The sequence below is a fragment of the Canis lupus genome, chromosome 16 (genome assembly GCF_011100685.1).
Source record: "Canis lupus familiaris isolate Mischka breed German Shepherd chromosome 16, alternate assembly UU_Cfam_GSD_1.0, whole genome shotgun sequence".
Classification (NCBI taxonomy): domain Eukaryota; kingdom Metazoa; phylum Chordata; class Mammalia; order Carnivora; family Canidae; genus Canis; species Canis lupus.
Genome location: NC_049237.1, coordinates 53,624,187 through 54,200,902, shown reverse-complemented (window position 1 = coordinate 54,200,902; position 576,716 = coordinate 53,624,187). Strand labels below are relative to the sequence as shown.

Here is a 576,716-nt window from a genome sequence, read left to right as displayed (position 1 = left end):
ATTCTGGTCCAGCCGATGCGAGCAGAAGAGGGTTGGGTGGAACGTGTTGTCTGCAAGGAAGTCAGACACGTGCGTGTGGATGCTGTGTAATGGGGACGAGATCCACGCTGAGAGATGTCTGACCACACACGACACACAACAGTGCTGTTGGGCTTCCACGTGGACCGTGTGACTTTGCGACTTGCTAAGTCTCGATGTGAGAAAAATAAGTTTGAGGGCACAGAAGCAGAGGCCGGACCATGACCCTGTTTCACCTCCTCAAATACCTGGCTGAGCACGTAGTCTAGGCCCCAAAGAGATGGACAGGATTAGACAGTCCACTTTCCGCAGATACATGAACTCACAAGGCAAGTTAACCAGAATGAAATATTTAAACATTTTGTAGTATTCCGTTGGAGTAATGTGGTTATTCTGCAATATGGCGAATTGCAGAGAGAGCATTTCTAATGTTGAGGTATCTTTACATTCGGGGGGTGACCTCTGTTTAATAAAGATGCAGCGTGTGTGTGTGAGTGTGTGTGTGTGTATTTTAAGTCTTGTTTTCTCTTTAAATAATAATGTCTACTGGCCTTTTCCACGTTTTTATGAATTCTTCATAGATATCATTGTAAACAATTACACTTAATTTCTAATTTTTGCTTCTATACACAACTCTTTAATATATTTTTGTACCAAAAGTGAAAATGCCAAGCAGTCTTTGAGTCATACCAAACTGCTCCTACCAACAGTGTGGAAGTATGACTGTTTTGCTGTACGCTTCACAGTGCTGGGTATGTATTACTTTAAAAATGTGAATAAAGAGCAGGCTGGGTGGTTCAGCGGTTTAGCGCCACCTTCAGCCCAGGTTGTGATCCTGGAGATCCGGGATCGAGTCCCACATCAGGTTCCCTGCATGGAGCCTGCTTCTCCCTCTGCCTGTGTCTCTGCCTCTCTCTCTCTCTCTCTCTCTCTCTGTGTCTCTCATGAATAAATAATAAAATAAACTCTTGAAAAAATGTGTATAAAAATCCTTGCTGATTTTATTTTTTTTATTTTTTAAATTTTTAAAAAAATTTTTATTTATTTATGATAGTCACACAGAGAAAGAGAGAGAGAGGCAGAGACATAGGCAGAGGGAGAAGCAGGCTCCATGCACCGGGAGCCCGACGTGGGATTCGATCCCGGGTCTCCAGGATCGCGCCCTGGGCCAAAGGCAGGCGCCAAACCGCTGCGTCACCCAAGGGTCCCCCTTGCTGATTTTAAAGGCAAGAATAGGAATCTAGTTGTTGAAATTTTCACTTGGATTATTAATGAGATTATAGACCTCTCTAAATGTTGGAAAGCCAGTATTATTCTTTCCCTTCTTTTCAAGAAAAATGTGATTAAAATCTTACCTACATACAGAGAAGTGCTCAGAGTTCATATGCATCTCTATATGGAATACTATACCTAGTAACAGCAAGATACACATTCTTCTCAAGTACACATGAAACATTTTCCAGCAATATGTTAGGCCATGAGATAGACTCAAACAATTAGAGTATTATACTTAAGAAAAGTATCACTTCTCGGCCTTTAGGCTAAGATCAAGTGTATACTTAAGAAATGACATTTATATCACTTATTCTTTAAAACTGGCATATTTCTCCACTGCCCCTTTAGCATTTATTTGTATTATAGAAATGAGTTCCTTTTCACTGCAAAGATAGCTTCTATCTTATTTTAAAACCAAAATGTCAGACTAATGACAATGTCACCTAGCTGAGAATACTGAAATTCAGTTTGCTTCTTTGGGACTAGTTTTATGAGCTGATTTTTCTTATGAGAGATCAGGAACCGTTTTAAAGGTTATTTCCTCTTTGACACACAGCTTTTCACAGAGTAGGACCAAATGTAATCTCTGAAATCTCTATTATTTTAGTGTTTAGGAACTACTTAGGGAAAGTCGTTGTCTTGCATCCTGACTGCTTGCGAACGTCATCCAATTAAGAAGGCACACCTAAAACCAAGACAGGGTCAAGTGATTGATCTGCTCCCCGCCTTTACCATGACTAAGAGGGAGTGTTTTCATCTTCACAATAAGAGGAAATCTCATTTCTTTGGAAAAGCTTTCCACTTTTATCTCTGCTCACATTGCTTATGGAGACATTGGAATAGCAAATTTTGTTTTAAAAATAAGGATAAAAAAATAAGGATGCATTGATATTACCAAAAAAAATTTAAAAAAATATTTCTGGGTCAATGCTAAGGGCAGATTTATTTCAAATCACTATGTAACCAGCAAAGTCTCAGCAGTGTGCCCATGGAGGGCTTATAAAGACCATTTTAAGTCTCATCTTCACACCTGATTGCAGAGTTACAATTTGTGAATAATTATTTTCACCATCTGAGTTCATTGACATGGTTTCCTTCCTTTTTCTTTCTTTCATTCTTTTTTTTTTTTTTTTTATTCAAAGCCATTTGATTACTTTTGTTTCTCTCAAGACTCGAAAAGAAATATGTTCAGATGCTGGATGTTTTATAAGTAGAGTATTTTCTTGTAATGGACCGAATTAATAGGTTGAAGAAACGACAATAACAGAGAAGCAATTTCTCAGTTGGGTGATTTTAATGCCAAAGTGATAATACCTAATGGTTCCCTTTAAATAATGTCTGAGATTTATTTATTTTTTTTCAGAATGGATCACAGACAGACATCCATTATTGACATATTCACATACAAAACAGAAATTTTTTTTTTGCCTATTTGATCTTTGTCAAATTTGTCAACAGGAGGAAGTTCTATTTATTGTTATAACTAGGGTTATATCTTGGGGAGGGGATTTAAAACAGGAAGAAAGAAATTGTGTAGCAGAGATAAAGTCAACCCCAGAAAGAGTAAAACAGTGAAACAAAGTAATTCAACATTTTAAAGTCGTGATAGCTTATTCTGTGTATGATGACCTAGAGAGAAATATATGGAAACGTAAGTAATTCCATTCTTTGTTAAATTAGATATAATAAGAAGACATTGGTTTGTGTTATATGAGCAACAGGATGGAAACAGTCATTTTCAACCAGTTGGGCTACCATTTTGGAGACAGATCATCTCCTGCACTTATGCTTGATTAAAGAAAAAGATGGACCCAGGTAAATAGTCCTCCCTTTTACATAAGTCTCTTCCCTTTTCCTTTCAGTTTCCTTATTTCATAAGCATTACATGAAAGGGGAAAAGTAAAATAATTTACCTTAGAAGAAAGAAAAAGAAAAAGTAGAACTCCTTCTTTAAAAAGAATTTCCTATATTACCAAATTTCTACCTTCAAATTTTCCTACAAATTTCTTTGTTCTCTCATTATTTCTGTATAACTCCCACATTCAAAGAGGCAAAAGAATTGAGGCCTCTTGGATAGTTTCCTTCAAGAAACAGGGTTAGCAATGCCACCCGTAGCGGTGATGTGATACCTGTGTGCATCATGGCACTGTGTTTGCCCCATTACAAAGCCTGGTGAAAACAATACATCTTTCTGTTCTATTAGCAAGTGCTCAGAAGTTTATTTAGTTTTTATTGGCTAGATAGCTATGGAGGTCAACACTTCATTAAAGGCAGCATAGGGTTAATGGGGAGTCCCAGAGTGAGAACATAGGAGTTCTGACCCTGGTTCTCCTCCTGGGTATCTTCTAGCCGTGTGAATCCAGACATCCACCATGAGACTTTCTTCAGTCCTCTGAATGCAGGTGGTCTCCCAGGGCTTCAATGGGATGAAATTTGTTAATATATGTTTGGGCCTGTGCTTGGAAAACTGAATGTCTCCATAAAAAGGTAGTGTGTTGTCATTCCACAGAAATTTTGCTTATCTCATTGTCACTTCGGGTTTTCTAAAGTATTCCTTCTTGTTTAGCATTTCCCTTGAAGTCTTCCCAAGATCTGTATCGCTATGAAGTTTAGAGGTTTGCACGTAGAAAGCATTGTTTGTCAAGTCCAGTGGGACATAGATTTAATTTTAAAAAAGAAAAAAGCTGACTGCCTAAGAGCACTGATAATTATAACTCTCCCAAGACCGATCTACCCTCTTCTTACCTTCCTTCTGGTCTTTCAACCGAGGATAACTTCTGTCAATTATTAGAAATGGTAGTAAAAATAATGAACATTATTATCGTAATTATCATTTTTCAGTGTTTCTTCTGGGCCAGATATTTTCTATGTGCTTCACACATGTTAATCTCATTTCACTCTTACACTGTCCCATGCAGGACTTTACCATTCATGTTTCTGCTTCCTAGAATGTAAGGAGCTCCTCCATAGGAGGAGGTACCTTGAGGTACCTTGTTACCTCAAGGTAACAAGCATAAAACCAGGAAAGTTTAGGAGCTATAAGAGATTATTCATTGTCTTTTATTTTTTTCCCCTTATTTATTGTTTTAATTTTCCAGGTATTCTCTTTTGAATGGGGGAGTTATACATCAACCCTTGATCCCCAGCAATGCACCCTACTAGTACTAGCACGATCCAGCTCAAATTGATGAAGCAGCCCGTATGGTTGTGCTTTATACTTGTTAACAATTACAGAATAATACTCAATTGCCTAATACAGCCTAATATGTTTGGCTAAAGATAATTTTCTCTGTAGGAATTAATAACTGCTAAGTGTAGGAATTAAAACAAATATTTATAATCTTGATTCCTTTTGCATATGGCACCAGAACTTATTAATGGCAATCCTAGGGACACCTGGGTGGTTCAGTGCTTGAGCATCTGCCTTTGGCTCAGGGTATGTTCCTGGAGTTTCAGGATCAAGTCCCACATCGGGATCCCTCATGGCGCCTGCTTCTCCCTCTGCCTATGTCTCTGCTTTTCTCTATGTGTGTCTCTCATGAATGAATAAATAAAATCTTTAAAAAAATGGCAATCCTCCAATGCAACTAAAATAAGTGTAAAAAAATAATAAACTAAGTGTAACTAGTATAAAGTAAAAGAAAATCAAATACCATCCATACTAAAGTAAGTTTAAAGGAGATATATTTGTAACACATTTTTCCCCCTGAAAGCAGTATAAGAAAAAGTTGTTTAATTCATTTGTAATAACACTGAAATCTAAAAATCTGTGAACCCAAAGACAAATATTCCTTAAGAATATTGATGATGCTCATCGTTTTAAAGTTTGACATTTTATAAGTGGACAGATTGAAAGGACACATATTGTTTTGAGGTAACTATATAAGGAATATCAGAAAAAAATGTTTTTCAGTCATTAGCATTCAAAAGTAAAAATTCAAAATGCAAAAGTAAACAATTTAAATAATCATGTTTGTACCATGAGATATTTCTCTGTAACAGTACATTTACATTTGTTTTTGAGATTTATTTATTTGAGAGAGAGAAAGGGGGTGTGGCTGTGGGGTGGAGAGGAGGGGCAGAGGGAGGGACAGGGAGAGAATCTCAAGCAGACTCCTCACTGAGTGTAGAGCCCAATTTGGGGCTTGATCTCACAACCCTGAGATCATGACCTGAACTGAAATCAAGAGTAGGACACTTGACTGACGGAGCCACCCAGGGGCCCTCCATTAACATTCTTATGCATTTTGGTTCCTGAACTAAAAGAACTTTAAGTATTTACCTCCAACTTCACTATCCTGAAATCCTTTGTAGCATTTTTCTCCCTTTAAAATGGTTTCACTGTATGCCAGAGCAGGAAGGATAAAGCACCCTTTTAATTTTTTATTTTGTTTGGTTTTCAGACAATATTTTCTGGAATTGTTCATAAATATTTATCATAAATTAAGCACTTGTAACATGAGAGATGTGGCCATTATGTACAATTATTCTTTTATCCGCTGAAGAAAATCTTGTTTATGGCATCAAAAATAGATAAACCACACTGTAGTCTAGTTAGTAATTTTTATCAGTACTCAGAGGACCAGAAAATGAAGCAACTCAGAACAATTGGGGCTTTTGGATATTCTTAATGTTGAAAAGTAAGGTTCTTGTGTTTGGTTGGGAAGGATGCAATTCCGTATTTCTACTCCTTGTTTATTATAATAACATTACATAATTTCTTTATCCTGAAATCCCATTAGATTGCTGGGAGGACTCACAATTTCAGGTAGAAGGTAGGAATGAGCACTTTCATTGCCATCTGTAGATGAACCTGAGGTAGGGAGTAGTATCGCATGCATCACATGAGAGTGGTTATTGTGCAGGGTATCAGGCTCTTGATTCTGAGATTTGGAATGAAAGGAATTGGTATAGCAAGGGTCACACCCAACAGCAATAAGTCTTTAAAAGCCTCATTGTGTAAGGACTTGCTGCTTTCCTGACTGGCTGCCCATTCTGGGCATGAGAAGTTTGGTCACAACTTTTGTTGGGATCCAAACATCTATCCCTAAATATATTAACTCTTAAACTCAACACCCTATAAAAACAGCAAGGATTAATAGGCTTGAATTCTAGTTGGATCGCTGCTGCAGATGGCTTTATTACTTTGTGCATGCCCTTTGGTCTTTCTCTCTTTTGTATTTCATAAGGTCTTATTCCAATGAACATCAGCTATGTCCTCATTATCTGCCATCGGATTCTACTAAAGAGCATTTAGTAGAGGGTTGTGGATAGAGTACGGGCCCAGTAATCTCTTGTACATGGACTCTGGTTCAGATTCCACAGCTAGTTGTGGAAACTTGGATGTAATTATTCTAAACCTTGATTTCTTAATCTGTAAAATGATTTAGTGTTTAGACTGATGAGTAGCTAAGATTCCTTCCCTTTTTGTAAATACTTTTCTGAAACAATCATAGTTTATATAATCCATCAATTGATGCACTCATAATACTCGTTAGAGCTATCGTACGATCTTTAAATCTATTGTTTTAAGATCCCAGGAAGCCAGACATTCATTTATGTTTGTAGCAGAAGCAGTGTTGGAATGTTCTTTGCCTAGCATTTGAAAATCATACCTCTCAGCTTTTGTAGAGAGCAGGCAAAGCCCTAAGAACCCTAGTTAAGGCACAGCCTCTTGTGGGAGTTGATGGTGACTTCAGATGGAGTCCCAGGCTGGGGGGTTACTTTTGAGAGGGAGGGTAGATTAGATTGAGATTAGCTCCATGGCCTTGTTCTTGGTCCATCTCTTGGACCTTGGAATGGAGGTCAAAGTACAGGATCATAGGCCCTAATAATATGAAAGGGATGAAATTTTCTCAGACACAACCCTTGAGAGCAATTCACCATTAACCAGAAGGTTCTGAGACAACAAAGGATACAGTATGGACTGTGGACTCTTGTGTTCTTGGCTCCCTGGACAGCAAGCATCTAATGACCAAGTCATTTGTATCTGGCTTTGGTGAAATTTGATAGTAATAACATAAAGACAGTATCTTTTGAAAACATTACTTCTAGGAGCATATAGTATAGCACTTCCTACCTTAATTCCATAATTTCAAATTCTGTTTGTAAATTAGGATCTGCCAAAAATATCCTACATTTTCAGTCTCTCTTTGGGATTTTGATGAGCTTATTTTCCAGGATGGCACTTCCTGTAGAGCTGAATATGTTTAGGATGAGTGTATTTGCCCAGTTGGTAAGGACATGGTGCTAATGAGACCTGTTGGTGGGTTTGGTTTTTTGCCTCCATGTGGGTGCTTTTATTGCATAGCCATAGGCTGTGGACCCGGCTCAGCCTCCCAGAGGCTTTGGCTCATAAAAGAATGAGGTAACAAAATGTGGGCTAACCCTGAAACCTCATCACCACTCTGGGGAAAGCAGTGAGGATTCCTAGTCTGGGTCAAGAAACATGTATGACCAACAGGGCACTTGAAATTCCAAGCCTGGGGGCTACACCAGGAATCAACACTGGATTCACATTGCTGATGGGGTCTAGATTCTGTTAAAACATCTAAAACATCAAAAACATGTGGTTTGTGTTTTAACGACAGAAGACAGCATATTTAGTCTGCATACCTGACTGTTTCTTGTTAAATAAGACTTTTACAATAGTAAAAGAGCATGTTATAGGAAAAGCAGTAGGGTTCCTTCCAAGTTTTGGTCCAAAAAAAGGATAGATTATGCAAGATGGCACCATCTTCTTAGGTAATTAGTTCAGTAAAGCAAACAAACAAACAAAAAACAACTTAGTAACTTTGGTGTTAAATAGACAATAGGCAGTAGACACTGTGGGACACAGAATGGCAAACAGGACACCACTCATGATTTCCAGAGGTTTCTATTACTGTGAAGGAGGTGGGTGCAGATGAATGTTAAGAGGATAGAAAGCACACTTTGGTAACAACAGAAATAGAGTACAAGGGAGATGAGATCATAGGGAAGGCGTGATCACTTCCAACTGGAGAAACCACAGAGGGCTTCCTGGAGAAGGTGTACAACTTTTAAAGAATGGGTGAACTTATATATGTTTAGTTTCTTTCCTTTCTTTTGCTTTTACTTCTCTCTCTCCTTTTTTTTCATTTCTTTACTTCCTCCTTCCCTGCCTGCCACCTTTCCCTTCTCCTTCTTTCTCTCCCTCTCCTCCCCTTCCCTTGTCCTCTCTTTTTCCCTCCCCCTCCTCCCTCCCTTCCTCTCTCCCTTCCTTCCTCTCTTTCCTCATCTATTCAACAAATAATTCAGACTTCCTCCTATGTTATGATGGCAAGTGTTACACTGATGGATCGTGCAATCTTGTAGCAGAGACAGATTTTGAAGGAAACGATCACATTCCTTGATATGAACGGATATGTGTCCCGAGGAAAAGAATTAGTCGTATGAGCTACACCAGAGGGGCAAACAGGAGTTGAGGGAATGCTGGACCTGAAACGGGACCTGAGGTCTGAAAAGTGGGCAGGTGCCAATAAGCAGCAAAGTGCAAGTGCGAGGGTGTCTCAGGTACAGGCAACAGGACAGAGAGTGATGAGACCACGATGCAAACTAGTGAGAATCACACCATTTTCAGGCACAATGCTTTGGAGAGAGAGAGAATGTGTTTGTTACAAGCACATGCTCCGGGGCCCAGGGGTGGCTCAGTCCGTTAAGGGTCCGCTCTTGATTCCTGCTCAGGTCATGATGTCAGGGCTCTGAGACCGAGCCCCGGGTCGGGCTCCACGCTGAGCATGGGACTGCTTAAGATTCTCTCTGTCCCTCTCTCTGAACCACCCTACTTATGCTCTCTTGCTCTCTTGCTCTCTCTCTCTCTCTCTCTAAAAAAAAGAAAAAGGCACATACACTGGAGCAGATTGCCTCTATGGAAACCCCAGATCTACATGCCAGGTGTGTGATCTCAGGCACTTTGCTTATGGTTTCTAGACCTCATTCTTCCTTTGCAACTGAGGACAATCACAGCACTTGCCCCCAGAGACTTACTTTAAGAAATATATATATGTGTGTGTAGTGTGTGTATATATATGTGTGTATATATAATATTAAATATATTAATATGTAATGCTACTATAATAATGTTAAGGATTAAATATATACTAATTCATTTAACCTTTCAAAGTGCTTTGTGAGATAAGTTTATTATATATAAATATATTAGAATATAATACATATTATATATATATAAGGATCTAATATATATATATATATTGAAAAAGTATGAGGTGCATATCATTATTATTTTTATGCCCTTGAGTCTAAATTGAAAACCCGAATTTTCCAATTTAATAAACCTATATTCAGCCATATATTGATTTGCTTTATATGGTATCTTTTCAATTCTTGAAATGATTAGAATCTCGAAGTTTACCTTCAGGTTTTTCCCGAAACAAATCATTTTTTACAGGACAAAAAGCTCTCCTTAACTATTCAAACTAACTTGCTGGAGTATATTGTTATTTGGTGGAAACAATGGGAGTCTTTCAGAAAAGTCACATGTCTTCAGTGTGTTTTATAAGAGAGGGTCACAGAAGAGTTAAAATAACACATGCCTCCATCATTTATTTTCTACAAAAATCTTTTTTTTCTCCTTAAAATCTTTAAGATCTTATCCTTTTTTTTTCAGGTTTGTCCATTTCAAGGCCAGCACCACAAGGCCTATAGCTTTATTCCTACCTGTTGATATATTCAAGTTTATTTGGTGGCACGTTCTTGATTTCTGGAGCTGCTGTGCCATTTCCTTGGCTTTCTTGGTTTGGTTTTGATATCTGATCTCTTCTCCTTTTGAATGATAGAGCATCTTCTTTTATGCCTTATATTCCAATACTCATTACCCACTTTCTTTCTTCTAGGAAGATGGAAATAAATTGGTGTCCCCTGGACCTCTCTTCAAGCACTCCATTACATTAACTGATATCACAGCACCACACATGGTGTTCAACACATAAACATGTACAACCCGAATCATGCATGTACAGGCTCTGTCTATCCAATTAGATAATAAACATTGGAAAGTAGGAGCCGTGCCTATAACTCCTTTGTATTTTCCTGGCAGATCCAGCTTTTGGGCTCAGCACAAAAGCCTTTGTTCAGGAAATCCTTGAATTGCATTGAAGTACTTTGGTAGCAGAGCTTTGCAGAACTCATCTGGGGCAGCTTTCTAAGCTTGTAAATGTAAATGAGAGCTTACGTGACTGTGGAAGAAATTATCTTAAATTTAAAAACCAACCAACAAAAACTGAAAACCTTTTTCATCTTGCGCCATAGTTTTGAAGGAAAAAACTGAGACCTGCCCATCCTCAACAGCTAAGTGGTCACACAAAAACACCTGCACTAAAGCATGAGATTTTGTGGTTGATATATTTTGAATGAAATCCAGTAACTTGAGTTTTGGCCATGGTTTAAATGGGCTGCAGAGATATAAAATGGTGAGCGGTTGTGCTTTGAGAGCACCTACACTCAGTGTGTGGATACGGTTACACAAAAATGCCATGGGAAAGTGTCAATCTGACACCTTATTTTCCTCACAGAATTTGTGCTTTATTCCTCATTTCTGAAGGCATCACCAGAATTCAAGGCCTGGGATGGAAAACTGTCAACTCAGACATTTGGTCTTCTAATACCTAGTCAAACAGTTTACTGGCAACCCTCCAGGAAAATCTAGTCCTCTCCTTCGAGTGACATAATTTATGCTTAACTCAGCAAACTGAGTTAGTGATACCATGGTGCGAACATTTCATTGTCCACCTGTATTTCCAATTGGTAAAAAGACCTTTTATTCACTTTGTATGTGAAAAAAAAAAATCACTTAGAGTGTATAGAGCTGTAAGTTCTACTGTATAAGTTGGTTTACATAACACTGTATGTCTAGGAGTAAAATCCCTCTGATTAATTAAGATCACATGAAATAAAACGTGTTCCAATACAATTAAACCCCTTAGATTTTTCCTGTTCAGTTTCCAACTTAAGCACATGTGAATTCTTCTACCCCAACTTCTTCCTAATTACTTGTACTTCCGTTCCAGCTCTTTTCTTCCTTAGGAAAGACATCATCTTGTTAATGGGATTAACTCAGATTTCAAGTGAGGCAATTGTACCAGTGACATCATAGAAGGAGCAGGGCATGTATGCGGGGTTTGGTTTGGACTGTTTTGCATGCCTGGAGGAGGAAACATGGAAAGAAATGTTGGTTAAAAAAAAAACAACAACAGAGGCAGACATACCATGATGAGAGGGGCATACTTGACCTTGTTATGCAACTGGGAGCCAAAGAAGTAGAAATAACGTTGCATTAACTTTAAAATTATTTGCTAATACACATTATTTAAATGTACACATTCTGGCCACGAGTGTTGGATATTTTCAGTTGGAGTCTCATAAAACTGTGTAATATTTTAATTATTCATCAGTCCGCATTTCTCCTTTTGTGTATTTTTTGAAAAAAGCAAAGAGAGGAAGTCTTTTTCTCGTGTAATTTATACATAAGCATTTTCACAATGACATGGTTTGTCAGGGAATGCCATAATATAAAAAAATGTTCTATCTAAATAGCATGACATTTTCTGTCTAAGTAACATTAACAACCCCAGACTCTGGTTTTCCTAAGACCTAGCACAGCACAGAAAATTAGTGTAGCATGACGCTTAATGAGTAAAAACCATAATCCATTCTATCTCACTCAGTAATTTGTTTTGTCAGGTGCTATGGTAGGTAAGTGAATATGTTTTTCCTTCACTAGGCCTGCAAAACAAATGATATGACTATTTCTCACCAGATTTGATCTCAAAATGAGATAATGGATGGTTGAATCAAAGCCAGAAAGTCAATCAGGCTAATCTTAATACCAGACCTGAAATAATTAAATCTCTCCATTGTATAGGAGCTCATATTTGGTTGATGAATTGATTTCAATCTTTTTCATACTTTATTTGTATTATGCCTTTGATTATGGCTATCTGGGCAGTAATAAATGGCTTCGTTAAATAAGCAGCTAATTAAATAATTACCTAGATACCAATAAACAGCTGAACATAGAAACCAAAGATGTAAAAAAAAAAAAAAAAAAAAAAGAAACCAAAGATGTTGTACAGAATTTAAATAAAGGTTCAGTTGAGCGTCATTGTTTCCAGTTTCTTGCCAAACATTAATTACCTCTTTTATATAAACAACTGAAATGATAACTCAGCCACTTTAAGATTGGGGAAAAAATGAACAGAAACGTTGAATGATCGACATAATGGCAAAGCTATCAGAGATGACTGGCATTTATTCAGAATCTATCCAGAAACCATATTCTAGTTTCTTACTTTCTGGAATTGCTGATAAATTTTCAATTGCATGCGCTGATGTTCTTTCTAACATATTACTATGTTTCTAAGAACTGGGAAGCGTTGTTAAATTGGTTTCTTCCTACAACTGTCCACCCCCGACCCCAAATCCTTCTCACTGGGAACACCAGAGTGTGTATTTCTGACTGCAGTCTCAGGGCTAAATCCTTTGCTTTGTTTCTGCCTCAAGCAGGATGCACATTTATTCTTTATTTACTCATTTACTTAGTAATTCAATTAATGCACAAATACATGGAAATGGTAGTGGGAAAAGGAGGGGTTACAGATAAATAACTGCACGTCCTCAAAGACCTTCTGGAAGGCCTTGTGGGAAGCCATCCCCAGGGAAAATACAACATATGTGCAATGCTAGCAACAAGTGTTGAAACTCCGATCTTATGTCTAAACTCAGTTCGATGGGGGATGGTTGCAGTTCTCAGAAAAAGTAGCACCCTCAGATGTACTTTGACAGGAGTTAATCCTCAGTCCAGGGAGGTGTGTGGGGGTAGAAATGCTGCAGATGAAAGGAGAAGTCAGATAATGAAAGGATTTTCATGCCTACCTCCTGTGGGTGAATTTTATATGGAAAATTAGTTCAGAGATTGGGAGGCATAGTCTAAAAGATTTTCAATAACAGCATGATCGGGTTTGAATTTTAGAATGAGGCGAAGACCTGTTACATGAATATTGGTTGATTAATTCTAAGATTAAGTGATTGGTGGATTTGCCCACTTACTGATTGCTCTGACCATACCCTCCAAGCTGGCGTTCTGGAGGGCTACACCTGTCTCTCCTTGTCAAGGATGCCACTCTCCAGCACCACCTTATATGTGTCCAGGTCAACTCTAAGGACCTGAAGAACCCTAGTGAGTCTTTGATTTCAACAGCTCTATAATCTATTGATGCTACTAGCTTTTCAGCATTTCTCACCTTGCCAATCTTCTCACTTCTCTCTTTGCCCAGTTTGTTTGGTGATAAAGCCATTCCCTACCCTCTCCTCAGCTGAAATAATTCCATATCTGCTAAAATCCACCTCTCTTTTGTATTTGCATCCAGCTTGTTAGAGAAAAACCTATAGCTCTGCTGGCTAGGTCTCACTTTATGTGGATGATCCTTAGTGCAATTCTACTTCATTTCCTTTCTATTTTGGTGATAAACCAAAAACAATCAGAAGAGAACCTCCATTGTGCCACCCTTGTCCCCCAACCTACTTGTCTCTGCAACCATCTGCTGTCACTGCTACTTTGGTGGACAAGTTATCTCCTCTTGTCTAAGGCCAACCTTCTCCTTGTGCACTGCATTGCATTGCTTTGTTCAAAATCCAAGTGATTGCTCCTGAAATTCCCCCCTACCCTCTCTGCATAATAGGATTTCCCTCTGCATCATTTCCGTGAGCACACAGACATCCTCTACCATCCTCCATATTGAAAGTAATTCTTTGTTGGTCTTGCCTTCAACCCCAGCTATCTCCAAGTCCTGCTCCCTTTTATTGAAATACTACTCCCCAAAGTTGTCTTCATTTGGTTCTCCTTTTTTCTTCCTTCCTTTTGTCTCTAAAATCCACTCCAATTTCTATTTTTAATTGCCCTCCTATGCCCTTAAAATAGGTCCTGTCAGGGACCTCTAGACTGTTAAACCCGTAGGTCAGATTCTACATCCTGATCTGCTCAAACCAGGCCTTTCACTTGGAAGAGTTGTTCACTCCTTTTGTTCAAAGCTTTCATTAGTGGAAGGGTTGAGTGAGGATTGGCTAAGGTATAGAGGGCTGAGGGGGTGAGGGAATAGTTTTGTTTCAATATGTTCATTAGGTAAAAATATCATAGTTATATAATGTTTTATTATTTTCAAAGGTCATCTAGAGATGACAAGATGCATTCCTGACTGATCAAAGTCAAATTTGACTCGTATTTTTATCCCTATTGTGGACAAGGTAAGGTGTCTTTGATTTCATTTAACTCCTTCCAAATTGTATACTTTTATTTTTTAATTGTTTTAATGATTTGCATTTAGAACCTTATAATGTATTACAATTATGCTTTCTACAATCAATATTCACTTGTATTTACCATGTGATTATCCTTCACATTGTTCCATATTCCTTCTCACATTTCCTTGTTTGCAACTGTTGACTTTTTTTCTTCTAATCAAGTCTCTTCAGTATTTCTTTAGCACACCTCTGCTGGTGGTGAATTGTTTTTATTTATCTGGACATTTCTTTCTTTCATGCTCATTCTTGAAGGACCTCTTTACCAACAAAATTACAGGTTGGCATAGTACTTTATTTAGTTTTAGTACTACCTTTTCCTCTGGCTTCCATTGTGTCTTCCAGGAGGCCCAGCTTTTCCTTCAACTTTGGCTCCTTTGAAGAAAATTTTCATTCTATTCTCTCACTGCTTTTAATGTTTTATCTTTGGTTTTGGAAAATGTTAGTATGATATTCTCATGTGTACATTTAAAAATATTTATCCTACCTGTGTATCCTGCTTCAATTTTTTTAAATTTCCAGTTAGTTAATATATGGAATAATATTCGTTTCAGGTGTACAATGTAATGATTCAACACTTCCGTACTACACCTGGTGCTCATCACAAGTGCCCTCCTTCATCCTTGTCACCTATTTCACCTGCCCCCCCCTTCCACCTCCCCTCTGGTAACCATCAGTTTGTTCTCTATAACAGTCCATTTTTGGTTTGCCTCTCTATTTTTACTTCTTTTCCCTTTTGCTTATTTGTTTTGTTTCTTAAACTCCCCATGTAAGTGAAATCATATGGTGTTTGTCCTTCTGTGACTGACTTGTTTCACTTAGCTATAATACTCCTGCTTAAGATTCTCTCTCTTCCTCTCCCTCTATGCCCCCACCCCCCACCCCACTCATGCTCTCTCTCAAAAAAAAAAAAAAAGAAAGAAAGAAAAAAGAAAAGAAAGGAAAAAGGAAAGAAAAAAATGGAAAAGGAAATGTGCAGAAGACATGAATAGGCATCTCTCTAAAGAAGATGTCCAGTTGGCCAACAGACACATGAAAGGATGGTTCACATCACTGATCATCCGGGAAATGGGAATCAAAACTACAATGAGACATCACCTCATACCTGTCAGAATTCAAGTTATTTTTATAGTTTTCGAATTCTTACCCTTTTTATTTTCAATTTTTCTTCTGCCCTATTTTGTCTCTGTGAGACCTGCACTCTGTACTCCCTGTGTCTGTCATCTCCTCTTCCATATCTCAACTCCATGTGTCTGTCCTCTGGTTACCTTCTTCTGACCAGTCGCTCAGTTCACTAATGCTGGCTCAGACTGATCTGCTATTAAACCCACCTGTTATTGTCTTAATTTTGCTGTTATTAGTCTTTTTTCAACTCTGCTTTATCTTTCTTTATATTTTCTACTCATCTGTCCTGTTTCTCTATCCTGTCTTTTATTTACTGGAATGCAAGAAGCATTATTTTCAATTCATTGCCATGGACTCTAAATGGATTTGTTTCCACTGTCATGTAACTCTGCTGTTTAGAAACTATTGTCTTCTCATGTGCCAGGATATTTTTTTATTGTGTGCCAAATATGGTATTACGAATTATAGCAATTGGGGATCCCTGGGTGGCTCAGTGGTTTAGCGCCTGCCTTTGGCCCAGGGCATGACCCTGGAGTCCCAAGATAGAGTCCTGAATCGGGCTCCCTGCATGGAGCCTGCTTCTCCCTCTGCCTGTGTCTCTGCCTCTGTCTGTCTCTCTATCATGAATAAAAAAATAAATAATATTAAAAAAATTATAGCAATAAATTGAGAGAAGCCCTAGAAATTAAGAAGATTCCCTGCGGAGGTTCATCGTAACTCAGCATACAGTTCATTGGTTCACCGAGCTGCACACAGGTTCACCTGTACCTGGCTTCCACGTGGAGAACCTTGGTTTGTATCTTATGAGGCCTGTAAAGCTTCTGAGAGTTTTCAGCTTCCTGACCCCTCAGCCACCTTCTCCAGAACCAGCCCATACCCACTGTAAAAGAGGTCACAGATTCTGGGCTCATCATTTGGTGTTTTTTCTCTTCCCAGATCATAACTTAGAATTAACCAAAAAAAAAAAAAAAAAATCAAACATTCAGAATTAAAAGGGAAAGTGTCTCTGCAGATTAAACAATTTCTACTTTCTTTTTATCTCTTTAATGTGTTTAAGAAGATAGTTTTTATCTTTGGTCTAGCTTTGGCCTAGTTTCTCTCAAAGGTAGGGTTGGCCTCATATACACACTTAGCCTTACATTACTGGAGCTGGAGGTCCTTATGCCTTGGGTTACTTTCTTCTGTTGGATTCCTGAGCAACACTTTTCCCTTTTAAAGCCTCTTCCTGGGATGCCTGGCGGGCTCAGTTGGTTGAGTGTCTCCACCTTCAGCTCAGCTCATGATCTCAAGGTCCTGGAATTGAGCCCAACATAGGGCTCTGCATTCAGCAAGGAATCTGCTTCTCCCCCTCCCTCTGTGATCACTCTCGCTCTCTCAAATAAATAAATAAAATCTTAAAAAATATATAAATCCTTTCCCCTTCCTCACAACTCTCTCTCCTTCCCCTCTGCTGCTTTTCCTTATCTTGCCAGCCGGCAAACTGAGCTCATCCCTTGGCCCTCTCCTTTTCTATCCATAACACCCCTTAGATATATTTGTATTCAACCTCCCAGCTTCCAAGGGCTTCTCTATCTGCTATCAACTTCCAACTGTGTATATCCAGCTTGGTTTTCTTTCCCGACCTTCTGGTTTATGAACTGAGTCAACTATTCAGCATACTTACGTGGATGTCTAACAAACATTTCATACTGAAGACTCCTCAAAACAGGTTCTAATTCTCCACCCCAAACTCGTCCCTTCTGCCCTCTTTCCCATCCGAGCAACAGGCAACAACTTTAGTTGACACAGTTAAAGAAGCTGCTGTCATCTTTGACTTCTCCTTTTCTCTCAGATTCCACGTCCAAGACATCAGTGATTTTACTGGTATTCTCTTCAAACTATACTCCAAATATTCAGGCCATTTCTTCAAACATCTTTTATAATACTCTGGATTGTTGTAACAAGCCCTTAACTATTTTCCTTGTTTTCACATTACACCACCCCTACTCCCCTAATTGGTTCCAAACTCAGCAGCAAGAATGATCTTTAAACAGTCGATAATATAACTGGTAACTTCTTTTTAGTACTTACAGGCACTATCCTAAATACTTTACATATATTAACTTTTAAAACTTCATACAACCCTATCCAGTACTATCATCAAATCTCCTCACATAACAGATAAGGGAATTCAAGTGCAGAGATTAAGTAACTTCCCAAGGTTGTGAACTGAAAGTAGAAGAACTGGGATTTGAACTTGACAATTACCTTTCCATCTCAGAGTACATCAACATCCACCCCGTCTCTGTGGTCTAGTTTATCTGCCCCTGGCCCCTCTCCAGCCACATCTCCTACTACTCACTTCTCGGCTCACTCTATTCTGGACATCACAGTCTCCTTACTAGTTCTTAAACTAGTTCTTAAATGAGCACATTCCCATCCCAGAGCCTGTGCATACTTGCTTTTCCTATGCCTGGAATACTCTTCTCTCACATATCCAGGTGGATTGCATAGAATCACAGTCCCTTCCTGTTTCCCAATCTCCTTTTATAGATTATACTTCTCTTCACCTGACTTATTTTATATGTCCTCACTAATGCAGAGACAGCCTGGTTGCTCATTACTGTATCTCCTGAACCTACAACAGTATCTAGTACAAAGAAGCCATTCAAATATTTGTTGATTGCATGAGTGAAGGGATAACTAATTAGCCACTTAATGATGGCTGCTTATACAGCACAGAGCAGAAGATGTAGCACCTCTTTGCTGACAAGTTTCTGTGATAGAGTAAGTGGGAGTGGGGCCAGGTCAGAAGAAGCAGTGTAATGAAGTAAAGCCTAACTCTCTGGCTTTGTCATCAGTGAGCTATGTCATCTTGGTTAATTGAATTCATTACCTTGGATCTCCATTTCCTTACCTTTAAAATGATGTATTGAAAGAAATGTTCACTTAGGAGCAAGATACTTTATAAAATAGGTCAAAATTTTTATGATTATGGATACCATCGGCAGAAAAATTAATTTAGTATATAGCATTAAGTTTTCAACCAGGGGTAATTTTGTACTCGGCATGCCACCCTCCCAGGGGAACTTTAGCAATATCTGTAGTCACTTTTGGTCATCACATCTAGGGGGTGAGCTAGGCATTTAGTGGATCGAGGCCATGGATACTGATAAACATTCTACAATGCATGGGATAATCATCACTACCCCTAACAAAGGATTATCTAGCTCAAAATGTCAAAAATGATACATTAGAAAACCCTAGTGTAGAGTAAATAGAGCTAGTTAGGTGTTGGGGTGAAGCCAAGGAAGAAGAGCACAGCTAAAACAGACAACTGGAAGGCGGGGCCCACTGACATAAAGTAGAAATATGTCCTGTTCACAGAGTGGAACAAAGATAACTATCTTCAGGAACACTGATAACAGGAGTATCAACACAGCAGGGGGTGGAGGGCTGGCATCATGTGTGAACTTGGACGACAATGACCACAGATGGATGGGAGCTTATCTGACTGTGCCTAAGCTGGTGTCCCCAGGGCATTTAGTGATTACGCACATCCCGGCCCATTTGTTTCTAATTGCAGTAAAGACCATGCTCTGTTATATCACTAAGGTGAATATCATCAAGTTTTAGAGGAAATAAATGCACAAGATGCTCCATCAAAGTAATCTCTACTTTTTGGCACCTAAGTCTATCAAGCATTGATGAAGCAAGCAGGAAAACTAATGAAAATAATACAAGGAAATCTTTTCATCAACACCCATCCCTTAATGCTTAGCTATCAGGTCATTGTTTTTGCTTCCCTAGGTGGAATATGCATCTGCAGCCAACATCGGAAGCTCTGATTTCAAACAAGGCTAAGTAGTAACTTTTACATGACCTGAGCCAGTCAAGTGGTGCCAACCCTGTCTCAATTAAAATGTAATGATTTTTAAGTGTGTTTATATTATAGCTTCTTTCTCAAGACAAGCACACACACACACTTAGAGACACCGGAACAGGAGCCTTCAGTGTTTGTGACAGCCATCTACTTTATTTTTCCCAAAGAAACATGCTCAGAACATTTGTATTGGTTTAAATATACTTGCTTTATTGGCAAGGTTAGAAATGGAATTAACTTGATGTTTTGTGATGGCTCCCCCTTTCTCTTGGGTAAAAATGACCATTTTATAGCATTATAACAATCTTATTTTATCTATAAAAAGATAAAGATTGACTAAAGATGAGATTGACTTTTTACTCTTTCCTCTAAAATATTTTGGTGAAGAAGTTTTAGACCCCAAGATAAAGGATGAACTTCAGGGACATAGGTCCCATCAGGGTGTATTTACTGAGGTAAGCAGAGTTGCGTGATAGGCGTGTTAAGGCGGGATGGGGGACAGGGCAGGGACAGGAAATCCTCTTCATCAAACATACATTGCTTTCCTCATCATTAACGTAACAGTTGCACAAGTTGTCCTGGCTCCAGCACTTAAAGGACCAGAAACTGAACCCACCCTTCCATTAGGTTCAAAGTGAAATGATCATCAAGGAAACTTGTAATGTCCTGTCTGGGGAATGTGGCCAGATAATTGGGATTTAAAAGATGGCCGTGACTAGGTTAAACTACTTCTGCAAGGTGCAAAGGAAACATCAATGACCCAAATGCTGGAAGAACATAAAGCTTAGCGGGATTGTTTATACTACTAGAATAGACTCCTTCTTTTCTAATTCCTCAGTGGCATTTCCATCTTGCTTCCTTGGGTAAAAAAGCAAGAGTAGGCCAGGATTACCTCATAATATGCATTTTACTGGTGCTTTGGCCCTTGGGAGAAGTTCAATAAATATATATTTCTTAAAAATCACCAGTTAAGCACCTATTTTATGCCAGGCACTGGGTAAGAGATATAAAAATACAAACAAAATAAGGGCACAGTTTCTGAACTTTAGGAATTTAGGATGGAGTTGGAGGTGATATGTCTAGTAACTACTGTTTACAATGCATTGGCAACTTATGCCTATGGCCAAGCCTGGCTCACTGGCTATTTTTGTAAATAAAGTTTTATTGGAAAACAGCCATGTCCATACACTTATATATTACTTATGGTTGCTTTCACAATACAACAGCAGAATCAAATAGTTGTAATCAGGACCACATGGCTATTGAAGGCTAAAATATTTACTCTCTGTTCCTTTATATAAAAAAGTTATAATACCTAATTATCAGGAGTACCAGGGAAAGAGAGAAAAATCCATCCCAGAATTAAAGAAAATTTCAAATGGAAAGAACTCAAGGTATAAAAAAAAATTTGAATACTTTCAAGAATTACCCCTAAATACATCCTTATGAAGTAGGTAGGTAATATGATTATCAAAATATCACAGATGGGAAACTAATCCATGGAGATGCTAAATAACCTTCCTAAGCACTTTATATGTAGACACTTAATCCTCAAAACAATCCTTTGAAGTTTGTATTATGATTATCCCAAGTTAGCAGATGGTAAACTAGGGCAGAGAAAATTTTAAAAACTTACCCAAGGCCATACAGATAATAAGCATCACAAATAAGTCTTTAACCAAGATGCTCTAACTCTGAAGGGATTTACATAATTATTATGCCATAGCTGCCATATAGATGATGAAATGAAGATTCACAACCAAATACCAGTTGGATTTTTATATCTCATGGTAACACAGAAAAAAATAAGTAGTCATGAGATAGTATCTTCAAATTTCAGACTAAACAATATTAAGTTAGACTACCAAATTGATTTTATTTAGCCAGATCATAACTCAATAATGAATTTAGGACTTTTACTTCCAATCATGGTGGAGTAACTGGTACAGAATTTGCCCTGTCACCACAAACAACTAGAAAAATAGGAAAAAAAAAAGAAAAAAAAAACCCAAACCCCATTTTTAAATATTGGGCAATGGACTGTATAAGACTGTGATCCCTGAGAAAAGAGGAACATATGAGATAAGCCCTACAGTTGTGTCTTCTTTCTATTGAAAAGCACTTATACTGCTGGTAAAACAAAACTCAACACTCTTTAAAGGAAGACAAAAATATTCTGAGCATCAATATAATTTTATTAACAATATCTACCATTCAATAAAAAATTTTTAGATATGCAAAGTAGAAGGAAAACATAAACCATAACCAGAAGAAAAACCAATCAATAGAAACAGGTCCAGAGGTAACACAGGTAAAGGGAGCCCAAGTCATAAAGTTGTTATTATACACATGCTCCAGGATTTATAGAACAACATGATACAAATAATTAAAGAAATGAAAGATATATTTAAAAAAAATAAGTGGAATTTCTAGAGAATAAAAATATGGTGTCTGGCCTGAAAAATTAAATAGACTCATTAGATAATTAGACTCTGTAGGGGAAAAATACCAGTGAAACCAAAGACATGAAAAGAAAAAACTTCCAAAATAAACTACAGAGAGAAAAAGAGTAAAAAATTTTAACTGACCCCAATACCTGTGTCAAATATAAAGGTGTCAAGATCCAGAAAAGGAGAATTGAAAAAACAATTGAAGAAATAATGACCAGAAGTTTCCACATGCAAGAAGCTGAATAATCCCCAATATGATAAATAACATCAAGGCATACCATAATCAAATCATTGAAAGCTAGGGAGAAAAAAAGCTTTGACAGAAGCCAGAAAGAAAGGCAGACATGTTACCTATAGGGAAGCAAAGTTAAAAATGGCCAGAGACTTTTAAGAGCAACAGTGGAAGTCAGAATCCAATTAATCATTTGAAGTGCTGAAAGAAAAAAGAGTCAGTGTAGAATTCAATATCTGATGAAAATGTCTTTTAGAAATTGAAGAGGAAAAAAAAGAAATTAAGGAGAAAGAAATAAATTATTTTTAGATCAAAAAAAAAAAGCTGAGAGAATGTGTTGTTCTTAAATGTGTAGCACAATATGTGGATAGATATTTAAATGTCTTTAAAAGATAATTGTTTAAATAAAACAAAGTATGTTGAGTTTTATAATGGAGGTAGAAACAAAAGCATGACAACTCTAGCACAAAGGATGGGATATGGACATTGGATGTACATAGTTTTTTTGATTATACATAAAATCATGTCATATTATTTGAATGAAGACAGTTATAAGTTAAAGATGCCTAGTAAACTCTGGAGTTACCATAAAAAAACTTAGAATTGCCAATAATTCAGCAGTGGCTAAAAACGTAACATCCAAAAACATTCCAAAAAAGTGAGGGAGAGGGCAGGTGAATAAAGAAACAAAAAGCATGACAAACAGAATATGAGTAAGTAGTAAGATGGTAGACTTAAGTCTTAACGTAAGACTTTAAATTAAGACTTAATTTAGACTTAAGTCTTAACTTAAAACTTAAGTTCACTGAAAATGAATTAGATGGTCTAAATAGGGCCTTTACAAAGCTGATTTGGGGTTGCCTTAGGCTGTCACCTCCCAGAATATCCAGGAATCACCTCCATTTTGTTTTCCTAACTTCCCTTATGTTCCTGAGATGGCTTAGACTGGATTGAACTTGTTTAGAGGAGACAGAGCTGCAGGAGAAGGACAACAACAAGCAGCAGGGCATTGGAAACAGACAACATAGAAAGCCAGGCATAGAAATAGACAGTAGCCTTGCACCTATTGGAAAGCCCATGGTGAGGGAGGCGGGGGGCGGGGTCCACTGGCTCTCACCTGCACACAGCACCACAGAGGCAGGTGGGGAAAGCATGGCTAGGACAAAGGGAATGGCAAGGAAGATCTGGAGGTGTTGCCTCTATGCAGGACGGATGCAATAAATAGCTAACTAGTTTCTTGATGGTGGAGAAGAAATGAAATGGACATGAAAGGCCAAAACCAGACCAGGACCAGAGAATGATCTAGGGCAGAGATCAGCAAACTAGGTTCAGTGGGCAAAATCCAGCCCCTAAAATCTAAAATATTTCCTTTCTGACCCTTTACAGAAAATGTTGCAGCTCTCTGGTCTTGGGCAGTCAGGTGGAAGTTGCTTCAAGGAGACCGTTGGCCAGCTCCACGCTTCTCTCCAGCCCTTGCAGAACTGCTGGTGGCCCAATATCTGAAATCGCACACTTTACCCTTCCTGAGCTATTGCAAGGTCCTGACCTCCTTGACAACTCTCAGCAGACCATCAGCCTGCCCTTAAATCCCTCGGACTTGGTCAACCTTTTAGGATGGTAATTTGTCTCTTGTTTGCCAGGTCCGGTCCCTCTCTATTCCTCTTTAATGAAGACATGGGTACTAATGGAAATAAAATACAAAAGTGTCAGACCAGGAGGAAAAAACCCTGTTTTTTGTTCAAAGAAACCTACTTAGTTATGAAGAAATAGAGGGTTTTAATAATAAAAAAAAAAAGAGGTAGAAAAAGATATAGCAGGAAAATATTATTCACGAAGAAGCAGGGTAGGGAGTGGCTGTATGAGTAAGAGACAAAGTAGACTTCAGGACAAACGATATTACTGGATATAAAGAGGGATATTTTATGATGACCAAGGGGTGAATTTATTAAGAAGGAGTAACAAACCTAAACTGGTATGCACCTAAAAACACCTTCAAAACATATAAACCAAATAAAATAGAAAATCAAAAATCCTAACTAGAAATTTCAACAATCCTCTTTCAGCAAATCACAGAACAACAACCACCACCAAAAATCAATAACAATATAGAACACTTAATATAATCAACCACTTGACATAAATATTTCTAGAACAACTCATTCAATAGCAGAACACATTCTTTTCAAGCGCGCATGGTAAATTCCCCATAGATCAAGTCTCCGTAAAGTTAAAACATTTAAATATTACAGAATGTGTTCTCTGAGCACAGTGATATTAATTAGAAATAAATATCAGCAAGATATGAGTAAACCCTTCAACTACTTGGAAATTAGGTGACACATTTTTAAATAGTGAATGGCTTGAAGAAGTAATCACAAGGCAAATCAGAAAATATTTTGAGGTGAATGAAAGACACAGTGTGACAATATTTGGAGGCTATAGGTTAAATAATGTTTTAGAGGAAATTTAGAGGTTTGGTTTTTTTTTTTTTAAAGATTCAGTTATTTATTTTATATAGAGAGGGAGTGAGTCAGTGGGTAAGGATAGGGACAGTGAGAGGAGGAGAGGGAGAGAATCCAAGCAGACTCCCCCATGAGCTCATGGAGCACAATGTGGGGCTCCATCTCACAATCTGAGATCATGACCTGAGCCTAAATCAAGAGTCAGATGCTCACCCAGCTGAGCCACCCAGATGTCCCATGAAATTTAGAGTCATAAGTGCGTATATTTGAAAAGAAGACAATTCTAAAATCGGTAATGGAAACTTTCACCTTAAAAAGTAAGATAAAGGAGATAAAGTGAAAAGAAAACAATGAGCAGAAATTAGGAAATAGAAAACAGATGAAAAATCAAGAAACTTAGAGCCAAAAAGTGGTTCTTTGAAAATATCTGTAAAATTAAAGAAACCTTTAGCAAGACCAATTAAGGAGAAAAAAAATAAAAAGAATACGACAGCACAAATCACAAATACCGGGAATTCTGCATCTTGAGTAACAGACGTTCCTTACGAGCCACCCTCTGAGATGGCCCCAACCTTCCCACCTCCTGGTGTTCCTACTTTCTGAGAACTTCTATTTTACATGAATAGAGCTAACAGGCACAACCAATCAAAAGATATTGGGGAACTTACCAAGTGTGACTCCCCAGGTCAAGTCTTGGAGACATTGTGTCGCCCACCTTCTTTGGCATTGGCTCACTCACTCTGGGAGCCGCCGGCCGTCATGCTGTGAACACAAATCAGAAGCCTAGTGGCAAGGTTCACATGACAAGGAACTCCTGCCAACAGCCAATCCTAATCTGTCGGACTCCTGTGTGAGCCGCCCTGAATCCTGCGTTCCCAGTCAACCCTTCCAATGGCTGGAGCCTCAGCTGGACTCCGACTGCATGCAACTTCATGAGAGACTCCAAGCCAGAACCACCCAGCTGACGTACTTCAGAATTTCTGACCCAGAATTCAGGAACTTGTGCAAGATGTTAAATATTTGTTTTAAACTTCTAAGTGTTTGTCTCTGCAGCAGTAGACAATACCAACTCTAGGGAAGGATAACAAGGGATCAGTATAAACAACCTTATGTCAATAAATTTGATAATTTCGAAGAAATGGACAGATTCTTTGAAAGACAAGAGTCACCAAAATTGGGGCAGGAAGAAATGGGAAATCAGAAGAGCCTCATCCTATCAAAGAAGTTGAGTTCATTAATAAAGACATTTCTACTATGAAACTTCACACCACGATGGCTTCACGGGGTGGATTCTATCAAACATGTTAGGAGGAAATAGTACTGACCCTACACAAACTCTTAGAGAAAACTTAGGGAAAGGAAACATTTACCAATTCACGAAGCCAGTGTACTTTTTTTTTTTTGCCAGTGTACTTTTGATATCAAAACCTGATTAAAACACTGTAAGAAAAAGACCAGTGTTCTTCATGAACAAAGATGCAAACATCCTTAACAAAAAAATAAAATAAAATAAATTGAATCCTAGTTTGATATGATTATATAATATGGTGAGATTTTTAAAAAAGTCTTGTCTGAATATGTACATCATCCAAACCCAAATAAAAGAAAATTTAAGCTTATAGGCTTGGAAAATGTGATTTCAAATTAGAACAGATATCTGACATTGAGAAATTTTCTCCATAGAGAATGGTAATACCGTCTCACCGGTGAGATTAATTTGACTAGTGACGTTGTATCAGAACAGCAGGTTGACGTCCAACCAGTTCGTCAGCATTTTCTACCACACTTTGGATCAACTCCAATCTGCTACTGTTAAGGGATTTGGCTTTGGAAAGCCTCTGAATTTAAATAATGTGTTATTATACTATGATATATTACATCTATACTCATATTGCTATAGTTTCAATCAAAGTATATAATACCTGGGATCCTGGGCCACTCATCAGGGAAGCATCTGCCTTCAGCTCAGGTCATGATCCTGGGGTCCTGAGATCAAGCCCCATGTCAGGCTCCCTGCTCAGAGGAGAGTCTGCTTCTCCCTCTCCCTCTGCTCCTACCGACTGCTTGTGCGTGCTCTCTCAAATAAATTTTTTAAAATTAAAAAAAAAAAAAAAAAAACTCCCTAAGGAAACTTTTGAGGACACAAACTCCAAAAGTAAATTCAATTGAAATGAAATAAAAGTAAGCAAAATTGAATTTTAATAGTAAGGAGATTTGGCTTTCTGCAAGATTTAATTTGTGTGAGTTGATCATTAAATTAATCCAAAGGGTACATTACCGAGCTAGGAGCTGGGATGTCTTACCTCTGGGTTCTCATCATGATGGAAGTGAAAAGTCTTCTTTTATTAGCATTAGAGTGATAACAGGGGGCTGCCCTCCATGTCCCGAGAGAAATAGTTACACTCATCTAATATTCATGCCTATTATAGCTTAAAATGCAATGTTCCAACAAAATATTTTCTTAAATGTGTGGGGAGTTCAGATAATCTAATTTTTTTTTTTTTACTTAATTTTCTCCGTTTTTCAAGGTGTGGTATGTTAATATTCACTTTAATAGTTGCTTAACCATTGGCTTTGGTTTTCGATAAAAGCATGTTGTTTTAATCCCTCTTACTCTACACAGTCACAAGTGCACCGGTTGACCTTGCACAGGCAAGGGGTAAAATGTGCCATGTAGTCCATCCCGCCACCCCGCAGCCTCTCCCTGACCTGGGGCCCCCAGTCCTTCCAAGTAGATTTGCCTTAAGGCAACATCTTCCAAAGGCTAGATGAAAACCAAATGCAGAACTTGATAGAACTTGAGAGATAGAACATGTTTAGTAATAATCCTCTACAGTTCCCTGAAACCAGAGTCATAATGCTCTCAGAGGAGGGAAGAAGAAAATGATTGCCCCTCCCCTCTGCTCTCCCAGCATCTCATGGTGCGTGCATGTGCACAGGCGTGTAGGGATGTCTAGGGGACAGCAAGAGATGATGAAAGTCAGAGTTTCTGTGCTCATGAGTTTCCTGCCACCCGAGATTGTGTCCAATACACTCCTGCCATTCTTTTTCTGGAACCCTGTGAAACTCACTGTTTCCAGGAAGTATTCCTGGATTTAATATTTCTGACTCTGTTTTGTTTTCAGCAGTGCTTATGGACTTTTTTGTGATTTGAGTGTATTTCTGGGAACTGGCTTCAATCTAAATCTTACCTCTCAACTAGATTAAGAATTCCCCGTGAGCATGAATCATTACCTTTTTAATTAAATTCCCAGAGAGCATCAGCCATGAATTCTATATTTAAGAATAAAATGCTATGTGTAGCACCTAGATCAATCACCAGCAAAGTCTTTTATGCCATTAACATATTTTTCTCCTTCCCTCCTTAAAACACCATGTGTTTTCCGTTATCTTCCTTCTTTATTCTTTATTTGCATATATGTTCTTTATATCTCTATTCTTCAGAAGGGAATATCTGGGGAATATTTTTGGAAGATTCTAAATTGTTGAGAGACAGAGAGAGAGAGAGAGAGAAAGCATGAGCAGGGGGAGGGACAGAGGGAGAAGCAGGCTCCCCTGCTGAGCAGGGAGCCCAACATGGGGCTCGATCCCAGGATCCAGGGTCATGACCTGAGCCGAAGGCAGATACTTAACCGACTGAGCCACCCGAGTGACCCAAATATTTGAGGAATTCTGGCCAGCATCCTGCTTCTTTTTCCCCAGGGTCTGTTCAAGTTTGAAGCATGAGATGACACTCACACCTTCCCAGCTGTCTTCCAGAATACAAGACAGAGGGAAAGGAGGGTTGGAGAGCAAGATTACCCTAGGCTTAGTACGGGTGGCAAGAAGGCCGTGAGGTACACAAAGTTAAAGCTGTTCTGTAGCAAGAAGAGGAGCTGCTGATGGAGGACGTCAGAAAGAAACAGCACTTTCCACTGGGGGCTGGGGGCCAGTCACACAGGGCCCTCCAGCAGAGTGAGTGTGAGTGCATTTCCCCCCATGCATCTGGAGAGAACTGGTTTAGCATCAGCCACAAGCCTGTATTACCATAGAAGATCCGTGTTCCCACTCTGCCATGCTGAAAGCTGGTGAGCCACACAGTTTATGGTGAGTCCACCAACTTCCCTTCCTCGATGACCCTAAGCATAATGATAATTTAGAATTTAAAATAGTTAAAATTTATGGAGTGCTTAATCTGTTCCAAGAGCAAATGCTTTACACAGCAGCTCATTTAACTGTCCCAACAACCATGTAAGATTGGGCGCTGCCATTAATTTTCTTTCTTTCTTTTTTTTTTAAAGAAGATAGGTTGACTAATTGATTAGAGAGAGAGAGAGAGAGAGAGAGAGAAAATGAGCAGGAGGGGCAGAGGGAGAGGGAGAGACAAGTGCAGAGCCCAATGCCGGGCTCGATCTCACAACCCTGAGATCATGACCTGATCCAAAGTCAGATGTTTGACCCACTGCACCACCCAGGTACCCAAACCATTATTTCCCTTTTACAGATGAGGAAACTGAGGTTTGAAGATGTTAAGTAACTTTGCAAAGGCCACTCAAATTGTGATTGGCATCACTCCCTCATGACTTCAGGCACTGATCTTCCAAAGCCCACACTCTTACTGACTCTTTCAGTTACAGGTGTGCAGAAATTGTGGGGCAGATCAGCTCACCCATAAACCGAATAGAATTACCTCGCTTGTCTTTTTCATAGATCTTCAGCTTGCATAGTCTGTTGTTACTTAACAAGAGCATGTCGTCTTGGATGACATTTGACATTAAAGCAAGTAGGAAAGTCTAGTGGAGAGAACATGTTCCAGGGCTTTCCACCGTGTTGAAAAGTAAATTATTAGATATAGTTCAATGCTTAAACATCTCAGTTCCTTTACTTCATCTGAGGCCTCAAATTAAATCCTAAGTTTCATTCTTTGCAAACACCAAACATGGAACCATCAGCAACACTTAGGTTCATGTTCTTTTATTCAAAATGCTATTTTATGTGGTAGTGAGTAAAAACGAGTTAAGGTGATGAAATGAACCTACTAAAAGTCTGTCCCAAAAATCACCAGGACTTTCCCTAAACACATTCCCCTAGTCTAGTTTTGATTACATCAGAGAAACCATAGTTTGCATTCCCAGTTATTGCTCGGAAGTGGATTTTAAAGGATCACAGTACAATGCAATTTTGTAAGCATTTCTTTTGTCATAATTATTATTTAATGCTTATTAGATGTGTGGACCGTTCAGCCTGCTATGTATAACGAAGGATTTACTTCATCGTTCATTTAATTTATTATTAAATTCATAGGATTTATTTTCCCATATGGTAGATCACGCAAGTCTTAGTTGCTTTTCTGTACTCGGTTTACTTTTTGTGTTTTACTCACATGGGATCGGCTCTCTGAAGCTTGATGGAAAATCTCGGCCTTGAACTCTGAGATGGTTCCATTAGGTTCGTGTGGACTATCTGATGGCTAAACTGCAAATCACATGGATTATATGTGTAGGTTGGTTAGAACTGGTGGAAAATTAACCAAGAAATGATGTATGCACTGGCATTGCAGTATTATTTGTAAGAGCAAAGTACAAGAAACACCCCAAATATCCATCATTACAAGACTGGCTAAATAAAGGATAACACATTCACGCAGTGATATGCGTCCTGCTGTAAAATGGGACAAGACATATCTTTATATACTGTTATGTGTAACCCCAGGATGTATTATTAAATGAAAGAAGCAGGGTTCAGAAGAGTGTTTATGCTATAATCAGTCTGTGTGTATGTGTGCATGTGTGCACAGGTGTGTGTGTTCGCTTGCTTTTACTTGCAGAAAGAAACGATGGGAAGTTAATCCAAAAACTAATGAAGAGGGAGGATGTAGGGAGGAGGAGCAGTGGTGGGAGCTAACATTCTCTGAACATTTTTATGTTACTTTGACTTTGGAACTACACAATGTCGTACAAAGTCATAAACCCCCAAAGTAAGCAAACCAACATATCTCCCACACCAAGGAAAATCTAAAACTAATTAAAAAATGTTGGTTGGTTGGTTGGGAAAAAAATATTTTTTTTTATGGTTGGAAAAAAATCGTAATAATGATGTGGCAATAACGTGCTAAACAATGCAGGCTGTTAGATAGATGAGTCAATGTATTGTTATTGAGAAGAATTATCAAGAGGAAAAGGTAGCCTTTTCCCTGTATGTCCTCGGGTTCTCAATCACTGAGGTTGTGATATTTGCCACGAACAAGATCTAAAGATACAAAATGCCTCTTGTGCTCTGCGAAGAGAAAGAAAGTAAATAGCATGTGAAGATTGGACAAAAATACTTACAGGATGATCAAAGTGGAGAAGGGAGGGATCCCTGTTCTTGTTTGCCCTCATTCTACTGACGTCTCAAGTTCCTTGCTGGGCTGGGTTATAAAACATGCCGTGTCATCTGAGTTCACGGGTTTGTAACAAGGATGACCCCAGAGGGCTTCCCCTTTGTCCAGGGGCCCCTGGCTGTCACACACCAGCAGGTGGAGGTCCTTGTTCACATCCAGACATGGTGATAGTACTCTTTGACTTACTGAGCTTCTTAGGATTTGGAGGGTCATTCCTGGCTGCCCAGAATTTTCTTCCATGCTTTGCCTGCCTTGTAGAAATAACATCAGCGTGAATATTTTCAAATGGTTTTGTCATTTTACACGTTGCAGATTGTTCAGGTGAGTGCAATATAAGGAATGGAAAATACTGGAAATAGCTCCCTGAAATAGAACAAAGGATAATTCTGACATCATAAATGATGTGGATCACATAGTTGGTGAACGGCTGATGAGTCGCTGCTACTTGAAAGGATGTGAACAGCATCGAAGAAACTTGTGTCTGAAACCAGCACGGTGCCTACATTGATCAGCCGGTAGGTTGCAACTTGGAGAACCCATCAGCTTAGACTATAAACCTCGCTCTCTTTCATTGGTTTAATCAAAGTGGATTAAAGGGCCGGAGAGTTTCTTGGGAGATTTCTGAATGAAATTGACCAGGAACTGGACTGTTCATGATGAAAATACAGCTGCTGCCATATTTTAAAATTTTTTACTTGATTTTCTCCCAAAATAAACAGTAACTGTCTTTTGACACATTATCTTCTCTATAATGAGGGGACTTTGATTCTTGTTGTACTTAGAAAAAGGCCACAAAAGGTAAAATATCTACACTGTTGTTCTTTTCTATTAGCCATGGAAACTTTTGAAATTCGTTTGAGAAAAGTCAAAAGTAAAAGAATTGCCAGGTTTTAATAAGTTCCTTTGGTCTGAAAGTGGGAATAAATCAAAAACATTTGGAACCAACAGGATACTGATAGTGTTTGTTATTTTAGAATGCTTCAAGGCATCCCTGCAAAAAAAGGTTTGAAATGTGAAAATCCCTGAGGCCTCCCAAAACGTTTACACATTTTGTTATCAGAATATAGAAATAGGTTAGTGAATAGCATCACATACATTTAAAGTTAAACATGATTTCTCAAAAACCCAACATCCAACTCCATTTTTCAATATAGTGCAAGTAATCAAGGAAAAAATTAGTAAGTTTTACGAAATATAATGAGCATCTGACTTCTGATGAACGTTATTGGTGATACGCTTTTTATGCACGATAGTTAAAAAACTTTTTATATCATGCCATTACTTCTAGTACCAATTATCTTCCTTTCAATGTGGGGATTTAGAATGCTTATCATTACCCATAAATCTCTTAATCCAGTTCTAATCCCAGAGATTTATCCATAAGAAATAAATAGCAATTTGATATATCCCATTCTTCTTATCAAAATGGAATGGCCCAGGATGGAAGCTTCCTAAGAGCACTCACTACAGTGAGAGAGGCCTCTCCGATCCCTGTGTTAATTTTCTATTATCATAGAACAGGAAGACCTACATATGGTGTTTAAGAAGAAAAAGAAAAATTATTTTGTAACTTTAGATCTTGTTCATGGCAAATATCAAGACCTCAGTAATTAGTTTAGAATCTAATGGTACCTAACAGTGTTTTTTTTTTTTTTTTTTTTTAAATCAGGGGCACCTGGGTGGCTCAGTGGTTGAGTGTCTGCCTTCAGCTCAGGTCATGGTCCTGGCATCCTGGAACCGAGTCCTGCATCCGGCTCCCTGAGGGGCTGCTTCTCCCTCTGCCTGTGTCTCTGCCTCTCTCTGTGTGTCTCTCATGAATAAAGAAATAAAAAAAAAAAAAATCAAAACCAACAAAAAGAGGTTAAATGTTGGTGACCTTGACAAACCTAAACAGAACTTAGATCATCAGGACCAAAGGGGAGGTCCCTTACTATACTGCTTAGACAGGACTGACTTTGAGTCATGAAGATGCCATGACTCACAGCAGCAGCACTAGAGTTCAGGAAAGCATAAGAATCCTATTGTGACATTTGATATGAAGAACAGGATGCAAAATCTGTGGTGCTGTACTTCTCTTGGCGGTATAGGCCGGAGATGACAATCACGTGAGGCTCTGAAGACGGCCTGCCTGGGTGGGTTCTTTCCTGCTCTATGAACTAGCCCCTCATTTCCTTGTTTTCTTCATCCGTCAAAAGGATCCAATAAAGGTCCCACCTTCACAGGTTGATTGTGAGGATTTAGTGATTTAAATCATGTGTTCACTTTAAAACAGTGCCCGGGACAGAGTAAACAATCAAATATATATATATATATATTTTACGATAAAAAAATATTATCTAACATTCCTTTTTTGTCAGGAGAGGGAATAGAAATGCAGCATATTACCAAATGTGAATGAGCAATAATATAGGCTCATGACAAAGATGGTCTTTAATACTATTTTATAGATATGTTTCATAAAGGTTGAGGAGACACATGATGATCTTGAAGAAATATACATAAGCAGATGTTATTCTATCGATGAAGATTGAAAAACATTATTTTATAGTCTTCTGAAGATATTAAAAAGGATTTAAATCAGATTTTGGGGAGGTAATCTGGTTAAGAGCATTAACCCAAGGTAACTTTACCAATGGTAGTTTAAACAGGGCAGTAGGAGCTATGGGAGCTCCTGACCACGTTTTGTGGTCTCACCTTCTTTCTGAGGAGTAAGCCTTTCTTCCAGAGTCTCATGGAGATCTCTGCCTGAGGACTTCTGGCATGCCCAGATTCGAGAAGTTATGCCCCTGTAGCACCCTATGGGCCATGATGGATAGGAATTGGGGGGTAAACAACCCAACTTCCTCACCTCTTAGGGAGAAGTACCTCTGTCTGTATCTGCACCAACCCCTTGAATGTCCTAAGCAGTAAGCTGCTTCTTAACATGCCCTGTATCAACACCTTCCCCTTGCTGCCTCGCTTCTCCATGCCCCATGATCCCTTCCCAAGATCACATCCCAGATCAACAACTTGCCCTTGATTCCCTACGTCAGCATCTGTTTCTTGCACAACCCCAAACCACTCTCTGTTCCAGAGCCCTAAGGAAATGATACATAACGATGTTTTCAAAATGACCTGTGAGCTGTTCTCTCAGGGGATAGGAAGACAGATTACATAGTGCTTAAAGTCACCTTGCGTTATGCCATTCTATTTCCAAATATACAGCAATATGTTTTCATACACATTTTAATAGGAATTTCGCTCTTCTATTAGATAGGACTCCAAGGAGAAAATAAAAAGCTGCATGGCTGGAATCCTGAACTTGAGGCTTCTCCATCAGCTGTTCTTTGTTGGGGGGCACAGGGAAGATAGTGAGAAGAGAAACCGCAAACCAAGTATGCCTTTGGCTATTTCAAGTCTTTGGCTTCAAATCCTCAGTGTTGAGGGCCTCAGTTTTTGTGAGCCAGGGTGTGCTGGCTCTGTCCTCTCCATTCTCATCTTCATCCTGAGGAGGAAGGGTGAGGATTTTATTTTATTTTATTTTATTTTATTTTATTTTATTTTATTTTATTTATTTATTTTTTTTTAGGAAGGGTGAGGATTTTAATTGTTCAGATTGCAGGCTGGTCATCGAAACCACTTCTCCTAATAGTGACTTATCCATGAGGGAAACATGGCCTCTCCAGTGATCATTTGGGCAGGTAGGGTTTTGTATTTCATTGTTATAGTGAGTTCTGAGATGCTGGTTCAAACTTTGGGAGGAAAAGAACAGGCATGAAAGCCTCCTTGACTCAGGAATATTTAGACCTAACTGGTATAGGAAAAATAAAATACTTCCACATGATTCAACTTTACTCACTGGGGTTCTACTCTGGCACAAAATCCCCAGTTAATAAGAGAGTACTGTGTTTCCTATGTTGCCACAATTGTACATAGAGGGTCTTTTGAGAAGGAAGCATGGCTAGCCAAGGCAGGGATCAGGGGATTTTGGTGTTCTTAGAGTCTCGTCTTAATGCAACTCCTGCATAAGATCAATCTCTCATTTGCTGGAAACCTAAGAGCCTGGGTGACTTCATTTGTATAGACTAGACAGGTTAGGGGAGTCTAGGCTAAAAATAGGCCTTATTTACTCATTCCTTTTTATCCACATCCAAACCCTGGCCACTAATAGGCCACTCAGATCACAAGAGGCAAAGGAAAACAAACCTAACAGAAATTACACCGAGGGAAAGAGACTATTTTATACTCTACAATCCAGCGCATAGCAGATATCGGCTTGGATTGCTCATCTGTAGGCACGTCTGGGTGCTACAGGGAAGATTTCTCCAAGACTAGTCTTTCTCCTCCACTGCACATATACTTTTTGAGTATTTATTGAACACGGCGCAAAAAAATCATAAAAGGAAGTGTCTGCCTTGATAGAGCTTACACTAACCTGGCCTCATGGTAATAACAAAGTAAAGAATCCAGAAAGGACAGAGGGTTGTTTCAAGTATAAAAGATGATTTTTAGCAGAATCCACAATTATGAATGCACACTGTAGAAGGTAACTCATTCTCGCGGCAAAAGGACATGAGGAAGTTCTGTTGGATCTAGGCTTTGGCTCGAGTTCCTGGTTCATGACACAGAGCCAAGAAAAGCCACTCTTTCTCCCACATGACCTGCATTGGTTGCTACTGGCATACTTCCTAGAGCCTGTAGGTGAAAGAGCCTCAAGATGAGGCCCACACGGGTACAACGTAGAGAGAAGAAACATATCCTCTTCCGTGAGATCCTATAGTAGTTGCACCAGTGTTGTAGGGGTTCCTGCCTTTTCCAGACACAAATATGTTAATGGACTCAGAAATTGATATTAGAGTTGTAGTCAGAAGTCCCCTGGGAAGTGGCAATTACTCAGCAGTGGCGTCTGCTGAAGGTCAATCAAGTGTTGAAGGCAGTGGCGTCTACACAGCGTCAAGGTATGGAAATGTGGCTGCCATGGCACACAGCGGCAAACAGCTTAATCAGATATCTGAGATATCCATCAAAGGCGAGGATTCGAGGGGCTGAGCTGACATGGCCAAGACACAGCATCTGTGGTGTGCTTTTATTGACACTGAAAAGATTAAAGTTTAAAGAAAGACCATGATGAGTTCAATGTTTCAAATTCATGACTCAATGTATAGATTAAATCTCAGGGGCTTCCTCCAATGGCTAAATGAATCTCTCATCTTTTCGTGAGCACAGAAATAGCAGAAAAAGCAGATGTGCTATGCGTTTCTGCAGTTGTAGATCTCCATACCCTTGTGCTTTACAACCTTCACAGAAATCTGATGAAACAGCCAGGGACATGGTTGGTATTAATGGAACAACTAGCACTAATGTGGGGTTCTCTGGGATGGATTTACAGGCGTAAAGGAATTCAGGCATCTAACCCCAACAAACTTCCCATACCAGGTGAAGCCATTCCTTTCTACTTCCTGAGAGCTTTTTCCTGCCTTATTTAAAGACTTAGAATCTCAGTGGCAGGAGGGAATTATATTTCAGTGGGAAGCCAGTTAACCTCATCATCACACTCTATTATATCTAAACCTAAACTAAATCAGATCCCATCACACTGGGGGCAGGGGACAGGGAGGTGAGATTAAATAGTCAAGACCAGTAGGATGTGATTCACACAACAAGAACTAGAGTAATTTCCTAATTCGTATCCGGAATAATCTGGGGAATGGGTCTAAGCTTGCTTGAACAAAGGGGGACACAGAGTTTTAGGTTGGGCTGACTTTATCCATAGGAATGCCAGAGTTCTGGATTCAGTGTGGCTTTAACAGCTGGAAGTAATGATAAAGATTGGGTTGAGTGACTAAAATAAAGTCTCAGGTGGCTCTTGCTGAATCAAACTGAGGAGGCAGAAAATGTTTGGAATGAAATCAGTAAAGAAATCCAAAGACATTGGGAGATAAAAAATGTTGGAGTAAATCTAATATACGTGGCTAACTTCTCCCCTCGTCAGTCTGACTAGAGAGGGCTCTGAAGACCGAGCATCCAGGTCCTACTGGATATGTATATCTGAGCAAGGACAGGTCAGGTGAGCAAAGCTCTGGCTTAGACACGATCATAATGTCCGTTCTTCCTTTGATTCCACACTCAAAGTCTTTTTTTTTTTTTTTTTAAGATTTTATTCATTCATGAGACACACACACACACACAGAGTCAGAGACACAGGCAGAGGGAGGAGCAGGCTCCATGCAGGGAGCCCAATGTGGGACTCAATCCCAGGTCTCTAGGATCACGCCCTGGGCCGAAGGAGGCGCTAAACCGCTGAGCCACCCAGGCTGCCCCTCAAAGTCCTTTGATTGAAGAAGCCAGGAGTGCATCTGAGAAGCTTTGCAATAGCAACCTGATAATATTTTTTGAATCTCCTGATTAGCATTCCTCAAATGATTCAATGGATATTTTAAGAATAACCAGAAGAAGGAAAAGGAAGTTACCTAGATCTTTATGGTCAACCTAGCACTAACTCTTTGCAGGCTAGCCTCCTGGGAATCTCCCTAGATATTGCTCTAGCCAGCTCTAGCAATCAAGGTTGGGAGGTACTGAGGAAGTGGACTCAGGCTACATGTTCCAGACCCCAGGCCCCTAATCACCAGGGTAGGAATTCAGAGGCCAATGATCTGCTTTGTTATACTACTGTAACCATGAGACTTGAACTCAAGCCTTTGATCCTGCCAGGGGAGAGGCTGGTACTTCCCTAATCATGGAGCTTAAAAATCTCCAAGTCTGAAAGCTGGGGTATCTTTCCTAATATCATTTGTCAAGTTCTGTAAGATCTATCTGTGCTGTTCCAGAATTCAAGGACCACAGAAGATCAGACACTTGCTCTTGCTTTTACCCTGTGCTTTTCTCTCGTAAATAGTGTCTCCGAAGACCTAGTATCGATAGTCTTCGATCCCTCAACCTTAGTGTATATATATATATATATACACACATTTTCCTGAGGAGCGATGATTGAGTATTCACCAGTGCAGTGCTATTATCATTGTTAGGAATAGCTAAAGTGGAAGCTTCTGGGGTCTTTTCCACCCACAATGGGAATAAATCAAAGGCATGACCACAGACCTGGCGAAATTACAAATATTTGCAATATCATTTAAGGCTTGAAAAATGTGAGAGTGGAGATCCTCATCACTTTCATAGTTAGCTGTCCAGCTCAGCTAGTGAAAAGGCAGACTGATCACAGAGAATGGCTATAGATTATCAGAAGTTTAATCAAGTGGGGATTCAATTTTGCGATTTTGTACAAGATGTGGTCTCTTCATGGGAGCAAATCAATATGGCCCTTACTAAGCACCCATTGATTTGACAAATGCTTTTTTCTCTATCTCCAAAACCAGTAAATAGCCGAAGTTTGTTTTCCTGTGACAGAGACAGCTGTACATCTTCACTGCCTTGTCACAGGGTTATGTCACCTTTCCGTGTCTGTGTCCCAAGTCATTCAGCAAGGATAAGTAATTACACCATCAATTCTCAGAACATCATAACTGGCCATCACCCTAGTGACATATAGAAAACATGGCAGGCAGGCTCCCTATTACCTTGTAAGATACATGACTACCCAACCTGAAAAATAAATGCCATAGAAGTGCAAGGATCTTTCACTTTCATAAGGCTTCTGAGAGTCCTATGATCTAAGGGAACTCCTCTTTGATTTTGAAAGAAAAATAAATCATAAATCTGTGAGCTGCACTGGTCCATATACGGTGGCCCTAAACAACTGTTCTTTGGCCCAAAGAACAAGAATGCTCCCCTACTGGTGCAAATTGCGATGCAAGCAACTCTTACATCTGGCCCTCACGGCTCAGTGTGTCTTGCAGATGCTGCCTAGACCCTGTGCTGAGAGCAATAGCAGGAGCTCTGGTGATTTTGGAGACACATCATGACTTTGCTAGAAGTAATTAGCTCTTCTCTTGCCTCCGAGCCCCACTACGTGATGAAGGCCCATCTGTAACATCTCATGTGACCATTAGGTCTTGTCTGGCTAATATCAACTGAATGTTATCTGACACACTATGTCATAAATTTTGGTATTCATAGTGGTTGAATTTTACACTTAATAAATATGTGAACTTGGGCAACTTTCCTTTTTGTGCTTTGGTTTCTCCATTAGCCAGAAGTTGATGATAGTAAGTACTCCACAATGTTTTGATGGGATTAATGGCTTGACACCTGTAGACCACAGACAATAGTGTCTGGCACATATTAAGGGTTTATTAAATGTTAACTGTTATGTTTATTTTTCTCCTTTGAGGACCAGGACCTATAACCCTGGGGAGTCCAGAGTTGTAAGGGTGAGTCTCTAGGAATGATGATGGCTCATCCTTGTACCCAAACCAACGTGCTCTTCATATTGGGGTCCACAGCACCGTATAAAGGCTTCTAATTTAGTGTATGCAACCTGTCTTGGAAGATGGGATCCTATCCTCACAGAGAATTGTTCTTGAGCTGGTGCTGCAATGCCTTCAAATCTTAATTCCAGTGCTTGTAGAGCACCTTCCTCGTCAACGTATGGGCAGAGAGGTATTCCCAGATACGGAATGTGTTGCCTCCAAAATGAGGCATGTACCACATGTACCAAGAGTTGTGATTTGTTCCAAGTGGTAGTAATTCAAAATGCAACACTGCCTATTCCTGTGAAGGGAATGTCTTGACATGTCCTTGACCACCAGAGCTCCCATATCTTTACAGGAGTGACAGTCTCTGAATGTTTACAGATCACTTCCCTGTCCTCCAGAGTACAACTGTCTCCACACGCCCTTCTTGCTCATCCTGCCAGATTAGCTTGATGTCACTGATAAAATAGATCCATGTGGTGTTTTGTAGAATATCCAAAAAAGTCTAGATCTCTACAGATGATATGGTGGGATGAGGTCATCAAGAAAGCCTTGGGGAAAAACTGTGAATGTGCAAGTTTATTTTTTCCAATAGAAAGCTAATGGTTCCTGCTCTTCTCTGTTGATTGGGAAAGAATGTCCTAATTAAGTCACTAGCTACATGCCATGTGGCTGAGGCCATATTCATCTGCTACAGCAATGATGCTGCCTCTATCCTGGTGGCTGGTCAGCCTAACTTGAAGTCTATAATCATTTTCCAGGATCCAACCATTTCTTGCAGGAGCCAGCGTGACAAATAAAATGGAGCTATAATAGACACCGGGACCTCTTTGTCTTTAGATCTGTAAGTGTGGCACTGTCCTGTTATCCTTCCTGGCGTATACTTTCCATTTACTCTCTTGACTGTGGTGGTGGGGCAATGATGGAGGTTTGCCCATAGCTCTCACTACACAGGCCTAGAACCTATTGTGAAGGTGACTGTGATTTTCAAGAAAGTCAAATGTATGTGTAGGCTTGGGAACTCTAGAAAAGACCTTTGGGTGGATTTGGAGACCCATAGTCTCACAGTAATTTGGGTTTGTTCCAGGAATCGAATTATTACCTGGACCCCATATATTTCTATGATGATAGGGAAGCCAAGGGGATAATTTAGCTGTCTAGGTATCCATATCAACTCAGACCTGTGTCTAATAGTCCCTGAAATGCCCTCTCCTCAGGGAATAGTAACCTGAGTAGATTGTTCTAGGTTCTTCGGGAGAACAAGTGGAGGCATGGTTGCAGCATGCATTTGCAGTATTGCTGAAGGGTCTTGCCTCCTGTGGAAATAGCTCTTTCTTCAGTTAATGGCTCCCGGCTTTGAAAACTGCCTCAGGATTATGGCTTATTTCATGGAGTGACAGCCAGCTCTCTCCCATTCATATGCTCTTGCTTTCTTCTGATTATTCGTGAAATAGCCCCCTCACTGGTTGCACATGTATTTTTCTGCTGAGGACTCCATGTTCTGTTCATCATCTCCACACCTCCCCATGAAGCAAACCCCATCAGGGGCCACTCTGACCTGGATAGTTGTTACGATCATTGTAAATCCCTGCTTCCCAGATTTTTGGTATTTATTTATTTATTTATTTATTTATTTATTTATTTATTTATTTATCTATTTATTTATTTTTTCAGATTTTTGATATTTAAAAGCCACTAGCTTCATAGCTTTAGGCCTTTGCAGTTCTTCTGCTTTCAATGAGGCAAGCTTTTCCTCTCTCGGCCCTGGGCTACAGAGCAGGCCTCTTAATGAGGCTGATATCCTCGTTTATCAGCTAATTCTGGAGCCTCTGAGTCTCCTGTGTCCTCTGAGCATTCCTCTGTTGGGGGAGGCGGGGACAAATACGAATGATTTGAGGGCATCACCAGAATGTTACCACTCTATCATGGTCATGTTTCTGAGCCTTTTCATCACTTCTCTACAATCCCCCCTAATAAGTCAGGAATTTCAGTTCCATTTACAATGAACCATTGCTTTCTTTAGGCTCCTCAGGAGCCATTCCAGCAGCAGGTTTGCATCACCCCATGGGGTCCTTGGCAGAGTGTTAAGTCCCATATCACAAGAGATGCTCTAAGTCAATAAACTCTCTCTTATTTTCCAGCCTCTTGATTAAAAACCTCTGAATCCAATTCCTCAAGGACTGCCCTGACTCCTGCCATCCCACATTGCTGCTGGTATTGTGGCAAAGGCTCTTTATCCCTTTAAGAGGCAGCATGTCCCTGGCTCAGTTATGCTGTGACTGAACTATAGTGATGGGCAATATCCTGAGAGATCTGCAGGGGAGTAGCGGAGTAGCTCTGTCCTTTCTTCCTCCATGGGAGTGGAGATAGCTCTTGAGAAGAAGGACTGGCTCACCTTTGTAGGTTCAGAAGGTTCAAAAGAGTCTGGATGTTGATGGGGGGAGGTTGTGCATATATGGGAACATTCTGTACTTTCTACTCAATTTTGCTGTGAATCTAAAAGTGCTCTAAAAATTAAGTTTATTATTAAAAAAAAAAAAGAGTTTTGGGAATTCAAATCTCAAGGGACATCTGCCCAGCTATCTGTATCTCAGTTGTCTGGATTCCAGGTCTACCTAGCCAAGTTTGGTAGAACCGAGCTGCTTCAGCTGAGGCTGCAATTGTCTTTGGAGATGAGTGGCTATAATGTAAATCCTCAGTCTTGTTTTAGGCCTTTTCTCTTCTCCCAAGAGAGAAAAGTGGCTTCTTTTAGACTAGCAATGAGGACTCTGGTCTTTATACTTGATTCTTAATTATTTGTTAAAAAGTATCAGCTTTTCATTCTGAAGGACACTGCAGTGACTTAATGGCAACCAACTGATTCTGCTGTTATTATGTATGCTGTTTCCAATTCTTGTTAGATTCACCAGTCATGGGATTTCCTTCCATAGGAATAGTCTCTCAAGTCACATCAGTGACTCTTTAGTGATTGGGCTGCCTCTTTGTGCCAGGGTCTATTCACAGCTCGCACACCACTGGGATGGTCATTGTCAAATGGGTGGCTGGAGATCCAGTCTCGGAAGCACATCTTTCCTGCCAGCTTTCTTGGACGACTCTTGGAGTCCGTTGGGTTCTTGGGAAGCAGACACTGGGTGGAGATAGGACTACCAAAGGCTTCTGTGAGAGGCAAAGAGAGGAAGCAAGGTTGTACTAGAGGACCTGACAGGCCCTGATGCACCTGACAAAATCTCAGTGCAGCCGGCGGGGAGGTCCAGAGCAAGGTTGCCAGTCAGGCAGAAATGGTGAGCAGGCTTTGTACCTCAGCCTTGCTCTGGCATCAACCATCATTGGGGACCATCCTGAAAAGAATATGACCTTGGTGCAAAAGCTGTCTGCTAACTACACTCCTCAAACTGAGTCCCATATTAAAAAAAGGATCTAAGAGACTCAGCCCCACTTTTACACATGCTCAGAATGAATTCAGGTAGCGAAATGGAGGGATGAGGTTGATCTGCAGTTTGTATCATGGAGCCAGGAAATTGTTTCTCCAGCATGAGAGCTTCTCAGCGCAGCAGCTTTAAACAGTAAATTATTTTAGCATCAGTTTCTTCTTAAGGGACAAGGAACAGTGTGAGTCCATGTTATAATTACCTGTTTTGTATTTGTTTCATTTCATCGTATTTCTTTATTATACAATTGAGATCCAATGATGGGCTTAATCTGGAAAATATTTGGAGTAATATTGAAAATTATTATGCTGCTTCTCATGTGTACTTTTCAAAGTGTTCAGAGAAACACCATCTCATTTGGATCACAGAATAACCCTATCAAGTAGAGAGAGCCAGGTCAAAAATTCTCTTGGGTCAATTTTTGTAAGTATCTCATAACTTATAAAGATATTTTCATGACAATAGAAAAGAAAAAAAAAAAGGTTACCACATGACCATAGAGGCCCTTTGCTGCTTTAGAAGGGATCCAGAGATCACTGATTTAAAAACTGAAACTACCAGCACATTCTTATCTTTTATTGAAGTTTAGTTGACACACAATGTTACACTGGTTTCAGGCATACCACAGAGTGATTTGATAAGTCTATATGTTAAGCTGTGCTCACCAGCATTTTCTTAAGAGTCCTTACTCTGAGTTTTTTCAGTTTTTGTCATAACTTTAAGTTCATATGAATTTGGTGAATTTAAAGGTAAATGATATTAGTTGTTGGCATTTGAATTTTAACATTAATAAATAAGATACAAAACATTAGGCAGTTTGATAAGAGAGAAAATTCACCAATTAAAAGACAAAATTTAAATTTCTATTATCATCCAATCGTTATTTAGTCACATTTTTACATTATTGCAAATATGTATACATATAATTATATAATTTTCTACTTTGCTTTTTTAAAACTTTACAACATGCCAAAGCATTTCCAAGATCCATACTTCTATAGTCATCATTAGTACAATTTTCTTTTTAGGATTGTATTTATTTTAGAGAGAGAGAAAGAGAGCGAGTGAAGAGAGACGGGGGACAGGCAGGGAGAAGGAGAAAGAATCTGAAGCAGACTCTACTTAGAGCACAGAGACCACTGTGGGGTTCAATTCCATGACCATAAGATCATGACCTGAGCCAAAATCAAGAGTTGGACATTTTCCTGATTGAGCCACCCAGGTACCCCTATTACTATAATTTTTAATGACTATCTACTATTATCTACTGTTTTAAAATGTTTCAAACATGGTCTAAGTGGGCATTTTATTTTATTTTTATTTTTTTTTAAGCGGGCATTTAAAAAAATAAATCTCATGGCAGATAGACATCTTGGGACATATAAAGTAAAAAAGATATATTAAAATAATATATTCCTTTAAAAAAAACTGGACCAAACATATGGTTAAAAATCATTTATAATGTAGTTGTTCCTGTGAGATTTTAGCATTCTCATTGACCTTTCAGCCTCAATCTAAAAATAGAAGACCTTATCAGAGGTTTAGCCTGTAAATCTATTTTTAGATGTACAGGGTCATGACCTAAACTTAATAAAAATCAAACACAAAGAGTTGAAAGTGGGAAGCTTCTTTGCAGAAATTCCTTTGGGGCTATATCCTGCCTAAATTCTACAAGAAGAATTCCCACAGAAATCAGTAGGAGATTAAAATAAATATCAATGGCAGGATATAGTCCCAAAAAACTTTAAACTTGACAGGTTAATTGTTTTTCAGAATGATCGGAATTTGGGGGCAATATTTTCATGAGGGAAAACTAACATTTTGGCCGCAGATAAATTTGTACACAGTCTTTTGTATAGTAGGGCCTTATCTGTGGGAATAATGCCCACGTTGTTTTATGACATGGGTTCCTACTTTTTTGAAGAGAACTTTTCAGAGGAGGCATTCTGATCTTGCATCGGTGGGGCAGATTTCCATAAAAATGCTTTTATTTTAAGTAAGACAGACAGTATATAAAGTGGAAAAATTTATCTCTAACACCCCTTGCTTAGCTACATTATTTGAAAATTATTAAGAAACAAATTATATACCACAAGTGAAAGATTCAAAGATAAGATTGGGCAATGAGTGCCTTAAAGCACATTGGCTATGAAATGTTACAACTAGTACAAATGTGTATGTACGTAGAGTTCAGGTTGCCTAACTTATCACCTGGAACACTCGAATAGAGGTCGTAGAAAAGTCAGCTTTTGCATTCATTGTTAAACTTTGCCCCACATGTCACAGAACAAATGCACAGCCTTAGACCCCTTAGCGTCTCTGACTCACGTTTTCCTTTTTGTGCCTTTCTGTGAAATGAGGATGAGATTCAAGAAAGAGCAACAGAAGCATAGAAGGATTTCCTTTTCTGACAACCAGAAGTCAAGAGTTAGTCAATTGTGGGCAATGACTCAGCATTCCAGGGATGACAGGGCTAGCTGCTCCCTGGGGAGTCTGGTGTCCTCACCTTCCCATTAGGAGGTGGCTGCCACAGGGCCAGATATTGTGTCTTTGTTGAAGGTTGGTTATGGGGTAAAGGAACGATGTCACTGATGCTATTCCCTTTTTCTCAAAAAATTTAAAAAATAAATGAAAGATTTCCCAGAAGCTCCCTCACATCTATCAGCATGTGTCCTGTCTGGAACTGTGCGATATGACCAATCCTAGCTGCAAAGGGGACTGGGATTAGAGCACAACATTTTTGATATAGGCAAGAGTATATAATTTATTAATTATAACTTATTCATATAATATATACGTTTATATATAAATATGTAAATCATAATATATAAATATACAGATTGCATAATTATATAATTATATAAATTTATATAATAAATTATATGACTTATCTTAATTATCTTCAAGGCACTTATAAAAATTGCAATGATATTTTGAATAAAGGTGGGCACAGAGCAGATACCCACTAACCTCCATGAGATCAATAACCATGATTGTTTAGTTTCCTCCTGTAAACTAATAGAGCTTTAGCTATATTACAGCACTGTCGTATAACCGGGTGGTTGGTACTTAATATATGGCCAGGAAACAAAAGAAGCAGAATCAGTAATATTCATTCCAACAAAGGTATTCAATTCAAACAACATTAAGTTAGTGCCTATTATTTTCAAATTAGGTGCTAGGGGCTATAGGAAGTATAGTGGGCAGGTAAGCTTGAGTCCAACCAAATACGATAGGAAGCTATACATGTTTGGAGCATAATTAGAGATTTAAGTGAAGCCCTCTAGAAATATAAAGCAATCACAATTATTTTCCACTAGAAATTAAGTGGAGAGTCAACCGGAAGATTGACAACACAGGCAGAGGAGGACCTAAGAGGAAAGGACCAATTTCTACTGCAGCAAGAATGTCAGTGACTGGGACAAGCCCTCACAAGGTAATTTGCATTCATTTGGAAGAGAAAGAACAGACTCATGATTGAGTCTTTGGAAAGCAGTGAGAAGAGTGGTTTTGATCATTTAACAATTCAAAAGAAAGAACACAAACAGGACTTCTTTTATGAAGTTAAAAGATTCAAGTATGGAGATGCCACAGAAGGATATGGAAATTAAAGGAGATATCTAGTCCATGGGGAATAGAGTACTTGGTTGAAATGGAAGCAATTTGTTTTCTTCTGAGACCCAAGATCTTGGACAGTAAAAAATAAGAAAAAAAATTAAGTACCAGTGGAAAAAATGATACTGCCTCTGATTAACTTTAGAAGCTGGGCACAGATTGAATTTGTTATTGAGGAAGCTGTAAAGAGAACCCCAAAATAAATCAATTTGGTTCCAAATTTACCTTAGGTTGAAAATGGTCTGATCAAAAATTGTTTCCCATACTGTGTGGAATGAAAACCTCCATCTAAAGCATGTTGGCATTGCTACATCAGTTTCTTTTAATATCAGTTTCAGCAAATATTTTAAGATGATTGAGGCATGAAAATCTGTTTGAGATTAAAAACCTGCTGTTAGCCCAAGGAATGTAATAGTAAATGAAATGTCAGGAGGAATTCAATGTACATGTTTGAGCTTGTAGAACAACTGTGTTCAAAGGAAATTAAACAGGAAAAAAAAAAAAGACAAAAAACTTTGTTTCAATATGGCCAATATATGAGTAGATTAAATAGTTTGTAAAAATTTCTTGTTCAGTGTCTACATCACAAAACTGTTTTCTAAATAAGTATACATTCCCCTTCTCTGATGCTAAGTGCTAATGTTTATTGAGCATTTACTATACTCCAGCTACTGTGCTGATTAGGTTGTACATATCTCCTCAAATAATCTTTTTTTTAAAGATTTTATTTATTTATTCATGAGAGACACAGAGAGAGAGAGAGAGAAAGAGAGAGAGAGCGACCCAGGCAGAGGGAGAAGCAGGCTCCACCAAGGAGCCCGACGTGGGACTCAATCCCGGGTCTCCTGGATCACGCCCTGGACTGAAGGCGGCGCTAAACCAGTGAGCCACCCGGGCTGCCCTCCTCAAATAATCTGAATTATAAATAGGTAGAAACTATTTTTAGTTCTCCTTTAAAAATGAGAAAACTGCTAAGTGGCAGTGTCTTGGTCACACAATTAAGCAGAAAAGTAAGACTGGACTCATGATTCCTTCTCACTGCTAACCACCCTCTCATATACTATTTCTGTTGTTTGGATTCATCAGGTATTTTTTAAAAAGGGGGAGGGATGAAGAGGAGAACTTGGATGATTGGTGTACCCTTGATATTAATGCCCATGATTATATCTTATTCAAGTTACTAAATTAACTTTAAACTATTCTTGGCTCTGTAAAGAAAGTCTTCCATTAAACATGAGACATAATTCTATGTTCCCTCTCTACCATTGAAAAAGTTTACCTCCGGCAAGGATATGTTTTCAGTATGGGAAAAGATTTTGTGTATTCTGCTAGGGAAAAAGAACATATTTTCTATGTTAGAGTCAATAAAAGAGTTTAAGATATACACTGCAGGGACGCCTGGGTGGCTTGGCTGTTTAGAGTCTGTCTTCAGTCCAGGGTGTGATCCCAGAGTCCCAGGATTGAGTCCTGCGTCAGGGTCCCTGCATGGAGCCTGCTTCTCCCTCTGCCTGTGTTTCTGCCTCTGTGTCTGTGTCTCTCATGAATAAATAAAATAAAATCTTTTATAAAAAAAAGAAAAAGGAAAAAAAAAAGAAAAAGAAAAGAAATACACCGCGGTTCCAGGACTCAGGTAAGTTCCCTTTTATATCTTCTCTTTAATGTTTGGTGAGGAAATCTTTTGTTTGATTTTCCTTCTTTGAAAGGGACCATTCATTTCCTAAAGTTATAAATCTGACTATTGTTAGAGTCCAAGTGACAAAAGTTTGGGAAATGGAAAAAACACAAACACCAGTAAGATAATCCACGAAAACGGAGTCTAGGTTTGAATAGTGTTATTCATCATTTTTAATGGCATGATGCTGCAATTGTGTTGCTAGAAATATGACCTTCTTTCCTTAAATAACTGCTTTTAGGGTTTCCACGAGCCATTCCTCTTTCATTCTGAGCATGGTCCTGGGAACCTGTGTGAAGCAAACCAGGCCAGAGAGTGGTTTGGTTTGTGTTGGCAGAGGATTTGGGGGCACAGAATGAAGTGGAGTGGAGACCTCCCGGGAGATGAAGAATAAGCTGGAAGCTAGGCAATGTCTGAAAATTTGAGTCTATAAAATTGGGCAGTGAGAACACAGGAGCCCAAGTAAAGTACGTTACACGGTATCTATGAGCCAATTTGGAAAGTGGAGCCCAGAAGAGTCCCCTTGGGCACCAGATATGAGGTAAGGATTCTTTTACAGCTTGGCAGCTGTAGATCTATATGCTGGGAAAGAGATCAATTTTAGACACTTTAAAGTTATTAAAGTCTCATTTTCACAACAGACTCTCTCAACAGTGGACAGTTCAGCTAATGGGATAATTTAACCAAGAAACGAATTTATCCAAAAAATTCCTGAAGGACTGATAGAAGAAACTTTTTACTCAGGCAACAAAACCAGAATTTATTAAATTGTACCATGGACATTCGACAAGCAAATCTAATATTAAGAGTATTAAAAGTTGTTTTTTTTTTTTTAACAGCAATATCCACAGGGACTTTTATTCCTTGACCTCACTTTGCCCTTCGATCCAAAATTCATACAAATTAAGTGGTGAAAGCTGACAAAATGTTTGAATTACCTTAAAATGACATGTTATGAATTTAAAGCAGAAGGAGAGAAGATGAACTAACATTTACCTAAAGTGACAGATGCACTAATTGCAAGCTTAACAGAGAAAGTGTTCCTGAGAATAAAAACACCAGAAGGAAATGACAATTGTAGGAAATTTCTTTATGATGTAAAAATTCTCTGGGGGAAAAATGGCATCAGATTTTTGCCTCTAATGAATTATTATAGAGTAAAATAAAAAAGACTTTTTAGGACCCAATAATCCCAGCTCCCACAGACTGGGCACCTGCTGCAGGTCAGGTACTGCACTTGGCCTTGACTTGCACACACTGTCTTCTCTGGTCGTCACATCAACCCTCCTCATTGCTCACATGAAGATGCAGATGCAGATAAGAAACAGACTTCTGGGAGGTTCTGTGATTCACCAGATCTGGGTTTAGGAGTCATTCATGCCAGGCTTCAAAACTTGATTTTTGAGCACAGGATCAATTTAGCTATTAATTCTATTTTTTCCCAAGTTATTCGTTGTCACATAAACAAGGAAAATATGTATATTCCAAGGGGGCATCCTATGGACACTTGAATCATATATTACTGGATTGTGCTAAAAGCATACAATCGAAAGGAAATTTTGTATCATTATCTTGGAACCTTTCAGGGTAAATCCTGTGACTCGAATTTTGACGGGAGTGTTGGTTTTTCCCTTCTAGAGTGGCCTTCTTTCTTGTCCAGGCTCTAAGCAAACTGAGAAGTAAGATGAAGAGTAATGGATATGGAAAATGAAAATGTTGCTAACCACCCTTCCCCCTAAACAAAACCCCATAAAAAAACCCCCAACAACTGAGAAGGTCTAAGTTGTTAAGGGCTAACTAAGCCTGGGAAATGAAGCCAAGATTAGACTTGTCCACCCTGCCAAGGCTTTAAGGACTGACTGTTTTAGGGGAAAGCCAGCTCCCTGGGGCCATAGAGACGGTCTACAGCTGGGAGCAGATAGCTCTCAAGAGGGAAAGTGTTGGGCTAGCTCTGCATGCCTAGTGGTTTCTTTTGAAATCTGTCAGTCAGATTAATCCCCCCAACCCCCCAGCGCAGAGCAAAGGGGCAGACAAGAGGTAGGTTGTATAGTCATAGAGTTACTTTCACAGAAGGGAAACAGCACTCCCTTTAACAGATTTGTTTTGTTTCTCCTTCCTCACTGGCTTAGCTCCTCAGCCTGTGTGTGGTTGGGGGCAGGGGTGGGTAGTCCTCTGTCCAGGAGATGAGCATTCTAGACCCGGCTGCTGTCACGCTCACGAGGCCACTCTTTACCCACTTTCCTGGGTGGCTCAGTGGTTGAGTGTCTGCCCTTGGCCCAGGGTGTGATCCCAGGGTCCTAGGATCGAGCCCCATGTCGGGCTTCCTGCATGGAGCCTGATTCTCCCTCTGCCTGTGTCTCTGCCTCTGTGTGTGTGTCTCATGAATAAATAAATAAAATCTTAAAAAAAATCCAAAAATCGAAAAGGCCAATCACTGCTCTCTTAATATCCTCTTGGCACCTCTCATAGGAAAGACACATTTTGCCCTGAGAAGGCTCTAAAATGAGTTTGCTGCTTCGTTAATTAATCTACTCCAGGGTGACTCTAGGTAAGACTGAAAATTTACTCACTGTTTTTATTTTCCATCCCAAGTTATGTCCAGCCGTGCTTTCCAACATTATCGCTGGTTCTAGAATGAGGCTTAATGACATTATTAAGAATGAAATATACAAATGCCGCAAAAATAAAATGCCAGGAAAGTTCAGTAGAAGCCATCTTCTGCTGTCAAATTCACAGAGAGAAACAAAAGGCTACACCCATTAAACTTTAAAGAAAATGTTTAAAATATAATTTTCTTGAGAATATGAGTTAAAAGTTAGAATTTAAAATAATGCCTAATTTTCAATTCTGCTAGAGGTTTTTCTTAATTTATCTGGACACATGAAAATGGGGGTGGGTATTTCTTCTGGGCCTCATATATTTCATTAATTGAACCCAAGGTATCTAATATGTGTCTCTTTCTAGAATCCAAAGAGTCAATAGGTCATGCAGGCCTATAACTACACTGCCCCTCTATATACCAACTTTAAGAAAAATGGGCCGCCCTCAGGTCCTAGAATATTTTCCCAGGTAAAAAATCCCTTGAACTCATTATTTAATCTTAACTAAAATGGCAGTATAAAAGCTCAGTTATTTCTAAATGAAAGAAGGCATATTAATTTATCTATTGCTATGTGATAAATCACCCCAAAACTTAGTAGCTTAAAACAACAAACATCGTCTCACACTTTCTATGGTCCAGGAAACCAAGAGCACTTTCTCTGGTTAGTTTTCACCCAGAGGCCCTCATGAAGGTGCGTCCAGCTGCCCTCCAGGGCTGTGGTCAGCATTTCCAAACCCACTCGTGTGGCAGCAGACAGCCCACAGCTGCTCCCCGGCCGATGGACAAACACCTCAATCTTGCACCATGGGAGCCTCTCCATAGGCCGCCCGCGTGTCCTCAGAACATGGCTACTGCTCTGTCATTTATGTCCTAACTCCTGAGTCATGCACTGTCTTCTGTCTTATTCTATTCCTTAGGAATGAGTCACTCAGGGCGCCTGGGTGGCTCAGTTGGTTGAGCGTCCGACTCTTGGTTTCAGTTCTGGTCATGATCTCACGTGTGGTGGGAAGGAGCCCCTCCTTGGCTCCAGACTCAGTGGGTAGTCTGCTTGAGATTCTCTCTCCCTCTGCCCCTCCCCTCATTGCATGCTTTCATTCTCTCTCAAATAAATAAATCTTAAAAAAAAGAGAGAGAGACAGAAATGAGTCACTCAGTACAAGAATAACCTCCGCAGAGAATAATTACACAGAGGTTCTGATACTAAGAGGTAGGGAACATGGGGGGGGGGCCGTCTTAGAGACTGGCTCCCCAAAATAGGTGATAAAAATTTTAAAAATCATAATTTTTATTCTCATCAAGATGCCACTGGTCAGTTGATACAAAGTAAGTAGACTCTATGACATGTTAATTTAAATTAGTAGGGTTCCATCTCTGGCAAAAAAGGTTTAGTACCATGCACATACCATTTCTGGTAGAGAAATCTGCCCAGGATTCTTAACTCTGTTTCCTTTCTCAGGCCCAAAGGAGAAGAACACCTCTTTTAGGCGAGGAGGCATGTGTTGAATGTTCTCGTACAAGTGTAGCTACTGCTCTAGTAACACTAACATTTCCACCGTGGGATTGGAGCAAGAGAGGAGCACAGCCACCAGGAGAGCATCCGTTCTGAGAGGAAAGCTACCCCCTTCCCCACCTGCCCTGCTCGCTGCATCTCTGCATCTCAGCCTGATGCTTCCCCCCACCCACCTTCCTTCTCAGAAGTCCACAGGGCTCTCCCAAATGCCAAATGCCACCAACACCCCGCACTTCTTCTCCAGAATGATGATCTCACTTTGATATTTGAGACTCAGCCTTTGGGAATGGTGTGGTTTTATTTCTCAGTATCACTTTTTCAAAATTCCCGTCTGCCTTGACTTCCTTAACCCTGCATTCTCCAGAACCTTCAGCTGTATCTGCAAGCTCCTTCCCTCTCTCTTCAGGCTCATCATCCTTGATGCATCCTTGAAGAGGGGACTCACAGACACCTGCCCCCAGGGCTGGTGTCTCCTAACCACGTGCTCTACCGTGGACACCGCACCGTGCTGTGGCTTCTACAACGTGTCCACGAGAGCTGCTCACAGTGCTCTTGCATAGGCCCAAACCTGAATTTCCAGCTTCCGACTGTATATATATTTATTTTCAATATTCAAGGTGATCATGTAAATGTGTCCAACACACACACAAATATATACATCCGTGTTTACCAGAAACTGCTTTCCTTTATATATTCCTCACTCCAGGCAATCACATCCCCATTCTTGCAGTCACTGATGCCAGAAACAGCATGATCGTCTCTGATTCCACCTCCTTGTTGCCCATGGTCCCCCAGACCAGTTGAAGGGTGTGTACTACCAGATTTGTCCTGGGTTCAGTCTCTGCTCTACCATTTCTTACCTCTGTGACCTTGAACTACTTAACCTCCCTGACCCTCAATTCTCACATCTGGAATACAGGTGGCTCCAGGGGGCTGTTTTGAAGGTTTAATGGATGAGTGTGTGGGGTCCTTAACACAGTCGTGATCACAGAGATGGCAGCTAATGCACATTTTACGACATTAATGTGTCGGCTCTGACTCTGGACTGTCTAGATTGTGTGCCCTCCTTTCTGCTGCTACTGCTTTAATTAATTTCCTTTTGTTTTCTCATGTGGATTATTGCATCTGACTGGCCTCCCTGTTTGTAGTTTCATGCCCTTTAAATCCATCATTCATATGTCCCATGCCTTCTCTTACTAAAGCCCAGAACTATTTGGGCCAGTCTGCTGCTTTAACGCTTCAGGGGCTGCTCACACTCTACAAGGTCCCGTTTGGTCCCTGACTCAGCATCCAGGTTCTCAAGAATCTGCTCGCAACTAGCTTTCCTCATCACACATTTAGACTGAAGCCACACTGGGCTCATCGCTGTTCCTGAGGGCACTTTTCCTAAACTCATGACTTTTTCGAAAAAAGAAAAAAAAAAAAATCCCTCAGTCTGAAGTTCCCTATGCTGTTGCAGATATAAGCTAAAATTCCTTTCCTTTCTGCTGAATCAGCAGACTTCGTCTTACTGTCCTCACCACTTTTTAACCTCATCATGGTGGTTTATATGTTCATGTCCACAACAATATCGTAAGCTCCCTGAGAACAGAAATCTTGTCTGATTCTTTGGGCACAGTCGTTAACAGCTAGCAGATGACAGGGAAGCACTCATATACATGAATTTGTAACTCTAATAAACATTCCAGGTTAGGAGTTCTAAATTGCAGATTCTACTCCTCTGCCAAATTAATATGTTTCTGTTTTGATAATTATTTGCTTCTTTTCAACTTGGATGGTACTGTGGGTGCTAGGAATCGCACGGCCCATTCCCGGTGGCGTGCCATGTTAGCTCGCCTGTGGAAAGCAGAGAGAATGGGAGGCAGTAGGTTCACAGGAGCACCACGAAGACGTTAAAAATCAAATCTGAAATATAAATGCTACGTATAATAAGTAAACAAATCATTGGAAACATTTTTAATTAAAATAGCGAGAATCGTAACAGCAAGAATCCAGATGGAAGGTGTTTTCTGAAATTACTCTCTCTCACACCCTAAGAGTCATTGGTTCTAACTTGACTTAGAAACAGGTCCTGTTAAAAGAAGTTCAACTTTATTTAGTGCCACACAATTGACAGGTGCCTTTCCAGTGTTCATGCAGTTTTATATCAGAGTCTCATTTATTTCTTGGTTTTATTGAAGTTCTAGGCCAAATGTGAACCCTGTGGAGTTAATGAACAGAAGCATCCTTTTCTACCTCTATTAAAACTTGGCTATCGGCTATATAACACTGAACACACCTCGGCTTCTTAAACAAGGTGCCAATATAACCTGCTCTGCTTATAGAGAAAATTAAGAAAGGCACCTTGGTGTCATGTATCGGAACGGTTCCAAATCCCTGAATGCCTGCTAATATAGTCTTCATTTTAAAAATAAATGAAATCTCTCCACTCACTTGGTTGAAACACAACTTGTCTGTTTAAACCTCTGCTTTCAAACATTTATCGCGCCTCATAATTCCTCCTGTGATACCAGTATCCTAATTTCAAGACAAATCTTCAAATATAAATGCTAGTAAACATATAAGTTTCTTTCTTGTCTCTACTTAATTTAAAATTTTGATTATTTGTTAAATATAAAATTTGTATATGTTGTAGAAAAAATAGGGAAATATGAAAAAAGAGAATTTTATTTTATATCCAGATATATCTACTCTTTCTATTGTAACATTCCTAGATATTTCCCCATGTGTTTTACAACCTTTTATATGCTTATGTTCTGCTCCATAGAGTCTTGTAAAGTTGTGTCCTTATTTTGTCATTTAACATTATAACACATTTGCCCACGTTAATAAAGCTACTTGCATGCAAAATTTAATGGTCATATGATTACAGTTGACCCTTTAACAACTTCATGGGTCCATTTATATATGGAATTTTAAAAATAAATGTAGTACAGTACTGTAGATGCATTTTCTCTTCCTCATGATTTTCTTAATATCATTTTTTTAGCTTATTTTATTTTAAGAAGACAGTACACACTACATATAACATGCAAAATATGTGTTAATCAACTGCTATTGGTAAGGCTTTCATTCAATAGTAGGCTGTCAGTAGTTAAGTTTGGGGGAAAGTCAAAAGTTACATGCAGATTTTTGACTGCACAGGGGTTGGTGACTCTAACCTCTACATTGTTCAACGGTCAGTTGTATATCATCATTTATTAACCGTTCCCTTATTATTGGGTATTTTCGTGTATTTTAATGTTTCAGACATTATAAATAATGATGCCCTGCTCAATTTTGTGTCATAAAACTTATCTTCAAGAGTGAGATAGAAAATCTGTTGTTTTTGTAGCTTACAACTCTTCCCACTTCATAAAAACAGAAACCCATTTTGTGTGGGGAATCCTTTTTATTACGTCTTTGAAATCACTGTCAGCCTTATAATGAGCACACATTGGATTTCACAGCCCTAGCTACCTCATTTTCCTAGAGACTGTGACTGGTTCAGGGAAATACACATGATACAGGCCATGACAATCAGAGAATTTTCCAGATGGAGCTTATTATTCAGGCTACTAAATTGATAGGCACCTTTGCTCACTGTTCAGAGTGAATCTGCCTGAATGGTAGAGAAAAAGACAGAGTTTTGAACTATATTATTTAATCCTTGCCTTACTTAAAAAGCTCTATGCCACTACTTTTCAGTTATTTACACCTGTTATTATTTTAGTGTAAGCTAGTTTCAACTTGAATACCATTGCAAACCTGAAATAATCCTGATTAATAAAAATTGGATCTTTGAGGGAAAGTGGCAAGATGACTGATAAGAAGTCCCAGACTCTCTCTTCTACAGAGACACCAATTTGACAATAATACTACCATTTTCTTTGTGAGAAATTCAGAAATCCAGACATGAAACAACTAAGAAATGACAATAGTAAATCCTTCCTTATAAATAATTCCTTTAAATGTAAGTAGATTAAACTCATCAAAAGATATAAAGTGGCCGAAAAAGTAAAAAAAATCAAGATCCAACTATACACTGCCTTCATGAGACTCACTTTAGATTTAAGTATAGATGTAGACTGAAAGTGAAAGAAAGGACAAAGATATCCTATGCAAAAGGTGACCAAAAGAGAGAGAGGTGGCCAGACTTATATTAGGCAAAATAGACTTTAAAGACTGTAGAGACCAGTTAACAAAAGGGTCAATTCACCAGGAATATATACAAGTTATATATGCAACCAATATCATAAACTTAAATATATGAAACAAATATTGACATAACTGAAGGGAGAAATAGACAGCATTATAATAAGAGTAGGCAATTTCAATACCCTGTCAATATGAATAGAACATTCAGACAGAAGAGCAAAGAAAAAGAGGATTTAAACAAAACTATACACACATAGGCCTCGCAGACATATATAGAGCTTCCCTCCCAAAACAGCAGAACACATATTCTTCTCAAATACGTGCAGGCCATTCTCTAGGCTAGAGCAGCTGTTATATCACACAAGTCTTAACAGATTTAAGAATATTGTAATCATATCGAGCATCTTTCCTGACTACCATGGAATTGATCTGGAAATTAATAAAAAAGGAAAACTGGAAAAGTCACAAATATGTGGAAATTATGGAAAACTCTTGAATAACCAGTGGCTCAAAGAAGAAATGAAAAAAGAAATTTGAATATATCTTGAGACAAACAAGTGAAAACATAACATACCAAAACTTATGGGATGTAACCGAAACAGTACTGAAAGGAAAGTGTAAAGTCCTAACACCTACATTAAAAAAGAAGAAATAGCTCAAATAAACAGTGTAACTCTCCACATCAAGGACCTAGAAGAAGAGAGGCCAGGGTGCTCCCATGATTTCTCCAGCTCTTTCTCTGAGCAAATTTCCTACATTGCAAGGAGCTCAAGACTGAGGAGAGAATGAAGGTTCTTCAATGAAATAAGGAGGCAGAGATCAGAGTTTAGGGCATCTAAAGCAGCTTAAATCTGTGAAGTGAAGCATTGGGACAGATGCAGAGATGCAAATCCAAAAGATTATGTGAAGCTATGTCAAAGGCCTATGATTAGAAAATGGATTATGCATGTGGAGATGGAAGGTACTATGGGATTAAGAGTAGAACAGATATACTGGAAGAGATACTGCTCAGTGTTGGAGAAGAGAAGTACTTTGGAGTGACCTCAATATCTACCTTCTTGATACTCTTGGCACTTAGCTAAGGCAACAGAAGCAATTTCATAGCACCAGCCACATCATATAAAAGCTTCTCTGAATTTAAGGATTAATTCCCTCAAATAATATCTGCACTAACCCCTCAAGAAATGCTGTAGAGATACCTTAAAGCCTAAAATTAAGCTCTAGAAAGATGTGCAAAGAAAACACTTTGGGGGTTGACTCCCACTGAATTACAGGAATTGAGGGAATCTTGGGCTTTATGCAAATCCACACTAACAAAGCAAAAATTCAAGTCCACACAAGTTTATCATAAAAATCAGTGATTGAGCTACCTGCTAAAATAAAAATGGACACATTTCAGAAAAAGATTTTTAGAATTCCAGTCTCTACAGTATTTTATCCAATAAATCCAATATATTCTTAAATAAATCACAAGACATTCAAACAGAAAAATTTGATCCATAGTCAAGGAAAAAAGTACTCAATAAGAAAACCAATCTGAGATGGGTCAGTTGTTGAATTTAAGCAGAGAAAAACTTTAAAACAACTAGTATACGTTTCTCTTAAAAAGATCAGTTTTGTTGAGCAAAAGGGTAGAGAATCTCAGCAGAAAAATGGAAACTATTAAAAAAGGAATCTGCTGGAAATATTGGAATAGAAAAGTACAATAGCAGAAATAAAAAAATTTACCAATGAGCAGATTCAAGATGGGGAGAAAGAGAAAACTTGATGACAGTTAAAAAGAAATTATTTTATTTCAGCAACAGAGAGATAAAACTTTGAAGAAAAATAAACAAATGGGATGCCAGGAATTGGATGGAAAAATATATAGTAGTCTAATTTATTTTTACTTCATGTCTTAGAAGAATAAACTGGGATTGAGAAGAAAAATTGTATTTGAGGAAATAATGTCCAAAAACTTTTCAAATTTGAGAACACCAAATTACTTAGAAATACTAAAAGCTTCCGAGCAGAATAAATATCAGAGAACCATATTGAAGCACATCACAGTCACACTAGTGAAAACAAAGAAAACAAGAAAACTTGAGAACAGTCACAATAAAAAAGAAAATCATATACAAGGGAACTGTGGTAATAAGGATTGCTGATTTCTCCTCAGAAACAATGCAGGCTGGAAGACAATGGGATGTCTTTCTTTCTTCTCTTTCTTTCTTTCTTTCTTTCTTTCTTTCTTTCTTTCTTTCTTTGAGTTTATTTATTTGAGAGAGAGAGAGAGAGAGAGGGAGCTTGGGGAGAGGCAGAGAGAGAGGGAGAAAGAGTCTGAAGCAGATCCTACACTAAGTGCAGAGCCTAGTGAGGGGGTTCTATCCCATGATTGTGAGATCATGACCTGAGTGGAAACCAAGAGTTGGAACTTAACCAACTGAGTCACCCAGGCACCCTGGAATGGCACATTAAAAGTGTTAAAAGAAAATATAAGACTGTCAAGTCAAAATTTAATATCCAATGAAAATATTCTTCAAAAATAAGATGAAATAAAATAATTTTTAGGTATACCAACAGAAAGAAGGAAGAAAGAAAGAGAAAGAAAAAGGAGAGGTAAAATTCACCACCAATAGGTTTGGATTACAAACAATGTTAAAAGATGTCCCCTAAGACAGAACATTTCCCTAACTCTGGGAAATGAACAAGGGGTGGCAGAAAGGGAGGTAGGCACGGGCGGGGGTGACTGGGTGATGGGTACTGAGGGGGGCACTTGATGAGATGAGTACTGGGTGTTATGCTATATGTTGGCAAATTGAACTCCAATAAAAAAATAAAAAAAAAAGATGTCCCCTAGGTCAAAAAAGTGTAATAGCTGGAAATTCAAATCTACAAAGAACAATTAAGAGAACTGAAAATGACAAATTAATTTAGAAGGTAAATAGAGATGACTGTTTTCTCTCTTCACATAACTTAAAGTAAAAAGAATAGCACTCTAGACTCAGATTCATAACACATGTAGAAGTAAAAGATAAATGCAACAGAGAAAGGGCAGGGGCAGGTAAATGGAATTATACCTTGTACAGTAAGTGCATTTGCACAAAAGGGAGCCGGAAGTGGGAAACCAGTGAGGGAAGGAGGAAGTGGTAAGGTTGTGTTGATTGTTAGGGGGAACAATGGAGAAAGAATTGTAAAGTTCAAAGTGTAAAATATAAGGAGATATAATGCTGTCCCTAATAAGATTGGTAAGATGAATACTGCCATAGGGCAATAATTAAAGTGACACATACTACTAGCCTTAGAGCAACAACTAAAAAATAAAGAAAAGATAGGTAGCTAGGAAGCCAGCAGAGGAAATAAAACAGGCACTAAAAATATTTGACCAACTGTAAAGAAGGGTGGAAAGGTAGCCAAAACATAAGGGACAGATGAAAAATTAATAGTAACCTTATAAATGTAAACTCAACCACAGCAATTATGAAAAAGAGTTGCATAGAACCATTCATGACAGCTTTATTCACAATAGCCCCAAACTGGAAATGACTTAAATATCTCCCAACTGATGAACAGATTAGAAAGGTGTGGTATATACATATAATGGAATATACTACTCAATAATAAAAAAGGAAGAAATGCAACAAGATGGTTATTCTTCAAAAGATCATGCTGAGTAAAAGAGCCAGAGTGCAAAGTATACAGGCTTTGTGATTCCATTAATAGCATATTCTAGGACAGGCAGAAGGAATCTGTACTGACTAATCTGAAAGTTGGCTGCCTGGGGCAGGAAATGGGGTAGATCCATTGCAAAGGAGGCACAAGGAAACTTCCCGTGATGATAGAAATGTTCTGTATCTTGAAAGGGGTAATGACTATACGGTTATTTGTCGAAAGTCATCAATAGTTATACAGTTATAACGGACCCATTGTACTGTGTATAATTTATGCCACAAAATTATTTAAAAAATTTTTAAAAATATTAAAATGATATGAGTTGTGGGTTTGTGTTGAATTTAGAAAATGTGAAGTATTTTGAGGCTTTGAATGGCATCAAAGAAAGGTGTGGAATTTTTCTGTTTGTTGAAAGAGTCTTAGATCAAAAGGAAAGCAATGCTTTTTGATGAAGGAAATTTGAGAGAAGCTGGTTTTCTTCATTTTGCTATACTCCTAAACCTAGCATGTTGGCCCGCTGAAAGTTATTGCTCAATAAATTTTGGTTGAATTTAATTCATGTTAATTTTCAGAAAATCAATAACCTGAATATATCAAATGATTGCTTTTCATATTTTAATATGTTCTTGTTCATCCTGAAATTAAAGACATAGTTTTCTAAATGAAAGATCTTTATTTTTAATAAATAAGGGATCTTTGGTCTTGTAAAGTGCTGTGCCATGTTTTACGTGGGTTGGTGTTTCCAGCACCTCCAGCATATTGACTTTTGATCCACCCTTTCTTCCAAACCAAGTTCTTTTAGGAAATTTGTTCAAAATTGTACCATGCGAGATATGAATGAAAATGATTGTTTATCAGAGACATATGTTAAATATTATGATTGATTTCTGCGGAAGGCTATATACTTTGCCATGTGTGCATTTCTTCCCTTCTCTCAACTCTGCCATCTTTATTGAGATATAATTAACATATAACATTGTATAAGCTAAATATGTATAATGTGATTATTTGATACACATATATATTGCTAAATAGTTACCACAATAAGAGTCGTTAAAACATCCATCAACTCATATAATTATAATATTTTTTTTTCTGGTAAGAACATTTAGGATTTACCTCCTTAGCAACTTTCAAGCATGCAATATAGTGAATGTCTTTTAAAAAGCAGATTTATTAATTCTTGTCAAAGATAATTGCTCTGTAAAATTGAGATTGGGGCAAAGAACAGAAATTTAAGTTTACATGGGAAATTTTGAGTTTGGATGAGGCTGCAATGTACCATTATAATACAGTGCACTTGGAAACTGTCAAGTTTGTAGATTGCCAAACACCCTTTGGAAGGAGGAGCTGTGGGTAGATTTTGAATCTGAGCCATTTACTGTCATATAAATAGAAAGACCTATTTCTTTAAAGGATATACACATTCTTTTAAACTCTGAAGTGTCACAAGATCACTAATGATTTTAAGTGTTATCTTGTACTAAATGTCTGTTTTAAAGTTTAGCTCTTCTGTTTTTTTTTCTTTCTCTCTTTTCTTTCTTTCTTTCTTTCTTTTTTTTTTTTAGAACAGATTCATGGAGCTCATTAGGTCCCTGCATATAATTTATACTGGATTAAAAAAAAAAAAAGGGGGGAGATCTCTTTCGGTTTTTATTATAAAGCTCTTTGGGGCTATTTTCCTTCAATCTAATTTGGTTAATTAGCTGCTTTTGGTACTTAGTAACAGATATTGATATTTGTATTTGAAACATAAATGAATATGGAACTAATTTGGGAAGAATGTTTAGGGATAGTGGACTATTTCACAGTAAAAATTATTTATCAAGTTTGGAAAAATACTTCCGGGTGTTCTATTAATTATTGTAACATTATCCTATACAAAGAGCTCTCCATTGACGTCAAATGATTTATCAGGTAGTCTTTAGTGAAACCTATAGTATACTGATGACAGATTAGAAATTGACATGTAACTATGGATACAAGATAGCACTAGTGAAACAATAAATCATGGTTTGATTAGACTTTTCTCTCATGAAATGAAGACGTTAGAGCTCAGTTAGGCGACACCATTGATTTTCCTGTCCTGAGTTACTGTCTGTCCCTCTCTTAGTGTCCCTCCCCCCTCATAATTAAAATAATAGCTTACAACAATCAGCTTTTGTCTGAACATCAGTTTGAAGCCGGGGCTCTTGTGAACTCCATATCAAATCTTGTGAAAACTTCCAAATAATGGAAATATTTTTATTTTATTTTATTTTATTTTATTTTATTTTATTTTATTTTATTTTATTTTATTTTTTATTTTATTTTATTTTATTTTATTTTATATTTTATTTTATTTTATTTTATTTTATTTTATTATTTTATTTTATTTTATTTTATTTTATTTATTTTCCAAATAGGGGTTATATGATTAAGGTATTTGGAGTGACTAAAAGAATACATTCCCTGGAATTCAGTTGCCTGTTGAGGTGTGGCCCATGGAGTGGGGATGGGGCATTCACAGAGCCCCACACTTGTGTAGACAAATGTGCAGCATATTTTTGTCCAATCCTAACCTGGACGCTTAGGTTGCTGGCAGATAACATTGACACACTAGGCTTCGGAAAGTTCCAGGCCACTGGGATCACACAAATAAATATTGTATAAGCCTGCATACAAGCAGAACCTGAAGTGGTGTACTTCATGAAAAGACAATTGAAGGAATCTTGAGGACACTGTGTTTTAGTGTGGCCAAAGGGAGGCAATGATATTTTCATGTGAGGAGACATATATAAGTTTTATTGTTTTATTAATACAGATATATGTAGAGGGATATCTATACAATTTTTAATCATTGGTCTTAGTACTCTATAGTTGCTTTCCAGCTATTGAGCTGTGATTCTCTGTTTTTAAAATGATTATCATTGCTATGTTTTGTGTTTAAGAAAATAACCTTTTGAAATTTTTCTCTTTCTTTCATAAGTAGAGCGTATTCCCAATATGCTCTCAATCAAGAAGCATTAAAAATAAATTACAGACTTTACCCCAACTACTTTTATAGGCCACATATCCTAAATGTTGATATTTTCCCCATGAGTTTTCTTTAATGGAATCAGAAGGACAATAATAGGTATGTGAAAACTTATTCATCATAATATCACTAACTTTATCTTGTCTTTCTTTAGGTTGATTGGTATTGATTAATTTAAGCTCTGCAGTGATTGTTTGGCAGAGATGCTTGTGAATTCTATCGGTGAATATAGCATATTTTTCTGTACTACTAAAAAAAATTATATGGGAAACATTTTCATTTCAGATATGTGTTTTTATTTGCAGTTATAGGATGTAAGTGATAAATAAATGATAGAGCCCACATGTTCTTACTTTAGTAAGTCCAGTTCTGAGACTAAGAAGTGGTAATAGTTTTATCCTTGACAAAATGCTAGAAACAGCTGTACTTTTACTTTCTGCTGATGTGAATTTCCCATGTTAAAACATGAAATGCAGTGTATGTGTGCTTTTTAAAACTCTCTTTCACTCAATACTGTTATTACTACTAAACCAAATGTCTTATGTAGTGTCTGGCAAATGTAAACAGATGGGGCATCTTTGCTGACTATCATCTGGTTAGTGTTTATTAGTGGCCAATTTACTGCCAAGAGCCCTCATACTTTGCAATCTAAAATTCTATGCAATATTTACTTTATACTAACCTATAACAAATATGTCTTTACTTTTTTATATCTTTACTTACATCAGTGTCTTAGGTTTATTTCGGCAAATATCTTGAGAATATATGACATGGAAGGTACTCTGCTGGACTTGTCACTTGGGGGTCTACTCATATTCTTGAGACATTGCTCCTTTCTGATACAACAACATTGTTGTTGTTGTTGTTAAGATTTTATTTATTTATTCATGAGACAGAGAGAGAGACAGAGACACAGGCAGAGGGAGAAGCAGACTCCCTGCAGGAAGCCCAATATGGGACTCAATCCCAGGACCCCAGGATCATGACCTGAGCCAAAGGCAGACGCTCAACCACTGAGCCACCCAGGTGTCCCAGATACATTTCTTGTTTTAAGAAACAATGAAGAATTCTGGACATTCCTATAATTGACTGGGAAATGACGAATAGTGTGCGATAGATTTTCTTATTCCCCAGATAGCAACAGCTCTGTGCAACTTTGTTATCTAGACATGAAAGAAAACAAAATAAAGAATCTCAAAGAATCCCAGATTAGTATTATTAGGGGAGAAGTTTAGAGATGCTGCCTCTACATTTTCTACCACTTCACACACATTTTTATTCGGCTCAAATATATATTCTTTTAAATTAGTAATAGATTGAGAAACAAGGAACTGTTCTCAAATTAATGATATTGAGACCAAATGAGGACTTTCATATTTTCGCTATTGAAATAGTTGGTGTTTTTCCATGACATTTCAAATTACTCCTTTAGAACAAAATTTACTTTGGTCCAGATTTCAAGATGACCAGGTGCTTGGGGTTGCTCACACATTTGACCTAGAAACTCTTATTTATGGCTTATGAACATTTATTGACTTTCTACTCTGGGTTGGATACTGGACTATAAAATGATGGAGAAACCCTCCTCCCTTGAAGGCTTGTTGCTTGGTTGGTAGAGAGACACACATAAAGACAGATGCAATTTAATGTTCTATATGTAGGGGCGCAGAGGAGGAGATAGGGTTGGAACTGGTCAATCCTACTTAATGGAGCTCATGAAAGAATTCACAAGAAAGGTAACATTTGATCTGTGTCTGTAAAGATTGAAGTTTGCTAGGCAGAAGAGCGTGAGGAGAAAAGAACGTTCTATTAGAGGCAGAGCCAGGAAGACAGATGCAGAGGAAGGAAATGACCCTTAAAGACAGTTGGATGCTAGTTGTTCTTGGTAACTGGAGAGTAGTGAGCTCCTAGCAGGGGGGCAATAAAGCAGCATATCCCGTAGAAGTCTACAGTGGACACTGGAACAAATATTTTATATTTTTGTTAAGATGTTACTTCATTTTTAGTGAAAGAAAATGCTTTCAGTTTTAAATGGAAGATTTCAGATTTTGAACTTTGAACTCTTAATTAGAGTAAATGTATCAGAAATTATAAGAATCACAGTTGCTAACAATTATATAATATGAATCTATCGATATATGTGACCTCTTGTTCAAAGAGCAAACAATAATGGTTACATGAAGTAAACAGAAAAATCTTTTATTAGTGAAGAAAAGAAAAACCAGGGGATTCACATTGCTTTCATAAAAGCATATTTTCAGGGTGCCTGGGTGGCTCCGTCGGTTGAGTGCCTGGCTTTGGCTCAGGTAGTGATCTTGAGGTCTTGGAGTGAGGTCTTGGGATGGAGCCCTGAGTGAGGCTCCCTGCTCAATGGGGGAGTCTGTTTCTCCCTCTCCCCCTGCTCCTGCTCTCTTTCTCTCAAATAAGTAAAATCTTAAAAAAAAAAAAAAAAGCCACATATTTTCACTTGAGAATCACCCAGTGTGCTTGTTGAAAATATGAAATCCCTGACCCTACCCAAGGAGATTCTGATTCAGTGGGTCTGAAGAGGAGGCTCTGGGCTTTGCATTGCTAATAAACTCCGCAGGTTGGGATCCCTGGGTGGCGCAGCGGTTTAGCGCCTGCCTTTGGCCCAGGGCACGATCCTGGAGACCCAGGATCGAATCCCATGTCGGGCTCCTGGTGCATGGAGCCTGCTTCTCCCTCTGCCTGTGTCTCTGCCTCTCTCTCTCTCTCTCTCTCTCTCTCTCTCTCTCTCTCTGTGTGTGTGACTATCATAAATAAATAAAAATTAAAAATAAATAAATAAATAAATAAATAAACTCCGCAGGTGGTTGGTGTGTCCACTGAAGTGAAGCATGAGTACTGGACCTCCTATGGTGAAAAAGTGTTTAATATTATTTTTTGTGACCTTTAAAGCATGTTTATGTGCTTCAAATATATTTGATTGAGAAAGTAGAAATTTTCTCCCACTTAATTCAACTGACAACAAGACATGGCCATGCGAGGCCTTAACCCATGTGGGTAACAGCGGCTCACTCTGATGGAAGGGCACATTCCCGTCCAGGCAGTGGTCCTGAAAGCATAGCATAAAAGCAATGGGAAATACAGCCTCTATCCCCTTGCTCTTTCTCACCATTCGGTCTACATATTTGCCACATGAAGTATCCCACTCAGGAAATGCTGGGTTAGATTTCATTTGAGCTAGTATCATTTCTTCTCAGATGTATCAACAAAATTAGTTAGGAGAGGCACCAAAGAGCAAGCTGCATTCTTTCCATGAATGCTCTCTGGGTGCATTGCAGGATCCCCAGCGGAGGTGTGGGCATTGTCTCTGCTGAGTAGTATTTGCTTCAGCATAGTCTTTTGGGTTATTCTGTTACACTTGTAATGCTGATAAGCAAATACATTGTTGGCTTAGTTAAAAAGACTTTGTGGACTTGCAGGTGTGACGTCCAAATGTAGACTTCTGAAGGATAGGAAATAGGGAGATAAGAGGTGTGACTTTCATTCTTTGGTCCCTGAGTTCCCACTGTTCTCCATTTTGCCTTCTTTGCTTCCTCCTCAGTCTGGGCCTTGGTTACACCACTTCCCATCATTCTCTTGTTCTTCTGTTAGCACAGACAGCAGCAGGACAAACAAAATTGAGATTCCCCTCAATTTTGACAGTGACAGTTTTCCTGGTTCATGACCTGAATATTTTCCAGAATTAGTTTATGATGTATGGCTCAAAGTTCCTCTTCACATTCCGATTACTAAAATAAATAGTCATCAAAGCTCTTATTTTACATTTTATAATTCAGTGGTGATCATTGATATTTAATGTACGTGCTACGTGTTGCTTAGTTTATATGTTTAAAATTATACCTATAAATAAAGGTGTCATTTGTTTTACACCAAAAATTAATTAATATTGCTCTTTATATTTTATTTTATTTTTTTTTTGGGGGGGGTGCTCTTTATATTTTAGCTGCCAGATTGTGCAGACCACAAAATGACGAGAAATTACTTTTTCTACTGTCTTTATTTCAGGTACTGATGACAACAGGGCAATTTTCTTTTAGGGGGATTCTTTAGAAATCGTATAAATCCCAACAAATTCCAATTTATTAAACTGCAAATTTTGAAGCCTACAATAGATGGGAGGGGTTTTTACTGTTGTTGTTTCAGTCCTTTTGTCATGTCTGGGTAATAATATTAGAAACAGATCAAAAGTCCTTGAACTTTACATAAGACTGGAACACACTAGATGGTGCTCTTATCCCAATTGCGATCGGGCCCTGGAAACAGTGCTAGAATAAAGTTAGAATAAAGCTAGAATAAAGGAGAGAATGCTCAGCGTGCATATTGGGTTTTGTCTTCCAACAGAGGATACACTCATGTCAGATTGTATAATTCCCATCCACCGCATTGTATTTGCATTTTCCTCAGAAATGACTTGCTGAAGCTTTGCACTAGCACAGCCTTGATTTGACTACACATGTGTGGGTGTGAGCATGTGTGAGCACATGTGTGTGATTGGGACCAGGCAGGTAGTCTGCTTTATCTGACTTAATTTCTGATTTTATTGCTCACGACTTCATCAAAGGAGCACTCCGTGGCAATCGACTTCCTTGGACATAGGTTACCTCCTGCCACCTCCTTGTTTCCCACTATTTTTCTCCATATGGGATATCTGTCCATCACCTGTTTCCATCGATATTTTGTCCATTCTGCAGGACCAATTTCAGATGCTATGCCTCCCATGAAGCCCTTCCTCATTGCTTTAATTATTTTTCTGTTACATTGAATTCCTGTAAGACTTCCATATACTCAGTTTATGCCTATCATTCTCTGCTTCAACATTCTTCATATATTTTTCTTATTATCTTGAGAAATGGACAATTCCTTATGCAGTTCCTTCTCCTTCTTCTTCCTACATCAACCTTTACAGGAAATACTACATCTTGAACACAATTGGTGCTTACAAATGTGCGTGCATTGAACGAAAAGAAGAATGAATAAGTGAATTGCTATTAGAAAAGCATTTGTCTGGATACCCTGTTTGCTCTCCATCTTTCACCACACTGCCCTGGACTGGAGAAATTGACCTCTATCGATTACATCGATCACTCTTTCCTCTGGCTTCCAGTTGACATAGCCGATAGAAAGTACAATAAGAATTAGGAAGGCAAGAGAAAAGTAGAGGTATTTATTCTTCAATCTCACTCTGGGCCAAGTCATCGGTCGTCTCCAGCTCTGTTTCCTCCCATAAGGCCACAGCTCTTGACGGGTATCTAGTAATCACTCCCTCCCTTTGCCCCTTCAAGCCAAGAGGTGGTAACTTTGACACTTCACTCTTGCTCATTTGCGTTAACTTCGTCTCTTTAAAAAAAATTTTCTGGTTTTCTTGAGAAACAATTGACCTACATCATTGTATAATTAACTCTGTCTTTATTAATCTCTCTGCAATCAACTGATGGAAATGTGACATTTATGACCCACGTACAAACTAAGACCCATAGAAGGTCCTTAGAAAATGAGTTGGCTCATATAAGACATTATTCTTTCTGATAATGTGACGAGGCATCATGTCTTAAAGGATTGTTTGTATAACTGAGAAATGTGATTTCCTCTTGCTCTCAGGTCAGAAGATAGCCTACTCTGATACACACTAGTGCTTGCTCTCATTTGCTAAGGTGTTCAAAATAAGCATATTAATTATTGGAGGGTATTTATTATTGCATAGAAAAAATTATCTACAATAATATTAGTGATAACTTTCCTTATATTCAGGCTAATTGCCATGTACATATTTTCTTATTTTAAAACATTCCATTTATTATTTTTCTGCTAATATACAGAATCACTGACTCAAAGAACTAAAACAATGGGTTTCAAATCATTATGTGAGAGGATTCCCAAATCAAATGTTTACTTCAACATAAAAAACAAAATGCATGTGAATTTAACCTTTAGCAAATACATGGTGAAGATGGGCATCAAGATATTAGATGGTATAAGAAGGTATATTGAATTGACAATACTAATCTCTCATGTGATAGGATTCAGATGAAAATCTTTTCTGCTTACCAAAAGAAAAAAAAAATGACTTAAACAGGTTTAGGAATCTGTTCATTGATCCTCTTCCAACACAGACTATAGCCATGCAGAACTTTTTTTCAGCAGTAAAATAGCAGTAATTTATGTAACTCACAGAGGTTTTAAGATGGTTAAATGGCATAACAATATATACAGCATCCTGCTCAGGCCTGGCAAAATGTGTTCCATAGATCCTAGTTGTCTTATTTTTCTCAGAATCAGACAGTCAGCTGCCAGATGATCACATTGAAGCTCAGGCCTCCTGATTTCAAGGTCAGTTCTGACTTACTGATGCTGACCCAATTTGCCTTCGTGTGCATTAATTTCTTTTTTCAGTTATACTTTTCTCTTTGCAAATATGTAGAGTGTAAAAGCATCTCAGGAAAATCTAGGCTACAATATGGATTTTAGTCTGCATTAGAAGTTCCACTGGTATCGTGTATGTAGTTATTATCTTAGACCTTTGTTCTTTTCCCCTCTGATACTCACAAACTCTGATACAAGAAAGCCATGGCCTACGTGATTAGAGCATTTGATTTTTCATTCATAATTTGCTATCATTTTTGAGATTGTGTATTAAATGGCCCCTTGGACCATGTGTTTCTGGCTTAGACCTTGTAGACACTGCCTATCCACTTCCTAACATTGGACACCTGATCTCTGGAAGAATGGCATGAGTCCTATGTGCCTCTCTCTCTTGCAGTTGTGGGACTGGCAGCCAACAGAATTCCACTTCCTACCAATCTGACCCATTCTTTGGCTGACTAGGTCATAGGCCTGACATTGGGAGATAAGGCAATTTGGGGGGAGAGAAGTTTTTAAATTTGTTTTGAATGTAGAAATTTGAATCAAATTATTTTTTTAAATATTTTATTTATTTATTCATGAGAGATGCAGAGAGAGAGAGGCAGAGAGACAGGCAGAGGGAAAAGTAGGCTCCTCATAGGGAGCCTGATGTGAAACTCGATTCCAGAACTCGGGGATCACGCCCTGAGCCAAAGGCAGATGCTCAAAGGCTGAGCCACTAGGCATCCCTCGAATCAAATTCTATTTCTGGTTAAAGGAAATTTGTAGTTGTTGAGTTAGAACTTTGTAGTTCTTGGGTAGTTGTTTAATCTGCTTTAGTTAAAACCAGTTGGATATTTTCACTCTTTGGATGTCCAGGAAAGGACAGCCATGCGGAATCAATAGATAAAGGTGAAAATATCACATAAAACTTTCAGAGAAAGAAAACATCTGAATCCCAGTCCCTGAATAATAGAATACTGCTCTTAATTTTCTTTCTTTCTTTTTTAAATTTTTATTTATTTATGATAGTCACAGAGAGAGAGAGAGAGAGAGAGGCAAAGACATAGGCAGAGGGAGAAGCAGGCTCCATGCACTGGGAGCCCGACGTGGGATTCGATCCCGGGTCTCCAGGATCGCGCCCTGGGCCAAAGGCAGGCGCCAAACTGCTGCACCACCCAGTGATCCCAGCTCTTAATTTTCTTTAAAAATTTTCAGTTTCTCCTGAATTTTGCCTCTCGGTATTGATCAAGCTTCATATAATACATACATACACATGCCTGTATGTGTTCGTAATTGTAAAATCATATTTTGTGTGTGGGAATATATGTATATAGAGATAGAAAAATCTTAAGATCATTCTTATGTGTTCTAGACCTGATCATGTCCAGATTTTTGTGGAGAATCAAATAATTTTTCTTGCTGATGAGGCTGCCTTGGCCAATACCAGCATATGCAATGCATGAAGGACAATGACTGTTTTCAACATAGAAGCCCACAAAAGAATATTCCATTGATACGTGAATTACTTCCCAGAAGTGCTATTACTTACAGAGTGAGTCGTAAAGCACAAGCTTTCTGCCCATGGTGCACCAAATACAGCTGAGGGCTGTGTGTACTTGGACACAGAAGGGCCAGGAGTGACTTCCTGCAGTACTACATGTCCTTAGACCCCTGCTTAGGTCCCAACAATTACCTCAAATGAGAGAGATATAAGAAAGATGGTGTCCTAATCATCTTCCACTTTTATCAAACCAAGGTCCCTGGAGGAAAACCAGGAAAACCCCACTCAACACAGAAAATATGGATCCCAAAGTATGGAAAAAGGACAGGAAGTGAAATAAAAGAGAATACTATTGCCATATACATTAAAAAGATGATTTTTTACCTATATATGAAGGATTGTTATACATACTAAGAAAAATCTGAGATGACATTTTTTCCCTGAAAGAAGTATGTTTTTTTTTCTTTTTTTTCTTTTTTTTTCCCTCAATGATAAATCACAATATTTGGCAGACATTTGTCTCAGAACATGCAAATTATCATTTGAAAATAGTAATTGCTAACATTTCTGAGAACTTGCCATGTGCTAAGTGTTTTATATTTCTGCTTAACATTTGCCACCACCCTGTGACATATTTTCTTTCCTCCATTTTACTAAGAGGACCTTAGGGGATTAGGACAATAACCAGGTCAAATATGTTATTAATGGAGGCCAGAATATAAATGGCTGTCCAGCAACTGTTCATAATCATAACAAAAAAGAATGAGGGAATTATCAGTAACACAGATGCTTTTCATTTATAACTCAAGATACTAATAAGATAGAAGAATGATTCTTAAAGAAATCAGAGATACTTATCAAAGTGATCTTTCCAAGCCTATTGGCCACAGGATGATAAAGGAAGGCACCATCTGAGCATATGAAACAGCAATGGCTAACTTTAGTCTTTGTTAATTAACACATTTTATCCTTACTGAAAGCAAAAATGGCCTCAACCCTGGTCTTCAGAGGACAACATAAGCTTGATAATAGCATTCACTAAGTTACACTTCTTATCTGGTTTTGCACACTTGGGAGCTAAGATCCTGATTGTGATAATCACTGCTAGTTGGGTGATCTTCACAACTGCAATTGAGGAGCAAACGTTAAATAAAATCAAATGCCACCTAAGTATCTAAATAAAAGTCGAAGTTCAAGCAAAGAGGATGAGTATGAAAAGAATTCAGAATAAAGAAGTAGATTTGTTGAATCCAATTTAATTATACAGCGACTTATGTGAGAAGATTGCAGATTCAAATCAGACTTGAAAACTGGGTAATGTGATGCTAGACCCCAAAGACAAAGTCTTCAGGAGTCATTTAGAAGGCATGAACTTTGAGTCCCTATTGGCATTGAGGTAACCATAAGTGGCTCAGCTCATTATTTAAGAACATACAAAAAATTGGTTATATGCACTTCCACCTTTCTTGACCCTTCCCTCAAAAATCTCTCTAGTTAGTATGAAACCTGAGAAGATATGAAAGCTGAGAAGATAACCTCAATGTTCTTTGGATAAAAACCCTAGTTATCTTGAAAAGGTAGAATTATTTAATTAGTGGGTATTATAGATTCACCTGGGGAACTGAAATATCTGTTTTCTGTTTCTTTTCATAGCTGGACCTGCTGAGATTTAGCTGGATTCACAAAAACCCATCCAGGGACTACACTTTAGTCCACATCAGACTCCCTTGTAACTGTAACCATATCACTAAATTGTGGACAACCCAATGTGAACAGTGCTGAGTTATGCTCCTTCCTGGTCTTTCCATTAAAATAACTGAGTGTGCAGTACCCTAGCTTTTTACTCCCTTCCTGCTAGATGGGAAATGGTTACAACTGCTTTACTTTAAAATATAGAACACATTTTGGAGATGGGACAGTCTAGTCAATCCAAATAGAGGAGTCACTTTACTACCCATCTACTTCTAAACTCTTAGATGAGAAAGAAATAAAACTATATCTTGTTCAAACAAATGTATTCTAAATAGCTTTATTGAGATACAATTTGATATACCATAAAGTTCACCTGTTTTAACCATATAGCATTTATAGAATTGTGTGACCAAGACCTTAACTTAATTTCAGAACATTTTCATCACCCCCAAGCCCTCAGCTGTACCCCTCTGTCCTAGACATACACCAACCTACTTTCTGTCTCTATAGATTTGCCCATTACGGACATTTATATAAGTGATGTTATGTAGTATGTGAACTTCTGTGACTAACTTTCATTCAGTATAATGTTCTTGAGGTTCATCCGTTTTGCAACATATGTCAATTCTTCATTCCAAGTCATTGCCACGTAATATGCCATTGTATGGATACGCCATAGCTTGTTTTTTCATTCATCATTTGATGGACATTAGGGTAGTTTCCACTTTTTAGCTAGCATAAACCATGGACATGAACTGAAAAGGTTTTATGTGGACATGTTTTTTTCATTATTCTTAGGTATATGTATGTAAGAATAGAATTACTGTCATATAGTAACTCTATGGTTAAAAATTTGAGGAACTGCCAAACTATTTCCAAAGTGGCTGTAGCATTTTTTATGTTCCCACCAGTAATATATATATATCATATATATAACATATATATATATATACACACACACACACTAAATTATTACATAAATCATATACTGGAATAAAGAAATCAGGGACAGATGACTTATGAGAATATTTAGACTATGAATCTAAGAGACAGAGAGACAAACAGTGTTCACTTGTTGAAATATATTCTAAGAACAGTTTGTGGCCTAAGGAATGTATTACTTCACGTATAATGGGAATTTTATATATACATAAATAATATAATATATACATATATATATATATGAAATGTGTCTTGAAGTATCTTTTTTATAAATTAAACTTCTACCCTTGAGTGATAATCAAAATATTTAAAAACTAATGCAGCTTAGGGAACAACCAGTGTTGTGCTGAAGTCCACTTAAACTGACCCTTGAGAACTAATTGCTAAATATTTAGGAATTTTATCAGCCAGTTATTAAGTCTTTGGTACTTTGAAATCATCTGTTGGTGAAGTATTTACACCACAGAAAGTGACAAATGCTACAAATCAGGGGCTTTCTGTTCTGGAAAACTGGTTTACCACACCACTGCAACCAACCAATAAAAATGGATGCTAATACCGTAGGAATAGAGGCTGGTTGTAAATAACGATTTCTTCTGCATGAGTTGAATTTCAACTCTTTTTATTCCCTTATTAATACATGGGACATATGGTTTAATTCCAGCCAGATATAAGTATAGAAATAGTAAAATAAATTCAAAGCATTCATACTTTTGTGTTGTCTGGAAAGTACTTCACCTATGTGTTATGTCAGTATTTTTAACAGATTTTGGCATTTCAGAGAATGTAGGAGATTGACTTAAGTTTTAATTTATAAAATGAGAATTGACTTAGGCTCGTGACTTTAAGTTAGAAAGTAGGAGAAAATTATTGTTCATAAACAATGCTAAAAATTTAGAATGACTTGGTGCTCACTGTAATTTATAAGCTAAATTTATTAGATTTATAAAAATGCTTTAAGTACTTTAAAGGTGGAGGATCTGGGTCGCTCAGTGTTTGAGCATCTGCCTTCGGCTCAGGGCATGATCCCGGGGTCCTGGGATTGAGTCCTGCATCGGGTTCCCTGCAGGGAGCCTGCTTCTGCCTGTGCCTATGTCTCTGCCTCTCTCTGTGTCTCATGAATAAATAAATAAAATCTTTTTTTAAAAAGTACTTAAAGTGTTTTGTTTATAAGATGCATTTGAAGTATTTCAAAAGAAAATCTAATACAATAAACTGATAGATCCAGTTAAACATAGTTACTAAAATGCTTCTCTTGATGTTTGTTAAAATTTACCAGATGACTGGATAGAATAAAATGATTTACTGGTTGAACTTCAAGGATTTAGGAAAATATAATTTTTGTTTTGATTTTAATAAATCAAATATTACTTTTCAGAATCAAATTAAGATCTGTCCTAGTTACTAAAGATGCTCTCAAGGATGGGAAGGTCACTCAGTGACATGCAGAATCTATCTAGGTGGATATTTCTAGGTTTCTGACTCAAAAGATGACAGAAAAATATGTAAAAAGATTTACTGAATAGGACTATCCCTGCACCCTAGAAAGAGAACCAAGAGGATCCACCATGTAATTCTGATAGGGGTCTCAGTTTCCTCTTCACTGGGAACTTGTGTTAATAGTTTGTCATCATGACTGAGCAATGACCCCCCCCACTGCCCTGCCCGGGGCCCAGTGGCCTCTTTCATTCTGATTCTTGTCTGTGCTCCACAACCAATATATTAATCTTTTCACATCCAATGTCCTTATAACTATTTTCAGATTCTCCATCTCTGTTGATGCAATTGCTCCATTTGCCTCAAATATTAAACATTTATTAATAACTTTTCATACAAATTTAAAGTGCTCTGGAGAGTGCTGGTTGCCAAATGGAGAACGTTATCATGGGAATGGCTCTTAGCCAGAGGCTCGGCCTCCACGAGCTTCTTTCTCTGCTCTCTGAGTCCGCCTGCCTCCCTGCAGCAAACAGAACGCTCTACTCCACATTTCTCATGAGAAGAGTTCCCTCTTGGCTTGAAGTGCAATTTGTAAAGTATAAATCTAACCATATCAAGATTCTTTTTCTTTTGCACAATTTAACATCCTTCCTGGTAGCAACAGTTCAGAGAAATCTCTGTTTAGAGTTTTGCTTTTTTTTCCCCCTGAATTTTGTGCTCAATATAGTGAGGGTTACCTTTGTACCCTAAGCTAACCCTGGATATCACATGGGCTACAAGAACAGTATTTGGCTGTGGGACCTGATTAATTCAGCACATTCTGTTAATGCTTCCAAGTTTTAAATACACAGGCTTTTTGTTGTTGTTGTTGTCATAAGCAACTTCCAACCTCACGTTCACAGGAGGACATCTGCAGGAAACACCACTCTCTGGTTTTCATCCTATCCATATTTCAGTGTATAAACGTTTACATTCCTCTGGAGAAAAATATTTAAGATTCGATATGCTATGACTATTATCAAAATTCCTTGAGAGATGATCATAATCTGTTATATACTAATAGTCTGAGTTCAAGAAGATAACCCAATTTTAAAAGCTTACTTATTCCTAGAGAAGCCAATCCTAGACAGATCTTGTCACAAGAGAAACCAGACCCATATTCATCATCTAAGTGTGTGAAAATCTTGTATAAATAAGCTAAGAGGTTGAAAGACACATTACAGATTCCAAATGGCTTGTTTGTTGGGTGCTTGAGATTTTGGCATCAATTTCCCAGACAACTGAAGGCCTACCAATACTGAACATATTTCATCTTTTAAGTGACTGCATAGTTCTGATTGACAAAATCCTAACTAAAGCATTTCTGGGAGTGGTTCACTTGGCTTAGGGTGTACAATTATGAGCTAGTACTGCACAGCAGGGTAAGACCTGTCAAACATCACTGAAGTGTCCCTTGTCATGTGCTCCTTGGCCTGACAGGACACCTTCAAAGAAGAAGGGCAGCTGGTGTTTCTTTTTTTTTTTTTTTTTTTTTTTTTTTTTGCAGCTGGTGTTTCTAAAGCACTGCAGTGTGATGAGAAATGGAACCATTTCAAGCAGGATGTGGAGAAGAAATGCTATCCAGTTTCCCTAAAATACAACCTCAATAACATTGAATGCGGGTAGAAACTAAGAGCAGTAGTATGTAATAGTCAACCTGGAATAAAGAACCCAGAGACGGATGACTGGTGGACATATTTAGACCATGAATCTAAGAGAGAGAGGCAAGCGATGTTGAAAAATATTCTGAGAGCAGGTCACAGACCTAGGAATGTATTACTTTCTATATAATGGGAAACACCATTATCTTTTCTACTGGAACCATCCACATACATAATGACACACTCGACTAGGATGATCGCTATATATTAAGGATCTGCATAATTGTATTTGGTATTTTACTCAACTGAGTAAAAGATTCTCAAGAAACTGTGTTATCAAGTTTTTGAAGTAAATTCTCTCCACTTGGATCTGTTACTTCCACTTACCTCCTCAACACCAAGCTCTTGGCTTTTTGCTTTAAGTGCAGGGCTTCCTTTTCTTACGGAAGCGCGTAGCTCTACCTTCTTTTTTTCACTCTATCCAGACAGCCTGTTAGTTCTAAAACCTGTCCTCTTCGCTCTCCTAGCCTTATGTTCTGCACAAATTGATAGCAATGAGGAAAAAAAAAAAACATTGTAGTTGAATTAGCACAAGAATAAAATTCTAAGCGATTCAATACTCTGCACGTTGCAGGATTCTGACTCTGTCATGTTGGAATGAGAGAAATACCACCTTTCATTCGCAAGTAAAAACATTTTGCTATGCTGAAGTTAAGAGAGTCTGGAAAAAGAGATGTTGCTGCCTGCTGCTAAGATGTTGACAAATGAATATGTGCAGAGATTGGCCTTTTTAAAGCTTGCGTATGTTAGCCTCCTGAGAGCTCTCTGCCGCAGGCATAGATCACAGAGGAAGGTAATACGGTAGGTTAAGGATGTCAACTCAGACCTAACTGTATCTCACTCTCTTATTCATACTTGCTTTCTCTCTCTCCCCAGTGCCCTTCCCCACACTCTCTCACAATCTTTTGCTTAAGCCTGAACCTTAACGTTATTGCAATCATGCAGTTTGCTTCTCCCAATAACTTTCTTGTCAGGAGACATCTGTTCTGTTATGAAAAGTCTCTCCTAGTAAAGCATCAATCATGTCTCACTTGTAAAGCAAAACACATTTTTGGGGGGTCCCTAGATAGCAAAATACTGCTGAGAAAACAAACTGTGCAGAAATATTAGCTGTGGCGTATTAATATATGTATTCTGAGCAGGCTTTATTTGTCTGCCATTGGTGCTGTGTGATTCCAACATTGTGGGCTGCTGACCTCTTATGTCTGAAACCACAGAGGGCTCATCAGTGTCCTCCCTAAAAGCATCATAATAGGCTGATTGCCACAGAGATCCACGTGATGAGAATGCGACTCTGTGTTTTAGGCACTTTGCTCTCATCTGCTAAAAATACGACTCCTAAAACTATTGCAACTGTCTAAGTCCCTTCCAACACTGTGGATGCATAACATCAGGCTACCTGGGAAGTCTTACCCAATCATCTAGGTGTTTCCAAACACTTAGATGCTTTGCATCATGGACATTAAACATCTGGTCAATAGAACAAAACTTCTTGACTTCTTGACATTTTTGTATTTTACTGACATGCTCACTCTTTACATTTACAAAATAAGATTCTCTGCTTTGAGGCCCTCATTACTACTTTCTAAGGTCCAGTCAATCTCGTGTATTACAGCCCATGTTGAGTGAAATGAGAATGTATTGTGCTTTGCCTGCATCGAGGCTTAAAGTTGTGTATAAAAGAGAAATTAACATAGTCTGGGTAAATACTTCTACACTGGAAACTACACTGGATGCTGTTAGAGCTAAAAGTAATGAGTCAGGTGGTGTCCAGTCAGGAAAACAAAACCATGCTAAAGGTTTCAAGTAGAGGAGGTTGGATACACAGGACTCACAAGGACTGGAGAAGTAAAACAGAGCAAGAGGAGGGCACCAAGGGAATGCCAAGGAAGGAATGATGTGCAGAGATCAGGAATCTGCTTGTGCTTCCAAGTCAGATGCCCTGAACCTGCACCTGCAGCTTCATCTAGAGATGCTACCAATTCCAGAGTTGTAGGTACCAGGAGAGGCTGCTGCCACCAGCCCATCCCTTCTACCCTAACAGCGACAACCAGCCACTGCCAGTAATGTCCACTGCTGTGGGGACCAGAAGCAGAAAGTTCTCTCTTCCTCCTGGTTTGTCATCTCCTGACCATGCTTTCAAAGGACAGAGCTGGGCAGAAAGCCAACAGGGAAGGGCATGTGGGGCATGTGGCTTGCAGACCGTTGGAGGAGCAGATATGGAACTCAAGAGAGCAGGTGAGGAAGCAGATAGAGGCAGTGATGTTTTGTGAGGTTAACACTTGACACACAGAGAATGAGGTTATAATTAACACCAAAACCAAGATGCAATTGTTGGGAATAACAAGCAGTTCAAAAACAGGAGGGTTGTCCCAAAGCACAGCAGGTGATCTGTGAGAAAGGGGGGGGGGGCAATTTCCTGTACCGCCTGTTGACCTGCCTTTTTATGTCAACTAAAACATGAGAGTTTTTAAAAACTATTACTTTTCAGTTCCTCAAGTAATACATGAGTAAGTTCTCCTTGTAAGACATTAAAATTTATCGATGCAGGTTAATTTCCCTTTGATTACCAGGACAATCCTCGTCCCCTCCCAGAAATAACTGTCAGTTTGATGTGTATCCAAAGAACCCGAACTATACCCCTTGGCAGGAAAAATGATCAAGGAAAGTGTAGCATTCTGTACTAAAGAGTATCTATGCTGTTCTGTAAGAGAGCAGAGTAGATATGTAGTTTTTATGAATAACAAGCAGAACATCAAATTTTCAGGAACACATATAGTGTGTTTCACTTATGGGTTTCCTAAAAAGATGCAGAAGGAAGTCCTGTAGGTCTAGAGTAGGCGTCTAATATGGTCTCTGCCCTCCTGCCCCCCAGTGTGTTTCTAGGCCATCCCTCATAGTGGGGGCCTCAGACTCTGCCTCCAATCCTTTCCCTCTGTTCCAGCCCTGAGGCTCTGCTCTGTTTCCCACCACACAGCTGACCAAAAGAAGAGTGGGAGAAACTGGAAAACAAGAAAACAGAAGGGCAAATAAAAAAAAAATCTCTAACATAGTTATAAGTAGCATCTTAGAATTCTGTTATTGCAAAAATGTAATCATAAGAAATAGTTTCTCCAAAACACTATGGATTCTCAGTTCTCTGAAAGGGTTAACAAACTTGTTTTGACCCTTCTTTCCTTCCTTCCTCCCTTTCCTCTCCATCCTCCCTCCATCCCTGTTGTTCTTTTGTCAATGCTTAGATCTAGCTCCATGTAAATAATGACAGTGTCAGTTAAAGGAGAAAGTTGGTAAAAGATAGTAAATAATCTTTGAATGACATCTTTTCTGGATTCCTAAAATTCTGTGTCCGGGGGAGGAAATCACTGAGGAAAATGCAAAAAAAAAAAAAAAAAAAAAATCCAGTTGCGTTGAACATCATTAAATAGCTCAGGTGATGAGGAAGCATTCAAATTGGTATAATCTGGCTCTCTCCCATGGCAGACCTGGGGTCATGCTTGTTGGCAGGGCATTTACAAAGTCTGTGCCCCTCGGGGGGCAGAAGTGAGGGACAGAGCAAAATCAGGAGGGAAGGACTGTCAATACAAGATGCATGGTTGGGTTGGTCATCCCTGCCTGGGACAGATGCATGATTTCACCGTCACTTTCTGAGCATCTGCATGGAATGCATCAGAACTCTCTATCTCAAGGATAGAAAATGAATGTCCTTCTATCACTTTCTCTCTATTCTTTGAGGATGGTCCCACAGGTCATCAATGCTTCTGTGGGCTTCCCATGCCACGTGGTCAGAGGAGACACCAGGAAGGAAGCCAGAGAGAAGTAGCAGGTGCCTGAGATGAGGCGTTGCCCAGCCACACCTGAGCAGAGGTGGTGGTAGCCCACGTGGAGCTTGTCCCCATAGCTGTGGCCGAGTGGGAGGCCAAGAGAACTCAGACACAAGAGGTGTCAGAGCCGTAATTCTTGAAAACTCTCGTAATCACCCAAGTCACATACTGGTGGGTGAATGTGAGTGCAGTGTTGTATTTAATACACCTTCCATCTGTCTTTCTTCTAGTGCCTGTCGTTATAGGATGAATGGGCATGTTATATTTTCAAGTGTCCCACAACTTACAAATATATTTGAACATACAAAGTGTAGTCCTTGAGTGCAGGAACCACGTATTATCTGCTTTACCATATAAATACTTAAGAGAGGGACAGGCGATTAAAGGAACTCACAAATATTGAATCATGGGTGTACCTGGGAAAGATCTTCAAAGACACTTGCTGGGAAGGTGGACCCAATCCAATCATTCCTATCAATGCTGTACAGTTTGTGGGGGTAAACCCTTCTCTGCTTCTGGTAAGTGTAAAGGCAGAGGGGCGGGGTGGGGAGGACATTGTGGTAGAGTAGGAGGGAGTGAGATACTTTGCCAGAAAATACCAAATGGTCCGTAAGTCATGTGTCCTGACCCCGGTGGATGGGATTAGCTCATGTCCAAGCTTTGTCTTCCCCCATTTTCCTGCCTCATTATCCCTGCTATCCACCTGAAGGGTCTCATCATTTGTGGTTTCCACGTCCACACTGTTCAGCTCCTATTTTATTTTATTATTATTTTTTATTTTTTTTAAGATTTTATTTATTTATTCATGAGAGACACAGAGAGAGAGAGAGAATGGCAAAGACACAGGTAGAGGGAGAAGCAGGCTCCCTGTGGGACTCAATCCCAGGGCCCCAGGATCACGACCTGAGCCAGAGGCAGATGCTCAACCCCTGAGCCACCCAGGGGCCCCTCGGCTCCTATTTTAAATTTGAGCATGAAGAGTTGTCAGTGTCAGAGCCACAGAACCAGAAATTCCTAAGGACGACCTGGGGCCTGCTGTGGGCCACTGTGCTCCTGCTGTTAGCCTGAGTTGATGGTTTATTGAGTTTATTGTTATCCTGCCACCAGCTTCTCAACAAACAGGCCAGACTTCGAGACACTGAAATGCGGCCAGTGCCAAGCAGGTCGAGATCAGCTAACTCTGGGCATCTTTACCTCGCGGGGCCCCACCCGAGAAGGATGCTGGCCTCTCCTGCTGTTGGTCTGTTAACACCAAACCGACTTGGTATTTTTATCTGTTTACAGAGCAGTGCAAAATGTTTACATACTAGTGACCTGGTTTCTGGGTCTGGAAGTGCTGTTTGCAGTAGAATGTTTTCTGATCTCCCATGAAGCTCTAATCGTGAGCACTCAGCGAGGCCGCGGTGCCAGTTGGTGGGAGCTGTTGGGAGAACCTTTCCACTCCGGTACCCACCTTGTTTTCTTTGACCTCTGGAGGGTGGTTTCAGAAGCGCTCCTGTGAGCCCGACTGCTTGTCTTTTACCGTAGATTGGATTCAAACTAAACACTTTGGGTTTCTGAAAATGGGTATTTTTAGTCACGGAAGGTGCAACAGCAGAAAGGATGCTGATGGCACCTCTGGTTTGCCATCGTTTTCCTAGAGCCACAGTTGACACACCAATGTGTGTGTGCCTCGTCTTCGGTCTATGTGAGTTATTTCCGGATCTTTCCCTGGAAAGCATGACTAATGTACATTAGTGTTTCTCATTAAGTGTTTCCTACATTTTAACAAGGCATCATCTCCCAGGGACAGGGAGCTTTTCACTTAGGGCTACGTTGTAATTCTTTGTAGAAGGAAACAAGGACGGCCTGACTCTCCTGACTCTCCACGCAGGGCAGATGGGGCTGTCAAATGTAATAATGGAAAAGACAGCAGTTTACAAGCAACATGAAACTCAATATGTAGCAGGTTACTATCCATGGACAGTTCATTAGATTCCAACCCCAAACTCCATCCGTCCACTTGGATTCATGAGCAGGAAGTGGAAAGTAGGAAAAGTACTGAAGTGCAAGTCACAAACCCTGTGTTTTCCACCCCTCTGAGGATGCAAATAATATTCGATAAGTCACTTATCTTCTGTGGGCCTCAAAATCCTCACCGGTAAAATTAAGGGGCTGAGTTAAATTCCTTTCAGCACTATAATTGTTTGTAGCTATATGGTACATATTCCTGATAAGATAGAAAAGCCCAATGGGGCGCCTGGGTGGTTTAGTCGTTGAGTCCGACTCTTGATTTTGGCTCAGGTCATGACCTTGGGATCCTGGCATGGAGCCCTGCATCAGGCTCCATGCTCAGTGAAGAGTCTGCCTGAGAGTCTCTCTCCCTCTGCCCAGATAACTGATTGGGGTGAAAACCCTTTTAAATGACTTTAAGACATGTCCCTTTGCCTACTAATCTTTATAGTGAAATAATAATGACATTTTAATTCTATGATATGTTATGAAAAAGGGATATCAAATTTTGTTGAAGTGTGGAATAATTTCCACTGCATCTAAACAAATTTAGGTTAACCGATTCTGAATAAATATGGAATTTATTTGAGATTCTGACAATTACTATACATACACTCCCCAGCCATCACTCCCAGCCTAGCACCCACCTGAGCCCATGGAGCTGGGAAGGAGTGGTGGGTGGGAATGGGGCAAAGTTAAGATACTTCATAAACTATCTTTTTACCCACCGTCCCCCAAAGCTGGTTTCACAGAATCCTAGTTTCATGAGCTGTTCTAGATAAGGCATGAGAAAGGTTCCACAATTAAATGAGTTTGTGAAACATTCCATTCATCAAAAATAACAGATTTTCTCACTACAAAACTTTCTCAGAGCTTTTACGATGCTCACATATATTCTCCATCGCCAATAGAAAGACATGACATGTGTGTTGCACACATGTGATTGACCACCAGACCCTTTTATGTGAGGAAGTCTCATAGGACAGTTTTCCTCGAAGCACACCTCAAGACGTTTATTTTTAAAGAGCCAAAATTAACTGGAGAAAGTAAAGATCTGCTGAGACACTAGAAAAAGGGAAAACTTAGGCTGTGAGAATTCACTGTGTGTGTTACTGTGATGACTTGCATCACAGTGAACAATAGCAAGGACTCATTATTGGTTTTATATTTACCTAAAACACACTTCATCGGTTACATTCAATTGCCTTCTGCGGTGCTTAATGTACCATCAAGGGCAAGGAAATGTAGACATTTCATAAATGCTTCTGATGCCAAAGTTAAACAATTTTTAGACTGTGTGTTATAGCTTGTTAATAATAATTGTATTTCTTACCATTTCTTCCTTCCTTCAGCAAACATTCATAGAACGCCTAGTCCTAAGTACTTTCCCAAGCTCTAGTGCTACATCATTGACCACTAAGGCATAGATCTTTCCCCAACAAGCTATGATTTAGTAGAAGAAAATGTGCATTTTAAAATTGGAATACACTGTGACAAATGTAACATTTAAACCAACTACAGCGCAAAAAAGCAATGAGGAGGAGAGAGGACAAGTAATTCTCAAAGAATGCTGAAGGATGTTTTCTAGAAAGACACTTGAGTCTTAAAAACAGAATAGACGTTTTCTAGATGGGATATGCCAGTCGATTCTAGCACCAAGGATAAAAGTTTCAAAGGCAAGGAGATGGGAAGCAATTTCATGAGTGTGGGAGAGTATAAGCAGTTGATATTGTTGGAACATGAAGTAGAAGGAGCAAAGTTGAAAGATAGAAGGAAAGGAGCAAAGTTGAGAGATTTAAGGATTAAGAGCTTGGCAAGGCTCAGTTTAGTAAAACTTTATGTCCTTTGCAAAATGACTGCAGAGTCTGGTTCAGGCAATGGAGAACTCTGAGAGGGTTTCAGGAAGGAGAGAACCATGATAAAGCAAGCACTTTAACCCTGAGAGGCTGGAGGTAGGGAAATCAGTTAATTGGTATTACAATTACCCAAGTGAGAAATGATAGGAGCCTAAAACAAAGTCCCTAACAGTGGCATGTTTTGATAGGACATATTTGAGGTATTGGGGAGGTAAATTTAATACTTGTTACTGAATGGATTGTAAGGAGTGATAACCATGAATGAAGAACCGCAGATGACTCCTAGGTATATGGCTTCTTGCTTGGAAAATTGGTTGGATAGTGATGTTGGCAATGAGATAGGCATACAGAAAATGGGTATTTTTTTGTAAGTGTAAAAATGTATATCTTATTTTTGTATTTCTTTCGTATATAAAATTTGAAGTGCCTTGGAATATACAGGATGAAACCCTAACGGATGATTGGTTGAATTTGCCCTGAGTTCCATAGAAATGCTTTGTTTATAGTTATATATTTATGCGCCATCAGCTTGTGGTAGATACAATATGCTTGAAATACAAAATGCAGCCTTAGAAATGAAGACAATAAGAGACAGAAGAATAAGGACTACCTTTATGCCAAAAGCAAGATGCAGAATCATTAAAAGGAGACTGAAAGGGTTCTCGAACCAAGACCTGGGAATGTAAGTTACGACAACACATAAAATAGTAAGAGAGTTTTAAGGAAGAACATGTCCAAAAAAAGAGAGAGAAAGAGAAAGAGAGAACAAAGGCTAAGTGCCTCAGAGAAGTATTCTGAGATAAGGTTGAGACTTGTTTTAGGATTTGGCAACACTGAGTCATTGGTGACCTTTGCTAGAATGATTGCAGTGAAGCCAGACTGCCTTAAGTGGTGGAGATATAAGCAAGTGATATCATTTGGTCATTTTTAAAAAAATGTTTGGCTGAGAAAAAAGGAAGAGAAATATAAGAATATTTAGAGGGAGGTGAAGGGTGAAGGAGGAATGTATTTAAAATGTGGTTGTGTGTGTATATGTATGTGTGAGAGAAAAATAGGAGGAAAGAAGATAGGAAGGGAGAGTGGGAGGAAGGAAGGAGGAAACACAGAAATATGTCTAGAGGCTACAGGACCTATCAGTCTTGACACTATCTTGGGCCAGGTAACACTGTATTGTGTGTAGGTGTGGTGGGGGTAGGGGTGGAAGATTCTGTGCATTATAGGATGTTTAGCAGCACCCATGGCCTCTACGTGCTGGACGTCAATAGATGCCACTGTGACCATCACACCTTTTTCCAGACATTGACTGGGGAGGGAGGCAAAATTATTCTCTGTTGAGAACCACTGGGTTGGAAGAGAAGGTAGTGGAAAAGGCTGACCATATAATGCAGAGAAGAGAAAAAAATAATGCAGCATCCACTAAATAGAAGGAGGCTCTGGGCTTAAGAACATAGATAAAAGTCTATCTTTTGTACAGAAGAGACACATTTTCCTCTGACACCAGAATGAAGGAGAAAAAGGTACATAAGAATGCTAGGAAATTTGTATTTGGGGATGGAATGAATACTGGTCAGGGAAATGAAGGAATGACTCTATTTCCTTTGTGAGCTAAGGAGATAAGGTCATCTGGTAAATATGAAGAAGCCACAGTCTGAGTAGGAGGAGTAAGGAAGTGGAAATCATTTAGGATAAAAAGCTGAAGTGAATGTGAGAGGGAAAGTCCAAAAAGAAAAAAAAAAGTCTTGAAGAGTGTAATGGAGGCCACAGATTTGGAAAGCACAAATCTGAACAAGCTTCAATCCTAATACATGACTGTTTTCCCCCCAGCGGCGTCTGGCCTTGTGGTTAAAGAAAGGAAGCGCAGTGCTCATGTGATTGTGACAGTGTTGGATGTTTGTAGGTCAGGTAGGGAAAATGGCAGAGTAGAATCTCGGTTGGATCGAAGACAGACAAGGACTAACCATACATCACCTCTGAGATTAGTGGATTTTAGGTGATGTCTAAGTCAATGGTTTTCAACCTAGAATCTATTGACAGAATTTCTTTAAAAACCACAAGGACTCAGATGATAGTGTTTCAATTTTTAACTCCAGAAGTGTTGTCTGAAATTTGAGGCAGATTAGGTATACTTCATATTTTAAAAGCCATTTGTGTAGTCTTTTCTGTGTACTCTATCTTTTTTATTATCTACTTAAAAATAAAATACTTATCTTTTACTTACTGATTTGTCACTCTCTGCATGTTAAAGAAGCCCTATGGGCACCTGCCTGGCTCAGTCGGAGGAGCACGTGACTCTTGATCTCGGGGTCATGAGTTTGAGCTCCACGTTGAGTGGAGAGATTACTTAAATTAAAAAAAAAAAACTTTAAAGAAAACTTATGTGATAATAACCCTATGTGATAAGTGTTGCAAATATTTATCTCAGTTTTATATTTGTCTTCTGACTTTATCTGTGGTTTTATCCAGGCGTTGCTAGATTATTATGTACCAAATGCATCAGCATGTCCTATAAAACCAAAGAAGTTTTATGGCATACTTAGAAAAGGTCTTTCCACACAGCTATGATAAACAGATATGATAAACCATTTTTTATACCTTATTCCAAAATTTTATGTTTTTTTTTAAATTGATATTTGTGGGTGCTTAGGAAATTTATTTTGACCTCGTATGTAAGCGAGGGACACAAATAAGTTATTAAGAGATTATCGATCACCCAAATGTAACGTATTAAATATCATCTTTTCCCCATTGTTGTAAATGCCGCTTTTTAAAATAAAATAAATATATGCCACTATTTGGATCTGTTCATGTTCCCTTTATTTATTCCATTGATGTGTTTAGTTTGGGATATGCATATATTTAAAATCTCCCTGAGTAGTGCATATGATGATACAGTCACTGATTAGACTTTACTATTTTATGATGAAGACCAGAGAATTTAGGTGGTTTATCAGAGATCATCCAGGTAATTAGAGGAAGTCCACTAGAACCCAAGACTCATGTTTCTCAGTTGAGTGTGGATTCTAACATACGAATGAGTTTCTCTGTTACGTAGCCGTTGACTAGATCTGAGATGAGTCAGTCGTCTTACTTATGCTTATTCATTACAGTGACCAGATGAGGGATTTCCACAGATGGTTGATGGGAAAAGAAAATGTTAGGAGAAAATGACTACTTAGTAGTCATGAAAGAACCTTATTCTTCATATTATTTTGCAACCAAAGGCAAAGGATTAACCATGAACGTTTTCCATGATTTGTGTAAAAGCATTTCTTTACAAAAATTATGTGTTGGTTTCAGGTTCATGGAGAACTTTTTTCCTTTGTGCTAGTATGAAGACAGAGAAAAAAAGAACATACTGTTGATTAGTTGTGCTTTTGTAGTTTTTACTTCAAAGTTATAACATCAATTTGACTTTGCTGGTTTTTTTTTTCAATTTAGAATATATTACTGTTAGCTGATAGGTGTTGGACTATATAGCTCTTTGGATTGTTTTTAAAATTTAGGAAAAGGAGTGAACCATTTTAGAACCTTCGCAAAGCACCACAGAGGTCTTTGAACATATGAAATGCTAGTTACGAGTCGACTGTCTCAGTGAAAGTAGGAGGTGGGGAAGTGGTTGAAATCTTAGAAAACCCTAAGCAAAGGTATTGGCTGATTCCTCACCAACATGTACAGACACAGGGGATAGAGGTAGAAAGATTACCTGCACGTACTTGACCTTCCCAGGATAGGAACTATTATCATTACCATTAGGATTTTAATTAAATACAGATTGAATCAGCCTCACGCGGTGAGATTTTTCAGGGGAGATTTTTTTTAAGGCCAGGTCTTCTTTGATCTCCTTACTTAACATAAGGCAGCTGGAGTAACTATAATCTAGAGACAGGGAAAATGTGTTGAGCATAGAGTTCACTGACAGATTTGTGACAAACATGGACTGGTTTGAATCTTTAGCCAACTTAATAATTTGACTCCCTCTGACTTGCAAATTGCCTCATTGCTTCCAAAATCAGGGTTCAGCAAATCACTGCAGGCGTGGAGTGTGCCCTGTTCAACCATGAGATCCTCCCTTATTTTAACTTTCTGCGGGAGTCAGGATTCAAATAAAATCCTAAGGTCAAAAAAGGTAGATTTTCCTTGTGGATGATGAATTATCATAGGAGTACTACAGTTTAGTTTTAGATTCACCCTTTTTGGGTGAACAGGACACTTTTGGACTACTGAATGGGAGATCAAAAACTGGAACTTTTGAGTCTCAGCAAAAATTCAAATATAATCAAATCAATGTATTGTCTAAGCCTGGAACACAGCCATAAGTAAATCAGGGTGTGATATGTAGTGGATATTATGAAATATGGTAAAACACTTTAAAAGATTGGATTCTTTTCCTTCCTTAGAGGATACTTTCCAGATTTGCACTTGGAATTAAATTTAGTGATACTGGTGTAGATGCAGCCAATGTCAGAGTTCCAGAGTCACATTAGCAAAGCATGAAAAACTGTGAGCACAAGTCGCTGAACAAAGAAGAAATACTTACTCACAAGTCCCAACTTATCATATAATGACATGGTCAAGGCCTGGAATGCACCAGAATCTTTTCTTTCCAGTCACCTAGAGTTTATGCCTTATAGGTCAAACCTCTCGCACTGTGTAGTAGCCAGGTCTGCAGGAGAAGTTCTTCAGGTAAAAGTATACTCTCTTGGGGCATCTGGGGGGCTCAGTCAGTTTTGCACCCGACTCCTGATTTCGGCTCAGGTCATGATCTCAGGGTTGTGAGATTGAGCCCTGAGTCAGGCTCTAAACTGGGCATAGAGAATCCTTAAGATTCTCTCTTTCTCTGTCCCTTCCTTCTGCCCCCCCATCCCCGTGTGTGCGTGTCCACATGTGCTCTCTCTCTTAAAAAAAAAAAAAAATTAAAGATAAAATTTTAAAAAGTAAAAAGACTCTCCTGGTTTCCCTTCCATGTGATATTCCTTACCCATATCAAAGACTCTAATCTCTCCCACATCCTCTGCCTTTTTGTATTAACACACGTCACCTGGAAGGATCTAAAACCAGCTATGTATAAGTTAATGTGAAATCAATAAATGAGTTATTATTTCCAGGTTAGTAGCATTTAAAGTCTTTTGAAATTACAGATTGAAAGTAGATATTACCTTTAAAAAATATCCCATACTTATGTCACTTATGATTAATTTTAGGATTTATTATTGATTTGGGAAGTTTTAAAGGGTAATTTGAAAACCTTATGAGTATGTGTTTGTAATTTTGGTATATCAGATGTAGATATGAAATATAATTCCCTTTATATTTGAATTAATGAATTATAGTACCCACATAGACATTCCAAAAAAAAAAAAAAAACCCTTTTGTATGTAAGCTAAATATTTCCTCAAAAAATTCCAGGTGGAGGCAAACAAGAGATTTGTCAGCATTCTTTCCTTAGGTGAAGACTCTGAGTCCACATTAGGGCAACTCTAAGCCTGGATTCCAGTGTTTCCAATGGAGTTTATATCTCACTTTACATAAGAGTTGTCAGGCTAAAAATTCTAAGGAAATAACTGTTGTGATTTACATTCAAAATTATTTTCTTGTCTAGCCCTTTGCTGAAAGGAGGTCTAGTCAGCAAATGAAGGTGCAGAGCTTTGGCAAATATTGTTAGAAAAACTCAACTGTGTTGAAATCTTGAGAACACTTCCTCCACTTTCTCACGTACCCACAGTATTTCAGGGATAGCCACAGAATGATGAATGTTGCAATGCCACACTGGAAATACAGACTTATGTTGAAATCTTAGTCAGCAGCTTTAAAAAAAGATAGTGGGATGTGGTGAAATCATGAATTATGAGGAAGGTCCAAGGCTAAAGTTATAGAATAATTTCATATTGGGCCTGCGAATTAGCGAGGGAGGGAAGGGCAAGGACAAGTCATTTTAGGTAATGCAGACACCACTGGGTACACAGAACAGGGGTGCGAGAGACCACAGAATGGTCAGAGAAGGGTAAGGCTGCACACCAACAGGGTGGATGGTGTAGGTCAGCTGGTAAGATCTACTTCAAAATGTTATAGAGAGTTTTTGGTGTCATACTCCAAGATTTAGACTATATACTGCAGGAGGGGATACACTGAGATCAGAATTATGATTCTGATGGTATATGGAGTAGATGTGTTGGAGTCGTGGATTACACAGCAAGAGAAAGGATGTAGGTTTGAGGGAAAGCAGTGGTGTTGGGATGGAAATCAGGGGCACATCTGAGGAAAGATTGGTATACTTGACTAAGTCCAATAAGAACTTGGATGTGAGGATGGTAGTAGTAGAAGACAGAAGAATAATCAAGGATGATCTCAAGGTTTGGTTCAGAAACCTATGAGGATTGAGAAATGCCATTCACTACATTTTAAACATTGGAGGGAAGGGAGCTCTGGAAATTTGGGGGGTCCTGGGGCGAGTGATACACTTGGTTTGGGACATGTTGTGAGTGCTGTTCCAATGGAGCATCCAGGTTAAAAAAATCTGTGCGGAATACAAACCTGGGGTTCAGGATAGAGGCGGAGCTCATAAAGATTAGAAGGAGCATCAGGATCCAGTGGGATCTCTCTTAAATGAGAGCTGAAGTGCCGGGAAGAAACAATACTCTTGCTTGGGCAAAGAGTATTGAACAGAAAGGGGAGCAGGAAGAGCAGAGGACCAAGCATGAAAGACCCAAAAGCTCTAAAATTAAGAGATTGAGCAGCAGAGATGCTGTTAGGGAAAGGGGATGAGGTGAAAAAAGAACCAAGCAGAAGTGGTGTCAGAAACCAAAGGATGGGATGCCTGGGTGGCTCAGCAGTTAAGTGTCTCCCTTCAGCTCAGAGCGTGATCCTGGAGTTCTGGGATCGGGCTCCCTGCAGGGAGCCTGCTTCTCCCTCTGCCTGTGTCTCTGCCTCTCTCTCTGTGCCTCTCATGAATAAATAAATAAAATCTTAAAAAAAAAAAAAAAAGAAACCAAAGGAAGGTCATGGGAAGGAGGAGGGAATGGCCATCAACTACAGTCATCACAGCATCCTCACATGGCCAAGAACTGAAAAGAAGGTGGTTGGTTTGGCAAGGAGGAGGGTGCCTTTGGCAAGGTGCCTTCCAAGCTTGGGCATTTGGGAGGTGAGGACCCAAGTCAGGCAGTAGCGAAAAGAGGGAGATGAGGAAATGAAGACAAAAAGTTTGGTTTGGAAATCTGCTGGCTAGTACGTTGCATGTATACTCAACACCACATCTATCACATGTGTTCTTTATGCCACGTATTGTTATAGGTGCTGGAACCACAAGGAAAAGTGAGATGCGATCCCTGCTCTCAATAGATTCATTTTCTATCTGGGAGGAGGGTGATATGGAAATAAATCATCATCAATGAGGCCATTTCAAATGCTGTCTCAGTGGACCCAATATCTTCTCTTCTAAAGACCCACTGAACTACTTAGGAAGGCACAGAGAATACATAATATGAAAAACTAAGAGTCACGATCAAACCATTTTTAGAATTGTGAAAAATTTTCAATCAGTTGTGAACGCACTAGACTGATCCTTAGTAATTTTGGAGGGCCACCGTGCTTTTGACTTGTAATACTATGAATTCCCTAGATTAAAAAAAAAATTGGTGTGTATCAATTAGAATACTTCAAAAACTCACCTCTCACTCAGACAGTGCCCCGGGCCCCACTCCTGAGCACCACCTTTTAAAAAACATTTGGCAAATGCAATTGTCAAAAACATGGAAGAAAAGGCTAAGTGGCTATGGTTTATCCCATGCAAGAGCTGGAGTCCATGCAAGGGAAGAGCTCTGTTTGGGGGAGGGGTGGCACCGTAGGGCAGGCTTGACATTTCTCAAGACCAAGACCTCTATCAGTTTTTAGTGTCCCCGAACCAGGCAGCAGTTAAAGTTTCACCCGTGTCCAGAGTGTGGCTAGATTTCCTTCCATTTGAGATTGAGCGAAGTGAAATGAGACACCAGTGCAATAAGAAACATAATATTGCAGTAGGAATTGAACAGCATCCTGCAACTCCAGGGTAATGGCAGCTTGCTGAAAAAAAAAAAAAAAAAAAAAAAAAGACATCACCCAGAAAAGTGTCTGGAGCTGTCAAGAGACTACAAGAACACGTGGCTTCCATGAAAAGAATCACATTTCAGACCAAGTAGGCATCAACTTCAAAGCAGCTAAATAGGACGAAGGGGGTTTAAATGTTAACACTAATAAACCTGTGCCTTTTTGTTATCTCATCAGAAAGACACATCACTACATCTCTGAAAATAAATAAGAAAGAGAAAACATGAAAAATAACTTTGCCTTTATGCAATCTCTTGAAAAGATGATGTTACATTCCCAAGAGCCTGAAGATTCCCTCCTTCAAGAGCTTCCACGGGGCACCTGGGTGGCTCAGGCAGTTAAGTGTCCGACTCTGGATCTCAGCTCAGGTCTTGTCTCCGGGTCATGAGTTCAAGCCCTGCATGCTGGGAGGCATGGAGCCTGTAAGAGAGAGAGAGAGAGAAAGAGAAAGAAAGAAGGAAAGAAAAAGAAAGGAAGAAAGAAAGAAAGGAAGAGAAAGTGTCCTTCTCATGGTAACTGTCTGCCTTCTTTTCCTCTCCCCAAATATTTGGTTCCAATTCTCTATTCTCTCTCTCCCTCCCACCTTTCAAGAAATGATGTCACCCGTCTGACTCCCATCTCCTGTCCTCACCCTTTCTCTCTGGTCAGTTCTTTCGCTCTTTGGTACATCAGTTTACCCTCCTGGCTTCTTTCAATTTTCTGCTTCACCTATTAACCTATCATGACAAATTTCTAAGAAACTAGAGTGTAAAAACACAAATGTTTTGGGAAGGAGGTAGAGAAGCTGAGAACGCTCGCATGGGAGTAAGTTTTCTGCCAGTGACACATGGGTGCAGTACAGCACTAGACCAGGCGACGACGGTGTGGTGCTTGCGTGTCATTCGATCCCCCGTTTGGAGAATTGAGTGACTCATGCTGGGGGCAGGGGCCACCAACCCTCTACAGAAACTGAAGCCGAGAAAGCAACTTTCCCCTTTTCCTTGGTGACCCACACAGGCAGATAAGGACAAGAAATGAACAGCAGGAGTGAAACCAGAGCTATGCCATCTAGTGTCCAAGGTCCCCCGTATTAACCAAACTATTCACGTGGTTTTCTTGGCTTTGTGTGTTGTTCCCTGAGTTCCTGTCCATTCCTGTGGTGGATTTTCCAGCTTCCAGAGCTGTCTGAAATGATGCCAGTAATTAACCTTTTTTGCTTAAATTAGCCAGAGCTGTTTCCTTGGCTTGTAAGAAGAATCCTGCCTAATACAGAAATAGTACCAGACGGGGGGCTTATCGGTGATACCCTACAGAGTGACACGGAGGAGGTGGGGAGGTTGGACTGTTTGCAGGATGTGGAAGTGCTCAGTTGGGGCTGAGGGATCCCCAAAACCCCGTTGTTAGTCAGGGGAGAGAATGTTGCAGCACCTGGAATGCTGAGATAAAAGCACCAATTGCATTATTAACTAGAGGGAGGTGATGGTTTCAAGCAAGCTTCCGGGGAAGCCATTTCTACTATCGTAGAAGAATATGAAGGATGCACAGAATTTCACCCCATGAGTTAGAGTGACTGCTTCCACTGGCACAGGGCAGATTAAAGAAGAAAAATGGGTAGCTTAATATTCTAAATTCTCAACTCAGACGGCATACCATACCCCAGGGAAATTCAAAGACCAAGCTAACAAATGACTTTGCAAATGCTACCAAAAAGCTGATGAAGCCAAAAATCAAAACACGCCTTTTGATCCCGTGGATCATCAAATCACAGTGTCTGTTGGATTCATAGACACGCAGGATCTCTCACAGTGAATGTCAGAGCACTTGGAGGGGGTAGTATTTACACATTTTAATTATTTCCCCTTATATTTCCTCTCAGTCCCTCCACTATTGTTTGGGGACTACTACTGAGTTTATGGCAGACTGTCAAAAACAAGAGAACTGTGCAATTTGGGGAGGAATTTGACATCCTAGTTGTTCAATGTAAAAAGATAAACTGAGGAGTATTACAAATTTCAGAAGTTCATTTGAGCAAAAGTCCATTTGAATTGGGCAACCTCCAGTCTCACAGGTAGAAGGGAGCTCTGAGGAGCCAAAATAAAATACTTTTAATGGGAGAATGGAAAGTTAGAGTAGGCAAGAGAGTGGGCTGATTACTACAAGATAACTTTCCTTCAGGGGATGACAGGGGGTCTGTGGGGCAGGGTGGGGGGGGTGTTCCCTGACTAGTGCTAACAAGAGATTCCCTGACTGGCTGGTTTAAGGTTCCATTCTGGGGACAGCTAAAACAGTAATTTAGTTGTTTTAGTTTGGTAATGTGGGGCTTAGCATAAGCAGCTCCATTTGGGACTGGTTTTCCTGTTACTTTTTTTTTTATGACACACACTTGTTCAGAATCTGTCAGATATAGTAACTCATAACTTTTGGATCTATTTCTCTGTGAAAGGACATAAATGTGGTTTTGGTTTTAGTATAAGGCATAGTTGTATTCTAGTTAGGGACTATATTTTTTTTTTTGAGTATAAATATGGGATAAATTACCTACATGAATATCGAGCTGTCAAAAAGAAAGTGCTAGACATTTGCCCTTCTCATTCTGTGCTATACCTGCACCTCTTCTTTATTTTAGGGATCCCCCCTTAGATTGTGAAACTTAATGAGGAGCATCTTCCACCTTCCGCTGCAGAGAGCAATGTAGGAAGACACAACCTTCCTCTCTCCTCTGTCCTGGCAGCCGTAGAAGATGTGGCTCTTGCTGATCTTGATTCTTTCTTCAAGGGGTGACCTTGGGAATTTCATGCATCATTTCAGGGTTCACAAATTGAATGGTAGCAGCAAAAACAAATATTATTTTAATATTTGTTTGATTTTTAGTTATTCTTGGTTTTATTTCTCTATATTTTTAATCTTGCAACTATTTCTTAATCTGTCTCATTTGGATTTAGTCTACCTTTGTTCTTTTCAGAAAACTGATTCAGTTCTGCCATTCATCTCATTCCATTTTTTTGCATTCTTTTTCTTTATTTTTTCCTGTTCTTTTTGGTTTATTCTCTTGGTTGTTGTTTAGCTTTTTGAATTGAACCTTAGCTCAAGTGTTTTCAATATATTTTTCTTTCTGATATGTGTGCATGCATGTACATGTGCACACAGACACACACACGTGTGGACACACAGATACATTGACATCAGTGATGTGCTAAAACCAGAGCAATGTGAGGGAGGGTAGGTTCTCCTAGAAGGTCCTCCCCCAGCTGAGCCCAACCTCTATGGCATCTGGTCTTCTCTTTCTATAAGATGCTGTTTCTCTTTCTCACCTCTTTCACACATAACCAAACATGAAAAGCCCATTAACCACTGACACTTTCAAGAAAGAAGCATGGCATCATGAGAACCTCCCTGAGAGCAGGCCTCTATGCTTGCTTACGTCCCCTGGCAGATTCAATGTCTTAGCTGTCAGCTCAGATGAAGCCATATAAGGCATACCCACAGCATTTCAGAATGACAAAATGTCAGGCAAATTTAATTTGTTGGAAGATCAGCTTGGTGAAAGAATTCCAAATTAAGAAATTTAAGTCATACTAAAACTAACCACCAGTTATTCCTGTTTCTTGGGCCCTGAGCTAATTCGTTATAAGTCATTAAGTCATTTCATTCTAAAAACCACCCTCTGAGATCAGCATTAGTCAGTGGTAGATTGTGGCCAACAAGATAACTAATTCCACTTAACATGTCTTAATGGAGGACTAATACATAAAATTATGTAGAAAAGAGTGTGGCACTACTTTGTACAAAAGAGTTCTTGTTGTGTCTGGACAAATGTGACTATCCAGCATTGTAGATATGGAGGATCACACTTGGTACATTTGTAGGAAGATCAACAGGTCTAGAGGTCAGGCCATCCTGGGCTTCCATTTGTGGAATTGTCATATTGCAATAAGACTACACTTATTTTCACATTTTCAGAGCAGAACTAGGAAGAGATGTAGAAGTTATAGGGGAGAAAATTATGAGTCATTATAAGGATTTTTTTTTTCAATAAAATGGTCTAGCCATGGAATGATCTACCTCTACAATGAGGGGTCTCCATCTTTCCAGAGTCCCACAGCAGCAGCCAGATGCTACAAGAAGGTTGTAGTAAAGATTCTTATAATGGGGTGATGTTGAGTTGAATAATGTCTCAGATTCTTTTGACTCATAGGCTCCATTTCTGTACATTTCTGACATTTTGTGCAATAAGAAAAGGTGGTAATGATGTAAGAGGGCTGGTGATGTGACACCTTCTGAAAGACCCAAGTTTATTTCATGGTTTCACAAGATCACTCAGTAATCCCTCAGCAAGTCAGATGAATTAGTAAGAAAATTGTCATAATTATCTGATTTAACATATAGACATAGTCTTAGCAAAGCATGAGTTGAGAGCTGACAAAATGGAACCACTTCAGAGTAGACTGCAGGCTATGAGGCCAAGTTGGCTGGGTTCAAGCTGTGTGATGTAGAGAAGTTACTTATCTTCTCTGTGCCTTGATTGGTTCCCTTGTCTGGAAGTTGAGAGTGGTAATAGTACCTCATAGGGTTGTGGTGAAGATTGAGTGAGTCGCTCATGTAAAGAACATTGTGCTTTGTACACCTAATAAATATTATTACTCAAATATACCCTGAGTAAGAAAGCAAAAACGTGTAATTCCTTAGAGTTAACATGTAGGCGAAAGACTTGTTACATCCTGGGCATTGTTGTACATGCCATAAAAAGCACATTTTGTACTTGAACATGCTATGCTCTACTGCATCTGTAAGAAGTTTTGAGGCATTTATTTCTTCAAACCATGAAAGAAAGAACAGCAGAGATTAATGTTTTCTTTTCTCAAAGGATTTGAGTGTAACTGGTAAGCCCACTTAGAGATTCACTAATACACTGGAATGAAGGAAAATCCTGACATGATACCAAGTCTATCAGGTGAAAAGAGGGAAAATTTGTGAAATGGAAAGAGCAGTCTTCAGGGCAAAAGTGCAGAGCTAAATCTCTGCTCTATACTGACCTGTGGCTGTTGGCTGGTCATAGAGCCAGCTGAGAGCTCAGTCATCTATTCTACAATACAAAAAGAAGAAGATCTGGTCTGCCGCTTTCATAGGGATGTGTGGGTCAAGTGAGTGCAAATATGAAGGCTCTCCAAACTGTAAAGCCCCACACCAGAATTTAGGGTTGCTCTGATATATTGTGTGGGCAAACTGGTGAAGTTCACCAAACCAAGTTAGCTTTCTGGTTCTCTTCATAAAAGCACATATAAATGTTGTACTAATGTGAACAGAGAAATAGTCTATGGCATTCAGGAAGCAACACTCATTGTTACCAGGCAGTATCACCCCACTTTGGTTTTCTTTACTCAATCTGGAGTTTTCAGAAGATCAGGGGTGTTTGTCACAGGAGGAAGAATGCGGAGAGAGGGGAAATGAGGATGTTGTTCCTGACCTGCTCCCTAAGTTCATGCCTGAGTCAGAGTTGAATTGCTGGGAGGTGGGGTAAGGGAGCTAGAGGAGTAGGATGGGGGAGAGAAATTTCTGGGTATGAAATAGAACTCTGAGACTTCACATTTTAATACATAATTCCTAAAGACTGTTCTTTAATAGGCAAAAGAACACAAAATGCTATGGCATCTCTTTTAGAAAAGTTCTAGGGTCCGGTACAGGGAAGCCTTCAGACTGAATGAAAAAGGCAGCAGGAAGGAAGAAGGAGTGTTTTTTACAATCTTGAATTCCTGTGGAATCCTGAAGGCAGAGCTCATCATTCAGTGCTATTTTAGCTAGGCATAGAATTTTCAGTTCAAAATTATTTTCCCTCAGAGTATTGAAGGCATTTCTCCAATATCTTCAAGTACTTGGGGATGTTGAAAAGAATCCAAAAGCCAACGAAATCATTACCCTTTCATAATTTTATTTTTTCTCTTTGGAATGTTCTAGGATCTTTAGCTGTGGTGTGTTAGAATTTCACAGAGAAATGCTAGGCTTTTTTTACTCACTGGAATGAAAACTTCATAAAATCAGGGATTTAGCTTTCTTCACTCCTGCTTCTTAGTCACTTGTATCACTACCGTGTCTGACACAACTCCATAAATAGTTGACAAATACATTTCTGGAATGAAGTTATTCTGTGGGACACTTAGATGATGCATCTAGTCTGAAGAATCTGTCTTTCTTCACTGAAAAAAACTTCCAAAGTTCATTTGTATAAGCTCACCTTTCTTTCATTCACCTGTCTTGGATGGTAATAATGAGGCAATTTGTCTACTTGTTGAGACCCTAAGGGTGTCTCTCAATATTCTGGATAACTAAAATTTAAGCATCTGTCCACTTCATTCTTTTTGTCTTTTCCTTTCAGTCAACTGGCTTCATTTAATCAAATAAACACCCTTTTGTAATTATTCATCCTGAATAATTGAGTGGTTCTTAGTGCAACTATCATTTGGTGGCCACTAATCTGCCTTGTTATTTTTTTTAAAAGATTTGTGTATTTATTTTAGAGAGAGGCAGAGAGAGAGAGAGAGAGCATGTAGAGGAGGGGCAGAGAGAGATAGAGAGAGAGAATCTCAAGCAGACTCCCTGCTGAATGTGGAGCACTGAGCCCAAATAGGGGTTCGATCCCATGACCCTGAGATCATGATCTGAGCTGAAATCAGGGCTGAGTCATGAAGGTGCCCCTAATCTGTTTTGTTATTAAACACGAAATCTCTTGCTTTGACAAAGCCTGACAAAAATTAGAAAAGAAAAATGAATGGAAGGATCCTTCGGCAAGGATCCAAAGAAATCAATTCACTAATGAGAGTCATGTGATTTTCTGAATTTCAAAACTAAATTTTCACCTTAAAAAAAATCTATGGGGACCATATGATTTCTCAGTTTGTATATTTCTAGGACATGATATTTTAGAATGCTACTGCAACCCAAGATTATCATGAATTCTCTTAAAACATTACTTTTCAACCCCTCAAACTTAGAACATTATCTACAAAGAAGGAAAAATCTTAACTTTAAAAATGTTTGTATTTTTATATATTCTTATTCACCTATGTATTCATTAATTATTTAATTGAACTAACCATTCATTCATTTATTTCATTCCATGAAATCTTTTCTCTTGTGAACAAGACAGGTCTATGGGATCAATGACATTAAAATAAACACAAACAACAAAAAAACTGCTCCCAATGGATTAAGCTCAGAATTTTGTGGCTTGTTCTGTTCTTTATTTACAGTCTTTTGCTACCATTCAAACTCAAGAGAAGTAAAATACACGCACACTTTTGAAGATTATTTCTATGATGACTCTATTAAGTATTAATAGTAATCCAAGACATGGAAATAGAGTCAGGGATCACATTTTTCCTACCTTTCTTTTAAATGACTCCCTATTTCTTGGCTAAGGAAGAGAAATAGGCAAAGTACTATGGAGAGTGATGAAAACAAAGTAGGGATCCATCTGATCCTTCTGGGATATTTTTCAAGAACATTTTATCCTTTAAAAAATGTTACTCTTGTCTCATTGCCAAGGTCAGTGACAACTTGGATAATCCTCTAGGTATGAACTAACTGTTTAAATGTGACCTGGCAAGGAACATGTCCATTCTGTGCTCTCTCACTTGAGAGTATTTACAACATTTCTCATTCATGATAAGTTAAAATACCTTTTACCACACTTGCTCATTTTTTCCTATTCTTTTTTGTTCTAGAGAAAGACAGTAGATATATTTTCTCTTCAGAACTGAAATAGCACAAGTGTACTTTGTACATTGCTCTGAGGAGGAAGTTTCCATGTAACTTGTCCAACACATAGATAGGCGAGTGGGTGGATTTTAAATGATTCTCCAGCAAAGAAAAAGCAATGACATTTTCAAAAGAGAGAGAGAGAGAGAGAGAGAGAGAGAGAGAGAAAGAAAAGAAAAGAAAGATACAAATGAAGTTAAAAAGAACCACAGAACAATTGTTTGAAAAAGAGCCCTAAGAAGAGGCAAATTCTTGGTGTGGACACTAAATGCAAGCGATTGTGCATCTTGTGTAGTGACTGGCCCAAGTGGCAAAAGCTTTTTTCATCAGCTTTGGGGAGTCTCTGAAACCCATTTGCTTATGTCCTCTTTAATTTAGATGTCCTTTAAATTTATTGAATATGTCATCTCTTCAATCCCACCCACCCTCCACTATGCTTCAGTAGAGAAAAAAATGGCCAAAAGTTGCAAATTGTGATTTGCAATATGTACCAGGGCCATTACATGACTCCAACTGTATAGCCTGAAAGCAAACCCCCTTATTGTGAGGATTAAGTGAAGTAACCTTTGATCTCTGCCTCAGTGAATGGCATTTCCCCTTTAATCTCCTTGATATCCCCTTGGCTATTTTTGTGGGAGAAAATTATTGCCACTGTTTCCACCATCAATCACCGCTACCTCCCCTTTCCCTCCCTGTTATGCTTAGGCAACCAACCCTATTGCTGTGGAGGCTTTGAGCAGCTTCCAACCATGCATTCCCAGAGGAAACACTACACAGTGCTGGATAACATGAGACTGCGAGGTGTGAGTTTGACATGGTGGCAATGTTTCTGCTTGCATGTGAGAGGCCCAGCATGCAGGGCCAACCATCTCCGAGCTCTCCATGTTAAGGTCACATCATCTCTGGGGTTTCTATTCCTTGCATTTCTTTCGCGTCACTGTCTCCTTAAGGAAACTTTTCTACTCCAGTTGAAATTGGACAGGAGCACTCTCTTATTTGCATGAGTGCCCCACCGAATTGTGTATCCCTCTCCGCCTGCAGCTGGCCACAAGCCCATTCTTTGAGGAAACCATAGAGACTGCTTGATGTTCAGCTAATTGAAAAAAACAAAAGCAAGAGTCCAAGTGATTCTGTCTGTTGCTGGTTGGGGGTTGTTATGAGTTGAATTATTATGTCTTCCCAAAAGATATGCTGAAATCCTAACCCATGAAACCACAGAATGTGAATTTATTTGAGAACAGGGTCTTTGAAGATGTGATTGGTTAAGTTAGGATGAGGACATACTGGAGCGGTACAGGCCGTTAAGTCCCTCGTGACTGGTGTCCTTGTAAGAAGAAATTTTGCCACAGACACAGAGGGATCTCCAGGCTGGAGGCATGGATTGGAGTGCTGTTGCCATAAGCCAGGGCATACCTGTGACCACCAAAAGCTAGGAAGACCCAAGAAAGGACCCTCCCCAAGAGCCTTTTGACAGAGCATGGTCAGAACCATGATTTTGGACTTTTAGTCTCCAGAACAGTAAGAAAATAAATTTTTGTTGTTTCAAGCCACCCAGTTTGTGGTCCTATGTTACAACAACTCTAGGAAATAAATATAGAGGTGTTATAGATGAATTTAAGTTTAAAAAAAAAGAAAGAAACTAATAATCTTTTCCAAACTTTGAGTGTTCAAGGAACCTAGGAATCCAAGTATGGCTACAGATTTTTACTTTGTTCTACATATTCCTCCTGGAAAAAAACAGGTAACAGACTACATACCTCCTGGCCCAATTGCTATATACACTGGCAAGCTCGGAAGCAGATGACCTTTGAGGCTGCTCTCGGTGAGGAGCTCTTGTTCTTTTTATATTTTTTCTCCCTGAATGGAGGCCCAGGAATTGTTATAAGAGACATAGTGTTCATCTTCCAACAGCTTTTCTTCCCTAGAGCTAGGTGTGTAGCTAGCTGTGCCTTACTCCAGCACATCACCTGAAGGAGAGCTCTCCATCCTACAAATGATGAAGCATTTCTCTATCTGTGAAAGGAAAAAGGGAGAAAAATATTCCATATATTTAACAATATCTGTGTCTCCAGGTATGAGTTATATACAATATAAGGTTAACCCATAATTCTTGATATGAAGCATCAATTACTCAAGCGTAGTGGCCTCCTATGGCCGGAGATGAATGGAACCTCGTATAATTAATACATTCAACACATTAAATTGCATAATAACTCACTGTCAAATAAGAGGAAGTTCATATAAAAGAGATCTCACAAATCTCTCAACAAAATAATTGATATTTCCAGAGGAAAGATTCACCAAAAAGCTAACATTTCTGATGTAGACCTCACAAGGAGAAGATTTCAAGAGACAACATTTGTTTCCTTGCCCTAAATGGTTCTGTGGTCTCTTCACACCACACAGAACAACAGTGTGTCCCTGGGCAAACCCGGTCACGCAAAGCAGAGACCATTTTCAGCTCTGTTTATAGAATTCTCTTTCCTAGAGATTTAAATTAGACCTGGGTTTAGGCTACTTTTTAGAGAACATTGTCATTTAAATAATATCTTTAGTGACAGACACCTTCTACCTAATAACCAAAGACTCAAAATTGTCTGTGGTTGTATTAAAGTCTGCTTTCCTTCATCCCTACAGATGTGCATATACTTGAGGTCCTAAAATTAAATCTTTGGTTTCAATCATAAGGGAGCACCTCACAGATAGTCATCCCAAGGCTAAATGGCTATTACTCTTGGGAACATTCTGTGATTTCTTCTTTGGGGATTTGTTCACTGCCTCTCCCTCCCATCCCTAATGTATATTGCCTACTATGTGCTGTGCCCCAACCAAGAATTACAGGAGAAATGGCCTGGACCAGGACTAGTTTCCTCCTTTGAGGAGTTATAGGCTATTTAGGAAGATAAGAAACAAACATAAATATCTACATGGCACATTTAATTGGTGTCTGGACTCTCCAGTCACTGATAATTCAGACACATCAGGTTTGTTTGGAGAGCCAGCGAGGCAGACAAGCTAAGTGCCTGGAGATAGACTAGTCTGAGGCTGAGCATGACCTTCTACACTTCAACATGCTGGCAGTCTGAGAACCAGCGCCCCTCCTCTCCACGGAGTCACTCTGCTTTCTGACCTGGTCACAGTGCATTGTGCATTAACGCCAAAGGGTAAGTAGTGTTACCAGGTAGCCCGCCATTTTTGGAATAAAGTGGAATTGGGTAATTTCTGGATACAGCTATAGCCAAAATCACACTGTCAGGCAATGTGACAGAAAGATAAATGGCCATTCCTAATTTCAAGAGGTGAGCAAGTGTGATTCTCTCCTGGGCTGGGAGCAGGACAGAGCCAGATAGTGGTGACCTGTGGATATGCCCACCCCTCACAGTGAGCAGTTATCTTATACTCCATTATCTAGTTCTCCTAACATGTTGAGTTTCTGTTCTTTGTTATTTTGAGAGCATCTTATTATGGGCATTTGTTACTTACATACCAGGTTATTTTTGATGGTGTGATGGTCATTGTAGTTGAAAAATTATTTCTAAGAAAACTTGAGGCCTAATACAGCTGTAAGTTATTGAAGCAATAATTTTCATTAGCATCTGCCATGTACCTCCAAGGCACTACTGGTCTGACAGTAAATAAAAATTAAAGTTTAAGAAGATACAAATTTGGACTACAAGTCTGCCCAAAGGCTGATTAATTTCTAGTGCAGAGTAACCCTCGGTGTACTCCCTTAACTGCCAGATGAAATTGGAAGAGGATGCAACTGATTCTCTATGTTGAGTAGCCCGTGGGATTTGTTCTCTTCCCCAAAAGCCAGGAAACCAGAGCTTAACTTGGTAGCTTTCTTCTTATCAGTAAATGCCCTCAGGGCAAAACAGATCTGTGTGCTACACACAGCTCTCTGGAATACTCCCTTTGTTCAGATTTTGATCCCACAATTCTTCACTGTCTTTTCAGTGTTTTAAAAAAACATCAACTTATGTTTCATTGATTTATAAAGTTTGTCCACAATGCGAAAGTGAGTAAAACTATTTCACCTGTCATGAAGCGGAAGCTCCCAAATCAGGATTTTTCAATCTTGGTAGCACTGGCATCCTTCTTTGCTGGAAGGCACTGTCCTGTACACCCTAAGTCGCTCAAGCAATATTTCTAAATTCTACTAACTAGACGCCAGTAGCAAAATGCCCCTCCCCATAGCCATGGCAGTCAAAAATGCCTCCAGACATTGGCAAATATCTCCTGGAGAGCAAAATTATCCTGAGTTGAGAACCATTGCCCTCGAATGTTGATATTTTAAAATAAGGACTTCTGAAAATATGTGCAGCGTATTCTGAATGAAGAATAATTATATGTTGTGACTTTGCTTCAAATTTCAGCTTTGTGATATTGAAGAAGGGGGCCTTGCAAATCCATTGGGGAATGGCTGAACAGTGTGATGTAGTAGAAAGAACATTAACTTTAGAGCCAGATAGAATTGGATTTTAAACCTGCCTCAGCTACTTACTTTGACTGACTACTAATTGCATGGCCTCAGGCAAGTTACTTAACCTCTTCACCCTTACTTTTTACTTCTGTAAATTATGATCCTCAAAGGGTTGTTTGTAAGTAATTTCCTTCTCATTTGGTTCGATTATTTAATCGGAGCACGTAGAGCATGTAACGTTAATTTCTTTTTTCTTTTTTAGATACTTGATCAAGTATAGACGTTTTTTACCCAAGACTTTATTGTTGTTGGGGGGGGGGATCCCATTGAATTAAATATATTAATACACAGAATATATTCTTTAACTTGAAATCCTAAACAGTCTTCAAGGTGAGCCTCTGTTTCAATCCTACTTTAAAAACTTTTTTATGCATGGTGGGGAGGCTTCTGCTTCTTTATATTCTGTTTATGCAACGTTTGCACAATGTGTATACAAGGCTACAAGTTATTTTCAAAAATTTGTACTTTTCTTGAGGTGTGCTCTTGCAACACCTTGTGTGGATGGCAGAGGTGGAAAATAAAGCATTCTGGGTGTGAGGCAAATAACAAGCACAGTTTTTATTAGTTTCCACATCAGCTCGAATCAGAGAAGTCAACATTTTTTTATTTCATAATTTTTTTTATGTTTTCTTGACAACTCTACAAAGAAAACGAACTGAGTCCCAGTTGCCAGGCCCCACAGGAAGTGGTTTTTACATGCTGTATAGCATTTCATTTTCCCAAGAAACACCTGAGATACTTGTTCCCATTTTACCGATTCCGGAAGCTCGGGCATATGGGAACTGTGTATCCACATGCATCTAGCTAAGAGTGAAGACTCCCTCCAGCCCTGCTGGTCTCAGATCCTGGGCTCTTAAACACAACATCACGCATGTGCCTCTGTTGACCAAGTGGAATATGCATGGACACCCGAGGTTAGTGTTCTATTGGAGGAAGCATGAACTCCATGAAACATCCTGGAAAGGGCTCTGGAGGAAAGGCAGTGATAAGTTCAGGATATGAAAACTACAAGACAGAAATCAGCAAGGGTGGGGCCAGAAGCATGGGCTCCTAGAAAATCCCTAACATTTATCAGATGAAAGGAAACATCTTTATTTCTAGTTAAACAGAAACTCCCATGGCATCTCTTCAATTTGGTATGTTTAAGTGTAGGATTATAAATGATACCCTCCTGCCCACCAAGAGTTTACTTATGGGAAATGAACCTCCCTTTGACACGGAGACAGGCTTCTTAATCATCAGATAATTCTACCATTTGGACATTTTTGGAACCAGAGAATTATATTTCAAAGCTTCTGCTGAGTGCAGGAGTGCTCAATGGGCATTTTGTCTCCGTAAGAAGCAGAGATGCTGGCCCATAGATCTTGGATAGAAAACACCTTTGAGACTCTCAGGTGGATTTTCCTGCCAGGGCAGAAGAAGTAATGAACGCTGTTACACAGAGCCTCTAAAGGGCACACTTCAGCAACAACTGCTTAGCAATACCTAATACTTCAGATTGTATCTGTCAAGTGAAGATTAAGTAGATCCTAAGCCACTTCAGAGTTTGGCTCCCATTTAACAATGTGCTCTCTCTCTGTGTGTATGTACAGCAGATACTTTCTCCCATGAATGGTGATCGAAGTGGCATTTGGCAAGGAAAATTGTGACCATTTGTTTAGTTAGCATAATTTTTCCTTCTCAGAGGCTACATATTTCTAAACAGTCTAATTCCATATTTACAACCTGGTATGAGGTGAAGCTCGACCTCAGACATGTGCAGTGCCCATAAAGGCTTAATTTATAGTGTATGAATGGGAATAGGAGTTTTGCAAGAGAAGCCAGAACTTGATATTTGGATGTGCGATTTCCCTCGTTTTAGTTATTTGCAGCTACTCTAATCTTTGGTGAACACTGTGTAGTTCACACATGGTCTTTGTGCGATCTGAGTAGGTTTGAGGGCTGCCACGCTGGCCGCCCTAAATGCCAACAGACATTCAGCCACTGAGTTCACCTCACATCTGTCTGTCTGTCCCACCAGGGAAAGAGGAGAAGAAGTAAGGAGATTTGGAGTCATGTTGTTTGGGGAATCAATGGCTGTGTGTCTTTGGGACAGTTATTGTTTCTTATTCTCTGTCTTAGGACTGGAAGAACAGGGTAATGAGACCCGACTCCCTGGGGTTTCGGAGGAATGAATAACACAGTGGGCCAATGATGGGTAGCTCCCAGTGTGCTAAATGAACACCAGCTCCATTCTCATTTCTTCCGTAGCTTCCAGAGATGACCAGCTTATTCAGGGAGAGGTCAAATCTTGTTTTATTAACTTGAGTAACTTGTACGTACAGAATTTTTATGTGGAGAGGAAGAATGCAGTAGAAAGATACGTGGTGGGAGAATATAAAAAGTTGGAAATTGTGCAGCACTGATTTCTGAATTAAGTCACTTTACCTGACTTCACATATGTATTTGTTTTCCCACTTCCTGTTGCCTCTGTGATCTCAGATTCCTCAGCTGCTGCCATGCTACCTGCCATCTTTGCGGGCGTGGGGATTGATGGCTGGTACTTTAGAACCCTTGCTTCTCACACCCTTGGTCCGACAGCATTCTCAAGCCCCTGCTCTCCGGGGCAGCAGGCAACCCTTCACCCTCCTCTCCAGCCTGCGGGCAGTCCACTGAGAATGAGGACACGGACAAGCATCATCCAGATTCTGCTGAACCTGAGGTGATGACAAAGCTTGAGGAAGCTGGGGCCCGTCAGCAAGGCGTTACCGTCTGGCCATTGTGAAGGCTGTTGTGAAGGCTCCTGAGAACCCATGGCCTTTCTTTGTTCTTGCTTTGCTTTGAGATGTGAAGGGACAGGAAGGGAAAGCAGCTTCCCAAGCGACACTTAATCCAAAACAATGGCGGGTAGGCTTTTTTCCAAGGTAGGGTTAATGCTAGAAACAGTAACTTGGGAGTAAAAACTGGAAGAACAAAAGGTGAATGATTCTTTTTAAACGAGCACATTGGTTTCATGAAACTTCAATAGTTTAAGATAGCATGAAAGCATGAATTTTCAAGCCTATATTTTAAGAGAATAATGGACATATATCCATATACACACCTACACATTTTACTGCCAAATTACAAAATTCAGGCCATAGAGCATCTAGAAAGTCCCTATATGGCGTGGCCCAAACCAAATCTCACATGTTGTGCTGCATGGGATCCAAATCTATTTCGGGAAGGTGGAACAGATGGGTGCTGGCAGCCATTCAACTGCAATTCTAATTAGCATCAATGTTCAGTTTGTTGCCAGCCATGCAGAGAGTTCATTTGCCTTTGAAAATGTCACTTAAATTTGAGATTTTTTTTTTTTTTTAAGAAGTTGTCCCGATGTTAAAGCTTAGTCATTGATTGTCCTCCTTGGTTCTAATTTATCTTATGCTAAACCACTTCCAGGACTTCTTCACATTCTCCATTTTAGTGCTTCATTCATATTATTATATTTTAATATTTGCTGGGTCCCGTTAGGCTGCCGAGCATTGATTGGCTCGCAGGATTTTAAATGAATTTCACTCTGTTAATTTTCAGTTTTCTGTGCCTAAGCTCCAAAATGTCCTTCACTGAGGTCTGTCGGTCACCACATGTTGGATGTTGGGATGCAGTCGGGATTCCTGCTCACTATGAAAAAGCCTCTAAGTGGCTTCCCCAAAACAGGTGACTATGATGAGCCAAAGGTAGGAGGCTGCTCTCAGCGGTCGTATTAGGTAAGCATTTTCTTCTAAATACAGAATTAAACTGAGCAGACAGTGGAAAGATGTCTTTATCATACAATGAGGGACTTAAGATTATTCCTCTAACATATTTCTTGAATAAATTGGGAAGGAGTGTGGGAAGAGTTTAATACTACATGTGATGGGGGAGTTTCTAACTCTAAGACCCACGAGATAGCAAAACAGAAAAAAAAAGCAGTTTCATTTCTAAGCTATCTGCATTTTCTAGACCTCAATAAGTCATAATTCTAAGAAGTGAAATCTGGTGTGAACTTGAACTTGTACTTTTAAGTTAAAAATCTTAGCCAGTGACACACTGCAGAAGATAAGACTCTGTCTTCTTCTTCCAAAACATATATACACTCCTCTCCCCACTCCTTTGGCTGGTTTGCCCCATTTCATGGTAGAGTGGAAATATTTCAAGCTAAGATAACAGAGTCAAATTCAAGGTCTTCCTAGCACAACTTGGGGAAACGCCAAGCATAGCAGCATGTCGTTCTTGACAGGTACAACTCCATCAGTTTCTTGAGGGAGAGAAAGATCTGTAGAACGTTCCATAGGGAAATGAAGCAAATGCCTCATTGAGTTACAATCACTGAATTATATTCATTGGCACACTGTATTCACATCATTCATAGACTCTTAAAAAAAAAAAAAAAAAAAGGACGATGGGACTGAAAGTGAAGGCCAGTCCTAGTAGGAAGGATTCTGTTCACCTCATCAGTACTGTGAGAGTTTAGAGGATTGTTGGGACTTAGCCGAGAACGAATTGTTTTCTTTGAGCTATTCTTAGCACCTCACATAAACACAACAGTAAATTGTGAGTGTAAACAATACCACCTGAACTTTTCTTTTTGCAGCAAACAGACTGGGCTGTGCCAGCAGTCAAGACCTGTCCTCAAAGACATTTCCCACGTACGTGTTCATTAGGTCACCGTCAGACTCTACAGCTCATCCTAGGATGTGGGCTGGTTGTTTCTGAATTGGTTGTACAAAGTTTTAGTCTGTAGCCTCAAGCATTTGTCAACCAAACCCCAACTTAAGGAGGTTTTCAAAGTGAAAGCGCACATTTACAAAATGAGCTTTGCTCTCCCCTACTGTAGCTGCTTTAGCCTTTGCTCCATTAAAGAAAGAAAAAAAATGGGAGGAAAAGATCACTGTGTCCTAATAGATTGTTTATGTATCTTTAAAACAGAGGAAATATGCCCATATTGCTTCTAGGCATCTAGGCAGCGTCTCGGCAACCGTGATGGGCAGATGGGAATCTCGGCTGTTTAGAAATATCTGCTGAGAACATATCTTCTGAGAACATGTGTCACAGCTGCCCATTTAGCTAATGTGGATTATTTGTAATGTTGGTTTTAATGTATTGGATATTATTTTGCACAGACAGTGCCCGAACTCAAGCCTGTCATCATAATTACATGTAATTTTCTGGGAGAAATATTTTCAAAGTAAACAATTATCCCTAAGGACTATTTTTAAAACAACTAAATGGATACTACCCATGAACATCTGAAAAGTGGGTTGAAATATTTAGAATTGTTAATTATTATTACTCAAGCAACCTACAGAATATGAGTCAATTCTAGGACAAATTGTACACAGTGAAAATGGTAGGCACAGATGGGTAGTGACAGTGTTTGTAGATGTCCCACTTAAAGCACGGGGCTTGGTGAAAGGCACGTTGGCATCGCTTCATGCCGCTAACCCAGACCTCACAGTCCTTGAGGCGATGTGCACAAGGAGTCATGATATATCCCCGTTCAAGGGGCCTTAAAGACATATATGGGCAGCCTCAGATTTCCGGACTGCTTATCGAGGTCCCTGAAGCTTATAGTGTCTCCATGCACAAAAGCAAAATTCCAGAAGTACAGAGAACAGGGGAGTGAGTTTTAGCTCATGACAAACCTCAATAAACTGCCCCAGGAGACTCCTTTGTCTACACCTGGTTGAAGCAGAATTCTCAGCAGGTTGTGGCTCGGTCCTCTTCTTTCACTGTTCAGCACCCGACAAGATTGGTTTGAACGTATTTTACGTTGATCCATTTGCCACAGAAGTGTCCTGAACCCTAAATAAGAGGCTGGCATTTGTCATTCCAACTGATACGTTTTTACCATCAAAAATAATCAGAACAGAGAGAAGTCAGAAATACAAAACTATTTTTGCCTGAGTCATACTTAATCCAGTTTCACTGCCTACACACTATTTGCAGAGAAGAAATATGACTCAACTTAAATTCCCTGATGCTGACCATGCTATACATTCAAGATTATGTTTCATCCGTGATTGGGAGCTTGGTTTTGGAGACAGATAAATCCATTTGGATTCAATCCACGTAGACCAGGTAACTGAGGAGTACTGGAGACTTGGTTTAGAGCTCAAACAGACTTGGTTTGAAAAATTGTTTCTTCCACTAACTTGCATTATAGCCTTGGGCATGTCACTTCAGCAGTTAACCTCAGTCTCAGTAAATTAGTGTTTGTTTTCTCATTTTCCACATGTAATAATTTCAATTTGCAGAGCTATGGGTGTTGAAGAGGTAGCTTGTGTAGACAGCTGGTGCTCAATGAAGTCTCTGAGGGGCAATTGAGTGCATTAATAGGTAGCGGAGGTTCTAGAGCAGACAGGCCTGGGTGTAGATCCTGGATTTGCCCCTTAGTATCTCTGTTCTATGACAAGCTACTTAACCCCTCTGTTCCTCCTTTTGCTCTCCTATAGAAGAGGAATAATAATAATAACTAGGGTCATTATGCTGATTAAACAAGTATATGTATTTAGAAGAGGATTTGGCCTGCTGTAAAGAAATGATGCTTATTCCGTATTAATGACAAGCATTTATTATTACTACATAATTTCATTATTATTATTATTTTATTTATTACAAATTCCATGTCTTGTCTTCTGTCACTTGATGGTGATGATGACTCTACAGTTTTGAGTTCTTGCTTTGCCTTTAGTTCATCTGTTCCCTTGCAGTGCAGGATTCCAGCTCAAGAAGCACAAACTAGTGGAGCAGCAGGTAAGAGTGATGAGGACCTCCTCCCTGGAATCACACAGGGTGTATCCTGGAGCTCTATTGAATAGCTTGAAGGTCAACAACATGCAGAGGAAACACAGTTGTGATGCTATGGGAGATTGTGATGGTTAACTTTATATGTGAAGTTGGCTGGGCCACACATTTGATCAAATATTCTGGGCGTGTCTGTGTTTTCAGGTGACTTGGTAGGGTAAGTAAGAAGATGGGTGGGCCTCATCCCATCCCTCAAAGGCCTGAATAGAGCAAAAAGAATTTTCAATAAAAGGGAATTTCTCTTGCCTAGTTGCCCTCAAACTGGGACAGAGGTTTCTCTTGGCTCCAGACTGGAAGTATACCTCACCTCTCCTGGGTCTCAGGCCTTTGAATTTGAACTATAACTAAACCATTGGCTCTCCTGAATCTCCAGCTTGCTGACCCATCTTGGAAAATCATATGAGCTAATTATTCAAATATTCCACATAAATATATAAATCTTCACTGGTTTTGTTTCTCCAAAAAAAAAAAAAAAACCCTAATACAGAAGTGAACAGAGTTCCTTCTTTTATAAGTTTTTTTAGAGATTTTATTTATTTATTTGAGAGAGAGAGTGAGAGACCAAGCAAGAAAGGGGAAAGGCGGTTGGAGGGGGAGAGGCAGATTCCCCACTGAGCAGGGAGCCTGATGTGGGGCTAGATCCCAGGGCCCTGAGATCATGACCTGAGCTGAAGGCAGACTGATTGAGCCACCCAGGTGCCCCGAGTTGTATTTAATATGTAAAATTTTTCCACTTTTTTCCCTTGCCTGTGAAATTAATCTTGTAACAACGATTTTGTTTGACGAAAAATGTGTATCTAACACACTGATCCATTTATTCAGCAGAAACATGCATTTAGGGTCTGCTATACAGCAGGCGCTACACCAGCCTCTGATATATAACAGGGAATATGGTTTTTCCTTTTGTGGAGATTATAGTCTGGTAGGGGAGAGAAATATTGTAAAAATAAACAAAACATAGTTTTTATAGGTTCTATGAAACACATGAAGAAGGTAGAGACTCTGTGAGGAGATGTCAATCAAGCTGAAACCTGAAAGAGGAGAATCTTTTAATCACACAGAGAGGAGGCAGGGAATTCTGGGCAGAGAGCCTACGTGAAGACCCAGCATGGGGATGTTGACGTGCTGGGGAAATTAAAAAGAAGAGCTTTGGCTGAGTCCTTCCCAAGTCAATGTAAACAGCAGGAGGTGAGGTCTCAAGATAGGTAGTGCAGAGACTGGGCAGGGCTTTGTGGATAGATCACAGCTAAGAGAATTAATTAGAAACAAATGTGAAGCTGTGGAAGGACGTTAAGGGATGGATTGACATAACTTAATTCATGCTTTTAAACAGTTTTCCAAGCTGTGGGCTCCTGGGTGGCTCAGCCAGGTAAGTGTTCAGCTCTTGATTTCGGCTCAAGTCATGATCTCAGGGTCATGAGATGGAGCTCCATGTTGGGCTCCGCACTGGCGTGAAACCTGCCTAAGATTCTCTCTCTCCCTCTCCGTCCCCTCTCCTCTGCTTTCTCTCTTTCTCTCTCTCTCTCCCTCTCAAAAGAAAAAAAAAAATCCAAGCTTACTGAGAAAAAAAATTGATTAGACTAGGCAGGATGGAGGTGGGAAGAGCAGTCTCTGAGCTGGTGGTGCAGTGGTCAGCAGGGGATACCGTGCTCTGTGTGAGAGTGGAGGCAGGAGAGACAGAAGAGAAGCAGCCTTAGGAAATGCATCGTCTCTACTACTTGCTGGTGCTCATTCAGGTCTCACCTTCACATGATATTACCTCTTTAAGGACTTTCCTCTCACACCACCCAGAATGGATCAGGGTCCACCCCTGCCTCCTTGCTGTCATCTTTACGACACATCACAGTGATTAGTTACAATTCTTAAGGGCAAGGACTTTTTCTGTTTTTCTTTTTTCCTTTTTTTCTTTTTTCAGAAGCATAGCTCTGGGATCTAGCAGATTGCCTGGCACATCATTCTGATTCAATACCTATTTGTTGGACCAGCAAAGGAGATGATTACTATATACTTTGTTGGAGAGAGAGAAAAAGTCCTTAATTCCAGACAGATTTTAGGAAATGAAAGGAGTAGAGAGTAAGACTCTCTGTGAATATATTGTCCAAACTTGATTGAGACAGAAATTCTAGAAACATTAGGTGGGTAAAATCACCTTATGCTTATCCCAGAAGTACTACCCAACCCTCCAAACTCCCACGATGCAAGTGTCTTAAACAGTGAAACATTTTTCGATTCTGCACCACTTTTGGAGTGTTCACGTCTGCAAGGCTAGAAGGTGGTATCTTGTCGAAAGCATTGAGGTCCTCATTTACTTCTCTGTGCAGCCCCCAGCATTGTCCAGGTATACCTGCTACAGATATGCCCAGGCCGGGGAAGCCACCAGGAGGTCTGTGGCTTATGACTTTGGAGAATGAACCTGTTGAAGGAGAAGCTCTGATAGCCCAGCAGTGAAAATGCTAGCCCTCGGGGCTTTGAAACTAATGAATGACGTTTTGTCTATTGGTACAAGCCGTGTTTCCTTGATTTAAGTCCCTATTATACTGGAGACTATATATATAGTCTCTGTCCCAGTCAAGAACAGGGATAGGATCTTAAGGGATAGGAATCCATGTTACTACCAACTTCTAAGCTGAAAATTAAATAAAACACTCCAATCTAGCATTGCTGAGGATTTATGGGGCTTCTGTGTGCACTTGTACACTAGCTGCACTCATTGGACTGGTAGGTTTCAATAACCCGTGTGATTTATTTTTCCATGGAGTCAACTAGTAGTTGAAACGAGGCAAACTGGCTTGTCATTTTGGTGTTACATAAACAGAGACTATTTGTGGATTCAGGATCAATAGTCCATGTTGAAAGGATAGATCGCTTAGGTTGAAGTAAGTGTTTTTAGAGCATGTATGGGGAAGAAATATGTAAAGAGAGTTCATGTCATCTCCCTCTTCTGAGAAAATGGGGAATCCCAACTTGGTAGAAGCATCCTGTAGACTGCGGGGGAAAAGCATGAACCAAATTGTATAAAAGCTCAAATCTGGAAATGCCCCAATGTCTTCCAACAGGAGGGTAGATAAATAAACTTCTCTATGTTCCCATAGAAGAGAAATAGCAAAAAAAAAAAAAAAAAAAAAGAGAGAATTAGCAAGAAGCACTGAGTGGCATGTGACATTAGGGATGAATCTTAGCGACATAATGTTAAAGTAAAAAGTTAAAAACAGTTGAAATTTTTAAATATCCATATATATATATGACAAAGCTACATAAAAATGGAAGTGAAGGATTCAGGTTGCATGAGGGCGCAGTGATAGAATGGGGCCAGAGGAACCACAAGCTTAGGTGTAGATTGCTGTCACGATTTTAGTTTGATTTGCATTATAGAGACTCGCAGGTGATAAGTACATTGTTGAGAAGAAGGGAAAAGGAAGGAGAGAGAGAGATGGAGAGAGGGCTTTGCATATATCAATATGGAGAGTGGGTCATAAAAAGTATCATAAATTCAACTTCATGCACCCAAGTAAAAAAAGAGAAAGAGAGAGAGAACCTATAACAGTTGATCAAAATTAGCCTTTTCTTGGAACACTGGGTAAAAAGTCTCTTTCTAAGTTTATGTGGTCACCTGGGCATGTGGGGACCAGAACCAGAAAACGTAACTCGTTTTTCCTGACCCTCCTGGATGTTCTTCTGTGGGTCTTATTAAAGCCACCACGACTCTTCAGAAAATCTTAGAACAACCTCACACTATCCTGTCACTCCCCCTCTGCCATCCTGTGTATCTATGCTGTACCCTACATCTGCTCCCTTCTAACGGTCTCCCACAGTCCTCCTCATTCTCCACCTCATAGGCCAGGAAGCGACCTCTCCACTGCCCTTCTTGCCTCCAGGGCTTATATTCTAGAGCATCCATCACTTTCTAACTCGAAACTCTACACTAGCCCCCCCCTCAGACCTTTCCATGGAAGTGTAAGATGAAGCCAAACCCCCAAGTATGGTGGGCAAGAGCTTTCATCATCTGGTGGGTCTTCAACTCCTGCCACAGATGCTTGTGTTACGCTGGTGGGCACAGTCACTCTTGTTCTCATATTTGTTCTTCTCCCTTCCAGCTAGCATGTTCTTCTCTCATCTCCCTCGCCAATTGCTGCTGTCCCTTCAAGTCTCCTCTCCATTTGAGGAAGGGCTGGTTTGCTTCTTGACATTCCCAGAGCACTGCCCTCTCAGCCTGTCTCTGGCCCCTGAGCCTTCCCAGGTGTGCAGTAGGATGTGAGACCCCTGGAAGCCTGGCCTCCTGTGGAGCGTCTGACAGCCAAGGGATGCTCAGTCAGCATGAGGACAGCAGGTGGACAACTCAGAAACCACTACTACGTCCTTAACTTGCTCTGGAATAAGATGTTCCACTTCTTATTCCTTCTTCGTTGACTATGTCTCTCAGCAGAGAAGAATTCTAATAATCCCTCTCTTCTCTAAATAAAATTTAACTGAATTGCTGTGTATGCAAATCTCAGAAGACTAGGATATTCTTGAAGGTAGAAGCATCCTGTAGCATTGAGCCTACAACCAAATTTTGTGTGAAATATATTATTTTGAAAAAAAAATAAGAAATAAAAGCACACAAAACAAAACAAAACAAAAAAAGAAATATATTATTTTGCCACACAGAAATGGTCTTTATTGTCTTAAACGCTCTATTCATATTCAATTTCAATGATGGTTTAGGCCATAGTGGTCTTTTAATTTAAAACAAAATACAAAATACATATATTAATTCTAGAGGGCCCAAGGAAGTGGAAAGAATGTATTCCTAAGACTTGCATTAAACATCCATATTTGAAAAACATTTCCGTGAAAATTATAATGCTATCAGACTTTAATAGGAGCAGCTGTAGCATGATTTAAATAATGGCAGTTCAACTAAAAAGAGGTAAATCAAAATTACTTTTGTTTGTATTCCTTTTTTAACTTTTTACAAAATTAGTTTGTTTTGTTTTTAAAGATTTTATTCATTTATTCATATGAGAGACACAGAGAGAGAGAGGCAGAGACACAGGCAGAGGGAGAAGCTGGGTCCATGCTGGGAGCCTGATGCAGAACTCGATCCCGGGACCCCAGGATCATGCCCTGGACCGAAGGCAGGTGCCAAACTGCTGAGCCACCCAGGGATCCCCTAAAATTAGTTTTAAAGAGAGAAAATACAGACAGGCAGCTCTTCTGTCATGGTTGTGGGTGTTCAGGAGTTTGTTGCTGCGGAAGCTGAATCGAACCTGCACGTGCCTGTGGATCTCTGAGCTGTTGCACTAGAACTCCTCCTTCCTTGGGGACTGATGATCCATGGACACCGTCCCCCACCCTTACATTCTGGTCTTTGTGGCCACGGGTGTAAGAGCAAGAGGAAAAGAGCCACTAGGAAGGCTGGAATTGAAGTCCGCTTTAGCCACTATCTATCTGTTGGCGTCATCTCTGAGCTTTCTCTTGGTTGACAGAGCTGCCATCAGGCTCCATGGGCTCTTTTCCTGTAGTGGAGAATCTGGTCGTGATGGAACAGAGTGGTTCTCTCTGTTTCTGTGTCCATGTCTTCACCTGTCCCTGTAGAAGTGGAGCTTCTGACCTTCTGACCTGTGTGGGTGCTCTTCCATGCACTTGGCATTCTCATTCTCTATTGAGCACATTTCCTCCTCTGTCCACATTCTCTGAAGTCGTGTGGCATGTTTTTGGTGTGATTTAGGCAGAACTTGAAGTTTCAGCTCAATTTCTTCCAAGCTGTGCATTTTCAGAGTACAAACACGCTCACTCGGTTTTGAAGGTTTGTTTTTTTTTTTTTTAATTTCTCCTATAGGTTCTTCATTCATTGGATTTTCTTCAAATATGTCTTTGCATATTTCTTCTTTTTCTCCCTCAAGCTTTTTAAGAGAAGCATCCACACTAATAGCATCAATGACCAGAAGACCTCCATTTTTCTAATGCATCCTTTCTTTTTATTTTTTAAAGATTGTATTTATTTATTCATGAGAGACACAGGGAGAGGCAGAGACACAAGCAGAGGAAGAAGCAGGCTCCCTGTGGGGAGCCCGATGTGGGATTCGATCTCAGGACCCCAGGGTCAGACCTGAGCCAATGGCAGATGCTCAACCACTGAGCCACCCGGGTGCCCCTAATGTACTCTTTCTTTCTAATGCCAAGTGCTGTCATCCATGGAACCTTCTCCGAAGAGGCCTAGAAACTTACCATCTTCAGCACAGTTCTGGTCAGGGCTGTGAACTGGCTCTCCTCCTCATTCACAACCTGTTTGTAAACATTTTCAGGCACGTTGTTTTGGTCCTCCAAGTGGACATACACTCTTGGCTTCCAAGAAGCAGATTTCTTAGACAAGCAGTTTTAGACTTTCCTGAAGGGTTTTCACTCAAACCCTGCAGTTTTCTTTTTTTTTCTTTCTTTTTTTTTTTTTACCCTGCAGTTTTCTGAGGTGGTTCTACATTCTTCTGAGATGCTTTAGGATTTTTTTTTTTTACATTAGTCACTTGGAATTAGAAAAATATCTATGACTCTTCCAGAGACTATGCCTGTTCATGAAGGTGAGCCATCAGCAGCCTCCCCATGAGGTTTTTTGTTTTGTTTTGTTTTAATCTCTTTTACTTGGTAAGCGGGTGACTCTCAGTGGCAGATGCTGGGACAAGAGGGTGCCAGTCAAGTGGAGGCTAGAACACCTCACAGGTGGGGCAGGTGGGTCCTGCAGGGAGGTGGTACTGTTGCAGCCCAGCATCCTGATGCCCTGGATGCCTGGATACCTGGGCCCTGAGGGTGGCATGCGTCTGCTCACAAGGCACAAATTCCCACCCAATAGGCAGGTCACCGAGAGGTCATGGCCTGTGGCCTGTTCCTGGCACTAGTCCTACAGCTGGGGACCAGCAGAGCTCTTCACCTGCAGGTAGGTAGGCCAGGTCTGGGTGGACCCAGTGAGAGTGGGGATGAGGATGGGGGTGGGGATGAGGATGGGTATGAGAGTGAGGGTGGGGGTGGATGTGAGGGTGAGGCTGGGGGTGGGGATAAGGGTGAGGGTGGGGGTGAGGGTAGGGGTGGCCCAGTACCTGGTGGACCTGGATGGGCCTTGAACACTGTCTTGAGGACTGAGGATTTTCTAGCTCGGGTAGGTTCCCTGGTCCCTGGGCTCCCTGTAGGCCACTCAGTCCCACCAATTAGCCACTACATTTTGGGGTGGGGGGTGGTCCACTGTTGGCCCCAGAGGCAGAGAGCCAGTCTTCAGGCCAGGACTCCAGGAGGGGTGGGGCCTCCTCAGCTGGCCCACCTGGGGGCAGTGTCTGGAGGTCCTGGGGGTGGTGGGTGGTGGGTGGTGGGTGGTGGTAGTGGTGGGGTCAGACCAAGTCTCTCTGTGCCCCCGCACCTGCCCGCTTCTGCGACCCTGCACCCTGTCCTTGAAGCTTGGGGGGGATGCAGGTGGTGGTGGCGGTGGCAACAGGGCTTTGTGCACAGGCGGTGGTGGCAGCAAGTGTACTGTGTCCTCAGGTGAAGAGCTGTGTGGATTTTTATCAGTGCTGCCAAACACCAGAGTTTGTAACTGTAGAGGACTGATGTGCCCATGACTTGGGAGTGAGGGTCCCACAGGCTTGTAAAATGAGTCCAGTGTTCTCAAACACTTCGTGATATTCTTCAGCTCAAGCAGGAATGTTTTGGCTAGCTCTTTTTGTCTCTTTAAAGCGGGTCAGAGGGACGAGGTGGCCGAGTGGTTAAGGTGATAGACAGCTAAAGTGGCTCAGCACTTTCCTATAAAAACAACCATAGCAGTACATACCAGGATCTACCAGGAAACCCAGAGATACCTGGGACTTGTCCCGGACCTGGGGACACCAGCAGAGCACCTGTGGCTGCTCCAAGGGCCATGCTGGGATGACGTCTTTGTGACAGCAGTCCTTCCCCACAGCTGGTCACCAGCCTGGAACTGCATCTCCAGGTCTGCTCCCAGGAATCCCTCTGTCTGTGTTCTGTCGTTGTGAGTCAGAACAAGGCCTTGGAGGGTCCGTGCAGCAGGGTCACCCTCTCAGATGTCCCCTCTGGAGGGAACACGGCTGCCACAACCCAGTCCTGGGGGTATTTTCTGCTCACACTGGTTGGACCTGCTGCAGACACAAAACGGTGGCCCCGGGAAGGATGTGGGGCTGCCTGAGTGCAGTTCAAGGATGCTCCTCTTCCAGGGCATTCCAGCAGTGAGAACTTAGGGAGCCAGGCAGCGTGGTGCTGGGAGCTGGCTTCCCAAGCACTGGAGACGGTCATCGGGGCTGGGTCATCGGGGCTGCTGGGTGGTACCTCAGAGCCCAAGGTCTGTCTCCCACATCTTTCTGGGGAACCATGTAGCTCTTGGTGCAGGGTCGATGATGATGGTGGGGGCTGGCATGTCTGAAACCCACCGGGCAAGTCCAGGCTGCAAATTCAGCTCAGCATTGAAATGATAATCTCGAGTCTGAAGTCTGTGGAGCAGGCCACGCAGAGTGGAACTCAGGCCAGGTTTCTATGCTGTGGGCTTGAGGCTGAATTCCTTCTTCCTATTCCCATGTCTATTTCATAAATTTCATATTTCACTTATATTACTTTAAATAGATCAGAGAAGAGGAAGACTTTAAATGGAGGACCCAGGGATGCCTGGGTGGCTCAGCGGTTGAGCGTCTTCCTTCGGCTCAGGGCCTGACCCCGGGGTCCTGGGATCGAGTCCCACGTCGGGCTCCCTGCATGGAGCCTGCCTCTCCCTCTGCCTGGGTCTCTGCCTCTCTCTCTGTGTCTCATAAATAAATAAATAAGTAAATAGCTAGATAAATAAATAAATAAATAAATAAATAAATAAATAAATAAATAAGATCTTTAAAGCAAAAATAATTGTAACAGAGGAAGATTCCCTGAGCGCGCGGAGTGTGCACAATTCTGTTGCTTCCAGGCCAGAAATACAGAGCCGGACTTCAGCAGCTGGTGAGGTTGGCCTTTCTTGTCAATGACAAGGTGATGCTCACTTTGTCCCCCGACCCCGTGTCGTCAGTCCTAGTAGCTCATTAAACTCTCCTGGGGACACCCTCACTTCAGGGGCTTGGCCCTATGCTTAAGTGATCAGAGTAACAGAAAAAAATTAGATATAAATTATAATACAATTTATAATATAAATTAGAAACATAAATTATCTCAAGGGTTCATTGGATTTAGCTAAAATGAGTATGTTGGGGCAGCCCGGGTGGCTCAGCAGTTTAGCACCTGCCTTCGGCCCAGGACATGACCCTGGGGTCCCAGGATCGAGTCCCACATGGGGCTTCCTGCATGGAGCCTGCTTCTCCCTCTGCCTGTGTCTCTGCCTCTCTCTGTGTCTCTCATGAATAAATAAATAAAATCTTAAAAAAAAATTTTTTTTTAATTAAAAAAATAAAATGAGTACGTTGTTGGAACTATTATTAATATGAGGTTGAGTGATCCAAATAAATGTGTTCTTTTAAGTTCTTTTTTATTTTTATTTTTTTAGATGTTATTTATTTATTTATTCATGAGAGACACAGACACAGAGAGAGGCAGAGACAGGCAGAGGGAGAAGCAGGCTCGCTGCAGGGGGCTGGATGCAGGGACTCTGGGATCACGCAGCTGAAGGCAGGTGCTCAACCACTGAGCCACCCAGGGGCCCCTCTTTTAAGCTGCTCTTTGAGGAGAGGAACAACAGGAGAATAGAGCTAGGAGAAGGGTCTCACCACTCCTTTCCCATTCAGACTATTAGCTGATTTGGTCAGTTAGTGAATGTGACATTTTTCTCCTTTTTCACTCCAAACCAAATGTTATCGTATTCTTTTTTCTATTATTGCATTAGTTAAGGATATTCTAGAATATTTAGAAAATACAGGTAAATTAAAATATCCTGAAACCCAGTGTTGTCAAACTTTAATTTTATCGTGAAAATAAGCCCTCGTCCAATTACATCAAATGCTACAGGTACTCATTGCAATATAGCAATGCACATTCTTGGCCTATTAAATATATGTGATGCAATATTATTGTCGTGAATAATTTAAATATATAATTTCTTCCAAATGTGAGGTTAGGAGTAAGACCGCCTGGGTCAGACTGTTTTCTCCAGCACACAAATATATGACCTTTGGCAAATTAATTCACTTTTCTGTTCTCCAGTTTCTTCATATGATAAATATAAGTAATAGCATACGAACTTTGTAGTGTTATTATAAAGATTATATAAATTATAATCGAAGATGCTTAAAATGGTGCCTACATTTTACCAATAACAAAAAATTTAGCTTCATCAACAGTGATAATTGTAATGAGCAAGAAGATACTTGGTTAAATTACTCAGGAGCTGTAAGAAACTGATTAAGATCTAATTCTTGCCTTCAGTGAATATATAGTGGTTGAGACATGGAGAGAAATGAAAATAATAAAAAGCTAAGAGAATGAGGAAAATCCCAAAGAGATTGATCTTAAGGAATCATTAATTCAAAACAGTATCCACTAATTCATTTCAATTTAATAAATAGATGGTAATATAATTTATAAATGAATCTATGCTAGTTAATGGCAATGAAATATTTAATACTTAAAAACTACTTAATGGAGGGACCCCTGGGTGGCTCAGCAGTTGAGCGTCTGCCTTCAGCTCTGGGCGTGACCCCAGAGTCCCAGGATCGAGTCCCGCATCAGGTTCTTCACAGGGAGCCTGCATCTTCCTCTGCCTGTGTCTCTGCTTCTCTCTCTTGGTGTCTCATGAATAAATAAAGTCTTAAAAAAGAAAGAAAGAAAGAAAAAGTATAACAACAAAAAAACTAGTTAATGAGCCAGGATGCCCCTCACAGGATGATCTTTAATATAGACGATACCAGACATTTTAAAGATGAAGGTTTATAGACTTCTTTCGTCAATTATCTTTGCTTTCATGATTTAGTTTTATGCCCAATTTTACATAATTCAGCCTGCTTCTTTCTTAGAGTCTTTTTCCATATCACTCAACTGATAATATTTGTTGAAGGTCTCCTATATACTGATCACTATACATGCTCAAAAGTCGTGCATGTATTTTCAAGTGTCATGACAAGGTGAGAACCCATTAGAAAAAATACCACAAATGTTGGTTATGTAGTAAAACAACTTCTTAGTAGCCAAAAATGTATGTATTTAAAAATGGAGAAAATATTCTAAATGTGAAACAATAAATGGGGCTACAATTCTAATTGTATTTTTATTATTTAAAAAACATTTTTAAAGATTTTATTTATTTATTTGAGAGAGAAAGAGAATGAGAATGAGAATGAGCAGGACCAGAGGAAGAGGGAGAAGCAGCTCCCTGATGAGCAGGGAGCCTAGGATCACAACCTGAGTGGGAGGCAGATGCTTAACTGTCTGAGAGGCCTGGGCACCCCCTAATTATATTTTTAAAAGCCCTTTCACAGGATACCTGCACCCCATTGTTTATAACAACAATGTCCCCAATAGCCAAACTGTGAAACAAGCGTTGGTGTCCATCGAAAGATGATGGATAAAGAAGATGTGGTTTATGTATACAATGGAATATTACTCAGCTATTAGAAATGACAAATACCCACCATTTGCTTCAACGTGGATGGAACTGGAGGGTATTATGCTGAGTAAAGTAAGTCAATCGGAGAAGGACAATCATTGTATGGTTTCACTCATACGGAGAATATAAGAAATAGTGTAAGGAACCCTAAGGGAAAGGAGGGAAGCTGAGTGGGGAAATTAGGAAAAGAAGCCATGAGAGACTCCCAATTCTGGGAAACAAAGGGTTGAGGAAGTGGTGGAGAGTAGGGGAATGGGGTAACTGGGTGACAGGCAGGGGGTTGGGGAAACTGGGTGACGGTCACTGAGGAGGGCATGTGATGGGATGAGCACTGGGTGTTATACTATATGTTGGCAAATTGAATTTAAATAAATACATATATATTTTCAAAAGCTCTTTCAATTCAATAAGTAAAAAAAAATCAGTGAAAAAAATGAGAATAGGACAGTTGACAGTTTTAGAAATATAGTCATTGGATATGTGTGATATGTCCAATTGCATTATTAACAAGTGCCAGTTTAACTAAACTTGAATACATTTTTCATCTGTCATATTTGCAAATACTAAAAACGAGTGTCAGTGAAGTGCTGGCTGATGAAACCATCAGTAAGTCCAGCCCATTGAAAAACCATATTTCTGGGATGCCTGGGTGGCTCAGCAGTTGAATGTCTGCCTTTGGCTCAGGGTGTGAGGGGTCCTGGGATCGAGTCCTGCATCAGGCTCCCCCCTGCTTCTCCCTCTGCCTGTGCCTCTGCCTCTCTCATGAATAAATAAATAAAATCCTTTAAAAAAAACATATTTCTTAGGAATTTCCCTATTAAAATACCAGGGTATGCAAATACTATCTATAAGAAAATTCTTTGGAGAATTTTATAATAGGAAAAGTAGGTTTGTGTAGTACATGATGTACCTAAGAAAGACAGTGAGATAAATATTTACTGGTAGAGAAGGAACTCACAGTTGTTCACAGCCCACTGTTAGGGCCCAAACACTCAATCCCCGGTGTGTTGCAGGAATTCTTTTTGGCCACTTAGGGTTCACGGCTGAATTCCTCCCCAGGAAGTAACTGCCTCACCCAAAGTGACACACGCAGCTGGGGATGGCTGGCATCTTGGACTCGTCAGGAGAGGCATAGAAAGGCCTGATTTGCTGTTTCAATTCTGGGTCACTTTGGGGAACAGTCCCAACTCTGGAACTCCAGGGATTGTCCGAGACCTTTGACAAGACCGCGTTATGTTTTCACTTCTCCGGTGGCCAGTCTTTCTTCCTTCTTCACTGCCTCACAGGCATTGCTTTCAGTTCCCCAGTAGACTTCATGCAGACAAACCTCCATTTCAAAGTCTTTCTCAGGCCTCCAACTGAAGAAGAGTTGGTGCCAGAAGTGGACTGAAGACAAAACCAGTGGTGGGTTGGCAAATGTTTAGCAACTGGCTTTCTGGGTGGGTGGGTGGGGTGGGGAACACCTTAATTTGTAGCATTAGTCAACCTCCATGGTATAAATACTCCCATCTCAGAAGGTTTCAAGCTACTAACTTGATCTTCCCAAATGGAGAGGACATGAGAGAGGCACACAGTCTCTTGACTGAAGGCACACTTCTCAAGAGATAGGGTGAGCCAGGAAGCATCAGACTGCAATACAAGCCTAGGAACTTGATTACCCACCACTAACGGGATGTGGGCAGGGACTACTCCATCCAGTTGGTAGGCGAAGTACTCATGGAATCAGGCCTGTGTAGACCTGCAGTTACTGCGGCTGCCTGCTGGCGAGGTGTGATGGAATGTGGTGGAAGGCTCTGCACTGGTGGCTGGAGCAGGGCAGTATCACAGGTGTTTGAAACAGGGGTGAGGAGTGATTGTAACAACAGTGGACTTGGATGGCTGCTCTTGAGGTCCATGGATGGCTGGAGAAAGAAAATGAGAAACGATATTCATCTCCAGTTTAAGTAGAAGTGTGACCAAGCATCTCCTTGGCTGCACTCATCCCAAAGTCATTGAAAGCCCAAGTATAAGCTTTCATAAGATTGTTTATGACTGTTGTATGGTGACCTTTGCACTTCCATGGCAGAGATAAGCAGGCACAGAGAGGACTCACCAGCCTGGCCAGGCACTTGAGCCTGTTCACCGGGACGAATTAAGGCTGCTGCTATACCACCTAGGCGCCTTTCATGGTCACTTCCTTGACCGATTGTGATTGTAGATGGAGAAGTGCTATACTCCCACCCAAGCAAGTTACGGAATTCAGAAGCAGAATTCCCCCAAGCATGAGATTTGGGACACCCTACCAGATAAGCCACCTAGTTGAGTGTGGATGCCAGTCCAGGGTGATAGAATCTACAATGAGTAGTACAGAATGAGATGGGGTAAGGGGGTGTCTGTAGTGGCCCTACATACAGTAAAAGGGGCTGAAGCTTGTTCAACTCACCTTCCCCTGTTGGTTTTCCCCCAACAAAGACCAATCAGATTCCAGGATAAACTCTTCCAAGATGGGGTGAACTGAGCAGCCCAGGTGGCTCAGGGGTTAAGCACCTGCCTTTGGCCTAGGGCATGACCCTGGAGACCCGGGATCGAGTCCCACATCGAGCTCCCTGCATGGAACCTGCTTCTCCCTCTGCCTGTGTCTCTACCTCTCTCTCTCTCTGTCAAATGAATAAATAAATAAAATATTTAAAAAATAATAATAATAAATAAATTACCTGCAATACGTGGAATCCTGCAGGACTGATAAAAAAAAAAAAAAGATGGGGTGAACTTACTCTAGGAAGTAAATGAATTTGGTTAGACCACAGCATGCTGGAGTAGAGCCTGTGCTGGAAGGCCCAGATGCTGGAACACTGACATTCATTCCCCCAGAAGCTGCAGGAATCAGAGCTGGCTGCTGATAACTCACATTGGGTCCCTCCCCAGGAATTGGCCTTGGCTGAAGGAAGCTGCCTGGTCCCGTGTATACTTCTTTCTTGGAGGCATTCTGCAGGTAATAGCTGATCAGTAGAGAGTCATAGGACGTAGCCCTCTTGCCTTAATCTGTAGGACCATTTCTGCTCCACAGCTGCCTTGGTGTTGGTTGAATTTTTCTTGCAAAAGTATCACACACCAGTCCTGCTTCCCTCGTTCCCTCATAGCTGCCATTCTGAGAGCACTCTCCAATAAACTTCCCACAAATCTTCACCTCAAACTCTGTAGAACCTGACCTAATGCATGAGTTAAGTACAATACAGTACAATTTCTGGAATCATGCAGCCTAAGAAGTTCAGCCTAAGAAGTTCAACCCTTGAGGCAAATCTAAATAGGTTCAAAGACCTAAAAAGCATTAAGTTCCATATAAGAAAACAGAAGCTGATGAATGCATGGGTAGCAGAAGGCTGGGAGTTGTAGAGGTTTGAAGATGGAGGAGAAGGTATAAAGTAGTCGTCTAGGAAGCAGAGGTACTTGTTGTGTAAGGATGCAGAACAGATCATTGGGGTTAAGCAGGAGTGGAATTTTATCAAGAGAATGTAATGAGGTACAAGGGGTTGATCATAACTATTTCTTATTTGTAGTTATGAATCTAATTGTAAAATTCCACTTTTGTGACATACTTGTATCAATTGATTAAAACTATGGACTAGGAAATTTAAATGGTCAGAATGGACATAATCTTTCATGATAGAAGGTGACTGGGTTAATGGATAAGGAGCTGAAACTGTATTCAGAATTCTGGAGGAAATAAACTGGAAGGATCTCAGAGCAGGATACATTAACTTGAGATTATCTAAGGACGATGGGCATGTTTAATGATACAGCCAAGGATACGACAGTGGGAGTGAGAAGATGAATGGGATGGAGTATGATATTCATTATTCATTTAGTAATAAACATTTGTTGTAGACAAGTTCAAGGAATTGAGAAGACAGAGTATTAAATTTGCACGAATACTGGGGTTGGATACAGAGTTGGAAAGAGCGAGAGTCATCCAAGAAATATAAATCTTTTGAAGCAAGTTTTTCCTAGCTTTACTGAGATATATAATTGATATATAACATCATTTAATGTGTACAATGAGATGATGGATATATACATATTGTGAAATTATTCTCACAGTAAGTTAACACATCCTCTCCTTTTCTTTCTTTTTTTAATGGCAAAAACTTTTAAGACTCAGTCTCTTAGCAACATTCAAGTATAAAGTCACTATGATCTACATTACACCTCCAGAACTTATTTTACAGCTGGAATTTTGTACTCTTTGTTGGCCTACACCCATGTCTTCCACCTCCAGCAACCACCAGTCTCTTTGATTTCTGTGAATTCATTTTTAGATTCCACATTGGAGATCATGTACTATTTGTCTTTCTCTGTCTGACTTGTTTGACTTAGACTAATGTCCTGAAGATTCATCCATGTTGTTGCAAATGCAAGGTTTCCTTCTTTTCTATGACTGAACAATATCCCATTGTGTATGTATATATCTTTATCCACTGATCCATCATTGGACAGTTACACGGTTTCCATGTCTTAGCTATTATAAAAAATACTGCAATGAACACTGAGGTGCAGATATTTCTTTGAGATGATTTTATTCCTTTTGGGTATATATATATATATTCATATATATGTATATATATACATATATACACACACACACACATACATAAATACAGAAGTGGAACTGCTGGATCATATGGTAGTTCTATTTTTAATTTTCTGAGAATCATCCATACTGTTTTCCATAGTGGTTTACCAATTTACATTCCCAGCAATAGTGTATAATGTTTCCCTGTTCTCCATATCCTCACTAGTGTTTATCTCCTCCTAATAGTCCTTTTATCAGGAGTAAGATGATACCACATTGTGGTTTTGATCGGCACATCCCTGATGATTAGTGATGTTGAGCATCTTTTTTGTGCTCCAGTTGGCTCTCTGTCTTTGAAAAAAATCTCTCTTCAGGTCCTTCACCCATTTTTTAAATAAGATTATTTGGTTTTTGTTACTGAGTTGTATGGGTTTCTTTTATATTCTGAATATTAACCTTTTATCAGATACACCATAACAAATATTTTCCTTTTCCATTGTCTGAATTGTTTCCTTTGTGTAAAGTGTTTAGACTATGCAGTCTTGCATGTTTATTTTTGGTTTTGTTGCTTGTGCTTTTGGGGTTATATCCAAAAACTCATTGCCAAGACCAGTGTCAAGGAGCTAATTCCTGTTTTCATCTAGGAGTTTGACAATTCCAGATCTTGCATTAAACCTTCTGTCTATCTCAAGATAATTTATATGATGTAAAGAGAGTGGCCCAGTATCACTCTTTTATATGTGACTGTCTGGTTTTCCAAACACCATTTACTGAAGAAACTATCTTTTCTCCATTGAGCATTAGTTGGCCATATATACACGGGGTTATTTCTGGGCTCTATATTCTGTTCCATTGGTCTTTGTTTTTATGCCAGTTGTCTTGTTTTCATTACTGCAGCTTTGCAGTACAGTTTGAAATCAGGAAGTGTGAGGCCTCTGGCTTTGTTATTTCTCAAGATTATTTTGGTGCCTTGCGTTCTTTTGTGGTTCCATATACACTTAAGGTTTTTTTTCTATTTCTATGAAAAGTGACATCATAATCTTGATCCAAATTGCATCGAATCTATAGATGGTTTTGGGTGGTATGGATATATATATATATATATTTTTTTTTTTGGCGGGACCACGGTGGTTTATTATACATTTCTGACACTGCTGCCCGCGTCCGCACTGCGTGGTATGGATATTTTAACAATTCTTCCAATCAATGAACACAGGATATGTTTTCATTCATTTATGTCTTCTTTAGTTTCTTTGGTCAGTGTTTTAAAGTTTTGAGGGTACAGGTCTTTTACCAACTTGATTAAATTTATTTCTAAGCATTTGTCACCTCTGTGAATAACCTTGAAATATCAATATACTATAAAAAGGTACAAATCAATTAATATAAAATGTCTTCAGAGTGGAATTTTTCTTACAATTAGATTTGTGACTGCAAGCAACAAAAAAGCATGAGAACATCCTGTTTCTTGTTGAAACTATGTACTTGAAAGCATACACAATCTTGACCAAGTTAGATTCTAAGTCATATTTTTAGAAAATGCTTGAGCTCCTTTGATACTATCCTTTCCCATTTCTGTTCTTAGTTTGCTCTTTAACGTATTGCTGTGTTTTTATTTATAGTGTATTCTATACCAAGGGACTATGCTTAAGTAAAATTAAAATCAAGATAATTAGAAACAACCATATGATTGACTCTATAGTGAGTTTTTTATTCAGAGTCTTGGCCTCAAGTACAAATGGCACAAAATGTTACCTTTAGACCACCCCTTTTCAGACTTCATATACTAAATTCCAGAGCCTATACAATGAATTGCTCTTTTCACCATTTGGAAGAAGTGAAAAGATATGTGATAACTTAAAATGTGATTTTATGATGTGATAACTTCCCAAGTAAAAATACATGGAAAGTTGTTTTCTCATCTGAAATACAAGTATTTGTTTGAGTCTCAGTGCACAGCTCAGCATTTTCATTCCCTAAGGACAGTTCTCCAGATGACCTTTACCTTAATAACTGGGTTGACAGAGTCTGATTATAATGATAATCACAAACTAAAAAAACTGTGGGAAAAGTCATTCAGTTCAGGTGGGTGATGCAGAAGGTTTCCTCATATCATATGACTTTCTCCTTTCCCATCAAAAAGGATGAGAGAGAATCATTATTTTGGAGTAGTCTGCCCACAGTGTTCTGCTCTTCAAGTAAATTTTAGGTACTTGGAAATACAGTAACATTTCGAATTACTACATATGTTTAGCATGCTTTTGATCACAAGAATACTATGTGCTAGTATTTTCAATTGTGCTTTCTCATGTAAATTTTTCAATAGTAGTTTAAAGTTGAGGCTTAGACTGTGTTATAAAATCACTAATAATGTGAAGTTTTCTGCTTATGCCTTTGAAACAGCACCACTTAAAAACCACACCATAGGATTTCACCTCCGGAAATAAATAGATCTTCTCCCTATTTTTCTCTTTAAGGACAACTAAAAATCACAGCCCATATACACAAAACAAACTTGGAAAGGTAGAGAAAAGAGGGAAGACTAACTAGAAACCTTGGGGCCCAAGGATTAACACAGGAGTGTCTTCCTTGGGTTTTTGTTTAGCCTCCTATATCCCAGGCCTGGAGATGAAAAAGTTGGCAATCTAGAGCCACTAACAGGTACAGACAAAACATCAGTAACACCTCAATGAAAGCCTCTTCTCTCTAGTCAAAGGACCAGGAAAGGGACCACCTAGCAAAAAACCTTTATCACAGAAAAAGTTGCGGTCCCCCTCCAATAAAGGTAGAGGGGGTAGTGTACCCCACCACTCTCCTCAGACTGTAATGAGATCCCCCAAACCACCTGCTGGAGTGGTGTCAGAGAAGGCCAAGTTAGGAGCTGCGACTTTTATTTCTGCCAGGTGATAATGAGGCATACCCTCTCGACAGTATCTGTGGCTTTGATGGAGGATCCATAGCTTCTGATCCTATCTCTGAGCATTAACTCCTACTGCCTGCAGAGGTGATCTCAGTGAACCCAGCCCAGGGGCAATGAGTCATCATTCCATAATGTCAATGGGAGGAAAATGGGGAGCAGTAAGGAAGGAATTTCTACTTCTTTCATTCAGGGTGCTATCAATAGAGACCTAGAGGAATAACAAGGAATACCTGCACCCTCCCATCCCCACCATGGGCCCTATTGCCAAAAGATGCCAAGTGGAGAGCCTGGATTTCTAGTCCAATAGTCCAATCTGGCAGTAACAAGGTAATAGTCCCCACTTTGCCCGCTGAAGCTACATCAGAGGAAACAAGGTAACACACAAGGTTTAAATAAGATCCCAAGTCGCATAACAGCATACACAAATTGTTCAGCTTTTGACTGAAAATCACTTGTCACAACAAGATCTGGGAAAATTAAAATTTCATTTAAAAAAAGACAACCAGTACATACCAATATTGAGATGGTAGAAATGTTAGAATAGTCTAATACTTAGCACAGCTACTGTAAAAATGCTTCACTGAACAAGTATGAGCATACTTGACATTTTTAAAAAAGAGAGAGCTTCAGCACAAAGTACAAAGTATCAGCAAATAGGAGATATGAAGAAGAACCAAATGGAAGTTGTAGAATTAAACAACATAAAAAATGAAATTTAAAGTTCAGTAGGTGGGATTAAGAGCAGAATAGAGACAATAGGGAGTAGGAATCAGTGAACTAGAAGACAGAACATGAGAAATTATCAAATCTGAAAAAAAAAAACAGAAAATGGTGTTAAAAAAACATGAACAGAGTGTAAGAGATTCTAGAAACTATAAGAAAATAGCTAACATTTGTGTCTTAGAAGTTTTGGAAGGACAGAAGAAAGGGGAGGGGTACTGAAAAGAACTTGAGCAAATAATAGTTGAAATAGTTGAAAACATTTTAAATATAGAAAAAGCTATAAAGAATAAACTAGATGGAACAATGCTACCCAATTTCAAGGCATATTATGAAGTTATAGTAATCAAGACTGTTTATTGGTGGAACCCCAGATACACAGAACAATGGAACAGAATAGAGATACCAGAAATAGACCTAGACTAATAAGCCAACTGACTTCTGACAAAGATACAAAAGTAGTTCAAGAGAAGAGGAAAAGAATTGTCAATAAATGGTGGTGGAGCAATTGGACAATTCATAGACAAAAGAATGATTATCTAAACTTCACACCTATGGAAAAATCAATTCAAAATAAGGACTAAGTGGAAAAGATAAAATTATAAAACTTTTAGAAATAAAAGGGGATAAAATCTTTGGGATCTAAGGCTAGGCAAAGAATTCTTAACTTTGGAACCCAAAATGAAATCCATACAAGGCAAATTTAATAAATTTAACTTCATCAAAATTGCTCCATGAAAGCAACATGAAGAGAATTGAAAGAGAAGCCAAAGATAGTAAATATCTGCAAACCATATATCTGACAAAGGATTCCTATCTACAGTATATAAAGGACCCTCAACAGAAAAAAAATCACAATCAATTTCATTAGAAAATGGGCAAAACACATGAAGACACTGACAAATAGACATGAATGGCAAAGAAGTACTTGCAAAGATGTTCATATCATTTGCCATTACAATGAAGTGACACTACCCACCTATCAGAATGGCTTAGACCAAAAAAATATGACAACACCAAATACTAGAAAAGATATAGAGAGACTGAATCACTTATACACTGTTGTGTGGAATGTAAAATAGGACAGCCATTCTGGAAAACAATTTGGCATCTCCTTTAAACACAAAATATGTGAACTACATACAACCTAGCTATTGGACTTCAGAGCACTTACCTCAGAGAAATGAAAACTTATGTTCACACCAAAACCCTGTACAGCAATGTTCATTGCGGTTTTACTCTAATAGTCCAAAAGTGGAAGTGGCCCAGATGTCCTTCAGTGACTAGGTGGTTAAACGCACCATAGTACATTCACACCATGGAAGACCCCTGAGCAATGAAAAGGATTGAACCAATAATGCTCGAAAACTTGTATGTGTCTCTAAAGAATGATCCAGAATGGAAAAAGCCAGTCCTGACAGGTTATATGCTAAATGATTCTATGTAGCTAACTTTCTTAAAATGGCAAATCAGAAAAATGAAGAATGGATTAGTCATTGCCAGGGGTTATGTATGGACGAGGGAAAGGGGGGATGACAGGAACCATAGGGAAGTAGGGTAAAATGAGGAATCCTTATGGTGATGGAAATGTTCTGTATCCCCACTGTATCAGGATCAGTATCCTGGTTGTGATGTAGTGTATACTTTTAGAGAAAACTGGTGAAGTGTACATAGGATATGTTTGTGTTATTTTTTACAATTGCACGTGAATTCAAAAATAAATAAGTTAAAAACACACTATAATTAGCCAATTATTGTTATTCGTCACATTTTCTGGCTACCCAGCTCAATTTAAGTACTTTTGCTAACTTAAGGGAATTTGCCCACTCTCTTGCTTCCTCAAATAGAAAACAGAAAACTTTCTCAAAGTTCTTTTTTCTATTTTTTATTTTTTTTTAAATTCTAGTAGAGTTAACATGCAGTGTTATATTAATTTCAGGTGTACAATATAGTGACTCAACAATTCTGTACATTACTTGGTGCTCATTATTGTGAGTGCACGCTTTAATCTCCATCCTCTATCTCCCCATCCCAAACCCCCCCAGTAACCACTAATTTGTTCTTTGTAATGAAGGCTCTGTTTCTTGGTTTGTTTCTCTCTCTCTCTCTCTCTCTCTCTCTCTTTTTCTCTCTTTGCTTGCTTTGTTTCTTAAATTCCACATGAGTGAAGTCATATGGTATTTTTCTTCTCTGGTATATTCCTCTCTCTCTCTCTCTCTTTTTTTTTTTTTAATTTCAGTTAGCATTATACTCTAGCTCCATTCATACTGTTGCAGATGGCAAGATTTCATTCCATTTTGTAGCTGAATAATATTCCGTCATACACACATACACACACACACACACACACACACACACCCCTATATATATCATGTCATTTTTATCCATTCATCTATGGATGGACACTTGGGCCACTTCCATAGTTTGGCTATTGTGAATAATGCTGCAATAAACAGAGAGGTGCATATATCCCTTTGAATTAGTGCTTGTGTATATTTTTGCATAAATATCCAGTAGTGTGATTGTCAGATCATAAGGTAGTTCTAGTCTTAAGTTTTTTTCTTTCTCAAACTTATTAGCACAATCACAGGCATGACCTGCATGAGACTTTACAGAGGAACTGAAGATCTTAAGCAAACAGGTTCATACACACTCCATTTTGCTTGTGGGAATAAGGATAGGGTTTGGGAGAGAGGCATTTGGCTTTCAGGGTAAACGTTATATAGTCATGATTCTGATATAAATTTGACATTGGCACATTGGAGGGAGGCAGCAAACTCATTTCATTTGAGAGTAAACTCAATGTATCTGAAGTTTGGTGGCAGTGATTGTAGCTGTGTAACTCATACGTCTGTTCTGAGGCATCACGGTGTTGGAGGCTTAGAGTCAATACTGGATTTCCACTTCTAGCAATTTTGTGAGCTACCTATTGGGTGCTGGGGCCAGTTCAGGCCTCCTCAAGAAGGCAAGAAAGCCAGTTGCCCTCTTCTCTTCCCAAAGTTGCATTCACAGCTATAGTACCTTTGGCCAACAAAGAAAGAAAAATTAAAAATTTCAAATTTGTTTGAACTGTCTCCAAAACAAATTGAAATCTCAATAGTCACACTACATATACCTAAAATCACTATTACATATAAAAGAAGTCCAAAGTTCTAATTTTTTGTTCCTCTAAAAAATTGAGCAAAGCCACATGAGATGAAACAGAACAAAATGGCTGCTCATATATTTGGCAAATCCACTGGGGTTTAACAAGACCCATTTCTTCCTGAATCATCAGCATGTTTCCAAAGTTCATTTGAAGCCTTTCTTTAAAAGGTGGTTTTGGATAAAATGTAATGTTGTGGTTTCCCAAGCTGTTATGGAATATTTGACATGTCTGATACATTATTTTCTCAGGATTCAAGATAATACTTGCTCATGGATGCTCTCAAACTGGTAATCTCAGAATATCTTTTATTACTGGAAATTTTAATGTAACCAGAGCTAAAATAAAACAATTATTAATTTGTATGTGTATGGAGTGCTTATCCATGATGTTATATTAAACACAAAAGAAAATATTTAGTACCTTGAGGGTTTTTCCTTTTTTTTTTTTTCTTTTTTTGACAGAATAAGAACTCATTCTAGTAACAGCAAAGAAAAGAAAAAAAGATGAGTTGGGTGGGTTTTCTTAGGCAAAAATTCATCATTAAATTCTCTCTTTCTTTTTTTTTTCCATCACTGACATTTTTTTTTTTTGTCCTTCCTTAGGCAAATTAATTGTATATTATATACACTGATCACATTTATGAGTAGTTGGAAATTTGAAATTTTTTGCCACCTACTTTGCCTAAATTGAACTGCATATTCCTCTCTCTCTCTCTCTCTCTCTCTCTCTCTTTTTTTTTTTTTTTTAAGATTTAATTTATTTATTCATGAGAGACACACGGAGACAGAGGCAGAGACACAGGCAGAGGGAGAAGCAGGCTCCATGCAGGGAGCCCGATGTGGGACTTGATCCCGGGTCTCCAGGATCACGCCCTGGGCCGAAGGCAGACGCCAAACCACCAAGCCACACAGGGATCCCTTCCTTTCTTTTCTATAAAAATTGAGATGAGTCTGCGGAAAATCTAGTTATCATTCTCATTTATTATATTTTGGTGGGGAGCCCTTTAAAGGTGTTTTCAGAAAACTCTACTGAGCTAATAAAATGCCTAAAACTTGGCCCCAATTTTGTCTAGCAAACAGTATTATTGCAGTTTCTCTATTTTATTCCTTAAACTGAAACTTAATTTGGGGGCATTCATGAGTGCATACTTTCTCTTTCACTGTCACACACTTACCAAACTTAGATCTTGTTCAGGTCCTGTTTCCTAAGCAGATGGAGTTACATAGAAATATGTATAAAATGTGTGCAAAGGGCACCTGGGTGGCTCAGTAGTTGAGCGTCTGCCTTTGGCTCAGGTCCTGATCCCAGGGTCCTGGAATCGAGTCTCAAACTGGGCTCCCTGCAGGGAGCCTGCTTCTCCCTCTGCCTGTGTCTCTGCCTCTCTCTCTGTGTCTCTCATGAATAAATAAATAAAATCTTAAAAAAAAAAAAGCTGGGTATAAAAGAGCAAAAAGGTTCCCAAAGCATTACTCCTCCATAGCCTACCTAAACACCTAAACACTGAGCTTTCATGGTCTTGTGCGTTCATTTTTCAATGGCAGAGAAATACACTTAAAAATTGATAGAGTATTAGGGAAAAGCCTATAACAAAATACCTTAAAGTGATATTTGTATCTTAGCCCTGTTGAATTTTCATTTAAAAGTAGGTTTATGAACGACTGCCTTGGCTCATATGAAGAACAAGTGATCTCTCTTATCCAACGGCCTGAGGTCACATCACATTCTGGAAAGAAAACAGGAATGTATCAGGGAACCCGTGTCTTAGTTGTGTCTCTTCCAGTTGCCTGAGACGGTTCGCCATGAAGTTAAGCTTTTTGCTTCAGGGTCCGGGTAAACTGGATAAGGCACACTCTGCTGCTAATCTCCTAGAGATTTAAAACAAATCAGTGCCTTTTGTCCAGTTGGCACCATTGTGAGTACTTGACACGTGTGGTTGAATAAAATTATAAAGACAAATGTGTTACTGGCTTCTGGCATTTCCAGCTCCCTGTCTCCTTTCCCCACCCACTTCTCAAATTCAAGAAGCAGGGCGTGTGCGGTGATCTATACTTATTGCCCTTGGGGTAGGGTTCTTACAGTAGTAATACAAGCAATCTGAAGAGTTTTTGTTGTTTTAAAATAGACTTTTGAACTTTAAGGTAAACCACATGTCATTGAGGAAAAAACTTTTCTTGAGTTTTTTTTTTTCCTCCAAGTTGTTATTTAAATTCCAACTAGGTTAACATACAGTGTGAAATTATTTTCAGGAGTAGAAAGTAGAATTAGTGATTCATCACTTACAACACCTGGTGCTCATCACAGTGCCCGCCTTGGTACTCATCACGTGATTAACCCATCCCCCACTCCCCCCCCCCCTCCTCCAAAGTTTGGCTATTGTCGATGTGTATATCCTTTCAAATCAGCATTTTTGTGTTCTTTGGGTAAATACCTAGTAGTGAGGTTTAATATGTATTTGTTGAATAGTAAGAGCCAAGGTTCCCCACCTAAACAATAAACAACCTACAGGAAGAGCTAGGTTGTAGCTGTTTTTTTTTTTTTTTTCCTCTGATCACTGAGATCATAATTGAGATTCCATGGGCTACAAAAAGGAAGATAAATTGAAGATGGAGGAAATGCACATTGGGGCACCTGGGTGACTCAGTTGGTTAAGCCTCTGATTCGATTTTGGCTTAGGTCATGATCTCAGGATCCTGAGATCAAGCCCCATGTCAGACTCCACACACTAAGTGTGGAGATTCCCTCTCTCCCTCTGCCCCCTCCTTCCACTTGTGCATGCATGCACACACACTCTCTTTCTGTTAAATAATAAATTAAAAAAAAAAAAAGAAGAGAAACGCACCTTGAGTGTATCTATATAAGAACCACTCATGCCCCTCACCTCATGTCCAGATTAGGCTTAGCCTTGAGTGAGAAAATTGGAAGCAGAGATGAAGCTAAAGTTTCAAGAAAGTGAACAAGCATAATGTGAGTTTTCCTGACTTGTACCTCTCTGTTGCAGTAATAAGTTTGAAAATGGCAACATAACTCATTGAGACAAAAAAGGCTTGATAAAATTCATTTCCTCTGTGTTTCATCAAATTCATCATCTCTGTGTTTCTCAAAATTCAAAAAAAAACAAAAAAACAAACAAAAAAAAGGATAAGGTTGGCTGGAAATAAGGTCCTGCAGGGTCAAAGTCAAAGAAGATGTAAATCACACTGACTAGCAACCGGAGAATACCAGGAAGACAGGCATTTGGCACATGTCAGTGTGTTTGGTTGACCATGTCCAAGGATTGAAAAACATAGTAATTCAGAGGTTTCAGTGTGAACAGATGTCAATATCTGGGAACAGGTGACCTCTCCCAATGCCAAGATGTTATGTAAATTCCTCACATCTAAGATGTTACTTAGTTGAAATTGAAGTCTGCCATGACTGAATTCCTCCATAGTTGGCCAACCTTTATTTTTGTCATCAGACACATATTGCCTCAAAAGATAAAATCATATAGAAAAATATTTTTTTTGCAGTACTAAATAAATGGAATGAAATTCATGTCAATGACACATGCATTATTTTAATGTCCACAGTGGTTATGAAGAAAAGCTTATTCCCATTTTTTAAATTGAGAATCTGAGGCACTTTGGTTAAAAAAACTTGCCCAAGACCACATTGATTATATATGGCAAAACTAGGAATCAAAATTAGGTATGCCTAATTATGGAGACCTCTTATTCAAAAGAAATAATGAACATGGTATACTTTCCAAATAATGTACTATAAGTTAATCCTATATGCTTAATGCAAAATTATTTTTGCAATCTGTGCCTCAAAGGACACCAATGACAGAGTAAAGAGTGAACAGGGAACCTATAGTGTGTTAGTTTGCTGGGGCTGCTGTAACAAAGTACCATTGACCGGATCACTTAAACAATGGAAATCTATTTTTTCATAATCTTATGGGTTAGAAGTCCAAGATCAAGGTGTTTACAGGTTTGATGTCTTCTATGGCCCCTCCCTGTAGCTTCATATGGCTGCCTCCTCTCTGTGACTTCAAATGTCTTTCATCTGTGTCCAGATCTCCTCTTCTAAAATGACACCTGTCATATATCTAAATATGGTCACATTATGAGGACCTACAAGTTAGGATTGCAACATGTGACTTTTGGGAGGACATACTTTAGTCCATAACACATCCAACTGGGAGAAATTATTTACAAATAATGCAGCTGATAAGCAGTTAATATCCAGAATATATAAGTTCTACAACTTAACAAAATAGCCCAAATTAAAAATGGCTAAAGGACTTAGAGAAATATTTCTCCAAAAAATGATTTACAAATTGCCAACAAGCACATGAGATGTCCAACATCACTGATCCTTCGAAAGATGCAAATTACTATAACAATGAAATATTACCTCACACTATATGGATGGCTACTCTCAACAAAATAACAGGTATTAGGATGTGGAGAAATTCAAACCTTGTGTACTGTTGGTGGGAATGTACAATGGTGAAACCACTGGAAAATAGTATGACAATTCCTCAAAAAGTTAAAAATACAATTACTGTTTGATCCAGAAATTCCACTTCTGGATATATGTCAAAAGGAATTGCAGGGTGCCTGGGTAGCTCAGCCGGTTAAGCATCTGACTCTTGATTTTGGCTCAGGTCATGATCTCAGGGTTGTGAGATTAAGCCCTATGTGGGGCTCCGCTCTGGGCATGGAACCTGGTCAACATTATCTCTCTCTCCACCCTGGCCTTCCCACTGCATACACACACACACACACACACACACACACACACACCTGCCCCCCATGCTTGTACTCTTTCTCTCAATAAATAAATAAATAGGAACTGGAAGCAACCTCTCAAAAGAAATATGTACACCAATGCTTATAGCAGCATTATTCACAACAGCCACCAAGTAGAAGCAAGCAAAGTATCCATTGACAGATTAAGGGATACACAAAATATGGAATTTAGCTACAATGGAATATTATTCAGACTTACAAAGGAAGGAAACTCTGACATGTACTACAAGATGGATGAAACTGGAGGGTATTATGCTAAGTGCAACATAGCCAGTCACAGGGAGACAAATATTGTATGATTCTACTTATATAAGGTATCTAGAACAGTTGAATCTGTAGAAACAGGGTAAAAGTTGGATGCTGGGGGTTGGGAGAAGGGGATATAGGAAGTCGTTGTTTAATAAATGTAAAGTTCCCGTCCTGCAAGATGAAAAAACTTTGGAGATTCCTTGCACAATAGTGTGAATATCCTTGGCACTCTTGACCTGTGTACATTTAGAAATGACTAAAATGGTAAATCTTATGTGTATTTTACAGCAGTTAAAGATTTTGGAAGATTGACTAAACATCTGACTTAGGGATAGCAGTTTCTGAAACAAAGTGAACATCCAATGAATATTTGCTGACTGAATGAGAAGAATATTTTCATCAGGGGTCACTGTTTTCTTCAATGAAGCACATGTGTAACATTCCAAAATTCTGATGAAAAATCAGTGTATAGGTACTTTGATGTTATTTTATATAATTTGAAGACTTCAGAAAAATGTAGTTGCACTGAATATAAATGAAAACATATTATATGACTATCATTTTCAGAAGTGACCTAAAATTCCCTTGGCTTCATGATTTGTATAAATAAAAGGTTTTGGTGGATCATCTTAGTATTTTGCAAATTCAAGTTGATTGCTTGTGAAGACTCTGATAACTTAAAAAAAATGCTTAAAAAGTAACCTATTGTAAACTAGGAATAAAGGAATAATTTCCTAAATTTGATAAAGAACATCTGCAAAAAACCTACAACTAACATCATACTTGATGGCAAGAAACTCAAAGCTTTCCTCACCTAGATGAGGAAGAGGGCAAGAATGTCCCCTCTTAACACTCCATTTCAACATTGCATAGGAAGCCTTAGCTAATGCAATAAGACAGGACAAGGAAAAAAGGTAAGTAAATTGGGAAGGACAAGAGAAAACTGCTCACAGATGACATGATTGCCTAAGTAGGAAATCTGAAAGAATCAGCTTCTGGAACTAGTAAGTGACCATAGTAGGTTGCAGGATACAGGTGAAGGTGTAAAAGTCCATTGCTTCCTGTATATGTAGCAATATGTAGTGGAATTTGAGATTAAGAACAAAATACCATTTATATTAGCAACCAGAAAATGAAATACTTGAAATATGAAAATACTATGAAATACCATGAATAATGAAATACTATGAAAATGAAATGAAGTATAAATCTAATTAAAAATGTATAAGATCCCTTTGGAGAACACTATAAAACCCTAATGAATGAAATCAAAGAACTAAGTGATAGATATTTCATGGTCCAGGAAAGAAAGATTCAATATTTCCAAGAGGTAAGTCCTTCTTAACTTGATCCATAGATTCAATATAACCCCAATCAAAACTCTAGAGAGTTATTATGTCGTTATCAATAATCTGATTCTAAGATTTGTATGAGATCGAAAAGACCCAGAATAGCCAACACAATATTAAAAGAGAATTAGAACACTGACACTGCTTGAATTGAGACTTCCTATAAAGCTATAGTCATCAAGACAATGTGGTACTGATGAAAAAAATGAATAGATGAGCACAATAGAGGGCCCAGAAATAGACCCCATAAGTATAGTCAATTGGTCTTTGACAAAGGGACAAAGGTAAAACAATAGGGCAAAAGAAGTGTCTTCCACAAATGGTGCTAGAACAAGTGGACATCCACATGCAAGAAAATGTAGACAAGGACCTTGTACCTTACAAAGATTAACTCAAAATGGGTCACAGAACCAAATGTAAACTATAAAACTCCTAGAAGAGGACATAGGCGAAAACCTGGATGACCAGGACTATTGAGAATCCATTTCATAACTTCTGTAGTGACTGAGAACCCTATTAAACTATTTTGTATTAATTATTATGACATAACTTTGGGAGTAATTTCATTGACTTTGCTATATATGCAGCTTTCTTAAACTATTATATTAGCATTTTATATTATCTAGTAATGTCAAAGTGGAAACCTAAGGGAAAGCAAAGAGTGTGAATGTCTACAAATTCGTAATAAACTATTTCTTGAATGAATCTACATTCTTCACCCCTGCCCCCCAAACAAGGGTTTCCTTGTGATTTAAATAGACAAATACTAGGGGTCAGAGAGTGACTGAAGAGTTTGAGGAAATTGGTAAATGAAAGCAGAGGAGTAAAAAACAAAAAAAGTAAGAAAATTTATATTATTTATTCATAGGAATGTAATTACTACTTGCCTATGTTCATCTTCAGTTTAAATTAGGGTACTTCTTGGGGTCACCCTTGAAAATACGATTTGTTTTGTCATCGCCTGGTGCCCGTGCAATGGAGAGGTTACTTCCATTCTCCAGTTGAGCTAGAATCCTACAGTTCTATCAGGCTTAAGGTAACTTAATCACAATGTGCATAATTGTTGCTCCACCAAAAGCTAGTGGCAAGAGCATGCCAGATGCTTCTGTCGAGTTCCAGCTTTGTAAAACAGCATTTTAAAATCAGTTTCTTAATCTCTAAATCAGAGACCATGAATCCACAGATGCAGCTTCATTTCCAGAAGAAATTCCCATATGCTTTACACGGATCCATTCATTATTCAGGTTTGAGACACATGAGTTTTTCAAAAATTTTTTCCATGTATCAATACTGTTGCTTTATCGTCTTGCTCCCACTTCTTTTTGTTTGTTATAAGGATCATTTTAAAGATATTATCAGTATCTGCTTTACAGAAACGTATCTCTCTGGAACCTTCTACCTTTTTAGAATCTTTTCTGACTCAATTTACCTTAACAAATGCTTGTGCATTTATACTTCTGTAATATAAACATACTAGATACATTTATGTGACAACTTGTTTTTCTTATGCGAAACAAAATGTTATATAAAATTTGACTGAAAAGTCACTAAGCATCAGCGAATTTATTTTTATTCCAATCATTGTAAGTAGGCAAAAGTTGCAATACATTACTGATTGTGTGTTGCCCTGTGTGCCTGTGTGCATGTCACACTGTGTTGAGTGCAGCAAGGTACAACTCTGTTAGGTGCTGAGCGACGCACAGCTTCAGACGAATAATAGAGGGATGAGGTGTGAAAAGATATTAGAATGTCTGTAATGTAGTCACTAATGAAAATAGAGCTGGTGAGATGCTATGAACAGTAGGATATCACTTTTAAAGTACGTACCATAACAAAATAAAGTTTCTCAAGAATATTACATCAAAATGTTGACGAAGAGTAGTTGGTGATAGATTCAGCATGAGTTTGAAATGTACTTGTTATTTCCTGAATGTTCGATGAAGTTATATTCCTTGCAACCCGGTTTTTGTAGGAAATATTCCATGACTCGTAGAGATAAAATATCAGTAAAGTGAACAGGAATGGGACCAGCTAAAAGGGGATGGGCACCAAGAAAGTATAGTGTTGAGAAAAGGGAAGGGATATTGGGTATTTTGGGGGCGTGAGGCTCCAGTGCAGAGTTATTGGCATCTGGATAGTAGTGGAAAACTGCTACTGGGATTTTGGTGGAATACTTTGAAACCCAGGAGGAGAATTCTGCTTGTGATCTAGGAGGCAACATTGTAAATGCTATGGCAGGTAATGTAGTCCAAGCAGTGTTTTAGGAATATTACTCTGCTTACGGTGCTTAATTTGAATTGGTTACATCAAGGGAATGAAAAGGCTGGATAAAGGAATGCTCAGGTATTTTATAGGAATAAAAGATACTTGATCATGAACACAAACTAATTTGAGAATCAAGCTGGCTTTACCAAGGATAAAGAAGAAAAACAATAAATAATGTCTGGGTGTACTATATCCTTCCTGAATGAAAGAACTGCATGTTTCTCTGTAGACCCTATAAAAACCCCTTACTTACAAATGAATTGGTTTCTGTATACTAGGTATTCCTTAAATAAAGTCTTGGTCATATAAACTAGTTTTAAGAACTGGTAAAACTTCCGTATTAACTTTTTAATTGACAAAACACTTCTGTGGCTGGTACTTTATTAGTGATTTGGCATTTGAAATACAGCTCTCAGTCCAAAAGGAATGTGAGGTAGCTCGAGTTCTTTTACTGGGAATACACTGGTCAGTTAAAAGAAGTGACCAAGCATCAAAGACAATTTGGGCGAGGTAATACAAACAGGAAAACAACTTCCATTGACCTCTTGTTGGCTAATTTTAAAGTTAAGGGTATGACCCTCAGTCTTTAAATGGCCATTGGTTTATTAAAAATTGTAATTCTAATTTTTGATTTCATTTCCAAAAGTTAGAACATTTCCAAAGAATTCTTAAAATCTTAATTATCGAGCAAAATTTTAGATTTCTCCTCAGTAGTGTATTTCCAAAATTCTTTTAGCTTTTTTTTTTTTTTTTTTTTTTTTCCCACTTTCCAAGCTCCAATGATAGAAACCAGTCCTGTGCTTCCAAATTTCTGGAATAGTTGCAGATGAGTCGATAAAAAATGCCAACTTTCTGGTCTGGTCTAGTGTAATTACTTTTGTGGTAGTTTTGATACTTGGTGCTTTTAAATCCATTTACAGAAGAAATGCAGATTTTTTTCACTTTTATTTTTGGAGAAAATGTACTTAAGCAGGGGAAGTTTTTCTGTTTTTTCTTGTTTTTTTTTTTTTTTTTTTTGTATTAGTGGAAAAAAAACCTCTGGAAACATCTGTTTTCCTTCAAGTCTCTGACTTTCCATGTCCATTCCTCAGTTATTACCAACAACTGATTGTAAAGTGGGTGATTTTTCTAGGATGCTCTGTACAGAAGAACAGGAATTTAAGAAAGCTTGGGGATATGATATTTCTGAACCCATCAAGTATGCTCTTGGGATTGGCAAGCAATTCTCAGCTCTTAACAAATGAAACCATGACCTGGGTTAACTTGCTGTTTGGAGGTGGTTTGTGCTCATTTCACTAAGCGATCTTTATGCATTTGGAAGTAGAAACATTTAGAAGATGTGGGAGAGACAGTGAAGGTAGCATTATCCATGGCTTGGTATTGGACTTGGGGCTTGCTCTGCCTTAGGAGATAATTATTCTAGAATTTTCCTAATCCTGCCATGAATTTATTTAACAATTCTGGAGGATCTATTTAAGTTATTCTCAAATTTCATCTGCAAAGTAGGCATAAATAAACTTGTTTAAATCATTGGAATTTTCTGAACCATGACAAATAGAGGTATTAGGAACTTTATAAGTTAATAGAGAAAGAGATGTGATTAATGCTAACTTACAATTTCCTTAAAAATAGAATTGTTATAAAATTAATAGCACTTTTCCAGACCTTATTGGCATCACACTTGAAATCAAATGTGCCAGAAGTTTATTATTTTTTTCTTATATGTACCAAATTCTCCCACTTAATATACATTGATATGAACTGGTATAGTCCAACTCCATAAATATTGGTATACCCAGGGTTAATTCTCAATGCTCATCTGCTGGTGGCTTATCGCTCTGTCTTAGGTTGAGTATTGCAAAAAGTGGGCCCATGTGGATGCTTTGTAAGAGGGTATTGAGAAAAGATGCTGAGCACCTAAGGTGATAGCTTATAACCCACCTGAAATTTCATGGAAAAAAGATAAATAGAGCTTGGGGATTTCTTTGCAGTGCCCACTCTGTATAAAGCATAGAATTAGATTTTTTAACATTTATTAGCCCATTTAATTTTCACAAACCCCCTATGAAATGCGTATGATTTTCTTTTCCTTTCCAAATGTAGAACTTGATGAATGGATAGGTGTGTCATCACAGAGTTGGTTAGGGCAGCAGTGGAAGTCTAAATTCACTGTGACTCTGAAACTCAGACTCCCCACTGAAGGTCAGAGTTCCTAACAGTTGAAATTAGCCATCTAAATAAGGAGGGATGGAGGCAAATTAGTGGATTTCTTATTTTTATTCTATTTTTTGCCATTTTAACAATGCGGTTCCATTGATGTTGGTGAGGTGTTGTAGGCAAAATTCTAAGATGATCCCAAAGACCTCCTTCCACCGGTTTTCCTCCCTTGATTATGTTACCTTATATGGCAAAGGGGATTTTGCAGGTGTGAGAATTACTGATAATTTTACCTTAAAATAAGTAACACCCATCCTGATCATTTCCAGACCAGCTGAGCCTTATTAAATTACTTCATGTGGTTAAAGAGTAACCTTAAGCGTCGGAGGGATTCTTCGTGAGGAGAGTTAACTGCGGATGAGATGGAGAGTCCCTGAGGCCAGGACCTGGAAGTGGCCTGTAGGAGGAACTGAATTGTGCCAACAAGGTGAAGGAGATTGGAGGCAGACTCTTGCCCAGAACCTCCAGATGGAGTCCAGGCTGGCCAACACCACCAAGGTGGCCTGTTAGCCCCTAGCAGAGTCGTTGGTCCCTCTGGACTTGTGACCTGTAGGAATGCAAGTTGGTCAGTGGGTATTGTTGTAAGCTGCTCAGGTTCTGGTAATCACTTCCGTGGTGAGAGAGAACTAATATGTTGCATGAATGGTCAAACCCACAATGCGCTTACAAATACCAGTACTGCCCTTGACACAATTCCCAATCACAAACTTGACTGCCTACTTAGATAACTGTTAATTTTTTCTTCTTCAGTCTGAGGAGATTCACTGAGCTTGTCTTTTTCTCCTTTATCTGAGCAGGATGACTTGTGTCAAATCAGAATAATGAATTGATTCTGTCCCCCTTTAAGTTTTCCTAAACATTGTTTAAAAGAAAATAGAGTCTGGTCTAAAACCTACAACTTCTTAAATGCACGAATAGCGAGCCCTGTTTTCAATAAGAGACATAAAGACCTACGTGGTAGCAGAGAGCTGCCTATAAAACCCATCCACGTCTGTATTGTCTGTATTTGTGAAGGAGAAACTTATCGCAGGAAAAGCATCTTGTGTACTGTTGAGAATTAAAAATGCTTTGAATCCATTGGAATATCTGGCAACTTTGCTGTAAAGTCTTGTTTTTATTAACATGGTTTGGGCTGGACCTTTCTTTGATAATTTAAAATTCCTTTCCACTCTCCCTCCTCCCTGCCTCCAACCCCCATGCTTAAAACATCATTGGTATTTTGGCAAATCGGGCGGACTTAAAAACAAACTACTTGCTTACATTTTGTCAAGCATCTGTCTGACACAAAAATATGTTGATGGGCAAGCTTCCTCCGTGCTGCTCTTGGGCACATACTTGGTTTTGCCGTTAGAACTCATGAGCTGTGTGTAATGCACACAGCACTAACTGGCCTCATTATGCCTTTGCAGGAACTTTCTCCTCCTCCAGAAGCCTAACTGCTGCACATGAATAAAAGTATTCACAGTGTTGCTGTCTGTCCCCCTCTGCAACATTCTGTAATCCCTCCTCCTTTAAAAAAAGTAATCTATCCTTATTATACAACTATCTATCTTTACTACTGTGATATAACAATAATTGTATTATGTTCACTGATTCTGTGGGTCAAGAGTTCAGATAGGGCAAAGCAGGGCTGGCTTGTGTCTGCTGCATAATGTCTGGGGCCTCAGCTCAGGGAGTTTCAAGTATCTGAGGGCTGGAATCATCTGGAGGCTCTCTAACTCACATGGCTGGTGTCTGGGCTCATATGACTCAAAGGCTGGACTCAGCTGGGACTGTTGACTGGTACAACAACTCATGACCTCCCCGTGGGGGCTGTGATGCATGCGGCATAGTGGTTAGGTTCTGGGAGAGACCATAGTAGAGAGGCGGTGCCCAGAGTGAGTGTTTCAAATGACCAGGCCCATAAGGGCAGCATGGTTTTATACTCAGTCCCAAAGTCCTATCACGGCCCCACACTGTGCCTTGTTGATTCAAGCAACCAGAAATCCATCCAAATTTAAGGACAGGAGAAGGGTAATAGATTTTGCTTCTTGATGGGAGGGTAGCAAAGCACATTTCGGGAAAGCATTTTGGACAGGATCTATTTGGTGACCTGCTTTAGGAAATATGGCACACCGTAGTTCACCCTCTGGGCCACAGCAATTCATATCCCATGACATGCAAAATAGTCACTGTCTCTCAAGACCCCAAAACATCTCCTTCTATTTTAATTTCCACCTCAGGCTTAAGACCCAGAATCTTGTCATCTTAACCGGGCAGTATGTAGATAAGACACCATAGATACAGTTCCTCAAGTGTGGTATCTCTCAATCTGATCTGTGAACAGAAGAGACAGGCTGTGGGTCCTCAAAGCAGCAAATACACAGTAGATAAACAGATTAGGATAACCAGAGCAGACCCTCTGATGCAACAATAGGCCCACTGTTCCATAGCAATTCTGAAATCCAGCAGGGATTATGGTTCCAGTCCCTGGAATAAGGCTTAAACTTACAACCTGAGACATGTTCCTTTGGCTTTTGGGTCCATCCTGGGCTCTTCATTCAACTTGAGTCATACTTTTTCATAAGCCACAGCTTATGTTGACAGCTAAACAGAATTTTATTTATTTTTGTTTTTATCTTGTATCTTATCTGTAGCTCAGGGATTTAAGGATTTCCCCCCCCCCCCCCCATTTTGTTCTATCTATCCCTTTTAGTCTCAGCAAGACAGTTTCTTTAAGAACTTTGTGGATTTGTTATATGTCAATGTATGAGCTTAGCCCTTTAGATAAAATCCATATTCACAAATCTCTTAGAGATAAACCCATTTCTGTTTTGGGCCTCCCATGTGACTTCTGTGGAATAGCATCCTTAACATTTTTAGAAACGCTGATTTTTTTTTTTTTTTCTCTTAACAGAGACACACCTTGGGGGCCACCAGAAGGCTTTTGTCTTTCTGAACATGTCTACGGGTCACGGACAAACATCATTCTGATGTCTTCATGATGGTCTTCACAGTTAACCAAAGGTTTCCTCTGTGTTCTGAGACAATATTTTTCTGCTAGCACTCTGGTTTTGATAATTATACGAAAAACCCTTTCTTATTTGAGAAGTCTTTTCTGGCTGGAAATGCTTTCCTCAGGCTTCTATTGCTGGTTTTGAAAACTGAAGAAAGTTTGATTTCTAGTTAGTCTTTCTGCTCTCATATTCTGCTGTAGGCAGCTAAGGGAAGCCATGTGTACCTCAGCTCCTGTCCTGAAACCTCCTTACCCAGCCTATTGAGCTCATGGGTTTGTTTCTTATTTTCTACATGACCATGGATGACTGTTGCCAAGCTCCCTACAGATCCCTGTGAGTTTCCTTTCCTCTGGTGTGCAATAACCACTTCCTAAATCTCTCTCCAACTTTTTCTGACTACCCTTTAGGTATTCAATTACTTTCCTGTGGCTGCTGTAACCAATGGCCACAAACTGGGATGTTTAAAACAACAGATATTGAGGGTGCCTGGGTGGCTCAGTCAGTTAAGTGTCTGCCTTTGGCTCGGGTCATGATCCTGTTTTTTTTGTTTTTTGTTTTTTCCTGCTTTGTTTATTTGTTTATTTCTAGGTTCCTATCTAAGTATACCTATTGTTAGAACAAAGGGCAGGCGAATCCAGCAGATTCAGCATTAATAGTGAACAAGTGTTCACCCTCATTTATAGAGTAGATGAGTAGATCCAGGAACCAAAATAATGTGCAGACAGCTCATGGGCTGCAACCTGAGCTACATTAAGGAGTCAAAAAGAAATACAGTGTAAATGGTTTTCACTCAATAGCTGGGGAGTTAATAGTGAACTTGAGAACTAGGTGCCCTGGTTATATCTCATTGATAGCAGGTGTCAGCTCTATAGTTTAGGGAAATTTATTTGTTGTTGTTGTTGTTGTTGTTTTTAATTTTTTCAAAATGTTATTTATTTATTCATGAGAGAGGCAGAGACAGACATAGGCAGAGAAGCAGGCTCCATGTTGGGAGCCTGATGTGGGGCTCGATCCCAGGACTTCAGGATCACACCCTGAGCTGAAGGCAGGTGCTCAACCACTAAGCCACCCAGGCATCCCTAGGGAAATTTATTATGTGCCTCCGCATCCTCATTTCTAAAATGGAGATAACATTACCATCCTTATATGATGTTGGGGGGATTAAATTAATACCTATATGCAAAGCACCCCGAACAATATAAGAAACAGCAAATAATAGTGTATACTAAGATTTCAATTTTAAATAGTCTTAACACACATAGCAATTTTAAATACTCTTACCACACATATACACAGATATCCTCCTTAAACACACAAAAACATAAAAGACTCAAATCACTATCTGGTAGTTCCTTGTGAACCAAATAGTTATGGAAAAGCTTGGGTGCATCATGAATATTTGAGAGCTAAGCCTGACAAAAAAAATTGAAAAGTCACTGAGGCAAAAGAAATATTTTGTTAAAAGATTTATATATATGAAGAAGAGAGAGTGTGGGGGTGGGGATAGAGGGAGAGGGAGTCTCAAGCAGACTCTGTACTAAGTGCAGATCCCAACACAGGGCTTGATCTCACAACCCTGAGATTAGGACCTGAGCTGGAACAATGAGTCTTATACTTAACCAACTGCATGACCCAGGCACCCCAGAAAAAGAAATATTTTAAAAATACCCAAGTGTTATCCTTTTTTGCTTTAATAATTCTCTACAAGATAAACGTTTTGGAAGACCTAAATAACTGGCCAAGATGCCTGAAAGAATTTCCCCCCATCATTTGTTCTTTAGAATCTTTTTTTTTAACTGATTAGTGAAATTAAATTCATGTTTTTGAACCATTGCACATAAAGTGGGTTTGGAGAGTATTATTATATCATTATTTTTCAGTTTATATCTTTGGGAAGTACACTGAGAGTTGACCATGGAGGAAGAGGGGATTCAATCATAAATAGATGATGCTTACTTGGAATATTGTCTTTCAATGCAAAGTTGAAGGAATTCTCCTTTTACAGACTCAAATTAGAACCATCTCAAGAAACCATACAGCCCTTTTGAAAATGAAAAGTAAAAATTACCCTGGAATATCACACTAATGGAATTGAAGGGGAAAAGTGCAGGGTGAGAAAGAAGGAACACGGTAAGCCCCAGAATTTCCAAACACAAGGACTTACTCTCTAAGCACTTAGATGAAACTTTTCCTTTCATAGGAAGTTGGCCTCAAAGTTTTCTGGGTGTATATTTGGACTGTCAAGCCCTGGATGACTAATGTGTGGTTTGCTTATGACTTTTGACCTGTGGCATAATGGGCTGGCTCAGACTCTAGCATCTCCACGGTGACACATTAATGTCATCCATGTCCTTTCATGGAGGAAGGATTTCCCCTTCCTCAGCATCCCTGCTACTGCCTTGAATACGTGAGCGTTCTCATGTGGAAGTCTCTCAGTCATCCCCCCAGGACCGATCAGTCACCTTGTCATCCTTGTAAAGACATGGCTGCCAGTCTCACAGTGAAATAGGTACAAAAGAGAATTGTGACCAGAGGTAATTTTGAAACTTCTTATCATCACCAGTGTTGCTACTTTTGTCCAGTGGAGGATGCCAGGAGTGCTGCAGCCTCGGGGGGGTCCAGCCACCATTTTTTTCAGCTGGGGCTGCTTGCACAGTGGGCCTCACCCAGGCAGTCACCCACGTGTGTTCTTGTTTTGCACAGCATCTCCCGACACACATGCTGGTTATCTTCTTTTGTTGACACAAATATCATTATGGCCGTAAGTTGGTGGGTACGATGTGACGTTTGAGATATTCTTTGTGTGCCTCACAGTGAAAACTCTGTGCAGCTGAAACTGAACATTGTTTTCTCTGACTTTTAATGGCACGGGTGGAAGTTGAGAGCTCTCACATCATTATTCAGGATTTGGCAGATTCTTGAACTGGATTGTAAATGATTAGAAAAAAAGAGACTTTTTTGAGCAAAATACTGCTTCATCATCCTTAGAGTGCTTTAGTACTCTAAGCACTAAAGCCTGTATGTGAAGATATCAGTGTGGTCAATACTTCTGAACTGATAGAAACTCATTTCTCTTCAGCTTTTGAGGACGTTTGACTTGCTGCCTGCACAGAAAACCCTGACCCTGAAAATATTTTGCGCACTTCACAATATTCTCTGCATCACCAAGGGCAACTTTGACTTCCTTGGCCTCCACTTTCAATTTTTACAACATTCCTTGAAATACCACAGTTGGTATCTGTGTCTGATTGATGAAAAATCTAAGATGTAGAAGGAGAAATAATAAGTCATTTTGTCTTCCAAACATGTGCTTTTAACCACTAGCTACTTATTCTCCAAATCCATTAATTAGAACAATCATAACTACAATATGAGGATTTCTGAAGAAGTTTTAAAAATTGTATAAAGTGCCAAGCGTAAGGCTCAGATATAGTAGATACTTCATTTAAAAAAAAAAAAAAAAAAAAAAGGTGTAAGAACTTGAATGAGATGAAAAGGTCCTTGGATTAGGTATGTTTCCATATTACTTAAAATGAAGAACTGATTTGCCACATACATATTAGGCTTTGAAAGGCCAAAAAAATTCTGGTTCTCTTCTCCTGACTTCAGAGTTAGTTATAGCAGGAATTAGCCTGTTACTCTTTATGGAGTGATTATGTGCTAACAGTAAGCTAGTGTCTTTTACTGAACAGCATTTTGTATATATTATGACTGGTTCAAGGACTGAAACATTATTAGTCAAATATTTTTTTCTCCAAAATTTGGCTGTGAAAATGATGGTCTAAAATCACTTCTGCCCATTTCTAGCTCCAACTATTTTTGCCTCTAGTAGGCACAAAAAAACAAAAAAACAAAAAAAAAAACAAAAAACCCCACCATGATAATCTACATGGAATAGAATGTACATAAGGTTTGGCTTTTGGGGGGATTATGACACAGAAAAGTGATGAGGGTATCGTACTTGTTAGCTACTCAATGGACTAGACATAGCATCTTAGTTTGAGGAGAATCAGTGAAAAGAAGAGCATGTTGAAAATGGCCGACCTTTCTGAGATCTGTGGGAAAATCTATATTAGTCCCACATTACTGATCTGACTCTCAAAAGCCAAAAATGAAGCTGAATCTTCCTTGTCTTGAATCTAGGGAAAGTAGAATTCCTCCAAGTGTTTCTGCACAAACAACTCCCTACCTACCAGTAATGATCCATAAGAATTCTAAAAAATGTGATTTCTCGATTAAACGACTCAGTAGGTAAATAGCAAGAGAGAAGACAATCACCTTTGAAGCTTAAGTTGTTTGACTGGAAGATCAAGTACAAAAATATTTCAAAACCCAGAAAAAAACTGAAAATTGAAAAAAAAATTGAAAATCATGATGGAAAAAGGAAACACATTTGGGACGACAGATTTAAGAAGCTAAATGTGTTACTAATAAGACTTCTAAGGAACAAAATATAAAACACTGAAGATAAAATAATATTGTATTAGATGTCCATTGCTATAGAACTAATTATCTCTAAACTATGTAGCTTAACATAATTTTATTATTTCATAGCTTCTAAGGGATGGGAACCCAGGGGAACCTTAGCAGGGTGGAGTTCTGACTTGCTCTCGAACCATCTGCCAAGACTGCTATGTCTGAAGTTGATTGTTGCTGAAGTATCCTCTTTCAAGCAAATTCATGGTCTAGAGAGAATGAAATAGTGGGCAAGTGCTCCATAGAGAAGCCAAAATCTTACAACTGTATCTCAGAAGTGACATACCATTATTTGTGCTGTACACTGCAACAGATCCGCCTTGGCACAGTCTTTGAGGGGACTCCACAAGATTGTGAATACCAAGAGGTGGGGACCATTGGAGGTCATCTTCAATGCTGTCTACAATTATAGAAGGAACACCTTTGGAGTTGAAAGAAATTTGAATCTGAAATTTCAAAGCATTCACTCCATTATAGGCTGGATAAGAAGACACACATGTATATTCTGCATAAAAGGCTTGAATGCCAAATATTAAGTGAAAATGAAATACAATATTAAACTCATTTATTACTACAAAGTGAAGAGCATCAAACTGGCCAGAAAATTATCTTTGTAAGAATATAGACCAGAAGACTGGGATGGTAACTACAGATGAATGAGAAGAAAGGACCACAGCTCCAAAGTTCTAGATCACTAAGATAGCATACCTAAATAAAACATCAGCATGAGTCTAGAATGTAAACTATTCATTTATCCCATGAGAAAAACAATTGAGAAAAATGCATTAACTGATAACCAAATAAAGGGTTATACAGAATTCAAAATATGAGAAGATAAAGAAGAAAAGAAATAGAAGCTCTGTAGCGTGCAGGTTCATGAGCCTATACCATACTAGTGTCAAAGAAGAACTCCTATAAAGGAAGCGTAGAACCCTCCATATTTGGTAACAGCCTCAAAATTTCTGTGGTTTTCTATAATAAAAACTTAGTCCTCACTTGATTATGCTAAACCTCTTCACCTTGGGTGACTCTCTCAGATAGCCAACCTCTCTAACGCCTCTCAAATTTCAAACCACTTAAGTTCTGAGGCTCTACCATCTTAAGACAAGTGCTTTTCCATGATTTTTCAGGGAGAGGTAGAGAGAAGCTATAAAAAGTGCGCAAAAGCTTTTTGCTGACGCAGCTTAGAGATGATCCGCATGACTTCTACTTACATTTCCTTGGCTCAAATATGTTCCATGGCCTCAACTGAGTGCAGGGGAGCTGGGAAGTGGGATATAGAAAATAAAGGGCAGCTATGTGTTGATGAACACTAAGGTTATCCACTCTGCTGTTAAATGATCCTAGCAAACATGAGGGTAAGAAATGGAGGTCAACTGAAATCATGGGGAAAGGCAGGGAAATGAGCAAGAGGTTAGAAATAAATTATTTTAAAGTTGTCATCTAATTGATAAGGGCAGGGGGATACTCAGTCTTTATTAAAGAAAGGAGTTTTTATCTTGTCTTCATATAAAAGCTTGCTTCTCTGTATGACAGCAGAGAACGCAAAACCTAACAATAAATGGGGTGGACAGTTAAAATGGATTTTGTTGATCATATGAACAAACATAACACAGTGAGTGACAACATAAAATTAAGAGTAGGGCATGTTAGAAAAATAAAATCAACTATAAAGGACATTAAAGTAAATGAAAGCAAATGAAAGCTTAGAAGAGAAAATCTAAAAAATATATTAAAAAATTAAAAATTAAAATTAAAAAAAGAAGAGAAAATCTAAGAATCAAACTTAAAACAAGTGGGTCAGGAAATATTGAAAATAAAGAGGCAATTATAAACTCATAACAGAGTGGAGATATTAACATCAAACAGTGCAGTTCCTTAAGATTAAAAAGACTGAACAGAATTAAGGGGATACCGTATAAACCATTTCCATTCCACTTTACTTAAAAACACACCCCTGTAGCAGACAGAAATTATACCAGTACTGGAAATCGGTCATTAACACTCTACATTGACTGTGTACACAAATTGGCAACAGGTGCTTCTATTCAGCTTGTCTTCATTTTGCACTTGTTCTCATCCTAAGTAGCTTGATATTCTGGTGTGATGTTCTTTAACTTGGTAGGTGACTCGGAGTATAATATTTCCAATATAGAAATGGATGACTATGACCAGTATTCAATTTATTTAATGCCATAAATTATATATATATGCTTATATTTAAGTTTATACACACATTTATATTAATTTATATGTATATAAGTTCATAAATTCTTTATTTGTCAAGCACCTGGCTCTTGAGCAGTACTTCCAACTGTCTCATCAGTCCAGTGACAAAGGTCCTGTACATCAATGTAAAACGTGTGAATGTCCTGAATACAAATGGCATCCATCCTCCTTTCTCCAGTGGTGCAGCTCTCTTGTACTTTCCACTGGCTGGAGCTGAAATCCAATTGTAACCATTTAGTTGCTAATTGAATCAGACTTTTGTGTTCCACACAATGATTCTATGGGGCAAATGCATTGAAAACAGGAAACATTTAAATGAAACCCATTCCTTTAGTCTGCCACAGCTGAGATTTTCTCTTTTTTTTTTTTTTTAAAGATAATATCTCAAAGGTTCACTTGTTGAGTTTACTTGGCAATGGAAAAAAAACATTGCAGAGAATATGAAATTACATGGAAATGTCTGGTTTAACATAAATAGAACTGTGTGGCGCAGAAGCTTATGAGGCCATGGGGGACTTGCAGCTATTCTGTTACCGAAAGGCCGACTAGGTCAGCAGGCTGTACGAGAAAGAGCCAAGTCCATCAGGCAAATATGAGGACTGACAACCTGGTCGTAGCCTCCCAAGGCTTGACGCGATGCAAGACGGAAAGGTGCTGTCTGAAGTACTGAAAGTGAACTTCATTTGCAAAACTTACAGATTCCTTTGGTGATTAAAAAAAAATTGGCAGACTGCGTTTGATATTTCTAAATGGAATAAATTAATCTTTGACTATTTTAGTCTGTCCAAGAGCCAAACACACAAAAATGAAATAATGGTGAGAGATGTATTAAAAATGGTATCTAAAAGCAGGCTTCACCCCTTGAGACTACTTGAAGCAAATGGGCACTCTAAAGAGGCAGATGTCTCAGAATTTTCTTGGAAGGTTAAAATCCGAAAAGAAGACAGCAAGGTAAGAGAGAAAAACAAAATTTGAGATCATTTCTGGTCCTTCCTTTCAAATAGTACTATTGTTCATAACATTGTGTGAAGAAAAATACATGGAAGGCTGCCAGGAATAATGTTTTAAATTTACTCCATTACCTACAACTTATTTGACATCTGTTTGGAAACTGTAAGTGGCATTGTAACCTGAAAGGCCATTTCTGGTTCAAGGAGGTTGGAGGCCACATTCTTGTTCCTTTATTATTTTTTTAAATCCCGAATAGCATAAGCTTCTAGGAGACATCATTCAGCTTCCAACCAGACACATTGTTTTGAAGCTTTCTAGGGATGAGTTTAGAGCTGCCACTTAGGGGTTGAGGTGGGAGGTATAGGGTCAGAAAAGAGAAAAAAGGCTAGGGAATTGCAAACATCTGGCTTGAAGTTTTTGTTCTTACATGCTTAGGGACAGTCTTCCTGAAAAGTGAAGGAGTGACGCTTTGAAAAGTCATTGTCCGTAGTTTTGAAGCCTTTTCATAACATATGTGTCTATTTTGGTTCCTGAAAAAATTGCTTTTTTCAAGCTTATGCAATTATGTGATCCAAACTTAGTTATCTCAGGATTGTAAGTTACTAGATGAAATGAATAGATGCTATTTATTCAGTGCTTTCTACTGAAAGTAACCACAATAAGTGAGAAAATTAATAGAAAATATATGAAAACTGAATGCTTTGGAAAGGCTCAGTCAATCGCTTCTTGGCCTTTTGGCGAAGATCAAGTGAAAGGCTCAGTCAAGGAGAGTCAATTAAAAAAAGTTGTCCATTAGGTCTAGGCAAGCTAACTATCAATATTTGTCTGCTATGAAATATAGCAGAAGAATATTATTTCTTTGGATTGCTTTATAAGTGACTTAAATTTCTCAGTTCCTTTTAATGAAATAAAAACTCAAAAACAAAGCACTACTGGTAAGTAAATGCAAGAAAGCCAACTGCCAATTCCAAAGACAAGATCTTGTTCCTATAACAACAACCTAGTGAATTAGTTCACATGCATATAAACATTTATATTTAAAGCATGATTATATTCTTAATAATCTTCACTTTAACTTCTTAGACTAACTGGTGACCAACTATGACTTCTAGTTATCTGTGGTAAGACCCTTCCAGTCCAATAGAGTTTAATCTTGAGACACAAATTATACCACAAGCAGAGTTTAAAGAATCTTATTAATTTAGTGTCTTTAATATTAGACAGTGAAAATTGAGTACCTCATACAATCCATACCGATTGCCTGACTTAATGCCAAATGTGATTCAGCAAAGAATCTCAGTTGAGATTTTGTTAACATTTCACTCCACACCCAATTCTCCTCCCACCCAAACTGTTTTTCTTTTAACAGAGATTTTATATTTTTATCTGAAGACTAATAATCCAAAATGCCATTAAAAGGGAAGTTAATTTTCTATTTTTCTTAGTGCAAAGCATGTTTGCAAGAACTCTTGAAGGCTTACCTGGCTGGTGGCTCACAAGTGCTGGTCAGTGCATGACCCTCCCCGAGAGCCTCTCCCACACTGAAAGGTGTAAAGCATTTTCAGATTGTGAGATGGGACTACTTGGTGTTCCCGTAAACATCACAGACCCAAAAGGCAGAGGAACTTGGGGAAAAAATGCCACCTGCCGGGCGAGCAGGGCATCCCTTACTTCTCCCAACTTTGGAACAAGATTCTTATGAAGACCCTCGCCCCTCCTTCCCTCCTCCCCTCCTAAACCCCCAAACTGACACATGCCATGTAGTGTCTGGGAGGAATTTGTCCAAACTAGAGTGTTGAAATAGAGTTTTTAAAAATCTGATGATGGACTGGTCCTTCGCTTTCTGAAGTGAAGCAGTCAAGCATACCTGTGTAAAATCAAAATTCACAATGTGGCTCCCACAGTGTGACTGGTGGCTCGAGAGATCACTAAGGGCCCAGGCTGCTCTTCTCTCCTACATTGGTGGTGAGGCTAATACTCTCCTCTTCCTCCATCTTCATACATCATATGGAGATTATAATTTCCAGGAATTGCCAGTCAGGAGATTGTGCGGTCATGGCGTCATAAAAAGAGAGAATCCCTGTGACTTCCGGGAACTGAGAGAAAACATTCAAAAGAAGAGAAATGATGGGTTCTTGCCGTGCCTACCAAAAATTAAAAATAATTTAAGCTAAAATATCACAGCACTGATGACAGAATCAAAAACAGATGGATTAAAAAAAAAAGCAGATGGCCTTGGAAGCAATCAACAATTCATAAGAAAATAATACATAATAATGCACACATAGAAAAAGAATGCCGCACACACAACTCACATGTAGATGAAGAAATAATTATTTATAAATATTGGTAGAGTAATTGGCTAAATTATTTGGGCAAAAGTTAAATGAAACCATACCTCTAGGAAACTTACTTGTAAGTTTGTTTTTTCTCTGTATAATTTTACTTCCTTATGCTAGATACTCTACTGCTCTATGAATTTCATATCCTAGGAACAGAGCCCGTCCAGTGTAATTCTCATTGGTGTTACTGTTGCGCCTACAAGAAGTCGAAGTCATTGTTGTGGAAAAGGAAAAGAAGCATGACAGACTTGCCTATAGAGCATTTTCCCATATGGGGAAGAGAGACAGGTTCATATCCCAGCTTCAATCTTATGGAGACTTGTAGATGTTTCTCTGTGATGAATGACACCATTTTTTCCAACATTGACATAATTCTAAAATACCTCCTAATTACTGCAAATGGAAGGAGGCTATGCATATAGAACATGAAAAATAGCAAAAAAAAAAAAGTTTGAACCCATAAAATAAAATATATATATATATATTTGTACACAATACACAGACTATATAAACTACATTACCAGGCTAAAAACAAACAAGAAATGTATGAACAAGTAAATAATCAAAATTAAATTAGTATTGTTGTTTGAAAAGTTCAAACACTTTGACTAGTAAAGCAACCCAATAAAAATTGACAAATTGTCACAGAGAAATAATACACAAAATCATACCCTACCTCATTGCTGATCAAGAGACTTACAAATTAAAACAATTTAAGATATCTTTTTCCACCCACAAATTACCTAAGATTATTTTTAAAATAATATTTGTTGGGTTGCAAGGAAACTTACACTCTCAAAAAATGGTAGTGTGAGAACCAAAGGTTCTAGAGGATGATGTTGGAACTATATATCAAGGTCCCTCAAAGGTTAATACGTTTGACCCATAGATTTGATAGATAGGTACTAGCTTAAGGAAGTAGAGCTGTGACAAAGTGCATAAAGAATTACAGATTGTAAGTAATAGAGTGAAAAGTGTAAGTTAATTAAATGCTAAAATGTAATAGAATAATCAAAGAGATTTTGTTCGGCTGTAATATGTGGTCATGCAAAATGGAGATATTGTAAAAGAAAAAAGTTTACACAAACATTAAGCCCTGGATGCATGAAACAAATCTGTACAAGCCAAGGGATCCCAGTTTTGTAAATTCATGAATATAGTCATAAAAATATATACAGCTAACATAACGGTTAAGCTTGGATGGTGTAACAGGCCACTTTCATTTTCTTGCATGTATACATTTCTGAATCTTCTACTGTAAAATGGTATTTTTTCCAGAAATATAGAGACAGTGGACAAAATAGGTTTGATTAGATTTTTTTTTAAGATTTTATTTATTTATTCATGAGAGACACAGAGAGAGAGGCAGAGACACAAGCAGAGGGAGAAGCAGGCTCCATGCAGGGGGCTGGATGCGGACTCGATCCTGGGTCTCCAGGATCACGTCCCGGGCTGAAGGCAGACGCTCAACTGCTAAGCCACCCAGGCGTCCCTGATTAGATATTTTTATTTTTATTTATTTTTTTTTTTTGATTAGATATTTTTAAATGAATTATTATTTCACATTATCCACAGCCTTGTATCTTCTCTCCTACTAAGAGTTGCTCTTCAAAATCGAGTTTGGTTTTTTTTTTTTTTTTTCCTCTTCTTCCTTTCCTCCTCCTTACCCCCCTCACCTAGGACCTATGTAAAGCAAGTAGTGGGTCATTCAGAGAAGCATCTGACACTTGATTTCAGCTCAGGTCAAGATCTCAGGTTGTGAGATAAAGCCCCTCATTTGGCTTGGTGGGGAGTCTGCTTGAGATTCTCTCTCTCTTCCCCTTTCTCCCCCTCTGCCCATCTCCCTGCTCATGTGCATGCTCTCTCTCTAAAAATCCATAAATAAATCTTTTGAAAAAATTAAGCAAGTGAAGGCTTATTCTCAAAGGAGAGATCTTATGGAATTTGACTCAGCAAATCAGTCTTTCTGCAAAGGAGTAAACAAATATGAGGAAAATGAAACACGTTCTTACCTTAAGATGTGCTGAATTCCAAAATCTGTACATACACAATCAAGTATTGAATAAATGTTTGAGTATCACCTATATGCAGAGTCTTCTATTATGGCCTCTGTATGCACGGTTGCATTGAACCTGTACAGCAGCACTGTTACCAGGTGGATTAAAGAATTAAGGCTTCGGTCATGTGGTCTCACAGCTTTTTGAACTGTGCTCTTCCTGCTATACCGAAGGAAATGCCATTAGAAGAGCTGATTTGGGGCAATCTATTTTTTGCATTTCCTGTTGGCAAAATGAGATATGTGAAAGTGCTTGGGGATTTAAATATAGTTTTAAAATACTGCTATTTCCTATATGTAGAGATTTTTCCAAAATAAGATGGCTTAGAATTTTGGAAAGATATCTAGCCACCTGGAAACTCTGAAATCTAGACTGCAAGGTTTTTGTGATAGTCTAATCAAAATTTGTATAGGTGGGTGTTTTATTCCAAAACCAGCTAGTGCGGAGGGAATCATTATGGAAGATTATGTTAGAGGATTACGGTAAAAGAAAAATATCAATCACTTGAAAGTTGAATTTTGTTAATCATATTTAGGCTTTCTTGGGATTGCTAATATATATGGAGGATAGTTTATATTTTTTAATAACATTATAGAAAATCCTGTTTTACTTTTGTTGTGCTTATTAGAATTTTTACATTATAGGTGCACACACTTTTTGGTCTGGTGATTTTTATAGTTTTAAAGTTATTACCTCCCTTTCCTCCAAGTGCTCGGAACTTTACACTTTCACCTTTAACCTTTTTCAAGAAACTATGCTTTGAACCACATTGACGGAGCCTTCTGTTGTTCATCTTTTATAAAAGGTACTCTGTATTTTGGTAGATCTCTATAAATTTATTTTCTTTTGAAGAGGGAAAGGGTAAAAAAATTAAATTCAAATCTGCTAGAAATGGATGAGCATTCCCAACATAGCTATTTCTGAATTATGGCATTTTTTTCCCCAACAGCTGTTTAATACTTACGTCTAATCTTATAAGCAAGTTATATGTTAAGGACATACTGTTGCCTCCTTTGTTCAGTTAAAAGCACAGGAACATTATGCTTTGCTCAGTGACATTTTCCAGATCATGTGGCCTTTAAAAAAAAAAAAAAAGCAGTAAGAATTCTCTCCTAGTTAAAATTTGAAAAGTGCTGATTTAAACTGAATTTCTAAGGCTTATGAGGAAAGTGCATTTTCTTAACCATGAAGGAAATTCATACCAAAAGGATAGGAGAAATTCTTAATCAAGTAGAAACTTGAATTCCAAGTCTATTTCCAACCTGAAGCCATAAATATTTAGATGCTTTTTAAGTTTTTTTTTTCACATTTGTTTCCTCTTTCTGTATCATAAATTCTTAAAATTAAGTTAAAACTGTCCCTCATTTTCAGAATATTTATCTTGATCTTTCATAGCCTCTGGACTTTGTGTGCCCTTTATATACTGAAGGGGAAAGAGTTGGAATTGGTATATGTGAAGTACGAAGCTTCACGACCTAATTGGACAAAAGTATGATTGAATTCCAAAATGCATTACAACATTGGTTTATATAATTAAAGTGGTGACAAATTAGAGGTCTAAAATTTGATATTTAGCTGAATCCTGACATTTTCTCATTTTTCTCTCTTAGAACTTTGTTGTAATTTGTAAATGAGGCTGAATTTCTGGACACTTTAATTCTGATTAAAAAGGATTTGGCATTTGGAACTTCCAAAGATTATGGAAATTACTTACTGAGGGCTTTTTGTGGATCAAGCATAGTCTAAACTTGAACATATTTGACAGTTTTGCAGCCAGCAATCAAGGAATTAAAGAATTTCTCTTTGAAATCAACAACTGTGGCCTTAATTCTTGGTCCCAGTACTGAATGAGGTCATGAGCTTGTATCTTTTGCTTGGAAAATCATTTATAGACTGCCACAGCTACTTCTAGAGTTCCTTCTGCCAATTTAATAACTGTATTAGCAATATATGAAAGCAGCAGGCGTTTCAGTATAAGCTCATTACAGTATGAGGCATCTTGATGTGTCAACTATGTAGGTAAATAAATTTAAGACCCATGTTGGGAGCAAAATGCGTAGAAGTATATCACATACTTATATGTACAAGTATAAATACAAGTATTTTATCAGTTTTACTTATGACTCAGTGGAGCTATTAGCGGGGGAAAAATTAAAAAAAAATAAAGCGAGATGAAATCAGAGAGGAGACAAAGCATAAGAGATTCTTAATCATAGGAAACAAACTGAAGGTCACTGGAGGGGAAGGGGTTGGGGAGGGGGTGACTGGATGATGGGCATTAAGGAGGTCACATGATGGAATGAGCACTGGGTGTTATATGCAACTGATGAATCACTGACCTCTACCCCTGAAACCAATAGTACATTATATGTTAATTAATTGAATTTAAATTAAAAATCCCTCTCAGGTGGAAGTTCAAGAATAGCTTGGACATTCTTGAATTAGTTATTCTTTCTGAAGATCTTGTTTACTTCTCTTGCATACCAACACCCAACACTATTCAGGCACTCTGCCTCGAAATACAAACTTTCTTGGTCTCAAAATATTTGATTCATATTCAACTCTTTTCTGCCAATTAAAATTTGCACATAAAGAGGAGTTGCAGTGGAGTGAATTATGTCCCTTCCAAATGTGTCTGTTGGAGTACAAACTCCCAATGTTACTGCGTTTGAAGATAAAGCCTTAGGGTGGTAATTCAGGGTAAAAGAGGTTGAAAAAGTAGGGCTCTGGTCTGCTAAGGCTGGTGACCTTGTTAGAAGAGATACCGGAGATCTTGTTTCCCCTACATGTGCACAGAGGAAAGACGATGTGAGTACAACGAGAAAGAGACAAAGTGTCTGTCTTCAAGGTAGGAAGGGAGTTTTCACCAGAAACTTCTAGAAACAACGTTGATGGCCCCTTGACCTGAGACTTTCTGCCTCCAAAATGTGAGGAAACAAATTTCTGTTGTGTAAGCCAGCCACACTTTTCTGTTCTAGCAGCTGACCAGATGATGATAGGGTGAAGTGTGTTTCAAATGAGCTGAGTTCATACCAGGCTCTGGACAAAAATTAGGCTTGCCTAGATGAGTCTTCTGTTTGCAGATTCAAAGTCTCGGGTAAAGCTACTCTTCATAAGAGAAGAGAGAATCAAGAGCTATGAAGTGGATCCAAGAGAGAATCAAGAGATATATGAAGTGGGTCCAAGAGAGAATCAAGACATATGAGGTGGATCCAAGAGAGAATCAAGACATATGAGGTGGATCCAAGAGAGAATCAAGACATATGAGGTGGATCCAAGAGAGAATCCAAGACATACGGAGTGGGTCCAAGGATAGAGGCTCACGGTTGAAGGAGAAGCATTGATGATAACCCCAGCCTGGAGGATGTTCCCACTCAGTTCATGTTGCATTGAGTCTGTGCTTTGGTGTAAGGCTGTCAAATAATTGTGGGGAGGGGGGTGGAGGGGCAAAGGGAGAGAGAGAATCTTAAGAAGTCTTCACCCCAGCACAGAGCCAACTGGGGCTAAAATTCATGCCCCTGAGGTCTTGACCAGAGCAGAAATCAAGAGTTGGATGCTTAACTGACTGAGTCATGCAGGTGCCTCTTAAATAAGAAAATTAAAAAAAAAAATCTGAATTGAAACCTTATCCCCTAAATCCTATTTCGTTTTATTTGGGCTGGGACATCTTACACAGGGGTTAAGAGCTTTTTTTCCCCTCTCCTGATGAGAGCATGGTGACCTTGCTCGGTGTTCTGAGCACACTTGCCTCCCCATCCAGGAGAGGAGCTTTAACGCTACAGAATTTTGGCACAGCTTCCGCTGCAGCTGCACCTGTGAGAGATGACGGCCTTGGCAGGGAACCGGAGGCGGTGCAGGTAATTCAATAAGGTAAGCCTCAGATTTTAGAGCAGTAATTTGAAAAGAAAAAAAAAAAAAAAGAATCTGTGAAGGACCTTTTGAAAAATGAAATCTTTCGCCCTCAACACCTCGATGTCAAACAGACAGAAGCCAGGCTGCTCTGGCGGAAAGAGGAGTGGAGGCCTGGCGCCCAGCCTCGGCCGGGGGCCGCACAGACACCGACCGTCCCTGCCGACCATCGCTGGCCCCTGTGCTCATGTGGACCCTGCCGTTCCACTGCGTGTCTCCTGAGGAGTCTGCATCAGGGGAAGGCCCACAGGCACCACATTTGCAAAACTGAGGGATTGACTCCTACAATAGCTGAGAACCTCTTCTTCTGGGTCTAATTCAAATTCTGGAATTCTCTCAGATGCAGCAGAGACTGTGGTTTGTTCAAGAGAACTTTGCAACCTCCAATATCTCTGCGGCCTAATGGGGAACGTGCGCCCCCACGCCTTCCGTGGAAGACTTCCCTAGTGTGTGCCCTGTGAGGTGACTCATGATGGGGACAGCTGAGCTTGTCTCAGCTTCGCTCCCATACACAGGCCAAACCAGGCATGGGACGTGTTATTTAAGAGAAATCACAACGAAATTCTCATGTGATCTGAGATTCATGCAGAAACACCGGTTTTAAATCCAGAGATGAGGAAGTTCTTTGTGTCCCCAAGACCTTACCAGGAGCATCTCCCCATTAGATGAGCCATGCACCAGCAGGGCAGCCATGTGCGCAAGCCAACATGGACCCTATCTCATGTCATCTCATGCGGCGGCTTTCGTCAGACTTGCAGCAGTAAGATGATCAGATGACTGTCGTGGTGTCCATCACATCTACTCAGCAACACCATAAGCCAGTTCAAGAACTCTCCCGCAGATCATGGATTTTGCCTTTGCCATCCTGTTCACCCATCACAGAAATTTTTCCGACACATTTCAGGAATCTACCCCACATTTCCTATCAGGGTCCCCACCAACAGCTCAGGAGACCTCTTCCTTTTTTTCCTTGAAATTCTAGTGGGCCTTCTTTTTTTTCCCCTTCTGACCATTTCTCATTTTTCTTCTGTTTTTCCTTTCTGTGTTCACCTTTCCTTCATCTCCGTCCTCCCTTCCCCATCCTCTCTTGTTAGCAATTCCAAACGCTAGTCTCTGGTCCTTGCTTTACTGTGTATCTATGAGGAGCATAAGTTCACAAACATCCGTTTGAAGTTAGTGTCTCTTACCTTTGACACCTGTCTATCCAACCCTTGGGGTAGAGTCAGAGGAAGCTGGGAAAGTTCGATAGGACATACCCGCAGCCTGTCTAATCCCTGTGTGCTTTCTCCTGCTGCGATACTTCCACTGGGCAGCCACTGCCGAAAACGTGTGGAGTACAAATGTCTGGATGGGAATGAGGAAAGGAGTAATCAGGAGTTCAGGTCTATGATTAAGATGAGTAGGAGATAAAGGGAACAAAGTAAAAAAAAAAGGGAACAAAGTAGTACATTGAAAAAAAAAATCTGTCCTAGAAAGGAGATAAGAAGTATAAAGACTAGGGCCGATTAGAGGACATGTCACACAGCAGGGAGGACTCAGAAATCTTGGTGGCAAGAAATCTCGATATGACACAAGTACTGAAGAAAAGTTTGTGTGTTTTTTAAAGACTTTATTTATTTATTTATTTATTTATTTATTTATTTATTTATTTATTCATGAGACACACAGAGAGAGGCAGAGACACAGGCAGAGGGAGGAGCAGGCTCCCTATGGGGAGCTGGACGTGGGACTCGATCCCAGGACTCTGGGATCACGCCCTAAGCCAAAAGCAGATGCTCAACCACTGAGCCACCGAGGTACCTCAAAAAAGTTTGTTTTTAACCTGAACATGTCAGCTACATAGTTTTATTTGTGGAGGTGTGATGATAATCTCAAATTTCCACTGAATTTAAGCACATAAATTTGAATATAAAGAAGATGATTTTTTTCTTGAAGATTCTATATTTATTCATTTTAGAGAGAGGAAGACAGAGAGCGAGAGCATGAGCAGGGAGGAGGGACAGAGGGAGAAGCAGACCCCCACTAAGCGGGGAGCCTGAATGTGGGGCTCCATCCCAGGATCCTGGGATCCTGACCCGAGCAGAAGGCAGAGGCTTAACCAACTGAACCACACAGGGGCTCCAGAAAGACTGATTTTTAAAAAGATGAGGAATATGTGCAGCTGCCTTAAAATGATGAAAATTTCCATGATTGTAACAGCACACTACAAATATTATTATAAAATCACACGAAGTAGTGTTGAATATACAGGAAACATCTTTTTCTTTTAAAATATTTATAAATCTGGGGCACCTTTAAAAGTATTTATAAATCTGGGGCACCTTATAAATGTGTAGCTCAGTCGGTTAAGCATCTGCCTTCAGCTCAGGTCATGATCTCAAATCCTGGGATCGAGCCCCATGTCGGGCTCCCTGCTCAGCTTCTCCATCCCCCAACCCCCTGCCTCTCTTGTTCTCTATCCTGCACATACACACACACACTCTCTCTCTCTCAAATAAATAAAATCTTTAAAAAATATTTATAAATCTTATTTGTAAAATTATTTCTTATTGAGACTGTTTTACATTCTCACCCAGTTAGTCATTATTTGGTGGATTTTAAAGAAGTTCCGAATGGTGCTTCACAGTTGTATGTATGAGACCAAGACCCTTGTTGCTGCCTATGTGGACAATCATAGCTCATGGAGCCTGATGTATAATCAGCCCTGGTGGGTGAGCCCAGGAGCATCATCTGAGAATTTTGACCCACGTACTTGTCGAGAATGTAGATACCAGGTCCTGGTGGTACAGAATTCCAGATGGCAACAACGTTTGAAGTCAACCTCTCCTTCAATGGCTTTGCCTGGATGAAATAGAGTGTATGTGTATCTGATGGAGGTTTGCAAACAGCACACCGGGAGTTTTAAGTTTTGGTTTCTTGGGGAAAATTGCTCAGTTTTGTTTTTTATAATAACTCTTTCCAACAGTTGAGACTTTCCACAATCTCAAAGGTGTGACCACCTTTGATATGAAGGAATCAGGGGAATGATGCTCTGAGCTATCTAAAGTAGTTAGGATTTAAGTAGTTGAATAAGATTTATGGTATGAGGAGACAGGATTTTTCATGTATAATTTCTTAATATGAGACATTTAAAAAACATTTCCTCTTAAAGGGGGGGGGTCACTAGTTTCAAGAACTGAGCTTTCTAAGCATTAAAAAAAGATTTTTAAAAAACATTAAAAAAATTTCCTACTAATGGGGTCACTAATCTCAAGAATTGGGCTTCCATGGGATCCCTGGGTGGCGCAGCAGTTTAGCGCCCGCCTTTGGCCCAAGGCGCGATCCTGGAGACCCGGGATCGAATCCCACGTCGGGCTCCCGGTGCATGGAGCCTGCTTCTCCCTCTGCCTATGTCTCTGCCTCTCTCTCTCTCTCTCTCTCTGTGACTATCATAAATAAATTAAAAAAAAATTAAAAAAAAAAAAGAATTGGGCTTCCTTGAAGTTCTTAGAAAGGTTCTGTGTATGTGTGCTTTCCCTCTCTCTGTATGGAGTTTACTATAAACTTTGCAACTTCAGAGGTGGGACTTCATACACAATTTTAATTCAGCTCCCTCCTTCCACAGAGTAAGAGAGGTTGAGACTCAGAGGGTTTTGGTGATTTGCTCAGGGGCATAGTACAAAAGTCAAGATTAAAAACCTGGCACATAATTCCCAATCCAGAGCTCCTTCTGTTATAGCATGCTTTTTAAAGTAATGAATCATGAGCTATGGAACAAAGAAAAAAAAAAATCAAACACGTAAAACTTAGGTTTAAACCATCAGACACCATTTGCATTTCTACAAGTTACCAGGTTCCACACTGAAAAAATATCCTTACTATATACTAACACTTCAAACATGAACAGAAAAAGTAGGAATTACTTTGTGAAACATGTCCTCGGCTTCCTTAAATTGTTCTCTGAGTGTCCTCTATGTCTTTTTGGGAAATGATACTGGATTTGTTCAGAACTTTCTAGAATTCATCTCTATAAGAATCAGACAAATGCTCTCCCACTGTGGCAGAGTGCAATAATTTTTTTTAATCACTTTTTCGTTTGCAGTTCCAAAGGTAAAGTCCCTAAAAAAGCATCCTTTGAAAAGTCTGCCAGAGAAAGCTCAGATCTGGGGGGACAGGGTGGTGATGAAGTAAGGTGAGCTCGCTGCCCAGCACCTACTCTGGTTGGTAAACATGCCAAGTTATCTGAAGAAGGATTTTGGCCTTTGGCCACATGCTGAAGAAGGCTGTGGTGTGAGCTCTCTGACCTGCTCTGTCTGCTTTTTCTCTCCCACTGTGAGCAGAGCAGAGACCCAGGGAAACAGGTGAGGAGGGAGCCTGTGACCCTTTCTCCTTGTGTTACAGAAGTGCATTCTGGGTAGGCCAGTGAGTGCAGGTGGAGGACAGATTATTTTTAGAAAGTCTAATAATGGAATAGATTTCACTTAAGCAGTGAGCAAATTAAAACACCTTTCAAAACAAAACAAAACAAAAACCCTGGAAGCTAAATGTTATACAATTGCTTTTTTTTTTTTTTAATTTTTAAGTAATCTCCGTAGCCAACATGGGGCTCAGATTTACAACTCCAAGATCAAGAGTCTCATGCTCTACTGACTGAGCCAGCCAGGTACCCCTTCCCATTAGTCTTTTAAACTGAAAGTACAGTATTTGGTTCCTAGACATGAAATTCTGTGTATAAACTTTTAAGATTTGAATATATGTATTAACTGTCCCTGCAAGCTTCCAGTGTTTTCTCATCATCCTTATCCTTGAGATTTGGCTGGGTTGGTATCTCGAGACTCTTGGAGAGTTTACATTCTCAGTATTTTTTTTCTTCAGCTTTTTGCTGAATCATGCTTGCTAACATTCTAAATAATTATTTAGCCTTATCTCTAGTCTAAACTGGTACCACAAAATCTCGATTCTTATTATTTAGTGAAGTGAGATTTTTATGGTCTACATAAAATTGTTTGCAAGTATCTCTGGCAATGTATTGTTTTTGCTCATGTTACTTTTGATTTTGGCCAAAATTATTACATCTCCAGGGACAAATTAAGTGCTATTTTTCTGGCATGCTTCATGTTTTAATTTTTGGTCTAGTGATTTTTTTTTGGCTTACCCATAATATTCTGAGAAACTAATTGTCAACACATACTTTAGATTTTTTAAAGCTGATAGTAGCCATTGTACCAGGCTCTCATTCTTTACATGGCCTCAGGGGGTTCATTTGAACTTAGATTACATTTTTCCCCTAAATCTGCTAAACATTCAATATATTTTAAATGTATCAAAACTAGAAACAATTAGCCAGATTGCCATAATAGATTACATAATGTTTGTTTGCTTACATTCTTGGCTCAAGTGTGATAAAAAAATGATTGAATTGAACGTCAGTTGAATTTCATAGATGGTGACCAGTTTATGGACTAGACACCAACTATGCCTCCCCATTAGGTGGAAAGATGTTATTTATTTGATTCCACATTTCCATTGGTAGTCATCCCTGAGCTTGTTTTTTTTTTTTTTTTTTTTTTTTTTTCTGAGCTTGTTCTTATTGAGCAATATTGATGGAAACTATAGCTTTAGTCAAATTTAATTAGCTTTTTCTTTTGTATTATTAGTTATTATTATTGTCTTCTACTGTTCTCGTGTTTGAAAATGACTTGGACTGTGGTTTGAACATAAGGATGTATAATGGATAGATTTTGTCCCTTAAGGCTTCAGCCATCCTCACTAAAAAATAAGATGGTCCATAAATGTATATAATGAGAGAATTTCAGAAGAGCATTTTTTTCCCCAATACATGAAAAAATCGGCCTTATAAACTCTATGTTTAAGTTATGCAGAGCACGTAACTGGACTTTTCTAAACATTACACGTAACATTATTTTAAAAGTCAATACTGAAAATACTCAGAACATGTTTAACGCATCAGTCTGTTGAAATACTTTTAAAGAAAACTATTTTATGGCAAAACACAGAGGATGATATTTTGAGTTGTTGCCTACGCCATTTTGAAACATTTTTGTTAAATTTGCAAGCTTTAGGAAGCTTATATTTATATAGCTTGATAGAATTTTCTTCTCCTTTCAGGATTACTGTTTTTATGTATTGCTATAGCCTTATCTTTTTATGTATTGCTAGCAGTTATGTTTTATTCTTTGCTAGCAGCTCTATCTGACCAGCAAATAATCCTCTGTCAATAAGTGAACTAGTCATATGGTTGTGTTTATGTAGGCAAAATATTTGTTCCCAGAGAAAAGTATTTTAGCATGATGTCCTCTTAAACATGAGACAAGTACTTCAATTGTGTTATTGAAATGTCTCCTTTTTAATATATAAGAGTATTTAAACATGATCTCCAGTCTATATGTGCCAGAGAGGAGCATTTCAGCTCACAAAAAGCGTTTTAGTTGGTCAGGAGGAGTTAAATATCTGGGCAAGATTCTTTTTGAGTAAAATATTTAAAAGCCATTTGAATACATACCGGGGGATAATAAAGCAAGTGAAGAGTCTGAATGATCCCAGTGCACCGAATAGCTTCCATCACATGGACATGCTAAGCAGCATATCGACTCACTTGGTTATAAATTTAAAAATGTCATATGCTAAAACATAATCATGACGTATAGTGAGAGATGAATTCAAATAAAATGTAATAGCAACTGTTGTCTCTCTGGAACTTTCTTTTCTAGGATCACACATTTTCATAATAGTCAAAATCTGACATCTGGCTGGAGGAAAAGAGAAAGAGCAGGAATGTTTGAATGTTTTCCTATCATCAAGTTTTGCTTATTGTGTTTGATAGTAACGGACTGAACTTTCCAGTTTATAATACAATTTTCATTTTATTTTAAACATATTTTGCATGATATAAAAATATTGATCACAGTGAGCTTTACCAATTGTTATTGCTATAAACATGAATGCAGAAACAATATTTTTAGTGGAAATAAATTATATAGTCATTATTTTTTTTTTTTAATCACAAGAGAAAAACCTCAGCTGTCTGGTCATTGGCAGAAAAACCAGTCATTAAAAGAGGTCTTTTGCAGATGAGCTCCAGTCCGTTTCTGTAAAGTTATCCACACAGGTCAGCAAACACTGACTTCTGTCTCTGTCTCCATGGTCCCACCAAGGTCTCTGTGTTCACAGATAGTTCTAATGTGGCAACACGGTTTTCCAAGATAAAGAAATGGCAAACTGGAAAACAGTACAGTCTTAGTTCATCTGTGGTCTTTTCCAGTATGAAGGGACACAGCGACATACTTCTTCACTAAATATAAGTCCTTGCTCACAATGCCTCAGTCGGTTTGTACACGGTCTTCTGTAACAGCTAGAAAAACAAGGAGGAACACATTTTTGTTAAAGACCAAAGCAACGAATTCATTATGTGACAGACATGGTGGTTTCTCTAGATTTAAAATGAGCACAAAGTTACCCATTTTATCATAAAATTATTCTTAGGTTTACATCTTATTGAAGTTTGTGCTGAGACTTAACAGAAACTGAGGAAGAATAGAAAAGCCTAAAGCAGTCTTGCTGCTAGAACAGATGGGAGAGCGAGATGATGTGAGTGTTGGTTCTTTTGAAGTGCTCTCTGCGTCCCCGGATGAAAGGAACCTAACCCAGAAACCGTGAAAGTGAGGGATTCAGGTCTGTCGATGTGGTGTGAGCAAAGAAGCGTGGCACAGTTCACAAGAGTCTGGGACTTATATGGAACCCAGACTTGGAAGGGATTAACTGCAGCCACATTGGCAGGACCGTGGTCCTCAGTGGGGAGCCCCAACCTCACTCCATGTCTCTGTCTAAGCCGCCTGGGCTCCAGGTGGGAAGGGGGTGGTCTGGGGCAGGGGGAGCAGGACAGTGCTTGCTAGGGGCACCCTCTCTCTTCCTACCCTAGACTTCCTGGTTTCCAGCAGTGGTGAAAGGGCAGATGATCAAAGGGCCCTGGTGCTCCAGCAAATGGGAGCTGCCTCTGAAGAGGCCGTGGGAGTGTGAGTGTCCACTGCGAGAAAGGGCTGGGTGTCCAGGGAGCAATGCAAGGTGACCTGGCAGGGGAATCAAAAGCGCACACTACAGGGAGACTGCAAATGTGAGTCTGAAGTTTCATTTCTTGGGCTCTAGTAGAAAAGAAAGCATACCTAATTAAGATATTATTATTATTTTACTTCTAAGCACAAATGAATTTTTACAAGACTTCTGGTATTCCTTTACTAAAGAGATTCAGTTCTCAATAATTAGTGAAAGTTGCTGATTTAAGGCAGTGGGCAAAAAATATATACTCTGCACCCCCCTCACTTTTGGAATAAATATTAAGAGAAAATGAATGTACATATTTTCAAGATGTTAAATTACCTTTTTTTTTGCTTCAATATATACATAAAACCTGAAAGTATAGCCTTAGAAAAATGAACACTTGAAGGTTTCAGTAAATAGAAAATCTTCATGAAACAGTATACTATTAGAAGAAATACAAAGGTAGAAATCTTTCTCCTAAGTTAATATAAGAATTCTATAGAAAAATATGATGGCTGGTTAGTCTTCTGTAAACAAAGTTAGGTTTGGCAAGCATGCTAGGGTTCACTCAGAAGGGTTCAATATACAAGATGGTTTAATAATCTTTAGTATCTATATATTATTCTGCATTTTTTGGAACTATCCTCTGATATAGTAGGGGATCTGCAAGTAAAACTGAAATACAGTTATTGCTCAAAATATTCTAAAAATGAAACAAAAGCATCCCCATAAGGCACTCTAAAGCAATAATGGAAGATAAAATATCATCCAAGAGTTACCTAGATTCACTGAAGTTCCCTTAAGTGGTAGCTAAAATGTTAGTGTGGATAGATCACTAGAAATATAAATTCAAATGGGAGCACAAAACTCATGAGGATTAAAAAAGATGGACGTTTTATTTACTGGGGAAAGGTAATGAACATTAGTGCCGATGTGAAATGATAAATAAATGAAATTTAAGATTTAAGTCACGTGAGTGATCATCTGTTGTCTGCGCATTACTGGCACCTCTAAAGAGTAGGTTGGAAGAAGAGAACCCAGTGGAGGTGATGGAAGTAAAATGTTATGGCGGCCAAAAGAGGGGTGCTTCAAGAAAAAGGTACAGAGAAGACAGGTTACACGAAGACCAACTTGTCCACTGGATTTAGCAGTCGAGTCTATTGGGACCTCAAACAGAACTTCCTCATGGCGCTCTGGGGCATACCCTGGGTTACAGTTGGTTGAACAGATGAGAGATGAAAGAGGTGAAGGCAAATCCTAAATGCCTAGGTCTTGGAGCAACTTTGAAGAGGACAGAGCTTCACTGCTAAAGTGTGCTCAGCATCACAGTAAGATGCTAAAAATATAGAAGAGGCTTGGGAACTCTCAGAAACCCAGGGGAAAGAAAAGAAGTCAAAGATGTCAAACACAGGGAAGAGAGAAGACCCGTCTGGTGGAGCAGTGTTGAAGGAAATGCCAAAAACACAGATCTGGCTAAAAGAGTAACCTTCCCCCACCCCGACTCCACTTACCCTGAGGTTAAAGAGGAAGTAAGTAGTTCAGGGTGCTGTTTGAGTCTAAGTCTTATTTTGTTGTTCTTGGTGAAGAAGGGGAATCAATGTTCAAGGAGTGAGCCTTGAGTGATCTTTAACAATAGAATTTATTTCTCCAATTCCACTAAATACTTAGCTTAAGTATTTTTCTAGATACAATTCTACATTTAGTGGCGTGATCCTATCCTTTGTAAATTTTGCCTGAGATTTTCTGCACCTGGAGCAGCTGTCCTCCATTAGGTGTCAGAATTTGGGCAGGGGACAGGTGTGGGTGTTTGGATGTTCTGGAAATGCTCCTCAAGTGACTCTCCTGTGCATCTGTCTCCCAGCCTGCGCTCAGCACCACGGCCTCAGCCCTAGCCCTCGGGCCAAGCAGGAGGAGTGCATTCTGAGCTCAGCTCTGGTTTTGGGTCTCAGGGCTCTGGTCTTACTTTTTTTTTTTTTTTTTTTTTTTCTTTTTCAGGAGTAAACACAGTCTCAGTCAAAGTCAAGCATCAGTTAGAAAATAACAGAACTTGTCTTCCGGAACTTACTGGTCTCATTCTAAAAAGCACCTGCTATTTTGGTTGAGAAGACTCTTCCCAGTAAGAGAAACAAACACTGTTCATGGAGATTTCTTCTTTTTTTTCTTTTTTAAGATTTTATTTATTTATTCACGAGAGACGGGGGGGGGGGGGCAGAGACACAGACAGAGGGAGAAGCAGGCTCCATGCAGGGAGCCCAACGCGGGACTCCATCCAGGGACTCCAGGTTCATGCCCTGGGCTGAAGGTGGCGCTAAACCACTGAGCCACCTGGGGTGCCCCTGGAGATTTCTTACCTGCATGTTTGATGTTGAAATTTCTTTCCTTTTAAGAAGCATTTCTGTGAATTTTCTGTACACTCACAGGCACATTTTCCAGGGTTTAGGGGTTGATTTCTTGGGCAGGTTCTTTTACATACGCACTGGCACGTGTTTTCATCAAATTCTCTGTTGGCCCCACACGAGTTGGGTAACAGTTTGTTTTTACAGACACACTGGCAGGAGTTTCTGTCTAGTTCCTTGTGGGGTCCACAGCTGGAAGGCCGGAGCCCCCCTCTGCAGACACACTGACACGTTTCTTCATCTAGCTCCTTGTTAGGTCCACAGATGTCATGGAATCCATCTGTAGAGTCTAGACAAACACAGTCAGACATCTTTACTACACCTTACTTCATTCGGGTGTGGCCTGAGACAATTAAAAGCATTTAGAAGCCTCTCTTTATGTTTTTCATTAGAGGGTGATGCACAAACATGAGTACGCTCCTTTACAAGGGAGTTCAAAACAGTACCAATGTCAAGTGGAAAGCATCCCGTTTTACAGCCGCTTACTTCAGAGTATGAAAACCTGAAGGTTGTGCAGGTGATTTTAGCAATATTAAATTATTTGTGAATCAAACCAGAGACACGTGGCATTTAGTCTTTAAAACATCGTTCTGCTTACCATCTCCAGAATTTGAGGCAAAAATAAAATCTTGCTGAGCCAGGCATCTGCAGAGATGATTATTCCAGATGTAATTTGTGGGGCAAGTCTTGTTTGCAGCTTGGCACCTGTGGGAGAGACAGACGAGTTAAGCAAGAATGGTCTACCTGGGACACAGAAGGGAGCATCTCTTACCCGTGCATCACAAAGCCGGCGCATGCTTGAGAGGAAGCTGTGGAAGGACGTCAGGATATATGAAATGAGATGTGGAAGTTCCTTCTCAAACTGCCCCCCCGCCTGCCCCTACATATGCAGTCAAATTCTAACCCAGAGCTGACCACTTAGTGGTCCCGTCTTCTAACCCTCCAGACCTTTATCTTGATAAGGCAAATATGTTTATTTGTATAATCGCATGGTGGTTTTATGTGTGTAAAAAGGGGATAAAGCTCTCATATCACTCTGCAACTGCCTTCTTCCACTTCCACTGAACAGTATATTGTGCATATCTTCGTAGGTCATTCCAAAATGTTCTGTTAGTGGCTACACAGTGGTCCATAAAATGCATGAGCACTACGATTAATCTCTTGGGAATTATTTAAATACTTCCAATTTGTGGCTTTTTCAAACAATTCCACAGGAAACATCTTCACATGTTGACCTTTATGACTTATTTCTGAAACACAGATACTTGTAAAGGGTCTATGAATCCAAAATTTCCTCTCTACACTCCACCGGGAAGGCATCGAAGACCATGTTTGCCGTCGTTGTTGCTGCTGTTTTAGTTTTTCCTCGCTCCCTCCCTCCGTCTCTCCTCTTATGTCCTCACTACTTCTTTCAGTAAAAATTACGAACATACGGGCTTCAATCAAGCCCACGGAGTGCTCCTCTGCTCCAGCTGTCTGACTGCTGGTTAACTGGGACTCCTTCATGTTGGCGCCTGGCTGAAATGAGCCGGGCAGTGGGGGGCTTCTCTGTTCTCTGAGACAAACAGAAGTCACAAGCTCTTCTTGCCCACTGTCTCCCCCACACCTAGAAACGGCCGTTCCTTCAAGGAGCCCAATTCTGTTTGTTGAGAAATGGCATGTGGGAACCGGTCTGTTGGGTGCCATCAGGTTACATCACTTCTTGACTTTTCAGGGTGCGGAGCTAGGAAGTGCACGCATACCCCACAGAATGTCTCCTTAGTTAATGTTCACCCATTAGAAGGATTCTTGGCTCTTAATATCCTAACTTAGGGAGTGTCTATAAACCCCTCACTACCTTACTTTTCAGCTGAGGTCAGTGCAGGGGAAATAATGATCTTTCACATTCAATATCGTGAACAATATGTGATAGAAGAGTGTTGAGTTACATTCCAGGCTGATAGAACATGACAGTCCTGCGTAGATATCTTAACAGGTGCACCGAGTGTAAACACACAGGTCATGTGCTTTGGATATTGCTAAGAAAAGTTTCAGGGCCCTACTGTGTGATGATACAGCGATACGCCTTTCTTGAAAAGACAGCCTGATGTCTCATTTAGCACCTCAGGAAGGACTTTTTGAACCGTGTAAGCACATCTGCTTTGTTAATGCATTTTTCCTCAACAACCACCTCTGAGGATACACGGCATCTCTCCCACCCAGGAGTCTCTACAGCAGCTCCAAGACCCAGAGGATCTCTATCTGCTCCATTCCGTGAGGCAGTCTGCCTAAAACCCTCTCCGCACACCTCTTGACACAACCTCAAATGGCAATGACTGTCTTACCCTTATCCTCCTCCCTTGTAACCTCCTTCAAGGGCCATGTCTCCAGCTTAATGAAAACCATCTATGATGGAAAGTTATCTTGAATTTATTTTTGATTTTTAAAAAGTTTTTGAACGCTGTGTGTTATCCGCTGTCCCATAACATGGGCTAATAATTTCTCATTCAGCATGCAAATAACCCAGGTAATCACATATAAGGAAGCCACGTGTTGACAACCATAACAATTGTTGGATGTCAAGGAAACCATGTTTGAGCATTTCAGATCCTATCAAGATAGGGTGTTACTTTTCTACAGGTATTATCTTTAAGTTCTTTGTAGGAAATTAGGTATGTGTGGGGCTTAATTCCTCCCGTTTAACACAATAAAAATTTGTTTGCAATATATATTTTTGGAAATAGGTTATTGCTCTTAAGTAAAAGATACCTGTAGGTAGTTTTAAGGAAAAAAAAACAGTCTTAGTGTTATTTCCAAATATGATTTAACATTACTGGTTTTTAAATTTACCTCTTGACCTCATACTAATAACTTCCATTAAAAGTTTTGTTCCTAACAATCTTCATATTTGCTTAGGTATATACAATATATATATATGTGTGTGTGTGTGTGTGTGTATAAAAGTAAGATATTTGCCTTATCCTGCATATACTATATGCCTTTTTCTTTATAATTTAAGTTTTTGAAAATTTGTGTGTTTCCTGTTAAAATTATGAGAAAAATAGATATTCAGAGGATTCTGATCCATGTCCTCAGCATGCTGATCCTTTTTGTAGTTTTGGTTTATGTTTTCAGTGGTTCTTTTTATAAATAAAATAAAATGTATATGTATGTATTTTTTCCCATTCTGCTATATTTTTCCCATTCTGCTATACAGAAGCTTACATGCTATTCGAAACCTTGCTTTTTCAGTTAGCTGCATGCCTTGGCGAACCCTATACGTTCCTAATAACTTTATGTGTTCCCAAGAGCAAGTCTTCATTTAGCACATATTTTTGTCATTACTATTTTCTTGGTTAATCATGGTTGTACATTGTCCCACAAAAATATTTGAACAGTATTTCTCCATTTTCCAAAACAATATCATTGTTTTTTCATTTACCTCCTCTCCAAAGCTTTAGTCCCTTCCATCAAGTAAGATGCTCCTACGTTTAGTTATAGAATAGTAATGCAATAAATCCTGGCTGAATGAAACTCAGACCACTCTTCTATAAATGAAGGTAATCCATTTTGGCTGTGTTGCTTCCATGTTGACATATACATGATTTAAGGAACACACTCCCATGTTGGTATCAAGAGGGCACAGTGCTATGGTGGTTGCAGTAGAAAGACATTATCATTTTGCCAATACGTGATTTATACTGCTATTACCTAAGCCAGTGTTCTTCCAGTTGTTAGTTATAATCCATCAGTGGGTTATGAAATCAATTATAAGGGTTGGAAAATGCATTTGTAAGGTAAAAGAAGGATACGTAATAAAATACTATTAGAATGCATGTGATAAAGACTTCTTTCTGCAACTATATTTCAGTTCTCTACATGCATATATTTTGTTATATGCATATGTAAATATGCATGTACACTCCCTCAAATATATAACCTCCCCCTCTCCCACGTGTGGTGTATGTGTATGTGTGTATATGGTAGCAAAGTCCAGTGTATTCGTTTTTTAGTTACGGTCATTAAAGGCGATAAACGCATCTGAGCTATTTATTTCTATGGGGAAAAGTGTCAAGAATGAGCTCAGTCACTAGCCTCAGTGGGACTGGTCCAGGAGAGGTCTTCAACTGCAGGGGAATGCACTAAAGTATCTGTGCTGAAGTTAAAGTAGGTATACAAAATTGTTCACCCTAACAGGATAGGAAAATAAAACATTTCCTATTTTTCATGTGGTGAGGGAAAAGAGTTTCCTCTTGAATATTTCACATCTTTAAAAATATAAATTCAAAACCATGGACCGTTTGTAGAAACAAATGTAGGAATGTATTTCTGAAAATGTCAGACAAAACAACAAGGTGTCTAGTGTCTAGTTTTACAACATTGACTAATTTCATATAATCTGGCTACACTAACCCTTTTGGTTTTGCACATTCATGATAAATAGAAATATGGCCTTCAGAATAACAATTTCAATTATGTTATAACTTAAGTGTTTTTGCCGACATACACTTTATATTGTGGACTAATTATGCTTTGCTCAAGGTGAATTAAATATTTTAATTTCCAATAGTCTTACAACTTAATTTAAATTTCTAGAAAAATATCACTTTAGAACCTTTGCCAAAAATAAGAAACTAATACTACTTATCAATGTTAACGTATTTTAATGTTGAACTTTGGATTCCTGTTAGATACCATTTAATTAAAGATACATATATTTGCATTGGATGCATTTTCATAATTACTAAATGAGGTTCCCTACCCTAAAAGTGAATGGTAAGTTCTTGGCATTTAAAGCTTCTAGTGTGGAAAACAAGGGAGACACAATTGCCAAACATTATCTTAGAGTGAAAGAAAATGTTTTTGATGAGGATAGAAGTTAGCACAATTTACTTATCTCCTACATATCTTCATCTCCAAAGCATTTTTATCCTATTGAAAATTTTCTCCAAGTTCTGAAGGCCAACGTGTGTAAAATACAGTAACAAATTTAAATAATTTTTATACTGTATTTATAAAACATTGATTTAAAGACACAATTTGTCTACAAAGCAGAAGATTATGCAATTATTTATAAAGCAGGTCGATGCTGAGAATCACACGTAAATAAATTAACTTTCCTACTTTGCCTTTCTCAGCCCGCCCCCACGCCCCATAAACACAACCACAATCCTGTTTATAATAGTTATGAAGGAAAAAGATGCTTTTCTAAGAATGATTTCATTAACTCACTCAGCTAATTAAGTAGCTGTTGCTAGTTAAAATCAGAGGACAAAAATTTAAGGGTATATATGTGTTCAAAAACAATGTATTTAATGATTAAATTATTCTTATCATTTATCTCTCTTTTGAAATTTTATGACTAGTATGTTCTGTGAGATTAAATCCTACATCTTGGGTAATAGTTGCTAGCTCTCATGCTTTGGACACTGTAGTAGGCTGTTTTGTGCATACCACTGATTGGGTTCTTTCATCTTCTCTATACTTTTGGCACTAGAGTGTCTGTATACTGGGAAATTCCCTGACTCCCCAAATATCCATATTTAAGGAATGCAGACACACTACCACCTTTTGTTTGGTATTAGGGAGAACTGAGCTGAATGTAATATATTTTGTAACATATTTCTAAGTGAAAAAATCCTGCATCTTGATTTATTTAAACTACTTTTGATCCAATTTACCAAATATCTCTTAAAATATTACATAGATCATCCAATATGAATGTCAACATTAACCGAATACCAATTCAACTTGTAGCACTCAATGACTTTTTAGAAAAGCAAATTCTTTCTGTGGACATTAACTGTGATATTAATCAAATATTCTCAAAGGCATCTCTTTTCATAAAGTGTCTTTACAACAACCCAAGTGATTAAAATTCTGCTGATCATGTGGTACCTATAGTACACAATCATGTTTCTCAAACAGCTATCCTGCCTAAAGTCTTATTAAATGTGGAATGTGATCCAGTAACATTAGGTTGAAAGCATGGTATTGTGAGCTCTCATACATTCCTTCTAAGCATCTTTATATCTATTCAGTAAGATGCTCTGTATTGTATTATGAAAACATATGGAGCAGGGCGGGGGGGGGGGGGACTCTGACCATGTTAATAATTTTGATAAATATCCAAATACAGTTTTGATTCCCTAAATGCCAACTGCTGATGTCATCTGAACTTCACCCACTGTGATTAACAATCACTCAAATCTGTAATTATCCTTTGAAAGAATATCTGTCCAGACCCTCTGGCCCAAGACTGCTTGTCAGAATAGCAGCAGGAAGGGCAACTCTTTTCTTTCATTATTAGAGCCACAGAGCCCTGGGTAAAGTACTTCAACAGTTTTATTCCCAAAGACGTTGAATTGTTGTGTTTACTTTGAGTTCCTCATGCATGGCCCTTGAATATACTTGACTATGTAATGCAAGGTGTTGGAGGAATCTGGGGAAGGAGGGTAAGAGGTATATGGGAATTCTTTGTACTTTTTGTTCAATTTTTCTGTGAGCCTAAAACTGCTTAAAAGAGGTCTAGCAAAAATATTTAGAAAATGATAGATTTGGTCTAATGTAGATAGTTATTAAAAATAATCATCAGTGTGTTTTAATTGAACTTGACATTAAGTTGAGAAACTCTTTGATCTAATAGTTCCCACCTTTGGGTAACATGACAATGACAACCTCAGTGCAGAGGATATACTGATGGAATATTTCCCACCTTTTGCTAAAATTTCTACCAATCAGTCAGCAAGCCATAGGAATGCTGTGCTTCCAACTGCTAGCTTTTAGAAGGCAGAAACCAGATAGTCCAAAAGGTGGGTACTCTGCACAGCACAATTAGCTTCCTTTTAGAAAAAAACATGTTCCAGGGTCTAGAGACTCTTACTTGAGTTCCATGGATCAATCAATTCCTATCAATAGGCGCTCACTTGAAGATGTTAGACAATATTTGGATAAAAAAGAGTTTTTTTTTTTAAAGGATGAAGAGACATGTGAATTAAGATTTAAAAAATAATTGCATATTATCATGAGGGTTTTAAACCTAGAAAGAGGATATTTTTAAGCCAGAACACAGATGTGTGTTTTAAAACACTGGAAAAGTAGTTTCTAATCATTGGGTGCAAGACTGTGTCCCAGTTTAGTTGGCAGATGTGTTATCTCTGCATTTCTGCTCTGATGCAGTTTGTTAAATGCATCATGCTGTTCTGTTTATCTCTATTTTTGGTGAAGCAACTATGTATGATTTTGAAATGAAAAGGAAAGGAACAATTAAAATGAGAAAAAACCTTCATGGATATTGAAACTTCTGAGCATTCAGACCGAGGATCTGTTATAGATTAACAAAGACAGTGAGCACTCAAGTTCTACATCAAAGGTTGCCAGGGCTATAAATTTACTCTGTTCCTTAGAGAAGAGATGAGTTCTCACAAGAATGAAATTTTCCTTAATAAGCCCAAATAACTCTAACTTCTTAGAAGCAAGTATGTTTTATCTAGTGTCTTGGTAAGCAATGTTGACATTTTTTTAAAAAAAGAAATGAAAACCAGTAAACAAATAAAAACAATGAGCCTTCAGGCTAGATTTTTCCATTTTCTCATTTTTTCACCCTTCTTTTCCTCTCTCACCACACCAAGATTCTCCCCCAAAGACTGACAGAACCTCTTTATGAGGTTGAAATCACCTATTTTTGGCACTCATTAAAAAAAAAATTCAAGGTTCCCTGGCTCTGCTGAACATGGTTTCATCATTCCTCTACAAAAAGACTCCTCAGGCTACCCCAATACCTCTACAGAAAAGGTGAGACTCTCCAGGCCAGTGCCCAAAGCTTCTAAAGCACAGCCTTAGCATTGCCTTTTAATTTAATCTCCTATGGCCTTCACTGATTAACATTCAATTAAGTTATTCTGGTCTATTCATTGTCCCCAGAATATGTTGTTTCCCTTAGGAATCCTATAGGGACATTGTCAATGAGAACCAAGTGACCAATAAATTGACCACTGGGTAAAATTCACTTCAAGACACTTGCCTTTCAAATGTGACCTCCCTCTCCTTTGATTTTACTCTCTTCCTAATATGTAGTAGAGTGCCTCCCATAGAGTATCATAGAATAAGCATGAACATTCATTCATTCATTCATTCATTCATATAATGGAATGCTATACAGGTATTTACTGAACCAGGCCTACAGACCTCAAAATGATTACATGTCTAAAACATACTGTAGAGAGATAAAAATAAAGTCACCATTTTAACACAAATATTTTAACCACAAGCTGTACTACTTCTTCTGTCATATGTTAACACATTCGTGTGCCATACATATGGAAGAGCATGAATAAGAATGAAGAATAATGACTGGGGCTTTGGGTTGTATGTTAAGTGAATATGACACAGTTGAATTTCAAATCAGATTGGAGAGATATATTGGGATGGTTTTTTTTTTTTTTTTTTGGACTTTATTATGTTTGAAGATTGATTTTTTTTTTTTAATTTAAAGAAGTTAAAAATGCAGTAAGACTACGTCCCCAAAGGAATGGATCAATTCCAAATCCCTGGTTTGCTCCTCTCAGCTGTGAGATGGTGGGGAAAATGGCTTAATCCCTCTGATTTAGTTTCTCATGTGTAATTGAGAATTTCACCCTCTTGTTTCCTCTGCTTTGTTCTCAAGGTCCTTATGCAATGTAGGTTATGAATAAATAAACAGGCTATCTCCATTCTGTGTCCTTCAGATAATGGGTCAGTCCTTGTCATTCTTGAGCATTACCTAATACTTGGTCATCTCATCACTTCTTTCCTTGAATTCTTGTTGGTTTTGCAGTATCCTTTGGATTTTGTAATAACCAGTTTTTAATCTTATTTTTTCTGACTGTTCTTAGTCTCCTGCACAGACCATTGTTTCGCCCAGCTTCCAAAATATTGATAATTCTCATGATGTCAGCTGCTGCTTCTCCTTTTACGGTATTTTCCTTGGTTGGGTTCATCTCTTCCATGCTCCACCAGCTTCATGCTGGTAGTACCAAAGAAGTATGCCCATCTTCGTGTCCTCCCAGCTCCAGATCCCACTGCTTACCAATCATTTCGGCGTGATTTCTTACAGAGACCACAAATACCAATGTGCATATCCAACCCATGTTCTCCTTTTCCAATCCATCCTTCCTGTGAGCACATATTCCGTGTTTGTATCATCTGTGTATACTTTCATCCTCAACTCCTGCCTCTGTGTTGTCCCACGCATGTAGCTCCCAAGTGGTGGGTTTTCTGAAAAACGTCTTTCCGCCTCTTTCCTCTCCATCCCCATTTCTACTGCTGTGGCTCCCACCCTTGTTATTTCTGTATCAGATTATTTCAGAAGCTTCTTCAATTTTTCCACTTCCTGTTTTGCTCCTCCAACCCACCTACTATACTGCCTTCAGGACAAGTTGTTCTTTCTATAATATACAATGTAAATACCACGAGTCCTACATGTACCTTCTAATGGTTCTTGAGAGACTTGAAGAAAAAGTCCACCTTTGGCATGGCAGATGCAATTCTGTGTAGTTCTGCAGACTCAGGCAGGTCCACGCTGTCTCTTGCTCGATGGTAGGCATGCATCCTGCATACATACTTCTTCTGCAACCCTAGTCCAGTTCCGTGTTCACAGGTCTGAGTTGCTTATGAGATTTCTCTAGAGGAGCGATCCTGTCTACCATTCTTTTCAGCCTAGCATCATAGCAATACCACGTAGACACACAGAAACTGTTTGATGAATGACTCAATAAATCAGAGCATGTGTTTTATGTACTTATTATATGAGATATACTTGTGTTTATACTCTGGCACATGAGCTGCTTTAGTTAAGGAATTCTATTATCTATTTTTTTAAATGTCCTACATCTCTTAGGATGGTGTAACACATATGTAAGACTCAACCTAAAAATTTCATGAGTGAATGAATACTACTTCTACCAACTAACAAAATCTAGGGCATCACTTCTTATTCACAAATGACTCCCTCCAGAAAAGAGGCCCTCCATGTAAGGGGTCATGGGAATCCATGGTGTTCAAGCTGAAGGAAAATATAAGAGGAAATAAATGGAAGGAGAGAGAAAAATCTGTGAGAACATCAATAAGAATATTGATATCTAACTGCTTCTAGAGATAATCTCTTCTGTCTCTGGAATTTCTGATCTATTTTAGTGCTGCTGGTATTGAGACCTGAAAGGTTTTTGTTTTGTAAATATTAGAAATTCTATCAGCTATTGGGGGAAAACATGGGTTTAAGAGCTAAAAAGACTTGAATTTTAATTTTTTCTGGCACTTTTCTTAGCTATTAGGTTTGTGCTAATTAATATTTCTAGTGCTCAATTTTCTCATTTGTAAAAATGTCTGTAAAACTTCAGCCAAAATTTATTGAAAACTCACTGTCGGGTGTCAGGCACTGTGATAATGTTGACCAGGGATGACAGATTATAAACATTGCCACATCCCTATTTGTTAGGTGTTGTCATCATTCGCACTATTGCTCTTATCCTGTTACATCATTATACAATATCAGACTAATATGTAATACAGTATAATGTCACTGAATGTGTTAATCATGAGGATTAGGTTATAAATGTTATGCTGCATTGTTATTTATAACATTTGGATTTATTTATTTATTTTTTGCAGATGAAGAAAATGAGTCACAAAAAGTTTACAGAAACTAGTGAAAACTCAAAGCAGGAAATGAATTTTCTAACCAGGAGGCTGCATGTAGTATGCAAAGCCTTCAGCCCTGTGCTCTGTGGTGTGAATCATCAGCGCAGTCACCTGACAGGGCTAGGATGAGCATGAGGCAATGTGCGGGCAATGCTTGTGCATAGTAATATTTAGTGAACTACTACTACTACTACTACTACTACTACTACTACTACTACTACAGATATAACACGTGTCATCTCTCTTTGACTGTGAGTGCTATGAGGCCAGAAGCAGCTAGCCTCATGCTTATCCTCTTTCACACTACCTTGAAGCATTCTTTGCCCATTTTAGAGACTCAACAATTATTTTATGAATGACTCATTTTATGAACGATTCATTTATTTATTGAATTATACTTCTTCATAAGTAATGTAAAACAGATGGTCTACTACTTATTTAACCTCATAATAATGGGGACATAATGCCATGCACTTGGGAAAGCTTTGCTGACACCACAGAGCTTGGGGAGGGCTGGGGCCACTGCTGAGAAATTGCAAATTCCACACAAAGGAGGGCTGGGAGGCTCTCCCCACTGGGGAAATCATGAGAATCTTAAAAGATCTGACCTAGTTACCATAAAGATTTTAAGCAATCTACCATTTTAAACCTAAATGAATTTCAAAATTATCATTAGTAAAAGGACCTGTTTCTCTTGGCTTTTCAAAAATCCATTTTTTTTTTTGGAGAAATATTTTGCCTATGATAAAATGCTCCTATCTTAAATCCACTCTCTTTTTCCCCCAAGTTTATGCACCCACGTTACTATTACCACAATCAAAATAGAGAATATTTTTATCACCCCCAGAACTTCCCTTTGCACCTTCCAGCAATGCCCCACCATCTGTATCTTCAGGCAACTACTGCAATGCTTTCTCTCAATTTAGATTGTATTTGTCTTTTCTAGAGTTCTTGTAAATTGAATCCTTTAACATGTATTTTTTAGGTTAGCTTCTGTCACTCAGCTTAATGTTTTGAAAGCCATTCATGTAGTTCACAGCTCAAGAGTTAATTTTTTTCATATTACTCAGTAATGTTCTATTGTATGGATACATTGCAGTTTACTTAGGCATTCACCTTTGATGGACATTTGGGTTGTTTCTAGTTATTGGCTAATAACGCTTATGTGAACATTTGTGTGCAAGTTATTGTGGAGAAATGTGTTTTTATTTATCTAGGGTAAATACCTAGGAGGAAATTTATGGATTGCATTTGTAAGTATATATTCAAATTCATAAGAATCTGCCAAAATGTTCTGCAAATGGTCATACCATTGCACATTCCCATCAGTGATATATGAGCATTCCAGCAGCACCACATCCTCTCCAGCCCTTGCTTTTGTCATTTCTTAATTTTGGCCATTGTGGCGGCTGTTCCCTTTTAACAAATGGTTTTATTTTTTATTTTTTAAAAATTTTATTTATTTATTCATGAGAAACAGAGAGAGAGGGAGAGAGGCAGAGACACAGGCAGAGGGAGAAGCAGGCCCCATGCAGGGAGCCCGACGTGGGACGCGATCCCAGGGCTCCAGTATCACGCCCTGGGCTGCAGGCAGCGCTAAACCACTGCACCACCGAGGCTGCCCAGTAGTTTTTAATTTAAATTGTGGGTCATCGGGATCGAGTCCCACGTCGGGCTCCCGGTGCATGGAGCCTGCTTCTCCCTCTGCCTGTGTCTCTGCCTCTCTCTCTCTCTCTCTGTGTGACTATCATAAATAAATAAAAATTAAAAAAAAAATTGTGGGTCACAATTCACAATAAGTGGAGACCAACATTCAAAAAAAAAAAAATAGAGTAGAAAAAACATATCTAAGGGCATCACGTGTAAAAAGGCATACACTGATGGGGACACTATCATCTGTAAGGGAGTAAAAATTGAGTGCTGGGGAGAAGTCTTAGATCTTCCAATGGGTTTTTGGCTCTCCAAAACCCAACCATAGCTTTTGAATCCGCATTTAATTTCTATTGGGTTTTATGGGCTATCATGTGAGTAGCACTGGCATTAAGGATATCCAAAGCATATGAAAGATAGAGGCTATAAAATTATAGTGAATAGAGGGCTGTCACTAAAGGACTTTCTCTGGACCAAGTGCTCAATCTCAAAGTCATAGAGTGACAGGTAGGTGCCTGGTAGCTGCCTGGTGGGTGCTGCTTACGCTTGATCCCTGGTGCTTTGGTGTGTGATGTGAGCTTTGGGAATTAAGTAAAAATAGTTTATATTTTATTATTTAATTTTACAGAAGCTACCAAATCCATTAGAATATGTCAAATGCTGAGAAGAAAGAAGTGGTGACACTATTTAAATGAATATCTAGCAGCTGTAGAAGTTACAAGTTGTTTTCTCATATGAAGCAAAAGTTAAGTTCTCTAAAAGATTTTACAGAAACTATTTAAAAACTTATCTTCCTTTTTTTTTTGGAAAAATAAGAGTGGAATGTCTCTTCTTTAAAAATATGTTTATGTGGTTATATATTTATATTAATTGGTACTTTCCATATGGAATTTGATTACCACTAAATAAGTTACCTTAAAAGTGTCTTAGCAAATACGGTAGTTATAAAATTATATTCAATGTTAACAGCTTTTACATTTTTAATGTAACTTTTAACTATAATATTTTTGTCATTTTTAATCCATTGCATTACTTTCTGTATGTAAAAAGCCCCAATATAAGTAGGTTTATGGTATTAAGATTTTATGGGGGAGGCCATAAGGGAAAAGGTCTATAAAAGGATCCTTAGGGGGTGATAATGAAAAAAGGGCTGGATAGCACTGCAGTAAAGGAAAGTGTTCTAAAATAATATTTTGTTTTACCTTTATAGTTCCATATGATTTTAACTACATATAAAGTTACATATTTATTTACTTTACATCTATACACTAGATATGCTATACACATATTATATAAACATAGATCTTGCACCTGCACAGACCCAAGTGCATACTGACTTTGAATATGAGGTGCATTTCTTATTGTAGATAGTGGTAAAAAATACTGAAAAACACAGATGAATGAATCAGATATGAATCTCAATGGTAATAATAAGTCTCTTTACTGACTCTCTCTTACACACCAGGTACTGTGCTAAGCATTCAGTATTTCATGCATTCCTCTTTACATCTTTGTGCTTTTACATATAAGCAAACTGAAGTTCAGACACATGGAATACCCAACCTTAAACACTGACTTAGTGGCAAACCTGAATTTATGCTTAGACCTGGCTCATTGAAAGGCACAGGCTCTTTTTGCTCTTTTTGTCTGTTCTTGCCTTTGATTGTGTATATAGTACAGCAGTTATATGAATAAATAATGGTAAAAATCTGGGGAAAACATGCAATTCCTACAAAATGCTGTGGAGAAATAAGTTATTTTATCTAACAAGCACTGGTTGGTCAGTGGTGTATTGTTTGGCCTCAACACTGGAGTTATTAGCTGCTTCATCTGTAAAATAAGGCTAATAACTACCACCAACTTCATAAGTGCTTTTGGGACAGGTTAAATGAAACAGTGAATGTAAAGGGCTGAAAGTATAATAACGGCTCAATAATTTTCAAGCCTGATTATAAGCTGTATATAGAGGAGGATATGAATCTACCTGTACCTGAAATGGACACAGTCTGGTTGTACATGCCACATTTATAGACCCCGACAAATTCATGCAAAGAGAAAGCAAATACAGTGATTGCTGTGGGCATTCAAGAAGCAAAGATAGCAGCAGTATTTGGACAGGATAAATGCCAGTCAGAGACCTTTACATGCACTCTGAGAAGTGGAGAGGGCTTAGGAAGGCAGAAAAGAAGGGGAACTTATTTTAAGCCAGGGCCAGAATAGAAAGAAGATACAGAGCAGGAAATGAGCTTGGTGTTCAGGGAATGAGACTTTATAAAACCCACACTTGGTGAGAAATGAGAAGCAAGACAAGAATGGAAGGTTAGTCACAGAATGAGGAGTTGACAAATTTGCATTCAGTTCTTTGAGTAGCTGAAAGCCACCAACAGTTTCTGGTCAGATGAATGAAGTGGTACCTTTTAGAGCTTACATGTGACATCATGCAGGAGCTGGAGAGAGATCTGATACTAAAAAACTGATCTGAATGCCATGACATGAGATCAGTCATACATGCAAGATGGAGTGGACGAGGATGCCAGTGATGGAAATGAGATACACACTGGGGCAGATCTCTCCTGTCCACCCCCCAAAATCAATAGTGTTGTGGTTGTGACACAAGGGAAAAAAAGTAACAAATAACAACCATGTGATTTCAAGGTCTCAAAGAATATGAGAGCCAAGTGTTATGAATAATGTAGAAATAAACAGAATTATAAATCTTTAATTTTTGTACCTATTTTATCTAATATAATTATAAACACAGCAATATGAGAGATTTAGATGTAATATTTTCAATCAACCTGAAACCTAACTCTGGGAACGGCATGGGGATAATGGCTGGAGCCCTCAGCATGGATGAGCTGCCACAGGTGGTAGGGATAGGAGCTGTGTGAGTAAACTTGCACTTACAATTTGGGGGGTACTTGTACCACTATGCAGCAGTGTCAGTTTACTCACAGATGCTGGTAAGGCCTTTTTGTTCCCACATTCGGGACAGACTTCACTCAAATTAGGTTATCCTTAGTTTTTGCCATAACTGCTTTACTTAGTTGGCAGAGAGGAGGCCTCATTTTTCCTGAGACACAAAAAAAACCTATCCACAGAGTCAATACCTGATGCTCTGTCTAGGTCCTCCTGTGTGACCCAGTGCAGCATCTGCTGCCATTTACCAGACTAAAAAATATGAGAAAGGAACTTGAATAGCAAATGTTACTTTGAATGTTAGTATGAAATAATAGCAAAAATTCTGTCAAGTAATTCATCAATATTTCAGTATTCACTCCTTGCTGCAACAACAAATATTAACAGAGAAAAAAATAAGTGAGATTGAAGAAAGGCAACTGAATGCTAACAGATGTAAAATAATTTTTTAAATGTTTTTGTTTTGGACCAAAAATCTTACTGAGGCTTAAATGTTTTTAGCTGTAACATCACCTATGACTTTGCACACTTGATTTCAGGGATGTCAGATTAGGCTAAATCACTGATAATATGAAGAGTGGTGAGATGTGTGTCCTTCCACAGAAATACTTGTTTTATATTATTATATATTGTCATATATTATATATTACTTATATTATGAATTACTACTACAGGGCTTTCCTGTTTCAGTCTAATTTTATTTTCGTGGTGCAAATAATTAATGTCTTCTTTTGTATTTGGTGCAGTATGTTATAGCAAACATCACAAAAATTCTCTTAATAAACTGTGTTTACTTGAAAATAATTTTATATTAGTAGATGAAGAAAAAAAAAGATTTAAAAAAAAGATTTAATTCATACTCACTGTGGTAGTGTTGCTGGCAGGGAACGTCTAATAATGGAATGAACTTGTCTGTAAACGTCCAGTTTAGACATGCATCGGCAGGAAGTGTGATTGGCAAAACTGATTGTTACTGGTTTGGGGCCTTGAGAGAGAGGCACTGTAATTTCAAACAACTACAGAGAAGGGACAAAGAGAAGAAAAAATTATATCAATGCGAGAAAGCACTTATGGTAAATGTTGGCATCCAAAAAGAGTGAGATTAATTCTTTGTGATGAGGCCGTGCTGCATAATGTATGCAAGGATGCAAAAGTTTTTTATGATTACATCGCAAAAACTGTTTTGCTTCTAATCTGTATCCTTTATCAGAATAATAAATAGTCCATATGTTTATCTCATATCACTCTTATAAAGCATATTACAATTTTGATAACCAGCTAATGATTACAGACCAGAGACACAACAGACCACCATGTTCAGGGAAAAAGAATATTTTTCAGAGTCCTAGATTATTCCAAGGGTTACTAAAAAGTCACACAGATATAAATATCTTTGTGATATAAGAGTAAAGAGCTATTGGCCACACAACCTAGAAGTGTTTGGTTAAGTCCTATTCTATGTAAACTGAATACAGAGACTTAAAATTGATTTTTATTCCAAATTAAATTTCTACCTCAAAGTAGTTTTACATTTGTCCAAGATAGCTTATGAGTTTCTTATGTTTGAAAGAAAAATAAACACATTCATCACTGAATAGAGGTTTGTTTCTGCTATTTTGACAAAGGTATTATGAAAGTAATAAGCTTAAAATACAGTAGGACATTATGCATGTTTGTGGGTTAGAGTCTCAAGATTTAAAGTCTTATTCTGAATGCCTTGTCTATAGGGGACTTTAATTCTCCTCTTCCTTCTTCAAAGTCAACATTTTAAACTGAATATACAAATAAATTAGTAATTAAGAAAACTAAGTGGATTTACATTCCCAAGGTTCTTAAAATCTAAATTATCAATAATAATGGTAAAAGTGAAATCCTGGCCATTACTTGCTTGATAAGATCAGTTTGTTGTCCAAAAACTGTAGCTGAACTGCTCTGATGTTATTTGGTGCCTTTTAGGCAATCTGAGCACAGTTAAAAATGATGATAAACTTCAGACCCTTGTGATTTGGCCCGTCACTATAATTTCATGCCAACACCTAAAGATCATTGAAAATCTTTAGGAAATTGTATTAGTTGCTAATTTAGTCCTACAGGAGATCCAAGGAAATGAATTTTGAATAATGAAACAGAGATACCTAAATTATAAAATGTACATTTTCTTCATTTGAAAGGTATTCATATATATTCATTGAAAAATTCAGCAACTTAGCATATGTCCCTTAGGAAGAATAGGTGCAGGGTCACACCCTGACAGGGCATTTTTAATAGCAACCCCATTTGTAATTTGTATGAACTTGAAAGAGTCATTTAATTTATCTAAGCTATAAATTTCTTTAAAATTCAGTAAACTGAGGAATCATGTGACCCATTGCTCATGGGACTTTATAAAAATTACACAAGCTAATGACTATGAGTGTGATATGCATACCGATTGCCAGAACGATGTGTTCTTATTTGAATACATTCTCAAGATTCTGGATCTTCTCCAGAATACTATCCATGCTACCTAGATAATCTCAGCATATTCCGATACTACGACTTTGACCAGTGTCTTCCCTAGAAGGACATTTGTTTATGCAGTTTGGGGGAAACTTCCTATTGGACAAAATGTCACTGATAGAAATCCTTTGCACTAGGTAAAAATATTTTAAGAGAGAGAATTCTGCAGGGTCTAAATATACTGCATTTTATCTACTTCTTAGGACGTTTCAGGACCCTACATTAAAAACCAGTGTAAGAGAAGAAACATAAAGTGGTTTAGAAAATAAGCAATATTTAATAAATTGCTTATTTGATTTTTGTATGTATAAAATTTGACCATTATTTAAACCCTATATTAGTAGAAATGATAGGAAGATGTACAGATCTGCTTATAAAATCCTAAGAATTTATGTCTAATAGGCATTTAGATTTGTGTCTAGAGCTTAGGCAAGCCATTTAAAAGCCAACGATATTAAAGCTGTAGTTGAAGTCTTGGACATTACTTGGAGATTACTTGGCGAGATCATTTTGAATGAAAAGAAGAAATGTCTCATAATAGAAACCCGGAGAACAGGTACACTTAAGGAGTGAAAAAAAAGGCAAATGAAGTAGTAAATATGTCTGGGAAGAAGAAAGATGTGAAGACAGAGAACCAAGAGGGGTTTATTGTTAAACCAAAAGAAGCCAAAGGAAAGAGGAGAGCTTCAGAAAGGTGTCTGTGGGTATGGGTGTGATGTCCCGGAGAAATAAAGTGTAAGGATAGAGTGGGAACAAATGGGTACCAAAAGCTGCCCTAGGTGATCTGGGGGGCCAGGCTATGAGATAGGAGCAGTAGGGCTTGGGTGGGGGGCAGGGGCAGGAAGGGATGGAGAGGCAGTGAGGGGGAACAGTCTCCAGCCACTGCTTGGGGTGGGGGTGGAGGTGTTAATGTCCACAATCAGGACCTGCCTGTGAGGACCACAATCAGGACCTGCCTGTATACTTAGGAACTGGGGCTTTGAAGAACGTTGTAATGAGATGAGAACACTTAAGTGAACATCACGAAAGCATCTTCCTGAAAATAAGCCTGACTCTATTTTCAAAGGGTGGAAGAGATTTGTATCCGTGAACACATGGACTAAAGGGATAAAGGGACAAGAAAAGAGGCACTAAAAAAATCACTATTTAGAAAACTATTCTTTCCTCTAAGTTGAACTCATTCATAAGCATGAAAACTATGCTCACTCAGTTAAGTGTCTGCTTTGGGCTCAAGTCATGATCCCAGGGTTCTGGGATTGAGCCCTGCATCAGGCTCCCTCCTCAGCAGGGAGTCTGCTTCTCCTTCTCCCTCTGCCTTTTCCCCTCTAATTCTCTCTATCTAATAAATAAATTCTTTAAAAAATCCTGCAGTTCAATATGAGAAAAATTTACTAATAGTATAAATAAAACCCCAACACTTTAACTACTGATGTTTCATTTCTCTTATTTAAGTCTAGGTAGGCAATTGACCAGCTGAAATCAGTTAATTTGATCAAAAGGATTCAATAAGCTGAAAATTTAAAGCAAAGGAAAAAAAAAAAAAAAAACAACCCAAAACTTTCCTTCTCTTGAAATGCATCTTCCACCTCCAAATTTTTACCTGAATTTTTCATCTAGTTTCTTTAATTCTCTGCTTGACTGTGTCAGCGGGGACAAAATTCAAGGATCCAGAGAAAGATGCCTTGACCAATAATAAACGTAGAAAGGTTCTTGGTAATCAATTTGTCTTCCTCTATTAACTTCTACCAACTACCAACCTCTATAATCTATCAACTTCAGAAAAATGAGGAGAGGGCAGCCCCGGTGGCACAGCGGTTTAGCGCCGCCTGCAGCCGAGGGCATGATCCTGGAGTCCCAGGATCCAGTCCCACGTCAGGCTCTCTGCATGGAGCCTGCTTCTCCCTCTGCCTGTGTCTCTGCCTCTCTCTCTCTCTCTCTCTCTCTCTGCATCTCTATGAATAAATAAATAAAATCTAAAAAAAAAAAAAAGGAGAAATGAGGAGAGTGTGCCATATGTGTGTGTATTAGGGCACAATTGTACCTATTGTGGCTCTTTTGAAGGGGACTCTTCCATTTTCCAATATCTTTCTGTACTGGTCTTAGGTGTGTATATTGATTGACTTTTCTCACTTAGGACTGTAAGGTTTCTACTAACTTTTTAATAAGTATGATAAATTCTGTTTTCTTCCTTACAGACCAATTTGTGAATTTTGAATTACTTATATTACTAAGAATGTCCACAGACCTTTTTTCCTAATCAGATAGTATATGCTTAGAAAATGTAAACTTTTTTGAACTAAAAATAGTAATAATTTGAATCACCATATAAACTCACAAGACGCCCCCTGCAAATAAATAAACTTTCCAAATTAACCAGCAATTTCCCTCCTTTACTAGAGATAGAAGAATAAACCAGAGCAGAGTCTTAGAAACAAGTATTTGAGTTCTGCACCTGCAGTTTACTACTTCTATGACTGGGAAGAATGATCTAATTGCCTTTTGCCTCTCTTCTGTTATCTATAAAATAGGGATAATAATGGTGTGATTTCCTAGTGGAGTTCTTTGGATGATGATTCTCCTTCAAAATGGAGTTGAATCTTCATTTGAGGAATTATAACATTTCTGCTTAAATTTTTACCTTCTTTAGTTTTCAGTAACTATTTATTGAGTACCTATGAGATACAGAGCTCCAAGCACCTGCTAGCTTCTCAAAATAACAGTCATCAATCAATGACCCTTGCCTCATGCAACTCTCTGTCCCTCCCTCTCTCATACATATATGCACACACATACATACATGCATGCATGTACATATCTATAAAGATACTATGTTAGAATTTTTGAAATATCAAATAGTTCAACAAATTCTCTTAACATGCCTGCATTTTAACTCTCAAGAAATCTGTGCTTGCCATTATAGAAAGATCTGAACCAACATAGTAACTATAACTTTTCCTCAAGAGTCAAGTTCTATCCATGCACATCACTATTGAAACAATAAATAAATTATTTATATTTTAATAAAACAGGAATGCTTATACTAAACTGTTTTGTGTCTTCATGTGTGCACAGTAGTATTTTCTATTTTAGAATTAAGCTCATAGAGTGTAATGTTCATGTATTATGCTCAGCATTAGCTAATAATTCCATGTATATGTGTGCCCAGTCAGTACTAATTGAGGATGATGACATTTATTCTTTGATATTCTAAACATGATGATTTTCCTAAAACAGTTTTATGCTATCAAGTGAACTGTTCTTGAACAATACACGATAATAGCTTGTACCTAATTTAGGATCTAAGTAGTAATAAAGTTCGTAATGGAGACTGATGGTACACTCTCTGCACATGCCTGTTAGAACAGTTGTTGGTTTTGATGATCAAAAGGTTTATATAAAGATGGCATTTAAACAAGCTTGAACGGGGGGGGGGGGGGGAGTAGAAAAAAATGTGTATTCTACAAAATTGCAATAAATAAGAGGAAACCAAGCATTTCCAAATGAGAGGTTACCAGTTGTTTGTTACCTACTGGAATTCCTTAATAAGAATATCTAAATAGTCGATTCTCACCAACAAGAATGGACTTCGAATAAAGCCATCTTTTCAAACAATAGATTGTTTACACCAGCATAGCAACAGTTGTAAAGCAACAATTCCTACTTCTACTTATCTTGCAGGCTATTCAAGAAAAAGGTGTAGAACTTCCTTACTGACGAGATCCTGGATTACAGTTTAGTATTACATTCAAAAGGAATGTTTGTGTGGGAACAATCATCAAAAAAAAAAAAAAAAAAAAAATGGCCTCCCTTTACAGCACCTTTATTACACCCTGAAATATAACCAGTTTCTCTTTATAGCATATCTCATTGCCATATTTAATTTAAATAATCCAACTTTGAGTCATCAATTAAGTATATAATTAAGTATAGAAGCACTTTATAGCTTCTGGAAAGTATGGTTAATAATTGCAAAATGAGAGAGAGGAACTATGTGGCATTTAAAGAAACAACCCCTAAAAATTGAAAAAGGTGAAAATTAAAGGTCCACTGACGGCTTCTCAAGTGAGCATACAACACGTGGCTCACTCTCAAGGGCCTACAGAACTGAAATCAGATCTGGGAAGAACACAGGATAGCAGATCCTACCGGATGTGCTTTTGTACTTACTTAATTTTCACATGTTGTTATACGTGAAATGCATACACAATGCTATAATTAAAAACTCCAATTCGGGAGTTTTAGAAATACTGAATAAAATTTGTGCACAGGATCAATACTTGGAGTTGGAAGAAAGGAGTATTTTTAGCAGATGCATTTTGTTTTTCTTAAGGCAAATGTTCTTCCTAAACTTCTGATAACTGGTATTTTCCCCTCACATCTGGATAAAACCTGATTTCCCACAACTGTGTTTGCCAGATATTAATTAGCTAAAGATTTCAAACAAATCACATTCTGCTTGTTGAGTACATATGAGTGTAATCTTTCAGACTGCTGCAGTGCAAAATAATACCTCTAAGTTTCATTCTATAGTTGTACATTTTACTTAGGTTTAAATATATTCTGCTATAGAAGGAAAATTTTGTGAAGCACTCAGGTCAACTCAGATATAATCTGGCATGTTTTTGCTAATATATGCTTTTATTATTTCTTTATAATAAAGAATAGACTGGCTTATTTTTTGGAATGGCAACACAGAATTTTAAATACTGCTGTGCATGTCCATCAGAATGAGCTAGAAGAGACCCAGCTCCCACACTGAGCCAAGTCCTTCAGCTGGCACTCATGGACACAGCAAAGAAGCTGTGTTTTCTTCAGCTCCAACCCCAAGATTTCTACGGAAGCCCCATGGGCTTGGTATTTTTTTCTTTCTCATTCCTATCTCCAGTAAACCTACATAAGGTAAATACTAACATTTAAATAACTTTTTAGTCCAAATGTTTGGCTCAAAAGCAGAGGACTTCCTTCTGCTTCTACTTGAGTCATCAAATAATTTATCTTTTGCAAAATTCGCTTTCTACTTTTTGGTTCTATCTCTTAAATATACAACTTCTCATAAGAAAATATACTGAAAGCATATGTTTATGAAAGAGGTCAAAAAGACACCCAATCTACTTCTTAGAAGCAGATAGCTAAGAGGACTTTGAAGCAGTTGTGACCTATTAGTTCACTTTGGAATGCTTAGTGCATATGGTTTCACTTTTCAACTAATGGCTGGCTTCCTCACACATTCTGGTAACCTGCCCTTCATTGAGCCCCATAAAAAAATTCTAGGAAGTTTTTATAAAAAAAACTTGGGTTTTAAATTACTTAAGGTACATTGTCCTTAAAATTTATATGATTCTAGTTGGTGACTTTTGTTGCTAAAATATATGTCTGGAACTCCTTTAACAAGACAAAAACTCTTTTTTTTTCTTCCCTTCAGAAAATACAGCGGTAAGAAACTTCCTTTTATGTTTGAAAGAGATCATCACATGCTCCCATTTATAGTACATTGAAAATATAATAAAAAATACACTTTGAAAAGGTATTGCTTAGGTATAAGCTTTTACAAGTTGCAATATTAGCAAAAATGTTAAATACATGTTAAAATACTGCCTTTGGGAGTTTCATAACTCACTGTCCTTGATACGCATTTTCATAAACCCTTGCATTTCTTTTTCACAACACTCAGACTACTTTTATAACTTGATAAATGTTGATTGACTTTCCCCACTAAAATCTAAGCTCCATTATTGCAGGACCCGTACATCACCGTATACTCACTATATAGCAGAGTACAAAGCACAATATAGTAGGTGCTTCATCACACTTGCTTAATTGAATATAAATTAAAATAATTGCTTTTATGATTAAAAACAATCTGAGTGGATTCTTCGGGTGGGAGAGGGGGTGTGATATTAAGAAATCAAAAGGAGAAATGGATGGGACTATCAATGATTCAATGTTGGATTTCCCTTAGCATTGGCTTTTGCTCTTCTCTCCTGACATGTGAACAATCTAGCTAGTGACAAGTACACCAGGGTTCAAACAGCATTTATCAATATGATGTTTCCTCTCAAATCTATAGCTAAGGATCCAGTCACTGCTGTAGAATTTTAGAATCACATGCCCTATCTTCTGGCACGTCCACCTAAATATCACTCAGATTTTTCAAAATCAACAAATTCATGACTACCCTTGACTCTAAATCCGTTCCCTTTTCTTTATTCAATTTAGTGCCTAGTGTTTACTATGTGCCAATAACTGTGCTATGCTCCAGGGAAATACCCAAACCCAGTCTCTGCTTTCATGGATTTTAGAGCTTAGAGACTAAACAGTCTGACAGATGAGGTAAGGAGGCTAAACTATGGGCAATAGAGAATGCTATGGAGCATACAACAGGATGCCCGAGAGGTGAATTCATATCTAGAACGAAAGATGAGCAGAAATTAGCTAGATGAGCAGGAATATCAGGACAGTATGTAAGGAGATGGTTCAGACACAGAGTATTGTAGTGACTCCGAGGTAAGAGATATTGTCATAATTTAAGAAGTAAATGAATTTGGATCCTTGTGGAAAGTAGTTTTGGGGAAAAGCAGTGACAACTGAGGCTGCAGAGTTAGGTGGCAGCCAGATCACAGGGCCTAAGTAAACCATGTTGAAGGATGTCACCTAAAAGGAGAGTGCCGCCCCAAATATTTAACAGCTTATAAAGTTTGCATTGATCCATCAGAACCCATGCTAGCCTGGGCAGAAACTGACTTATCATTTAGAGAAGAAAAAACCTCAGTGGTATAATGTAGCCAAATGGATCGGAGGGAAGTAAGAGTGGAGATACAGGACCAGTCACTAGGCTGGCCCAGGTGATTGATGAATGCGGCCTATATCAAATGAGATCAGCAAGATGAAGACAATGGATGGATTCTAGCCATGTTTGGAAGGGAGATTTAACTGGAATTGTTGATTGGGTTTTGAGTGAAAGGAAGAATAACTTGGATTAACCAACAAGATGAGTGGTGTCATTTACTAAGAGAATACCGGAAGGAGACAAATGTTTAGTTACTTGCTCTTCTATCTGTGTGGCTGGGGTGGTGCACGTGAACCATGACCTATGAGAATGGAAGCCAAGTCACAGCCTTGAGTATGGGAACCACGAGAGAAATCTGAGCTGGAGATGAGGATTTGGGTAATCCTCACGAAAATCAAAACAGTGCTAATGAAGACACGTAGAGAGAGTCTGTGGAGTCAGAAAAGGCATGCTGGGACAGCATACTGAGACCTGAGTACCTTATGTTCAGTTCACTTCAAATTTTTAATTCAAACTCTGCTAATCTTTAGAAAACTGAAGTGCTAAGATGAAACTACTCTGCTGTTCTAAGGATACATATAATGAAAAACACTACCGCTTCGCAGATCAAAATTTGCAAGAATTGTGATTATTGTACATGTCATGCCTATCAAAACAAAACTTGAAAACAACACAAACCGACAACAAGAAACCGGACCTCGAAAATTTTATAGGTAAATTCTGATTTGTTGTATGAGCAGATGACTGGGAGGAAGTGGGCAAAATGAAAGATTTCAACATCATAAATCTGTTATAAAAGTCATCCTAAATTCCCTGAAGGCTGGCTGTGAAAGAGGATGCAATTCAGGGAGAATGGATTCCATATAATCTAGACTTGATTTTCTTAGAGAAAAAATATCCTATGTGAGGATACCAGACCACATTCCGTTTCACCTACACATACCTTACACTTAGCACTAAATACTCTTCTTAGCTTGGAAGCCTTTTACTTTCTGAAGCCTGCAACCTTCTGAGGCTTCCACCTGACAGAGAAGTTTGTGTGCTGTTTAGAATACACTCTTACCCTTGAATAAATGCTCTCACTCGGGCACCTGTTAGGTCAACACGGACCTAATCAGGCCACTATAGGGAATACGCATGCAGTCGTCACAGAAAAACTGCCAATGGTGAACAGAAGACTCCGTTCATTCATTTTGTTTACTAACAATGATTTTCTGCTGAGTTCAGATTTTACCTAAGGCATTCCTAGTATCTCTTTGGCACACGTGTAAAGTAAGTGTGTATTCAGTAAGACAATAGTAAGAGGAAGAGAATGAAGGGTGACTTTTACTCATATCAGCTATGAATGGGAAAAGAAGGGGAGCATTTTCTCTTTCATTTGTTCAAGAACAAACCTTTTTAAAAGATGGATCTGAAATTTATAGCATACAACTTTGGTTAGGCAATCAGATCCATTTATTTAAAAATTACACAAGTGAGTTAATCAGCTATATTATTATTAGCCTTCAAGGCAGTAGTTTTAATTCTTTTTTTAATTTATTTATGATAGTCACAGAGAGAGAGAGAGAGAGAGAGAGAGAGAGAGAGAGGCAGAGACACAGGCAGAGGGAGAAGCAGGCTCCATGCACCGGGAGCCCGATGTGGGATTCGATCCCGGGTCTCCAGGATCGCGCCCTGGGCCAAAGGCAGGCGCCAAACCGCTGCGCCACCCAGGGATCCCCAAGGCAGTAGTTTTAAAATCTGCTTCAGTGAGTAAGGACTAGGATAAGGACACCCCCTCACAGTGGTGGGGTAAGCACTGGAGATGTGTCCATATCTTCATTATTTTTCTGGTGAGAGGGTCTTGTTTTTATTTTATTTTTTAAAATATTTTATTTACTTATTCATGAGAGACAGAGAGAGAGACAGGCAGAGGGAGAAGCAGGCTCCATGCAGGGAGCCTGATACGGTACTCAATCCCGGGTCTCCAGGATCACGCCCTGGGCCGAAGGCAGGCGCTAAACCGCTGAGCCACCCAGGAATCCCAGGGTCTCGTTTTTAATGTGCTTCCAAAAGGGAATGTTGTTAATTCTGTGGCAGACACTCAGGGAACCGATGAACAACACAGATCTGTTCTTGGCTTTATGGAGGAGATGGACATTAATCAAATAATAATGACTATATTGTTATAAACTGTGATTATAAGCTGTAGTAAGCGCTATGAAAGAAAAGTATGGGAAACGATTAAGCATTTTAAAGAAATACAAGATCCAACCAGGGAGGTTAGAAAAATCTCCAAGGACTTCTTGAGCCACGTGATTGACACTCAAAGAAGTGGTACCTCAGCAGGGAGGAGGCTAACAGGTGAGGGTGACTTAAAGATGGGAGTAAAATTGTAGGGCTGGAGGGGAGGGTGGTTCCCAGGGACTCAAGGAAGCCTAGCGCATTAAGAAGAACAAACTTAAGATAAGGGACACCTATGTCAGATGATGTTGTGGAGATGGGCAGACACTGAGGTCTGTGATGAAGATTCTGGTCTTATTCTAAGAGCAGTGGGAGATCATTGGAGAGTCTTCATGCTGGAGACTGACACCACCAGATTTTATTTTATTTTATTTATTTATTTTATTTTATCTTATTTTATTTTATTTTATTATTTTTAAAAGATGTTATTTATTTATTCATCACACACACACACACACACACACACACACACACACACAGACTGAGGGAGAAGCAGGCTCCATGCAGGGAGCCTGATGTGGGACTTGATCCCTGGACCCCGGGATCACAAGTGAAGACAGACTGGGCTGAAGACAGATGCTCAACTGCTGAAGACAGACGCTCAACTGCTGAGCCACCCAGGCATCCCAGATTTGTATTTTAAAAATATCACATTTGGGGGCAATTAAGAGAATGCATGGGGATGAGGGACAATGGAAGGAAGAGAGCAGAGGGCATGGCTTTTTATTAACTGGAAAGAGATGAAAGGCGACTACAGTGATGGTGGTAGACATGGGGACTCAAGATACTTAGGGGATAAATAAACACTTGACTTGGGGACAGGCTGGATGTCCCCTGAGAAGGGAAATGTCAGGGACGACCCCTGTGTTTCTGACTCGAGATGGTGTCACATGTCAAGAGGGAAAACCACAAGGTTAGGGTATTATTTGGGCTGAGTGCGGTGCTAGGGATGGAAAGTTCGTCTAAGAAATGATTACTGCACAAAACATTTGAGCATCCATATCTAAAGAAAATATATTTTGAAATACGTAATTTATATACTAAAATAATAACTATTACACCTTAGAGCAGGAGACATTTTTTAAGATTTTATTTATTTATTCATGAGAGAGAGAGAGAGAGAGAGAGAGAGAGAGAGAGAGAGGCAGAGACACAGGCAGAGGGAGAAGCAGGCTCCATGCAGGGAGCCTGATGTGGGACTTGATCCCCAGTCTCCAGGATCACGCCCTGGACTAAAGGCCGTGCTAAATTGCTGAGCCACCCGGGCTGCCCCAGGAGACATTTTTTAAAGAAAATTCATCTTAAAACATCTTTTTCTATCAACAAGGCATAATAGAAGAATCCGAAGAAGAAATTAGTAGTGAAAAACAGCTTTACATATTGTCAACTGGCAACTGATTTTCACCAAGAAAATAAATTAACTCTAAAAAGACAGGAATTTCAAGAATTGAACCAACAGAACAAAATCCCAATGCTAAAACAGTTACTACTCAACTTTATACTTTCACAATATGAGCACTTTGAAAATAAAGTTTCATCTAGCAGCCAAATCCAGTAACGCATTTTTGAAATGATAAATAATGAGGCCTTAGAAGATACATTTTATTTGGTGAAATAATTCTTCAAGATCTGTCTTTGGAGGCTATTTCATACATCTCATGTTTAAGACAGATATATAGCCTTTTGGTCTTTGGAAAATGCAAATGATATATCTAGACCTTTTGAGGATCAACTAAACTGATACTGATTTAAGTCAAATCCATAATAATAATATAATCCAGGATACATATCATATTGCTTAATCAAAACATTTAAAAACATATGCTATTAAAGGCATTCTACACATGTAATTTCCTCAATCACTCACATTTATTTTCTCAAACTTAAAAAAAAATGACATTTCGAGAAACTTAGAGGGCCAAAAATCCTTTCATGGAATTTGGTTTAGATATAAAAGCAGCAACATTTTTAATAGTAACTTCTTTTTAAAAATGAATGTTGGTTTTTTGGAGGCTATCCTGCTGGAATAAATATTTTTTTTGACTTTTAAAAATGTATTTAGTTCCAGCAATTATTAAAGGGTTTTTAAAATCCTGTTTTACTTCAGGGTTAAGATAGGATACAAACATATTATCCAGTAAAACGTGCTAAATTAGAGGAGTATTTTATTCAGAATAGTGTACATAAATCTACAGTTTCTTAGCTAACACATTCCTAATTACTGATAAAGTAATTAGTAATCTCCATCTTTGATAAAGATGGAAAGGTAAGGGGGGTAAGCCTATGGAGGAGGAATTTTGCTGTGCTCAATCACTATAATTGTATGTTATTATACTACAATGTTAGAATTTTATCAAGCACTGAAATGTTATCCCATGACCCACAAACATATATTCTACTGATTAAGTTTCTAAACGCATGAATATATTTAGAATTATGCTGCTTCTCTTGCTAATGCTTGCCAGAAGGAACGCTGTATCATTGTGCTGGATTCTAGAAGGTAAGCAAGAATAAATAAACTCCTTCTGGCTGTGCTTAACTATGATGATAACAGGAATGATGACAGGCCCCAAAGCATCACCTTTTAATGATGTGCGTGCTTTTTTTTTTTTTTTTTTTTAGTCTTTAGAGTTTAGGCACAGGTAAATTGAAGAAAAAATTCAGTTTTATAATTTATTTTTTTGTTTCCTCTTGCATTTTGTTTCCTCTTCATTAGGCATATGAGCAAAATAAAGAAATACAATTCTTTTTTTTTTTTTTTAAAAGAAAGCAGTTTGGATTGTATAATAGGACAGTGTCTCTAAACCCAGAGCCCAAATGGTCACCACAGTAAAAAATTTTAGAAATTTCCAACTAGATGGGAAAGTGTACTGGAAGAAACTGAGTTCATAATCCCAATTTTCATTTCTACTTAGTTATGTTAAAATAAGAGTAGATTAGTGGGATCCAAGCTTTTGATCAGCTCAAGTTTCTGTGAGAAGCAGCTTTGATTACATATATTCTAAGTATAAACATTATTTTCCTAAGAATGTTAATTTGTTGTCATTCCATATGGTATACATCAAACCTCACATCACATTTAAAAATTTTTTTTTTCATTTTTTGAAGGTCAAAGTACAGTTCTGAATGTAGCCACATTACCTATTCCAACTCTCAAAACGCACTGGAAAAGCCTTTCAGGCAAATACAGTTTTGTCTTGCGGGAAGTTTGCATCAGCCCAACGCAGAACCTGGGCTTCTCTAGACATTTCTGTGCCGAGCTCAGTGGCACACACCACTTCAAATAACACTCTGTGGTTCTCACCAGCTCAAAAACATGACCTTTGATAGATGACCTACAATGCAGGCTAGTGCATCTGCTCTGAAAATCCTGGATCCAGACCAAACCTTAAAAGTAAGTTTCTTGGTTATGAAATTAAAAGCTTAACATCTAATGTGATGGGACTTTAGAGGTAAAGTCCTGGGATTTAGCGTTGGAATATTTTCTTTGCTTTCTACATGGACACAATGGATACGTTCAGAGCACTGTTGGCTTATTTCAATACTACACCACTGTTTCGCAGAACACACACATTGCATTATACATTTTGAATCTGTGATTTGGATCATCTCTCTGGAATCAGAAGACTTAACCATTTAAAAGTAATTGATCGCCAAATGTAAATGTTTAGATCTCACACACAGACACACATTCATACTATTTATTACCGGCTTCCCTTGGCTTTGACACCACTACTAGGAACAGAGTTCATAAAGCATCAGTTGCTGTCTTTGGGAGATGACATCCTCCACGTTACAGAGTACTGGGAAATTAGCTTCATCCCCCAAAGGACAGTCTAAGCAGCTCAGAACCACGGGGCGTTACTGCAGAGGGACCAGAGCAGGGGCCAGGCACTGGGGCCAGTGACCGAGCGGGCTCAAGCCAGAGCCAGAGCAGGGCACCTACCGTCTTGCTGAGGTGGCTTGTGCTGGTGTTCATACACTGTAGGCCCTCGCTGTTACAGCAGCCACCACATCTGTAGACGGACACACATGGAGGTTTAAAGAAGGTGTTTGTTGCTGCTCCAAACTCCTTCCCCACATCTATACACACCTCACGTGGTATGCACTGAGTTTTTCTCCACTCATTATCAATACCTGTCGAGTCATAGGGAAGCCGTAAGTTACACAGAAGCCACCAAGGCAGAAAAGCCCACAGTAGTTGGAAGTCACATTTGATTTCAGGTTTTCAGATTTAAGTACAACCCATAATGTTAAAAGAGAAATCGTTGACAGGATCCTAAATTGCCCTGTGAATTGGAATGAGATATAATATTTATTTAATATTTAATAGAGCAGCAAAGGATATTTTCTTTAAAAACGAATTTCTGTAGCCATGTGCCAAGCTAAATCAGGATTATGCTTTCTTAAAATACCAAAGCTTTTATTACAGTCCACCTCTGTGTGGTTTTCTTTGCTTAAGAAAATGAAATTTTAACAGATAGCTGTTTGCAGGACCTGCAGAGACAGTCACGCTCATTTGCTACAGTGCGTACTATTGTTGTGGTCTCTGAGCAAAGACAAACAACACGATTTAATTTTTCTTTTTAAACTGAAATGTAAATGAGGAAATTGCTATGGGTTTGGACTGAATTCAAAGATCACTTTCAGGCAGGCTATCTGGCAGCTTTAGGTAATGTCACTTGAAATGTAAGGGTATTTTTCATCAGCTGGGACATGGATCCTGACCTACGTGTCTCCAGGAAAGTCCAATTATCCTCTTCCTTTTATGTTCTCTCCTGGAATTCTGTTTCCAGTGACTGAGGGGTTTAGCTCTCCAGCACTGTGGACTCTTTAAAGATTACATTTTAGATGATGTACTTCTTAAATGTTTTAGCTTCTTTTTTTTTCATCTTTTCCCTCAAGTAAAATTTTTAGGAAAAAAGGATATAAACCGCAGATTTTGCCTGCACTTGTTTTCAAAATAATTTGTATCTTGAACCTTGATAGTGATTAATAATCTAACAACTGAAGGGAGTTATTTTTAAAAAGTAGTTCACCAATTTATACTATGCCATTTTATTCAGCATTGTAATTTTCTGTGACATTTTCTCCTAGATCTTATAGTAGCTTTCCAAAAGTCCAGCTCCCAAGCCAGTTACCTGCGAAACAACATGGCATTAAGAAGTCTCTGAAAAGATGATTTGGGTGATTTAGGAATTAAGCATTTCTGAATCCAAATAAAAAAATGTATGTGCAATTATTTTGTAAGATATAGAATGCTGAAGTGGTTGAACTGACACAGTGTGGGAAATATGTCTTCAGGTTTTTAAAGTTTTGCAGTGGGATATCGCCTTAAGTTTTTAAAAAAATGTGTTGGTAGAGCTGTACCTTTCTATCTTTGTATTTCGAGAAATCCTCTTAACCACTCACAGTGAAGTTATAAAATGCTATATTTTGAGAATCTTTATTCCTACTTTGTTTGCTTTGGGCCCTAAAGGGATTTAGTGTTACAAATGCTGAAATTTAACAGATGAAAACAACAACAACAACAACAACAACAAAAAAAACCAGGCTGGCAGCCTTCACTGGGTTACTATATGAAGCTTATCACATATTTTCTTTTCCATACTTACTTTTCAAGATCTCTGCATTATAATGTGCTGCAGCAAATTTTATAGTCTCTTCTGTTCTTGCACTGATGTTGGGCTGTTCTTTATTACGCTGCCAGCCGCCTTTCCTTAACTGACACTTGTACATTTTCCAATATTCTGGGTAGAGTACGGTCATGAGTTCATCTACACTGGACGCTGATCGCAACTGTTCCTCCAAATCTTTGCCTGCATACGCCTATCGAAGAAACATGCAAGATCAATCATTTATCAGATTAAGGGATTTGAAAACAAACGTACTAAAAAGATTTACTGTTATATATGCCAAATCCTGATTAAAATATTATTAATTATCCACGAATTACTAACTTGGAAAAATCATATTCATATTTTAATTTGATTCAATACCATGATTCAAAATGAAGTTCAGTGCCCACAACCAAAGTCGTAAAGTATATATTTGGTCTTTTTTTAAAGTATTTTATTTATTCATTCATGAGAGACAGAGAGAGAGAGAGAGAGAGAGAGAGAGAGAGAGAGAGAGAGGCAGAGACACAGGCAGAGGGAGAAGCAGGCTCCATGCAGGGAGCCCGACGTGGGACTCGATCCCAGGTCTCCAGGATCACGCCCTGGGCTGAAGGCGGTGCTAAACCGCTGAGTCACCCGGGCTGCCCTATATTTGGTCTTTAAGACAAAAAATTGGAAAGACATAATTTTAAACGTAATTTCTAAAGTAGCTTCTTTGATTTATAGTTTTGCATAATTGGCAAATTTTTCAGTTTGAAAGTGTATTTAAGCTTGTATTAGCCTTCAGTATGTATAAACTGAAGTCCATTCTAACACTTTGCTTCACTTTTAGTTATCAGCATCAATAAACATAATTAAGCAAGATGCTTGAACTTAGGAATCTTAGCTTTTTAGAAGGTATTTTAGAGTAAATAATTCCACGAAGAATGGGATTTCAACAACAATATCACAGTTAGGTTTATATTTTGGCAGAACCTCTAAGTATTTCCAAAATCTTTGATTGCCAAGATTTATTTTGGTATGAAAAAGACATGAAACGCTTCAGAGAATATTAATTCTGCTCATAAATACCTGTCTATATTAGTGTGTGCAATTAAGTAGAACATCCCAAGTTATAGTCTGGCAGTTACCGTAGTTACAAAAAATAGTTTTCTAAATTATACTTTGAAATTAAGGGAAAATGGGACATTGTTTAGCTTTATATACAAGGTGAATTTGAATGAAGTAACCACCCCCTACCTGGGGGTCTTGGGCAGAGATGAACAGTCTACATTCTAACAAGTTATAGTTTTCTTTTTTCTAATTTTGATGTACAAAATTAACATATTTGCTTTAAAAGTCAAGATACTATTTAACTTAGTCTTTTCACCATGATTTTGAATAATCAAAGTTATTCTGTGGTAGGTGCTGTTTGTACTTTGAGAAATATTTTTTTTTATGATTCTAGAGCCTGATAGATTATAAAAAGTGTTCCTTTTTTTGGATAATATAATTGGCTATTAATTTTAGGACCTCCTTTTCCTTCATTTATTGTGTCAGTGGGCCATATACCTTAGTATCTTTAGGTCTGTGTTCTGAAAATATTGATATTAACCAATTACCCTTTAGAATAAGTGGGGTGATTCTTGATATGCCATACAGTTATATAAAATAGAACTCCTTCGAATAGATGGCAGGTGAGGATGGAGATGCTTAAATGAAAGTGACAACATATCCTCACACAGTTTCCCAACTGCTTATGAAATATTTGTCACAGGAAAACCTCATATATGACATAAAATTCAAGAATCAAAAATGTCTCAGAATCTAAAAGGACTGCAACTGGAGCGAAAGCCTACAAAAGTTCATTGGTAGAGGCACCTGGGTGGCTCAGTGGTTGAGCATCTGCCTTTAGCTCAGGTCATGATCCTGGAGTTCTGGGATCAAGTTCTACATCGGGCTTCCTGCAGGGAGCCTGCTTCTCTCTCTGCCTATGTCTCTGCCTCTGTCTCTGTGTCTCTCATGAATAAATAAATAAAATAAAAAAGAAAACACTGTTGCTCAGTAGATAAATAGAAAAATACAAGCATACAATTCACAATAGAAAAAAATGCAATATAAAAAATGGGGAATAAAAAGTGCCAAAGCTAAACTACAACACAGGAATAGAAAATACAAGTCATATTTATACTTTTAGGGTCAAAAAGGCTTTTCTGGAGGTGAATATACAGACAAAATGTAAACTATCTGGTAGTTTACTATAGAAAATACTATACTGGTAGAAAATACTATAAACTAAAAGACTATAAAGTAGGAAAATTATTTGCAAGAAACATGACAGATGGAAAAGGACTCATATTCTTAAAATAACACATGAACATGATAAAAAATAAACATTTTTCAATAGAAAAATGAACAAAGATCTTTTTTTTTTGAACAAAGATCTTAAACTGAATATTCACGGAGAATAAATATATTAGTATGTATTTGGTGATGGTAAAAGTGAAGGGAACCACAATTTTTCTCAATCCTGGTGGGAATATAAATTTGTGAAGCTATTTAAGGCAAGTGTGTTATTTCAAACTGGAGACTTAAAAACAGACTCCATTTTAGACAGCAAATTCACTTTGGAATAAATTTTCCATCCAACAGAAGTGAGAATATAATTATGCCAGATACATGTACAAATTCATCATGGGGCTGTCATAATGACTTTAAAAAGCAATCTATACAAACAATAATAAAGAACAAATAACATACAGTATAAACATAAATGTAGGAATCAGATGTATAAATGAGATATATAAAGAGGTTCATAAATATTTTATGAAGAAGTATACAATTTAGACACAGCACACACGATGTTTATGTATGTAGCATATTTTTTCACTAAACCAAATTCACATATAGCTTGTATGAATGCATTTGTGTATAAAGAGTAAAAGGCAGCAAAACAACATGTATCTATCCATGTATATGTATCTTCTCCAAAGTGCAGAATTAAGGTAATTATTATGTCCTTCTTTACACATTTTTGTATCCTAAATTTTATATTTTAAGAAAGATTTTATTTATTTGAAAGAGAGAGAGAGACAACACACGCACGAGTGGGGCAAGGGTCAGGGGGAGAGGGAGAAGCAAACTCCCCACTGAGCAGGGAGCCCAATTCAGGGCTTGATTTCAGGACCCTGAGATCATGACCTGACCTGAAGTCAGGCACTTAACCCATTGAGTCACCAGGCGCCCCTGTACTTTAAATTTTAAATAATGCACATATATAATCTTTGCTATCAGAATGAAAATGTAAAAGTAATCATCTCTGAGTATATTGGCCCTTATTTCAGCCTTCATTTGCTTTACTCTTCTTACGTCTCTATAGAACATGCCTTTGACATATTACTTAATTTATAGCAACTACTGGCAAAAGCAGAAGCTATCATAGACAAAATGGTATTAAATTAGCTTGATACTGAGCAATTAATTTACTTATTCCCATTAGACTTTACTTATTATAGCTGTGGAAGAAAAAGAAGCTTTAGTATCGAAAGACCAGATTTCCATCGTGGCCAAAGTCCTTATTTAATTGAGTAAAATTAGATTTCATTTCTTTGAGTCTCACTTCACTCTGTAAAATGGGAATCCTATTATCTTTCTTAGAATCTTTGTGTTGATCCAAACAGACACTTGATAAAGAAGTAAGTTATAAATCTTACATAATCTTCCCTTACAGGGAAGGGTGGAATGACTTGTCATTATAACATCTTTAGAGAGCAAACACACAGTACAGAGACTGTTTTTTAGATAAATTGAAATTTTTTACTCAGTCTTAAACTGTAACTCTCAGTATTGTACCAGTTCTGGGACCATATTTCTTTGAATCCATCTTCTGCATTTTTGTTCTAAATGAGCAGCAACCTAGGAAATCAGCATTGTCAGCTAAGTGTTAGAGCTATTGAGTGAATCCAGAGAAGATTCAAATCTTAAGGATAGATATTACCAGTTAACCATGGCTCGTTCACATTCATACTCTACTTATGAGGAATTAGAAGGGGGTCCGAGTAACCTAGAATGAGTTCTGACCCAGGGACACATTCAAGTCTTTCAAGTAGAATTGGTATCCACATGAAAGCTCCCTTCTTTAAGCTTTTTTTTTTTTTTAATTGCAATATAATTAACTCCCAATGTTATACTGGTTTCAGGTGTACAACATATTGATTCAACAATTCTATACATTTCTCAGTGGTCACCACAATAAATCTAGTCACCATCTGCCACTGTACAATGTTGTTGTAATATTACTGACTATATTCCCTACACTATAGTTTCTATCTCCATGACTTACTTATTTCATAACTGAAAGTTTGTACCTCTTAATCCCCATTTCTATTTCAACCATCTGTGCACCCACCTCCCCTCTGGCAACTACCAGCTTCCTCTCTGTATTTAAGGGTCTCTTTGTTTTGGTTTTTAGATTCCACATTTCCATACATGTGAAATCATATGGTATTTGTCTTTCTCTGACTTACTGCATGCAGCACAACACCCTCTAGGTCCACCCATGTTGTTGCAAATGGCAAGATTTCATTCTTTTTAATGGTTGAGGAATATTCCATTGTGTGTATGTCTGTGTGGATGTGTGTATGTACACACGCACCAATATATGCACACACTACATCTTCTTTATCCACTTATCTATTGATGGACACTTGAGTTACATCTGTATCTTAGCTATTGGAAATAATGCTGCAAGAAACATAAGGGTGCCTATAGCTTTTCAAATTAGTGTTTTCATTTTCTTTGGGTAAAGTAAAAGAATTACTGGATTATATGGTGTTTTTATTTTAATTATTTGAGGAGCCTCCATACTGTTTTCCACAGTGGCTGCACCAACTTGAGTTCCCGCCAACAGTGTAAGAGGGTTCTCCTTTCTCTGCATCCTCGCCAACGTTTGCTGTTTCCTGTCCTGTTAATTATAGCCATTCTGACTGGTGTGAGGTGATATCTCATTTTAGTTTTGATTTGTATTTCCCTGATGCCAAGTGATGTGTAACAATTTTTCATGTCTGTTGGCCATTTATACTTCTTCTTTGGAGAAATGTCTGTTCATTTCTTCTACTCATTTTTGACTGGGTTATTTGTTTTTTGGGTATTGAGTTTGATAAGTTCTTTTTAGACCCTGGATACTAGACCTTTTCTGATATGCCATTTGCAAATATCTTCTCCCATTTTGTAGGCTGCCTTTTGATTTTGTTGACTGTTTAACATCATACCAGAAGTCCACTCTAAATGTTTCTTGAGTCTTCAAATTTACCAATTTGAAGCATGTTGAAGTCATTTGCTTAAATGTTGATATATTCCTTTTATTTTCCAAAAGGATGGTACATCTTACAATAGAAAGTGTCTTAAAAATGGATATTCAAATGTAATAAAAAGCCTCAAGTAATCTAAAAATGAATTTAATTCTGTACTGTACTTTGGAGGGATCCCTTAGGAGGTTCCAGTGATGACTTTTTTTAAAATATTTTTTTAAATATTTTATTTATTTATTCATAGAGACACAGAGAGAGAATGAGAGGCAGAGACACAGGCAGAGGGAGAAGCAGGCTCCATGCAGAGAGCCCGACGTGGGACTTGATCCAGGGTCTCCAGGATCACGCCCCGGGCTGCAGGCAGCACTAAACCGCTGCGCCACCGGGGCTGCCCGAGTGATGACTCTTATTTAACATTCAGCATGTACGTATTTGCAAACAGCAACCTATGTGACATTCAGTGAGGATTTTGAGGTGCAATGGAAGTCCAAGTTGGGTGTGCAATGTCAAAGGCAGGGAGCTATAATCAGGAACAAACTCCTTCCTTGATAATTCATGTACCTAGAACACATTCTCTTATTACTCTAACAGGAGAATGACGATTCCAGAAGTTACATGATGAGAAAGAACTTTGGGGATTCACCTGCAATCTGTAATTCCCCTAATTATGAAGAATCATAACATAAAGTGAACACTTGAGGTCATTGACTATGATTCCTAATCATTTTACATTTTAAACACATAGCTTGCAAAACCTCGATTTCCTCTTACTTCTCTCTGTTGACTAGAAGGGGCTGTTCAGATGCCTGTTAGGGAAAAATCACGAGTCCCCACAGGTTGTCCCTCCTGCCCTAAACTGTGATACCTAGAGAGTCAATGATAAGTAGGAAGTCATCTAGGATTAGTATTAGTAATGGGCTGGCATTTGCCATGAGTGAAAGTTAGGTTTTTAAAATAACCCTACAGAGGCACCTAAGTGGCTCAGTGGTTGAGTGTCTGCCTTTGGCTCAGGTCATGATCCTGGGATCTAATCCTGAATCAGGCTCTCCACAGGGAACTTGCTTCCCCCTGTGACTATGTCTCTGCTTTAGTCTGTGCCTCTCATGAATAAATAAATATATTAAAAACTCCCTACAAATCCAATGTCAATAATCTCTTCAAACAACAATCTTAAATTAATTGCTATGCTATATATAGACTTGGCACTCATCTGATAATTTTATAAAATTGAAAATTCATGTGGAAATGCATATACTTTAATTATGGAAAATTTTCTTTCACATAAAAGCATATACTGTTATCAAATAGTAAAATCAGAATTGAAAGAGTGGGCAAGGGTCTATCAAAGATAGGTTTGAACACACTACTGTATTTTCATGAAGTGGCCAAAGATGTCATGGGCAAATCTTTTTAGTTGTCCAATATATATATATTTTTGGGAGAGAGGAGGTAAATAATTTGTTTAAACTGGAAAATAAGGGATGTTTATATTTTTTTCTTAAACTGTGTATATGCTATCTTTAAAAGTCTGGCTCAAGTAATATTTTATATTTGAAAAGTGAACATTTTCATGGACAATTTCATTGATAAAGCAAAAAGAAAACTATTCGGTCAAATTATCAGTTATAAGAAATTTACTAAAAAGCTTAAAAGAAAATATTTTTCATCTTATTCATCTTTATACATCATTCTTTTATCATAAGAAACCAAATTATCAGTAGGGATCAATCTATTATAAGGCAATTTTCAAGATCAATAACTCTATACTGCCATTGGGTTTTCTTTCTTTCTTCTTTAGAAAATATTTGGGTCAGATCCAATCATTAGAATAAGTAGTTGCTGAAATTATTCTTCCCCTAACACAGCAGCAGAACCTGCTTATTCAGTCCTACTTACTTAGCGGTGGCAGTTGTATGATAGGTGAACTGTGGTGGTTTGTTCTGTTTCCTTCAGATAACTGCCCATGCTAGGCAAATTTCTAAATTTTAAAAGTATATTTTGATTAATGAAAATACCTTTTTAAAGCAAAATCTGGGCAAGGTGATAGAATGTAGAGGATTTGGGATTTGAAAAATCATCCAAGACATAGTTGTAGAATTCATTTTTAAAATCACCCTTTAGTAGAGAGTCATAAATAAATATGTAAGACCAAATGATATCCTTCTAAGGAATAGAAACTTGTACCTGTTTTCTATGACCTTAGCAAATCATTTTACCTAATGTCTCAGTGAAGGTGTCATAGTCAGGTTCTTTTTCCCACAGGTTCCCCATCACCCATGTCTACATCAGCCTGGTGTGACACAGATAGGTAAGCCCTGAATGCAGACACTTACATTTCAGTTTAAAAATGGAAGTATTTTATTGGAAGTTTTAAGATTCAATTTTTTGCCTAATCCCCCAAAAGGTTTTATTGTAAACTTTTAATATAAGGCCATAATAAAGAATGGAATCTTTTTATGTCTATTATTGGTAGCATAAATTGTGTTTACAAAAAAGTCACTTTCTTAGTTTACAACATCTATGAATTAAATTAAAAATGAAATACTTATTTCATTACCTAAGTAGACTCTTAGAAAATTGTTTAACTATTCACTTTCAATTGTTCTTGTTGAGATAAATTTCCAATTTAATGCCAAAGTAGATAGTTATATTTGCATAATCCACACAATGGCCAAGATAGCTCTATATACACTAATTTCTTGCACTCAACACTGAAAACCACTCACTTGTTTCTTATTTTTGAATGGAATTGGTTTTCCTTCCTTGTAGAATGACAAAATGATTTCAGAACTATTTATTCCCAACTTTGTCCATGTATGATGGCAAAAATAGCATCAGACAGATGAGCCAAAAATAATGAATGTTTTTACTGACAAAAAGGAAAATCCCAAGGAACTAAAACTTATTACTGTAATATTCCAATAGATACATATTGTAGATCAAAGGTTCTAAACCAGAGATTATTTTTTCCTAGGGTTATCTGGCAACATCTGCAGACAGTTTTACTTTTCAGAACTATGGGGTGATGCTACTGGTACTAGTTAAGTGAAGGCCAAGAATGCTGCCAACCATTCTAAAATGCACAAGACATCTCCCTACCCCCCGACCCCCAACCAAAAAAAAAAAAAAAAAAAAAAAGAATTATCCAGGCCAACACTCACTGGTGTTGCTGTTGGGAAACTCTGCAGCTGAGTAACTGGGCCTCTTAAGAACATGTCAGAAGGTTAAAATTTGCATGAATTTTACTTTCTAAAATCCCTAGAGGTATCAGAATGAGTAAATAAATGAATCTAAAATATCACTAGCAGTTGGACTTAGTAACAATAACATTTTTAGAGATATACATTTTTTTTTTATCACCCAGGGTAAGATCATTTTTCTTTTTACATAGGCATTTCTCAACACCTTTGTTTCATAAGGAGAAGAGAATGCAGCAGTTTAGACATAGTCTTCCTCTGTAAATAAATTCAAAACATTTCAAAATTATTTTCCCTTGATTACTTTTTGTCTTTTGAAGAATAAACTAATTTCAAAATCATTTGGCACATTTTTTTCAATGATGCTCTTTTATAAAGTTATTTTGAAAATAAATAATATAATGGATTATTATAATATTTCTTTTCAGTAAATTTTTTGCTTAAAAAGGCCAATTTATGTTAATGCTACTTAATTCTGGAAGTATATTAATAATACTTTAAAAATCCTTAATTAATGAATAATATTCACCAGAGAAAATGAAAAAATTCAAGTACACAGTTTCATAAATTGTTACAAATTGAACACACATCTGTAATTGCACCCAGATTTAAGATATAGAGCATCTATTACATTCCAGAAACTTCCTTTGTTCTCCTCAGTGATAACTCTACCAAATTTTGCCGTTTTGTTACATTTCTGCATTTCTGTTTTTGACCATCATAGTTTTTAGTCTTTTTCAAATTTTACACAAGTATCCAAGACCATATAATATTTTCTGTTGGATCTTTTTTTTCAACCTTAGGTTTCTGACATTCGTCTCTTTGAAGCAGTTGGTTTTCCTGCTTGTCTTGTTTCTCATTGTATGAACTACTGCAATATATTAATCTAGTCTATGCTCAGCATGTCTTTTGATGGATGTACTATGAATTGGGGGGAGGTCTATAATTATAAATAGAATTGGTGGTTCATGAGGTATGTATATATTTATAGCTTATAGATGTTGGAAAACATTTTACAAAGTAATTGTATCAATTTGCACTCCTGAGGGCTATATATAAGAATCCCTGACTCCATATCTTTGCCAATGACTAGAAATGTTTGGTTTTTAATTTTAGCCATTCTAATGGGGTTGTTATAACACTCATGGTTTTAACGTGTAGTACACCTTGATGACTAATGATATTGAGCACTCTCATGTTATTTGGGCACTGGGTTATCCTCTTTTAAAAACTGCCAATTAAAAGCTTTTTATTCATTTCCGTTAGCTGTCTTGTCATTGATTTGTAAGAGTTCTTAATGTACTCTGGATAAGTGTCCTTTGTCAGATATGTGTATTGTAAACATCTTCCAGTATGAAACTCATATTCTCTCTGAATGGTGTTTGCTAAGAAAAATTAAAGAAATCTATATAAATGAAGAGACCTACCATGTTCTCAGATTGGAACACTGAATATTATTAAGTTGACAATCCTCCCCACATTGATCTATAAATTCATTCAATGCAGTCCTAGGAGAGTTTCTTGTAGAAATTTGAAGCTGATATTAAAATGTGTGCAAAGAATCTAGAATAACTAGTTTTATTCAGAAAAAGAACAAAGTTGGACGACTCAGATTATCAGGTCTCAAACTCTGTGCGGTAATCAAGACAGTGTGATACTGGCATAAGAACAGACTAATAGATTAGAATACAGAAAGCAGAAACAAGTAAAAAAACATAATACTGATGATAAAAAGATTTTTGATAAAGGTGCCAAGGCAAATAAATGCAGAAGGGGTAGTCTACTCAATAGAAGGTTCTAGAACAGTCAGTTAATTATATGCCAAAATAGAAACAGAACAAAACAATAACCAAAAAAACCCAAAACCAGAAAAGAAAACCAATTAGACTCTTCCTTTTCACCAGAGTCACAAATACAAAATAGATCGCATACCTCAAGGTATGCATTAAAACTACAAACCTTTTCGAACAAAAGATAGTTTCAAGTTTGTGAAGCTGGATTAGGCTACAGTATCTTAGGACATAACAAACATGATTTATTAAAAAAAAATGCGAGATTGGATTTCATCAAAATGGAAACCTCTGTTCTTCAAAAGATACCATTAATAAAATTAAAGGACAATCAAACATAGAGGTAAGATGTTTGAACATCATATATCTGATAAAGAATTTATATCCAGAATATATGAAGAAGTCTTCCAAATAAAAGAAAAGAAAGATAACTCAAGTTTAAATAGGTGGGAGGCAAAGGACTTGAATAGATGTTCTACCAAAAATGATATTCAGATGGCTAATAGTGACAGGAAAAAATGTTCAACATCATTAGTTATTAAGGTAAATTATGCAAAATAAACTACAAATTATCATTACACACACCCAACCGATTGGCTATAATCCAAAAGAATAACATACCAAGTACTGGTGAGGACAAGTAGAAATTACAACCCCCCATTTGTTCATATGAATGTAAAATATACACTTTGGAAGCTAGTCTGACAGATTCTTAAATAAGTAAATATATACTTATATGGCCCAGTAATTCCACCACTAGAGAAGTGTCCATACAAAGATTTGCATGTGAATGTTCATAGTCACATTATTCATAATAGCCCAAAACTGAAAAAAAAATTACAAATCCATTAAATGGCTAAACATGAGTAAAATGCGTTGTATTATATAACGGAATAAATACTACTTAGCAGTTAAAAGGAATAAACTATTGATAGATGGATGAACCTCAAAGATATTATGCAAAGTGAAAAGAGCCAGACACAAAAGACTATGCATCATAAGCCCATTTATAAGGAATTTCTGGAAATTGCAAAACTATAGAAAGTGAACACAGATTGGTGATTGCCTAAACCTGGGAGTGGGAGCTGGGATTGATTTAACACAAGGTTTTTGTTGTGTGTGTGTGTGTGGTAGTAAAGATACTATAAAACTAGATTGTGATGGTTGTAGTATGTCTATAAATCATTATCCATTTACAGGCAGCAAATTTTATGGTATGTGAATTATACTTCAGTAAAGCTGTTAAAAATTGAGATTCTTCTCAATCCCCCCACTTGTGATGAGCACTGGATGTTATATGGAGGTGTTGAATCACTATATTGTACACTGGAGACCAATATTACACTGTATATTAACTAACTGGAATTTAAATAAAAACTTAAAAAATGAGATTCTTCAACAAAATGAGGGAATAAGCCATGAAAAAGATATACTATCCAAGAAATTAGCATTCTCATACTGTAAAAACATGAAGAGTTATACATGGGACTTGAAACTAACCAGGCAGAAGGAGGCCTCAAGGAGAGAAGAAAAAAACCAGAGAGAGAGAATTCCTAAATTAACTGCTATGTTTTGTTACCAATTTTCAGCGGGCTTTTATAATTATCTTGGAAGGTCTATAGAAGATTTAGGGCAGGGACAAGCAAACAAATAAGTAATTATTAGTTCTAAAAATTCCCAAAAACTTGCACAAGAAGAACAGTTACTCAGAAGTAAATAGTATAGTGCATGATAAAATAAACAATGACTGTCTCTCCCCCAAATTCAGATATACTGCAGCTCCTTTAAGAAGATGGATGGGTAAGAAGTGTGCAGATGAGACGTAGAGGATAATGAGTGGCAGGTAGTTAAAAAGAGGGATACTGCCCAGATCCTTATCTTCTATAAAAACAAGCCAGCAAATAAAAACTAAATGCAAAAAATCAAGAGAGAGCACCAGAATATGGAGGTACCTACCAAGAGCAACCATTAAGATGTGAAAGAGGTTGTATCGAGAGAACAGGACTTAAGGATGGAAAGTCTGTGGCACTGGACAGTTTTTTCATTTGGCAGAGCTGTGATACCATCTACTGTTAACTATTCCCATGTACCATTTAATAAAAAGTTAAACTTGCAATCATTCAAGAATTTGGTAGAAATGCACAACCTGGTCTTTTAGCCCATGAATCTCACAACAGTGAAGGAGTTTTAAAATCCTTCATAATTCACATGCAATTTTTCACACAACTCTCCCTGCTGTTCCTGAACATGAATCTATACCAAACGATTTTCACTGTGCCCAGGTGTAACCTGCTTTGTAATGCAGTCTCTCTCCTCCAATCACTTCTTTCCTTTCCACATCCATGAAAGTGGTACCCGTTGTTCAAGGCCACGTTTACGTACTAATTTCATCCTGAGTTTTTCTTTAGCCATTTAAGCAAACTTTACATCCTGGTCTTGATTATTCACTCATTTAACGTGGGGAACTGTAGTCCTTGTGTTTGCTGAGTTCTCTTTGTGTACGAAAAACTCTTCTGTTTGTGGACATGGAGGCTGGTAAGCAGATTTGAGGGCTGTTGAGTGCTAAAATGTAGAATGCTTGGTTTATATTAGCAACGTGAGAGAGAGAGAAATGTCCGTGTGAATACAGAGTTTCTGGCATGCGTGACAAAAGTGACTAGAGAACACTCTGGGAGGACCAGATCTGGCGGGGGGCAAATAATGATTCATTTTGGATGATCCGGTTGGGAAGCATTTAAGACATCCATGTGGAAATTCTGAGTGGACAGTAGAATGGTGACTACCCATCAGAAGCAGCCTATCCTGTTAACAGCAATATGACAATTGTCTCTGTGCCTAGTTGGAAATGAAGCCATGTGTGTGGCCAAGATTGCCTTGGAAGAGGATACAGAGTGAGCAGAGAGCCACGGAGAGCCTAGGCTGGGGAGCTACAAAACCAGACATTCAGATTCCAAGCACAAACCAGTGAAACAGCAAAAGGAGAGTTTGGAGGAGCTGGTGTCATGAAATTTAATTTAAGGTAAGAGAGTGTTTCTGAAAGGAGAGAATGGTTTAAAATGAAAGTTAAATTCTTCTGCATACTTTGTAAGATGACAACTGAAACCATCAAAAGGACCCCAGCAAGGGCAGTGATCTCTAACTGAGTGCAGAGCAGGAAACTGGCAGAAAAATAAAAAAAGGTGTCGATTCATTGATGGATGAATTATCCAGGAGAATGGGAATTCTCCTAACTAGTTCTTGCTAATTTGTTAAAAGAATAAGCTTAAGTTTGGCGGTTTGGGTTGGTTTGAGGAATTCTAGGTTCTAGGGGAGCCAATAAAATCACTCACAAAATGTGTGACTCACCACTTTTTGAGAATAAATTTCAAAACCACTTTATCTTTAGGGGAATCTATCCATGAAAGTAGAAGGAAAAGTTAGGCATAAATAGCTTCAACATTGCTCGGATAGCCAGGAGGTGAAGTATGGAGAGAATAAACACAAAACACATACATTAAAAAAAAAAAAAAAAAAAAAAAAGTTCTCAGAGACCTAAATTTCTAGAAGACAATCTTTGTGCTCTTAGATGAGGCAAAGTGCTTTTAAATTTAATACCAATAGCGGGATACTTAAGATAAAGTAAAATAAAATAAAATAAAATAAAATACAAATTGTATTTCAAGAAAATTGGAAGGCCTGCTTATAGAAAGACACAAAAGCCACACACGGAGAGAAGATAGTCACAAAGCATGAATCTCATAAAGACTTGTTTCCAAAATAGAAAGGAACTTTCAAAACTCAATGTTAAAAAAGTAACAAAAATGGGCTAAAGACCTGATCAGATACTTCACCTAAGAAAAACAGTTGGCAAATAAGCACATGAAACAGTGCCTGACATTATTATTAGGGAAATGCTCACTATAAATTTAATGCAATACCACTTCACATCAATTAGAATGGATAAAATTCAAAATGCAGTACTAAGGGCTAACAAGGGATAATATTATAATTATAATTATACCTTAATTATAAAGAATGAATCCTACATCTAACAAAATTTAAATATATATAAACAAGACTAAAATTTTACATTTCATCTAAATATTTGCATCAATAAAAAGGTCGATTTAAAAGGGAAGCATGATCTTAACACTATCAATTTGTTCAGCAATAAAAAGAATTTAAACAAAAAATACAATTTTGATTTTTTTTCCTAGAAGTAAACTGCTTAGTACACACAGGATTTATGAGATTTTTCTCTCCTTTTTTTTTTTTTTTCTTTTCAAATAGTATGATCTTATACTCTGAGTTGGGAGCAATACTGCATTATGTTGAAGACAGTAATCTGGGCTCAGATGGGTTTGTTCCTTGTTACTGGTTAAGCAACTTTGGAACAGTAATCTGAATTCTCTGGGTCTTAATTTCCCATTTAAAAGATGCCGATCTTAATAACTGTGTAAAAAGTTGTCCTATTATTTTATGTTTTATATTGTACAATAAATAAAATTTGAATAAGAAAGTCATAATCTACTTTAAGTGTAGTTGGAATCTACAGAGTGGTCTGGTATATTATCATCTGTCCTTTTAGCAAGTGTTTTATCATTAAAAACACATTTAAAAGAATACACTTAACAGTTATTGTAATAAATTATGCAAGTGCTCAATAAACAGGAGGGGCTACCATTTTTACGTTTGAAAATCCATCTTTAGACTTATAAGAGAAAAAATACAAAAGAATTTCTAGAACATTTTTTTTAAACTAAAAACAACCACTTTAATGGATTACCAAAGCCTAATGTACAAGTAGCATTGATTAACTACTTTGGGGAAAATTGAGCGAAAGAAATTTGTAGACTCTAAGAAACTGGTAAAGATGGCAAAAGTTAAAGGGGAGAAACCTAAAAGAATGTAAAAGTATTGGAAAAGAAAATGTTTAGAATCAATATGTGTGTGTATGTATACATATTCATGAAAATATATACTCATTTGCAAACTGAAGGATTTCATTTATAAAATGGCTATGGAGAAATATTCACCCAACTTCTGTGTATGTGGTTTTATAATAATGATATTAAGAAAATATTAGAGACAGGGACGCCTGGGTGGCTCAGCGTTGAGCATCTGCCTTTGGCTCAGGGCGTGGTCTGGAAGTTGTGGGATCCAGTCCCACATGGGGCTCCCTGCAGTGAGCCTGCTTCTCCCTCTGCGTGTATGTCTGGCTCTCTGTCTCTCCTAAATAAATAAAATATTTTTTAAAGAAAATATTAGAGACAATGATAATTTTATGACTATATTAAAATCGAAATTTAAAAATTGTAATTTGAAAACAGTCAATTAAAATTTTTGTTGAAATATAATTAACATACAGTGTTATGTTAGCTTTAGGTATATAATATAATGATTCAGTTCTATCCATTATTCATTGCTCTTCACCATAAGTGTACCTTTAATCTCCTTTATATATTTCATCTATCTCCCCACCAACCTCCTCTCTGGCACCACTATTTGTTCTCTGTATTTAACGGCATGTTTTTTGGTCTTTATTTCTTTATTCTGTGTTTTGTTTTGTAAATTTCACACATAAGTGAAATAATATGGTATTTGTCTTTGTCCGCCATAACTACCAACACTTGTTATTTCTTACCTTTTTGATTTTAGCCATTCTGACAGGTGTGAGGTGGTATCTCATTGTGGTTTTGATTTGCATTTCCCTCACAATGAATGATATTGAGGATCTTTTCATGCATCAGTTGTCTATTTGTATGCCTTCTTTGGAAAAATGTCTATTCAGGTCTTCTGTGCATTTTAATTGGGTTATTTACTTTTTGCCATTGAGTTGTAGGAACTCTTTATATATTTGGCATATTAACCTGTTATTGGGCATATAATTTGCAAGCATCTTCTACACAGCAGATTGCCTTGTCATTTTACTGATGGTTTCAAATGCAAAAGCTTTTTATTTTGACATAGTCCCAATAGTTTAATTTGCCAGAGAATACATACCTAGAAAAATGTTCCTATGGCCAATGTCAAAGGAATTACTGCTTAAGTTTTCCTCTGGGAGTTTTATGATTTCAGGTCTCAAATTTAAGTCTTTCATCAATTTCCAGTTTATTTTTGTGTAAGGTATAAGAAACAGACCTGGTTTTGTTCTTTTGTATGTCCAGTTTCCCAATACAATTTCTAAAGAAACTATTTTTTTTTCTCCATTGCATATTTTTGCTTCCTTTGTTGTAGATGAATTGACCACGTAGGTGTTGGTGTACTTCTGAGCTCTCTATTCTGTTCCATTGATCGATGCATCTATTTTTTGTGTGTGCCAGTACCATACTGTTTTGATCACTTCAGCTTTGTAGTATATCTTGAAACCTGTGATTGTGATAACTCCAGCTTTGTTCTTTCTCTAGATTGCTTTGGCTGTTTGGGGTCCTTTGTAGTTCCATACAAATTATAGTAGTATCAGTTCTAGTTCTGCGAAAAATATTGGTATTTTGATAGGGACTACATTAAATCCGTACACTGTTATGCAAAGTATGAACATTTTAACAATATTGATTCTTCCAATCCATGAGCATGGAATATTTTTCCATTTGTTTATGCCATGTTCAGTTTTTTTTTTTTTTTCCAATTGGTGTTTTGTACTTTTGAGAGTGCAGGTCTTTCACATCCTTGGTTAAGTTTATTCATAGGTATTTTTTGTGCAGTTGGAAATGGAATTGTTTTCTTAATTTCTTTTTCATTATTAAAGAAATGCAACATATTTTTGTAAATTAATTTTGTATACTGTGTCTTGACTTGATTATCAGTTCTAGCAGTTTTTTGGTGAAGCATTTTGGGTTTTCTATATATAGTATCCTATCTTTCACAAATAGTGAGTTTTACTTCTTCCTTACCAGTTTGAATGCCTTTATTTCTTTTTTGTATGATTATGCTAAGACTTCCAGGACTATGTTGAATACAACTTGTGAGAACAGACATCCTGGCCTTAATCTTAGAGAAGCTCCTAGTTTTTCACATTTGAGTATGATGTTGGCTATGGGTTTTTCACATTTGAGTATGATGTTAGCTGTGGGTTTTTCATAACTTTGTTATGTTAAGGTATGTTCTCTCTAAACCTACTTTATTAAGAATTTTTAACATGAATAGACGTATTTTGTCAAATTCTTTTTCTGCATCTATTGAGATGATCATATTGTTTTTATCCTTTCCCTTGTCAGTGTGATGCATTATGCTGATTGATTTGCAAACATTAATACACCCTCACAGGATGCCAGGGTGGCTCAGTGGTTGAGCAATTGCCTTTGGCTGGCTCAGGGCATGGCTGCGGCGGGGCGGGGGGGGGGGGTGTCCCAGGATTGAGTACCTCATGGGGCTTCTCACAGGGAGCCTGCTTCTCTCTCTGCCTATGTCTTTGCCTCTCTCTCTCCATGTCTCTCATGAATAAATAAATAAAATCTTAAAAAAACAATCCACCCTCACATCCCTGGAATAAATCCCACTTGATTGTTGTTCCAATATTTTCTTTTTAACTTAAATGACTGCAAGGCAACTCTTTCTAATTTTGCTTAAGATGTTATCTCTTGCTGTTGAAGGAATCGTTCCCTGGTTTGAAAGAAAGCATTCCCAGTGGATTTCTCTGTAATGGAATATTGTTTACTCTCAATCTGCTGGGAATCTGTTTTTCTTGTGGCATATAAATTCTCTCTTCCCTTGGAGCTCCTTCCTACATGACTTACTGACTGTAAATACGTTCAAAAACACCTTTTAAATCCTTACATTCTATTAACATTTCCCAAAACTAGTCTTTGAGGTACAAATGAAAGGTTGTCTTCTTTATCTTCAGATGTTTTTCAAACATCATTTTCTTTTTTCCAGCACTTTTCCCTATACTTTTAGGATAAAATACAAGATTGCAAAGCATTTCATCATGGTAAGATTAGTAATTATGTGTGTTATTTTAATTTTAACAGTATAAAGTAACTCATTATTCAAAATGGTGTAAATTTGTCCACTTTGGATCTAGAAAGATAGAATTCTGACTCACAGGTTTTTGGCCCAGTTCTATTCCTTACATATTATAAAACAGGAAAGAAAAAGAAACAAAATATTAGGAGCTATATACCACCACTACCTTCTGTTTTTTTCAGCACTGGATGTTTTGGACAGAGGCCCTTAGAGGAAATCTTCCCAGAAACAAAATTCTTATCTTTGCCTATTTGGTTATGTAGGAAGAATTCAATGGAGCAAGAGATTGTGAAACAGCATATTCAAGTGCTTATAAATGCATGCTTCTGAATGGTGACACTTTGAATAGAACATGGCAAAATTTAATCTTGGATGACCTAACACTGACTTTCAAGTGTGAGGAGACCCTGGACCAAATAGCAACACAATGCTTCAGAGGAGTGCCTGCCATCTGGATCATTTTCAAAGACTATTTGAAAGGACTATGAAATTGTTTCAGTGATGTATGTAACATTCTCATAATATTTTGAAATCTATCTTAAGTAAATTGATACATTGAGCCTTCTGTAGCATCTAAAATAGCAAAAACTTTGGAAACTAATTGGCCTTAATTGCAATAGAAGTACCTGTTCATTTAAAACTGGTCTTACATCCATTGTTTCCTGCTAGAGAAAAGGCACTATCTCCACTTTGGAGCATCATCTCCTCCATGGAGACTCTGCCTTAATTTTTATATCCAGAGACATTCTGTAGGGGTTGTAGGCTTATTTATTAAATAAGACAGAAAATATTGGAATAACGTGCACCTAAATCACCAATACAAAAATAAAAGTTTGCATGCTTCTGGACAATAATGGCTAATTATCCTGTAGGTAAATTTTGTGGTGTTTTCTCTTGATTTAGAATTTTAAAAACCATTAATCTTTCTATGCACTTAATATAAAGGAACCTAGTCTCTCGATCTAGCCTCAGAGTTTACAAACTCACTTTATTTAGTCTCTTTGTGCTTCAACTAATTTTATTGTAAAGGACATATAATAAACTTAGCTTCCCCTAATCTTACGATGATTAAAAGATATGATGTGTTATTTCAACCCTCTGATTTGTGTGCGGTGGTATCTCATTGTGGTTTTGATTTGCATTTTCTTGATGACTGATGTTGATCATCTTTTCATGTGTCTGGTGGCCATCTGTAAGTCTTCTTTGGAGAAATGTCTGTTCAGGTCCTCTGCCCATTTTTAATCAGTTATTTGTTTCTTTTGGTGTTGAGTTGTATAAGTTCTTTATATATTTTGGATATTAACCCCTTATTGGATATGTCATTTGCAAATATCTTCACCTATTCATTAGGTTCTTTTCTGTTTTGTTGAGGATTTCCTTTTTTGTGCAGAAGCTATTTTGATGTAGACAGTATTATGCCAAGTGAAATAAGTCAGACTGAGAAAGATATCATACGATTTCATTCATAAGTGGAATCTAAAAGAGCAAATTAATAAACAAAGAAAAAGAAGCATTAAACCTATAAATACAGGGAAAAAAACCTGATGGGGAAAAAAAACCAGAGGGGAAAAGAAGTATGGATTTGGGCAAAATGAATGAAGACAAGAGAGAAAAACAGGCTTCCATTATGGGATGAGTAAGTCATAGGAATAAAAGGCACAGCACAGTCTATGATATTGTAATAAGCATGTATTGGGACAAGGTATTTTCGCTTGTGGTGAACAAAGCATAATGTATAAACTTGTCCAATCATTATGCTGTACATCTGAAACTAACTAACATGACATTGTGTGCTAACCATACTCAAATAAAAAAAATACAGACGATATGTATACAGAATTCAGTATAATTCCTGGTACACAGAATGAACACCACATAATGTGAAACTGTTTTCTCTGAGGCTCCAAGAAAGTATGCATTTTAACGTTAAAGAATGAAAGACTCTGTCTTGGATCTATATATTCATTTCAATGAGAATATCACTTGTACACTTGTAACAAAAAAAAGAGAATATCTCTTGTAGTGATTTTAAAAATATTTCCTCTTTTATAAAATTGTTAAGTATTTCCTAGTTGTGTCAACATTTTTCATATTCCTAAACAGGGTGCTGTTCACTAAATTAAAAACAATTCTTAGCTAAACACATAGAGATAGAAGAAAACTATGGAGTAAATATTTATCAATGAGCCACATGATGAACATAACTCATTTTTAAGGATGCATTTTAAAATAATGATCTTTCTAGTTCAACAAATGAGAATAATTGTTTTTTTAAAACCATTCTTAAACAAAATATTGAATGTATCAGTGTATAAACTTTAAATAGTTATACAAAACATGCACTATTTACAAACCTGAGTGGTAATATTAATTAAGAGACCACCCAATTTGTTGTATTAACTAATAAACACCCTAAAATAAAATGTAAACCAACACTGAAAAAGAAATGTAAACCACCATAAAAATTCATTAATTAAAGAAGGGGGGAATTATTACAAGTTTGTTTGAAAATATTCTAAAAAAGTTATGTAACCGTTATATTTGAGATGTTTTTCAGATTAAAAACTAGAGATAAATCCAGAATTTATTCAGTGTTTCTAAAAAAGTGTTTGTCTTTCAGTGTTCATATAGTTCATATAATGCTCATAGCTAAAAATTATCTGAAAAGAAGAAATAGCTTCCTTCATTTTATTAAAAAAATACCCATATAATATAGTGTTTTAAACAGAATAATCATAAAAATAATCCAGTTATAAAACTTTTATAGTACAACTTTGCTTTTTTTCCCCAATTAAGCTCTCCTTGAAAAATCACACCAATTCTTCATAATTTATATTTTATTCTTTAGTGGCTAATTAAATATCCCATGATTCCCATTAGAAGTAATGTCAGATTTAGTTTAAAATACACTTATATATAGCTCTATACGCTGCCGATGCAGAAAGCACAAAATGAGCAGAATATGTTTTGCAAACCTTGAGAGATACTTTTCGACATTTCTTTAGTTGCTGAATAAAAATCTATTGTTGGGGGGGGATGATAATAAATTGAAGACAAATCTTTCAAATATCAACTTGATAGACTAAGACGCTGGATCTGGGCAAAGGTGGAAACGAACTACAGCTTGAAATCCAGAGATAAAGGCTTTGAAACTTTTAAAGAAATAAAACAAGATACATCATGGGTTGAAGCTTTTAAATCTAGATGCCAGGCCAAAGTGAGGTTATGTTTTGGGATTTCAGTAACTTTTGATGGACAGGTAACCCAGGAGAGGTTTTGCACAAAGTCTGCATTTGGGCCAGAGTGCCTCAGCATGCAGCTGAAATCAAATCTTCAGGACTTTAAAGTCACTTTGTGGATCACCTTATCAAAACAAATCAGACCAGAGCCATTTGGTAAATAACCACATTAACATGACATGATGACTTGGTAGTTTCCATACTGACTGTGGGTATTAACCATATTCTTATGGTTTGTTGATGGTTATGTCGGTCCTCAAAGAAATCAACCTCAAAGCTAATTAATCAAGTGCAGGAAAATATAAGCGAGCCTTCAGTTGCGATCTATGTTTTTCTGCTTATTAGGTGCTTGGGGGTTTTGTGTTCAGAGGCTGTAGAAAGGGTTAGGAATGTGCCCAAACCACGGATTTCAGATTTGAAACTGTTTTTAGAACACAAAAGAAAAAAACAAAAAACAAAAAACAAAAACCCTCATCTTTTTACAGTTATACAGTTACTTTGACCACAACCAGCCTTCCCTAATAATTGGAATATTCACATTGTTTATAGAACTTGGCCTCAAATGATTTTGGCTGTTACTATATTTGGAATTGTTTAGATTGTTCTGAAGAAAAAACCTGCTAGAGGTAATGGAGACATTTACAAAAGTAAATATTCCCAAAATGTCTTAAGTAAAAGCAAACTTCTTTGTCCAAGTTCAGGTAATTTTTTTTCCATTGCACCTCAAACAGTTCTTTACATATAGTATGACCTCAATTAATACTTACTGACTGAAATGAATAGCAAGGACTCAACAAATGTTTGTCATATAAAGCTGTTAATCCATTAATTAATGAGGTCAATGAGAACTCCCTGAATCTGAGAGATAAAACAACACCACCAACAAAAAACCTATGGAATAAATACTTAGCTTTACATTCTTAATTTATCAATGTCACAGTCCAATATTCTGTATTGGATGTGTGTGTGTGTACGCGCCACATGGAGCTCAGTTTCAAAGCTAAAGCTGCATTTTGAAGGTTTGTCTTTACGTAAAAATCATCATCTTATAGTAACGTGAAAAGTTAGATAACACAGGAAATGTGTTTGTTTCACATTTTTAAATCCTAACACTGTTGAGCATGGAAACATTCTTAATATAAGAAACAGAAAAAAAAAAGACTACACTAATTCCAGCTGAATTGTTGGAATAATGACTTATTTTATGTAATTCATGTGTGTTCGTTCCCAGGGCTGTGTCAGCTGGACAATAAACATTGATGAAGATTATATTGGGATGCCCTGTAGGCACTTTAAAATGTGAGAACTCCAGGCCAGAGTCTACTCTGGGGCTTGATTTATCTGGTAGGGTTATCTTTAGTTTTGTAGCAATTGGGAAACTGCCAAATTGCTACTGAATTATGCTGTGTATGTGAGGTCTTAGATCTCTACTTCCTAATTTTAAACTAATAGAGTACATAGTGTCCCATATGTCCTAAAACACATTATGCTGTGAATGATAAAAAAAAAAGATAAAGTGTAACCTTTAGTTGAAAAACCATTTAATGAATATTTTAAATTAAACCATTCGGAGCTACTTTATCGATTGTGCTGTTCATTAAGAAAAAATATTCTGGACTATACCCAAGATCTGCATTAGGGAAAGGAAAGGGGCGTGAGAATGATTATGCTTTTTCTTGGCAGTGACCACACACTTAAGAAGAAAAACCATACATGATATAGTACTAAGTTAATTTTCTTATTTAGTAAAGTGTTCTTCTTCTCTTTCTTCATATAGTTTAAATTCATGGTTTAAGGAAAGATCCTGAGTAGACAGATATTGGTTCAAATCCTAGTTCATCTACATATCTTTTCGACTTACTTTTGAGTAATCATTCATAATCATTCTGTGTCTCAATCTTCTTATGTTCAAATGTGTTTCATACTAACCTATCTTTTGGGTCATTTTGAAGATTAAAAATGCTCAACGTGTTTGATAACTGTTATCACCATCTTCATGCATTTTGTTGGCACCAATTTTTAAGTTGTAAAATCCTAAAACAACTCTATTCTGAGTGAATTCTGATCAAATTCTTCTACGATTGATGGTGTCACTCTTGCCCATAATGATGTGAAAGGTCAGAAATTAAATTTATTCCCCCAAAAAATATTTGGCAAGAAATGGGCCAGGTGCTAGAGAGTGGCACATGGAAAATATCTCCTAATTTGTGATGGCAACGATGCTGACATCAAGAGCAACAACGGTCAGCTAACCACGCCAGGAAGCCCATCTGGGTGCTGGATCAAGGGAGGAGGAAGAAACAGATACCAAAGGCAGATCTATTCAGGGAAAGACTAGCAACTCAGGGAAATGAGAAGAGTAGAGGGAACTCAAGAAGGAACTCAGAAGGTAGACATGGGTTCTGGGGCAAACACCCTGTTGAGCACTGCTGCCCATTCTGATTAAATATTCTCTCCTTCCTGTCCCTCAGAAGGCCAGGTGAATTCAAAGTACTCTGGACAAGAGCAGACAAGAAGAGCTTGTTTCCAAAGTACTTATTTTCATTCGTTTTATTTCATTATTATTCATTTACTTATTTTCATTTATATTCATATTAGTAGAATACAAATGCTGAAAATATTTGGGACAAGAAAAATCTGTAATAAATTGTATATGTAGCTGTTTGATACGCCCTGATTATTTAAATAAATGAAAATGATATCCAATTAAAAAAATCATACAATAGAATCACAAAATGAAGGTAAATGATTAAAAGCCTTCTCTGATAGTAAACTAGAAATAAGATGTAGGATGCACAATTATGTAGTCACTATACATGTATTCTATATAAAATATATAAATAATATGTGTATAAATATATAATATACAAAGTGATGGGCACTGAGGGGGGCACTTGGCAGGATGAGCACCAGGTGTTATGCTATATGTTGGCAAATCGAACTCCAATAAAAAAATATACAAAAAATACAAAGTGATATATATTACAATGATATATAAATAATGTAAAAATCATGTAATATATAATAATTTTATATATATACATAAATATAATGCTTAGGGTTGAGATTACTTACTAAGGATACTTCCTAAGGTCTTTCCAGTAGCAATGGAATATGATTCTACATTTCTTTCTATTATTTTATTCATATGAATGACAAATGCGTGTAGGCATTTATTTTTTTTTAAAGATTTATTTTTATTTTATGATAGAGAGAGAGAGAGACAGGCAGAGGGAGAAGCAGGCTCCATGCCAGGAGCCTGACACAGGACTTGATCCTGGGACTCCAGGATTGCACCCTGGGCCAAAGGCAGGCGCGAAACTGCTGAGCCACCCAGGGATCCCCGTGTGTAGGCATTTAATAATATATATTATTCAGTGATTTTAAAACATTTACTCTGTAAGCTAAGTAACAGCACCATTCTAAACTTCTTAATATAGCAACAATATAAATATGCAGCAAATACTGTTTCTGACCAATGACTCCAAATCTCCACCCCATACTTAAGGCCACAGAAAGTTATCAAAATTTTGATTTCCAAAAATGCTGGTCACCATCCTGAAAGGAAAAACTTGCCACAGTTTCAAGAAACCTTTGTTCTTCTATTTTAATTTTAGCTGTCCATTCTCAAAGCCATTATCTGACTCAAAACTTTTCACGCTTACGGCATTAAGAAAACGTTAATGTAGTAAGAATTCTCATCCTAAGAAAGAAAAATCACTTTAGGTTGAAAATGTTTGTCCATGATCAATCCTGGATAGTCATTTCTGTGAACTTACGGACTCTCTCTGGCCATAAAGTCATTGGTTACATAACTATTTCAGTGAGCTAAGGTGCATAATACCAGCCTCTATTTTATAAACACAATTTATTGTGATTGGAATCTGTGATGAGTGAGGTTTTGAACTACAATAAAGAGAATGCTCAGAACATGTTGAGAATCCAGGGCAGCATACACACAACTGAAGCAGAAATACCCTATTTCCTTAGGTCGCCTTAAGTGCCAAGGCAAACATTTCCTTATGAAGTATCAAGGTTCTTTCCTAAATGAAAAGGTAACCTTCCATTCCCTTTAAAACCTAGAGTGCATATATAATAGTCCTATACGTACAAAGTTCAGTAAGACATTACCTAGTTCTTTAGGGCCTTAGGATTAAATATGATGTTTAGCAGGGGAGATTTCAGCATGTCTACCTCATTATTTTGGTAATACTCAAGTGATGATAGACAGGAAGGAGGATAATCAACATGGATAAGCTTATTATAACAGCAAGGATTATTACCATTTTTATTGTTAATGACTAGAATCTGTGCTAGTTGTTTAAAAACAACATTATTGCTTCTCCTGTAACAGCACTTCTCTACGAGGTACAGAATATTAACCTTATTTTATAGTTGGAAACTGAAGTTTAGAGAAGTTAAATAACTTGCCAAGGAAGGGTTTGTAGCCAGGAAGCAGGCAAGACAAGATTTAAATCCATATGCCTATGACATCACAGCCTGTGTTATTTGCACTACGGGTCAGTATTTCTCTGCGATTCTAGCAATCTGTACATTTGTACAATTTTATACTCCCCAGTCATAGTGCACTTTGGGAATTGGGTGTGTCTTACCCTTTCTTACCCTTCCCCTGACAGCCAGCTTTTTGTCCCAGGCCAGCTGGTGGAAGACACAGCGACTCTGATACGTGTCAGTAACAAGGATCAAGGTTTTAAAGACAGATAGCCCTGAGTCAGACAGCAGCCACTTATGCTTGCAGATGGCATTTCCTTGAGTGCTTTGGGAAGACTTGTCAATGCCTCAAAGCCACCCAGTTGCTTGGGGGCACTAGCTTGAACTTCCACTGCTTGCACCCTCACTCGACCATTGATTCCAAAGTATTCGCTAATGAATATACAAATATATATATATTTCTTTTTTGTTAAAAATATAAGTTCCTGGGTCTGCCTCCTAGGATTACTGCTTTATTAGTTCTCGATTACTGGAAATTGCTACATGTGATTTGGTTCCCTGGACCACTCTTCCAATAGTGGTCCCTGCACGGTGTGGCCAGTCTGACCAGCCAGGAACCGTGGGGCTAGCTGAATTCTCCACTGGCTGGCTTCAGAAGCAACCAGATCTGGTTCCAGGAGCTATCATATTAGACCATGTCTCAAATAATACAGCAAACATGCTCACCTAACAGCTCATGTGAAAAAGTCTGGCTAGGGCACCTGGGTGGCTCAGTGGTTGAGAATCTGCCTTCGGCTCAGGTTGTGATTTCAGGGTCCTGGGATCAAGTCCCACACTGGGCTACCTGCAGGGAGCCTGCTTCTCCCTCTGCCTATGTCTCTGCTCCTCTATGCCTCTCATGGATAAATAAATAAATAAAACCTTAAAAAAAAAAAAGTATGGGTATTTCAGGTATTTATAAGTTCATCCCAAGCCAAAACTGTGACATCTCACTAAAGTTGCACAGAGGCCTGCTTGATTACAGATCACAGCTGGAGCATTGTTTCCAACTGTAGGCACCTCATTTCAAGATGGAAGAGGATGATCCAGATGAGGACAACAGAAACAGAATACTGAAAGTTGGTCCATAGAAGGGATTGTTAGGAGCACTGGAGATAAATAGGGTGGGAATATAAATTCAAAGGAAATATATCTTTTTCCAAATACTCATTGTGTTCAGATTCAGAAGGCATTTTCCCTGTTACCCAGGGAACAGAGCTAGAACCAGTGTGCAAAGGCAAAGTCTTGGTTCATCCTAAGAAATAATTTTCTAAGATGGAGAGCTTTCCTGTAATGAAAAGTAGTGAGGTCAACAGCAAACAGGAGCAAAGTAACTTGTGAGGGATGGTGTATGGAAGGTACCTAGCCAGAGGTGCCAGAGAACATACTGACACCAGAAGATGATACCAGAGGGTATCATAGAATAATAAACAGAAAATTCTGTTTATTAGTTACCAGGGTTTTTTTTCCCTCACCATTTATATAAACAGACAAGCAACATGTCTCCAGCTCACAAAACTAACATCCTTCCCCCAACTAATAATATCTGTGCTACTCTTGTGCTCTCTGCCTACACAAAATCAACCCTTTCGAGGCCAATAATGTTCATTCTTCTGGGAATCCCAAACTCATGAAATATAGAGAGAGTTGATCTTTGGGACTGGACACCTGAATGCAAATATGTCTGAGAGGAAGATGTGAAATTTTAGTGCTGAGATCCAGACCCAGCCAGGAACCATCCAGAGTCTTGGCTATGCGGTCTTGGTTCTCTGTACTGAAACAGTATTATTTTTTAAGGAAAAAAGAATCCATTTTAAATCAGAAGTTTATAGGAGTTCATGTCTGTTACTTGCTAATAATACAGCATAAAATAGAATTCCTGAATATTTTGTTTTTATTCTCTTGGTGCTTATATTTTGGAAGGTTCTTCAAGTTAAGGTATATGTTATAAAACTGAAAAGTCCAGAGATGTTAGTTGGTTGATCCTGTGATTCTAGGAAGTGTAAAGCAATTTTGAGGAAGCTGGTCATGATATGAACATTTATAATAGCACACAAACAACATTAAGCCACTATTGAAATTTCAAGTAACCACAAAAATTATCAAAGGTCACTAGGCATCAGTTATTCTTAGAAAGCCACTAACGTAAGGCAGATGGCAGATGTTGATAAATTCTTGTTTGCTTAATTTATTAACTAGATTAAGAAATTTACTTATTGCCTGAGTGCTTTGGGACCCCTGAGACATGCACTTTAGGAATATGTGGCTAGGGTGATAAACAGCATCTTTTCTGCATCATGCTGCGTGACAGCGTGACAGCGTGTGCTGAATGAGCGGTATACTTCTGTTCATGAGTCTCATTTCATTATTCAAAGATTTGACATCATGAAAGTATGTCCTGGGATTGTATCTTGTGACATTGTACATAAAGTCTAACAGCATGGTTATATAAGCTTTGAAAACAGAAGCAAAGGGAAATGAGATGCACTTAAAAACCAATCAAGATGGATACAAATTGAAGTTACGAACTGAATATGTTCTTCTTTTAGGGCGCTATATTAAAATAAACTGAATTATTTAGGCATAAATAATGATGCCAATCTTTTTTTGAATAATTAGCAAAAACACAGGCAGAGGTGGGCACTTCACAGGGATGAACACTGGATGTTATTCTATATGTTGACAAATTGAACACCAATAAAAATAAATTTATTTAAAAAAAGGCAGAGTTAAATTAGACAAAAACAAATCCACTATTTTTAAATGAAATATCACAGTCAGTATTCATTGAAAACTATAACGAATGTGACTGCAAACTCTGGGACAGAAGCAAAGATTGGACAAGTATACCATGCAAAGTTTATGATAAACCTTTATTAAACAGCTTATGATAAAGGAAGATGACATGAGGGACAGAAGGAAGGGAGAAGCTGGCTTAGACCAAGCATTATTTGGCTTTGATATATCAGGAGTTCAACCTCATTTTTATAAAAAATATTAAAACGATTTATATTTAAAAATATAAATCCCTGGGTGGCTCAGCGATTTGGCGCCTTCCTTTGGCCCAGGGTGCGATGCTGGAGTCCCGGGATCTAGTCCCACGTCAGGCTCCCGGCATGGAGCCTGCTTCCCCCTCCTCCTGTGTCTCTGCCTCTCTCTATGTCTATCATAAATTAATTAATTAATTAATTAATTAATTAATTAAAACGATTCCTTGGGGGTTGGCAAAGGCTTTTTAAATATGTGTTGAGGCATTTAATATGTGAGTCAAAAATCCTGGGAATTTTAGACTATGTTAAGACTGCACCAGACTGATTTTGAATGGATCCCTTTATTATGTGACGGGTCACTTTACTATATGATGACATAGGTAGAATTAATTTTAAACTAAGAGAAGATCTTTTGTGTGTGTTTCAATAACAGCTCATAGATAACTGCTGATGAATTATTACTTTACTATTAAAAAATATACAAGGCAAATCAACATAGAAGTTGTACATTGGTTCTAGAATAAACAAATATCTGAACCCAAATTTCAGAGGTTACTGCTATGAAATCTATATTTGGCTGTTACTTAAGTTCATTAAGTCTCCATTTCTTCAGTTATAAAATGTGAACAATAATATCCATATATTAGCTTTGAACACAGAATTAAAGGTTGGCTTGTGAATTAAAGGTAAAAAGGCAATTGGTTGCTTGTGAATTAAAGGTAAAAAGGCAATTGGTACAGTGGCTGGATATGTATGGCATACATGTGGATCGAAAGAAAGAAAAAAGAGAGAAAGAGAGAGAAAGCGAAAACAGGTAGATGAATAACTTCACATCTCATGTTAATTCTTTGTGTCAATTTCCATTATTTATAAAATAGATTAAAAAGATAACCCCTATTTACCTCCTAGAAAGTTTGATACTAAAAATGGTTGTTTCAAATATAAAAATGTGATTTTGGGAAAAATTTCATTAAATTGCGTTAAAACTTTTGAACTGGATCTTTGCTGGGGCGTGCCAGGATAGCACAGGCACAATTTATGTGGAAAACAGAGGCCTGACAAGTAACTCCTCTTCCAGCAGCGGCGTGGCTTTCACGTAGCCCATACTGGCACGGGCAATGGGGGCTGACTTTCCATAACCTGAGTGCAAAGGAGACAAGACCTTGTGACTCAGAAGACACTAATGCCACTGCCAACAAAACCAAATCAAACCCAATCAGCTTTGCCTTCACCCTGCCACTTTATGACAGCACAAAGGCATTTAGCTGTGAAGGGATGAAATGCAAAATGAATCATTCCTTCTACTCGCTATGAAGATGGAAATTTCCTCTGAGTCTCTTGGCAGTTCAAAGGTCTTACAAAGATGAGCACAGCCTCCAGTGAAAGCTGCCCATGTAAGATGGACCATGCATGTGCTGCATAACCGAAAGGGTGCTTCTCACACAGTACTAGGAAACACGACTTGCCTGCAGGAGAATGGGAACACGGCCAATAAAAATCGAGGTCTTATGGCAAGAGAGCTCCGGCTTACCAGCTACGGGGGTGACTTGGTGGCCTCGGCTTCCTCGCTTGCAAAGTGAAAACGTTAATACCTTTGGTCTGATGTTATTTTAAAGACCACAGCGACAGGTGACAGCATACGGTTGGTTCACAAAGTGGGTCACATTACCGTTTATTGATGGGGGGCGGGAAGTAGGAGCCTAGAAACAGGGCCAAAACAACTAGCTGGCATTGACAGCAACAGACTGAAATCCCTAAGAGAAACTGTGACACACCCGGACCCTCCCTGCCTCTCTTCCACCTCCGGGCTGATGCCGCTCAGACGCTGACAGGTTGCAGCTGTGACATTCTCAAGGGCTGTTTGATGGTGGTGCCATCTGTAACCAAACAGCAAACTGTTTATTATTGTTTGGCTTGAAGCTTATTTTTGGTCGGGGCAGGAAAAGGCAGGGGGTGTCAAAGAATGATATATGGGCTGCAGGATAAAAAACCCGCGCCCCAGTGCTTCACTTCTAGGGCTTAAGAAGAGAGAAGCCAGCACCCCCACCTTATGGAATTCATTAGCTGGGTGGATTCCTCACCCATGCGCCCAGGGCAACCTGCCGTCCTGCTCGGCAGGCAGCACGTCTGGTTGCAGCAAGGATGACCCTTTCATCAGAGCTGGTTTGTCCTTTTCTGTGCCCCCAAAGGATCTTTGCTAATATTGAGACAGATGCAAAGAAAGACTCAGAAAACACTATTTTGCCAAAGTTTTAGAAACACGAGAACACAGTTTTATAAACCATGCTGAAGGAGATGAGGCACAGTTCAACCTCTGACAGTCCACTGAAATGTTTTATTCCCACATAAGTGAACTATTTTGACACTTTTCTAGTTGAGAGGTGGAAAAAGGCAACTTAAAATGTAAGATAAAAATAACGAGGACATTGTCACTCCCAGTAAGTACTCAATCATGTACCACAGACTTCTAACTGTAAATACAACTGTTGATTGTAAATACATATACTTGTTCATTTGATTCAGAAATGCTAAGAAATCTGTAGGTGGACCAGAATTATGTGGCTTACTTTGTATTTTTGAGTCCTTGATTTCTGAGATGAACTCTCTGGCACTAACATTTGCTAACAAAGCCAAGTGAGGCTGCCTATACCATTTTGTAGTCTAGAAAGTACTTTTACATAAATTAGCCACACTGATCTTTCAATAAACTCCTGAAAGAAGAATGTTAATACTGTCCCTACATTCCAGAGGACAAACTTCACGTTAACTGAAATAGAGAATAATGAGGCAAACTCCAAATCAGTTTTCTTTTTTTCAAATTCCAAATTCTTTCCAATGTTCAAAGCACAGCATTCCTTTTTCCTTTTTTTTCTGTTTTTATTTTTATTTTATGTATATATGTATGTATGTATATATGTATGCTCCACACCCAACATGAGGCTTGAACGCATAATCCCAAGAGCAAGAGGCACATGCTCTACCGACTGAGCCAGCCTTTAGATGCAAAAAGTCATTGTATGAGTCAGGGTCCAGTCACAAAAATGGAATCCACTCTAGGGATGTCTGGGTGGTTCAGTGGCTGAGTGCCTGCCTTTGGCTCAGGTCGTGATCCCAGGGTCCTGGGATCCAGTCCCACATCGAGCTCCCTGCAGGGAGCCTGCTTCTCCCTCTACCTGTGTCTCTGCCTGTCTCTCTCTCTGTGTGTGTCTCTCATGAATAAGTTTAAAAAAAAATCCACTCTAGATGGTTTACATAGAAGGAATTAAATTTGTGGCCACTGCTGACAAAAACAATGGAACAGTCATGAAGACAAACAGGGAATGTGTAACCCAGGTGTCAGCAAGAGCTGGAAGCCACTGTCACCTGTTCAGCAAAAGGGAAAAGGAGTGTGGTATTCTGAATCCTAGCAGCAGGATTCATGTGATGGAAGCTAGCACGGCAGGATACGAGATCACAGAAGGGGAGACACGCCTACTACATAAAACACCAATCTACTACCCCGAAGCCATCACTGATTAAAATACTTTTTAATACACCAGAAAAAAAATTACTAGGTAGATTTTGTACTTTTCATACTTTGGTTGAAATATACACTAAAATGTATGGAAAACCTGCCTTTCTCTTATTTCTACTAATCCCTGATCTTCCTTACTCAAAGGATAGCACTTTTGACCATTTCATCCATCTACCTATATGAAAATTTCTATGATTTACAAAACACAGGTCAACACTTCTTCTTACTTGAGGGGAACTTACATCTATGCATTTGGTTAGGTAGTGTGTGAGTTTCCCACTGCTGCCAGAGTAAGTCACTACAACGCAACTGCATTATTTTATAGTTCTGAGGATAGGAAGTCCAAAGTGGTTCTCACTGGGCTACAGTCAAGGGCTGTGGTTATTTTTAAGAAGCTCTAAAAGAAAACTCATTTTCTTGCCTCTTCCAGCTTCCAGAAGCTGCCCACATCCCTTGGCTCACGTCCTCATTCCACCTTCAAAGACAGCAATGGTCAGTAGAGTCTTTTTCACACCACATCAGTCTGAATTTGACCCTCCTGGCTCCTTCTTTCACTTAGAAGGACTACTGTGATTACAATGGACCCACTCAGATAATAATCTTCCCATCTCAGGTTCCTTAACTTCACCAAATCTGCAAAGTCCCTGCTGCCATGTAAAGTAAAATTCCAGGAATTAGGATGTAGGCATCTTCAGAAGACATTATTCTGCCTACCAGAGGTACGTGTGAGTTCTCAAAAAAACTATGTATTTATACTGGGGGTTTGAGGGTGGATAAATATACAGAGAAATGCTGACAAGTTTTTTAGGTTTATCTACATACCTTATCCCAAAGAGGACTGTTCTACATTAAATAAATACTTAGTGTTCTGAAATATACCAACAATTCCTAAAACATAGGCTGTCACATGGTTTCCATCAGCATATACATTGAGAGAGAAACCAATTTACCTAGAGTATTATCTGTATATTCTATCTCTGCAATTACACCTAAGTCATTCGTATATTTTAGTTTTCATTCAGCTACTTCTCTTTTCTTGGTCTCAATTCACATAGACACATACACGCACAAATGCATAGAAATCACCATATGCATAGGGGTGGTTTACAAAAGACCCTGTTAATACCTTGCCTATATGTCTATGTCCTCACTATTTCAATAAATACCAGTCCTACTTCCATCTGCATCTGTGTTTTGTTGCTGAGTGCTTGCTTTTACTGCCAGAACTCATTCTGCCCACTGAAGGCAGTTAGGATATACTGGGAATTATGTTGCCCAGGGAAGTCCTCAGCCAAAGATTAACAAGAAGTTCTGTGCAAATATAAATGCCCCAGTTCCCTTGCCCCTGGGCTGGGATAACTCTGAGGTGCATGTCCTACACTGATTCCCAGAATTCCCCAGTGGAATGAAACTCATACTTACAGCAGTAGCTTGCCTGATAAGGATAAGTTACCATTCATTGGCTCCTCTCCCATCCTGTGCCATCTTATCTCTTCCTTGTACATGTACCCTGGAATCATCTCCCAAATAAACTCCTTGCTCAAATCCCTATCTCAAAGTCTACTTCTAGGGAAACCCAAATTAATGATCCCATTGATACACACATATTCATAGTCATATAACAATGAATTCCCAGTCCATGAGTTTATATCCTTATCATGAACATATTACTGCATTATTTCAAGGCCAGTCTGATATTTTTAGTTTGGTAATTTCAAGTAAACAGATATGTACCCAGTTAATTTATGCATGATTTAGTGTATAAAGATTATATTCCTATGCCAAAGATTATTTTGTAGATACATTCTTTGATATTGTAGCATAAGAAAATAATTTGGCACAAGGGCATAACATGGCATAGAGAGTGAAGAATAAGGGTAAAGTTCTAACGTCTGGCAGAGTCGAGTTCAAATTCTGATTCTGCTACTGAACCTACTGGATGTCTGGGGGCAAGGTACTTACCTCTAAAATCTTTGACTTTTAAAAACGTAAATGGCAGTAACAGCATTAAACTTATAATGATCTCAGAGTTATGTGTGATTATATTTTCTTATTTAATAAAATGTACTAAATGCTTATAAACAGTTTTTGAATGCCAGACATTATTCTAGGTTCCAGGCATCTGTGAACAAAACACTCTAAAGCCCTTAGAGTTTCCAGTAGAGAGAGAGAATCAATTAAGAAATAAAGCAATAAATACAAAGGGAAATGAAATGGCGATGACAGTAAACTGAATGTCATGATAGAAACCAGGACGAGGACTCCTAAAGAATCAGTATTGAAGTTGAAACCTCAACCACAACAAAAGAGCCAGCCATGCTTCTCTAGGGAAGAACATTCCAGGCTCTATGGAAAGAATGTGTTTACATGGTAGATAAAAAAAAAAGGGGGGGTGGGGTTGAAAAGGGGTGGTGTGACAAAATGTAGCAGGGGTGAAGTTGATGAGGTAGTCAGGGGCCAGGTCTTATTTCATAGTCCACCCACTGCAGGGAGTTTGGATTTTAGGCTGAATGTAAGGAGAAGAAGTCATTGGTGGGTTGAGGTTTAGGAAGGGTATTATCTCCCTTAGAATTTTAAAAACACCTTAGCTGCCAAGGGTAGATTAGATTCAAAGCACATGGAGAGTGGACATAGGACAACTAGGTTCTATTACAATCATCTAAATAAGGGATAATGACAGCTTAAGTTAGCACGATAGAGGCTGAAGTGCAGAGAAATAGATGGACTTGGGATGTATTTTAGAAGAAGAGAACCCTTGAGTTGCTAATAGATTGTTGGAAGTTTAGACAATGAGGTAAAATGAAAAAATCTGGGATGTTACTCAGATTCATTATATAAGTTACACATGAGAGGGGGACACTTGGCGGGATGAGCACTGGGTATTATGCTATATGTTGGCAAATTGAACTCCAATAAAAAAATAAATTACACATGAAGTGCTTTGCTCGATGACTAGCACATACTAAGCACTCAGTAAATGGTAGCTACATGATAAGGCTTGACGGATAGACAAAATAATTTAAATTTAAATCAGTAAAATGAGGAATATAAATGGAAAGAGTATGTTAACAGGAAGCAGAAATAAGTATATGTGTAGATCAATTATTCATTAACAATAGACATTTTTTTCTGAGCACCATTTTATAATCCACACGCACATAACTAGATACTGAATCTTAAGGGCTGTAAAGGGACACGCATATGGTACCAGTCTTGATGTTAATATATATTAAACGCAAATGAATGGAATAGGCAATGATGGCCACACAGGAGTTCAGAAGATAGAGGATCTCTGCATCTGTGACATAAACTCAGAATTTCAGTACAGAAATAATATTACCTACTTCTAAGTCACCCAATGCCATGCACAAGAAATTCAATTGTAATTGACAGTTTGATCTGTTGAGAACCTTTTTTTTTTTTTTTTTTAAGATTTTAAAATTTGTTTTAGAGAGAGCGAGAAAGAGAACACAAGTGTGAGGAAGGGGCAGAGGGTGAGAGGGAATCTCAAGCAGACTCTGTGCTGAGAGTGGAGCCCAACATGAGGCTCCTTCGCAAGACCCTGAGATCATGACCTGAGCCAAAGCAAGAGCCAGGTGCTTAACCCACTGAGCCACCCAGATGCCCTGTGTTAACAGCTATTTTAAATAGACAATAATAGAAAGTAAGACTCATACTTTTATCAGAGTTAAATCACAGTTAGCTACACTCTAATATAAATTCTAAGGTATGTGTTAACAAGACCAAAGGACTTGATGGAATATTAAATAAAAACTTCCTCATTTAATACTTTATATTTTATGCTCTTTATTAACATTCCTTATGATTAGTCATCATTTGAGCTCAATTTTTAAATTCTTTCTCCTAGTTGAAAATATAGGGATGCCTGGGTGGCTCAGCAGTTAAGTGCCTGCCTTGGGCTCAGGGCATGATCCCAGGGTTTTGGGATCAAGTTCCACATCAGGCTCACCGCAGGCAGCCTGCTTCTCTCTCTGCCAATGTCCCTGTCTCTCTCTGTCTCTCATGAATAAATAAAATCTTTAAAAAAAAAAAGGAAAAAAGAAAAAAAAATACATTAAGTATTTCATCAGGTTTCAATTCTTTTCTCATATGTCTCATTCATGTATACTCCTGAGATCAAAGACGATTGTTGCTCTCCCTGAAAATTAGCCTAATTATGGATTTGGTATTTTTAAGGGAAATATTAATTTATTGTATTCAAATAATTGCATTTTCCTAAGTTTCCATAAAAATGAAAGCATGGGGGATCCCTGAGTGGCTCAGCAGTTTAGCACCTGCCTTTGGCCTAGGGCATGGTCCTGGAGTCCCGGGACTGAGTCCCACATCAGACTCCCTGTGAGAAGCCTGCTTCTCCCTCTGCCTGTGTCTCTGCCTCTCTCTCACTGTGTATCTCTCATGAATAAATAAATAAAATCTTTTAAAAAAATGAAAGCATGATTTCACTGGACATGTTCTGTATTTCATAAAATTCTATATCCTATGTCTTAGAACTATCTTTTGTAAATTTCTCATTTATTCAGTAACAGATATTTGTTGATCATTCAATCATGTGCAAAAGCTTAGTTTTTAAACTCTGGGAGGCCCTCTCTCTCTCTCTCTCTCTGTGACTATCATAAATAAATAAAAATTAAAAAAAAAATAAACTCTGGGAGGCAAATAAATGATTTAGGCATGGTCCTATTAAGATGAGAAATAAAAAATATTCCCAAAAAATAAAAAATATTCCCAAATAATAGCCATCAGTAGAAGGAAGAAAAGATTGGTTACCAGCAGCAAATAAAACCCCATTATATAGCTGAGGCCCCATTTTTAGAGGACAGATAAGCTTAATTGCTTCCGTTTTTCTCACTAAGGTTTATTCCTCATCACTCTGAGATGCCACACTTTAGTTACCTTGCTGATCTGGAATACGGAATGAATATCCTGAAATTAAATGTATTTCCCAGTAGTAAATTCATATTTAGATGAACAAGTACCACACATCAATCACACCAGACACTTTGTAGTGCTAGCGCACACACATCTTCTTAATCTTGGCAGCTAGTGCTAGAAAACCTCCTTGTTGCTGACTAAAGTTGAATTAAATGTGGTTATCTATCTTGATCCATGTCAGAGAGGATATAAAGTACATCAGTAAGTAGCTTCCCAAATAGACACCATTCTGGAATTTCTTTTTCTTGTTCTGTGTAACTCGTCCCCAGAAAATGGGCTCCTTCTCAAACCGTGGTTGTTAGTAGTACAGTTTATGTCTTGCATCCAAAGTCTGAAACCTCTCCATGACGTCCACACTATTCTCCACGCTGTGCTCAAATACCAGATTAGTTATATCCAAGCTGCCAATATCTTTTCTCCTTATATGCTCAGCTTCTAACTCTTTTCTGCACTTAATACTATCACATGGCCATTCCTAGAAGAACAGACCTGTGGTTTCTTTCATGTATTTGGTCTTTATTGGCATTTGCTGGCTGTTACCCCAACCTTTCTGAGCTCATCCCACTGTATCCACATCCAGGGATAGCCGAACCAGGATCACTAATCTTCTAGTTCATTGCTATTGAATTATATTTTAAATGTACTAGAAGAGTTTCCTATCGAAAAAAACAGAAGACTTGTTTTCTTAAAAAAAAGATTTTACTTATTTATGAGAGACACAGAGAGAGAGAGAGAAAGAGAGAGAGAGAGAGAGAGACGCAGAGACACAGGCAGAGGGAGAAGCAGGCTCCATGCAGGGAGCCCGACTCGGGATTCCATCCTGGGTCTCCAGGATCACACCCTGGGCCAAAGGTGCTGCTAAACCGCTAAGCCACTTGGGCTGCCCAGAAGGACAATTTTCATTGTCATGAGAATTTCCTAACTTCCAAAAAAAAGGAGAAAAGGTCACAAATGAATCGTAAAAATTCATAAATATACAAGAAGTTACAATAGTATCTGACCAAAGTAAAAACTCAGTAACTATACTATCTACTAAAATTTAGAATTGTCAGAATAAAATTTTTCTTAATTTATAATTAAAAATTAAATTTAATAGGCTTCCCTTTGAAAAGACTTCTTAGATCTGGCATTTCTTAGGTGGAACTGATTCATTTAGGAGAGTGGGATGAAAAAGGTACTTGTGTATTTGTTTATTACACAGAAAAATGAAAATAGTTAATAGCAAGGAAGAGCCAAAACAAATAAAAAATGAGGTAATGCAATCATTAAAATCATATTTTTATGGAATAGCTCATGAGATGAGAAATAGAGAATATTATATTTTAAAATTACGCTATGAAGTCATATTTTAAGCACAGTTTTATTTTTTTTTCAAATATAACATGGGAAAATATAGAGCAAAACATGGTAAGCACTGATAGTAATGTTACACATAGTCATTATAATATATTTTTGATTTTTAAAAATCACCTTCAAAGTTCTAATATATATTTAGAGAAACAATTCAAAATATGAGGTTATTTTTAATTGAATTTTATTCATACATTTCAATTAGGTTACTAAGCAATAGTTTTTCCTTTCATACTTATCCCCAAAGAATAAAAAAATATTCTCCAAGCAAAACTATCTTTTAGTGGTTGGAGGGTTTAAGCAGACTCAATTAAGAGTAGCTAAAATATTTTCAGATGTTTTGGCTCTACTATCTACATATTTGTAACAAATACTTGTCAACCTGCTAACTGAAGACCCTCCAGAGCTACAGGTAAGTAGAGAATGTGGCAAGAATTCTACTCTGTAACAAGCTTTTACTGTTTCCTTTTCTTAGCCCACACTCATCCTCAGAAGTCTACTCCAGAACTATTTTCATATAACCTCAAGTTCTCTGAGAAATAGAGAATGAAAGAGTTTCATTTTGTCTGGCCGGTTTCTCCGACCCAATTTTTTTTCCCATGCATAGGGTTTGAAAAAGACCCATTTATTTCCCAGAAATGTGCCATTCATTAACAATCTTCTGATTCCAAAACAAAGAATTATTTTTTAAAGAACTGAACAAACACCACATTGAGTCAGCTCCAAACGGCATCAATCTCAGTTAGGATGTTGTCTAGGCTTATTACGACTCACAGTGCCAGCAATCGTTGTTTTGATCATGGTAAAATCAGTCAAAGTCAGCATAAACAAGTTTGGCATGCTGCAAGTCTGCCAGTGAGTAAGGCTAGGGCTCCCAGGAATTTAAAGTGATCTGTTCGCTAAGATGAAAAAGTTCTATATTTTCCTGCTATAGAACAAAAGCAAGTGACAATTTCTGAGGAAAAAAAAAAGTGTATAATTACAGATCTTGTATAGGATTGTCCTAAACTTGCTATGAAATTAAATAACAATATTGAGAAGGAAATATATTTACCTCCTCTTGGTACAGATTTTCCCTCAAATATCAGTGAACATTCTAATATAGGTATCTTTAACCTAGTATCAGTGAATATAAAAACAGCTGATACCATTTGTAGTGACTATATACACATGTGAGTTTTCTGGGGGAACAAATACGTAGTTTTTATAGGTGATCCTTAAAACAAGAACATCTATGTCACCGAGTTAGTAAGATTATAGGAAGGTGTAATATTGAGTACTGCATCAAGGACAACAATGAATTAATGTGTGTGTGTGTGTGTGTGTGTGTGTGTGTGTGGTCTCTACCTTTGTCAGACAGCTTCCCTGTGCACATCATATACATGCCGATGTAATGCTAGAAAAAATAAACATATACTTAGCACTCATGGTAATTATATCTTATGACACACACAAATGATAGAGAGGAAGTACTTGCAGGCTCATCATATGCAGACAGAAAAATCAGAGGGAAGAGGGAAAGGCATGGAGTATAAATAGGATGACAGAAAGTGCAAGAATTCAGAGTTGGAAGAAATCATCAACATGAGAATAAAATCTGGTCAGAGAGAATGGTAAGAAAATGATAGTAAGGAAAACCCAGCTGTCTCTGACCTATATGTTAGTTTTATTTAGAATAATAAATTTATTCACTATGACCAAGCAATTTCCCATGCCTTGATGCCAGCTAAGCTCAGGAAGGAAGTGAAAATCATCTATTTTATCCTGTACCTGTGACAGAAGATGCCCATGGCTATGCAGCTGGCACACTGCAAGTTGGTATCAGATACAGACACAGAACACAGCTCTTAAAATCACCAAGTGTTATGGACAATCCTAAAATCTTTTATAAAAATGGATTAGTCACTTCTAACAGTTTGGTAGAAGAGATTTCTAAAAAGGTATCTATTGATCTAGCTATTTACCTACCTACCTACATATGTACATATAAAAGTGCACGTGTGTGTGTATGTGTGCATATAGAATGAAAACCAGGTAAGAAAATAAAGATTCCTAGGAAGCCAAAAATGAAGTGAAAGAGGGAAATAAATCACAGACTAAGTAAGCCATATTTATTCTGGAAACAGGTGCTTTGGGTGGTGAACTTGGGCTTTGAAACTGATTGGGTCACAGGAGACAGAGCCCAGAATTCTCCCAGAGTTGGGAGTCTAATAGAAAATCCTGGCGCTAAGCTAGACCCTCCAAAGTCTATAGCACCCTCTCAATACAAGGGCAAACTGGAAAAAAGCTTATGTCCACAGAGACACCAGGAATTGCCACCTCAACATTTGTTCTGGGTGTAAGAGGGGAAGAAATTTCTTCCTTGTGAGATAATCACGAAAAAAGCTCTTACCCTGGTCTGTGTTCTGAAATAATCAACCTGTGCAATTCAAGCAGCCTTTAACCAAATTACTTTGAAACTGGCCTGTACTTATGGAGTCTGCAGGTGCCTAACGCAAATTTGCTCTATAGAAATTCATCCTCAATCCACTTAAATAGGGTTCCAAAAAAAGAGAGTCCAAAGTGAAAGATCAGAAAACATATCTCCATTCATAGGAAAATACATATTTTGGGATATTTTTATAATACAATCTTACTATGTTGAAAAATGAGGTAGGGATAAAGGAGTTACAGCTACAAAAATATTATTGTGGATGCACTGCAGAGCCTGATGTTAAGGGAACAAAAATCTTATGACAGAGGTCTGATTTTCTAATTACAGGTGATAAAACTGAGTTTTCAGTAGTTAAGTATTTCAAACAGAGTAAGCGTAATTCAAACCACAAGTCCACCCAACACTTTGTTCCCTTAATCACTAAAGCCATCCTAACCAGATAATTATTTAGACGGCTTACTTAGTGAATGCCACTGCTAACCATGATGGGGCAGCTTGTGACCAAAAAAAAGTGCTTCTGCTCAGAACTAGAACTCACAAAATTTAAAACAGCAAACACCTATTCGAATATCTAACTGCAGAGGCAGCCAAGGTTTCAGATGCCAAGATCTTGGGTAGAAAAATCTCAGAAAGGTGGGCTGACATTTTGAGCACTACCTTTGGATGAATATGCCAGTCCTTGAATGGGTGAGAGGTTGAGCATCCAGACAAAAAACAACCGAGATTAAATGTGGGGACTTCTGGCATTCTGTTGGGTTTCAGAGATGAAACATTGAAGTTTGGGACTGCAGGGGAAGCCAGGGTTTGAACGGCTCCGATTCTGGAGAGAAGGTAAGATGAAAGAAACAGTCTGACATTTACAGTTTTCCTCTTGCACTTGCTAACTTTTCAAATTGTCCAGGGCAAGAAGCAAAGTAGCCAACCAAAAATCTGAAAAGTACAGGATGTTCTTAGCAGTATCACGGTATGGGGGAAACCATAAGTGGAGTCTGGGACCCACTGAAGAGGAAGGATTGCTCTCCAATAAATCTCCTGAGTGAACTCCACTGGAACAAGGTTGAACCAGAGCAGCCTGACCCACACACCCGTCACACTCTGATTGCACTGGACTGACTGTCTCCATTTAACTGACTACCAGAGGATGAGGTAAACCCTTTCTGACAGAACAAGCCTAACCCAGGTATAATTTTCCATATACTATGTCAGGCATTTAATCAAAAATGTTCAACTGTATTTTGGTTAGTTCAATCAGACTAACCAAACAAAAACACAGTAAAGTTAGACAATAAAAATAAAATAGGAGAAGCCAGATATTGAAACAGCTATTGTGATATGCTATGACTGGTATGTTTAAGAAAGCAGAAGGCAAGATGAAGAATGTTACTGAGGAAATTGTATTAAAAAAACAACAACCAGAAATTTGAGAACTGCAAAACATGGTAACTGAAAATAGGGATCTCAATAGACTGGATTAATGATATTAGACAGAGAAAGGAGAGGACTGGGGCACTGGAAGATAGGTCAGAAGAAAACATCCAGAAGAAACGAGAAGAAAAACATAACAGATACAGACGATATAGAGATGTGACACAGAGAGGAGACAGGGAGGTCTAACATACATTCAGTTGGAAGATGCAGACTACAGGGCAGAAAGAATTTTGAGGAAATTATCTAGAATTTTCTAAAATAATTTAAAAATAAATCAAGTTATGGAATGAAGAACTGCCATGGACTCCAAGCATATTAAACACAAAGGAAGATAGTACCTCTTAAAGTGTAACAGGACTACTGAAATCCAAAGACAGAAAACCTGAAAAACCAACAAGGAGAATCATTCCTTGTTCAAAGGAGTGATAATAAGATTGACATTGGAAACAATGAAAATCAGAACAAGATGAGGAAAAAAAATCTTTAAAATATGGAAAAGAAAATAGATGCCAACCTAGAATACTATACCCAGAAAAAAAGTTAGACAATGCATGGTGTCAAAAATATCAAATCTGGGACGCCTGGGTAGCTCCGTGGTTGGCTGTCTGCCTTTGGCTCAGGTTGTGATCCCAGGGTCCTGGGATTGAGTCCCACATCAGGGTTCCCCACAGGGAGCCTATTTATCCCTCTGCCTGTGTCTCTGCCTCTCTCTGTGTCTCTCACAAATAAATAAATAAATAAAATCTTAAACAAACAAACAAAAAAAGCCAAATCTCTGGGTACCAATAAGGCAGATGTGCAAGACCTCTCCACCAAAGCAAAAAAAGTTTTTATGTAACTGAAAGATACTTTAAAAGATCTAAACAGAAGGCTCAATATATGCCAGTTTCCCTTTCATCAGTCATTGAATTCAATGCCATCCCAATATATATAGCTCAGGCAATATGAAGGAAGAAACCAGAGTATCTGTGCCAAATCCTTCTATGAAACTACAGAATTTAGGACAAGATAACACTAACACAAGTCAGAGTAAAATAATAAAACTGACAATTCAGAAAAGACCGGCAAATGTACAGAGAACATTTATGGCAATGTTAACACTGAGGAGCAGTGAGGAAACAATAAATACAAAACTAGATATCTAAACAGAACATATTTATCCTTGTTCATACTCCTCTTGCTATACAAATATCAATTCCAGGTTGATTATTGATCTGTGAAAGGTAAAACAATAAAGCTTCCTGAAGACCGCTTTCATGACATTGGGTAGATGAAGATTTCTTAAGATATGAAAAGCTGGAGACACCAAAACTGAGTCTCTTGTGTCCAAGCGATGACCAAGCAGTTAACGGTTCGGCAGCTACGACATATCTCGGGGGTCAGCATCAGCTGACACCCCAGAACAGATAACAAGCAGAAGCAGAGAGGGTCTGCAGGGGCCCAGGACCAATGAAATCCCTTTAAAAGGGGGAGGATTGGGGCAGCAAACTGTCAGAGTCTTCAGATACGACCCCTCTCTGTCTGTTTAGAAAAGGCAGTGCCATGGAAGGCTCTGCAGATGGATCTCCGAACAGAATCGAGATCCTCCCCTGCTTGAACATAATAAGCAGAAAGTTTCGAGAGCTGACTAGACCAGACCCAGGCTTTATCTCAACTGCACATCCACAGACTGGCTCTGCATTTGGTACATTAACGTCCTACACCCTTCCGTTCTCCTGTTTGTTGTGTGGTTTGTCTTGTGTTCTACTCTGTGTGCTGCGTAAGAAGCCAACTTTAATCATATGGTGAAATGTCATTTAGTTTGGAATCATGGACCTGCTTTATAATGGTGATTAACTCTGCTTTATGACCGAATAAGCTGATTTGTGCAAAGACCCAACTTGTGTGTGCGCCTTCACAAGTGTGCTCGTGACAAAAGCACTAACCATAAAAGAAAAAGAGGAAAAGTCACTCAACATTAAAACTTTAAAACTGTGGCCATTAAATAAAAGAAAAAAAGCTGGTAGTAGGTGGAAGAAAATACTTGCTATATCTTATAAAACTCTAGTATCCAAATCAGGTAAAGAAATTCTAAAAATCGATTTAAAAAAATATATAGCCAGAAAGAAAACTGAGCAAAATATTTGAGCAGGCACTTTACAAAGAGGTTATCCAGATGGGCAAAATCTTATTAAAATGTGTCCAACTTCATTATAGTCTCCATGGAAAGGCAAAATAAAACCACAATGAAATACTCTTATGTAATGACCAGAATGGTAAAAATGGAAAAGGCTGACAATATCAAGTGTTTGATTGGGATATGAACAACAAAAAAAAATGGGTTGGCCCATTTATTCTCTTCACTCCCTCCCCTGCCTCATCATACATATAAAAGTACACCCATTCCTCATGCTGGATCCTGTTGAAAGCCCCTCTGTCACAGTGGCAAGAATTTCCAGGACAGATGACACCATTCCCTCCTCCGACCCTGTTGGATGGAGGTGGTTAGGACTTCCCACTGTGGCTAAGTCCCTGGGTGTTTCATGAACACCCTCACCTCTTTAAAATATACCTTGGGATGCCTAGGTGGCTCAGCAGTTGAGCGTCTGCCTTTGGCCCAGGGTGTGATCCTGGAGTCACGGGATCGAGTCCCACATAGGGCTCCCTGCAGTGAGCCTGCTTCTCCCTCTGCCTATGTCTCTGCCTCTGTCTCTCATGAATAAATAAAACCTTTAAAAAAATAAAATATACCAATCATTAAATTCTTTTTGATTAGAACATTTCCAGAATCCTGATTGCTATTCCTTTGTAGAGATTTGGTTTCTACTTTGTGTGAAACAGGGAGCTATTCTAGGGCCTTCAACAGAAGAGGATTGCAGTATGACTTGCTTTCTAAAAGGATTATTTTCTTCTGCTCTGTTGAAAACACTCTATGAGGGGGTGAAGGGTACAACTGACGTGATCAGTGAGCATACCACTACTGTCACCCCTGTGAGACACAACTGAGGCTCAGATCAAGACAGGTTACAGCAGATGTGGTGAGAAGAGGTTGTTAGATTCTGGATAGACTTTGAAGGGTTAGCCCAACAGACTCGATTCCCAAATATATTTGGATATGCAGTAGGAAAAAAGTCAGGGATGATTCCCTGGATTTTGACTTGTCCAACTTAAAGCATTTTGCTGTCATTGACTAAGTTTGGGAAAGTGGTGGATAGAGTAATCTGATCGGAGTGAAGGAGACCAGAAGTTGGGTCCCCAAATATGTTATATTTGAAATGTCTCTCATCTATCTGAGTGGAGGTGTCAACAGGGAGTTGAAAACAGAGTTGGTCATGTTCTAGAGTTAAAAAGGAGGATCTGGACTAAAGACATTAAATTGGGGGATATTTAGAACCATGGGACTGGTTATATCACCAAGAGAGTGAGTGGATACCAGAACAGAGGGCATGAGGTGAAGCTGTGGGCACTTCAATATTAATTAAAAATTAAGAAGATGAAAAAAAAATTGGGATGAAGAATGGCCAGCAGTTCAGGTTCTAACTCTTCTCCACACTTGTGTACTGGCTGGTAGGAAGGGAGTGCCCCTCCCAGCTGGCCATTTCTTAGCGGTTTAAAGAGTCTGCTTTTGATTAGCCAACTAACAAGCCCAGAGCCCTATCTTCTCTATTTGGTTCTTACATCCCTTGAGGCACTGCCTCTTTGCTTTCATGATGCCACGGCCAGTTACCTGGTAGGCAGGGACCATCCCTCCAGTATAGAGTCCAGCCAATCCTAACCCATTCACTCTGCCCTGCCATGGCTTTCTTTTGGAAACTCTAAGTGAAGGGTCTTAGTCTCCACTTTCCCCTCACTCCTGCTTTACACCTCCTCAAATCTTACCCTGTGATCAAGCATAGCATGCAATGACCTCTTCCTGTGATACGATAGATTTTGTTTTATTGTGTTTCTCCTGTGACTCCTCCTGTGGCCACATCTGACTATCACAGAAAAAAAACACAGAACAAAAAGTTCTGATAATTGTACATTGGCTTTAGCAACCTGGAGGTCATTGCTATCTTGAAAAGAGCAATGTATTATGTATATTTAGTTAATATGTATTTAGCCAGTAGATTTTACATTAATAAATGGATATTTAGATGAACTTTATTCCATTTGTGGGCCTTTGATCACAGAACCTTAATTAAGGATGCTGAAGACAAGTGTGTGAATCACAGTGGAGGTAAAGGTTTTGACAGGCCCTGAGAGGGAACCAGTGTTTTATCAGTAGTTAACATGAGGCAGTGCTTTAAATGAGCTCTTTTCAATGCTGTAAGGTATACACTATTTCTGTCAATTTATAGTAGAGAACCTGACTCAGAAGTCTTAAGATCATACAACTACTAAAGTACAGTTCTAATCAATTCTGATCCCAAAGTCCAAGCTGTTTCAATTACCCTCCAACAATAAAACAAAATAAAATGATTAAAGAAGGCACACTTGACTTCTCTGAGAATATGGGGCCCTGTACTTCCCCAAAATACTATTTTCTGGTAACCGCTGCTAAAAAATATCCACAAAACATATTCCTACAAGGCTTGGGAAGAAACATCTACTTAATTAGCAAGAAGTTTTCAGGCAACTTAAAAAATATCTGATAACTATTCATGATCTTGAAAACGGTTAATTCTGAAAAGCAAAATTCAACTAGCTTGAACATTCAAATTTCCAGTTGTAACTAGATCTTATTCCTCTTTTCCCATTAAACTGAAAATATTTAGAAAAGTTCAACTGACAGAAGCTCAGGTACCCAAAGACTTCAATCAGTATTACTGCTTCAAATTAACAGGCTATATATATTTTTTAAATGTTGGTAAAAATCTTATCTGAACACATTGAGCAAGTATATTTGGCTACCCATAAAGTCTCTTTCTGGGCGTGACAAGTCATTTCCAATGAAAAAGGGTCAATCCTAATATTACCAACATTATTATTGTGGAAAAAGTTTAATATATTAGTCACTAGAATAATTTTCTAAATATATTTAGCAGGTTTATTTGGCCACAGATGAAGTCTCTTTTCAACCCTGACATGTTATTTCCAGTGACCTGAATAGGCTATTTCCCTGAGAAAGGAGAATGGCATGAAGTCTCAATGCAGACTTTCCAAACAGAATAATAATGTTATCTAATATATTTTCAGCTTTGAAATGACCTACTCCTATTATGGTGTCCTCTGGACTACTGCCCCTGAAAAAATCACTGGGCTCCTACATTAGCAACAGATTCTCTTGAGTTGGTTTAAAGCAATTAGGATTTAGAGTTCAATTAAAAGCTGTGGGTTTTCCATCTCAGGTAGTGCACATGAAGGCCTATCATATAATCTTGTTTTCTCCTTCAATGAGCACTTTCTCACTGCCCCTCCACCATCCAAGAATAGCAGTGTAGAACTTCTGGAAGATGCTCCTATCTGGTCGTGATGCTGTGCACCCTTTACCTGGGCGAAGGGATGGCTGTTTTTCCTCTGTGAGGATGACACAGCTGGATCTGTATCATGTGTTTTATTGGTAAAGGGAAGCAATCTGAATCATCCATCTCCATCTTAGGGTTGGAGACACACACCCTGATTTGCAGATAACACGCCTTATCTCAGAGTGTGTTATCTGTAAATCAACACAGTGAAGTTGGGATTATGGTATTCTCTTATCAGAGCAGCCTGTCATCTGACAATAGCTGCTCTCCACTCTCCAAACAGATTCATGGGAGGGAAAGGAAGAGTAGAAATCACAGCATCAATACCAAACTGGTGTCATGAAAAGTACAGCTCAATGGAGGGGAAAGAAGGGACACACAGTATGTTTATGCATTCAGCAACAGAGATGATGCCATTAGAAAGAAGAGAGATTAAGTCTTGAATCATGTAAAATTTGACATTTTTCTGTATCCAAAGTCACAGGCAATAGAGTAAAAGGAAGATCACCACTAATATATTAAAGACAAATTTTAGATAGAAAAGGTTATATTTACTTAATGTGATATTATTTGTCTTATACTTAAATCGACACTACTGGAGGATTTTTCAAGAACACTAGCTTCTCTGAGTTTTTCCCTTCTCTGTTATGGCACTTGCTTTTGACACAGTACAATTAGCAAGTTTAATTTTTCACACTCTATAAACATTTCATATAAGCACTATCTCTCCAAACTAGACTTTTAAGTCTTTTGAAGAGTCAAAAGGTCTTAGGTGATACATTCATATTACTTAAAAATCAGTACTTCAATAACATCAATCTTTCAGATAAGTCTATAAGCGACACAACAACTTTGTAGGCATGAGGGACAAAAGTGAAAAATTTGAGGGTTAAAAATCTACAAATCATATTGACACAATGTTATGAACACTGCTACTCAAAATCCATACTTTTCTTCCTTAGAAAGAGAGTTCTGATATTATTTGAAGGCACATACGCTTTATTTCTCAGCCTCTCTTGCAGCTAGACATGGCCAGAAGAATTCTACTACCCGTAAATGCAAATCTCCTGGGGATTTCTGAGAAAGCTATCACTTTCCTGTTAAGGCACCCACATCCTGCCTCTTTATTCTTCCTTTCTGGACATCAGACATAATGCTGAAGAGGAAGCAGCTTGGTTGCAGCTATGAGTGGAGAAAAACACTAGAGTCTGATACTTTGATAGCATCATGGAACTCTATGTTGTACCAGCCCTTAACTGTCCACTGGGGAGAAGAATAAACTCCTATTTGCTCAAGCCATTGTGGTTAGATTTTTGTTACATTCAGCCAAATCCCACTTTAACTGATACTCTTAAAGTAGCTGGTGAGATCACCAGAGGCTGAAATAAAATTATTTTATGGTGTGGCCACAGCAATAAAAAAAAAACAAAAAAACAAACAAACAAAAAAAAAACATAAAAACTAAAAAACAAACCAAAAAAACCCTCCTTAGCATCAAAGAACAGAAGTTTAGAAGTATTTAGGGGAAGGAAACAAACAAACAAACAAAACAATTCTAAAAAACAAACAAAAACAAAGACCACTGAAAATAGAAGTGGTTAAGAGTGGTAAGTAATGGTGGCAGGAAGAGCCATGGGTAGTAGCCATAATTCTTATTTTATAGCTGGATTATTAAAATGAGGTTATATTTAACCTGCTTTAATCAACACAATAAAAAAAATCAACACAATAAAAATATGAGGTATTATACTTAAAAGTGCTAATTTGCAGGAGTCCAGAAAATTCACTTATGGGGACACCTTCATTTCTTTACAATACTGGATAGCTGACAAGTGTATATACTCATGGAATTTACATGTTCCCAGCATGTTGCTAGGAAAAAAGAAAATACAAATAAAATTAGTCCTATATAATATACAGTTGATTTATGACCTGCAACTGGCTATAATTCTTGAATAATTTATGGCATAGGACTACTTACTACATAATTAATCAAATGACTTTAAATAGGATGACGCTGAATGTTAAATATGAATTCTGGTCGACATTTTGAATTATTAAATTCACTAGTAATTGTGAAAAATTAACTTTATAAGTGTTACATTTTAAATATGCCAGAAAGTAATATGCAGTCAATAACTTTAGAAACCAAGATCAAAAAAATCACTCTTGCTTGTGACTCAGTAACTGTATCTAATTATGCCAGTACCTGACATGGGTGGGGTGCGTCAGACAATTATTTTTGTGGTTAAAAAAAAAAAAAAAGAAGATCTTTCCTGATGCAAAATGGCTACACCATGTAAAATATAAAAATTTAATATCAAAGAAGCAAGAAATGGAAAAATATGACCAATTCTATAAATTAAAACAACATGCCAATAGAAACTTGGTAAGCAAAACTATACTTCCTGGTCTAGATTAAGTCTTGAAGGAATACATGAGATCACATGCTTTATTTACTGCTGCTTCCTGCATAGGACATGTCTTGATTTGTATTCTCTAGATTGTAAGGTAAGAATATCTTAGAAATCAATTGGTCCAGCCTCAGAGTAAAACCAGGATTGATCAGATTTTAATGACCAGATACAGTCAAAGGGCCTTGAGCATAAATAGGGAATCCACTGTATGAATACAGCTAACTCACAGCCTCAAATCCCCCAGATGGCAAATAATGTGGGAGAAGTGAATTTAAGACATTTACCCATCCTGGAATGGAGGATAATAAATCCACAGCTCTAAGGGGAAGCAAGTAACCTTCAGGGAGAAAGGCTTGTCAAATATAACATCTTTAATCATTGCAGACTACTACAGCTTGGTCTGTGGCCAGCTCCACAATTTTATAGCTAAGGAAAAAAAACAAAAAAAACAAAAAAACAAACCCTAACCAAAAGAGAACCGTATTGTGTTTATAAATAAGGTATTATTAGAGAAGTAAACTAAGGTTATATATTGCTATTTGATGGCATTTTTCCCTCCAAATGTTAAGCTGAAACTCTTTATCCATCTAGAAGGGACTGTATACATTTAAAATTTATGTTGAACAGAGATTTTCTTAAGAATGAGTACCCTGTACGTTAGCCAATCACATTCTTGGAATCACCTCTAAACATTCCACTGAGTTTTATAATTGCAGTTAAAACTGTTCATGTGGCATCTGTAAGCACTTGTTGACAGATGAGATGGGCCTCTATGCCATGTATTATATTTCCAACTGCCTTAAATTTAAATTAGCATGCTTTCCTAATTTTCCCATCTTGATGCCGTGATGACAAATTCAGGCTTGTAAAGGCCCGGAATCAAACACAATTTTTGCACCGTCCAGGTGTTTAATTATTTATTAATCTGAATGAAGATATGAATATATTTTCTTGTTTGCACACTTTGTCCTGTCACTTCTGAGACTTTGCATCCAACTTTCTCTAAGTCCCATGAGTATTTTCTCTCTCTCTTCTCTCTAGCTACCATCTTGCAAACAGAGTTAGTCAGGAGTCACTCACAAGCTATTAACACTTTATTCTTTAAAGATTTTATTTATTTATTCATGAGAGACACGGAGAGAGGCAGGCAGAGACATAGGCAGAGGGAGAAGCACGCTCCCTGCAGGGAGCCCAACGTGGGACTCGATCCCGGGACTCCAGGATCACGCCCTGAGCCGAAGGCAGACACTCCACCACTGAGCCACCCAAGCGTCCCAACACATTTTTAACAGTGAGAATGAGAAGGGACAAGATGTGGAGATTTCTCCAAAGACAGAATTTTTTATTTATTTGAAATATGGCTTCTTAAAGCATTTACAAAATATGAACATAAATAACATTTTAAAGTAATCCATCAGCCATGCAAAAAATGTTGGCTATAAAGATACAAATTATTTTAACCCTAAGGGCAACGGATTGAAGACCTCATACAAATATATAAAGTCTCTCCACAGCCACAGGCTTACATTAATAATCATAAAAATTTTAGTCCACATAAGACTAAAAGTGTTCTTTTGATAAGCCTACAGTATTTTTTTTTAATTATATGTGATTTTTTCTTATTTCTAGGGAAGAAAACAAAACAGGAAGGAAACCGGTGTCTTACCAGAAAAGTAAAAGTTTTCCCCTAAATCTTTATTAGATTGTCTTATACTTCATTGGCCAGAACTATCCTAAGGCAATATTCCCTGCAGAGAAAGCTAGGAAATAAGCTGATAAATCTTAACTGAGTACATGAGAACTGTCCCATAAAAAATGAGTCACTATTCTAAACGAAACTTTTAAGTATATAAAAGCTTACATTTTAGAGTTTTATAGAATTGTTTTCCTCAGCTTTTACTTAATACCTTAAACACTGACACGCAGAAGGCACTAATGAAGGAGTTATTTCAATTATTATCAATTAATCAATTTCATACAGAAGCCGATACAGATCTAAATGTTACCCTCGGTAAGTATACATTTTATGGTCAGAATATGCCTAGAAATCTAGTTCTTTGACTTAACTCTGCTTGAAGTTACAATCATATTCTTTTTTTTAAGATTTTTATTTATTTATTTATTCATTCATTCATTCATTCATTCATGAGAGACAGAGAGAGAGAGAGAGAGGCAGAGCCATAGGAAGAGGGAGAAGCAGGCTCCATGCAGGGAGCCCGACGCAGGACTTGATCCAGGGACTCCAGGATCAGGCCCTGGGCTGAAGGCGGCGCTAAACGGCTGAGCCACTGGGGCTGCCCTACAATCATATTCTAAATAATTCTTCAAATCTAAGAACTTGAGGTCTTCTCCAGTTATAGCTCAAAATAAAATACATTTGTCTTCTGCCCAGAATTATAATCACCAAAATACTGAACTTTAACCTGCGTAGTACATACATAAGAAAAAAAGAATGAGTGGGAGCAGAGGACAGTAGGACTTCACATGCTGATTGTCTAGTTGCGGCCACTCTGTTTTCTCATAGTGGACATAACTGCTGGTGAGTTTGATGACTAGGCCATGCTGGGTTACAAAGAATTTCTAGTGATATTTGCTCACAATTATAATTGGAAGCAAGAAAGAAAGTGGCAAATAACCCCCCCACACACACACACACAGATACACACACACCCGAAGAAAGCAAGTGAACAGGACTCTCTTCTAGAAAAGAATGCTACCAGAGGGAAAATTATTCCCTTAAGGTACCCTAAACCAAAGAAAATAAGTATTTTTTTTCTCTAACAATCATTAAGCCAGTATTTAGCGCTATGACATCTATTATAATCAAATGTTTTTTTAAATTTTTTTTTATAATCAAATGTTGACTAAGTTCTTAAGATTTAAGTTCCAAGTAGGAACTACCTAATTAAATAATTTTGACTAAATCACCTGGCCCTGAAAGCAAGTTACTCTGTTGAACAAGTAAAGCATTATAAAGGCTAATGTAAACTGTACTTATCTTTAATTACCAGTCTCATTGAAGTCAAGTTTTGATAATTAAACATGGCCCAGATATACTTTAACCATGCTCCAACTCCCTGCTGGAAACATCTGGTCTGATCCAAATACCCTCAGCTCTACATGTGTAGGAACTTACCTTCTCCATTTCCTGAGTGTCTCATGTCCAGATATTCTTGCAGTCCTTAAAAACTCTAGCTACATCCTCAAAAATTTTCTGATTTCAAATTGCAGTAATAGTGTAAATCGCTTTAACAAAATTGTCACAATGTATACATGTTGCCACATGCAGAAAAAGCCCTGAAAGTTTGGAAACAACTCTGGTTCTTCACGCTAAATGCACAGGCCATCTACGTGCTGTGTATACTTCTGTATTTATGGATGCAGTATAGGTACTAAGTTTTCCAAGCCACAAACCAGCTAATATTACCTTAAAATGGAAGGAACTGTGATGTATAAGCATCATTTATGCATCAAGATCGTGGGAAGATGTGTTGAGGTGCAAAGACGACAGAGCCAAAAAAAAAAAAAAAAAAAGACGACAGAGCCTGGAACCTGGTTTGCCACATCATTTAAACTTAAATTTAAATTGACTCTAAGACAAATCTACCCTCACTAAAAACCTTACCATTCTTTATAGAATGCCATTTATATACTGTCGTACAAGGTGGTATAAACAATGAATAACCCTCTTGGCGGGGGTAGACATAGTCATTCTGTAATGAGCAAAAGTTGTTTGAAGTGTGTTTAAAAATATTTAACTGCAAACTATTATGCTAGAGTAGAAAGATGGAATAAAGAAAAAGAAAGGATCGGGTAACTTACCAGGAAGAGTATGTATCCTATGTCTGAAATTTTGGTTTATAAAGGAATGTTACTATGTCTGTCGGCACCCAAGGGCACATTATCAAATGGGATGCTTGGCATTGGGCTGAAATACTAATCTCTAAATCAGGAGTCTCGTTAACCTTCAAGGGAGACCGTGATCCTGAAATTACTGCACATCTTTCCTACTGCACACAGGACAGACCAACTCATGTTGGTCTGAGCACCCAGACAGGAAAAAAAAAAAAAAAAAAAAAAAAAGGATTTAATTAACTAAAATGGTAATAGTTTACGTTTAGGCTTAGAAAATCAGAAACTGTTTTGGAAAAGACTACACTCAAGTATGGAAAACAATGTTCCAGCAGGTGCTCGTGAAATCACAGCTTCGGAGAGTCGGGTACCGATAGGTCTAAATGACACTCACATCAACAGGTACTGAAATCCATGTTTATGATAGGTTGGCGACACTCTGGTAAAAACCAAAAAATTTCAAACATAAATATTTAACTGGAACGCTTAAAATTCAGACTAACGGCAACCAACGGTGGGGCACTTAAACATATCTGTTATTTTGTTTTGCTTTGCTTTTATTTTTATATTTTATTTAAATGCAATTAATTAAAAAAATAAATGCAATTAACATATAATGTATAATTGGTTTCCGAGATAGAGGCCAGTGATTCATCAGTCTTCTGTAACACCCAGTGCTCATCACATCACAAGCCCTCTTTAGTGCCCATCACCCAGTGCCCCCCTCCCCCGCCCCCTCACCTCCAGCAACCCTCAGTTTGCAGACATACCTATTAAAACTCGTTTATAACCCATTCACTAAGCAAGTACTTGATGCTTACGTGCTACACACAGTGCATACGGCACACAGCCTACGGTTCACCTGAATATTGCAGATTTAATTTTTGCACATAAATATTTTAGTTTTTAAGTTACCATTTTAATCTTGGGGCTGAAAGTGAAATTTATATTTATCTATAACAATCCTGGGAGGAAGAAAACCCTCAATCACCCCTGACAGGGGCACAGCTACTAGTTTAGGCAAATCAGGCACGTTTGTTCTCATTCCTACCATACTCCAGACACTTTACAGAGGGGTAATAAAGTTAAAATCAATGCCAAGGGCAGCTTTATTTAGAAAAAAAAAAAAAAAAAGAACTTGACACAAGAAGACAAAATTTTCGCTATGTTCTGCTAGAGGAAATTTGAAGCAGTCACTAGCATTGGCGCTAGTTTACAGATGCACAACAGCCTGTGTGGTCAAATAAGCATGACATGGAAAGGCGACACCAATTTTAAATTATTTTCATTTATCACTAAGGTAGGTGTCACCATATGCAATATAATAGTCATATAATTATGCCCTGCTCCTGTGGCCATGACACAAAGGTGAGTTTTTCTAAGGCAGGACTGAATTGGTCTCCAACAGAGCAGGCCCTGCTCCTCCAATGTTTGGTAGGGGAAAAAAAAAATCATTTGCCCTACAATTTATGACATCATGATTCACTTAATCTGTGTATCTAAAGCCGCTTCAAATTACTCAATTTTAAGTGTAATGGTCATGACTCATGAGTAATTTTGACCTTGGTAAAATTCTAATTTGGCATAGAGGGACACCAAATTTTCTTTTTTTAAAGCCGTAGGATTCAAAGAGAACAAACAATGATTCACTATCGTCCCCAAACTTAAATTTGGCCCTGAGACAAAAGGATTAGTTTGTTTTTTAGGGAAGTCTTAAGTGTCACGACCCGTAAGCAAACATGAATCTAAATAAGTATTCCATTTTTCAAAATGTAAACTTGGAAGAGGACTTTCAGAAGGATAAAGTAACTAAATACACACAACAGATGCAAACAAAAAGAAAGAATTAAAAATATTCCATGTAGGCAATGATACTGTAGTAAAGTAAACCGTGGTGGTTTAAAACAGCCTCACATCTGGTATTTGATATTAACCGGCTACTTCCAAGGAACTCCGAGTGCGAGGACATAACAAACCGTTTTCCACATTATAGGAATTCAGGCATAGGATTCAGGGCAGCTGTGTGGTCCCTCCAGTTAGAAGAGCATCGGGGCCACTTTCTATAAGACTTCAGTCTGATTTGGGGACACCTGGGTGGTTCAGTAAGTGAAGCATCTGCCTTCAGCTCAGGTCATGATCCCAGAGTCCTGGGATCGAGCCCTCCATCGGGCTCCCTGCTCAGTGGGGATCTGCTTCTCCCACTGCCTCTATGTGCTTCCTCCATCTGTCTCATAAATAAATAGAATCTTAAAAAAAAAAAAAAAAAAAAAAAAAAAAAAAAAAAAGACCAGTCTGATTTAATTTGTCAAGTTTATCCACAATTTGTTTTGAGGGCAGAGAGGTAAGCATGGGTAGAAAAGACTCCTTGTAACAGTGTAAAGCAAGAGAAGAAATGAACTATTTTCTTGAGGAAATGGGTTATAGGGCTCTTAGCGATACATCCTTTTTTGTAAGATAATTATTTGTGCCATCAGAAAAAAAAAAGCCTTAAACCATTAAACACTAGTTGGCTGCAGTCAGCCTCCCCTGCTCCCAGGTGGTCCCCAAAAGTGTGGCCCTTCTGTGTGGGTGCTATGTATGTGGGAATTGTCATGTATTTGGGAATCTTCCAGAACAATCACGGTGTCAAAGTGTGCTCTTTCTTTTTAAACATTTTTTTGTCTCTTACAAGTACTTCCAGTTGGAAGCAAAAATATTATTAATCTCACAAACACTTCCTCTCCATATAAATGAATATTAAATATGCAATGTTATTTTAATCTTGTTTCTAACTAAAAATATAAGCACAGCACTTTTAACAGGAAAAAAAGTAGGGATGCCTGGGTGGCTCAGCAGTTGAGCATCTACCTTCCGCCCAGGGCATGATTCGGGGGTCCTGGGATCCAGTCTCGCATCCCCCCTCCGGGAAGGGAGGGAGCCTGCTTCTCCCTCTGCCTGTGTCTCTGCCTCCCTCTGTGTGTCTATCGTGAATAAATAAATAAAATCTTAGAAAAAAAGAAAAAATAGTATAAGGTCAAAGATGACTGTGAAGAAAATTACATTAAAATTTAAATTTGGAAGTATAATGGCACTTAAATAAAAGCTGCATTTTATATCATTACATACAGTTCTAGTCTTGAAATAAAAATAGGGAAAACCACTTTTTTTGGAAAACCACTTTAAAAAAAGATAGCAGTATCTGCAGATAGATTTGTATAGATAATCTACATGGATGTGTATGGATTTGCATAGACAATGTATTATCAAATTCTTTATTCACAACAGGCTATCTACTGTCTGTCTAATCTTTTGGTTCAGATTGAGTCAGGAATACATTCTCAGTTAAGGAATACAGTTTCTGATCAAAAGTTCCTAAAATACTTCAACTAATATCTGTATTTAAATCCTAAGGAAGTGAATTTTCAAGATGCTATTGAAGAAACATATATTGTTAGCTCTTGAAGAGCTGGGAACTGTAAATGCCACTTATTTTGAATTTCCTCTTCCTCGTCTGCTCATGTACCTCCAACATCCTCCATCTCCATCACCATCAAGTTTCTGCGCAGAGAAATTCATAGTGTTTACTATCTGGCAAATGAGCAAATAGAACCATCAAACAAGATCAACTACTGTGAGCAAATTAGGGCGCTCACGTAAATCAGACTTACCCCAGAAGTAAAGTATCTACTCCATGATTCATCTCAACGACAGCACAGTTGGGACAGACTTTGCTGGTTCCCATTCTGGAAGAGTGCCCCCAAAGAACCAGAGCAATTACATTTTTCTAGACAGATTTACATGAGTTGACCTCTTGCACATTTTCTTTGTTGAAACTATATTTTTAATATTTTAGATATTCTGGAATGGTTTCCCTGTAACTTTGTATATTTTTATTTCTCTTATGCCAATTAATAATATACAGACTTGAGAGGTTTATACACTGAAGTAGCTATATCAGTCTGTTTCTTTTATAGAGATTTAAACTTTAAAGTATTTAAGCTTTGGGGCACCTGGGTGGCTCAGTCAGTTAAGCATCTGCCTTCAGCTCAGGTTGTGATCCCAGGGCCCTGGGATGGAGTCCATTATCGGTCTCCCTGCTCAGCGTGGAGTCTGCTTCTCCTTTTCCCTCTGTCCCTCCTCCTACTCATGCTTTCTCTCTTGCACTCACTCTCTCTCAAATAAATAATTAAAATCTTAAAAAAAATATTTAAGCTTTGAAGTATTCAGGATGAGTTCATGTGAAATTAAATGGCATTCTAAAACTCCTATGTGCACCAAAATCCTTTTCATTCAATGACTTAAGTACAGAGCACTTCATGGGTTAAACCTCATCCCCTGTTCCTTGACTTGGTTGGTCATCTGTGGCCAGAGCTGTCACACTCAAGGAAAGACACAAACCAGGCACACAGGAGAGGTAGAAACATATTATAATCCAATCTAAAATACGTAGCCTCCATACACTGAATGACTAAACACCATGCATTTTCTCCAAGTTTCTCAAAATCAAATATCAACATTACCTTCCCTTTCCATATTTTAGAAATGAAGAAAATCATCAGTAAGCTTATAATACAAATGTAATAAGTTAGGTGGAAGGTGTTGAAGAATTACTCTGAAGAATATCACAGTTACTTCAAATGCCTACGGCCACAGTCCTTATGAGGACTATGATGATGTTTTTCTGAAGATGAAACCTATCTATTTAACAAAAATTTACAGAATATGGCTGCTCACTTCTGTCTCCCTTGGCTAGTCTTACTGGTGGGAGGAATATGTGTAAGCAGATTTTAAGAAGAAGGAATTGCTGGCTGGATCAGTTGGTGGAGCGTGTAACTCTTAATTTCAGGATCTTGAGTTCAAGCCCCATGTTGGGCATAGAGGCTTCTTAAAAAAGAACAGCAAGAAGAAATTACTAGGACACTTTAGGGTTATCAGTTTCTATCTCACTCTTGCTTTCTTGCTCTTTAAGAGCAAATCAGTGTATAAGCTATAGAGAATATAATATCATATACTCTGACTTTTTAAATATTTTCTTTCAGTGGATTGTCCAAAAATACTTGGCTAGGCAAGAAAGAATACATAAGCTATGGCTGGCAGTTTGAAGAATGATTAAAGTGGGGGGAAAAAGGGGGAAGACAGGGGCAGTGTGTGTGTATGTATGTGTGTGTATGTGTGTGTATCTAAGCATGACCACTGTTTACACTGCTTGCTCTGTTTGGAATGTGAGCCATGATAGAAAAAAATGTCTGTTATTAATATATTCTATAAATGTTTCCAGACAGTGCAGTGATGGGTGCTTACATAAGTCTGCAGTGGTCATCACCACCATCATCAGAAATAATCAGGAGCATATAGCGGAATTCAACTACCATATATGGGTGGCCGATGGATTGAGAAGAGCTGTCCCTAACAGACACTTCAAGGAAGCCTGCAGTTGCAAATGGCTTTGGGGAAGCCTGTGGCCAGCTTCTAGTTCTCTTTTTTTTTTTTTAGATACTTCTACACAATGATGTCGAGTTAAGCTCCTTAAGACACCGATTGCAGCCTATCACTCAAGAATCTTCAGTAGTTCCTGTTGCTTTCAACCAAGATCCAAAGTTAGGTCCTGCTCCTTGGTTTCTTACACCTTCTACAAGATTCCCCTCTTGCCCTTAGAGCTCTGGACTCTTCAACCAAAGTACTCTACCCCCACTCAACTCCCCAAACCCGCTCCCACCCTCAACCTTGACTGTATTGACCTTACTGCCTCTGTACTTCAATATCCAAAATATCCCCCCTCCTTTGTTTGTGTAACCAGTGTCAACAGTGGAACTAACACCAATCCAGCCTTTCCATGCTTGTCCATGCAGCCTCCAGGGGTTACCCAACAACTTCTGGTAAATCAGGAGACTTGCTTACAACAGCTCTTACACTGTCTGCATTTCCAGTGTAACCCATTCCTGGTATTTCTAATGAGTAAGCTTCTTGTTCCTCACAGAGGATCACATGCTTGTTATAGACAGGAATCACTCACCCTACACTGGGTGCATCACTCACCGCATTGTCATTTCCTGCTTAGAGCTGAAGCTGCCACGAGTGAGAATTAATTAAAATGTTTCTGAATTAAAGTAGATTTAAGTAGGAGGATTTGGCATAAGAAATCCATAAACCTGATATGAACAGGTGAGCGGAGTTAGCAGCATCACCAAGGCCTCCTCCAGGTGGTCACTGACTGATCAGGAGGCTGGTGGAAGCATCTGGAGAAGAATCACCCTATAATCCAATCCCTACCCATGCCCTGGGGACTGTGCTAACTTCAGATCCCAGGATTCTTCAGGAAACCCAGGGCATACATATGTATTTTATATGTAGCCAACATATAACCAACCCCTAGCAGGGCTGATGGTAGCATCTCCTATGTAAATACATGCCCCTTTCTTTAATAAAACTCAGGAATATTCAAATTTAGAGGATAAATACTCTAAGTAGGGTTTCATTAGAGCAGAGCAGGGTTATAGCACCAAGTAATTAATGAAAATGAAATTTTGGATTTCAGAACTGCAACGAATGCCTCCTCACACTTGAAAGCCGCTAGTGCACAATCAGTATCAGGAAACAATACGAATCTACCAGTGGAGGGTATTTCAAGGCATCCATTCGATTGACTCTATGATGGATGCCCAGTGGTAAAGACAATGTCTTCTTTCTCTAATAGTTAAACTACAAACTCTGAAAAAGAGTAAATCCATGAACAATAGGAACCACCTGAATAATTTATATAAGTAAATTCCAGAAGAAACAATTAACACAAATCTTATTATATAAAAATTATACAAAAATTTATATATATTTTATTAAATTTATTATAAATTTTAGAATTGTGTTCTGTTAAATAAACTATCATACCCCATTTAAAATTCTCTACTACATCATTTTTTTTCTAATGTGAAAAATCAATGGTACCTTAATTCACAATCTATATGGATCTGAACACACAATCGTGCACTCTGCAACAAATGTAGGATTACCTAGTATTTAGAGAATGCACATCTACCTGAAATAGCGTAACTGGTATAAGCTGAAACGATGTGTGCCTGTAAGTCTGAGGACCTATAATGCTTCTATCAACCACAGTTTGTTCTTCCAAATCCAATTATTCCTGAAAGGCTACTGGGCATATAGATAGGTAGGACCATAATCTTTCACTAAAGTTATACTAGTGCAACTCAGAAAAACTGTGTCAGGAATTCTGGCTCAGGTTCTTGTTATGCAGTCATTCTTGCAATGCTATGGATTCTATGGATTAGGCCATTTGGGATCATCCTTTCATCAGAGGGGCACCATATGGTTAGGCCTGGAAGAAAGGACTAGTCTATTTTAGTGTTGCCCAGTTGTAGGGAATTAGGACTTAAATAAATGTAATGGGGTAGGCCTCTTTTTTCTTCCTCCTTGCACACAGCTACACCTTGCAGCAAGAAAGGAATATATATGATCACAGGCCTTTCACAAACCCAGAAGGCCCAAACCCATGATCACACTCTTCTAAAATATGTGCTGCAAAAGTTTTCTTTAAAAAAGAAATGAAAGAAAAAAGCTTTATCCTTGCTTCTTGCTAAGTCATGTGAGTCTCGGGTCTATTATCTTTAATGAATTATAATAACGTCCATCTCAGAAAGATGTAATGAAAAGCAAACTTGACTTGTTAAGCTCTCAGCACAATGCCTGGCACACACAGATGCTCAGGATTTTGTAGAAGAGACCTAATTATTATGTGAATGCCTACTCAAGATACAGAGGTACGGATGGTACCCACAGAGTGATTTGAACCTGTGAATACCCCTATAGCTGCCAGACAACAGCCATGCCAGCAGCACAGGCAACTTTCTTTCCTCTCCCACCAGTCTGAGTCCCAAAATATCCTAAAAAAGCTATGAGACAAAACTCCTGGTTGGTCCCATGTTGATAAGGAGAGACCAGGACCTCCATCTTGAGACCTGCAGAACTGGAAGGGCAAAAAGAAATCTTCCCAATCCACCACCCTCCACCTTCTCAGATCAATTTTAAAACAAGAATACACATACACTGGCCCTAAAGCTGTGCCACTGATACCAGTAACTGCTTTCTACAAAGAAATTTTGATGATAATTGATTCTTGAACAAATGACTGCAAGTCAGGTGTCCACAATTCAGAAGAAAGAATACAAAGTGAAACCAAAATGAAGGATGAATTGAGCTTTTTAATGTCCCAAACCATAGATCCCCAGGCATCATTCAGAGTTGGGGCAGAAATCTCTTATAAGAGAGGAGGCTTACAAAACACTTAAAACCATACACTCTAAGGTGCTCTGTAGCAATAAAAACTGTAGACTTGCCATTAAAGAGTAAGTATTTGGGAAAAGGAGATAAGAATCCAATCCTTCCATTATGTATCCTTTGCCCTCCTCAGAAAGGGGCTCTTAGGGAGTGAAACTCTGGGCCTCTGACATAAATTGATGCTGAGTGAGGTGAAGACAAGAGAGTTCATAAGTTTCCACTTTCATGGACATTTCATATTTCCCTACCACTGAACCTCCTTTCTAAAGAGTGCTGCCAAAAAGTATGGGTATTTGCAGTACATCAGAGAAATGTCATGAAGCACAGAAAAGGCCACAAGTCAGTGACTAGGTACTATAGTTGCATTTATAGCCTAATTCAGTGGAATAAAATTTACCTCTCCATTCTTAATGCAGCAAAGTAGGATATGCAGGCTGTTAATTTTCCTTTCAGAATTGTAATAGTACTTGTCAAATTCAAATACTTTAAGGATATTACATAATTTAGGTCCTGTTGATCCTAGGCAATTATTTTCCTATAATGGGATGTAAATTTGTAAAGCTTATTTTGCTTCTCCGAAGAGTTTTTAGACTAGTAAAATCTTAAGTTGATTTATGGAATAATGTATCATCATCCACCAATGATCCATGAACCACCAAGAGCAGTCTCTGCTCTTCTTAGCAAGACCCTAATCCTACAAGTAGGACCAACTTGTCCTATGATAAAAACATTGATGCTAAGGTTTATTCCTCCCACTCCCTAATCTTTCTTATTTATTAGTCACCAAATCTATGGGTTCTTCCTCTGTGACAGCTTTGGCTCCTGTTCCCACTGCCTAAGCTGTGCGGTATTCGTCACTTCCCTTTTAGAATATTGCTGTTGCTTCTTCACTAGACTGTACCCCCAGCAAAAAGTTTTTATGACCTCTAATCAATCCCATAAATGATTTTAATATTTTTCTTACTATCTGTGTCTTTCAGGTGCCCAGAGCATGAATCACCCTCCATAACCCACCCTGAAGTGGCTTGGGTCATATGCAGTGCAACCCCATCCGTCTTTTAAAACTTATTCATAGTTAAGATTCTTCACTGTTACTCTATATAACCCCTTGCCATCTTACCTTCTCACCCCATCCGTGACACGGAAGGGATTCCTCTGCTTGATATAGTCTAGTCATCTGCTGGAAATTCTCACCCAATTTACAGCCCAAGTTCTGCCTTATGTCAAGCACTCCTACCAACGAGGCCACATGGCTGACTCTCTTGCACAAACTTCAGGACACAGACAATGCTTTGATACCAGTCCCCTAATATCTCACAGTATTTTTGTGCTTCAGCCTTATTATTTTCTACCTGAGTTGTATAACTCCTTGAAGAGAGGAAAAATGGCTTATGTCTTTTAAGATGCCCCATGCCTAACAGATTACCTTAAAAGCTCAGTTATATAATGAAGATGGTTAAACCAATTAAATTAGTCATTGTTACACAGATCGGTGACTCTAAAGCAGTCATTGTGCTTGAGAATGACTTAGGATATTGTACAGTGTGCATGAGAATGACTTAGGAGGGATCCCTGGGTGGCGCAGCGGTTTGGCGCCTGCCTTTGGCCCGGGGCACGATCCTGGAGACCCAGGATCGAATCCCACGTTGGGCTCCCTGCATGGAGCCTGCTTCTCCCTCTACCTGTGTCTCTGCCTCTCTGTCTCTCTCTGTGTAACTATCATGAATAAATAAATAAAATCTTTCAAAAAAAAAAAAAAAAAAAGAGAATGACTTAAGACAATGTACATTCTTAGACCCAAGCCCAGAGATTTGGTTGGTCTCAGGTAAGGGGCGGGGTGGAATTAAAGATCTCTAGGGAATTCTAATGCAGTTAACACACAGATCGTAGTTTGAAAAACATCATCGATTAATTTGAAACAGTAAATACAAATAAAACAAGTACAAAAGTATGCAGAATTATAAAAGCGGAGAAAGAAAATCTGTCATGTTGCAAAGTAGTTGCTGTCATTAGAAAGTTTTTTTGTGATAGTAACTATAAACTATATGTGCTTTTGCTACTTTAATATAAAATAGAAATTCTCATTAATGTAATTAGCATTAGGGCAGCCTGGGTGGCTCAATTGGTTTAGCGCCGCCTTCAGCCCAGGGCATGATCCCGGAGACGTGGGATCAAGTCCCAGATCGGGCTCCCTGCATGGAGCCTGCTTCTCCCTCTGCCTGTGTCTCTGCCTCTCTCTCTCTGTGTCTCTCATGAATAAATAAAATCTTTTAAAGAAATTTTAAAAAATTAAGTAATTAGCGTTACTATTAAACTAATCCCGGTTTTTTTAGTTTTTTGTTTTGTTTTGTTTTTGTTTTGCATTTAAACTGCAAAGCAGGGATATTTAAAGTTATTTATGTAAATCAGAAAATGGGCGCCTGGGTGGCTCAGTCAGTTAAGCCTCTGCCTTAGGCTCAGGTTATGATCCCATGATCCAGGCATCAGCTCCGTGCTCAGTGGGGAGTCTGCTTCTCTCTCTCCCCCTACTCTTCTCTCTCTCAAATAAATAAAGAAAAAAGAAAATCTTAAAAAAATGAAAAACAAGTTATATTTGCTCATTCAATATTTGACCTTCTAGATAATTCACTTAATTGATACAAGATTATAAATCTTTAAGCTTTCTTCTGTTGATTTTTCTCTTTAACACAGGCCTTTGCAAAATAAGACATGCTCTCCTTAAATTCATTGCTTTTAAGATATATAAGGATCTAGGTATTTATACTCTCTGCTAAACCATTTTTTGGACTAAAAGTATACTTCCATTTTTTATTATAACCAACTTTTTCTTTTAAAAATCAAACTCAACTCCAACCAACCAGAGTGAACTCTACATAATCTCATGCTGACAAATAATGGCATTTAGCAATCTAGTGCTCTTTCTAGGTTTTGCATTTTTTTTTTTAGTTGGATGATCATTTTTAAAATTTCCTTTTTCACATCGTGTCTACTTAATTTTAACTAAATAATAGCAATACTTTGCTTGCCTTACTTTTCTAATGTTGGTTTGCTTGTACTAATATCCTTCAGGGAGACATTCTGCAATCTTTTAGTAAGTCACATAACCACGAATAATTAGAAAGAGGAACCTAATAAATGCAAATATCAGTCAAGGAACAAAGAAATCTTGTTTGTGTTTGTGATTTTACCTCGTATCTTTAGTATGGCTTTGGGGTGGGGTGAAGGATTGGATGGCTAAGCATGGTTTATAGTTTGTGACGGTTTCATGTATTTTAAACATTATAGAAATACTTCCTAAGTGTAAATTACCAAAACTTTGCATCTGTCAAAGATTCTGTAGACCTAGTGTGTTTTATTTACCTTCTGAAATCTCTTTTTGGGGTTTTGTAGTTCACAGGAAATTAATTACTTCCCCTCTAAGCTTTACCTCCACAACTTGAGCCACTTGAGGCCACTAGGGAGAGACATGGAGTCTTTGGACCATGTCTCTTGGGAATCCCATGGCAAGGACATAGCAATTTCACTAAAGGCATTAATGACATTTGTCCTGTCGAGCTCAACCAATCAGGAACTCTTTGGCACAGAAATAATATACTGTCTTGTGGGCTGTGGAACTCAGACACCTAAAATGATGCTTCATTAAGTGAAAAAGAGTCCCTATCACATAGAGGATATCAACTCATATTCACCATACAGGATATAAAAGATGGCCAGATATGAAAAGCAAATAAAAATACGTAAAGAATTTCACAGCAAAGGGAAGATTTGATTACATCACCAACAAAGGCGATTTTGAAGATTAAAAATAAACTAACTTTAACCTCCAACTGCAAACTCATGCGTAACACACACACACACACGCACACGCACACATGCGCACACCTCGGCATATTCATTCAAAACTGACCCAGCAGTAAGTGACTCTCATACAGACTTTTGGCTTATCAGGAAAGACTTCTCATTTTACTTCCTTCTTCACACTTCCTACTGTAAACTCAAGTAAGTTATCATGGGCAATAACCTGCTCTCAAACAGGTTACGTGATGTCTTTCATCAGCCACCTCTCTGGGTGTTGCCTTACTAAGTCATACTTTTAATAATTTGACTTCACAGAAACAGAAAGTGAATAGATATCATGAAATTCAAATTACAGGAAGTGTTAGTGGGTCTAATGCTACATATTTGTGGCATTTAAGCCACATTCTCGTGATATTAGTTCTACTAACGTAAGTATGTGTGTTGAAAAGTACTTTGCAAATCACATAATACACTGTGTTCTGCAATTTAACACTTTTTTTTTTTTTTTTTTTTACTCACAAGGTTTTTTTTTTCCCTTGACCCCTATGTTGAAAATACTGAATTACAAATTCTGGGGTGGGGGAGGCTTTTTTAAAAATAATTTTCCCCCAAATTCAAAATTTAAAGGTAATTTTTTTTTTAAAAAAACTTAGCCTTCTCAATTGTAAAAAGTATTTCAAAATATAACTGTGAAGGCAATTCAATGTCTATACATTCAACATATGTTAATCAAGTGAACTCACACTTGACAGTTACCCACCACTGGCACTTCTCCACTTTGCCACCGGCTGAAATAAAGCACTATTGCATTCTGTACCCAGGCAGGGGTCCTGCAAGTCTTTGAAAGGAGGCGTCTCATTGTCAGCTGAATATAAAACTTCTTCAGGAGTTCCCAAACTCTATTAAGCATCCTATATCCATTCTCAGGTCAGCTCTGAATGTTTTAGAGACGCATTTTGGAAGAGCAAGTCAGAAGCAGTCCAAGTACAGTTACTCCTCTTGAAAACCAGAATATCTCAGAAGTGTCTTGGCAACATTTTCCCGCAAAGGGTTAAAACATTCGTTATTTAATAAAACAATCCACCTTACTTCTCGGTATTTTACCAGATTTCAGAAAGGCAAAGTGGATGCAGCTGAAAAGTCATGCCTGATAGTGATCTCCATGAGATCCTGTTGCAGCTCAAGTGTGGCCAACTTCTCCAAGTGAGTCTCAGGTCTTAAGCCCTCAAGCCGGTGACTAAATTCCTCTTCCACTTTCCCTAAAATCGCCTAGGGTTCCGAGTTAGAGGAACGCTCCGCGACTAGGAACCTGGGCCGACGGGCCGGCCCCGGCCCCCCTAACCTGCTGGCACCGCCCCGCAGCCGCGCTCCCCGCCAGGGTGCAAGCCCGCTGGGCGCACCGGGGGCTGCTCTCAGCAGGTTCAGCGACCTCTACCTCCAGCCCCCTCTGCGGCGCCTTCCAGCCTGCTTCCCCTCCTAACTTGCTTTCCTACTTGGTAACAACTTTATGCAAGAAAAAAAATATATAAAAAAAAAAAATAAAAGAAAGAAAGAAAGAAAGAAAAAGAAAGAAAGAAAAAAAGAAAGAAAACTTTTCTCCCAGAAAGCGCGCAGTCTACTCGGTCAACTCTGGATGCAACGTCCAGAAGGTGAAACAGTCACAGCACACTTGAGCCCCAGCGCGCCCAGCCCGGCCCCGCAGGAGCCCCCAGGAGCCCTGCAGGCGCCCCCCCAGGCCGGCCCCGCAGGAGCCCCCAGGAGCCCTGCAGGCGCCCCCCCAGGCCGGCCCCGCAGGAGCCCCCAGGAGCCCTGCAGGAGCCCTGCAGAAGCCCCGCAGGAGCCACCCAGGAGCCACCCAGGAGCTCGAGGAGCCCTCAAGGGGTCCCGCAGGAGCCCCCCAGTCCGGCCCCGCTGGAGCCCCCAGGAGCCCCCAGGAGCCCCGCAGGAGCCCTTCAGGAGCTCCCCAAGGAGCCCCGCAGGAGCCCCCCAGTCCGGCCCCGCTGGAGCCCGCAGGAGCCCCTCCAAGCACCCCCAGGAGCCCTCCAGGAGCCCCGCAGGAGCCCCCAGGAGCCCCCCGCGCCCAGCCCGACCCCCAGCCCGGCCGCGCACCTACCTGGGCCTCGCCCGCGTCGGGCTCCGCGTCGGAGAAGCCGAGTCCCGATTCGAAGGCGGCGGCGGCGGCGGGCGCGTCGCGGGGCCCCGGCAGCAGCGCAGCGGCGAGCAGGGAACACGCCAGAGACCAGAAGCCCAGCAAGTGCATGGTGGAAGGAGCGGGGCGCGCGGCCGGGCGCGGCGGGGGCGCGGCGCGGCGGGGGCGGGGGCGGGGGGCGCTGCGCTCCCGGCGCCGAGAGCCGCGGGCGACCCCGAGGGCGGCGGCCCACGCTCCCCGCGCGGCTCGACGCCGGCCGGGCCGGGGCGCGGGGGGCGCGGGGGGCGCGGGGGGCGCGGGGGGCGCGGGGCGCGGGGCAGGTGGGAGCGTCACGGGGAGCCGGGCGCCCGGGCGGTCCGCATGCGGGGCGGGCGAGGTGAGGCGCGGGCGCGGGCGCGGGCGCGGGGGGACGGCTCCTCCGCTCGCCTTTCGGGCGCCGCTCCCCGGCGGGAGGGGGGCACGGCCGAGCCCCCGGGCGCTGCTCGGCCCCTCCGACGGCCCCGGGCCCGCGGCCCGCTCCGCCCTCCCCTCCCCTGCCCGGCGCGGCGAGCGGCGGCCGGCTGCGGAGCGCGGCCCGAGCGGCGGCGGCGGCGGGCGCAGGGGCAGGGCATGGCTGACGCGCCCTCTGCCTGCGCTTATGTGAGAGAAAGCGGCCGAGGGAGGGAGCGTGCCGAGCCCGGCCGCCCTCCCCTCTCACTTTCCCTCGGAAGCGCTCCTCGCGCTCCCCGCGGCCCGCGCCTCCGCCCCGGCGCCCGCGGCCCCTCCCCGCCCCCGGAGGCGGCCCGCGGGGCAGGCGCGGCGGGGCCCGGAGGCCGACCCTTTGTCCTCGCCCGCGCCCCGCGCCAGGGGTGCACGCGGCCCCGGGGCCCGGGAGGCCCGCGGGGAGCTCGGCCGCCGCGGCGGGGGGGCCCTGTGGCCCCGCGTCCCGCTAACGGGCTGCGCAGCCGGCGCTCCCGGGAGCCCCGGGTGCAGGGAGCGCGGGAGGCCCCCGGGGAGCGCGGCCGCCAGGCGGGGGTGGGGTGGGTGGGGTGGGGGCTGCGCAGCGAGCGCTCCCGGGAGCCCCGGGCTGCAGGGCGCGCGGGGTGCACGCGGCCCCGGAGCCCGGGAGGCCCCCGGGGAGCTCGGCCGCCGGGGCGGGTGGGGGTGGGGGCCGCACAGCGAGCGCCCCCGGGAGCCCGGGGTTGCAGGGCGCGCGGCCCCGGAGCCCGGGAGGCCCGCGGGGAGCTCGGCCGCCCGGGCGGGGTCCCCTGTGGCCCCGCGTCCCGCTAACGGGCTGCGCAGCGAGCGCTCCCGGGAGCCCCGGGTGCAGGGCGCGCGGGGTGCACGCGGCCCCGGCCGGTGGGGATGCAGGGCCCAGCTCTGCACCGACGACGGGACACACACACACACGGGGTCGGTTTCTGCGGGGCAAGTCGGGCTCGCCTGAGAGGGGGAGGGGTAAAGACACACGTGTGTGCATCACATTGTGCAAAGTGACATTTGCACGGGAGTCCCCGCGTCTCCCCGGTTGGAAAACCGCGTCGTGGCGCCCGCTGCCCGGGCGTGGCCCTCCTTGGCGCGCACTGGGGGGACCTGCGGATGAGCAGGCCGCAGGGGGTCCGCGGGGTGCAGAACGTGAAAAACCCGGGCTACCTTTAAACACACTGATCCTAGCATCTCTGACCGAGAAGACACTTTATTGCCCGATTCAGATTCACCTCTCTTTGAGTTCTCGAGCTTCCCTCGCCCAGGACGCACTGGAAGGCGCTCATATCTCCAGGGACAGGGAGTCCTCTGTGCTTTTCTTTCTTTTTTTTCTTTCTTTCTTTCTTTCTTTCTTTTTTTTTTTAAATCAACATCGCCGAAAAGCATTTCCTTCCACGTATCCATTGCTCTCGACTTCTGGACTTTACACAATAAATCTGATCTAACTTCCACATGTGAGTGCTCCGAATATTTTGAAAACATCTGTCGTGTTCCCCCTATGCTAGCTTTCCTGCCTGCTAAATATCCTTTTTTTTTTTTTTTTTAACGGAAAGGACAGCTCCAAGTTCCCTCATCAACCCTAGTCTGATTTTCCACGTTCTTCCTCTAGTATGCTGCTGGGAACAAGACGCAGTCCTGAAAGTGTTCTACAAGCACATAGAAAGGGTCGTCCTCGTCCAGACTGTGCATTTGTTGATGCAGCCTCGAATGGAGTTTATTTTCTGGCAGCCAAGTGAGTGTTGACTCACACGACGCTTAAAATCAACTAAATTCCTCAAGAATTTTTCATGTGCACTGCAGTTCAGTCACATGTACATTACCCAGCATTTGTGAAGTTGGCTTAGGGCTTCCAAGATCTGAGCTCTGTTATTTATCTTTATTAAGGTCTGTCCACCCAGTGAGTCGGCCCTAGATCACAGCATGTTGAGATGTTTTTGGGATGCTGGTGCTCCGGGTCTATTATGCTTCTCGCTGTCCTTCTGCTCATATTTCATCAGTTTGCCACATTTGTCTTCAGATACTGATAAAGCTGTGAAAGGGGAAGAGCTAAGACCAGACTAGTAGGACTGAAGAAGATGGAGCTGCTTTTTTAACCATTCCTTTCTATAGTGCTTCTCAACTTTGCACTTCGGATACGGAGAGGGAATTTCAAGAACACATGCTTGAGTGCACCATCAAGATTCTGGTTTAAGTGGCCGGGGGTCAGATGTGCACTTCAGACCCCAATACGCAACCCCATTGAGAGTCTCAGGCATTTGCCACACTCCTAGGGCTTGGCTTAGAGTGGAGACTGCAAATCAACAGAATCAAAATGTATCAAACTGTATGGTGTTAACTGATTTATTTTATTTGAAATACAGCTATAAGCACATACAGGCCTTTTTTTCCCCCTCTCAAAAATGGTATTGTTTTTACCACTTATTATTTTAAGTCAAGGAAATGCTGGCAAAAAGAATAGTTGAGAGAAAAAAAAAAAGCAATCTCAGAAGACCATCCTGCATTTGTTGTTGGAGTGTCTTCACTGTAAAAGAGGAGAATTTCTCTGCTCTACCTTTATCTGCCACTTTTGGCTCTTGTGCTTTTTTTGGTGAGCATTTGTAAATTTATCTTAATTTTCTTGGGACTTTTTTCGTTGAGAAGTTACTCTTTTTTTTTTTTTTTTTGGTTGGAGGAAGATGTATGAAATTTTTTTCTAGTAGCTTTTAATCTTACTATACTTAGTTGTACTCTAGATGATGTTGAGTTTACAGCTGCACTGAGGCTTTCTTGGTGACTTTGTACATGGTTGAGTTTTGGAACCAATTCTATGTGTGCTCTTTTTGTTGGATGTTAAGTTTGAGCTTATTGTAATATTTGTCTTGAATGAATTTTAAAATGAGATGTTCATAATTTTTTCTTGATCGAATTTTTCCTTTAGTGGTGTATGCCCATTTTTGTGACATCTGATGTTTTTATTCTAAATTCTACTTTATTGGTATCAAAATCAGAGTCTTTGAGAATTGAGACCATCTGTGAACATGAGTTGTAGGAAACCATAAACCCACTTATATCAAAGTGATTTAGTTATTTCTTCTAGGGAACTTTAGCCTAGGAAAGATACTGCAAACCAGTAATCAAATCCACTGTTTACTTCAGGAAATGCCAACAAATCGATATATTCAAGACAATAACCTCACTCTGGCAAAAAGCCTTTTTATCAATAACAGCATGGTCAAGACCCTCACCTACATGTGTCAACCAATCCTAAACTATGACATCACAATTTTTGTCCAATCCTATCCAGCTCTCCACTTTGAAAGGCCCACCTTAACCTACTTGAGTCTAGCCCCCAGAGTCCTACAATTATTCCACTTCTGACTTACCCCTTCTGAGACGTTGCTAAAACTGTCACAGTGGTGTTCCCCCTTATTGCCATAAGTTCTACTAAGTGTAACTTTTGTTCATTAAAGGGTTATCTGGTGATATTTGGGGGAGTTCAATAACCTGGAAGTCCCACCGAGACCCTATTGAAGATCCCCTTTGTGCCAAAGCCCGAGACCCTCAATTCAGAAATGGGGAGCCACCGTGGCCTGCAATGATGAGGTAAGTCTCACATGAGATCTCAGTCCCAGTTTCTCTTCATCACACTATCAAATGCTGAGTGTATTTGGTCCTGGAAGATTGCCTTTCAGGAATTCTTGGCTTATTTGATCAGATTTGTAGCTGTGTACCCCAGGAAGAAAGCTGCCTCATTCCTAGCAACATGGCTTGTTTGTAGCTACTCTTTTCAGTATCTTCTGTCGCTAATGGTTAGTGGGAAGTTCATGTCTCAATGATAGGTCTTCCAAGATCTTCCAGGTTGGCCATTGGAGGCTGCCTAAGTCATTAGGTTGGGGTGCCCAGGACATAATAAAGCCAACAAAGCACTGATGTGACTGACCATTGCCTGTCACATTTGTTTCAGCCTAACCTCAAGTGTGTGTCTCCTGAAGGCCTCTCGCATATATTTACACTGTAACCAATACTTGCGAGTCGCCTCCTAAATGGCATAATTTTACCAACACTAGTTTAACGTAGAATGGGAAGGGAGTAAAACTGCAAACATTTAATGACTCGTAATATTTTATTGGTATGCAAAAGCTTGCTAGAGAAATCCAGATTCCCCAGTTGCCTCTCTAAATTCTGTGAAGGAAACAAATGAAAAAATGTGAAAGGCTATCTCTCTTTTAGATCTGCTCAAACCACAGCTTGAACCTAAAAGTTTTGATCTTACTCTTCTTCTATCCTATAACCCTCCATTATCCCCTGCCTCCAACACTCTGACTAGCTCTCTTTTCCAGCTGGCCAGCCAGCCACTCTGAAAGCTCAATTGTCTCTTAAAAGTTAAGCAGATCAGAACAAGCCCCTTATGGTCGAACTTAAGCCCTGATTGTGGTTTGAGCTGAGAGCGATTTTCAAAGGCTTTCCAAAGCCTATGCAGGGTAGGCGGAAATTTACAGAGCAATTTGCAGTGGTCCTTAGAACATTCAATTCAGGGTTCCCAGACCTGTATCAATTGATTTATATGTTATTAGGAACCTCATATGTAATAAAATTCGGTGGGTACTGAAAGATACTGTGAATATTCTGATTGAATACACCCCAAATTCCATAATAAAACTAGAGGAACTTAGAAAAACTATAAATATTAGACAAAAATTTTGGAGACCATGCCCACAAACAAATAAATAGATGAATACATTGGAGACTTTGGGAATAGGCTCTTTAACCTCTCTGGAAAACATTTAGGTGTAGCTCTTGGAGCAGATATGACCATGGCTCATTCCTCACTGAATGGCCTTAAGTCAGAAATAGGGGATTTAGTATGCAAGCAGAAACTGGAATGGAAAATAGTCCTGTTGCTAGACTTCTAAACCCTTGTGAGTAAAACTAAAGGGAAGAAAGGAAATAGCAAATCAGTGAAGCTGCCACAAAGGATGGTCAAACACTCAACTTCTCATTTGCCCTTGAACTCCCAATGACTCTTACTGAGGAATATTTTTTTGTGGCACAACAGCTGTTTTAGAGTATGAAGAATTTTTGGGGGGAAAATAAACATGGGGGTCATCTCTATCACCTTGGCTGCTTGGCATCACCAAAAGCCTTCAAATGGAAACTTGCAAACATTTAACAGGAAATTACTTTCACTCCAAAGGAAAACAAATTGATCACTATACTTTTATGAGCATTGGTGAGAAAATTTTATTACAGTTGCTGAGCATGTCTGGTTGCATGTCTCATCTGTATCAGATTAATCGTGGTGTAACTATAAAGATGGAACGTGGAAGAACCCAAATTTTAGGGTACCCTTGAATACATACAGGTGGATTCATACAATTACACCTTGTGATGGAGTTTGAGTGTCCCAGTTAATATTTGCTAATTTTCAAGGTGAAATGAAAACTTTTGTTTGCTGGAAAGGTGTAGTTCGTATAGTAGCAAAAATATTATTTGACCTTGTGTTTTCGATCTGGAGAATTCCAACCTATTTCTCCAGTAACAGAGGCACTTAATGTACTGGGATAGTCGCTAGAGAACTTTACAAAGCCTTGATGTTTACTACGAAATTGCATTGTTCATGATATTCTCAAACCTCATGAAAAACAGAGAAGGTGAGTAGCATTTTTAAACTCAAATGAGCACTCATTGATTCTTACCCTAAGAACCCATAAGAGGTCTCCCTTTCAGGGTGCATATTTCTACCCCAATTCTGGACTCTACTTTGGACAGATGTGACAAAACACTTTAAGAGACTCAGGCAGTCTAATCAGTCTTAGTACTAACAGGAATGAGTTGCATTTCCTTCATCTTCTCCCAAGTGGCCTCTGTGTGACCTAAAAACCTCAGACTGTCAGCTGGAAAAGACACCATAAAAAATGCCAAGGACCCACAATGGATAGGAACTCTCTAGTAATTTTTGACACTAGATCAGCGCTTAAACTCAAGAAAGTCAATATTTAGATTCTTATATCCCAACTAAAACAAACAAACAAACAAAAAACACAACCCACTGACAACAGGATTGATTTTCCTTTAGGAAATTTGAAATTAGAAATTTTTAAGAATTCTTTAGAAGCAGTTGGTCTGTTGGTGGACAGAACTTCCACTACAGAGCTTTGTGCCAACACAGCAAGATGGCAACCACAGGACATGGCCAGCCTCCAGCAGAGACCTACAGAACTCAATTTAGATGACTGGGACCATGCTGGAATCCGTATGCTTGTTTTCTTTTCCCTCTTAGCAATTTTCCTTTATGATTGTAGGCTTAAGGTGCTGGATAGGTAACCAACGACTGTGACTTCTTAACCAGTGAAAAGTCAAGGTCTCTAATATTGCTTTCTCTGCCCTTAGTCATTCCTTGCTATGACTCAAAAACTGGGAGAAATGTGTGCATGATTTATCCAGAAAAAACAATAGAGCTCTGTGTTTTGCACACATTTGCATATGAGTGCCAACTGGCTAGTGCCAGTCGTTTGTTATGAAATACTTGGTTTCATCCATAATTGGACTCAACCACAAATTGGCTTTTTATGTGGAAGAGAACACAACAGGACAGGTAACCAAAATCCAAACTCCTTAGAAAGAAAGGTTTCTGCCTCCCTGAAACCACACTCAAGGACCATTTCTTAGAGATAACGTCTGTAAACAAGCTTTCATGGAGGAAAGACTCAGAAAGGGAACAAGGAACAGATGGTTTGTATTTAAGATCTGTCTCACATTTACAGACCTTACAAAGAAGGCTTAGTATGGAGATACTCTTGATTGCCTATCAGACCTACCCTGAGTGACCTTTGGTGAACCTCTCTTCACCACATGGGGTTTATGTGAATATTAAAATTAGTTAATATAGGTAAAAAAAATTAAAATAATACTTGGCACGTGATACTCTGAATAAATTTTGGATAAAGAGTGACTAATGATTATGAATTAACCTTTAATCGTATGCTATTAATACATTGGTATATTACTCTTTATTCCTTCCTTATATTTATTATATTTTTCCTATTTGTTTACCCTTAGAATTAAATAATTGTTCAGGTGGATATAAAGTTCTCATACTTTCTTGAGCACTTAAAAAATGTTATTTCCTTGCATTCCTCCATCAACTACTTCTACCAAGAAATCTGAAAACAATAATAGTTTATAGCCATATAATGTCTATTATGTGTTTGTGTTTTCATGGGCTTTACATATAGTATCGTATTTAGTGCTCCCAACAATCTTAGGACATGGAAATTATTATGATGTGTATCGTATAAATGAGGAAACTGAGCTATGGAGAAGCTGAATATCCTGTTTAATGTTAGAGCTAGTTTTTGACAGACCCTGGATTCAAAGCAGGTGGCTCCAGACCAGGAGATGAAGCACTTGCTGCCCCCTACTTACTGCCTCCTTTTGAATATTGCTGTGATGCTTTTCCTTGTTACATGATCTGCCATTTCTTGTTAGGAAATTTTGGAATGCCTCCTTTGTCTTTGCTATTATTCAATGTTCCTGTAAATATCCACAATTATTTATTTATAACTTCTTTGGCACCCTTGTTTTTTTTTTTCAATCCGAGTTTGTATTTGTGTGTGTGTGTGGGTGTGATTTCTGCAAAATAATGGGTCATACGTCTTTAAGTAATTTATACAAGCTGTTTTTTTCCTCTATATTTTTCTAGAATGTCTTGTATACATGTTGAGATTCTACCTTTATTTTTCTGTGTTAACTTTTATTGTTTTCCACTCCATGTGTTTATCCTTTCCTAAAATTCCCCCCTTATTTTGAACTTGCCCCCCATTGTTCATATCAATGATTCTTCTTTCTCCCTGTGTTTATAAACATATGTATTTTTTCTGCCATAATATATATGTTTCATAATTCACTTTTTTTCACACTTTCCTGTGATTATTTCAAGGATTATTTAAATTCTACCCCTTAACCAATTGTGATTGCACATCTAACCCTCATATTCAAGAAAGAATATTGGAGGCCCACCTGGCTGGCTCAGGCGGTAAAGCATGCAATTTTTGGTCTTGGGGTTTTGAGTTCAAGCCCCACGTTGGGTGTAAATTCTTAAAAATAAAATATTTTAAAAAAAGAATATTGGAAAGCCAGTTACTGAGTATGATATTTTTAGAGGGAAAAATCTTGATCGACTTTTTAAAACTGCATTATTTATAAATATGAGTGGTAGAATTGTTATAGTTAACAAATTACTAGTAAGCCATTTCAACTGATTACAACAATTGGTGGTCATGCTGTTGTTTTTAAATATTCATTTGCATACAGAATTGATTCCAAAGTGCTTACCATGGGATGCAGTTTCTTTCACAATATTGTGACAGCCCCACCTTTCTAGCTTAATTCCCCATTACTTTTCTACTATGTGTCCTATTTGCCAACCCCACTAGGGGGTTTTTGTTCCTCAGTCACACCAAATAAACTATCTACCAATGCACATTTTTAATACTGTTTTGGTAGGAGAAGCAATTCTTTCCAGTCTTGATGTTCATTGAAATATTTTTGTTTTTGTTTATTTCCTTATCATCATGGTCAAACATTCCTTTCTAATCCATCGGAATGAATTCTTTCCTACCTTGTGCTTCATTATTTTTGTATATTTCATGATCTAAACGTTTTTTGTCTCATCATATGCTTACTTATTAAAGGTATTTTCTCAGTGACAAGCATGGTGCCTGGAATCTTCTAAATACTTAGTATATGCTTGGACAATGAGCTAATCTCTTATTTCTCAGGTTGACCAAAGCACAGATGTTTCTTCGGCTCATTCTCCTTTCCTTCTCCTCTCTTCCTCCTTTCCATTCTTCCTCTCCAACCTTCTCCAAATCACAATCTGATAAAAATCATATTTACCACTGTGTTAGCCACGTGTTTAACACTAGCCAGCTTCTCTGCGTAAGGATTGGATTTCACTCATCAGTGTCTTTATTGTAGCATCAAGCACAAGAGTTTATTGAATTTAATTAAAAGTGAGCAAGGAATTTGAGATAAGACCTTTATTCACTTATTATGGTAACTGCTTTCAAAAGGTATATCTGAGGGACGCCTGGGTGGCTCAGCCTGTGAGCATCTCCTTTCGGCTCAGGGCATGATCCTGGGGTCCTGGGATCGAGTCCTACGTTGGGCTTCCTGTGAGGATCCTACTTCTCTATCTATGTCTCTGCCTCTCTGTGTATCTTTCATGAGTAAATAAATAAAATCTTAAAAAAATATAACTGACGTACAATAAACTGCTTATACCTAAAATATGCAATTTGATAAATTTTGACATATTTACACATCCATGAAATAATCACCACGATCAAGATCGTGAATATATTTATCATTCTCAGAGGTTTTCTCACGTCACTCCCTTCTGCTCTTTTGTGCCCGGGTAACCAGTGAACTTTTTCCTATCATACAGATAAGTTTACATTTTCTATAATTTCATATAACTGAAACCATATGGTATATACTCTTTTGGGGTCTGATCTCTTTTATCCAGAATAATTATTTTAAAATTCATCCATGTATTGACAGCATGACAAGTTCACTCCTTTTTGTTGCTGATTAGTATCCACTGTATAGATATATCATAATTTGTTTATCTGTTCATCTCTTGATGAACATTTACATTGTTCCGCTTTTTGGCTATTACAAGCAAAGTTTATATGAACATTGTTGTAAAGAACTTTATGTGGCAAAAGGACAAAAGCTTTCATGAGATGATCATGTTTTTTCATTTCTAGCTTGATCATGTTTTTTCGTTTCTAGCTTTTTAATATGGTGAATTATACTGAATGATTTTCAAATATTAAACCAACATTTTTTGCTGGAATAATTCCAAGAGTTTGCATAGACTTGGTATTTTTTCTTTTTATTTATTTACTTTGTATTAAGTTTAGAATTTTAATTCCAGTATAGTTAACTGAGAATGTTATATTAGTTTCAGGTGTACAATATATATGTGGAACTTGAGAAACAAAACAAATGAGCAAAGGTATTATTTCTTTTTTAAATGTTTGGTAGAATTCACAGTTGAAGCCATCTGGACCTTGAGTGTTCTTTGTGGTCAGATTTTTAACTGTGAATTCAATTTCAAGAGGTATATAGGTCTATTTAGATTATTGGCTTATTCTTGGATGAACTTTGGTAGTTTTACCTTTCAAGGATTTCTTTCATTTTAAGTTGTCACATTCATTGGCATGAAAATTTTTCGCATTTCCTCATTCCTTTGAGTTTGTGTCACATTCATTGGCATGAAATTTTTCACATTTCCTCATTCCTTTGAGTTTGTGTAGAGTCGGTCATGATGTTACCTCTCTTGTTCTCAGTATTAGTGGCTTATATCCTTCCTCTCTGTTTTCCTCTCTTTCCTGATCACTCTGCCTAGAGGCTAATCAATTTCATTGATCTCTTCAAAGAACCAACTTTTTATTTCATGGAGTTCTCTCAATCTTTGTTTTCTATTTCATTGATTCTACTCCTTATTATTTTCTTATGTTTAGACTGGGTTTAGTGTATTTTTTAAAAGTTCCTAAGATAGAAGATGCCATTGATTTGAGACATTTTGCCTTTCATGGTATAGTTTTCGTGCTACAAATTTCTGAGTACTTCTTTAGCAGCATACCACAAATTTTGATACATGTACTTTTATTTCCATTCAGGGAAAAGCATCTTCTGATTTGCCTTTTGATTTCTTCTTTGACTTATAGGTTATTTATAATTGTGTCATATAAGTTCCAAACACTTGCAGATATTCCAGAGATTTTTCTGTTATCCCTAATTTATGTTGTGATCAGAGAATGTAGTTGGTATGATTTGAATCTTTTAAAACTTATTAAGCCTTGTTTTCATGCTTGGAATATGATCTACCTTGCTAAATGTTCCACGTGCACTTGAAAAGAATGCATATTCTTTTGTTCGCAGGGTGGGATTTCCTATAAATGTCAATTAGGTCAGGCCGATTGATAGTGTTCTTCAATTCTCCTATATCCCTTCTGACTTTCTGCCTACATGTTCTGGGTTATTGAGAGAGGGACACTGTACCTCGAGCTGGGTTTGCCCATCTCTCTTACACTTGTATCAGCTTTTCTTCCTTCTATCTGCAATCTCAGTTATGTGTGCCGTGTAATATATTATCCCCAAAATAAGACTCTTTTGAGAGTAAAACTAGTTTGAATAACAATGACACTGTAACAATGGTTGTAAACCTAGATTTTCCTGGTACATACATCAATCTACTTAAAAAATGGCAGATATAACTATATATATAAAACTCTCTCTATATAAAACTCTATATATTTTTCTTACATGATATGAATCTATATGAGGTGATAAATAGAAACAGTCTGAATGCTGTAATTTATTATTTCAATTCAGAGAACCCCTGTCTTTATTAAAAATTGCAGCACTCCATACTAGTCTTGTCAAAGTCTTACTGCCAATATTGGGCTGGGGGTTAGGGGGTTATAGTTGCTTTTACATTTGTTATTCCTTTAATCCTTCTTGCTAGATGCAGTTTTGATACTTTGAAGTACAGAGGAAAAGCTGAAAGTAAAAGGATAAGGAGATAGAATGAAAAAAATTGTTTTTTGACTTACTGTCCTGATGGTCAACTTTCAGGATTTTCTGCGCTTGGAGAATGTTAAGAGCCAACTGTCTCTGGTTGTTGAGGAACTTTTTGTCATTTTTTAGGGGTACCTATTTATGTTGCAATTTTTATTGAAGTGTAATTGACATACAATATTCTAGCTCAAGGGTACATCGTAGCAATTAAATATTTTTATGCAATCTGAAATGGTCCCCATGATAAGTTTAGTTACCATCTGTCACCATACGAAGACATTATATTACTATTGACTATGTTCCCTGTGCTGTACATTACAAAGAGAGAACCTTTTTGGATATTGTGGTTCTTTTGAAACCCCTTGTATCAGTGGGGGTGTTATACCTGTAGTTTCTTGAACTGCATGGATTCATTACTTTCCAGCTGATGGCTTATGACTTTCCCCACCCAGATCACATAATGCCATATTGTGCTTCATGGACTTTTAAATTAATATCCTTACTACAGTGCTGAAAATGGAATGGGAGAGTTTATGAACAAATAAGAGGCTGTAGGATTATAACAGTTCAGTCAAGAGAAGACCATCAGTGGGATGCCTGGGTGGCTCAGTGGTTGAGCATCTCCCTTTGGTTCAGGTCATGATCCTGGGTCCTGGGATCAAGTCCCACATCGGGCTCTCCACAGGGAGCCTGCTTCTCCCTCTGCCTGTCTCTGCCTCTCTCTGTCTCTCATGAATAAATAAAATCTTTAAAAAAAAGAGAGAAGACCATAAGTTTAACTAAGATAGTAGCATTAGAAGCAGAAATAGGTGGATCAACTCAAAAGAGTTTTATTCAAGAGTTTCTGTTTTACTGAGCATTGGGTGAACAAAATGAAAGTTTTGGGGCTAAATCTCAGATTTTGGCATTCACCATTGGGTTGATGATGGTATTATTCAGCAAGATATGAATGCTGAATAGGACTAGGTGTAAGGAACTTGAGGAGTGGTCTACAAATTAGAAAGGAAGCTAGGAAACTGGATTGTCAAGTCAAGAGAGGAGAGTATATTGCAATAGAGGTATCTACTAGCAGTGTCAAATCCTGCCAAGAAAGTAAATAAAATGAGCTCTGAGGAACACTCACTGGAACACTGCTGACCTCATTAAAATATTTTGGTATAGTGTTGGAAGCATAAGTCGTATTTCAATAGGCTGAGAAGAGAAGGGGAAACAAGGAAATAGACACAAGTATAGGAAATGCTTTTAGAAGATGTGGATAGGAAGGAGAAGAAAGAGTTCAGGGGTAGCTACATGGAGATGTGTATAGAAGAAAAGTAAGATGGAATTGCAGAATGGGGAGGGCAGATTAGAGTTAGCTGAAACTGAAAATATATTTGAGATTCAATGTAAATTTGGCTATTAATCTGATTGCAGTGACCACCCACTGACAGGCTTTAAACAGAGATGTTTGACGCCATGAGAGTAGTGTTGGGGAGAATGAATTTTTATCATTATTCAGCTAGAATAAAGGTGCGTTGAGAGGGAGAAAATGAGATTGAAGGTAGAGAAACAGGATAAAAAACTTTTCCAATGATGTAGGTGACTGATGGTAAGGAACTAGATTATGTCATTTTGAACTTAAAAAATAATATGTTCAGGACGCCTGGGTGGCTCAGTTGGTTAAGTGTCTGCCTTCGGCTCAGGTTATGATCCCAGGGTCCTGTGTCAGGTCCTTGTGTCAGGCTCCCTGCTCAGCTAGGAGCCTTTTCCTCCCTCCCACTTGTGTGCGCACTCTCTTTCTCTCTCTCCTTCTCTCAAATAAAATCTTTAAAATAAAACCAACATGGCGATGACTGTAAAGAGTAAGTAAAGATTCTTTTATTTGCTGAACACTTACCGTGTGAAAGGCAGGAAAATAAGAGTTTTCACAAATATCAACTCATTTTATCCTAACCATTCAGCGAGGAAACTGAATGAGAAACGTTAATTTGCTTGAGTTTACACTGTTCTTCAAAATTCATATGACTGTCGTTTCTCATTATTCTAACCACCTCATATGGTGTAGTCAGGACAGAAGAACCATTTGAAAAAATAGGGAAGTAGGGAAAATATATGCAATTTTGGATACGTTGAAAACTGAGGATAAGCGTGTACAGCAGTACTTTCGGTTCCTGCCTATTTTTTTGTTGCAACAATAAACTAACGTATTAGAAACGTGACTCATTAGTCTTTTAAATGGCATTTCTGGAATCTGAGCCAAGGATTTTATTGCCCAAAGTGATTGATGGAAATTTTTTTCTTTCCTTCCATCCTTTCTCTTTCCTCCCTCTTTCCTTCTCCACCTCTTTCTGCCTTCCCTTGCTTCCAACCGTTCTTCTCTCCTGTTTGACTCACCATCTCTTACCTATCCGCATGTATGACCTTTACCTGGACAGACATCCATCTGTCCACCCATTATCTATTTTCTCACTTTTTCACAACAGAATTTATGTCACTTTATAACATAAAAACAGTAGATAAATTAAAATCAGTTAATAAGAAAATAAGCTCAGGACAGTAGTATGAAGAATGACTAAGCAGGTGAGAATAGTGTATGAAAAAAATGTCGTGTAGGGCTCAGCAGATTACTTTGTCAGTGATCACTATTTGTAGCTGGTCAAATGGTTATTTGTGTTGAAATACAATCTTAAGTTCAGGTCAGGATACACTTACCTATCCATTCTTTGAAAAACAGTTTTATTTTGAGATTTTAGTTGTAAAGAAAACAATAAGGTGTTTAGAGCAATTTCATCATAACAAAATGGCATGCATGCAGATATATACGTTTTTCAAAATTAGAACGATTTCACCTATACTTTGTATGTTTTAGGATGCAGATAAGCTGCCAAAGATAATAACAGGAAATGCCTCTTTTCTGAAAGAACACCACACAAAAAAGCTATAGATAACATGCTATTTCTGTTGCAGGAGTCTTTGGGAGTTGACAGCACACACGAAAAATTATAGTTTCTCATGTATTTTTGACTGTCATCTATTGTTTACTAAAATAATACTTATTTTGAGAGACATTCACAATCTCTCATGTTTGAAAATGACAGCTGTACCTAAGAAGGCACTACTAATTCTGCGTGTCTATAAACCAAACAAAAGCCATGCTGTTAAATAAAAATTCCTTTAAAATTATTGATCGGTAGAAAAAAGTAGCAGGAATTTTATAATTTTGAATTAGTTTTTTCAGCGTACACCTTCTTACTCCTTTTCTCTATATAACCCGAGCTCCTAAATTCATTTACTTTTAATACTAAAAAGTTAAATTTGTTTTTTGTTTGAGTGTGGTTGACACACAAAGTCAAATTAGTTTCAGGTGTACAACCTAGTGATTCAGCTTCTCCGTACATTATGCTGAGCTCACCACAAGTGTGGCTAATATGTCACCATACGACGCTATTGCAATATCCTTGACTATATTCCCTATGATGTGACTTTTACTCTGGTGACTTCTTTATTCTATAACGAGAAGCCTGTATCTCCTGACCCCCTTCACCCATTTTGCCCATCCCCTCACATCCTTCCTTTCTGGCAGCCATCAGTTTCTTCTTTGTATTTATAGGTCTGATCCTGCTTTTCATTGTTTCCTCAATTGTTTTGTTTTTTAGATTTCACATGTGGGTGAAATCATATGGTATTTGCCTTTTGTAGTCTGACTTAGCATAATACCCTCTAGGTCTGTCCATGTTGTCACAAATGGCACAATCTCATTCCTGTGTATGGCTGGGTAATGTTACATTATATGTATATTAAGTACCTTATATATATATTATATTGTATGTATTACATTTATATAATATATACCACTTCTTCCTTATTCACTTGTTGATGAGAATTTAGGTTGTTTCTGAATCTTAGGTATGTTACTGCAGTAAACATAGGGCCACATGTACCTTTTTGAATTAGTGTTTTCATTTTCCTTGGGTAGATTCCTACTAGTAGAATTATTGGATCATGTAGTATTCCAATTTTTAAGTTTTTGAGGAACCTCCATACTGTTTTCCACAGTGGCTCTACCCATTTACATTCCCACCAACAGTACATGAGGGTTCCTTTTCTCCACATCCTCACACACACTTGTTATTTTTTTATTTTTTTTTTTTAGTCAATCTGACAATTATAAGGTGATATCTGATTGTGTTTTTGATTTGCATTTTCCTGATGATGAGTGATGAGCATCCTTTGATGTGGATGATGACCCTCTGTATGTCTTCTTTGGAAAAATGTCTATTCAAGCCATTTTTAATCAGATTGGTTGTTGTTGTTTTGATGTTGTGTTGTAGAAGTTCTTTATATATTTTGTATATTAACCCCTTATTATATATGTCATTTTTGGATATCTTTGAAATATCAAAGATATAAAAAATATCAAACATCAAAAATCTACCCATTCAGTAGTTTGCTTTTTTGTTTTGATGTTGGTTTCCTTCACTGTGCAAAAGCTTTTTATTTTGGTGTAGTCTCAATATTTTATTGTTGCTTTTGTTTCCCTTGCCTTAGGAGATATATTTAGAAAAATGTTGCTATGGCCAGGATCAGAGAAATTACTGCCTATATTCTCTTGTAGGATTTTTGTGGTTTCAGGTCTCACATTTAGGTTTCTAATCCATTTTGAGGTTTTTTTGTGTAATGTTAGAAAATAGTCCATTTTGATTCCTTTACACGTAGCTGTCCACTTTTGCCAGCACAATTTACTGAAGACACTATTTTTTCCTTAGTGTATGTTCTTGCCTCCTTGGGCATAAATTAATTGACAATATAAGCATGGATTTATTTCTGGACTCTCTGTTCTGTTGATCTGTGTGCCTGTTTTTGTGCTAGTACTATACTGTTTTGATTACTAAAGCTTTGTAGTGTATCTTGAAATCTGGAATGTGATTCCTCCAGCTTTTTCTTTCTCTAGATTGCTTTGGCTATTTGAGATCTTTGTGCTTCCATACCAATTTTAGTATTATTTTTCTGGTTCTATGAAAATTGGTGCTGGTATTTTGATAGGATTTCATTGAATCTGTAGGCTGCTTTTGTTAGTGTGAACATTTTAACAATATTAATTCTTCTAACTCATGAGCATAGTATATATTTCTGTTTGTTTGTGTCACTTTCTTTCCTCAGTGTTTCACAGTTTTCAGAGTACAAGTATTTTATCTCCTTGGTTAAGCTTATTCTTAGATATATTTTTTTAAAGATTTTATTTATTTATTCATGAGAGACACAGAAAGAGAGGCAAAGACATAGGCAAAGACATAGAAGAAGTCTCCATGCAGGAAGCCCAGTGTGGGACTCAATCCTGGAGCTCTGGGATCATGTCCTGAGCCAAAGGCAGATGCTCAACTACTGAGTCACCCAGGCATCCCAGATATTTTATTCTTTATGTGCAACTGGAAATGAAATTGTTTTCATAATTTCTCTGCTTCTGTGTTATTAGTGTATAGAAACACAACCAGTGTATGGTTATTAATTTTCTATCCTGCAGTTTCCTGAATTCATTTATCATTTCTTTTTTTTAAAACAAGTCACATTTTTTTTTAAAGATTTATTTATTTATTTATGATAGACATAGACAGAGAGAGAGAGAGAGAGAGAGAGAGGGGCAGAGACACAGGAGGAGGGAGAAGCAGGCTCCATGCCGGGAACCTGACATGGAACTTGATCCTGGGACTCCAGGATCATGCCCTGGGCCAAAGGCAGGTGCTAAACTGCTGAGCCACCCAGGGATCCCCTCATTTATCATTTCTAATAGTTTTTTGGTATTGTAAGACTTTCTATACATAATATAGTATCATCTGCAAATAGTGACAGTTTAGATTCTTTACCAATATGGATGCCTCTAATTTCTTAGTCTTGTCTGAATACTGTGGCTAGGACTTCTGGTACTGTGTTGAATAAAAGTGGCAAGAGTGGACATCCTTATCTTGTCTTTCATCTTAAAGAGAAAGCTCTCAGTTTTAAACCATTGAGTATAATGTTAGCTGTGGGTTTTTCATGTATGGTCTTTCCTATGTTGAGATACATTTCCTCTAAGCCCACTTTGTTGAGAGCTTTTACCAGGAACAGATGTTGAGTTTTTTCAAATGCTTTCTCTGCATCTGTTGAGATGATCATATGGTTTTTATCCTCCTTTTGTTCATTTATCATGTTGATTGATATGCAAATAGTGAGGCATCCTCACATATCCAGAATAAATCCCATTTGATCATGGTGGCTGATCTTTTCAATGTATAGTTGAATTCAGTTTGCTAATATTTTGTGAGGATTTTTGCATCTGTATTCCTTAGGGATTTTGGCCTGTGGTTTTCTTTTTTCCTTGTGACGTCTTTGTCTGGTTTTGATATCAGGGTAATTTCAGCTTTGTATAATGAACTTGGAAACTTTCCTTTCTCTTTTATTTATTTATATTTATTTATATTTTGTAATAGTTTTAGGAGACCAGGTATTAATGCTTCTTTAAATATGGTAGAATTCATTTGTAAATCCATATGGTTCTGGACTTCTGCTTTTTAGTAATTTTTAATTACTGATTCAATTTGTTACCAGTAACTAGTCTGTTCAGATTTTTTGTTTCCTCCTGATTCAGTTTTGGAAGACTGTATGTTTCTAAGAATTTATCTATTTCTTCTAGGTTATCCAACTTTTTAGCATATAATTTTTTGTAGTATTCTCTTATAATCCTTTGTATTTCTGTGGTGTCTGTTATTTCTCTTTTGTTTCAGATTTTATTTACTTGAGCCCTTTCTGTCTTTTTGTTGATGAGAGGCTGGAAAAGGGTTTATCAATTTTGTTGAAAGTCTGTTCTGTCTGGCATAAGTATTGCTACCTCAGCTTTTTATTTTCTTTCATTTTCATAGTTAATATTTTTCCATGCCTTCATTTTCAGGCAGCATATAAATGTGTCTTTTTTTTTATGCATTCCCTATGTCTTTTGATTAGATTATTTAGGCCATTTACATTTAAAGTAATTATTGATAGGTATATACTTGCTGCCATTTTATTCTTTATTTATGCTTGTTTTTCTTGTTCTTACATGTTCCTTTCTTTGTCTTTTGCACTCTTTCTTTGTGTTTGATGGGTTTCTATAAAAACCCATTTTAGTTTTCCTTTTCTTTATTTTTCTGTATATCTATCATAGATTTTGGGTTTGTGGTTATCATGAGGTTCATAGATAATATCTAGGAATATAGAAATCTGTATTAAGTTGATGGTCATTTAAGTTCAAACACATTTAAAAAAAGGTTTTTAATTTCTGTTTACTCCCTCCTCCACATTTTATATATGATGTAAGAAAATTACTAAGAAAAAGATGTAAAATATGACAATATTATATGTATATATATATATGTTGTCATATTTTACATCTTTTTCTTAGTAATTTTCTTACATCTACGTATGTCCACTTCTTTTCTACTTAAAAAAGTCCCTTTAAAATTTCTTGTAAGGCTGGTTTAGTGTTGATAAATTCCTTGACCACTAAAACTCTAGTGGGCACAGGCTGGTGTGGTCCCTGGGCTCTCCATGCAGTGGATGCCCTGACAGGAAAGCCTAAGCTAAAGTGGGTGCATCTTGGGGCATCCTAGGAGCATTCAGTGAGGGTGTGCCCTGATGGAGCAACTGGAGATGAGATGAGGTGGTATGCCAGCCAGGAGGTTCCTGGGCTCTCTCTGCAGAGGGTGCTCTAGTGGGGTGGCTAGAGCTAAGGCAGGATACAGGCTGGGGTGTTCTGGGATACCCTGCACAAAGTGCACCCTGGCAGGATAACTAAAGCTAAAATGGATGTAGGCCAGTGTGAGTTCTGGGCTCTCTGCACAAACTATGCCCTCATATGACAACTGAAGCTAAAGTGGTGACAGGCTAGAAGTTCCCAGAGCTCTTCACACTGGGATGACCTGATGGGACAGCTAAAACTGAACTGAGTGAAGCTAGGGTACCCTCAGGCAACTCAGTGCAGGGGATACACTGTCAGAGTAGCTGGATCTGAACCAGGCAGCCAGGATGATTTGTTTAAAGTCCAAATCCTGGAGCCTTCTGTGCTAAGAGTGCCCTAGCTAGCCTACTGAAGTTAAAGTAGTATGGGCCTCGAGTGTTCTAGAGTAGTTTGCACCTATGATATGTCACCCGGGGATGAAGGATGGAACTGTAGTGAGCACAAATGGGTGTTCAGGTGCACACTGCCCCCTAGCCACCTTGGTGGGACTACTAAGGCTGCTGTGGGCTAGGAGCGAGAGCTGACTGAGGCCTCAGGCTGGTTAGGACACCCACACAATGCACTGGTATGTGTTTTCAAGGTGGAAGGGGAGTTGAGACCACCTCTCTTAGGCCTCCCAGGTGGAGAGAATTCTCACATCATCCCTGCCATTTGGTGAAGTTTTAGAGCTGTCTCATTTATATGCTACTTGTTCTTTTAAAGAGGCTTTTTTTTCTGTGCATAAGGACAGAGGAATATGTTCCCTCAGTACTGTCCCTTCCGACTGTGGCTTGCAGCATTGAGTATGGGGGTTCCCTTTGTTACTGAGTCTCTAAGTCTCCAAGTGTCTGTCTCTCTTGCTATTCTCTTTGCCATTCTATCTTTTGTTATGCAGAAGCTGTTCAGAAGGCCCTCAGTTCTTATTTAAGAAGAATTGCTCTGTAAATAGGTAAAATTTTGTATGTTTTGGGGAGTAGGTGAGTTCAGGGTGTTCTAAGGTCATTATCTTGCTCCCAACCCCAAATTCATTTAGATAGAACAAAAGAGCAAGCAATGGGCAAAAATGAAGGTAGAAAATTCAGGTGTCACAGGCACACATTCTGGGAAAACAAACTATATTCAAATCATTCTAGAATTAAGAAACCTAAATACCCTGTCCAGAAGCAACCTGGGTAAGCTTTGTTTAATTAACATTCTTGAGAAGAATTATTTGTTACATTGGTCTAAGTCATGTATCAACATCTCAAAATAAATTTTGTCTTGAATTGCCCTCTGCAGAAGATAAGAATACCTGGTATCATTGTTTTTAAAGATTGTTTACTCAACTCTCTCTTCATCACCTGAACAGCTAATCAACTTTTTCTTAATTATGGACTCTTGAATTTCTTACTCCTTAACTGCTCCTTCTCTCTAGTTTTTTTAATTTAATAAAGTTTTATTTTCCAAAAAGTGCAGTTGGTGGGATCTTGCTCATGCATCTTCACCAGGAGCTGGGGCATCTCCACCCTTGGTGTTTCTGGTGTAAATTACTTGAGCTCTGTGCTTTGAAACCAGTTTAATAAGTCCTTTACCGAGGAGCTCCTGAAGGGCTGCCCTGTCCAGAAAACCTCAAATCTTCAGTCTCTCAGAGACAACAGCTGGAGTTATAAGCTTAATAGTTGGGAACTTCCTTACAGAGTTTGTCATCTGTTGCTTTATCAAACACCAGATTATTAAACTTGTCCCAAACTTTGCCTTTAGACCACTTCTTCTTTTTGTCCTTGCCTCCAGATTTGTTCACTGGGTCTTTGTCCTTTTTGGCTGTCTTTCTGGCATCTTTCTTCTTCTTGTCATCCTTGGGTGGCATAGCAAAGCTTGGAGAACAACAGCCACCCCTGCAGCCTCGCTAAGATGTCGGACAGAAAAGATGATCCTTCTATATATTTATTGGACCTTTTCTTTTTATCATTTTGGCTTATATCACTTAATTTTACAAATGGAGTGGAAAACTCTTTTTTTCTATTTTCATATCAATCAAAACAATCTTTATTCCTAATGTTATGACACCTATAATAGTATTTAATTTAACTGCATTTTGAGACATTCAAATCTCCCTAGGACAGTGGTTTTCTAAACGTGGTTCCAGCAGCATCAGCAGCACCTGAGAAGTTGTTCAAAAGACAAATTCTCAGGCCCTGCTCTAAGCCTACTAAATCAGAAGCTATGGGAGTGGGGCCTAGCAATCTTTGATTTAACAAGTCCTCCAGGTGATTTTAATGCTAGTGAGGTATGAAAACCACTGCTTTAAAAATTCCAGTGGCCAAGCCAACCCCCAGAACAATGATTTCAGCCTCTCTGAGTGAGACCTAGATATAAGTATTTAAAAAAAAAAAAAAAAAAACTCCCTTGGTGTTTACGTGCATCCTAAGAACCACTACTCGAGGAAAAAACATCTGAGATATTGGGCTTCTAATCTTGAGATGTTTGGGTCTCTTCTTCTTTAATGTCATCTGCATACAGCAGATGACAGGAAATGTTACATATATCAGGGACATGCACTAGCAAGTTTAGACAAAGCTTAGAAGAAACATATATTCTGAACTTAAGGTAATGTTTTTTAATGACCAAACTTGGGATCAGTACCTTCTATCAGATCACTTCTGCTTATTCTCAATATCTGAATCAGTCCTCATATTCTTCCTTCTGCTTCTCTGATTTCCTCTCTTCTTTAAATCCACATGAATTCTATGAAGGTTCCAAGTCATCTTTTTACCCATAAGCTTTGCTTTATCAATTTCTTCATCCATACCATTGATCGTTCAGAAAACCCCTATTTGCTTATGTATATCTTTTGTTTAAATCCCATCAACAGCTCTTTATAACCTACAAGGTAAAATACATGTATGTTTGCATGATTATTTTCATCCTCGATGCTCTCCCCAGCATGCTCTGTCTTCTAATAGTATAAAATCACTTGGAATTCCATGAATAAGCTTTGCCTTTGTTAATGCCTAGCACATTTTAAAGTCCAAATAAGTGTTTTTTTAGTGAATAAATAGAACTATTATTTAGTGTGTTAAAATATAAAGAGTAGGGATTTCAGCTTCTGCTGATGCTAGAATGGCTTAGTCCAACTAAGCCAGTTGCAGGTAACAGTTATAAGATCTCTTCCATACCCTAACTCCCTCAAAACCTCCAACTATTTGAAGTCAGTGAGAGAGTTGCCAGAATCAGAAAGAAAATGGAGGAGTATGTACTCTTGAAAAACAAACTGAAGTAGACCAATACTATAAGAGATACTGATAGAAGCCTGTCAGGCTAGAAGAAACTACACAACAGATAGAAAATTGGATCTATATGAAGGAATGAAGATCACTGGACATATAAATATGTAGTCAAGCATTTAAAAATCTAAATATATAAATACACAAACACACATAATTTATTTTCTTAATTTCTTTAACAAAGTAATAATTGTAACATATTGAGGGATTTATAATGTGAGTAGTTGTAGCATATGTAACAATAAGAGCACAAAGAACAAATGTAAATATAACTATATGGTAGCAAGTTTATTTTATGTGAAATAGTGCAGAATTAACATTAAGTAGACTGTGTTCATTTAAATATGCATATTATAAACTTTAAATTTACCACTTTAAAAATAGCACAAATCACTGAAATGCTAATAGAGGAATCAAAGTAAAATTCTAAAAAAAAATTTGAATTTCCCATTAAAAAAACAGAAAATGAGAAAAATAAAAATAAAAAAATAAAAAAACAAAATGAGGAACAAAGGAGCAAAAAAAAAAAAAAAAAAAAACCAAAACCCATTAAGAACAAATATAAACAAATAGTAAAATGGCAGACCAAAATGAAATCTTATTAATTACATTAAATATAAATGCCTAAATTCTATAAATAAAAGCCAAAGATTTTTAAATCAATTAATGAAGGAAGACCCAAGTATATAGTCTATAAGAGATATACATTAATTACCAAAAAAATAAGCAGGTTGAAAGTTAGAATTTAAAAAAAAGATATGCTATGCAGATTGTAATAATAAAAAGCTGGAATGGCTGTTTTATATGTTAGGGGAAAATCAACTTCCAGACAGCAAATTATACCAAATGCAAAGAGGGCAATTGAAAATGATAAAAGTATTAGTGCATCAGGAAAACATAAAAATTGTAACTATGTAAGATCCTAGTAACAGAGCTTCAAAATACATGAAAGAAAAACTGAGAGAACAAAATAAAAATAGACAAAGCCACAAGTATTATAGGAGACCTCAACACCACCTTTTCAACAGAACACATAGACAAAAATAATCAGTAGTGATGTACAAGATGTGAATGACACCATTAATCATGTTGGCCTCAAAGATGCTATGAATCATGTTGGTCTATATATAACAATATAGCCAACAATTGCAGAATAGACATTCTTTTCAAATGAATGTGGAACATTCACCCAAATAGACCATATCCTGGGCCATAGAAATGTGTCAATGCACAAATTTGAAAAGATTGAAATATTGTAGGATATGTTCTTTGACCATGATGAAAGAGATTAGAAATAATTAACAATCCATATTTTTAAAAAGTAGAAAAGCCCAAAATATTTAGAAATTTAAAAAATGCATTTTAGAATGACTCATAGGTCAAAAAGAAATTAAAGGAGTAATTAGGAATTGATTTGTAAATAGGAGAATGAACAAATTATAGTGTATTCATACAATGGAATTCTACTTAGCAGTAAAATGAACTCCTGAACAGCATGAATGATTGCCTCAGGCATCCTTTGAAGAAAAGAAGCTGGTATAAATATTTTGAAAAAATAAATTCTATGATTATATGAAATTCTGCAACAGGAAAAACTACTTTAAGGAGCGAAATCAGAACAGTGACCTTAGGGGTGAGGGATTGTAATTGTGAAGAGAAACAAGGACAATTTCTGGGAGATGGAAATGTTCTATATCATGAATAGTTTGGGTTATATAGCTGTATCCATTTGTCAGAGTTTTTTTCACTGATATTTCAATGCCTTTAGTGTATGAAACATACGTCAAATGAAGACCCATAATAATAATAGTAATAATCATTATTTTTACCCATAAAATAGTTGTCATTACCATTATTATTGTTAATATTATTGAGTGGGAAATTAGTCAAAAGTATAGATATATCATAATGGCAGAATGTTTATAATTATTGAAATTGTGTGATGGTTGGTAGAGATTCTTTATATTTTTATGCTTACTTCATATATATACAGCATTTTCTATGATTAAAAGAGAAGAGAACACAAAAGTAGTGACCATCTCAGATATTCTTTTTAACACCATTCAATAACTTATATAACCTGAGAAAGGTATTCTCAAAATTAATGCAAGGAAACATTAATGGCCTTTTTCCTCTAAATTTATTCTGTGGTCTAGGTATTTTATAAGGAAGCTTTTTTTTTCTTATGAATTAAAAATCTTGATGATAACAACAAAAAAATTATTAATCTAAGGCTTCACCATTCAAAATTCATTTGTTAAGATATCACAGAAAAGACAGCATCCAAAAAAAAAAAAGACAGCATCCACATTATATACAAATCCACTTGTGCTTCACTCAATATTTCATGAAGCTAATCTGACCCTTGGGAAAGTTCTGAAATAAACTGTTTTTATTACATTTTTTTTCTCATTTTACAGAGGCTATAGTATATGATGCAGAAATATGGCCATTGTGAATGGCTATGTCTAGAATTATTAAATTTATCTCTATTGCTCAAGCCCTCTGGGTGCTTCATTTTATTATAAAAGCAAATTATATTATGCTGACTTTGTTGTTCCTCACAATTCATAATGATTGTTGCCCAGTGTATAATTTTATTAAAGATGATGTCAAATTGAATCTATAATTCCAGTTTGCAGAATTTAAGAGTGCTTTATGGTTTTTGACTTTCAGTTGTTCTTATACTTCAGCTACATCACTGCTTGATACCTTATAACTAAGGACTAAATTGTAAAGTTACCTACCAATGACTCACCTTCAATAAAATAGCAGAAGGACAATATACAGTCAAAAAATAAATTGGCATATAACAGAACCAGAAAAAAATAATGGATTGTCATTTCTGCAATATATGGGGAGTCATGATCATCATTTGTGACTTCCTCCCTGTCTCTGCATTTCATGTTTGCTTTGTCTTTAGGTAGCAACCCAGCTGGTCAGGATTCATTACCAGATGGTATAACTTAAACCTTCACACCCGCAACAAATTCTGAGCATTTTTGTGTCATGCCCATATAGGGTAGCACTTGTCAAGAACTTTCTTTTCTTAAAGACTTTAAGTTTTATAACATTTTAGGCTTACAATAAAATTAAGAGGAAGGTACAGGGATGTCCCCAAACCCCCTGCCCCATATATGCATAGTTCCCTATTATCAATATCAGTCATCAGAATGGTACACTTTTTACCAAGTATAAATCTCCATTGACACTTCATAATCACTCAAAGTCCATAGTTTACATTAGGGTTTCTCCTTGATTGTGTATTTAGGGGTTTGGACAAATGCATGATGACATACATTTATCATTATATCATACAGAGTATTTTCACTGACTTAAAAATCCTCTATGCTTTGCCTGCTCATCCTCCCCTTTTCCCAACCTCTGTCAGCCACTCATCTTTTTAGTGTCTACATAGTTTTACTTTTTCCAGAATGTCATATAGTTGGAAGCATATGATACTAATGACTAACTTTTTTCACTTAGTAGTATGCATTTAAGTTACTTCCATGACTTCATGGTTTGATAGCTTATTTCTTTTTAGCACTGAATAATATTCTATTGTCTGGGTATGCTGCACTTTATCCATTCACCTACTGAAAGACATTTTGGTTGCCTCCAAATTTTGGCAATTATAAATCAAGCTACTATAAACATCTGTGTGCAGGTTTTTGTGTGGGATTAAGTTTTCAGCCCCACTGGGTAAATACCAGGGAATGCAATTGCTGGATCTTAGGGTAAAAGTATGTTCCAATGAACTCCTTACCACTAGATAAGGTACTACTAGGAGGTGTCCTAGAACCTCACTCACTATTCAAAGGGTGGTCCTTCAACCAACAGCCTGAGCATCACCTACGAGCTGGTTAGAAATTTGGGTTCCATTATCCTACCCTAGTCTCAATTTAGATCTGTGTTTTAACCAGATTATCCCAGTGACTCATGCCACGTGGATTGTTTATTAAACATTGCTCCTAGAGAATACTTTGGATCCTTGATGCATAATTTACTGTCTGTCTTACACAGCAGCAACCATAATCCTCTCCTGAGTCCTTATATGTTCTAACCAACGTGGTATCTCCCAAGGGTCACATTGACTTGATATTTCTGAGCCAGTTGAGTCCAAGATGGGAATTAGAGGTGCTTCCTGTCAGAGGCACAGGAGTAGCTCTCTAGATGGAGAGAATTGAAGGGCTGATAAACCCTCAAACATCCCCATAGCTACCTAGTACATGAATTTGGCATCTCTTTTGTATAAGGCAGTGGTGTCGAAACTACTATATATATTGCTGGCATACTCCTAATGCTCAGCAGCAGCCACTGTGGAGGGTCAAAGGCAGAGATAAGGCAGGCTAGACTCCAGCTGTCCAATATGTCAACCTGGGCAGCTCCTTTTGTGTCCATTTGATATATTAGAGTTCCACTTAAGCTTCCTTTTTGGAAAAAAAAAATCCAAATAACAGTTTCTGCTAAAAAAAAAAAAAAAAAAAAAAAGTAAAAGGTTAAAAATCTCTGGCTTCCATATGACCAGAAGCCATTAAGTTACACACGGTTCTCAGGAGAGGTAACAGAGTAACCCCTTATCTCATACCACTTCCGGGAAATATCCAGTTTATCAGGTGAGTTACTTAGATCGATTTGCTGAAAAGTTAGTCTAGAAAGTTAATTTTTAGTTCTGGCTTTGGCAATACATATACTAGAAAGTCAATTTTTAATGGGAAAATACGTGAAAGACTGATTCAACTTTAATATGTAAGAGGGAAAGCTGGACAATTATTTGTGGTGCTGGGTAAGAGTAAGAAAAGATAGGTTAAGAAAAGTTGGACTGTGTGTTTGTATACATGAATATAGATACAGATTTTTTTAAAACTAAATTCTCACTTGGACTCCATAAACAATTATTACCTAATTTATTTTTTTTTAAGATTTTATTTATTTATTTTACAGAGAGAGAGAGAGCAAGCGCCAGCAGGGGAAGGGGCAGGGGGAGAGGGAAAAGCAGACTCCCCACTGAGCAGGGAGCCCTATGAGGGGCTTGATCCCAGGACCCTGGGATCATGACCTGAGCTGAAGGCAGACACTTAACCAACTGAGCCACCTAGGCACTCCTCACTTGTTCTTTTTAAAGAACCACAGTGCAATTTTTTTTTTTCAGGTTCACTATTAGGAAATTACATAGTGTGCCAAAGTAACTGGTTTATTCTTCTCTCATGATCCCTATGACTACTTCCTGATATCGTGTTTCCTCTTTTCTCTGTTGGCTATTAAAGCTCATTGCCAAATATTTGGCCTACCTCTCACAATGATGAAATTATGTGCTATTGTGAAGTTTTTCCTTAGCTTCAGATTGTTTTACTACCACTGTTTTCTCTTTGGCCCCTGATTCTCCTTGGCCTGCTCTTAAATTGATGCTGTGTATTACTTTGCATTCTTAGCATGCCTTGTTTTATCAGTATCCATTTCTAAAGGTTAATTATGTCACCACATAATTGAGAGAAAGGTGACTGCTTCAAAAATATGTTCTTTGAATTTATTATTTTTAGAAACCATACTTTGTTTTTAATATGGAAAAAGATATGCCAAGAGAAAACAAGTTTGAGTAATTGGGAAAGGAGCCGTGTCCTATCCTTCATGAATGCAAGCCATGAGTGGTCATTGTGGGAGTGGTTTTTAAACACTGGTTGTGTTAGAGGTTGCAGTTTAAGATTAGCTAGTGTCCCAAACCAGACACACATGAATTCTATTACATCAGATAAATTAGGGGATATATACATAGTTATTTTTAAAATTGTTATATATTATTTTAAAAATTGTTTAATTAATCCAATTAATATATAAAATTACCTGTTATATGATCTGTGACCCAGCTTGACATTTCTTCTCAGGTATGAAAGAATCTAAGAAGGAACTTACTGGGGACAAAGGAAAGGAATGGGGGTCAGTAGAAGAGTGTGAATTGTAGTTTCACCATCAGATTTTATAATCCCACAGCAACCTAAATCCAGAACCTGGGAAGAAAAGAAACTCATTCCCAATATTTTGTCCTAACCACTATGCACCTGCTTTTTAATAACTTCATGTTTTCTTACTATATCATATGGCTGCGTACCAAAATCTTACCAACAATAAACTAGCTCTGTACTTTTCATATGTCAGCACTCAGTTGGAAAAAAGTATAATGATTCGTGAAATTATTTAAACTTCTTGATCATCCTTGTCCACAAAAATACGTCAGCCACAGATGTGAGCCACAAAGGTGAGGTTAGATTTTCCTGTAGCCATCTTATAAAAAAAAAAAGTAAAAGAACCAGGTGAAATTTATTCAAATATATTTTATGTTAACTAGTATATATAAAATATTCTTATTTTATTTTAGATATACTTATTCTAACCTGAAATTAATATAAAGTTGTTAATTGGATGCTTATTTTACAGCATTTTTATTGTATGAGGTCTTCAGTAGCTGGTGTGTATTTTACAGTCACAGCACATTTCAATTTGGTCTAGCTATAATTCAAGTATTTGGTAGCTACGTGAAGCTAGTGGCTACTATGCCAGATAGCATAGTTCTGGACCATTACTCTTATGCCTAGTGGTAAATCCCACACCATCCAGCATTATTTCTTTTGCTCACTGCCATATACAATTTCCTAAGGAGGTACACGTTAATTAATGATTTGCATGCCCAAGTCAGTTTCATCCTTCATACTGACTCTGGATTAACTACATGACTTCCATGTTTGTAGTTCCTTGGTCTCTTCAAATCAAAGGAATTTCATCTCCCTTCGGCTTCCATTACTGTCTCTTAGAACCACACCAAGCACTTTGCGTTCAAGTGAAACCATGATAGCTTTGAAGTCTTACACTTCTGCTATGTTTCTCCCAGCCCAGAGCCTCCATCCTTTCCACTTGACCAGTCCTTCATCTTTGCTCTTTGGCCACACTGAGAGCGCAGCTTCCTGGAGGCTGAATTATATGGCTAACACTCCCAAATAAGTGAGATTATCCAAGGAAGTGAAATCATATTACTTTAATTAGTGAAAGAAATTTGATTTTTAGGGACTTTACTTGTTGAAGCATGGGTTATGAACATATTCTCATATTACAGGTTTCATTATTATGTGGGGCCATGATGTTTATTATGAATTTATCCAAGAGAGAACATGCCTGACTTAGTAGAACATGCTAAAGAAATATACCAGATGATTTATCTTACATATCTGGGCAAATTGAAGCCAAATTTGAATTGACAAATATAATTAATAATAAAGTCTATATCAAGTTTAAGAACAGATTTATTTATGATTATTTATATAGGTATAGAAAATTCAAAAAATTTATTTATCTACAATGTTCTTTAACATGCCATTGATTAAAATTTATACAGTCTGTGCTTGGAAATTGCACACTATATAGTCTGTAAGTGGACAAGATTTTTCTATTAAAAAGATTGAGTATAAGTTTGACATTGGTCTTCCTTATTGATTCAAATAAATATTCCAAAAGTGAGATGGGGGTATTATCTGAAGGAAAATGAATTTAAACTAAAGGATCTACTACACCTTATCTTTTAAAGCAACCATTGGAACTGCTAAAGGAGTAATTGCATTAATGTTGATGCTAAATGTTCCTTTAACTGTTTGGAAGGATTTTATCTGCCATTAATATTCATACCATGTGATAATTCAAGCAGCAAAATATGTGAACGTGATGTTCCTGCCTTCTACAGAGCTATTATTTTTTGCTTTTCACATTTATGTACACTGAGGAAATGGATAGAATCACCTGCAGTTAATCAAAAGGGTGAATTTTATCTAATATATCTAGGAAAAAATTTAGGGCATTTCCCCTGAACCACTATTAAGTTGTAGTAGGGGTGCTGAACCTGCTAGTGACATTCACATTAGGTCACTTCCCATATGTACAGCAATACAATGGAACCATAAGACAAGGAAAGAGCAGAAATCCCTGTGGTCCTTGCTTCTAGAGTTTGTAAAAGGAAAGAAAGGTTCGAATTCTCTAAAATCGTCAGCACTAAAACATAGCTCAATTCTCCCTAGCAAAGATCAAGTAAGGAAGGCTAATCTTGTTTTCTAGACACTTCACTCTTTTTCCTGGGCATCTTTACTTTCTGCTTGGCCTGAAAGTCTCTTAAAGAGAAAATCACATTTTGAAATGACTTTTTAGTAATACAAACATAATAGTTCCGAATACATCAGTGTCATAGTAATTGTGTTCAGAAGTTAAGATAAGCTGAACACTACAAAGCACTCACTGAATATCTTTCCCCCAAGTGGCATTAATACCCATAAAACACGCAATTTTAGTGACAAATTCACTGATATTTTATCTATAGGAACTATCACAAGACAGCCATGTTAAATGGGAATATGAAAAGATGTTTCAAGAATAAAATTAGGAAATATAATCCTTTCTTAAATATTTATGGGCATTAGAGATATTCCATGAAAATTTAGATTTGGCTCACTTTTGCTTATAGTTAAATATCAGCTCAATGGGATAAGCATTTCATTACTGAATGGTGGATTTTCTGATCATGGATTAAGATGGTTTCTGCTTCCCCAGCTGCCAGGTACATGCCACCACATAAGATTCTTTATAAGTCAACAAGCCAACCTGGAACTCACAATTCATTGAGCACATTTTCCTCTCTGAATTGGGTATCATTTCCAAAGCTATTATGACAAACTCCATCTGTATCTTAAAGTTCAATGATAAAGTGCCATCAATTTGAGAGACTATGAAGACCTATTTTATCAAAGATCAGAGGCTTTGGATTAAACATGCCTGAAGTCAAATCAGAGCTCTGCCTGTCACTGTTTCTGTCAATTTAAGGGTGTTGTTTTTTTCTCTTTAGGAAGTAGGGGGAAAAGCACTAAGCTTTGAGGCTACTTTAAATGACCACTACTGTGGACTGAATGTCTGTGTCAGGCATATGTTGAAAGTCATATGTTGAAATTCTAATCCCGAAGGTGATGATAATAGGAGATGGGGCCTTTGATTAGAGTTCTTATAAGAGAGATCACACAGAGATCCCTGGCCTCTTCTGCTAGGAAACAGGAGAGCACCATCTGTAAGGCTGTCCCTCACTGGACATTGAATGTGCTCTCACTTTGATTCAGGACTTGCCTCTAGAATGGTGAAAAATAAATGTTGGTTGTTTATAAACTACATAGTCTATGGCATTTTGTTACAGGAGTCTAATAGGTGTAAGACAACCACCGGTAACATTTCTTCAGATTGCAGTCAAGGTGCTTTTTAAAAATGAAAATGAGCTTGGGGGGCACCTGGGTGGCTCAGTCGGTTAAACTTCTGCCTTCAGCTCAGGTCATGATCCCAGGGTCCTGGGATCAAGCTCCATACCCAGCTCCCTGCTCAGTGGAGAGCCTGTTTAACCCTCTCCCCACCCCTACCCTGCTTGTTCTCTCTCTGCCTCTCAAATGAATAAATAAAATCTTAAGAAAAAGAAAAGAAAATGATACTGGTATTGGCTTGTTTAAAACACATCAGCCAGTTCCCATCACACTTACATAAATGTCTAAACTTCCCTGGATCCCCAGAGCCCTCTGATCTTATCTGGTAACTTCTAAATTCCTTGCCTACTGTGTACCTCATCAGTGGTCGTGCCCAGACTTCTTACCTCGTGTCGCCATCCATCAGGCAGCAGAAAGGCCACACTTGGCCTGGGCTGATTGAGGAGCACTTATTACCAGTCCCTACATGTCTGATGCTTTCTTAGGTTCCACTTTGCTAATCCTCCTGGTGGACTTTCTGGGTCACCGCAGCCAAAGGAAACCTGGATAGTCCACCACAACACTGACTGCCACTGCCTAGTTCAAATTCAGTTTCAATTATATGATTAACACAAAAATTATCTGCAGTCCCTCTCCACTAAAATATAAGCTACACGAGAGCAAGGTCTTTTTTAATCAATTGGCATAGGCATAGAGCCTAATGGTACTGGTACAAGATTAGTCCTAAATAAAGGTAAATTCTTTCCCCTCATATCATTGAATAAATATCTACTGTGAACAAAATAGTGTTAGTTAAGGGAACTAAAAACTCTACCATAAAGTCTCTGCCTTCAGAAATTTGCAATGTAACAAGAAAGTCAACAACAAAAATAACAACAATATAAAAATTTACATGAGAAGTTGAATTTTAAAATAGAATTTTGATAGATGCCTTGAAATCAAAGGAAATGGGTAGAACGTAATGTTGTAGGAGCACATAATCGGGAGCTGAGAGACTCCAAAAAAAAAAAAAAAAAAAAGGTTCGTAAGGCAAGATTTGAGTTAAGTTTTAAGCATAAGTAGACCAAAAAAGTAAGATGAGCTTGAAAAATCGTAATGCAGTAAATTATCATAAGCAACAAATTCAGTATTGCACCATCTATTTATGTATCTATCTATTTTTGTGTTTGACAATATTTGGAGAGCCAACTGTTGTCAAGAGGCTGGGAAATATAGTCTTTATTTGGGTGCATGACTAATTCAAATAAAACTAGAAAAAGGAAAAAGGAAAAAGGAAAAGGACTAGGCCAGGTAACTAACATTTTTCTGCTACTGCAGCACCCTATTTTGCAGATAATTAGCTAGAGACACATGTAAATAACTTATCTAAGGTCTTCCATTTAATAAGTAGTTCATTCGAAGAATATCTCCTTCTTAAATGGCATTAGATTTGTCAATGTTATCTAAGGTAATACCTATATATAGTATTGTATGTTGATTCAGCTAATAAAAATATAGGGAAGGTCTAGGTGTAGTAACTACCTTGAACTTTTAGAAACAATTTAAAGTCATTTAGAGAAATAAAATCTTTCAGAATTAGATGTACTTTATTCATATAAGTTAATTAGAATATGGGTGGCTCAGCTGGCTCAGTGGTTTAGTGCCGCCTTTAGGGCATGATCCTGGAGACCCAGGATCGAGTCCCATGTTGGACTCCCTGCATGTGAGCCTGCTTCTCTCTCTGCCTGTGTCTCTGCTTCTCTCTCTCTCTCTCTCTCTGTCTCTCATGATAAATAAATAAAATCTTTAAAAAATAAAAAAGGAAAAAAATTAGAATAATATAAAGTACATGATAGAAGTGTACATTCATACACTTATATAAAGGAGGTAAAGGAGCATCTGAGTGGCTCAGCTGGTTAAGCAGCTGACTCTTGATTTTGGCTCAGGTCATGATCTCAGGGTTGTAATATAGAACCTCAAGTCTGGCTCTGCACTCAGTGCAGAGTCTGCTTGATGTTCTCGCTCTTCCTCTCCATCTGTCCCTCCCCACAATCATGCTCACTCTCTCTCCCTCTAAAATAAGTAAAATCTTTTTTAAAAAATAAAGAAGGAAAATAATTTAGGGACTTAGCTTTGCTCTGGAGAGATGTATTTAGATAGATTAAAGGTCTAGGGTGGGATTCTAACATAGAATTGGCAAAATTGCTGAGTAAGAGAATGAATTCACAGAACACTATTCTCTCTTCCTTCTATAATGCTATATAAGGTTTACCTTTCTATTTGTGAAAACAAATAAACAAAACAACCCCCCCAAAACATTAGAATGTTAGCCAAACAAATAAATAAAAACCTTAATAGCTCACAGAAACATTTGATTGGTTCAGACATGTGTAGAGATTTTGCTTAGAGGATGCCAGAGAAAATGATGGAGTAAGGAATTCAAAAGTCCATCCTTCCATAAAAGCAACAAATATCCTGGCAAAAACTATCAGAATCAACATTCTCAGTAATCTGGAATCTAACCAATAGCTTGCAGCAACCAGTGGAATGCTTAATTCAGAAAAAAAAAATGGCTGTAAGAACACAGAGCATTGTGGTGTTTTAACTTACCCTGGTCCCATCCCCTACTCAACACCTTGGCAGTGGCCTTGAAGATAACAACCCCCATTTCCAGTACAAATTCCAATGCTGGAGAGAGAAAAATGGATCTCATTTGTAAAGAATTGTTTGTTTTGACTTGTATGATAGCTCCCTAGAGGTCTGGCTGAAAGGTCAGTGTTTGTCAAAAATATTTGTAGGCAAATATATTAGTTATTGCTGCTTGGGGCAGTGCATGAAATTTGGGGCCAAAAAAGACCAACAAAAGAATTTTGGAAGAAAGTCTGAGGAATGAGATGCTTTGGGGAATAAGGACTTTAAAAAAGCTTTGACATATTCCTGGGGACCTACAAGGCCATGCACATGTTCAAGAAAGACCTGAGAAGCACTAAGCTCTCATTTCTGGCTGACCTTCAAGTTCTATACAAGCAAGATGTGAAAGCTAAGGCCGAATTCAGATTGCCTAGCTGAGTGTTAAAGGTATGTCCCAACACACACACAGTGGATCTGGAAATACTGTCCTATCACTAGCTGACTACTAAACTAAAGAAGAGAGATTTCAGGGTAAAACATGACAAAGAATACAAACTACAAAATTAGTTCAGAAAAAAAATAACTAAACAAACAAAAAAACAACTACAAAAGCAGAAGACAAATGGGAGGAGAATTGGATTTTCAAAGTTGCCACATAATATTTTAAATGTCCAGTTTTCAAAAAAGACAATTATGAAGCATATAAAGAAACAATAAGAAATGTCCAATAGACAGAAAAAGGGAAAGGAATAGAAATTGTCTTTGAGGAAGCCCAGATATTGAACTTAATACATAAAGACTTTGTCATCTAATTTAAATTTGTTCAAATAGATAAAGGAAACCATGGCCAGAAAACTAAAGGAGATCATGAATGTGTTTCACTAAATAGAGAATATCAATGAAGAGATATAAATTATAAGAAGGAACTAAATTGAAAATCTGGAATTGAAAAGTACAATAATTAGAAATGAAAAATTTACTAGAAGGGCTCAGTAACAGAAGTGAACAGGCAGAGGAAAGAATTAGTGTACTTAAGGATTTGTCAGTTGAGATTATCCAGTCTGAGTAATAGAAGTAAAAAAAAAGTGATGAAAAAAGAACAGAGCTTAAGTGAGATACCATCAAACATATCAAATGGATATAATGAGTCTTAGAAGAAGAAAAGTGAAAAAAGAAGAATGGAATGAATATTTGAAGTAATAGTGGGAAACAGACATATCATACTCAAACTGTTGAGAAGCAAATACAAAGAATCTTGAAAATAGTAAGAGAGAAGCAGCTTGTAACATGCAAGGGAGTCCTCAGTAAGAGAATAATATCTGGTTTTTCTCAGAAATCATGGATTCTAGGAGACAGTAGGGTGATATATATAAAGCTCTGGGGGAAAATAGCAACAACTTTCTTTTTTTAAAGATTTTATTTATTCATGATAGAAAGAGAGAGAGAGAGAGAGAGAGAGAGAGAGAGGCAGAGACACAGGCAGAGGGAGAAGCAGGCTCCATGCCGGGAGCCTGACATGGGACTCAATCCCGGGACTTCAGGATCACGCCCTGGGCCAAAGGCAGGCGCTAAACTGCTGAGCCACCCAGGGATCCCCAATAGCAACAGCTTTCAACCAAGAATTCTACATTTGATAAAACTGTACTTCAAAATTGAAGGAGAAATTAAGACATTTCTAGAGAAAACAATAACAAAATGATAGTCATTGCTAGTATATTTGTTCTATAAAAGGTGCTAGAAGCACAAAAAAGTGCTAAGTGCTACCCTTACCTTCAGGGTAAAATGGAAGGAGCTACACAATAACTTGAATCCATGTGAAGAAATGGTGAACAGCAGAGAGGGTAAATACACAGGTAAACATTAAAGTCAGTATTTGGGTAGCCCGGGTGGCTCAGCCATTTAGCGCCACTTTCAAGTCCAAAGCCTGATCCTGGAGACCTGGGTTGAGTACCATGATGGGCTCCCTGCATGGAATCTGCTTCTCCATCTGCCTCTCTCTCTCTCAGTGTCTCTCATGAATAAATAAATAAAATCTTAAAAAAAATAGTCAGTATTCATATATTTTGGGTTTATAACATTTATTTTCTATTATCTAATTTAAAACTAACTGCATAAAACAATAATGATAAATTTATATTAATCGACTCACTCTATGTTTAAAGACATAGTTTATGATAATAATATAAAAGGTGAGATCAAGCTACATATACCAAGTTTTAAAACTGCTGAAAATGAGTTGGTTTCATCCAAGATAGATAATTATAAATTAAAATGGTAATCGTAATCTACAGGTTAACCTCTAGGAAAATAACTCATGAATATAGAGTAAAAGACAAAGGAATTAAAAAGGTACATAGAAAAATATCTGTTTAATGCAAAGAAAGCAGTAATGGAAGAATTGAAGTACAAAAAAGATACAAGACATAGAAAATAAGTTGCAAAATGGCAGAAATAAATCTTCCTTTATCAATAATTACATTAACTGTAAATGGATTAAAATCTATTAAAAAGCAACTAAAATTGGCAAAATGGATAAATAAAAATATCCAACCTATGATATCAATGAGAGACTCATGTTCAGTTTATAGACTCAAATATATGGTAAATGAAAGTATAAAAAGGATATTCTGAGTTAGTAACTGGCAAAAAGAGTTGGAGTAGCTAGTTATTAGATAAAACAGACTTAAAGACAAAAATTCTTATAAGACACAATGATAAAAGGGCACTCCATCAATAAGATGGAAAACAGAGGCCCAAATACAAAAGCAAAAGCTGACAGTGATAGAAATAGTTGAATAATACTACTCCAGTACTCCTTTTAAATAATGAATAGAACAACTAGAGATTGACAAGGAAATAGAAGCTCAAAAACACTACAAACAAAACCTGACAGACATTAATGGAGTACAATAGCACTACAAGGAGAGCACACATCCTGCCTAAGTGCACATAGAATGTCCTCTTGGATACTCCATACATTACACCACAAAACAAGTCTCAGACATTTAAAATGGTTATAATCAGGGCAGCCTGGGTGGCTCAGCGTTTTAGCGCTGCTTTCAGCCCAGGGCCTGATCCTGGAGACCATGGATCGAGTCCCATGTTGGGCTCCTGAATAGAACCTGCTTCTCCCTTTGCCTGTGTCTCTGCCTCTCTCTCTCTCTCATAAATAAATACAATCTTTAAAAAAATAAAATGGTTATAATCATGCAAAGTATGTTCTTTGACCATAGTGAAATGAAATTAGAACTCAATTACAGAATGAAATTTGGAAAATACTCAAATATTTGAAAATTAAACAATGCACTCCTAAGTGACCAATGACTCAAAGAAGAAATCACAAGAGATTTGAAAAAACACTGTTCCTAGAGAGACAGAAATCACAATTTATCAAAACTTACATTATAAAAGAGATACTAATTCAATATCCAAATCTTCTACCTTGAGAAACTAGAAAAAGGAGAGCAAATAAAACCTACAACAAGTAGAAGACAGGGAATAGAAAACATTAGAATAGAGATAAATGATTTCAGTAATAGAAAATCAATAGACAAAACCACCAAAATCAGCAAAGCTGGTCCTTTCAAAAGATCAACAAAATTGAGAAACTTTAGCTAGAAACAAAAAGAGAGTCATGTGACTGCAAATTATTTTTTTAAATTTTGTTTATTTATTTATTCATGAAAGACACAGATAGAGAGGCAGAGACAGGCAGAGGGAGAAGCAGGCTGCCTTTGGGGAGCTTGTGCTACTTGATCCCAGGATCCCTTGATCACACCCTGAGCCAAAGGCAGACGCTCAATCACTGAGTCACCCAGGCATCCCATGACTGCAAATTATTAAATTTAGGAAAGATATTGAAGCCAGACAAGACATCATAAGAAAAGAAAATGCCTACCAATATCTCATGAATATAATTGCACAGATCTTCAACAAAATACTAGCAAACTGAATCCAGTAGCATATTGAAAGAATTGTACATTATGACCAAGTGTTATTTATCTCCTGAATTCAAGAGATGTTCAACTTAAGAAAATCAGTCAGTGGTGGTATGCCATATTAGTAGCATGAAGGGGAAAACACATCATTATCTCATTAACACAGAGACAAAAAGGATTGACAAAATTTCGTGTTCTTTCATGATAAAAACACTCCACGAAGAAGAAATAAAAGGAAGCTTTCTCAACCTTTTAAACAGAATCCATGAAAGGCCCACAGCCCAAAAACATAATGGTGACACTGAAAATTTTTCCCCATGGTCAAGAGTAAGGCAATGATATCTATGTGTAAAAGAATGAATTTTCTGCCCTACCTCACACCATATACAAAGATTAACACAAAGTGTTTAGAAGACCTAAATGTATGAGCTAAAACCAAGAAAACTCATAGAAGAAAACATAATTATAAATCTTTATCACTTTAGATTAGGCATTGGTTTCATAAATAGAACAACAAAAAATGTGCAACAAAAGGAAAAGTAAATAAATCAGACTTCATTAAAGTTAAAAAAAAAAAAAGGTTTGTGCGTAAAAGGACATCACTAAGGAAGTGAAAGGACTACCCCTACAATGAGAGAAGGTATCTGCAAATCTTGTATCTTCTAAGGGTTTAGTGTCCAGAAAAATATAAAGAATTCTTACAACTCAGCAAACAAAAGACAAACCAATTAAAAATGAGCAAAGGACTTGAACAGATATTTCTCCTAAGGACCAATAGTACATGAAATGATGCTCAGCATAATTAGGCATTCGGGAAAAGTAAATCCAAACTACAATGAGCTAATATTTCACACACAGTAGGATGGGTGTAATTTTTAAAAATCCAGAAAATAATAAATGTTGGTGAGGATGTGGAGACATTGAAAGTCTCACCCATCGCTGGTGGGAATATGTAAGATGCCAGGACTGTGAGGAACAGTTTGGCAATTCCTTAAATAGTTAAACATAGAGTTAAGGTGTAACTCAGCAATTTTATGCCTAGGTAATTACCCAAGAGAATTGTAAACACTTATCCAAAAAAAATACTTGTGTGGGAATATTTATAGCAACATTATTCACAACACCCAGAAAGTGAAAACAACCCAAATGTTCATCAGCTGATGAATAGATAAAAAATATGTGGCAGATCCATACGATGGGATGCATTTAGCCCTAAGAAGGAATGAAATACTGATATATGCTACCACATGGGTGAAAACTTCTACTTTGGTGAGTAAAGGAAGCCAAACACAAAAAGTCACATGTTGTTAGATTTTGTTTGTATGAATCATCCAGATTAGGCTAATCCAGAGAGAGAGAAAATAGTTGCCAGGGGCTCAGGGAAGAAGGGAGTGGGAAATGATGGCTATATGGGTATGTGGGGTTTCTTTGAGATGATGGAAATTATTTGAAATTTAATAGTGGTGATGTTTGCTCAACATTTTGGATATATCATAAACCACTGAAGTGGTACGCTTTAAGATCATGGTGAATTTAAATTATGCGAATTTCATCTCAATTCCTAAAAACTATTTTGCCTAGAAGAAAGACGTTTGCTTCAGGCACTTCATCTTTTTTTTTCTAGGTCCAACAGCCCCCACAGCTTGCTTCTCTCCACATTTTATATTTCCCTACTAGTGACTTTGAGAAACATACTGCTTTTCCAAACATCATCCTGCTAAAATTCAAGGAAGTAAGAGTTTTGTGTTTTGCTTTGGTATATTGGGATGATGAAGTACATCTGAATTATTCTCAATAAATTACCGTAAAATAATGACCTTATTGTTGGCTAAGCTCAGGGAAGATAATGAACTACTCAATTCGGATCTATTTAGGCTGCTTTTTGTGATAGTTGCCAGACCAGCTGTTTATGTACCATAACTTCCTCAGAGCTTCCTTCTTTGGGTGAAAGACTTTTTCCCCCGTCTTCTGATCAAAGCACTCTGCCTGACAAAAGTTCACAAAGTGTGTGTGCCTGTGTCTTCTCCAAAGCACCTTTGTCTTTGTGGTGTGGGTGGGACCTTGCCATCCTCTAGTGGCTAGCCTCGAATGCTACATTCGAAATCAGTGGTTACTTGAGGCCTCGCCAGCAGATAACTGTCTCGCAGCATCCACCGCTGTACTCTGAGCAATTTATCCTGGATGACTTCCAGATGATTGTATCTCACGTTCACTGAGCTCTGCTTTAGCTATTCGAATGGAACATATTACTCTGTTATCTTCCTTTCTTACCTTTATTTCTCTGTTCTCCTTGCATGCTTTCAGATGTCAAAATATTCTGTGGACTTTTTTTCCTGTCTTCAGACTCACTTGTCACTATTGGAAGTAGAATCCTATTAATAGCAAAGATGCATAAAATAGTTTTCTCAATCGTTTGAAAAGGTAAGCATTACAAAGATAGTGTGTACTACTCCACTCGCCATATATGTAAACTTTTCCCTGTACACCGAACAGCCCTAGCAGTTTCTTTTATTCGTCTTGTGGTCTTCTCAAAAAGCATGTGTGTTTCAGGTCTCAGAAATGATGGAGACATCACAAAACAGGTCATTTATTATAAAATTCTGAACTTCGACTTATATTAAGAAAAAATAATATATGTAAATTCATTTTAAAAAATCATTTTATGAAGAAAGGAATAGCTGTTTGACTTAAAATTTAATTTATACTGTAGTAAAAAGAATAACAAAGTTAAATGTCATATGAATATGTAAGGATAGTATGTAGTCTTAAGCAATTCATGAGCTGTTTGGGAAATATATTTTTAAGTTAAATGTTCTCTTGGAACTAGTTTAATATCATCTTTTAAGACCTGAAGCAGAACTGTCCTGGGATATAGTTTCATTGAAAGCATCTGAGGGCTATTGCTTAGTTTAGTATTAAATAATCAGTAATAAAAATATATTAAAAATTCTCTGTGTATGTTTTTTATTTAAGCTATATTGCACACTTATTTCTAATATTCCATGTTTACTACTGCTGTCTCAGGAACATAACGATAAAGTTATGTGTAAACTGCTATTCTAAATAATATTCTACTGACTGTTCAGCATCTACCACATTCCAATTACTTACATGTAAATTATCCACATTGTCATTTGTTTGAATTTCTAACCCTCACTGCACTTTTATGCGCTTGGTAGACTATGACCATCACGACAGTGAAGTTACCTCCTTGAAGGGAAATTAGGTCAAATAATACAATGTGAATGAATAAGTGTGAGTGGATTTCTTCTTGCTTTTGATGATTGATTTTGCTAGCCAAGACATTTTGAGAAATATTTAACAACGGTCAAAGTATGTGCAGATTTTCTCCTTATCAACATACTTATAAATTCTCTCAATTACTTCCTTTGATAATGTTAGTGACTTCCACTGATAAATCCTATGACTTGTATTGACTTACCTGGTATTTGCATTTTCTAAATATTTCTGTAGTATAAGAGAGTGATTTCTAAGGGTGCTATTTTTGCAATGCATTGGGTTAGTCACTAGACTGTAAATAATTTAGTAGTGTCTTACACATCTTTGCATTCTTTATATTGCCCACAGTGAGCAGTCAATATTTGCTGAACAGAAGTTAAACATTTTATAGTCACGATATATATCTGTTTGACATTAACAGTCTTTCATACGTTAGAATTACTTAAAAGTGTGTTCAAAACAAAACTCATATCTTTGTGTCACAAAGAGCTGTGAGACTTGCTTTTTAAAGATTATATTAATGAACCAATATTCTGTCCTACGTAGCAGCTAAGCACTGAAATTCACTCCTTTATGTTATTGCCCTGCTAATTCCCTGACCAGCTTCCCTAGGAAAGGGGAATTCTTTTAAGTCTGGTGCTGTGCTATAAACACACTCCTGTTTATCCCAGCTAATGAGAAACAGGCTGTCTGGAAATGTGTCTCTGAGGAAAATACTGAGCAAATCTTTAGAAAATAAAGCTCTCTAGATTGATTGAAAAGATAATATTTGGTAACACGTTGTAAGCAAAACATCATATCAAGTTGAAAAGAAGGCAAATCAGATATAAAATGTACTTGGATATGTCAACTTGGGCTTTGGACGGAGCAAGGAAAGGTACTGAGATTTTGGGGTAGATCTACTGGCTTCCAGGTCCCCTTCCCCTGCAGCCCTATGATGGCCCCCCCCACACCCCACCCCATGTGTGCTCTCCTGCTGGGAATCCTTCTCTGGCCTTATTATCTCTCTTTGGGATCAGCCAAGCTGTCTCTTCCTCTTTCTCTTTTGTTTGTTATAAGGTGTCTAATAGTTTATAGACTTTTAATCTTATGGCTCTTCCAGTAGACAGTTTCGAATAGTTTCTATAGCTGCTTTAGATCCTTTAATTTGAAAAGCCACTAACTTTTAAATAATAGTCTTCATTATTGGGACGTTTTGCCAGGCTATGCCTTACAGAGCATTGATTTTGTTCCTGGGGAATACTTCTACGCAAAATATAAATTATTTTGCTTAGGGTAGAATATGATAGTAAACAAATGACAAGGCTTATTTATTTTCCTGTGGCTTCTCCTCACACTCTGAATCTCTTGAATCACTCTCCTCTATATTCTTTAACTCCCTGAAAGGACACAGATTGCTTACTGGTGATTAACTTATGTGTAAATAAATGCAAATGGAACTCCCATCTCAAATATATCCACTAATTCATTCTAAGCAGTATCCAAATTTGTTTCTGTCCTCCATTCTTTTCCATCATTTGCTGTCACGGAATGTTTCTTGATGCTACCAAAGGGCAGTATTGGGAGTGCCTCCTCGTTAATCAATAATCTTCCTCTAGGAAACATTAATAGGCTTTATTTTCCTAAGAGAAGATAAGAAAGCTTATATCAAATAAATTTAACCAATATTATTTTGTGATATGCTGTAGTAAAAAGATACCATGAACTATGATAGAAAATTTTCACTAATTTAGGAATTTTTTTCTATTTGGTGGCCAAAGAACATATGGAGTTCGAGATATCCCATATGGTAGGCAGGGCATAGTTTCCTAAGTCCACTTCCATGGGAACTGGAGTATAGAAAAATAACTTGGTCATCTTCCCAGCAGAATACTACTACTGCTATGATTTCACATTTTCACAGCACTTTCTCTTTTGATAGCTTCTATTACTTACAATATGGTATCAAAAGAGAGCCAGACTTTTCCTGGTGAACTTTCTGTGCTTAATCTCATCTGCACTTCACAGTTGCTTAATGATGAAGGTATAATAGGTAATACTGATGATATTTCAGTGAAGGAGGAAAGGCTAAATAATTTACTTGATCAAGTTTACTAGATTAAGTAGTAGAAATCTTTTTTTTTAATTATTTTTTTAAATTTTTATTTATTTATGATAGTCACAGAGAGAGAGAGAGGGGCAGAGACACAGGCAGAGGGAGAAGCAGGCTCCATGCACCCGGAGCCTGATGTGGGATTCGATCCCGGGTCTCCAGGATCGCGCCCTGGGCCAAAGGCAGGCGCCAAACCACTGCGCCACCCAGGGATCCCAAGTAGTAGAAATCTTCTGATCCACAAATGGCCAGTGGATCCAAATTTAAGGGCCATGAACCTTCAGAGTTCTGTAGACTTCTTTTAAAAAGGTTCATATACATACCTATCACAATGATATCTTTAGGAGTATTTTCCACTGTGCTTCTTTTGATTCCCATTCACTTTTTTCATAGCTCTTAGACTCTCTTGTCATTCTCCCACCCTTGTTTCTTTTTTTTTTTTTTTTAATTTTTTTTTTATTTATTTATGATAGTCACAGAGAGAGAAAGAGAGAGAGGCAGAGACATAGGCAGAGGGAGAAGCAGGCTCCATGCACCGGAAGCCCGATGTCCCACCCTTGTTTCTTAATCTTCTCTCTCCCACCAGGAAAAAACATGATTTTTATCTATTGGAAGCTATCTAATTTTTTAACACATATTATTTATTGAATGTCTATTGCAGATCTTATAATGTGCTACACACCTTATGTACATCCTTTCATTTTATTCTTGTATCAGCCATGTAAGGTGGGTATTATTAGTCATATGTTACAGATGAAGAAATTGAGTTTCAGAAATAATAACTCCAAGATTACAAAGGTTGTGAATTATAAATTCATGATGCAAAATTATGTCTGACAGATCCCAGTGCTTATATTATCTCAAAGATAAATCATTGGCTTTGTATTTTTTAGGTTTAGGTATGAAGCTAAGTGATTTAGGCAATTATCAAGTATAGGAATTAATTTTGCTACTTCAAAATTAGCATCTGTTCTTTGAATGCAAGGGTTATGACTTTTTAAAAAAAAACTTATTATTGAAGTGTAGTTGACTTACATTCTTACATGAATTTCAAGTGTACAATTAGTGATTTGACAATTTTATACATTATGCTTTGCTCACCACCATAAGTGTAGTTACCATCTGTCACCAAACAATGTTATTACAGTATTACTGGCTATATTCCCTATGCTGTACTTTTCAGTTTCATGACTTACGTATTTTATAACTGGAAGTTGGTCTCTCTTAATCCCCTCCAAATATTTGGCGTATCCCACCCCACCCCTCTTCCATCTGGCAACCACTCTGTATTTAAGAGTCTGTTTGTTTTAGTTGCTTGTTCATTTGTTTTGCTTTTTAGATTCCACATGTAAGTGAAATCATATGGTATTTGTCTGACTTATTTCACTTAGCATAATACCCTCTAGGTCCATCCACGTTGTCTCAAATGGCAAGATCTAACTCTTTTTTATGGTTGAGTAATATTCCTGTGTGTGTGTGTGTGTGTGTGTGTGTGTGTGTGTGTGTGTGTGTTGCTTCCATATTTTGGCCATTGTAAATAATGATGCCATAAATATAGGGATACATACACCTTTTTGAATTAATGTTTCTTTGGCTAAATACCCAGTAGTGGAATTACTAGATCATACGGAATTTCTGGGTTTTGTTTTATGAAGAAACTTCACACTGTTTTCCACAGCGGCCACATCAATTTACATTCCCACTGGTATTGCACAAGGGTTCTCTTTTCTCCACATTCTCACTACTTTGTATTTCTTGTCTTTCTGGTACTATCCATTCTGACTGCGGTGAGGTGATAATCTCATTGTGGTTTTAATTTGCATTTCCTGATGACGAGGGATGTTGAGCTCCTTTCATGTGTTTTTTGGCCATCTGTTGGTCTTCTTTGGAAAAATGTCTGTTCTGGTCATCTGCCAATTGTTTTTGGTTTTTTTTGATGTTGAGTTGTATGAATTATTTGTATATTTTGTATATTAATACCTTATCAGATATATCATTTGCAAATATCTTTTCCCACTTAGCATATTGTCTTTATGTGTTGATGATGGTTTCTTTTGCTGTCCAGAAGCTTTTTATTTTGGTGTAGTCTCAATAGTTTATTTTTGTTTTGATTTCCCTTTCCTGAGGGACATAGGAGTAAATATGTTGCTAAGACCAATGTTCAAGAGATTACTACCTGTGTTTTTTAGGACTTTTATTGTTTCAGGTCTTACATTTAAGTCTTTAATCCATTTTGAGTTTATTTTTGTGTATGGTGTAAGAAGGTGGTCCAGGTTCATTCTTTTGCATGCAGCTGTCCAGTTTTAACAGCACAATTTGCTGAAGAGACTGTCTTTTTCTCATTGTATAGTAGTGTTTCCTTTCTCATAGATTAATTGGCCATATAGGTGTAGGTTTCTAACCTGTTCCACTGACACATGTACCTATTTTTCTGCAGTCTTGATTATAAAACATACTGTTTTGATTACTACAGCTTTGTAGTATATCTTGAAATCTGGGATTGTGCTACCTTCAGTTTTGTTCTTTTTTCTCAAGATTGTTTTGCCTATTTGAGGTCCTTTGTTATTTCATATACATTTTAGTATTATTTGTTCTGGTTTTGTGAAAAATGCTGCTGGTATTTTGATAGGGATTGCATTGAATCTGTAGAGTGCTTTGAGTAGTATGGAGAATATTTAACAATATTAATTCTTTCAATTCATGAACATGGTATATCCATTTTTGTTGTCTTCAGTGTCTTTCATCAATGTCTTACAGTTTTCAAAATATAGATCTTTCTCTTCTTGGTTGAATTTATTCCTAGGTACTTTATTCTTTTTTGGTACAGTTATAATTTCTTTCTTTCTCTTTCTGCCACTTCATTTTAATGTATAGAAATGCAATAGATTTCTGTATATTAATATTATACCCTATAGCTTTATTGAATTCGTTTTTCAATTCCAGGAGTTTTTTGATAGTGTCTTTAGTGTTTCTATGTAATGTCACATCATCTGCAAAAAGTGACAGTTTAATTTCTTTCTTACCAATATGGATGCCTTTCATGTCTTTTTTACATTTCATTGCTTGTGGCTAGGACTTCCAGTACCATGCTGACTAAAAGTGGTGAGAGTGGACATTTTTATCTTGTTCTTGATCTTAGAGGAAACACTTTCTGTTTTTTCCCACATCAAGTATGGTGTTAACTGTGGGCCTTTTATATATGGCCTTTATTAATATATATGTATGTTCCCTCTAAACATACTTATACTTTATTGAGTTTTTATCAGGTACAGATATTGTATTTTGTTAAGTACTTTTTCTGCATATATTGAGATAATCATGGAGTTTCATTTTTTTTTCTTGTTAATGCAATGCAGTGTATCATATTAATTTGTGGATATTGAACCACCCTTGCATCTCTGGAATAAATCCAACTTGATCATGAATGAATGATTCTTTAAATATATTGTTGAATCCAGCTTGCTAATATTTTTTTTGAGGATTTTTGCATCTGTGTTCTTCAGGGATATTGACCCGTAGTTGTAGTTTGTTTTCTTTCTTTCTTCTTTTCTTTTCTTTTCTTTTCTTTTCTTTTCTTTTCTTTTCTTTTCTTTCTTTTCTTTTCTTTTCTTTTCTTTTTTCTTTTCTTTTTTCTTTTCTTTCCTTCCTTCCTTCCTTCCTTCCTTCCTTCCTTCCTTCCTTCCTTCCTTCCTTTCATTTTTTGTCTCTTTCTCTGGTTTTTGGGGAATCCTGGCCTCATAGAATGAATTTGGAAGTTTACGTTCCTCTTCTATATATGAAATAGTTTCAGAAAGATAGATATTAACTCTCTTTTAAATGTTTGGTAGAATTTACCTGTGAAGCCAGCTAGTCCTGGGCTTTTATTTATTGGGAATCTTTAAAAAAATAATTAAATTTTATTAATAATAATTGGTCTTTTAGAATTTTCTTTTTCTTCCTGATTTAATTTTGGAAGATCGTATGTTTCTAGGAATTTATTCTTCTAGATTGTCCATTTTGTTGGCATATAATTTTTCATAATATCCTCTTATAATCATTTGTATTTCTGTGATGTCAGTCTCAATTTCATTAATTTTCACTCTAATTTTATTATTTTCTTTCCTCTCCTAAATCTGGGCTTTATTTATTCTTCTTTTTCTATTTCCCTTCGGTGTAAAATTAGATTGCTTATTTGAAATTTTTCTTGCTATATCCCAAAGATTCTGGAGTGTTTTCATTTTCATTGTCTCCAATTATTTTTTTACTTCCTCTTTGATTTCTTCATTGACCCATTTGTTGTTTAGTAGCATGTTGCTTAGCCTCTGTGTGTTTGTTTCTTTTTTCTAGTTTTTTTTTTTGTTTGTTTGTTTTGTTTGTTTTTTTTGTAATTGATTTCTAGTTTCATGCCATTGTGGTCAGAAAAGATGCTTAATATGATTTTAATCTTGTGAATTTATTGAGACTTTTTTAGAAGCCTAACATGGAATCTATCCTGGAGAATGTTTCATGTACACTTGAAAAGAATGTGTATTCTGCTATTTTTAGGTAGAATGTTCTGTATACATCCATTAGGCCCATCTTGTCAAATGTGTTATTCAAAGTCATGGTTTCCATGTTGACTATTGGTCTGGATGATCTATCCACTGGTGTATGTGGGTGTTAAAGTACCCTATTATTATTGTATTATGGTTAATTTCTTCTTTTATGTCTTTTAGTATTTGCTGTATATATTTGGGTGCTCCTGTGTTGAATACATATTTAACATTTTTATATCCTTTTTGATTGAGTCCTTTATTCATAATATAACACCCTTCTTTCTTTCTTGCTACAGTCTTTCTTTTAAAATCTGTTTAAGTCTACTGTGACTTCTTTTTGCTTCTATTTGCGTGGAATATCTTTTTCCATCTCTTCATTTTCAATGTATGATTTTAGGCCTGAAATGAGTCTCTTATAAGCAGCATGTATATGATTCTTGTTTCTTATTCATTCAATCTTTTGATTGGAGCATTTAGTCCATTTATATTTAAAGTAATTTTTGAGATGTATGTACTTATTGCCATTTTGTTCATTGTTTTATTGTTTCTTTAGTGTGATGCTTAGATTCCTTTCTCTTTTTTTATGTGTGCATCTATTAGAGGTTTTGGTATGTGATTGCCATTGGGTTCACTTACGTAACATCCTATGAATATAGCAGTCTATATTAAGTCATTGGTCTCTTAAGTTCCTACACATTCTAAAAGGACTAAATTTTTACTCTAGGGGGTGTGTCTTTTATGTTCATCCTGGTAATGTCAGAATATAGCAAAATGCCTAGTGTATACCAAATGTCAAGGTAGGCTTTTTAGGTCCTTTCTCATTCTTCCCACTTCCTAAATTCAGTTGATCAACTAATGCTATTAAATCTATCTCAAATTTTTCTTTCTTTTTCTTTAAGATTTTGTTTATTCATTAGAGACTCTGTGAAAAGCAGAGATATAGCAGGTCACCTGTGGGGAGCCTGATGCAGGATTCAATCCTAGGATCCTGGGATCATGATCTGAGCCAAAGGCATATGCTCAACCACTGAGCCACCCAGGTACCGCTCAAAAATTTCTTTCAAATATTATTTCTCTTTGTTTTTATTGCCAGTGTTTTGGCATAGGTTCTTGCTATGAATGGAATTGTGTCTGCACAAAATTCATATGTTGAAGCTCTTATTCCCAAAGTGACTATATTTGGAGGTGGGCCTTTATAGAGATAACTACATTTAAATGAATTAGTCTAATCCAATATGACAGGGGTTCTTATAAGCAAATAGAGAGACACTAGAGATGCGCATGCACAAAGAAAAGGTGTGTGAGGACGAAGCCATCTATAAGCTAAGAAAAGAGGCATCAAGAGACATTGAACCTGCTATCACTCTGGTTTTGGACTTGCAGTCTCCAAAACTATGAGAAAATACATTTCTGTTTTTTAAGCCACCTGGCCTATGGTGTTCTATAACGGTAGCCCTACCATACTACTATAGGGCTCATAATATATTATCAAGGAAATTGAAATTATTCCCTATTTTTCCATTCTCCCTATTTTATTTTTAGGAGAGAAGCTCTAACTTTCTGGTCTCATGTTTCAGTGAAATGACTTCCCATTGAAGAGCCCTGGCTGTATATTTATTACCTGATTGGCAGACTTCTGTCTCCTGTTACCATTTCCAGGTGGGGCTCAGAGCACTGAGAAAAAGCTGACCCTGGGAGGTGGCCAGAAGTGCCTGAGATAGGTGTTTAAATTGAGCTCTTCCTGTGTCTTTTATTACGGTATCTTTCATTGACACAGAATCTATGTTTTTTGAAACCATGTGTATACAATTTTCTAATAGGGGTTGATTCTTAAAACAAATCTACAGAATATATCATGTGAACCTCTAATGCATAGCTGAAGAAAAAACTTAGGTAAGGAAATTGCTCATTGTCTGACAGACACTGAGTGGCAGAAACAACCTAGAATGCAGTGCTTCCAATTCAAAGCTCATTGTTCTTTCTACTCTCTCACAATCAAGAATGACACACAAGATCATATTAATTTGTTGTGCACTGTGGAGTTGCAGCAAACGTATATTTAATTTATTTGAATTAAACTGCAAGAGAAGACCCATGATAGAAATCATTTAAATTAAACATAGACTATTGTGTCAGGCATCTTACTCAACAAGCACATGCCCCAGGCAATGAAGTCAGTCAAGCTTAAAAGAGTAATTTGGCTCTGGTGAATCCTATGAACAAAAATATTTGATTCATTTCAAGGGGTTTCAACCACTGATAAAGAAGTAAAATATGTTTTTCACCTTAAATAAGTTGATGATGACAAAGAAATTGGGTAAATTAATTGAGGCCCATAGAGAAACATTAAGGAAAAGATATTCTGATATATAATTGGTCAAAAAGAGCTATTCTCTTTTTGAAATTTCCTTTGGAAAATTAATATATTGACCTTTTGGCCTTTATATCTTCTATTTCTTTTGAGTGAGATTGTTTGAATAGTGTAAATAGGTTTTCCTGTGCTTAATCACCTTTTGTTGAACAAAGAGATTCTGGTAATGAAGTTCTCACCCTGCAAACCTGAGGACAAGATACTGGATCCATGTTAATTTACCAAGACATAAATACCCAAATAGTATGCTGGAATCTCTCTAACCATCTTCTGTTCAATAATCAACAAGTCTTTCAAATAGAGAAATTTCCAACCAATTTTTTTTCTCACAACTGTGACAATTAATTTTATTGGTCAACCTGATTGGGCTAAGGGATGCCCAAACAGCTAGTAAAACATTATTTCTGGGTGTGTCAGAAAGAGTTTCCAGAAGATACTAGGATTTGAATCAGAAGAATAATTAAAGAAGACCTTCTGTCACCAATGTGGGTGGACATCATCCAATCCATTGAGGACCCCAGTTCAATAAAAAGGCAAAGGAAGGACAAACTGTCTCTTTCTTCCTGAGCTGGGAAGTCCACTTTTACTGCACTTACACATAGGAGCTCCTAATTCTCTGACCTCCAGACTGAATTGGCACTGGTTTCCCTGGTTCTTCATTTGCAGACAGCAGATCAATGCTGGGGCTTCTCACCTTCTATGACTGCGTGAGCCAATCCCTATAATAAGCCTCCTCTTATGTATACTTATATATATTGTATTGGTTATCATTCTCAGGAGAACCCTAATACACAGCTCTTCTGCGTGTTGTCCCAAAACTATTGCTACTGCATAGTACTTATCTACTTACAGTCTAGTCTTGGACCTTTGATATTTGAAGTTTTAAGAGTACTGTTTCAGTAAATAATGAATCAAAACAAAAATAGAGGGCAAAGCCATTTTATGAATTTGTACCAACTTCAGAAGAACATGTGTAAACGTGTCACAAACCACTGTAATGTTTTCAATAAGGAACTAACTCCTGCTTTCTACAGTCATATCATCTCCCAACTATTCTTTTATCTAATTGCTCTTGTAGTTAAGGATACAATTAAATAAATGGCACAATAAGTCTTTATCTCAAGCCACTTTGAAAGTATTTTACTGTATGTCCATCTTGTCTCTCTTTTCTTGGTTGGCCAATTGTTATATGTTATGCTTAAATTGAAAGGAAATGAAATGCTAGTATTGTTAATCTGTTTTAATTTGATTCAGTTCTCTTTCTTTTATCTTTAGCCAGAGAGGGCGAAAACCAAGTTGTCATTTTCCAATTTTGTTTGTATATTTGTTGTCTTTTCTGGGCATATTTCATTTCATATGCCTGAGTGGGTATCATCATGGGCAATATAACTGTTTTTTCTATCTCAGCTATCAATATGAGCAGTGTGAAGGGCATACATATCTAAAACCAATGAAATAGTTTCTCTGTAAATACTATTTTTTGATATTATAAACTTAGTGAGAGAGGTTCCTAAATAAACTTGTTTTCATGTAGATGTCCATAAATGGCTATGAAAACATTATGTTAGTGATACTGAACAACATTTTGGAGAATATTAGGCATTGTTTAAAATCCCTAGAGATAGAAGTTGTTCGAGTTATTAGAAGAGGAGTGGAGGGAAAATTATGCAAAGTGGTATGGATACTATTACATCGTTTATGCAAGAATGCTTCTGGTGATTTGTGACTAGAGTAATTTTGCTGGCACATTAAGAAAAATTCCACTGAATCCCAGGAATTATATCGTTTAGAAGCTTGATTCATTAATATAAGTAGAGAATTATTTGTTTTTATTTCTAACCCATTTTGAGATTTTTCATGCTAAATATACCAAGGTGTTATAATTTAGGCCAATATGATAAGTATATTACAAATGGCTCAAAAAGAAATCAAAAGTAAGTTAGTAACTACTTTCCTTCTTTTCTGATATAACAATTCTCTTACTTAGGTAAATTCAGTATTAGGTTGCCTTTGCATAGTTTCCAACTGTAACTTTTTATCAGAACAAAACCAAAAAAGGAATATAGGCACCATATACCTGATATCTTTTTAAAATATAATTATACTACCTTTCCAAATATTGGTCACAGTATTACATTCCTAATAGCTTTATTGTTTGAACAACCAAAATTTGTTAGTGAAAATCTAATTGTGGTCAACTAAAAATTGAAAATTATAATACTAATAGTTATGTCAATTTTCTGGGTGTAATAAAAATTTGCTCATCAGATCTTTAATTAATTGGACTAGGATGTAAAATTTTGTTATGAAGGATTATCTTCTAATACACCTTCTTACTAAATGAGAATGGCAGCAAAGTAAAAATTTTAGTGATTTTTAAAGTACCATTACTTTGAACTTATGGGATGAATTGTATCTAAGGTTTCATTGACTACAGTAATAATAATCTCACTTGTTTCCAGTTTAAAGCATTCCACTAGAATTACTCTATGTTTCTTTGTTTGTGGTATAATTATGGGAAGTTCACCTAAGGGTAGAATGGTAAGTGTAGAAAATTCTGGCTGATTGCAACACATGGGGACTATATTTGGCTTTCCAATAAAGGATTACTTAGTCCAAAAGTTTTAGCACGCAGCATCTGGTATTCAGGATAACATCATGTTTTTCTAAAACCCTAGTCAAAGTTCTGGCTGAATAGCATCTCAGAGTATTTGCAGTACATTTGCCAGCTTTTCTTGCCCAGGCAAAACTGCACTGTCATCATGCCAGTGGTATCCAGTTGATACCTGTTAATAGACTACACAGTCTTGTAGGCTTGAAATGGAAAGAGGCCTTTGTAGGATGGCAATTGATGTGAACATAGACCATAATTATTTAACAACCCACATAGACTGCCATGAAAATAATAGCTTCATGAGTCCTTCAGATCTAATCTAGCATCAAACTTTTAGTGTCAGGGACACCTGAGTGGCTCAGCGGTAGAGCATCTGCCTTCGGCTCAGGGCGTGATCCCAGAATCCAAGATCAAGTCCCACATCTGGCTTCCTGTGAGGAGCCTGCTTCTCCCTCTGCCTATGTCTCTGCCTCTCTCTCTCTCTCTCTCTCTCTCTTTCTCTCTCTGTCTCTCATGAATAAATAAATAAATAAATACTTAAAAAAAAAAAAACCCAAAACCAAACTTTTAGTGTCAAAGCAATCTCTTGATAGCCACTTGAGTTAATTTGAAATTATATTCTAAGGAAAGCACATCAATTTTAAAAAATATATAAATTAACTTCTAAAACATGGAAAATAACCTTCTCTATGATTTTGTGATTGGTGATCACGATGGAAAATTGTCAAAAGTCTTAAAAGTACTTATTCAAGAATAGGTAACTGTTACAGCTTTTTAGTGTCCCTTGAATAACCCAATTCTCCAATTATTCTTAAAGAATGTACATGCATAAATCCTTAATGTGGTTTTAACAACAGCAATAAAAAAATGGCTCCTGTATCATGACAGGTCTGGGTTTAAATTATATATCTCTGACTCGTATTAATCACTCTAGCTGCCAAGTTCCTTCTTCTGAAATTGGGTTAATACAGGTGTACTCCCTTTATTTACAATTCTGAAACCCAAGAACCACTGGAAACCATTTTTTTTCTTATTTGGCAGCAAAATCTGGACCCACTGTCAGCAAATCTGACCAGAACTGACATGAGGTTATTTACAGCCTTTACTTATTCCATTCTGTATTGGTATTCATATGTTTCACTGAGGAAGTATTAACACTGGTAATGGTGGGGAGATACCTCTGATCCTAAAACTTGGAGATTTCCAAATTCTGAGACATACGTAGTCTGAGGATTTTATATAAAGGATTATGGACATGTAATGCCAACTATGAGAGTTAATATTGCAGAGAGTAAGAAAGCAAGGAATATTAATTCACAGTGCACGACACCAAGGAGGTGTACTACAAGTACTGTTTTCCTTTTTCCTTCACAGAAAAGTGTCCTGTGCAAAATTATATTCACATTAGACAATTTATCTCCTTTTTTTATTCTCCCACTGAGTAAAGGTGTGATGACGTAATTAAAAAAGAATAATTCTAGTTCAAATATATAAGATATAATAAGCAAACTGCAATAATTAATTTTAGAATGATTCTGTCACAATATTACAATTTTTGAAAAGCTTATGCCAAGGACAGTTCCTCCTATCCTGTACTAGCCAGGCCCAACCCTACTTAGCTTCTGAGGGCAGACAAGATTGGGCACACTCAGTGTGGTATGGTTATAGATGCTAAGGATGAATTCTAATTGCCTTACCTTACTGGACATGTGATGTGACCAACACATATAGGAAGGTCACTAGGATCCTGAGAATGCTGGAAATAATGCAAACAACAACAAAAAACGTAAAATGTTAGAACAGTGGAGGAAAATATTTAGAAGAAAAACCTAAATACTCCAACTGTCTGTTTGACTACCAAAAAAATGGATAAGGAGTTGGGGCTGAAGGACAGGTATTTGGAAAACATCTGAACCAAGGTCAGTGAGAGAACTATTTAGCATTTTTCTGGAGTAAATAACTATAAGGACACATTATTCTCATCCATCAGTTCAAGGCGTTGAAAAGGCCAATTTATCATTCTGCATTTAAGATTTACAATTTGCCAAGAGTTTCTTGGCTGTTGTCTTATTCTCCTGAGCCTCTAAATACTTTTCACTAAGACCAAATCAGTTGTTTAAAGACACATAATGAAGCAATAATAGCAGGTAGCAATGTTTTCTTCATCAATGGAATTAGTGCTCTTGCCATAAGTACAAGTTATAGTTAAAAGTATACAAAGAAAAATTTGGGAAGAAAATAAAAAAAAAAAAAACTATTTTCTGAGAACTTTTTATTTCCAGATGTACTGTGGCATATGGCAGTCATGTCCAGAGTATTAGTGTTTGGCCAATTAACTCTTCAAAAGGAGCACCAGAGGGGTGCCTGGCTGGCTCAGTTGGTTAAGCCTCTGCCTTCAGCTTGGGTCATGATCTCAGAGCCCTGCATCAAGCTCTCTGCTCAGTGAGGAGTCTGCTTTTTCCTGTGACTCTCCTGTTCTCTTTCTCTCTCAAGTAAATACATAAAATCTTATAAGAAAGAAAAAGCACCAGATAAACAGTATGGAAAAATTCATATTGAATTTTTTGAATTGAAATGGGGCATGTGGGCTTGTTCTCTCTCCCCATGGAGGAGAGAGAGGAGAATGAAATATTATATTTCACATGAGATTTTCATTGAAAACTATATTTCGATGTCAAAAGATCTCTCTCTAACAACATTGGCTTGCACAAATAATCCTACCATAGTTATAGGAATATTATTAACAAGTAATATAGTGAACATTGGACAGTGACATTTTATTTCACAAAGAGCTATCATGAACTATCATCTTAGTCTTCCTGTACAGTATGTCAGGAAAATCTTACTGTATAACTCTAGGAAACAGAAGAGTTAGCTGCATGGCTGTTTATGAGGATTAAAAGAGAATGGAAGTCAAATAGGTGTGGGAGTTAAAACAATCCAAGAGAAGAGAGTAGAACACATTCATGTATCAGGAAAGATATTTTACTGCCCCAAAAGTTGTTGTTGACTTGATGACTCACCAACCCATAAATGGTTTCCTTATATACTCCTAGGAATGTCTTAACACATACTTTGATAAATACTGTGCTCTATCAGCATGTTAGTTTTATGTGTCAACTTGGATAGGCTACAGTATCCAGTAATCTAATCAAACACTAATCTAGGTGTTGCTATAAAAGTATTTTTCCATGTGCTGAACATCTATACAGTTCAGGTGACCTCAGTAAGGGAAATGAGTATGTAATTTGGGGGGCCTCATCCAATCAGTTGAAAGTCTTGGGAACAAAAATTGAGCTTTCCTGGAGTAGAAGAAATCCTGCCTCAATACTGCAACAGTAGCTCTTGCCTGACTTTCCAGGCAAGAAAGTCTCTTGCCCTCCTGCCTTACACATTTCAGTGTTGTCAAGCCCTTATGATCATGTGGGCCAATTCCTTAATTCAGTTTTTCTGGAGAACCCTGACTTATATCACTTTCAGTTACTTTATTATATTTAGTATATAGGAAATATATTTTGTATTTAGAAATCACAGACACTTTCAAATGCCAGCCAGTAGAATCATACTCAGTCTTCTGTAGTTGTAGATTATTGCCTTAAATTTGTCCAAGGAAGACACAGACCAATGTAAGAAGAAGGTAGGTGTATCAGTCATTCTGACTGAACACTAAATATGATTATTGAGGACTTGGCCAATTAAAATTTACCTTTCAAATATAGCAGAAAATTTCTTCAACCACATATAGTCTTTTTAAATGGTGACAAAAATTGGGAATCGAGTCCCTGACTTATATGTGTTGTATAATGCCAAATATCTCCAAGAAAATGGAACAGTCAGCATACCTGTTTCTAGTTTAAAGCATTCCACTAGTGGGATCCCTGGGTGGCGCAGTGGTTTAGCACCGGGCTTTGGCCCAGGGCGTGATCCTGGGGACCCGGGATCGAATCCCACATCCGGCTCCCGGTGCATGGAGCCTGCTTCTCCCTCTGCCTATGTCTCTGCCTCTCTCTCTCTCTCTCTCTCTCTCTCTCTCTGTGACTATCATAAATAAAAAAAAATAAAAAAATAAAATAAAATAAAAGCATTCCACTAGAATTACTCTATGTAATGCACAGGTTACACAGCATTGCATTGGTTCCACATCCAAATAATGTAAACATTGCTACAATTAGTGTAAGGAAAATTGAGCAACCACATTTTAAAAAAGTAGTTAGTCTGTTTTCCAAAAGTCCCTTATTTAACTCTACTGTTACTTAGGATTCAACACAAATTATGAAACAGCGTAACAGCCTACCTTTCTTGGAATTACTCTGTAGAGGAACATAAGAGAAAGTTTTGAAATTAAAGCGCTTAGGTTGACTTCCAAGTTGCTACTTTTCATCTGGGTCATCTAAAGTGAGTCATTCACTTTCTAGCCTAGTTTCCTCATGTATAAAATGGGGATAATGGCTCCTACATGCAGGTGTGGTTGCGAGGAAAGATGAGATAAAATGGTATAATAAATATCTATACCTGAGTACTTCACTTGACAGAGACATTGTAAAAAATTATTTTTAATGTTAGTTTCCAGTTGCTCATTGTTGGTACTATGTAGAAATACAACTGATTTTTGTGTGTTGACCTTGTGTCCTGTGATCTTGCTAGCAGCATTTCTGTCAATTCCTTGGCAATCTACATGTAGACAGTCATGTCATATGCAAATAGAAATAGTTTCATTTCTTCCTTTCCAATCTGAATAACTTTGATTTATTATTTAATTACATTGGGTAGGACTTCCAATATCATGATGAATATGAGTGATAAAAATAGATATTCTTGCTTTGTTCCTGATTTTAGAAACTGTTCAGTCTTTTTATCATTAACTATGATGTTAGCTACATGTTTTCTGTCATTAAGGAAGCCTTTTATTAAGTTAAGGAATTTAAGAAAGAGTTGTTAAGTGTTCTCTCCACTTCAATTTACTGAAGGGGATGTGTGAATTGGTGTTATTTCTTTTCTAAATGTTTATAGAATTCACCAGTAAAACCACCCGGACCTGGATATTTCTTTTTCAACAGGATTTAACAATGAATTCAATTCTTTTAATAGTTAAAGGATTATTTAAGTTATCTATTTCATCTCAGGTGAGTTTCGATAGTTTGTGATTTTGAGAAATAGCTCTATTTCATTCAGGCTGTCAAATTTATGCATGTAGAATTATTTGTAGTATTACTTGTTATCTTTATTATCTGCAGGGTCCACAGAGATATCACCTTTTCTTTCCTCATGGTGGGTGATCATTTGTCTTTTATCTATATTTCTTTGTTAGTCTGGCTAGAGTTTTATCGATTGTTTAAATCTTCTTAAAGAACTACCTACCTTGTTTTTTTTAGATTTTCTCTATGTTCTTCCATTTTCTACTTCATTGACTTCTGTTCTTTATTATTTCCATAGTTCTGATTGTTTCATGTTTATTCTGTTCCTTTTTTACATTTCATAAGGTAGAAACTTGGACTATTGACTTCAGACCTGCATCCACAAATTTTTATATTCATTTTGTTCATTTCAAAATATTTTCTAATTTCTCTTGAAATGTCCTCCTTTGCCCATATATTACTTAGTATAGTTTAATTTCTAAGAATTTAGAAATGTTACAGCCATCTTTCTGTTACTGGTTTTTGTACTGGTTTCTTTTTTTTTAAAGATTTTTAAAAAAATTTATTCATAAGAGACAGAGAGAGAGAGAGGCAGAGACACAGGCAGAGGGAGAAGCAGGCTTCACACAGGGAGCCTGATGCAGGACTCGATCCTGGGACCCCATGATCATGCCCCAGACCAAAGGCAGGCACTAAACTGCTGAGCCACCCAGGGATCCCCTTGTATTGGTTTCTAAACTAGAAACCAATGCATCACAGTCAGAGGACATTATTATTATTGTTGTATTATTTCATTTTTTAAAAATTTATTAATGTTTATCATGTAGGATATAGTCTATCTTGGTGAATGCTTCATGTGCACTTGAGGAAAAAAGGTTATGTTGGATAGAATGGTGAATAAATGTCAATTTATTGATCGGTGAAAAAAACAGTGACAGCTTTTAATCTGGTTTCTTACTCTATTATAATTTGCTAGTTTTACAACATATGTGTTTCATATCAGTAGAAGAAAAGATGGGGACCACAGGAACACCTATCATGGGAACATGACCACATCTATACCTTCTTTAAGCCAAATGACCAGTGCTGTTTGGTTTCCTCTTTCACCTCCTGATTCACTCCTCCTTGAACCTGATTTGTTTGCATGTGATTTTATTCTGATACAGGTTTGTCCTCAGTTCTACTTTTGATCCTCCTAACAGGCTTTGACATCTTGTGTCAACACAACATCTCTTGTGTTGGTTTTTTTCCTTCCCTTGTTTTTCCTTACTCATTTGTTGTTATTGTTTTTCTTGATGCAGTATAGCTAGCATGTAACTCAAAATGCAAAATATATTTTTAAAGATTTTATTTATCTACTCATGAGAAACACAAAGAGAGGCAGAGACGTAGGCAGAGGGAGAAGCAGGCTCCTTACAGGGAGCCTGATGTGGGATTCAATCCCCTAACTGGGATCATGCCCTGAGCCAAAGGCAGATGCCCAACTGCTGAGCCACCCAGGCGTCCCAAAATGCAAAATATTTTAAAGTAAATTTTCATTCAAGATTATTAAATTACAACTAAATAGTCATAACTCATCCTTACTTTATATTTCATTATGAAAAAGCCCTAGATTTTAAATATTCTAAATATGTGATTTTCCACATTTCCACATTTCCACATTTAAGCTAAACAAAAATCATATGTGTACACTAATGAGTAGAATATGTTCTGTGTAACCTGCAGTGGTCACGTACCATGTATTTGCAGATGTTCTAATACATAACGTTTAAATTATATATCAAAATCACTATTCTTATTAACAGCTACAAAACAACATTGTTAATCATTTCAACAGTGACAGTATTCCCTTCCCCCCACCCCTAGAAAATGTCTTCTTAATGGTGAGCATTTGTTTAGTATGGCTAAAGTAATATTAATAAATAATTTATTTATCTTAAAATATGCAGCAGCCAAGAGATTCATGAATTTATTCCATCATTTTGTGCTGCTTCTTTTCATGTATTCTTCTAATTGTTTTTTTTCTTTTGCAAATTCAGTTCTAATTAGGTTAAAACTTTCCCAGTCACTTATTCTATGTATTCCTGTGTGTACACTAGCCAAAATTAGCCAGATAAGTGAAATTTTTCTTGATGAAGGGACTCCAAATCTTAAAGTAAAATACTATATTTAATGCTAAATCTTTAATATTAATCTTTAAGGTTAAATCTTCCAATTTAACAGGAAAAAAATAACCAAGCAGTTCTTTCCTTAAGAGAAATAAAAAATATTGAGGATAATGGGAAATAAATTATAGTCATATAGCTGAATTGTTTTTTGAATATTAAAATTCACTGAAGAGATCATATTTTTATGTCCTAAAAAACAGAGAGAGAACATTTCTTTTTTTTCTGGGTCAAGTGCTATGAGGACCTTTGGCTACCAGGCAATAAATAACTTCCTCAGGCAAATGGCTCAAATTGGAGATTCCATCAAAAACAGAAGCTTTAAGTGTCCTACCAGACATTATAAATAAGGTGTAGTGACATTGCTCTGGTTTTGACTTGACTAGGAATGAGCTTCACAGGGACACCTACTTCAACAGGTCCAGTGATGCTTGAGGAGTCATCTTGTGTATGACGTTCTTAAACTGCAGTGCAAAAGAATACCTAAAATATTTTAGTGAAATTCTTGTTTTAATGTTCCTTTGCTGACTTGAGAACTATTCCATTAAAATGTACATAATATACAATCCTCAATGATAAAGCGACTAGAACTACTACACCTAAAATTCAGTATCAAGGCTCCTCCACTTTTGTTTTAATTGAATGGAAACTGGTATTCTTTCCACTCTTAGAGGCTAAGTTGTGGATGCAAAAGAAAGAAGCAATTAGAACAAGTTATGTTTTATTTTTTAAGATTTTATTTGTTTATTCATGAGAGACACAGAGAGAAGGCAGAGACGCAGGCAGAGGGAGAAGCAGACTCCTCTCAGGAAGCCTGATGTGGGACTCCATCCCAGGGCCCCGGGATCACACCCTGAGCCAAAGGCAGACTCTCAACTGCTGAGCCACCCAGGTGTCCCATGTTTTTTGTTGCTATATTTTATCATTGCATCAAAAGAGAAGGCTTTAACTCAAAGATAGGATGAGTGCATAAAGGAATATCAGGAGAAAAGTATACTTTGTTTGATGAAACATTTAGGGAGGGTGTTGGGGGAAGGTAAAAAAGAAAAAGAAACAACTCTTTTCAGTATTTCACACATTTTCCCTGAGGCAACCTGTTTATGCTAAATACCCCATAAACAATTGTGGGAAAATAATATCACTATTTTATTGATGAGTCAGTTGAAACAGCTAGATTGAAATGGTTTCCTAAAAGTTGCACAGTGATTGTATGGGAAATAAAGAGCCCACTGGCAATAAGCACTGTATTAGAGTCCTAGGACATCTGAAAGTAAAGAGTAAGATGATTTTATTTAAAAATCTGAGAAAATTACATGAGAACTAGGTTACTTGATTCAATCAAAAATCTCTACAAAGATACTATAACTAATGTAACAGGAGAAAAAAGGATGATTTAAATTAATTGGTATAGAAAAGGACAGGTATTTTAAATAATTCACACAACTTGGTTCACTTGTGATGTAATGCAAATAACTAAATTCCTTTCTCTAGAGCAGAAAAGACAAATTTTAAATGGTGTGAAGTCTTGAAACTTAGGACGGAAGAAAACATGAGGTATATTCTGAACCTCCTGTTTTAAGACATAGTTGAAAATTTTCACACAAAAATTTAATTGGCCATAATTTTCCACAGTTAAAGGAAAATTACTATTTTAGTGATCTAATTAATTCAGCAACTTTCTAAATATATTTGAATAGGGATTTATCCTGTTTGCATCTTAGTTTGATACAGGAAGTTCTTTTCTTGCAAATAATAATCTTTTGGAGCATGTAAAATTTATCAAGTTCTCTCTTCTCCTCCAGATCTACAAAAAATATTTCTTGTCCCTAAGAACTGAGAGATGTTTGAAGTTAGAGTTAGCATAAATGTTGCATACCTCATTATACCAAACTGCTTGAGACTTTTTAAATCAAGAAAAAATTATTTCATTCTTTGAATAGAGGTAGAGTTTAAATGTTAACATCTCAGAGAAAAGTAACAATAAGTGAATTAAATTTGAGCTGAGTTGTAATATTTGATATTAGAGTTTAGTGTTTCCTATTCTTAGCCCATGGGGTATTGTGGAAGTCAGGATCCCTAAGATTCACCTCTTATCAGGGTTTAGCTTGTAGAGAACACATTCATAGGACTGACAGAAATTTAGGAATAATGAAATTTAGAGATTAATGGCTAGCAGTACGAAATAAGCTCAGAGTTCTGGGTTTTAGACAAATATGTTAAAGAATATACCATTTTAACCTGAAGGCAAATTGGGAATTCCTACTTCCTTCTCATTCTCTAAGACATGTGAGTCTACATGTGCTAGCCTAAGATGACTTACCTGTCATGGGTGCCAGTAAAGGAGCTGAGATTGATTTTGAATACTGTCTCCCACTCCTCATAACTGCAACTTTCAAAAATTGGCTCAAGTAGGATTAACAGAAACAGAAATCATAAAGTATCCAGTGTTTTTCTTACTGATTCATCAATCAGGAAGTAGAAAAAGCCATGCTGGAACCTTTTTTCCTAAATTTCAGATAAAATAATCATACTAGTAGTATAAGCCTGATATTATGTTTCTGAGACTCTAGGGTTAAGGGAGGGAGCAAATATGATGATGTCAAAGCAGTGTTCACCTGAATGGATTCCGCTTATATATAGTAAAACTATGGTGGTTCTCAAAAGAACAAGTGATAAGGAAGGTATAAACATTACTTCTTTCCCAATATGATGAGGAAAAATGTCTTACCATGAATAAGATTAGGGAAAAAGTACCTAAATATATTTCCTTCCCACAGGCCTTTTCAAATGCTAAACTACGTTGTGACTCTCTATGAGGGGACATATACGTGGGGATCATGTTCAAACTTATTGTGGACATGAACCCCTTCATTGAGTATCATCTCTTAGGAGTAGTAAATTAAAGGATGCAGTTTGGGGAACAGTGATCACAAGTGGGGAACTAACTTCAGCAATGGGAAAGATGTAGAGTATGTGAGTTACCAATTCTTCCTCTACAATTCACCTTTCTCAAGAAGCAAACACTAAAGGGAGGCTATTGTAATATCAATTTAAGAGATGAGGGTGGCATGAACTGTCAAGAGGACAACTTTGGGGCAAAATTCTCATTGTATACCAAGTGAATGATGACCGTAGAAGTTTTAGGAGCATGGAAGATCTGAGGTCAAAAAAAGATGTCATTGAGAAGTTGTTGGATTTAAGATTTATTTTATATTATTTTATTTTTTTAAATATTTTATTTATTCATGAGAGACACAGAGAGAGGGGCAGAGACAACATAGGAGGGAGAAGCAGGCTCCCTACAGGAAGCCTGATGCAGGACTTGATCCCAGGACCCCGGGATCATGACCTGAACTAAAGGCAGACGCTCAACCACTGAGCCAACCAAGTGCCTTAAGATCTATTTTAAAAGCCAAACCAACAGAATTTGTTGGATTTTGAATGGACACACAGACAGAAAAATAGAAAATGAATAGCAAAATAATGAATTTAAACCTCACTATATTAATATAAACACGAAATATACTCGGTTTAAATACTATAAATCAAAGCCAGAGTTTATCAAATTGGATAAAAAAAAAAAAAAACTAGGCCTATTATTCACAATATTCCTTTACTATCCAGAGACTGTATGTTGACTCCGTAATGTCATTTCTCTCATTTCTGTAATTTTGTATCTTGCTTTTTCCTGATCAATCTGACTAGAGTTTTATCAATTTTATTGATCTTTTCAAAGGACTTTTAATTTCAGTGATTTTTTTGTTTTCTGGGAAAACTGAAGAATATGATGGATTTCACTCCTGTGATTAGGTGCATTATATGACAAAGGTGAAAAGGCCTTGCAGATGTAGGTAAAGTCTCAAGTCAAGTGACTTTGATTTGATCGTAGGGAGGTTACCCAGGGTGGGCCTGACCAAATCAGATGAGCTTTAAAAGGGACTGTGCCCAGCATTTGTCTGAGATCAAACCATAAGAAAGATTTTACTGCTGGCCTTGAGGAGGTAGGCTGCCACTTTATGAGACATTCTATAAAGTAGGCCATGTAACAAAGACCTAGTGACATTCTCCAGGAGCTGAGACATTCCTGGCTTAAAGCAAGCAAGAAAATCTATCCTTAGTCCTGTCGCTGTAGGAAATGGAATTTTTTTTAACAATCATTACTTTAATATACTGGTGGAGGGAACGTGACATGGGGTACAGCACATTTGGTACATATAGCTATCACATGATCCAACGATTCCTTTCTGAGGTATTTACTCTGGAGAAATCAAATCAGATGTTCCTGCAAAAAATTGCATATGGATGTGCCTGGCAATTTCACTATTAGAAACAAAACCTGTGTACAACCCAGATATCCATCAGCATGTAAATGATTAAACCCACAGTTAAATCAGAACACAACAGATTTCTTCTTAGCAATGAAATGGAATGAATTACTGATATACATTTTAACTAATACATCTTAAAATAATTATAATAAGTGAAAAATTCTAGGCCCCCCAAAGTACATTATTTATTATTCAACTAATATAAAATCCTAGGAAATGCAAGGTAAAAAGTATAGTGACAAAAAGCAGATTGGTGGTTGTCTGCAAACTTGGGAAGAATGATGGTAGGGCAGAGAGGGCAAGAGGTAGGAATTGATAAGAGGCACAAGATGCTTTTTGGGAATAACAGAAATATTCTTTTTCTTAATTTTGGTGGTGGGTTTATAGGCATTTGCCTATAAACTCAAAATGTATCAAATTATATACCTAAATGGATGTCAAAATGTATCAAATTGTATACCTAAATGGATGTCATCATTATATTTCTATTTTAATTATATATGTTTTTATAAAAAAAAATGCATCTTTGTTTCAGTCCCTGAATTTTCTGTTTTTGTCTCCTGAATAGATTCTTGAACTCTTCAAGTACAATGACTTGATCTATACCAACAGTTTGGCTTAGTTCTATTAATTGGTGAGAACCTACCATTTGCCTTTGGCTATAGCTTGACATTTGGAACTGATAAGCTGAATGCCTATTTAAGTGGGTGTTTTTTTATATTGAGCTGAACTTCTGTGTGGTTGTAACTGTAAAATCCTGTAGGTTGCCATGAAATGGAATCTTGGGAACAAGAACAAAGCACATCATGCAGATTTATCATTAATATCTGACTACACACTTTCAAATTCTAAATGTAGGTTGCAATGTATTTCATATATTGGGATTTTATCTGTCAAGGGAAGTATATGTATATGTTATTATAAGAGTAAAATATATAATTAGTAATGATGGTTATGGAAATTGTTCATTTTGTGTATAAAATTAATTGCTAAGAACTTTCAAGTAGTCAAATGGCAAAACACACTGGCACTTATCAGGTATATGATGAAGGGAAAGATAGGTGGACATTCAGTTTTTGTTGTCAGGAAATCCAAAATAATTGCTTCTCTGCAACATTGCTATATCCAAGATTTATTAGTAATTTTTCCCCAAAGGATTGTGTGAAATAGGAAATTCAAGAAGAGTTTAAGGTAAAAATAAATACTCTAAAGGAGGTCAATAATCTTAAATTTGCTGCTGAAAATACTTACAAAGCATTTTCTTCAAAAAGAGCAGAAAGTCTCAGACTATAGTATTGCTACAAAGAAATTGTGACATTATCATCAAGCCAATCTTCTACCTGCAGAATTAGAACAGAAGTAAGCTTACACTGGTCACTATTTCTGTAGAAAGGAAGGAAAATGTAACATCTTTCTGGAAATATTATCAAGAAATCTGAGGACTTGAAGATGCATGACCCTTAGAAAGTTACTAGCTCACTTTCTGCAACTGTAATATGGAAAGAATAACGTCTGTAATGAAACATATGGGCTGATACACTCTTAGCATATAACCCATCAGTATGCAGATGGTTAGTCCTTTACTTCATTGTCTGGAATCTATTCATTTCAAAACTATTGACAAACAATGTAGCTTTTTTTTTTTTTTTAATGAAAGCTTCAATGTGGGGACAAAAAAGGTTTTTTTTTGTTCCCTGTTTCATAGCTCTGTTTACTTATCAAAACTAACTTCAGAAAAAAAAAAAAAAAAAAAACTAAGTTCAGGACCCTCACATCATTACGTTCCTCTATCCATATATATGATGAATTTACCCTATCTCAATAAGATCTTTGCATTGAAATCTCCTCCTTGTACTGTTTGATCTCTAAATCCTGTAATTATGAATCTATGTTCTCTTTTGAGACACAGACTAGACTCTGTATAGGTGATTCTCTTCCTTACAGCAATAGATGAAGAAAACACTACTTTGCTGAACCATGGATTACTTCTGATTTGCATAATTTCACCCAGAGGCCAATTCAGGAGGGGGCAGTAGGAGATTTTAAATTATGGAGAGACAGGGTTTTGTTTTTGTTTTTGTTTTTTCTTTTTTTTTTTAAGTTAGGATAAAATATATGAATGCACTTTGATGTGTGACAACATGTTTTCATGATATGGAAAATAGGATTTAGAATCAGAGAACACCAATAAAAAATAAATTTACTATTAAAAAAAAAAAAAAAAAAAAAAAGAATCAGAGAACCCAAGTGTGAATTCCTGAATTTTGTGACCGGAATTAAGAAAGAAATTAAGAAAATTAACTACATTTAATGACTACACTTAAGAAAATTAAGCTTCATTAAGCTTCATGAGCTCCCTACGAAAATGGGTAGAGCAACACCAAATTCATAGACTTGGTGCCATGATTAAGTAACACAAAAATATGGTTGTACAGAAGTTTTATTTTCTTTCTTTCCCTTCCTTTTACCTCTAAATATTATTTTACTTATCTGTAAAATCAGGAAGTCAAATGAGATTGTCTCTAAGACCTGAAATTTTCTGATTCTATACTTACATTCACAATGATTTATCCCCTCCCTGAACTTTCAGGGAAACCTACTTTAAAGGAGCTTGGCATTTAAATGTACATGTCCTGAGGTCATTCTCTACTAGCGTCATGTGAGTCCCATGTCTTTCTCGAAAAGTAGGCACTACTTTCGATTGTGGATTTCTCTTGTATAGTTTACCATGCTAAATAGTGCTGAGCATACACTAGTCAATGCATAATTATTGGCTTATTTAGTATTAGAAACCCATATGCAATGAATCAATGTCTACTGAAAGGTCCAAATACTTTAAAGAGTTGTTAGTTCTCTGTAAGTGAAAGATTAATTTCTTTCTACTCCAGACATTCTTGAACACGTTCTTTGGGTCATTGAACATACTTAATGTATTCATCTAAAAGCATAAGAAGGGTGCTTCTTTTCAAGGTCTTAGTGATAGATTTTAATGAAGAGTATAATGGAGGAATCTCACGGGCTGAGCCTCAAGCAGAAGATAATAGAATGCAGCTGAATACATTAACACAGAGTTTCCAAGGCTTCAAACCTCCTGACTTAAATGATGTTATATCATTTTATTCTTACTCCAGCTCAGTTAGAAATTTCTCATTTTGAAAGTGACTGAGGTTGCTATTTTTGATAAATTGTGTATTATCTTCTGTTTCCTAACCGCCTTTCTTCCTAGGCTCAAGAACATGAAAATATAAGTGATAAAGGATTAGGCTTGCTAATATAGAGAGATACACAGAATTGCTTTCAATGATTTAAGCCTGAAAGATGGGGCTGGGGAGGGTGGGTGGGGGAGAATGATAGACTCCAGATTTCCTACCTTTACATTTTTGTGCAGATACTTCCCACTCTCACTCTTTCAGTGCTCAAATTCTAAAGTTAGATCTTTTACATCATATATGATATCTAAATGGGGTAATGGATCTTACTCTAGAACATAAAATTTGTCCAAAATAATTATTTTAAAATAATATAACCCCCAATTTTTAATAATTTGTTTACAAAATTCTTGCACAATTGTAGATTTGATGTAAGCTATTATATTTTCCAGAGAATACCTTTCATTGATTTGAAATAACCATGAATGTTACCTTATATTGAACATCCCCATTGATACTAAAATATTGCATTTCCTATTATTTATAACTCTCAAGTTAGAGTCTGATCTAGAACTCTTGAATATACTCTTCCAAACAAAAAGAAAAAGAGGTAATATGGTACCCAAAAAGGACAACTGAAGCAGATCTGGAGTTAGCACAGATTCCTGGAAGAGGTAATGTGAGAGTTCTAATAAATCTTAGAAAGTGTGAGGGTGTGGAGAGAGAGGAAGATTTCCATATAAAGCTAAATTGCACACATGAAGGCCTGGAGAGAAAAGAGAGCATGACATGGGTTAGTAGCTCAACCAAGTTCAGGGACATTCCAGCAGCAGGTGTCAGTGGGAAAGAAGAGCAAGGGATCAACCTAGAGAAGTTGCTGGGGAACAGATCATACTTTTACTTTACCAGCTCTATTAACAAATAACTATTAAGAGTCACTTAAGTCTTTGAGCAGGGGAGTGAGATAATACCAAACCGTATTTTAGGAAGATCATTTTGTGTGGATGATGTAGAATGGGCTGAAGGTGAGGAGACTAGGACTGCTAAGACACTATGGTAGTAATGCTGGAGAGAACTTATGAGGGCCTATTCTAGAAAAGTATCAGTGAGGCCAAAGAAAAGCATCTGAATCCTGAGACATGAGAGGTAGAATGACAAGAGTAGATGAGAGAGTCCATGTAAAGTTGGAGGGAGAGAAAGGAATAAAAAAGTAGGCCAAATTTCTGGCATGAGTAACTGAGACAGGATAGTGTCTTTCATTGAGATTTTATTAGCACACTAGAAGGTTTGGGGACAAGATAGGATTTCACGTTGAGACCGACTGCACCTGAAGTGCATCACACCAACGCAGTGAAGTGGGGTTTTCTAGAAAGCAGTCAGGTACAGATACAAACACCTGGGTGGAAGCATGAGAAGAGGGTCTACAACACAATGGTGGAAAATAGCATTGAAGGGATACATGAGGATGAAGAAGCTGAGGAGTATTCTGGAAAAAAGATTCAGACTTAAGGCAAAAGGAGGATGTGAGGAACTGTGTGGAAATTTCCTGCTGAGTTAGATAAGACAAGGGTCAGGAACCATGGCTGGTGAAATGGGAAGGATACAGGGGGAACAGAAGACAGAGTGAAGGGGACAAGACATGGACAGCTTCTACATTCTCCATAAACTAGGTAGGAAAATAATTGATTGATGGGGTTGTAGATGGGGAGGTATAAAATAGCCCCTCTGAAAACAACAAGAACAAAAACAAAAAAATAAAAATAAAATTGCCCCTCTAAAGATCTGGAAAAAATGTGCTGAGAAGAGAAAGGAAGGATCCAGATTACTAGGCAATACTCATGGGAAGTTAGATTGTTGTTACAGCCTGAGAGTGACTTATTTTTATTTGTTAGTTTTTATTGTTACTTGTACAGTGTAATTCATTCAACAGACCAGAAATACTACTTTGAGGCTTTCTTCTCTAGGTAACCAAAAGCTAGATTACTGTGGCTTAAAAAAAATAGTGATTAGGGCACCTGGGTGGCTCAGTCTATTAATGTCCGACTCTTGATTTTGGCTCATATCATGGTCTTGGGGTCCAGAAATGGAGCCTGGAATCGGGCTCCTACTGGGCATGGAACTCGCTTAAGATTCTCTCATCCTCTCCCACTGCTCCTCCCCTGAATTGCACGTATGTGCAAACTCTCTCTCTCTCTCTCTCTCAAATAAATAATCTCTTTTTTTAAGAAAAGAAAGTAATAATAACTTACTCCACATGGCAAGAATTCAGTGTTGGTGGCTGCAGCAGCAGGTTCAGCATCCCGTGAGGTCAGCGGTTAGTGTCATGGTGATTTCCTTGGCCTTTTGCCCTGTTAACGATGGCTGCTGAAACTCTAAGCATCACATTTGTATTTAAAAGTGGAAGAATGAAGGGAAGTATAGAAAAAAATTTAATCATAAAAGCAAAAGGTTTTATGGAAACTTCTCATTATGTCTCATTGGCTGGAGTTGTGCCATATGAAACTTCCAACATCAAGAGAACCTAGGGACATGATATTTAACTTCTCTGTAACAAAGGAAAGGAGAAAAGGAGTGTGACAAATGTGTGTTGAATGGTGGCATCTACACCAGGTGAAAGTGTGGGGAAAGCAGAGAAATGGGTAGAAATGGTTTATTCAGATAGACCCCGTCAAAGACAAATAGACCAAGCAATCTAAAGGACTAAGTCAAGAGAGGGCTTGAATTGATGATTCTTGGAAGTTAAGAAAGTGAGGTCTGGAGGGAGATTCATCTTAGGTAAACAGTAAACCATGTGGATGCCTTTAAAATGCCAAGAGCTGTAGTGGTGAAACCACCTGAGTGAGAGTTAGATGGACAAGAAGTGTGGTCAGTGAGTAGGAGTCTGAATTCGTGATCTCAGGTTTTGCAGCTGAAATATCAGGGTCAGTGATACAGCAGAACCTACTATGGAAAGCAGGAAGAAGCCACTGTAAGTTTTTGAATAGGCGAATAAGGAGTAAAGAGAGTACTGTGCTAAGTTGCCTGTGAGTGGATTATTCTGGAGGCGGGTGGTGGGGCGTTTTGGAGAAGTAACACAGAAGCAAGGATGGAAACGTAAGTTATAGTGTTTTCCTCATATGCTTTCATCCAGGGCTCATCTGAGTATTATAAAATACTGACCTAGCACCCAGTAATAATTTTGGTTTAAAATGTATATCGTTTACAGGCTTCTGGGTGGGTCAGTTGGCTAAGCATCTGCCTTGGGCTCAGGTCATGATCTCGGGGTCCTGGGATCCAGCCCCATTATTGGGCTCCCTACTCAGTGGGAAGTTTGCTTCTCCCTCTGCCTCTGCCCCTCTCCACCCCTCGTGTGCACACACACTCTCTCTCTCCGAAATCTTTAAAAAATATATGCGGTTTTTCTCTGATCACAAAGTCTACTTTTAAGCAGTGCCAGTTAAATGCCAGCTATGTTGGTCCCAGACGCAAGGAGATGGTTGGTCCATTTCGTGTGCCCCCATCCTTAAGTCACACTGTCTGTGAGCTTCACACTCAATAGTGGAGCTGGGACACATGTTGTGATGAATTGAGACTAAGCCCATATAGAAGTCCAGGGATTTAGTTTGTCTTCAATTAAGTTTGGAGGTGGGGGGAGCTCCGGATGAAGGAATCACACTTGTTTTCACAAGCAGAGTTTTGAAAGAGATTCCATAGGAAGACGCCAGATAGCTTTTAAAATCTTCAAACGTTGTCAGAAAACTGGTGCCTAGTATAAAGTTCATAGTGCTTGTAATTATAGAAGAATTAGCAGAGGCCTATCCGAGGCAAAAAATAAGCTAAAATTGGCTTGTATTTGCAGCCATCCTGGATAGATTCATTCATTAGACTGGAGAAAGATCCTAATTCCCTCAGATTTTGCAATCACTATTTACTATCAGTTTTAACAGGGGAACACACTCAGTGTCCTTAATTAATGGTGCCAAGTCTGTATATTTAAGATAAATAACAAATTCCCACCTTTTTTTTTTTTTCCCAGAAAAAAAAAGAGTTTATCAGGAAAAAACAAAACAACAAACAACCTTCACTCAGACTCCTTTTTCAGTGACAGAGATTGCATTAGCTCATCCACCTTCTGTTTAGTGGAGTGTAAACTAATTGTTTCTTTGGCATGCCTTTCCCTGGATTTTATAAAGTTAATGAATGTAGGAGGATGGAAAGGCAAGCTGCTCAGCCCTGGAAGCTCAAGTTTTTAAAAAGGTTGTTTGAAAGACTATTTTTATTAGCTAAAAGCGAAAAGACCTTTTCACAGGGAGATCTAATTTCTTTTAATCTCTCTTGTTTGGTCCCTCTGCAGGAGTTTTTCTAGAATTACTGATTGTCAGTTCAGGTTCTGTTTGTCTTACGCTCTTTTCCCTAGTCTCCACTTTGATTTTTCCATCTAAATAATTGGATCTTAAACTACAGTAAATCCATTTTAATCAAAGTTCTTTTTTTTTTTTTAAACTAAGTTCTCAAAGACGGTGTAAAAAAAAAGAATTAGTGAACCATGTAACTTTAGAAGTAGCACTTTTTAGATAATAAGCTAAGAAAAGAGATAATAAGTTAACTTCTGAGTATAAATTAGGCTCATTTTATCCGCTGCTGTCTAGTAGATAGATGATCATTATTGAAAAATCTGACCACCTCTTCCCGCTCAGAGCACTGCGTCATCCCTGTCCAGCCTCCATAGCCAGCCCAGGAGACTCTGCTCCAGCCTCCTCTCTATGCCCAATTTATGTCTTCACACTCAGATTCTTTCCTGTGTTCCCACTGAACCCCAACCAAGTGAACTCACAGCAGAAGATTGTTTCCTTCAACTACTTTTTCTGTGTGTACAACTGTGCACTCATCCATGTATCTGTTGCACCCTTTTTTTTCCCTGAGTTTATCAGAGGTATTTCCTCTGTATATCAGAGAAATTTCCATCAGAAAGTTCCATTTCTATCTTCTTCCATAGAGCATTCCCCAGTTGAAGCAAAGAAAGTCATAATTCAAGAACATTAAAGGATGTACAGCATGTGCCTGTGATTCTTTTTTTTTAATTTTTTTTTATTTTTTATTTTTTTATTTTTTTTTTTTGTGCCTGTGATTCTAAAACAGCAGATTGAAAAGTGGGAGTTCCACCCATCCATTTGGAATTTTTTGTTTGTTTGTTTGTTTTTACTGAGGTGATTGTATTTGCAGATTATTTTATGGCCTAGGCCAGGCTGTGTTTTCACATTGCCAACCAACTGGTCAACCCATTAAAGAATCACTAGGATGGATTCATTTATGTAATGGAGATAATATAATTTGTTGGTGGGCCTTTCCACTGTTTTTTATTGAAGTAAAATTAACATGCAGTGTGATACTAGTTTCAAATGTACAACATATTGATCCAACAATTCTGTGTATCCTGCAGTGCTCACCACAATAAGTGTCGTCACCATCTGTCCCCGCACAATGTCATTGCAATATTATTGACTGTATTCCCTATGTAGTTTTCACCTCTGTGACTTACTCTATAAATGGAAGTTTCTACCTTTTAATCCTCTTTATCTAGGGCCTTTTCATTTTTAAGTCAAGATGTTGGGTCTTGTATTTACATTAAAGATACATGACATGTTTCTTTTTGCTATAACAAAAGACTTTTTAAGCAGTGTTCTAGCTTCATGCAATTTCTCTAAATACTACATGGTTGTTTGCTTGTACTTTCTCCATTCCTTATAACTATTTATTTACAAAGAGCTTAGCACATTCTAGATGCTTACTAAATATTTGTTGGAGTGATAATGCTGTGCCTTTTCTTACTGTTCTTATCCATGATAGACTTTAAACTGCTGGATTGGATCTCTTAAAATTGCTTTCCAGATTAAATGATAAGCAACTTCTGAATTTTCTATCTCCATTGCAGAAATATTTCATTTTATGTGTTAATAACAATTCATCTGGAAGGCCTTTGACAAATGTTGATTACATGAATGGAAACTTTGCCTAGACTCTAATTTACTAATCTTTACAATCCTTATGTTTTCAAATATGCAGGGTGAGGCTCAGATTTGTTCATCGTCGCGTAATTATTAACTGACAGAATGTGTGTCAGCCTGGGTTTTCTCATTGTAAATTCAGAATAACATGGGAATAACAAAGCAGTGTTACTTGATTTCAAAGAAGCCAGAGAATGTTTCATAATGTGTCCATGACGGAAGTTTCATGAGGAAAGTGGCACTATTTAAATGGATGGGCAGGATGTCAAGAGAGAGGAATTGTGTGTGTGTGTGTGTGTGTGTGTGTGTGTGTGTGTGTTGATGAAAACACAACTGGAAGGAGCAGTATAAAAGCAAAAGAATAGGGCAGCCCCGGTGGTGCAGTGGTTTAGCGCCTGCCTTCAGCCCGGGATGTAATCCTGGAGACCGGGGATCGAGTCTCACGTCGGGCTCCCTGCATGGAGCCTGCTTCTCCCTCTGCCTGTGTCTCTGCCTCTCTCTCTCTCTCTCGCTCTCTCTCTCTCTGTCTGTCTATCATGAATAAATAAATAAAATCTTAAAAAAAAAGCAAAAGAATAGAGGTGGGAGTATATGTGGCAGATTTACAGAGATATAACCTATAGTTTGTATTAGGTAAGACTGGAGAAGTGGGCTTTAAGGAAGAATTGGTTTTAGATTCCAACGTGGACTAAATATAAGGCCAAAGAATTTGGACTTTAACTGGGAGGAAATAAGGAGTAATTAAAGGTTTTGGATTTAAGGGGAAAATAGGATTCCAGTGGTGATTCACACATACTGATAAGTATATTGATCTGAACTGTGAGACACAAGATGGCTAGATGAGGTGGAAGGTGACCACAAGCACAGGGACAGGAAGATACAGATGATCACGGCCTCTCCAACTGTCAACATTGCTTAGCAGAATAGTACGTTTTTACTAAGGATGAACCTACATTGATACATAATTAAAATCCATAGTTTATCATAGGGTTCACTTGGTGGTGTACATCCTCTGGGTGTGAACAAATATATAATGAGACATATCCATAATTATAATATCATACAGAGTATTTTCACTTCCTTAAAAATCCTCTGTGTCCTTTGTTCATCTTTTATATTATTTAGTGTTTATGGAATTCCTTGGAAAATGAGATAGATACATTGAATTGCAGAGCTGAAAAAGATAAGACACTTCATATTTAGCTAGTAAATTTTCCTTATTTCCTGCAGTGAGAAAAGTACCTTCTTTCTCTCCTCCAGTAGCATCTATTCACCCCCAACCCTTAGTTGACAATCACACTTTCCATTTTCTTGGGGAATTAGAAGCTGTCAAACAATTATTACCTAATCTTTCCATTACCATATCTACTAGTCAACTTGTATCTACCCGCAACTTTGTGAAGATAGGGAAATTCTCTCTTATTAACATACTTACATCTCCCTGAAACAGTTTTTTTTTCCCATTATCTTTTGAAATCACCTCCTACCTCCCAACTATTCTTTTTATTTTTTTTTCTTTGGCTTTCTTTTCCTCTAGCCCCTCTATAAATATTAGATTATCCTGGGCCCACTCTTGGTCCTGTTCCTCTAAATGTCCTCATTCCTTAGAAAATCTCATCTAGTCCCATAGCTTTAAAATCCGTGTATGTGGATTGATACTCACCAATGATCTCTCTAGCCATTAGCACTCCCTTGAATCCAGGCTTATACATCAAACTGCATCCTTGACATTTCCACTTTGATATCTAATAGACATCTAAAATATCCCAAAGAGGACTTGGGATTCCCCCAACTCCTGACAAACTCTTCTTCCTCTATTGTTAGTCCTCTCAATTTATGACATGGCCATCCACACAGTTCCTCTAGGCCTAAATCTGAGTCTAAGCTAATCTATCAGAAAATGCAGTTGGCACTATAAATGTGCATCTGAAAGATGGGCAATTACCCCATCTTCCCTCCTGCCATGCTGGTACATGCTATTATCATCTGTCACCAGTGTCGCCACAACATTTCCTAACCCATTTCTCCTGTTCTCACTCCCCTAAATTATGTTCTCTACACTAAACCCAAATCACTCTGTCATTAAACAACATTTTTTTTTTGAGAATCCACCAGATACTAGGAACTATCATAAGCCCTGGAGAGAAAACAGGAAACAAAACACAACCAACCCTGAATCTTTGCTCTCTTTCCATTTCAGTCTTTCTGAGGGAGCTCAGACAGTCCACAAACATGTAAATAGATATATCATATTTCAGATGGTGATTAAAGCAAGATAAAGAAAACAGAGTGCAAAGGTGAGATAGAAAACTATTATTTTACATAGGACTATGAGGAAATGATTTGCTCATGAGAACATCTTACCCAAGACCTGAAGGAAAGGAAGACTAAGTCATGCATATCTGTGGAAAGAGCCATGTAGGCATAACCAACATTAAGAGCAGAGAGGCCTTGCAGTGGAAGAAGCTTGATGTGTTCAAGAAACATGTAGGAGACCACTGGGGCTGGAACAGTATGGGTAGGAAGGCACAGTAGTTGAAGTAGTAGAAGACAGAATCAGACAAGTCTTAGTAGACACATCATGTTGGCTTTTGTAAATCATTGTAATGCCTTTTGATTTTAAGTCAGGCCAGTGGAGGGTTTTGAGCTATAAACACAAACTTCAATAAAAGTATTCTTCTGGCTACTATGTGGAAAATAAAAGGCAAGGGTAAAGCAGACAGCCAGTTGAGAGGTTTTGCATGACCACAATCTGGATGAAAGGTTATGGTAGTTTGGCTTAAGTTGCTAGGCTGTCTGGAGGACAACTGGTCATAGGTTGTATATATTTTGTAAGTAGAGCCTATAGGTTTTTCTTTTTTTTTTTATAAATTTTTTTTAATTTTTATTTATTTATGATAGTCACAGAGAGAGAGAGAGGCAGAGACATAGGCAGAGGGAGAAGCAGGCTCCATGCACCGGGAGCCCGATGTGGGATTCGATCCCGGGTCTCCAGGATCGTGGCCTGGGCCAAAGGCAGGCGCCAAACCGCTGCGCCACCCAGGGACCCTAGCCTATAGGTTCTTCCTGGTGAGACACCAAGGCTCTTGGCTTTTAGCAACAGGAGATACTTTTTTTTTATTTTTAAGAGAGAGTGAATATGTGCATGCAAATGAGGGTACAGAGAGAGAGAATCTTAATTAGGCTCCATGCTCAGCATGGAGCCCACTGTGGGGCTCCATCTTACAACTGTGAGATCATGACCTGAGTCGAAATCAATAGTTGGACACTTAACCTACTGAGCTACTCAGGTGCCCCAACAGGAGATGCTTTTTTACTGAAATGGGGAAAACCTTGGGGGGGGGGGGGGCGGGACAGGTTCTGAGAGAGAAAATAGGATATAGATTTCAGATAGATATTCACTCTATATGTGAAAGAAGGACACATGAGTTTGAAATTCAGAAGAGAAAGGCTGCAGAAAATAATTTGAGGTGCCAAATGTACAGGGGTCATTCAAAATTGAAACTGGATACAATTACATAGGGTGTAAATATTAATGGGTAAGAGAGGAGTTGTGAAGAATAAATCTTGGAGCACCCCATCATCTAGAAGTTGGAAAGATGGGGGGAAATCTGTAGAAACATTTACTTTTTTTGTTTTGTTTTGTTTTGTTTTTTTAATTTTTTATTGGAGTTCAATTTCACAACATATAGCATAACACCCAGTGCTCATCCTGCCCAGTGCCCCCCTCAGTGCCCATCACCCAGTCACCCCAACCCCCTGCCCACCTCCCCAGAAACATTATTTACTGATCTCTCTTGGCTTATTTATTGATGTACCTTGTTTTCTAATTTGTTATAAATATGGTAAATGTCTCTGCATTATTTATCTTGGCCTCTGTTTTTTCAATTACTAAGCAAAATGAGTTAGCCATAAATTTACATAGGGATTTCTTACCTTCTGTCTACTGTGATTAACATGACTTTTTTAGAAATCCATTTTAAATAATTATTGACATAATTAAAAATAAACACATGATTGAATCATTTAAATTAAGTAAATTTGAGGAACAAACTCTAAATCTTCATTGCTGGGAAACAGTAGTATAAATCAAGTTTTTAAAAAAAAGTTTTATGCAGCCCTGATGATCAATTCCCATTCATACACTGTACAGTGGATAAAAGTTGTAGGCTACTATAGTGTGCACTCATAAGAGTGATGCAACTCATGAGTTTTTCAAGCTGAGATCTGCTACCCTTGGGAAAGTCCCTTTCAATAAATTCATAAATCAATTTAAATTATATGTAATGTAATTCAAAATATGTGTTTAAGAACAGTTTTCAGATGAGAAGATCTATGTAGCTTTTGTCACATTCTAAAAGAAAACCATAAACCCTAAAACATTTATAATGCACTTTAAATATCCAGCTTTAAGATAAATTCTACATTTTTTTCTAAGTATAGGCCACTGGTAACTTTAAAAAGTCAAAACTATATTCAATAGACATTGAGGATAAAGGAACAAATGGATTAAGAATTCATTTTTTACTGAAGTTAAACAGATATAGTAGTCCCCTCCCCAATCCACAAGGAATGCATTCCAAGACCCCCCCCCCACCAGAGGATGCCTGAAAGCATGAATAGTACCTGACCTCTTATACACTATGTTTTTTTCCTATATGTACATACCTATGATAAGGTTAAATTTACAAATTTTAGGTATAGTCAGTGATTAACAACAACTAAAATAAAAATAGAAGAGTTATAACAATATATTGTAGTAAAAGCTACGTGAATATGGTCTCTCTCAAAACATCTTATTGTCCTGTCCTGTACTCACCCTTCTTCTTGTGCTGATGTGAAATGATAAAATGCCTAGTGATCAGATGAAGTGAGGCTTGCAATGTAGTGTCAGGCTTCTCTTGACCTTCTAACATGCAGGATCATCTGCTTCCTGAGTGTGGCCAACTGGATAACTGAAACCACAGGAAGGAGAACAGATAAGGAGGGACTGCTGGACATTCTGAAAGAAGCATGGTTAGAGTCCTACCAATGAGATTACACAAGGAGCTAGGCACAGGGTCAACTCTGGCATTCTGTAGGTTATCATGATGGTTTTCATTTTTCTTTTTCAAAACTTAAATTTCCCTTTTGTTGATTTTAGGAGAACATCTCCAGTAAAATGGTAGAATGTGATAAGTTATTTTTTAAAAATCTACAAAATGCTTCCAGGTCTAACATCTCTTGCTTGTCTCATTTTGACTATGGATGCATTGGAGTGCAGGTGTGGGGTAGAATGGAAGGTTTATGTCTTGACAAAAAGATCAGCAAGTGAATAAGACCAAAATGGAATGCCTCGGGTCTCTGCATACTGGTCCATCGTGTATTAAGACAAGCACCTTTTCTGTGCTTTGCCCTCAGGGAAGGACTCTGCTACACAGGTATTTATCGCCAGCGTTTTTAGAATAACATTAAAAACACAGTGATTTGAGTACTGGAATGAATATTTGTCAGAACCACATAAAGTAGATTGGCTGTTGGGCTTGCTGTTCCTAACAGTATTGCAGCTGTCTCAACAGATAGTCTCTAAACACTGCTATTGGGAACCCACTTTACTGTGTTTCTCTTCTCTTGTTAAATTAAGCACTTTAACAGTCCAGTTGTGTGTTGTTGTTGTTTGTTGTTGTTGTTGCTGTTTTCAAGAAATAAATCTAACCACAATTTGGGAGGTTCTCTAAACTTTTTAAAAGTCAACTTAGATAACCTTTATTAAAATGTCACCTTGTACTTTATGCTGGTCTCTTTATGATCTAACATTTTAAAGCTCAAAGCTGTGTAAGTACATTTATCTGCAGAAATTCTAAATTTTCTTGACTGCAGGATTCATGGATATTGTGGCATGAAAATAAACATGCATATAGAATCCAAAGAACCTAAAACAAAATAATTAAAGCTCAAAAGTAGTCAATAAATTAACATTGTGTCTTAACCTTTGTTATAATGCCAAGATGAGAACAATTATTCAGACCTTTTGAGTGGCTATTGGAGTACATTCTAAATTAATTTGGTTTTAAAATATAAACAACAGTCTTATTACAAAATGGAAATATATGAAAAACAAAATCCACCCTAGTGGTTAGTATCTTAAAGTCCCTTATAATGATGAGGACTTGAAGGTCTTTTTGCAAACATTCTCTAGTGTACTTTCATTCAGAAATAAATGATTCGGCAGATGGAATATTTTCACTCTTGATTTAATATACTGTATTTCAGAATTTTTGTTGCTATAATTCCTGTTGCCATTTTTATTAGATAGTAACAGCTGTAGAATTAATTAATGTGCACTTTAACTTTTGAGCCAAAATAACATTAAAAATGGAAATAACACCTATAGTCACTTACTTAGCCACATGGAACATCTAAAATATTGCCAAAAATGGAAGCTAAACAGAAGAAGAATTAAAGTTCTCTAAGCAGTTGAAGTAGTAATTGAAAGACCATTGTATTATGTCTTTCTGCTTTTCTCTGAGAGTCATTTGGACAAATGGTATGGATGATAGGACATGCCTACCTGGTGCTAAATGGATGATAGCTTTATACTGAATGCTAGAGGACCTTTTTAGTTGACTTCCTGGGCCACAGAATATAAATACCAAAGATGTATGAGGATATTACAGAAAAAAGATCTGCCAAGGAAGCATGTCCATAATAGGGCTCGGGAAAGGAGAAAATTCACAGTTGGAGAACAAGGGGAAAAATTAGAAAAAATTTTTTGCAGAGAAATAGATAGATCTAAGAATGACAAAATCAAAACAGTATCGTACCACTTCATATTCCTTAAGCACACTCTAGTGGCCCTGAGAGCACAGAATAAAAATATATCACAATGATGTCCCCAGTTCATTCTAAAATTTAACATTACTTAATTTTTCTACTTAACCCAAAGAGAAATGATTAATGCAAATGATTCTTACCCTGAGAATCAACTTAGTCTTGATGGAAATAACCAGCTTGGGAGGCAGATACTCTAGATTTTACTCCGAAGTTACCCATTCCACACCCGTGCTGGCCAGTGTAAATACAATATGAACTATATATGTAATTTTAAATTTTCTGGGAGTAACATTAAATGAGATTGCCTTTAATTACATATTTTATTTAATCTGTATATGTAAAATACTAGCATAATATATTTTATTTAATCTATATATGTAAAATACTAGCATTTCAATATACAGTCAATATTAGAAATCATCGATAAAATATTTTACAAATTTTTTGGTATTGAGTCTTTGAATCCAATGTGTATTTTACACTGATAGCAAAAATATCTCCATTCAGATGTTAAAATTTTACCTGAAATACTTGATCTTTAGTTAAAATAAGAAAGTTGAAAAAGTAGACTTACATACCAAAATTGTTCCAAGCATACCTAAGGTTTCTAATAATTGAATCAATAATCAACTTTTAGGGCAGCCCCGAAGGCTTAGCGGTTTAGTGCCACCTTCAGCCCAGGGTGTGATCCTGGAGACCGGGGATCGAGTCCCACATCAGGCTCCCTGCAAGGAGCCTGCTTCTCCCTCTGCCTGTGCCTCTGCCTGTCTCTCTCTCTCAATCTGTCTCTAATAAATAAATAAAATCTTTAAAAAATAATAATCATCTTTTAAATTTAAGTTCATTACAATTGAATAAAATTTAAAATTTAGTTCTTCAGTTTCCCTACCCATATTTCAAATGATCAGTAGCCACATGTAACCAAAGGTCACAGTCTTAGACCATGCTCCCTGATATTAATGTCTTTGGTTGAAATTCTAATGCCCTACTAAAAAAGGAATAGCAAAAACTAAGGATCCAAGGTTTAGAACATTAGATATATTTACATAGGGCCTATTATATACTCAAAATTCAGTGAATGAAGGATAAATATTTCCATACAAAATCATTTACACTTTTTTGTTTTAAAGAAATGATTTCTACTTTTAAATGAATTTCATTTATATGCGATATATTGCCCTTGTTACCTGGTAAAATGTTAATATATGTAGTAAATGTTAGGTGATAGAAATGTTGATAGAACAAGAAACTTATACAGAAGATGAATATGTAGAGTAATTATTCAAAAGGTCTATGTCAGCTTCATTTTATTCTTATTTTTCTTTCTTTTTTTTTAAATTTCAATTTCAAGGGAACAGTAAAGGGTGATCTTTTAAACTTAAAATTGTTGAGGAGATAATAGAAACTACCTAACAAGTGACTATGTGAAAAAGAAAAATATATTCCATTTTGCCTTTAAATTAGGGAAATCTATCATCAAAACCTTGCTACAACCTATCTTGTATGGTGACTTTGAAAAATATATTTCTGAGCAAGTATATGATAAGTTATTTTTAGTTCTGTCACACATATATGGTGTTTATTGAATTGTGGGGATTGTTTAAAATGCTATTTTAAATTTAGTACAACTTTCATGTAACTTAGTTAACTTGTCTCTTGTTATGTCAAATGTCTTAGCTTTGATATAAAATTAGAGAAGTCAGAATCTAACATTGTGGATGTTTCTCCAAGGAAAATGGTTTCCTAAAAGTGTTCTTTCTGTTTGTCTCCTAGTTCTCAGGTACCAGAAATGTTTTGTTCACAATGCTCTAAAACATCAAATAATATTTGCAGTAGTTAAAAGTTAAAAAGAAAAAAATTTGTAGGATTTAAAAGTTAAAAAGAAATTTTTCACATGAAGCGTAATTTTATCACCTTTTTATAATACATACATTTCTTGATAAATCCATTGTATGATTTCCAAGATACATTTTTCACACATATTTTTACATTTGATCCATGTCTCACTTTTCCCAGTCTGTAAGGCCTGTACTGTTAGCATGGTTTTCTAGGCAAGAAAAACCAGGTGTGGAGGTTGACTTACCCAGGGTGGCTTGTTTGCAATAAAGCTAGGGCTAGAGCCCCACTTACAAGCCAGGATTTTCTCCACAATTCCTTAGAGCCAGGTTACAAAGTATTTTCAATATTTTCACTCACTCCATGTCATTTAGAGTCAACAAATAATGATTTACATGAGATGATAAAGCAATATATACTACAGAGAGAACCCTGGGTTTGGATAGCTTTGGTGAAAAAAAACCGCCCCCATAACCCAAGTCTCTTAAATTGATGTCATTATTTGAGTGTCTTTCCAGGAAACTTTTCTATATGTATTTTTTTTCCCTGACTGTACTTATATAGCCTCAGTGAGTTAATGTTTTCTGTATTATTTTTCTCCTGAGCTTGGTTGGGCAGCAGGTAGCAGTGGAGCCGTAAGCATAGCCATCACCACCCTCAGACAGTGGTTAACTGGGGCCCTTGCTCGGCACCCCAGGCTTTTGTCATCCAAATGCAATTAAATTTTAAGAGGCACTGCTTTAGAAGGCTGAACTTGAGTCATCTGATAGCTGAGATGCTGCCTCTGGACAAGGTGGTGACACCTTCAACCAGTTTCCACCCTCACTGTTTCAGACCACCCTCCAGATACTTGAACCCCAGGTTCTGCACTCTTGTGTTCTTAGCCTGCTCCCAGTCTGCTTGGTCTCTAAGTCTGTCCTTCCTTCCCAGGTCAGCAGGGGTGTTGTTTGTGGTGTGTATGGATGAGCGTGGATGTGACAGTTGGGATGCAGGATTGAGAGAACAGGTGGGCTTTTCTCCTGAGAATACCAATGAGTCTGAAAGATCTAAATTTGAACCAGACTATTTAGCTGTTTATGAAGTAATATATATTATGGTAAGAGTCTATGACATGATTAATTCAAAAATGGATTCACTTGATTTATTTAAATATTTAAATGTATGGTCTATGAACCTCCATTTGTGTTTTTAATATCCCTTAAAAACTATTGCAGGCAGACTCTGCAAGCAGGAGAGAATTTGAATCCTAGTTCAACTATATAAGTAACTTTATAAGTGTAAGAAAAGGGATACCTGGGTGAGTTAGGTGTCTGACTTCTGATTTTGGTTCAGGTCATGATCTCGGGTGTGGGATCCAGCCCCATGTCCAGCTCCACAGTGGGCATGGAGCCTACTTGAGATTCTCTCTCCCTCTGCCCCTCCTTGCTGTACATTTTCAATAAATGAATGAATGAATGAATGAATAAATAAATACCCTCTATAATTTTCTGCTGTTCATCTGTAAAAGAAGAGTAATTATATGATTGCCTTCTTAAGTCTGGTAATATCACAGTAAATATGGAGAGGTTAGTTTAGTGTTTAGAACATTTAAGTGTCTTTTTCCTTAAACATGAGCTAGTTACATTTTCTTTCTTGTGGGTTTAATGATAACTTTTTGGCCATGTGCTCAAAGTTAGAGAGAGAGAGAGAGACTATTTAAAAATTATTTTGTATTAATTTTTTTTTAATTTAAATGTCATTGGGATGCCTGGGTGGCTCAGCGGTTTAGCGCCGCCTTCGGCCCAGAGTGTGATCCTGGGGACCTGGGATTGAGTCCCACATCGGGCTCCCTGCATGGAGCCTGCTTCTCCCTCTGCCTGTGTCTCTGTGTCTCTCTCTCTCTCTGTGTATCTCTCATGAATAGATGAATAAAATCTTTTAAAAAAATTTAAGTGTCATTGACATACAATATATTAGTGACAGGTGTACAGCATACTGATTGGACATACTTATCTATGTTACACGGTGCTCTCCACAATGTGTAGTTATCATCTGTTACCATACAAAGTTATTATAGTATTTTTGACTCTATTCTCTAGACATACTTTTCATCCCTATGACACTTATTTTAAAGCTGGAAGTTTGTCCCCCTCACCTATTTTTTTTGCCTATTCCTTGAACTCCTTCCCCTCTGACAACCATTCATTTGGTCTCTGTATTTATGGGGCTATTTCTGTTTTTTGTTTGTTTGTTTGTTTTTTTTCTAGATTCCACATATAAGTGAAATCATGTGGTATTTTCTTACTCTGCCTGATTTATTTCACTTACCATAATACTCCTAGGTTCATCCATGTTGTTGCAAATGGCAAGATTTTATTCTTTTTTATTGCTGAGTGGTATTCTTCTGTGTGTGTGTGAGAGAGAGGCAGGGGAGAGAGAGAAAGAAGATTCTTACACAGAAATCTTTACAAGGAAAGGCTTTGTTTTTCATTTTATAAAGAAATGTTAAATGCTAGTGAAAAAAGTCCATATAGCTTTCACCAAAAATATTTTATCCATTCACTTATTGATGGATACATACTTAGGTTGTTTCTATTCCTTGGTTATTATAAACAATGCTGCAGTAAACATACAGCTGCGTATATCTTTACAAATTAATGTTTTTATTTTCTTCAGGTAACTATCCAGAAATGGAATGGCTGGATCATAGGGTAGTTCTAATTTTTTAAAATATTTATTTATTTATATATATATTTTTTTAATTTTATTTATTCATGAGACACACACACACACACACACAGAGGCAGAGACACAGGTAGAGGGAGAAGCAGGCTCCATGCAGGAAGCCTGACGTGGGACTCGATCCCAGGTCTCCAGGATCACACCCTGGGCTGAAGGCAGCACTAAACTGCTCAGCCACCTGGGATGCCCTATTTTTAATTTTTTGAGGAACCTCCATACTATTTTCCACAGTGCCTGCACTAATTTACATTCCTACCAGTAGTGTACAAGGATTCCATTTTTTTTTTAAGATTTTATTTATTTATATAAGAGAGAAAGCATAAGCAGGAGAAAGGGCAGAGGGGAGGGAGAAGCGGGTTTCCTGCTCAGGCGGGACCCCAGTGTGTGGCTCAATCCCAAGAGCCTGGGATCATGACCTGATCCAAAGGCAGATGCTTAACTGACTGAGCCACCCAAGTGCCCCAATGAGGATTCCCTTTTCTCCACATTCTTGCCAACACATGTTATTTCTTGTCTTTTGTGATAGTAGCCATTGTAACAGGTGTGAGCTGATAGCTTACTGTGGTTTTGATTTGAATTTCCTTGATGATCCTTCTTTTTTTTAAGATTTATTTACTTATTTTAGAGAGTGATATAGAGAAAAAGAACATGAGCAAATGTGGGGTTGGTGGGTGCAGAGGGAGAGGGAGAGAGAAACTTTAGCAGACTCTTTGCTACGTGGAGAGCCTGATGTAGGGCTCTATCTCAAGAGCTGAAAACCCAAAGTCAGACACTTAACCCACTGAGCCACCCAAGGGGTCCCTTTGCTGATGATTCTTGTGTCTTTAAGAAGGCATTTTAAAAAATGCATGACATTTAATCATAGGTATAGATAGGAGGTGAAGCAGATTCTGTTGAGAGTGGATCATTCCTGGACCACAAATGAAGTGTTAACTATTAGTCTTAACATCCAGTTAACTGAGTAGTATATCCTCCTCAGTAACTACCAGAACCAGAGTGAATGAGATTGTGACATTTTTTGAGTTTCCTTCCTCTCTTGGGGGTAAAGAAAACCATCTAAGGTGGGAGAGAAAGGCATGGGATGTTCTTTCTAGGGTACTGGTTCTGAAGTCTTGTTTTCCATTAGAGCCTCCATACTTCCTTCTCTCTCTAAGTAGGGAATGTGGGAGATCCAAGAATAAGAGCCCAAATAAGACCCAAGAATCAAAAGGGAAGAGGAAGGCGATCCTAGTGAGATGGGAATTGAGTAAAATATCCAAAAGGGGAATAAGAATAAGTAGATTTAAGGAAAAAGAGAGATAAAGTCAGGAGAAAGAAGCATCTATTGAGCTAACCTGAAGAATAAAGGGAGGTACAGCTGCCAAGTTAATATCTGGGGAAAAATGACAGCACCTCTCTGAGGGCGTGTGTGTGTGTGTGTGTTCTTCATGCCTTCATTTTCTGTTCCTTTGTGGGTGCCTGCAGAGGCTGTCAAATATGGGATTAGAATCTTGGTGTGGGTGATAGTTATTTAGTATCAGTGAGCCCCGGGGAACTTTAAAGAATGCAATTCCAGCACAAAAATCTTTACAAGAAAAATTTTATTTTTCCTTTTATAAAGAAATGTTAAATGTTAGTTAAAAATGTGTGTTTCTGGATGTTTCCATGTAACTTTCACCAAAAATATTTTAATAAATCTTTTCTTTCTGTCATCTTGGAATTATTTTCATTCCAAATTGAACTCACATTTCAAAGAATACTTCTAGTTTGAAATTAGATTATCCCTGTACAACTACAGCATTAATCAGTGTGCTACATTAAGGTGTTAAATAACATTTTAGGCATGATCTTTGGATTATGGATTTCTGTAACAACCCACTTGGGTATGAGGAAAACTTACATCTGGAATTTAAACTTGGAATTTCTATTTAATTGGGCATTAATTCAAGAGGCTTATTATTTAGAGGTTTTTTTTCCCCTCTACATCTGATATACCATCTGTATGAAATTTGGTTCAGGACATTAGCCTCATTTCCCCCTAAATACAAAGCATATCATCTGATAGCGATGAGCTTATCCGTTATGATTATTATGAGAAAATAATCATTGTTAATAGACAAACTTTTTCCCATAAATTGAACGGGACCTTGGTAGTGTCTGTAACCATAGAGAACCTGTCTAGGTATTTCACTGTAGAGCTAAAACTGAAGATATAATCTCAGTGATGTTCACGGAATTCATCAACCTTGGAACCATGGTATTCTGAAATTGTTCTTATATTAGGCAATAAATATCCTACTTTTTTTCAAAGGGCTTTATATATCTTGACACAATGTACCTCATAAGACTAACTCTTACAGAAGAATGAGGTTAGTATGAGTGTCGCTCCTTTTCTAAGTGTCTATTTTTGTTAAACATCATAATGACATTAATTTCAGTAAATATTACTAAAATGTGTCCAATGTTAGTATTTTCTAATAACTATTCTACATAACACTTATTATTATTATCAAGCTACTTATTCTGTCACAGTCTTTCCCAGTGTTGTTTTACCCCTGGGCACTCACAGTGTAGGTGACCAGTGAACACATGAGAAAGGACCGATTCATGATCAGGGAAATGCTAATGAAAATACAGCGAGAGATTACTACTCTTCCTCAAGAGTGATAAGAAGTCAAAAAGACCATCCCCACCAAATATAAGAATTTTCACTCACTGCTAGTCGGTGTGTACACTGATACAAACATTTTAGAAAGTTGGTAATTATCTACAAGTTCGTGATCGTGTTTGCTCTGTGACTCAGCAATTCCACTCCCAGTTCAATAACCAACAGCAATGCGTGCGTGTATGCACCAAAAGACATGCACAACTAGGTTCATAGCGGTGTTATTTATAATAGTGGTAAACTGCAAAGAACCCTAAGTATCCATCAGGGATAAATGGAAGCATAGATTATGGTATATATGTGGTTTAAAACCATATTGGGTGAAAGAAGAAACATACTGGGTGAAAGAAGCCATACAGGAATGCCTACTATCTGGTTCCATTTATAAGTGCATTTTCTACAGCAAAAAATTAGAGGGTTAGAAATCATGATAGTGGTTATCTGTGGGAAAGGGGCTAGGGATGAAGATTGGGAAGAGTCATTAGGGCAACTCCTGGTGTAGTCATATAGGACCTGCTTTCACAAATTCCTTGAACTGTGAATTCATGTTTTTGTGGTTTCCTGAATGTGTTACCACTGTATTAGTTTCCCAGAGCAGCCATATAGCAAAGTACATAAACTGGGTAGCTTAAAATAAATAGAAACTTCTTTCACAGCGCCAGAGGGTAGAAGTCCAAAATCAAGGTGTCCACAAAGCTTTGCTCCCTCTGAGTCTCTGGGTGGAATCCTTCCTTGCCTCTTTCTAGCTTCTGGTGGTGGTTGATCTCAATGTTCCTTGGCTGACAGCTGCTTCACTCCAGGCCCTGCTTCTGTTGTCACAGGGTGTTTTTTCTTTGTGTCTCTGTCTTCATGATGGCTTCTCGTAAGGGCACCAGCCATATTGGGCTGAGAGCCTGCTCCACCCCAATACAAAGTCATCTTAAAAAATTATACCTGTTACAACCCTTGTTTCCCAATAAGATAACAATTTGACGTGCTTGGGGTTAAAATATCAACATGTTTTTTTATCATCAATATATCTTTTCTGGGGACACAATTGAACTCATAACACTCATCAAAAAAGGGGGAAATGTTTTAATATTACCACCTAGCTGTTGTTTTGTTATATACATTTTTAGGTTTCTCACTCTCTATCTCTGTCTCTCTATCTATAAATCATACTACACAGAAGGTTTTGGATCTGTTTTTTCCCCTGATTAGCAATATTTTGTAAAATTCTTTCAAAATTATCACACATTTTAACACCATATTAATGCTATGTAATATTCTGTTTTAGAGGCCGCATGATTTTTTTTAAAACCATCTTCTTATTTCTGTACGCTGGATATTTTCTGATCTGTTTAATGATATGAATACTTCTAAGGAGAGCCTCCTGGGAGTTCAATCATTTGATAATCCATAACTATTTTTTAAGTAAATTCCTACATATAGAAATTTGGTGTGGAAGTAATGTGCACCGACAGGTCTTTTGATAGCCACTAACAATGGGAGTTGAGCATATTTATATCCACACCCATTGCTGTAAGTGGGATATGACAATGCCTGCTCTTTACACCCACCCACTCCAACACTCAGTGATAGTACTTTTGTCATTTTACCTATTTTTATAAATAAAGTGCCATCTGGTTTAATTTGCATACTGTTTCCTTTTTCACAATTTTCTTGTATACACACATTACAGTTCCTCCAGTTCACAAAGGTTCATTCTTCTTCCTTACACTTTTTTTCCTATACTTAACGTGGAAAGTCTGGAAGGCCAAATTTTTGTTGCTAAATCTACCATTTGAAATAGTTCCCGGGCTTTTTAATTTTATGGCTCAATCCACTACAAAAGTAAGATCAGTATTGGCAAATATTATCAATTAAGGCATCCTAATTTGGCCAAATAAAGACTTAAAATGCAAAACCATTTTTAAAAACTAGGGGTTTTTTACCGTTATTTTTTAAATGAAGAGCTTTTTAAACACACACACAAAATGGGATGACATGATTTCAAATTAAACGATTGTTCATTACATAGAATAACTGTAGCTTTAGTTAAACTAACTGTAAGTGTTCTTATGTTCCTTATACCTTGGAAGACAACTGAACATTTCACTGGGAACTAATGGTGTTTCTTGGATCGGTAATGATTGCCATAAGGTGGTTATGCCACTGTCCCTTCAAGGGAGCCCACTTGAGAAAGGGTCTGTTGGGTGGTGTTCTGGAGGAGATTGGTAGTTTTTCTTTAGGTGTTTTAAGTATGATACAGTGATATATTCGGAGTGAGATGTTGTCAGTCATGGCTGTGTGTAAGAACATATATTTGTTCTTAGTACCATTCTTTTGGCCTCTGAATTCCTGAGAAAAGTCTAAAAGTCTGAAGAGCAACCAGTGCAGCTAAGAGAACAAAGTCTCAGCTTGGGGACAAGCCATCTCTTAAAGCTGTGCTTGTCAAGTCCCTTGGAAAGCTTTCCTAAAAGCTTTTTACTTCTCAGGGCAGCTCCGCAAGGCTGCACAGATGCCATACTGTGGGTGTCCCTGAGGCTGAGAAAGAAACTGCCCAGCAGGATTTATCTCCACTTCAGACTTCACTTGTGTGAAGCTGTGTTACCACTTCATGTGTCCTCTTGCTTCCCCTAGATCTCTCCAGATTTTGTCACTGACTGAGAGAGAGTGTATTTTCTAATGGGAATTGCCCATGGCTCTCTGATTAGCAAAATCTCTCTAGACCAAAGTAAACACTTGTGGCTACTGCTTTTTATCCTCGGCTTTTATTTGGCCCGTTGCCAACACAAATTCTCCTATTATCATCTTTCAGAATGATTCAAGTATATTGTGGTTCATGCCAAAATCAACATGAAAATAAAGCCCAGCATATTCTGTTTAGGTTGATGGAGCAATAATATATTGCTGTTTTTCTTCTGTCTGTATGTAGCCTTACATTTAGGCACTTTATCTCCTACACATCCAGCCAAATTGTGCTTCTTAAAATAGGTTTCATGTTCCTTCGGGTGCCCCTTGGGAATTAAATGTGTATTCTAAGAATCCACTGTAGATTCTTCTGAAGCATTTATTCAAATGGAGAATGAGTTTTCCCTAATCTTTATCATTTCTTTCAGATTAACTTACTGAGTCAAGTCCAGTACTGACCCAGTGGCAGGTACGTGCAAGGTGCACAGTAGATGATTGCTGATAAGCTGGAAGCTGTTTGACAAATTTACAGGAAATTAGTTAATTTTCTCAGTAATGCATATGAATTAGCTTTTACCCCCATTCAAAAACACCCTAAACACTTATGACCAAGAAAGTACACAATTAGATCTCTCACTTAGATCAGTGTTTCTAGCTAAGCTTGTAAAAGAGTATTTAAAGCTTTACCTCACATGAAACCATGTCCATTCATGGCAGTCAAACTTCAAGTCTGCTAAAAAGTCAGTCATTGTACTTGGAAGAATTTATTCCAGGTTGAGCATCCCTTTCCTCAAAACCACAAGAGAAGTTATAACATATACTATGAATGGATTTATAATGTTTAGTAGAAACTAGAATATTGCTAGACCTGAAGAACGTGATGGTTTAATTAAGAACTGACTAATTTAATTTTTATATATATTTTCACTAAAGTAAGTTGAAACACAGTGTTACGTTGGTTTCAGATTAACAGTATAGTGATTTGATGAGTCTGAGCATTCCTTATGCTGTGCTGGCCACGCATGTAACTACTATTTGCCACATCATACAACACTATGACAACACCGTTTACTATGTCCCCCATGCCGTACAATACCTTGAATAAATCCAGCAGTTACTATCATTTCCTTTTCCCTTCCATTGCTCTCAAGGGGCGTGACTCCCGTGACCTCCAGAGTTTGGTCTGTGACACCACAGCAGGAAGGGCTGGCCACTGCAGCACCACACCCTCCAGTCCTCACTGCCACTCCAGGCAACTTGTGGGGACAGTGAGGACTCCTTGAAGCCTTCTCCATAACCCCCAGGTTTAAGCCAATGTGCCCACCATTTGCAAGGGAACGTTGTGGTTAGGATGGAGCAGGGGGTCAAGGGAGGGTATTTAGATGTGTTTAGCTCTGTTAGTTATTTAGATTTGTTACATCATATGGGAATCAATCTGACATCGCTCACAAGTTAGAACCTTACTGAATATCTGATTAAATAAGATTTCTCTCCTGTTCCTATTTCGTATTTGTCCTTTGAATGTATCTGAACTGAAAATACCATTTCATAAAAATAGCTATATATTTTAGCTACAATGAAATTTATAATTCTATGCTTTTGTTCTTGTGTGTAACATATGGTCTCTCATATGTAAAATGTGAAAAAAAAATATTTCAGATGAAAGTCAGAATGAAACAGCTAAAATTCCTACTTGCAGCAGCTTGTAAGGTCCAGGCTATGTCTTTCAGGTGTCAGATGACAAAAATTTGTTTTTAGGATCTCTTTATTTATGTTTATAGGGATTGGGCAGGGGCAGGGGCAGAGGGAGAGAGTCCCAAGTAGACTCCACACTGAGCACAGAGCCAACACAAGGCTTCATCTCATGACCTTGAGACCACGACCTGGGCTGAAACCAAGAGTCAGACAACCAACCAACTATACCACCCAGGTGCCCCCAGGTGCCAGAATCTTAAAGTTCATAATTTGTGAGGATTTATAATATTTTAAACAAATTTGTTTTATTTTATAATTAAATAATTAATATATGTGCAGTTAATGAGTTTCTAAGAAAGACTATCCAGTTTGCCTACTCTGGATGCCATTGGGTGGTTGGTAGTAAAATTGGTCCTGACATCAAATACAAATTTTATTTTGATGATCAAAGGCTGCTCACTCTTCAAGAGTGAAATTTAGGACATTTCTGCCTAGGTTTGTATATTGGCTCTGATACACCCTGCTGTGTGAGCTGGAGAAGTCCTTTAGCTTCTCAGGCCTTTGGCTTCTTCATCTACTAAATGAGGCAATGACTGTAATATTTTCATGGAGTTGCTGGGAAGACTATAGAAGATAGAAAATGGAAAGTCCTACCACCGTATCTGACTCAGTTCCCCAGTCAGTGTTTTTCTCATCATTATGAGATGCCACAATGGTCAGACAATTGTTAAAAACAAGATAAAATTCAGGGAGAGTTGACTACAACAAGACGAAAGTGGGTGGTACTCATTTGTCATTGCCAAAGGCCTTTTTGTACCATCTAGATGTCAGACTTTGCTGAAACTTGAATATAAAGAGAAGAAATAAAAATCAGATTTTTAAAACAGAATGGTGGAGATTACTATTAAACAAACACTTAGATAAAAATCACAAATGCTATAAAAGAAGGAAATAAAGATTAGTTTTCTTTCATTTCATCTTAAATAGTTGAAATTTGTACCTTTCGTTTATGCCGAAAGGTGTCAAGGTTATTTGTAGGCAAATGTAGTGATTTGCTCATATGCCCATTACTTATATAGAAGCCCACAAAGAGAAAAGGCTGTAGCACATAAAGATTTTGGAGATACTTAAGAAAAGATTCTGTCGAAAACACGAGCTTCCTGTCTCGACTCCACTCACTTGAGACTCAAGATACTTCAATCTTGTAACAGTCACATTGGGAGGAAATGAAGCAATTATATTGCCTGCTTTACGATCCCCTAGATTGTAATTCTCTTATTGAAGTGTATCTAATAATGAGTTTTAGAAAATTTTAACCCCAAAGTGCCTCAGGACATAAGTATGCAATAGGGTATAATGCTTTACACTTTCACAGATGAGTAGTGTCTGTGACGAAAGATGCCTGATGAAAACAAATCATTTTATTTAGTTCACTTCCCTGGAGTAAGAACATTTGGGATCCTGATTCTAAGAGAAAGGACAACTTTATGCAATATGTGAAAAAGATTAGTTTTACTATGATTACCCCCAAATTATTCTTGTATGTGGAGAGACCCTGCTTCTGATCAGTGATGAATGGAACAGGATCCAGGCTATCCCTTGGCTTTTCTCTTTTTACATCTAAAACAAACCAGCACATTTTTAATATTTACTTTGACTGACAGACCTCAGGGAATAGAGGTAAATTGCAAAAGCAATTCGGTTTCAATGGAAAAGAACTGTCAGGCTGGGAAAAGCTTCAGCTCTGTTACTAATGACCTTTAAAATCCTGCTTTTGCTAGGTGATACCTCAACTTCATTCAGACAACATTCATTATCCTTCCTGAATTAATTTGTACTATCCCAAAGAATGCATTTAACTCCTTATTGGTTGAGAGTGGTTTTATTTTCAAGTTATATTTAATTTTTAAAATGGATTTTTATTGTAACATTTGTTTTATAAAATAACTTATACAAGCAATTTTCAAAATATTTGGGTTTGTAGTACCAATTCCTCATAACTACTGACTCCATCAAGTTAAATTCCATTAAAGTCTGCCCAGAGAGAAACTTTTAGGGTAGGAAAATTGACAGGTACAGTGCCAGCCTTCAGCAAATCATCATGTCAGAAAGTTTCGTCGCTATAACTCTAGGCTTTCCTTCTACCCAATTTCACTTCTACCCACTATGGTTGAGTCAGGTTTGCAGAAGAGAATCCAGCACTTATGTCTTACTGAAAGTCTGTTTGTCAGCATTGCCATCTATCCTAGGCAAGAAGAGAAGCAAATTATTTTACATAATTATGTACTAATTCATGATAGGTGTTTTCTTGCCATTCTTTTGGACTTAAAGAAACTGTACTCAACATAGAGCGTAACATTAAGTCCAGTTGTAAATGAATCCTCTCTTCTGCTCCTGAAGGCAATAAAAACTTAGTAAAAAGAACCCTGGACTTCCCTCCTGCCATCTTTGTGATCCTATGGAAATCACCCTCCTGTGACTTATTTTCCTTCCTTCTATTTGAAGACCTTCTAATAGTAAAGTATATCTCTGTGCCTTTAATATTTAGCTGCAGAATGATTGGCAGAGAGAACCTGATTAATCAGTGTCATTTAAACTGGGCTGTTTTGCCTACAACTTCTGGTGATTGGTTTATGCTTCCAAAGCTTAATTGTCACTAATGACAGAAGGGACAGACATCTGTCTTCTGCTTCTTTTGTCTTTTTGAAATTTTCAACACAACACTAGAAACTTTCAGAAGATTCTTACTGAATTATCAATCTAGTAATTTCACTTAAGGACATCATGAAATTAGATCTGAGAGTACTGGAGACAAGTCTGGAAAGATGTCATAATAAGTGAATACCAAAAATTGATATTATGTAGCCTGGCCTCTCCTATCCTTTTCTTTGACCTGATGTATCAAACACATTCATGTGAAATCACCTCTGAGATCAATGATCTCAATTTTGACTTATAAAGTTATAGACTATTTGCTCCTAAGACAAATCATTATTGAATTTTAATAATTTAAATCATGATATTTGATGATAATTTATACTGGGACTGAATATAGTTTTAAATTCAGGCTTTATTTTTAAGAATTGCATTCCTAAATTATTTCCTAGGAAAATCTGGTGGATGTTTATCTATAATATACCAAAGCCTAGAGAAATGCTAAGAAATCTAATATTTACTGCCAATAGTCCTTTTTTGGAAATATTGTGTCATAAAGATTTAATTTTCCTATATTATGTTCGGTTAGCCACCCAAACAAGAATCTGAGCTTGAGGCTGGAAAGGGGATTACGGGATATGTCTAATTTGTAGCCACAAGGCACAGAATTAATTTAAGACTCAAATGCTTTGGGGAGAAAGAGAAATTATTTATAACATATATGCCAACTAATCAAGATGAGGTTTGAAAGATGGCCAGAAAGCACTTTTTTCTGGCTGTGTTTCCCCCTCCCCAGCATCATAAACCTCATGTGCCTTCTCAGATGATCATGTGTGTGTGTGTGTGTATGATACACACTATATGATCAGTGTATGACATGTTATTGTATATGTATATATATATGACGTTATTGTAATATATATATAACATATATATTATATATAAAGGACACTATATATATATGTATACACACACACACACTCCAGGGAATTTTATATTTTATGTAGCACACATACAGGCACAATTTTTGACTTCTATCTGACTGAGCTTCATCCTACTTTTACTGCTACTGTTGAATAGTTCTCTCCTAGCTCCTCAGTATTTCCCCTCCCTCTGACTCTTGCCCCTTGCTATATGCTGTGTGGTATTGGATCTGGTGATAGCACAAGGGAAGAGGACGAGACAGGGGATGGGAGAAACAAGGTCTTTCTTTCACCCTGGGATCCTTGGCACTCTCTGCCCTTCCCATCTTGACTGCTCTTCAGCCTTATACACAGTTTGTGTCCTACACAGGTTGTCTGAGAGCATAAATATTCATCAACCTTTGCTTTATCATCTCTGTCTCGTTCACCTATTTATCTATTACCTCTTTCAAAAGAAGACTTGAAAAAAAAAAAGAAGACTTGAGGCAGCTTATCAGAAGTACACAACAGAATTCAAATTAGAGACAAATTTGGTTAACAGGGAACTGTGAGAAGGGATAAAGGGGAAGGTGATGGTATTTAAGTTCAAAACCTGTTCACTACAAGTAGTCTATGATTTTTGTTTCAGATTTCCTAACAGCCGTATAAAGAGAAGATCCTATATTACCAGATTTAGCAGTGTCCTTAATATCCTAAGTAAGAGTGAAGAGGGGACATAGGAAGAAAAGAGAAGTCCAGGGAGGTACTCAGGTGGTTGGTGACCAGAGGGTGAGAGTGGAGGGCTTCCTCTGCCCTGTGCTCACAGGGCACCTCTACCCTAGCTCCTTTCCAGGTGTGCATTTCACCCATATTTCTCTTCCTGGATATCAATTCCTTTTGTCCTTATAGCAGCTCCCCTCATCCCAGTTTCTCATTTCTGAACACGAGTCTCACTTCACCACTTTGCCTTGTGTCTGTCCTGTTTCCAAACAAAAATCTAGAGCATCTACCCATAGTCATGCTGTCAGCGACTTGGGTTGGAGAAGGTCACTATGCCTGGTGCCAGGATAGTAGCTGGCGATGCGGACACTTTTTTTAAAATATCAAAAATTGGAACTCTTTAAATAGAAAGTTGATATAATTGAATATTATGCTTTGTATAAATACGCTCTGTCCACCCCAGGAAATGATACCATCTCCACATGCCTGAAATCTGGGATGTGTCCAGAAGAATTTTTTTAGTGTTCCACTAACTTAATGCTTTAAAGCTTTGTATTTTATCCTTTCACTATATGACATTTTAAAATACTGCATGGACAAGTGAGGATAGATATTTCTGATAGTAAAAAGGGTCTGCTAAGAACACAGCTTTCTTGGGGTCCAAAGTACCTGGGTACCTCAGTATCAACAAGGGGAAAAGAAAAAAGAACCCAACTTACTCTCTGAGTTGTTTGGTATCAGTACATGTTACTTTTCTCCCTCCTGAAAAAGAGGGATGTTGGGGTTTCTGAAAACTTAAAAAAAAAAAAAAAAAAGATGAAAAAAATGCCTAGAGAAATAAACAATCAGGTAACTTTCTGCCTCTGGCTTTATTTCTGGCTTTCTCAACAACCAAATAAAGGAAAGATACATAGTATTAAATATAAATATTATTCACATGTTCTACTGTAAAAATTGTGCTCACCTGAAATAAATAGATGACTGTTGTTGCAAAAAGTTTTTCTTGAGCTGCTTCAAAATTTATTGTCTCTTTCTGTTCATAGATACAGACTCCAATTGTGTAGAGTGATATTTTCTTATGATTTATGAGGAAATCAGATTTTAAACTTAAAATGAGAGCTTTTAAGCTATTTAAATAGTAATAATATAGTAGTCTGCAATACTATAATACTTTAGTGTTATGTAATGATGTCAGGAGAAATTAAGATAGGAGAAAAAAAGTTTATGCACTATCCTGGGTCAACAAGAAATCAAACTATTCTAATCTTTTTGTTTTCCCATTCAGTCTTTACCCATAGATTTCATCATGGAGGCACAGTTATAATCAAGGGCTAAGAATTTTTTAAGAAAACATGTATAGCTTTGCAAGAAAAAAATATTTTCTAGTAGTCCTTGATAAACTGAGACTCAAGATTGCACAAAAATGCCATGTAATTTTAGCTTTGAAAATTCAGGCTAGATTTTTTAAAATTTATTTTCCATCACTTCTTTGTCGTGTAGTACTTTGTATCTTCAGGATTTCATAAGCGCTAGGAATGCGAGTTGTTATAATTATGTTTCTGTCTTTGGATTTTATTGACTCTATGATATACTCATTAGGTCTTCTTTTACTTGTCCAATTATATTTCTAATTATATTTCTAATCTGTTTTAGTAAATTTGGGTATTATTTTCATAAGTTACAGGAAAATATTTCCAAATATATGATAAATGAACTCTACATATTAAAAACAAAAGTTTGACTAGGTTATATTGGAAAAGATAAGCCAGTGTTGTAACTGTAGATGGCCAATGTCCCTTGTGTCTCATCCATCTAACATGACCAGAAATAGATGAATCCTGAATTATTTGGAGTTCAAGGGATCAGGATGGTAAGAAGGGAGGGATACAGATGGTAGAGGGCTAAAGGGCGTGTGTGTGTGTGTGTGTGTGTGTGTGTGTGTGTGTGTGTATGTGTGCATGGTGTTGCTGGTGTTTTACTATGATAGCCAATTTATAAAATTGGCTTTTTAAATAACTTTTTCATCAAAGAGTTAATTTGCCTCTTAGCACACTTGTATGAAAATTCCTCATTATGTGCCAAATTGAGGTGTGCATCTATACCTGCAAGAAGAATAGCTGATAGGGGAAGAAAAATGAAGAACTGACAGATGGAAATGGGTATATATTACGGGTCTCAGAAATGAGATGAATCTGTATGTCCCAGAAGTATTAGCTATAGTAAAGTGTGTGAGAAATCTTAGAAACAAAACCAAAAGAGTTGTAGAAGGATTGATAGCTGTTATTTTATTCTTCTTAAATTTCATATTATAAATGAGTGTCAATGACTATGTGGTTAGACATAGTATGATTGCTTAGTTATCACAAGGCCAAAGCTTTGACCTTCTTGAAATCAAGGTTTTTGCTAGTGGTTTTACTAGTGATAATGAAATTATCATAGTAATTCCAATAACTCCAGTTACCCACTGTTTCCTCTGTCCAGGTACCATGGTTTACATGCATATTTTCATTTAGTATGTTCACAGTGTTCTGAAGTAGACAGTTTTACTTGCGTTTTATACGTGAGAACCTAAAGCTCAGCAAATTCATGTGACCAAGAAGTGTGATTCTGATGACACAGGAAGCCATTGACACTGTGACACCCAAGTGACAAGAGCACACAGCGGGAGGCTTACTTTGCCACCAGCTTTTTTCAGTGTCAATGCCGTTCTGAGAGGCTGTAAATGTGAGAGTAAATGGAATAAACTTATATCCTTAAAGTAAACATAAATACAAGATTAAACTAGAGTTTAGGAATTTCTAAACATTATTGTTGTAAAACGCCACCTTAAAACTGTTTTCTTATGACCTCTAGGTATTTTGCTGTATTAGTGATTATAAATTGTATCTTGAGTTTTCATCACCTCCTCTTATAATAAAGATTTAGATGATATCTACCAAGGATAATGTACATCATCTACCAAGATTTTTTCTATTAAGGAACATAATAGCATATTTTCATAAGATCAAAATGAATCTTTAACGTTTAATAGAAAGATGCATTTTCAGTTTCTGGTGAGTTGCTGAGTGCCATGAAGTGTCTGACTCAAAGACCTTCCAGTTCTTGGGGGCACCAGAAGGGATGAAATGTCTGTTAAGCTCCAGTGCTTTCTGCCTGTTTCTTATACTTCTAGTTCTGCTTAACCTAGTTTCTCACACTTTCTGATCAGATCCAAACGATATCAAATATTGCTATTTGCCCCTAGGTAAATATAATACCTGACAAAAATCAACTGCTTGTTAATAATGAGTATTTATCCAGCTAATACCAATAATTCTTTTCTCAGCCTAAATTTACAATGATGTTTTGTCCAAATAAGAGATCCTCACATTATTTATCCTAGGGAGGCCCTCGGAGCACCTTCCTTCTTGTTGGATCATTTCCCTGTCATAGAGTCTGAAAAAGGACCTTTCCCAGAAAGTATATTTCCCTTGTATGTTAATTCACAGTAAGGTACTATAAAACTCATTAGGCACAAATCATCTAGCAACACAATCTACTTTTGTAGCTTAACCTTCGTGCAAACATATCAAAACTGTTTTGATAATTAAGGCAGAGGATTTTTTCCCAGAAGATGTAGATATAATTCATATTTGGTTAAACTATTTGGATTAGTGTGTTAGAAATTGTAACAAGTCATCCATTATATAGAAAAACACATTTTTTTATATGTAGCATATAGAAAAAGAAAATTTAGCTAACTCCTTCCAAAAGCTGTAATGATGTTGTTTCTACTTAGACCACTTGACATTTTTTGACCTATGGTATTGTGATGAGCACCACCTGTTAAAAGCATCTACATTAACAGGCATTTTAACTTCACAGTACAATTCAGTGGTTAAGTGCACATAATGATATTGGCTGCCAAAATCATATATGACCCCAAGACATTTGGAGTTTGTCTCATCTTAAATTTCATAGTATAGAGTCCAAGACTAACATCAATATGAGGCTGGGTTGGGACAAAGCCCTACTTATGCAAATAATTCAGATGAGTGATGAGTTTGACCTATTACCCGTGAATTTTGGAAAACAGGCAATAGAAAAATTCAGGACATTTGCTAGTGTGCAATTACAAAAAAAGTAGACTTGATTTAAACACATATTTTGAATTCACATTTTATTCAAGGTATTTAATTTGAGATAGAGATAACTAATAAAAAAGTATTTATTTTTAATACACCACATGTCTGGAGTTTAGTTATTGACTAAAACATAAGATTAGGAAGGAGTGGAGGCAATTGGTTCAGACCATGATTTCCAGGCAGATCTGTTTCAACACAGAAAAAACTACTATAGGAAACAAACAAACAAATAACGAACTGACTGCAGTGGAAGCTTTGCTATGGTATTGCTATGACATTATAATAGATTTCTGGAATTTGAGCTTCGTTCTACTGATAGGTCATGTGAATCTACACAGATATTGCCAAGCACAAATATCAATTTAGCTACAATAAGTGCAGAAGAAAATGTTAACTGCTAGTATGAGCATCATTTATGCTTATAATATTTTACCCAAAGCCTTCCTATTGCAATTAAAAAATAAATTATTGCAAATGAATAAGCTGCAATACAGCAAATAGGGCCACACCTATGTGACATTTGCTTAATGTAAAATGGATAATTTTATAATTCCTCCTTGCCATCTTCTCTTTCCTTCACCTTTAATTCTCAATGCAGTTTGTTAAACTCGCACCCTTTTCACATCATTGATTGAGATAATTCTACTATAGCTAGTTGAATCCCTCGATACTTTTAAAAGAAATGCTAGACAAAACACAGTCTCTCCAGGAAATTCCTAAACTCTAACCTTTCAGGGTCACAGAGAGCAGCAGTTTGTTGTTTTGGAAAGTGACCTCAGTTCAGCGCTTCTCCAAACAAACCTTCGGATGTTATCTGTGTGTTGTCTCAGGAGACTATGCTGCTAATCCATAGAGATGAACAGTAGCGTGCTTTCCTATGCCTTACCTCTCTGTGAATGCCACTCATCGGGAAGGGGATATATTATGCATCACGGGGAAATGACTCACAGATTATTGAAGAATGTTTTCTTAAATCCCCAATTACAAATTGAAATCTGTAAGAAAACATGAGTGAAAAATCAAACTCAAGATTTTAACTTCAAAATTCGAATGGCCTTCATACATTCTCTGTACTCAAATTCAACGATGACTGTGTTCTCCAGGTAGCTATTCTAAAAAGACAAAGTTGCGGAAAATTTTTTCACCGTTTTGAGTTAGGAAGATGTGTTAGGTTATCCTAAAGTTGCAGGATAATTTCAGTGTCATCGAACACTTTTATAACAATTAATTTTAGAAGTGAATTCGCAAAGCGAATTTAAAAAGTCACATGAAAAATTTGCATAACATAAGATTGGTAATCTAGGTTTTATTTACTTGCACTCATAAAATCAACATGGTTTATTGGTGTTGGGGGAAAAGCTTCAGTCAATTCTAGAGACGTGTTAAGAAAAAATGACATTTTAACTTCCTTGTCTGCTACAAAGCAACTTCACAAAGGTGCTTGCTGGTTTTTGTATCATTCTCCTCCCAAAGGCCCAAACACGAAGATCTCAATATGGCACCAGCTGTAAAAGCACATCTGCCAGTTTAAATTAGATTGACAGCTTCCTATAGTCAAGGAACAAATTTCAAGCTTACAGACTCTTTTCACACTTAGTGGTCAAAAAAGTCACATTCCAAATTAATTTTAAGCTGGAAAATTATGATTTTATTCATATCTAAGGGTTTAGGATACCTTATCAAAAATATTGTGGATGCATAATTTTAATACATATTCTGTGAAATTGTTTTCTCTTTTGTGCAATGTAATTTCAATTTATCAACTATATGTTGCATTTAGACCATTTTCAATTAATCTATCAAGTTATATTAGTATTTGGAATATGATAAAGTCTGCCAATTGGTACTCATAATGATTTTATGTGCTATGAAAGAAAAAGTGAGGTGTGTGATTGACATGTTCAGTTTAGCATGCTATTGTATGGCAAGCCAGAGACGTGGTTGTATAATTTGTGTATATTTTTTAATATACACAAAACCACATTCAATATTTTTACCCCTTAAAGCAACTTTGTAATACGAAATTCTATAAAAAAAATTAGACACCAAGAAGCACAACCCATCTGGTGTTTTCCCAGAAACAGCTGCCAGATGATTTTGCCTCCTTCATGCTCTTCCCTCTACTCCTGTATTATTAATGAAGCGTTAGTCAAATCAAACCCTTTTACTCTTTTATGGGTCAACGGTTCACAATGACAAAGCCCTGCTTCACGGGCCCTTATTAGTTACCGAAATCTATGAAAAGTCAGTGCTGGTGTAAAAGTCCTAAAGGCAGACCTTTTGAAAATCTCAGTGGTGTCTAAGTTTAATATGGGGAGCAATGCAGTATGAGTAAAACAATCTATAATTGGGGTACCTGGGGAGATCAGTCAGTTAAGTGTCTACCTTCAGCTCAGGTATTGATCCTGGGGTCCTGAGATGAGCCTGCATTGGGCTCCCTGCTCAGTGGGAGCCTGCTTTTCCCTCTCCCTGAAGCCTCCCCTACTTATGCACTCTCTCTCTCTATTTAAAGTAAATAAATAAAATATTCAAAAATAAATAAAAATAAATAAAAAATAAAACAACCCATAATTTTTAACAGCAAATTCTACTGAAGCCCCTCTAATTTTTTTTTTAATGTAGTAAGACATTTGCTTATTCTGCTGAATAAAGACTTAAGCACATTTTTAACTTCTGTTCTTTGAATCAGAAGCCTAATTTCATCACCATGGGCCAATGTGAAAATTCCTTTTAGGGATCCCTAGGTGGTGCAGCGGTTTGGTGCCTGCCTTTGGCCCAGGGCGCCATCCTGGAGACCTGGGATCGAATCCCACATCAGGCTCCCGGTGCATGGAGCCTGCTTCTCCCTCTGCCTGTGTCTCTGCCTCTCTCTCTTTCTCTCTCTGTGACTATCATAAATAAATAAAAATTTAAAAAAAAAGAAAATTTCCTTTTATTTTTCTCTCTTTGAATGAATATAGTGTATTTCATTCCGGTTTCCTACCTGTTGCTGCAGCACCACTATCAAGTGGTAATGACTCCTTTTTTTGCAAATAAATAAATAAGAATAAAAATATTATTTTTCCCCCTTGGAAATGTAACCCTTGAAAGGGCAAACTGAGCTTAAAATGTAAGAATTTCACTTAAGGAACTTTGTTTTCGTTTTTGTTTTTCAAAATGCCACCATGACAAAGTATCTTTTGAGGCAGAGTTTCACTCTTGTTAATGACTCAGTGATGCGTGGCTATCAGTTGTGAGGGGGCTATGCAAATAATTTCTTGCTAATAACAGTGTGTATAGTATGTTTTACATTGGTTTCCAGGTCTTGTAACATAATGATGACAGACTTTTTTTTTTTTTAATTTATTTATGATAGTCACAGAGAGAGAGAGAGAGAGGCAGAGACACAGGCAGAGAGAGAAGCAGGCTCCATGCTACGGGAGCCCGACGTGGGATTCGATCCCGGGTCTCCAGGATCGCGCCCTGGGCCAAAGGCAGGCGCCAAACCGCTGCGCCACCCAGGGATCCCTGACAGACTTTTTCAAATGCATTCCAGAGTGTGCTAGAGTTGAGGGAGATGAGGCTACAGTTAGCATAAGCATGCTGAGAATTGTGCATTGCACAGAGACCATCTGATCTACAGCGAAGGCTAGAGTGAGTAATCATCATCACGGTGTACCATTAACAGTTGATGAAATTGTGAATTTTTATACGAGTTCAGAAATATCAATTTATAGTTTATTCTGCAGTTAGAAAATGGTTATGGGTAAAATATTGATAATGAAGGGTAGATGAAGACCTGAAGAAAACAGGAATGAAATCAAAGTGTTTACGGAGCTACCACAAAATGTCTCTATGCATGCTAAGCTGCCCTAATAAGAGTTGAAGACTACAGATTATTATCAGGGACTACTTGAGTGATTTATAACCATTATCCTGGAGTAAGTCCAAAAGGAAATGGAGAATTTTGAGAATGTATTATAAAAATTAGAATGTATAAAAAGCATGGCAGTTATTTCATGTGAATTAGAGAGATACTAAGAATGACAGCAAAAATCATGAATTCAAAAGAAAAGCAATGATGTAATTAAATGTTTAATACTCCTATTCGTAATAATACATGTTACAAACCTCTAAAATCTAAATTTTCTTACGTAGAGAATAATGTGTGATTTATTTTTTCTTATTTTGCAAAATTGAACTGGTTCATGTTATTAATACTGTGAAGTAAAGGCCTGAAATAAACTATTTTATTGATTTTCAACTTTCATAATGGAAAATACCAAACTTACACAAAAATAGAATGCAATAATGAAGACACTTGTACTCTTCATCCCAGCATCAACAAACATTAATTCATGGTCAGTTTTGTTTTTTTATCCCACCAACTTCCCCATATCTGAATTATTTTGAGACAAAGCCCAAATTATATCCATCCCACCCATAATTACTTCCGTATGCAACCCTAAGAGATAAGAATTCTTTTCTCATGCAATCACAATGCAATTAATATATCTAAAATGTATAATAATTACTTACTATTAAATATGAGGTCGTTTCAATTGTTCACAATTTCAATAATCTCTTGAATATTGTTTTTTCCCATGTTTGAAGAATGGTTCAAATACTATCAACATTTTGTGATGGTTCAGTGTCTCTTAAGTCTCTTTTAATCTATGATGTCTCCTTCATCTCTTGCTCTCCTTTTTTTTTTTTCTTTTTCACATGCAATTTATTGTTGAAGAAGCCAGGAAAGAGGTTATCCTGCAAAGCTTCCCATAGTCTGAACATTACTGTTTATATCCCTGTAGAGTAGTTACACATGTCTCCCTGTCTGCTGATCTGGAAATGTGATCACAAATAGATTTGTTTTTGCCACCCTTTGATAATAATAGGTTCATAAATGGTAATGTGATTTTTCACTGAGGACCATGGTATCTGTATGTTTCTTTCCTGTTCTGTCATGTTAGCAGCATTTATGCTCAATGCCAAGATTTTTCAAGGTGTATTAAAGTTGTATAATGAGACTATTTTCATTCTATTATTTCTTCTTTGTTTATTAGTTGGGATACTTCTAGCAAAGAAACTTTACCTTATCTACTCTTTGATTATCCAGTGACACAGTATGTGTAGGAAAGGCTGAATAAATATTTCCTTTCATGTACCAGCTAGTAAAGAAAATGACTCTGTTCTCTGTCATCTGGAGGTGACCAGTTTGTTAAGTTTAATTTTATTTTGTTTGCTTTAGTATCACTACAGACATTTGAATATAAGCATTTAATTTATTGATCTGTGTATTCAGATTTTCCATAATGGGCCAGGGGAATCTCTTCGAGATGGTTGATGAGCCCTTCGGCATAAATTTTTTAAGCCCCTATAATTTTCTAGATAAAAAACCTGAGGTGGTTCTAGGATTTTCTTGACCATTTATTTCTTGACGAAATCAGTCATATTTTTCAATGACCTTAGTTCCTTTTAGTAGAAACAGATCTTAAAACTCGATATTTAATCTAGGTAATACTAGAGCTCCTTGTTATTGGATTGAGTCGTTGCCAGACTTTTTTAAGGGTGGGAGCTAGAAAGTAGAATTTTAAGATAAAATACGTCAGTAGTTTATATTGATACTTGCAATTCAAAACCAAGACTATGAAAGTTTTGTTAAACCCCTTCTATTTTGCATTGTTTCTCCAAAGCAAAATTTCTAATTGTTAAATACCTGAAATGATGTGTTTAGAATTCCACATAATTACTCATGTATTTGATTCTGTAATATACATACAAAATCTCACATCAATACTGACACTACTTGCAACAATTGATTAATGAAAGTAGCCTAAGGTGTTTTTGCTTGTTTTCATTGTTTTATCCTTGACAACGTCTAATCAAATTAACATCATTATAATCATTTTGCCACCAACTGAATACATATTTAGTTTTCCTTTGTTTCATGTTATTTTAGATTTTTTAAACATTGCTTTTTAAAAAATATTTTATAATTATATAAAATTTTTTGTGATTCCAAATTCAAATCTACAAAGCAAGACTGATCATGTGTAGCTTCTCACCCTGTCATATCTACCCTATTTCTTGCCTTTCACTAAACATTTTAAGTTTATCTTTTTATTAATTAATTAAAAATTCAAGCATACATGTAATCACATTTTCCCCTTATATAAATGGTAGCATATAATTATATCCATTTCTCTATTACTTAATTTTTACAACTTTTTTTGTATTCTTTAAAGGACTATATAATACAATAGTTTATTTGTCTTCTGCTGGACAGATGGATCATTGCTTGTCTTTTGCTATTGAAATTAGTCATTTTAGTAGATGATTTCACTGGTAAATTCTATGAACATGTAAGGAAGAAATCATAATAATTCGACACCTTCTTCCAGAAAATAAAAACAGAGAGAATACTCTCCCCAACTAATTTGTGAGGCCAGCAATTACCCTGATACTAAGACCTAACAAAGGCATTACAAGAAAACTATAGTCCCATATCCCTCATTATTATGGATGCAAAAAATCTATAACTAATTATTGAATCCAACAATTAAAAAAAAAGAGTAATACATCATGACCAAACAGGGTTTATCCCAACAATGCAAGATTGATTTAACATTCAAAAGCTAATCAGTGTCATTCTCCATATTAAAAGGTGAAAAAGAAAAAAAAAATAGTCATTTAGTGTCTAGCCATGAATGTAAATCTTTTCATATTTGGCAGGATCTAATTGCAGTAGGTTTCCACAAATAATTATTTAGTCAAAAGATTCATGCATATATATAATTTTTTCATGTCTTAAAGTCATTTGGATTTTTACTGTGAATTAACTGATCATTTTAGTCCATTGTTCTAAAATGTTATTTTTCTTATCAGAGCATCTTCATGTATTACACATATTAACATGTGTATGCTATATAAATTGCAAATATTTTTTCAGTTTTATATTTGTCTTTTAATTTTATGTATGGTTGCATTTGCCATGCCAAGATGTTTAAATACTGTCATTTTGATAAAATTAAATCATATAACTGTTGTTCATTGATTTTGAGTTATAGTTAGGCTACTCACATGTTAGAGAGAATTTTACACAAGATGTTACTTGTTACTTGATATATTTTAAACTGTGTTTTTTTACATTTAATTATTTTATGCACTTGGAATTTATTTTGGGCCATAATGTGTGAAATTGATCCAAAGGCTCAAGATTTATTTTTTTTAAAGACTTTTATTTATTTATTCATGAAAGACACACAAAGAATGAGAGGGATAGATACAGGCAGAAGGAGAAGAAGGCTCCATGTAGGGAGCTGATGTGGAACTCCATCCCGGAACTCCAGGATTATTCCCTGAGCTGAAGGCAGATGCTCAACCACTGAGCCAGCTAGGCGTCCCTCAAGATTTATTTTTAAAAGTCAGTCAAAAACAATCTATGGCTCTCTCAAAATATAAAAGTAGTAGATCTTTGATCCTCTGATTTAAAGACTATTAGTCATTTACCATTCTAGGTCAGAGGCTAAAACTGTTTTTAAATACTTTAGAAGATTAATTATCTAGTGTCAATGTATTAGGTTGGCTTAGCTTTTACACTAAATTAACTGGCCATTTACAGAATAACCTATGTACTCTGATGTGTGGATCAGCCAATGACTTAAAATGAACCAGGAGTACCACTTGTTGAAGAGACTATCTTTTATCCTTTGGATATTCTTTCCTGCTTTTTCAAAGATTAGTCGACCATAGAGATGAGGGTCCTCTTTTGAGTTCTCTGTTCTGTTGCATTGATCTGTGTGTCTGCTTTTATGTCAATACTCTACTTTTTTGATGATTACAACTTTGTAATACAGCTTGAAGTCTGGAATTGTGATGCCATATGGTGTTGGGAAAATCTAGACAATTTCCTCACACCATACACAAAAATAAACTCAAAGTGGATGAAAGACCTAAACGTGAGACAGGAATCCATCAAAATCCTAGAGAAGAACACAGGCAGAAATCTCTTTGACCTCGGCCACAGCAACTTCTTGTTAGATACATCTCCAAAGGCAAGAGAAACAAAAGCAAAAATGAACTGTTGGGACCTCATCAAAATAAAACAGCTTTTGCACAGCAAAGGAAATTGTCAACAAAACTAAAAGGCAGCCTACAGAATAGGAGAAGATATTTGTAAATGTCTTATCAGATAAAAGACTAGTATCCAAAATCTATAAAGAACTTATCAGACTCAATACCAAAAAAACAAAAACAAACAAAAAACAAAACAAAACAAAACAAAACAAAAATCCAGCCAAGAAATGAGCAAAAGTCATGAACAGACATTTCTCCAAAGAAGACATACAAATGGCCACCAGACACATGAAGAAATGTTCCATAGCATTCGGCATCAGGGAAATACAAATCAAAACCACAATAAGACATCACATTACGGGGCCTCTGGGTGGCTCAGTGGTTGAGCTTCTGCCTTTGGCTCAGGTCGTGATCCTGGAGTCCTGGGATTGAGTCCCACATCAAGCTCCCTGCATGGAGCCTGCTTCTCTCTCTGCCTAGGTCTCTGCCTGTGTGTGTGTGTGTGTGTGTGTGTGTGTGTGTGTGTGTATCTCACGAATAAATAAATAAAATCTTTAAAAAAAAGATACCACATCACACCTGTCAGAATGGCTAAAATTAACAACTCAGGAATAACAGATGTTGGTAAGGATGCAGAGAAAGAGGTACCATCTTACACTGTTGGTGGAATGTAAGCTGTTGCAGCCACTCTAGAAAACAGTATGGAGTTTCCTGAAAAAGTTAAAAATAGAGCTACCCTATGACACAGCAATTGTACTACTAGGTATTTATCCAAAAGATAAAAATATAGTGATTTGAAGGGGCACATGCACTCCATTGTTTATAGCAGCAGTGTCCACAATAGCCAAAATATGGAAAGAGCCCAGATGTCCATAACAGATGAATGGATAAAGAAAATGTGAAATAGATAGATAGATAGGTAGATAGATTGTTGATACATAGATATCTCCATTTGCAATGACATGGATGGAGAGGGCATTATGCTAAGCAAAATAAGTCAATCGGAGAAAGACAAATACCATATGATTTCATTCATATGCAGAGTTTGAGAAACAAAACAAATGAACACGGGAAGAGAAGGAAAAATTAGATGAAAATTGAGAGCAAGGCAAACCATAAGAAACACTGAACTCTAGGAAAGAAACTGAGGGCTGCTGGAGGGGAGGTGGTGGGGGAGTGATAATTCGGTGATAGACATTAAGGAGGGCACTTGATGTAATGAGCACTGGGTGTAGTATGCAATTGATGAATCATTAAATTCTACTTCTCAAATTAATGTTTTAAAAAGAAGATTAACCAGCAGCATTATGTATGTAACATTGTTGATTTTCTTTTGTCCTTATAGCCAGGATTTAGCATTTATATTATATTCTCCTATAGTTTACAGCCAACCACGAGCACACTTAAAATTCTACCTCCTACATGAACGCATGCCACTTCTTTGTGTAATACATAACCACTCTGTACATTTGATACATTGGTATGCATTTTTTTTTAATGATAGTCACACAGAGAGAGAGAGAGAGAGAGAGAGAGAGAGGCAGAGACATAGGCAGAGGGAGAAGCAGGCTCCATGCACCTGGGAGCCCGACGTGGGATTCGATCCCGGGTCTCCAGGATCGCGCCCTGGGCCAAAGGCAGGCGCCAAACCGCTGCGCCACCCAGGGATCCCTGGTATGCATTTTAAAGGCACTAAATAAAGTTTCAAGGGAATCATCATTGGTTATTATCTTATTATCCCTTCTAACAACACATTCAGAGCCAATTAATGTGGGAAAATTATGCTCCTCCTTTTATACATATGAGATATGAACCTATTATACGTGCAAAATCGTGTTGAGCCTGGGGGGGACATACAAGGTTTGTAAGACCTCATCTTTTCTCTGACTGTCCTCATTTTCTCATTCAGGGCATGGGGAGAGGACAAAAGTGTCCTATTCAAGCAAGGGGGCTGGTCCTGAGATATGGGACCAATGAGGCAACAATTAAGATGTTGTGTTCTATCCAAGATAGTTCATAAAAACAGCAAAAATACCAATAACTAATATTTATTGAGCACTTCCTACATTCCCAAGGACTGTACCAATCATTCACATGTGTTTCTTATTTAATTTTTAAAACCATACTGTAATGTAACATATTATAGATGAATAAGCTTTGTTCACACCAACTATGTGTATTGCCAAAGATTGTATTAGTAAATAGCATGCCTAGAATGTAAATTTAGAACTATTTGAATTAAGCCTGGGCTTTTAACCACCCTGCTGAATTTTCCATGATCATATCACTGAAAATGAACCCAAGCTAATACCCTGAGTGTTTTCCAAGAAACAAATGTAGAAACAAAATATAAATACCAGTCTAAATTCCAGTCTACAACTGGAAGAAAGCCATGGTCAGGCATTGGGAAGGAATGACTTCATGTAAGGTATTGTCCCAAGAAGGCATAAGTACCTCTTTGGATAACTTAAAAGCACCAGAGTGTATGTAATGTAATATATTTGATGATTAGAAGTTTGATATGGATGAGCGTGGCCTGGGTTTTTTTTTTTTTTTTTTTTTTTAGGTTTTATTTGTTTATTTGACAGAGCACAGCAGAAGGAGAGGAGAAGCAAACTCCCCACAGAACAGGGATCCCAATGCTGGGCTTGATCCCAGGACCCTGAGATCATGACCTAAGCTGAAGGCAGATGCTTAATTGGCTGAGCCACCGAGGTGCCCTGACCTGGCATTTACGTAGAAGTTTAGTTTGGACATATCCTCAAGATTAGATGGGAGTTTCCTCAAGAGGTGTTTGTTTGTTTGTTTGTTTGTTTCAGACATAGATGATGTTAAAATAATTTTTTCAGTAATTTTTTAAAAAATTTGGGGATAGTTGACATACAGTGTTACATTACTTTCAGGTGTGAACATAGTGATTTGACAAGTCTGTCCATTATGCTATGTTCACTATGAGTGCAGTTCCCAACTGTCACCATACACACTATTACAGTACCATTGACTATATTCCCTGTGCTATACCTCTATTCCCATGACTTACTCATCCTATAACTGGAAGTCCCTTTTATCCACTTTGCCCACCACCCCTATCCCCTCTGGCAACCATCAGTTCTTTTTCCCTGTATTTATAGGTCTGATTGTGCTTTTTCTTTATGTATTTTATCCTTGTTTTATCCTTGTTTAGGGCTATGTAATACTCGTGTGTGTGTGTGTGTGTGTGTGTGTGTGTGTACTACTCTTCTTTATCCATTCATCTGTCAGTGGATACAAGGATTGCTTCTATATCTTGGCTACTGTAAATAATGCTACAATAAACATAGGGGTACATATATCTTTTCAAATTAATGTTTCTATTTCCTTTGGGTAAATATTGGAATTACTGGATCATAGAGTATTTTTAATTTTTTGAAAGACTGCCATACTTTTTTCTGTAGTAGCTGTACCAGTTAACAGTTCTACCAACAATCCGCGAGGGTACCTTTTCCTCCACATCCTTGGCAACACTTCTTATTTCTTGTCATTTTGATTCCAGCCATTCTGGAGGTGTATAAAGAGGTATAAGAGAGGTCTCTTTGAGTTTGGATTTATATTTCACTGATGCTGAGAAAGGAGCATTCTTTCATGTATCTGTAGATTATCTGTATGTCTTCTTTGGAAAAATGTCTATTCAGGACCTCTGCCCATTTTTAATTGGATTATTTGGGGGGGAGTTTGGTGTTGAGTTGTATAAGTTTTTTACATATTTTGGATATTAACCCCTTATCAGATGTATCACTTGCATATATCTTCTCCCATTCGTTAAGCTGTTTTTCATTTTGTTGATGATTTCTTTTGCTGTGAAAAGCTTTCTGTTTCAATGTAGTTTATTTTTGCTTTTGTGTCTATACATAATTTTTCCATTACACTAAATTTAAATGAGCTAGAATTATATAGTGAATAGTAAGTCTGTAGATATTTTCTTAAGGACTTTATAATTCTTATTTACATATGGAATCTTAGTAAGTGAATTCTCCTGAACTATGTTAAGAGGCTTTTCATACCAAAAGTAGCAGGATATTAAGATTTCTGAATACATAAAAAATAAACAGTATTACAATAAAACAAAACACAATCTTTCCTCTTAAGAAACAAGGAGATATTATTTAATTATTTAAAAAATATAAATTCCACTTTGTCACCAGGAACCATGCACACAAATAATTGGAATTTTTGTAGTGGATTGAGAGAGAGTAACTAAAAAATGGAGGGGGAGAAGCATTTAAAGGTCAAATAAGTAGAGAGAATTCTTCAGGCTTTATGTACATTCAAACTGGTGTTGCAGATACTAAAGGAAATGACATGTGTTTCAAAAGACACAAACCATCAAGTCTAAAGTGGTGGGGAATGAGTTATGAAATGACTTAAAATATTCAATGGTTTGGTTAAATTAGAATGGTTAGACACCAGTAGTTTTCATTCTTGATTAGTATTTATCATTTTATAAGATACAGTGTTAAAAACAATGCTCACTTTTGGGTATTTTAATATGTCTTACTTTGAAAGAGAAAACTACTAAAATCTTATCTCTGATAAAAAATAGAAGTGACACAAACTGATTATATAATGTCTAGAAGTTTTATGTAACCAACAACTCTCAGTGTCCACAAAATTATGGAGACTGACATCATCTATTAATGATTCAGCGATGGTGAGAATGTGTGTAATAAAATATTTTCAGAGGCCATTTTAAACGGGTTTATTTATTTGCCAAAAGTCTGACCCCGCCATTCTACTTTAAAAAATTCATCCCCATTTTACCCCTCTTACAAGTGTGAAAAGGCATATATACAAATATATTCACTTAAAATTGCTAATAGCCAAAAATAAAAAAGAAAAGAAAAACAACCCACATTCTACCAGAGGCAATTTCACAAATGTAGGTTTATCATGCAGTTAAATGCTATATAGTCATTAGGTATATAGTAGGTCTACATATTTTAACATAGAGAAATGTCTAAGATATATCACTGAGTGAAAGAAACAAGCTTTAATATCTGGAGTGAACATATTAAAAATACACAAATTATTAACAGTGATTATTTTTTAAAAGTGAGACTTGCATGTAAATGGGTATTTATGTCTAATTTGTTTTTGAAGAAACATACATAATGGAGCATGGTTTAGATTTTTATGATAAATTTACATTCCCCAATAGTTTTTTTTTAGGAATTTGAATTTTTTTTATGATTTGCACCTCCGTGTTATTGAAATGATTTCCATCTGGCAGCAGCATGCTTGAATTAATTATAAAGTGTCGGAAAGGAAAATAAAAATGAAATAAAACTCATTTTGCACAACTAAGAAAACTAAAGTGAGAAATGAAAAAATGTAGATCAAAGATCAGCATTTTAATGCATTTAATTACCATGTCATATAATAAAAGAAATTATATGCTAAAAAGAGTAGAATCAAGCTATCACAGTTCTTTGGTTTAGTCACATTTAAACAGTTATCTTTCAGCACTACTCCTGTTTATCACCTTAAACATTGTAGGAAATAATGGAAGATGAAGAGCGGTGGATTAGGGTTTATAGAGGTAAGAAATCAGGCACATTATTTTCACGTATTGCATCTATTTATTATAAGAAAGTTTACCATCATCAGATGAATGTCATTTTTAGTACTATAACACTTTTTTAACTAAAAATGTGTCCTTCAAGTGGATTACTATGGAATTTTAATTGATTATTATAAATTATTATGATATTTCAGTTTTAATTCTGGCATTGAAGAGATTCAGAAGCGATTTAGTACTTATAATTTAAGATTCAAAAAAAAAAAAAAAAGACTGTATCATGATTTTGTCTCAGGAGTTGTTTACACAGGCCACAAGATTCTGTGGACCAAACAATAGGCATACGGATAATATTGGTGTAAGATTTCAGGCTCCAGGGACAAGTGGCCCCAGTGTATATCCTAATTCAAACTGTGGCTATGTTTCTGTTTTGACCACCAATAAAATGAGATTTCAGTCTCCTACTGTATCATTATGTACTTTTCAATATCACATGCAGCATGAATCTATTAGCCAATATAAAATTGCTAAGGAAGCAAATAGGAAATCCCAATTAAATATGTAGGGATGGGTACCTGAGTGGCTCAGTAGTTGAACCTGTGTCTTTGGCTCAGGGCATGAGCCTGGGGTCCTGGGATTGAGTCCTTCATTGGGCTCCCCACAGGGAGACTCCTTCTCCCTCTGCTTGTGTCTCTGCCTCTCTCTCTATGTCTTTCATGAATAAATAAATAAAATATTTTTTAAAATAGGTAGGGGAATAGGTAATTGCTATGTTCTAATTGTGCCAGGGGCCAAGTCATGGAAAGAAAGTAGCCACTCCAGAAAATATCGATAATCTACTGCAAGAGACTATGATTCAGATGCCTATAGGCACTTTGAATCAGTGAGGTGCACTGGACATAACGTAACAGAAATGATGGAGATTGTGGCAGATAGGAATTACATCCGGTTGCTTGTTACTATATGAGAATGAAGATCCATATTTAAGATTTATTTGATTTTCAAGAGAAGTCAAGAAATAGGAATGTTTCATAAAATTTCCCAATTTCTAAAATATTGTGATAAACAAAGCATTCCTGTGGGTTAATTCCAGGCAATGACTTGCCCATCAGCAGCTCCTACTTCCAGGATTTGTATTTATGAAAACAGCCAGAATTAGTGGTATAAAGTCATTTTCCTGTTAAATAGATCTGTGGTTCTGAAGATCACATCATGGAAATGAAAAGAAACATTTATCACACTTACTCAATGTCTAAAAAGAAAGTGAAAGAGAAAATTGTGGACTTAATTTTCTTGAAGCAACTACATTGCAGAGAAAGTAGAAGATTACCGTTAAGCAGATTTATAATATTGATTTTTTAGTCTCATATATACTGTATGTTTCAAAGATAATGAGCTATAGATAATTTTTGTGCACCATGATGGGACTCAATTACTAGGTAATACCTAATTACCCTGATGTGATGCTAACTCTCTAATTTACAATTATTTGACCTTTCATTTTGCAAATTAGAAAAGGGCTTTTGAATTGTTTCATTTAAAGCGCTAATTACATGAAATGTATGGCAATGAAAAACAGTAAGTGGCTGCAATCACTTGACTATATGCACTGTCAGTTATGGCTAAAATATATGGCAGAACCTCAGGGTTTCTTTGTGTGCTCCTTTTTCTCAAAAAGCAAGCTTTGTGTGTCGAACTTACCAGACACGTAGAACTTTATTTGGGAACACTCCTGTGCTTGCTGCAGAGGTAGATTTTTTACTCCAACAGTCTGTTCAGATGTGTGTCTTTATACAAAGTTTCTCCTTATACACATTACAAACTCATTCTTGAAAGGTCAGAGACAGGTTAAGAGGCAAGGAAATTTTAAGAGGTAACTTCTCTGGTTCACCCATTAATAATTTATCATAACATCTCAAAATTAATTTGTAATAAACTCGGCTTATATTAGTTACAAGGGGCACCAGCTAAGAAGCCAAACAAAAGTGTTAAATTGGATTTATTGGGAACTTTCTGAATGACTATTTTCCTAGTCTTTTTTTTAAACAGCTCTTAAAAACTACATAGATACAGGGGCGCCTGGGTGGCTCAGTTGGTTAGGCGTCTGCCTTTGGCACAGGTCATGATCTCTCAGAGTCCTGGAATCCAGTCCACATTGGGCTCTGTGCTCAGCGGGGTGAGGGGTCTGCTTCTCCTTCTCTCTGCCTCTCCTCCCTGCTTGTGCTTTCTCTTTCTCATAAATAAATAAATAAATAAATAAATAAATAAATAAATAATTTAAAAATTTGCATATATGCAACATATATACACATATACATATATACATATATATTTATAATTTTACATGATTCAAATACCATATTTGGTGATTCTTTATCTTATATGAAGAATTTAAGGTGATTGAGAATCCTTAAATATATTGCTCTTTATGTTCTTAGAACCATAGAATTCTCAGATTACAAAAGTTATAGATATCATTGATTATTATTAAGGGTTTTAATATACATTAACATTATTAAGGTTTTTTTGATGTACATTACTAAATTTTCCTGTCAGATTGTTTTGTTGTTTTTTTCAATTTGCTCTTTCTTTACCTGTTTTTTCTTTTAGTGCTACTTGACCAAAAATATTGGTAGAATTATGTTCTTTCTTCATAGTATCTTTTATTCCAGTGCTCCATTCATAGTTATATAAATATATATAAGGCTTATTTATTTTTAGCTTTTGAACCATTAGTTTTGATATTTCTCTTTGGCTCAAGTTCATAATAAAATATTATGTATTAGAGAGCAGATCATTTATCATCTGTCCCCTAAGCTTGCAGCACTAGTCAACCTGAACATTAATCAATTTTGCTTAAAGTACAAAAAAAGCTCTGTGATCTATGAAAGAATACTTTGACACATCCTAAGAATATGCTGAGAAATCCTGAAAAATTTTCCTTCAATTTTCTCCCATTAATTGATTTGCTTCTAAAATGTACAATTAAAAGAAAAAGTATGCAATATTTTTTAACAGAAGTCTCAGAGAGAATCGGTCTATACTATGTGTATAAGATACTATGTGTATAGGATAATAGAAGTCTCAGAGAGAATGGGTCTATACTATGTGTATAGGATGTGTATAGGGTCTATACTATGTGTATGTAACTTAGAAGTTAGATCCCCCAAAATATAGTCCTATAAGATCTTAAGAAATAATTCAGTTTCCTGTCAAAACATATTGGTGATTTTTTTTTCTTCTGAGGAGACTTTTTCTGATTGTTTATCCATATGTCAAGTCATAAGGAGAGACTAGAATTACAGTAGATCCATTTTATGCTGAATGTGGGTTCTGGGTGAGACAATTTTTGAATTGTATCAAAAGATCAAGATGGTTCATGAATGACCTTCTAAAAACTAGGAAACCTAGCAGGAGGAGTTAAGATGGCAGAGAAGTAGGAGGACCCTGAGCTTGCCTCCTCCCTGGAACACAGCTAGATAGTTCTCAAATCATTCTGAACACCCAAGAACTCAATCAGAGGTCTGAGAGAACAAAAACTGCAAGTCTACAAGCAGCAAAGAAACGCCCTTTTGGAAGGCAGGAGGTGCAGAGGTTGCTTGGTGGAAGTGCAGCTGTGGAGGCGGCCCAGGGAGGGAGTCTGCCCGCTGAGGCTCCTGCAAAGTGTTAGATGCAGTAGGGGCAAAATCCGAACTTTTGGAAATCTGCCGCTGTGGAGACACTCCTGGCTTGAAGGTGCTCGGGTGGCAGAGCGAGGGCGGAATCCCTGGAGTGACAGGGCGCAGCGCTGCTGCAGACACAGGAGCCGGGGAGCTGGCAGAGAGCAGCGGCTCCTGGCGCCCACTTTCTGCTACAGGTGCTCATGCCACCGCTTTCCTGGGACCTACAGGCACCCCCCCTCACCCCCCGACGAGGGTCCACAGTGAGTCCTTGCAATTTAGACTTTGGAAACTGGCTCACATGCCTGAGATGAAAGGGATCAGGTGCAGGCAGGGGCAACCAGGGTTCAGCTGGAAACGGGGTCGCATCTAGGGGGGCTGCTTGCTCTCCCGGGAGGGCTCCCTGAAGAGCAGGGGCCTGCACTTTCATCTCCGAGGCTACAGAGCAGGGCACCACCAGCTGCATCCTGCCCATCGGTGCTGAAAGTCTTCAGGCAGCAAAACAGCACCACAGAGTGGAGGCGGGAAGCCCTACACCTCGTCCTGCCCCCAGAGGATGGCACCGTCTACTAGGTCCCACTGTACTTACTGATCATGGAGAGCTGCAGAGCTTCAGCTCCAGGGGGAAGGGGCTTGAGCTGCCTTTATTTATTCTTTATTTCTTTTATTTTTATTTTTTCATTTATTTTCTTGTATTTTCCAATTCCTTTTTATTTCTTATTTTTAATTGTTTTATTTTTATATATACACTTTTCATATATATATGCATATATATCCATATATATATATGTGGATATATATATGTGTGTCACCAAGGCATATATATATATATATATATATATATATATATATATACCACTCTTTTATTTTATTTTTTCATTTTGGAATCTAGATTCCTTTAATAAACAGACCAAAACACACCCAGGATCTATTTTTTATTTTGTTTTGTTTTCTTATTTTGTGTTTTTGTTTTTCCTGTTTTGTTTTTTTTTTCTTTTTCTTTTTCTTTTTCTTTTCTTTTTTTTTTTTTCTTTAAGTTTGTCTTTGTTGTTTTTTTCTTTCTTTTCCGGACAAAATGATGAGACAGGGGAACTTACCCCAAAAGAAAGAACAGAAGGCAGAACTCATAGCCAGAGATTTAATCAATACAGATATAGGTAAAATGTCTGAACTGGAATTTAAACAACAATTATAAGGATACTGGTTGGGCTTGCAAAAACATAGAAGACACTAGAGAATCCATTACTACAGAGATAAAGGAACTAAAATCTATTCAGGCCAAAATTTAAAATGCTATAACCAAGATGCAAATACAAAAGGAGGCTGTAAAAATGAGGATGGACAAAGTAGAGGAGCGAGTCAGTGATATAGAAGATAAAATTATGGAAAACAATGAAGCTGAAAAGAAGAGGAGAGAAAACTATTAGATCACAAAGGTAGACTTAGGGAACTCAATAATTTATTAAAACATAATAACATTACTATCATAGGAGTCCTAGAAGATGAAGAGAAATGAAGGGGCAGAAGGCTTATTTGAACAAATTATAGCTGAAAACTTCCCTAATCTGGGGAAGAACACAGACATCAAAAAAACAAGCCCAGAGAACTACCATTAAATTAAACAAAAGCCAGCCATCACCAAAGCATATCAGTCAATTCACAAAATATTTCAGAATCCTGAAAGCAGCAAGAGGAAAAATGTCCTTAACCTATAAGAGAAGACAGATAAGGTTTGCAGCAGGTCTGTCCACAGAGACTTGGCAGGCCAGAAATTAGTGGAAGGAAATATTCAATGTGCTGAGTGGGCAAAACATGCAGCCAAGAATTCTTTATCCAGCAAGGCTGTCATTCAAAATGGAATGAGAGTTCCTCAGACCAGCAGAAACTATAGGAGTTTGTGACCTCTAAAATAGTCCTGCAAGAAATTTTAAGGAGGACTCTCTGAGGGCAGCCCCGGTGGCGCAGCGGCTTAGCGCCGCCTGCAGCCCGGGGTGTGATCCTGGAGACCCCGGATCGAGTCCCACGTCAGGCTCCCTGCGTACAGCCTGCTTCTCTCTCTGCCTGTGTCTCCGCCTCTCTTTCGCTCTCTCTGAATAAATAAATAAATAAATCTTTAAAAAAAAAAAAAAAAAAAAAAAAAAAAAAAAAAAAAAAGGAGGACTCTCTGAGTGGAGAAAAAGACAAAAAGCAACAAAGACTAGAAAGGACCAGAAAATATTACCAGAAACACCAACACTACAGGTAACATAATGGTACTAAATTCTTATCTTTTGATAATCAATGTGAATGTAAATGGACTAAATGCACCAATCAAAAGACATAAGGTATCAGAATAGATTAAAAAAATAACAACAACACAAGAACCATCTCTATGCTGCCTCCAAGAGACTCATTTTCGACCTAAAGATACCAGCAGATACTTATATCAGACAAACTAGATTTTAAAACAAAGACTGTAACAAGAGATGAAGAGGGGCATTATAGCATAATTACAGGGTCTATCCATCAAGATCTAATAATTATAAATATTTATGCCCCCAACTTAGGAGCACCCAAGTATATAAATCAATTAATAATAAACATAAAGAAACTGAATAATAATACAATAAGAGTAGGGGATTTTAACACCCTACTTGTAGCAATGGACAGATCACCTAAGCAGAAAAACAACAAGGAAATAATGGTTCTGAATGACACACTTGACCAAATGGACTTAACAGGTATATTCAGAACATTTCATCCTAAAGCAGGAGAATACACATTCTTCTTGAGTGCACATGGAATATTCTCCAGAATAGACCACATTTAGGGTCACAAATCAACCCTCAGCAAGTACAGAAAGACTGAGATCATACCATGCATATTTTCAGATCATAACGCTATGAAACTGGAAGTTACCCACAAGAAAAAATATGGAAAGACCTCAAAAACATGGAGGTGAAAGAACATCCTTCTAAATAATGAATTGATTAACCAGGAAATTAAAGAAGAATTTAAAAAATACACAGAAGCAAATGAAAATGAAATCATGACAGCTGAAAACTTTTGGGATACAGCAAAGGCAGTCCTAAGAGGAAAGTATATTGCAGTGTAGGCATCCTGCAAGATGCAAGAAAAATTTCAAATGCTCAACCTAACTTTACAGCTAAAGAAGCTAGAAAAGGAACAGTAAATGAAGCTAAGCCAGCAAAAGAAGGAAAGTAATAAAAATTAGAGTAGAAATAAATGATATAGAAACAAAATACTCCAAGAAATTAGAATAGATTAATGAAACTAAGAGCTGGTTCTTCAAAAGAATTAATCAAATTGATAAACCTCTAGGCAGACTTGTCAAAAGGAAAGACATAGTAGATAAAATCATGAATGAAAGTGGAGAAATCACAACCAACACCACAAAAATACAAACAATGGTAAGAGAATAGAATGAAAAATTAATATGCCAACAAAATAGACAACCTGGAAGAAATGGAAAACATTTCTATAAATCATATAAATGTATAAATCTATACATTTAATACAATGTCCATCAACATACCAACAGCATTTTTCACAGAGCTAGAACAAACAATCCTAAAATTTGTATGGAACCATGAAAGATACCTAATAGTAAAAGCAATTCCGAAAAAGAAAGACAAAACTGGAGACATCATGATTCCCAATTTCAAACTATATTACAAAGCTGCAGTCATCAGGACAGTATGGTACTGGCACAAAATCAGATACATAGATCAGGAATGAGACTAGGAAAAAGAAAAAAAAAAGGAATGAGACTAGGATGGCCACTCTCACCATTATTATCTAACATACTACTGGAAGTCTTAGGCTCAGCAATCAGATAACAAAAAGAAATAAAAGGCATCCAAACTGGCAAGGAAGAATTCAAACTTTCACTGTTTGCAGATGACTGGATACTCTATGTAGGAAACTTGGAAGATTCCACCAAAAAACTCCTATAACTCACATGAACTCAGCAAAGTTACAGGATATAAAATCAATGTGCAGAAATCTGTTGCATTTCTCTATGATAATAATGAAACAGCAAAAAAAAAAAAAGAAAAAGAAAAAAGAAAAAGAAAAGAAAAGAAAAGAAATCAAGGATTTGATCCCATTTGCAGTTGCACCAAAAACAATAAGATACCTAAGAACAAATCTAACTAAAGAAGTCTAAGTCTCTACTCCTAAAACTATAGAACACTTATGAAAGAACTTGAGGACACACAAAAAAATGGAAAAGCATTCTATGCTCATGAATTAAAATAACATTGATAAAATGTTGATACTACCCAAAGCAATCTATACATTTAATACAATGTCCATCAACATACCAACAGCATTTTTCACAGAGCTAGAACAAACAATCCTAAAATTTGTATGGAACCATGAAAGATACCTAATAGTAAAAGCAATTCCAAAAAAGAAAGATAAAACTGGAGACATCATGATTCCCAATTTCAAACTATATTACAAAACTGCAGTCATCAAGACAGTATGGTACTGGCACAAAAACAGACACATAGATCAATGGAACAGAATAGAGAACCCAGAAATGGACCCATGAGTATTTGTTCAACTAATCTTCAACAAAGCAGGAAAAAATATCCAATGGAAAAAAAAGATGGCCTTTTCAACAAATGGTGTTAGGAAAACTGGACCACTTTCTTACACCACATACAAAAATAAATTTAAAATGGATGGAAGACCTTAATGTGAAACAGGAAACCATCAAAATCCTAGAGGAGAACCCAGGCAGTAACCTCTTTGACCTCAGCCATAGCAACTGTCTTACTAGACGTCACCACAGGCAAGGGAAACAAAAGCAAAAATGAACTTCATTTGGGACTTCAACAGAATAAAAAGCTTCAGCACAGTGAAGGAAACAGTTGACAAAACTAAAAGGCAGCCCACTGAATGTGAGAAGATATTTGCAAATGACACATCAGATAAAGGGCTAGTATCAAAAATCTATAAAGAACTTCTCAAACTCAACACCCAAAAAAACAAACCCAGTTAAGAAATGGGCAGAAGGCATGATAGACACTTTTCTAAAGAAGACATCCGGATGGCTAACAGACACATGAAAAGGTGCTCAACATCACTGATCATCAAGGAAATACAAATCAAAACCATGATGAGATACCATCGCATACCTGTCAGGATGGCTGAAATTAACAACACAAGAAACAACAGATGTTGGCAAGGATGTGGAGAAAGAGGAACCCTCTTGCACTGTTGGGAATGCAAACTGGTGCAGCCACTGTGGAGAACAGTATGGAAGTTCCTCAAAAAGTTAAAACTAGAGCTGTCTTATGACCCAGCAATTGCACTACTAGGTATTTACCCAAAGGATACAAAAATAGAAATTCAAAGGTATACATGCACCCCGATGTTTATGTCAGCATTATCAACAATAGCCAAAATGTGGAAAGAGTCAAAATTTCTAATAACTGATGAATGGATAAAGAAGTGGTATACACACTCCTACACACACACACACATACATACATGTATGATAGAATATTACTCAGCCATCAAAAAGGAAATCTTACCATTTGCAATGACATGGATGGAGCTAGAGTATATTATGTTAAGTAAAGCAAGTCAGTCAGAGAAAGACAAATACCATATAATCTTTCATATGTGGAATGTAAGAAAGAAAACAGATGAACATATGGGAAGGGGGAAAAGAGAAAAAAAGAGAGAGGAAAACAAGCCATAAGAGATTCTTAACAATAGAGAAGGAACTGAGGGTTGATGGAGGGCGGTGGGTGGGAGATGGGCTAGATGGGTGATGAGTATTGAGGGCACTTGTTATGATGAACACCGTATGTAAGTGATGAATCACTAAATTCTACTCCAGAAACCAATATTGCATTGTATGTTAACTACCTAAAATTTAAATTAAAAAATAAAATAAAATATAAATAAATAAATAAATAATAAATAAATAAATAAAACTAGGGAACCTATTGTTATAATTCATAGGCCAGTTGGGTGTATTACAGATTATGTTTTGTTTTTAAACAGTATGTGATAATAGTCTATTGGTATTAGTAAGTCTACTAGTCTGTTAGCAAGTATTTAGACTAGTAGCTATAAGCCAGAGTTACTGATAGAGCCTTTGTTATTTTATGTCCCCAAAGGAAAGAAAATATTATTTTGATTTTTTCAAATAAGTGTCACATTAAAAAATGTGATATATCACAAGTGAAATATCAGCAAATGAAATACTTGTAAAGAGTAAGTCTCCTCAAATAACAGTAACAAGAGCTAAATAAATCTCCCTCTGAGCTTTACTGCATCATCATCTCTTCCCTCTCTCTGGGACTTCACATAGATCTACTGCACTTCAGGTACTTATCAATTACGTTTACACATAATAAAACTACTAATGGCTCCCTATTTTACAGAGGATGATGTTTCAGTACTGTTGGTGCCCATTAGATCATTTTTTATATCATTTCTTGCTTGACCACTACTGGTTTCAAATTGCATCTAATCCGAAGATTCTAAGAAAGTGAATATAAGTCTCTAAGTAGATCAAGAGATCTGATTGATTTTTCATTTCTGGTATGTGTTTTAAAACATGGAAACATTAATTTATGGTTTTTTATTTAAGCAAGTAATCATAAGTGACATCTGTTCAGTGTATCACAATTTAAATATGAATAATAAATAAAACTTTATCTGAGTATGTACTATGTGTCAGCATGCTTTCTAATGTCCGTAATCAGTATTAAACAGTGTCGTGTAAACATTAAGTACTTGGGCATGAAATTGAAAGCTTAAGTGCTCATCGTCTTCATAGAGATTAACAAGCACACACACTGATGGGAAAGTTGAACTTCAGGTTGGGCATATGAAGATAAAAACTAGCTATCTTGCTAATGCAAAATCAACCGTACTTTGCATTATGCGTGCATTATGCATAAGCATTATGGTGCATCACCCTTTGATGGGTATTTCAAGTGGTTTTAATTAGACTTGTAGAAATTGACTTTTGTTGCTATTAGTAATAGTAAGTATTAGTGTTAATTATTAAGAGGGGTCAGCATTTGTTTTCTTAAAGGGCCAGATAGTATATATTTTAGGTTTTGCAAGCCAGAGGTCTTTGTTGCAACTTTTCACTTCTCCCATTGCAGCTGAAGACTGTCATAGAAGACACATAAATTAATGTGTGTGCCTGTGATTTGATACAACTTTATTTACAAAAGCAGACAACTGGACCACAGATGATAGTTTGCCAATTTCCATATTACTGTAACTTTATCTAGTGTGTTCAGATAGTCATAAACTAACACAGCCATCTTGTATTACCTGGGTATAGATATTCACTTTTAGCTGATGGGGAAGGGAGTCCGAACCTGATTTGCACATGGGAAGCAAAGTAAGTGAGGCTCAAGTCTTCCGGCTCCAATAGATGCTTCTGGTATCTCCTGTCTTATAAAGCAAGCCACTCTGAAAGTCAAAATGTATATATTATTTAATCAATGAAAAGCTCTTTATACTTAGTTCTGAATTTTGTCCTATCAGAGCATGATGACAAGATGATGGTACAAGCTAAGGAAAGGCCACAGCTCAGATCCCAGCCAATGAATCTGACACATGCTTAAAATGTAGGAATGTGAGATCTTAGCTATATTCAGGAGGATTAGCATAGACACAGAGGATTGACCGTGGTTGTTACTTAAGTGAGAAGAGCCAATTCCTTATCCAAATATTTAAAAAATAAATTAATAAGTGAACAACATTGAAGACATGATTAAATATTGTTCTGAAAGAAATGATTAGGAATGATAATAATATAGTTTACGTACATACAAAACCATTTGGACTCCATTTATTGAACAATCAAAACAATTATTGAACACATGTTTTGAGTCAGATATTCCACCCAAAGCTGAGCAGATCCAGGAAAAGTTCTTGTGCTCCAAAGACTAAAATAAAGAGGAGAGACAGGGTATTTTTAAGAACCTTCTAAAAGAGAAATGTGTGTGTGAGGCATGATTAACAGTATGCATTTTTAAAAGTAAATGAATGATAATGTATTTTAAAGCATATATGCAATTGTCCAAATATACTTTATCTGTCTTAATCTACCAAGTGATCATTAGTTAAAATGTTACAATTTAATGTAAAAGTGAGTACCATTTGCAAAAAAAGAAGAAATAAATTGGAAAAGCCTACTGAAAAATAATCAGAATTTGAGCATAATGAAAACAGATGCTAACTAAAATCTTTTTGACACTGCAAAGAAAGTTATTTTCATGGTTTTGTATTAAAGATTGTGATATTTTTTAAAACATAATTTTAATGTTTAAATCAGTCTAGAGCTTGCATATGCTTATATATTAAAAACTAAAATATGAACATGCTAAATATTTTTATTGTAAAAATGTAAATCCCAGATTTCATCTTTTAAAATGAAACCAAAATTTTTATTATAAGCATACCGTATTAGGGCAGCCCCGTGGCTCAGCGGTTTAGCACCTGCCTTCGGCCCAGCACATGATCCTGGAGACCCAGGATCGAGTTCCACGTCGGGCTCCCTGCATGGAGCCTGCTTCTCCCTCTGCCTGTGTCTCTGCCTCTCTCTCTCTCAAGAATAAATAAATAAAATCTTTAAAAAAACAAGCATACCATATCAAATCATAAATATCACATTAATCTTATTATGTCTTTAAGCAATATAAGTATATGTTATAGGCATAATATTTTTAAGTTTAAGTTAAGTTGTATTGTTTGATTACTTCATCCCCATGGTTAAAAGCTCTATTGCAATAAAAAGTTACACATGATATTAAGAACTTTTATTTTTGTTTCCTGTTTTCCTATTTGTGGGAATAGAGAAGAGGAAATATTTTGTTATAGAAGAAAATGCTAAGAAACATTTAACATATCCAGGATAGAGATCTCTGCAATATTTAAGACGTAGTAATAAATTGGATTTCATTTTCTTTAAACAACTTGTTTAAAACAGGTTTCCTGAAATATGACCCAATCAGTAATCCATTGTATATTCTCAACTAAAGACATTCACTGATTTTTTTGGAATTTGGGATTTTCCCAATACAATCTGGTTTTCAGTTCATACAAGACAAAGTACATAAACAAGTTGCAGGAAGAAAAAACAAAAGAGATAGAAAATTAAGACAAACTGATGCTAAGCAGGAAAATGTTTGAATGCTTAAATAAAATACTTAGGTTCTCTTTATATTCTCCTTCAAACTAATAGATTTGATAAAAATTCTTTTCTGGTCCTGACCAGCCCTCAACCTCATTTTCAAGAAGAGACCATGATTAAAATACTAACAGACCTGATTTGTATCATTTGTGATTGTGAAAGAGTTTCCATTGGTGTGAGACATGAAATTGGCTCATAGAGAAAGAACATCTCCCATTTATTATAAATAGTCCTTCTTGCAAGAAATGGCAATGTTAATTCCAGTAATGCTACTTAATAAAAAATAAAGGTTTCAAAAATTTTGTTCGTACTCTTAAATGGTTAGCGCACCATAGACTTTGTCTATGTGTATGTAACACAGTTTAATGTTTCTATAAAATACGTATAACTGATGCCCATTCCAGACTAAACTCAGGTATATCTGGGTCCCTGAAATTATATCAGTGGTTCATAATTGACCATGTACAAGATAGTTGTCAGTCTAGTCTTCCTCTTAATTAACGATGTGTGAATGACTGAAATCCCCTGTAACACTGAAATATAAATTCTAGTAGTCACCCAGGTAATTTGAAACTATGCTCCCTCTTTTACTTTCTTGTACATGACTGTCTTTTCAATCAAATATCCCATTGTCTAAGTAGCTGGTTTGGTCACTTTATATACATTTTGCCAGAGCGTTGGTGTGAGACCCTACTGTATGGTGTTCTTAGAAATGTTGAACCTAATTACTGCTTGTTTCAAGACAAGCTCCCTACATGCTTAATGACATACATTTGAACTGCATCAAAATCACTTCAGATAGAATAGCTTAAAATAAAAAGAAACACACCACAGTGTACTTGTTTATTTTGTGTTGAAAGGATCCCATGTGTGAGGAAGGGAAATCTCTCTCTGGATTGTGAAGAATCGGGTGGAAAGGATCAAAGTTAAGCTGTTTGTGTTCCCTTAGCAAGGTCTCATTTTCCCATCCAAGCCTTGATTTCACCTTTACCTTTTTAAGGCAAAGGGCTATTCATTTCCTTCCTTTGGTTATTGAATTGTGATCCTTATAGTCTGATGATCCTATGACTCTATTCCTTGGTCATGAGAAGAATGAAGTAATTACTAGGCTTTGTGATTGTTCTGTTTGTTTTTGAGGCTAATTAGTCTTAATGGTTGTTGCGGAGGGAGATGAATGCAGGATCATGTGGTCCTCAGGCTCTAATCCTGAATTTTACTAGCTCAAGTGTGATCTCAGCCTGGTCAGCCCACTCCCTGTCCTTCCGTCATCCGTTCAGAGAGCAAATGCACGGCATCGTGGGAAACCAAGAAACACTCAAAACATCCCTTGGGATTTGAAAATAAAACTGAGAAAAGTCAGATTATAAATGAGATGAAAGGGGGGTAAAAAGTACATGGTTAAAAGAAATGTGCTATATGTTACTGATAAGATTTGACATGATTCTCCTGAGATGTTTGCTAGCTCATACTTTAAAATCTTTAAAAAATTACTTTTCCTCCACAGTCTTATTGCTACTGACATTGAAAACTTAGGAAAATAAAATCTGGGGCACCTGGGTGGCTCAGTGGGTTAAGCATCTACCTTCAGCTCAGGTCATGATCCCAGAGTCCTGGGGTCGAGCCCCACATGGGGCTCCTGGCTCAGTGGGGAAGCTGCTTCTCCCTCTCCCCCACCCCCCCCTCATTTTCTCTCTCTCTCTCTCTCTCTCTCTCTCTCTCTCGCTCTCAAATAAATAAATAGAATCTTAAAAAAAAGAAAAACCTAGGGAAATAAAAATATCAGAAAACATACTTGCTTTTAGAGACTTTCCTACCTTCTAATACAGTAATTTGGAAGATCAAAAATATTTGCTTATTCATTGATTTCTTCAGGAAACGGCGGATCATTGCTGCTATGTGCCAGTTGTGATCATGACTGGTTGCTTAATTTTTTTTCTTCTTCATTGTAAATTGCAAATAATAATTGCAGCACTCTCATAAAAAGGTTGTGCAAATTAAATCTATGAATGCATGTGGTGCCCTTCAGAAAGTGCATAGGGGCAAAGTAAGAACTCAATAGTGGTAGATATTTTTATTATAATTTTAATTAATGTTTGTTAAAAGAGATGAGTTTAATTACAGATAAAGCACTCTGGGCATTCAAAGGGAGGAGAAATTATTTCTCGCAAATGTCATCTGGATGCTTCTTTTTTTTCTATTCCTATCTTTGCTTTTCCTTCCTCCAGTAATTTCAGGAGGTAACTTGAGGATTGGAGAATTTTCATTCACACAGACCCTGGTTACTCAGGTCTGTTCCTTGGAGAACCCTGCAGCAAGTTACCTGATCTCCCAAGATGGGATTTCTTATTGCAAGATGCATAAAATGTCTGATGCATAATAGGTTATCCATACTTAAAGGCTTGTCATTAAGAAGCCCATTTTAATATAATTTAAGACTGATTTAATGGTAGTTTATGAAGTTAGGAAAAAAGACAGTTTTGGAAATAAGAGAGAATTCCCAAAGATAAAAAAATTTGTTTGACTCTCCTGAAATGTAAAGAATAAATAATAATGCATGCAATGCGTTAAGTCATTGACTATTGTATAATAAATAAGGCACAGAGATGAAAAGTCAATAGAAATAGGGAATATAGGGAATAGAAAAATGGAAAGAGTGAATTGAAGAAAACAGCAAGGACTGTTTGAAACATATTAGTCATACTTAGTGACTCAAGAAAAGTTAGTATCTGTAATTTGTGGTGAGAAAAATAAATTCATTTTCTTTTACAAATACTCTAAAAAAATCCTAAAAAGGAGCTTAGATGTTCTCCTTTTTAAGGCCCTGTGGAGGTGTTAGCATAGATTTTATGAACCAGGCACATGAAGCCTAGACCTTAGGATTCGGTCCATTTCTCTCCTGGTGTCTCTTTGCCAAAATTTGCAAATCGTTATTCTAATACCTGGTAAAAGAACAGAAAATATTTCCTTCAGTACTTCTATTATTTTCCCAAAATACTACTGGTAGCACTAAGGCCACTTGAATTACTAATTTCATTCTCAATAATGAAAGTAATATTTAATCTTGGACTTTGATGTCTAGGACATTCTCAATGATCATTCTGATTTTCACTTATAAAATTATCTTACTGTGTATGTTTACATCTTTCAAAGTAGAAGAAAACATCCACTCATAAATAGTGGAATTTGTTAATATTTTTCTGTTTGTAATTATTAAGAATGGAAATGACCATCTCAGTCTAGGAAAAGCAACCAAGTTCATGTTAATAATGGTGACTGTATATATATATATATATATATATATATATAGAAAGAGAGAAACAGACATAAAATATACTGATTTATTAGTAAGATTTTTTTAATTATAAGAAAAGCAGACTTTTGAAAATTCAGTGATGACACAGTAAAAGTAAAATTTTTAAAATGTATTTAAATATTGGGGAAATAATAAAATATTTAAGTCAAAGAATATCTGTAGTACAATATACATATTTTCCAGGGAACAAATATTTTCCAATATTCTGGTTCTCCTCCACCTGGGCCTGTCATAGGATTATAATTTTCTGACCTGTGCAGTCAGATGTGGCAAGTGGAAGATGAAGCAGCCTGAGAGGGTCCACCGGGTGCTGCCATCAGAGGGGACGCAGGAGAGACTCGGGAAGATGAAGTTTCTTGTACTCACAGGTCCTAGAAAGGCAGTCCCAGCACACCTGGAGGGGCCACAAGGTGGGCAGCAGGGGAGTGTACCTAGCCAAGCAGGTAGGGAGCTGCAAGAGAGGAGGGAGCAGGAGAGGAAGGGAAAGAAGGGAGCTTTGGGCAAGTGCCTTTACTGTGGGTCAGAGAGGAGTTACACCAGCAAAAATGTGCATGAGATTTAATTGGCATAGTGGATGTCACGGTGGAAAAGGGTTATGGCCTCAGGGGGCAGCCTTATCACACTTGCTCCTGGTCCTCTGGCAGGTGCTCAGAGCCTGTTTACTGGGATGTTGAGGGAGCAGGAAACCATGAGGCTTTACATTTTACCACGCACAAGCACGTAATGTGGAAATGGGTTTTCATTTCCTAAATTAGTGACAGAAAAACACAGCACATTTCGCCTAATCTGTAATTTCAACATTCCACTCTGTTCAACACTAACAGATTACCGAAGTAATGTCTATTAAAGGAAGGTGAGTTTTACTTTCAATAACTTTTTTCTTTTACCCTCTCAAGTCCCATTTAGATCTTTTTTGCAACGTTTATTCTTTTTGGGGGGGAGGGACAGAGGGAGAGAGAGAATCTTAAGCAGACTCCACACCAGTGTGGAGCCTGATGGGGGACTCGATCTCACAATGCTGAGATCAGGACCTGAGCTGAAACCAAGAGTCAGAGGCCCAACCGATGGAGCCACCCAGGTGCCCCAAAATATGTTTATTCTCATTTTTCTGTCTTATTCTTTCATTATGACTTTGGATTGTTTGTTGATCTCTCTGAACATCAGCCTTTGAGGTTGTTGTTGTCTCAGATCCATGAAGTTGTAACTCATGAACTGGTTATGCCTACTGACTCCAGCGCCAGCCTGTCTCGGTGTTCATTTCACCCCTGCCATTTACAACCTGTGGGACCTTGGGCAAGTTCTGTAACCTCTCTGCATCTCGGCTTCACATTTGTAAAGTAAGATAACAATAGTGCCTACCTCAGAGACTTGTCATAAAACTAAAATAGTTTTGTAGTAAGACTAGAGGAACCTGAATAGGCCTAAGTCCTGTGGAGGAGTCTGCAGTGATCACTGTCTTCAACCTCATGGGACTGGCTTTTCTTGCTCAGTTGTTCAAGGTATCTGGAGACTTCTTCTTCCATTAGCCAAGCCATTCACTAAACATGCAGTATTTTATCTAGCATCATTAGCTGTTTGTGTTTGGAGGGCTTCAGGGTAGTGAGGCCTGGCATATTGTTGGATGTCTTATCCATTCAGTTGAATATTTATGATTCTCTGCTAGATTCTACTAAATAGCTATATTGGGATAGAACTATATAAGTCTATACAGCAAAAGAAAATAAGCTAACATCATTGAGGCAGACTTTTTTATATTTCCCAAGATTATGCAAATGTGTCTTTCAATTTAAGAAATTAAGTATTTTTATGAAAATAATGTTTATTTTCAGGGTGCCTGGGTGGCTCAGTCAGTCAAGTGTCCGGATCTTGATTTTGGCTCAGGTTAGCACCGCATCTGGCTTGGCATGGAGTCTGCTTGAGATTCTTTCTCTCCCTCTCTCTTTCCCCCTCCCTTAGCTCACACTTTCTCTAAATGAATGAATGAATGAATGAATAAATAAAAGCTTTTAAAAAATAATATATGTTTTTGGATATAATTTTATAGAAACAAACAGAATTAAAATAAAACAACCGTAGATTTTTATATGCTATATATTTTAAAAATCTACTTTATCACTCTCAGTCTATATTTTATTTATACACTCAAAGACATCTTTTCTGCCAAATCCACTTTTGGAAAAAACTATTAGCAAATTAAGGTCAAAATGCTTACAATAGTAAAATAATTTAGCAGAGACTTTATTATAAATATTTATCTTAATTGTCTTACAAATTTGTCAATAAGCTATCTTAAGAAATGCCAAGAGATTTTATTCCACCCTTTCAAAAAGATTAAAAATTAAATCCATCCATTTCTGCCATTGCAAGAACTATTGTGATTAATTGTTTTCATCAAATCTGGCCAACTCTGGTAATATTAACCATGCATGCAGTTTACGTTACTAAGGCACTTCTTAGCAGTGAAAATTTCTCTTTTGAGATTTGAACTGTAGGAAAAAATCATGAAGATACTAATGAGAAAACACAGCATGATTAAAGACCAGTCCTCCTTAAAAATAAAAGTTTAATTTTTCACGTGGTACAACTTTAAACTATTTACATCAGTTTCAATCTTTCACCTTCTATTCCAAAGAGTATATGAATGATTCAGCATCACCAAGGGACAGTATCTAAAGAAACAAAAGTTAACAGGAATATCTTTTTCTCAGGTGTCATACATGCCTATTTTTACTAAGATCACTGTATATTGGCCCCAAATTCATTATGCATTGCATTTTTATTTAGTAGAATATTAAATACAATATTCCACTATATTTTATGTATGTGTATGTATATTCATAGATATATGCACTAGTCTATTAATCTATCATATATAATAGATGTACATAACCTATCATATATGTATTATTTAATGTTTCCAGCTTAGCTCAAATTCAGTGTTGTCTCCTGCAGTTTATTATCTGTCTGTGAATGATTACCAGTGTCTACTTATTTAACAGACTTGCTACACTACATTTATACTTGGGAGTAACATCACTTAATTATAATGTGTAGAATAAAAGTAGCATCCATAAAGATTTGCTGTCAAGATTACAATGCATTCCATGGATTTGCATGGGTGGTCAGGAAGTTCTAAATTTCTGTTCTAAATTCACATCAAAAGTGAATCCTTAAAATTGGTGTCAGAATCATTACTACGATTCACACTTAATCAATAGTGACTGACAGGTTTCAAGCCCTACCACTCCATTTTCCTTCTGCCCCACATCAGGGGAAATTGATAAGAAACCCCAGGTCCTCCCTCCTTGAACGCCCACTGGGAAGTCCAAACAACTCAAGACCTGGACCAAACAAGAGAACTGTCGCCATAGCTTAAGCTTTTAATCACATTAAAAGCCAAGCCAGTCTCATTTCCCTAATTCTCTCAAGCAATTTTTGAACCTGATTGGGAGCTCCCTGCATTCCCCATAAAACCTCATTAGGTGAACAGTAAATGGTTCCAGACCTCTTGGGGCAAGTGAGGCTTCATCAGTCTTGACATCTGGATAAATTTTGGCTGGAGGTTCACCCAGTATTTTTAGAGTGTCCACTACAGGCATTATTTAATGAGTGGGCAAATGAAGAAGAAAGAATTTGGAGTAGAAAGGGATTAATCTAGTCTTACAATGGTTCTGAAGTGGTTTGGGATGTGTAATTAGGTATGTCACATATACCCTTGGCCGTAAGTATAGAGATTGGGAGTGAGTCTGGGCAGGTGGCAGCTTTAACACATCAGCATATACAGGATAATCAAGGTCTGGGAAGTGATGGGATCACCCAGGAGGTGAATAGAATAAGACAGTGAAGTCCAAGCACATCACTTTTGCTTACTTCTACCTCTGTTTTATTTACCACTCCTTCTGCTCTTTATGGCATCTCCTTGAGATATTTTTCTCACTAATGTATTCAACTTTTATGACCATGACTGAACTGCAACCTAACTGGAAGTCACAGATTATTTGTTTTTATATAAAAGAGCAATTTTATTTCAGCAGAGAGAGAAGGAATAGTATTGCCAAATATTGGTCTTGCTAAGCTAAAGTTTATCATTGTGTCTACAAGATAAGAACCTGATCATTAATTTGAGTTTCATAGGGACTTAGAGTTAATTGGGAATACCAAACAGGTGAGCCCCTGCTAATTAGAGTTATACATTTATATTTAAGGCTGCTTAAATCTGCTGCTTCTTAATCAAGTTTTATAGTACATATTATAATTTTTAAAATTCTGGGATAAATTAAAATAATCTATATCTTTTAGGTCAGTCTTTTAAAATCCCACTGTCTATGTCATTCATAACCAAGACAACTAAATAAACATTTCAGGGTTGGATCCCAGACATAAGTAATTCTTAAATCTCTGCATATGACTCCAGTGTGGATGCAAGGTTCAAGAGCATCACTACAGGTGACCTGACCTTAGTAGAAATAAGCAATATTTGGGTCTTATTTTTAAATGTAGCCTATACCTTGTTTCAGAATGGATTAAAGTATTCTGTATGGCTATGCTGATTAACACTTATAATAATACTATGGATTAAAGTATTCTGTATGGCTATGCTGATTCAACTATAACTGCTGTTTAATCAGCTAATTAGGCCTTTATTAAATGAAAATGTAGGCCTTAATAGTGCCACTTTAGATAAGAAAATTGAGGCTTAGAAGGATCAAGGCACTTTCCCAAAAATACACAACTAGTGAATAATCGAGAAGTCATTCTGGTTATTTTCATAAGTTAATTCATGTAGGCAACATAGCTCAGTGAGTCACTAGTTAGGAATCCAGGATTTTTAATATTTTATTCATCAAGTGCTCTGAGAATTTGCCATATTTAGTTTCCCTATCTCTCAAAATGCAAGTTAATATTAAATTGTAGAATTTTAATAGGGCATGATTCAATAAACATAAAAAGTTTAAAGGTATTTGTGTAAAAGTGATCAAAAGCCTGGGAATTTTATTATAAGGGTTAACTATCTTTTATTAATTATTATTATTATTATTATTATTTATTATTTATCCATTTCTTCTAAGTTGACCAATTTGATGACATATAATTTTTTATACTATTCTCTTGTAATTCTTTGTTTTTCTGTTGTGTTGGTTGTTATTTCTCATTCTTCATTTTATTTATTTGAGTCTTCTCTCTTTCTCTCTCTCTCTCTCTTCATTTTTGATGAGTCTGGCTAAAGGTTTATCAATTTATTTATCTTTCAAGGAACTAGCTATTGGCTTTTTTTTTAAAGATTTATTTATTTATTCATGAGAGATACAGAGACAGAGAGGAAAGGACACAGGCAGAGGATGAAGCAGGCTCCGTGCAGGGAGCCTGATGTGGGACTCGATCCTGGGTCTCCAGGATCATGGCCCAGGCCAAAGGTGGCACTAAACCACTGAGCCACCTGTTCTTCCCTGGCTTTATCTTTTCTATTATCATTGCCTTCCTTCTACTAAATTTAGGCTTTGTTTTTTCTCCTTCTTCTTCTTCTTCTTCTTCTTTTTTTTTTTTTAGTTCTTTTAGTAGGTTTAGAGGTGGGTGGTTGGATGGGATGGTCACACAGTGCTAGCCAGGTAGATATAGAGTGTTAGCACTGGCTTCCCACAGGCCTCCGGATTTCTGGGGCAGGGGTAAGAAAAATGGTGCCTGCCAATATTTTTGTTCTTGGAGGAATTACTTGTAGATCCTTTCCCCTCCAGCGCACATTCTAAGATCAGCCAGTAATTTTCCTTCATGTATCTAGCCCAGGCACTTTTTAAACTGCTGCTTCTGTTGGATTGTTTTGATTGCTGGCTCTTTAATGGTAGGGACTGAATTATTTCATTTACTGGATGAATTATTTCATTTGCTGGCTCTTTAGTAGTATGGACTCAATTTCTTATGCCTTCTAGCTCTCTTGGAGTTATGCCTGGATGATTTTCAAAGTGAGACATTATGGGTACTCATCTTCCCTGTTTGGTTCTTCAGGGCTGGAGAAGCCAGTGGGAGGACCATATCCCCTCACTCCTTCATGCTTGTGATATGTGTACCATTTATGATTAGTTGTTCCAGGGGTTCAGTTCCTGATCATGTCTCCACTCCTATTGTTTGGAGGAGCGTGGCCTCCTCTCTCTGACTGGCTGTGGAAGATCTGTGCAGCCAGTCTTCAGGTCATTTTCAGAGTTAGTTGAATTGATTTAATTATTGCCTTGGTGTGTCTATGGGATGAGGTGAGTTCTGGATCCTCCTAATCCACCATCTTCCCTAGTCTGCTCTAAGAGTAACTATTTTTATCTTCCAATAAAGGTTCAAATATTCTACCAAACAACTATGAGAATTTAAAGATCTAGTGTAATATCTTCTCATATCCATATCTCCTTTGTTGAGAAACAATATCTTTAGACAACTTAAGATATAATTTCTGACCTCTTAAAACAATAGGCTTGACATTTTAGTTATTCTTCACTTACTAGTAGGAAATCCCCAGAGTTTCTTTTTTATGAAACAGCTACAAAATATTTAGTTCAACTGCCATCAAAACATCATCTACTCAATTTTTGTTACTCAACTACAGGGCCCATAAATTCTCTAAACCCAGGGATCATATTCTGAGAAGGAAAATCAAGCTCTCCCTGGAAAGTTTTCAAAAGAGAATTAGCCATAGTGGTTTAGTAGAACTAACATGATGATTCATGGGCTAAATTGTATTTATAAGTTTTTATCATTATAAAAGTTTTGTTTAGGTTACAAAACTTCTTGGAAAACAATAGAAATATAATTATGGAAAAAATTATAATCATATTTTCCAAATATATTCTAGTTTAAAATAATGGTCAATTAGCTATTTCTATTAGTAAGAATGACTTGAGTTGGGGTGTGTATATTTCTTTAGCTTATTTAGTAAGTGTGCTGTAAATACATTTTCTCTGATAGATAACTTCCCAGTCCATCATTGAGTATGAGAGGCAAAAATAGTACACTAAAATTTTTAAAACTGTTTAAGAGAACACTTTTCTTATATTTTTTCAAAAGTATCTTTCCACATCTCTTCAGAATATTTAAAATATACCTTTGTTTTTACTCCTTGAAGATATAAAAGTTATAAATGTTATAAAAGATATAAATGTTAATTAGCTGAAAGTTAGCAAATTCAGTACTATAGGTTATACTACATGAAGTGTCTTGTCAAATTTTTAATCAAACAAATCATACAGGTGATGATGGAATACTACAAATGATGAGGTCAGTGCTTACCACTACACGGTTCTGGTTTGAGGTGTCATCCTGATGGGTGTAAGAGTAATTCCATCTATTTGACAGCGATTGGTCCAGGAACCTAGGCCTAAACCAATTGATGCATAGCATCACCTGAACATGTGTATTGGTTTAGAAGAGTACCTGGAAGAGTATAAGCAATCAAGAAACATCTGTTAAATGAATGCGTATGGTACCAAGTTTAGCATCAATTTGGCAGATGTTTCTGGAATAAAATTGCTCATTCTTAATAAGGAGCATCTGTAAAAACAGTTGTTATCCTTCTTTCCTTTTTTTTTTTTTTAAGATTTTATGTATTTATTTCACAGAAAGAGAGAGCACAAGCCAGGGGAGGGGCAGAGAGAAAGGGAGAAGCAGACTCCCTGCTGAGCAGGGAGCTGGATGTGGGGCTCAATCCCAGGACTCTGGGCAGACATTTAACTGACTGAGCCACCAAGGCACCTGTAATCCTTATTTCTAAAGAAAGTTTTATTACAGTGTATACTAACTAGAATTTAAATAAAAACTAAAAAAAAAAGAAAAGAAATTGATATGCATGGAAATGAGGCTCAGAAATTTTATAGCCACCTTCTACCAGCCTGTGGGTTCTGTGAACAGAGAGAGCAGAGGCAGGAAAATCTCAGAGGAATGGAGTTGGAAACCTGACAACCATGATTGATAGTTTCCAATCTGAACATTTCAGTTATACCTCTCTATTATTTGAGGTAATTTAAGTTAGATTTTCTGTTAATTGTGTCTAACATCATAATTTTTGTATATAGGGATCCCTGGGTGGCGCAGCGGTTTAGCGCCTGCCTTTGGCCCAGGGCGCGATCCTGGAGATCCGGGATCGAGTCCCACGTCAGGCTCCCGGTGCATGGAGCCTGCTTCTCTCTCTGCCTGTGTCTCTGCCTCTCTCTCTCTCTCACTGTGTGCCTATCATGAATAAATAAAAATTAAAAAAAAAATAATTTTTGTATATAATCTCACCATGTTTATGCATACATAATACATAACCGAGTTGGTATAAAATTAATCAGGTCGTCTTTCCTTGAGCAATCTGTACATTGCTTTCTTGCATTTGACTGTTGTTGTAGAGAATACACCTTACAAGTAAGTTGGTTATTTTTCTTCATTAACTATCAATTTTTTTCATATTTAAAAATATAGTAGTAATTTTGCTAGTGTGGTTTGATTGCTTCATATCAGTTTTTCTCAGTGTATGTGTGTCCTTTCATGTATATATCCAATTAATTTTTTGAGTTTAGAAAATTTTCTCTATTATAAGTCTAAATACATTATGTTCCTTTTGTACTTAAGTATTTATATTTTAGATCTCCTTTTCCTAATGTAGCTGTAAAGTTTACAATCTCTTTAAACTTACTATGTAATTAAATTAAAAACTAATGACAAATATAGAAAACATTAACACTGTTATTTGAGAATTTACAAAATCTCCTTAGAATAGCTCTTGAGATAAAAAGGTCAAAATAAAAAGTATTTTAAGATATCAATAGTGGCAACACCACATAGCAGAACCCATGGACTACTCAAAAGTAGAAGAGAAAATTCAGAACCTTAAGAACAATATATTAAGAACAGGTATGTTGAAAATAAGAGGAATAGAAATTTAAGTGAAAGTTTTAGAAAAGAGAAAAAATCTACCTTAGGCAGTTATGAAAATTTGTTATTAAAAATAAAAATATCAATAAAAACATAGAATAGTAATAAACTAAATTTCTACAAATTAATGCATAAAAGTAAGTTGGTTCTATCAGGGAAGCAATGATAATGTACATACAACAGAGAATAACCTAATCAAGAAAATGTGGAAATATTATAATGGCAAATAATCAAAGATACAGAGTAAAGTAAATGAATTATGAGACAGATTTTTACCCAATTTTACAAAAAAGAAGTTTGAAAACCTTGATAAGGTTGAAGATTCAAATGAAACAAATAATACATAAATAATCATATAAGAAGCATCAATGTCTCAACTTGCTGAATATGATATCATGATGAATTCTTTCAAATCTTTATTTTTATTTGTATCATACCAGAGCACAAAGGGGAAAGAAATCGTCCAACTTCTTTTTACAAAGTTCATCTACCACCTATAACAAACCTTATAAAGGGTAGCATAAGAGAATTTTAAATTATCTTTTATCTGTCAAGATTCCATCAGGAGTATGAACTGAGGGTAAAGAAGTCATGATAGACGGTAGACTTTATGTAGTGTTGGGGGAAGCTGAGTGGAGGGAAGGTGAAGTGGAAAAAGAGACCCAAAAGATGAAAGGAGTCACCAACCAGTTAGTATAGCGGAGCACATCTGGTTGCTGAAAGAGGCCCATGAAAAGTTAGCTGGAGAACCTGCAGGGAGCTGTTCCCTCGGTGGCTATGCAGCCACCTGTCTGATGATGGGCCAGCGGTGATTGTGGGGCAGCAGTAATAGCAGTGAAGAAGACTTGGGATGTGGTGCAGAAGAGAATGAAGACAATCCTTTGGTTGAAGCAATTACTTCAGTTCTGCCTAGGGAATGTCACAAAACTTCCTTTAGCCAGCTCTCACTAAGAACAGTATAAAGAAGGGGATTAAAAAAAAAAAAAGAAGGGGATACTAAAACCCTGCTTCCAACTACACCAACTTGTTAGGGGAACCATTTAGCATAGGACAAAGAGTGTCAGTAGGTACTTCTTTCAATTGTAGCTAACGTCTTAATGAAGGGAGTCACAAAATCAGGTCATGATGTAACTCTACCTTATACAACAAGAACACACAAACGCTTTCCCCAGAAAAGAATCTACAAAGTCCCAGGTCACTATATCTATTTTTGGGGGGTTGAACACTTACTTCTCTTCTAGTCACAGTTTTGCTTTGCTATCCTGTAACTTAAATATAGAGATGTCAGTTTAATCATTATTAACACATCTAGTATTGGATAGGAGAAGGAATGGGGGTAAAGCAAAAGATTGGTCAGTATACTCACATATACACACGTGTGTGCACACACATGCACATATATCCAGAACACAGTAAGAAAGAAATGCCTGCTATAGTCCTCATCTGAAGCTGATCAAATGGTCATAACTGATGGTTATGAATGCCCTTTTTGCACTATATATTTCATATTCCTTTTGCTGTCAGCAAACACCTCTGGAGCTGGGTTTTTTTACATAGTAGTGTGAAAAAAAATGGTCATTTCTCATAAGTTAGAAGGGATTGTTATAGATTTTTATGCAATTTTATTCAGAATACATAGGAATATTAAGTCAGAACCTGGAAGATCTAAATTCCAGACAGACTCCTTGCTCATTGTGCAGTGACAACCAGTTTCTGTGTCTATTAACAGGGGTTCCTCTCTTTTTCTTTTAATTTTTATTTATTTATGAGAGAGAGAGAGAGAGAGGCAGAGACATAGGCAGAGGGAGAAGCAGGCTCCATGCACCGGGAGCCTGACGTGGGATTCGATCCCGGGTCTCCAGGATCGCGCCCTGGGCCAAAGGCAGGCGCTAAACCGCTGCGCCACCCAGGGATCCCCAGGGGTTCCTCTCATACTGAGGTTCATCCCCCCTGCCAGTTGTCTGACCTCCTTCTTTGCCTGTTGATTCTGTGGCCAAGAGAAGGAGCCCAAAGTGGCAAGTGGCAATCTCTGCTTCTACTTTACTAGAATTATTGTTGTGTCCATCATTGGATACGTTGCCTTTTTAGAAGTCAAGACTCTTCTAAGCAGAGCCCAAAGCTAAGGGTACAAGAAGCAGAATTCCATTAGTGAATCATATAGGCAATAAAGAAAGGAGTCATTCTGACTTCTACATTTTGATTCCTGGACCCACGGATCCCAAAACAGCACCAATATGTTGGTCAATGATTCTAAGTACATATTGCATCTTGGCAAGATTATGCTAGCCCTGTAAAGTATTGCCACCCAAAATAGTCCATTCCACCATTATATAAGACTGGTTGCTTTGAGACAGTTGAAACATAATAAAGCCAATGAATTTTATAAGCCTGTGCCCATTGACATACTTTCATTGCTCTAAAATGAACTCTATAGTTAGATGCTCTGCTGTGTGGAATATCATGAAAGTCAATAAAATATTTTTGGTAAGTCTACAGATAGTAGTGTAAGCAGAAGACTGCAGATAGGAAGGAAAATCTATATTTAAAGCAAGTATATATTATAGTGAAAATAAATCACTGCCTTTCATTAGAAATATTTTTCAATGTGATTAACCTGCAATCTGGGTGGGCCTCCATGACAGCAGTGCTTTAGTGGGATCAGTATTGGTTGCTGCTATTATCAGGTGGGACACTCATTAATGGCTACAGTCAATTGTGCCTTCATGAATGGAAATCTATGTTGATGAGCCCATACATCATGACCCTGCAGCCCTGACAGTTTTGTATGGGAGTCAACTGAGAGTTCTCTTTCCATGTGTAAACACACACACATACAACAGCAACAACAACAACAGTAACAATTTAATAAAACATTTTTTTTAACCTAACTACATATTTTGACTATTTTATACTGGATTTTATGTCATTATTTTCTGTTTTTGAACATCAAGGTTGCATCTATTCACTGCAGCAGGAAATAACCTGTAGTCAAATTTTCATGTTTTTCTTCAATTAATTCTAGACACTAATTTTTAAAAATGAAAAAGTCAAAGTCTCTTATGCATTAAATTTTTTAAATCACGAAAATGTTGCATTCTAAAGAAAAAATAAATAAATATGATGGGGGAACAGAGGACTAGCTGAGGGAGGACAAAGCACAAGCCTGGAGCAGCACATGGACAAGTCTTTGAAATAGGCAGAGGGACATTCCTCAAGACTCAGCTGCCTCGATGTTCATACTTTGCTGAAGGCAAGAGGCAATCTTAGCCTGACCCCCAAGATCCTGTGAATCTACTTTAACATATAAAAATTCCTTTAGAAATGTCCTTGATCTCCAGACCCCCAAGGTATGAGTTGGTGATCATCCCCCGAGCACATGGCCCACTGATACATATCTGAAGGGTCTCTTGACTCCGGTTTTATTAGATGGCAATAAGTGACCTTTTCCCAACAACAGCCAGCCCCCTAAAGGTCCTGGAGACCTTGCTTCCAAAATTCCTTAGAGAGTACACTATCCTCAGTCCCCTCCCAACTCCCAGGTGTATAACCAGCCACCCCTCACAGGCCCGGGGCCGCAGCTCTTCCTGCCCATGGGTCCTGTCCCCGGGCTTTAATAAGACCACCGTTTTGCACCAAAGACGTCTCAAGAATTCTTTCTTGGTCGTAGGCTCCAGACCTCACCTATATTCCAAAACTTCATCAAAATGGAGTAAATGCCTTGATCTGCACTTTCCACTTTTCTTGCAGAATAACAATAGCCATCATGTATGTGTGTATAAATATATGTAGGTATTATGCATTTTTATCATTAACATAATCACTTAACGTGATTAGAGTTATTTCTAATTCACTTGACTAATTAAATAATTCCATTTTTCTTATTAGTGGTTGAGTAACGGTCCCTCAAGTTAATACAACTTTACATGATGATACCATTCTACACTCCTATATTTAAGTTTTTTATCATTGATCTTGAACTTCCAGCCTCCAGAACTGTTAGAAAATAAATTTCTGTTGCCTAAGCCTCCCAGTCTGTGGTGCATTGTTATGGCAGCCTGGGGAGGCTAATGCAACAATTTAGTTTTAATCAACTAAAATCAGTAAGTACACAGAGTACATTTAAAAAGACAAAATAGACATCCAAGCCTTTTTAAAGAAGAAGAACAAAGTAGGAGGGTTTACCCTACCAGATATCAAAACTTATGATAAAGCTGGGATTATAAAATTAGAAGTTATTTATATACCAGGAAGGTAAGGCCTCAGAGGACCATGGTAATCTGTTAGAGAATGTCAGTTATAATGAATATTCCAACAACCGCCTCCCTAGGGCACTTAGCATAAATCTCAAAATGGGTTAAAAACACCAACAAAACAACAGCAGACTTTCGAATCAGCACCCTTTGAAACACTTTAGATTTTAGTCTTAACAAACTTAGGAAAATGTTTCTAGCGTTAGCGTTTACATTCATCTCCCTAGATGCTGCCTAGACTCCCTTTTACTGAACTTAATCACCCTCGATTGACTCAGTATGTAAATCCTTTAAAGACTTTTGACAATTATGTTCTCTCCAGAAGTCTTTAGCCAAGGACTGCATATTTTATTTCTCCCCCTCACTACATAAATCAATCCCTCTAGACCCTTAATTGTATTTGCTGTTCTTTCTTGAATTCCTTCCAGTACCTATGAGTTCAGGGTAGAAAAAAAAAAAGAAAGGAAAGGACCTTGTCTCAAGGTGAATTCTAGCTCAGGTGTATTTTCTTGTTAGGTAACATCATATGGCCACCAGGACGATTTTTCGTTTTTCCCCTGAATTGTCGTAGTATCTCAATTTCCTCTGACTTATTGTTGAGGATCCTCTCTTCTCTGTCCTGTTTGGTTTGACCGCTTTCCAATTGTCTCTCTTCCACTGAATATCTGTTTCTGATTATTTTCCTACAGACACGCTCCCTCACATCATTTCAAGTTGAATCTCATTTTCTTATTTTTTTCACCTTCAAATTCTTTAGGCTTTTTTTTTTTCCCCACGTTCCATCTGTATGGGTGCTCGGAGCACCTCTGTGTCGAGAAACCTCTGTACATTTTATTACTGCTTCACCAGTTCCAGATATGCTATGAAATATTTAAATAAGACTGAACGCGAAGCAGATTACCACATGTAAGGCCATGCTTGGTCACCATCCTTTCTGTGGTCTGCTGTTTGCCAGCATCTGTCACTCCAGAATTTCAGTCCTTATGAAATAACCTAGGGAAAAAAATGAGATTATATCAAATTCCTGCCCCCACCCCCTGTTTAATTGTTCATGTATCCATTTACCCCCAGGATTTTCTTCTATCTTTGAATCTTGTGGTTTATCCAAATAAAGTTTGCTCCATAATGGTTTGTTTAATAAATATCACTAAGCTTGTGATTACATTTCTGAATATTAAGCTGTGTTTCACTGGAGCCTGTGTGGATTTAAGCCATGCTGAAATAGAAAACATTCCATAGAAGGTCAAGGTGATCAGTGGGAAATGTCCAAACTCCTCTGTCAGTATTTCCCTGTGGTCCGTCCAGACACTCATCTTGGAAATTAATCTGACAGCACTCAGATATTTTTCCTGTAGAAATCTGGGAGCTCTCCTTTTTTTTTTTTTTTTTTTTTTTTTTTACAGAAAATGATGAGTTAGATATATAAAGAATAAATTAAAATATAGACTGTATCACTGGTCTGGACAGAATTTCAAATGGTAGGTAGTCCAGGTCACTTTCTTGAGATAGAAACTTACTTTTCTGATTCGATTGTGAATATTTTTATAGAACATACCATTGCTAGGCACAGTGTGACAGAGTTTCTGAAGGGGTAAAAGAAAAACACAACAAAACAAGATACTGTTTTTTAGGAACACGCAATCCACTCCAAGTAAGTAGCCACAATTCTCAGTCCATAGGAAACATGGCACGTGACCGGTATGTTAGAGGTAAGGCGAACAGGGCAGAAGGGCAGAGTAGAATCACCTGTATGCTCCTGTGTTCACTTATTTGTCACAAAACACATTTTTACCAGTTGAATATCTAAATTGAAAATTGTTGTGCTGTCATAGTGCGTAAGGATGTTTTTAGCCCTACCCAATGGGAAAGGATAATAGCATGCAATCATTCTTGCTTTTTGGATGAAATATGCACCCTCTTTCATCAGCAAAGAACCAGATACAAATATTGCATGCAGTTTTAGGAAGCACTTGTGTCTTGGTCTTGTATTCCTGCCATAACAAATTATCATAAGACTAGTGGCCTAAAACAACATAAATGAGTTATTTTACAGCCCTAGGGATGGAAGTCCAGTACAGATCTCACTGGACTAAAACCAAGGTGTGTGCAGGGTTGTGTTTCTTTCGGTGGACCTTACAGGAGGATCCAGCTCCTTCTCATTCAGGTGCTAGCAGAATGTAGTTCAAGATCATAGGACTGAAGTCCCTGTCTCCTTGCTGGCTGTCACCTGGGAAACAGGTAGTCCTCTTTCTGGTCCTTACACAGAGTCCCTCACATTTTTAAACCAGCTGCTGAGCAGCCAATACTTTTTATGCTCCCATTTCTCTGACCCATTACCTGCCTTCTACATTTAAGAGCTCATGTGACTAGATTGGACCCACTCAAACAACCCAAGATAATCTTGCCGTGGTAAAGCCCTTACCCTCAATCACATCTGCAGAGTCCCTTTTCCAATGGAATATAACATATTTATAGGTTCCTGGGATTGGCCATTGACATCTTCTGGGCAGGAAGGTATGATTCTGTTTACAGTACCTTGTGATCTATAAGCCAGCTATGGGCCTCCAAGAAGTACGGAGGAATCTTGGTTAAAATTTTTGAGTTACTACTTGATTTTCTTCATTCTTCCTCCTTCAGTTTTTGTTCGTATTGAAGAATTCCCTGATAACCACTATATATGACTTTTGTTTCTGTGGGGGATTTCTTAGAAGACAAGGTCTACCTTTCACTCACCAATTACATAATTTAGTAATGACATTAAAATCACATAAACTCCTATCCTGTCTAAAGAAAGTAATTTTATTTTATTTTTTAAAAGATTTTATTTATTTATTTGAGATAGAGTGCACAAGTTGGGGGGCGGGGGCAGAGGGAGCAACAGATCCAAGACCCTGAGATTATGACCTGAGCCAAAGCAGCCACTCAACCGACTGAGCCCATAAATAGGTAATTTTAATATATGCCACACAACCCTTAGATATTGCCATACTGGTGGGTGCTAGGGAAAATTTATCATTGTCAAAAATAAACAATATTTTGAGCTTTTGAAAAATGTATTGGCAATTTTACACTATTGGTAGCTCTGTGCAATATCTAACCTATACCCTATCCCAGACTTCTTCTGTAGGATTTTTACTCCTTCTTGTTGTAAAGTAAAGGAGGCAAGAAGTAATACTGCTGTTAACCCATGCTTCAGTTCCCCCATCCCAAACTTACCCCAGACTTCATGCTCTCCCCATTACTTCCCTCCAGCTCCATCCCAGACCATCATCCCATCCTGGGCCATTGTAAAAGGGTCTGTGCCTTGTGAAAATGTAAAAGCACTTAAAATACCAAGCAATATTCACATTCTTTATGTCTTTTCAAAAACAGTTTTAGAAAAATGTAAATAATTTAAATTAGTTTGAAGAATATATGCAGAGTAACAAACATGCATCATTATAAACATTTTTTGGTTCGTTTATAAGAGAACGTCATTGTCTATGTCTGATAGAACTACTTAGTCGAAGTACTCTTCATTGTTTGCAAATGAAATCTGGAATGGATTGTCTAATCATTTAGAAATCCACTATTTGTATCCGTTGGGTAAATTCTGATAGAGATTAAAAATTTGGGGGCGCCTGGGTGGCTCTGCCTTCAGCTCAGGTCATGATCCCAGGATCCTGAGATGGAGCCCTGCATTGGATTCCCTGTTCAGGGGGGAGTCTGTTTCTCTCTCTTCTTCTGTCTGCCCCTACCCTGTTTGTGCTCTCTCTGTCAAATAAAATCTTTAATTTTTTTTGTTTTACTGTAAGCAAGAGAGGAAAAACCATCATAGAAGTTGAAATAGGTGATCATTTAGTGAAACGTTCAAAGATAGACCCCCCCCAAAAAATGAAAGTAAAACCATGTTTCAATAAACAAGAAAAATATTTCACAATTTTTGAAGAATTAAATTAGAACTAAAAATAGTCCAGCTCTTCTAATATCATCATTAAGTGATGCTTGTTTATTTTTTTTAAACAAGATAAAGGCATGAAGGACAAAGAGTAGATGTACAGCGAGTTTATCGATGCCAATTTTGTTTTGATTGGTTGCTGTTGTCATGAAGCTTTCGGTTCAACAGTAGGAAAGAAAAGGGTGAAGGGAAAATGCAGATTGTACACAGCGAGTGGAATGGCGGCATGAAGAACCCAAGTATATGACAGAGTGTCTCCTGGGCTTGTTATTTGGTGAAAAAAGGAAAGTGTTTCACAGGTTTATTTGACTCTTGATGTGGCTGGTGATCAGTGGTTGCATCAAAATGATGATGTCAAAATGTATTACTTAATTTTAAGTCATGCCTTTTTTTCAATCCATTTTTCAATTTTGGGGGATGGAACATACAAGGTAAAATTCTTACTTGGATAATTTTCCATTAAAGTTGGGATGTCTACATGATCTACTTTCTTTCCACTTTGTTTGCAATAGTGATTGTAGCTACTTGTCCCTCATCAGTACCTGCCATTGTTCTTTAAGCTTTGATCTTAATACAGGAAACAAAAGTTATTCTGAAAGTGCTTACATTATGAAATATACAAATGAGGGATGCCTGGGTGGTTCAGCGGTCGAGTGTCTGCCTTCAGCTCAGGGCATGGTCCTGGAGTCTCGGAATCAAGTCCCGCATCGGGCTCCCTTCAAGGAGCCTGCTTTTCCCTCTGCCTGTGTCTCTGCCTCTCTCTCTGTGTCTTTTGTGAATAAATAAATAAAATCTTTAAAATATATATATATATACATATATATACACACACACACACACACACACACAAATGGTATATAGTTTACCAAATACACATGGCATATATATGTGATTATGTAATTATACATATGTTCTGTATCTATGCTATATGTTCTAAAATTAATTGCTATTAATTTTTGTTGTTGAGGTTTCGGGATTTATCTCAGTGTTCAAATTGTGTCTATGTTTTATTTCAGGTTTTGTCTTTGTCTTTTGTCCCACAGACTCAACAACAAAGCAGCAGGTTTTTCAGAATGCCTTCTGGTTATTAGAGCTAATGAATATATCAAAAACAGACACCTGATAATCTTGATCTATAAGTAATAATTAATAGCATATTTGCCATATTAGGGGCTTTTACATATAGTTATTTTTAAAAAGTATTTTGGAACATCTAGTTAGTCCTTCCTTACATGCCACTTTAACTTTTAGCTATCATTTTAATTTAAATAGTAAAGGAATATTAATGCATTAAAGTATGAAAATTCTGAAAAATGAAAATGGAAAATATCCTCTATTGTTATCACCACAGACATAAAGATTTTCTGTGTATTTTTCTGTGCGCTTTCTATGCTTACCATGTCTCTAATGGAACAAAATAATGTGAGATTTTAACATTACAATGCTGTAAAATCTCTGAAAGTTTTTCAAACATTTGAAATCTCAAATTTCTTTTTTAAATGGTAGTGCCCCAATATATCTGACTATTTGTTAATCCCATAAAGTAAAAACCTCTGCCCTTCTTAGTTGTAATTTGTATAATTTCATCTCCTATTTTGAAAATAGCTTACTTTGTTTCCTTTAGAGGCAAAATGGTTATGTCTATTTTCCTTACCCTCAATACCACTATTACTTCATATGAGCTTGAGGTATAACTAACCTTTTAGTATAATTTATATTACCAGTATTTAAGTTTCAGCAAATAGAATTCTCAAGGTCATAACTCACGTTTAATTAAATATTTCAACATATATTGCAAAACCACATGATCAAATAAGATTATGCATTTTGGCACCTGCTTAGGTGTTTGCAACTAAATACAGTTTAGATTTGGGGTAGGAGTAAAGCCAATTTTGTCTTTGATAATGAAACACTAATTTGAAGCTGAAGATTTGGCTCCTACTCTTTTCTGCCCTAACTCACCAGATGGTAACTAGAATTCAGATTCTCTCTCTAAAGCATGTGATGAGCAGTGAAGGTCACTGATAATTTTATGATGGCAAATCACTTATTGTTATCTTTATCATCTTGTTGCCAAATAACCTAAAAGGACCTGGAAAGTTGTCTTGCAAAGGGTAAAAGAAGAATTTTAATTTTAAAAAGCAGACATCTTTTAGTAACTGAAATATTTATGGCTTCCAACAAACCATGGATGCACACTTAAAGATTACCCCATCAGTCTCAATTATTTCTACCATGCATGCATGCATACACATGTGTGCACATGCACACACACACACACCCCCTCAGATTTCAGTTATTAGTATACAATGCCCATGTATTGGTGGTCAGCACATGTATAAAGTGATAATGTTATTTTTGGAGCTTTTGAAGTTTTAAAAGTGATGAAATTATTCCTCCTGTCTCAAGAGTTTTCTGATTTTCCTTGTGTGGTAGGGATAGTTAATGGCCTCTCAAAAGATGTCCACATCCTAATTTTTAGAACCAGCAAATATGTTACCATACATGGTAAAAGGGACTTTGTGGATGTGACTGAGTTAAGGATCTTAAAATCAGGAGATTATACTGGATTATCCAGGAGGGCTCATTATAATCACATCTTATTAAAAGAGGTGAACAGCAGGGTCAGAGTCAAAGAAGCCAATGTAATGATAGAGCAGAGAGAAAGAAAGATAAGGGACAATAGGAGTAGATGTTGGAGTGATAAGAGACCCTGAGCCAAGCGATATGACAGCTTTGACAAGCCAGAAAGACAACTCGATTTCCTCCCTCACGAACATCCAGATGTCATTCTATCGACAGCTTCATTTAAGCCAATGAAAACCATTTCACACTTCTTATCTCCATAACTATAAATTGATATAATCGCATTGTTTGAAGCCATTAATTTTGTCGTTATTTGTTACAGCAGCAGAAGGAAACTAATACACCTAGCATTAGTATTTTCTAGCTTAACTCTGCACTTTTATCATATCATGACCCCAGTGAATCATTGTCTTCCCTAAATAGACTACTCCAGTAGAGTCTCAAACAAGCAGTCTACATATCCTTATTTTGGAGGGCTTATCTATCCCAAGAGACTCTACACAATTATTGGTCCTCATGGAGTATATGCAACAAATTAGTTTTGTCTTGGCTTTTAACCAAATTGCCACTTTTTATACCTTCTCACTAGGTGAAACTGAAAAATACAATCCAAAAGATGAAGGCTTTTGCCAGGAAACATATGTCTACCAGAAAATTATTTGGATCCTTTAGCAAATAATAAAAATCTTTGGTCACTTTAGCAAATCACACTTTCAGTAAATTTTTTTTTTTTTTTTTTTTTTTACTTTCAGTAAATTTATAAATATGTATATGCACACATATGTGCTTACAAAAGCTTATGTATGTAATGCTTTTGTCTTTTTTGGTGTTTTAATCTTAATCACAAAAGCCTATTCAAATAGTATTTAAATTCCCACAAAAATATTTTATTAACTTGATAAATTATTTGTCTGCCATCTTCTATGTAGAAACTACTATACTAGAAATAGCATGTGGTCCATGACTCAGATGAATAAACAAATGTTGATAGGCCGTGATGGTAGAGTCTTCTACCATGAGTACAAATGTGGCACATTTTGACAAAATAACCAAAAACTCTAGCAAATATAGTAGCAGATTTGAAATTCCTGATCTTTTGTTTCCAGTGTTCCAATGAGATGTGTATGAAAGTTCACAAGAAGATAAAAACTGGAAATACTAATAAAAAAGAAAACTTCTGTTTGAATCTTCATTGACCAAACTCAATAGAGATGGGTGTATTTAAGGGGATAGTTTTGGAATAATCAGGTTACATTCTCCACCATCTCAAATGGAACATTAGATACCCTAAGAAAATGCAAAAAACTTTGACTCACTCTTCATATGCTACTACTTCTGTGAATGGGGAGCAGGCTTGCCAACAGGCAGGCAGCACCTTTTATCTAAATAAAACCAGCATAAAGTTTATACCTCATCCTTTGTTAAAAGAAGGAAAAAATATATGTAAATTTCTAAATCAATTTAGAATTAAGTCTTGGATAAACAGGAAGAAAATGGGATGGGTGGAACACATCATACCTTTGGAGGTGTAGTCAACCAATGAGCAGTGTGATACAAAGGAACAGAAGCAGCAAAGTTATAGACTCAGAGAACTCTCTGGATATGTTTTTCCAGTGATTGCATTGCATAAAACACGTGGAATGCCTTCATTAAGTGCATTAAGAAGTTGTATTTCTTAGTTGATGGTCTGTCCTTAGTTCAGTAGCCTTTCACAGATGAATTAGTGCCTGTGATAAAAAAACAAAAAAACTAATCTATGATAATACTTTGACCTAAAATTAGAAGACCATATGAGAAAACATTTGAGTGTTGTCCTTTTTAAAAGAGGCGGGATTACATATGTTCTAAAATACAGAAGCAGGATGGTATAATGAGAGAACAGCCTGGAAGGATGGTAGACATATAAAGACAATGGCCAAAATACAAAAAGCAATCCGGAAACAATAAAACACCAAAACAATCTAAATCTATATTGGGGTGCATTTTATTTTTTTAAATTTTTTTAAAAATTATTTATTTATTCATTCATAGAGACACAGAGGGAAAGAGAGAGAGGCAGAGAGACAAGCAGGCACCATGCAGAGAGCCTGACGTGGGACTCGATCTAGGGTCTTCAGGATCACGCCCTAGACTGCAGGCGGCGCTAAACAGCTGCGCCACCGGGGCCACCCTGGGGTGCATTTTAAAGAGTAAAATTGCCTCTTGAGTAAACTTTAACAGATTGTGGTAGCATAAAACATAAGAGGCCCAAAAGAAGAAAACACTGGGAAACATGATTAAATTTCTGGAGTAAAGAGAATGAGTATCCAATCAAGAAAGTAGAAATGATCCCAAGGATGGAGCCAGAACAACAGAAGCTGACAAAAATGTAATGATAAAATGCGTTTCCAAGGCCTACATAGTTGGCATCCCTGCCCCCATTCAAGCCCTGAGGTGGGTCTGTCATGCATGTTTTCAGCTATAAATAGAGTGTCCTTGACTGCTCTAAAATTCTACCCTGGTATAGCTATTTCCTTAACCAGGAGAAAATGAAAGAAACATAATCCTTTTCATTCTGGGTCACCATATTTTCTTTTCTTTTATTCTGGCAGTTGGTCATATCCTTATGCCGACCACCCACCACATGTCATAATCTCTTCTAAAATAGATGTCACTTCTATTTTATGTGCTGTTGTATGTGGTCTTTTCTTGTCACACCATGTCTACCCCCAGTAAAGCACCATTGCTGAAGCTATCAACCTGCTTCATGGCTACTATTAACATGTAGCATGTGTTACATATTAAACTGAAATATTTAAGCAGCTGCTTTCTAACCAATATGTTGTGGGAGTGACATTATTGCTGGTAATCTTGTTTGTAGATAATTATTATTAAATGGAAACGTAAAAGAGGAGACCAATTATGTGAGTTTCGCTGTGCGTCTTAATTACATCCCAGTATTGTCTTTATCTCTGGCAATATCTGTATTTGAAAATCACTCTTTTTTAAGACTTTATTTTTAAGTAATTTCTACACCCAAAATGCGGCTTGAATTTACAACCCTGAGATCAAGAGTTGCTTGCTCTACTGACTGAGCCACACAGGCACCCCCTGTATTTGAATTTGAATAGCAGAATACAGTGACCTTCTACTTTTATTGATTCCGCCATTTATATTATATTAATTGGTATTCAAAAAAAGAGAGAGCAAAAGAATGCTCTGTGTAAGGTCAGTAGTTACCACTTTTATCATTTGGACAATAATATGTTTGCAGCGCTAATTGTAATTAACGTAGTCATTACACATTGGTCTGAAGTATGCATTTCTCCAATTTCCTATAGACAAAAAACAACACACTCTACTGAAGTGATTTATTTACATTTCTGAAAATAATTTAGGACGTTTCACATTTCGCTATCCTAAATACAAGGCTGCCCTCTTGTATCCTATGTTATTTCTTTTCCCTTAAGTCCCAGGAAAATAGAAATGATTAATGAACACTGAATTACGTATAACTCTTGTCAAATCATAAGGCCATTTGTTTATCATACTTCAAATATAATATTTGAACATAAATCTGTATAGCTTCTTTATGAGATTCAGAAAAGGTTTGATCTCTCCAGTACCCAAAGTGTAACGCGTGCTTTTTCTAGCAGAGAAATAATTGGTTTAGCATTCAACATCTCCAAAAGTTAAAGATTAACTGCAGCAGTGAGTACCTGGTTTACCTAATTTGTCATCAGCGCTGAAAGATGGAGGTGACATCTAGGGCAGGGTTGGAAACCCACAATAATATTTTCTCCTTGGTCGTTCTGTTTAACCACACGAGCTGCAGGTGTTTTCCAACAATCATCTCAGGAAGGCAATCCTGTTGGGTTAGTAATATTCAATGAATATTTCTCTAAATATATTTCACTTTCCTGCTGACTTTCTGCCTTCTGGTGACCTCTAGTCTCCTGCTGAAGTGCCAGCTTACGGGAAATACAGGGTAAGGATAGTAATACACAGCCCAAGTTAAGAGTGACTGGGAAAATTTAGAATTATGTGGGAAATGATGTTACAGCTACTTTCTTTTTAAGGTTCCTACAAAGAAGCAGTAAGCTAAGTGATTAAGGTCTCTCCCATCGCTGGTGGTTAGCAGAGCCCTTGCCATGGCAGCCTGTCCTCTGGAGACTCTTAAACACACCTGGGAAGGAAACCGCTCCAAATATCTATTTATATCACTGTTGCCACTGGAGCCACTAGCATCGACCAGGCTTAATTTTACAACTTGACTTACAAGGAAAAGAAACAACTCTGGTGTTTTAGGAGGCTTCCAGAGCTGTTCAAGACGCTTTTCTTATAATAAGCCCTGCACTTTGCAAACATACTGTTTGAACTCTATTTCCAAACATAAACTTAAAACTATTTTGAAAAACAAAACAAGTAGGATCTTAACCAGAAGCTTGTAACACCAAGTCTGCTTTTTGGTATGAATAAGTACAAAAAAAAAAAAAAAAGAAAAAAAGAGCTTTCATGTGGAAATGAAGGAAACTGATAGCCAGTTTTCAAAATGACTCAGGCTAGATTGATTTCACAGTGACAGAGAAGTCTTCCAAAGCAGCTGAGGCTTCAGAAAGAGTGTGATTTCTTTTTGCTTTCAGGAAAATAGGCTGCATTCAAAGGGCAGCTCAATTGTTTCTGTATTTACAGTCCCATGTGTGGAGACATTGTCTTCAAGCCTTTAACTCCTCTAGACATCAGCTCTAAGGCAGTGTAGGAAGTCAAGAAGAGCTTCCTACTCACACTGGCAAACAAAACAGAGAAAAAGGTGCCTGGGTGCACATTACAGTGACCCCAAGCACTCTTGCTCCATTTCTTTTCTCATGTAAATAGAGTAGAGACACATTGAAACCCTGAATCTCAATTGAATGGGATGGATAAGTTCTTTAGCCCTCTGGTTTTGTTTTTCAGACATTCTCCTCTCATCTTACCTTTTAAAATCTTTATTAATCAAGTATTCCTGGGGTTCTCCATTTGTGAATGGTCATTTGGAGGAGTGTTTCACTACTAAGTATTCTTAGAAATATTTATGCAATACAGCCATATGTACTTTGATTTGCTCTCATAATGTCACTTCTCTGGGTGCTCAAAAATGTACTCGGTTTTTAGTTTTGTGATACAGCTCCCCTTCAGCTGTAGAGTCGAGTAGACACAGTTTTTTTTCCACCACTATTCATATTGCTCTTCAGAACCTAATATGCAAACGATATGAATTAATCCTGCCTCATGGAGATAATTGTGTCGCATTTTGATAATGACTTAGTTCTGTAGTGTCAGGTGTTGACCTGCTATTGCTCTTTTCTTGTATTATTCTCAGACTTTTTTTTTTTTCTGCAGTTGTATTAGCCACAAATAACTTTAAATGGTATTCAAAACTGGTAGGAATTTTTAACAGTTCTGTTAGGAAGGATAAGAGTTGTTTTTTTATGTATTCAAAATTTTAGATGCCAACAAATCACTTTATTCAATTTTTTAGTGAAACATCATCAGAATTTTTAACCTGAGGGGCTGAATACTGAGAGGACACACTGAGAGGACTTAATACTATAGGACTGATTCTAACAAAGTCTGTCAAAAGAAAATTTAGACAAATTCATAAGCTGATATCAGAAGACAAGTGACACTGTGGTAAAACACACAATTAGTTTTTTTTTTCCCCACCAGGAAAAAGGTAGTTTTGTTTGCTCTAAAAACAATAGCAATAATAATTGTACAAATTTGTGTATAAAAATTGTAAGAGTTGCGCAGAAAAGACCTAATAGAAGAGAGGGTACAGAGGAAAAAAAGGCTCAAATAAAATTTAAATTGATACATTTTTCTCATATGCATTAGTAGTCATTAAAACTTGACCCAACTGGAAATGTATTACATCTTACACTGTGTATGGTGGCTACACAAGGACAGATATGTGTAAAAATTCATTGAGCCATGAATTTAAAATCCATGCACTTCACTATGTTTGTAATATCTCAAGCGGGGAAAAAAGTTTTTTAAAAAATCACCCATCTCTGAACCACTTAGGAATACATGCTCAGTAAAAAGCTAAAAACAAGCAAAGTAATTTATGTAAAAAGATCGTTTTGTCCATGACACGTATAATGGCAAACTATTAGAAACATCTCAGATATCCATTATGAAATTAATTAATTTTTAGTTATCTACATAATGGAATATATATAGCTATAATATTCATTAAAATCATTTTAGAGAAGAGTGATGATATTTAAATATTTTCACAGAATATTAATCAAATAAAATTATAAAAAATAGGGCACCTGGGTGGCTCAGTGGTTGAGCATCTGCTTTTGGCTCAGGTTGTGATCTCAGGATCCTGGGATCAAGTCCTGCATCGGGCTCCCTGCAGGGAACCTGCTTCTCCCTCTGCCTGTGCCTCTGCCTCTCTGTATGTCTCATGAATAAATAAATAATTTTTTTAAAAAAATATTACAAAAATGTGTATAGAATATAATCCAACTTTTTAAACCAAACTGATAAATGTGTTAGAAAGAAGCAAACAAATGTCCTAGAAGATCTACATAGACTTTTAATAATGCTAATAACTTTCGTGAGATTACAGGTATTGTTTCTTCTTTGGCCTTTGTGTATTTTCCCAGTATTACATAATAAATAAATGATTCTGATAGGGAAATGTAAAATGAATATCATTTAAAAATATACATTAGAAGACATCATTATGGCTTCCTCTGTCAGTAAAAGAATGCATTTCTGGCCCTGCCTCTTCCATCTGTGGGGTCAGCTCCTTCCCAGTCCATGGGTACCTTCCATTCTCCATCTGGTCCAGCTGTGAGTAAAATAGTACTTTCTGGTGAGATACAGGAAACTGGTTATGAAGTCAATATGAAAAAATGTGCTTTTTCACAGTTGTTTTAATATGCTTGGCAATATTTTAGAAAAATGTTCAATTTATAAGATCAGCAAAGTAGCTTTATACTGTCATCAGTGGCTATACTTACATCATTCTACCGATGTATCCGAGTAATAATTTAGATGTATAAGACTCGCATGAAAAAATAAACCAACTTGAACACCTGGAAAATTATGAGACCCCTGAGAATGGCTGAGATTGACCTTTCCAACAGATGTTAGAAAGATGCAGTGGCTTTGGCAGGGAGTGGGAGCAAACATGTTATGGATGGTAGAGGGTGAAATAAAAGAAAAAACTCTTGAAGCTGAGTACCACTGTGCCTTTGGACGAGCCATCTCCTCATGGTGCCTGTAGGAACTTGCACCTCTGGCCCAGGGGTGTCTGGGAGTAAAATCAGTGCAGGGCAGGAGCTCTGTGCTTGACAGGAACTGAGAAATCATATGGGGACTAATTGACTTCAGATCATCACTTTCCTGCCTGTCCACTCCCTCTTCTGGCTCAAAACAGAGCCAGGAGCATCCTCTGAGTGTCTCCTATAGCTGCTTCTCTTTCAAAGGCAATGAGAACCTAAGGAGTTGTTGGATGGAGCTGGAGGTTATTGACCGTGTGCTGTCTGGTACCTGGAGCCCCAAACCTGAGGCTCCCCTACTACATTTCATGAGCTCGTAAATAATACTAAAACTGACCTGTATACACATTGCCTATTAGGATAGCTGGTACCTCCCAGAGGAAATATGAGCTTGTGGTCCAAAATACCAAGACACTGGACAAGCACAATTTTTGCAAAAGGGAAATATTCCAGTGTATAATAGATCCCATCAGAACCAGAACTATTACAAGAACAAGAAATTAAAATTAGCACACTAAATATATTAAGAGAGATAAAGGAAGGCATTCATAATGTGAAACTAGAAGAATAGGGAAGAGAAATAAGGAGTAGAGATATAAGGTAAAAAAATAAAAAAATAGTTGTAAAGGGCACAACATAGGTAGTGGTTATAGCAAGCAGAAGAATGAATTAAGGCATCAGTCACTTAGGAAAACCAGGGGGAAGAAGGAAAAACTAAATAGAAGATATAATTGAAAAGTTGATATGTAGAATTAAAGTATGACCTCTGATGCCTGGATAGGAGTCCCCAAAGAGAGAGAAATGAAATTTCAGAAGAAGGAATATACAGAAGAAAAAAAAAAAAGGAAATGTATTTTTGAGGAATAGAAGGAAAAATAATAATTCTGATTAGAAGGACCCCTGAAGTGTCAAAAGAGGAGAAATGAGGGGGAAAAATGCAAAACCAAAAACTTATTTAAATTATAGTTAAAACTAAGGATATATACTAGATTAGCACCTAAAAGCATATACACAGATTCTGTTATTTGTGTAGACTAAATACTAGTTTAATAAACATATTTTTCAATGACTGTATGCAATACGACTTGATTAGTACTTTTGAAGTATTTTTTTTTAATTTTAAAGACTTTATTTATTCATGAGAGACACAGAGAACGAGGCAGAGACATAGGCAGAGGGAGAAGCAGGCTCTACACAGGGAGCCCGATGGGGGACTTGATCCAAGGACCTCAGGATCATGCCCTGAGCCAAAAGCAGCCACTCAACCACTGAGCTACCCAGGGGCCCCTCTTGAAGTATTTTAGAAAAATAATTTAGAAACTAGAGTTTCTTTTCTTTTTTTTTTTTTGAAACTAGAGTTTCATGTTCAGCCAAGCTACCCATCATTTCTTATTAAATTATTTATTTATTTATTTTAAAGATTTATTTATTTATTTGAGAGAGAGAGAGAGAGAGAGAGAGAGACTGTGTGCAGGGCAGGTGGGAGGGGATAGAAGGAGAGAGAGAATCTCAAGCGGACTCCCCAGTCAGCACAGAACCCAATGGGGAGCCCGATCACACGGCCCCAACATCATGACCTGAGCAGAAATCAAGAGTCAGATGCTCAGCTGACTGAGCCACTCAGACACTCCTCCCATTAAATAACTTAATGAAACTATTCCTAGGCGTTCAAAGCCAGAGAAATTTTGCCACAGAAAGACTTACACTGAGGATGGTTTTGGACAAAGTCTCTTAAATAAGGATAAAGAAAGATCCAGAAGATGCCTGAAGATGGTAGATGTAGAGGCTGCTTTTAGGCAAAGGGGCTGGAGCCTGGGCGTGTAGAAAGGGCCGCAGGGACCACCCGGCTGACCAGCAGCAAGGCCATCAGGCTCCCATCTCAGAACATTCACAGGCCCTAAGTAACCAATGGGCTGCTTACAGCCAGGCACAGTGGCCAAAACAGGGAGCATCCATAGGTGGATGCTGGTCCCTTCCCCCCTTGCAGACAGCCCCTGCGCACCGCCTCCTTGCAGCAGGCCTCTCCTGTGCTGTCCTGCCCACCACTCCCTTGTGGTTTACTCAGGAAACATCTGTCTCCTTTGTCCGCCTCAAGTGAATCCCTTCACTGCCTGTGGCACCAGCTTCTACCCTATGGTTGCCCCACATCTAGAGGAACCCCACAGGCGGAGCCTTTGCTGGTCGGGGACTCTTCCCAGACTCTCCAGGAATTCCTCAGGACTCTCCCTCAAGGGACTGTCTGCCTCATGTTAGGTCCAGTCCTTTTTCAGGTCAGCAGTCGCCCTGGCTGAAATCCCCACCATACCCTTTGGTGGGACACCTCTTTGGGAATGGCAGCCAGTGTTTCCCACTAGGGGACCCCCTCTTTTCCTTCAGACTTGGGCTTGGGGTCTGTTCTTAAAAGCCAGAACAAATTTGATCCCCAAGGCCTGATGTTTCCTGGCCTCAGTGCAAACTCCCAGTCCTCCCACAGAACCATTTCTCATTATACTATTTTCTGGCTTGACCTTCTTTGCTAGAAGTCCTGCGAAGGGTCAGAAATCCCATTCGTGTCTTGCTTGGTTTACTGGTCCCTGACCTCAGAGTCTCTTGCAGAACATGTTTGGTCAAGAACAAGCCACCCCCTGACATACTGGCCACTGAGTGTCTCACTGGTCCTCCGCCTAATAGATGGGGGGTGGCTTCTTCTCTCTCACTCATTTCCCAGGTTAATGGCTACGATCAGTGGAGCCAACTATGGTTAGTCTGTCTCTGAATGGGGACTTTATGGAATATTCCCAAGCAGCTGCCACACTCCCTTTGTTTCTGGGAAGTTCTCTGTCTTCTCCGCCGGATATGGACTGCCTATTCCCTGGTTGGCAAGAAAACATGGCATCTGCTCATCTGTCTGAGCTGATGAGCCAAGTATTAGAACCCAGAGTCCTTTTGCTCTACCTTCTGGCAGCACTTCCACCTTCTGCGTGTACCCCCACCCTCCTGTCTCAGCGCCACCTGGGGTGTGGCCTGCAGACACCACACCACCCACTTCACATTTCCCCAGTGGTGTCCCAACTAAAAACTGACAATGGGGAGCAAATTGATTGACTTTTAAGTGGACCCAGGTGGAACATAATTCGGTATTTAAACTAACTGAAATTGGGACACCTGGGTGGCTCAGTGGTTGAGTGTCTGCCTTTGGCCCAGGGTGTGATCCTGGAGACCTGGGATCCAGTCCCACATCGGGCTCCCTGCATGGAGCCTGTTTCTTCCTCTGCCTGTGTCTCTGCCTGCCTCTCTCTCTGTGTCTCTCATGAATAAATAAATAAAATCTTTAAAAATAAAATAAGCTAACTGAAATTTTTATTCTACCAAGGATTACTGATGGTCAAATAAACTCAAATTACCCCTGTTGGAATTTGTCAGCAAAAGATGACTAAAAATGGGGGGATGGGGTAACTGGATGACAGGCAATGAGGAAGGCAGTTGATGGGATGAGCACTGGGTGTTATACTATATGTTGGCAAATTGAATTCAAATTTAAAAATGTAAAAAGAAATAAGATGTCTTAAAATGACAGTTAATTTTGTCTCAGAGTTTTCATAGGTAATTGTTAAACTAGCTTTCAAAGTCTTTGGTAACCTGAAACTTTAAAGTTTTGCTTAGATGATAAATTGGATTGAGTTCATTGGACATCTAAGTCTTTTCCAAATGAGATAAAATACTAAAGCATTGATTACTGAACATAGGTTACGCTTTTGACTTATTGCAAGGAAACGAGGGATATTTGGATCTGTTGTGTAAATTAATTCATACATTTGCCATCTAAAGAGTTCCAGTGTCACAGTTCACAGTTGATTGCCACTTAGTTTTCACTGGCGTCTAAGGTTTCTAAGAGTTAAAAATTGCTAAGTGTAATGAAGACTGTTGGAAGAGAAATAAGGGAAACAATTCTGTATGTGTAAGAAAGATCTGAGGAATGGGAATGCATTTTTGTTGTAGATAAAGAGAGTAATTTTGCCCTAAAATGACACTGGTTGTTTGGAGGGAAATGACTTGGGACAAATCTGAATGCAGAGGGAAGCTGTAGAAGTTTTGTGAGGGGAAATCTTTGGAAAGGAATTTTATGTGTGGTCAGGATGGACTACTATTGAAATGAATGGATTTTATTTTATTTTTTTAAGATGTTATTTATTTATTTGAGAGTGTGAGCGAGATAGAGAGTATACACAAGCAGGGGCAGAGGGAAAGGGAGAAGGAGAAGCAGACCCCCTACTGGGCTGGGAGCCAGATGGGAGGTGGGGCTCAATCCCAGGACTCTGGGTTCATGACCTGATCCAAAGGCGCATGCTTAACCCACTGAGCCACCCACGTGCCCAAAATGAATGGATTTTATTTTATTTTTTTTTAAAGATTTATTTACTTATTTGTGATAGACATAGAGAGAGAGAGAGAGAGAGAGAGAGAGAGAGAGGCAGAGAGGCAGAGATACAGGAGGAGGGAGAAGCAGGCTCCATGCCTAGAGCCCGATGCGGGACTCCATCCCGGGACTCCATCCCAGGACTCCAGGATCGCGCCCTGGGCCAAAGGCAGGCGCCAAACCGCTGAGCCACCCAGGGATCCCCAAATGAGTAGATTTTAAAAGAACACTGGTGTACGATTGAAATTCTGCTTTCTCTCTGTTAGGTAAGTTTTCTTAAATTGTTGCTCTGCTTTTGATAAGAAAATGTAATATTTTCTCTTTACCCAGAAAAAAGGTTCTATGTTTTGTCTTTACCAGGTTTTTAGTGATCCATAATCCCATTTAGGCATGTGCTTTAAAACTTTCTAAGGTTTTAACAAACTTCCCCCAGATTTAAATTGTACATGAAGTTTCTTTGACTAATTAGTCTTGTTTATTTGGTCTGTTACATTCTGGTATAAGGTCATCCCACTCAATATCCTGATTTTGGAAATGTTCTGTGTCACAGAAATAACTGAATTTCCTTGCCAACTGCATCCTAATGAACTCTCCTATTAGACTGTTCATAATGTCCATTTCTGAGTTTTTTGTCATTTACAACTGTTCTTATTCTCTTGCGAAATGTGTTTCATCTTCAAGGCGATTCATAAAAAAGGACTTTAGGACAAATACAGGTATTTGATATCTTTAAGTTCAGAAAACTAAAATGGGTAAGAATATCCAGAATTAAAAAGCTATATTCAAACTGAATAAGAATTAGTAACATGGGTCTAAAGGAATTAAGAAAGGTGATTGTAGTTTTTGTAACTTTGTTTGAAACACTACTGGTTCTCTAATGTTTGCTCTTCCAAATTGAGGAAATTTTCTCCTAAGATATCTATGATTTACAAAAATGTGATGAAGTGTTCATTTGTGAACAAATTCAAGCATTTAACTTTTCTCTCTGACCTGAACCCTCTGAAACTCAGAAGTTCTCAGTATTCTTTTTTCCATGACAATCATAATCATTCGCATAAGTTCTGGGGAACTTAAGAATCTGGGGATTCTTTTTTTTTTTTTACTAGCATCTTTTTTATTCAGAAAAAAAAAAAAACAAAATAGTTTTCCAACCACACACAGGAGGGGTTTGGGTAGGGGGAGGTGTCTGTCCATCCAGCCCCAGACCCAGCCCCCAGCCCATGTGGTTTTGGCAGCAATAAGGAGTGTGGGATAATGGCCAAAAAAATAAAAATGGTGTACATGTGTGTATGGAAAGGAGAGGGGTGCAAAAGCAGCAAAAGCAGTTGGGAGTGGTGGGGATACTATTGGAAACATTGGTTATTTTACCAAGCCTTTGACTGGTGACTGGAATGTCATATTTTAGAGAGACATGCATAGACTCAGATATGACCAGACAGTTTTAAGAAACTAAGGTTGACTTTATGACACCTGGAGCTATAAAGCTCCTTGGAAATGCTGGTCTGCTTTCTTGCTTACAGAGTTCCCTGCAGCCTTACCAGGTGAGTAAAGAATGTCACTTCCTGGCAGGTGTAGGAACCTCAGAATATTTGAGGACCTCAAAAAAAGGAATTCATCCAAATCTACAGGTATTGCAGACATATCTGATGGTAAGTAGTAGACGTGGCTTCTGGCCTTAGGAGGCTAAGGAGGAAATTAGGAGGAACTGAAAGTTCAATCAAGATTCCCTGTGAAAAGTTCCAGCAAAGCAGATCTTGAAAGATCTATACATATGGCCAATGCTATTCTTGCTGAGCTTATATAAATAATTAGGCCAAGTTTATTAAAAATTGGACTTGTTTTGCCATCAGATCAGTCTTGATTTGGCTATCTTTGGAAATAAGGTTGATTTTAAAGAGAAAAATTATGTTTCAATAACCCACCTTTGTGGATATAAAATTGTAGTTCTGATTGTCTCTGAATGTTTATTTGTTTGTTTCTTTGGTGTTGAGTTTAATAACTTCTTTATAGATCTTGGAAACTAGCCCTTTATCTGATACGTCATTTGCAAATATCTTCTCCCATTCTGTAGGTTGTCTTTTGGTTTTGTTGACTGTATCCTTTGCTGTGCAAAAGCTTCTTATCTTGATGAAGTCCCAATAGTTCATTTTTGCTTTTGTTTCTTTTTGCCTTCGTGGATGTATCTTGCAAGAAGTTACTGTGGCCGAGTTCAAAAAGGGTGTTGCTGTGTTCTCCTCTAGGATTTTGATGGAATCTTGTCTCACATTTAGATCTTTCATCCATTTTGAGTTTATCTTTGTGTATGGTGAAAGAGAGTGGTCTAGTTTCATTCTTCTGCATGTGGATGTCCAATTTTCCCAGCACCATTTATTGAAGAGACTGTCTTTCTTCCAATGGATAGTCTTTCCTCCTTTATCAAATATTAGTTGACCATAAAGTTCAGGGTCCACTTCTGGGTTCTCTATTCTGTTCCATTGATCTATGTGTCTGTTTTTGTGTCAGTACCACACTGTCTTGATGACCACAGCTTTGTAGTACAACCTGAAATCTGGCATTGTGATGCCCCCAGATACGGTTTTCTTTTTTAAAATTCCCCTGGCTATTTGGGGTCTTTTCTGATTCCACACAAATCTTAAAATAATTTGTTCCAACTCTCTGAAGAAAGTCCAAACAAACAATCCAATTATGAAATGGGCAAAACACATGAAGAGAGATCTCACAGAGGAAGACATAGACGTGGCCAACACGCACATGAGAAAATGCTCTGCATCACTTGCCATCAGGGAAATACAAATCAAAACCACAATGAGATACCACCTCACACTAGTGAGAATGGGGAAAATTAACAAGGCAGGAAACCACAAATGTTGGAGAGGATGCGGAGAAAAGGGAACCCTCTTACACTGTGGGTGGGAATGTGAACTGGTACAGCCACTCTGTGTGGAGGTTCCTCAAAGAGTTAAAAATAGACCTGCCCTATGACCCAGCAATTGCACTGTTGGGGATTTACCCCAAAGATTCAGATGCAATGAAACGCCGGGGCACCTGCACCCCAATGTTTCTAGCAGCAATGTCCACAATAGCCACACTGTGGAAGGAGCCTCGGTGTCCATCGAAAGATGATGGATAAAGAAGCTGTGGTCTATGTATACAATGGAATATTCCTCAGCCATTAGAAACGACAAATACCCACCATTTGCTTCAACGTGGATGGAACTGGAAGGTATTATGCTGAGTGAAGTGAGTCAATCAGAGAAGGACAAACATTGTATGTTCTCATTCATTTGGGGAATATAAATAATAGTGAAAGGGAATATAAGGGAAGGGAGAAGAAATGTATGGGAAATATCAGAAAGGGAGACAGAACATAAAGACCCCTAACTCTGGGAAATGAACTAGGGGTGGTGGAAGGGGAGGAGGGTGGGGGGTGGGGTGAATGGGTGACGGGCACTGAGGGGGGCACTTGACGGGATGAGCACTGGGTGTTATTCTGTATGTTGGTAAATTGAACACCAATAAAAAATAAATTTATTATAAAAAAAGAAAAAAGAAAAAAAATGTTTATTTGCCTGAGCTAGACAACTTGAGAAATTACCACAGTAGCTCATGTATAAGACATTGTCATGCTTGTTGTTCTGTGGGAATAATAACAGGACCCTATGGACATGATTATTTGAACAGCTGGAAAATGGGATTGATTTCCCAACAACTGTATAGCTCAGCTAGTATCTTGACCAATGCTTTGTGGCTGGGACGACAAAATCACTCCTTTAAAGCTAGAGCATACCCTACTGCATGGGCTTAACTGTGGACTTGTGGAAATAATGGATGGCCCCACTTTGCCTATGATTTGGATTAGGTGATGCACTTGAGAATGCCCTTATCCCCTTGAGACAAGTCTTCTCCTACTTGCCAGTGGTGCCCCATAATTAAGATGTTGTTAAACCTAGATCTCAAACAAAGAGGGCTTCTTGATGGCTTTATCCCTTAGCCATATTTATCCTAGAAGCCACCTCCATTGATATTGCAAGTAGAGGCTTTAGTCAAGCATACAACAGTCACCTTTAGCTAAATTTGATGTGCAGTCATCCACAAATTCAAAAGATGGCCCCCCCCAAAAGCATATGATCCTTGAAACCCCAAACGCAGCTCAACAAGAAACCTATTATGCTTTATTAAAATAGAGTGCTATGTATATATTCCAGATTACCACAAAAGTGTAACGGGGTTACTAGACCAGACATGAATACTCTAGTTGGTGCTGTAACTGATCCCTCTCTTTCCTCTAGTGATTGGTTGAACTCCTGGACTGGAGGGAGATTTTTGTCAACAAGTACGAACTGTCTCCACCATTACTGACCACTAAAACTAGTATGATCCAAACCCTGACCGCACTTTTTTTAAAATTTTTTTTTAAAGATTTTATTTATTTATTCATAGAGACAGAGAGAGGGAGAGGCAGAGACACAGGCAGAGGAAGAAGCAGGCATCATACAGAGAGCCTGACGTGGGACTCGATCCAGGATCTCCAGGATCACGCCCTGGTCTGCAGGCGGCGCTAAACCGCTGCGCCACTGGGGCTGCCCATGACCGCACTTTTTTAGGTAACACATCCAAAACTTGCATCCAGGGATCAGATACTGTAAGACTCTTTACAGAACAAAAAGTCACTTAACCTGTCTGGACTGGGCCTTATCAGGTTCTCTTGGCCACTCCAACAGTGGTAAAACCCCACAGCTTCTCCCATGGATCTGTCTTCCCAAAATCAAGACCATTCTGACCCCAGATGAGGAGTCGTGACCCCCGCCCAAGTACAGCTGCTAGGCAGTTGGAGATCTACCTCTGTTATTCAAATGAGTCTTGGATGGACATACCCAGAGGCCTAGAGGCTCAAGACTCTGCCCCATTGCCCATCCCTCCTCTCTCACATTCACTTATTCTATGACATTATCTTAGAAAATCTTTTTGAATACGTACCTCCCAAAACTCACAGGATTTCTCCTTCCCAATTTCAAGACTTCATTCTCAACCTTTTCCTTCAGGGTGACTTTCCTGAGCTTACTTGGTCAGAAACCATAATTTACCCGGACCTGCACCCCCTTGATGTCCTGCTCTCACAATACAGTCATAACGTTTTCTTTGGTTAAGCTCTGTCTTTTCTTTTTTTTTTAAGATTTATTTTTATTTATTATATATATATATATATATATATATATAGAGAGAGAGAGAGAGAGAGAGAGAGAGGCAGAGACACAGGCAGAGGGAGAAGCAGGCTCCATGCCAGGAGCCGGACGCAGGACACGATCCTGGAGTCCCAAAGGCAGGTGCAAAACCGCTGAGCCACCCAGGGATCCCCAAGCTCTGTCTTTTCCATCATAACCTTCTTTTGGTTTCCTCCTCCTGGGACCATGTAAGACAAGGATGGTTTTCCTGGAAAGAAACCTGTTCATGGCTCTCCTGGCTTCCTCCCTTCTTAAGACTCCTGGCCTCAATACTCCTACTCCTAATTATTGGTCCTCCTCTCTTTAATCTGTTAAATTTGTTTTTTTCTAGAATCCAGCAATTCCATGTACAAATAATAGTTCAACAGGGTCTCTAGCCCATACCATTAGAGGATGCCTTTCCCAAATTCTGTGGACTTAACCACCAACAAATTTCACTCCAATCACCTGTTAGCACATTAATATAATACCATGCTCTGATCTATAACTGCCCACGACCTGTGATGGACTGACAAGTTTAGGTAGGGACATCTCTATGCCCCTCATTCAGCAAGAAGATGGTCCTAAAGAGGAGACCTCCACCCAAATGCCAAATATCTGTCATTGTCAATCTGTCAGAGGGGGAATGTAGAGGCTGCTTGAGCAATGGAATGTAGAAAGGACCACAGTGACTACCTGGCCAAATACAGCCAGGCCATCAGGCTCCCACCTCAGAATATTCATAAGCCCTAACTAACCAATGGGCTATTTACAACCAGGCACAGTTACCAAAAAAAGGGAGCATGCATAGGTGGCCATACCTCCTACCCTTCCCCCTTTGAAAACAGCCCCCACCCACTGCCTCCTTGCAGACAGCCTCTCCTGTGCTGTCCTGCTCACCACTCCCTTGTGGTATATTCAGTAAACTTCTATCTCCTTTGTTCTGCCTCAAGTGAATTCCTTCATTCCCTGACCCCTTCCCTACCAGCTTCCATGCAATGGTTGCCCCACATTCGGGAACCCTCATCAGATTGAGAAGCGCCTTATTTGGGCACCACAGTAGGCATAATTCCAAAGATATCCATACTCACAATAAAACTATATGGACTAGGGGATCCCTGGGTGGCGCAGCAGTTTGGCGCCTGCCTTTGGCCCAGGGCGCGATCCTGGAGACCCGGGATCGAATCCCACGTCGGGCTCCCGGTGCATGGAGCCTGCTTCTCCCTCTGCCTGTGTCTCTGCCTCTCTCTCTCTCTCTGTGACTATCATAAATTGAAAAAAAAAATTGAAAAAAAATTATTAAAAAAAACTATATGGACTAAACTCACTAGTTAAAAGGTTTCAAGTTTGAATTTTAAAAGTTCCAGACACAGGTTCTTGTTTACAAGAAGACACCAAAGCATAAAAGTATTAGAAAGTTGAACATAAAAAGACGCATTAGGAAAACCTTAACCAAAAGAAAGCATTGTAATGTGTTAAAGCCAGCTTAAAATAAACAACAAAGCTTAGAGAGTAGAGAGGCTTATTACCTAATGATATATTCTATTAACCAAGAGGATGTTGCAATAAAAATGTGAGGCAAAAGTTGACCGAACTATAGCAGGAAATTCCTAAAAGATTATAATTAAAGCATTTTTCTTAATTATTGGCAAGTAGGCAAAGAACAGAATATCTAAAAAATACAGTTAACGAGGGTGAACCCCTGGATGTATAGAGTTCTGCTCCTAATAATTTTTTAAAATATGTTTTCCCTCCTCTAACTCAGAAAATTTACAAAAATTGATAAGTACTAGGCCACAAAAAGTCTCTCAAATTTCAATGCATACATTATTATACAAGATGTGATTTTATTAGTCAGAAGGTAATCACGAACAGAGAAATAGCTTTGCTTTTTCAGCTCTCAGAACTGAAGAAAAATGCAATGCAATAATAACCATCAGAGTCAAATGCCTTATTTTTGTTTGCTCTGTTTGTTTTGTTGCTGTTTATTGTCACATTTTTCCATAAATGAGAATTTTCATCTGTCCTTCTATTTGTATATTGCTTGCTTTGTTACTCTTCTATCCATTAACCCTCCCAAAGTCTTCCCCTTAAGTCTCAAATTGCTTTTCATTTTAAATGGTAGGTTAAGAACTTTGGAGTTTATATTATCATTAAAATGGTCCTATCTGAGCTTTGTGCTTGAAACCTCTGAGTTTGGCCTCCCTGTGTTTTTAACATTAAAACAAAGCTAAAGGGGGGAAAAATCAAACAAAACAAAGTAAAAACTTGTTAAGTTAAAGTAATTATTTAAGAAAGTTAAGTAGTGGGGATGCCTGGGTGGCTCAGTGGTTCAGCGCCTGCCTTAGGTCCAGGGCGTGATCTTCCTGCATGGAGCCTGCTTCTCCCTCTGCCTGTGTCTCTGCCTCTCTCTCTCTCTCTCTTTCTCTCTGTGTATCTATCATGAATAAATAAATAAAATCTTTAAAAAAAGAAAGTTAAGTAGCATTATAAATAGAGCATCAGTGGATGTTTATAACTGAAACCAATGATGGGGGAATTGGAAAGTTTATAAAACTACAGATTTAAAATCAATACACAATTTTCCGCTTAGATTCTGCAAAGGGTGACAAAAAAATTATGTGAGTGTGACATATGATTTCCATGATAAATGCTAGCATGTATTCTATGATTTAGTCAACAAAATAGGTTTCTTTCATTTTAGGAGATCGAATTTTTAGATGGAGCTGCAGTGGAGTGATTAGCACTGCTTTGCCTCACTGGAATTACTCAAATACTCTTCTTATTCTTTGTTCCCAAAAGTTTTTACTTTACTTATTCGTTGCCAGCTGGAAAGTAAATGGGTCTATAGAAACTACTCTTAGAAGTAAATGAGAATTCATTTAGGGACACTGAGCTTTCCTGGCTGGTAATTTGCTTGATTAGTTGCATATAGCATACGTGTTCATGTTATTCTTAGATTTCTCTTGTGCATACTTTCAGATCATGTGTCCTTTTTTTCCATATGTTTCTTATCCCTATCCTTTCTTCTGCTTGGAAGGAAAAGGCTGCTTATGACAACTGGAGTTATATTTTTAGTTCATTTATATTATTTGCTTGAACATTCTTTTTTTCTTCCAGAATGAGGTGGAACCTAACCAAAATATATTCCTGCATCAGCCAAATGTCATCCTCACTTCTGTCCATTAAGAGTTGTGGTTCACTTTTTAAGAATCAGTGCCAGAAGCCAGAGAAAATTTAAGTTAGAATCTCAGTTAAAATAATCTACTATGTTTCAATCCAAAAATCTCAAGATTGTTACTTTTCTGAATATTACATTAAACACACACACACACACACACACACACACACAAACCACTTAGCACATGCATGCATGCGCACGCACACCTACAGAGCATAGGCCCTAACCTGTGAGCATGTATACATTACAAGAAAAAAATATATGTATTTAAATAGTTATAAATTATATTCTATGTTAAAAATTATATATTTACAAGAAAGAATTTCAAACTAAACCTTACTTTTGAAATTAAGACTGTCTCAGAAAATACAGGATATACATGTTCACAAACAACTCGTTATAATTTGAACCTGATTTAGCTTTTCTGTTTTTCTTAGCTCAGTTTTTCATAATGAGATTATATACCCATTTTAAACCCAGGGGACATGGTTTCAAACTCATTTTTCTTTGTCCACATTTAATTATATTAATAATATCCTCCGTCTAAATAAAATCCTCCAGAGTGAATATGGAACGATCAGAAAACGTATAATGCAGTGTTTCATTTGGTAACATGTGGAGGCCTGTGTGCTAGTTATTAAGCCATTTTCTGTTTTCAACTCCTGCCTTCTGCACTCGGCTTTGTGATGCTGTGGTTGGCTCTCTGCAGACCACGTTTCCCTTGTGCCAGTAGGGGGTGGTAGAGAGACAGTGGTAGGCCGGAGAAGGAGGGACCTGTCCATTCCTGTTTGCCTTTAGTTCTGTCAGGGTCTCTCAGCAATTCCTCTCTCCCCTGGTAGTGGCAAATTGACAGGTGTCTTAACTCTTTGAGAATCCTCCTCCACATACTCCCAAAGCACATCAGCACCAGCTGACCACCTCACCCTCCTCTAAGGTCTCAATCCCAGCTCCAGGGGGCCTCATCTCTATGCATCTGAGGGATCAGAACCAGCCCAGCGGGATGACCACATCAGAGATCTGAGTCTCAGCTCATGCAGATTTCTAAATTTTCAATCTCTTCTCTCTAGACCTGTGCTAGCCTACTATTTCCTTTATGGCCATTTCTCTTCTTCAATATCTGGTCAATAATTCTTTATATTAAATTATCCCTAGCAAAATGAATGATATACTTTTTGTTCCTTTATCTAGGGACATAATGCATTTTGTTCTCACATAGGATCAGAACCTCTACCATTTACTGAGGAGTAGATATTGTAACGCCTACATAGAACATGTACGTGTCATCTATATAACACCTACATATGACATATCAGTGTCAGGAGCATTTTATATATTTTAAGGGAATGAGATTTTTGACAGAGGCTCCAAGGCACATAATTGGAAAGTTATTTATAGTATATCTTTTAAGAGTACTAGTTAAAATTGAAAAAGGTATTATTCTAATCAACTCATCTATTGAATCTATTAGATATATATGTCATCAGAAATAAAAGTCACATTAAAATATACAGTTGAAAACTTACAAATAATTATGTTATATTTTGGTCATAAACACTGAGAAATATTAATGATTTATAGGTCGTAATAATTCCTTTTTCTCCTTTCAGCAACCAAAGCGTATAAACAAATAAGTTATAGTGATTGGAAAATAACACTGAAATTAGGATGACTCTGTCATCAAACTTAATTTTTGCAATCTTTTTTCAGAGCAGTCTACACACTAAGAAAAAAGTCAAAGTTAAAATTATACCATTGTCAGGGACACATTAACCAATGGAACTTTCAGCCACACTATATTTATAAAGTTGAAGAAATACATTGACTTAGTCCATTGTATAAGTTTAATTTGCAAGGCACATACATACCCACCCCCCTCACCATGAATGTGTTCTTTCTGTTTGGCTACCCCAAATCACCAAGTATTGGTAATTCATCAACTGTCTAGTCTCTGACCATTTCGCCACCTTCGGCTCCTACACTGTGAATAGAAACTCAACATACTTTACATGATCACATCAGCCAGTGTTAAATATACAAGAAAGCATGAAGCGAGGCAGTGGGAAAAGCAACATGGAACCAGGGAGGAAATGGAAATGTGTGGAAGGGGCTGGTAGTCACCTTATCCTTACGAGGAGAATCTAAGATGGCTGTTCTCAGCCGTAGGTCTATCTATCTCCCAGACACACTTGAAGCTAGTTTTAACAATATAACTAAGTTCAGTTAATGAAGCGTAATCAGAAGTATTCTGTGGTACTTTCAGGATGTTCAATTGAAAGGTAGTAGGTGGAAGCTACGCCTCTGGGTAGGATAGCTTAGATAGCAATGGAACAACACTTCTGTCGAAAATAACTATAAAATCTGACAAAATACAGAAGGAAAATGTTTAATGGCAGTCAAGATCCAATGAGAACCAGGAAAAGGGACCTGAAGAAAAATGGTCAGGAGTTCAGCTGGGCTGGGAGAGAAGAAAGTGAGCTGTCAGGTATTGAATAGCTGATGATAGCAACAAGCTAAAAATGAGAGAGTTAAGCTTTAATCACTTAGTGAGATGGTATGAGCAAGAGGCTAAACCAGTGAAAAGTTGACTCCTTAATTCCATTTTCCTCCAGGGAATGGTACAGCATTTGAAGGTCAGGTGGATCCGTGCAGATGTGGGGGTCATCCCACAGTCGAAGGAGCCCTGAACAAAGGGCTCCCACAGTTTATGGACTGAGGAGCTTGGGGTGAAATGAAGGGGAAGCACTGGAAGCAGGAAAGTACTGAGTACCGAGTCATAGTGGGGAAAAGTATCTTGGTTTCCCACTCATCCCCCCACAAGGAGAGCTTGGCAGAGCTACCTAAAGAGATCTTGGTGTAAGGCCTAAGATAATGATATCTTAGAAATGAAAGCACTGGGGTAGATATTTCAATATGTGAGGAGACATCCAGCCAGAGGGGCCTGAGTCCTTGATAGCAGTTCCCTTCAGAGGATTTCAGTGCCCGGGCCGTGCCCCAAATTTGGTGTGAGGAGGGTTGCTTTCTTCTTTGTGGTCTGTCAGGGAAAGCCTTTGCAATATGGTCAGGCCTGAAAAAGCACATGGAAGGCTTTAATCAGGAGCCAGGCTCTTGAGAAGTGAAGTAATTTTTTGCATCAGCTTTTACTCTGGGGTCAGTTGATGAGGCAGGTGCAGTGGGCTCAGAATCTAAGCTCTGAGACATAGAAGATGCTGCTGGAGGAGAGAGGAACCAACAGAGGTATAGTAGACTGTGGCAGCCCCAAGCATGTGGTGAATTTTCCCCTGAAGATATTTGCCAAATTCTGAGCTGTGCGGGGCAGGAGATTTAAAAGCTTGGTGAAAAGCACGACAGAACTATCAGCAGACTTGCAAGGCAATAATTATAGTTTAGGACCTGAAACTGGAAGGGAGCCACAGAGTGCCTGGAGCTCTTGGTTGAGTCCAGGTCATATACTAGAAGTAAAATAAGCATTAATGGGGCTGCAATGCAGCCATGACTCCTCATAGTTCATATTACCCTCCATTGTTTAGCACAGCAAGAGAAAGGTAATACCATCTGGAGGAATGAATCCTTGCCTTAAGCACGCCTCCGCAATTTTTTACTACAGAATAATTACTTTTTAATAAAAATTGGTAGACTGCAAGAGCAATATCAAGACTGAAAAGAGATAAAATAGAAACAAGCTCACAGATGGTTGAGACACCATTGTCAGCTGACATGGACCTCCAAGTAATTATGATTAGTAGATCACAATCCTAGAAACAGATGAAAAGACGGAAGTTTCGGCAGAGGATTGCCATCTCTAACAAGAAAGAAACAGACTCCTACAACTAAAGATAAATCATCAAAATGCCATTTTGTTTTAAATAAATGGTCTCCGAAGAATGAAGCTAGGAGGAGGCAGGCTTGCTGAAATGGACACATTAGTACAAAATTTAAAAGTGAAGTAAGAGAGGAAAAAAAGAACAGTGACAATAGTACAGTTGTAGGAGATTTTTTGAGACACAAAAAGGGATAATATACAAGTAACTGGAGTCCCTAAAGGAGAGAAGGAAAAAAATAAGGCACAAGCAAGATTTTAAGAGAATTCTGCAAAACACTGAACAGCAGATTAAGAAAGTTCTGCACCACAGGCAAGAGAAATACGGAGAATACCCCAAATCCTCATAATAACAATAAAACTGCAGAAGAGCAAAGACGGTGAAAACAGTTAAGCAAACCGAGGGAAAGAAGAGCAACGAGACACACGGCTGGCTCCTCAAGAGAAACGATAGAAATCGTAAGATAACAGAATTAGGCAGTTAGGGTGCAGAAAGGTAACTACCAATCCAGGACCCATTCATCAGCAAAAAGTCCTTCAGAAACAAAGTGAAATGCGCGTTTTCAGAGGAAATACTGAGATCGTTAAAAGAAACGCTGAATGGTGTTCACCAGGTGGAAGAAATGTATCCTTGCAGGGAAAATAGTAATGCAGTAAAAATGAAATACATTTTGGGGCACCTGGTGGCTCAGTAGGTTCAGCGTCTGCCTGCAGCTCAGGTCATGATCTCGGGGTCCTGGGATCGAGTCCCACATCGAGCTCCTGGCTCAGCGGGGAGCATGCTTCTCCCTCTCCCTCTGCAGCTCCCCCTGCTTGCATTCTCTAGCTCTCTTTGTCTCGAATAAATAGGCTTTTTAAAAAATGAAATACATTTTAAGAATATACAAGATGATGTAAATGAATATTGACTAAACAATGCAGGTCGTGTCTTGTTGATTTAAATAACAATTCAGTGTTAAGTGCAAGACACCTTTCTGAGCCACCCAGGGAGGGGTCTGTCCATACAGGTTGTTCTGCATGCCTGGTGTGATTTCAGGGGAAACTTTCACAATGTCCAGAGCCCTTGAAGTCCTTCCTGCAAGGGAAGCGGAGGATATGTTCAAATTTCTTACAACAGGAATCTACTTCGGTGGCACCAGCCTTGACCTCCAAATGAGACAGGTCACCTTTAAATGACCAGGTCACCTTTAAATGACCAAATGACCTACATCATAAATCTGAAGAGAACCTGCAAGCTTCTGCTGGCACCTCCTACCATTGTCACCATTGAAAACCGGGCTGGCGTCAGAGTCCCATCATCTAGGAATCCTGACCAGTGAGCTGAGCTGAAGTTGCTGATGGTACTGGAGCTGCTCCTGTTGCTGGCTGCCTCACTCCTGGAACCTTCACTAACCAGATCCAGGCAGCTTTTCAGGAGCCAAGGCTTCTGGTGGTGACTGATCCCAGAGCTGACCAGCAGCCTCTCCCAGAGGAGTCTTATGTTGACCGCTGCCTACTATCACTCTGTGCAACACAGACTCTCCTCTGCACCTGGCGGACACCGCCATCCCTTGCAACAATAAGGGAGCTCACTCTGGTTTGATGTGTTGGGTGCTGGCCCCGGGGAAGTTCTGCACATGGGGGGCACCCTTTCCCGTGACCACCCATGGGAAGTCATGCCTCATCTCTACTTCTACAGAGATCCTGAAGAGATTAAGAAGGGAGAACAAGACTGTTGCTAAAAAGGCTGTGACCAATGAGGGATTTCAGAGTGAAGGGACCACTCTAGCACCTGAATTGAATGTGAAGCCACAGACTGGTCTGAAGGTGTGTCTATTCAGCAGCTCCCTGCTGAAGACTGAAGCGCTCAGGTCCACAGGTCCCACTGCTCAGGCCTCTGAATGGGTAGGAGCATCCACTGAGTGGTCTTGAGCTGCTCTTCCACAAAGGCAAGCAAAATGGGAATAAGGTTGATGGAAAATAAACACTTTCTAAGAAAAAAAAAATAAAATCAAATAAAGTGCATGACAGTGATTTTACAAAAGTCAAGAGGGATTGAATGAAAGTCTTCTGAGGTTCAAGCATAATTAGGAGTGGCAAAAGCTGTGATTCTTTTTAGATTGTAATATGTCAAAATTACATGTAATTATGGTTATTACTAAAAGGGTAGTAAAGAGTAAGTTTAACAATTTAATAGAACAAAATGGGATAATGATAAAAATATTTTATCATGAAAGAGGCAAGAAAAGAGAATGTAATATGGATTGATTAAATTAAAACAGTGGTAGAGTAGATATGAGCCAAATATGTCAGTGTCAGTAATTATATTAAAAATTAATTAAATTCTCCAATTAAAAGACTAAATTGCCAGGGAATACAAGGCCACGTGTTGTATGCCGGGTCACTGTGTGAAGAGACCACATTTTTATAGCTTTGTTGATTATAAGGAGGGAAGTCACAATCCTGTTTCCATGGGGGAAGGAGACACCCAGATTCATTTGGATAAAGTTTCGGCAATGTTCATGATAGGGAAAGGAAGCCATGTGGGTGACCTTGTGGGTGAGGACTCTGGGGCTGTTGAGTGTATTACTGCTGCTTCTACATCTGCAACTGATGTGCTAGATGGTGAGCTTCTTCTTTCCACATGTGTCAGGGGGGATTCTTTTTTTTTTTTTTTTTTTTTTTTTTTAGGGGGGATTCTTTTAATGGGAATGTTGCATGTACGCAAGTGTAAGTGAGACGTTCCGTCGTTTACACCAGTGGAAGTATCAGAGCACAACGCCAGTGACTCTCTACTCTTATTTTAAAGGCTTACGTACATGGATGCTGTCCTGCTGGTTGGCCAGTCAGAGGCCTCGGTAGCCATATCCCTGACTTTGAAGATATCATGCCTTTGCTCATAGGTATAGAGTTATAAACTCTAAAAAAAAAAAAAAAAAAAAAAAAGGAAGCTCAGGATCTTGCTCTATGAATAAAGTTTCTTGGAACTATGTGGGTGGATGGATTTGCAACATTCAATCCCTCTGGACATCAGGGAAATACTAGTTTTTTGTTTGTTTCTTTTCATTTTTCCTCCACCAAAAGGAAAGCCTTAACACTTATCAAACTCTGACTATAGGGTACGGTTTGTATCCCACTGGGGCACTCCATGTGGTCATTTACGTTGGGTAACATGAAAATCATCACCCTGTTAACAGGTTCCAAAACAACAGGCTTGGAAACTATCCAGTAAGCTGAAGTCCTATACCTTTGGGACATCACAATTTTAATGATCCCTTTGCACTATAAATCTTTGTGCTTAATGATTTTGCTGATTGTAGCCTCTGGCAAAGAGAAGCAACTCCTTTGAGTTTAGAACTTGTAACCCTCCTGACACAGCTGCCAGGTACACTCCTTTGGAAAAGCAGCTATTAGTTTTTAACTTGGCTCTTGTCTAATTCGAATATCCGATCTAGGGAGACTCTGTTACTCTTTTTCTGACATTCTGGGGTGGGACTTTCGGATTTAAATCAACCGTCTTGCTATTTATTGTCCTCTTGTCCCATCTTTCTTTTTCCTCTTTTCCTTCTCTTTTTGTATGAATGAAGTATTCTTTACAATTCCATTATTTTTCCTTTGTTGGCTCACTTCCTATAACGCTATCATGTCATTTTCGTGGTTGCTTTGGGGTTTATGATGTGCGTCTTTAATTTATTATGGTCTATTTCAAATAATATTATTTTATGTATACTGTAAGAACCTTAAAATACTTCCATTTCTTCTTTCCCGGCTTTGTCCAGTTGTTACACATTTTACTGCTGTATACACTGTTTATCTCATTACATTGTTATTCTTCTGGCTATAAGCAGTCTATTATCTTCTAAAGAGATTTATAGGGTAAAGAAAAAAAAAACGTTTTTTAACCCATGTTGTTCCCATAATCGGTACTCTGTATTTCTGTGTGTAAATCTACATTCCTATCCAGTATCATTTCCTTCCACTTGAAGGAAGGACTTCCTCTAACATTTCTTCTGGTGAAGAACTGTCCGTGATGGGTTCTTGAAGCTCTTGCATGTTTATGACCATACAAAATGGTCGTGAGAATGTGGAGCCACAAAAATGTCCATATACTGCTGGAGGGGACTTGAAAAGGTAGAGTCACATTGGAAAACTGACAGTTTCCTGAAAAATGTAACAGACACCTCCCACACAATCCACCTATTCCACTCTTAGGTATCTACCCAAGAGAAACAAAAATTTATGTCCAACGATTCATAAACAAATGTTCGTGGTAGCTTTATTTGTAATATCCCAAACTGGAGAAAACCCAAATGTCTATCGACAGGGGAATGGATAAAAAAATTACAGCAGATCCACACCAAGGGATGCTACTCAGCAATGAAAAGTGATTATTGATATACATGATCCTATGGATACATTTTGAAATCAGTATTCTGAGTGAAAGAAGTCAGGCACCCTGTATACTGTATTATGATTCCATGTATTTAAATCCGAGATTCATCTAAAGTGGAAGAGGGCAGGTCAGTGATTTCTTGGGGCTAGGTTTTGGGGGAGGGACAGATTACAAAGAGGAAAGAGGAAACTTTCTAGTATAATTGAAAAGTTCAATTATCTTGATTGTGTTGATGTTTTTTTGGGTGTATGCATGTCAGAAATAATCAAATGGCACAGCTTGCGTATATAAAGTTTATAGGACTTTTTATTTCAGTATAAAATGAGATAAAATTATATCAGTATTCTTTTAGATAATCCAAATCTGGCATTTTCCATATGGTGTTAAATTTCAAAAAATGAAAATGTTAACATCTAAGACAATTTTTCTAGACCTAATTTGATACTTTCTACTTTTTTCCTTAAATTATTTAATTTTTCATATATGTTGGTAGGTTAGAGTTGCTTATGATCTGGGCACACTGGATTTTTCCATCTTTGTTTATCCTCAGATATACATATTAACCTGTGGTTCTCATTGAAGACTGGAGCATGAATTTGCCCCTTTCCCCTCCAAGGATGTTGGACAATGTCTGCAGACGTTTTTGTCTGTCACAGCATGGAGGGTGCTACTGGCCTGTAGTGGGTAGAGGCCAAACCGCTAGAGACCTTACAGTGCATAACCCAGCCCCACAACAAAGACTTATCCAGGTTACATGTCCATAGTACCAAGGTTGAGATGAATGTAAATTATTGATTATGTTGAATAGTAGAAAAACAAATAGAAATGAATACAGAAAAAAATCTATTTTAGATGCAAAAACATACCAAAACTAAAAAGTTAATCTTGTTTCTTAGTGATAGAATAAAATGAAAGTTTACAATTTGAGCTACTTTAAGAATTCCACACATTTAGTGGAATTAAAAAAAAAATTTTTTTTAAAGCTTTTTTATGGGGATCCCTGGGTGGCGCAGCGGTTTGGCGCCTGCCTTTGGCCCAGGGCGTGATCCTGGAGACCCGGGATCGAATCCCACATCAGGCTCCCGGTGCATGGAGCCTGCTTCTCCCTCTGCCTATGTCTCTGCCTCTCTCTCTCTCTCTCTGTGACTATCATAAATAAATAAAAATTAAAAAAAAATTAAAAAAAAAAAGCTTTTTTATTCCAAATAACAGAATAACTTCTAAAGAGACTTAGAACAACTAAAAATGTTGCCAATGAGAGCAACTACATTTTTATAGAGATGGGACTGGATTACATTTCATAGTAATTTAAACAGCAGTAGTGTCCTAAAATATCTAAAATGATGGAAATAATGTGAAATGTTTCCTCTGCCTCCGCAACCCTTTTCTCAACAAATATCTTTCAAATCCTATTGTTTTCACTGTTAGTCTCTCAGCAGATCTTTTCATGAAAGAACAAAACAAATCTAAGGAAAATTATAGCATAATAAATAGACTAAGAATTTACAATACATTATGTGATATGGTGGTATATGTCTATTATTTTAAAAACCATCTTGTTAGCATAAAAAAACCCCAGCATTTCACAGGGTGGGCTTAGTAAATATTTTTATGAAGATAATGAATCCAGTTCCACTGGTTGAATTCCGACATATCTCTCACTGTACATTTTTTTTTTTTAAATGGTGTCCTTCAGACAATTCAGACCTTCAGAAGTGTCCTGTATCTGGCTGTCTGACTCGCAGAGTCTAAGTGATTTGCCTTTTCACGATTTTATTATCAAACTGGAATAGTCATTTAGGGGAGTGTCACAGCTTTAGCTCTGTTGATGTATTCTAAACCCATGCTAAAGTTGAGACATAAACATGGTAGCATAAGACTAATTTAAGATTAGATATGGGGTATCTCTCTAAATGTTGTTTTAGTTTGCCCGGTGGGAAAAGAGGAACTCTGCAGCTTAATCCTGTTAATTAGCTTTTGGCAAACACAGCTACAAACCGTTTAAGGGCCCTATGTCACTCTGCTGGATGGAGGCTTAATAAAGCGTGCTGATGGCCATGGCTTGCCCTCACTGTTCTCATTTCAGTCCCCCTTCCAACTCATTATTGCCCGTGGCTTCCATTCTAGGAAGCAGACAATTATAGGGAAGGAGGGGCTGGAGGCTATTTTTTAAAGTCTAACTCAAAATGTGTCTCAAAAGGGCTAACCATAGTATATTATTAGCTCGAGACACCTTAAATCAATTTGTGATTTCCATGTATCTCGGAGTCTGAAGTGGCTTCATGAAAATAACTTCCAGTGCTGACTTCCCCGTCATGGCTGCAGGAAGGGGGGGGGGGGGGCTTTTCCAGATCTAATCAGGGGAGCAAATGAATGCACCAGACAACAGCGTTGCTTCAGTTGAACCCTGTTCTTAACAGCCCTTCACAAGGAGCATTGTCCCTCCGTGTGTTTCACCCTGAGGAATAGCTGACAGAAACCACCACAGAGGAAGAAACACAGGAAGAGACAAGCCCAGGAGTCTATTGTAGCTGTGAAAAGGACATCAGGGGGTCCGGTTCCCATGGGCTTTGTCTGTGTTCCGTAATTATTTTTAGGCAGCAAAGAAAAGATTTTGCTTTGGGTATTTGGATGAATATCTTTAAAGGAAGAGAGTATATACAGGTTGTAAATAAAAGCAGTAGGCCTCTGATAATAGGGTCAGTGGCCCCTCAAAATAATAGGACAATCGCCAACATGTTGTGGGTAGCAGATTTTCCATTACAGTTTTTCCGTATTGATATTTTTGTACCATTAAAGTGGATTCGAAATAACCTTGCACGTGAATTTCTGCAGCCAGCCATGTCTTCCTCTTTTCTCTTCCTGTTTTCTCTCCTCCTAATTGTTTCCCAGTTTATTTCGGGGTCTTCTGGATTCTAACATGAATTGAGAACTTCCTATCCCCTAAGCATTGTGTTAACGTACTTAAAAAATAATGTTCTTACCCTTTAATTCCAAACAATCTCATGCGACGCTGCTATTAACACACCACATGGTTGTGAAAAGTGAAGCTGCCAAGCTTCAGGAATTACTCAGATGTTCAGCCGGTAAGTGTCAGGGTTAGAATGGAGATCTGTGTCTCCTGGACCCAAACTCTGCTCGGCCCTCTCCCTGTCACCCGCCCTTGATACACTACTCTCTCCACACCATGCCTTTCCTCTGAATGAAGCCAGCCGATCCTGCCCAACTCACAGGGCCCATATGTGTGTTTGTGTTTGCAAGCTCCTCTGCTGAACTTGATCTTTGAACGTCCTAAATTTCTTTGATATCCAAAGCCACTTGAAGATGAAAGTGGACAATTGAATCATGTATGGCTCTATCACAAAATCATGATAAAATGTTACCACTATTTTTGTTATAGATATGATTTAAATTTTGTACAGCTTAAATTGCCTCAAGTTTTCAAGTGTTTGACATTGCGACATCAAGGGGAAGCTGAGATTGCTTCAGGGGTATCCTAAATTCTACTTCCTAGTGACTTCCGTATCCAAGAGAAATGCCACCCCCGAAACCAATGCAGAGACCAGCTGAGAGGTTGGAAGGGTCATTTTGGGCTTAGCATATTGAACATCTGTCAAATTCAGGGGTGATACAGTTATTGAGATCTGATATTGCCTGTCTTAATTAGTGAGGATACTACAGACTAATAAGTTAGAGACAGGTGTGTGGATGTCTGGAGGAAATAAATATGCTTGGTTTAGCATATTTGCCATTATTGCTATTTGTTCTTTGTCTAGAGAATCTTACCATTTATTGTAACTTATAAATAAATCATAATGTGAGTCGATGAATGATATTTAAATATTTTAATTATATAATGTATGTAATCTCCTGATGAGATATATTATGCAATATATTTTTATGCATTGACATACATTATTATTACATATGCCATAACATAATATACTCAGCAATTGATTATTACTTCTTGCCTTTTTGAAACAAGTCACATGGTAACAGCCACCCTAACTCTATGATAGAATGGACTAGGCTTCTTGGAGAAAGGAATCCTAACTATGCAAGGCCTAGTAATTTTGTTCCAGAATTTTATCTCTGAACTTTTATTCATGGTTAAAATATCTTCAGATTTAGATAACCCAGAGACCTGGGATGTAACCAGGAAGTGCTATCTTAGCACATTGTTTGCCAATGTTTGCTGTTAACTCCGTATTTAAAAGAATGCTGTAATGGGTAAATAAAAGTTAAGATAAAAAAAAAAGTAAAAAAAAAAAAAAAAAAAGAAAGAAAAAAAAACAAAACAAAACAAAAAAATAAATAAAAGTTAAGATAAATTCTGTTACTCATTTCTGCATCACACATTAAAAACAGATTTCAGAACTGCATTAAGTGGCGGCATAGGACAGTCCCATATAGGATTAAACAGTGTAAGTGACAGTCAATGTACACTTAAATAAATTTTATGATAGTCTATTCAGCATAAAAGTTGGCCTTTCTGAATAGTTGCCAGAAAAATGAAATCCTATTATAATGTATATATGTAAATAATAATAGATTTTGTTCATTAAAGGTGAACATTTAGTAAAAGTTGATGAATCTATTGTGTTATGTAATGATAGGTACAGGAAATATCTCATTCTTAGCAGAAATGGCAACTTGAAATCAATAGCTATAAAAATACCATATTGATAGTGCCCCACCAATTGGTAGATTTGAAAACTATTTAATGTTTCTAAATGTCTTCTAAGGAGTCTTCTGAAGAATTTAAATATAGAGGTGGCATTTTTGTTTTGTTTTGTTTTTTGCTTTTGCCCTAGTAAAGCATTCACCTATATTCTAAAATTTGCCAGGTCATTCCAATATATGTTTCTGAATTTAGAATTTGTCCAAGTATATTGAGGGTGAGTAGTTTGTGTCTGATTTTTTTGATGATGAGTAAATTAGGAGATGAAGAGGATGGAGGGGTAAAGCATTCTTTTAATAAGTTGGAAATACACAAAAGGCGGAATTATTCAAGAAATTCTAAAAGTCAATTTATAATGGGTACATTAAAAATAAATAGAAACAATTGTCTTTCAGTTATGGACTCACAGATCCTTTGGCTATAATGCAACTGATATTAGGTCTGAGGGAAGTATGTTCTCTTCCATTTTCATAAATATGATGGAGTATATTGGTAGGCTAATGCTTCTGGAAAGCAACTAAATATATAGAATATGAAATATATATATAATATTAAATTATATATAATATAAGTATATATTATATATAATACATTTTATATATAATGCAAAAAATATTTGTTTCATGTATCTGTATGTGGGCAAGAAAACAAAGAGTACTTGGGCCTGAGTGAAAGTAGGAACACAGGGAGGCTTTGAAATTACTTTTTTTCTGAACCTAGTGAACTTAAACACAGGTTTTCATATACTTGGTAGAGTTTTATGATAGAAGTCATCAGACTCTCTTCCTTCAATAATTCTCACACTCCACAAGAGCCATGGCCCCAAGATGAGGGAAAACCAGAAATAACCCCATTCTGCCACAAAGAACATCAAGGAAAATGCCTTCATTGTCATATTTCTCCTGAGCAGAAAGAAGAAAAATATTCCCCTGAGAACACATAATAGTAAACCTGTCTTCTCAGAGGATGACAGCCTGAATTCACACTACCCGAGTGACACACACACAAACTAAAGCTATAAATATGGCTTAGTGAGCCTAGACTGTACCTACAGAACCAAATGCCAACCTGTTCTAGAGAAAAACATCCCAGGCTTCAAAATATTTCCACAAAGAACATTCAGAGTGTACTGAGAGAGCACCTCATGGTCATATAAAATCACAAAAACATATCAAGAAACAAGGCACCATAAACATCACCAGAAGAAATTCCCAGCAGCAAAATCTGGCCTGCAAATATACCATCCGTGGGAATTATGAGCATTTTATAAATAGTAGAAATAAGTTTAAAATAATCTTAAAGAGCAAGAAGATTAGGAGGATAATCCAAAGAATTCCTAGAAATAGGAATAGATTTTATTAATTCACATTAGAAACTGAAGAAAATATGCAGAATTCAGCCCAGACTAATAAAGGAGTAGAAAGCATGATGGAAAGATTAAAGATAGGGACAGTTTAAGACTTAAGAGTTCCAGATGGAGAAGTTGGGTAGAGTGGGATGCAGGTAATATCTAAAGCTACAAAGGGCCAAGAATATCCCAGGATTTGCAAGATGCCAAATCCAGATTGAAAAAGCTTGATGATTTTTAAATAAAAAATAATATGATATAAATGTAAATGATGAAAATTACAAATAAATGAAATCTACACAAAAGCACATGATAGTGAAATTTAAAAACACCAAAGGCAAAAGCCAAACATTTAAAGCCACCACAGAGAATTTCCAGTTATTGACAAGCAATAATTACACTCACTTAAGACTTCTTTACAGGCAAAACAAAAACTTAGACACACTGGAATAAGGTTTCCAATGTGCTATGTGGTGACAACTGTCAGCCTAAAATTCTGTAGCCAATGCTGTCTTTTTCAAAACTGAAGGAAATATAAAGAATTTTAGATAATCAAAAACTGAGGTTTCCACCAATAAATCCACACTAAAGGAATTTTAGACAGAAAATATAGTGTTTCCAGATAGAAGGGCTGAAGCATTAGACGTTACAAAACTGAGAAATTTGTCAATTTGTTGGGACATCTAAGGAAAGATTTAAAGGCAGAAGCTCTAAACGAGTGATTATGAGCTTGGATTCTGAAGCCAACAGTCTGCACTGAACACCAGACTGCATTTAAATGATGTGGTCATGAGAAAATTAATTAATCTCAGTGTGTCCTTCTTTTCTCCTTTATAAAATAGTGATGACAATACTGTTTCTCCAAAGGTTATTATAAGGATGATATGACAAAGTATAGTAAAATATGTGGAAAGTTTCTAGAACATAGTAGGTGTGTTATTATTATTATTATTACTATATAAAATAATAATGGCAATGTTGCGTGAGATTAAAAATATCTTACATTACATAAAAATAATAATCTGAAAGTCTGAAGTAGTGAATATAATCATACTGTTTGGAAAGGGGTAAAAAATATTAATTTTACAATTCAGTAAGTAGAGTATGTCCATTAAAGTTTCCTGAGAAACCATATCAAAAGAAAGGAGATAGAGTGAATATCTTCCAAAAAAGTAAAGGAAAAAATGGCATGAGAATCCATTCAAAAGCTGACTTGGGGGTGGGTTCAGCCAACAAGCATTGCCTGGAGATTGGCAGGTGAGAGGAAGAGAGAACTCCGGTTATTTCTTCCCTTCCTTTCTAGGATGTTCTCTCAGGCAATGGTTGCTCTTCCAAGGTGCCAGCTTCCTGATAGACTCATTGTAGCTCCAATTTTGGCCAACTGGCCCAGTAGACTCTACATCTGCCTTCTCCTTTTGCCCTCTTTAGGCAGAGGAAGATAATGACCTCCTACTGCAATTAAACTTTCTCCTTATTAGTCATTCTTTTTCTACTCCCTGTGGGACCATGTAGTAGATTATACCTATTCAACTCTCATGGTTTCTGTCAGCTTTGTTGGCCTCTCCTTAATGCTATGGTGATAGGTCCATCAAGGTATGATGGAAAAGATAGTAAATATTTAATAATTTCTTAATTCACTTTGATCTGATTCTCTGCTCAGGGAGCAACTTTCTGACCATAATGAGATGTGTTCCAAATGGCTTCCATGAGAGAGAAAGTGTACTAGTTATGCCCAAACACATACCTCATTCTTTTGGACAGTTATATTATTGGGTTACTGTAAACTTTGAAAATAGACCTCTGCTCTAGAAATGCAATTCTATTGTTACTGATATTTAGATATTTGATCACAATATTAAAGCCTAGACAAGAAGGAGGGTTTGTTCCATAGATTAGGTCTTACAGCTTCTTGGTCTTTCCCAGTAAGCCAGCAACGAATACCATTTATTTGGATTTCTTTAGGTAGATAATGTTTTTATTTTAAAGAGTACTACTTTCTAAAGATATTTCAAGAAAGATAAATACAATAATTTTGGTGGTAGAAAATTCAAGGAACACTCATTTTTTGATGCCAATAGAAGGTATCAAAAGGCTCTTGAAGATCATATTTTTTTCTATCTCTGAATAGACTTTCACGGAAAACAAAAGAATTTTAAAAGTCTTAAATGAAAGACTTTTTAGTATTTTAGGAAGATCAAGTCTTTTTTTTAAGGCCTTATCTTTTTATTAGGCAATCTAAAAATTTCCAACTCTAGCTGTTTTATTTATATAAACAGACAGAAAAGGCAATTTCACAATTATAACTGAACTTTGTTAAGATGTTTGCAACTCTTAAATGGTGCGCAAAACATGCTTTCCTTTGCTCAATATACTTGCAATACCTTGTGGACCAAAATTGCTTATTGATGGCAGATAGGAAATACCTGAGAGGCAATGTAAAGGAGAGAGGTCATTGAACAAAAATCTTCATGAGCTTCTCAAATGGCAGATTTCTACCTCTGTGGCCAAGGATTTTCAACACAAGATTTCATGACACCAAAAACTATTTCTAGTAAAATAATAGATTAAAAATATTTGTCTTTGAATTCAAAACTGCATGTCTTTGAGTTCAAAACAGGTTTTTCACACAGCTTGTGGAATGCCAGCTTCTGTTTAAAAAGGATATTAGAGGTCTACATGGCAGATAAAAAGTTCAAAGTTTTATATTCTTATTGTAGAAAAGTGGATGGAGTAGAGAAAATGAGGATATAAAATTGGAAATATCAAAAGACAATTTTGCAAAATACATGAATTATTTGAAGAGGAAGAAGTTTATGACATTACCTAATAATTATTTAAATGATGAGCTACATTGGGGAAGCAGAGGAGCCATTGATTTAGAAAGCAAGATGGATTTCACCTCATCTGCCTCTTCTGCTCTTAAAGCACCTAGTTAGAATTGATTAAATATATTTTGAATGAGAAAATAAGTGTTGAAGGAGAAAAAAGAAAATATATGAATATTAACTCATAGAGGATCAAAGTGTTGAGCTGCAAGGACCATTAGGGAAGGGTTTCTTTTATTTATCACATTCTTCCACATAGGATAGATGAAATCTGGAGGGTGAAGTAACTAGCTCAGTGGCTATTGGCAGAGCCTTCTTGGGAGCTTATCTCTTTGCTACTCAGAATGAGCTGCAGGAGCCTGCAGCACCTGAGAACTTACTAGACATGTGGAAGTGCAGATTCCACCCCATATCTACTCCATCTGAATCTGCATTTTAACACAATTCCAGGGTGATTCTAAGCACGTTAAATCTGAGAAGCATTGCTTGATAGTGTTTCATGTTGCTCTTTGGTTGTTTTCCACAGCTGTCTTGCCTGAGAATGTTTGTCCCCAAGGGTAGGAAATTTTTCTCTGCTTATTTGTGTATCTCCTGCCAAGAAGTTACAATAGGATCAGGGCAACATCTTTTATTCTTTTGTCATCTATTTTTAGTGCTTAATAAAATTTATATATATATATATATATATATATATATATATATGTAAGATAAATACAATAAATAAATATTAGTTCATTTATGAGCAAGATTATTTTCTTAACTTACTAATAGAACATTTGACGTATACTACATCTCTGAAGGGCAAAGCCCTTGGGAAGAAATGGAGCCACCAATAAACTTACTTCATTGTATGGGTTCTGTAAGATCATGATGAATTGTAATGGATAGAGAAAGCTATCTTGAGGAGTGCCTGGATGGCTCATTTGGTTGAGCATCTGACTCTTGATTTTAGTGCAGGTCATTATCTCAGAGTTGTGGAATCGAGCCCACCTTGAGCTTCATGCTTGGCACAGAGTCTGCTTGGGATTCTTTCTTCTCACTTTGCCCATCTCCTACTCAAACTCTCTCTCACTCACACTCTCTTTCTCTCTTAAACAAACAAATAAATAAAATTTTTAACCTTCTTAAAAAAAAGAAACAGTCATCTTGAAAAAGTCCCTTCAAATATTTTTTTTGGATATAGGCATAAATAATTTAAAAACAAACTTTATAAATCTGCCCAAAATATACACTTATTAAATACTTGTTGAATACATAAAATAGCATGTTGTTACTGAACACGTGCCTTTATAACATCAAAATATTAGCTAAAAGTTAGAGGAAATGAACCCACTGATCGAATGTTTTTATGCCTCTTGATCTGCCCATGCTGTCTATCTTTCTAGACAGACCAAGGATTTTTTAGTTTTCTTAGGAAAGCAAAGTTTATATGAATAATTTTCTTTCATTTCAGTAGACTCGTGGGTTCATCAATTATGCTGATTGTCCCCTGCAACAAACACCATCAAGAAAACATGGCTGTATGATTGTGTTTATGGGATTTAGTCAGAAATGTGCCAGTTTTGGGAACCAAGAGTAAGATTTAGCACAGCTCTCTGTCTTACATATTATCTCACACTCTTCATTCCGAAGTATATATTTCCATGTATATTATTTTAATTGATTTTAAAGTAACTTGAGATGAAGGGATAAATAAAGACAAGAACAAAGAGACCATCCAGAGGGAACACTTATAGTAGCCTATGAATGCTATTAAATTTCACCTGTCTCTCTCTCAAATAAATAAATAGTTAAAAGAAAAAGGGGAGCAGTGGAGCAGTCTCTTGGGTGGCTTAGTCAGTTGAGCCACTGACTCTCAATTTTGTCTCAGGTCATGATCTCTTGAGTCATGGGATAGAGCCCTGCATTAGGATCCATGCTCAGCAGGGAGTTTACTTGAAGATTCTCTCCCTCTGCCTCTCCCCCCACTCACACATGTACATGTTCCCTTTCTCTTTATCTAAAATCAATCAATCAATCTTTAAAATGTCACTTGTGTGCCAGTTGTACTGTGGTACCCATTGAAGGCTAAGCATTCTATTGAAGAAATGATGGAAAACAAATATTTTGACAGACCCTAAATATACTCTATTTTTCAAGAAATTAGAATCTAAGATATATTTAATCTACCATAGATATATATGAGAAAGATCCTACTATTGAAGAAGGCTGTTCCTAAAGAAGGTTGGTCTTCTGTTAAATGTTTTGCTTACCTACTACAAAAGAATCTGAAGTGGTGCTAGTTTTAGATAAAAACTTAAAGCTTTGGGACAAGAGGAGAATGAATTCTGACACTCACTGGTTTAGAATTTTTCATAGTAATGGAAATGAAAAAAAGGAAAAGTAAAGGCATGCTTTTTAACAGGAAAAATTATAAATACATTTACAAATTCATTTAACCTAAGATTCCGAACTTGTGTTAACTTTTAAATTCATCCGTACTGCAATGACACACATTTTTAAGGCAAGCACTCACAAATGCTCTAAAGTCAATAAAGTCTATGGGGAATTATCTAGTGAAAGTAGATTTTTTAAGATGTGTCTTTAAAGTGTGCCTGTGAATAATCACTTTTTAAAAACTTTCCAAGATTTTAGAGAGAAGGAAATTTTTACTATTGGAAAATTATGTTTCTGAGAGTTTTACTAAAAACAGTAATAAGTATTATTCAATCCATTTTCTAAGGAACTTTGGAAAAATTCTAAAGATATATTTATGATTGAATAATATACTTAGCTGAAATAGTTTTATTTTATTCCAATGTTTATTGTTATTGAAATTCATTATAAGTCCCAAACAAGTTTTCATGACAGAAACAAAATTGAATGTTCAAAGTTTACAGGTGTTTGACTTGTATCTATCAAATGACAACATCAATGAAAAAATAAAGATTCTACTAAAATGTGTTTTAGTACTTCTTTATCTCTTCCAGGTCATATTAATTGAATGAATCATTCTTAAGCTTTTTTGGTATATTTCACACAATTAATTCCTGGTATTTTTATGAGGCATTCAGCAACAAAGCTCCATTGACATGTAGAGATTGCATTCTTACCAGTTTGAGGGTTCTTCTTGAAGAGGGACACACATCCTGGTGTGACTTTGTAAGCAGAGAGTGAGTGGGTTGGGACACAGAGAAGCTTAGCAAAACACTTGGAAATGAGGATATTCAAGCTGCAATGCCATCAGATCAACTTTTCCATCTGGCCCAACTTGGCAACTATGTGAGTGTCTCTGTTTTGCCAAAATATGACTAAAAATTAAACACGAAATTTTTTGGAGCTAGGTCTTGGGCAGACCAAACTGATCTTAGAAGTTGGGGGGTGGGTGGGGTGGGGACACAATATATTTTTAATTGATGTAAATTCATTGTTGGTTAGGATATTTCCACAGCTTATAAAAACAATTGACTTATAAGGCTGTTGCTAAGGGATTTATAAATTCAACAATATCTATAATCATAGGCAAATATCTTGTTTATGGTAAAATAATGTAAGACAATAGATTCTCCCCATGTGATCATACTCTTGGCACATCATCAATGAGGAGATGACTTTAATAATTATTTCAAACAGTGATGCATATCAAAAGTCTGCTAGCTTGAGATCTAATTTATAATCCACAATCTGAAAGAAAAGCTTTCAGCTCTGTTATATCTAAACAATATATTAGAATTCATAGGCTTTCAATTTCTAGTCAAGTTACCATTTAAAACTTTCTGCCTGGGTTGATATATACCTATTAATACAAAGGATGATGATATTGGAAGGTATTGATGGTCTTGAGAAGAGTGCTATGTCCATAAATTCTATATAAACCCAGTACAAATTTTCAGGAATTTAAAAATCTGTAAAAGTTAAAGCTTCCTTGCCTACACTTCCATTTGGTGGCCATATAGATTAAATGTAAACGTGCAAATATAATGACCTAAATAACCAGCAGAGAATCTCTTCCTTGCTTAAATACCTTTTAAGCTTCCTTTCCACATGAGTTAACTGGCCCTCAATAAACCAAACAATTATGGTTTCTAATAAACAAAACAAAACAAAAAATCACTAACCCCATTTGAAACAAACTTAAAAGGAGAAGGAAGTATCTCTGCCCTATTTTATGCCTCTATCCAACAAGCAAAAGACTTCCAAAGGATCTTTCCTAGTCTCCTATTACATATTCCCCCAATGCATTAGGGCTGCTGATCTGATTCATCAGAACTTGAGCTATTAAGTCACAATTTATTACTACTCAGGATAAGTTTATACATGCAAGGGAGCCTCTATAAAATAGAGGATTTCTCAGAAGAAAGTTTGCACGCAAAAAGAGACAGATAATATATTCAAAGTGGTGAAACAGAAAAAAACTGTCAACTAAGAATACTGTATATAGCAAACTGTCTCTTAAAAATACAGGAAAAGTTAAGTCTTTCTCAGATAAAGAGAAGGCCACATTACCATTAGACCTGCTCTAAAGAAATGATAAAGTAGGTCCATCAGATTAGAAGGAAAGGATGGTAAACAGAAACATGAAATCATACATAAATATAATGTTCTCTAATAAAGGTAAATACATGGACAAATGTAGTAAACTGTACCATTGTAACCTTGATACAAAGAATTTAAACGACAAAACAAAAAATAAATCTATGTTAATGGATATACAATATGTAAAGGCAGAGTTTGTGATAGTAATATAAACTGTGGGAGTAAAAAAATAAAAAATAAACTGTGGGAGTGGTGGAGCTATAAATGAATAGTTTTTGTATGTGTAGTTTAGTTAATGATCTAAAATAGAATATTATAATTTTAAGATGTTTTATGTAATTGCAATGGTAACTACAAAGAAATATATCTATAAGATATACAATAAAGAAATGAGAAGAGAAAAAAAGCATGTCACTGCAAAAAAATCAATGAAACAAAAGAAGGCAGTAAGGGTAGTAGTTACTTTAAATGTGAATAGATTAACCCTCCAACCAAAAGACATAGATTGACTGAATGCATTTTTTTAAAAAACCAGAATTAAAATGTATGCTATTAGAGACACACTTTAGACATAAGGATACACATAGGGTTGAAAGCAGAAGAATGGAAAAATATATTCCATGAGAATGGTAACAAAGTAGAGGAGAGAGGCTATGGGACTATGGACAAATTAGACTTTAAATCAGAGCTTTTATAAGAGACAAGGAAGGACATTATATGATGATAAAGGTGTCACTTCACCAATAAGATAACAATTATAAATATGCACCAAATTTTAGAGCCTCTAAGCAAACTTTGAAAAAATTGAAGAAAAACATAGACAGGAACATGATAATAGTAGTAGACTTTGATAATGGGTAAAACAGAAAATCAGTAAGGAAATGGAAGCCTTGAACAACACTATAGACCATCTAGACTTTACCAGACACTCCACCCAACAACAGCAGAATATACATTCTTTTCAAATGCAGATGGTATATCTCCATGATAGGCCATATGTTGACACAAAACAAGTCTTAACAAATTCAAGAAAATTGAAATCATACAGAAAAGCACCTTTTTCTGATAACAGTGGAATAAAACTAGAAATCAAAAGAACAAGGAAACTATAAAAATGATAAATATGTGGAAGTTAAAAAAATACACTCTTAAACAACCAACAAATCAAAGAGGTCAGATAGAAGTTAGAAAATACCTTTGAGACAAGTATAAATGAAAACACAAAATACCAAACTTATGTGATTCTCTGAAAGCAGTGCTAAAAGGGAAGTTTATAGTTATAAATGCATACATTTAAAAATAAGATCTCAAATAACAACCTCAGTTTACATTTTAAGAAACTAGAAGAAAGAGGAACACCTGGGTGGCTTGGTGGTTGAGTGTCCTCTTCTCTGGTCATGATCTTGGGGTCCTGGGATTGAGTCTCACATCAGCCTCCCTGTGGGGAGCCTGCTTCTCCCTCTGACTCTGTCTCTGCCTCTCTTTGTGTGTCACTCATGAATAAATAAATAAAATCTTAAGAGAAACTGGAAGAAGGAAATTGAGAGATAACGGAACTAGAGAATAGAAAAACAATAGAAAGCAATCAACAACAAAAAAACAAAAAACAAAAAAAAAATTAAAAAGAAAGCAATCAACAAAACTAAGACTTAATTTTTTGAAAAAGTTAACAAAATTGACAAAGCCTTAGCTAGACTAAGAAGAAGAGAAGACTCCAAATAACTAACATCAGAAATGAAAGACAAGACATTACAACTAATGCCACAGAAATAAAAGAATTATGGGACTACTCTGAACAATTGTACTCCAACAAATTAGATAAACTGGAAGAAATGGGCAAATTCTGAGAAACACACAATCTACCAAGATTGAATCATGAAGAAATAAAAAATCTGAATAGATCAATAGCAAGTAGGGAGATTGATTCAGTAATCTAAAAATCTCCCCATTAAAAAAAAAAAAAAAAAAAAAGTCCTGGATCAGATTGCCTCACTGGAGAATTCTATCAAATATTTAAAGAAGAATTAGTGCCAATCCCAAAACACCTGAAACACCAATCCAAAAAACTAAAGAGGAGGGAATAGTTAACAAGCTCATTCTATGAGGCCAGCATTACCCCAATACCAAAGCCAGACAAAGATACTCTAAAAAACAAAGTCTACAGACCAATATTTCTGATAAATATTAATGTAAAATCCTCACTAAAATGCTAACAAGGAGAATTCAACAGCACATGAGAAGAATTAGACACATGACAAAGTGGAATTTATTCTAGGCATGCAAGGATGATTGAACTTAAGAAAACCAGTCCATGTGATATACCATGTTAACAGAAGGAAGGATAAAAATCATTTGATCTTCTATTTTGACAGAGAAAAAGTGTTTAACAAGATTCAACACCCTTTGTATAAAAACACAAGCTAGGAATGAAAGGAAACTATTTCAAAATAATAAAGACCATTTATGAAAAGTCCATATCTAACATGATACTGACTAGTGAAATACTGAAAGCATTTCCTCAAAAATTAAGGCAAAGATGCGCATCTTGCCCCTTCTATTCAATATGATACTGGGACTCCTAGCCAGAGCAGTTAATCAAGAAAAAGAAAAAAGAGAGAGAAGCAGACTCACCACTGAGCGGGGGAGCCTGACACAGGGCTTGATCAGGACTCCTGATCCAAAGGCAGATGCTTAACTGATTGGGCCATTCAGGCACTCCAATTTAATGTAACTTCTATCAAAATCTCAATGGACATGTTTTACAGAAAAATAAGAATTCATCCTAAAATTTATGTGAAACATCAACAGATCCCAAAGAGCCAAAACAAGTTTGAAAAAGAGAAATAAAGTTGGAGGACTTACACTTCTTGATTTCAACACATATTGCAAAGCAACAGTAAACAAATTAGTGCTGTACTAAAGACAGACCAATGGAATAGAGTAGAAAGCCAAGAAATTAATCTTTGTTTATATGATCAAATGATCTTTGATATAAGTGCTAAGATCCCTCAATGGGGAATGTCACCTCAACAGATTCTGTTGAGAAAATTGGATATCTGCACACAAAAGAATGAAGTTGGACCATTATCTTACTCCATAAGTGGAAAACATCTCAAAATGAACTAAAGACCAACATATAAGATCTAAAACTCTAAAATATATGGAAGAGGGACACCTGGGGGGCTCAGTCAGTTAAGCATCTGCCTTCAGCTCAGGTCATGATCCCAGGGTCCAAGGATGGAGCCCTGCATTGAGGTCCCTCCTCAGTGAGGAGCCTGCTTCTCCCTCTCCTCCCTATTCATGCTCTCTCTTGCTATATCTGTCTCTGTCTCTGTCCCTCTCTCAAATAAATCATTTTTTTTAAGATAAAAATGCCTCGAAGAAAAAAATGGGTAAACTTCATGACACTGAATTTAGCAATGATATCTTGGAGATGACAGCAAAACCATAAGTGACAAAAGCAAAAATAGAGTAATGAGATTACATCAAATCTAAGAACTTTTTTACATCAAAAGGAAACAATCAACAGAATTGAAGGCACCCTACAAAATTAGAGAAAATATTTGCAAATTATATATCTGATAAGAAGCTAATATTTAGAATATATAAAGAAGTCCTACAACTCACCAACAACAAAAATCAAAGAAACCGATTAAAAAATAGGCAAAGACATTTCTATAAAGATGATATATGAATGGCCAACAGGATATGGAAAGATACTGAGCATCACTGGTCATTGGCTAGATACAAATGAAAACCACATGAGGCATAACCTCACACCTATTAGGATGGCTATCTATTAAACAAAAACAAAAAAACAAAATAGAAAAATAAAACAAAAACAGAAAATAACAAGTATTGGTGATGATGTGGAGAAATTGGAATCCTTGTGCTCTCATGGTGGGATTTTAAAACAGTCCAAATGCAGTGGGAAACAGTATGGAGGCCTCTCAAGGAATTGATACTAGAACTACCATGTGACCCAGCTTCTGTCTATATATCCCAAAGAATTGAAAACAGGGTTTCAAAGAGGTATCTGCACACCTGTGTTCATGGCAGCACTATTTACAGTAGCCAAGAGGGGAAAGCAAGGCAAATATCCATTGGTGGATGAATGGATAAACAAAATGTGGAATATACATAAAATGAAGTATAATCTAGCCTCAAGAAGGAAGAAAATACTTTAACGTGATACAACATGGATTAATCTTCAACATATTATTCTAAGTAATCAGTCATGAAAACATAAGTACTGTGTGATCCAACTTCTACAAGGTTTCTAAAGTAGCTGGATTTATAGAAACAGCAGTATGACAGTTACCTGGGAGTGGGGGGAGAAGGGCAGGGGTAAGAGCAGATTTTGTTTAATGGCTGTAGCACTCCGAATTTGCAGGGTATAAAAGTTCTGGAGCTCTGTTTCACAATGATGTGAATAATCTTAACATTACTATTAATCCTAACAGTGTGTGCATTTAAAAATGGTTAAGATGACAAATTTTATGTTGTGTTTTTCACCAGAATAAAAAGAAAAATAATTTTAAAAACCCTAGAAGCTAGAAATAGAAGGTAAGGAAAATGAAAGCAAAGCACTTATGTGCTGAAAACTGTGCTATTTTTTGTTACATGATTTCTTTTAGTACTTTAGGCAATATTCTGATTTGAGTATTTTTATTGGTCTATTTTTCTATGATTCATAGGTGTGGCAGTTGGGATTTAGATCTAGGCCACCTGCCTCCAGATCTGTGATCTCTCTCGTGTGCTATAAAATGACTTCAGAAAGTACTTTCCAAAGATGTCAGATAAATTTATGATATATTATTTTGTGAAAGGGTGTAATCTAGCTGCAGTTGTATATCACCATTCATCTTAAGTGCAAACTCAGTTAATTTCCATTCCTTAATCACATTCATTGGGATTATAAAATTTCAAACAGCCTGCTTATGGATATTTTGTATTTTTTCCAAAGATAAGATCCAAAATGATTAATACTGTAGAAAACGAACATTTGGGAAACAGAATTTGGGGTCCACTTTTGTAGCAAAAGGGCCATTAGAAACAGTAAATAATTAGCTTTAATAAGCTTTATTTTTTATTCAAATAAAAAAGACTTTGGTATATGCATTTTTTTTCTTTGAAATGACTTATATCAAAATACAAGAAGAGATGGAGACCAGACTTGAAAATTTCTCAAGCAGATAAAATCAGTTTAGCCACATAAGCAAAACTTAATCTAACTTATTTCATGACTATGAGTGAAATCTAATTTAGGTTATTTCTTGCAAATGCCTCTAATAATCGTAAAGGAAACTTAAGTCGTCTCCCAACAATGGTACAAGAAAATCACTTTTAGCCAAGCTCCTGCTGTCTGGAGCTGCCCAATGTAATAAGCTCCAATCATTGTAAAGGTTTGATAACTTCCTCATTGTCCCTTTATAAGCTCCCCCGTAATGACATGCCTCTGAGCTTCTTGCCACTTTCAGGCTGAAGTCTCCCCATTGGAGAACAGTTTTTCTCGCTCAATAGAACATTCGTATGAAGGAACGCTCTTTGAATTTTCTTTTGATACTGAGATAGTAGTTTAAAACAATATTTTCATTATGCTGGCTCTTTTTTCTTTTGCAGCTTTTTGTTTTTGAGAGATTCTTAAAATTAGAGTATGCTGTGAGATAAATGTAAAAGTAAATGGTGCAGATAGAAAAATGAAGTAGTAAAAGTTGGAACGAGGAGCACAATTATTGAAAACATGTAATGCTTTGTGCATATCTTGGAACACTGAGGAAAAATTAATGCTATTTGTCTTATTGCTTAGAGAAGGGCATGGAACAACATACGTAGCTTTCCTGGTGCTCTATAGCAATTCTAAGGTCATGCTGCACTTGCAGAAAGGGAAAATATCTTTTGATCATTGCTCCTGCAGACTCTTTGTTCTCTGTCCCATTATTTCCTAACTTTATGGTAATGATCATTTTAAGACATGTACTATATCATTCTCCTTACTATAATATCTGAAGATTGCCTTACATGCTTTGGACAAACTCAAGTAAAAAAAAAAAAAAAAATTAAGTTACTTAAACTAAAAAAAAAAAAAAAAAAAAAAATTCCCTCCTCTCCTACTCTGATCTCTCTCAACTTTTCAAAGATTTTGCTACTCATCTCTTTGCTCCTCTATCAGCATTAGTTCCTCCCTATGTATTCTGAAATCATTCTCATTCAAACTGACCCCATCTTAAGAAGCAACAAAAAAAATCATCCTTTTTTTCTCACATACCATCTGTCCTCCCTTCTTTTCTCACTCTCATAAATAAATTTACCAAAAGCATTACTTGTGGATGATATTTCTACTTCCTTTTCCTTAGTCCCTCTTCAAATTACTTCAGTCTGGTTTGGTCAAAATATGCAACAGAAACTGATATTGTCAAAATTACCAGCCAAATCCAACAAATATTGTCCTTTAGCATCAGATTCAGACCACCTGCAACTGTTGACCGATTCTGATGTTCTTCCAACATCCTCCTTTGGATTTGCTGATGCCTTTCTCATGATCCTCATCAGCTACTCCTTCTTCTCAGTTGCTGGTACCATCGGTCATGAGGCTTCCGATACCACTGATGAGGTGAAGAATTCAAAACTTACAGTCCTGACCTCCCCTGAAATCCCAGGTTATATATATTTAACTACTACTCTATGTTTCTACACAGATATCCCTTCTCCAACCGCATTTCAATTCACTTCCTTTTATGCTCAACCCATGGAAGTCACCTTGTCCCCATTTTAGTTTCTCCAGCACAGCGAGCTCTTTTTCCCTGTCTGGGACACACTTCCCTATGGGACTCTGCCCATAACTGAGTCCTTCTCATCCTTAACTTTTCAGCTTAAGTGTAGACTCCCCAGAAAGGACTTCTCAGATTACTCTGTCCTCTGTGGGTCCAGATATCCCTCTCCATTTTCTTTCATATCATATTGTTTACTAAAATAATTCTAGCTCAGATGCCCATTATTTTGTTTGTATGCTCATTTGTTTTTATCTCCCGCATTAAAAATCCCATGTAGTTGGGAGCACCTGGTAGCTTAGTCAGTGAGGTGACCCACTCTTGTTTTTGGTTTGAGTCATGATATCATCGTGGGATCAAGACCCCTGTTGGACTCTGCACTCAGTGTGGAATCTGCTTGAGATTCTCTCCCTCTACCCCTGCCCCTCCTGCAGCTTGAGCACTCTCTTTCTCCTTCTCTAAACAAACAAACTCCCATGTAGTTGGAATCATGGTTACCGCCATCACTATTTTATTCTTATGACAATGCATATTGAGAAATAGACAATGGATAACCACAAATATAGTTAAGTTACTAAGTAAATGAAAAGTTGCACTTTTTTTTTTTTTTACAACAAATAGGGAGGTGATCTGCTGCCAATTAACTGGCTCAGGTGAATCCAGATTTGTAGACTTGACCTCATTAGTGCCACCCCCAAGTGATTGATGGAGATTCATAGTTTGGAGTTCCTATAAAAGAAATACTCTGGTAGCTTAGCTACAAAAACCTCCTTCTCCCCCTTGTTGTAGGAGTAAAAGAAGGTGGAATAAGACAGTGATGAAGGCTCAAAATCATCAGAGCTGTAAAAGATGCCATGATGAGTCTTATGTGCTGATAGTTCATTTACTCATCACCTCCTCACACCGAAAAAAAAAAGACAGAATAAGATTTGAAATCTTTACAGCTGACAAACCTTCTCCTCCTTCAGAGTATCTGCTCCAAAGAACACTTTTCTTGTAGGATTATAATCTCCATCTTCTCTAGGCTGCGGAAGAAAGGGCTATTCATAAGACTCCAGAGAGTTTAAAGCCAATGCAGTATTTTATTCAATATTTGGACATTTCTCCACAACCCACAGTCTTCCAGGGATTCTCAAGGATGTAAAAGAAAAAAATGAATTACAAGCTTCCTAAAGAGTAGCAGCTTATTCTGACTGACAAATGAAATACTGATGGTATAAGTAATAATATCTGCAGTGGTGAGGTCCCAAGACCCCAGGTTTCCAGGGACAAAATCAGTCTTCTCCAGCAAGTAAAGCACCTGTAACAGTGACCAACTGTCTGCTAAGGGATAAAAGCCTGTCGTGATTCTGGAAGGTGCTAATGCTTGTTTTCCAGAAAGTGTCATTTCGTCTCTCTTTTTCTGTCTCTTTGTGTCCCTTTGTATCCTCTCTCTCTCTCTCTCTCTCTCTCTTTTCAGAGTACTATCTTCTAAAAAGTAAAACAAAACAAAACCAGTAAACAAAAAACAAACTTGTGTGACTTCACAGGCTATGGACACATTGAGCTATTAGGATGTTTCTCAACTTAGTTGAAAAGGTGAAAATGTTTTCATGTTTTTCTTGTCCTTAAAAACTCCCCCAGACCATTATATTTTAGAGTTGCCAGGGGACTCAGTAATGAGCAATTCAGAAGGCAAACCAAAGCAAACCAAAACAAAAGGACTGGTTTTGCAGAGCAGGCATGGAAAGCAATTGCCCAGCTTTTTAGCAGCAGTAATTGGTTCCAGAGAAGGACTTACTACATATATACATCAGCTGACCACGCTGTAACAGACTCAGTTCAGTAAATAGGTCCAAAGCGATTAGGTCTACAGAGTTGCCAACTTTATGACAATCTATTTCTGACATACAATTTTTAATATTTATTTATTAGAGAGAGAGGTGGGGAGAAAGAAGGTTGGGAGGGGCAGAGGGCGAGGGAGAGAAGCAGGCTCCTCGCTAAGCATGGAAGTACAAGGGGCTTCATCTCAGTAACCTGAGATCATGACTTGAGTTGAAATCAAGAGCCAGACACTTAATTGTCTGAGCCACCCAGGCGCCCCGACACAGGTTTTTTTTTTTTTTTTTTTTTAATTTATATGTAGAAGGACGGCTGGGTGGCTCAGTGGTTGAGCACCTGCCTTCGGCCTAGGGTGTGAGTGATCCTGGAGTCCCAGGATTGAGTCCCACATTGGGCTCCCTGCATGGAGCCTGCTTCTCTTTCTGCCTGTGTCTCTGCCTCTCTCTCTGTGACTCTCATGAATAAATAAATAAAATCTTTTAAAAAAAATTATAAGTAGAACAAAAATGTTTACATCTACAAAGATCCGTTCATGACTAAGCTGATTGAACTGAACTGAACCATCGAGTAGAATATATGCTTAAATCACGGTGTATTATCATATTTGCTCTCACTTTCGTTAATGTTCTGAGACAACTTTCCTACAGTAAGTCCTGAAGAAAATTAATAATATGCTTGTAAGGAGTCAGAGCATTTAGTAAGGAAAATTAAGAAGGATATTTTGTTTCTCTAATTAACCAATAAGGTCAGTTCTGAAAAGGCATGTCTTTTTCCACCCCAAAACTTTGGCAACTAAAAATTAATGAGCGAAGAACATTCTTTCATTCTTCTCCTCGTTGATAAAGGTGAGAGAAGTGATTGAAGCCAAATACCAAGTGACTTAAGAAGATAATATGTTGTTAAGGTTTTGGAGGTTATGAAAGTATGCATTTTAATTTTTCAAAATAGATCATACCTCTAGAAATTGTCGTAGGAAAGTCACCACATTACATATTTTATATAAATCAATGAGGAAAAACACAGTACATTTTACTGAAACCTCTTTGTTTTTTTTGTTTTTTTGTTTTTTTTTTAATAAGCTAGGGAACACCTACAGTGTGCCATGAATCAATTGTGTTTATAAGTTAATCAGTGTCAAGGACTTTGAAGGATGTGAGATTTTAAGCTATAATTAACCAGTTATCCTGCCATAGTTTCATGGATGCTGGCAGCAGTCATGAGACTCTTGGGCTTGAGACAAGTTATTATACAGAAAGCAGCGTGACTGTAGGGTGTTCGTGTTGGTACTCCTAGGTCCCCAAATTACCTGGGGGTGATGCAGATCGCTCCGTGAGGGTGCTACCCATGTAGTAGGTTTGCATCACAGCTGAGAACATACACGCCTACACATTATAGTGGGCAGAAGGAAGCCTGTCTTTTGTTCTGGAAGAAAGGGTTATCTTTATTACACTAAAACAGAAAGAAAATCTGCCCCTTGTGCTAAATGGAGACGCTCTGTTTTTCAAGGCTGATTACCGTACACGCATCTTTGAAAAGATAGTTGGAGACAAAAGGGCAGTTAAGTGCCTTCCTTGTAAAATGTTCAGAGACATAAGAGGCTAATGGAAAATTTTCTCTGAACAATTGGAAGCGGGTTAACCCTAGAAACAGCTATTTAGGTAACTCATAAATTGTTTTGGACGTAATTTATTAGATTTTACTGAGACATCTTACCTTCTTTTAAATCACATCTTCAGTGAATGATAAAGAAGCAACCTCATTGTATAACTGCCAGGAGTAAAAATAGAATTGCACATTTCTTATAAATTCTTTGTATGCTATATTTTATTTTTATTTCATTCTAGATGTTAAATATATTGGTGGGGTCAGTGAGTAAATCAGTAGTTGCTGTGATTAACCTGGGGTTTACTGGGACAGTCTCCAGGATCCTGTAATAGTCTTTTTAGTTGAAGACCTTTGATACCAGTGTGTTGAGCTAAAAGACAGCTAATTTACAGCCTCCTAAAATAATTTTTTTAAATAGGCCATCCTGTATAATCTCTATTTTAAAGACAAACAATTGGGAGGTCCCTGAGTGGCTCAGTTGGCTAATCATCCAACTCTTGGTTTTGGCTCAGGTCCTGATCTCAGAGTCCTGAGGTCAAGCCTCTGGTTGGGCTCAGTGCTCAGCAGGGAGTCTGCTTGAAGATCTCTCCCTCTGCTCACCTCCCCCCACTCATGTGCATATGCTCTCTTTCTCTCTCCCTCCCTCTTTCTCTCTCAAATAATAAATACATCTTTAAAAAAAAATAAAGTCGACTGATTGGGAACCTTAATTATACCTGTAAAATCCCTTCACAGCAATACCTGAATTTGTGTGTATATAATTAGAAGGTATTTAGGGAGGGGGCCTGGCATTTAGAAGGGCCACCTTAGAATTTTGCCTACCACACCAGCCATCTGCTATTTCTGAAAGTGTCTACCTATCCTATTATGCACTACTTATTCACATAATCATGGTTACATATTTATTTTCTTTTCTACTCATAAATTGTTTTTGCTCATAGAAAGGGAAATGGCTTTCTCTAACCCTAGAGATAAGGGAGCCTGTAGCTGTTGCAGGACCTGCTTCTGTATCTACATCCCACTTGTCTTATCAGATTTGGAACACTGCTTTCTATGTATATTTACAAACATAGACTACTGCCATCTAAATCTTATGACTGGCCTTTGAAATAATAATCCTAAGGACTATCCAATCCTAAGAACTATGCCAGTAGACCAATAGGCAAGGAAAAGTGATTCCCTTTAATGTTAGAGGAATACACCTAATAGAAACTATAAACATTGAGCCCCACGAAAGTCTCCCACCATCTATACTTTGGAGACAATCATGGCAGAGTCTGCTAGAGTTGACAATTACAGGACAGACAAAGGCTTTTTTCGGGGGGTGGGGGGGGACAAACAAACATGTGACCAGTTGTTGTTAATTGACCTAAACCAGTTGTTTACACATTATGGATCAAGGGGTAACAATCAACATTTTGTATAGGTGAGGGTCAGCAACTCCTCCACAGACTTGATCAAGCATTGAAAGCAAGTCTCTGATGAAGTCTCCACATATACACACCCATATTAACTTTTTATCAACTGGACAAGAAAAAATAGCTCACATGACCCATTCTATAGTCCGTGATGACATATCAGCCACTCTATCCATGTAGGTGATCCAATCTCATCTGACATAAAATACCACTGAGACAGACTCCAATATTCTAGAGACAGGATCCATTACCCCAAGAGTCAGAATTCTCCAACTCCGTGGCTTAATACAAAATTACCTAGTGATCATGCCTTGAGTTTCCTTCCCATGGTTACAGACTATGAGACTTGAGTTAGAGTCTCAGACCTTCCTCATTCAGGATAAGATATTTTCTAAAATATTTTAGAATCTGTGTATTTTTAAATGCTAGTTTCACCAAATGCGAGGCCAGCTATACTTGGGCTGATGAACAGAACTCTAATTTTACCAATAGAAATCCATTTAAAAAAATAATTGAGATAGTTATTAAGGTCTCTGGTGTTTTTCAAAGATAAAAATGATGGAAACAGAGTTATGTTGGCTGGAATTTGGCTTTCTAATAGAATTCTAGTAGCTTTGCGTTCTAATGGGATTACCGACTTATTCATTCCTAAATGGAGTAATTAGCTGCACGTACGGCCTACCTTGAACATGCTTGTGCCTATTATATTGTCTGCTCAGAGGTATTTTAGAATAGTTTGCAGCTATCTTATAACTTGTATTGGTCTTGGCTTGCAAACAGGCGATAATAGCTACCTCTGTACCTCTCTTGAGGCCTTTGAATTTCTGGAATGGCCAAAGGCCAAGTGCCTAGGTTCCAGGCCCCCTGGATACACCAGTCTTTTTCACTTCTCCATCACCCTTTTTCTGTCTGCCAAAGACCTAGAGGTGAGACATGCTCACTTCAGACCTCTTCATGATTGGGAGAAATCATTCACTCTTCTCTTCATCTGTTTTCAAGGCTTGCTTCTCTCTATGCTTGTTGCTGGGAGATCTTATTTACACAGAGTGGAAGAATAGTGGCCTCTGAGTGACTTCTGCAAATGCTACTGAGCAAGGGAATGGAAGGATGCAAAATATTTTAATAGAACAAAGAAATAGAACACAACTAATAAAATAAAAATATATCAAATGATCTTGTCAAAAATAATTTTATGCTGCCAAAGGGGATTGAGATTGATTTCTTTTAGTTTTGATAAAACTGAAAATGAAGTAAACCATGGTCCAGGAAGAAAAATAATAGTCTAGACTAGGGGTTGATCCTCTCAGTACCTGTATCATAACAGAGCCCAATAAGAATTGCATCAGAGACAAAAGGATGAGGAAGTAAGAAATTTTCAATAAATTTTTTAAAATGAATTTTTGAAACTAACAATATTTTTCTTTTTTACCCTTTTTTTTTCTAAGTTAAAAAAAGTAACAAAATTTTGAGTATAATGGATATTTTAGAAGCGGGAGCTTCACACCAGCATTGGTATGGTTCTCACAAGGACTCTTAGGAAGACCCTCTGAGTTTACCCAGGAGAGTTATAATATCTCCATGTATCTTCTCTTGGACTAACCTGTGCTGTGTAGAAAGGACTGTGTGCTCAAATAAAGTTCGAAAATGTTTGGTTTAGGAAAGGTAATTGTTTATTTTATAGCAGGACTTCTAGGGAAAGACAAAGTCGCTTACTCTTGCCTGTTAACAAATTCTCATTGCCTGTTTAAATCTCAACTTATTATCGATTCCTCATAAGCGTTTTTCCAACTTGTTAGTCTGTAGCCTGTGTCACTCACCACTGTATCTTACATACCTCAGTACAGAAGCTACCAAAGTTTCTAAAGTCAACTGCTAGCATGACTGTTGTCCAGTCCAATGGCCTTTGTCTTTGTATTTATAACCTTGAACTGAATGTCTTGCATATGATACACACCAAAAAGTTTGTTTGATTGAAAATTGCTCACTGATGGACAGGGTCCTTGACTAGATGGGAGGAGGTGAGAGCACAGGCAGATAAGCCTTCCCTTTGGGGGTAGAAGGAGCAACATCTTTGCTTCTAAAATGGGAAATAAGAAACTAAGACTATAAAACCAATGTAAATGAGATGGTAGATATGGGTATGGAAAGTTAAAGGGATTCATCCCTGTCGGGCTCTGTTTCTTTTATCGCAAAACAGGAGGCACAAGGGATGGAGATAGGTACTAGAAATGGGTAGAAAGCTTTAGAATGGTGATTTAGGTTTAACATAGTGGTTGTGGGGTATGGATGAAAGACACAGCTAGAAACTCAAAAAATAATCTCTCCACGACACTGAGAACCTAACTACAGCTGGGTAACAGTAATTTTTTAAATGACAACACAATAGTACTCAAAACAGCCGGGGGCAAGTATAAAGATAATCACCACTCAGTGAAATGAGCAGGGTCCCAAGTGGATGAGAGGCCATGACGTACATGCTTGTAAATGTACTCATCAGATGATAATTCCCAATGTGATCTGTTCACAGACCACAGACAGCTTACAAGGAGAGAAGGTAAGAGATTAATCTTTAAGAGCTTCTCCAGTAACAAATGTCTGGCACTCAACCAGCTGCCATAATTTTAGGAAAATATACAAGACTAAGGAAATTAGGGTGACGCAGTTCTAACCGTGAAACAGGAGAGTCTTAGTGATGAGGAGGGTCTAACTCTTGGAGGAAGTTTCTTCCCAAGGAGGATATGCAAAATTGCCTTTGGTCTAGCAGTGTAACATTGAGTTAAAATTGCATACCATACACCAGATTTGGGTCATGATTTATTGCACTGGCAAAATAATGTATATAGTAGAAGAGTCATGAATAGTTTTCACATTTGTTTATCATAAAATTAGATAAATATATTATTTTGCATCACTTTGGAATAGTACTTTAGAAACGTAACATTTTTATCAAGAAAAAAGTATTTTCCATGCCTCTTCATGCTTGAAAAATGTGATTGATAGGAGTTACTAAATACTTCTGTTTCCCTTTTTTACTAAAGGGGGAAGTAACTAAGGAGATTCATTTTTAAAATTGCAAACAGTGGGATAATCAACACAAAGTTCTTATCTCTTGCGTAGGTTGCAAGCTGAAAAATGAAATCTTGTTGTCTTGTTTGTACATCCCTATAAGAGGGCCTGAAAATGATTTATAGTTTCATCGCTAGATATTTATGAAAATTTATTACATTCTACTGGAGACTTACAAAGATACTAGCAACTTTCAAAGTAAAACAAGTCCTTCTTTCCATTCCTATGTTCCAGGAAGTGCAAAAATATGCTACAATCCACAAGTTTTTTTTTTTTTTTTTCCTGGTACATTCCTAATTGAAGAGGAAATCATTCAGTGAATTTAAATTATTTTCCATGACCTGTGCTCTAGCTATTTTATTTACTTTTAGCCTCATATTATCTACTATTGAGCTCCATTTACAATATATGCTTAGAGGCACTTTCATTCTGGTAACTGCGTCATATGTTTTAGTTTGCTAAGAAAGATACTTTGCAGGGTGGGGAGAGGGGAGATTTAATTTCCTTTGTTAGTCATTAAAAATGTGTTTCTCTATTTATAGTGTTTTACCATGGCCAAGGACTTAATGGAAGGTGAAGTCCAAATTCATGTTTCTGTTTATTGTAGAAAGTGATTTCCTGCCCTCTTAGCTTAATTGGTACAAGATTAAAAAAAAAAAAAAAAGTCTCCGTTGTATACTTCTACTTCATGCTGTGACTTTGGGGTTTTGGTAGATTTTTATCCTCACTGAAGTTTCTAATCCATCCATACCATATAATTATATAAGGGAAATTACTTCAGTCAAATCCTAGTAAAAGAAGTGTGGTCCTCACCCAACCAGCCCAACCAGAATAAATGTCCTCCCAATTCAGAAAGCGTTTCAATGTACAATTAATGGAAGGTGGTACATTTCTATCATTGGCAGTGGGGTTTCTCGATTATTCGCATATGCAGGCTCTTACACTTGCATGGAAAAGCACCCCCTCCCTTCCCAAATGTCACCCATAATAAATCTACCTTTTCCCCTTTCCTCCCCAGGGCTAAAGTAATTCCACTTCTCACAGAGTAAGTGCTCAGGGCCTCAGAGAGACAAAGGGATCCAAGACCTGAGAGCTCTTCCCATACCCATGGTCAGCTACCTCCAAAAATCAAAACGCTGAGACTATGTCTCCAATTATGCTAAAGAGGAGGACTGTGTGAGGGTTCAGCCTGCCAACTTGCATAATAACATTCTGAGGCCACACAAAGCAGCAGAAAGTAAGTGTACTTTTAATCCTACAGGACTTACAACGTGCTATATGTCTTTTCCCCCCTAATGGTAGTCTGTGCAGCTTACCGGTGTAAACACAGCTATTTAACAAGTGAACTTTGGTATTTCCAAACACCACAATGAATAGCAAGTTGGTAATCTGTCAGGCCAGAAGACCGAAATCATAGGCAATGGGTACTTTATATCAAAAGAAATCTCTCCTTTGGGAAATTATAGTTTATTCCCAAGTAACTGTATATACTTGAAGTCAGAGAGCACAAGAGTTATAGAGAGAACCCAGACAGAGCCATGGTGATAATTATAACAGCTGCCAACATTTATCAGTGGTCTTCTCTGTATCAGGTAATGTGCTAGACCCTTCTAGCCATAATTCCCAGTCAGTAACCTGACCAACCTGAGTAGTTTAGTAAGTGGCCAGAGCCAGATTATCAAACTATGTCCCTATGATTCTAAAAGCTATGTGCTCATTCCACTCACTAGAAGTTTCCTGTCAGGTTCCCAGTACACCTTTAAAAATTACTGAGAATCCCAAAGAGCTTATTTTTCAGTGAGGTACATCTATCAATGTTTGTTATGTTAGGAATTAAAGATGAGAAATTTATTTATTTAGTTTTTAATGTATGTATGTATGTATGTATGTATTTATTTATTTATATTATTTATTTGAGAGAGAGACAGAGAGCATAGAGGAAGAAGGAGAGGAAGACTCTCTACTGAGCAGAGAGCCTAAGCAGGGCTGGATCCTAGGACCCCTGAGTGGAAGGCAGACGCCCAACCAGTGAGCCATCAGGGCCCCCAAAGTTGAGAAATTTAAAAATATTTTATTTGTTATATCATTTCAAAGTAAGAAAATTATATGTACTACATGTTAACATGAATGAAAATTTTGTGAAAGGGTCTCTGCTTTCCAAAACAAACAAAAAATAGTGAGAAAAATAGCATTGTTTTACATCTTTGTAAATGTCTGGCTTAATGGAAGACAGATATGCCCAGATGAGCTTCTGGATTCAATCTGTTGCATTTTTATTTTTTATTTTTTTGATTGACATATAAAAAGAAGATATGGCTTCATACAGATATGTAGCAAGAAAAGGGATCCAAATAATTATAAATATTCTTCTTGGATACTAGTTCATACTCTACAAATAACACATTATTGTAGTTACACTGTGATCTCTGAAATTACATCAATAAGCTCAATGTACCCTATTGTACCAAAATCCTTGGTCTGTAGTTCACTTTGATGAATCTATTAACCATAAATGCTTTTATAAATATCATTCAATGGTTATTTGGAAACATTAATTCAATGAATTATTCAGATAGATCTTCCAAATGTTGGAATGTTTCTTTATATAATATTTAAAAATCATATTTTAAAATATTATTACAAATGACATCAGAGAAGTCTGCAAATGTTAAGAAGCTGTCAAGCTCATGATGATGGTTTTCAATTCTTTTAAATTATAACTTTCACTTGAAAGCTTAATTTTCTCTATCAACATATGCTACCTGTTGTTTTACATCACTGACAAGAAAATATGTGTCCCTCCCAATTCCGACTATCATGTCTCTCAGCCATCTTTTTTTCATGTAAAAGTGATATTCTATGAAAATGCTGAATAACTCAGATCATAATTCAAATGATCATACAGGGCTCTGCTAGAGAAAAATATCATACTTTAACTTGTAGCAGAAGTGCTTATGTAGAGTTCTATTTTGTCACATAGAATATTAAAAAGACGTGTATCATGAGTTAAGCTTCAATACAAATAACCTTCAATACATATTACTAATGTATAAAAATGGACATTCTTAAGTGAAACTGGCTTTTTCTTTCCTTTTAACACTACCACTTTCTGGTAGTGAAAAATACAGTTGGTGCCACTACCTTTTTTTATAGTAAAGCACCAGCAGTGGTATTAAGTGCCAGACCTTTGTTGGCTGTGAGGTGTCAGCAAAATAAAATCAGTAACAATGAGTGAAGAGTATATGCTCTATTTTCTGATGCATCAAGATGCACTGGCCTTGCAATTCCCAGGTTTACTCAAAGGCTCCACTTTTAGATTTACATTGTCCAAGGTGATAGTCACTAGGTATGTTCGAAATGGACACTTGGGCACTTGAAATGTATCTTGTTTGAATTAGACGTGCTATAAGTATAAAATACCTGTCAGATTACACACAAAAAGTGTGTAAAATATCTCATGAACTTTATGTTTATTTTTTGTGAAAGATACCATAGTTTGAAAATACTGGGCGAAATAAGATATATTATTAAGTTAATTTTACCTGGTTTTTAAATATTTTAATGTGGCTTCTAAAATTTAAAGTTTCATACATAGCTTATACATTACATTTCTATTGGATAGTGTTGCTATAGCCATTGGCAAGAATGAGACTGAATCAACCACAGTATAAGCTAGGGATCATAATTAATTCAATCTCTTTATTTACTCAAATGAAAACTCTGTCAGTTAATTTTCTATGGGAAATTGTCATTTTATCCCAACTTTAAACACTATATTTAAAATACTCTCAGTAAACATTGGTAGGTGTACATAGGTTTGAGACTGTGGCTACATTTTCTCATCAGTATGATTTATTTTTCTTTAGAGATACATAAGCACACATACACACCCCTCCACACACAGTCACTCACCTTCCCAATAAATGATAGCAGAAAGAAAGAAAGAGAGGAAAAGGAACACTAATAATGTAATGACCCATATTAGAAGTTTCTTGTGAATAGTATTTCCTTCTTCATTCAAGTCATTATCATTGGTCATGAAATACTGATTTTACTTTACCAAGAGATTTAAATTCTGATCTGAGTTTATTTTATAACAAATATTAGGAGAAATGATGTATTTTGAAAATGTCTTTCCTTCATGATATATTTTTCAGTTTAAAATAAGCTGTTGGGGGCACCTGGGTGGCTCAGTTGGTTAAGCATCTGCCTTTGGCTCAGGTCATGATCCCAGGGTCCTGGGATGAGCCTCACATCCAACTCCCTACTCAGTGAGGAGCCTGCTTCTCCCTTTCCCTCTGCCTACAGCTCCTCATGCTTGAAATAAATAAATAAAATCTTTAAAATGAATAAATTAAATAAATAAATAAATAAATAAATTCTTTAAAATAAAATCAAATAAGCTATTTGAATCATACACATACTCAAAATGTTTAGTGTTTCTATACAGTTGACATTTAAAAGATACTGAGAAATAGCTGTGTTATCTATCTTGATACCTACATTAGAAGTGATATGTATTACAAACTAATAAGATACAGGGATCTTGACAAGTCTAAAACATCCAAAATTCGTTCAACTTGCAGCAATCAGGTTGACATTAAGTATATTCTCAGTCCCCCCATTTCCAGTGTAGCACTTCTTTTACAAGGATGTGGTAATGTGGGATAATGTGGGAGCTGAGGGACGCCCACCCCAGACACTGACCCTGTCACTTCCTACCAAGTTATTGCAGGCCTTAAGTCTTGGTTTGCTTACTTCAGAAATGTATACAATGTATCTACTTCACAGTCTTTTCTGAGATTCTAGATAAGATGGAATCATTTCCTGAAAGCATCTAGCTTAGGGCTGGAGGTGTCCAAAGGCATAGAAGGCATTAGTTCCTCTCCAAAAGTAACAAAATAGATGTCCTTCCTGACAATGTTTTTCATTTCTACATTTATCCATATCTGCTTTTTTTCTGACCTCAGGAACTTCCCTTCAATTTTCTCTCACTCTTCTTCTTTTTTTTTTTTTTTTTTCCCCCGGATGGAAGTATTTTCCCCCCTACTCTCTCACACTGATGTGTGAGTGTACATTTTGTTCTTTGTGATGAATGGTCCCCTTTTAATGCTTGCTCTCAGCCCAGCGTTTACTGTACCTATTCTCTGATGTGAATTGTCCCTGGTCTGTTAGAGGAATAAAAAATATTTGTGAAATGAGCTTTTCAGAAGGAGCATAACCATCAAAGAATGGAGGAATTTTGTTTTATTATGTTTTGTAATAGCTAGAAAATGTTGTGCGGATGGCTGCAAATGGCATGATAAACTTTCTGTTTGTTTCTTTTTTTTTCAATAAGCACGCATCAAGCCTCAGAATTTTGTCATTTTTGAACAGGATGTAAATTACATCAACCACATTATCAAATGACCATATGGTCAGGGCTTCAGAAAGATCATACAGGAGCCAAGTACCTCCAGGCAAAGTAAAGATAAAGGGAATGAGATGGAAAGTCTCGGAACATTTTGATAACTTCTGTATCTTATTTATATTGTAAATTTGGCAGGTTTCACAAGACACACTTTAATTCATATTTAAAATTTTAATCCAGGCAGATCAATGCATGTGTTCAGAGAAACACCCAACGTTGCAATCATCTTGAACAGATTAGGATTGGCATTGGAAATTTGGATAGCACCAACACAAGGAGTTAGTGAAAGTGTTTGTGGGAGTTGAAAATATTTTCGTTAATTGTTAGGGACTGCATTATTTAATGTGGCACCTTAAATTTTACTCTGTTTCGGGTTTTTAAATTTTAAATATTCTCAGAACATATATATTTCATGTGTTCAAATCAGAAATTGTGTGTGTGTGTGTGTGTGTGTGTATGTTCCAGATCACACAGTTCCCAGCTTTCATACTAATCCTAGTCAGTGCTCTCAAGAAGTTAAAAACAGAGCTACACTATACCCAGCAATTGCACTACTAAATATTTACCCCAAAGATACTGATGTAGTGTAACGCCGGGACACCTGCACCCCGATGTGTATAGCAGCGATGTCCACAATAGCCAAACTGTGGAAGGAGCCTCGATGTCCATTGACAGATGAATAGATAAAGAAGCTGTGGTCTAGGTATACAATGGAATATTCCTCAGTCATTAGAAACGACAAATACCCACCATTTACTTCAACATGGATGAAACTGGAGGGTATTATGCTGAGTGAAGTAAATCAGTTGGAGAAGGACAAACATCATACAGTTTCACTTGTATGTGGAATATAAGAAATAGTGAAAGGGACCCTAAGGGAAAAGAGGGGAACTGAGTGGGAAAAATTAGAGAACAAACGAACAAAGGGCTGTGGAAGAGGAGGGGGCTGGGGGGATGGGGTAGCTGGGTGATGGGCACTGAGGAGGGCACTTGATGGGATGAGCACTGGGTGTTATACTATATGTTGGCAAACTGAATTTAAATTGAAAAAATAAAAATAATTAAAGAATAAAACTAAGGCAAATAAAATTCAAAAAACAAAAAAAAAATCCTAGTCAGTGCTCCAAATAGTGCCAACCGGACATGTTGCTCTTTTCCACATCCCTATACAATAATATATGCATTCTTACCTGCTCTGTGCTGTGGGAATTTCCCATGAGGACCCTAGGCTGGGAAGTTTCTCAAAGCATGCCACTGAGGAGAAACTGTGCCAGTATTAGAAGCATATATTTCAATCTAATTAATATTTACCAAATGCTCACAGGATGCCTGCCTTTGTATAAAAAAGTTTTGCAAATACCTCTGCTCTGCTGTGTATCGTGTGTCTTTAACAGGCTTCAGGCTCTGTGTGCTAAACTGGTTGTCTTAAAGATGTTTCTTTATTAATTAATTGAAGAAACCATTAAGGCCCTTGTGCGCTCCCCGTTCCTTATGACTTCATTCTTCCAATGGCCTGCCTTAAAGGGAGAATCATTTTCTCATATGATAAACTCTTGAGTTCACTCTAGGCTCTTTTCCGCTTTTAATGGGCTCCAAATTATATTTGTTTAGGTTTTATTGAGCATTTCTGTTTCTAAAATAATTTTTGTTATCATGTAATTTCAAGCAGAATACCATAAACAGAGGACTGTCACAACGTCAAGTCCCAAAACATAATGAGTAACTTTGCCAGGACAATTAAATTATTCTTTCAAATATCCGCAAGTTACAGTCTTGGTGTGTCTTCATCTCATTTATATTCTGGAAATATTTTCATTTTAGTTATGTAGGGGGAAAAATGCTTTCTTTTATCTAACCCATTAGGAATGCCTGTGACATTGGGGTTGGTACTTAACGATGAAACATTTCCCTACAAGTAGTCCTCGTAGACCAGCTTGGGAAATTCTTCAGCAGGGACATTTTAGTTGACCTACAGAGATTTGTTTCAGATATGTTTTACTCTGACCACTTAACAGTTTTTCTTCCCGGGCATCACTCTTCCTCCTGCCTTTTCTCACAAGAGGAACAGACAGCGGTGATCCCTAGCATTTCCCTCAGTTCGTCGTCCATCAACACGTATGCTCAGAGAAAGCAACCGGAAACCTGTCTGGAAGGATTGTTAGAATGTATTGCATCCCTCACGTCTTTGCTGTTGGGTCATCACCATACTGCTAGACCTACCATGTTCATCTCGGGGAAAGTTTTCTTGTTGCTGCTGTAATCTTTTAGTTCGTGAGCTTTAGAGGCATCTCTTGTGAATTAATACAAGTCTCCGGGAAAGTTTTAACTGTAACCTTTAGCTTCTGATCATTTAGAGGCATCATTGTGCAACTGGAAATATTTTGACCAAATGTTTTGATTATGTTCTGCTGTGTAACAAACCATCACCAAATTCGGTAACCTAAATGAAGAACTATAATTTATTTTCCTCATGAATGTGCATTTGGGTCAGGGCTCCTGGGTGGCCGCATGACTTTGTTCCACACAGCATTACGTGAAGAGGCTTCTGGGCAGGAGGGACCCCCTTCCAAGCAAGCTATGCCACATGGCTAGCAAGTCAGTGCTGGCTGCTGGCTGGGTCCTCAGCAGGGACTGCTTGCAAAGGCCTCATTTCTGTCCCGTGAAGTTCCCCTATGGGCTTTCGCACAGCATGGCAGGGAGATTTCAGAAATGAGTGTTTCAAGAGTCGTGGGTAGAAGCTGCAAGTCTTCTCAGGATCTGTTTCACATCCACTGCATTCTATTCGCCCAACAAGTGACTAAAGCCAGTATGGATCCCAGGGAAAGGGAGCTGGGCTGTCTTAATGAAAGAAGTAGTGAAGAATTTGTAGTCCTCTGAGGTGTACTCATCAACTATTCTGATGCCATTGTTTACCCTTACCTCACAACTGGAATTAAACATGTTTTTGGATATGGTAGTCCTTGGATTCCATAGTGTTTTCTGCTGTCTTCAGGTTGACTCTTCTGTCTGACTTTCAGGTGGGGAGAAGCTCAGCTCCTGAATGAGCTGAAGAGTAACGAGGATATAATACACAGACAAGGAGTTTTATTTAAACTAGTTATAATCTGTATCACTGTTTCCTGCCATTCCTCTACTCAATAAGCGAAGGGAGGGATGTCATCCCAAAAAGTCAATATCAAGATAGGCTCATGAAGAAAACTTAGGAATATGATAGAGAAAGCTGGTGAGGCATTGTCCCTAGCTACCCATCTTTAGGGTGGTAAGATGCCCTACAACTAGTGGGAAAGGGAGACAGATTCAATGAGAATGTTCATCACACAGCAAAGCTAAACACCTTAACCCCAAGCTTCCTCCAAATCTTTCCTGAAAAGCATCCTATCTTATGGACTAGGGATCTACTCAGGTCCTCTCAGAGACTATGCTGGCACAGGGCCTCAGTTTTATCATGGACAAGTGCTCCTGAAAGCATTGTTTTTACGCACTCAACCAGTTAACTTAGTGTCCCACTTGCCCTTAACAAGGAGGCCTTCTGAATCATGCCAATTATGGGAACTTTAAATTTGTTTTATACAACTATTATTGAACACTGTCTTGGGGCAACGTTGGAAGTTTCCATCCTATGAGGAGATGTGGACAACTCTGAGACTATGGTAGGATTTTCCCCATAAACTACTGAAAGTATATGGCCTCCTTTTCTTCCATTTAGCCCCTTAAAGATGGGATGTTCTCAAGATTCTGACTTTAGCCTTCTTCTCTAACACTCCATGCTTTCACCAAATGGTCCCATTTATTCTAACAACTTTATCACCTCTACATCAATGACTTGAAAATGTGTATCTTAAATTCCACCTTTTCTCTCATATCTTCTAGAACCATTATCTTCATTTAAGTTTTCCTTATGTATGTCTCCTAGCATCTCAAAGCCAGCAGGTCCAAAACTGAACTCTTCATTCCTTATTTCCCTCTTGTGGAAAACTATTTTTTGCTGTTAGGAAAACTAATTTTCCTAAGGAGAGTATTGGCATACAAAAATCCACTTGGGATTCCAAATGAGACAGTGGCTGTGGCTCCTTCTCTAAGCATGACATTCATCTGTTCCCTAACTCTACTGATTCATCTCAGAAATTATCTCAGGCTCTGTAGGCCCGAATTCTTCTATTTCTTTTTTTATTTCTTTTTTTTTTTTTTATTTACTTATGATAGTCACAGAGAGAGAGAGAGGCAGAGACACAGGCAGAGGGAGAAGCAGGCTCCATGCACCGGGAGCCCGACGTGGGATTCGATCCTGGGTCTCCAGGATCGCGCCCTGGGCCAAAGGCAGGCGCTAAACCGCTGCGCCACCCAGGGATCCCCCGAATTCTTCTATTTCTAGCCAATCCTCACTCCTTATACTTGGCCCATTATAATTGTCCTTGACTGCCTCTTCTATCTCCTACCTTTCTAGTCCATCCTCAATATCTTAAATAGCATGTATTATCTGCTAAGTACACATCTGATTATATAAGCCCACTTTCTTAAAATTCTTTAGAAGTCCAACTACCCTAGTGTATTTATATGCTCCATCTGGTCCCACCTTTTGCTTTCATTGTCGTCTTCTTGCTCTTGCCTTCTCCTGAACTCTGGCAAATTGGACAACTCCCAGTTCTCTTAAAGATGCCATAAACTTTCACTATTTGGACTTCACACATTTTACCTACCCTTTCATGCAATTCCTTTTCCCATGCCAACTCTAAAACCCCCTTCTCATCCCTAAAGACCAAACTCGAAATACCGTAGACTTTATGAACCATGACCTGTCAGACGGAATTCATCACCTCCTGTTCTTGTTCCCGTGGCACTAAACAGCTCCACTGCATCACTAAGTAATAGTTTCCATATAACATTTCCCACCAGATTACACAGGGATGGTGATTTATTAATTTTTAGATTCTTATTTTAATATACAATACCTGACATACAATATGGCCAAAGAGTTCACTAAATGTTAATTAAGAGTCTGTATTAAATGATGACCAAAAAATAGATTTCTCTCACATATTTCTGAAATGACTGTGAATTGGTACACCCTTTTAAGAAATCGGCAGCCTTTAAACATTCACACTTTTTTTGCACATTTAGAAATCCATCCTAAGGAAATCACCCTAAATATGGGAAGGACTTTATAACAATAAAGACAGCAAACTCTTTGAAATCAATTTTTGTTTCTTATTAGTCTTCATATATACACAGCACTTTTGTTCAATGTTTAAGATAATTTATTAAATCAATCAACCAATTAAATAATATTGCACAAAATGTTTATTATAACTTAAGTAGCCTAAAAGTACAGATCTTTGGGGAAATGGTTAACTTCGTATATACACTTTATGGTATATTTTACAATTATGGTATATCATGCAAATCATTCACTCTGACAGCGGCCTGTAAAGAATGCTGGGTTCCGCACGAATCATTCTCCAATGTAGAGCTCATGTAAGGATTAAAGCCCAAACCTCATTTCTACTCAGCCTAACCTGCAGCTTACCTTCTCAAAAAACTCATTCTCCTCTCTTGACTATGCTTTCTCTTGGATTTTTATGTTGTTCCCCACTGCTATTCAAATCACATTTCTCTTGATGACCATTTTTCTAATTAGCTGAAAGTAACTACACTAATACTGGCACCAATACCATTACCCCTGATAGATAATGAGCATTGGGTGCTTTCTATATGCCAGATCTTATGTAGCTATTTTAAACAAATTATCTGGATTTGTAATGGAAATTTTTATAAAGGATATTTAATCAGATTTGCGATAAAACCTTACTGAAGGAATGGAAGACTGGAGTCATGCCTTTCTTGACATTTTTCCATTATTCTCCAGGATTAGGGACTCTTATTACCCTATCATCTAATTTATAATAATTCACAACCCTTTTGCCATCGTTATTTGCTTCTTTGATAGGTAGGGTTTATGTAGTTTTGATATTTTCAGGTCTAATGATGCTGGATATGAGTGGGACCCAATGCTAAGTGCCAGGGGGCTAAGAATTCATGCACCGAACACGTGTAAACTCTGTAGAGCCCACCAGAAGATTGGTTGGGGTGTTATCATATGCTAAGAACTCACTGAAAAAAGATCATTATCACCAATAAGAGCAGTTTGCACAGACCTTTCCGTATTTGCTTTAGGTTGTTTATTGCTTTTTACTTATTTTTATTTTTATTTATTTGATTCCTGACATTGTTCTCACTGCTTGTGTTGACATTTGCTACAGAGTTAATGTTGTAGGACTTCACAATGAAACAGATTGTAGAATGTTGTAGTTTTATAAAAAGTATTTGTATTTTATTTATATTTTATTTTTCATTGTTTTTCATATTTCCTCTGTTGTTTATTTATATTTCCATTTAATTGAAGTGTTTGGTTCTCATTCCCCCATACGCCACATATCTCAGCACCAGGAGGTGAGTCAAGAAACAGGTGTACCAAACATTCCCCTCTCTGCCCAGAGCAGCTTTTTGACCATTATCAGTTTCTCAAAGAGATTTTATTTATTTGTTTGACAGAGAGAAGGAGAAAGAGCACAAACAGGGGGAGTGGCAGGCAGAGGGAAAGGGAGAAGTAGGTTCCCTGCCAAGCAGGAAGCCCGACATGGGGCTCAATTCCAGGACCCTGGGATCACAACCCAAGCCAGAAGCATACGCTCAACTGACTGAGCCACCCTGACACCCCCAATTTTTTTTTTCAGATTAAGAACAAACATATTAACAACTTCCCAACCCAACTCCACCCTCAAATCTCCTCTTCTGCAATCATCCTATCTATGATATTGTTTTCCTCATCTTATTATTTCCACTCACTGTCTACAGGGGAAACCAAATCTTTTTGGTCAGCCAGGTTTGACTTAATGCCCAGAGGGGATAGCGTGCTCAGTTATGATTATAAGGATGTCACAGAGTTTCCTTTTTTTTTTTTTTAACCATTGGATTCCTTAGGAGTCTACTGGGAAAAGGGAATCTAGGATAAAAGATGGTAGAAGAAATTTGTGTCAAGGGAAAGCACATTACAGTACAGAGATGGAAATAAAGGGAACTACAAGCACTTACATTTTGAAATAAAAAAAAAAGATGTATTGAATGTCTTGATATCTTAAGGGTCACAGTGTAATTAACTGTCTTCGGGGCTTCTTTTCCTCAGAATACATGGTTTGAATGGCTTGGGTTTCCAAGAGCAATCATGGATGAGATATAACAGCAGCCCCTAGTGGATGAGAGGTGGTGAGAGGGAAACAGAGTTCTCAATAGAAAGCCATTGGACTCCAAATATATTCTGTTTCTAAGACAGCTGTTGAGTAGTAGAGAAGGGATTCAAACCCATTCTAGTTGAAAGCATGTTACTTCCTTTATGTTCCTCTGCCGTGTTCTTTCCTAATTTTGCAGATAAGAAATGTATCTACAACCACCCTATCTTAGGACAGGAGAAAAAATAATAATCTTTGTAGAAAGCAACATGACGATACCTGACGATATCTAAATAAAAGCAATCATAGGAAGGTCCGGCAATAGGGATCAACAGTGTGATTATAGGAAACTGAGGCACAGGGATCCCTGGGTGGCGCAGCAGTTTAGCGCCTGCCTTTGGCCCAGGGCGGGATCCTGGAGACCCGGGATCGAATCCCACGTCGGGCTCCCAGTGCATGGAGCCTGCTTCTCCCTCTGCCTGTGTCTCTGCCTCTCTCTCTCTCTCTGTGACTATCATAAATAAATTTTAAAAAAAAGGAATAAAAAAAAGAAAAAAGAAACTGAGGCACAGAAGGAGAAAAACTTGACTCAGAAGATGTCCTTTGGAAGAAATATGGAGTCCCAAAGACTATAGAGGCCACATCTTTCATTTGACTCAGACTGTGACATTGAGGTGAGAGGGATGTTGGAGCAGGGAACCAGGCATGCCTGGTTGATGGAGAGAGAATAATCTACCTAGTGTCCCAAATTAACATTTTAGCTCCCAGCTCTTCTTGCCACTTGCTATGTGGTTCTGGATGAGTGCTCTTGTCTCTTGTAAGTTGCTCTGAGCTGCAGTTCCCTTAACTACAGATAAAGGGAATATCTGTTACCTTCATGTGTCATGGAAACAGATTTTTCTCAGGGCACCTGGGTGGCTTAGTCAGTTAAGTTTCTGACTCTTGGTTTCAGCTCAGGTCATGGTCTTAGAGTTGCAAGATTGAGCCATGCATGGGACTCCACATTTGGGGAGGAGTCTGCTTGGGATTCTCTCCCTCCCTCACCTTCTGCCCCTCCCCTGATATGCGTGATATAAATAAATGTTTTTAAAATAGAGAAGAAAAAATATATTTTTTTAAAAAGAGAAGAAAATAATTTTTCTCATCGTGATACAAAATTCCTAAAATCTGACAAACTAGAAACTCTGCTATACAATGATGTTCTAATCATCCCTACATAGTTACCAGGTCAATCTCTTAGTTGGAACATACCCCTACCATGATTCATTCCATCCAATGTTCCATTCTAAAGTCTATTTTAGGAACCTCTGGACTAGTTAGAACCTATCTTTCTAGCATAAATTCCTACTGTTTGTCGACATAAGTACTCTCTTCCAGCTAAGGTGGGTGTTTGCTGTCAATTAAGCACACCTTAACTTTCATCTCTAATCCTTTTCCTCACGTGATTATTTTGTAGCAGGTACAGATCTTTGTCTACAAACTCAGCTTTCAGGAATTTTAACTTGATTACACCCTGATTTAAGTTTGTTAAGAGACTTTATTCAGGCAAAGAATTAGAAACTTTGTCTCAGGCAAATTACCCTTTCCTCTCCTCCCTAAACAGGCAAAATTGTTCCTCCTTCCCATCCCCACAAAAAGCTATTTTTTTTAAATCCACTGTTTCATCTATTTTCCAAAGGAATTCATCCAGTTTAATCATCCGTACAAGCAAGAATTTTCTGACCTCTCTGTTGTCACCCAACACAAGACCTGCATGATCAGTACTATTTCGTGCCACTGTGAGAACATTAGAGCTTCAGTCCCACCGGAGCCCGGGGAGTTCTAGGCAGCTCTCTTTAGACTCCTCAACATTCCAAACCTTCTTTACCCCAGGATTTTGTTGTTTTCCCAGGGAATTCCTAGGAACATAAGCACAAGATCTCCATTTTCAGAGACCCTAAACTTAAAAAGATTAACGAGAAGGATGCTTCCTCCTCAAAATGTCACTCACTTTTTGATGCTCTCCTATATCCTTCATTTTCCCAATTTAGAAGAGGTTAATCTGGGGCACCCGGGTGGGTCAGTTGGTTAAATGTCTGCCTTCAGCTCAGGTCATGATCCTGGAGTCTTGGGATCGAGTCCCACATCGGGCTCCCTGCTCAGTGGGGAAGTCTGCTCCTCTGTCTCCTCCTCGCCACAGATATCACTATCTCTCTCAAATAAATAAAATATATTTTTAAGATTTTATGTATTTATTCATGAGAGAGACAGAGACAGAGACACAGGCAGAGGGAGAAGCAGGCTCCATGCAGGGACCCTGACGTGGGACTTGGTCCCTGGTCTCCAGGATCACGCCCTGGGCTGAAGGCAGTGCTAAACTGCTGAGCCACCTGGGCTGCCCTAAATAAAATATTTTAAAACAAAGAGAGAGAGAGAGCTTAACCAGTACTAAAGGTGGACAGTCGGGCTGTGTTAATTTATTCCTATCTATTTTCTCAGACATCCATTGTCTTAGATACAAATTCTACATGTTCCTTTTAGAGGTACAGTTTTGAAATGCCTTATCTTTTTTCTGTTATCCTTTCCCCAAGAAAATTTCTGTAAAATAGCCATGGGCAAGGTCAGAGATGGGACATTAATGTTGTGAGCTCAAACAAGCCCTAATGTGAGGATTTTCTCTTCTTGAAGAAGTAGGTGGAAGAGAGTGGAACTCTAGAACTTTTTGCGTGGGAGAGAAACAAGCACTAGTGAACTGGTCCATTGGATCCAGAGCCAGGATCACGTGCTTATAGCTATAACATTAAAAGAACTGACATAAAAAAAAAAAAACTCAGAATTTTAGAGTGTTGGCTACTTCTTTTGACTCCCACTAAAAAGACTGAAGAAAGAAGGAGGATCTAAAACAGGCCAATTTAATCTAAAACAGGCCAATTCAAAGGCACAGAAAGAAAAAAGTACATAGTTCTGCTAAAACAAGCATTCTCTGCTTGCAAACAATAATCTTAGTGCCAAAAATATTTGTAATTTGAAATCTGGCAGAGTTGTAAAAGCCAAATACTTTACCCCAAGCAAGAGCAAGGGGCAGAGAGGTGGGATTCTTACACAAAAGAAAATACAGGGATGAAAGACAAGCCTGATATCCCAGAAGTCTCTGGGGTGTCTTATTTAGGAACTCAGTCTTACCCTGAAGATGTCCATGGGATATATAGCATGGAGGGAAGTGGTGCATTACCTGCCCTTCCCCATGAAAGGCCATTTTTCCATTTGTTCCAAGCCAAATGTCAGGATGAAGTTAAAGTCTATTGAACACACACCCAGGGAGAATTGGCCATACACAGGTGCCTCTTACTACAGAGCATTATGGGGAAGAGAAATGCACAGGTTCATGGAGTGGACCCAAACTCAATCTATGCCTCTGACAACTGGGCTGTGGAACTTATCAAAAGCAACTAATCAAAAGCTAACTACATTTTAAAGTGAGCTGGATTACCAAAGAAACCTTGACCTTGGCCGAAATCGGCAGGTGATTCCTTCATCCCCACCTAACCAATCTTCCAAAACTAGAAATCATCACTAGCTGTGCATTGCCTGGAAAGCGAATCATCCCCTGATGTGATTGTGTAGGACAATGGACAAAGGAAGGTTTTCCCAGATAGCAGCCTCCTGAGCTGCTCTTGTTGCCGGTCAAAGGACTGACTCCATTTCAAAGGAAAGGCAATCCTAGCTGTTTCTCAACGACATGTACTTTGTACTGTGGAGTATTGACAATTATATGCTGCTTCTCATCCTCTCCTTTTTCAAATGAGAATTTTCACTGATGTTACTGTATTACTTGCCCATGATTATATATTTGGAAAATTGGGGATGGATAACATATTTATTTGCAATAGATCACTGGACCATAATAGAGTTTCAGCCAGTTCAATTAAGAGAGTAGCATGGCACCAGAAGATCCTGCATAGGGATCTGAATGCAGCTGATAAAATTTCTCATGTTACCCTTTGGGAGGGGGTGAGTGTTTTCCTATCATTGTAGAGATTTTGGAAAATGCACATAAGTTTGTGTATGTGGTGGGAGTAGAATTAAAGAAACAGAAGCAGACATTGTGAAGATTATTGCTTGCACATCCTTTCCATTGCATATCCCTTTGTGGTTTAGGAACAGTGAGACACAGGATATGGTGTGCTCCCAATTCTAGGCTAATTGCAACCCCCTAGCCACAGAGAAAATGCAGAAAATTCATGATAAAGTCAATCAGTACATGATATTACTCTGAACTGGTTCAGAAGAATGTTCCTCATTCGTCTGAGAGAGCCAGAAAAAGCCATTGCTCTTTCCCCTTTTGGTGGATATGCTATCCAAATGAGACCTCTGGCACTACTGCAGCCCTCTTGCCACCACGGAAGGCCACCTTAGGGTGAAAGTGACACCATGGAAGATGGAACACAGAGAAGGAAAGAGAACATGTCTTTCATTCTATTGCAGAAAATTCTAGCACTCAAGACTTGCAGCCTTCCAGTTATGGAATACAATCAGTTCTATTGTTTAAACTAAATTGAGTTAGTCTTTGTGTTATTTGTAACAGAAAAAAAAAAAAGACCCAATTGTTATCATTACTTATGTTGTCACGAAACTTACAACTTTATTTAGCTTTTTATGTGTTTCTTCTTTTTCACCCAAAAAAGTATACGTTCCTTAAGAGCAGAAGCTATGTCTAATGTTTCTATTTCTAGCATTAAAAAAATACCTAACACATAATAGTGGCTTGTGAATATTTGTTAACTGGATCATCAGAGGGTCAGATATGACTAGATAAGTTTGGCCACCAGTATAGTCTGTTATAAAAACGTTTTTAGGTGTTTCTAAATTCTTCTAAAATAATAAATTTGAAAATGATCCTTTATTTCAGTCATAAAGTGGCTTTTGCTTGATGCCAAAATGGGTGGCTTTCAAACTACACGATTTCCTGACCAGTTCTTTAAGATGATGTCTTTCTAGAAACTGTCTTCAGAGAGCTTCCTCAAGTTCTTGACTCACCACCTTGCTGACTGTCTATGATGAAAGAACTCGATGCATTAATTTATTGACAGTGAACACACTATGAAATCTATGCAGTAAAAAAAAATCAGTCATTGAAGATAGTTTTTAATTTGATATGTTTCTTTAAAAGTATCTGAGGGGGATCCCTGGGTGGCGCAGCGGTTTAGTGCCTGCCTTTGGCCCAGGGCGCAATCCTGGAGACCCGGGATTGAATCCCACGTCGGGCTCCCGGTGCATGGAGCCTGCTTCTCCCTCTGCCTATGTCTCTGCCTCTCTCTCTCTCTCTCTGTGACTATCATAAATAAATAAAAATTTAAAAATAAATAAATAAATAAATAAATAAATAAATAAATAAATAAATGTATCTGAGGATTCACACATTTCCTTCTAGGATTGCAGAATATAAAAAATGCATTGTGCAGTCAAATTAACCATTGTAAAAACCCCAAGTATTTAGGAAATTTTTTTGTGTGTGTAAATATTGATCTGAAACTTGTTTTGCTTCCTCCAGTGAAGCAAGAGCTTATAGGATCATGACCCAATTACAGACCATTTGATTTTCTCAGCTCAACCTCCTAACTGCTCACCAGAAATCCCTAACGTAAAATTTATCATTATTTGCTTCAAATTGTTTGAAAAGTAAACGATAAATGAAATAGTTTCATCATATCTTGCAGTTTGTATATTTTTTCTTGCCCTAAAATACAAACACTATAGCATAGATCCAGCCAAATATCTCATAAGAAGTTTTAAAACAATGTATTCAATGAGGTAACCAAATCTTTTGTAAATAAACTCACATTGAATTAAAGTGTAAGTAATTTTTTTTTTTTTTAATTATGGAGTCTGAAGATCGCCAGTTTTCCTTAAATTCTTTCAAGGTTACTTTGTCTTTCCTATTTTTAGTCTCCAATTTCATGGGGAGTTAGCATCTGTTATAATTTAATGCTGGATCATTATAGAGGTTATTCATATCAGTTGTTTTCTGCTGTTTTTCATAAATCCCTTGTCAATTTTCAAGACAGCCAACTCCTCAATCTATAAACTCTTATTTTATCATCCCTGTATCTGAAGGGCACCAAAAGGATGAGCCTGAATGAGCTCCAGCTTTTAGTTTTTCTGTTTCTTAGGTGTCTATTTTTAGTGTCTGAATATTTGTGACTTTCTACAAAAGTTCATAAATGGCCACAATTTGCTGACATCATAACAAAAAGGACTTTAAATCAAAATATGTTTCCAAATTCTTCTCTGGAACTTCTGCTCCAAGGATTTTTAAACCACTAATAAATATGTTTATTAGAGGTGGGTTTTTTTTATTATTTAAGGGGCTTTTATCTAGAGTCATTTACTGTAGAGGTATGATCAACGATGAAATAGTTACTTTTACAAAGACATGATCTCTTTGAGCATATTGTTTGTTTTCTCTCCTTTTACCTTTGCCCTTTTCTTTCCACTCTGTCTTGTTTTCCACTGATAGAAACAAATGAAAACCTATCCCAGAAGTCTTTGGTAAAACAAAATGGCATAATATTATATCATGCACTTTGAAAAGTTGAAAACAGCTCACTGGAGAAGGGGCTCAAGGAGGGCAGAGTGACACAGTGAGTGGAGGTGAGCTGGGAGTCCAGAGGATTTAGATTATTCATTTTCCAGTAATGTCTGTTCTCCTAAACAAGTACGTGCTGTCCATCCATACTTTCTGATTTTATTAAACGCCGTCATTAATGTGGGCCATGCTCTGTGCATGCAAAAAGGATTAGACAGACAGATGTCATCTGTGGTCACACGGGTTACACTCTCATGGGAGAACCTTCAAACACATACCGGTGAGTGTGGTCAGTCCTTTGTATAGGGAGACCAAGGACCAGTGGGAAACTATGGTAAGCATGCCTGACCCAAATGAGGGGTTAGAGCAGGCTTTTTAAAGGTAGAGGCATCCTACTTAGAAATTGAATAATAAAGATAAATTTCAGTGGGTCAACTTAAGCAGTAAAAGAATCCCCCAAAAGCAAGAGGGCAGGAGACCTCAGGTTGGGTTGAACACCAGTATGGGCTCAATATGGATGTTTCATAGATCAGGTGTTCAGCATGAGGTCAGAAGAGCAAGGGGGCAATGTGACAGGAGTTGGATAGGGAAGACGGGTGAGGAAATGGGCAAGAAGGCTGTTATTTAGAAGGGGAGAGGAAACTGGGTAGGGAAACACAGAAGGACTCTGGTCAGTGCCAAGGGAACAGTGGAGGTGAGAACAGGAAGATGGTGGACATTCTTGAAATTCCGGATATTATTCTTGATTATTTGGATAGGTAAAAAGATCATATCCAAGAAAGCACATGACACTCTTCTGTGTCTCTAACATTCTGTATTTCTGTTTGATTTCATAAGCATTGGAAAGAATCTGAAACAATCATTAAAAAAAAAACAGCAACAAAGAAAGTACAAGTACCTTGTGACTAGTTACTCAACTTTTGTCAGCTTTGTCCTCGAATTTTGGTACCCAATTGTCAGTACCTGCAAAACCAGATATCTGAAAACCACCAATAATTTAGTGGTTCTTGGAATTATAGAATGATAGAATTGAAAAGATCATGAACAAAAAAAAGTTGAAACGGGATATTTTTAGGTGCTTACTCTTTCACAATACTAAGACAGTCATAGGTCAACACATTAATACATTTTGGTAATTATAAAGACGTGGAAGAAAGGGAAATATATGTACCTTTTTGTGCTATCATTTTAGAGTGTCCTTCTGGAATGTGTCTCTGATAAAATAGATACATTCATGCTTCATATGCAAGCTTCTGAGTATTTCTCTTAATGTCATACTTAGATTTCCATGGTATTACAAATCCTCTGTAATACCTTAATTACTGTATAATCTACCATAAAGTATATAAATGAAGATTAACCATTTCCCTAAAGATCTATCCATTTAGATTAAGTTATGGTAAACAATTTTGGTGAATACTATTTAATTGGTTGATTGATATAATAAGTAATTTATGTTAAGCATTGTGTTAAGTGCTTGTATAGAATGATCGATAAGAAACACTTGTATCAAGGAGTTTGCTATCTTCTTGTCATAAAACCCCTCTGTATTTAGGATAATTCTTAAGACAGATTTCCAATTTTGGAAAAAAAATATATGAACATAATAAAGGCTCTTGATTTCTTAAAATGGTTCTATCAATTCATAATCCTTTCAGATTCTTTTCATTATGGCATAAAACTAACTGAAACTAGGATAAGTTTTAAAAAAAAAATGTTGTGGGACACCCAGGTGGCTCAGCGGTTGAGCACCTGCCTTCGGCCCAGGGCGTGACCCCGGGGTCCTGGGGTTGAGTCCCACATCGGGCTCCCTGCAGGGAGCCTGCTTCTCCCTCTGCCTGGGTCTCTGCCTGCCTCTCTCTCTCTCTCTCTCTCTCTCTCTGTGTGTCTCTCATGAATAAATAAATAAAATGTTTAAAAAAACAATGTCGTAGTAGGGAGATGGAGACATTGATAGAAGCTCAACTGACTGAATAATGATCAGTGTTGGCTTAGGTGTTGGGAGGCCTTGTGGCCCAAACAGGGACGTCTGGGCTCGGTATCTTTCTATTGCACGGCTAGGATTCTATCTGCTACGGCTTCCCTCAGGCAGGCTCCGTGCACTTGGGGATGTGGGTATTCCAGGTTTCATCCTCCTCATTGCAAGTGTAGCATCAAGAGAGCTAGTTTCCCACTTCAGTCGTTTTAGCAAATACCCCACAGTTGACTTTCCTTGGAGTGGCTTGGTCCTTACTAACCTTGGAACAGATCACTGGGCCGTATGATGATATATGCTGATTGACAAGGCCTGGATATCATCTCCACTCAACAGACATTGACTGAGAATCTGAAAGAAGTTGTTTCATGACGGAAGTAAGGCTGCTCTCATCCGGAGAAGGGACGGGTCCTGGGAGTGCACACATGATATTCACTGAGATTGGTGATACCATGTGTTAAGCAGATGAGAAAGTAGAAACATGAAGAGGTGAAGTAACTCAATGTCAAACTGCTAATTAGGCACAGAACTGAGAATCGGGCCCGGATTCACGTACTCAGACTTTAAAGCTGTTCAGATTCGACTATATTTCTTCTCTTCGTGATCAAAACGCAACCAAGTACCTATCATGCATAAGGTTCTGCTCTTTAAAGAAGCTTAAACTTTAGTTGGAAGGCAAAATTCACCACATGTTAAGTGACATAAATAAATAGAAGGAAATGAATCAGTGGGCCCAGAGGAGTGTAGGAACCCCCCACGAATGAGGTGGCAGCCTGGGGGCAAACCAAAAATCATACTGTCTTTGTTGTGATGAGCAAAATGTTTTGCAGGTCGGGAGGGCTCTGTTGTACCTCCAAAATACCCTTTCTCTGAGAAGATCTCAGTGCCCTTTCTGGCGCCATGCTGAGTATGTGGGTCCAGAGGCCACGTGCGTACCATGGCACTTCGAACCCCACGCTAATCTCTCCCTCTCCACCACAAGAGGGCACAGCAAAGAAATGGCCATCTGCAAGCCAGGAGGAGATTCACCAGGACCCCACCATGCTGGCGCTCTGATCTTGGACTCCCAGCGAGAACTAAATGTCTTTTGTTTACACTAACAAAACTACGCATGGTATTCTATTTTACCCAAGAAGTGCCCAAGAACACTAAAATAGGTAGATTTGGTCAGAAGTGGACACCTCACCTGAACTGGGCCAGTTGTGTTCTCTCTCACAGGAATGGACCAATTCAAGACAGTTCTGCGATCTCAGCAAGAAACCAGAACTCACTCGTTGGGGACACGACATCAATCCCCATTCTTTACTGGACTTGGTCAACTCAGCTGCTGGTATCTGCTTCCAAGAGGAAATACCAGATATGATATTGGTCCTTACACTCATCTTTCAATTGCTATGCGTTAAATCCTAATATTTTCTTGTTTTTCATCACACATTTCAAAATCCTAGGGTAAATCTTGTTTCTGGGAAGTTCTGTTGACATAGATTTCTGCTTTCATTCTCCTATAAGCTCCAGGAGATTTATAGAATAAATAATTCTGTTTAAGCTTTTTTTTTTTTTTTTAGTGTAATTAACACATAAAGTCGCATTAATTTCAAATGTACAACAAGGTGACTCCACAAGTTTAAACATTATGCTGTGCTCACCACAGGGGAAGCTGCTCTCTATCCTGTTACATTGCTATCACAGTATCACTGGCTATATTCCTTACATCTTGCCCTCTATTAAACCCATGACTTACTCATTTCATAACTAGAGGACTGTATCTCCTGCTCCCTTTCATCCATTTTGCCCATTCCCCTACCCCCTTCCCCTCTGGCAGCTGTCAGTTTGTCCACTGTGTTTATAGGTCTGATTCTGATTTTGTTTGTTTATATCCCCACCCTTTTTTTAGTGTACCAAGTATGTATTTCAATTTACTGTAAGCAATCCAACAAAAATTTGGTCATAATTTACCAGATATCCATAAATGATTTAAGTAGTAAAAGAAAATTCAGTTTAAAGAGAGCTAAGTTCATATCTTGAGGAAAAGTAAAAGTACATTAAGAATGTAAAGCCAAGTCCAGTTTAATTAATTAATTTATTTATTTATTTATCTAGTTATTTATTTATTTATTTATTTATTTTTATTTTTTTATTTTTTCCAAGTCCAGTTTCTATGCAATAAGTGAACTGTAGTCTAATAAAGCAGATTTAGGTGATTTTCAGATATATATCTTTTCTCTTTAATATATATTTATATATAGACAGATCTACCAATTGTAAACTATGGTTTATTTTAAAGGAGAGGGATAAATGGGACGAAAGAAATCTTTATACTATACTTACATATTCACAAAGCAGAACATTTTACGTTTAAAATACTTTTTCATTCATTGTATCTTTGCCCAACTAATGTCTACTTTGGACCCCACCAGAATTACATTATACTCATTTGTCTAGAACACTGAGAATAAGATGTACTCTCTTCAGTCTTAAACAAAAATCAAACCAAACTATTCATGTCAGTTTTACAGTTATGTAGAAACTACAATAAAGTTTAGATGACAAAAGATGTATCTAACCATTGTAACTGTACTTTATAACTTTGATTTATCCAAGCAGAAACAATGGCTATTTGAACAAAATATGAATTTTGTTTTGTTTTGATTCCACATATGTGTGAAATCATATGGCATTTGTCTTTCTCAGCCTAACTTATATCGCTCAGCGGAATACCCTCCAGGTCCATCCATATCATCACAAGTGGCATCATCTCATCCTTTTTTAAAGATTCATAGTATTCTGGGGGCACCTGGATGGCTCAGTGGTTGAACATTTGCCTTCAGCTCAGGTCGTGATCCTGGGGTCCTGGAATCAAGCCCCACATCGGGCTCCCTGCTCAGTGAGGAGTCTGCTTCTCCCTCTCCCTCCACCCCTCTCCTTGCTTGTGCTATCTCTCTCACACTCTCTCTCATGCGCTATTTCTCTCTCAAATAAATAAATTAAAATCTTAAAAAAAAGATTTGTAATATTCTGTGTATCACTCTTCCTTATCCATTCATCTATTGATAGACATATTTAGGTTGCAGAAGTTCTTGTAAATAATGCTGCAGTAAGTATAGGGGTGCATATGTCCTTTCAAATTAGTATTTTTCCTTTGGGTGAATATCCATTAATGAAATTATTGGATCATACGGTATTTCTCTTTTTAAAGTTTTGAAAAACCTTCATGCTATTTTCTACAGTGGCTGTACCAATTTATGTTCCACCAACAGTGTATGTGGGGGGTCTTTCTCCCCATCCTCGTCAACTCTTATTTCCTATCTTTTCGATTTTGCCATTCTGACAGGAATGATGTGATATCTCATTGCGGATTTGATTTGTATTTCCCTGGTGATGAGTGATGTTGAGCATATTTCCATGTGTCTGTGGAACATATTTCCCTATATGTCTTTAGAAAAATCCTCTGGGATTTTTGGGTCCTCTGCCCATTTTTAATCAGATTCTTTGTTTTTAGTGTTGAGTTGTATAAGTTCTTTATATATTTTGGATATTTGCCCTTTATCAAATATATCATTTGCAAATAGTTTCTTCAACCTTCTAAGTAGGTTGTCTTTTTGTTTCATTGATGGTTTCCTTTGCTGTGAGGAAGCTTTTTATATTGCCATAGTCCCAATAATTTAATTTTGCTTTTGTTTCCCTTGCCTTAGGAGTCATATCTAGAAAACTGTTGCTACAGCCAATGTCAGAATAATTATTGCCTGTGTTCTAGGATTTTTATGATTTCAGGTCTCATATTTAGGTTTTTAATCTATTTTGAGTGTTCTGTGCATGATGTTACAAAGTGGTCCAATTTAATTCTTTTCCATGTAGCTGTGCATTTTTCCAGGGACCATTTGTTGAAGAGACTGTTTTTTCCTCATTGTATCTCATTGCCTCCTTTGTCATAGATTCATTCACCATATAAGCATAGGTTTATTTCTGGTTCTCTATTCTGTTCTACTGATCTGTGTGTCAATTTTTATGCTGGTACCATATTGTCTTGAGTATTTCTACTTTGTAATATATCTCAAAATCTGGAATTGTGATACCCTCAGCTTTATTTTTCTTTTTTGCAATTGCTTTGAATACTTGGGGTCTTTTATGATTCCATACAAATTTTAGTATTATTTGTTCTACTTTTGTAGAACATGCTATTGGTATTTCGATAAGGATTGCGTTGAATCTATAGATTACTTTGGATAATATGTACATTTTAACAATATTTGCACTTCTAATCCATGAGTATGGGATATCTTTCCATTTGTTTGTGTCACCTTCTGTTTCTTTCTTCAGTGTTTTAGAGTTTTGAGGGTGAACTTAATTAATTCTAGTAGGTTTGGGTGGAGCTTTTTAGTGTTTTCTGTATATATTATCACGTTAGCTCTGAATAGTGACAGTTTAACTACTTCTTTATCAATATGGATGTATCTAACTTCTCTTCCTTGTCTGATTGCTGAGGCTAGGACTTCTAGTACTACGTTGACTAAAAGTGATGAGAGTGGACATCTTTGTCTTATCCCTGATCTTAGAGGAAAAGTCCTGCTTTTCTTCATGAAGATGTTTAGCTGTAGGTTTTTCATATGTGGTTTTTATTATGTTGAGGTATGTTCCCTCTAAATCTATTTTATTGAGAGTTTTTATCATGAGTGGATGTTGAATTTTCTCAAATGCATTCTCTGCATTTATTGAGATGATATATGGTTTCTTTCCTTCATTTTAGTGATGTGATGTATCCCATTGATAGGTTTGTGAATATTGAACGTCCTTGAATATCCTGAATAAATTCCACTTGATTATCGTAAACAACTGTTTTAATGTATTGTGGGATGAAGTTTGCAGATTGCTAATATTTTGTTGAGGATTTTTGTTACAGGGATATTGGCCTGTAGTTTTATTTTTCTTTGCATGATGTCTTTGTCTGATTTTGGTATTAAGGTAATGTTGGCCTTGTAGAATATATTTGGAAGCTTTCCTTCCTCTTCTAGTTTTTAGAATAATTTGGAGAGAATGGATATTATCTCTTCTCTAAATGTTTGATGGAATTCACCTATGAAGCCATCTGGTCCAGAACTTTTATATTTTGGTAGGTTTTTTGATTAGTAATTCAATTTCATCAATAGTAACCAGTTGCTCTTCAGATTTTCTATTGTTTCCTTATTTGTTTGGAAGATTGTATGCTTCTAGGAAGTTATCCATTTCTTCTAGGTTGTCCAATTTGTGGACATATAATTCTTCATAGGATTCTCTTATAAACCTTGTATTTCTGTGATGTCACTTGCTACTTCTCTCTTATTTCTGATTTTATTTATTTGGGTCTTTATATTTAAAAATTTTTTTTATTTAACCAATTTAGTCAACATGTACTGTATTATTAGCTGCAGAAGTAGAATTTAGAGATTCATCAGTTGCATATAACTCCCAGTGCTCATTACATCAAGTGCCCTCCTTACTGTATCTTTTTTTATGGATGAGTCTGGCTAAGGGTTTATCATTTTTTTTTTTTTAATCATTCAAAGCTCTTGGTTTCATTGATTTTTTTTTTTTTTTTGGTCTCTATGTCACTTATTTCTGCTGTGATCTTTGTTATTTCCTTCCTTTTAGTCACCTAGGCTTTGTCTTTCTTTTTGTGTGTTGTTTCTTTTGGTATAAGGTTAGATTGTTTGCATTTTTTTCTTGTTTCTTGAGGTAGATGTGTATCACTGTATATTTCCCTCTTAGATCTGTTTTTGTGGCTATCCAGAGATGTTGGACCATTGTGTTTTCATTTTAATTTGCTTGCATCTATTTTCTGATTTCTTCTTTGATGCTTTGTTGAACCATTGGTCATTTGGTATCATGCTATTTAGCCTCCATATGTTTGTGTATTTTTCAGCTTTTTTCCTGTGATTTACTTTTAGTTTAATATCTTTAAATAAAAGATGCATGGTATGATTTCAATTTCATATTTATTAAGGCTTTTTTGTGGCCTAATGTGTTTTCTGTTGTTTGTAGATGGAATATTCTATATATTCTATATATTTCTATTATGTCCATGTGGTCTAATGTGTCATTCAAAGACACATTTCCCTTGATTCCTGCCTGGATGATCTATCCACTGTTGTAAATGGAGTGTTACAGTTTCCTAGTAATATTATATTGCCATCAATGTCTCTATTTATTTTCATTAACATTTGCTGTGTGTATTTAGATGCCCCAATGTTAGGTGTGTAGATATTTATATTTGTTTTATCCTTTTGATGCAATGATCCTTTTATTATTGTATAAATCCTTCTTTGTCTTTCATTACAGTATATATTTTTAAAGTCTATTTGTCTGACTATGCGTTGGTATGCCAGGTTTTTTGTTTTTGTTTGTTTTTTTCTTTGCTTTCATTTGCATGATGACTATATCTCCATCCCTTCATTTTCCCTGTATGTGTCCTAAGGTCAGAGATGAGGTTCCTATAGGCAGCGCACAGATGGGTCTTGTTTATTTATCCATTATGCCACCCTGTGTCTGCTGGTTGGAGCATTTAGGCCATTTACATGTAAAGTAATTATTGATCGGTATGTACTTATTGCCATTTTGTTACTTGTTTTCTGGCTGTTTTTGTAGCTCTTTTCTGTTCCTTTCTTCTCTTGCTTTCTCTGATTGATGAGTTTCTTTTTTTTTTTTAAGATTTTATTTATTTATTCATGAGAGATAGAGAGAGAGGCAGAGGGAGAAAAGCAGACTCCATGTAGGAAGCCCGATGTGGGACTGATTCCAGGTCTCCAGGATCAGGCCCTGGGCCGAAGGCAGCACTAAACCGCTGAGCTACCCGGGCTGCCCTGATTGATGAGTTTCTGTCGTGTTATATTTGGCTTTTCTCCTCTTTTTTTTTTTAAGATTTTATTTACTCATGAGAGACAGAGCAAGACAGACAGACAGACAGACAGAGAGAGAGAGAGAGGGAGAGAGAGAAAGGCAGAGACACAGGCAGAGGGAGAAGCAGGCTCCATGCAGGGAGCCCGATGTGGGACTTGATCCCACGCCCTGGACTGTAGGCGGCGCTAAACCACTGAGCCACCGGGCTGCCCTAAAATTCTCTCTTTATCTTTAAATTTGACATTGTAATGATTATATTTCTTGCCATGGACCTCCTTGGGTCATCTTGTTTGGAACTCTTCCCTAGGTTAGGGAAGTTTTCAGGTGTTATGTCTTTAAATAAGTTTTCTGCCCCTTTCTTTCTCTTTTCTTGTTCCAGGACCCTTATAATGCAAATGTTTGTTCATTTGATGTTGTTCAGGATACCTCTCAGTCTATCCTCTTTTAATTTTTTTTTCTCTTTTTGCTATTCACTTGGGTATTTTCCATTATTCTATCTTCGAGATCACTGATACCTTCTTCTGCATGCACTGGTCTACCTTTGATTCCTGGTAATGTGATTTTTATTTCAGTTATTATATTCTTCAACTCTGATTGGTTCTTTTTTATATTTTTTATTCTTTTTTAAATTTTATTTATGATAGTCACACAGAGAGAGAGAGAGAGGCAGAGACATAGGCAGAGGGAGAAGCAGGCTCCACGCACCGGGAGCCCGACGTGGGATTCGATCCCGGGTCTCCAGAATCGGGCCCTGGGCCAAAGGCAGGAGCCAAACCGCTGCGCCACCCAGGGATCCCATATTTTTTATTCTTTATTGAAGGTCTCACTGAGTTCTTCTACTCTTCTCTCCAGCCCAGTGAGCATTTTTATGATCAGTACTTTAAATTCTTTATCTGGCCTGTTTCTTATCTCCATTTCACTCAGCTCTTTTACTGAGGTTTTGTGTCATTCTTTCTTTTGGAGCATTTTCCTCTCTCTCCTCATTTTGTTCAACTTTCTGTGTTTGTTTTTATGGATTATGCAAAACAGCTGCCTCTCTTGAACTTGAAGGAGGAATGGTCATGGGTATGGCCATCCTCTGTGTATCCTCTCTGTGGCTGATGACTTCTGCGGGTTGGTTGTAGCTGTGGGTGGCATGGGTTGGGGGTCCTAGAGCTCTCCACTCAGTGGGTATCCTGTCAGGACAGCTAAAGTGGATGCAGACCAGGGTGTCCTGTTGTTCCAAGTGTTGATGGCACCCTGGAAGGACAGCTGAAGCTGATATGGGTGTAAGTTGGGGTACTCCAGAATGGTCCATGCAGGGGTGCCCTGGCAAGGCAACTGGAGCAGTGTGAAGCCAGGAGGCCCCTAGGCTCTCTGTACAGAGTATCTCCTGGCAGGACAGCTGAAGCTGAATTGAATGAATGCAAGCCAAGGTGTACCAGGGTGCTCCGTGAATGGGGAGTCCCAGTCGGGCTAATGGTTCTGAGGCTGATATGGGCAGGTGTGTTCCGGGACACCTTGCATAGGAGGTTCCCTAGTGGTGTAGCTGAATCATGCAAGCATGGGCTGGGGGTTCTAAGGCACACCCTGGCTGGATGGCGGGATCTGAAGCAATCAACTCAGAGGTTCTGGAGCACTAAAGTGGTGTGGGCCTGGAATGTTCTAGGGAGCAAGCCATCTGAAGCCAAAGTGTATGGGCCTGGAATGTTCTAGGAAGGTGTGCACCAGTGTGACCTTGGCACAGAGACTGGAGTGGTGGTGAGTGCTAACCAGGGGTCTCCTGGTGTGCCCTCCTATGGACCAGCAGCCCAGGGCTCACCAATGCAGCAGGGTGGCTAGGGCACCTGGACTGTACACTGGTCTGTGCTTTCAAGGTGGGAGGGTTGGAATGTAGACTGTGGAAGGGAGTGTAGACAATCTGTAAGCCCTTCCTGCCCAGAGAGTGTTCCAGTAGCTCCCAAGGCCTTTTGGGGGAGTTCTAGTGCTGGTTATTTTATGTATGTGACTTCTCTTTTAACCTGTGGCTTTGTAAAGAAAAGAGAAAAAGCAGGGGCGGGGGAAGAAAAGAAGAAAGGAAAAAAAGAGGAAACAAGAAATAAAAAAGGAAAAGAAACAAAAAAACCCCTCTTTTTATCCCAGGGCTCACAAGGGTGGTGGGCCAGTGATGGTGACCAGACCAGACTGTGCTCTCCTGTCTGTGCTTTTAAAATGGCAAGGCCAGAGAGACTTAAACTCACCATAGTTATGACCCGGCCAGAGTTCCTGCAGCTCCTTTGGTGTTCCCCTGGGGTTCTGGTGTTGTCTGTTTTATTATACACTAGTTACTCATAAACCTTGGCTTTTTTCGTGTGCTCAAGGCAGAGGGATCGGCCCCTTGGCACTGTCCATCCTCACTGTCCTTGGTGGCATTGGGGCGGGTTTCTCTTTGTCACCATTTCTGTGTCCTTTCTGTTCCCTTGCCCTTCTTTCTGTCTTTGTTGCTCCATAGCTGTTCAGCAGATCTTCTGGTTTTCTTCAGGAGGAATTGTTCTATCAATAGGTCTAATTTGGTGTGTTCTGTGTAGGAGGTGAGTTCAGGGTCTTATGCCAACAACTTGGACCAGAACCCTAAATTATAGGCTTTTATAAAAAGAAGAAATACGTTTCAGATACATTTTGCATTCCTAAAAAAAGGAATCTCTTTTTCAAGCTTCGTAAAGTTTTGTTTATGTTCCTAAAAGAAGGTGCAGTCTTATGCTCATAAATGATAATGGACAGTTGTGTTTTGAAGGAATTTTGCATAAGTATTTCACATAAATGGGCTTCCAATGACATAACTGTCTACAATGACTTAGGAACTCATCTTCTTATATATCAAAGAACCCCATACAAGCAGAGCAGTATTGCTGTTTCCCAGGGAAAATCCCGCAACAGTGATGAATCGCTCAGCCAGGGGTGGATTGTTAGTTGGAAGCACCGGATCTGTATGCAGGGTACATGCAGCCTAGGAAAAATCACATCCGCTGTGCCCTATACTCTTTCCACCAGACTTTAAGAGTCAAATTGATTTAAATAAATATCAAGGATAACATTGAGCAACAACAACAAAAATCCCAGGAAGGAAGCCAGGAGGATGTAAGTGATGGGGAGGAAGCATCAGTAAGTCTTTACTTGGGTGGAGAGAGTAGAGGGGCTTGTGAGGGGCTAATACCCATGGTATTATGGGTAAATGGAGCCACCTGTTTTACCAGTGCCCACCGGGTAGACTTTATAGGTGGGAAGAGGGGGGCAGTGACATCCTCAATATGTATTTTAGAAAGTTAGCTCTCCTAGTAGTCCACAGAAGGCATCGAAATTGGAAAAACTCAGGAGACCAGAGTCTAGGAAAGAGTTTATAGACATTAATGCAGGCTGACATCTCTGGAGGCCTGAGCAGGACGGCCAGGGAGGGAGAGCAGAGTGGATGGAGCAGAGGCAGGGAGTGGAAGCATGTCGTGCAACCGAAAAGCAAGCCCTCTGAGCAGTCAGAGGGCTACAGGTGATTCCGTGTTTCTTCTAGTGTCCCTACCTGCTACCCAAACAGGAACCGATGCCACTGGGTCTTAGAGGACCCATGCTCTCTCTCTCCGTTCTTCCTCATGAGAAGAGCCACAATTTGTTCAGGGAGGTCCAGGGGCCACAAAGTTTCCTCTGGTAGGCTTCCTGGAAGTCAGCGTGGCTGTGAGATGGGTATATTGTGGCCACGTCCGATGGGCCTAGCAAAAGTGGCAAGAAGAAGCAGATGCCACGGCCACCTGCTTGCTTGCTTTGCTTTGCTTTGCTCCTGGCCCTCTTTGCTGTCTGTAAAGCACACTCCTTGCCTGGACGTGGATCAGTCCCCTATGTCAATGGAAACAAAAACCAAATCCCAATAATGATGGTTACAGAAAGAAGAAAAGGGACAATGAGTCACTGACCACTTCATGGAGCTGCCTCACGAGCCCTGTCTCCACCCAGGGCTCCCCTCGTGTGAGAAAAATCAACTTTGTTCGAAGCAGCCGCTTTCTTTGCCACTTGACAGACCCCTCTGGTATTCCTTTTTATTTTCCTTTTTTTATGGAAGCAGTAAAATGAGCACTCTTTAAAGGGACAAATAAGCTACTGCCTCAATTTTCCAAGCTGTTTTTTTTTCTAGGCAGACCTTTGTGAGATAAACATTCAGGGGTGATAGCCTCCAGGTCATCCACGAAGCTGGGATAATACATCTCCAAAACAATTTGTAGAAATATTTGGTTCCCTTTCCGAGCTTGGGCCATTTACAACTGCACAGCCACAAAGGGAGAATTACAACAAATTTGATTTATTCAGGCTAATAGACTCATTTCCATGGAATAATAGGAAAGTAAAAAGGAAAATAAGACATAATTCATCAATTAAACTTGACCTGTTGTTCCATCACCTAGACAGGCTGTTTGTGTCAGAGACCTTGTCTAATCCTTGCACAAAGCCTCTGGCCCCTCATCTATGTAATCCCAGTGTAAAAGGATGGACTTTTCCCTCACTCCTATATTTATGCTTTCAATAAACACTTAGCGAGTGCCTGTCCTGACTGCCAGCGCTGTCCTGGCTGTAAGAAATCAAAGACAAACAAAACTCCCACCCCTGGCTTCGAGAAAGGTACAGCAGGCCAGGCAGAGGGGCGGTTAGCAAACAGCCCATGATCGAGGCCCCTGCACCCAGTGAGGCAGGGAGCAGGGGTGGGGAGCTCTGACTGGAGATTAACCAAGTATCTGCAGAGGGTGTAGCTCCTGTGTGAGTCTTGAGTCTCCAGCGGTCTTCACCAGGGGAACAGGCATAGAAAGCAGGGTCACCTCAGGTGTGCAGTACGAAGGGGCACATGAGGCCACAAGCCATTACCAAAGGGGAATCTCAGAAGTGGAGGCTGCCTGGACAGGCATGAGGAGCTGGGGATTCACCGGAAGCGGTGACATGATCAAATCTAAATCTGGGCTTTAGAAGGAGGGGCACCTGGGTGGTTCAGCTGGTGAAGCATCTGCCTTCAGTTCAGGTCATGGTCCCCGCGGTCTTGGGATTGAGCCCCATGTTGGGCTCCCTGCTCGGTGAGGAGTCTGCTTCTCCCTCGCCCTCTCCCTCTGCCCCTCCTTCCCCTGCTTGTGCTCTTTCTGTCTCTCTGTCTCAAATAAATAAAATCTTAAAAAGAAAAAAAAGAGCATTCTAGAAATGTTGACATGCATAGGGTCATGAGGTCTCTCACTGGACAAAGAGAGATGCATTGTACCATCCAAGGTCGAGAGAATGAGACCTTAAACTTCCTAAAGGTGGACGTTTGTGCCTGAAGAGGAGAGAGCAAATTTTTTTAAATATGAAGAAAATAAATTTAAATGAAGAAAATGTAGCTACAGATAGGAAGCAGGAAATAAGAAAAAGGCCATTCTGAGACGCCTGGGTGGCTCGACAGTGAGTGTCTGCCTTTGGCTCAGGGCATGATCCCGGGGTCTTGGGATCGAGTCCCCCATCGGGCTCCCTGCATGGAGCCTGCTTCTCCCTCTGCTTGTGTCTCTGCCTCTCTCTCTGTGTCTCTCTTCAAAAAGAAAGAAGAAAAGAAAGAAAAAGAAAGAAAGAAAGAAGAAAGAAAGAAAGAAAGAAAGAAAGAAAGAAAGAAAGAAAGAAAGAAGAAAGAAAGAAAGAGAAAGAAAGAAAGAAAGAAAGAAGAAAGAAAGAAAGAAAAAAGAAAGAAGAAAGAAAGAAAGAAAGAAAGAAAGAAAGAAAGAAAGAAAGAAAGAAGAAAGAAAGAGCCCATTCTAAGGAAAATCCCCAAATTTCCCTCTCGAATAACCAGGCTAATTGCAATTCTATTCTCCGAAATAGAAATTAGAAAGGAGTGGGTTTGAGGGAGAAAGGTTTTCGGTCTGAGCCGAGATTCCATCTGTAAACTGGGCATCAGGACCCCTTCCTTGCAGGACCACCGTGGCCAGCACTGTGTGGGATGCCTCGCAGTGACTCAGCCCCTTGCCCCGTGACCACGACTAACTTGACGGCAAAGTCCCTCTGTGACATCCTGGCAACGTTCCCCAGGGGCTGTTGTGGACAGACATCAGTGCGTACGTGCTTGTGTGTGTACAGTAGGTGCCAAATAAGTGTTGGCTAAATTTAAGCGAATCTAACAATAGGAGCACTGCAGCCAGGGGTGGGAGAGGGTGGACGGGTTCCGGGGGGAGGGGGTCGAGGGGAAGGACACATCTCTGTGTAAATGGCCTTGTGTTGCACAAATTTATGGCATCTGCTCATCTCAATCGCCTTTGAACCCAGCGAAGTAGGTGCTTCTGTCTTGAATTTAACTAATAAGGAGATTGAAATTGAGGGACAGTAAGCAGCATTGCCAAGGCCATAGGGTCAGAAAATCCTTCCTAGGAATGGAGCCCAGATGGCCGGCAGCGCCCAGCCCCTGCCATCACACTGGCACCTGTTCACCACCCCCCATCCTGTCTGTCCCGTGGGCCACCAGCCGCTCTGAGGCAGGAAGCCATCCGGAACAGTGACGTGTGACGTGCGGAGGGCACCTGGTCAGGGCGAGGCAGTGCAACAGGCCTGGGGCAGAGCTCCCTGAAGGGTAGGGCCCCCCGCACCCCCTCACTCTTGCCAGCGCAAGCGTCGTTTTCAGAGGCCTGGGAAGTTTGTCTTGTTTTTTTCTGGGAAATGGATCAAGACGTTCAAACACTGGTGTTTTCTTCATCCAGTGATAAAGGCCCCGCAGGTACTGTGGGTGTCTCTCCTGCTGAGGGGCTTCGATCAGGCGCCTTCTGCTCTCAGGCAGCAGCTGAGTGATGCACGCGGCCCCCTGCCACACAGGCCGCATTTATCAAGGGAGCTCTGGTTTTTCTCAGGCCGTGAATAAATCCCTAATTTTTACACACACACACACACACACACACACACACACACACTGGAAAATGGCAGCAACCTAGTTAACCTTCCTTTAGAAGATTCAGAAACCACCCCCTGAAGACAGGGACATAGTATTCCACCCTCTGACCTCACTGTGAGGGTCTCTGCAAAAGGGTGATTTGCAGGGACTGCAGGGCACGTGATTCACGTGCGAATTTGTACCAAAGGAGCCCCTTCCCATTGAGGCTGATCCAGTTAGTCTTGGGCAAAGAGGACCAAGACCATGAATTTACCTTTTTCGTCTACTCCCACACTTTGAGGCGGGTCTTCCACAGACCATGTTTTGAAAAACACTGATCTACAATCCTCTCATATCTCCCTTAAGTTTAATAGAAAGCGGGCTTCCTGGGAACTTTAATTTTTAATTTTTCTCTCTCTCTGTGGAGGCCCTAAACAATGTAGTCAGCCTCCTTAGCCTCTGTGTCTTGGTCTATAAAAGCTGAGTGTTGCCCACACAAAATCTGGCTCTTCCTTACTTCTCTGTGTTTATGAGCGAAAGCATGTGGCGCTTGTGCATTGCATTTAGTGTATCGTGCATTTCTCACATGCGGTATTATTTTTCATCACAGTCGGAAATAAAGCTGTCAGATTGGTCCTCTTTCCCCGGAGCACGCGTAGGAAAGGGGGTCTTACAGTCTTAGGAGGAGCTGGTGAGGGCAAGACCTCACCGAAACCTGGATCTTCGGACTTCAGATCCAATTCTCAGTTTCCTGCAAGCTCTGTCACCAGAAGCTTTTCTCAAAATTCTTACCCCATATGTTTTTAACTAAGAAGCAAAGGCATGCAGAGTTCTCCCAATGCCCCAGGAAGCTTTCTTCAAACTCAAGGGAACACTCTGGAATGTTTTCTCTCTTCTTCATAGCCAACCACCTAACTTTTACTGAATGCTCTGGAGATACTGTCAGGTTTATTGTTTGGGCATCTGGGGACCGACACTTAGACCTAAGTAGCTCTAATTCCAATCAATCTCCGACCATGACACAGCTTGAATGTGGACTCCCATGACAGGATAAATGTAAAGGCTTTCCTGGCTAGAAACACACTATTTTTAATTTGATTTAGAATCCCAGAGATTACATTTGACCAAGACATTACCATGATCCTCTTTCCCTGCCTTGTAAATCACAAAAATGTGAAGAGTACCTCTCTATGATTTATACTGCACTCACTTAATTTTTGAGGTGGTTTTTACAGACACAGAAGTGTTTATTAGCAATCCTGTTCTTTTACTTTGTGTCTTGAGAAAACACACTTCCCAGTCCTTTTAATTTCTCCAAATCTGAACACTAAAGCAAGAGCATATGCTAGGAGATACGGATAACAGAGGGAACTGCTGCTTTATTAAAAGACTCTTCTTGTCCCAAGTGTTCTTGCACAACTGAAATAGAAAATAAAAGAGGCCTTTAATAGAGAAAGAATAGTCAACCATTAAAAAAAAAAAAAGCAAATTAAATAAACTAGAGGTAGGTTCTCTGATAAAAAGCAAGAATCTCTCCTTGGGGTATTACCTTTTCTGTTTTATAACAAAGTAGACCAAGAAAAATTTAATTTAAAAGTTACTAGCTGAGTCCAACCAAGGATAGCAAAAAAATTATACCCAAGCAAAAACTTGTATCATTAGATTTTTCAAATCAAAACTTTGGCCAAAGTGGAATTGTGGGAAGGCTTCTGTAAGCTGTCCAGACTAAATCACAAGCCCCTTTAAAACTTCACAAGGCAAAAAAATAAATTAAAAAAAATTAAAAAATAAAATAAATAAATAAAACTTCACAAAGCAAATCAGGAGAAATAAGAGATGGAGGGCATCTTCTAAAATTTAGCCCATAGATCATAGTGCAAAATTTGGAATAAAATAGTTGCCTCACTTAGGGATGATTAAAGTTCACGGAAACACACAAGCACTCATATAAGACACATCGTCCACAGGCCTGATGAGTAGATAAATCTATTTAAAAATATATGCTACACATACATCTGACATACACTGTACACAGTTCTCTTTGTCTTCAATATATTTCTACGAACACAACCAAAAGAAAGCAAAAGCTCTCCGTTCAACTACAATCCATATTTTTATAGTACTTGATCCAAGAATACCTTTTATATGCTCCAACCTCAAACTACGTAATCTCTAACATCATACAAACCTGGCTTATTTCTGTTGAATTAATGTTAAGTTTGTCTTAAAAAATAAATCCTTTTCTTCCTCTCTCAGGAAACCCCATATTAATTGTCAACCTTCACGACACATATTTCTTTCTCCAGTAAAACACCTCTTCTAGAAAATTCCATTCTCTATTTTTTCTTCAATGACAGGAATAAATGCCTGTGGTAGTTTGGCTGATTATTTTCTTTTTTCCAACCCTGTCCATTTTCTATCATTCTTTACCTTCCTCTGTGCCCTTGGAGCTAAGCACCCTAAGACTGCATGAACCAAGACTCCATTACTGGCTAGTTCTGGTTGGCGTGCCCAATCAGAGGCACCCCTGCAGGAGTCCAGAAGGTAGGAACGTGCTCCTTCTGTGCTTTGTTCCCTATCTGCTCTGGCCCCTATTGAATGGTTTCAATTGTTACTGGCCTCTGAGAAAATAAATTCTTCTACTTCTCCCTTTTCCCTGGAGTCATAAAAGCTTCCATTGCTTCAAAGATAGCCCTTCCTCTATATGATAAGAAGACAATGTGGGAATCCTGCCAGATGCTGAGTGTATCTAACCCCCCTCCGTTCTGAAACTGAAAAGAACAACACAGTGTTTCCGTGGGCTCACAGGACACACCGTGAGACCACTTCTGCCCTAAACTGCACTTGCCACCTGACTTCCAGAGTCACCAGTCTCTTCTCAGTGCTTAGGTAGGACTTGTGGACCTTGGTGATGTGTTGATCATCAGGGATTAACATAAATTCAAAGCCAGTGTCAAGAAACTCTTAGCAAATCTGGGTATTTACTGCCTCCTAGTTCACAGGTTCCCTGGTAAATGCCTACTGTCCCTCTAGTGAAGGCATAGAAGAAAATTTAAAGCGTATATTTGAGGTGTGTTGTGGGATCTCTCCTCAAAGGAAGACAGTTTCTCCCTTGATCAACAGACTCGGGGTCCATGAACTAGCACAATTCTAGGAAGTGGGTGAAAGATTATGAATTACCACTGTGCTGATCCTGGTAGATTTCTGTCCACCATGTTGGATTCTTGGTGGATGATTTTGATCGAGCAATATCTAGGAGGCTCCCTGCTGGTTATTATCTGCTCTGGCAAGTCATAAGGCTAAGCACCAGCATCAGCATTCCAGTACTAAATGGAAAACCTCTGTATGAGACACTCCTAAGCAGGTCCAGAAAATATGTGAAAATTGCATGTGCAGGTGTCCCATTCCTCCTACTACTGCTTTGTGGTCTTTTCCTCCGCTCACATCTGAAATTTGGTGGAATTTTCCTCAGTTGACTAGTTATCTGAAGAAAAAATAATTCAGGCATAGCTGGGTAAGGTTTGTTTGTTTGTTTTTGGCGGATCTGTGTAAGTTACTGGGTGGAAGTGGATATAACATATCATATAGTTCATTCAAAAGTATCCTTGCCAGATGGCAGTGAAATGAAATTTTCCCAATAGGAATAAGTTGGGGCACATATCTGGTTGTCCACATTGTTTTGTAGGAAAGATAATTTGAGATATGAATGACACAAAATAATGGACATTAGATAATGTATGGCCAGTTGAAAAGGATCAGATTGGTGACAAGGTGATCGATCTTTCAAAGGAATATTGAGTGTGTCTCTTGGAATGGGCACACATAGTGTATAAGATATCTGTGTGTAATATCAATGCCTAATAAGGGACATCCATTTCAGAGAATGTTCTCAACAGCCAGATGACCAAGAAAACTCATTTTGTAGATACCTGGTAACCTCTCTCTCTCTCTCTCTCTCTCTCACGCACGCCAGAGCAGTGATGCTCAGTGAAGGCTCTAAATAGACTCAACAACATAAAATTCCCTTCTTCTTTTTCTTTTTTTAAAGATTTTATTTATTTATTCATGAAAGGCAGAGGCATAGGCAGAGGGAGAAGCAGGCTCCATGCAGGGAGCCCGACATGGGACTTGATCCCAGGTCTCCAGGATCACGCCCTGGGCCGAAGTCAGTGCTAAACCGCTGAGCCACCCGGGCTCCCCTAAAATTCCCTTCTTTATGGCTGATATAGATACAGCCATTGATGATGCTGAGTGCCCCACCTACCAATAGAAGATGTCAACACAGACCAATCAGCATGGCACCATTCCCTGAGGTGATCTGGAGAGATTGGTTACCATCTAGCCAAAAGGTAGCAAATTCATCACATTGGCTCCCTTCCATTTTGGAAGGGCAGCAATTTGTCCTCATGAGAATAGGTACATATTGTAGATAGAAATTTGTTTTCCTTGTCTGCTGTTTGTTTTCTTTCCCAGCTGCTACTAGCATCTTGACCCCTTTAAAGAATTCTCCATTGTAGTACTCCATGCAACATTGTTCTGACAAAAGTATTTAGAAAATATTTGCTTCCTGTCCCACAGCCTTAGGCTTGGAAGGGTTAGGGGTACAATCTCCAAAAAAGAAAACCTTCCACAAGAGATAAAACCATAGTTCCATTGATGTTGAAGCTAAGACTCCTTTCTGGGCATTTTAAACTCTTCTTACTACTGAACAAATGAGCAGAGATGGATCCTTATTAGTAACAGGAAGTTGGCTCCAACTGCACAAAATGGGTAGGGAGTTGTATGGCTGGAATCCAGGATATTCTTTGGAATAACTCTTAATATTTCCGTGATCATTAATAATACTCAGTGGAAAGCTGTGACAAAACAAAATGGAATCTACAAATTCAGGGACATGGGTTGAAAAAATTCCTTTGAGCAGCAAAATCTGATCAAAACGTAGCCTTGAGGCGAGGATCCAATCAAGGCTAAAGCTGTTTATTCCCATTATTAACAGCCTTTGAATGGATTAAGGTAGCACACAGTAAATCCTTTCAATTGAATAAAATAGCTCAGGGAAAAGAGATTAAAGGGATGTATCTCCCACCTCAGCCTGATTGGCCCAAGGCTTGTAATTAAGTTGAGAAAGAGAAAGCATGGGGCAGGAAGCAAATATTGTAAATCTAAGAAATATGTCTAGAAAGAATTCTGGATGTGGCTGTTGGCACATGTAGCTGACTGAGGCAGACATTTGAAAAACTGCTAATATTTCAAGGGTGTATTGTGGGAGAAATCACGAGCATGGACAAAATAATATATGCTTGTTCAAGAATAAAATTGACCTTTGGTCCCTAACTTTCTGGAAGGCTGGGGAGCCCACTGGAGAAAGTTGCTCCGCCAACAGGGAGGACATAGCATCACAGTCTTACTTCCAATTCAGATGTTCCAGGAAGGATAATTTAAATACAAACAACCAGAAGAGTAGCTGAGAGCCAGTGGAGAAAAGTTAGATGGGGCGGGGGACCCTTCTAAGAACCAGAATTACAGTCTACAGGACATTCTGCATTCCTTCAGCCAAAGGGTCCCCATGACATTTGTCTAGCAATGTAACAGGATTTCTTTTCCTTTCATGCCCATGATTCTTGGTCAGGCCACTTCAAAGAACGAAGAAGTAGAGCAGATGAAGAGTGGTGGGCAGCAAAGAAAAATTTATTGATAGTACAGTAAAGTACAGGTAGGACAAAGCTAGCTCCCAGCTCCCAGCTCCCAGAGAGGGAGGGGAACTGAGAGGGTTGCCACCGGAATTCCTAAGTCTAGGGGTTTATAAGGGCTTGTTGCCAAGCTGTTTTAATCGGATTAACCCTCCATATTCCTGTCATCTAATCAGGTCTTTTGCCAACTATCTATCACATGGGAAGAGATGGAAGGCTCCTTCCAAAGTGCTGTAAAATCCTTTTAAGGGTGTTTCCTCTTAGGGTGGGGGACCCCTTGTCCCTGCCTGCCTTTCTTCTAAGTATCCTTTATCAGCATCAAATTCATCAAATTTCAGGATTTCTACAGAGTGACTTCCCTGTGTTTCTTGTTTATCACCTTTCCTGGTGATGATAGTGATCTATCCTGTATTACCACTGCATATTAGGGTTGGTATTTGGGCTACTGGATGATGACTTGTCTGTATAGATCTCCAGACAAGGAGGAGATATGTTAGGATACTTAGCATCACTGGGAGATCATGGACATTGAAGTTGAGCTGTGATTTGATGAGACTTTGCTTGGGAAGTGAGTCAGTGTATGTTTTAGAGGGAGAGGACCTCAAATATTTAGCGACCAGAGGGCAGACTGTTAGAGTGATTACTGCTGTTCATTGAATATTTTATTTTCCTCCCTTTTGGACACATGGTTCACACTATACTTCCTGGCCAACTTAAAGTTGCTTTAATGAATGAAACATAAGCTGAATTCTATCATTTCAGGTTGGGAACTCTTACTTACTTCACAATTTGCTGTGCTCTCTCTTTTTCTCTGCTATAATTACCAGCAAAATTCTATACAGTGAATGTTCTATTGTCCTGAGTAAGGGCAGTACTAAGGGGAGGCTCGCTGGAATCCATCAAAATCCTAGAGGAAACAAAACAAAACAAAACAAAACAAAACAAAATCCTAGAGGAGAAGAACATAGGCAGCAACCTTTCTGACCTCAGCTGCAGCACCTTCTTGCAAGACACATCTTTGAAGGCAAGGGAAACAAAAGCAAAAATGAACTATTGGGACTTCATCAAGATAAGAAGCTTTTGCACAGCAAAGGGTACAGTCAACAAAACTAAAAGACAACCTACAGAATGGGAGAAGATATTTGCAAATGACATATGAGATAAAGGGCTAGTATCCGAGATCTATAAAGAACTTATCAAACTCAACACCCTAAAAACAATCTAGTCAAGAAATGAGCTGAAGACATAGACATTTCTTTTAAAAAGACGTGCACATGGACAGCAGACATATGAAAAAATGCTCCACATCACTTGTCATCAGGGAAATACAAATCAAAACTACAATGAGATATCACTTTATACCGGTGAGAATGGCTAAAATTAACAAGACAGGAAACAACAAATGTTGGGGAGGATTCAGAGAAAGGGGAACCCTCCTGCACTGTTGATGGGAATGCAAGCTGGTGCAGTCTCTCTGGAAAACTGTGTGGAGGTTCCTCAAGAAGTTAAAAATAGAGCTACCCTATGACCCAGCAATTGCACTCCTGAGTATTTACCCCAAAGATACAGATGAAGTGATCTGAAGGGCCACCTGCACCCCCATGTTCATAGCAGCAATGTCCACTGTAGCCAAACTAGGGAAGAGCTAAGATGTCCACTGACAGAGGAATGGATCAAGAAGTTGTGGTATATGTACAATGGAATATTACTCAGCCATAAGAAAAGATGATACTTACTATTTACATCACCGTGTATGGAACTGGAGGGGATTATCCTGAGTGAAATAAGTCAGTCAGAGAAAGACAACTATCATATGGTTTCACTCATATGCGGAATATAATAGTGAAAGGGATCATAAGGGAAAGGAGAGGAACTGAGTGGGGAAAAATTAGAGACGGTGACAAACCATGAGAGACTCCAAACTCTGAGAAACAAACAAAGGGTTGTGTAAGGGAAGGAGGGATGGGGCTTGGGCTAACTGGGTGACAGGTGTTAAGGAGGGCACATGATGTGACGAGCACTGGGTGTTATACTATATGTTGGCAAATTGAATTTAAATTTTTAAAATTTTTAAAAAGGAGATCAAGGGTGTAAAAGAAGTAAGATTGTGGGGTACCTGGGTGGCTCAGTTAAGTGTCTGACTCTTGGTTTTGGCTAAGGACTTGATCTCAGGGTTATGAGATCAAGACCCACATCCAGCTCTGTGCTCAGCACAGTCTGCTTGAGATTTTCTCCCCTTCCCTCTTCCTCTGTCCCTCCTCCCACTCAGGCATCCATACATGGACTCTCTCTCTCTCTAAAATAAAATCTTAAAATAAAAAATTTAAAAAGACTGAAAAACGGAGGAGTCTCAGCTCACCCAAATGGGCACATAGCATGAGAAAGAAAGAAATCTTTGCGTCTTTAAGCCTCTGAGTTTAAAGCTATTTTTGATGATGATGATGATGATGATGATGATGATGATTAACTAGAACATTCTCTCATTTTTTTTTCAAAATAAATTACTAGACTAGAAAAAAACAGAATCATTACTAGGGCAGAAATAACAGAAAGAGTCCGCTATTTCCATTCACCACACAGTTTCTCATTCTTTCTAGCTTCTTGCCTCTTTTTGTCCCATTGAGGATCCTACAAGATGCACTTTCTTTCTCAAACATCAATTCCTTTAATAATGTTACTACTGATTACACTTCACTGAGTAGCTTCTACTTAACATGTCTTCCCTGGCCACATTGACATTAGTCGCGTAGTATGTTTCTACATGTAAGCCATTTCTTAAAGATAATGAAACTCAAACCTTTGAAAGAAGACTAAAATCGGGTTTGAACAATCCTCTGGGGGAATATGGGCCTAAATGGTACATGCGTGCTTCATCAATCAGATCAGCTATTTAAGAGTTATCAACGTAAGACAGCTTGCAGGGTGGGTGCCTTACACATGAGTTTCTTCATGAAGAAACTTCTTTCGTGTCTGAAAAGAAAAGCCATCATTACGGTATCCTATTCTATTACCAAGAACAGAGAGTTCTAGGACCTTCTTTTATTCATAATCCTCACTATCCTCTAACTAACCCCTGGAAATAAATCTTTGAAAATAAATCTCTCCTCGTCCTTTTTTCCCCTTCTTTTCATAACTGATGAATTTTATGCAGCTGTAAGTAGGAGCAGAAAGCCTTCAAATATGTGAGAGAATCACAAAAAACACACCACACAGGAGTTGATTATCCTACTTCTTCAGGGCCTAGAAAATGGAAGGTACCACATCAGGGAGATGTTCTCTGTTGTTATTAATGGATGAGGAGGTGCTGGGACAAATTCTGGGTGGCCTTTGAGTCTGTGCTTTGCAGTCCCTTCTGCACCCAATGCACACACAGGTTTGGGGATGGCAAGAGTCACTTGCCATTACTGTAGAAAACCAGCCAGAGACCTGCAGAGACCCCCCTGCAGCTGGAGCTGGCTCTGGCCAGTCACTTCTGAAAAGGCTGGGCTAGTGATTCTAATTCTTTTGCGTATTCCAATGTCATGGGGAATTCTGCAAAGAAGCAGATTATTTTATCTCTTATTAGAATGGATAAATAAGAAATTTTCATTAACAAGCACTCTAGTCGATTGTTAGCAGGTAGCGAGGCTTATACTGATGTTTGGAGGTGGTGCTTTAGTCGACACTGGAGTTCAGTGCTTTCTGATTTGGGGGCAGGTTCTTGTAGACCGCCTTACCCGCATTTCCTCCGCTTCCTCCTTTCTCTATGCAACTTAGAGACAGATTTTCAAGATGTCAGTATATGAACATGCCCAAACGCCTGTAGTTTGCCATTTTGAAGTTCTGTGGGCACGATGCTAATTGAATATACAGATCTCATTTCATAAATTGCATCTACATTGACTTATAGCCATGGCAACTTTCTCTTTATTCAAGGGCAAGGAAGCATATGCCCTGTGAAAAATCTCAGCTTCACCCCAGTCTCAGACAACATCTCTGGGTGTCCCTTCTTTTCTTCTGGTATGAGCCAGCAGAGTCCTGCCACTGCTATATTTTGTTCCCTTAAACTAGCATTTGTTTTATGCTTCTATGACATTAACGTTTGTATCGTTTGTCACCTGACATTAGCCTTTAATTTTAACTTGCCGTTATCAGGTAGTCCAATGTTTTAAGTTTATAATGTTTCTCACTTTTCTAGACACTTCTGTGAGAGAGAGGTTGTTATTATCAGATGGGTGAGATTTCTTCCAAGGCCTCTAGCAGGATAGGACTCTAGTCTAATTTATGTTGCCTAATATACAAACACCTCCCTGTATTAATGATCCATAATACTTTCCAACAATCAAAATATATTTAAAATTAGTCGTCATTTTTATAATATCACAACATTGACATTATTTTCATTCAACCTAAGTTTCTTGGGGGGGAGCCCTATAACCATCTATAAACTAAATTATTTCCTTTTCTGTTATCTCACAGGGGTACAACTGGAACAAATTCAAACGGAAGCAGATGCGAGAAGGTCAGTAGAAATATTTTTGTGTAACTTCCACTTTCCTGTACTAATGCCCTATTCTGTCTGGCAATGCCTATTTCTGATTGGCCTGGTACTCAAATGCTAACTCCACTTATTGTCTGATAACAGATTATAGTGTAGGCCTTTTTGGCTTCCTTGCATTTTAGTAATAAATTCAAAAGATCAGGTGACTTTGAGAACCAGGAGCCTAAAACCATCTTATTGGAATGCATTTCCTGCCCTTGCTCTGGCCCTCTCTCCTTAACAGAGGGCTTTGACAGAGGCTGTATACTCTCCATCCTCCCTGAAAGCATAAGGTTGCATTTTCTCTTCATGGATGCTTCCACTGCCAGCCTCCGAAGGTTCAAGAGTCACATGATTATAGTTCATAAACCACCGAATGCAATTAAATGGCAGCATCTATCAGAAAAAAAAAAGATAGACAAGAGACATTTATGCTACCCTTAAATGTATTAAGTTGTTAAAGCATATAAAAATAATATTTCAACTAATGCCATTTGCAGTGTCAGGACACAGATATATAGAGAGAGTTCATAATTTTATACTTAATTAATGTGCAGTAATAGGCAGGTTTCTCCATAATTGAAGGACAGCCTGTGCGAAGAAATGAGTCATTCAACATGCTTTGGGTCATAAGCTTGAATAGCCTTGCTCTGATTAGTATAAAACATACCTGCTAATGCCTTTTTTAAAATTTTTACACAGATATGGGTGGTTTAACAGAGTATATAAATGTCAGAGAAGTCCTTTGGTTATGAACAATGAATCACAAAATGGTTATGGATGTCATAGGTTATTTATTGTGGTTCTAGGGCATTTTGAAACTGTGATCATTAACATAATATGGTTGTGAATCTTTTTGGTTTCTCTGTCTGATGAATTAAATGGGAAAAGGCCATCAAAGCACTTGTCACTTTCATGCTTGACTACATAAAGGAATCTTACATAAAATAAATCCAAAGTTTATGATGTAAGTTTTGGGGGGTGGTTAGTATTTTATGAAGACATGTAGCAGCCAGGATTACAAAGATGGGCAGGAACATACAACCAAAACTCAAGCCTCTGCTTTATTTTGAATGATCCAGGTTAAAAAGGTAATAAGGTTCATGCTAGTATTCAGACACTTTTGGTACGCCAAGCACTGTGCATCTACTATCTCATTTAATTCACTGAAAACCAGCCACAAGCAAGGTATTCATATCCCCACTTATCAGTTGGAAACATTAAGGCTCATCAAAGCTGATTTGCCTACTTTTAAGCTCAGCATTTCCTAAATTCAAAGCCCATACAGTTCCTTCCACACCACACTGCTACTCTACCGATGGAAGCGACATGGAAGAGCCAGTATTCCTAATTTAATTTGACTCTTTTGCAGGCTGTTTTCCAGATAGCTACCAGCTTTTTACTACATACTTGATTAAAGAGACCAAGCTTGGCTTATAATAGTGTTCCTGAGGCATTGTGCATCTATTCTCCGGGTTTGCAAGGGATATTGACCTCTACCAGTCTCCCTTGCTCGTAACAATAAAACAAATAAACAAGACCTGAGCTAAAATACCCAATAGGAGGAAACATATTATTATTATAACAATTGTTGAGAAGCATACATGAGCTAGTCATGAATGCACTGCAAGTTGAATTTTTATCAAAGATAAAATAGTCTAAAAATTCTGTGAACATCACAAAGCTCCTCTGAGACTGTCAACATAAAAAAAAAATGGTTTACTGAGTGAGAAGCCATCTCTACAGTTATTAGTACATGTGTTGAAACATTTTACTAACTGACTCCGTAGCTTATGTTAAATACAATATTTTACTCCCACATGGAGCTATTAGAAGAATATTTATCTGGATGATATTTTTGCTTTGAGTTTTTCAAAAGTGGAAAATCTAACAGGTAAAGTTGGATTGAACTTAAAAGGCTTTAGACATCAACTATCTTATCAATCTACCTATTTTTAGAGAAGACAATTATTTTATGATATTTTTTAAGTGCACTTTGTCTAGAAACCACAGATGTGTGTGTGTGTGTGTGTGTGTGTGTGTGTGTGTATTCTCAGAAACCAAGTGTTAGTCATATAAAACAAATACAAGAATGTTGAAAACCATTCTGCTGACTGCCCAGGCAATAAGCCTGTTTGGTGTATACTGAATACTGAGATCATATTTCTTCATAGTTGGTTGTTGTTGTTTTTCAAACACAGCCAGAAGTTTGTGTTTTCAGAAGAAATTCAGAATGGGAGCATACTTCACATCCCTACATTCTGTACTTCGGGTAAACTAAATGAATTGAAATTTAACAGAAGGTTTTATTATCCAGAAGAACCATTGGCATTTCCTTTCATAAAAGCCCCTTGTTCTAACTTTTATATTCTTGGGAAGAATGTTCTCATGTTGATTTATCTAGCAGTTGTTTAGGGAGCTACCAATTTGACATTCTGAATAAGCAGTGTGACATCTTGCCTTGATCTCACTGCTCATCTTCACATCGTCAACCTCCAACCGTTGTCACCTAAGTAACAGCAATACAGTTCATCTCTTGTCCTTCTCCAGTGGGCTTCTTAACAACCTCACACTCTCAAAGTGACCCTTTTTCTCACTAATTTTGTTCTTTCCAAGCTCCTGTCTAACAATTTTTAGCCTGAAAATAGGAGGATAGTCATATTTTGTTTGGTATATATTAAAGCAAATACTTTCATTTCCTAACTTATCAAATGCACAGAAAATCCTGTATAAGTATTTCAAATCTTTCAAATCTGAAGAGATGGGGCTCGTACATTCTAAAGATACTGTTCTGAAAGCTTTACTTTGTTTGAAGGCAACAGCGGTATAATTTAAATCATTAGATCTCTGCAGAGATCATCTATTAAATTTTACACACATTACAAGAATAAATATTATGAAAGTAGCTGTTATAACTAGGAATTTTAGAATTTATCAAAGACCATAAATTCACAGCAGCATTAAGACAAATATTATGACTAGAACATAATTTCACACTATCATATATATGCATATATATTATTTTATATTGCAATGCATATATTGCATATACATATGCATATAATTATATTAAGGAAGATTTGTGTATCATGTTTTTGATTACATATAACAATTCTTTCAAGATCTTCATAATAGAAGCAGAAGGATGTTGTTTTGTATTAAATTTGAGAGCAAAAATAAAAACATAATAAATTTGAGAGCAATTTATATAAACAGAGTCATGTTCTCCATTTCAGGTGAGGTGGTACCATTTTAATTCTAGAAAAAATAAGTGGACCTGGGTTCTCTGCCTGACACTGACTTCAAAAAACATGGAAGTTTGGGCTTTTTGTATAATTGGCATCGTTTAAGGACCACATACCTGTCTTTAACCTTGTTCTGCAAAATAGTTGATGTAAAAACGGTATGACTCCATTATGAACAAAGAATCGATAAAACATTATATGCACATTGGGATTCGTTAATCAACATGCTTTATATTATGCCCTCTGGCATGGTCCTCTTAACATAGCCTGTCATTCCCACCACCAACATATTCCCAACATAACCCACTGCCTTCAGTACAATTCTCTCTCTGTGTCATTTACTTGCATTTGGGTGGTGTATGTGACAATGGCCAAATGAATAGAATGGAACTTCAAGGTTTGATGAAAAACCATGTAAATCACTTGCACTAATTTAAAATGAAATTAAAACCAAGCTTAAGTGATGCTCGTGAGTGGAATCAATACTGCAAAATTCAGGACACCTGGTGGCTCAGCAGTTGAGCGTCTGCCTTTGGCTCAGTGCGTGACCCCGGAATCCCAGGATCGAGTCCCACATCGGGTCCCCTGCAGGGAGCCTGCTTCTCTCTCTGCCTATGTCTCTGCCTCTCTCTCTGTGTCTCGTATGAATAAATAAATACAATATTTTTAAAAAACAGTGCAAAATTCTCTCCCTTACGTGTGTTCACAAAGGACACAATATTTGGTATAATGTGCTCAAAAGAATGATGCCATCTAAATTGTTTACGTTGATCTAGTTGGTATGCTTATTGTCAGTAAAATAAACTAAAATAATGCCAGATGGCAGATTGTTAATATATGATGTCAAACTTAAGTGTTTAACCTATTTTAAAGCCTATCGTAAATGCAGAAATCTTGGCAATTTTAAACAGGTTTACATGTTGGTTAGAGATGGCTGTGATGGCTTTTAAGCAAAACAAAGCTGTTACTTCTGTAGGCTAGATATGAGGATGGGAATGGAGAGGAAGAAAGTTAGATCAACAGGTTCTTGAACAATAGCACTTAATGCAATTTGATGAGTTGTCATAGGGTTCAGCTTTCTTTCTGAACTAGCTCTCAGTTCAGGTCTTCTTAAGGAAATCCTTCTTCTCACTAAACTAGGTTTACAATGCTCTGGACTTTGCTGCAACAGACAGAATGCTGATGGGAGAGAGAGAACGTAGCCATGTTTTTGCCAAAAGAGCATTTGCAATGGGAAGAAAGATGTCTGGAGGAATTCCCAAATGAAGTATTAAATCAGTCAACGCTTTGTAGACCATAATCAAGGGACCGCTCCATTATAATGACAATGCTTTAAATTGAATTAGCCCAGACTAAGACTTTCCTGTGCCTAGAGTGACCAAAACTAGGTAAAAAGAAAATCACTTTCTATTACCAAAGCAGAAGTATGGAAATTACATGGCTCTATCCAAGACTGCTTTCCCTCCCTCACCAGCCATGGCCAACCCACTTCACTTTCCTGAGTTCTAGTTTCTTTCAAAATGGTATTTAAAATAGCAATCCACCTCCTTGTATTATTTGAGTTAACCAGTAGTTAACTCTCAAAAATATTAAGACTTTTTAATACAACTACAAATGACCAAACTGTCCCACTTCCTGGCTTATTTCTGAAGAAAATGAAGGCAGGTTATGAAGGAGGTATCTATATTCCTGTGTTTATTGCAGCATTATTCACAATAGCCAAGATAGGGCAACAACCTAAGAAATTTTAGTGTGTATGAATTAAGTGTGTATATTATGGAGTCATAAAAACAAGGAAATCCTGCCATTTGCAGTAATATGAATGGACCATAATGGCCATAAGCTTAATTCTCATTAAGAAGCCAGCCAGAGAAAGACAAATACTGTTATGTATCACTTACATGTGGAGTGTAAAAAAGTTGAACTTATAGAAACAGAGCAGAATGGTGGTACCAGGGGTTTGGAACTGGGGCAATTGGGGAGATGTTGTCTAAGGATACAAATTTGGAGTTAGAAGATGAATAAGTTCTGAGAGCAAGTGCACAGTCGTGATTACAGTCAATAATTCTGTATTATAAACTTCAAATGTGCTATGAGACTAGATCTTAAATTTTGTCACCACAAAAAAAAAGAAATGATAATTATGTGATATGATAGAGATATTGGCTAAAAATACAGTGGTAATCCTATCGCAATCTATAAATGTATCCACTCAATACATCATACACCTTAAACGTATAGAATCATTATATGTGAATTACACCTTAATTTTTAAAATAATTAATTATTTTTAAAGATTAAATATTTTTATTCTTAGTAGGGCTTAATCATTTCTAAATGTAAAAGCATTTTCAGTATTTGGCCATTAGAGATTTATTACAGTTAATACTTTGGTTAAACAGGAATAATTGTATTTTCTGACACCTAATTTCTAGAGTTTTGCTCACCCTTTCTCAGGAGATAGAACATTACCTTTCCTAAATTTGTCCACTTGATAAACATTAATTGAAGCAATGAATGCAATATATTATTTGCTACCTACACCTCTAACTGAAAGGCAGTGACAACAACAAACACAGTCATACAATCTACATAAATTTCAGCGAAGTCAGGGTGATTTGCTGTTTGGCCAAGGCAGGGAGGTGATAACTGTTGTTCCATGTTTACATTCACTGTCCCTCACAAGTGCCCCAACTCTTGATTTTGCCATCCTGGTGTGGGCTGGAAGGGAAAGAGGACACATAGCCAGAAAGAAGGAGAATATAAGCTCACCCTATGCTCACACTGCTTCTCACATGTTATAAATCTCTGAAACATGTCCTTTCTGGCCCAAGATTCCTGTGACGCTCACAGTCCCCAAATGACAGTGGTTTACGTAGACCAGCCTCTTAGGCAGACGGGTTTATGGAGAGCATGTTCATGTGTTTCTACAGAGAAATATCCTTGTTTAGAGTTAAGCTCCCTTTGAGCCTCATTCCCTGTGCTGAGTGTCAAATGGAACACAGCTAGTGAAAAAAGCAGAAGAAAAGAATTCTGAGAATAAATCATTGTTTCTCTGCGAGTCAGTAGAAAGTGATCAACTAAAAGGAGGCTACTCACAAAGGGCCTGAGAACATCAAGAATTCAAACTTCTGGAAGAAAAACAGGGATCTGTGGCGAGGCAAACTGGAGGTTGGATTGAGAAAGAAGGAAATAATTCGAGGAATACGCTGTGTGGAGAGATTTCAGGCTTCACAGGAAACTGAAAAATGCCAGGGACGTAACATGAGTGGTCGAATCTGGGACGGTGGCTGAGCAAAGTAAACTGGAATCATAATGCATGAAAAAAGTAAAGCAGAGGATCACAAAGGCTGAAAAAGAAGAAATAGAAATAAAGGGAAGGGGCAGCCCAGGTGGCTGAGCAGTTTAGCGCTGCCTTCAGCCCAGGCCATGATCCTGGAGACCCGGGATCGAGTCCCACGTTGGGCTCCCTGCATGGAGCCTGCTTCTCCCTCTGCCTGTGTCCCTGCCTCTCTCTCTCCTGTGTATTCTCATGAATAAATAAATAAAATCTTAAAAAAATAAAAAAAAGGAAAGAAAGGGAGGGGGAGCAAAAAGTGAAAAATAAGAAGAAAAGAAAAAACAACTTAAGATCAGGAAAATTGTTTTCATACTCCTATACTGTTTTATCTTATATTCTCTGTGGAAAGGGGGCAACACGTAAGGAAACTATTCATTATGAAAACCAAAGAAACATCAAAAGTGCAAGGACTCATGTAAGTGATCACGGCAGGCTATGCTGACCCCTCTCATCTTTGAAGGAAGTAGAATAAACAGGAACAATAAAAGCCAGTGACAGATTGAATATATTATGGCCTTTGATACTATAGGCATTCCGTAAAATTTTTAATTTTAGTGGGTTTTTAAATTTTTTTGGATGAGCTGGTAAGAAGAGGGGCTGAAATCTGATGCAACCATTTGCAACCACTTTGCAGTAAAGGAGCGTCTCGTGTCCAGGGGCAGTGCTGTGGCTGGAGAGGAACCTAAACTTGCTGCCCGAGGCCTTCTCTGTCCTCAAGTCTGACCAACAAGTGAGCGGGCCCCAAGCCAGCTGCACAGATGGGCGTGAAAGCGGTGCGACCATGTGTGCTCATCAAAGCTGTTTCCTATAAAGCAGAAATTTCACCCACGATTGTTCTAGCAGCTGTTCACATTGAGCTTATGCGCTTCCAGTTGGGAAGAAATGTCACTGCCCATTTGTCTCTGAGTGGGATGAACTTTTCCACACGAAAAAGATATGACCGTATAGAGTGACTTTCGGCAGCCACAAAGGTAACCGAGATGGAAGACAGATCCACGGTGGAAGATGCCCACCCAAGGGCACTCCCAAATCTGGGAGAGAAACCTCAGGTCTCTCCTACTCTACCTTCAACTCCCACAGTATTTTGATGCCTTTATAAGTTGTCTTGCTCAGGTGTGACAACACTTTCATAGGTAAATCAGATATTTTGTTTGACTTCAAATATGGAATCTCATGGTAAGGAAATATTTTATAGATCTCAAAGGAAAGTTAAGGAGCAAAGATTTGAATGACCTATTATCTCTTATGGACATTTGGCTTAAGACCACACATACAAGACCAAAGTGAAGCCTCACTAGGATAAGGAATGGGGAGATAGGAAGGGCCAGTGGTGGGCATGACACCAAGGGATTTCTAATTCTAAACTATTTAAACTCTGTGATTCTTCTGGTTAGCTCTTCTGCTAACCACACTATTGATTTGTAGTTGCCTATATTCGTGTCCTACGATGAATCCTCGGGTGCTCCTTATGCTCTCATGCAGTGAATTGTCAGTATAGCTTGTGTCTGTCCTTGTCCCCGTCCACACTGCCCATGGTTGTGGTTCAAGCCATCACAGTCTAACTTCAGCCACCACAATAGCCTCTTTTTTGGTTCTCCTAACATTGGTCTTGCTAAGAGATTTTAGTTACTCATTTCCCCAAGCCACTAATTCGCTTCATAAACTTCTGTTAGATCACCGATAACATGAAATGTTTATTACTTTCTTATTTATTTCACCCACTCAGACTGTAAGCTTCTTTAGAAAAGGAAACAGGCTTTAGCAGCACCTGGGTGGCTCTTGGTTAAGTGTCTGACTCTTGATTTCAGTTCAGGTCATGATCATCTCAGAGTGATGAGATTGAGCCCTGATTCTCTCGTTCCCTCTCTCTCTTTGTCTCAAATAAATAAAATAAATAGAATCTTTTAAAAAAGAAAGAAGGAAACAGACTGTGCTTATCACTGAAGACTCTAGCATGCTACCTGTCACAGATTAATCCTCAATAAACACAGGCTGAATAAAGATTGTATATTTTACCTGTATTATAAATTCTCCTATTATTTCCTAAAATGAAAAGTGTGTCCTTAATTGCACACATACTTATACAAAGACTCCGTGTATCTATTGACACTGAGGTGTAATTCTCTGATACTGAAGTGTAAATTGTGTTCTAATTCATTTCAGTACCTCAGAACCGCAAAGAGGGCTTGATTCTGCTAGTAGCGTGAGCATGTCTGATTATTTCACTTAAGTTGCTTGGATGGCGACCCTCTTCAGGATGAATGATAAGTCACTCAGAACAAAACTCAAATCACTTTCCATTTCTCCAGCCTCATCTCCCACTAATTTCATAAGAACACCCTCCATATTAAACACTTGCAGTTCATTAAATGCCCCAGTTTCCCTTCACTGCACCTTTGCACACATCATACCCCCAGACTTCTCTTTACAGTTCAGCTAGCTCAGTTCTCCTCGGGTCTCAAGCTTTGACCCAGCTGTCAGTTTCTGTGTGCACCTTGCCGACCCGGTTCCCACAGCTTCAGGCTGAATAAAGTGCTCCTCAGCATCCCTGCTTTTGTAACAGCTCTCACATTAAAAAAAAGTATATTGCCACATTCATCAAACCAAATCCAAGTATGTGATTATTCTGAAATACACACATACACATTGTTACTATTATATTATTTAATTCAAACAACAGCCTATATTTGTAGTCTACATTTCACTGACAAGAAAAATTTTCCCAAAAGTCACATAACTAGTAATTAGCAAATCAGAGAGAGATTTGAATCCAGCCATGTCCACATGACTCCAGAGACCTGGAGTCTCATCCACCTTGGCTATTTGCTCTTTGATATTCAGACTCCCCAAAGAGTGAATCCCTTTAGGGCAGGAACTGGACTTTTGATTTCTGTATCACTTTTACTTAGCGTATCATTTTTTATTTACCACTTATTTGGAATACTTCCCTTGAATGAATGAATGAATGAATGAATCGGTACACCAGTGGATGGATGTTAGTTCTGTGGTATGTATATATAGAAGAGGGGGCATAAATAAGATTTTATTTATTTATTCATAAATAACTGAGGCGGAGAGAGAAGCAGGCACCCTGCAGGGAACCTGATGTGGGACTCAATTCCAGAACCCTGGGATCATGAGTTGAGCCAAAGGCAGATGCTCCACTACTAAGCCACTCAAGTGTCCAGAGGAGGCATAAATAATCTATAAAAGTTTTCTGGCTTATCTTTCCATTTGAATAAAGTTATATAATTTAATTAGTACTCAATCAGAAAAGTAATGCCTTCTTGAGAAGACCAGAGTCTGCCTTTAAACAAAAACTTTTAACATCCAGTAATCTGGAGGACATCCTTCACGTAGTAATCTTCAACACGTCATTTCTCCATTAAATAGTCCATTCCTGAAACACAGGCCTGAATCATAAAATCCATTTGCAGTTCTTCTCTAGGATACTAATGGACTGTTGGAAAATAACCATCAGCAAGGGCTTAAAATATGAACAACATTGAATAAGAAAGCTTCCTCCTGAGTCAACTCTCTTGGACTTTATTGGTTTTACAGATAATTATTTCATGTGTCAACCCAAATAATATTCTTGCTTAAATTCAAAACCTTTGAAATATGTGGAATGTCATCCTCAAGTTAGCAGAGTCCTCCATGTTTCTTTGTTTTGAAAAACATGCAGATTAATAAATTCAACAGTCTTAAAAATAAGACTTCAGGGGCACCTGGGTGGCTCAGTGGTTGAGAATCTGCTTTGGGCTCAGGTTGTGATCTTGGAGTCCTGGGATCGAGTGCTGCATCAGGCTTCCCACAGGGAGCGTGCTTCCACTTCTCCCAATGTCTCTGCCTCTCTTTCTATGTCTCATGATTAGATGGATAAAGTCTCTAAAAAAAAAATAAGATTTTTTTAAAATTTACGAAATCTTTATAAATTTGAAAATGATGAATTCTATGGAGTTTTCTATTTTATGAGCTTTAGTAGCGATGAGTTATCTAGGGTATCTACATTACTTTCTTCAGTCTTATTTCTTCTGTATTTAAGTGTCACTTCTAAGGTCATTCTTAGCATTCTGCTCTCTGGAGGCCAGTGACTCTATGTTTGACAGCTTCATGCCAAGAGTCCATTTTAATTATCGGCATTTATTTACAAAAGCCGATACAGTTAAACATCAGGAAGAAGGGGAAATAACATTATAATCCTACCGGTAATGAGTAAGGAGATCTTTCATATTGAATTCATAATTTGGTAATAACTCCTCAATGCCTGTGTTTTGGTTCTACTATTAGGCACTTAGATATGTTTTAACATTTGTGACTCTTAATCAGAATCAGAGCAGAATATTTTCTAAAGGATAAAAATGGTTTATCTCCTTTTCTAAAAGCATTCGTATTGGCAATGTAAAATTAGGAGGACCCTCCCGCACACAATTTGATTTGCTGGATTAGTCAGAACAGACCAGGGTTTTGCTGCATTAACTGCAACCCCCAAATTTTAGTAGATTAAAAGAATGAGGGTTTACTTTTACTTTTCATGATATATGTCTAACATGAGCATCAGAGGAAAGTAGTTCATCAAGGACACCTAATAACACATGATGAGAGACACTGTCTTGATATGGTTCTCTGGCCAGGGTAGCAGGGAAGGAGTAACACACAAGGCAATTCAATACTAGAGCCTGGATGCAATACATTTCATTTCTGCCTATTAACAGCTGGCTAAGGTGGCAGAGAAAAGTAATTCTTCCATATATCTCAAAGGAGGGGAGAACAAAATATGGATGAATGCTGGAAATTTTAATTTTTTTTGCAAATGTCAACTTGAAGCTATTCTGTATTTATTTACACGTAGAAACTGGGATTTCCAATTTGCAAATATTAGATTTTCTCTCATTGGCTAGTCATCAGATTTGGCCTCAATGTAGATTTATTTCAAGGTTTTTGAGCCAAATACCTACTCTCATTAATAGATGAAATATAATGTATTTTTTATGTCCCAGACCCTTTCTTGGCATAGAGTGCTTTTCTTGTTGCTCTATATCATAAATGAAAATGTGGAATGCTCCCAGGGACTTTCCTTTCTAAATTTCCTATTCCACACTAGGTTTTGTACATATGAATTCTAATACTTCCTAACGGCTATATGAGATTATTTGTGCATGTGTGGTTTCTTCTGATTGTTTACCTCAATATTCTTAAATCACACAGAACCCCCTCGATTCTCTGACCACACTATTTCTCCCCTTCACTCATTTTTCTACAGGGTAGTGGCTTCCTTGCAGCTCTCAAACATATGAGGTATGGTGTTTATCAAACATACCAGGTGGGCCACTCTCCTGAACAAACCAGGACGCTCCCACCTTTGAACCTTTGCACTAACTTTTTCCCTGTGCCTAGGATGCTCTTCATGATACTATGTTCAAGACTCGCCACCTTATCTCCTTGAGGTTTTCACTTTACTTTTTTTTATGAATTTACTGTCTATGAAGGCTTTCTTTTCTAGCTAAAATAGCAAGTGGCCCTTATTGAGACTATATTTTACATCATTATTTCCTGCACTTATCACTACCTAATGTACCATATTCTTATTTATTTCTCTTGAGTAACCTTTTTCCCTTATCCATGTATAAGTTTCATGAAGGCAAGAATTTTGTCTGTGTGTTCACTTGTAACCCCTACAAGTTCACTTGTAACTTGTACTTTGTGACTGTACAATGCCAGATACATGATAGGTATTTAATAAATCTCTGTTACATTAATGAATGAATGCTGCTGTTTTAGATCTACCAAATTTAAACTTGACCTATTGACTTTTTTATATAGTAGATGAAGCTTCAAATCTCATACAACCTCTGTTTTCTCCATTCCCCCACTACTTTATAAAAATGTGGTTTACATTATTATGTCTATGTAAAAATTAGCCACTGCTAAACCAGTGGAGGACACCAGGACTTAGTCTCTGAGAGAGAAGGTAGAAGAAACAAGGGCAAATGGATTTAAATAATGGGCCAGTCTCCTGGGAGATCCCCTCAACAACATCTCCCCACCATCTGCCTCTGATGCCTGAATTCCTTGCACTGGCCACTCACTTCTTGGTGTCATGCACTACCTTCCCACCTCACCTTCTTTGGAAAAATCAGCACACATTGAGAAGGATGACACATTTGTCTAGCAGTTCCTCAGGGTGAATTATTATTTCAGTAGATACAAGGCAGTAGGACCAGAGTGGGAGTGTATTTACTAAAATACCAGAAACAAGAGCAGAATTCAGAAGAAAGAGTATCAAAAAATGAGTATTTCAATCTTGTTCTGATATTGGAGGAGGTCACAATCGAAGTACAAGCACCAGTCACTAAGCAGGACTTACATGTATGTCATAGATGTACGTCATGAGGAGTTTAGAGGTGGGAGGTCCTTACAGAGCATAGTGACCAAACACCTCCTTCTACAGATAGGATAACTGAGGCTTGAGGTAGCTCAACATCACAGGGCTGGTTAATGGCAGACTTGTTACAGAACCTATTCTTTTACTCTCTGGGGCTGCTACTGAATATTCAGTGCTATGCAACATGCCCTTCCTTTAATGAATACTACTAATGCTTTGTAGGCAAATCCATCCCTCCTCACTGATCCCAGTAAAGCACACCTTTGCAAAGGCCCATGCTTCCTTCTGGTTTTCATTCTAAAGACACTCCGTCAAGAGATCAACTTTCAAATATGGCTGTTACCAAACTTAGGGACACAAGCCCATCTCTTGCCCTTTACCTACTGCAAACACTGAATGACTTGGAAAGTGATGTATTCTGCTGTTATCCAGCTGAGAGATGAATAGTTGTTAACAAATAATGGTCTTTTCAGCATCCAGTTCCTCAGCCTGCATTATCTGACTGTGATTTCTGTCCATCATTCTTGTTTTTCCACCCTGAAATCACTCATAAGCCATGTATTGAATGTAAATGTGTACATGATTAGCATCTCATACTAATCACTTTCATGTATAATTCATAGTTTTAATGAAAAGGAAATTGTGCTGTATATAGTAGTTAGAGATAATCGGAGATGAAGCAGGAGCTGTTGTAAACATTCCATCCTCATTACTGGATTATACTGGTGGTGATATCCACAGACAGAAGGGGATAGCCACAATCAGACTATAGTCCTCATGGAAAGCAGCAAGATAGTTTTATGTGCCAAACTGAACAAAAAGATCAGGAAAGGACAATTAAAAATGGAAGAGAAGGGGCACCTGGGTGGCTTGGTGGTTGAGCATCTGCCCTTGGCCCTGGTCGTAATCCTGGGGTCCTGAGATCAAGTCCTGCATCAGGCTCCCAATGAGGAGCCTGCTTCTCCCTCTGCTTATGTCTCTGCCTTTCTGTGTCTCTCTTGAACAAATAAATAAAATCTTTAAAAAAATAGAAGAAAAAAGACATCTAAACTCCAAAAGTTTCAATGACTGGCATTTCTTTTACTCAGAGTCCTCTTGAGTAGTCAGCTTTGTATTTTAAAGTAAGAAATTACTCATATGCGACAGTACATTGAGTGCTCTCTCTAATTGCTACTGCCTTTCTTCATGCTTCCCAAATACATGCCATTCTTTAGACTCTTTAGAGATAGCACTCTTAACAGTTTTTAGGTTACTCCATAAGCTTGACTGACATTGGAATGTCTCCATGTATAAAAATTAAAACATATGATCTAAATTCCTGCTTGATGTATGTGAGAGTGATTACAACCCCTGGATTAACTGACAGCTATTAATACATTTCATGAAAAATGTTACTATGAATCTCACCTTGTTTTTGGCTGTATCACCGACAGCATCTCAATTCTAAGACTTTTCCTTTGGAGGGGGGCATAGGGACCGAACTGTCAGCTGGCTTCATGACAGGGTATCAAAATACCTTTTGTGTTTAGCCCAAGCCCTAGGAAATCATGTGGCTCACACAAGCAATTGTAGGTAGTTGCATTTTTACCTGAACCAAACAAGGCTCAGTGTTGCCACCATGCTCTATGGAATGTCTGAGTCCAACAGTGCTGCTCTTGAAAATCTGGGTCTGCAAAATGGCACCACAACTCCCAACCCAACCTGGCTGAGGTGCACACAGAGACACAGGCAAAGACATCATTGAATTGTGCAATTTTGGGGGTAGAGATGCAAAGCAGGGGAAACCCATGGTCACTCAGAGTTGACATTTTAAAACCTGCCACACTTATGTAAGTTATTTATTCCAAATACTTGGATTCAACATTATTGATGTACTATAGATGTCAATTTTGTGACCATACTGATAAATCACTAAAAGGAAAAAAAAAATCACTCTAGTATTTATAATGTAGAATCTTGAAAATGTTCACACACTACATTATTGCTACTTCTCTTAAATTATGTAAGGATTGACTTTGACTCTTGATAGATATGTCTTCTCCATGTTTAGGATGCTTAAGTCTTTAACGGAAGAGTTTGATTATTTGCTTTTTGTGAGGTTTATACACTTTTTACACACTTTTCATATTGTATATATTTATTTGATCTATCTTCCTATATATTGCTTTGGATGATTAAATACACAAAATATCAGTTTTGGGGGAAAAAGTAAGAGTTCACATAGTATAATTAGCTGATTCTCACAAGCATCAATTCCTCTCTATCGTTACCAAGCATGTTACCTGTTGTTCTCTTAAATAATCTACCAACACGTGACAATTTAAAAAAAAATTCTCTGTATTGTTATAGAATGGATGGTATCTAGATAATACTTTTAGTTATAATTCATCTGATCAACATGACATAGAAGTCTTTGAAGTATGTTCATGTATTTATCAAGCTAACACAGAAAACTATTTTCCCTTTTGTTTGAAAAAGTGGTCTGGTATTATATTCTTTGGATGTTATAATTGACATAAGGAAAGCTTACGTGAAAGTGTTAACTACCAATACTATCTGAAAAATTCACATAAATACATTTCCTAAAAATATTTTTAATTTTTATTTCAAGGATTTTGGAATAAGAGAAAAGTACACGATGCTTTATATATGGCATAAATAGTAGCAAGACATCAAGACTGATATGAAATAGTTAAATTATTTCCCTGAGAAGCTAACACACAACTTTGAGTCAACCTCTGAGATTTTTAAATTTAATTTTTGTCATAACAGGCAGTGGCTAAGCAATGAATTGTATCTAAGCTGTTCATTAATACAAACAAAATAGCCAGATTGACCTCCCAATGGCCTTCTAGTCAACTGTGAAGGCAGGCCTTTACATCTAGGCAGTAATTTAGGCTCTGCCTCATTAAATCACTAAGCAGTGGCTTTATGTATTCTATATAACACCCGCCCAAGGCTCAACAGCCAAGACAGAATGTCGATTTTCTTAGCTCTTATCAATTCCTCTAGCCCAGAGCCTTGGATTATATGATGGTCGTTCAGTGTTTGCTGGAAGAATGAATGCATCACTGATAAACACAAAAATCATAGTTTGGTCCTATTTTAATTATGAACATTTGAATTTTGTGCTTAACCAAAATGGACATCCAGGGAATAATTCAGTATAAGTCTAAAAATCTTTCAATAAACAGCTTTCTGAGACAACAGTTTTGTCAGGGTTATAAAGGAGAGGAAATGGTGTGAAGGATTATAAAGGGAAACATTACAAAATTAAAATCCTTCACACAAGCTTAAAAAATATGAACCAGATGAAGTCTGTGTTTCTGTTGTTTTGTAAAAATGAGTATAAAGTTAGAAATTGATGTCAGAATCTCCAAAATTAAATGCAAGCATCTTGGTAACAATACATAGTGCTCTGACTAGTGCTTATTTGTAAGGAAAAAACTGAAGTCTTATTCACCTCTTTATCACAACTAGAATCTTTCTTCTACCCCTTCCCTTTCTTGTTCCCTGGACTATATGATTTTTTTTTTTTTAGAATAGAATCATCCATTTATTTGAACTGGATATGTCAAAGAGTAACTGAAATACATAATTAAACTATAATAAAACTATTGTTATGCTACATATATTTTTCTGAACCTCCTATTCATACCTGTGAGATGGATATAGCATAGAGTCGAAACTCAGTAACTAAGGTTACCATGACCAGGATGAAATTTAACATTCTTCTTTTTTAACTTTCCAAGTTTTTATTTAAGTTCCAGCTAATTAACATAGAGTATGATATTAGAATATTAGTTTCATATAGAGAATTTAGTGATTGATCACTTCCATACAACATCTGTTGCTCATCACAGCAAGTGCATTCCTTAATCCCATTACCTATTTCACTCATCCCTCCCCCCACCACGTAATCATCTGTTTTCTAGAGTTAAGAGTCTGTTTCTTGGTTTGCTTCCCTCTCTTTTTATCCCCTTTTGCTCATTTGTTTCTTAAATTCCACATATGAATGAAATCATATGGTATTTGTCTTTCTCTGATTTATTTCACTTAGCATAATACTCACTAGCTCCATCCATATCTTTGCAAATGGCAAGACTTCATTCTTTTTTATGGCTAACATTCTGTTGTGTGTGTGTGTGTCTGTGTGTGTATGTATATATATATACATATAAACCACTTCTTTATCCATCCATCAGTAGATAGATACTTGGGCTCTTTCCATAATTTGTCTATTATACATAGTGCTGCTAAAAACATCAGGGTCCATGTATTACTTTGAATTAAAATTTTTGTATTTTTGGGGTAAATATCTAGTAGTGCAATCGCTAGATCATGTGGTAATTTTATTTTTAGCTTTTTTTTTTTTTTTTTTAAAGAAAAGATTAATTGATTGATTTGACAGAGAGCAAGAGAGAGTGAGGGAAATAAGGCTCCCCATGGAGCAGGGAGCCCAATGCAGGGCTTGATCCCAGGACCTTAGGATCATGACCTGAGTTGAAGGCAGATGATTAACCAACTGAGCCACCCTGGCACCCTATTTTTTAACTTTTCAAGGAATCTCCATACTGTTCTTCAGAATGGCTGCACTCTGATGTCTCACTGTTGTTTTGATTTGCATTTCCCTGATGATGAGTGGTGTTAAGCATCTTTTCATGTCTGTTGTCCATCTGTGTGTCTTCTTTGAAAAAAAATGTCTATTCATATATTCTATGCCCATTTTTTACCAATTTTTTAACCAATTATTTGTGCTTTGGCTGTTGAGTTTAAGTTCTTTATATAGTTTATATACTAACCCTTTATCAGCTATGTCATATGCAAATATCTTCTCTCTTCCATTGATTGGAACTTTTACTTCTGTTGATTGTTTCCTTTGCTGTGCAGAAGCTTTTTTATTTTGATGAAGTCCCAATAGTTTATGTTTGCTTTTGTTTCCCTTGCCTCAGGAGATATATCTAGCAAGAAGCTGCTACGCTGATACCAAAGAGGTTTCTGCCTGTATTCTCCTCTAGGACTTCAATAGTTTCCTGTCTCACATTTAAGTCTTTCATCCATTTGGAGTTTATTTTTGTGTATGATGTAAGAAAGTGATCCAGTTTCATTCTTTTGCATTTTGCTGTCCAGTTTTCCCCAGCACCATTTGTTGAAGATACTGTCCAAATTTCATTCAAGTTGCATACAGTCTTTCACCACAAGACCAATGATCTCAATCTTTTAAAAATAAATGACTTTAAAAAAAATAAATAAAATAAAAATAAAAATAAATGACTTTTATTTATTTCAAAATACTGCTTAAAAATAGTGAATAGTTAAAAGGCCAGGACTGTCAGTGTTAATTAGGAAAAGGTGTTTCTTTCAGTATTTGCTCAATATTGTAATATCATAGGGAGGAACAAAATTCTATCCAAATTATTTTTTCTCACAGTATTTTCATATGTTGTTTTGCAAATTTAGAGTGGTGGTCCAGTCCATTTTATTTTTTAATCATGAATAAATTTGTCTACGATATCTATTTTTTCTCTAAATATCATTACTATGATGGTTTTGTACATAAAAGTTTCCTGTGTTTTATAATATTATTAGGATAGCTTCTTTTGAAATATTCTACTCTATTCAAAGGATATGGATTATATTTATAATTTGCTGGGAACTTACTATATCCCAGAATCAGGATAACTGTTTGACATCACCTCCTTCAAATTCTATAAATGGTGTGAATTAAGTTCTGTTCCAATCTATATTACAAAAGAAGAAAATAAAGATTGAGGAAGTTTATCTGTTTAAGATCAAATACCTAGCAAGTGACAAAGTCAATAGTTGAAGTCCTGTCTGACTTTGTAGCACTAATTCTTAATCAATTCAGGACATTTAGTACTTTTATCTGGAAGAAGGATCAGCAGATTTTCTCTTTTCCACTTATGTTCCCCCAAAATGTGTTTAATATATATTATATACATCAATGGAATCATAAGTTTTGTTTAAAATATTTTTTTCTAACTCTGGTTTTCTGAAGCATTAGGCTATCTATCAATCCCTCTACTAGTCACACTAGTTGAGCTTAAGTTAGTTATCACATATCAACATCAAATAAAATGGAGTCCCCACCAAATACCCTTGAATTTGGAAATACAACATGCACAGAACCAATTATCTTAGAAATCACAGGTTAAGAAATCAGGATTATCGTTACTCTTCAGGAACTGATAAACTTGAAAAAGCACACAGTTTCTGGAGTAAAGATAACGTTTAATTTCTTGACCTGGGTGCTAATTACATGGGTGCATTTTTGCCAAAATTCTTTAAGCTACATAGTTACGGTTTATGTATTTTTCTATCTGTATGTTATACTTCAATTAAAAGTTCTCTTTAAAATTAATATTCACAGCTTCCTACATAAATTCTTACACATTTAGCCTTTGGGAACAGCAGCTAATGCTGGAATCATTGATCTATATTTTTAAATTCTGGAAATGCTAACTTTTCTCTTAACATGTTGGACCAGAAATAGTTACTGCCTTATCCTAACTCCCCAACTTCCATTTCTGTAAATGAAACTGATTTTTTTTTTATTTTGAGTTTTCTGTTAATTCTAATGTCCAGACCTGTGATTGTGGCCAGCGGCCATAGTACTGGCTTATATCAGAGGAATAAATCAAGAGAAGGAATGCCACAGGGACTTTGACTAAGCTATGGTTCACATCTTTTGTTTTCTTGAGTGAAATTTTGCTTTTGCCCAACTGTTGATCGAATTTAAGTAGGGATTTAAATTTCAAAAGAGATATCTCTAACTGTTAAGTAGCTATTAGTGACTAGGATAAGATGTTGATACTAAGTCACCCAGCTGATAACTGTGTTGCTGTACAGAAAGCAAGCACATATGGTTATCATTACATGAGTCATTCAACACATAAAGCAAATACTCATCCATTCCAATGTGTATATCAAACAGCTTGGGTACTGAAAGAACAAGCATCTACCCAAATTAACTTATGAAGTGATACTTCTGGACCACCAACCCAGGTGTTTTCTCTTAGGAACAGAAAATTCAACTTTGCTTTTCCAGTGCTCATATATTGTTGCAGTGTGAAACCACCAGGTTGGTCGTAAAACTCAAATAAAAGGCAACAATCATGCGTTAGTCTACCACATTTATTATCTTGAATATTTACACGTTATCATTCAGCTGTACCCAGGCATAAAATATCTATGCTATTCTGTCTGGAGAAACAGACTAAGAGGTTTGGCTCTAGGTATGAAGTCTGCCTTATTACCATGTTTTCAGAGCTTAATGGGGTCATCATATCCTGGTATTGAAAAAGATGTAAAAGAAAGGTGTAAAATATAAAGAAGATATCAAAGGAGAATGTCTGAAAGAAAAAAATGTCCTAAGTAGAGGAAGTTATTCGTGTCTCACTGTCACCTTATTCGTGTCTCACTGTAGCACTGGCATTGGTCCCTATTACTTTTTAAGTATACAATAATGCCTGGGTCGTCAGATGTGCTTTATGTAGGGAATTCACTTAGGATCAGTTGACACATTTGGGCATGAATGCAATGAGTACAGTAAGTGTGATTTTATAGGTATAAGTTAGAATAAAATGGGAAGGATACTGCCATTTATGAATAGATTAATATATATGTCCATGGACCTTCACCCAACCTCATCATTACCTTTGCACCATCACTAAAAATTCAGCCTAGTGAACAAAACCTTGGAGTTGAGTTAGTTTGTATTATGTAATAGAACGAAATGTATGTAATAATGTAACTATATACCAGAGTATCTAGAAATGCATTTTTCAGTCTTTCAATCATGAATAGGTATTATTATTAAAATCACTATTTTAAAAGTAATTCCTAGATTAGAGAATGAAAAGTAATACAGAATTTGAATTCATTTGTATTATTTTCAAATCTTCAACCAAAAGAAAAAAAAAAGAGTCCAATCATTATCCTCAGTAAAGATGTTATTTGGCTTCTTTTACTGGTTTAAAATTCTCTATATATTTCTCAACAGTATAATGTTACAATGAAATATAGTCTATTCCCTATACTTCATAAAATATTGTGTACCAATCACAGTTGTTTTTCATAAAAATGTACCAATATGCTTTTGATTTTTGAGTCATGAACAATTGTATTTTTGCAAAACATTAAAATACTAAGTGTGCATTTTAATGCAATATATAATATTTCATATCTTTATTTTTTTATTTTTTTAAAAGATTTTATTTATTTATTTATTTGAGACACACACACACACACAGAGGCAGAGACACAGGCAGAAGGAGAAGCAGGGTCCATGCAGGGAGCCTGACGTGGGACTCGATCCCGGGTCTCCAGGATCAGGCCCTGGGCTGAAGGCTGCACCAAACCGCTGAGCCACCCGGGCTGCCCTATTTCATATCTTTATATTAAATTTTCATTCAAGTTTAAACTCTATAGTTAAAGCAGAAAACAAATGATCCAAATTTTCCAAAAGAATTTATGCATCAAAGATAGATATTCCGAATAAAGAAATTCAGATTATTCTTTATCTGGGGTTATTTGGATTTTGTCTTGGCATGTCGTGAAGGGGGGCAGATGTGAATTAGGCAAATACCTGTTTAATCATTTGGATAGGTCAGACCTGAATTGAACATTACGATGTGTTGTTCATTAAGTGAACGATACTGGTGAAGCAGAACCAATGCTAGTACTCTACCATTTTCTGGGTCAACAACTTACTTCATTTGTGTAGAAATGTGCTCGTAGCATGACTAATCTCAGGGCCCAAGATATTAAATATATGTTGAAGATATCACTGCTGCCTCCAATGTCCTATAAACTTTGCATGAAACCTTCCAGGGATGCCGAATTACATCTTAGTGACCTAACAGTTCTCTATGTTACCAAATACTTAACATCTATTGAGTAAACACTGACTTTCAGTACTTACTGAAGCATTATCTACACACAATGAAACTTGATGTCATGCACTGTTTCTAACCATTGAGGTATCCAAAGGGATGCTCTGAGGATAAATTAAAAAACACCTTGTTAATTATAAATAACAACATCATGTCATATAATTGATTATGGAATTAGAATGTGAATTTCTCTTTGAATCGGACTGCAGCATGTTAACCTGCCAACTGTATAATGAAAAGTAGGTGAGGGTGCCTGGGTGGCTCAGTCATTTAAGCATCCGCTTTCTGCTCAGGTCATGATTTTGGGTCCTGGGATCGAGTCCCATGCTCACATCTGGCTCCGAGCAGGGAGCCTGCTTCTCCCTCTCCCTCTACCACTCCCTCTGCTAGTGGTCACTCTCTTTCTGTCAAATAAATAAAAAAAATATTTTTTAAAAAGTAGGTGAATTGAATTATTTTACAGAATGCTTACAAGGAATCTCAATGTGCTATCATACAGCCATATATCAATAGCCATGAAAAGTCACATTTGTATCCATTTAAATAACTATCACTCTTTTAACTTATGCATTTTATTTGTATCTCAGTTTTCCCACTTGTAAAAAAAAAATCATTTGACCAGGAGACCCAAAATATCTTTCCTATTAGATCTCCTAAAATCATGCAACAAAGATATTTCCTTTTCGGTTCCTCTATTTTTATGCTGTCATTGATGCATTAAAATGACAGTCTTATCTTAGATTTTTATTTATCGAGTAGTGTAATAAATGTATGGCAAGGTACCAGACAAATGGCATTCTCAAACTTTGGAAGTCTGCCAAACTTGCTTTTAATTCAAACTGAATACAGAATGTGTGGGACATTAGTTCTATATTTATCTGATAGAAAAGTGACCTTTTTCCTGATTTGTTCCATGCCCTGTAAATTTGAGAAATGTTGGAACACCATTTTCTAGTAAGTAAGACTTCTTTCATATAGGTTTCCCAGAGTCAATGGATTGATTGATTGTGTGTGTGTGTGTGTGTGTGTGTGTGTAGTGTAGTGTAGTGTATAAAGGAGAAATACCCAACAATGACCATATTAGGAAAGAGAATGTTGCAAAAAAATAGAAATAGACATTAGTGGATAGATAATTTATTGGAGTCAGAGTCAAGATCTGGAGTTTGTCGTAACACTTTTGTAGACAAACTTTATAACCTCCAAGAAACCATCCTTCTATGTTTATATTTCTCATACACTTAAGATGATAATGCATGCTTTATTCGAGGTTTCAAATTCCTTTTCTCAAATGTCCTTATTAGGTTCTCTCAGAAATTACTGTTTTATATGGAAAACTCATATTATATCTCTAAACTCATTATAAACCTTTTGATTAGGCATGCAACCAGGCAAAACCTGCAAGTGTAAGAGAAAAATCAAGAGTGACATGGGAGATGACTTCACGTGGGATACAACACAGTGGATTATAATCATTGACCTTGTCAAGTGTTTTTTAATTTCCAATTTTCCTATTATTGATTGATTGATTGATTGATTTGACAGAGAAAGAGAGAGAGGGAGCGCACAGGCAGGCAGAGTGGCAGGCAGAGGGAGAGGGTGAAGTAGGCTCCCCGCTGAGTGCTGAGCAGAAAGCCGGTGGTGAGGCTGGAACCCAGGATCCTGGGAACCGGACTTGAACCGAAGGCAGATGCTTAACTGACAGAGCCACCCAGGGCGCCTCCTATATGTGACTTCTTTCTTGTATGAGTCAGATAAATCTGAGTGTTACTATCATGACTTTTGTACTCTGGTCACAGTTCAGACTAAAATTGTTTCATTTAGCCTCATGCTATCACGATCCCATATTTTACATTATGGATTTTTTTTTAAAGATTTTATTTATTTATTCATGAGAGACACAGAGAGAGATGCAGAGACACAGGCAGAGGGAGAAGCAGACTCTATGCAGGGAGCTCAATGTGGGACTTGATCCTGGGTCTCCAGGATCACGCCCTGAGCCAAAGGCAGACGCTTTAACCACTGAGCCACCCAGGCGTCCCATATTTTACCTTATGAAAATCATTTCCCTTCTTATTCCATTATGGCAGAGTTTTAAAGTATTTGCTTAGGTAACATAGATGAATAACAACCCAGAAAAATTATCTGTGTAACTTTGCCTGTGAAGCTTGGAAATGTCGCTTTTGGCATATAATTGATTGTTAATGTGTGTGTGTGTGTGTGTGTGTGTGTGTGTGGTGGAATTTATACTACCAGGTGTTCCAAAGTGAGGAAGAAGTGAAAAGGTAAAAATAGCAGGTGGAGAAACGTTTTCATGGTTAGTATGCAAATAGAAAGAAAGAAATAAGGCAGTGGCCAGAGTGGAATGTGGGGATATATTTTTTGAACTTGGCTCATGCAAAGATCGCTCTTCCTTTCTGACACAATTTCTACCTTCATGTTCAAATGAGGTTATTCACAGGAAGTATTTCTATCTAACACACTATAAGTATTCAATAAAGCTTAGTTCTGTAGTTCACAGAGTTTGGTCTGAGGACCACTGGCTGGCTGTGAGTCTTTTGTAGGGGTTGGTGAAGTCAAAGCTATATTCAAAAAAATACGAGGATATTTGCCTTTTTCCTTCTCATTCTTACATGCAAGTGCAATGAGTTTTTCACAGACTTTTTGCAGCGTGAAATTGTAATAGGTTGAATGTAGAAACAGATATAAGAATCCATCTCTCTTCTGTTTAGCCATACAATAGAAAGACTTGCAAAATGTAAAACAGTATTGCTTTTATCTTTAAATATTTTTGTTTTGGAAAATATAATTATTTATATAAATAACAAAGGAGCTTATTAATGTTATTTTAAAATAAATTTATGAATCATTTTTAATACTCTAACACCTCATGTGTTAAATGACATAAACAAGTGAAAAAAGAATTCCTTGAGATTCTCAGTAATTTTTAGGAGTGTAAGGTAGTATGAAAACCAGATGGTTTGAGATCCACCTAACTGGTTGGTATTATAATGATTATTTTATATAATTGTTTTCTAAAATTTGGGGCCTAGTTTTCTATAGATTAACAAGCAATGGAAAATGTGAACGTAGACTTCAAGTCTGAAAGAACTATGTCTCCTTAGCTTATTTATGCCTTATTGAATATGCCATTATTTATTTATATTGCATGTCTACCAGATGCATTGGAAAATAGACAATACTTTATGTAATTGGTGAAAGCCAAGGGCCGTTCAAAATAGTCTTGTATACAGTGCCAATACATTATTAAAGGAAGTTTCATTCATTGATTGTAGACTTGTGAATATATACTGTTAGGTGGAAAAAAAATGGCACTTGATAAACTACAATGAGGACTCACATTCAGCAATATCTTGCCATGCATGTTTGACATTATTTCTCAAAGCACTATGTATAAAGTCTAACTTTATAGAATCAACTTGTCAGAAAACACAACATTGTGATATGATGGAAATTTTCCATATTTCTATGTAAATTAGCTCTGGAACATTTTCATTTCAGACTTGAAAGATTTTGCTTTCTTTTTTCTTTTCCTCATTAAAAAAATGCATTAAGCTTGTATTTTTTGTATGGACCCCAATACTATATAGTCATTTTTGAAGGCTATTTTTTATTTGAAAGAATGATAACAATTTTCACAATTTGAGGGAATATATATCACAAGATATAGTGTCAAAATAAATATAAGCAAAATCTATTGTTTCCATCATAACACATTGTCTTTACTATTGTAGCCTTAAAGTATGTCTTGAAGCCAGGTGGTGTCATCCCCCTGACTTTGTTCTTTGGTCTTCAGTACTCTGTTGGCTATTTTGATTTTTTGGCTTTTCCGTGTAAGCTAGAATCAGTTTGCTGAAATCCACAAAATAACTTGCTGAGATTTTGATAGGGATTGTGTTGAATCTATACATCAAATTGAGAAAGCTGGCATCTTAACAATAGTGAGTCTCTTTAATCTATGAAACATGAAATACCTATCCACTTATTTAGATCTTTTATTTCATGAAATTTTTGTATTTTTCCTCATATAGATCTTGTACATATTTTGTTTCAATTTTTTGGTACTGCTGTGAATGATACTGTTTTGAATTTCGAGCCCCAGTTTTTCATTGCTATTTATATTGGAAAACCAATTGACTTTCGGGTATTAATCTTATATCCTCCAACCTTAGTATAATCACTTTTGTTCCCATGGTTTGTTATTGTTGTTGCTGATCCTTTGGGATTTTTTTCTCTGTCTAACCATGTTATCTATGAATGAAGATTTTTTTCCTTCCCAATCTGTATACATTTTATTTCCTTTTTTGTCTTACTGCCTTAGCTAGTGCAATGTTGAAAGAAGAGATGAGAGGTGACATCCTTGCTTTGTTCCTAATCTTAGTGGGAAAGCATCTGGTTTCCCATCATTAAGTATAATGTTAGCTGTAAATATTGAGGATGTTCTTTATCAAGGTGAGGAATTTTCCTCTGTTAGACTAAATTTTCAAGGCCTAAGTCTTTAATTTAGGGTTATCCTGCTAATGGAAGCAGAACTTACATCTTATCACAATGGACATAACTTTCAAGGGAATAATTATTGGTTACTCTTGTTTTTGATGTTATTTCTTTTGTTTTGTTAATAGCACCTAGCATCAGAGTATCCAAGATAATTCTGAAAAGGGATGCATATTCAAGAAAGGTAAAGGAGACCCTAGTGTCACCCACAACTCTAGTAATTTGCCCCTAAGATCTCTTTACCACTTTTGGATATTTTCCCATCTTGTGAGTCTTGGCCAGTGCAAGAGACAGTTCTGAAAAAAAAAAAAAAAATCAGACGTTTACTTTCTTGAGTTGTCAGGAACAACTCAATATGTTGGGTGTTGGAACTGGATTTTAGGCTCAGACAGACAATAGACATACCTTTTATTTCTAATTCAGATCTATTATAGCAAAGTTGCATGCATAAAAAGCATGCATAGAAAATTCACTCAGGTGGTGAAGACTAATTTTTCTTATCAATTTTCTCTTTAGGAAGCTCTGGTTTTTTATTAATCAAACAAGAATTTCTAAATAATTTTCATGCTCATATTCTTGGGGTACCTAGTAGGCAATGTACATAAGCTAGGATGCATTTGAAAGTAAGCATACAACCTGCCCCACAGTTATTACAAGTATCTTTTTCACTGTATTAGTAGTAAAATAATTATGAATAGTAAAAAAATGGCTCATTTATTAATTTTATTTAAAAATTGGTTTTCTAAAAAATAATCCTTTCTTATCTCTTAGACATAAATAAAACACTATTTCTATAAAGAGTACATTTTTTTTTAACTCATCTCCCTTTGGATATCAAACTTACAGCCAAAAGAAAATAAGTATTTCTTCTCCAGCTATTCTCATCTACATGGTTGCCTAAGCCAAGACTTAATAGATATCTTAATTTCTGTTTGGTTTGTCTTCTTACTCTCCAAATCTAACACATCAGAAAATACTGTCCACTCTGCCCTCAAATCGCTTTACTGTCTCAGTCCAAACTACCATGAACTCTCCCTTGGCAATTTCTGTAGTTGCCTAACTATAGACTTTGCTCCCATTTTTGATCAATTTTGTAAAACATAAATTTAGTCATTCCTCTCCTCCCACTTAAAAATCTTCCAATTGCATCCAAAAAAATCCAAATCCCATACTCTATCTAGTCTCTATTGCCTCTCATAATCCCTTGCCTCCTGCTCAAATTGCATTTTCTACTAATTGCACCTCCACCTGTTTGATTATACTCCAGACATTGACACCGACTTTTTATTCCTTGTTCTTGACTCAAAGTCTTCATGCTCATTGTTACTTTTATCTGAAATATTCTGTTCTGTTTTTCACTTGACACTCTACTTCTCTTTCTTTCTCTCTCTTTCGCTTTCTCTTTCTTTCTTTCTTTCTTTCTTTCTTTCTTTCTTTCTTTCTTTCTTCCTTCCTTCCTTCCTTCCTTCCTTCTTTCTTTCTTTCTTTCTTTCTTTCTTTTCTTCTTCTTCTTCTTCTTCTTCTTCTTCTTCTTCTTCTTCTTCTAATGAGAGAGAGAGAGAGAGAGCAGGGGGACAGGCAGAGAGAAAAGAAAGAGAGAATCTTAACCAGGCTCCATGCTCAGTGTGGATCCCAATATGGGGTTCAGTCTCACAATCCTGAGATCATGACCTGAGCCAAAAATCAAGAGTCGGATACTTAACTGACTGAGCCACCCATATGCCCTGACATTCTACTTCTTATTTATGTCTCCACTCAAATGTCACTACTTCAGAAAGGTTTACTTGGATCTCTAGTGTGAAGTAAACTCCAGTCTTTCCTGTAATAAGAAAGACATGCTCTAATTTTAAACTTGTTTTATTTTCTTTTTAATACTTGACTTTTTAATACTTGAAATTATCTAGTCCATTTTGTCTTACATTTTATTATCTAAAATCAATAAATCTCAAAAACATTCATATGAAATGAAAGAGGTCAAATATAAAACACCACATACTTTTTAATCCCATTTATACAAAACTTCAGAAAAGGCAGAATGTCATGATAGTAGCTTTTTATATCTGGGAATGGTGGGGTAGAAATTAACTGCAAAGGGGTCCAAGGAGCTTTTAGAATGAAAAAAAAATTTGTAGACCTCTAATTTAAGATAATTTCTAGGAAATAAATGCCATAATATACACCAAAAGGGCATCATATTCACTTGGAAAAAAATCACCTAGAAAGGTTAATTTCAGGACTGATCTTAATACAATGACTGGATTTTAAAATATGTAGCAAAAATAAAAGTTCTTTAGGCCTCAAGGTATCATGTAGTCATTTAGAAAGGACATAAAGTGGGGTGCCTGGTGGCTCAGTTGGTTAAGCTTCTCCCTTTGGCTCAGGTCATGATCCCAGGGTCTTGGGATCAAATCCTGAGTCTGACTCCCTGTTAGCAGGCCTTCTTTTCCCTCTTCCTCTGCTGCTCCCTCTGCTTGTCCTCACTTTCTCTTTCGAACACTATCAAAGATCTGAACTAAGACTGACAACAACATTTAGAGTAGATAATTAATTAATGCTTATTAAAACTCTATTTAAAATTCTGTATGTACATTTGCATATAATCTTATATATAGCAATTAATCTTACATATAATTTATATATCACTTGTCAATTAATCTTCACAACAAATCTAAAAGGTGGATACTATCATCTCATTTTACGGATGAGGAAATTGAGGCACAAAACATTTAAGCAATTTACTCAAAGTCACACAGCTTACAAACAGTGCAACAGGACACCGGAGCCCACACACTCATGACCACAAGGCTCAGGGTGTGTTTACAATTCAGTAACTGCCTCCTTGCCATCCAGGCAGAAATGCCTGACAGTCTATCTCAACATACTTGCAAAACTCCTCCTAGATCTTCAGTGCAGCTTACAAACAGAAAAATGTTAATTAACACTGAGGCAATGAGAGAAAATCTTAACTAATTAAACTGTATGCATTTGTTAAAATACATATAAAATGTTGATTAATTTTGGTGAACAGATAGCTCCAAAGTTGAAATTATTGGAATTTAAAAAATTTTGTTCTTGCTAGGTTATTTATTTTGGTTATAGCATTAAATTTCATCTCTCAGGACAGTCTCTAAAAGGGGTTTATTTAATTCCTAATTGTACAGAAAGCATAGTTCAGTGAACTATATTGGTGAACTGACTGCTTAAGGCCTTACCAGGTGAATCTAAAGCCTACCTTTATTTTCGTCAAATAAAAAGAAAAAAAAATCTATCAATGATTCATTTCATGAGTTTTCTCAATTCATTAATGATTAGCAGGCAAACACGAGACATTAAAATATTATTTTTATTTAATTCCTAATTATAAAAAGCTGCTTCTTTGCAAAACATTCCTTGAAAATATGAGGTTTTGTAAAAACATGATTTCACTTGAACCTTTGGTGGTATACAGGTTGATCTTTATATTTTAATGGTTGATAAATATCTTCTGACGAGATTTCTAGCCTCCTGCATAACCAGGGTTTTGAGAATAGATAACTGTATTTTTAGAACTATCTCATCCTAGCATATCTACTTTGGAATAATAATTAATAAAAAATGAAGTTAAAAATGTGAAACACATTTGTTATATCTTTCTCACCTTATTTTATTAAAGTCAGCAAGAGGGACTCCTGGGTAGCTCAGCAGTTTAGCGCCTGCCTTTGGCTCAGGGCATGATCCTGGGATCCTGGGATCCTGGGATTGAGTCCCACATCGTGCCCCCCTCATGGAGCCTGCTTCTCCCTCTGCCTGTGTCTCTGCCTCTCTCTCTCTGTGTCTCTCATGGGTAAATAAATAAAATCTTTTTTTAAAATATTCAAAAAAATAAAGTCAGCAAGAATGTATAGTGTACAAAGGGCAAAGACTCTTATGTCAAGTATTTTCCTCTTACAGTCTTTACATTGACTGTGACAGACTTCTATGCCAATGCCAATCAGATTTCATAGTGATAACACTGGTGACATCCAAGTCTGCATTTCCAGAATGACCCCCTCTACCATATGTACACTTTACTTTCTACAACAGTAAACAAACTTCAAAAATATTAGCTTGCTATTAGTAAAGGTCTGATTGATTCTTCAAATTACATATGGGCCTTAATTGGTAAAATTAGTTTAAAAAATCCTGACTCCATAGATCCATTTATTATGTTCATATCTTTACCTCTGTAAGGTCATAAAATGTTCTATATAGGGAAGCAGAAGAAGAATTATAAACAAAAATCTCTACATGGATTTTTATTGCCCAGTGTTAGTAGCTAAAGAGGAAAAGGGAATTTTAGGTAATTTCTTACTGAGCTAAGACTAAGGAAATTAATAGAATATTGGTAAGTGGGTGTTCTCTGTGCCAGCTTTATTTCTGAGATGAAAATGACAAAATACCCCCGCTCACCACATAATCACATACATATTCTTGCATGAAAAGAGTACACACACACAAAAAAGAAAAGAGTACACAATAGATGGCAAAATGAAAACTTAAATTTTTTGAATAATATGTGTAGATTACAGTCCAAGAGCTTCTGAAATATAGTTTATTTGTGTGCTACATGATTAAAATAAGTTCTTGAGACAAAGAAACCATGAAGCTGGAGTGATAATAGAAGATAATGATATTAAGCCTTCAAGATCTAGCCAGGAAAATATATGAACATAAGTGTTTACCCCAAGAGTAGACGGCAACCAGTAGTGCCTCGGTAGAAAGTAAGCATTAAGCCTTCTTTATTTGAGACAATGGCACTGTCTCCAGAAAGCAGAATTATATTTGCCTTTCTTTATATCAATGTCTATTACTTTATTTCAATGATTTCATGTTATAAAATCAGAAAGGTTATGTTTGCTTTTAAATATTATATTGAACTATTGAACTTTTTAAAAAATTCCTTTTGTGTTAAGAAATTTCCCTTCAAACCTTAGTTCATTCAGATTTACTCAGAAGCTTTATGAGAAAAAAAATGGTGATTTTTTCTAACATCTTCTTGAAGCAAATTAATGCAACTTTGACCTACTCTATGCAGAATAATTTGAATAATAAGCACCATGAGATTATACTTTAAAGGGATCTTACGTGAGTCATAACATATTTTTTTAAACGAATCCAACAAGATCTCATTGGAGGAATTTTGTACTTATCTTCATGTTTTACAGGTCAGACAGAGATTTTCTTATTTGTGTTGATCATTGTCCAGTCTTGGAATTGTCTTACAGTGATTCTGTAAACAAATGAACTGAATGCCTAGTTAGTTAGTCTTCAGGTCTGTGTAATCAGTCTTTCCTCCTCACCAATCCATGAAATCATTGCAGTCCAGGCCACCCACCATCTTTTAGTTACCAAACAGACCCCATCTATCTTTCCTCCTCCTTGAACCTTCATCTACTAGAGGACATATTTTTAAAATCCTTTACTTCTTGAAACTTAATTTTGTCTAGACTTTCTTTCCTTCTTTGGTCCTTTTTTTTTCTTGTAAGTCTGCTTTGTCTGCTAATCCCTTAAATATCAATTTTCATCAAAGCATAGTACACCACTAATTTTAATTCTACTTGTTCTCCATGGAAAATCACTTCTAATATTAAAAATGCTTACTAGATATGTCTCCTGAGGCAAGGGAAACAAAATCAAAACTAAACTATTGGGGCTTCATCAAAATAAAAATTTCGGCACAGTAAGGGAAACCATCAACAAAGCTAAAAGCCAACCTACAAAATGAGAGAGGATATTTGTTAATGACATCTGATAAAGGATTAGTATCCAAAATACATAAAGAAATTATACAAGACAGCACCCAAAAAACAAGTCATTTAAAAAGTGGGTAGAAGATGTGAATAGACCTATGGATAGCCAACAGATGCATGAAAAGATGGTCAACATCACTCATGACCAGGGAAATGCAAGTCAAAACTGCAATAAAATATCACCTCACACTAGTCAAAATGACTAAAACTAACAGCACAGGAAACAACAGGTGTTGGTGAGGATGTAGAGAAAGGAGAACCCTCTTAAACTATTGGTAGGAAGGCAAACTGGTGCAGCCACTCTGGAAAACAGTATAGAGGTTCTTCAGAAAGTTAAAAATAGAGCTATCCTATGACCTAGCAATTGCACTATTAGGTATTTACCCAAAAGATACAAAATACTAAGTCAAAGGGATACATGCACCGCAATATTTATAGCAGCATTATCTACAATAGCCAAATTATAGAAAAAGCTAAGTGTCCATTGACTGATGAATGGATAAAGATATGTGTATATTTATATTTATATATAAATATATATTTATGGGTTTCTTTATATATATAACTGAATAGTACTCACTCATCAAAAAGAATGAAATCTTGCCATTTGCAATGACATGGATAGGGCTCGAGAATATTATGCTAAGCAAATAAGTTAGAGGACAAATACCACATGATTTCACTTATATGTGAAATTTAAGAAATAAAACAAATGAACATTGGGGGAAAAAAAAGAGAGGCAAACCACAAAACAGACTCTTAATTCTAGAGAACAAACTGATGGTGACCAGAGAGGAAGTGGTGGGGGATGGATGGAACATACAGGATGGGGATTAAGGAGTGCACATGTGATGAGCACCAGGTGTTGTATGGAAGTGCTGAATCACTAAATCGTACACATGAAACTAATATCATACTGTATGTTAACTAACTAGAATTTAAACCAAAATTATTTTTTTTATTATTTTTTTAATTTTTATTTATTTATGATAGTCACAGAGAGAGAGAGAGAGAGAGAGAGAGAGAGAGGCAGAGACTCAGGCAGAGGGAGAAGCAGGCTCCATGCACCGGGAGCCTGATGTGGGATTCGATCCCGGGTCTCCAGGATCGCGCCCTGGGCCAAAGGCAGGCGCCAAACCGCTGCGCCACCCAGGGATCCCCAAAATTATTTTTTAAGATTTTATTTATTTATTTGAGAGTGAGAGTGAGAAGGAGAGGGAGAGGGAGAGAGAATCTGAAGCAGACTCTGCACTGAACACAGAGCCCAGCATGGGGCTTGATACCACAATGGGGAGATCATGACCTGAGCTGAAACCAAGGGTCAGATGCTTAACTGACTAAGCCACCCAGATGCCCCTGAACAAAAATTTAAAAATAAAACAAAACAACCTCAATTGTTAGTTACAGGGTGGCATGTCTGTATGTATGTTTATATCTCTGTATCCTCAGGATGCCTCTCCCTCACATGCCTATCCTGTACCTGCAACTTTCCATTGAATATATTTACCAACATATCCCGGAGTATCCTAAACTCAAAATGTGCTTCCCACATCTGCTTCTCTTTCTATACCCCTAATCTACCATCCACCTGGTGTTCCAGAGCAGAAACCATAGTTTACTTCCTTCATTTAATTTATCCCAAATAAACATATCCAACTGGTGACAAAAACAAACTTCTGTTTCATGAGCTTTTCTCCCTTGCTTTCTCCTCTCTGAATTCCTTTTTTAATTCACTAGATTTTGCTATTGTTTTCTATCATATCCTCTCGTGCCTTTATCCCCAACCTGTTTCTCTTGTTATTGCAATGACATTTTTCTAAAATTCTGACTTGACCAAATTCACCCGCAAATGTGCAATGCTTTGTACCTTGAAGAGTTCCAAGTAACCTAGAAGAAAAATTAAAAGACCAATTCAAAGTAGTTTACAAAAATACACATTGTAAGGGAAAACATGAGATGCTACAGGTAAATTGGAAGAGAAAATTGAATACTGTAAGAACTAAAATTAATTTATACATATGTAGGGACAGGATATTTAGGACAGCAAATTTAGGTTTAAGCTTCCAAGTAGTGCAAAGAAAAAATAAGAATATCATATATAAGATTGAACGCTTTTTCATAAGTTTTTTTTTTCCTAAGAAGAAAATAGGTACTTCTACTATGGCATCTTAAGAGAACTTTCTCCTGTGGATTCTCACAAAGCCGAAGTAATGTTATATAACTGTCAGTGTCCTTAGAAACAGCTCCACAATAAAAAGCAGTTTAGTATGGCATAATGGCATGTGATATTCCCTAGCAAAAACTGGCTCTGTGACTTGTCAAAGAGCAGTGTAATCTACTAGATCCTCCAGTCTCTGGTGAACCAGTTTTATGCAAAGATAAAAGTTAATGTTTTTGAATTTGACATTTTGAAATTTTAATTTCATATCTTATATATCCTGCAAGCAATACTCCATGAATATTATCAAACTTTTTTTAAGCTTAGGACATTTTGGATTGTATTTTCTAACAAGTGCCCACAATACAATTTTTTTTAATGGCTTTAATTAAGAACAGATCTATTGTCCTTGATGTTGGACTTGAAGTGTGGTAAGATTTAAAAGGACATGAGTTCATTTTTTTTTTAATTAAGAAGACAAATTGACTTGTATCTGAACAGATTACTTTTTAATTCTTTATAGAATTTATCAAAGTGAGTACCTGAAGACAAGGTCAATATTTCCCTCAGAAAATAGTTTGGGTTTATGCCAACATCTTAATTGGTAAATATGTGAATTACCTAGGCCATGATATGCAAAATGTGAATACTAGGAGGAAGAGAGATATAAATATAATACCTTAAAGAATCTAATTAATTGTGATTGAAGCACAAAAGATCTAAAAGTTTGCATATATTCTCCATCAATATCTATTTTTTAGGCAGAGTATTTTCTGCTTTGCTTCAAAAGTTCTAAAATTTGGCTCATCTAGTCTTGTCTAGTCTTTTCTCTCTCCCATTTCTGGCAAAGATGAATATGTCGACTTTACAGCAACAGGGAGACAAATTTACTTGTCTTCATAGCAGAAGTGACATCTTCACAAAGAGTGCACCCAGTAATCTGTGGCTCACAAAAGTTATTTTTGTCTTCTTAAAAGATAGCTGGTCACAAGGTAAATACACTGCTACCAAGCTAGCCAAAAGTGTAATCAATAAATTTACTTGCATAAACTTCAGAGCAAATACTTTTACAGATCTCCTTGGCTTACAATGGGGTTGCATGTATTTTAAGTCGAAAATGTTTGTAATACACCGAACCTACCAAACATCCTAGTTTAGCCAGCCTCGCCCCGCCCTTAACCACACCCAAAACATTCACATTACCCTACAATTGGGCAAAGTCATCTAACACAAAGCCTATTTGATAATAAGATGTCAAATATCTCATGTAATGTGTTCAGAGGACTGTCCCATACATCACTAGCCTGGGAAAAGGTCAAAATCAGAATTCCAAGTACAGTGTCTACTGAACGTGTATTGCTTTTGCACCAATACAACATTGAACATTGTAAGCTCAACCGTTGTGAGCCTGGAACTGTCTGTATAGCGATGGCCAGGCCATTAGGAAGTTGCTCAGATGGCAGATGGACTGTGGAGTAATCTTTAGTTTTACGTCTTCTAGGGAAAAGAAAGGAAAAACCACTCCTTTAAAAAATGTACCTAAATCTGCAACATGATCCTCTGAATCATGATCCTCTGAATCAGTTTTTGTGCATATTGAGTATGAAGATGGCCAAAATCTCCAAACAACCTTGCTACTCTGTGCTAAAAATGATAATCCTGGATGTAACTTAAAAATTACCTCAATGTTCATGAAGGCTGTAGTTTAATTTGAAGGAATGCCCCCTAACTTCTTACTATATTTAGTGGTTGGCGAATGAGTCCTTCAAGGATGTATTTGTGCTGAAAGGTGTCTAGCACACACATTGAAAATATCACTGGTTTACTCATTGTCCTAAATCACCCTGTTATCTTATGGCAAAGACACACTCTGGAACTTACTAAGGAGTGCTTATTTACCCATCATACTCTCTGGAGTTTGCTTAACAGCTGCTTACACTCTGAATAATTGGTGAGTCCTTTGGTCTTGTGTTAAAATCTTGAAGAGTGCACACCACAAATCACACTCTCTGCTGCTAGCCCATTAAACAAAATTCATGCCGTACAATGGAAATAACTGATGGTTTGCAAATTACACCATGCAATGGGTCTCCTGCATATTTGGCTTTGTGTCCTTGGAGTGATTTTCAGCATCATTAAGCAGAGCACATCATTTCCCAAGTAACAAGGAATGAAGCACATACAGAAATTGGCTTGGCATCTGTTACATAAACTTTCTGTTTTAGATTTGCAGAATTTATGTAATGTTGGAACAGAATAATACCCTGTAAACATATTTGTGGTGTCAATTCAATTTCCCTACAGTTCCATTCTACAGCGAACTCTGCCAAAGGTTTATCTGGCTGTTAACTTTTATGACATGTCTTTTTTTTTTTTCAATACAAAAATATCTGTTCCTTATTTTTTAATTTATCGATTATCTTTAGAATTTTTCTTCTACATAATAGATGCCAATATGAAATTTAGGAAGATTGTAAACCATTTAACATATTGGAAATCATTTTTATAAGTAACTTTTGAAACACCTACAACTCTCCTACTCCAAAGCTAGTTTCAATGAAAACTATATAAAAGAATTATCATTTATATACATGAAAATCTTATATATATAAAGATTTTATAGCTTTTCCTTAGCAAACCCAACTTAAGGCCACATTTAAAGATTTGTTAAAGATTTTTTAATCATCAGTCATAGCTTGCATTTTTTATATTGTATCATGTCATGACAAAAATATTCATTGCAAGTGTACAAAGATATTCAATAATTCGGAAAATAAAAGGAATGCAAGTGTAAAAGTTGAAAACTACTAAACAATATGGGACTCCTGGGTGGCTCAGCAGTTGAGCGTCTGCCTTCGGCCTAGAGCATGATCTCAGAAGTCCCGGGATCAAGTCCCACATCAGGCTCCCTGCAGGGAACCTGCTTCTCTCTGCCTATGTCTCTGCATCTCTCTGTGTGTGTCTCTCATGAAAAAATAAATAAAATTTATAAATAATTAAAAAATAAAAAATAATAAAATAAATAAATAAAACTACTAAGCAATAGAATGGTCATAGCTTTCTTATATTTTTTTAGGTTCTCCATATGTAAAAAAAAAAAAAAAAAACTACCTCTAAAAATTCTGAAATATAAGCTTTTTTAAAATTTTTCTCTATTTCATAAATGGGTTTTATGTACATGTAAATGAATTATACATTTAAGCTATGAGTGAAACACTTCCAATGGTAGTACTTGGAAATATTGTTGTTTTCATTGTTCAGCTATTTCAAATATGCAAACAAGAGTTTTTAACCATTACAAGAATAAATTCATTATTTTTTCTACTCACTGACTTAGGTGAACATTAGAAATTGTGAAAGCATGACATAAACCTATAAGTACATTACAGACTATTAGTGTAAGAGTTAATAGAATCAAAAGTCAAAAATACTGGTGCTACTGTTTTCTCCAGGTAGGGGGATAAATGATAACTTCAATATCATTTGAAAGAGGTTGTTTTCATAATATAATAAGAGATCTTCATAATCATTACAACTGATGGACCAGTACGAGTCATTCTATGGTCAAAATGAGTGCAGGATTTTTATTATTTTATTTTATTTTATTTTATTTATTTTATTTTACTTTTATTTTATTTTACTTTTATTTTTATTTTATTTTATGTATTTTATTATTTTTTGAAATTGTTTTTAAAATTAAACTTTCAAGAACACAGTTTCTTAAAACATGATTCTAACATTACCAACTAAATTCAGGACCACCACCAGTCAAAATGCACTGGTTACACTGGAACAAAGCATCTCATCCTCTGGAGAGTACATCCTTATGCAGGGGCCATGGCGTAACCAGGGATGCCAGTCTGGTTTAGCTCCTCCCCGGTGGAGTATGTGCCCCCTTTTCAGGGTGCAGGCTGCATAACTTGTAGACCACACCTGTGCAGACCATTGCTTTCAGGTGTGTGAACACACAGCCTCATTTTTCATGCTGTAATTTTCAATCTCTGTAGTTGCAGTTGACTTAATGATCTACTAGGCAGTTACCACCTCATGACAGAGAGCAGCAAGTTTGGATGGGACTGAGAAACAGGGTGCCAAACCATTTGGTGACACCCTGATGATTTTAGTATATCTTATTTGAACTTACAGTATTTCATGATCAAATTGAGCTAATAATCACATAGAGTAAAATGTAATATATAACATAATGTTAACATTTCCCTTTTTCTCCCTCTTTCCTTGGATATACATGCTGTCATGCAAGAAATACATTTAAATGACATCCTTAATTATATATATATTTATTATGTAAATAATATAGGGGGATCCCTGGGTGGCTCAGTGGTTTAGCACCTGCCTTTGGCCCAGGGTGCGATCCTGGAGTCCCGGAATCAAGTCCCGTGTCGGGCTCCCGGCATGGAGCCTGCTTCTCTCTCTGCCTGTGTCTCTGCCTCTCTCTCTATGTCTATCATGAATAAATAAATAAATAAAATCTTTAAAAATAAATAAATAAATAAATAAGTAAGTAAATAAATAAATTATATATAATATATATTATAAATACGTATATGTATTTATTTATTAATAAATAAATTATAATACATTTACATGTATTTAGTAGTATTTAATATATAATATGTATTATAAATACATATATGCATGTATTTATATTATTAAAATATAACACCTGGTATTAGTATGTATAGTATATATATAATATATAGTATATGATATAGGCTACTCTATACTATTCTATAGCCTTTAGAATATAGAAGGATTCCCAGAACTGCACTGACCTATTTGAAATCTCTCCCTGAGCTAAGTTAGTTTATTTTTCATGCAAATGTTTTTGTTTTTGTTTTCTGGCCAACTAATATTTGAGGGCAAATGTACCATGCCAAATGTGCCTCTCCTTCCAGTGACAGTAACCAAACTAATGAAGCATCATGAGAAAGCTGTGGGAGGGGAAATGTCGTCGAAGGCTTGATGCTATTCCCTCCTCTTTAGAAAGACCAGTTTCTCTCCTGCAAAATTATTTTATAACACGAAGTCGAAATCTACCACTGAGGGGCCTGAGCCTCTCCCCTCCAGAGCTGACAGCCAAAGGAGTCAAGCCAAAAGCCAAGCAGGGCCTTACAAACTTGAGCGTGGGCCAGGAGCTCCAGACGCCCTGTGTGAGGTCCCTGACTTCTGGGAGGCCAGTGAGCGCAGCCCAGGGACGTGCCCATAGCTGCTGTCCCGTGCAGGCCCGGAACCAAGGGCTGCTCAGGCGATGGTGATGTTACCTTGCCTGCTCTCACCCCAAGAATGCCTTGCCTGAGAGTCCCAGCTTCCTTTTGAATCATGCTAATTCTGACATGTATATTTCAAATCAATACCGATTGAATCAGCTCTTTTCATTGTTTTTCCTTTGAATCACATCAAAGATGAAAACTGTTGGCCACACCTGCTCCCAAGGTATTTCCCTAGAAGAACTCTCCAGACTCTGCTGTTATACCCTGCCCTTTGGACACCCACTCCTGCCTTTAGTCCTGCAGCAAGAGAAACATACTGGAACTTGTGCTGAACACTCTTGGTGTGGGTATTGAGAGAACTAGGGACGAAGCCAGAGGGTTGGTTGTAGCCTTTTCTTAGTAAGATATTCTGGGATTTTTCTTCCTTTTCCTTCTTTCTTTCTAGCTAGTGCTTGTGGGTGGCCTTCCTTTCTGTGGTTGAAAGCTAAGAGATCCAACTGTGCCACATCTTATTCGAGTTGGCATTTGTGGCGGCAACAACATTCTCTGTTCATTCAGTTGCCCACAAACTATTATTCGTGAGTTGCCAGAGGTTAGTGACTCAAAATAAACAACTTTCTGTCTCTCTCTCTCTTTTCTTCTCTTCCGATGCCAGGGACTCTTGCACAAAATCCAACTTACTTTAAATTTTGGATCAGTTTCCATATTTCCTGGAACATTTTTGAGGAATTTTATCATATACTTTGCAAACCACTAATCTACACTGTACCATTCTTGTTTGTTTGTTTGTTTTTTAATTCAGATGTTTTTCTCAATAGATTCTTTTTTAAAAAGTTTTTAAAAGTTCCAGTATAGTTAACATACAGTGTTGTATTAGTTTCATGTGTACAATATTGTACCATTCTGGATTGAGAAGTTCGGCAACCTCAGCTGTCACTGGCAATGTGTGTCTAGCCACTCAGCAACCAGACATGCCAACTAAACAGTATTTGCATGTACAGTAGCAGATTAGACATTTATCTCTATATTGAAATATATCAACATTGCAAAAGAATATAATACAATGATAATTGTATTCTTATTGTATTCCAATTTCTAATTAAAACCTTGCACTTTTTTTTTTCTAAAATTACTTTTCTTCATCATCTTCCAAAGTACATTTCAGTTTTGTAAACGTTTATTTACCCAGGCTATAAAGATCAGGGAATGTTTGTTAAGAGAGTTTATTATCTAACCTCAAATATTTGAAAATAAGTTTACAACTAATCCCATTAATAATTCGAAAAACAAAACCTTCATTTGTTCATCGTTGATTTTTTTATGTACTTTTCATGGCCTGATATAGTTAAAATGAAGGGAATTTGTGTGGGGTTTGAGTTTATGTGATTTCAGTCAACATGAGCAAGTTTATTTTGGTTTTATTTTGTTTTCTGATTTATATCATGTGAGAAGGCTTGTGGTTTAGGAGAACTATAAGTGCTTTCAAATTCTTTTAGAAATGTTTAATGAAAAAGTCCCAGTTTCACATCATTAATATTTAAAATATAAAAACAGAGTCTCATGAGAAGATAATCAAAGATTATAACTAATTTAGGGAGTCAATAAAAGAGCATATTCATGCGAAGCTGCCCGTCAACAAGTTACAACTACAGTATTAATTTTATAGTTTGAACCAAATATAATTGTTCACAGAACTGCATGTTTCCAGGGCAGTGATTTTTACAACAAAAGACCCAGCCTTCTGAATCCATTCCATTTTCTTTCAAAGGTGCCTGTTAACAATAAGACCATTATCTGCATTTGTTTGCACACCCAGGAAGCCGGGTCCTGGATGTCTGGATCATCGAATATTTTATCAAGCACCATGGGCACTGTTGGTGTGGACTCTGTGGGCTTCCAGGGCTCAAGCTCTATATTTAGGCACTGCTTTGCTTGATAACTTGGAAAACTTTCAGTCTTGAATTACAGACTCACCCTATTCCAATGCAATGAGGCACTTAACCCATATTTCCTGAGCATGTGTTCCAGGCACTGTCCTAAGGTGTGAAGTATAAAGCAAAAAACAAAGACAGACACAAATCCCATTTTTTATAGACCTTACAGCCCATCTAGAGGACACAGACTGCAAACAAAGTAAATAAATATAAAGCCTTCGGTCATTGTGAGTGCGCACAAGGTGTTGTGGCAGGGAGAGACTGGAGGTAAGACAGACAAAATTTGATAACGTAGTCATGAAAATTCTCTCCAAATAGGAAGTAATCTGAGATGAACCCTGAATGATGGGGACAAAAGTGACCAAGGACAGGCATGGGGAAGGGCTTTGCTAGCCATGCAAAATGAGGACAAGGATGAGAGGTTGGCCATCTAGAGATGGAGAGAGAGCAGATGTAGAGCAAGGTGCCTGAGGGGCAGAGCGACACATGCATTGGAAGGCGAGGACCAGCCTTCTCTGTTATATGAGGAGTTACAACTTGATTCTATCGAAATAAAAGGTATTGGAAGGTTTTTGATAGCAGAGCAAATGTTTTGACGTACACAGTGAGCGATCTCTTTGTGATCCACCTTGCAGACTCTTCTAAGTGTCCTAATTACTGTTTCACACATCACACTGTCCATTCAAAATTCTGGAAGATCTCTTCAGTTTCATCAGAATAAAATAACAATTCTCTAAACATTTTTCCTCTCCTTCCACAATATGAAGGCAATGAACTTACCGGGTCCAACTCTTGGCAAGCACAGCTTCCTTTCCCTTCCCTTCCCTTCCAACTCATCTGGTCAGGGTCTTCCCAAACATATTATTTCCTGTCTTATTCTTCACAGCCTCTTCTCTGAACCACTCCATCCCTCAGTTCTTCCCAAACTCTTCCCATCCTGCCTCCATCTATCTGAACATCTGGATAAGTGCACCCACCAGTCTTAAATAAACTGTTTTCTACCTTATACCCATTTGACACTCTGTATCTTTGTTTGGGTACATGGGGGGGGGGGGCAAGTAAATCAACCTGTTTGCTGACTGGCCACCCTAATTTTATCTTTTTTCTTCTTGTAGCATCACAAGTACATAATTCTTAATATAAAGGACACTCTTAAATCATTGAAAAACTGATATAACTCATTTTTGGTCAACATGTGATCATCTATCAAAACTTTTTGATTTTTTTGCTAAACTCTGAAGGAATAGGCACTTTTCTGAGATGGCTAATTGATCTAGGGTACAGTCCTTGGTAATGAAATTTTAAAAATATGTAGAGAGAAGGAGCCAGTGGCCTTGAACTCACTGGCATCATTTTTCAGATTGCTGTCTAACAATTCTGGAATGTTCAATGTTTTTCTTTAGGGAAATAAAAAACAACATCCATGAAGGGATCTATTAATTTGTCTGAGATAGCTTCACCTCAAGCCCAAGAATTTTATAAATGAGTGGGATGAGTTCATTTTCCTCCCGGATATCTACTTGGAACAAAAAACAACCACTTGCTAGAGTTTAAAAATAAATCAACATGGTCAGCCATGGCCTTTTCCAGCACTTTTCATCAAACATAAGTCAATGAAATAGATTTAATTAGCTTGTTTTGCTTCAAAATAAACTATGGGAAAGTCATCAACATTGATAGCTCTAATTCTTATGGAGTGCAAAGAAAAACCAATTCTGCTGAGTAGAGAACCAATAGAATAGACTCAGATGCCACAGAAATGTAAACTATCTCACACTAAATGTTGAGCTGATAGCAGCTGAGTTTTTCGTTTTCAATTTAGGATTATAGAACACTTGTTAGTGCATAGTCTGTTGCCAACTATTATAGTATACAGCTGGGAAAACTATGTTGATGTTTGGACTTCTGGTAACTATACATGCTATTCACTGAATACAATTTTTATCTCCAGTGTTTGGACTATGTAGAGCATAAATCATCCCAGGAAGTAAAAATATGTTGAGTCTCATGGTGTGCTATCATAGAAAGTCAACACCTTTATATTTAGTACAAATGTTTTTACTAATGAATCTCAAAATCACTTGAAACATGTAACTGAAAGGAATCCCAGGCCATGGCATACAAGAAACACACATGCACACAAATATAAATATGAAAAAATTATTATTCAATATCCTGTTTTGCTTGCTATTTCTTGATGTCTGCTCAAAAAAGAAGATTAAACATAAATTTAAGTGGGAGAAAAAAGAATCGGTTTATATGCTGTGAATGGAACCTCTTCTATGTTCTACTCATCTATTTCTACATGAAAAATGAAAGGAAAATCTCTTCTTCTGCAAATGATCACTAATATTTTCTTCATGCATATCATCAGAAACAAGATGATGGAAATTCAACGTAGGTGATAAATCACAGCTTCTAAATATTTCTTTAGTGCTCATCTTCCTTAGGGCTTCTAAAAAAACTTGTGTCAAATGAGGGGAACATTTTTCTTGACTATAATCCAGATGTGAAATTGATTTTTAAGAGAATGCCAGCCAAAAGTATAAATGGTTTAATATGACAAAGCAATTTTTTTTCTTTTTAAATGTCTATATTTACTGTCTCTATTGTGGCATTTTAGGAGATGCAAATTTTAACCTGAAAGCTGGTTTGTTGCTCTTGTTTCGGCAGTTAAAGCAGATGATTGGTCTATGTGTGGCTGTGTGAGTCCTACCCCCTCTGTATACCTCTCTCTCATCCTCTGTATCCTAATCTAAGTCTTAGTCTATGCAAGACTGCTGGAGGTTTTGTTTATTTATTTATTTATTTATTTATTTATTTATTTATTTATTTATTTATTTTTTTTGCTGGAGGTTTTAAACCCAGGAAATGTACCTGTAATTACTGCAGCCAGTGAACCCAGGGATGAAACAAGAAGAAAACTTTTAGCTTTCCTACTTGAAAATCCTGAAGCTGAGTAAAAACCTTTTCTTCTTATATGCATAACTATTTTTTATTTATTTTCTGAAGACTAGAATTCTGCAAGATGGTATGAAATCCAACTGCTTTTCTTAGGAAGTTTTGATGTCTTATATTAACCCATCATTTGTGATCATCTCTGTTTGAATTTGTGTATTTCCTTTATAACTTTCATAGCACAGACACAACCAAAAGTGAAAGTGTGACATGAAGGGCAGAGCAAACTCATCCTAATATTATTCCTACATTTTTCTGATTAATTCCCCATTGTAAATTCCTGAGTAAAATCAAATATTTTCTCATTTTGTATCACTTAGTAGAGGAAAACCTTTGAAATATTTGGCTTTTCTGCACAGAGGGCTGAGGTATTCGAAAGGCTATTAAGATTGAAATCATGGGGGGCCCCTAGGTGGCTCAGTGGTTGAGTGACTGCCTTTGGCCCAAGGCATGATCCTGGGGTCCTGAGATCGAGTCCCACATCAGGCTCCCCATAGGGAGTGTGCTTCTCCCTCTGCTTGTATCCCCGCCTCTCTCTGTGTGTCTCTCATGGATAGATAGATGATAGATAGATAGATAGATAGATAGATAGATAGATAGATAGATGATAGATAGATAATATAAATAATGGAGGAAAAAGGTTTTATATGAAGAGTGTACCAAAATGAATGCTCTGTCTCTCTCATGATTAGCACTGATATTTCAATTTACTTCAATCTAAAGTGACCCTAAATATATTTCTAATGGGATATAAAATAAGACATATATTTATAAAGGACTGATATCATATATCTTCTCATAATGCAATTAATCTAGAAATCAATAACAAAAATTATCTCTAGGAAAACTCTAAGTATCTAGAAATTAAGAAGTTTATGTCTAGAGAACATAGAGATCAAGGGAAATGTTATGAAAAAAGGTTATTTTCTATTTAGAACTGAGTAGTAACAGAGATGAATTATATTCAAAAATCTTGTAGAAAAAAAGATAAGAATATATAGGCAAATTCATTTTCATAATATTTATATTAAAAAAGAATTTCATGCATTCTTTTTATATTAAAAATTAATGAACCAATTATCCATCTTAAAGACATTATAAAACAAAAGCAGAGCAAGCTCCAATAAACTAAAAGCAAGAAATAATAAAAGCATGAGAAGCTGGTGAAATAGAAAATAAGCATATAATAGGGAAGATGCAAAATCAGAAGTTAATCCTTTGAAAAAGAAGGTTAAATTGACAAAACTTTGGTTTGCCTGATTAATTTAAAAATGAGAGAGGGGACACAATATCAAGAAAAAGGGGATACAATTATTCATGCTACACAGATTAAATGGATGATAAGAGGGTATTATAAAGTAGCTTTTTGCCAACAATATTGAAAATTTTAACAAAATGAACAAATTGCTAAAATTATATACCTTATTAAGTGGAACAAAAGAAGAAAGAATACTTTTTTCAATGTCAAGGAATTTGAAACAGTAACCTAAAATCCCCATGCAGTGAAAACTCCAAGCACACACAATTTGATTAGCAAATTCTACCCAACAACTTAGGAACCCATAATGCCAATGAATTATGAACTCTGTCCAAGCACAGAGAAATGAAGGACAACCTCTAGCACTTTATAAGGCAAGTGTAACCCTGATGCAAAATTTCACAAGGACAAAAGGAGAAGGAAAGTTATAGGTTGATCTCACCTCACTCATGAATATAGAAATGAACGTCTTTAAGTAGTAATAAAGGAAAACTAGTAACTCTCAGAAGTGCAATTTTTAACTTTAGAAAGTAAATGCATGCAGTTTGGCATACTTATAGATCAAGACAGAAAAAAATGTACATATTATTGTGTTAAATTAAGAAATGGCATTTGATAAAATCAGATATCCAATGATGATTTTCTAGATGTTTCAAAACTAGCAATAGAAATAAACTTTTTACTCTGACAAAATCCCTGTAGTGGACACTTCATTCAATTGTGAAACAATGAAAGGATTCTTTCAAGATCTAGAACGAGACAGGATGACCACTAATTCTACTCAACACCACACTTCAGGATGTATCTTCTATGGTACAGCAATATAAAGAAATAAAGTGAAAGCAAATTTTCATTGTTCATCATCTTCATGATATGACTATATTCCTACAAAATATGTAAGAACCTACAGATAGATATGTACAGAATGTCCAAGTCTATAGTAAGAGTTTAGCAAGTAGGCTGATGTAAAAGCAATATGGACAAATAAATACATCAATGAAAATTTAATGCATCCATAAAAGTTTTTAAACAACATTTTTCAAGCATATTTTTTCAAAAGCAACACTGTGCATATACATTAACAAGACAATTACAAAACTGTATTGAAATAAATTGAAGTAAGAATACCATTTTTAAATGGGGGGAAAAACACTGCAGTTTTAAACTAGAAAATCAAATATTGCAAATATGCCATTTCTCTCCAAACTGCATTATAGATACAAAGTAAACAAATGGAAATCTCAGCAGGGTGTCCCTTGGCAAGAATACAGTTAGCAAGTGTATTCTTAAATTTTTATGAAATCACAAAAAAATCCAAGTATAGAAGAAATGGATGAAAACAAATAGATGAAAACATTTGCGTGAACAGACAAAAAGGTTTGTTATGTAAGTAAAGAACGTGGCATTTTATTGGAAAGCTTTTTTTTTTAAGATTTTATTTTATTTTTTCATGAGAGACACAGAGACAGAGAGAGGTAGAGACACAGACAGAGGGAGAAGCAGGCTCCATGCAGGGAGCCCGATGTGGAACTCAATCCCAGGACTCCAGGATCACGCCCTGGGCCGAAGGCAGACGCTCAACCACTGAGACACCCAGGGATCCCCAGGAATAGAAAAACTGAATGGGACAGGATGGAGAACTCAGAAGTGGACTAATGCAGATATGCATACATTTGATACACGATGAAGCAGGGCATCATAGACACCAGACAATAAATTCTGCTGGGGCATTTGGCTTACATGAAAAAAATCAAAAAACAAAAAACAAATTAAGCCGGCAGATTTAAGGATAATAAAGGCCTAAGTGTGAAAGGCAAAACTGCAAAACTTTTTCTAGAAGAAATGAATTTTATAATTGTACAAGTAGGAAATTATTCCTTAAACAAAATATTTTAAAAAGTATGAGTTGGTGGGGGCACCTGTGCGGCTCAGTGGTTGAGCATCTGCCTTTGGCTCAAGGTGTGACCCCAGGGTCCTGGAATCGAGTTCTGCATTGGGCTTTCTGCAGGAAGCCTGCCTCTCCCTCTGCCTGTGTCTCTGACTCTCTCTGTGTCTCTCACAAATAAATAAAATCTTAAAAAAAAAAATGTACAGGGCTCCTGGGTAGCTCAGTTCAAGAATAATAGGGGAAGCTGGCTGAACAGAGATCAAAATCTTCTAGAGTAGCCAGATCCTTCCAAAGTGTCAAGTTCTGGATTGAGTAAAACTGGCAAATTTAGAAGCCAGTGATCTCTGTTCAGATGATCACAGAAGAACCACATGTATGGCACTGGAAGGCTGCAGCACTCTTTCCTGACCCAGCCTTTCACTTCTCCTTTCATTTCCATTCTTCCATCTGTAACTATTGTCCATAATGAAGAAACTGTCCTTTTCTGCCAACACTTCCAGCACCTCTTGGCCTTAATGGAAATATAACTTCTCCCTGAGGCACCATTTCTCTGCTCGCCATCAAGAGGAAGATGCTACCTCCCGCTCTCTACGCTGGTCCTCCTCTCCACCAACAAATGCTAGGTGGGATCAGTGTGTGTCATGCAACCTGAGATGATCAATCCCCACTCACTATAGAAACACGGTTTGTTCATGGTTTCCATTTGCTGACGGCTGTTTGTCTCTGTGCTCTACCCACTTCCATTCTCTCCTCTATGGTAATGAAAATGGTGACTCTTGATTCAAAATCTCCCTCTCCCCGCTGCCCAGGCCCCATAAATCTGAGTGATGTCAAGATGCATGAAGGCAATTCACTCAACATCTTGGTTTATTTGCTATTTGTCCATTATTGTGTATATAATCCACTCCAGCCACGTTCATGGATAGATTCTGAATGTCTTCTCATTTGGAAATGTACCATTTGTGAAATAAAATTTCAGACTTCCTCTTATCTGATCATGAATTTCAATCCTTAAATAACATTTGCTTTATAATTCTCAATGAACCCATTTGGTAAAGCATTTCAATGTAATAGTCCATTGACTGCCTTCCTATCAGTCTATTCCTGATTGTATATACCCTCTAAATGAATAATAATGAAGACTCAAGAGCTCCAAATCTCCCTGATAAATAGCTTAAATGCCCTTGAAAAAGGTCTTTTTATTTCATTTTCCCAATAGTTTCAGCAATGGATGTGCTCATCTGACTAACCCACTCCTCTTTCTGGCTTCTGAGGATTACAAGACTAAACCACACAATAAGACTACAAAAACTGATAGGACTATAATATTCACGGTCATCATGCTCAACTGGGACCTCAACATGGCATTGATACAGTCTCATGATATTTCCCTAGTACATGATACTTCTGATCCTCTACTATCATATTATGCAATTTCTTCTCTCAATATTTCCATCTTTTCTTTCTTGCTGTCTCACCCTTATAAAATGATCTTTCTTCCACTTCATAAAGAAAACAAGAATTTCAGGAGGAAATGCCTAAATCCTTTGACTTTGTTGTTGTTGTTGTTGT

At 37.6% G+C, this 576,716-nt stretch overlaps 1 protein-coding gene, 5 long non-coding RNA genes and 1 pseudogene across 11 annotated transcripts; 3 read left to right on the top strand and 4 right to left on the bottom strand.

Moving 5' to 3' along the window:
- Positions 1-11,125: 11,125 nt before the first annotated feature.
- LOC111090358 lies at positions 11,126-29,617 on the bottom strand. Its single transcript, XR_005371683.1, has 4 exons — positions 29,426-29,617; positions 28,783-28,874; positions 25,425-25,518; positions 11,126-11,473 (listed from the first exon to the last, which is right to left on the bottom strand). It is a non-coding gene; the product is annotated as an uncharacterized LOC111090358 (long non-coding RNA).
- Positions 29,618-31,526: 1,909 nt separating this feature from the next.
- On the top strand, positions 31,527-72,927 carry LOC111090357. Of its 3 annotated transcripts, none has more exons than XR_005371682.1 (4): positions 31,527-31,632; positions 46,214-46,329; positions 48,422-48,721; positions 72,620-72,927. It is a non-coding gene; the product is annotated as an uncharacterized LOC111090357 (long non-coding RNA). The 3 variants fall into 3 exon arrangements; XR_005371681.1 differs by lacking the exon at positions 72,620-72,927 and adding an exon at positions 52,239-53,149; XR_005371680.1 differs by lacking the exon at positions 72,620-72,927 and adding an exon at positions 49,020-49,231.
- A 49,272-nt stretch (positions 72,928-122,199) lies between these two features.
- LOC106559853 lies at positions 122,200-160,472 on the bottom strand. Its single transcript, XR_005371679.1, has 11 exons — positions 160,274-160,472; positions 158,333-158,457; positions 157,787-158,015; positions 157,401-157,460; positions 153,026-155,181; positions 150,428-151,186; positions 135,987-136,114; positions 125,477-125,690; positions 124,717-124,955; positions 124,013-124,440; positions 122,200-122,258 (listed from the first exon to the last, which is right to left on the bottom strand). It is a non-coding gene; the product is annotated as an uncharacterized LOC106559853 (long non-coding RNA).
- LOC102152332 lies at positions 146,897-159,640 on the top strand. Of its 4 annotated transcripts, none has more exons than XR_005371677.1 (5): positions 146,897-147,049; positions 148,164-148,273; positions 150,269-150,393; positions 155,345-155,919; positions 158,412-159,640. It is a non-coding gene; the product is annotated as an uncharacterized LOC102152332 (long non-coding RNA). The 4 variants fall into 4 exon arrangements; XR_005371678.1 differs by lacking the exon at positions 146,897-147,049 and adding an exon at positions 147,710-147,816; XR_005371676.1 differs by lacking the exon at positions 146,897-147,049 and adding an exon at positions 147,722-148,013.
- A 10,591-nt stretch (positions 160,473-171,063) lies between the features above and the next one.
- Positions 171,064-275,679, bottom strand: VEGFC (vascular endothelial growth factor C). The gene is made up of 7 exons (XM_038560496.1): positions 275,505-275,679; positions 207,007-207,220; positions 205,338-205,528; positions 190,747-190,898; positions 175,256-175,362; positions 174,613-174,946; positions 171,064-171,578 (listed from the first exon to the last, which is right to left on the bottom strand). Exons 1-7 carry the CDS (start codon positions 275,649-275,651, stop codon positions 171,464-171,466), a joined length of 1,260 nt encoding a protein of 419 aa, XP_038416424.1. The 5' UTR covers positions 275,652-275,679; the 3' UTR covers positions 171,064-171,463.
- A 1,263-nt stretch (positions 275,680-276,942) lies between these two features.
- LOC119869623 lies at positions 276,943-527,558 on the top strand. The gene is made up of 4 exons (XR_005371039.1): positions 276,943-277,459; positions 277,559-277,737; positions 279,455-279,587; positions 527,492-527,558. It is a non-coding gene; the product is annotated as an uncharacterized LOC119869623 (long non-coding RNA).
- On the bottom strand, positions 296,729-297,127 carry LOC100685699 (annotated as a pseudogene).
- Positions 527,559-576,716: the final 49,158 nt, after the last annotated feature.

Coding starts and splice junctions, on each gene's coding strand:
- VEGFC (XM_038560496.1), bottom strand. CDS start 275,651: ATGCACTTGCTGGGCTTCTGGTCTCTGGCGTGTTCCCTGCTCGCCGCT. Junction 205,529..207,006: donor TAATGCAGAGATCTTGAAAA/GTAAGTATGGAA, acceptor ATGACTCGACAG/GTATTGATAATGAGTGGAGA. Junction 190,899..205,337: donor CAAGCCACCTCAGCAAGACG/GTAGGTGCCCTG, acceptor CCTTCTCTGTAG/TTGTTTGAAATTACAGTGCC.